General features: G+C 39.4%; 3 protein-coding genes across 12 annotated transcripts; 2 read left to right on the plus strand and 1 right to left on the minus strand.

The window, feature by feature from the left end:
- The first annotated feature begins 29,187 nt into the window (after positions 1-29,187).
- On the plus strand, positions 29,188-30,757 carry KCNS2 (potassium voltage-gated channel modifier subfamily S member 2). Its single transcript, XM_023546057.2, has one exon. The coding sequence runs from the start codon at positions 29,188-29,190 to the stop codon at positions 30,619-30,621; it is 1,434 nt and encodes a 477-aa protein (XP_023401825.2). The 3' UTR covers positions 30,622-30,757.
- A 31,017-nt stretch (positions 30,758-61,774) lies between these two features.
- Positions 61,775-364,947, minus strand: STK3 (serine/threonine kinase 3). Of its 9 annotated transcripts, XR_010317808.1 has the most exons (12): positions 364,741-364,946; positions 325,817-325,897; positions 318,421-318,549; positions 312,724-312,838; positions 267,875-268,039; positions 267,050-267,217; positions 188,094-188,231; positions 179,445-179,570; positions 151,335-151,527; positions 132,738-132,913; positions 63,711-63,826; positions 62,994-63,104 (listed from the first exon to the last, which is right to left on the minus strand). XR_010317808.1 is itself a non-coding variant. In XM_023545906.2 (11 exons), exons 1-11 carry the CDS (start codon positions 364,764-364,766, stop codon positions 62,946-62,948), a joined length of 1,365 nt encoding a protein of 454 aa, XP_023401674.1. In that variant the 5' UTR covers positions 364,767-364,947; the 3' UTR covers positions 61,775-62,945. The 9 variants fall into 9 exon arrangements, 8 of the variants coding, with proteins under 8 accessions (XP_023401674.1, XP_010586726.1, XP_010586727.1 ...); XM_023545906.2 differs by lacking the exon at positions 63,711-63,826 and having other exon boundaries at positions 61,775-63,104; positions 267,161-267,217; positions 364,741-364,947; XM_010588424.3 differs by lacking the exon at positions 63,711-63,826 and having other exon boundaries at positions 61,775-63,104.
- A 119,989-nt stretch (positions 364,948-484,936) lies between these two features.
- On the plus strand, positions 484,937-492,384 carry OSR2 (odd-skipped related transciption factor 2). Of its 2 annotated transcripts, XM_064267692.1 has the most exons (4): positions 484,937-485,219; positions 489,208-489,976; positions 490,946-491,045; positions 491,884-492,384. In XM_064267692.1, exons 2-4 carry the CDS (start codon positions 489,321-489,323, stop codon positions 491,956-491,958), a joined length of 831 nt encoding a protein of 276 aa, XP_064123762.1. In that variant the 5' UTR covers positions 484,937-485,219; positions 489,208-489,320; the 3' UTR covers positions 491,959-492,384. The 2 variants fall into 2 exon arrangements, with proteins under 2 accessions (XP_064123762.1, XP_023401826.1); XM_023546058.2 differs by lacking the exon at positions 484,937-485,219 and having other exon boundaries at positions 489,213-489,976; positions 491,802-492,384.
- Positions 492,385-552,389: the final 60,005 nt, after the last annotated feature.

Consider the following 552,389-nt stretch of genomic DNA (forward strand, 5'->3'; position numbering starts at 1 on the left):
CTACTCCCTCACGTCTTTCTATTCTCACCCTGCCCCTCAGGTAGCTCTCAGAACCAAAATTTTTCCCCTAACAGCTGTCACCATATTTCTCTTAGGGAAGGAGTTTTATCTTTCTTTTGGAAAATACCTTAATAATCACAGGCATTGATGTTAGCACATCCCAGGCAACAGGGAGTTGGGGGAGAGGGAGACAGCTGGGGAGGCTTTGTCTTTACAGAACAAGAGATGCAATTGTTGTTTTGCTCCAGAAAAGAGAGGCAGAAGAGAGTTGAAAGAGAGAGGAATCAGCAAGATGGAGAAAGGCATGGACTGGTGAGGACAAGGACCAGAGAGAATCCCCTGGGATGCAGGGGTTAGAAAAATGACCACTGGGGTTGTTCTTGCTGCTGCTATGGAAACCCTTCCCAGCTTTCACCCTGTATCTTAAGAAATGTCCACTAACCTCAGAGATGCTTTGTGAGAGTTGGGATTTTGAGTGTGTAGGATTCAAGGTTTGGGTTTTCATCTGGGACGCCGGAATGTGATAGAGGAAGCTCTCAGGGGCAGACACGCAGAGAGAAGATGGCCTCCAGAAGCTCTCAGAAAACTTGGAAGCTTGCCCTTCCTCAGTCCATGGACTTGGTACTGGCCATGATGGGTATAGGGTCATATAGACAATTACCTTTGGATCTTAACAGTATCTGGAAGCTAGCTCACACCTAGGTCCCAGGATTATTGGACTATACACTTTAACGGGTGCTAGAGGCCTCTTTTTTTTTTTTTTTTAGAGGCCTCTTAGGGAACCCTGGTGGTACAGTGGTTAAAGCATTCAGCTGTTAACTGAAAGGTTTGAACCCATTAGCCTTTCTGTAGCAGAAAGATATGGCAGTCTGCTTCCATAAAGGTTTGCAGCCTTGGAAACCCTACGGGGCAGTTTTACTCTGTCCTATAGGATCACTATGAATAGGAATCAACTGATCGGACAGCAATGGGTTTGATTTTTTTGTTTTGAGAAGCCTCTTGGAGTCCTTGGATAGTGCCGATGGCTAAAGCGCTCAACAGCTAACTAAAATGTTAGAGGTTTGAGTCTACACAGAGGTACTTCCAAAGAAAGGCCTGGTGATCTACTTCCAAAAAATCAGCTATTTAAAATCCTGTGGAGCACAGTTTTATTCTGACACACATGGGGTCTCGTGAGCCACAGTCGAGTTGATTGCAACTGGTTAGAGGCCTCTTGGCTCATTTGTCTGGTGGGGCTGAGTCTCAGAGAGGCGGGGAAGGTCTGGGTCCCACAGGAGGGGCAAGGAAGGTTCTGTGTCCGTGGCGTGGCACTTCAGATAGGCAGCCCCCACCGCCTCCATGTCTGTGGGATGGAGAGGGCCCTGCTGTCCTGAGTGTCTGTGGGTGGCCTTCGGGGGGTTCAGCATGTGTCATCTGTTTCCTCCTCCTCAGAAGCATTTATTCCAAGGCGTGAGGGCGGCATTTACGCAGGGCTGACTGGGGGAGGAGGACATAATTTGGGGCAGTCTGTGCTTGCTCCCTCATCCCTGGAAGACACTTTGCCGGGTAGGACTTGCTCTTTCCTGGGAAGGATCATGCAGCCTGTTCTCTGTCAAACTTCACCGATGAGCACATTTTCCAAGCAGAGCCCTGGAAGACCAGCGTCTGCTCTGTCCCCTTCCAGAGGGACCCTTAGTGGGAGGCTGAGATAGGAGACAGCATGCTGAGTGTACTACAGCTCCAGAAAAGGAGGAGCAGCCTCCAGGGAGGGCTTGGCCCTTCCTGCGTCGGCTTTCATGTGCCTTGAATTAATTGTGAAGGGGAACTCGAAACTGAATTATCAGTCTGTCCCCTAGCTGTTCCCACGGATGCTGACACTCAAGAGAGGCCAAGGGCAGCCCGAACCTTCCTCCTCCCCCTGCCCTCACACACTCACAAATCTCCACTTGCACACTCAGAACTCTTTGCTGCCAGACACCCACAGGTCAGGGCAGGAGTTAAGAGGTCAAGCTTTGAGCTAGTAAGCCTCAGATTTGAATCCTGTTGTCCACTTATTAACTGGGCAACTATAGACAAAGTCCTTAACTTCTCTGAGCCTGAGGTTCCCTATCATCTTAGTTTGGTTTTCTCCCAGAAGCAGACACTGAGACATGAATTCTAGTGCAAGTAGTTTAAGTGCGAGGTGATCCCAGAGAACATCAGTAGGGAGGTAGGGAAGCAAGACAAGGAAGGGAAGTAAGATAATGAAAGAGGCATTACTAAGCAAGCTTCTACTGCAAGCAAAATAAAAACTTAGTCCCTCTGGGGAGCTCTTGGAATGGCTTAGAACAAATGCCCTGCAATTACCCACCCCCAGGTACAAAGGAGCTGGGGTAGTTATCTACCAATTCCCCGTCAATCATTTGTTAAGGGCTGATCCTGGCAAAAGGGTCAGGAGCAATGACTGTGTGGCCCTTTGGCTGCCCCATGCATGGGTAGAGCAGGCTCCAGCAGCAAGACCCTTACTCAGATGGAGTCACAGGTGTTGGCAGGCAAGAAATAGTAAGTGCCACAGGGTTACGGCAGGGCCTGACAGTCTCTGATACAACCACGTCTAAAACGACAGAAATGACCCCAACGACTTAGGGTGGTTATGGGGATTTGCGTAGACTACTTAGCACAATGCCAGGCACACAGTGAGTGCTCGAGGGACGGTGGCCATCATCATTACATAATGACTGAACCAAAGGACAGAGTAGGCCATACTTCTCTTTTGTGGTACAAGCCTCACTCCTTAATAGCTAAAAAGTAACCCCCCTCAAGTGAGACTCTTAAAAAAGTGCCCCAAAACCTGTCAGCTGCAATCCCCTCAGGCATCCGCCACATTCTACCTTCCAGCAATGAATTCTTTTATTTGTCTGAAAATGTCTTTATTTCACATTCATTCTTGAAGTGTATTTTCACAGGATATCAAATTCTGGGTTGAGGGTTGTTTTTGTTGTTTTGTTTTTCTTTTAGCACTTTAAAGATATGTTCCAGTGTCTTCAGGCCTCTATTGTTTCTGAAGAGGAGTTAGAAGTACTAACTGTCATTTTTCTCCGGCTGCTTTCAAAGTTTTCTCTTCATCTTTTGTTTCAGCTATTTGATAATAATGTGTCTAGGTGTAGGCTTTTTGTTTTGTTTGTTTTGCAGGGGCAGGGAGGTTGTATTTATCCTGCTTAGGATTTGCTTAGCTTCTTGAATATGTACATTTATGTCATTCACAAAACTTGAGAGTCTTCAGCCATTATTTCTTCAAATGATTCTCTGTCCCATTCTCTCTCCTCTCTTGGAATTCCAATTATATGTATGTTAGATCTTTTGATATTACTCCACAGGTCCTTGAGACAGTCCATTGTTTTTCAATCTCCCCCCACCACCCCACTTTGTTCTTCAGATTGGATGATTTCTATCACTCTATCTTTATACTGAGTGACTTTTTCCTTTGTCATCGCCAATCTGCTTTTAAGCCTATTCAGTGAATTTTTTCAGATATTGTATTTTTCAGTTCTAGAATTTCTAATTAGGTCATTTTTATAGTTTCTATTTCTCTGCTGTGATTTTCCATCTTTTTAATTCATTGTGATCATGTTTTCTTCTATGTCATTAAATCAGTTTTCTATTACTGCTGTAACAAATTAAGACAAATTTGTGGCTTAAAACAACACAAAATTATTCTGGAAGTTAGAAGAGCCAAATTAGTGTTATAGGGCTAAAATCAAGGTGTCATCAGCCGTTGCCTCTTTCAACTTCTAGAGGCTGTTTGCTGCCCTGTTATGGATTGAATTGTGTCCCACAAAAAGGTATGCCTAGTACCTGTAATCATGAACTTATCTGGCAATAGGGTCTTTGAAGATGGTATCAGTTAAGTTAGCATGAAGTCATATCAGAGTAGGATAGGTCCTAATCCAATCTGAGTATTATCCTTATAAAAGAGGAAACCAGATACAGAGACACACAGAGGGGTGATAATCATGTGAAGATTCATCTACAAGCTGAGGAACACCAAGGATTTCTGGGAGCCATCAGAAACTAGGGGAGAGGCATGGAACAGTTTCTCTCTCATAGCCTTCTGAAGGAATCAACATGGCCTACACCCTAATTTGGGTTTCTAGCCTCCAGAACCGTGAGGAAATAAATGTCTGTTGTTTAAAACCACCTACTTTGTGGTATTTTGTCATGGCAGCCCTAGGAAACTAAGACAGACCTCTTCCCCCATCTTCAAAGTCAGTTGGGTAGCATCTTTTTTCCTGTCTGTGACCTCTTGCCTCCCTCTTATAAGGATCCTGGTGATTATATTAGTCCACCTGGATTAATCCAGAATAATCTCTCTATCTCAAGATCCTTAACGTGATCACATAAGCAAAGTCCCTTTTACCATGTAAGTTAACATAGTCACAGATTCCAAGAATGGAGATATGAATGCCTTTTGAGGGCCCATTATTCAGCCTACCACAGTCATTGAACATAGTTATAATAGTTGCTTTAACATTCTTGTCTGTTACTCCCAACATATGGGTCATCTCAGGGTTAGTCTTTGTTGATCGCCCTTTTTTTTCTTGAGAATGGGTCATCTTTTTCCATTTCTTTGTATGTTATATAATTTTGGTTGGTGTCTTGGACATCACGACTATTACATTGTGAAGACTCTATATTCTGATATATTCCTCCAGAGATTAATGATTTTGTTTTGATTTGATTTGTTTTAGCAGGCAATTAATTTGGTTCAGCTATCCTGCCACAAATGAATGAAAACATCTTTCTCAGGTAGCTTAAGTCCAGAATTCAGCCTGTTCTCCATCTTTTTTTCTTCTGAACATTTTTGTTGTTGTTGTTGAAAATATACACAAAACACAATGTCAATTCAACAATTTCTACATGTACAATTCAATGACACTGATTACATTCTTCAAATTGTGCAACCATTCTCATCCTCCTTTTCCAAACTGGTCCTCCCTCATTGACATAAACTCGCTGCACCCTAAGCTTCTTATCTAATGTTTCGAGTTACAGTTGTCGGTTTGATCCCATATATGTAGTTCTGTAAAAAAGCACAATGCTCAAGGCAGACATGAAATTCCCCCTTTTAAAAGGAAGGATTTGGGCCAGGTAATGGCAAAGTTTGGTTCCAGCCCTAGAGTTCAGCCTGAAAGAGGAAACCATTGCAGTGGTATCCTGTGAGCCCCAGCCTACCCTTTCACTCCCAGCTGAGTTACTAGGGAGGGTGGAGCCCAAGCATATGGCCCCAGGTTATTGTTGCATCTCCACCAAACTTTTGGCAAACTGCCCACTGGACTTGGGGTGGGGGGAGTAAAGACATGCCCTGCAGTCCTGGGAGTTGGGGAGGCTGAAAGCAGTGCATAAATCAGCAGGCATGTGTGAGAACTAAATGGCAAAGAAAGCCAAGGCTCAGAGGGGCGGTAAAGTTTAGATCTGAAGAGTAGGTTGCTATGAATGTGTATGTGTGTGGGGGGTGGGGTGGTATTTATGGAGCTGATTTTAGGGACCAGAAGAGTAGCAGATAGGGAAGAGGGATCTTCTTCTTACACTGCTGTGGATTTGAAATTCAGAGAGGAGCCATCTGCTGGTGGGGAGGTAGGCAGGTTGGCAGGTGTGTGTTTGTGTATATGTGTGTGTGTGTGTGCGCGCGCGCGCGTGCGTATGTCGATTGCTAGCTCCTTAGCCTCCAGGCTGGTTAAGAGGAAAGATTTGTGCTCTCACATCTCAGTCCTAACAGAATTCAGGACCTCCAAATAGAGTCTGCAATCACTTGGAGGTGGGAGGAGAAATGGAAAAACCAAGTACCCACCACATGTTCAGGCACTGTGCTGGCACCTACATATACATCATACCTGCAGTAACCCTACAAGATAATGATTATCAAAACCACTTTACAGACATCGAAAAGAGGGCTTGATAAGACTAGAATTCAGGACTGGTAGGGCTACTCATTCTGGGCTGTAGTCCTGGTCCAAAGCTTATTTCTGCATGGCTGTGAGCAAGTCACCTAACCTCTAAGAGCTTCAATGTACCCATCTGTAAAAGGGGGACAATTTGTAATTGAAGGCGCAGATGATGATTGCTGCTCTGCTTAGTGGATTATAGTGAGGATGGAATCAAATACCATCTGTGAATTTTTTTTTTTTAATTGTCAAGTACCATGACAATTAAAGGATTGTAATTATTTTCCACAATAATAATAATAAGCTAAATTTGATTCTGGCATAAAAATGCAAATAGCTGAAATTCAATGATGTAGAACAGATCAATTTGGGAAAAATTGTACTTCATCTGCATTTTACAAAGCTCATAGAAATGCACATTTCCACAGCCATGAGAAGGACCAGAAGAAGAGAAGGGTTCATTAATTCAGTAAGTATACCCAATTCCTGTTGACTCAAAGGCACAACAATTTATTCATGAATAACTCTGCTGGGCTTAGGGGAAGACTCAATGATTAAAATATATTCTTGGAGACTTTAGGAGAGTTTAAGCAATCATTTATATTCCAAATGAGTTTCACTGACACAACCTCCTTAAAATGTTCAGTCGTGAAAAACTCAAAGCCAGAGACAGGCTGGCAATGCTTCTGCTGGTTTTATAGTCAACCAACCACAGGTTCCCATTATGCTTAAACAATAGGTAAACGCACATAACTAGGGTTTAGGGATCTAATCAAAGAAATCTTCAATCTGGGTAATTTGACACTGTTTTGGCAATTTTTCTGGGACAGTCCTGAATTCAGATAATCTGTTCTATTATCTGATCATGTCTCGACCATATGATCCAATTCTGAGTTTGGAAGAAAATGTCCACTATTGCTACCAGTAACAGTACCAGTTGCTATTGAGTTGGTTCTAACTCATGGTAACCCCATGTGAGTCAGAGTACACCCACCCTCCATGGCATTTTTGGGAAGTAGATCTTTAGGCCTTTTTTTCTGAGGCACTTCTGGGTGGACTCAAACTGCCAGCCTTTTAGTATGTTAATCATTTGTACCACCCAGGGAATCCCCATTTTACTAAATCAAAACAAGCTGTTATTGAGTCAGTTCTGACTCTTGGTGACCCCATGTGTTACAGAGTTGAATGGTGCTCTATTGAGTTTTCACGGCTGTGACCTTTCAGAAGCAGATCACTAGCCTTTTCTTTCAAGGCATCTCTGGATGAGTTCAAACAAGCAACCTTTTGGTTGGTACAGAGCACATCAACTGTTTGCACCACCCAGGAACCCCTTCCTATTACTAGGTAGTCTTTCATTGTTTCTGTAACACAGCTTGCCCTGCTTAAGCCTCGTAAACCCCAATTACCTAGAGTTCCTTGTCTTTTTCCCATTTTCTCATATGGGACCTCTAATCCCTAAATTGTCTCCTAAGCCCAATCTACTCAGCAGGAGCTTGCTGGGAATCCACTGCTGATGGTGTCTCTGGAGAATGCTGATTATTTTGGGAGATAGGGAGGCACCACATCTTGCAGCTTCTAAAATCACCAGTCCATGAGATGCAAACGCAGAACTGAGTTCCACAGAGTAAGAACGCTGGTGTCTCCCAAATCTGGGTAATGTTTTGTCCATGAGCCCAAAGCAGCCCTGGTATGCCCAAAGTCTCCTCAACTTCCTCATAAAAACAGCCCCCTTGTGGGGGGCTGCTTGGTGGTGGAGGGTGAACCTGTGAGGGACCTACCCTCTGCCATCCATATGTCCTTCAGCATCTCCCTCTCTCCCCAAGGCCCCTGTACCTCCAGCACCTTCCTAACCCCCCACAAACACAAGGCCCTGTGCACATCACTTCATGCCAACAGGTGCCCAGAGCTCTAGAGACTGATCATCAGTTCCAACAGCAAACCTTCAACTCCCAATTTGGACTCAGCTACAGCACCCTGCAACATGAATTTTCTCATTTCAGATTTTCTGTCCTATTGTAACCTGTGTGTCAAACCATGTGTTTCAATTTTAAGGCTTGAAAAATACGGTCAACGTGGCTCTGGGGCCTTGAACTGCTCTTAGGTCCGGTCTGACTCATTCTCAGCTGTCCTCAGGCTCAGGACAATCTCCTACACCTTGCTGCCAAATGCCTTCTGGGCCAGGCTGGGTGATGGAGGGAAGGCCTGTGTCTTTCAAACACCCTCAGTGGTCCCTTCCTCAGCCAGGAGAGTGCCACGAGGCCAGGAGGAAAGAACTGACCCAAGTCAGAGGTCCCAAAATCAGATCTTTGTTTAGGATACAAAGTTGTTGAATCAGTCTTATTTATTTTCTCGGCACTTGTGTTTCTTAAGTTTTTCCACATTATTTCTAATTTGGGCTGTTAGAAAGGGGAAAAATTAAAACCACTGAGTTAGAGATAATGGAATATCTTGGTGGTTACTACATTAGAAGGCAGCCAGCTAAAATGGTTTTGGAAGATCTTAGAGGGTAATCTCTGACTCAAACTGTTCAACTCAAAACTGGGAGAGTCCACAGGCCAAGGAGCCCCTGAAAGGCTCAAGAATCTGCCTCCCTCCCCAGTGAAGACACACGTGAAGACATGTGAATGTTGTCCTCCCCCCTCCATCTCCTTTTGGAAATAATGGGATATAGAGGCAGGAATAGCCCTTTGGATTAGGAACAACCAGTGTTTTGGTTATGTGGTGCTGCTATAATAGAAATACCACAGGTGGATGGCTTTAACAGAGAAATTTTTTCTCTCACAGTCTAGTAGGCCAGAAGCCCAAATTCAGGGCATCATCTCCAGGGGAAGGCTTTCTCTCTGTGTCAGCTCTGGAGGAAGGTCCTTGTTATCAATCTTCCCTTGGACTAGCAGTTTCTCAGTGCAGAGAACCCGTGTCCAAAGGATGCATCTTCTCCTGGCACTACTTTATTGGTGGTAGGAGGTCCCCAATTCACTGCTTGCTTCCCTTTCCTTTTATCTCTTATAAGATAAAAGGTGGTGCAGGCCACAGCCCAGGGAAAATCCCTGTACATTGGATCGGGGTTGTGACCTGTGTAAGGGTGTTATATCCCACCCTAATCCTCTTTAATGTAATCTAACCATGCCTCATTAACCACAGACAGAGATTAGGGTTTACAACACACAGGAAAATTACATCAATCACAAAATGGAGGACAGTCACACAATACTGGGAACCCCAGCCTAACCCAGTTGGCACATATTCTGGGGGGACACAATTCAATCCATGACACCCAGGCACCCTAGGAATCCCTGGGTGGTACAAACGGTTAAGTGCTTGACTACTAACAGGTAAGTCGACAGCTCAAAACCACTCAGAAGTACCTCAGAAGAAAGGCCTGGTGCTCTTCTTCTGCAAGGTCACAACATTGAAAACCCTAAGGAGCGCAGTTCTACTCTACACACACGGGGTCACCATGAGTCAGAATTGACTCGACAGCAACTGTTTTTTTTTTTTTTCCAAGTACCCCTAACCTGTGGACCTTACCTATAGTGTGACCCTATCTCCTTTACCTGCCTGTCTTGCTCAAAGCTGTATTTTCATGAGCACATGGTAAGGCCTTAATAAATATTTGTTGAATAAATGAAGGAAGGAGGAATGGGGCAAAACACATTTCATCTGCATCAAATGCTTTTTGGAGAGTCAAGCATGTGTGTCTGAACAGGTGGATATATGGATAAGTAAATAAATGAACAATCAAATTGTCACTCATTGAATGAAATGGTTGATGGAAATACACCATTTATATTTCTCACTCTCTTTTGCTGACCACAAATAATTGGATTAATAGTATTAAATGTGTCTGTGGAATGGCCCCACTGTGCTCTTTTCTACCATCCATCTTACATCTTACCACATCTCCAGTAAGGACACCCCACCTCCTCACACATACACACTCACATGCCTACCAAAACAAAACCATTCACAGATGGTACAGGTGCTAGGAGGAAGAAGAAAAGCGAGGTGCAAATTCTAAATGATTCTTTTCACTTAAAATTTACCCTAAACTACACAGAAGCTTTGCTTCGTCTCAAGGACCTAAAACTGGGAAAATGATTTCCAGTAGAATATTGTTTGCAATGACATTTAATTATTACAATGATTTAAGTATTAACATAGTACCCCACCCCACCCCCCAAAAAGTACAACTAACTGGTTTTAATACTTAGATGAAGGCTTACTTTCAATTAGCCATATCCATTTGTATGTGAAAAATTAATGTGACTTTTAAATGTAACCCGCATAAATTTGAGTGCCCTCATGGTCCTCTCAACTCTTTCACAGTAAAAACAAAACAAAGCGAACAAACAAAAAAACATTTAATTCTTAGCCCCTTGAAGAATAATGGAGATTTGGGGATGGATTTTCTGGATGAGGTAGCACAAGGATTTTGCACTGGTCTGTTTTCATGAGAAGCACCACTCAACTATGCCTATTCTCCTTGAATTCAATTCAATAAAATCTTTAATCTTGTTACAACTTTTCCATAGCCAACAAATAAATTGCATAATTCTCTTTCAGAAGTAAGAGAAGCCAAAATAGAATATTGGCTGTGGCTAATGAGTCCTCTCCCTGTACTCGACCCATCCCCTCATTCAACCCAGATTCTCCTTTCTTCTTCTGTGCATGTTGTTGACATTGGTCTCTAAGGTGGGCGGGAGGGGCACTGCATTAACATTGCTAACTTCTGAGCCCACCTGCCCCAGCCTCTCCTGTCATACTCTCTGTCCTTGGCAGTCTCCACAGACATTTCCTCAGTTATAAGCTAAAATGCTATTCCTTGCCACAAATACAACACGTGTCACTTGCTCCAAAGTTCAAGGCATCTTGGGGATGACATTGTCTCATTCATGCTGGGGTTGCAGAAATGCCTTATGTGTAACTAACATCACCACCCTGGGAGCAAATTAGGGGATGCAACTTCAACCTAAGTCCCAGGCTGGATCTGAGGTGTCTCCTGAATGGGGCTAGGGAAGCTGCTCTCCCAACCATCTTACTTCTCAGTTTGAGATGCTGTTATGGATTGAGTTGTGTCCCCAAAAGATGTGTGTATCAATTTGGCTGGGCCATGATTTCCAGTATTGTGTAATTGTCCACCGTTTTGTCATCTGATGTGATTTTCCTACGTGTTGTAAATCCTGCCTCTATGATGCTAGTGGGGGGGTATGGGCGGCAGTTGTGTTGACGAGGCAGGACTCAATCTATGGGATTGGATTGTGTCTTGAGCTGATTTCTTTTGGGATACAAAAGACAGAAGCTAGCAGTGGTACCTCATACCACCAAGAAAGCAGTGCCAGAAGCAGAGTGTGTCTTTTGGACCGGGGGTCCCTGCACAGAAAAGCTCCTAGTCCAGGGGAAGATCGATGAGAAGGACCTCCCTCCAGAGCTAACAGAGAGAGAAAGCCTTTCCCTGGACCTGATGCCCTGAATTTGGACTTCTAGCCTACTAGTCTGTGAGAAAATAAATTTCTCTTTGTTAAAGCTATCCACTTGTGGTATGTCTGTTATAGCAGCACTAGATAACTAAGACAGGTTCACTGGCCCCCAAAACTACCCTGGCTGCCCTAGTTTGAATTCTATTATTCAATCTTGCTTACAGAAGGTGCCATATTGCCTTTTTTTCTTCCTCAGACTTGATTAGCCACCACACTAATTTCCTAGGGTTCCCCAAACAAAATGCAATAAACTGGTTGGCTTGTAAGGACAGAAATTTATTGTCTTATACTTCTAGGGGCTAGAAATCTGAAATCAGGGTGTCAGCCATGTAGATTCCTTCTGAGGGCTCTGAGAGAGAAACTGTTCCATGCCTCTCTCCTAGCTTCTGGTGATGGCCAACGATCCTTGATGTCCCTTGGCTTATAGATGCATCTCCACATGGCTGTCATCTGTCTTTTATAAGAACACCAGTCAGAGGATTAGGACCCACCCTACTCCAGTATGACATCATGTTAACCTGATAACATCTTCAAAGGCCCTATTTCCAAACAGAGTCACATTCATAGGTATGGGGGTTAGGAGTTCAACATATCTTTTAGGGAAACACAATTCAATCCATAACAGCCACACCAAACCGGAAGCTTAGGAGCCCCCTCCAGTTTAAGATCAGGTCTCAAATTGCTCAGCCACTCTTTGCTAAAATTTGCTGATCTTTCTCCCACAAGGATTGATCCAAGTGCTTCTCATTATCCAAGCTACCTTCTATAGCTCCCTCGGGGATGCCTTGCTGCAGCAACTTCTCCTACCTCAACATAGGAATATCTTTGTGCCTCGTGGTAGATTCCTAGTTATCAATTCAATATATAAATTCCAACTACCCTCCACCCTGTCCTCTACTCCCTCTAGGGCAATGAGGTGGTCAGCCACTAAGTTGAACCTCTAGTGTAACTGGGGTTGTAAATACTATAACCTCCACTGTTCAGTACCTCTTCTAACAATGCCTTTTCTCTGCCTGCAGTACTTGTCATCCCTGAGATCCTCCAATAGCAGTGGTTAACAAAATCCTTTTCTCTGTTCCTTGTATGGAACACCCTGTGAATTTCTTATGTTTCTAGCAGCAATCATCTTGTATAAATGATTTCAAAGTTGAGTAGGTTGCAAATCTCACAGTAGCAGTTGTGATCCAGGGAAGCTGGTCTCAGCAAGAGCAGGGCAACAACTTCCAACCAGCAAAAGTATGCTTATCATTGACTTCCTCACTCCATGCAGAAGAGATTCTTACTGTTTAAAACCAAATTGGATGTTTATGAGGACTAGCTTAAATGCTAATGTCCAATCTGCAACCACATGCATGAGTTTTTGTAGGCATCTTCAATTTAATCAATTCACAAGGCGCTGCCATTTGTTTGATTGTCTGAGTGGTCCAACCTGTCCTGAAAAGCACATTCTTCTTTAAAATTGTAATTTTGACGTCAGAGTAGTTTCTACTATTTCTCTTGGGCTCTGCGATGCTATTCAGTGCTTGTGCCTGATTTATCTGCACCTGTTTATAATTCCAACAATCTGGCAATCCCAGTGAAGGTGTACCTGTGGCTCAGGTCTATGATTATTATTTTAATCTAAGAAATAGAAAACTGTGCCTTAGGCAAAATCTTACTCAGCCAACTGTCCCCTGAAAATACAACCCATACAAAATTAGGTCCAAGAATTCCATCAAACATTCAGAGAAGAGCTTACACCAGTACTACTCAAACTATTTCAGGACATAGAAAAGGAAGTGATACTTCCAAATTCACTCCATGAAGCCAGCATAACCCTGATACCAAAACCAGGTAAAGACTCCACAAAAAAATTACAGAATATATGAATATGATCTGATGCAAAAATTCTCAACAAAATTCTAGCCAATAGGATTCAGCATCATATAAAAAAATAATATACCACGACCAAGTAGGATTCATACCAGGTATGCAAGGATAGTTCAACATTAGAAATCAATCAACGCAACCCACCACATAAATAAAAGGAAAGAAAAGAATGATACGATCATTTCAGTGGATGCAGAAAAGGCATTTGGCAAAGTCTAACACCCATTCCTGATAAAAACTTTCAATAAAATAGGTATAGAAGGAAAATTTCTCAACATAATAAAGGGCATCTATGCAAAACCAACGGCCAACATCATTCATAATGGAGAGAAGCTGAAGACGTTCCTCTCAAGAACAGGAACAAGACAAGGATGTCCTTTATCACTACTCCTATTTAACGTTGTGCTGGAAGTTCTAGCTAGAGCTAGACAAGAAAAAGAAATAAAGGGCATCCAAACTAGTAATGAAGTTAAATCGTCCCTATTTGGGGACGATATAATACTATACATAGAAAACGCAAAAGACTCCACAAGAAAACTACTGGAACTAACAGAAAGATTCAGCAGAGTAGCAGCATACAAGATAAACATACAAAAATCAGTTGGATTTCCATACACCAATAAAGAGAACGATGAAAAGGAAACCAGGAAAACAATACCATTTATAACAGCCCCTAAAAAAAGCAAAATACTTAGGAATAAATCTAACCAGGAATGTAAAAGACCTATACAAAGAAAACTACAAAACATTACTGCAAGAAACCAAAAGAGATCTACATAAATGGAAAAAACATACCATGCTCATAGGTAGGTAGACTCAACGTTGTGAAAATGACAGCTCTACCCAGAACGATTTACGAATACAGTGCAATCTCAGTCCAAATACCAAAAACACTCTTTAAAGAAGTGAAAAAAATTATCATTAACTTTATATGGAAAGGGAAGAAGCCCAAGATAAACAAAGCACTATTGAAGAAGAATAAAGTAGGAGGACTCACACTTTTCACCTCAGAACCTACTATACAGCTACAGTAGTCAAAACAGCCTGGTACTGGTACAATGAATGTCATGGATTGAATTATGTCACCCCAAAAATGTGTGTCTTAACTTGGTTAGGCCATGATTTCCAGTATTCTGTGGTTGTCCTCCATTTTGTGATTGTAATCTTAAATTAAAGAGGATTAGGGTGGGATTGTAACACCCTTACCAGGTCACATCCCTGATCCAATGTAAAGGGAGTTTCCCTGGGGTGGGGCCTGCACCACCTTTCATCTCCCAAGAGATAAAAGGAAAGGGAAGATACCAGAGAGGGGGGACCTCATACCACCAAGAAAGCAGCACTGGGAGCAGAGCACATCCTTTGGACCCGATGTTCCTGTGCTGAGATGCTCCCAGACCAAGGGGAGACTGATGACAAGGACCTTCCTCCAGATCTGACAGAGAGAGAAGGCCTTCCCTTGGAGCAGGTACCGTGAATTTGGACTTCTAGCCTACTGGACTGTGAGAGAATAAAATTCTTTTTGTAAAAGCCATCTGCTTGTGGTATTTCTGTTATAGCAGCACTAGATGACTAAGACAATGACAAATACATTGACCAAAGGAACAGAATTGAGAACCCGGATGTAAATCCATCCACCTGTGGTCACCTGATCTTTGACAAGGGCCCAAAGTCCATCAAATGAGGAAAAAACAGTCTTTTTAACAAATGGTTCTGGCAAAACTGGATGGCCATCTGCAAAAAAATGAAACAGGGTCCATACTTCACACCATATATGAAAACTAACTCAAAATGGATCAAAGACCTAAATATAAAGCCAAAAACTATGAAGTTCATAGAAGAAAAAATAGGACCAATGCTGGAGGCCCAAATACATGGCATTAACAGGATACAAACCACAACCAACAACACACAAACTCCAGAAGATAAGCTAGATAACTGGGATCTTCTAAAAATTAAACACTTATGCTCATCAAGACTTCACTGAAAGAGTAAAAAGACAACCAACAGACTGAAAAAAAATTTTGGCTATTACAAATCTGACAAAGGTCTAATCTCTAAAATCTCTACAACAAAAAGACATATAATCCAATTAAAAAATGGGCAAAGGAAGAGACACTTCATCAAAGAAGACATTCAAGCGGCTAACAGACACATGAGGAAATGCTCATGATCTCTAGCCATTAAAAAAAAAGAGAAATGCAAATCAAAACCACAATGAGATACCATCTCCCTCTGGCATTACTGGCATGAATCAAAAAAAAAAAAAAAACAGGAAATAACATGTTGGAGAGGCTATGGGGAAATGGTAACTCTTATGCACTGCTGGTGGGAATGCAAAATGATACAACCATTTTGGAAAAGGTTATGGCACTTCCTCAGAAAGCTAGAAATAGAAATACCATATGATCCAGCAATCCCACTCCTAGGAACATATCCTAGAGAAATGACAGTTGTCACACGAATAGACGTATGCACACCCATGTTCACTGCAGCATTGTTCACAATTAGCAAAAAGAAACAACCTAGATCCCCATCAACACATGGATGGATAAACAAACTGTGGTACATACACACAATGGAGTACTACGCAACAATATAGAATCATGATGAGCCTGTGAAGCATCTCATAACATGGATGAATCTGGAGGGCATTACACCAAGTGAAATAAATCAGACACAAAAGGACAAATATCGTATGAGACCACTACTGTAAAAACTCATGAAAAGGTTTACACACAAAAAGAAACAGTCTTCGACGGTTACAAGGGAGGGGAGGGGTGGGAATGGAAAAACACTAAATAGAGAATAGATGAGCGGTAACTTTGGTAAAGGGTAAGACAGTACACAATACTGGGGAAGTCAGCACAACTTGCCCAAGGCAAGGTCATGGAAGCTCCATAAATATATCCAAACTCCCTGAGGGACTGAATTGCTGGGCTGAGGGCTGTGGGGACCATGGTCTCAGGGAACATCTAGATCAACTGACAGTTTACTTTGGTGAGTAGTGCCTGGGGCCATCTAGGATACTCTACTGGTCTCACCCCTTCAGGAGCAAAGAGGAATGAAGAAAACTAAAGATACAAGGGAAAGATTAGTCCAAAGGACTAATGGACCACATCTACTATGGCCTCCCCAAGACTGAGTCCAGTACAACTAGATGGTGCCTGGCTACTACCACCGACTGCTCTGACAGGAATCACAATAGAGGGTCCTGGACAGAGCTGGAGAAAAATGTAGAACAAAATTCTAACTCAAAAAGAAAGGCCAGACTTGGTGGCCTGACAGAGACTGGCGAAACCCTGAGAGTATAGCCCCCAGGTACCCCTTCAGCTCAGTAATGAAGTCACTCCTGAGGTTCACCCTTCAGCCAAAGATTGGACAGGCCCATAAAACAAAATGAGACTAAAGGGCACACCAGCCCAGGGGCAAGAACTAGAAGCGGGGGTGGGGGGGGGCACGGGGGGGCGGGGAACAGGTTGAGAAGGGAGAGTGTAGACATGTTGTGGGGTTGTTAACCAATGTCGTAAAACAATACTTGTACTAACTGTTTAATGAGAAACTAGTTTGTTCTGTAAACCTTCATCTAAAGTACAATTAAAAAAAATAAAGTTGGGTCCACTCTGGCTCTTTCCACATCAGGTCACATTCAAAAAGTATTCTCAAATTCATCTTTGAAAGAATGGAGACATTTTGTGACATAAACTGAGTGGCTATTCAAGATTCTAAATCTTGTTTAGACCCAGCAAAAGTAAATTTCATCCCATTCCAGACTAAGCTGGTTGATGACTGTTGGAATTCCGAAGTAATCTAATATAAAATAATTTAAATAATGTGGTTTTATTATACAATGATTGCCAGAAAGGTGTTACTTGTGTTAATCAGAATAGGAGAGACTCTGCAGTGGGAAACACCCAGCCCTCAAATCTCAGTGAATAAGGAAGGCCAAGGAAGAACGGACACTTTTGAACTGTGGTGCTGGACTGCCAGAAGAACGAACACATCTGTCTTAGAAGAGGTACAACCAGAATGCTCCTTAGAAGCAAGGATGGTGAGAATGCGTCTCACATACTTTGGACGTGTTGTCAGGAGAGATCAGTCTCTGGACAAGGACATCATGCTTGGCAAAGCACAGGGTCAGCGGAAAAGAGGAAGACCCTCAATGAGATAGACTGACACAGTGGCTGCAACAATGAGGTCAAGCATAATAAGAATTGTAAGGATGGTGCAGGACTGGGCAGTGTTTCGTTCTGTTGTGCATAGGGTCACTATAAGTCAGAACTGACTCGATGGCACCTAACAACAACAACAACAACAACAAATCTCAGTGATAAAACCCAACCAAAGTCTCTCTCAAACACACAAAGTCAGCTTCAGATTAGGTGACTTCAGAACAGCTGTGCTCCATCTGGTAGCTCAGTGATCCAGGCTGCTTTGATCTGTGGCACCATCATCTTAATATATACTTCCATACCAGGGGAAGAGAATGCTGGCAGCTCTCACATGGGCAGTTAAGTGCTCTGGTTCAGGTATGATACATCTTCACCAGTCATAGCCATTGGCCAGAACAAGTCACATGGTTCCTCCAAACTTGGAGGGAGAGGGGAAACGTAATCCTTCCATATGCCCAAAGGGAGATAAAAACTGGGTATGGGTGAGTGGTGAGCACTAGAAGACTCTACCTCTGACACCTTTGATTTTGGTTTGTTAATATTTATTCCAGGAACTGCTGGTAAACCAAATTTCTCTAAAAAAAAAAAAAAAAAAATCGTATAATTCATTTTTTTTTTTTTTCCCCACTGTCAGTTGGACTTTTCCTTTTTAGGACCAGCTAGATAAAATTAGTCTAATTTAGGGAAACTTACCAGTTGCTGTCAAGTTGATTCCAACTCATGGAAACCCCATGTGTATCAGAGTAGAACAGTGCTCCATAGAGTTTTTAATGGCTGATTTTTTGGATGTAGATAGCCAGGTCTTTCTTCTGAGGTGCCTCTGGTAGACAACTTGAACCTCCAACCTTTTGGTTAGCAGCCAAACTCATTAGCTGTTTGCACCACCCAGTGACTCCTTAAGGTAACTAGTTTAATAAAAACTAAGCACAAAGGATGTAAGAATGCCAAGAGGGGATTTCACCTTCTCTCAGGAGATGTGCTCACTGGGGCAGGTTTGGGAGGCCAGCTGGGGTAGGGGATGGCTAGGGGAGGAGATGTTTCATGTTCCCCACCTCTCCTCTTCCCACATCACATAGCTTTTTACTGTGATAAAAATATCCAGAGCCTCTGTCATTTTAGCAAGATTTAATTAAAACTGCCCTAAATAAAGAAAATCAAGTCATTGTTTGCATTCCTAGATGCCTATGTTTAGTTGAGCCGCACGTAAGCAGAGAAATGAAAAATTAGCTTAATTTTTTGGCTTCAGGGAAGAGTGCGAATTGGCTTTCTGTCACTTGTGCGGAACATCTTGTGTCTTCCCTCAGCTGGGCTTCTCTGGTGGGATTGCTTCTTCCCACCCTCCCAAAGCCCTCTGAGAACAAGCTGCAACTTGGCGCCAACCTGGAGAAAATTCTAGAGCCTACAGATAGACCAGCTCAGGGGGGCCAGGGTTGAGGGCTCCTCCTGAGAACAGCTGTGGCCAACTCAAGCTTCTGAGCAACTAAAAGCTCCTGAGGGGCCAGTGTGGAAAGAGGGTCTTCTCACATATGGATGTTTGTCGCCCTCTTATTAAGAGGCGTAACTAGGGTATGGCAGGTATGGGAGGCATTGCACCAGCCCTGGACATGTAGAGCCACTGAGCAGTTTCTATTAACCCAGTATGGCTAGCCAGCAGCATATCCTCAAAAAATGGCGCCAAAGCGAGCATTGAAATTAAGCCCCTGTCCAAACCCTTAACACCCCTCCTTTAGATTACTTTACCATAATATCGGCTCAAAAATACAAGTCAAGTTCATTTATCTTTTAATTAACACATTTCCGAGCTTGAGGAAGGATGTTGGGCTGTACCGGGTTAATGGAAACCATTCAGTGGCGCCACGCACCCAAGGCAGGCGCAATCTTAGATAGCCCCTGTGGGAGCAGGGTTGAGAGTTGGGGAGGTGCTTAGGAATCTCCTTTCTTGAAGAAATGAATCAGAGAAGCCTTCCAGAATCCCTGGGTGGGGAGCAATGACTGTAGGGAGGCCGTGTATACCATGCTTAAGAACACAGCCTATCTTGCTTTGAATCTTAGGTCTGTCCTTGGTTAGCTCTATGCCCTTGAACAGGTCTCTCAATCTGTTTCCCCCTCAGATAGTCATAGTGTGTACTTGTCTTCACCACCTAGTGCTGCTGCAACACAAACACTACAAGTGGGTGGCTATAAAGAACAGAAATTTATTTCTCACAGTCCAGGATGCTAGAAGTCTGAATTCAGGGCATGGCTCTAGAGGAGGTCCTTCTTTGTCTATTTCAGCTTCTAGTAGCGGGCAATCCTTGATGTCCCTGGGCTTGTGGATACATCTGCCATGTGTGTCTGTCTTCATATGGCATCTTCTCCATGTGTGTGTCTCTGTCTATTCTGTTCTTTTTATAACTCAGAAGTGAATCAGTTTAGGGCTCACCCTACTCTGATATGACCTCATTAATATAATAAAAGAAAAATCTTATTTCAACATCCACAGGTACGGGGGTTAGGATTTCAACACATAATTGGGGGGAACACATGTCAATCCATTACAGTACCCTATTGGAGCCCTGGTGGCATAGTGGTTAAGAGCTCAGCTTTTAGCCAAATGGCTGGCAGTTCAAATCCACCAGCAGCTCCTTGGAAACCCTATCGGGCAGTTCTACTCTGTCCTATAGGGTCACTATGAGTTGGAACCAACTGGACAGCACCTAACAACAACAATAGGGTTGTTGTGAGGATTAACCTGTTAAATCCTTAGAGCAGTGCCTGGCTTATAGTATGTGCTCAATAAATGTTAGCATTTACTGTTATTACAAAGGGTCCTCCCCCCTTGAGCATCTCCCTACCTTCAGGAACTCCCACTTCATTTCCTGGGACAGTCTCCCAGGCATTCTCCTTTTGGAGTGCCTCTCTGTTCAAACGCTGGAGAGACTTTGATTATATTTGAATCCAGGAAGCTGATCAGGCTACAGCTGAGTGTGGCCTGGGGGTAGGGAGAACAATAAGTAGGGTGGAGGCCCAGAAGTAACTGGGGTTTGAGTCCAGCAGCAAGAATGTCATAGGGAGCAGCCTAGAGCTGGAGAATCTTTTAGCAAACCCAGAGCACACTCAGGCCATGGAAGTAACCATGGAAACAGGAGCCCACAGCCACATCCAGGGTGTAGGATGAGTGGGTGGGTGGATGGATGGATGGATGGATGGATGGATGGATGGATGGATGGATGGATGGATGGATGGATGGGCAATGGATGGGTAGATGGGTGGATGGGTGTGACTTTCACATACATGAGTGAGCCTGGGTGCAGCAGCTGTGAACACCTCTGAGTTAGGGAAGGGTTGGGGAGCTGGGAACGTGTCCAGAGTGGACAGCTGGCCATTGTAAATGAAAATCAGGTCAGGGCAGAAAGGGAAGCTTTCTCTGAGAGAGTTCCCAAGTTCCCAAACTAGGAAAGGAACAGAGGTCAAGGATGGAAGAGGGGAGTGGGCTTTTAAAGTGCAGTCCCTGTGTTTCTATTTCATGTATGTGGATCCTGCCTCATCTAGCCCTCTGCACACTAGGTCTCAACCACCCCCTCCTTCCCTTCCACCATTAGCCCAGCTGAGCACTTACTCCGTGCCCCACTCTGCTGCAACCTGCAGACACAGAAATGAAGTTAGCGCATCAAGTGCGTGTGTGTCACACCTAGCACTGTGGCGCTACTGGAGCATTCAGCCACCGACTGCATATGTGTCCTGGCTCTATAGCTTCCAAGTCTGGTTTCTGGCCTCAGAGTCTGTGACCCACCTAATACCCTTTATCACATTCTCCTTCTGCCCAAGTTTGTGCTGCTCACAACCTAGAACCTGAACTGGCACCCTTCTTCAGACTTGCAACGTGGATAAGTTCAGAGCCTGAAAAAGTTGTGCTGAGAAAAAGGACACGGAATCCTTTCCAAGACTCAGAGGCCATCCTGCTGTGCCAGCTCCAGGACTCCAGGACAGGGCCCCCTTGGCCTGCATTTCTGGAGTTAAACCCTCCCAGGTGGGGAGAGTTGCAGTCAACTCATGGAAAGCAGCAACAGGACGGTTCTCTGCTCCCTCTCCCACCTTGGGAGAATGGATGCAGGGTGTCCACCAGAGAATGCTGGTCCCCCAATTTCTATGGTCTTCTTCTTCCTGCACCCCTCTCTCCACTGCCCTGTCATTATATAGGGGCCATGCAATTGAGTTCTGGTCAAAGGAATGTGGGCAGAAGTGAAGACTGCCACCCTCCATGCTCTTTCTCCCCTCATCTCCCAACATGAGGAGAGGACCTCAGGGAAGGATTCCAAGGGCCTGGCAGCTGGCAGAGCTCTAGAGGGAAGGAGACTGGATCCTGGAATCTGAATGTGGAAGGCTGCTCCCAAACACCCAGTTGGATAGTGACATGAATGAGAAATAATCCTTTTAGTATGGTAAATAACTGGAATTTGGGGATTGTTTATTACAGCAATTAGCCTACCCCAATTAATCCACACCTACTTGAGGTAGTTAAGAAGGCAGATTTTGGAAACAGAGACATGCTTGAGTCTTTCTGGTCACCAGTAAAATAAGGATAATAGTACCCAGGTGAGGCCAAGAGAGGGCAAGCAGAAAGCTTAGCCCAAGGTTGAGTACATCATAAGCGCTCAGTAATTGGTATTAGCCATGGTTACTATTTTAAGCACTTGCTATGCACTGGGCCTTGATATAAGCTCTCCAATGCCTCTTTCAAACCTCACAACAACCTTACTGAGTCAGGTACTATCACAGGTTTTCATGATGATGAAAATGAGGCATGGAGAGGGTAAAAATTTTGCCCAAGGGAAAATGACTGAAAAACAACCGAACCAAACCTGTTGCCATTGAGTCAATTCTGAAAAATGTCTAAACAAGCTGAACTGGGACTCAGACTAGCTCCAGTGCACATTCCTCAGGCAGCGTCTTCCTTCTACTGCTGTCATTGCCATCATCACTCTCAGCTTCTTTACCCTCTTCATCTTCATCAACCACCTGCCATGGTGGAGGTGAGCCCAGATGAGGGCTTTAAGGTGTAATGTCATAATCTGGGTGTGCCCCTGGACCCAGAGAACAGGGTCAGTGGGGGGCCCAAGACTTCAGCCCTGCTGTCAATCACCCGGAGGGTCAGGAGGTGGAGAAATCAGAGGACAGACCTGAGGCAGACCAAGACAGAGCTCTTAGGTCTCTGGGCCTCAAACTCTATAGGACTTTAAGGAGGGACTGGGGTAGAGGCAAAGATGACCAGACCCCTGGGGCAGGTAACAGTGAGGCTGGGAGGGGCCCCTACCTAGCAAGTTATGTTGTCCTTCTATTAATTTACCTTGTGGTGTCCCTAAGTCTAAATGTAATCAAGTCTCTTAAGTATTCCAACTTCATCCCACAGTATTCTAGGAAATTAAGTGAAGGGCCCCAATGGAGCAGTGCCCAGTGGGGAGAACTCTCCAAGGAAAAGGGGCTTGGAACGGGAGGGGCAAGAGGTGGGACCTCGGTCGCACCAACCCCTCAGGGAGCAATCTCTGCATGCCAGCTACAGGACCCAGTCCCTTTTTATTAAGGAACTCAAGAGGTTCTTTACAATCCCTCAAGGAGCCCTTCAAAAACAACAATCCCCTCTCCCTTGTCAACCTCCTAGAAGTAGGGGAACTCTGGAAACAAAGCTGGATGGCCTAGGCAAGGACTCGCATATAAAAATTCAGTCCAGCATCCAGAAACACTGCAAAAACTATTTAAATATGTACGATTTCCTCTTGAGAATACACTTAATGAGAAAATGCATTCATAATGTGCAGCAACACATCTTAGATCTTTTGTCCCCCAACTTTTCTCTCAATTTCCCCTTCTCCCAACCTCATCTCTCCCCTCTCCCGTTCCCATCTTCCCAAAGCTCAGGCCAGCTTCCTGAGCTCAGCAGTCTCCCTCCTCTGTTTCCCTCATCTCTTGCAGACCTGCCCCCAACCCTAGCACCCGCTCCGTGGCCTACCTGCTGTAAATCCACCCAGCCAGTCCTGCTACCTCCCTTGTCCCTGTGACTACTCCTAATCCCAAATGTCTCAAAGATAAACAGTTCTGAGGAGAACAGGCACCAGGGACCCATTGGGATGCCTAGGATTGAAGAGAAGCAATGACAAAGGCACCGAGCTGTTATGGGGCTCCTATGAGTTAGACTCTACTCAACGGCACTACGAATGAAACCCAATTTCTTACATAGCTTCTGAGACACTCCATGATGGTTCAGGAGTCCCTGGGTGGTACGAACGGTTAAAGCGCTTGGGTGCTGCCTGAAAGGTTTGAGGTTCGAGTCCACCCAGAGTTGCCTTGGAAGAAAGGCCTTGCAATCTGCTTCTGACAAACCAGTCACTGAAAACCCCATGGAGCACAGTTCTACTCTGACACACATGGGGTTAGAATCGACTCCAAGGCAACTGGTTAATGGTTTACTGTGGGCAGGTACTGCATCCAGAGTTGCAGCAGGCATGTGTGTTTGCCAAGCTGAGTGAGATCAAGCTCCTGCCATTGGTGCTGACTGCCGGGCTGCAGACTCAGGAGCACACAGCTCTCAATTCACACCCCCAACGGTGGGCTGCTCAAGTTCTCCTTGGCTCCAGGTTGGAATCACCTGGGCAGCTTTAGCACAACGCTGATGCCCAGTCCTATCCCAGACATTCTGAATTAATTGGTCTGGGATGAGGCCCAAGGCATAGAGAGGCATTGGCATATTGAAAGGCTTCCCCAGGTGATTCTCATGTGCAACCAGGGATGAGAGTCACTAGACTAATCAACCTTTCAGGAGAATAACCCAGAACTTGGAGGTTCCAGTCCCAGGCACAGTAACCCCGGCTCCCCCCCCCCCACTCCCTCCTTGGTCCACCAGGTGGTGGAAGAAGGACCAAGGCCATGGCTGGCACAAACTAACTTAAGATAGCAATTGGAGCCTCATTCATTTCGTTCATCATGCAATCATGTATTCAATAACCATTTAAGTTCTGGGAAGAAAGTGATTGAAACGGACTAAGGGGTCTTGTTGAGATTGGGCTATCAGGCCTCTCTGAGAAGGTGACATTTAAATTGAGATCTGAGTGATAAGATGGAGCCTGCTATGCGAAGCTGCCATGAGAGGCAGAGAGAACAGTAAGCGCAAAGGCCCTACGCAGAGGGCAAAGCTGGCATGTTGCTGGAGCATAATTACTGGAGGGGAAAGAGGAACAGGGTGAAGTCTGCAAGGTGGGCAGAGGCCCAACATGGGGGGTCTTGGAAGCAGCGTAAGGAATTCGGTCTCATTTGTGGTGCGATGGGAAGCGACTGAGGGTTTTCAGAAGGGAATGATATGACCTAATTTGTGCCTTTAAAGGATATGCTGGCTGCAGTGGGAGGGCGGGTGGTGAGGAAGCAGAGTACATACAGGATAAGTAGTCCTCTCCATCATGGCAGGGGCACCCTGTGCCCACACCTCCAAAGAAGGCCAGGGCACTCAGCTCTTCCCCGCAGTGGGAGATGTAGGTCAGGCAGCCCAGCTCCCTCAGCCAAGCCGCAAATGCAGCCCCCTCTCCTGACAGGGAAGAAAAGCCAAGCCTGAGATGTGTGGGCTCAGCCGAGAGATCAGCTTTGGCAGAGGAGGCAGAGATAACAGTTGCCCAGGTGCAGGGATCTGGGCCACCACCAGGGTCCCTGTGTCCTCTTTCCCAGGATGCCTTTCCCTCGCCCTCCGGCACCCCTCCCCCCGCCAGAGTCTCACCAGCAGGCCCTCCCAGCCCAGGGGCAGACCTCCATAGGCACCTGGAGCAGGTGGCTGTATTTTAAGATCAGGGCTCAGACCTCTAAATAGACCATAAACAAAGCCAGCTTCCTGGGCACAGGAGGAGGGAGATGGTTCCATTTCTCTTCGGCACAGTCACCAGGAAATAAACAAGTGGCTCTGCCTGTCACATACACTTAACCCTCTGCAAAGGCATCTGTCAGACCTACAGAGCTTCTGCCTCAGCCTCTCCGAGAAATAACTGATGAGCCCCAAACCCAGGCTTCACCCTGTGGGCTCCAAGTTCACTTTTCTGTTCAAGGAGAGGCAGGCACGGGGGCTTGTCCCTGGCACCAGCCTCAAAGGAAAACCTAACAAAGGGCAGATACAGACACTGGGCCTCAGCCTGGCTGGGGACATGTTGCCTCAGCTCTTTCAGCAAGGGCAGGGGACAAGGGAGAGAGAGAGGGGGGAGGAAGGGAGGGAGGAGAGGAAGGGTGAGAGTTAAGAGTGGGGTTGGCAGGAGTAGGAGGCAGAGCTGAGAAGGGCATGGAGTGGTCTCTGTTAGAGTGATGGAGAGGGGTGAGAGCCCCAGGGGCCCCACAGACCCCTGTCGGTCTGTGGGTGAGGTGGCTGTGGCTGTGGAAGAAACAAAAAGAAACAGAAGGCAGAGGGGGCTCTGTCTCCATGGGCGAAATCTTCCACGACCACAAAGGAAGAAGGAATGAGCAAGAACAAAAACAGGCAAGAACAGAAGGAGGCAGGCAGATAAATACAGCTGGGAGGGAGGAAAATCCCCCAGTCCTCAAATCCAAGCGTTTCTGGGGGGAGGGACTAGAGTGGTGTAGGGACCCTCCAAATGCAGCAGTAAAAGGTTTATGCATCAGGCTTCACCAGGAGGGGAGTCGGGTGCCGAAGGTGACAGAAGGGAGTGGCTGGGAAGGGTGGGCATGCAGCAGAAACTACACAGACACGTGGCCGCTAAGCAGAAGGAAGACTGGGAGCCTCACAGTGGCCAGAAGTCAGGCAGCCACACCCACAGTGAGAGGAGGGAGGTGAGGAGTAGAGAGACCACAGGGGTCATGAAGACTGCTACCAGGTGCTGATGCTAAGGGCACTCGCAGCAGGGAGACCTCAGCCACCCACCCAAGTAGTGTAGAGGTGGCTGGAAAAAAGGGAAGAGGGCAGCAACACAGGGATTACATGCACACACATGCACCCTCAGCAACGGCTGGCACCGTGTCAGCAGCACTCCCATGGGAATAAAGGAGACCAGGGGCCTCCAGACTGCAGCCAGCCAGGTGTGGGTTCCTACAGACTTCACATGATTGATCTAGCAGCGCTGGATGGGAGGGAATGAGCGTGCTTGGCCAAAATACTGAAACAAATGGAGATGAGACAGAGACAACAAATACCAGATGAAGCAACTCTCTCTTAAACACACTCACATAAACATACACACACACACCCTAAACACAAGAGAAAGGAAACTCATGTGGCTCTCAGCCTGTTCTCTCCTCCCTGGAACCCCCCGTATCTTGCAAAAGTCTGCAGGTGCATGGGTGTGGAGCCCCTCAGCAGGCAACACTCTGCAGGTACTCTCTCACACACAGCCAGAAGCAGAGGCTGCCACAGGGAGGAGTCTCCTCTAAGGGAAGCCAAACCTGATCTGGCACGCTGCCCATGAAGCCAGATCAAACACTCTCCCAGACCCTCCAAGGGGGCCCAGAGCTCTCTAGAGCCACACAGAGCACCTGCTGGGCTGGGATGGCCTTGCAGGGTCATGTAAAGAAAGGATATGCTTCCCACTGAGGCTTTGGCAGCTGCCCTGGGAGTCCAAAGCCACCTACCAGGACTTCTGACCATGAATGTAGCCCACTAGCTGCCTGCTAAGCTCACACACCTCATGGTGCTCCAGAAAGCCTTTTCAAATGGTTTGGTGCTTCCATGCCAAGGTGCTGAGAGGCCAAGGTGGGGGAGGGGTGCCCCCAGGGACCATGGTTCCATTTCTCAGCTTGGCCCTGCAGCAGGGCCTTGAGGACAATCCTAGGAAACTGAGAGCTCAGATCTGGGCCGCAAGTCTCCTTGGGAATGAGGACACAGGTACTGAGGACATTTATGCTGCACCTACACCCAACAGACCTCACTGTGTCCGCATGCACACAGTACTCATTCTGTATACAGTCACACTGACCTTCTCATAGTGCCACTGAATACTACACTGTGTATAGCACACTGTACACACAGCTGAAAATGCCCCGTTGTACGCACACAGCACAGGGACACATGCCCCATGGCGCCCCTGTACTGACACTGCACACATCCCCCACACCGCAGTTATACCATCTTTATCAACGCTGTACACACAGGCATTGAAAATTCGTCCTGTCCTTAAACTACACACACACACACACAGTTCCATGCACTCCCCCGCATGCACATCACACTGGCCTATACACACGGCGCCCACACAGAGCTCCCAAACAGAACTCCGTGGCTCCCTCCCACGCCGGTAAGGCTGGCGCTCCTACCCCTACAAGCTAAGCTAAGCTCGACCTCAGGCTTCCTCTGCCTCCTCTACTCCCCTCCCACCCCCCTTCCCCAACAACCCCACCTTGGGCTTCAGGAAACTTTTCATCAGGTCCCTAAAAGGGAAAATCTTGAGTTCCTCTTATCTTGCCCTTTCCCCGAACCGCGCAAGCCACCCGTTCTTCCCTAGCCGGGCCCCCGTCCGAGAACCAGCGGGGAAAGGTCACTGTAGGCAGCCGCCTGCCTGCGCCCCCGAGGTAGTAGTAATAACAGCTGTCGGGAGGAGGGGACGAGTGGGGGTTGGGAAAGGTGTCGTTCAAACGCAAAGGGGTCTCCGTGACGCGCTACAGAGCGCAGAGAAGCCGTGGCAGCGGTGGCAGCAACAGCATCTCCTGAGTCTGGGGCGGTGGCCGCGCCCGGGGCTGGTGCGCGCGGAGCTGTCCGTTCAGCACCACCGCGCCAAGCCCCAGAGCAGGGCCCGCACCAAGGCGCACACGCTCCGCTCCCGCAGGCGCCTACCGCGAGGGTTCCTGCCCCTCTCGGGGCCTGAGGGGCGCGCGAGCCGGGCGAGGGGGGCTTTGCGAGCGTCGGGGCCACGCAGCCACCTGTGAGCCTCCTGCAACTGCGGGCGGCCGCGGCATCCCCGGCCGGAGACAGGAGGAGTCGCTCCGCCGACCCCGCCCGCCGGCCAGCCGGGCGCACACACACTCGCACCCGCGCGCACACGCACAGCCAGCCGGCAGCGGCGGCTGCCGCGATGCTAGCTAGCAGGTCGGGGAAGTTTCCCGCCGGCCTCGGCCGCGGGCCCCCGCGCTCCCAGGTAAGCGCTTCCAGAACGCGCAGGGCGAGCCCGGGAAGCTCCGCTGGGTAAGGCGCGGCGCACGCGGTTTTGGGGCACCGCGCCAAGCGGGCGGGAAGGCTCGGGGGAGGGGGGGGAACGAGGGGGTTCTAGTCGTGGTGGATGGACGCAGGGGACGCCAAGCTGGCTCCTTTTCCCCCTGCCCGGGTTCACAGACCCCAGAGGCGATTTCCCCGCCCCCCTCCCAAAGCTATGCGCCCCTCATCTCGGCCCAGCCCTGCCCGTGCGCATCCCAGCCCGGGTCCCGCCTGTCTGCGGCGAGCGGGCGGGGGCGTTTCCTCGGCCCTTCCACGGGCAAGGTCAGCGCGCAACCCCCTTGGTTCTCGGAGCTTCTAGAGCGCGACTCGGGCACGCGAAAGCGACTGCCAGGACCCCCGAAGTGGGGGTGGGGCCGCGGCCTTTCTATTGGAAACATAATCCCCTTTCCCACTCCTTCCTTCGGAGGGGGCCGAGCCCTACAGAACCCCCCCTCCCAGCCCGGTGCCCGTCAGCACCCAGAGAGCCTCCTGGAGAGGACTGGGCCCCCAAAAGACGGTTGGGGAGAAAGGAGCCCCCAGCCTTAGGTGCCCCGCGCTCACGCCGACCGGGTTCCTCCGCTTCCAGGTGTAGCGCCCCCGCGCGGCACGGGCGGCTGGGCGTCTCCAGCATGACCGGCCAGAGCCTGTGGGACGCGTCGGAGACCAACGTCGAGGATGTAGAGATCCGCATCAATGTGGGCGGCTTCAAAAGGAGGCTGCGCTCGCACACGCTGCTGCGCTTCCCTGAGACGCGCCTGGGCCGCCTGCTGCTCTGCCACTCGCGCGAGGCCATTCTGGAGCTCTGCGATGACTACGACGATGTCCAGCGTGAGTTCTACTTCGACCGCAACCCCGAGCTTTTCCCTTACGTGCTGCATTTCTACCACACGGGCAAGCTTCATGTCATGGCCGAGCTGTGCGTCTTCTCCTTCAGCCAGGAGATTGAGTACTGGGGCATCAACGAGTTCTTTATCGACTCCTGCTGCAGCTACAGCTACCACGGCCGCAAAGTGGAGCCCGAGCAGGAGAAGTGGGATGAGCAGAGCGACCAGGAGAGCACCACATCCTCTTTTGATGAAATCCTGGCTTTCTACAATGACGCCTCCAAGTTTGATGGGCAGCCCCTGGGCAACTTTCGCAGGCAGCTGTGGCTGGCATTGGACAACCCCGGCTATTCGGTCCTGAGCAGGGTCTTCAGCGTCCTGTCCATCCTGGTTGTGTTGGGGTCCATCATCACCATGTGCCTCAATAGCCTGCCGGACTTGCAGATCCCTGACAGCCAGGGCAACCCTGGTGAGGACCCCAGGTTTGAAATCGTGGAGCACTTTGGCATTGCATGGTTTACATTTGAGCTGGTGGCCAGGTTTGCTGTGGCCCCTGACTTCCTCAAGTTCTTTAAGAATGCTCTAAACCTTATTGACCTCATGTCCATTGTCCCCTTTTACATCACTCTGGTGGTGAACCTGGTGGTGGAGAGCACACCTACCTTGGCCAACTTGGGCAGGGTGGCCCAGGTCCTGAGGCTGATGCGAATTTTCCGTATCTTGAAGCTGGCCAGACATTCCACTGGCCTCCGTTCTCTGGGGGCCACCTTGAAGTACAGTTACAAAGAAGTAGGGCTGCTCTTGCTTTACCTCTCCGTGGGGATTTCCATCTTCTCTGTGGTGGCCTACACCATTGAAAAAGAGGAGAATGAGGACCTGGCCACCATTCCCGCCTGTTGGTGGTGGGCCACCGTCAGTATGACCACTGTGGGATATGGAGATGTGGTCCCAGGGACCACAGCAGGGAAGCTGACCGCCTCTGCCTGCATCTTGGCAGGTATCCTAGTGGTAGTGCTGCCCATCACCTTGATCTTCAATAAGTTCTCCCACTTTTACAGGCGCCAGAAGCAACTTGAGAGTGCCATGCGTAGCTGTGACTTTGGGGATGGAATGAAGGAGGTCCCGTCAATCAATTTAAGGGACTACTATGCCCATAAAGTAAAATCCCTCATGGCAAGCCTGACGAACATGAGCAGGAGCTCACCAAGTGAACTAAGTTTGAGTGATTCCTTACATTAGCTGGGAGGACTTGATATCATCAACCCCACATTGCTGAGCTGCCTCTTGTGCCTCCGGCACAGTCCAGGCACCTTACAGTTGTGACGTAAGGAGTATGCCCAAGCCCAAAGGGGAGAGATGCATGGGATATGCACCCCAGGTTGCTTTTACAGTATTTAGAATCGTTTTTAGAGGATGGTGTGCCTGACACCATGCCTTTGCACCTTTCAGTGAAATGACACTCACTGGTCTTTGGATTGTGGGCATAAAATGTTCACCTTTCTGCCGGATAAGTACCACCCAGAATGCGAATTTTTATGTTCATTGTGTACATTGTTGTAGTGCTCTTGGTCTAGTGCTGTCTGTGAGTTGTTTGTGCTCCTATTTCTGAGGTTGTCATGTGAGTTCTGTACAAAAAGCCTCCACAAGTCTGTCCAGCGGGAAACACGTCTATGAAGTCAGCAAGGATATAATGAGATTTTGCTCACAGTCATGGTAAGACAGAATCTCACTTCTTTATCCACAGCTTTCATTTAGTTCTAATACCCAAACAACAAGAATGTGAAGTTAATCCCACATCTCCAGTGCAAGCCTGTGAGTTGTTTTTCTAAATGATCTATAGCTTTGTGGCTTGCATGGGTGCACCGATCCCCTTTAGAATGATGTATGCTGATGTTTATCTCGTAAATGTTGCTCCTTAGAAAGTGTTGCTCAGTTAAACATGCAGTGAAGTTTGACTCTTTCCCCCTGACCACGAAGAGATGCATTAGGGACAGAGGGTTCAGCTAAGCATAGGCCTAATTCCAGGATGCTTAACGCAGAGTCAGTGAGCCCTTTCTTTCAAGGCCAGGCCTCTGTCTTTCCTAGAGTGCCCGTAGAGACATTTATTTCTGATTGAAGTTCCTAGTTTAGGCCATTTGGCCAAACCTTGCTATGTCTTAGGTATTGTCATCATTGTTAACTGCCATCGAGTTGCGCCCCCCGCCCTCCGACTCATGGCAACCCCATGCACAAAGGGATCTGACTGTTGTGATCCATAGGGTCTTAGATAATAGCATGTTTTTAAAATATTTATTTTTAAAAATGTTTAGGAATAAGGTTGCATTGTCTTTCTCAGCTAAAAAGAAGTTGATTGGTGTATTGTCTCCCTGAAGTAAACAGCGCTGAGTTGCTAGCAAGGGCAGTAGCTTAAAAACTCTTGTTGCCTACTCTGGCAGCTCATAAAATGGGAGCCCCCTTATTTCCAAGCTGAGTTTACTTAGATCATTTCGCTTCTAAGATACAGTGTGTTTGATATGATGTTGATTGTTCTGAAACTCCTGTTATGCCATGGAAACCTGGAGACCTGGAAGTGTGTACTCAGTGTACAGATGCGCATGAAGGCTATGTGGCTAATCCAGGATGAAAGCACTACAGCTCTGATTCCCATTTCAACTGCCTTTTGTTGGTGTGCCTGTCAGGAGGAGGGGTAGAGATCAGGAGAAAGGAAAGAGAATTGTAAAACAGAAAATTACTATTTATAAAATGTCATTAAAAAAAGTCATAGATAATTGTAAACTTCTCAAAAAGTTTAAAGCTGTCTAAAAGACCTTCAAACTTCTAAGCTCGTGTTGAAGGGAAAGAACTGTTTCCTTCCTCAAAATGCCCCTTTCTCCAGTTTACTTAGTGCATAAAATTGTGAAGGGAAACCTAGGTCCCTTTGTAAGATAATTCTTCTCCATCATCTTCTAGATAATCAGATGGTTTTCCAGTTGGCTTCCATTATTATTCAGTCTTTGGGAAGGCTGTAGAATCTAGGGATTTAAGTGTGGACTCAGGCAGGCTTTTGATCCACGGCTCCCCTTACAAGGTAGGTACATTTTGTGTCTTAGTTGGTTGAGGATCATATATGCTTCAGAGGGTTGTGGTGAGGATCTTGTCAGAGGGCTATGTATATATGTAGTTGCCATGGCTACTACTATGCAAACAATTTGTTGAATGAATGCACTAGTCACTTATGTCCTTGGGTCCCCAGTTCAGATGCTTCCATCGGACTGAACCCTCAAGGGAGGTGGGGAGGTGGCCACCTCCTGGTGCCTGATGGCCTATATCTGTTTCTCAGAAGCATGAGGAAAGGTGAGCTGACTTAGAGGTAACCAGCCACTGAGTCGGAGGAGCAGGATTATTTTTCAGAATTTGCACACAGAACACTTGGCTTTGGCTGATGTTTCCAGCATGAGGAGACAGAGAATTTATAAAACCATCCCCAGCTGCCCTAAAGGCAGGTGACAGTACAAACTTGCAAGGGCTGTTCATTTGCCAGGGCTGATGGCATCAGTCCCCTGAATGTGGTGTTCATGGTCAGTGACCGTGAAGCCTGTGCAAAGTGGAAACAAGGAAGGAAGCAGAATAACTCAGTCACTCTCATGAGTATTTTTCTAAATAAGCAGGTTTTATCACAAAAAAATGAGGTACCCTTTGCAGATGTGAAAGCTGGAAAACTTGACATTTCATTTTGGTAATGACTTGCATTTATTTGGTGCCTTTCATTGGGGGAATCCCAAAGTGCTTTAGAGACCGTTTTTTTAACATCTCTTGTACAGGTATATACTTATATAAAATATTACTTTGTTCATCCTGGAACTTCGTCACTTCTGAGCATAAGAATGGCCTGATAGCATCGAGTTCTCCAAGTGGTGGTTTCAGACAAAAGGGAGAGCCAGCCTGCTGGCTTGAACACTGGAGTTCATTTCCACAAAGGATGGAAACAGCACTGTGACCCAGGGAGAAGTCATTTTCCTGTCCCCCAGAGCAACACCAAGATGTGATGTTCACATGTGCTCACTTGGGTCATCCATTGACCTTGCTAGATAACACTGTATGTAGCACCGTTTCCTCTAGCCCCTGATGCTGAGTGCAAAAGGCCAGGTTAATTTTCTGCTGGTGTGAAGAATATAAGCACGAGATGACATCATTGCCCACCCAGGCTGTCAGACTGACCCAGAAACCACGTTTATTTAGGGGAACACAGCAGAAGCTGGCGATCACTTATTCCCAGCTGTTGGCTGGAAGGTAACTTCCCTCCCAACATGTGAAGGTTGTTATTTTCAATGACACTGGGACAACTATATGGGCTAAGCTTTTCCCGCAGTGATGAGCATTTTGAAAGTGCTGGGTTAGGAAGTGACACTACGTCTTTATTGTACAGATTAATATTGGTTATAGGTTTGTGTTTTCTGCCAAACCCCTACATTTCCTGGGTTTGCTAACGACGAGGGGCATGTTGTAATGCCGAGCTGATTTGGAGCTCATAAGGTAGTAATTGGTGTTTAATATTTGGATATGTTATTTATACTTATTACTCAAATAATTTAACTACCTTCTAATTCTTGCCTCATTTCAAAGAAAAGCATTTGTTAAGCACTTTGGGACAGCAGTGATCTGTACAGGCTGCGTGTTATCTACTTGAGGGTTTAACTGGTATTTCTTGTATGTTTTAACAGCATGACTTGTTACAGAGTTGTAATTTTAAAAATTGAGAACGCTGTATTTGCAATGACAATTTTAACGCTCATTAACACACTACTGTGAAAGCATTGTCGCAGGCTTCACTGAGCCATTCTGTCTGATTGCTACACTTTAATCACTGTGCCTCGGCTGGGGAATAAGGAGCAACAATGATACACTCAGGAATCCAGCCTCGAAGAGTATACAGATTATATCGGAAAAATGTGTGTACACTGCCTTCAGGCACTTCAGGAGTCCCTGGGTGGTGCAAATGGCTAACGTGCTTGACCGCTAACCAGAAAGTTGGAGGTTGGAGTCCACCCAGTGCCTCAGAAGAAAGGCCTGGTGAACTATTTCTGAAAAACCAGCTATTGAAAACTCTATTGAGCACAGTTCTGCTGTGCCATGGGGTCACCATGAGTTGGAACCAACGCCACAGCAACTGGTTTTTTGATTTTTAAGGCACTTCAATTACATTTGGTGGCAAATGTAACAAGAGCATTTGAAGCTGGGGACCAGATTTCCTGAGAAAGGCTGGGCCCTTTGATGGAGAAGAAAAGCTGTTATTGGTGGGGCCCCCTTTTTTCTAGGATCTAGAGCCACCAGGCTGCTTATAGAAGGAATGATCACTTATTCGCAAAACCCCCATGAAACAAACACCCCTTGTAGCGTTTTCCTTTTCCATGCTGTCTTGCTGTAGCTCACTCTGATGGGCCTGCTGGTGCCAAACCTCTCCCCACCCCCGGGTGCCATTCTCCTTGTTGGTGAAGTGCCTCCCTGACAGTAAACTAGGTGCTGGGTAGCCTTGGGCGTTCTGGCTGGTTGGGGTGTGAATGTTGCTGGGAGATATATGGAACCAGCTCTTAGCACCTACTTACCCCAGAAGTGACTAGGAATATGAGCCATTCCCAAGGCCACAGCGGGCAGGTGGGAGGGTCACTGTCTAACTGGCCTCTGCTCCCTATTTTGCGTCCAAGTATACAATCTTAGGTGCACCACTTGGCATCTCTGAGCCTCAGCTTCCACTGTTGCAAAATGAGGTGGTTGGAGTAGAAAATCCTTAAGAGGCTGTCCAGTTCTTCAGGTCAATGGAAAATCAGAATTCCTGTGTGTTCTTTATGTCCTCATTGTAGCAGTGAGCAGATCCTGAGAGCCTTATTTCATTTTTAAGCAAACAGAGGGACTGCTTACCAACAACCTTCTGTTTGGTTTCATTTTTCTCTTCAACAGCCCACCACAGTTAGTATTCTCAAGGGGAAGGAGAGAAATAGGATGACAGAGAAGGGCCAGCAAGAAAAGCAAGGTCTTCATTCAACAACAGTACCAGAGCAATGCTTGAGCTCGTGTCTGCTCCAGATCAATAGAATTTCAAAATAATCAATGTCTCTCTTGGGTTTTGAGCTATTTACACCTAATCCAGATGCCTGCTATTAAAAATCATTAGACCAAGGAAGATCACATTGATCCCATATGGCTTCCCGGCTCTTGGTGCCCTTAAGTTTTTTCCTTTTGGGAAGCCTGACACATCCCGCATACCTGTCCTCGTGAGATTATGGGGCCCCACCTAAGGCTCTAAGTGTACAAAAGCAGGGGGATTTTCCCTGCCTGATGTTATTCTTGTTGTGTGTCGTTAAGTCACTTCTGACTCACAAGGACCCATATGACAGAGTAGAACTGCCCCATGAGATTTTCTTGGCTGTACTCTTTTCAGAAGCAGATCACCAGGTGTTTCTCCTGTGGAGCAGCTGGGTGGGTTTGAACCACTAATCTGGTTAGCAGATGAGTACTTAACTGTTGTGCCACCAAACTGAGTTCACATTGACAAGCAGTGGAATCTGCAGGTATCCCCTTCAGAGTAACCTGCAGAAGGGTGCAGGGACCTGCGTGACCTTGCTGCATGGGGTCATTGAGGCTGGGGAAGATGCTGCGTGACCGTGACCACTGGCAGCAACAAGAAAAGCACCAAGGGACCCGTGGTTCTCGCCCTCCCACCCAGTGGTACCCATCTCCTCCCTCCAGCTTCTCTCCCAGGGGTATAAATGGATTTGGGGCCAGGATGCCTTGCATCTTAAAATGAAAAACAAGTACCTCCTCTTGAGGGAGGAACTTAAGTACTGTACTCACATGGTTATTATCACCTCTTATTTTTAGGAGAATGTCATTTCTACCCATGGTCTGTATATCCGTGTTACATCCAGTTGATGCTGTGCATTTGAAAATCAGTAACATTTTCCTCCTTTGGTGACCTACTTATCAATACCACAGTCCTCCTGGCTCCATTCCTCCAAAGCAAGGGATGGTGTCTCCAGCTGCCAAGTCAATGCATTCAGAAGAACATAGACACAAACAAGGCCTCAAAGACCTGGCCACGGAGAATAAGATACACCTGAGGAGGGGAAGAGTGCAGTTAGGTCTCGGAGCAGGAGTCTTTCCCTACAGAAGGAAAAAGGGATAAAAAGAAACCAGGAAAAAGTAAAAGTGAGGAGAAAGGAAAGAGGGTATATATAGAAGGAGAGAGTGAATAAAGGAAAAAGCAGAGAGGAACAAACAGAAAGAGAGCAAAGAGTAAACTAGGGAGAGTAAGAGAGGCAGGGTTTAATGAAGCTATTTTAGGCCTTCTGTTGAATTTATTTTATTTCCCATCAACGTAGCATGTTCTTAGCCCACCAGAGGCTTCCTGGGAGATAACTATGGCTGGAGTCAATGCCTATCCTCTCCGCCTGGAATCTGTACTCTTCCCCTACTCCACCAAAAGATTTCACAGTCTGATAGAAGAGAAGGGTATGGAGACTTCTAAAGCATTTTGGATGAAGATGGTAGTGAGGACACAAAGGAGGGGTAAATGCTTCCTTTATGAAGATGGGACTTTTGAGTTGGAAACAGAAGGAGGACTAGGACAGACAGAGGGTGGTGGTGGATGGAGGGATGGAGGGAAGAGAAAGGGAAAGGAAAGAACCTCTGTGAACAGCGACCTGCACTAGCAAAGACGAGGCAAAATGACCTAGTGTGTGTATGAGAAGCCATTTGAGTCAGGATGGCTGAAATAAGCAGGGAGCTAACGCAGTTCACAGCAAAGTCTTGTATGCTACTTAAAGGGCTTGAACATCATTCTTTTGTCACCACAGTGGGAGAAATAGGGTGGGACATCCTGACCAGATTAATGATATCAGAATGTGACCATGGCAGCAGCTTGGAGGTGCAGGAGGGGTCAGGAGAACTGTTTGAGGTCACTGCCATAGTGTGGGCCAGGAACAAAGGCAGTCAGGGTGGAGAGGAAGGGAAGAGCGAGTTGTAAAGGAAGCTGATGTTACAGGACTTGGTCAGTGACTGGGTGTGGGGATGAAGTAGAGGGAGGGGTAAGATGACTTCTTGGGTGGTGACTGGGTGGATGGTGGTGCCAACAACAGAGACAGGAAATATCTCTCTCCAAGGTTGAGCTGTGCTGCCCAAGTGCCTGTAGGACCCACAGATGGAGATGGACTGTGAGTAGAGGGCAGCCTGGGACAGGAATCATTATTTTAGAGATGGAAGCTGAAACCATGGGCGGTATTGCCAGGAAGGATACAGAAAAAGAAAAACGGAAGAAAGAAAATGGTGGAACCTCTGAGGATCAACCACAAGAATGAGTGAGGCCCAAGACCTTGCTTTTCTCTGCTGACCCATTCTCTGTCATCCTGTTTCTCTCCTTTCCATGAGAATCCTTTATTGGTGGCCCCAGTTTCACTCTTCATTCCTTTCCTTATTTTATCTCTGCAATTCAATCTCTGTCCTTACCACTCTTCTGAAACTGCTCTCTTGAAGGTTATCAGTGTACCCTAATAGCTAAATTTAGTGCTCTTTCCTCAGTCCTCAAGTTCTCCAAAATTCTTTGGCCTCATTGTCCACCTTTGCAATCCCTCCCCTCAGGTGTTGGATGCCACATGTTGCTGGCTTCTGGCACTCCACCTCTCCCTGTTATCTCCCTGCTGGCTCTTCATCCTCCTTCTTCGTCGTGCATTCCCCCAAAAGGTTCTGCTCTTAGCACCCTGCATCGCTCTTTGTCCAAACCTTAGACCCAACTAGTATGCAAATGACTCCTGTGTCTCCTGGCCTGACTCCACCTCACCGCTGAGCCCCGTGCACTGTTACTAATGTGCATTTGAAAATCACTGTGTCTGAAACCGGACTTCATATCTTCATTACAGACTTGCTCTTCCACCTGTCTCTTTCATTTCTGTTTATGGAACTGCAACTGCTCTAACCACTCAGGCTGAATTTCAGTCATCTTTGGATCCTCCCCATTTATTTAGTCACCTATTGACCGTAACAGTCATCTCTTGACAGGTGAGTTGGAATTGAGTTGATGTCAACAAGTTTGGTTTTGGTAGTAGGTGTGAGGGGGATAAAGGTAAAGTCAAGACTCTTAAGCAGTATAGACTTTAGAGCCTGTTTTTTTTTGCATCAAAATCATCTGGGGAGTTTTGTAACAATGCAGATTTCTGGGCACCACCCCAGCTATGAAATCAGACTTTTGGGGGTCGGACCCAGGAATCTGCATTGTTAAAAAGTTCCCAGGTGATTTTGATGCAGGTGGTTTTCAGACCACTCATGGAGAAACACCATCTCAGGGATACCCCTCACAGTCTGCTCACTCTCCTTCACCGCCACACGCAATCAATTGGACACCAACAAAAAATACCAAACCCTTTGCTGTTGAGTCAACTCCGACTCATAGTGACCCCACAGGACAGAGTAGAACTGCCCCATAAGGTTTCCGAGAAGTGGCTGGTATATTCAAACTGCTGATCCTTTGGTTAGCAGCCATGCTCTTAACAACTGTGCCACCAGGCTTGATCAATTCTTCCTTCACAGTATCTCACACACTGGTTCTTTTCTATCCATTCTAAAGGTTTTCACCCCACATCTGTCCTTGTTAACTCATATTTTGTTAATTCCCAACAGATTCATGCCCAGGGTCTCCTTCTCCAATCCATTCTGTTCTGCAACCACCCCACCAGGTTCATTTTCCTCCTTCTTATGTCTTGGACCTACTGGTGACTTCTTTGGCCACTGCTGGTGCTCATGCTGAATACAGCCACAAATATAGAGGGTCACTGCTGAGAAGGTAAAAAATAAGCATGGTTTAAAGACAGAGAAAAGACTCCTTGAGGAGGAGTTGCCTTTGAATGGGGCAACAATGGGCAGGCCATAGGGACATAAGATATTTGTACCAAGGGACACACAATGCCAAGTTGACAGCAAGAAGGGTCTGGTGGTCCTTGGATGACCAGGCTCATCACCTATCCTGGAATAGCCAATCCTGAGTTCTAGACTAATGGTCTCCCAAAAGAGCTGTGAGTCTGGCCAGCACTGGGCATCCCTGGATGAGGCAAGCATTTCAGGGGAATATGGTAGGAACTCAGTTGGTGTTCTCAGGGAGATTTTTCCACTCAAAACTCTCCCTCGCCCACATCTCCAGACATTTAAAGAATTCTGAGCTATTTTCAGACCTACTATGAAAAGAACTGAGGTGTTAGCAGTCAGACACCCATCTAGCCGTTTCCTAACAGGAGAGCTGGCATGACTCACATTTGATCTGTCAGCTTCGTATCGATTTTTCCGGCAACCTTTGTGGGTCTGACTTTTCAGGCTGACTTTGCCAGGAGCAACTGAATTGTAACCCTCTGCGTTCAGGGTCAGTTAGTACAAAGACTACTGTCAGGGGATTGCATCCTGAATTTGTTTTTGCAGAAAGTGTGAATGAAGAGGAGGGACACCATGACCCACAAGACCAACCAAAGGTGTCCCTGGGCTTTCCCACTGCTGGCAGCTTTCCTTCTGCTTCTCCTGCATCTGAGGTCTGAAGAATTCTTTTGGAATGAGGGGCTGGTGGAACCAACAGAGCACCAGAAGTACAGTTTTGGGCTCTTCCTCATGGCGGGTGAAGTCACCTACTTCTGTTCTGACCTTCACTCTGCCCTGAGAACTGGGAACCAAGGATTTGAGGCTCAGAAGGGAATAGTGATACTGTATGCAGCATTTAAATATACCACTTGCTGTCAATTCCAATTCATGATGATCCCATGTGTGTCAGAGTAGAACTGTGCTCCATAGGGCTTTCAGCATCTGATTTTTTCAGAATTAGATCACAGGCCTTTCTTCTAAGTGGCCTCTGAGTGGACTTGAACCTCTAGCCCTTCAGTTAGTAGCTGAGCTCATTAACCATTTGCACTACCCAGGAATTTCCATTTAAATATAATGCTGTGTAAAATTCCAATCGTAAAACGTGAAACCATTCGTTATTCAGTTGTTGCTTTTAGGTGCTGTCAAGTTGGTTCTGACTCATAGGGACCCTATGTACAACATAACGAAACACTGCCCGGTCCTGCGCCATCCTCACAATCGTTGCTGTGTTAGAGCCCATTGTTGCAGCCCTGTGTTAATCCATCTCATTGAGAGTCTTCCTCTTTTTCACTGACCCTCTACTTTAGCAAGCAAGGTGTCCTTCTCCAGGGACTGATCCCTCTTGATAAGATATTGAAACTATGGAAGATGAATTCTCCCCATCCTCCCATCTAAGGAGCATTTTGGCTGTACTCCTTCCGAGACAGATTTGTTTTTTCTTCTGGCAGTTCATGGTGTATTCAGTATTCTTCGCCAGTACCATAATTCAAATGCATCAATTCTTCTTTGGTCTTCCTTATTCATTGTCCAGTTTTCACATGCATATGAGGCAATTGAAAATACCATGGCTTGGGTCAGGCACACCTTAGTCCTCAAAGTGACATCTTTGCTTTTTAACACTTTAAAGGTGTGTTTTGCAGCAGACTTGCCCAGTGCAATACATACATCCTTTGATTTTTGACTGCTGCTTCCATGAACGTTGATTGTAGATTCAAGTAAAATGAAATCCTTGACAACTTCAATCATTTCTCTATTTATCATGATGTTGCTTACTGGTCCAGTTGTGAGGATTCCTGTTTTCTTTATATTGAGGCGTAATCCATACAGAAGACTGTAGTCTGATTATCATCAGTAAGTGCTTCAAGTCCTCTTTGCTTTCAGCAAGCAAGGTTGTGACATCGGCATATCGCAGGTTGTTAATGAGTTTTCATACAATCCTGATCCCACATTCTTCTTCATATTATCCAGCTTCTCAGATTACTTGCTCAGCATACAAATTGAATAAGTATGGTGAAAGGATACAAAGATGGTGCACACCTTGCCTGATTTTAATCCACACATTATTCTCTTGTTCTGCTCGAAGGACTGTCTCTTGGTCTATGTACAATTTCCTCATTAGCACAATTAAGTGTTCTGGAATTCCCATTCTTAGCAATGTTATCCATAATTTGTTATGATCCACACAGTCAAATACCTTTGCAGAGTCAATAAAACACAGGTAAACGCCTTCCTGGTATTCTCTACTTTCAGCCAAGATCCATCTGACATCAGCAATGATATTCCTCATTTCATGTCCTCTTCCGAATCTGGCTTGAACTTCTGTCAGTTCCCTGTCAGTGTAGTGCTGTAACAGTTTTTTATTTATCTTTAGCAAAATTTTCCTTGTGTGTGATATTCACGATATTGTTCAATAATGTCCACATTCTGTTGCATCACCTTTCTTTGGAATGGGCACAGATATGGATCTCTTCCAGCTGTCTTCCAAACTTCTTGGCATAGGTAAGTGAGTACTTCCAGCATTGGGTCCATTTGTTGAAACATCTCAATCAATACTCCATCAATTCCTGAAGCCTCGTTTTTCGTCAATGCCTTCAGTGCAGCTTGGAATTCTTCCTTCAATACCATCAATTCTTGATCATATGCTACCTCCTGAAGTAGTCAAATGTTTTTGGTACAGTGACTCTGTGTATTCCTTCCATCTTCTTTTGATGCTTCGTACATCATTCAATATATTACCCATAGAAACTTTCAATATTGCAACTCGAGGCCTGGATTTTTTCTTCAGTTCTTTCAGCCTGAGAAATGTCAAGCATGTTCTTCCCTTTTGGTTTTCTAAGTCTAGTTCTTTGCACACTTCATTATACTACTTTTTCTTCTGGAGCCTCCCTTTGAAATCTTCTGTTCAACTCATCATTTCTTCCATTCACTTTTGCTACTCTACTTTCAAGAGCAAGTTTCAGAGTCTCTTCCAACACCCATTTTGGTCTTTTCTGTCTTTCCTATCTTTTTGATGGCTTTTTGCTTTCTTCATGTGTAATGTCCTTGATGTCATCCCAGAACTCGCCTGGTCCCAAAAGCTTTAGTCCTTCCATAACAATAAGGTCAACTCTATTTTGCAGAGGCATTTGTATTTTGAGTGTCTTCCATCTTGAGGGGCTTATCTTCCAGCACCGTCTCAGACAATGTTCCGCTGGTGTTCATAAGGTTTGCATTGGCCAGTTTTCTCAGATGTAGATTGCCAAGTTCTTCTTCTCAGTGTATCATAGTCTGGAAGCTCTGCTGAAACCTGTCCACCGTGGGCAACCCTACTGGCATTTGAAATACTGGTGGCATAGCTTCCAGCATCACAGCAACATACAAGCCACCACGGTACGAAAAACTGACAGAGGAGTGGTGATATTATTCACTATTTCCCATTAAAAAAAAGCCCTCCCCATGTTAAAAAATAAAAAACCCAGTCAAACGAAAATATCTTGCTGACCTTCATATTTACCTGAGATTTTCCCCTCCCCAATGGGAATTTGTAAACGTGCATTGAAGCCTTAGAAGTAGCAAGGTGCTCTGAGGCCTGAAGCTAAGGAACTCATTTGTGCTGAAATTTCAGGAAAGAGCCTGATGCCTAGAAACTGGAATGTGCAGACATCAATTACTCAGAGAGACTGGAGTGCTGGCCTTGGTAAACGACGCCAGAAGAGGCACTATGAGGCAGAATTGAGTTGGCTGGGAGCCTTCATTTAGCTGGTGCAAAGCCTTTTGCAAAACCCTGTGTAGGTGCAATGGGAATGGCTTCTCTGCACTTCCTTAGCTCCCATAGTTGCATATGGGTGCCATCGGGTAAAAGGGACCTCAGATGGCACCTCAGGAACAGGGGGTGTGTACATGTGCCTGTGTACATGTGTGTGTGAGTATGTGTCTGTGCGTATGTGTGTGTGCATGTGTCTGTGAGTGCCTGGGCATGTGTCTCTGTTTATCTATGAGTTTGTATATGGGTCTCTGGGGGTGTCCATGTGAATCAGTGTGTGTGTCTCTGTATATGGCTGTCTATCTGTGTGGTTGTGTGGATCCATGTGTGTGGTTATATTCATGTCGATGTGCCTTGTGTATATGGGTGCGTGCATTTGTCTGCAAGTATTTGTACATGTGTCTGTGTATATGTGCATATGTAAGGGTGTCTGTGTGTGTGTTCGTGTATGTATGTGCTTTGTATGTGTGCATGCATGTGTCTGTAAGTATCCAAACATGTCTGTGTGTATGTACTTGTGTGTGTGTCCATGTGTATGGCAATGTATATGTGTTTTGCCTGTGTGCATGTATGTCTGTAATACGTGGGTGAAATGAGAGGGGACAGCTTTACCCTTGGGGAGGAGGGGGTGGGAACAGCTGCTCCTCCCAGGTTCTGATTCGATATTACTTCCATACAGAGCCTTCTTTCTCCACCCCCTTCCCAATTTGCAGTATGTTTTTCTACCATTCAACGTCGACCTCTCGTGCTGTTGCACAGCATTCTATACATTTCCTTCTTAGCTTTTATTATAATTTGTCATTTTTGTTTAGTGGTGGTATCCACCACCCCTGTTAATCTGGGAGCTCTATGAGGGCGGGGACATTCATCTCCAATGTTCAACACAGTGCGTGGCACAGAGCACATGCTAATGAATAATAAATGAATCGAGGGCAGAGGAACCACATAAAGTGTGAGGTAAGGCCCTCCCACTGTGAGGGATGCTGGATAAATTGGGTCTTTGGGGAGTCGATTGGACATGCTATGGAACTGAAGTAAGGGAGTCTTTCTCCTGTGGAGTTCTTGGGTGGGTTCAAATCACCAATATTTTGGTTAGCAGCCAAGTGCTTAACCATCGTGCCACAGGCCCCCTAAAAGGGGTTTTACTGTATTCACATCCTTAGCAAAGCTCCCGGGGCTGAAGGTCTGTGACGTGCTGGTCAGGCAATGCCATACCAATAAGATTAGAAGGGACAGCTGCCCTGAGATGCACATTTCCAAATGAGCAGCAGAACCCAGGAAGGTCCCTCAGGACATTCCCACTGGGTCATGACTAATCCATGGACCAGTTTACAGGTGAATAATGTCAAAATGGATCGATATATAAGCACCCAATTCCTCTGAAGCAGTGTCCAATAGCCACTTAAAGTGTCGATTCCAAAGACAACCCACATGGTTAGGCTTAGAGCAGAGGGCACCAGATACGCCTGCTGTGAGATAGGAGGTATCACTTTGAATGGTTAGAAAGACAATCTGAAGATTAACTGGCATTTTACTGCTGAGCCTCTGGCAGAAAAAGAAAAAATCTGAGCCCTCCTTCACATTCAAATGTATCTTCTTTGTGGTTAGCTAAGCAAAACACTGTCTGCATACTGATTCAGGTCTGCATTTCACTGGCTGGGACATGAACGAAGCTGGTGGTGTGTGTGCCGGTCTGGGGAGAGGGATTTTCAGCAGGAATGTGCCCTAGTCAGCCCTAGTCAGCCTTTGGAGAGGAGCTGACATCTGAGCTAGGACACACAGGGTGTGGAGGAGCATCAGAGGCTAGAGCAGGTGCCAGCATTCCTGCAGGGCAGGGGCAGGGTACAGCTGCTGTCAGCATTGGTACGGCTCCAGTAGGTCGGGACAGATCCAAGGGGGCTGAGGGCAGTGGATGGAAGGCTACTCCTAGGTCCCATGCAGCCTGGCCACAGGCTGGGTAGGCAGAGATGGATGGATGGTGGAGAGTTGGGGAGAAATGCAGGAATTCAGACCGAGTATGTGGGAGACTGTCAGCGGCTCTGAGAGCTCCGAGTGTAGACAGGGCAAACTTGTTTTACATTCAGTTTTATTACATGTATGTGCATGTGTGCATGCACGTGGGTGCGACTTCCCCAGTGGTACAGTGAAAAAAAGAAAAAACGCAGAAATCAGATCAAGCTGGGTTTAAATTCTAGGTCATTTACTAGCTGTGAGAAAGTGACGTCTTTTTGAATCTTTATCTTCTCAGCTGAAACATAAGGATGACGATGGTGATGTGGATGGTGATTATGATAATGTTAATAGCTAACGTTCTCTGAGCACTCTTCCAAGTGCTTTCCCTGTATTAACACATTTCATTTTCCCAAAGCCCTAAAACTCAAAAGCCACCTGACCACCACCCATCAGCCTCAGCACCCTCCCCAGAGTAACTGCTGTTCTTGCATTGGTGTGTATTCTCCCAGGCCTTTCTGTGAACTTACATACAGATCTTTGTACCTGGAGAATTGAAGAGTAGTTTTGTAGATCGCTCCATTCTGGAAACTCCTCAATATCACTAACAGGTTTTTTTTTTTTTTTTTAATGTCCGTTTATAAAGATCTATCTCATTCTTTTTAACTGCTTCTAGTGTTCCGTTATGTGGCCTTACCAGAATTTTCTTAGCCCTCTGATAATCAGTTTGTGAAGTTGGTAATGTTATCTTAATTTGGGGGCTGGGTAGCTTGTCCAAGGCCACTCTGTGGGAAAGGGGCAGAGCTGGGCTCCATTCCACCTCTACCTGGCTCCAACAGTCATAACCTCTATAATATAAACTAACACAAACAAAGGTTTGCTTTAAAGTTAGACAGAAACTCAGTAGTTGCTGACCTCATTTCTTTGTTATACTCACATTTATCGAGCAGCTTCTGTGTGCCGTAACAGGTGATGGGAAAACTCCAGCAACTCTTCATAACTCCTTGCTTCTTGTCAAATTTGTTGGATCTCTTGCTCTGCCCGGGGTCTTTCCCGGTTCCTCACTTGGCACACTCTCTGTGGTCCTTTTCATGTACTCCTCTATCTGACAAGAGAAGTCTTCATTTCCAGGTCTGTATTTCTCATCCAGCACCAGATGCATGTTTCCAGCTGTGTCCAGTGTCTCACAGGCACCTAAAATTCAGCATGACCAAGTCTCAACTCGTTATCCTACCTCTCAAACCCACTCCTTCTCCAATGAACTGTATCTCTGTTCTCTTGTATCCCAAGCTATAGACTTCAGGGCTATCTTTGACCCCTCTCTCTTCTTTATGTTTCAAATCCATTAGTCAACCAATCCCACTGGTTCTATCTCCTAAACAGTTCTTGGATCTTCCCCCTCCTTTTTGTAACCACTGCCCAGTCATAATTCAAGTTGTTGGCCCCTTCCCTGGTCTATCAAAAACCTTCCCCACCCCAGATCCCTGAGTTCCCAAAGCACCTAATCCTTCACTCAGTTAGCCTTCATCTCAGTGCTCTGAAATTACAGGTCTATTTCTATTTGAGGCATGAACCATGTTCCAATCATCGAATATCTCTGGCACATAAGTATCTAGAACATAGTGTCCTTGAAGTTTTGCTGAATGAATGTTAGCACCAATGACATTTCCAGAAATGCTCAATCAAACCACCAAGATACTTTGCTTAAAGGCCCTCAACTTTTACATCCATGGTTTTGGGTAAAGCTCAGACGTAAGGACCAGCAGGATTTCTGGATCCTACCCCTGAAAGTTCAGTTAGGCTGACTAAAGTATTCCTACCCCTGAAATCGTTCCTCAGTTTTACAATTTGGGAGCATTTCAAATCATAGATTCTAAATTACCCCCTCTTCAAAATGTATATGATTGCTCTAGCTTTATTGCCTGCAGTAAGCTTTTATTTTCTCAAGAGATCATCTGAATGCTTTATCTTAAAAAGCACTTTTTAGTACTGTGGTTGGTTCCTTGTGATTGCAGAAAGCCCTGAGACTATGCAGAAAAGCAAAAATATTCATTACATTTTGTACAGATTTTTGTACCAATGACAATGGCATTATAGGAACAAAACGAAACTGTCTTGTAGCTAAAGCAAAAAAAAAAAAAAAAAAAAAGACTCCGTTCATGTTTTGTTGTTCTTGTGAAACCAGCGTGCTGCTGTGATGCCCCTGTCTGTTTTATATGACTCAAAGTGTCTAGACATGGTTTCTGAAGAACTCCAGACGTGAGCATTTTCACTCCATAGTGACATTAAAGAAGGTCACGGCTCTCCCTTTAGAAACTAGGGTATATTCATTCAGGCCTTATAACATTGATGGATCCAGGGAATACAGTGGTATTTGTCACCTGCATTTTCACATTCAATTGGGTAATTATTCGTTCAAGGACAAAATAAATGCTTCCTAAGTTTTAAGTTCCCAGGGTGTGGGATACTGAGTAACTGGCTTGGGAGATGACAAAGATAGAGCTTTGTGAATGTCAGGCCTCATTCTTGTGAAAGCAATTCATTTTCGATCCACTTCTTTGCCTGTATCTTTGTTCACTCATTTGTTTATCTTCTCATCCACCCATCCAGCAAATACTGAATGACATTGGAGACACGATGGTAGAAAAATAGACACGAATCTTGTCTTCATAGAGACAAGCAAGGACATTCAGCACTTACAAATTGGGCCACTAGGACTTTTTAACCTTTTGCTTAAATCCAAAATTTAAATCACTTTTTTTTTTAACCTGTGGCTCTTCCATCATTCAACAAACATTCATTAAGCATTGTTATGTTGAGGCCTATGTTAATACTACAGAGATAAGGAAAACATGGGCATGATCCTGTCGCCTAGGCAGCTGGTGGTGAGGAAGACAAGACGATACCACATGGAACGTGCAACGACAGGGATCTATATCTGGCCTATGAGGAGGTATCACTGAGTGGAGCTGACAGGATGAGAAAAAGTTGGCCGCTTCAATTTCAGGAGGGGCAGGCAGGTGCTCGGGCAGACATAGTCTACTCAAAGGCAGCAAAGGGTGTCAAGAGATAAGAGAGAGGGAGGCAGGGTCATAGAGGGCCATGTTTGCTTTACTGAAATCTATGCTGCAGATGATGGAAATCCATTGCATTCTGGATTGATTGTGCCAGTGAGTGCAGAGAATGGACTTGAGGGGAACCAGCCTGGAGCAGAGAGACCAGTTAAGAGGCTGCTGCAATTGTCTCAGCAAGATATGGCGAGGGCCTGAGGAAGGACAGTGGAGGTGGAATGGAGATGAAGAGGACAGAGATTCAAGAACTATTGGGAAGGCTGAATTGGCAGAGGGATGGAATGGTGTGGGAATGAAGGATCGTGAAAGTCAAGGGCTCCTAGGCTTCCAGCATTGGTGACTGGATAGAAGATGGTGACACCAACTGGATAGAAAATACAGGAAGAATAGTGCTTTGGATTTGTTGAGGTACATGTGGGGAATTAAAAATACACAGGTATGAAGTTTTGACAAGTCTGGGCTAAAGATAGGAATTAGGGAGTTATTAGCATATAGGTGTTTACTGAATTGACTGTGATGCCATTGGCAGATATTGAAACATTATAAAAGACAGACCTGCAACACTAATCCCTTTCTTTCCTGATAATATCAATAATTGAGCATCGATATTGATATTGGGTACTGAGATTGACATTGAATTGCATACTGATGATGTGATTTCCAGAGTGCCCTTAGAGAGGTGTTTCTTGTCTAGGTACTAGAAATAACCATCGTGTGGTCTTTCCTGTCTTCTTCAATTTGCATAATGTTTTCAAGGGTTCATCTTGTTGTAGCATCCACCAGTCCCTAGTATGGGTGTGCCATATTTTATTTATCCATTCATCAACTGATGGGTGCTTTGATCTCATAGACCAACACTGTCCAGTAGAAATACAATGTGAGCCATAAATGTGAGCCACATAGGTACTTTTAAATTTTCTAGCAGCCACATCTTTTTTAAAAAAACACACAAGTGAAATTAATTTTAATAGTATAGTCGACTCATTATGTCAAAAATATTATCATTTCACCATAAAATCAATATACAAATTATTAATGCATTTTTGGTACTAAATCTTTGAAATATAATATTTATTTTATACTTAGAGCAAGTATCTTGATTTGGACTAGCCACATTTCAAGTTCTAGTGGCTACCATATTGGACAGCAGAGTTATAGGCAATATGAACTGTTTCTGGTTTTCTTCTTTGCTTTGGCTTCTAGGAAGCTTATGGTAAGTTCGTGGTTAAGTGATTTTTCCATTAACATTATTCCAGCATTCCAGATTGCTTTCCTACTTTTTGTTTTCCCTTTGTTTCATCTTTCTTATTTGTCTCTTTTTGTCATTTGTTCATAATTTACGTTAGTTCATTATACTTTGTGCATCCTCCTTTATAAATTGCCTTAATTAAAGTTGTAAAGCTCTGCTGAGGGCTCTGAGAAGAAAACTGCTGACAAAATAAACTTCTCACTGGGAGCACTCAGGTAGTGAACTGATTTGAAGAATTGAATTTAAACCTGTGTCCTTAGATGCTGCTGCTCAGCCTCTGCCTACCTCTCTCCCCTTCGCCCCAACACCAACCTCAGCAAGCTGGTCTCTGAAAATATAATTATTCCTAGATACTTAGTAAGTAAAAGAGCAGAAGTGAGTACAACTGCATGTGACTGGTAGATATAGGCACCAGGAAACAGGCCAGAGATATTGCTTGGAATCAGTTTATCTAGAAAACATTCAGTAAGTTGGAAAAAAAAAAAAACAAAAAAACACAACACAACATTATTCTATGAAAACTCGAAAACAAAACCTGTTGCCGTTGAGGTGATTCCAACCCTTAGCAACCCTGTAAGACATAGCAGAAATGCCCCACAGGGTTTTCAAGGAGCAGCTGGTGGATTCGAATTGCTTACCTTTTGGTTAGCAACCAAACACTTAATCACTGTGCCACCAGGGCTCCACCGTGTGCCACCATAACCTCTCCTAAATAGCAGGATAGAGAAAGCAAGCAATACAGATGATCCTCAAAGTATTTTCACTGAATGCTTTCACCATGTAATGAACTTTTTTTTTTTGAACATTTTATTATGATTTGGGTGAAAGTATACAGAGCAAATCAGTTTCCTATTCAACAATTTATACACGTTTTGTTTTGTGACTTTAGTTGCAATATCCTCAATGTGACAGCACTCTACCCACATCCTCCCTGGGCTCCCTGTTTCCATTCGTCCATCCTTCCTGTTCTTTCTTGCCTTCTGAACTTTGATTTTGAGCAAATGCTGCCCTTTTGGTCTGGTACAGTTGATTGTTCTGAGAAGCACGTGCCTCACAGAGGTTATTGTTCACTTTATAGACCTGTCTATTGTTTGGCTGAAAGATGATCTCCGGGAGTGGGTTCAGTTCCAAGTTTGAAGGGTGTCTAAGGGAGTTCTACCAGTCTCTATCAGACCAGTATATCTGGTCTTTTTTTTTTATGAATTTGGATTTTGTTCTACATTTTTCTCCTACTCTGTCTAGGACCCACTACTGTGATCCAATCAGAGCAATCAGTATTGATAACTGGGCTCCATCTAGTTCTTCTGGTCTCATGCTAGTGGAGGCTGTGGTTCGTGTGATCCATTAGCCCTTTGGACTAATTGTTTCCTTGAGACTTTGATTTTCTTCACTCTTTTTTGCTCCGGATGGGAAGAGACCAATTGTTGTAACTTAGATGGCCACTCTAAGCTTTTAAGATCCCAGTCACAACTCACCGAAGTAGGATGTAGAACATTGTTTTTATGGACTATGTTATGCCAATTGACTTAGATGTCCTCTGAGAAGACTATGGTCCTACGCTCTCAAGCTCAAGTGACTCCAGGTGTTTGGCTATGGCTAAGCAGTTTTCATAACTGTGCCCCTGTGTGCTCTACTATATACATGGATATATTTGCAGCACATACAAATGCATATGTAGAAATATCCTCTGCCAGACCTATATATGCTCATGGGTGTACGCCCATATGCCATCCCACACCTAATGAACTTCCTTAGATGCTGAAAAAACCCCAAACCATTACCATCTATTCCTACTCATAGTGACCCTATAGGACAGAGTAGAACTGCCCTGTAGGGTTTCCAAGGAGCAGCTGGTGGATTTAAACTGCCGACCTTTTGACTAGCAGCCATAGCTCTTAACCATTGAGCCAGTGGTTAAGGCTCCTTAGACACTGAAAGTTCTATCAAATATCCTTTCCCATCTCTCTGCCTGTACCTATGCTGGGCCCTTCCCCAGATTGCCCTTCTCCCTCTCCTGCCCTTCCAAGCCTCCAAACCCAGCTCAAATATCACTTCAGTGAAGTCATCCCCAATTCTTGCTACCATAGTGCTTTGTGTACACCTTTCGTATTGCACTGATCACACTCTTGTGTCTATGTCCTCGACCAGGCTGCAAGCATAGGCCCTTGGTCAGGAACCATGTTGCCTTCATTTCTGTATTTCCAAAACTTGGCAGAGAAGCTGGCACATAACTGGTGCTGAATAGGCTGATGAGCAGAGACAGTGCAAGCCACAGTGTTCATAGTGTGCTGGGCAGGGAGCTGAGGGCTTCACGCATGCATCTCATTTACTTTTCACCACCCTCTGATGTTGTCCTCTCTGTTCAGCAGACTAAGACCTGAGACACATAAAAAAAGTGGTTAATTAACTTACCCAAGGTCACACAGCAAGTTAGTGGCAAAGCTTTAAACATGCCTACCTAACTTTGAGGCGTTCCAATCTGTAAAAGAGACAACCTTTCTTTTTATAACAATCTTAAGAACTAAAGAAGTGAATTTGCTTCAGATTGGACAGAGTAAGGAATATGTCTTTTCTGCCAAAAGTAGCTGTTGTTACTTTTCAGCCAAGTTAAAAATGGCTACTGTATTCGTTTTAACAAAGCACCACAATCTGGGTGGTTTATAAGAATAGAAACGTATTGTCTCACAGTTCTGGAGGCTATGGGTCCAAAAGCAGGGTGTGGGCCATGTTGATTCCCTTTGAGGGCCCTGGAGGAGAATCTGTTCCATGCCTCTCCTAGCTTCTAGTGACGGCCAGAGATCCTTGGCGATCCTTAGTCATTCATTCCTTCGCGTATAGGTCACTCCGATTTCTGTCTTTGTCTTTACATGTCTTCCTTCTGTGCCTTTCTCAGTGTTTCTTCTCCTCTTTTTATAAAGACATCACTCATATTGGATTAGAACCCACCCTATTCCAATATGACCTCGCGTTAATCTAACTGAGAACATCTTCGAAGATTCCATTTCCAAACAAGGTCACCTTCACAGGTAAAAGGGTTAGAACTTCAACATATCTTTGTGTGGGGGACACAATTCAATCCATAATAGGTACCATAGATAAATATTGTATGTTTGTATATAGTATGTATATATTAGTCTATCATTGTTTTGGATAAACGTTGGAGGGGACCATGCAAGATATCAGGATTCATTGAAGAAGAATAGAAAACCAGCAACTTATTAGATTTGTGTGAAATGAAAACAATTTTGCATTAACAACTTTAAAAACATTCTGCTTGGATTTCTGTGACTGTCTGCCACATTCAAATTCAAACCATCCCCAAATCAGCATTTACTTGCTAGAACAATTAATTTACCCTCAAAATTGAAAAGCCTTACTGAAACTTTTAAAGGCCCAGGTTCACTAGTCCATTAATATGAGGCTGTAATATCGGGGATAATTTTCAAAGACCAGATGCTAAATTGATTTAAGGTCATCAGCTGGTGTGCTTCTAAAATAAACTTCTCTATACTTTATGAAAGGTCAACAGAGAATGAATTCATGAATTTGCACATAGATTCATTAATAATGAAACAGTTCTACATTTCAGATTCCTCGTGTGTGTGTATATATATATATATATATATGTAACATCAAAGACTTCTGTTCCAAGTGCTATTATGTCTTCTCATTTGAATATTTTTGCCAAGAATATTTTCTTTGTAAAGAGAAAAGAAAGCTGTCGCGGAATAAATGGAAAGACTGAAAAATGCACAGCTGCAGGATTGCCCCCACCTAGTGTGTTGTGAATACACTGGGACATTAAACACAGAATATTCAAAAGCTGGGTGCTTTAGAGTCAGGTTTTATTTAGCTTCCACACAACTAATTACACCTTGGAAAATTCTATAAAAATTAAAAAGACAACTAGTTGCTTGGTTTAAACATGGGCAGACCTGTTTTCCACTAGAAAAATTCTAGATCTCATTAGCTTTCTTAGTGATTGCTCATAAAATGGAATAGACTTGTTTTTCTGTTGAAAAAATGTAGGGTGTGGGATTATTTTGTAATTTTTGGTAAAAACCGTTGTTTATATCATGCTAAAAAAAAGCCCACTTCCTCCTGCTCTCCCCTTTTTCTTTTTCCTGACTGCTTTCTTTTGATTGAGAATATGGTTTATGAATATAACTCCCACGTGTCTGTCAGTTTGTCATACTGTGGGGGCTCGCATGTTGCTGTGATGCTGGAAGTTATGCCGCTGATATTCAGATACCCACAGGGTCACCCAGGATGGACAGGTTTCCGCTGAGCTTCCAGACTAAGACAGACTAGGAAGAAGGACCTGGCACTCTACTTCTGAAAAGAATTAGCCAGTGAAAACCTTATGAATAGCAGCAGAATGTTGTCTGATAATAGTGCCGGAAGATGAGCCCCCCAGGTTGGAAGACACTCAAAAGATGACTAGGGAAGAGCTGCCTCCTCAAAGCAGAGTCGACCTTAATGACATGGATAGAGTCAAGCTTTTGGGACCTTCATTTGCTGATGTACCACAAGTCAAAATGAGAAGAAACAGCTGCAAACATCCATTAATAATTGGAAGTGGAATGTATGAAATGTGAATCTAGGAAAATTGGAAAGTCATCAAAAATGAAATGGAACGCATGAACACTGATATCCTAGGCATTAGTGAGCTGAAATGGACAGGTATTGGCCATTTTGAATCAGACAATCATGTGGTCTACTATGCCGGGAATGACAGCTTGAAGAGGAATGGCATTGTATTCATCATCAAAAAGAACATCTCAAGATCTATCCTGACATACAATGCTGTCAGTGATAGGATAATATTCATACGCCTACAAGAAGACCAGTTAATGTGACTATTATTCAAATTTACACACCAATCACTAAGACCAGAGGTGAAGAATTTGAGGATTTTTACCAGCTTCTGCAGTCTGAAATTGATCAAACATACAATCAGGATAATTACTAGTGATTGGAATGCGAAAGTTAGAAACAAAGAAGACGACTCGGTAGTTGGAAAATATGGCCTTGGTGATAGAAACAATGCCAAATTGCATGATAGAATTTTGCAAGACCAATGACTTCTTCATCGCAAATACTTTTTTTCACCAACATAAACAGCAGCTATACACATGGATCTCCCCAGATGGAATACACAAGAATCAAATCAACTATATCTGTGGAAAGAGACAATGGTAAATCTCAATATCATCAGTCAGTCAGAACAAGGTCAGGGGCCAACTGCAGAAGAGACCATCAATCGCTCACATGCAAGTTCAAGTTGAAACTGAAGAAAATTAGAACACGTCGACGAGAGCCAAAGTACAACCCTGAGTAGTATATCCCACTTGAATTTAGAGACCATCTCAAGAATAGATTTGATGCGTCGAACACTGATGACCGAAAACCAGAACAGTTGTAGAATGACACCAAGGACAGCATCCATAAGAAAGTAAAGAGTTCATTAAAGACATGAGAGAAAGAAAAGACCTAACTGATGTCAGAAGAGAATCTGAAACTTAACTTTTGAACATCGAGTAGCCAAAGCAAAAGGAAGAAATGATGAAGTAAAAGAACTGAACAGAAGATTTCAAAGGGCAGCTCCAGAAGACAAGTGTTATAATGATACGTGCAAAGAGCCAGAGAGAGAAAACCAAAAGGGAAGAACATGCTTGGGATTTCTCGAGCTGAAAGAACTGAAGAAACAATTCAAGCCTCGAGTTGCAATACTGAAGGATTCCATGAGGAAAATATTAAATGATGCAGGAAGATGGAAGGAATACAGAATGATTATACTAAAAAGAACTGGTTGATGTCCAGCCATTTCAGGAGGCAGCATATGAACAGGAACTGATGGTACTGAGGGAAGAACTCCAAGCTGCACTGAAGGCACTGGCAAAAAACAAGCCTCCAGGAATTGACAGAATGTCAATGGAGATGTTTCAACAAACGGATGCAGTGCTAGAAGTGCTCACTTGCCTATGCCAGGAGATTTGGAAGATAGCTACGAGGACAATTGACTCGAAGAGATCCATATTTATAACTATTCCCAAGAAAGGTGAATGTAGAAATTATCAAATAATTATCATTAGTATCACACTCAAGTAAAATTTTGAAGATTTTTACCAGTTTCTGCAGTCTGAAATTGATCAAACATACAACCAGGATAATTATTGGTGATTGGAATTTGAAAGTTAGAAACAAAGAAGAATTGGTAGTTGGAAAATATGGCCTTGGTGATAGAAACAATGCCAGATTGCATGATAGAATTTTGCAAGACCAACAACTTCTTCATTGCAAATACTTTTTTTCACCAACATAAACAGCGACTATATACATTTTTTTTTTTATATATACATGGACCTCCCCAGATGGAATATACAGGTTTCCTGACTTTAAACCTAGCAGTATCCACTTTTTCTGTTTGAAGGGCTGCCTCTTGTCTATGTACAGGTTCCTCATGAGCACAATTAAGTGTTCTGGAATTCCCATTCTTCTGAATGTTATCTATAATTTGTTATGAACCACAAAGTTGAATGCCTTTGCATAGTCGATAAAACACAGGTAAACATCTTTCTGGTGTTCTCTTCATTCAGTTGAGATCCATCTGACATCAGCAATGATATTCCTCTTTCCACACCTTCTTCCGAATCTGGCTTGAACTTCCATCAGTTCTCGGTCGATGTACTGCTTCGACTGCTTTTGAATGATCTTCAGCAAAATTTTACTTGCATGTGATATTAATGATATTGTTTGATAATTTCCACGTTCTGTTGTACCACCTTTCTTTGGAATGGGTACAGATATGGATCTCTTCCAGTCAGTTGGCCTGGAAGCTGTCTTTAAAATTTCTCGACATAAGTATCACAGATTGAATTGTGTCCCCCAAAAATGTGTGTATCAATTTGGCTGGGCCATGATTCCCGGTATTGTGTGATTGTCCACCATTTTGTCACCTGATATGATTTTCCTATGGATTATAAATCCTGCCTGTATGATATTAATGAGGGAGTATGGGCAGCAGTTTTGTTGATGAGGCACGACTTAATCTACGGGATTGTGTGTTGTTTTCCTTTGGGATATAAAAGAGAAGTGAGCAGAAAGATGGGTGGCGGGGTGGGGGGTACCTCATAACACTAAGAAAGCAGTGCCAGAAGCAGAGCATGTCCTTTTGACCCAGGGTTCCTGTGTGGGGAAGCTCCTAGTTCAGGGAAGGATTGATGAGAAAGAACTTCTTCCAGAGCCAACAGAGAAAGTCTTCTCCTGGAGCTGATGCCCTGAATTTGGACTTTTAGCCTACTTTACTGGTAAGGAAATAAATTTCTCTTTCCACTTGTGGTATTTCTGTTATAGCAGCACGAGATAACTAAGACAATGAGTGAGTATCTCCAGCGATGCATCTGTATGTTGAAACATGTCAACTGATATTCCATCAGTTCCTGGAGCCTTGTTTTTCGCTATTCAGTGTAACCTGGACTTCTTCCTTCAGTACCATCAGTTCTTGATAATATGCTCCTTCCTGAAATGGCTGAACATCAACCAATTCTGTTTGGTACAGTGCCTCTGTGTATTCCTTCTATCTTCTTTTGATGCTTCCTGCATTGTTCAATATTTTCCCTGTAGAATCCTTCAGTATTGCAACTCGAGGCTCAAATTTCACGAGCTACCCTGAAGTACAATGCTATCAATGATAGCATAATATCCATATGCCTACAAGGAAGTCCAGTTAATATGACTAATATTTAAATTTATGCACCAACCACAATGCCAAAGACGAGGAAATTGAAGATTTTTACCAGCTTCTGTGGTCTGAAATTGATCTGAACAACAAATCACCTTCACACACATTACCACATTTGACATTCCCAAGAACACTAGTAGATATAAACATTATACATGGTATGGAGCCAGGTCCTTCTAAGCATAGTGGAAGGATTAGTACTTCCAGGTATTTCCTTTTTTTAAAAAAATTTCTTTAGTTTTTATAAATATAAGATTAGGAAAATGTAGATATGCAGATCACAGAATTCTAAAAAGCTATTAAAATATAAATTTGATTTCAAGCTCCCTGGGGACCAAGAAAATTGAGAAACCTAGCCAATTACATGATTCATATTTGTAAAAATAAATAATGTTAATAATTTAGTGAAGTAAAACTTCAGGGAAATAAATTTGAAACTTCCTGATGGGTCTTCACAAACAGGGGGATAGATATTGGCCTTAACAGTATCCCAACAGGAGAAATGATAGTCCTAAAGAAAGGCGGGAAAGTTTAACTGAATTATACTAACTTGCTTTCCTCTATGTGGAAAGGAAATACTTCCTAAATTGAATATGATAGACTTTCCTCAGTGCAAACCTCCATCAGAGAGTAGGTCAGGCCTTTAAGGAAAGACATTTTGGGATTCTAAAAGACTCTAATGGACTTTAGAAATTACAATAAAGTTACTTATCAATGAAGAACAGAGTCCTTTTCTTCATTCTTGCAAAAACAATACACTAAACCGAAAAGAGGAGTCCCTGCATGGTACAGTTAACTCGGTTGGCTGCTAAAGTTGGCTGCTAAGTGAAAGGCTGGCATTTAGAGTCTACCCAGAGGTGCTGTGGAAGAAAGGGATGGTGATTTACTTCTGAAAAGCCAGCCATTGAAAACCCAATGGAGCACAGTTCTACTCTGAAACTCATGGGCTCTAACGGGCAACTAGTTAGCTCTGGAAGTCATGTTCCTCCCACTCTGCTGATTAGAGTCTTTCTAAAGCGCTCAGTAAAGAGTCCTGGTGGAGCAGTGGTTAAGCACTTGGCTGCTAACTGAAAGGTTGGTGGTTCAAACCCACCAGCCACTCCATGGGAGAAAGATGTGGCAGTCTGCTTCCATAAAGATTGCAGCCTTGGAAACCCTATGGGCTAGTTCTACTCTGTCCTATAGGGTCGCTATGTGTCAGAATCAGCTTGACAGCCAACGTTTTTTTATTTTTATAAAAGTACTCATTATCAAAGAAAAATTTTAGTAATGGAGGGAACAGAACACATTTTCACTTACAAAAAATATATCTTTCAAGACATTAAGAACTGTGCATATATCCTAATAATGAAGGGGAAAAAACCTTTTTGTACAACTCATCTTGGAAGCTTAAGTATTGCATCCTGCATTTTTGATTTCTACATGTAGAAAAGATGCCATTTTAGAAAATTCAGGTCCTATTTAAATGTGAAGAAGGTACAAATCAGCTAACAATGGTCCTCCCCTAAGTTTTAATTGAAAAGGGAGGAGTAGTTGGTTCTCCTTCTACCATAGATCAGCAGGCAGGCTTAGCAACCCTGTCCAATGCCAGACCGCCTGTATTTATTAGGCAATGTGGTCTAGAAGAAAAAGCATAGTCAGACAGGCGAGAATTTAAAGCTCATGCTGGCATTGACTGGCTGTATGATCTCATTTAATCTCTCCACGCCTTTCTTTTCTGAGAAAAGGAATATGCATCTTGTGAAGATTAGAGATAAGGTATCAAAAATGCATGGCTTAGTAGATGCTCAAAACTAGTTGATATTACTGTTGTTACCATGATTAACTGGATGCTAAAGACAGACTGTATGATTAACGATAATTTCGTTGAGCTAACTGCATCCAATAACTTCATTTAATACCAGTTATATGTAATACACTGACAGACATTGTGGGAGACAAACACCAAGTCTCCGCTTTCAGGAACTTTACAACTTAGTAAGAAGATAAATCAAATAATTATAATATGAAGAGTTTGGAAGCAGTCCCGTTGGCAGGACAACCAATAATGGGAGATAAGGTCATAAATGTAGGTTGGGGACTGTTGTAGGTCTTGAATTCCAGGAGGCAGAGTTCATTCTTAACTGGGTAGGCAAAGTTCTGTGAGCAGAAGGCAAAAAAATTAGAATTTTTACTTAGGTAGCTTCACCAAGTGAAGAAAATGGTGGCAGAGTCTGGCTAATGGTATGGTTCAGTGTTAGAAGAGCATGAACTTGGCTGTTTTGCAAGATTGGTGGAAGAATTCAATTGATTCATCTGCTTTCCCTTTTGAGGTCTTTTTGTGACCCGGGAAGTTGAAATTATTTTGTGTGGTTTAAAGTATTTTGTGTGGACGTGGAACAGGAAGGGAGCCCTGGTGGCGCATTAGTTAAGAGCTTAGCTGCTAACCAAAAGGCTGGCAGTTTGAATCCACCAGCCGCTCCTCAGAAGCCCTATGGGGCAGTTCTACTCCATCCTATAGGGTCACTATGAGTAGGAATCAACTTGACAGCAACAGGTCAGGTCGGAACAGGGAGAAGCTGCCACTTAGTGACATCAGACTACCCAGCCGTATACAAAACTTCCTTGTGTCCAGTCCTAATCAGATTGCTCTAACAGCAAAGAAAAATATACTCTCATTAGACCCCAGATCCCTAGTCTTTTGTGCCAAAAAGAGAGTATCTAGAACTCTAAAATAACATTTTGATGAAATATCTAAAATTAAATGCCCGCGCTAATTACAGTTTAGTAATGCAATGTAACTCAAATTTTTTTTTCTTTTTAAATGGTGGTCTATTTAGAATGTTGTATCATTAGTATTCTCAGGATTAATTTTAATCATTAATCTTTAACATGCAGGATAGTAAACGAAAATAACATTCCTACTGAATGCTCAAGTGTCTGCAATTTGAAAAGATTTCCTGTGACTAAGTTAAAAACATCTTACCAGTGTATTATATAACTTCCATTAGAAGTAGCTACATATTCTCCATTGTGCAGAAGTGTGATCATAAACCCTAGGGATGTGACTCAGTAAATAAGCAGAGAAAAAAAAGTACAAAGCCATGTTAAGTATGTAAGGTCACTTAGCGGAGTGTCTGACACAAATAATAGCTGCTATTACTTTGAAACCATTTAAATAAGTACATTTTCTTCTTCAATTTATATTGGCCAAATTAGCTCATTTTTTGAATATAAGGCTATTTATGTTAAAATAAGCTGTTTAAATATATTGTAAGTCTGTAGAAATGAGTCATCTAAGTTCATTAAATCAAACAAAAAATTTTCTTTTCTACAGGGCAATATATACAATGATGCTGGCTTTTCAGAGAGATGAAACCCTGACTTATTAGCTTCAATGACATTCACAATACTGTATTTATAAAGGGACGAGGGTGTGTAGAAGGTACATTTGTTTTTGGAAAGTTTTCAGCAACCAAGGTTAAAATAGTAAGAGGTTTCTTCTTAAACTCATTAAAATAACTGGAAAACTCTTTCCTAAGCATCGTGATTAATCAAGGTTTAATATATTTGATTTCCTTCATGGCTTTTGGTTCTTCATTATCATGATTTCCTTTTTTTGATTGGTAGGGGCAGGAAGTGAGAAAATGGGAAAAATACTAAAATAGATAATCCTAAATGTTCTGGAGTTTCCTAAGGCTCTAAAATAAAATGTGTGTGTGTGTGCGTGCATATACACAGATACAACAGTAGCGTACAAAGTCTATTTACATAAAAATTACAATACGATTACAACATTTGACATTAACTTTTTTTATTAAAAGGAAGACTCATTGAGACTGAATTCATGAGAATGGTAATAGGCCTCGCTGAATTAATTTGCATAAATGTTCTAATTTCAAAAACTAGAGAAAAACCATCCTCATAAGTTTCTTGTCCATTTCATGGAGGTGGTTTTGCTTGGATGAAAGCAAACTGGTCATTTGATTTGATCAAATCAGGCAAGGTACCAGATAGCGGAAGAGAAAAACAATTAAAAAAAAAAAAAAAAAGGGTAGTGTGTCTGAATTGATCAACTCTCCTGACTGTCCCAAAGAGACCCCAATAAAGATGCAACTGAAGCAGATAATGCAAATTAGATCTTCATTTTTAATAAGTTTTATAGACTTTTAAATATTTGTCACTATCTATGCCATATTACAATTTGTTAGATACACAATTTACTATTTGTAAGTACTCAATAGAACAGACACAAATGCCACACTAAGGCATTATCTGGGGCACAAAAGCCATTTTAGAGAGAAAGGAAAGCTTCTCAGAGATGACTTACCTTCTGTGGCAGACATCAGTGAATTTACCAGCATTCCCAGTTTTCTCCCCTCCAGGCATGCGAGGCAGGGTTGTGCTTCCCAGGTTCTCCCCAGAAATTAGGAGTGGCCATGCCACTAGTTCTCAACTAGCCATCAGCAGATCTGGCATATGTCACTGCTGGCTGGAGCTGGTGTGAGGTTCTCCAGGGCCTCTTCTCCCTGTTGCGGTGACCCCAATGCTACAGATCGTGGCGACTCCAAAGCAGGCTCCCTGGGTGAGGATGACAATAGCAGGGCGCCCTGCCAAACTCAGATGGGCATGAAGCATGCACAGGAAATAGCCTGTGTCACATTAAGCCACTGAAACTTTAGAGTAACAACCCTGACCGCATAATCTAGCCTGTCCTAATATACCTTCCTTGCTTGGAAAAGACAGAGTCCAGGTACACGAACTTTAAAAAGATATAGAGACAAAATGTGTTGTGTGGCACAGTACAATTTATTTGTCTTTACGATTTACATGTAGTAATTAAACACACAAAAGAACAAACACTGTCAAGATGGCCATATGCAGCTTAGGAAGTGACTGGTCCCACTTCAATCATACAAATGTTCATTCAGCTTAGAAATGAGTTTCCTTTTAATGGTTTTGATCTTTCTTTTTCAGTCCCCAAGGCTTGCACAGTTCAGTACAAATGCTTTTGCTATTTCGTTATCATCAGGCACATGATGTTTACCAATTCCCAGCAAAAAAGTCTGTTGATAATAGAACACATTTTCAAGAAACAAATTTGATGAGTTTATTACAGTTTGATACAGTTATCAGACCTACACATGAAACATGAAAATTAACAAATTATATTTAAGATTTCATTTCTTTTAAAATATTTACCACATTAAAAAAATTTATGAAAGGGCTCTGTTGATTTCTTTGGTTTTATACATTATAGCTCTATGTGACCTAAATATATATATAGCTTTATTTGTAACAAACACCAAAATCCAAAAAATTAAAATTTCAAAAGGTAAAAATGGAATTATTGCTTCAGTATGGAAAAGGTGTGGCCCAGACAGGTGCTACTGTTATTACTGCTTTGCTTCTACTGGAAAACCATTCTAGAAATCACGGAATGTAGTCCACAGCTCCCTGCTTAAAGTCTGATTTGGTTGAACATTATCAGCTAGGAATATGTCCCTACCTTCACCAAAGCTATTCTGATCTTGTCCTTAACAAAACAAAGTGAAATAGCATAAATAAATAAGTTTACCTAAGGGGATACAATAAATAGGCTACTAGATATTGTAACATAAAGCCCTTCAGTGCTGTACAATTAAACAATAGCTTTGGATTTCCAAGGTCTCTAAAACATAGCCTTCACTTTATAACACAGATTTATTGCTAGTATGCAGCTGACAGGTAAAGGGAATACCTTTCTGCTGTTTTCATCATTTGAAAATGAAAACATAGTGGATGCAGCCGTAAATTCTGCCTTTCGGGAATTTACCTGGGTATGTACCATCAGTTTTTGACCTTTGCCCAGTTGTAGAACACAAATCTTAGGGATTAAAAAAAAAAATACTAGTCCTTCAATTTTTAGTGGTTTCTTGGTCTCCAGAAGAGCTACAGAACTGAACAGAGAAGAAATTAGGTTCAAAAGTTTTGCTGCCTTCTTTTCTTTGCATCCATTGCATCCAGAATGGGCTGTCTTTTTGCAGTGTATCTTTGACGAAGCTCTTCTATTTCTCGTTCCATCATGGGGTCCAGCGCTTTTAACCGCATCTGTAGCTCTTCTAAACTTAGATTCTTCAACTAGAAAAAAATGAAAGTACTAATAAAGTGAAATTATCTTCACTATATATATATATATTTTTTGTATATATATATATTTTTATATAGGTTAAAGTCGAATACATTTTAGCATGAATATTTCAGCAAACTCTTTATATCATCTTTGAAATATTTCACAAAAATTTAATATAGGAATTCATTCACTGAAGAATCCAGAAGCCACATCTCGTAAAGACCTCAAGTAATTTGCAACAAGACAATCAGAACCGCAGTTTTTAGGTAACAGCAAATGAGGGAAAAAAAAAAAGCTGATAAAATACATCTGTTGAAAAAGACAAGAGAAATCCAGCGCCGCACAAGCAGACTCTCAGGATGTATTCTGGGTACATTTCACTCTCATCTCTTAAACCTTTACTGGCTACAGGATGCTCAGACATCATCAACACTTGCCGAGATCATCCCAGTATGTGACAAGATCGAATACAGATTAAGTTAACCATTCTATCCTACATTTTACCAAATGGTTGAATTTTAAACTGTTAGTCAAAAAATTAAATTAACCAGAATATTTAACACAAGCATTCTGATAAACTAGGGTTCTTAACTTATGGCGCAAAATCTCCAAACCTGACACAAACAAGCCGGTGTAAAGTCCAACGTGGGCTTGGCCAATATGAAAATGAAGTGCCTGTCAAGTTCTCACTGTATACATTCCAGTCAAACCTCGCCGGTTATGCTGGCCTCTGGGGACAACAAAAGCACACCCTTTACTCAGGTCTCTAAGAAAGGCCTCATGTCACATGTGTAAGGTGGTAAAATGTATTCTGCCATATAACAGGATCTTTGATGGCACTAGTTTTTTTTTTTTTTTTTTTTAGGGTATTCTGAGCGTCACCGTAGTGATTTATATGGGAAAACAGCAAGACACAGGTTATCTCCTGAGAAACACAGGATGTTCTGAAATATATAATCTCATACCTTGGGCTTTTAGCTTATTAACTTAAAAAAAACCTGAAGCTCTGTCTCCTCTAAAAACTGAGCATTAATGCAGTGGTGGCATGTAGGTGGCTTAAGAAAATCTGTTCAAACTCAATGATTTACAGAATGTACTTTGGTAGGATGGAGCCCTGGTGGCGCAGTGGTTAAGCACTCTGCTGTTAACCAAAAAGTCAGTGGTTCCAACTCACCAGCCGTTCCATGGGAGAAAGATGTGGCAGTCAGCTTCTGTAAAGATCACAGCCTTGGAAACCCTATGGGGCAGTCCTACTCTGTCCTGAAAGGTCTCTCTGAGTCAGAATCAACTCAATGGCAATGCATTCACAGGTTTCACCTTGGTAGGTACACTAGAGAGAGCAAAGAAGTACTAAACTATTTCACTGCCCTTAGGAAACTTACAAATTAGTTAGGAAGGTAAGATTAGCAACTATAAATGCTCAGGGACTAATACAAGACCCTCTAAATGGCAGGCAAAGCAGCACCTGGATTCAGGGAAACCTGGAGGTACAATGGTTAAGCACTTGGCTGCCAACAGAAAAGGCTGAAGTTCAAACCCACTCAGTGGCTTGGCTCTGCAGGAGAAAGACTTGGTGGTCTGCTTCCATAAATATTACAGCTTAGAAAACTCTATGGCACAGTTCTACTCTGTCACATGAGGTTGCCAGGATTGAGAATCGACTTGACGGCACCTAACAACAGTAACAACCCAAGCTTGGTTTTAAAATGATAAAACTTGTAGTTTACTTCTTGTTTTAAGAGGATAATTGCCTTTAGAATTATTTTACGAGCCAGGCCAGAAAACACTCATTATTTTATATTCACATCTCACTTTTAACCAAGAAGAGGATTTCTCAGTTTGATCGTCCACTTTATTCACTATACCTGCCCCTAAGTAACTCCACCTTCCAAAAATCAAGTCTACTTTCAAAAGAAAAAGATTTGTCATCACTGATTCTAAAAAGGATAAGCAAAGACTCTGAAAGAAACTCAAAAGAGGAGTTCTAAAGATATTTTGAGGAATGGCAGTGTTACAGGAAAAAGTGTACAAGCTCCCAGGATGACGAGTCTGAAAGTGAACACCACTCGCTTTGGCATATAAGAAGGTCTGGTATGTGCACAATCTGCCTTGTTCTTTTTCAGCCATACGTTACCAAAAGAACTTAGATTATACTATTATGTATGTTTATATATAATAATTTAAGTTGTCATTGAGTTGATTCTGATTCACAGCAAACCCGTGTGTGTCACAGAATAGAACTGTGCTCCATAGGGTTTTCAATGGCTGATTTTTCAGAAGTAGATCACCAAGGCCTTTCTTCCAAGGCACCTCTTCGTGGACTCGAATCTCTAACCTTTCAGTTACCAGCGAAGCACATTAACGTAATATACTGTATACATTAGTCTTTCTTCACTAATTTTCAATCCAAGTATTAATGATGCATCTGTTATATGCTCAGTATTGTTCCAATCACTGTGGGGTTAAATAATAAACGAACAGGGACCCTTGAAACATTCTGAACTGATTAAACAGGTAAAGATGAGTTGAAGGGCCAATGCAGACCAAAAACAGCTACTCAACTTTCCCTGAGAAAGACCTGCACAGCTGCTGTATCCATAGGCCCCAACTTCACTTCTCAATTCTTCGTAACATAGCCTCTATTTCAGCCCATATTAATCTTTCCCATCTCTGGATTTCTATGGAATATTCCTAGTTGAAACCATACAATTTAGTACTTGATCCTATAATCATGTATTCTTTCACAGTTCATTTTTATGCATGAGTTTCATGTTCCCACTTCAGATATCCCCCAAGATATTTAGGCTTTATAGAATGTGCACATGCCTAGAAACTATTCTCCTGCTAAATACCATGACAGGAAGGTAGGTAGGGAGCTGTGGATACAGAATATATGACTCAGAGGAATAGGATGCTCTAAGGTTAGAGAAATAACATATACAAAGTAAACAGTGATCATTACATTAAAAATTTTCACATTAATATATTCCTGTAAATATCTTGTATCATCTTGGGCAAATCGTCAGTGGTTTATAAATGTTACATTACAGTAGTGGACAGAACTCAGCGGAAAAAGCTACTTAGAAGAAAAGTTTTACTTCTCTAACAGACTTTTCTATCAATACATAAAAAATTGCAGAAAACATGTCTGTGATGTTGAGAAACCATTGTCTGGCATGGCTAGGAAACTCAGTAGGTACCCAATATAAGTGAATTCATTAAGTACCTAAATCTTAGTTCTTTAATAAAATTTTGTTTCAACCATTTTGGATGGAAAAATCTCTACAAAATATTTTATGGAATATGCTGCCTTCTAAAGCAGAGGACAACACAGGACCTAAAACAACCCTTCACTGATGATGCGTCATCATTATTAATATCTATTACTAACCTGTCCCACGTATTAATTTCATCTGACTTTTTAATATTCATTTGAAAAAAAGCTGTCATATCCTTTTCATGCCCCTCATTGAGTACCTATCTTTCTACCTCTACTTCAAGTTTGCTCATCTACTGGAAGCCAGGATAGCAATTAAACGATCTCATAGATAGCCCATTAAACAAGGACAAATAGCTTCTGAGTAAAGCCCTGAGGCTGTTTTAAGAAAGACAGAGCACAGATGGCTTTAGTGTTTATACCCATTTTTAGTTTCTGAATTAAAAAAAAAAAGAACAAAAAATCTGATCCCAGATTTGTGGCTGTATAAGGTTGAGGTTATAGGAGACCTGCCTCCTGCAATGTTTTCATGTGGGCTGTCAAAGGACACAGCCATTTACTCATTTATTAAAACATTTACTGAGATTTTCTACGGACCAAGCAGTGTCGAGATGAATAAATCACTCTCCCTCCCCACAAAGAGCTTGCAATCTAGCGGCAAGAGAAACCCAAGCAGTTAACTTAGTGAGGGGTAAATAAGCTGAGAACAGGGTGATAAGGGGAAGGGAGAAGGGGAACAAACTAAGCAGAAACATAAAAAAAATATATAGCACCCTAATCCAGTATGACCTCATCTTTAATCCATTACATCTCCAAAGACCCTGTTTCCAAATAAGGTCACATTCTGAGGTTCCCAGTGGACATGAATTTTTAGTTTGGTAGCAGGCAGACTGTACTGGGCTGAAGAGGGTGGGCCCTAATCTACATGAGAGACATACAGGGAGATGCCATGAGAAGACAGAGGCAGAGACTGGAATGGAATGATATGTCTACAGATCAAGCCAAGGAGGGAAGGACTGCTGGCAATGCCAGGGAAGAGTCATGGAAGAGATTCTCCCTCAGAGACTTCAGAGAGAACACAGTCCTGCTGACACCTTGATTTTCAACTACTAGCCTCCACAACGGTGACAGCATGAATTTCTCGTATTTTAAGCCACTTAGATTGTGGTAATTTGTTATGGCAGCTCTAAGGAAACTAACACAGTGCCCAATAGGAAATCATCTCCCAACCTCTGCATCTGTGGTTTGTGGCAGAGGCGCTGCTCATTTTGTTAACAGGACGTAATATCTAAATATCTCTAGACTGTGGTGGTGTACATACAAAAAAACATATACGAGGTGAACTGGTAGAATTTTTTACTTTTTATACAGTGCATATGATTTAAGACAAACTTCTGGCTGGATTTTGATTTCTGATAAAGCGCTAATAAAATATATTTAGTACTCTGTGTTTCTTTCTGCAGCTATCAAGCCTCCCACAGGCATGAAAACGGTATTCAGAGGGAAACATGGCAGAAGTAGCTTTTTTCAATCTCTTGGAAAATTGCCCAATGCCTTAGTGGCAAAAAAAATTCATAAATCAGAATTTTATGGGGACTCATAAGGATTAAAATGGCCTTATAATAATCACATAATATTCTATCACCACTTTAAAATGCTAATCCGAGTTAAAACGATTTTTATGCTAATAAGAATAATATTAGAAAGTTGAATTTCCTGAGTTAACGTAATTGTGACAAAAGGTTCCTTCACCAGAATCTGGTGAATTGGTTTCCAGAAATCTTTATAAAAAGGAAAAGAAATTGCTTCAGAATTGTTATGTTTATGGTTCAACAGAGCTTATGGTAAATCAACTTGAATTCACATTGTTTTTTTCTTAAATATAGTTAAGAAATGTTACTTACGAGCCACCTTTCCACCATACATGAAACACAAACTGGTGTATGTATTATCGTGGCGACATGCCAGTTTGTTAATTCCAAATCAAATGGAAGAGTAAACCATAGTGAAGTATCTATATTTGTTGGAGTTTAGAATCTGGTAAGTCAAGTCAGTAAACAGAAGAATTTTAAGAGTATTATACACTGTATTTTTCACTATATGTGAACAAATATAGAAAAACTAATAACTCATCAAGAAACGGCTTTTAAGTGTTTTAGGCTAATTCTATTTAATCAAATTTTGTTGTGACTTTTATGATAAAATAGAACTTGCACAACTAACAATGTTCTCAAGTCTTCTAGATTTAACAATGTCAAGGAAGACTGTAGTTTTACAATCTTTTTGATTAAGTATGCTAATGCATACTTGATCAAGTGAATAAATAAAACATACTTAAGTGAATAAACGAACTAAGGTACAGTAAGACAAAGAACTTGAACGCAAAGACAGTGGAAGCAGGATCTGCAACTTCTTTGAAAATACATAGTCAAAGAAAAAGAGATTAGTTTCAGAACAATACTGTTTCACTACCTGAGGCTTTTTTGTTTTTTTCCCTATTTGAAAGAAATTTCACTTTTCCTGGACATTTGAAATGACAACTATCAGGTGGCAAAACATTATTAAGAACAAAGAATAAAATCAATTTCTGTAAAATGTTTAAACTGAGTTCAGAAGAATTTCTTTGTAAAATACTGGCCTGAAAGAAACACATTTTGAGATGTGGAATTGCTAAAAACCATTTTATATAACTAAAGTAAGTCATTTGTTTAACAGAGGCATAAACTATTAAGTCAGTTATGAGTTAAACCTTCACAGGCTCTCAGTGCAACCAAGACCAAAAACCCATTGCTACTGAGCGGATTCCAACTCACAGTGACTATACAGGACAGAGTAGAACTGTCCCGTAGGGTTTCCAAGGCTATATTTTTTACAGAAGTAAACTGTTACATTTTTCTCCCCAGGAGCGGACCGTGGGTTTGAACTGCCGAACGTACGGTTAGCAGCCGAGTGCTTAACTGCGCCATCAGGGCTCCTTCAAGAGCAAGACAACCGTAGAAACAATCTAGTCTACCTTCTATATTTTAAAGGATGAAATGAGCTAGCTTCCTCAAGGTGACACTGTTGGTTAACAGCAGAGACATAATCTGATTTCTACAACTCTTTTTTTCATTATGTCACATTGATCGTTGACATGTGTCTTAGTTACCTAGTGCTGCTGTAACAGAAATACCACAAGTGGATGGCTTTAACATAGAGAAATCTATTCTCTCACAGTCTAGCAGACAGTAAGTCCAAATCCAGGGACTCAGCTCCACAGGAAGGCTTTCTCTCTCTGTTGACTCTGGAGGAAGGTCCCTGTCATCAATCTTTCCCTGGTGGAGGAGCTTCTCAGTACAGGAACCCCGGGTCCAAAGGCTGTGCTATTCTCCCGGCTCTTGTTTTTCGGTGGTATGAGGTCCCCTGTTTCTCTGCTCACTTCTCTCTTTTATATTTTAAAAGAGATCAGCTTAAATTGTAGACTAATCTTTTAGATTGAGTCTACATAACTGCTGTTAATCCCATCTCATTAACATCATAGAGATAGGACTTACAACACACAGGAAAATCACATCAGAAGACAAAATGGTAGACAATCACACAATACTGGGAATCATTGCCTAGCTAGTTGGCAGATGTTTTGGGGGGACACAGTTCAATCCATGACAGCATTCAATTACTATATTGCATTAATAAATTTGGGGGAGAAAATTCCAAGTTCATCTTTTCAATTTCTATCCCTTACATATATCAGTTTGTGTATGTGTGTGTGTGTGTGTATGTGTGTATTTTTTCTCCCTGCCCCTCCTTTTCCCTCTCCTGTCTCATCCCAACCTGCTTTTGTTATTAGTAAAATACTGTTTATACCTGTAGTTGGGGCAAGAAAAACAGCAACTTTACAAGCTTCTTAGAGTATGAGGCTCTGCATGCTTATGTAAAATGGGACATTAGATTTTATCCTCAATGAAAACAAATCGATGCGACAGAAAGAAGTTTTAGAAAGGCATGTGGCTACATCAGGCACAGGACCCTTCTGCTGTCCGGGTCAGAAGGAAGATGATCCATGTTCCGGTTTGAAGCCTGTATAATAGTGGGAGGACGGGAAAAGGAGAGTGGTCCACAATATTCTCAGAGTATCTACCTCTGACTCATTAGATTTCACTGATTTAAAATGACAAAGTTTAGTACTTCTTTCATTAAAACCTACCATATTTTCTCGGGTTTTTTAAAAAAATTTTACTTTAGATGAAGGTTTACAGAATGAACTAACTTCTCATTAAACAATTAGTACACACACTGTTTTATGACATTGGTTAACAACCCCACAACATGTCAACACTCTCCCTTCTTGACCTTGGGTTCCCTATTACCAGCTTTCCTGTCCCCTCCTGCCTTCTAGTCTTTGTCTCTGGGCTGGTGTGCCCCTTTAGTCTCGTTTTTTGTTTTATAGGCCTGTCTTAATCTTTGGCTGAAGGGTGAACCTCAGGAGTGACTTCATTACTGAGCAAAAAGGGTTGTTCTGGGGGCCATACTCTTGGGGTTTCTCCAGTCTTTGTCAGGCCGGTAAGTCTGGTCTTTTTTTGTGAGTTAGAATTTTGTCCTACATTTTCTTCAGTTCTGTCTGGGACCCTCTATTGTGATCCCTGTCAGAGCAGTCAGTGATGGTAGCCAGGAACCATCTAGTTGTACTGAACTCAGTCTGGTGGAGGCTGAGGTAGTTGTGGTCCATTAGTCCTTGGACTAATTTTTCCCTTTTATCTTTAGTTTTCTTCATTCTTCCTTGCTCCCAAAGGTATGAGATGAGTGGAGTATCTCAGATATCTGCTCACAGGCTTTTAAGACCCCAGATACTACTTACTCTTTCTCAGGTGGTAAGAGAGAGAAGGGGAAACATGGTAACTGATCTCTATCAGGTGACGTAGCTTTTGGTACTGCAATTTCAAGGTAAGTCATAGTCTAATACAAAATTTCATTGGAAGCTTGGTCATATTTCCAAATACTAAAAGTTATTTGGACAGAAATTCAAAGTGGCCAGGTTTGTTATTCTTAATCTAACACTGCCAGCGAGTTCAAAATGTTATGCTGTCACAAAGGTGGTGTGCTGCTGAGAAATTCCCAGGGTCGTCAACCTAAGCTGAAAGGGAAAATGACTTTTAGGTATTCGGCTATGAAGGCAACAGTGAATAGAAAATCCTGCATTTGACACTTTTTACATGGCAGTCTTTTAAAATGGAATAAACTGCAGAAGCTCAACAAAAGACAGAACTGCCATCTTTAAACTTCAGGTGTTAGTTAAACCAAAGCTAAACCCAATGCTGTCGAGTCGATGCCGACTCATAGCTATAGGACTCATCCTATATGATGGAGTAGTACTGCCCCATAGGGTTTCCAAGGAGCGGCTGGTGGATTCGAACTGCTGACCTTTTGGTTAGCAGCCATAACTCTTAACTAATGAGCCACCAGGGCTCATCAGGTTAGTTAGTAGAGTATAATCTCCCAGCTCTTATAAGAAGTTTTTAAAAAACAAGTGAAAGAAAGATTTCCAAGAAAAATCTTAAAACTCTTAAACAATAATAGATGGATGGATGGATGGATAAAACATCTGTTTGTCTTAGTTATCTGGTGCTGCTATAACAGAAATACCAAAAGTAGATGGCTTTAACAAAGAGACATTTATTCGCTCACAATCTAGCAGATTAAAAGTCCGAATTCAGAATGCTAGCTCCAGGGGAAGGTTTTCCCTCTCTGTTGGCTCTGGAGAAAGGTCATTGTCACCAACCTTCCCTGGTTGAGAAGCTTCTCAGGGCAGGGACCCCAGGTCCGAAGGACACACTATTCTCCTGGCTCTTGTTTCTTGGTGGTATGAGGTCCACCTGTCTCTCTGCTCGCTTCTCTCTTTTACATCTCAAAAGAGACTGGCTTAAGATACAACCTGATCTTGTAGATTGAGTCCTGTCTCATTAATCTAACTGCCTCTAATCCTGCCTCATTAATATCATAAAGGTAGGATCCACAACCCATAGGAAAATCATATCAGATGACAAAATGGTAGATAATCACACAATACTGGGAATCATGGCCTAGCAAAGTTGAGAGAGAGTTTTGGGGGACAGAATTCAAACCATGACATTCCACTCTTTGGCTACCAAAAAATCACGTCCTTGCCACATGTAAAATATATCATCCCATCACATCATAGTAAAAGTCTTAATTCAACTCCAAGTCCAAAATCCAAAAAATTCCTCTTCTGTGAAATCTAGAATGCACGTTATCTGTTCCCAAAGTACAATGGTAGAACAGGCACAAGCTAGAAATTTCCATCACAAATGGGAGAAACTGGAAGGAAAGACGGGATAACAGGCACCAAGCAAGTTAGCAGAACACATTATATTAGTCCTCAAGGCTTGAAAATAATCCTCCGTTTTCTGAGACCATTTAGACAACGGCTCTGGCCTCCAGACTCTAGGCGTTGGCCACATTCTCTGGATTCTGAGCAGAGATCCCTCAGCCTTGGGCTTCAGCTCCACCTTCCAGGCCCACTAGATTGACAACTCTACTCCCCCAGCTCTGGGCAGCCCCATTCTCCTAGTCCATCTGAGTGGCGACTCCATCCTTTGAGACCAAGGCAGCTCTGCTTCCTGTGTTCCTTGTTTCTTCAGCTTCTGCTTCCTGGTTCCTTGGCCTCTTGGCCTCATGAGCTTCACGACCGAGGTCTGCCTTGCTGGGACAAGTGTTCCAAAGCTCTGTAGCTCCACTGTTAAGTGACTGGTGGTACCCCACTCTGCCAGTAAACTTTGGCCAGGAGGCACTCAACTCTCTTGCTCCATGGATCCGCAAGCCCAGCTCCACCAATAAATGCCTGGAGGCATCCCACTCCACCTGGAAGTCTCCTGTACAAAGGCACTTAGCTTTCTCGCTCTGTGGGTTGGCTCCAGTCTATCATGTGCTGGTCTCCTGGTTCTGCTGCTTCTGTTTCTCTGCTGCTGCTTCTTGCCTTCTGTGCATATTTCTTGGAGAGTGTAACAGCTTTCCTCTCTGCCTTTTGAGTTCTCACCAGAATTGTCTTCAATGTCCATAATTCTACCAACAGTCTCTTCAAAGCAATCAAGGTCTTCACCACCAGGCACTTCAAAACTCTTGCAGCCTCTACCCATTCACAGTTTTAAAACCCCTTCCACATTGTGGGCATCTATAAAGAACAGCACCCCACTCCTGGTACCAAATGCTGTCTCAGTTATCTAGTGCTGCTATAAAAGAACTACCACAAGTAGATGTATTTAACAAAGAGAATTTATTCTCTCACATTCTAGCAGGCTTGTCTGAATTCATAGTGCCAGCTCCAGGGGAAGGCTTCTCCTGCTACAGGCTCTGGGGAAAGGTCCCTGTCATCAATCAACCCCTGGTTGAGGAGCTTCTCAACAAAGGGACCCTGGGTCTAAAGGATGGGCTATTCTCCTGGCTCTTGTTTCTTGGTGGTATGAGGTCTCCCTGCTTATTTCTCTCTTTTATATCTCAAGCGAGATTTGTTTAAGACACAACCTAATCTTGTAGATTAAATCCTGCCTCATTAACATAACTGCCTCTAATCCTGCCTCATTACAATCATAGAGGTAGGAGGAAACACACAGGAAAATCATATCAGATGACAAAACAGTGGACAATCACACAATACTGGGAATCATGGCCTAGCCAGTTGACAGATATTTTTTAGGGACACAATTCAATCCATGACACTGCTGTTCACAAGTTCAATGAAAAGTCTAAACAACTTTTCAACAGGACTCAATATTTTGTTTGAAAATTGGTATAGTTTGGTATTTAATTGGTACAATAGTAAAATAAGAAGCTTGTTTTATTAATAATAGCCCTGGATTACCACATTTCATTCAGGAGGTAAATGAGATTATATATCAATATCTAGAAATATTATATTTCTCTGTATCTCTTTAAAAAAAAAAAAAAAAAACCTAAGAGATATGCAAATTAGTAACTCTTACTACCAGCATAGTGTCAATTCTGATTCATGGTGACCCCATGTGTAACAGAGTAGAACTGTGCTCCACAGGGTTTTTTCAATGGCTGGTTTTTCAGAAGTAGATTGCTAGAACTTTCTTCTGAGGTGCCTCTGGGTAGACTCGAACCTCTAACTTTTTGGTTAGCAGCAGAGCATGTTAATTGTTTCAATCACCCAGGAAAGTCAAAACTCTTTTACTAGATCTTACATAAAACAGCAGCATAAGTAACTCAGTGGCGTGAGAAGTTAAGATGAAAATTAAGATTAAATCATCTCACTGGTATTTCTGACAGTTCAAGTTTTTAATAATTAGAATTATTTCTGAACTGTATGAAAAGTATTGATTACTGCTCAGAAGTAAGAGTTGTCTGTAAAATTAGAGCTTTCTTTAAGTTTACATATCAAATCTACTATAAACTCAAAAACTATAAAAACCTAAAATATCACATTCAAGTGGTAAGAAAGAATTACTAAGATAATTTGGTCTTAAGATCTCTAGGGGAAAACAACAGATAGGTTATGAAGTTTTAAAATACATAAACGTGACATTTCAAGAATTAACGGGTTCACACAAGGCGATTACGAGCCCAAGAGACAGAAAGGGCCACATGAACCAGAGACTACATCATCCTGAGACCAGAAGAACTAGATGGTGCCCGGCTACAACCAATGATTGCCCTGACAGGGAACACAACAGAGAACCCCTGAGGGAGCAGGAGAGCAGTGGGATGCAGACCCCAAATTCTCGTAAGACCAGACTTAATGGTCTGACTGAGACTGGAAGGACCCCGGTGGTCATGCCCCCCAGACCTTCTGTTGGCCCAGGACAGGAACCATTCCCGAAGCCAACTCTTCAGACATGGATCGGACTGGACAGTGGGTTGGAGAGGGATGCTGGTGAGGAGTGAGCTTCTTGGATCAGGTGGACACTTGAGACTATGTTGGCATCTCCTGCCTGGAGGGGAGATGAGAGGTCGAGGGGGTTAGAAGCTGGCGAAATGGACACGAAAAGAGAGAGTGGAGGGGGAGAGCGGGCTGTCTCATTAAGGGGAGAGTAATTGGGAGTATGTTGCAAGGTGTATATGGGTTTTTGTGTGAGAGACTGACTTGATTTGTAAACTTTCACTTAAAGCACAATAAAAATTATATTAAAAAAAAAATTAACGGGTTCAAGAGTTGCCAGTATAATCAGTCTGTCAAAACGAATGAGACACCACCACAATGAAGCAAATGGTCTTATATGCTAATACTAACACATTCAGTCAAACAGTCAATCAAGAGAATCCTGTGCAAGGTTCACTGTGTTTACTGGGAAAACAAACTCTTCCTAGCAACTGTTTAAATAAATCTCACAGATGCTACAAGCCTTATTAGTGGCCTGTGATTAAAAAAATATGGATCGCTAATACTGTATCCTGACTCATCTATTTTCCCATCTGCTAGCAATTCTTACAATATGAACTATCAACAGAATGGCTAACAACAATAATTTTCTATGGCAGTTTTGATGCTAAATTGCCTATAGCATTTTGTAAGATTTACCAGTGCATGCCTCAGACTGTTTTGAGTTGTTTGTGTCCTGGAGGGACACACTCTCTTTTCCCCAATACTCCATACTGTTCACAAAGACTGGCATATTCATTTCACTAAAAATAAAAGCAAGAAACACACCGAAGCACCAGCAAAAGTCCAGTCAAGTCCACTGATACGTTCAGATACAAAAAAACAGGTAAAGGCCCTTCTGCCAGTAAGACTGAGCAATAGGGGTAATAGGTACTAAACCCCCAAAAAACCAAACCTGTAGCCATCGAGTCAATTCTGATTCATAGCAACCCTACAGGACAGAGTAGAAATGCCCTACAGGGTTTCCAAGGAGCAGCTGGTAGATTCAAACTGCCAACCTTTTGGTTAGCAGTGGAGCTCTTAACTGCTGTGCCACCAGGGTTCCAACACTAGGTACTACTTAGAGTTAAATCAAATTTCAATATATTAAGGCATTTCCCTGATTTCACTTCTGGCATTGAGAATAATACAATAAAAGAGCTTCCAAATCAATCTAAACTACTATGAGGCACATTTAAACAGACCCTATATATATATATTTATGAAACAGATGTTTACAAAAACAATTCAGATAATGGTCGTTTCAGACACCTGACATAGAAGACAAGTTCAATTTCTCACTGTAAATCCCTTATAAAATGTGCTCTTACAAGCTACATTAACATCAAATCCACTGGCACAGTTCCCTTTCCCAAAAAGACATTATTTACCTGTTTGGATGGAGAATTGTAGGTAACCACGTTCTGAGCTGAGCGGCCCATGTCTTTGGCTGACCTTGTGAATAACTATAAATTCTGGGATTATAAGTAAGTCTCACATACTTTGGACATGTTATTAGGAGGGTCAAGTCCCTGGAGAAGGAAATCATGCTTGGTAAAGTGGAGGGTCAGTGAAAAAGAGGAAGACCCTCGACAAGATGGATTGACAGAATGGCAGCAAATATAGGCTCAAGCATAATAAGGATTGTGAAAATGGCGTAGAACAGGGCAGTGTTTCCTTCTGTTGTACATAGGGTCGTTATGAGTTAGAAGCGACTTGAAGGCACCTAACGACAACAATAACATAACTGAAAACTGCCGTGAAGCATTTCTGTTCTAACTTCAGAGCTTCTACAGAAAACTCAGGACATTTTGATTTCATCTTCATTCCCAAAGGGAGAAAACCTCTTCTTGTGGACATCAATGGAAGAAAAGCACCACTTATTGATCATTTACAATGTGTTAAGACGCTACACTAGGTCCTATGCACTAAGTCATTTAATCTTAGCAATCATCTTACGGGGTAGATATTAGCAGCCCCATTTTACATGTAAGGACACTCAGAAAGACTAGGTCACCTACCCCAGTGACCTACCCAGGGAGAAGTGCTTACACAGGAATACAAAGACAACACTGAATTCAGTAACTACGTTTGGATTGAAGCCTATCCAAACTGGAGAGCTGTTTCTTGGGTCTCCCAAGACCTAAAAAAGCATTTCACCTTGAGTACTATGCTCCTTTAAAAAAATCATCTACATGAGACCAAACAGTCAACACTTAATCTAAAGCAAAGATGAGAAGGCAAGCAGGTAGGGAAACTAGATTATTGGAAACAGAACAACTAGAATGGAAATAACAAGAAAGCTGACACATTGTACAAAATGGAACCAATGTCACTGAACAAACTGTGTAGAAACTGTTACATGGGAACCTAATTTGCTGTGTAAACTTTCACTGAAAACACAAAAAATTATTTTAAAAAATGCATTTCAAAATCCTATTATCGCTTGAAAGAATTTCTAAAAGATTGCCTACAGATTAAAATAAACACTACTTTTTAAAGAAATTCCACCTCTCCTCCCAGATTGTATCTAGTGAAGTATTTCACTTGCTAGATATTAATGTACCTATAATGGTCTTCTGAAATTGTGCATATATGTTTAATAAGTCTTTTTCCATTTAATCAGCTTTCTAGCAAAATAATTACATTTCTACACAGCCCTTTGGAATATATGCGGTGATTTTATCAGTAAAAAAAGAGACATGCCCTGACAAAACCAACAGGACATGTCCCCTTCACATACAAGCGAGACTGTCCTGTGTTTATTCAGACTGCTCCACAGTTGGTCAGCTCGGTGCCAGCAGATGAGCTACAAGCTGATGAACATTATTATAATTAACTTGTCCTGGAGAAATCTGAGCTAAAAAGTTTCTTGGTCACCCATTTAAAAAAGGAATGATGAAATTTCAGTTGCATTCCTCTATGGCAGTTGAACATCCATTTCTTTTATGCTTTTTACTTTCTAGTAAGGAGTTTTGTCTGCTAAAAATATCAGGAAAAAGTTAATTTATGCACAGCTCTGCTATACTGGAAACAGCTCTAGAATGTAGGCTCAAGACAACCAAATCCAAGTAACTTGAACCCAACTAGTAATTAAGTCTTTCCAGATACATTTTAAGAAGCAGATGAAAAAGTTCCATTAGCTCTGACTGATGTCTTATCTCAGTGCCTCTGATGAACACTTTCTTCAAATATATTAAAACACTGATAAACACATAAATAAGGGATCAACAAATCAAGCAAGTAGATTAACTTTCTTTATATACTCCAGTTAAAAAAGAAAGAACAACTATATGATTAATACCAGTTACAGAAGACCACAAAGATTAAAAAACAACAACCCTTAAATAAATATCTGTAGCTTGCTTATTGGGCAGTTGAGTCTTGCAGAGCTTTCTTTTCCTGCCATGTTATCCCAAATCTCTCTGATACATCCCTTAAAAAGTCTTAAGCAGATCTCACTGATTTCTGGTCACTTAAAAAACATCCAGACCAGTGATAAACTTCAATCTCACATTAAATAAAATCTTGCCCCTCCCCTCAGTACATACTTGCACACACTTGCCCAAGCAGGGAGTGATGATGTCTGGTTCTGGACACTTTCTCCTCATCCCTTTTCAAGGTCTAACACTCTGGTGTGGGAGCTGGGAAGGAGAGGGGGAACCTTATTATGCAATTGGTTATTTGTCAGTGATGGACAGATTTCCTTGGTCTTGCAATGGTTTTGTTTGTTTCTGGTGGTTTATACACAGAAGGTGTGTGTTTCTTGGTGTGGTGGTATTACTCTGGTACCTACCTCTTTTGAAGAGGGATGGTACAGCATCCCCTTCTCAGGGTGGAGTACTGTTTACTCTAGCCTAGTAAATGCCTGGGTAGCACTGTGACCTCTGACCTCTTAGTTTAGAGACACAGAGATAGTGGTGGTCCTTCTCTACATTCTCCAGGAAGCACCAGAACCCAAGGAAAGGTGGGAGTCCCTGGTCTCTCCTTTTTCAGGACACTACACCACAGCCTTTACTTATCCTGAAAGCCTGGGCTGCTACCTACAGAAGCCTCCTACTATAGAAGTCTTTGGGAGAGATGGAGACATCAGTGTCTATGTTGATATAGGCTCCAAAATCCCAGGAACTTGTTCACTGAGCTCTGCTCTAGTGGCAGCATCAGTGGACCTGCAGGTTCAACCAGCTCAGCAAGTGGCCTGACTGGGGTACCAGCTGTCAGTATCCCCTTCCTGCAGGTACCATCAGCCTCTGTGAAGGGCTCTCCTGAAGTCCCCTTACTTGACTTTAATCTGGATGAGGGGAGAGCTACTTTCTTCCCCTTCTATTAGATTTCAAATTCCGTAAGGACAGGGACTTTGTTTTATAAATGCTGAATTTCCAGTACCTAGAACAATGACTGTTTTTAGAACAATGACTGGCACACTAAAAAAAAAAAAAAAAAAATTGCCTTCAAGTAGATTTCCTCTCTCAGCAACCTTATAGGACAGAGTAGAACTGCCCCATATGGTTTCCAAGGCTGTGATCTTTACAGAAGCAGACTGCCACATCTTTCTCTCGTGGAACGGCTGGTGGGTTCGAACCTCCGACCTTCTGTTTAGCAGTTGAGCGCTTAACCACTGCACCATCAGGGCTCTTTGACTGGCACACAGTTGATACTTAATATTTACTAGAGAAATGAAATGCTGAAAAGTGAAACTTTCTGAAAGTGAAGAGGACTTGAAGCACTTACTGGTGAAGATCAAAGACCACACCGCCTTAGGTATGGATTACACCTTAACATAACGAAAACAAAAATTCTCACGACTGGACCAATAAGCCATATCATGACAAACAGAAAATAATAAAGTTGTCAGGGATTTCATTTACTTGGATCCACAAACAACACCCATGGAAGCAGCAGTCAAGAAATTAAAGGACGCACTGCATTAGGCAATCTGCTGCAAAATGTCTCTTTAAAGTGTTAAAAAGCAAAGATGTCACCTTGCACACTTAAGATGTGCCTGATGTCACCTTACAGACTTAAGATGTGCCTGACCCAAGCTATGGTGTTTTTAATCACCTCACATTCATGGGAAAGCTGAACAATAGATGAGGAAGATGGAAGAAGAATCGATGCCTTTGAATTATGGTGTTTGCGAAAAATATTGAACATACCGTGGTTTGCCAAAAGAATGAACACATCTGTCTTGGAAGAAGTACAGCCAGAATGCTCCTTAGAAGCAAGGATGGCGAGACTTCATCTTGCATACTTTGGACATGTTATCAGGAGGGACCAGTCCCTGGAGAAGGATATCATGCTTGGTAAAGTAGTGGGTCAGCGAAAAAGAGGAAGACCCTCGCCAAGAGGGATTGACACAGTGGTTGCAACAGTGGGCTCAAGCATAACAATGATTGCGAGGATGGTGCAGGACCGGACAAGTGTTTCGCTCTGTTGTACACAGGGTCACTCTGAGTCGGAACCCACTCAATGGCACCTAACAACAGCAAGACAAATGAAAGAAATACAGTGGGGGCTATTGGTAATCCCCGGAGAGAGGTGTCGGTCCTCAATTGTTGGTGGCTTTCTTTAGAATAGGAGGTAATTTAGGGTCTGATGTTTTCAGCTATACACTCAAATGCCAATTCTGCAGCAACAGGAAAAGTCTCAACGTCCTACATGTCTACTAACGCTAAAAAAAAAAAAGTAAGCGTGTGTGTGTGTTTGAGTGTTCAAATAGGTGCATTTGGAACTGAAGTAAAGCCGAAAGAGTATTTGGGAAAATCAGGGTATTTCCCAGCCTATTTCATTTACTTCACTAACAGATAGTGCCATGCTCCATTACATGTTTATTTTGCATGTCTAATAACATATTTAGTTTTATCTCTTCTCATCCTTCTCTTAGAAAAACGGCTCCTGTCAAACTGTCCTTCTAAATGATCATGAGCACCACAGTTTACTCCTGGGCAAGCAGCATGCAATCAAGTGCTCTGGGAGGATATGACTAACGCCACTGAGTCAACCAGTTACACAGTTGCTACTGCAGCAACATCACAATACATATTCCGACAATTTAAATTATGAGTTTCCATATCGTAAGGTGTTCAAATTTACTTTGCCAAATCTAGAGTAAAATAACTAGAGGTCAGCTGAAAACCATAAATCATGAAACTCAGATTGTTATATATACACACACACACACACACACACACACACACACACACACACACACAGAGTACTAATACCTGGGAATAAACAAAATTTCCTGATGCTTTAGTTTTGAGGCATCTAAATCTGTAGTTCTTTTAAATCACCATAGAATCATGGTCTAATAGCTATATGTAAAACAATATGAGCTCAAAGTATGACAAAAATGTTTTTAAAAAGCCTAAAGAATGAAAAATCAAAAAAATATTTTCTTGTGTTTTTGGTGAAAGTTTACACAGGAAATGAGGTTCTCATGTAACAATTTCTATACATACTGTTCAGCAACATTAGTTACATTCTTCACAATGTATCAGCATTCTTGTTATTTCCATTTTGGTTGTTCCAAGTCCATTAATCTAGCTTCCTGTCCCCCTAGCCTCTCACCTTTGGTCTAGGGTAAATGTTTACCATTTGGTTTCATCTGAGACAATAAGTTTTGATCAAAATTCCTTATCCTTATTTGCCTTTACTGACAAATGAAAGACATACAAAAATTAACCAAAAGGAAACATTTGAACATTTTCATTAATTTTAGAATGGTATAGTTTGTGTCTAAAATAGTATTTTTAGTTTTGTATAGTTTGTGTCTAAAATAGTATTTTTAGTTTTGTACCTATTAATAAACGATTACACAAATTCAGTTAAACCCCACATAGACACTATAGAATTATAAAGGATAGGAGAAAAAGAAATTGATAGAAGGGTTCCTATGAAAATGTTCAAAAAATAAAATTCATGCCTACTTTAATAATAATTTTTAATAATAAAACCACCAACTGAATAAAACTGAAGCTGACAGCTTCTGCTGTTGTCCCTTCATTATTTGTTTTAAAGTATGTTTATAAATGCTACAATCTAAGGTAAAGGAAGGTAGAAAATAAGACTAAGAGAACATAAAACTGGTTAATTATTAACTTAAATGTACCTGATGAGGAAGCTTCAACTTTCAAATGTAAATGTTTCTTTCAACTTTCTGCTTTGGGGAGAGGACAATAGTGGTTACTGGTTATGTTATCGCCTTAGACAGGACAACTAATAGGTATAAATCACTGAAAATAAAGTTCAAAAATAAGATGCCAATGCCATTTACAAACAGAATAAAAGCTTAGAGTAAAAAATTCATTGCAAACTACAATTTTTACACTTAGATACTATGGTTAATGAACGTTCCCTAAAGCCCCCTCTCCCCCCTTTTTTTGGTCTGAGAATGGCACCAAATTAGGTTTTTAAAAATTGTTTTGGGTACCAACTAATTTAATAGAGTCCATGGCATAAAAATTTTATCTCTAGCACTGCCTTGTAATGTGAATGTGTTCCCGAACGTTCCCAGAACCCTTTCAGCACTGGGGCTGGACCAAGCCACCACCTTCTGCTTGATCCTCCCTTGAACCCAACACCTGCTTTCTGACTGGCCTCCCTCCTAATGTGGAGATAGAAGCAGAGGCGAGAACTGAGGTTGGGGTACTTCACAAAGAGTGGCTGATCTCACTTTGCATCTACTGGGAAGCCAGGAGACCAAAGTCACTAGTGGAAACTTGGGGATTGGAATTTGAGCTCTGGTTTGAATAATACACATTAATATGAAGTAGTTTTGTTAGTAAATCTTTACATTTTATTTTTCGGGATGAAATTTCAGCTCAGTCTAAAAAAAAAGTTCATTTAAATAAGGATAAAAGGAAAAATGCATCTTTCATTACTGACAAATGAAAGACATACTATTGGTTATTACCTCCTGTGGAAAAAGTAACAAAGAACTTTGCGGCTGTTAAATTCAGTGTGCTCTTGAGGAACCTTCCATAAGATGTTTGCAAGTGACTGATATATACCATATATTGTTAATCAAAGAGTAGCTTATCCACTGGAAAATTATTCTGAAGTTATTTTATAATAGCATATAATATCATGTAATTCCCAATCCAGAATACATGGCCCAACAGATCTCGTGCCTAGGACCTATATCTGGTACCAACAGATACAAGAATTCTCCAAATCATTCTTAAATAAGATTATCGTGAGTGAAATTTCCTTTGCTTTATTAGATTCAGAGTAGAGATGCAATACTGGACATGTTGACGAATACTACATGCAAAAGAATTACTTTCAGGCTGAAATACCGTGAGCTGGTCCACAGGACACTGTCCATTTGTGGTTGCCCGTGATTTACTACAGTTTTTCTAGCCTAATTTCATTTAGGAACAGCCATTGGAATGAACCTCTTCCTGCTACAGGTTCTTTTAAGCAGAGTGCATGATCTTGTAACTCGTCATGGCCCACCCCCATCCCTGCTGCCACAACTCACACACTGCTTCTTATCATCCCAGCTGTGAGAACAGGCATGGTCCTGATGGCTGTTTTCTTCTCAGAGGTGTGTGTTCATTGTACCTCTCTGACCCATATTCACTATACTCCTGTTGTGTGTCACTGAGTAGACTCCAACTCATAGCGACCCCGTAGGGCTTCCTAGGCTGTAATCTTTATGGGGGCAGATCACCAGGTCTTGTCTCCCACTGAGCCACTGGTGGATTTGAACTGCCGACTTTTTTGGATAGCAGCTGAGCGCTTAACCACTGCGCCACCAGAACTCCTTATACTAACTATAAGACCTTTTAAGTAGAGCATCCTACTTTCACAGTCAGAACAGTGAGCAGTGCTAGACCATGCTCTCAAAAGAAGGGACAGTCTTCTTAAATACCGAAGCAGTTGCAGATTATGTTAGCTAACTTTTCAGTCACCAGAAATTTGTTTTTCATTGGCCTTTAATGCGTGTCATCATGAATTATACCAACTAATACTGAAGAGGGTATATTTCCTACTAGTAAGTTCTGCTAGTTGGCAGCAGTGGAAGTTTCCCCAGCCCCTGACAAATCTCTGTTCTGAGTATAAAGAAAGGAGACATTATTTGGTGATTCTTTTGAGGTAGTGGGTTTTTAACTTTGCAAGGTGACCAGGTACTGAATAATTGGTAGCTACTTAAAAAAATCTTTTAAATCTCATTAAGAAATTAGCTTACAGAGTTCCTGAGGGACAGCAGAAAAAAGCGGAACCGGCAAAATGGAATAAAAATTAAATCATTCTAAATCAACTAAATTGTAACCAAAGTGGCTTCTGAATAGGCAGGCTTTTTCTGAAAAGGATAGGGACGAAGTTCAACAGCTTGACTGGCTCAGAGTCTAAAGGTTTATAAAGGATGGGAAGAGACTTCCAGTTCAATTGCTGGTCCCTAAGAAGTCTGGAAGGCAGGCCATTATCAGATCAATGGTATTTAGAAATAAGAAAACATGAGGCCACTGATATCCAGGGATATGATTAGTGGCAGCTCCTGAGCCCTCCTGCGCCCCCGCCCCACACAAGGGCAAGAGCTTGGGAGGGCTAGGTCGCTGGCTATCCGGCACCCTCTGGTGGCCAGATTTGACATTCCAGATTTCCTCCTCTTAAGAGCAGAGAACTGCTTTCCTATTTTTTTTTTTTTTTAAGCACAGTTTTATTTCAAAAGCAGCCCTGGTGGCACAGTGGTTAAGAGCTCGGCTGCTAACCAAAAGGTCGGCAGTTCCAATCCATCAGCTGCTCCTTGGAAACCCTATGAAGCATTTCCACTCTGTCCTATAGGGTCACTATGAGTCAGAACTGCCTGGACGGCAATGAGTTTTTTTTTTTTTTTTAATATATATTTCAAGTTCAAAGAAGGAATTGCCAATAGCACTGCTGGGCCATGGGTGAATGGGAAAGTGCTTATTAGGCTTCAATCTGGCACCCAAGAAAGTAAGCTATTGTAATGATTTAAAATGCCACGGGTGAAGCTACTTAAATGAAAGGATCTGGTCAGTACTTAGCTATTTAAAATTTAATTCTTTGCAGGCACTTACTTTACAGAAAACATTCTTTTATACATAGATTCATATTTCTATAAATATGCACATAATAGTTAACATGTATTGAGTGTTTACTGCTGGCAGACACTGTGCTAAGTGTTATCTCATTTAATAGACAACATTCCAATGAAATAATGCTATTAATATCACCATTTTCCAAAGCTTAAACTTTCAGAGGCACCAAGATAGTTAGCTAATAAAAGGTGTAGCCAGGATTTGAATCCAAAGCAACCTAATTTTGGAGCTGGCACTTAGAAATATTACACTATAAAAACACAGACACATATTTTATCAGCCACAGTACATTCTTCATTTTATGAAAGGAGAGTTTCTTAACATTTTAAAATTCAATTTAGATTAGCACAGAGGCTTGCAGATCAATGATGCTTTAAAAATACACTAAAAACATGCCACTGAGTCTTCATTTACTAGAATGTTCATTCACATACATCTTACAGCAGGGAGAGGAGCTTATCACTGGCAACAAGAGCCTGACATCTAATTATATCTTTTAAACCATAAGACATTTTCAGTACGTTACGATTTACAAGGCATGTCTACATAATTATATCAGATGTACCTCATAACAACTCTGGAATTGTGCAGATAATTCTATAAACAGGCATTATTCTTAATTTAAAGATAAGATTACTGAGGCTAAGAATAATTAACTTCCTTAAGTAACATAATCCCATCAAAATTTAAGATATCCCAAATAATTGAAAGTACAATAAATTAGCCTAGGTCTATAGTCCTTGGTTGGTCAACAGTTAAATGTTAAGCTGCTAACCAGAATGTTAGCCATTCAAACCTACCCAGCAGCTCTGTGGGAGAAAGACCTGGTGATCTGGGTCTGTAAAGATTACAGTCAAGAAAACCCTATGGGGCAGTCCTACTCTTGTCACATGGGATCACCATGAGTCAGAACTGACTCCATGGCACCCAACAATAACAACAACAATAGAGTACTTATCCTCTGTTACAGAGAATATAAAAATTAGAATTTTCAGGATAAACCAAGAGAAAACTTAATTATGCCAGAAAATTTGGTCTTACTTTGTTTCTTTTTTATTTACAGTAAATAATTCATTAGTAATTACTATTTCTGAACAACCAAAAACCCACATACAAAGGCAATAAAAATCGGAAAATAAAAAGCCTTAGAAAAAAGAACGAGAACAGGTATGAATCATAAAAGCCACACTGAGTTGGGAGCAAAACGGCCCAAAAATTAGGAGGTTAAGATTAATGATGACACCAAGTACTAAGCATTTTTATAATTCTTTAATTTTATAAGCTTCCTTTAAAAAATATGTTGCTCTTTTATAACCCCTAGAGATATCTGGGAAGTATAATCACCTTTACATAACAATCAAGAACATTTCAAAGGTACTATGAAAGTAAGCTAATACTTTTGTTTAAAAGAAAACACTGTTTGATTTTAATCACAACACAAAGTCCCAAATTCTTTCTGAAAAAAAAAAAGCAGTGCAGTTTACAAACATTCTTGCTGGGCCCATCCTCCACCTGCCTTGTTATAATGGAGGACTCACGCATGCCTCCCTCTGATCAATGGGTAGAATCCCTGGAAGAGGTCTTTTTAGAAACTTTAACTACATGGTTATCTTCATTCTCTGGTAGATCTTCGAATTCTCTCTACTAAGTCTTTAGCATCAACACTGAAACACTTTCTAATACCTCCTATCTTCAATGAGCAAATCAAGACATATAACCCTGCCTCGACTCCCACCCACTCCTCCAGCTGTCACAATCCTCTCTCTCTTCTCTTGAAAGTACAAGTTCTCAGAAGTGGGGAGAAAGCAGTCTGCACTTCCCCTACTGGTAATCATACTTCATCATCTCATTCCATATTGGCTTCTGCCCCCTTCATACTCATCAAACTGGTCTCGTTAGGCCATCAAAAACAAGTGAATTTTTTTTGTTTCTACATTATTTGACTCTTTCTTTTTTTGAAACGTTCTTTTGGCTCCTATGGCACCATGATCTCTTTTCTCCTAACTTTATGGCCCCTCTTCAGTCTCTTTTATTGGCTGCTGCTTCTCAATTCCTAAATGTTGGAACTCCTTAGGGCTCTCTTGGTTTTTTCATTATATGCTCCATTCCTAGGCGTCTCATCCACATCCTTGGCTTTGAGTATCATCTCTGGTATTTTTGCGTCTGTGTGTCAGATCTGTCTTCTGAGTTCCAGAATTTAACAATTCTACTTAGATGTTTTGAGGCATTGTCATACTTATTCCATATGCCCCATTCCCATGGATACTTTCTAAATCTTTTTACCTTTTCTATTTCAGTAAATGGCTCCTTCTCCATCCACCTAGTTGCTAGTGTTAAGAATCTATTCAAGCGTTACCATGCCCTGTTGATACTGTTGTTGGGTGTCATCCAGTTGATTACAACTCTTAGTGACTCAATGAGACACAACAGAACTGCCCCATAGGGTTTTCTATGCTGTAATCTTTACAGATTACAGAAGCAGATTTACAGAAGCAGGTTGCCAGGTCTTTCTCCAGCAGAGCCATTGCATGGGTTCAAACTGCCAACTTTTCAGCTAGCAGCTGAGTGCTTAACTGCTGCATCACCAGGGCTTCTTTCCTAGTATATCTCAAATCTATCGCTTTCTCATCTCTACTGTCAAGGCCTTCTTATCTTGAGTAGGCTATAACAATAGTCTCCTAACTGGTTTCCTACTTCCAGTCTTGCTCCTTTCCAATCCATTCTCCACATAGCAGCCAGAATTAGTGCTTAAAAATGCACGTTTAGGTCATGTTATGTCACTAAGGGAAACCTTGGTGGCATAGTGGTTAAGTGCTATAGCTGCTAACTAAGAGACTGGCATTTCAAATCCACCAGGCACTCCTTGGAAACTCTATGGGGCAGTTCTACTCTGTCCTATAGGGTCACTGTGAGTCGGAATCGACTCAACGGCAGTGGTTTTTTACGTCTCTAAGATTCATAAACGGCTCTGAGTGGGCCCTAATCCTATGTGACTGGTGTTTTATAAAAGAGAACCGAGACACAAGATCACACACAGGGGGAAAACAGCATGTAAGGATCTGTCCACAAGCCAAGGAACACCAAGAAACACTTGGGGCCACAGAAGCTGAAAGAGACAAAAAAGATCTTCCCTTAGAGCTATCAGAGAGAGTGTAGCCCTGCCACACCCTGAATTTGGACTTTCAGCCTCTAGAACTGAGAGAAAACAAATTCCTGTTCTTAAAGCCACCCACTGTGGAGTTTTGTTATGGCAGCCCTAGGAACCTAAGACATCCCCCTAGTCTAAAAGCTGTCCTAGCCTTGTGAATCTCAAAAAAAATGCTTTCTGGGTCTACAGTTCATCTTTATTTTGTTTAATTTTTAAGTGAAATTTTGTCTCAGCCAAACATTTTAAAGCCTGAGTTCTTAGAAGTCAGCATTTGATTTTTTTTTTTTTTTAAGAGCTGGCTATAAAAGGCAGAAGAGTAGATATACACTAATTTCTAGTTTGTCACTCATCAATAATATGTTAATAAGAGTCATCTTACATTGCAAAAACCACCATGCAAGTTTCTGTTTATCAATTTAATAACAACATCATCACTGAGTCAGAATCGACTCAATGGCAATGAGTTTGGTTTTTTTGGTATGGTATATTTCAAGAGATTCAGAAAAACAATCCAATATTAATCATTAAAGGTATTACTGTGATGCAGTTTCCTAAAATAAGGGTTTATCTGCATATTCATATCCAACAAGTCGCAACGCCTTAATCAGTTTATCAGTTAGCCCCATTCTCAAATCTTGTTAGGAACTGCAGTTCACAGGGTTGACATCTTAATACCAGGTGGAGGCCAGAAAGTATGTGGACTATCAGGCTCATGTGCCAGAAAAGCCTGTGCTTAGGCGCGTGTACTACAGTAGTCAGAAGCACCAAGAACAGGGGCCACAAAAGAAGGCAGAATGTAGAACACCCATCTATATAGAAAACTAGCAGGAGGAAAGACAATAATGGCAGAGATGGCCTATCTTAGCTAACTCCAAAAGCCTTTTAATTTCTGAAGCACAAAGAAAACAATTTTGGAGCTGACTGATGTAGGTCTTTTACTAGATTGTTCTAAAGGTGCTATTTTTTAGGAATCAAAAAATCATATTGCCAGAGACATTAATCCACAATAAGATTAAATACAATTTGTTAAAGAACAGACTCCATCTGATACTACCAAAATGAGGTCTGATCTGAAATAGCCTGAAACACTATGCAATTGAATATTTAAGAATATAAGTAGACGAATCTCTTAAGGGAGTTTCTGAAAGCATCAGCTGACATCAACACTGTGATAAATCTCAGCATCAAGTTTAAAGAACTGAGATAAAACAGTCACTGTGCCTGGTGGACTAAAACTTTGACAATTTTGTAAACAGGGGATTTAATGATGACAATGTTTCTTTTTGCCAAATTTGAAACAAAGAAACATAAAAATGCCAGTTCCTCCCCTAGAATTTCTTGCTCTTGGTACCTATGACCTTCTCAACTCACCCCCTAGGGGCACCATATAAATGGCTCTGATTGAACTAGTACTCAGTCATGACAATCTGTCATGATTAAATATGGTAAACACAGTGGCATGCTGTCCTAGCTCACTTTAAAAGCCTGAGTTTGGACTATCTATGCAGTAGCTACATTTCAAGGCAAAGGTAAATATATTGGGCAGAGAAAACAGTAAGATTTGACTTCTAATCCAACATGGACTTATACGTAAATTAAAAAATTTTATTCAAGCCACTGGGGGAGAAAAGGTGAATGTTCCCTGTGTATTCACATAATAGTGCTTTCTGTTTTTCCAGATTATTTGTTAAAACCAGAGGTAGGGAGGGGAGGTAAGTACACACGGTGGTTTTCCTGCAGAGGTGAGCACAGGGAGCACCTTAGCCCAATGCAGAGAGCTTTACTGCCCCACAAACTCTAATGCGGGGCAGACTGGGGCTTATGCTGGTTAGGTGATGAAAGGTCCAGGGTAATTAGAGGGACTAATCAGAATTGCAAAGGGCACTGACATGAAGTCACTGAAATAGAGCTACACTTTGTATTTACCAGCAGCCTTAAATGGCTACGGATAAGTGTTCTGGCTGTGTGGCCCCTTTGTAACTAGGATTTCATTCCAACAGAAAAGGGGGAAAAATTGAATCCAGGTGGGAACAATGTTGCTTCTAATTTTTTTTTTTTTTAAAGAACTGACAATCATGTTACTGGCAAATAAAAAAGACAAAGGCATGAACAGCTTTAAGCATTGCAATAAAATAAAACTTAACACAAAATCAACATGGCATCTTTTAATGACATGAATAATAAGTAATGAGCAAGTGAGAATTATTTATAATTGATTTCATTTTGAAATAGCCAAAACCAAAATTATTTTTACAGTCAAACCAAGAGTTCCCCAAGTTTGCTAACATGTATAAATTGAATCACTTTTGATAGTTTTCCCTATACTACCATGCATGATTTAATGCTTTTTACACACACATGCACACACACACACCCTCTAAATAGATAAGCGTCTTCATTCCAGCTCCCCTGAATGTGTACTCAATGCCCCTCCGTGCCCGAGCACTAGGCTTCCTGTACTCCTCCTCTGCACAAATCCCACTCATGGACCCTCCCAAGGACGCCATGAGGAGTTCATGCAGCTGCTTCCCATCCCTGCTCTCTATTAGAAAAGGTCACCTTTAGAACTCTGACTGCTGGACAGGCTTGGGAAAGCTGAAATTCTGGGATATAAAGTTGCAGTGGCTGGCCTAGCACAATCATTATGCCAGGGGTTGGCGGGTGGGTGGTGATCCTAGTGAAGGATGGCGGTACAGCGAAGAAAAGGACACAAAGGCTCTAGGGGTCTAGTCCAGGGCTCCTCAACCTTGGCACTATTGACATTTTGAGCTGGATAATTCTTTGTTGTGGAGGGCTGTCCTGTGCCCTGCAGGATGTTTAGCAGCACCCCTGGCTTCTACTCACTAGGTGCTAGTGGCACTCCCCCTGTTGTGACAATCAAAAGTGTCTACAGACATGACCCCTAGAGGGCAAAATCACCCCCAGTTGAGAAACATTGGTTTACTGTGAGGGTCTTGGGCATAAAGAGGTGTTGGAATAAAATGAAAGAGAAGGACCTGATTCAGATCCTTGGGCTATATGTGGAAGAAGCCAGTGGCTCTGGGTCACGTGCTTCTCTCTCTGAATATTACTCAAAGTCTTAACGGTCCAGGGTGGAAGTTTTAGAATGACCATAAAGACAAGGGCACTAGAGGTCAGAGGAAGTGAGAGAACTCAGAAAGAATAATTCCAACCCCAAATGATCTGCCCCTCACTGACAAGGTGCTTCTCACGTGTCTTCTGCAGAGTACTCAAACTTTTCTTCCTTAAGGCTCTGGCTTATAAAGCCCATCAGGAAGACTGAGGTTGAGATTAGGGGAATGAAGGGTAGGGGAGCTGGGAGGTGGAGAAGGATTTACTATAGCTAAGCTAATTTTTTTTTTTTTTAAGCTAACTTAAGGTAGATTAAGCATGCCTTCTGAATAGAAAGCAAAGAACTGAGATCTATGAGCATCATAGTGTAGCTTCTTAGCTAACTTTTTCAGCACAGACGCCTAGGGTTCTCACTGAGGAGACTGGCAGAATCTAGAAAGACCCTTGCTGTTCCCCAGTGTTTCCAAAAGATAAGAGACTTCACATATACAAAAGTAACCTTAGAAAAGCAAAAGGACATTTTCTTTTCTGCCTGGTCATTTATTAAATTGTGTGACTTAGAGGAAGTCATCTGAGTTCTTTATTTCAGTCTCTGAGCCTCTCAAATAAAACAGAAGTATTACAGCTGATTTCATAGGTTGTGAAGATTATATGAGACCACTGATGCTCAAGGGCCCAGCACAAAGGTGGGCACAGCTGGCTCCCTGCCCTTCTGACTCACCTTTTTCTCGTTCCCTTTCAGCTTATATATGTACATCCACATCTGCGTCTGCCCCCACCCACACAGCTTCCCTCCATCTGTTCTTATATACTCCATTTCCCAGCTTCTGTCATCATCTTGCTCTGGGATTTTCCTCTCTCCCTCTGTTCTTGATGAGGTGGCAGTGGTACTTGCTGCTAAATGCATCTAAACCCTTTCATCTCTTGTGACAGAAGAGTGTCAGGGGTAGCAATGGGGAGGATGCAAGAAAAAGGTGACTAGTTGTGAGGATGACAAACTTAATCTTTATCATTGTTTTACCCTTGGCAGCTCTGATTGACTCCACCTGGATGAAGACATGAGGGAATTTCTTCCTGTGTGGTAGAGCTGGCATGTAGTTTAGTAGGACACTTGAGAAGCAGTTAAAGGATAAAGAAGTGTATCAGGAGTTTGGCTTCTGGTATGTCAGAGTAAGCTCCTAAACGACTAGCCCTTTCACAGACAACAGTCTTTAAACTATGGACAAAATACAAAAGCCAACCACTGAAGGCTCTGGAGAGTGAACAAAGGTAGGCAGATTTTGGAGGAGAGAGTTGAAACTTGGAAATAGGGGCCTGCATGGGGTGAGTTGCTCATTACTGTAGTGCTGACCTGAGGGCAGGCTGCAGTCATGGTGTGGTACCAGATGCCTGATGCTTCAATAGAAAACCTGCTTTCTTTCTGTACTGAGGATCCTGATGACCTCCTGGGGCAGCCATGGGCATCAGAAAGTGAGAGGGAGCCAAAAAAAGGGGAGCTCCAGGTTCTATGTACAAGCTCTGCCCAAATCCCTGGCTGAGCCTGAAACATGCCCAGATGGAGCAGACTCAAAAGAGGCTGTGGTTAAAGTAAAAAGAACTAAATTGAGATCTGAGGTGCTGTCCACTGCCAGTTAGATAGTTTCCAATTTGAATCTAACCCAGGTAACTGCCTGAAACAAAATATCAACATTTTTCTGAAGGAATATAATAGAATCCAGAGTCTTCACAAGAAAACCTTTACAATGTAAAAAAAAAAAAGTAATGTAATCCAAAATTACTCGACATTTGAAGCATCAGGAAAATGGCATCCACCCTCAAGGGAAAAGATAATCAACAGAGTCCAATCTTGCTATGACCAGCTATTGGAATTAACAAGGCTTTAAAGCAGCTATAACTAAATTCAATGAGGTTAGGGAAAATATGCTCATAATAAATGAAAAGGTGAGAATCTCAAATGCTAAATAGAAAATATAATAAAAGACTAAACGGAAATTTTAGAAAAAAATTCAATATCTGAAATAAGAGTTCACTGGATAGCCTTATTTAATAAAATGGCAATGACCAAGAAACTCAGCGAACTCAGAGACAGGTCAATGGAAATTATCCACTCTGAAGAAAAGAGTGAGGGGAGAAAAAAAGAACAGAACAGAGTTTCAGGGACCTGTTGAAAACCCCAGTCAATACCCCTTTCCCCCTTTGTCTTGCTAACCACAGCTGGTTTTCAGCAACATTTTTGAGGAAGTCGCAGCAGGTAGTGGCTCCATCCACCGAAGTAACCTGAGTTACACCTTGAAGTGTGCTCAGATTGAAGAAAATCACATCCTTCAACCGACCCCCCAGACCCAATTATCACCGGAAGAGAGGATATTTCCCAGCCCATGATTTCACCCAATTCCATTTTAGAAGGGAGGGGTGCCACTATACGTACATCCGAAGGAAGATGATTCAATACCCGGACCCCCAAATATGGGCATGGGAAGGCTAAGGGCGGAAAGTTCCAGGTACCAAACCCAGACCGCGATGCCACTGGAAACAAAAAGCTCCCCAGCCCCCTCAGACGGGGAGCACATGGCCTCATGGTTACTAAACCCCACGCACTCCTTGTACGCGCAGACAATAAACTTGCTACTTTCTGTTTCCCTTACAATTAGTGTCCGTCTTATTTCACTTGGCTTTAGTAAGACTTGACAAGAGCCCGGGTGGCATTCGGTTACATTGTGAGACAGTATTAAAAGGTCTAACATAGGTATATTTGGAGTTATAAAGGTGGGGAATGCAGAAAAAATATCTTAAGAAATAATAGCCAAAAACTCCCCAACTTTGGTAAAAGACATAAATTTACTGATTTAAGAAGCTCATGAACCCCAAAGAGGACTAAAAGCATCAACCACAAAAATCTATGCCTATGCTTGCTGAAAACCAACGATAATGTCTTGAAAGCAGACAGAGGAAAGTGACACATTACACACAGGGAACAACTGAATCATCACAGACTTCTTTTTAGAAAATATGCAGACCAGAAAACAAGTGGAATAACATTTTAAAAGAGCCGGGGGAAAAAAGCGTATTCACTTTAAAGTCACAGATAGGTTAAAAGTAAAAGGAGGGAAAAAGATACACCATGTAAATGGTAAGCACAAGAAAGCTGGAGTGACCTTATTAATACCAGGAAAAAAAAAAAAAAGAGAAAAAAACAGCCCATTACCTGCCTAACTGCATAATACAACTTCAAAATAAAAACAAAAACCCTTGTCAAGAACAAACAAAAAAGCCTCTTTGACTACACCATTTCAAACTGTGTTGTAAACACTTTGACCAGGATACATTACAATCACTGCAGAGGCCTACAAGAGAGCAATCTAACCTTGGTATGCTTCCTACTACTGTCCCCTCCCCACCACTTCCTCTACAATAAAACCCCCCCAAAATAAGAAATAACCTAAATCAAAGGTTCTTTACTGGGGGAAAGATTCAGACTACGCTCTTGCATCAAAATTGGCTGGGAGAAAGATACACATACATACAATTATATATAAATAAAAGAAATAAGGCAAATGTTAACACTTGTGGGATCTGGGTGGTGAATGTATGAGTGTTCATTGTATTTTTTTCCCTAGCTTTTTGAATGTATAAAAAAATTTCATAGTGAAAGAAGTTCGGGAAAACTTTACTGAAAGAGCTTTATTCAAAATAACCTACTCTGTATTTCCTCCAAATTTTGATATATTCTCGTCCTCTGTGTGTGTGTATGTGTGTGTGTGTGTGTCAGGGTACCAATTACACATTTTGAAAAAGAGCCTCGCATGAGTCTGATACACCTCAACCACTACATAAACACTGTCAGAATTTATTATGTTAAAAAAAATTCTCTCTTGAGATTATGAAGTCTAGGAGTCTTACCCAAGGGTGGTAGCTTTCTTTTCCTTCCTTCTTTCCTCTCTTTCTTTATGCATTTCTACATTTATTCATTCAAAACTTCATTCGATCGTTCATTTATTCATCAAATATTCCCTGAAAACCTACTTTGTTCCAGATGCAGCAGTGAACAAACCAGGCAAAGTCCTAGCCCTCATTCTAGTAAAGGAGAAATGCATGATATGTTGTTGGGTAGTAATACGTGATAAGAAGGCAAAGAAAGCAGAGTTGGAGAATAGTGTCTGGAGAGTGACCTAAATGAGATGTAGGGACATCTGGGAGAACACTCCTGGCAGAGGGCCAGCCAAAGCACAGGCCTCAGGGAGGGAGTAAACTTGCTGTACCTGAGGATAAAGGGGAAGACTAGTGTAGCTGAAGCAAAGTGAGCAAAAAGAATAGTAGGAAATGATGTCAGAGAGATAGGTGGGGGCCAAACATGAATGGTATCAATAGACCAGGGTAAGGATCTCAGAATTTATTTTGTGATGGAAAGATGATGGTGTATTTTGAACAGGGGAGTAACAGATTCTGACCTGCATTTTTTTTTCCTTTGTAGCTTTATATATTTTAATTTATACTTCAAAAACATTATTCTGAGAAGGGTCTGTAGGTTTTACCAGCCTTCCAAACGGATCCATGGGCTTAAGATTCAAAGGTTAAGAACCCCTGACCTGGGGCCACACTGTCTGGCTGGTCAGCTCAATTGGTTAAAAAGCAATGAGGGTCATGTTGTTAGTTGCTGAGGAGTTGATCCTGACTTGTGGCACACCCATGTGTGCAGAGTAGAACTGCTCCATAGGGTTTTCAAGGCTGTGACCTTTTGGAAGAAGATTGTCAGGCCTGTCTTCCAAGGCACCTCTGGGTGGGTACAAACACTGACCTATGTTTTAAACAAATCAATCTGACTCCAGTATAGAGGACAGAATGTAGGGAGGTAAGAATGGAAGCAGACAAAATGGGAGACTAATTGGTTGTTGCCAAATATAATCTATTATGAGAGGAAAATAAAGAAAGAATTTCTTTTAAATATTCCCCTTCACAGGTAGGAAAATAAGTAAAGGTGAGGATTAAATGTTGCACATTTATCAATTAAAAAACAATCAATTACTGAGATTCAATTACCAGCCTCTCTCAACTTGAGTATAGAAGGGAACATTTTCTGGAAAAACTGTTGGCCAGAATACATTTGGGATTGTTAAAATAATGGAAGGAAGTTTTTGTAATCGGTTTCTTCTCTACTTGTCACCTAGTAACCTTCCAGAACTAAAAAAAAAAATTAAAATCATTGAAATGTAACATTTATTTAACTTAAGCTAGTTCCACACATTTCTCACATTTCCCTTGAGCTATCATCAAAGATTAACTTCAAAGGTCATGAGGGAGTTCAAATTCTAAGTTTTTACTGCCTGCCCCATCTTGGCGCTTTAAAATGAAAGTAAACATATACTAATGTCATCTCTAGCTAAGAAGGAAAACACCCTGCAGGTAGATTTTTGTTTGACATGCAAATCTTGCAGATAAAATAATACAGCATTTCTTACAGATCAGTTATATACTTTTAAAACATCATTTTTCCTCAATAAAAATAAACCAGAATACTTTAATCCTAAGAGCAATAAAGGTCAAAGTTATGTGTTCTCAAAACAATTTTTCATATATGGCTGTTTTTTAAAAATGTCCTTTATTAAATTTTAAATAAAAATGACAAGGGACAGTTAAATGTTTTTATAGATCTTGTGAAGAAATTATATAAAGATCAAAAGGAAATACACATATAGAGTACAATTTGTAAATGAGGGCCTAGAATGGGTTAGGTCTCGTTTTCTGGCATTTATGTCACTGCAGCCCTTATGAGATGCCCCTCAAGAGTTATCAAGATTTGTTCAGCAGCAAGTCAAAAATGGTTGCCATTGAGTCAATTCCGATGCACAGTGACCCCATAGAACAGAGCAGAACTGCCCCATAGTGTTTCCAAGGAGCAGCTGGTGGAGTCCAACCACCAATCTTTTGGTTAGCACCCAAGCTCTTAACCACTGAGCCACCACCCGTGAGTCAATGGCCAATCATCAAACCGCACTCCTTTAGAGATCCATGCATGACCTCTAACTGCTTGGTACCTAACTCTCCACATATGTCCAACAGAGAGAAGAATAATTACTAGCCACCTCCCAGCAATTCTGGAAGATTTAATTAGACAGGAGCCAGACTTCCGTGGTGAGTCAATTATTCCCTGGGTGGAAGCTGTATTGAGTCGGAATCGACTCGACGGCGCTGGGTTGGTTACTGGCTTTTATAACCCTAAAGATAAGAGTATTATATAGGCATTACAAATAAACTGTTTTTTAAATTCCCTAAAGTGTTTTTATTAAAGCTTTCAGAATAATATACTCACCTGGTAACAAACAGCCCAATGTTTTTATAAAACATTTTGAGTTTGAGGAAATAAAATCATCTCACAGATTTTGTAATTTGTTTCTCTTTTTTACTGTTAATGACAGAGAGAGAACACCAATCTCTTAGGACTAATTGGCTTAAAGGAAAAGACAGATAAGGAAGGAACTCTCTGACTGAATTCAGACCTATTAAAATGGCTGGTACCATGAACTATACATTTTATTGAGTCAAGTGCAGAGTCCACGAATTTCAAATTTGCCCAAGGCAAGACAGAATGCTGACCTGATAAGAAAAGATATGGATCTGCTGATAAAACATGACTCAACTCTTACAAAGATATGGTCCAATGTTAATTTACATGATCAATATAATACATACAAATAAATGCAGCAACAAACAAATTTGGATTAGTGAAGTCACAGGCTCTTTAAATAGTTCACAAAGGATGGTCATGCTCTCATAAGTTAAAATGGATAAAATTGATTTTCTACACCAGATTAACCACACAGTATTAATCATATAAAATATTTCCCTAAAAATCTTGGCACAAAAATGGGCCAATGTGTTCTGTTGTGGCTATTTCTTTCCAGAGTAAATTTAGATGGGGGAAAAAACTTTAGAAAGCAATCAAATTTCAAAATCAATAAATTCAAATTGTTTTAAGGCAGTAAATATACAGGTCTGCCAAATGCTGCAGGAAATTGATGCACAATCTATCTGGCAGCAGGACCATGTGAAAAAATGTTAAGAACGACCTTAAAATAACCAAGACTCTGAAGTCTCAACAAACCTTGTTTTAGTAAGGCCATTCTCTGGTTTATAAGAGAAAAAAAAAAAAAAGAGAGATAAGAAAGTAAGGGGTGGGGTAGCCAATTTAATTTAGGGTGTGGTGAATTATCTTAGGTATCTGAATTGGTACTTTCATTGGGCCTGGGCTCAGAAGAAATGGTTTACCACAGTCATTCAGAACAGCTGGTAGGTGGCATGAATTTAAATCATCCAATAAAACCTGAGGAGGGGGAGGTGGGAGATGTTTTTAAAACAGGAGGTAAGACAGTCTCAAAAAAAACTAAGACTGTTACCTCTGTTCAGCAAAAATTAATAAGTTTCTTAGTAGATTTTAAAAACTGCTTCCACTGATGCGGCCTTGAACATTAACATACTGAATGAGATGTAGTTTCAAACACATGTGCCACCATGACTTAAAGATTTAATATAGTTCCACTTTATTCTAAATTCCAATTTTTCAAAAGAATCAAGAAACGGTTAAAAAAAAAAATAATAATTTCATTCCGACAAAAGTTGCGGGGTGAGGCAGAAGGGGAGAATGCCAAACTTTATCACTAAAAATAGTTCGTGTGATACCAAAGTATCACTGTTAACACTTTGAGCAGAAGCACTTATATTATTATTGTTCACTTAAAAATTAAGTGTACCGAAGTATACAAGAGTAGTATACATTTAATGAAAAAAAATTCAAACACCACCAACATAAAATTATATTAAAAATCCATCCCTGACTTTCTTCCCCTGCCTTCCAGCCACGCGACTCACCAGAAAAACTATTGTGTTTTGTTGTAGCACTTCTAGACTTTCCCCATCCCAACTCTCTCTCTCATACACACACACACACAACATTCTCTCATATAGACACATAAATCTTTTTTACAAAAATGAAACCATTTTTTCTGTCCGACAACTTGTTTTTATTTTATGGGAGTGTATTATCATGGACATTCTTCCATATCTTTACATACAAATCTACTTCTTTGCATTTAATGAGGATATATGTAAATTATATATTTAACTGCTAAATTCTTGCATTCATTCCACAAACCTTTACTGAATGTCTACTATAGTTCAGGTATAGTGCTAGGCTGGGTATAATAATTGCCAAAGCAACTAAAAACAAACCAACTGTAGATGTTCCAAATACAGATGGGGTGGGAGTTAGGGAAACTTTCCTAGATGAGTTGCACCTAATATAAGTGCAACTTTTAATTAAATATGACCTATTTAAAGGGCAAATAGGAGTTAGCTATGTAAAGAAGTGAGTGAATAGCTCACATTAAATTAAAACATAATTATGCAAGTTTATGGACTTTTTACAGCAATATGTGTACTTTCAATATGAGTGAACTATTCTACCATATAAAATTCCTAAGTTTTAACGAAAATAGAACTAGACTTTCAATAGTGTAATTAATAATGCTTAGTCTAGAAAAATATTTTATATAATGGAAAACACAGTAAACTTTTCAAGACCCTTTTATGAGAAAAAACTATATGAAAACATACGATATTGTCTAGATAGGTCAAGTCCACACACATATTTCTTTGACAACACATGATTCAACAAAAGAAGAATAAAATACAGCCCCTATCTGGCTGGGGAAACAGATTCATAAACAACCCGAAGTTACAATAATATAACGTGATCAGTGCTATACTAAAATCAAACACAGGAACACAGAGGAGTGAGTTCGTGTAAAGGTACTAAGGCTTGTGTAATGGCAATAAGGGGATTCAAAATGTCATGTAAGTGACATCTGAATCAGGCTACTCACAAATTTGAGGCATTTTATTTTCACCTTCAGTTACCAGGGTCTCCACTTTACCACTTTGTTCTCCACTTTACCACGTAAACTACAGTACACAGTATCTACGACACCGCATGCCGTTTGAATTTTAGAGGGTGAAACGAGAGTCAAGAGAAAGTGGTAGGAAAAAAGGTGGGGTAGGGGAGGAAAAGCAGGGGGAAGAAAGAGTCAAAGAAAATGAATGAATTTTAGGCAAATGTCTTCTCAGGAAACAATACTTGAAGGAAAGCCAGACTATATTTAGATTCCTGGTGTGAAACCATGACAAGGCAGCAAAACTCAAACCAAAGAATCTAATGACTTTCAGGTGGCTGCTGAGCAGATTTTTTTCAGGAGGTGAAGCTGAGCTGAGGTGGCTACTGTCAGTGTCAGTGCCCTGTCTCAAGAAGTTTTAATTTAACTTCAAGCAACAAAAACAGCATCAAATATATAGACTTGCATGGACTGTCTGCATGCATTTGTCTACTGAGGTGAGAGCAAAAATAACTCCTTTCTCGATAAAGCGAGGGGGAAAAAAAACATGGTTTCAAAAGGTTTATTTTTTTAAACTTTTCATGCATCAAGTAATTTTATCTAATTTATTCAACAAATATTTAGTATTGAATGTCTACTCCAGGTAAGACACAGTCAAGGATACAAGAGTGAGTAAGATACAGATCTTGGCACCAAGAAGTTCAGAGTCTCATAAATAAAGTCACAACAATGTAGAAAGTAACCAATTCAGTGTGAAGTAAGGATAAAATGCTACACCGCATGAAGAAGGGGGAGATTAGTTTGAGCTGGATGTGGCACCGGCCTTAGGACAGACAAGACTACGCTGTATTATTCATTTGACAAAACATTTGCAGAGCATATAGAACGCATCAGGCACTCACCTAAATGCAACGAGTTTGAGGTGATTTAGTGCAACGCTTTCACTTAGTTCACTAGGAAAATGAAGCCCAGAGACTTAAAAAGCTAATTCAAGGCAGACCAGCACATCAGAGGCAGAAGTGAGATTAGAACTGATACCTGCAGACTGTTAAGTCCAGTACTTTCTACTACTTCACTGTCTCCTCCAAAACCCTCAGTCTAAATTTTTTGTGATAGGAAATCATTATTTCAAAAAGCACCTCATTTCATTTCTGAATTAGGTCTACTTGGCTGTAATATACCTCCTCTGATATTTAGTTAAAATCTGCCTTTATTTTGACCACTGGCTCCCTCTGAAGAGAGCGACACAAAACAAATCTAATCCTATATCCATATGACCATTCTTCACATATATGAAGACAGTCCTCATACTCCCACTAATTTTCCCCATATACGGCATGGAATGGCACACTCTATTAGCGTATCACCATGGTTGGGGAACAGGCACTGGAAATAGACTTGAATTTGAATCCCAGCTTCAACAGTCACTAGGTACGTGATTTTGAGCAAAGGTACTTAATTCATATCATCTGTGTGCCCATCCTGAAAATGGAGATCGTTACGTCTTTCATGCCTCCCACTGAACGTCACAGCCATATACCAGAATTGGTACAACTTTTGGTATAACTGTTAGAATTCTAGAATTTCTCTATAAACATTACGGCACTGAATCATTTGAGGAGAAAAGCTGCAAAAGTTGGGAAAGATGGCAGTGTCTGTCTGTCTCCCTTCTCTCCCTCTCTGATACAGACCAGTCAACGAGTGACAGCTCTGAAATATTTAAGAAAAATTAGGTAGCTATCATGGCTTCACCAGATGACCTATGTAGATAAAGCCGCTGGCACCCACAGTGTAGTAGTTTTATTGAGATAAAATACTGAAAAAATTTCCTCAACATATAAGACACAAATATGCTTTCATTCTTAGAAAGATCGTCAAGGGTAGGATTTAGATAGTTTTGTAACTTGTGCAGGGCCTTTAGTACATTAAAGACAGAAAATGGCACAAAAACTGTTCCCTCTGTGTTCATGAGTTCTCCTAAAACAATGCTGTACGAAGCTGTGTTTCCTAGTTACTTGAGTGGGGTGGGGAGGGAGTGGGAAGGGAGAAGAGAAGATTTAGAATTGATTCTTTTCCTGCTTCCAAATGTTATAAGCCAGCTGGTAATGTTTAGTAGCAATAACCTCATCTGCTAGGCACTGCAACTAATTTCCCATATTTGGGTAGGAAAAATGCATCAGTCTCAAAGAATGACATTCCGACAGAGAATTTAGTGACTGACACTAAAGGTAGATACGCAGCTCTGGGTGAGGAAGTACTCAAGGAAGGCCTCATACCTAGATGACCTACACACAGACTGGACATACAATTTGTGGAAGCAGAGAAAGACTGGGCCAGTGTCCTCAAAATAAGGCCAAAACTAAGAAATGGAAGATGAAAATCGAGAGAGGTAGTGTAGCAGAGACCAATCGCCAACCCCAATATTTACTCTACCTTTCTTCCACAGTAATAACATTTTTAGCTTGGCGCATGACCATTCAGAATGACGACCGCATTGCCCAGTCTTTCCGGCAACTAGGTGCAGCCACGCGACTCAGTTCTTGGTCAGTATTACACGGCAGCTTCAGGCTGGGGCATGCCCTTTGTCACTTGTCGTCCCTTTCTCCATTCTGCTGCCTGGAATGCAGATGCCTCCACCTTGACCATGGCAGTGAAAGCAGCACCCTACGGTTGACGGGTGGTGAGATGGAAAGAGTGGGTCTCTAGACATATAAATTGTTCTCAATTTTTCTTATAAACAAAACTGCCAAAAATACTCCTAAAACTATCTTTTGCACACATGTTATTTTCTTAGATTGCATTTCTAGATGTGGGTAAGAGGATATGAAAACATTCTAAAGCTTTGATACATAATAAGGCCAAGCTGTTCTTTTGAAACTTACAATTTACATGTGCTGCCCTACTCCCTTCCCAGCCCAATGGTATTTATATAAGTTGTGCCTGGACCATCATCAACACCTTGCCAATTTATTGGTGAACAATAATATCGCCTTGTTTTAATATCCTTATTAACTTTTTTGTTTTAATATGTTCATTGGTCCTTTGTATTTCTTTTTAAATGAAATATCTATTTGTTAAGTTTGTCAAGTATTTTTACACTGAGAAGTTAATCTTTTTATCGTTAATTTGTAAGGCTATTTTTACATTAAGGGTATGGGCATCATGTGTAGGAGCCCTAGTGGTGTAGTGGTTAAAGTGCTTGGCTGCTAACCAAAAGGTCGGTGGTTCAAACCCACCAGCTGCTCCGTGGGAGGACTATGTGGTGGTCTATTCCTGTAAAGATTTATAGCCTTGGAAACCCAACAGGGCAGAGTTCTTCTCAGTCCTATAGGGTTGCTACGAGTTGAAATCAACTTGATGGCAGTGGGTTTTATTTTGGAGGAGGCTATCATGTTATAAATACTTCATAATTCATTTGCCTTCAATTCAATTGATCATTTTGATTTTGTTCAGAAACTTATTAAAATATTTTGTCAAATAAAACCATATTTAAAAATGGTTTCTGTCCTATCTTTTACCTTATATTTAAAAAGTCTTTCCCCCATCAAGATTATATACATATTCACCAACATATTTTCTATTAATACTTTAATCCACATGGAATTTATTTTTCCCACAATTTTAACTACTTGTACCAATACCAGGTTCAACAAATTGAGTAAGAGATATTATTAAACATCTCTTTTCCTAAAAATTAAACATTCCTTTTATTACATTCTGATTTCTTGAATTAATACTAGACTATTTTATTATTGTGGCTTTAGAAAATGTTTTACTACCCACGTATACAAGTAATTCACTTTTTTTTTTTTTTTTGCAAAAGTCTGTTTGGTTTTATTCCTCCAACTGAACTTCACTGTTGGAAATTTGGCCAAAAAAAAAAGACAAATTTTAAATGGCATTGTATTAAATGATGGAGAGTAATCTGGCGAAAGAATATTTAACTTTAAAGCATTAACTCTTCCCTTCCAGGAATATGGACTATTTTCCCATTTATTAAATTTTTTTATATCCCTTAAATTCTATAGTTTACCTCACATAGGTTAGCCAAATTTCTAAGGTATGATTGTAGATCTTTTTATATATATTTGTGTTATTTTAATTAGAATCTTTGAAAATGTATTTCTCTATTTGTGCTGGTATAGAGGAAAGTGTTGAATTTTGCACATAACCAAAGTTATTTTGCAACTGACCATCTCACGGGTATACTTTTAATAATGCTCCTAAGTGTCAGCTGATTATTGTAGATGTTCTAGTTATACAATAATATTTTCGATTTCAAATAATGGTATTTCTCACTTCTTTTGCAATATTTATACTTCATTTTCTTGTCTTACTAGATTAGACAGAATTTTCAAAACAATATTACATAATAGAGATTTTGTTTCCTCTAGGGCATTCTTCTACTCTCTCCTATGTAACAGCTGCTATGATTCAGTCTTTTCTACCCCTTTGCACACTGCACCCCCTCCCCCAAGGTAAGATGTAAGTTTCTTGAAGGCTTTCTTGTGTTCTGTTCATCTTTATCATTCCTGTAGCGCCCAGCACAGAGTTTTGCATAGAGAAAACAAATCATTAAACTGGTGATTCTCAAACCTGGTAGGGATTACTGGAATCACAGGGGAGCTGTGGGGAAAAAAAGTCCTCCAGATTCCATAAGTGACTTACAAACTACAAGTTCCCAATTCTTGGAGAAGGGAATCTAGACATTTTGAAAGCCTCTTAGAGGATTCTGATGATCGTGTTGGTCTACTATTTCCATCACTCCTGAAGATTCTGTTTCAGAAGCAGGGGCTTGAGAGTTAATAAATCTCTGTACAGGATAGAAGCAGGCTGGAAAATTACTGATTCTGACAGTAACCCAGAGAAGGGATCAGAATTTTACTTTATTCCTTTGTATTTTCTGTATTTTATAATTTTTCAAATATAGAAGTGAAAAAAACAGCAAGATAAACCAGGAAAATGCTAGTCCTCTCCTGTCTCTACCTCCTTGAAGCAACCACTGAGAACGTCCTAGTCGGGTCCTTCCACACAGTTTTCCTCGCTTGCAAAAGATAAGCGCAAGAGGTGTGCCTGCACGTCTATGCCTGTGTAGTTTTCTTTATTTTGTTTGCTTTTACCAAAACAAAATTACATGAAACCCACTATTTTGTAATTTGGCAGAACATTTGAAATACGTTATTCGAAAAAAATGCTAATAAACGCTCTCAGGACCATTTAGCATATTTATTAATAACACGAAAATCAGTGTCTTTTTTTTTTTTTTTAAATCTATTACAGATTTTAAAATAACAACCAGCATATAAAACATTTTCATTTCATCTTTAATTCTTTGTAAAGTATAGGAACAATTTTGGGAAACTCAGCTAGTAAGTCCTGAAACAAGAAGTAACATACTAAAGGATATGGATTCAAGACCAAAACAGCACCTTAAAATCCTTGAGGAGAGTGTTATACAGAAAGGCTAAAAATGGCATATAAAGCTTTCTTTTCTACACAGAAAATAAAGCCCTTAAAAATGACAATCCGAAATCCTATTATAGATGTTACGTGCACTTAGCTATTACTCATCTTCTAGATAAAAACTATTTTTAATACACAAGCAAAATTAAAGCTGAACTGACCTCCACTTAACATGCTTTAATATAACATAAAAGGTAGCATTCAAATGCATGCCTGAATCAAATTCTTCTAAAATAGAATTGCTAATAAAAGGAAAGAATGTAAATCATTGGCTAAGACAAAAAGACTACATTCTAAAAGACTAAGTCATGACTTTGGTGAAATCACTACATTACTCATTTGTTATTTTTACATTTTTATGAAGCTTCTTTGCCAAAGAGCTTAATGAAACACAATAATGATTATTAAGTAATACAAATGAATTTTTCTAAATTCTCCAATACTGAAAATTGGAAGACAGTGTGGGAATGGCAGAAAAGAATTAGACAGAGAAGTAAAAAGGCATCAAGAAAAAAGTAACATATCCTTCATATCAAAACTAATTAAACTGCAATTTCTGGTTTACTCTATAAGGATCTTTCCGGACAGGCAGGACTCAAAGAAAGTTTTAAAAAATGATGTGTTCATGGCTGGCAAGAGTTTGTTAGATGTATATTCAATTCTCTGAAGCTGGAATGGGAAAGAGAATACAGTAGAGAACTAAGTTAACCTAAAAGAGGTGTAAAATTGGAAAAATGCCAAAAAATCAAGGGCAAGTATGCTGAAAATAATAAAGATTAAAAAAGGGAATAGTTTTGAGAAAGAGAACAATGCTTGGTGTGCTGGTTTAAGGAAGTGATCCTAAAAATAATTTTTGTTTTTGTTTTGTTTAGAGCAGGAATGGAATGGATTTTATGGGTGGGAATTTAGGCAGACCTACAATGGCAATTCAGGTTTGAAACTGCTAGGTACGTGACAGGCAGATGATAAAAGGAGAGGTGAATAATTATGAGGTGCCATCTCCACTGCTACCCCTCTCTTCATCCACCCCTTCCCCTTAATTCCTCTGACCCATAATATTACCTCTCCCTCCTCCCATCCAGAAGGGTCTCTCTACCTACACTCTGGGTTCCATCCCCTCCTCTTTCCTTGGGGAGTCATTCCACCTAGTATCTTTATTCAGTCATCAAATGCCTGCCATTAGCCCTTTCCTTTCAACATATAAAAATCCTCAAGTTTTTCATCTTCAAAAACAAAATAGCTTCCTTAACCTCTGTCCCCCATTGTTGTGGTTAAGTGCCCTAGAGTCAATTTTCAACTCATAGTGACCCTATGTGACAGAGTAGAACCGTCCCATAGGGTTTTCTAGGCTGTAATCTTTATGGAAGCAGATTGCCAGGTCTTTCTCCTGCAGAGCCACTGGGTGGGTTTGAACTATCAACCTTTTAGTTAGCAGCTGAGAGTTTAATCTTGTTCCCCTTTTAACTATCATCTTATATTTTTCACAAGTAACTTCTAAAAAGAAGAGTCTCTATTTCCTCCCCTTTGGTTCACTCCTCACCCTGAAGCATTCTGGCTTTAGGCCTCACCACTTATGGAGAAGGCTTCACTTAAAAGTAATGTTGACATCCTAAGTGCTAAATCCAACCTATAGTTTTTAGCTCTCATATGATTTAATCTTACTGAAGCTTTTTATACATCCACCTTCTCTTTCCTGAAATGTTCTCTTCCCTCGGTATCACATTCCTTCCTCTCTGAAAGCCTTCAGGAATTCATGTCAATCCAGGGTCTATTATTACTTTCCCTTTTTATTCATGACTTCACTTTAGTTCAAAAGTGACCCACGATTCTGAATCTCTAGCCCAGGTATCTCTGTGGGGCTCTGATTCTGGATATGTCTAAGAAAACAGCTCTTTCTGAATATACAACAGTACTCACATGCCTACAACTGATTCATTACGTTTCTCTTAAAAACTCCCCAATTCAATAAATGGAGCCACCATCCACTCAGTTATTCAAATAAAATACCTGGGAGACATATGAGATTCTTCCCTCTCCCTTGCTTCCCAGGTCCAATCACTAAGAATGAAAGAGTCTCTCAAAACCGTTCTCCCTTCCACCTATCCCGCTGCCTTTGTTCATCTCTCATGTGGATAATGACAAAGAGCAATAGTCTCCTTACTGATTTTTCTGTCTCTAGTTAAATGCTATGCTACAGCTGCTAACCAAAAGTTTAGCAGTTCAAATCCACCAGGCACTCCTTGGAAACTCTATGGGGCAGTTCTACTCTGACCGATAGGGTTGCTATGAGTCGGAATAGGCTCGGCGGCAATCGGTTTTTTTTTTTTGGTTTTAATTTCAATGCCCTGCACTCCAGTTTCTAGAGATCTGCTCACTGTAATTTTTCAGAGGCTCCCAAGTATCCACCTACAAGCCAAACTCTCAACTTCTTCATATGGCATAAATACACCTGCCTACTCTCCAGCCTTACTCCTACCACCTCCCAATACAATTTTACACCCCAGCAACACTAAACAAGCTTTGTATACCCAATTCTCTTGTGCACGTTCCAACACCGTTTTCCTACTAGTCTGCCGGGTACGTTCCTACTCATTCTCAGGTCTCAGTTTAAATGCTAACTTGTCTAACAGCATTTCTGCTTTTTACCAGGTGGACTCAGGTGTTCCTTGTACGTTATCAGTTCTGAAGATTCTTCTTAACCATTTAACTGGTTTCAATTAGGATATTAAAATAGGTTTACATCCCAGATTAGTAGTTATCAAACTATTCCCCTAATTTAAAAAGTTCTATAACAACATATGCCCAGCAAGAAAGGTCTCTTAATTAAGTTCAAACTATCAAGGCTAAAGAATAACAGACTACTTCTTGTTTTTGTTTTCCCATTGCCTAGTACAGTGTCTAGCACACAGTAGATTTTTAATAAATGTTTGTTGCTTTTGATTTAACTCTAATTTAAGTTAAAGATCAGTAGCATTTACCCAACAAGTACTTCATTGAACAAATATTATCTGAAGCCAGCCTTCAGAGGTTCCCGAGGTGCTGGGATAAAGTGTTGAACACAATAGCCATGATCGCTACCCTAAATTCGTTGCCTTCGAGTCGATTTCTACTCATAGCAACCCTAAAGGACAGAGTAGAACTGCCCCATAAGGATTCCAAGAAGCACCTGGTGGATTCGAACTGCCAGCCTTTTGGTTGCAGCCATAGCTCTTAACCACTACGTCACCAGGGTTTCAGATATCTACCCTAGAGGGATTTAAAATGTGGAAAAGACAGTTAAAACAGTGACTCTAAAAGTATATAATGAGAGCTTGACAAGAATCTATGGAAAAGTAACCTATCTGGTTTTTCTTCTTTATCTTTGTGGTGAAAATATACACGACAAAACCTTCACCAATTCAACAATTACCACCTGTACAATTCAGTGACATTAATTACATTCCTCATGTTATGCAACCTCTATCGCTATCCTTTTCCAAAGTATTCTACCACTGTTACCATAAACTTAATGCCCCCTAAGCAAAACTCTCCCTTTCCCCCTCCCTCCCACCCCTGGTAACCACCAATAATCTTTAATTTCTATACATTTGCTTATCTCATGTAAGTGAGATCATACAGCACGTGCCCTTTTGTGGTTGACTTATTTCACTCAGCATCATGTTTTCTAGGTTCATGCATGTCATGGCATGTCTCAGGACTTCATTTCTCTTTATGGATGAGTAATAGTCCATTGTGTGTATATACCACTTTTTTTTTTAAATCCATCCAACTACTGATGGACATTTCAGTTGCTTCCACCTTTTGGCTATTGTGAAAAGGCTGTCCTGAACACTTAGCTATCGTTGTATTTTTGGGAAGCATAGCCCTGATGAAAGCACGCTTAAATAGAACCCAGAAAGACAGGTGTGAGGCGGGTGGATAAAGATAGGGGTGCTGAGACTAGAGAAATCCAGAAAACTAGACCACAGGTATCGCAGAGGGGACAATTATGAGAAAAAGCTGGAGAGGCATCAGAGGGAAAATGGTTAAGAGACTTCTAACATAAGGTCAAGCTCTGCACTCCTAGTAAGCAACTCAGATTTTCTCTAAGAATCAAACCACTAAAAGCTTCACATTTCTGTATCATAAAAAGAAAAGAATATTCCAAATAAAACTCTTCCCAGGCTTCCCAGAAGAACAATCCATCCTACTGCACCACTAAGCCTTAAGGAAATAGAATAAATTAGAGATGTTTTACTTGCACATCTCCAGGGTGTGAGAAAATGAAAACAATAGGGACTTAGGTCTCTCTAAAGTCATCAGAATTCTAACCATGAACTCAAGTGTTCCAATCAACATATGAAATGTTCATTTGTGAAGCGGGGTAGGTGATGGGTGTGTGTGTGTATCTTTCCTTTTCATTTGAGGTAGAAGATTATATTCTAATTTTTGTTTGTTTCCCATTCAGATGCAGCATAGTAACAGGGATCATACTTCTTTATTACAGGTATATTCTTCTGAAAATCTGTGGATATTTTAATTTAAAAGCCGTGGATGGCAACCCAGAGGAGCTCTGACCATGTAAAATGTATTATAAATAGTTCCATGTCCAACTGCTGATCTGGGGTCTCACTGTAGATGGATAATGACCTTGTATCTTGTACTCATTTACTCTGAATTAGCCAAACCTCCTGTTTTTAATTACAAACTTAATTCACCTAGCATGGTCTAATTACAGAAAACAAAACATCATTTAAACAAAAGGTGGCCTTGAACTTAATCTATCAAAACACCAGTTAGTTTTAAAAGTTTTCAGTTCTTAACAAACTGCCAAGACATGCAATAGCAATTTTCCAAATGTGATCATACGCTTTTATAGCAACAGATTTACTACATAATCAAACATCTGTATATACTTTAAAAACTCAGTGTATTGTCTCACTATTAATGCAAATTTGCTAAAATTTTGATAGGCTTAGAAAATCTTAAAGATGAAATTCATAGTACACAATAAGTTTTAAATATCCAAGGTCATTTTGACCTTGGAATGACAAATTATCATAACCATGGCTACTTACTTATAAAATGTCCCAGGACTCTGCATAAACTCATCTGTGAAACTTTCCCTAACCTCCCAGTATGAACTGGTAGCTCTTCTCTTCTGTGCTACTGTATCAGCCTATATCTCTCTCAATCACACTGAGTTTATGATGCTGAATTGTCATTATTGGCTTAAAGGTCTGTCCCCTCATTAGGCTATAAAATGCCTAAAAGCCGAGATTGTGCTTTTCATCTTGGTATTCCCAACATGAAGCACAGTGCCTGGCACAGAACATGTCATCAATACATGCTTGCTAAGTTAATGTATTTAAATATAATACTGTAAAACCACCTCTATCTGTGGATGACATGATCTCGTATATAAAAAAATTCTAAGGAATTCACAAAAAACCTGTTAGGGCTGATAAATGAGTTCAGCAAGGCTGCAGGATACAAGATCAATACACAAAAGCCAACTGTATTTCTATACAGTAGCAATGGGCAAACTGAACATGATATTAAGAAAAACAATTCCATCTACAATTACATGAAAAAGAATTAAATAGTATATCTATGTTCATTGCAGCACCATTCACAATAGCAAAAAGATGGAAACAACCTAAGTGCCTATCAGTGGATGAATGGATGAACAAAATATGGTACATAAATACAGTGGAATACTACACAGCCATAAAGAATGATGACTTCTCAAAACATAACATGGATGAATGTGGAGAACATCATGCTGACTGGAACAAATCAATCACGAAATGACAAACAGTTTACGATCTCAGTTTTATAAAAGACGAAAATAGGTACCATATTTTTCTACAAATAACACACTTGCATAAGTAATGTGTCCATGCATATAACACACAGCAATAGTGCGCTTACAAAAATAGTGCAGTGGGGTTGCATGGTTGGCAAAAAAAGGTATAACTCAAGCATTATTTGTGTAAAAATATGCTATATATACAGAAACCAACATTCATTGGCAGTTACCAGAGATGGATTTGGGGGGAGAGGGAAATAACTCTCTAGATATTAGACACCTGATACTTTTGGGGTTGGGAAACATAACACCGAATGTGGGTGAAGTGTATACAGCTTGACCAACATAAATTATGTCACTAAGATGTACACAAGAAAAAAAGACCTTTGGTAATTGCTATGTAATATATAATTTTGCAACAATGCAACAACAACCAAAAAATACACATGTGGGTAGATATGTATATATGCATTTATGTGTACAGGTATGTATAAGTAAATATATATGTGTGTACATTTAAGGGTATGTATATTTATATACATGGATGTATATACATGCATATATATTAATATATATAATAAAACACATAGGCAGCACAGTTACAGATACTTCTTAGATATAATCAAACACCTTGCTGGGTTCGAAGGCCTAGGACCATAGTCTTGTGGGACAACTCGGTCAACTGGCATAAAGTTTATGTCCTACATTCTAGTTTGGTGAGTAGTGTCTGGGGTCTTAAAAGCTTGCAAGTGGCCATCTAAAATACAATAGTTGGTCTCTATTCATCCGGAGCAAAAGAAGTAAACTCAAGACTAAGAGAAGAAACTAGTCCTCAAGACTGTCTACACGAACTATAGCCGCATCTACCCTGAGGCCAAAAGAATGAGATGGTGCCCAGCCACCACTACTGATCCTTCTGATCAGGGCCATAGCAGATGGATCCTGATAGAATGGGAGAAACAGGTGGAACAGAGCCTCAAATTCTTAAAAAAATCCAGACTTACTGGACTGGTTAAAACTAAAGGGCTCCCTGAGACTACTGCCCTGATAAACTCTTTAAACCATAAAGCTAAACCTTAAACTTTTTAGCTAAAACACAGACTGGCTCACAAAATAAAGAATATCACCCATGAATATTGTGCTCCTTTAAAAAATCATCTATATAAGGCCAAATAGTCAAAAATTACTTTAAAATAAGACGAGAAGGTAAGGGGGCAAGGAAACTAGATTACTGGAAATGGAACAACCAGAACTGAAATAATGAGGATGTTCATGCTTTGTGAAAAATGGAACTTAAATCTGTGTAAATTTTCACCAAAAACAGAAAATATTTTTTTAAAAAAGAATAAAATATTTAAGAATAAATTTAACAAAAGTAGTGGAAAACTTATACACTGAGAACTATGAAACACTGTTGAAAAAAATTAAAGAAGACATAAATAAATGGAAAGACATGTTCATGAACTGGAAGGCTTAATATTTTCAAGATGGTAACACTCCCCAAATTGATCTATAAAATCTACAGATTCAATGCAATCCCTACCAAAGTCTCAGCTGAATTTTTTGCAGAAATTGAAAAGCTGATTCTAAAATTTACATAGAAATTCAAAACAGCCACAACAATTTTAGAAAAGGACAACAAAGCTGGAGGACACACACTTCCCAGTTTTAAAACCTATTACAGAGCTACCCCCCAAACCAAACCCACTGCCATCAAATGGATTCCAACTCATAGCAACCCTATAGGACAGAGTACAACTGCCCCATAGGGTGAACAAGGCTGTCAATCTTTATGGAAGCAGACTGTCATATCTTTCTTCTTCAGAGTGGCTAGTGGATTTGAACCACCAACCTTCTGGTTAGCAGCTGAGAGCTTTAATCACTGCACCACCAGGACTCCTACAGAGCTACAAGGACCTATTAATGAAGTCATTAATGGAACTTTATATTCATATAATCATTTAATGGGATGTTAGGGTAATCAAGACAGGGTGGTACTCACATAAGAACATGCATAAAGATGAATGGAACAAAACTGAGAGTCCAAAATAAACCCTCACATTCATGGTCAACTGATTTTCAACAAAGGTGCCAAGACAACTCACTGGAGGAAATAACAGTCTTTTCAACAAACAGCCCTGGAACAATTTGATATCCACGCATAGAAGAATGAAGTTATAGCCCTACCTCACACCATATACAAAAATTAACTCGAAATGGATTAAAGACCTAAATGTAAGAGCTGAAAGTATAAAACTCTTAGAAGAAAACAAAGATGTAAATCTTTGTGATCTTGGATTAGGCAATACTTTCTTAGAAATGACACAAAAAGCATAGGTGACAAAAGGAAAAATTGATAAACTGGACATCATCAAAATTAAAAACTTTTGTGCTTCAAAAGATATTATCAGGTAAGTAAAAATACACCCCACAGAATGGGAGAAAATATTTGCAAATCATATATCTAATAAGGGATTTGTACCTAAAGAGAACTCTTATAACTCAATAATAAAAAGACAAATAACCCAATTAAAAAATGAGCAAAGGATCTGAACAGACATTTCTCCAAAGAAGATATACAAATGGCCAATAAGCACGTAAAAGATACTCAGCATAATTAGAAATAAGTGAAATGCAAATCAAAACCACAATGAGATACTATTTCAAAGCCACTGTGATGGCTGTTCTACTCTGTCCTATAGGGTCACTATGAGTTGCAATCAACTTGGTGACACACAACAATGACAACAACAGGATGGCTATAATCAAGAAGACAGACAATAACAAGTTCTGTGAGGATATGGAGAAACTGGAACTCTCATACACTGCTTGTGGAAATGTAAAATGGTACAGTCACTTTGGAAAACAAACCGGCAGCTCTTCAAAAGTTAACACAGAGTTATATGACCCAGCAATTCCACCTCGAAGTATATACACAAGAGAAATGAAAACATATGTTCACACAAAAACTTGTACAAAACTGTTCATGGCAGCATTATGTCTAATAGCCAAAAGGTGGAAACAACCCAGATGTCCATCAATTGATGGATAGATTTAGCCACATTTGGTTAAATGTGGTATATCTATACAATGGAATATTCTTCAGACATAAAAAGGAATGAAGTGTTGTGGTACATTCTACAACATGGATGAACCTTGAAAACATTACGTTAAGTGAAAGAAACAGATACAAAAGGCCTCCACATGGAATATTTTTCCTCCATGACTTACTCTGTTTGGTCCTTTATCTCTTTCAAGTCTTTACTCAAATGTCACCTTCTCAGTGAAGCCTTCCCCAACCACTGTATTTCATATTGCAAGCCCCAGTCCCCTAACATTCCCCCTCAATATCCTTACCTGCTTTTCTTTTCTATCATCGTCATACTGTATAACTTACTAATTTATTATGTTTGACTGTCTTCTCCATTAGAATGTAAGCTCTATTAGGGCAGAGAATTTTATCTGATTTATTTGCTGATATATCACCAGTCTCTAGAATAGTATCTGACACATACTAGCCACTTCTGGGTATTCTTGATACTTTGCAGGGTGAATAAAAATTTTAGAATTAACATGTCAAGTTCCACAAAGTCACTGTGACATTGTTGAATGAATTTGAACAAGGGTAAAAGTTCACTCCCTCCACATGGCCCCGCAAAATAGCTACATATGTTAAAAATGCAGGCATTTATAGAAGCTTTTCACTGCTTAGAAATAAACACAAGAATTCCACATCCCTGTATTTGGAACTACTACCAAGATAAAGGCTCAAATATAATCAACAGAGAATGGATGCACAAAATGTAGGATAAGCATTTAACAGAATATTATCTAGCAGGGAAAATGCATAACTACGGGTTCATGCATCAACATGGATAATCCTCTAAAACATACTGTTGAACAAAAAAATCAAATCCCACAAGCATACATAAAATATGATCCCATCTATATAAAGTTCGAAACCAGCAAGACCAAATAATATATTGTTTAATTGTATATATCTGGTTGGCAAAACTACAAAAACAAACAAACCGATGGGAATAATTAACATGAAAGCCATACATACACACACTTTTTATTCTGAAGCATTTGAAGGTATATGCAGACCATTATGGCATTTCACACTTAAATACTGCAGCATACATCTTCTAAGAATAAGAATATTTTCCTACAGTACCACAATACTACTATCATTAAAAGAAAATGAATGATACGTCTATAAAATCATCTAACGTCCAGAGATTATGTATTTTTTTTTTGAAGAACATAAGGCTTGGGAAACATATAATAAGAAACATAACTAAAAGGCTGCCTATAATAAATTCATTTAATATTCTGAGAGAATATTTGCTTAAAAAAATTCACTGAGTCTGTTACCTATGAATTGAAGTTAATTAAAGCCAAGATGCGTGGAGTCAAACTTCCCAACAACGTATAAAAACCTGTTGCCACTGAGTTGATTCTGACTCATAGTGACCCTATAGGGCAGAGCAGAACTGCCCCATAGAGTTTCCAAGGAGCAGCTGGTGGATTCAAACTGCTGATCTTCTGGTTAGCAGCCGGGCTTTTAACCTCTGTGCCACCAGGGCTCCAACAAAAAGGAGCATAATTTACAAAAGGAGTTTTAAAAAAATTGTTAATAAAGAAAATCACAGCATGTGGTTTGACACTGGAATGAAATTTGTGAAATTAGGACTGTCCAGGAAAACTCAAGCTGTGCACTCACTGTAAACAGGCTACAAAGAGATTGGGATGGTTCAGTTGCATGGTAGATTTAAAAGAGACAATGTAACGAAGTCATCACCTACAGGTATACCCAGGAAAAATAACAGTGTGAAGATCCAGACCCCCACAGTGTCTTAGGCTGGGTTCTCTAGAGAAGCAGAACCAATAAAGCGTATAAATATATACAGAGAGAAATTTATATCAAGGGAACGGTTCACGAGATTGTAGAGCCTGGAACATCCCAAGTTCATGGATCACAACAGAGGCTTCTCCCGATTCATGTAGCCACAGGAGCTGGCGAACCCAAGATCAGCAGGCTGGAGAGCAGGGCTCCCATTTGCAGGCTGTGAAGGTCCACGAATCCCAAGATCTGCAGATAAGCTGACAGCTCAAGTCCCAAGATTGAGGTCTGATAGACAGGAGGCAGCCGCAGAATCCAGAGCAAGCAAAAAGCCAGAATGTCTGCTTATATTCAGATGCAGGCCACACTCCCAAAGAAACTCCCTTTCAACTGATTGGCTACTCACAGCAGATTCCATCATGGGAGTGACCACATATAAACACTGAGAATTATGGCCCAGCCAAGGTGACACACAATCTTAACCATCACACCCAGGCAGGGTGAACTAGGCTCTTATAAATTTCAAAAAATTTTCACATTCTGGAATTTAAGATTCTGAACCCCATCTACTTAAAAAAATTTTGTTTCAGATTTTCAAGTTATATCTATGTTGCTTTAAAAGAAACACTTCATATTATCGTATTTTTTGCACAAATAACACGCACACCCATACAACATGACATAGCTCATTTACAAAAATAGCAAGGGAGGAAGAGTTGTGCAGTTGGCAAAAATGCATAATGAGCACATTATTTGTGTGAAAACATATACCTGTTATTATACTTACAAATAAAACCGAAACCTATTGCTGCTGAGTCTATTCTAACTCCGTGACTCTATAGGACAGAGTACGGTTTCCAAGGCTGTAATCTTTAAGGAACAGCTGGCAGGTTTGAACTGCTGACCTGTTGGTTAGCAGCCGAGCACTTTAATCACTGTGTCATCAGGGCTCCTTGTTATACTTACAGTTGGCAATTCCTAAGTTAAAAAGATGTCATAAATATTCTGCTCCTGTAATCACCTATCCACTAAGATGGCAGAATAAAATTGTTGTGGCTTATATTACATGATTCCATTTATATGAAATGTCCCAAACAGGCAAACCCATAAAGACAAGAGAGCAGACTAATGTGTGCCTAGCGCTGGAGAGAGGCTGGGGGGGAAATGGAGTATGATCACTAATGGGTGCAGGTTTTTTTTGGGGGGCGATGAAACTATTCTAAAACTGATTATGGTTATGGCTACATTCTGAAGACACTAGAAACCACTGAATTGTACACTTTAAATACGTAAACTGTATAGTATGCAAATTATGTCAATAAAGATGTTATAAAAAAGCTTTTAAAATAGTTATGGCTGATTATGTTTTAAACGGATTAAAAACAAGCCATAATTTAGAAAAAAATATGGGAAAATGGGTTAAAAATAAAGTTGATAACTTAGGACCAAGAATTATTATCACAGTCTAACAGAAATTAAAGTAAGCAAAATTATTGGTACACATATTCAAAAAAGATCCCACTCCCCCAAATTTTACCAAATGGCTTTGATCTCTTTTAAATGCAAAACAAGAAAGGTCAAGGTAGAAATAAACGATGTATTCTTGCATGCTTTATAAAATGGGTAGACAACAAAAGCTCTGGGAACTGATTTAAAAAAAACAAAAACAAAAACGCTTTCCAAAACTCATCCCAAATTTGCCCAATCAAGAAACCAGTTTCTTTCTAATCATTTACCTTAGACTTGTTTTTTTTTTAATCTAAGAAGTTTGTTTAATGATCTAACCTGTTAGAGATTCAGCATATGATGAAAGGGGGCTCACAGAAAGTAAAATAATTACAGGAACAAAATACCTTTCCTTCTCTCTTAACTTGGACAAAATATGGTTAGATAGGATTAACTAGCAATTTCTGGGGTGGCTCTCTAAGGTTTTCCTAAGCATTCCTAAGGTTAGCACTGCAAAGTAAATCTTATTTTACTTTTAATTATGTTAAAAATTACACATGTAATTCATACTCACAACAATTTCAAATAGGTGTGTGTCTAAATGTATTTCATTTAAAAATCTAGATTTATAGCAGTAAAATCCTTATGCTGTGTTATATAATCTACCTTGCAGACAAAACATGTTTGTTAGATGCACATTACGCAAATTAATAGGTTAGTAAATTTAATGAAAACATCTTGATGAAATTATTTTAACACTTTTGAAATATTTTAAATTTTGACTTGAGAGACTTATATAATCAAATACTTCCTTTAGCAACAAGGGTATAAAATAAACTATCTCATAAACCTAATTCTAGAGTTTACCATATATTAAAACTTTTAAACCTTAAATTGACCATAGATCAAAGTATAAATCGTGGAATAAAACAAATGCAGAATGAGAAATACTATGACTAACAAAAATACTCTTTTAACAAGATTGTAAGTAAACCTAAAAACCAAGAAACAAAACCAAACACGCTGCCATCGAGTCGATTCTGACTTACAGTGACCCCACTGGGTTTCCAAGGCTGTAAGTCTCTATGGAAGCAGACTAGCACATCTTTCTTCTGCAGAGCCGCTGGTGGTTTCAGTTAACACATATTAAAATCCCATATTCTATCAAAAAATTCTATTTTTCTACTCACAGATAACAATAGCAATAACAAACTGGAAAATTAACAGTCTAATATTTTTCCTAACACTTGCTAAGGTCTTGCTTAAAATACAGTATCATGTTCAGTAACATTTACTCAAATCACTTCTTATTTAATAAAATAAAATCCCCTACTTGGAAATTTTGTAGGGTACGATATCAGGGTTTTTTTTTTTTTTTTTTTTTGGTAAATTCAAAAGAAATATTTATAAAAGGAAAGCACCAGGGTTCCAAATGAGTCCTGTGTATACTGGTATATGTGTTACACACAAATATAAATCAGAGCAGAAAATGGCAAAATGAAAGAAAGATCTTGATGCTCATTATTCTAATACATAATAAATTGATATAATGAAGAAAGAATTACTAGGGATAACCCTAGGGATACTAGATGCTATTTTCTCATGCTGCTATTAAGTATTATTTAACAGTTAAATTCAATTTAATACCTAATTCAGATAAAAAAAATTCAGATACACACCACAAATACACAAATCCTATTTTTGTCTAAGGAGCTCCGGTCGCTCAGTGGTTAAGTGCTTGACTGCTAACTGAAAGGTAGGTGGTTTGAACCCACCAGCTGCTCTTCGGGAGGAAGATGTGGCAGTCTGTGTCTGTAAAGAGCACAAACTTGAAACCCTATGGGGCAGTTCTACTCTGTCCTATAGGGTTGCTATGAGTCGGAATCAACTCGATGGCAATGGATTTCTGGGTTTGGTATTTTTGTCTGTTTCAGAAGACAGTTATGTATGCTATTTTTCCCCTTCCAATTTCTTAATCAGTTTTGCAAATGATTACAAAATTTTTACCAGACTAAGCATCTCCACACTCCCCAACCCCACCCACAGAACTTCCTTACCCTTTTAGCCCTTGTAACATCAGTGGATTACTTTTTTTTAACTGTAAATAAAGTCTAACTAGTTACATGGCTTATTCATAGTTGCTCTCAATGATATTATAAACCAGTGTCCTTTTGAACTGTTCACAATTATACAAGATATTCACATCCTGTTTTCCATAGCCAGAAATCACATTTAAAAAAACAAGACAACGGCAAACAGACTGAAGGTAAATATATCAAATGTACAATTCCTCTCACAATTAATCCTTTTTTACGTTTTATAAAGAAGCTGGAAGCTGTGGGTGGGGAAATGTTTGCTTCAGTTTTGCAAGGATCTGATCTGAATGGGTGACAGACAAGCAGACTGTGTTCGCCTGTAGCCTAACAGCTAAAGTAGATAAAATAGGGTATCTTTCACTCTGAGTAACACGGGAGACGCAGATCATAACCTTGCAAGTTGCTCCCTTGACTGAGTTACTGAATGAAAAGACACACAGAGGATATTTAAAGTATTTTTGTTGAATGAGAGAGAGATAAAGAAAAAGATTAAAAACTAAGAACGGGGTTCAGTAGTTGGTATATTACTCCAGAACAACTAAAACTACAACATTAAATATTAATTTATATTTAAACCAAGTAATCTCAAATAAGTCTTTAAAAATATGAAGAGTAATATTTTAACCTCGACATTAACCTTACTGGTATTTTCCCACCTTCTGGAACTATAAAAAAAAAGTAGCTCTGTTAAATAAACGAGTGAAATCTAGTGCTTTTTCATATTTGCTTAATTTGAATCACCTCAAATGCAATATGTAGAATTTAATATTTACTTACCTTTCACAAAATTTTAAACACAATGGAAATTTCTGGATTTTAACAATAGGAAGTACTATTATATTTTTTGTACATCTCTGATTTTTTTTAAGAAGGTAAAAAAAGTTAAAATTCCTTCTATTCTAAAAACAAAAAAGAAAATATAATTACATAGCCATGCGTGTTTTAGAACATTTTCTCTTAAAGAAAAGCTCGTTGATGCTACCCTAAATATAAGAAACCAAATATATCATTAAGTACCTCAATATGGAACTGATTAAAAGTATTACCTGGTACATTTCTTGAATGCCTTCTCTTACACTGTTACCACTTTTTTTTAAGAATTCATTATGAATTAAAATAATACCTTCCTAAAAATAATTAGGGGAAATACATGGGTGCATTAAACATCATCTACTTTTCCCTGGAAATATATTATCACCATGAATATTATAATAGAAAAGCTTAAGTATTTTAAAAGTATTTCCTCTGCCGTAAGAAGCTGGTTTTTATTATTTGATGCTTGTTTAAAATACTAATATACAGCAGATTTTCCTACATTACAAACTAAAGATGACTTTAGAGGAACATTGACTTCACTTAGGGAATTGTTATTGACAGCTAAACTGATACACGTGACAATGCTTTTAACGTTTCAGCTATGAAATAGACACTGGGGTGAAAATATTCCATATATGCCATATCTAAAAACAGCCTTTAGCTTTTAAGATGGATATGTGTTTGCTTTTTTAAACTTTCAGAGCAATAAAACCATAAATGGAGATGATGGTGGTTGATTCTTCTTAGCAGTTTTATTTATTTTCACAGTTCAACCTCCAGACTCATCTTTTATAGAAAGAGGCAAACAAATAATAAAATATTATTGGAGGTGCAAGAGAAATATAATTTTTGAAGAAATCTCATTATAGAATTCTACACGACATGAACCAACTGGCAGTACCCAATTTATAAAATATTTCATTAGAGTAAACTAAAAATTTCTCAGCAAAAAGCTAGTAAAAGTAGACATTATCTTTCTATCTTATTTAAATTCCTCTTTTGAAGAAACTTAAAACTCAATTTTTTAGCAAATGATCTCAGAATTTTCATTCTGGTCCTTGTGATTGCTCATGCATGGTCCTATACACCCAGGGCCATCGTGAATTCTGTAATCTTAGCGTAAATTCTGAATGTTGGTCAGATATTGGTGTTCAGTGAAATGTAACTTCAACTAATTTTAAATATATCTCTTCACATTTTTACTTTCATATTATTATTCTTGAGGCTGTCAAAATCTGATTTTTCAGATCAGTAGGGTTGGGTAATTTATCTATGGGTAAAATAATTAAGTGTTCATACGTCTGTCCTCATCAGTCGTCTGAGGTCTCCTCCGGGGCAACAAATTGTTTAAATTACCAATTCTTAGAGCCTGGGCAGTAGCAAGGACAACAAAATGTTTACTGGATTAACTGATGAATGAAGGAAAAAACAAACTAAAATATTTTGGTAGAGACAGAAATATGAAATGCTCTAAAATGTAAGGTCAGTAATGTTTATTCTTATAAAAGAATGCTGAGTAGGGGTTTTTTAGCTGCTCCTGAATTGAAGACTCTTCTTTTTTTTTTTTTCCTGAATTGAAGACTAGGACTAATAACAAAGACAAAGATGAGGCACAAACATCCTACATCTTGAAGAGAGCCGCCAAGCAAATATGGCCAGACTGCAACCCCTAGCTTCCTATGAGGTTACAGAATGAGCCCCACCATTCCCAAATCACCCTAGCCCACATAAGGAGATGAATGAGGGTAAGGGTGAGTCAGGAGCACTAGGTGCAGTGTTTGTCATGCGATCTTCCTCACCCAAGCCAAGTTGGGGAACACTAAGATACTTAGTCACAGACACGTTGGTTCCTGCAAGAACGAGAAACTGGTATCTCACTTTCCAGCTGGACAGATTACTGAACAGGGAACCTGCAAACTTTGCCTTGGTGCTGCAATGGAGAAGAATTTAGCTTGGTATAAGTGCTCTTAGAAGACTTGACACATGCCTCTGGAAATGGTGGGAAGTGGGGAAAAACATATTGACCTAGAATCATGCCTACTTCTTGCCTAGAAATTTCTGAAGATGAGAGGCTTGGTGAAGCAGCCTGCACTAGCAGATCTACTAAAGCCACAGATATAGTATCTGGGAAAAAGTGAAGGGAGTACCTCCCACACTCCCTCTACTCACTCACCCATTGTAAGAGACCCTAGAAATAGAACATCACTAACGCTCATGGCTCCATGCGGGAGAACCCAGAAATTAGAGGAAGAAGTAAGGGCTGCCCACCAAATGTATCCATGCACCACCTAGAGGTAGCGCAGAGGTTTGGACTGGTGGAACAGAAAGGAGATATAGCTGGCCATTTCTGAAGGAGGGTTCAGTGATTAAAAGGTCCAGGCTAAAACCATCACCCCAAGAAAACCACATACACCATTCACATGACCAAGGCTGGATGATGACCTCTGCCTCTCCTGTCCTTCCCCCAACGTGTCCTTTATGAATTAGACCCGTAAGAGGAGAAAGCACTCCACCTTCCCTGAATCACTTAGGGGGCCTGCCCTGAGATGAGGGGTGGGGAAAAATCTGATGAGATTTAAATCAACTTTCAGATTAAAAATTTAAACTAGTCAGACTAACCGTAAGTAAGCAGAAAGTCTGCATTTGTCCAAGGCATAGTATCTGAATCCCTGCTTTATTCTAATGGTTTTCAGTTGAGCTCTACCTAGAGTTCTGGTCTGGTGCCATGAGGTACCCATCTCCTCTCTTTGTTGATTTATGGCTTTATCTTGTGGTTCAAGCTAGTCTCCTCAGGAAAGGCTCAGTAACAGTGTAATTAAGTAGTGTGGGGCAAGTTGGAGCCCTGGTGGTGCAATGGTTAAGAGCTCAGCCGCTAACCAAAAGGTTGGCAGTTGGAATCCACCAGCCGCTCCTTGGAAATCCTATGGGGCAGTGCTACTCTGTCCTATAGCATCACTATGAAATGGAATCCACTCGATGGCAACAGGTTTGGTTTCAGGATTATGGGGAAAACTCTAAAGTCAGATTTTCTGGGTTCAATTTTTGGCTCTACTACTTGTGAGCTATAGTCCTGGGTGGCACAAATGGTTAAACACTGAACTCCCAGGCAAAAGGTTGGCTGTTCAAACCTACATAGAAGTGCCTCAGAAGACAGGCCTGGCAACTCTGCTTCCGAAAGGTCACAGCCTTGAAAATCCTATGGGGCAGTTCTATTCTGCACACATGGGGTCACTAGAGTCAACCTGACTCAACAGCAACTACTACCACCACTACCACCTGTAAGTTATATGACTTTGACCACTGAACTTTAACCTTTGTGTACCTCCGTTTCCTCACATGTAAAAACGGGATAATAATAGTATCTTCTCCAAAGGATCATTGTCACAAAAGTGCTTTGAACAATGTCTAACACATACTAAGATCTCAATACATATTAGCTAAGTTTTTTATTACTAGAAAAAAAAAATTTTTTTTTTTTTTAGTTTATTAGCCAGAAGCAAAAGAACAGAAAAAAAAACTCTGAGCAATAAATTATACATACAGATAAAACTGCACATGGCACTCTGAACTTAAAAATAGGAAAATAATCTCAGATGCTTCCAAGTTTCAAACTTAAAGCAGCCTCCTATCCTGAGTCACAGTAAAATGTGGCATAGTTCAAATGGACGGAGAAGCCTGATAGTTTAAATATGAAGTCGAGAAGAAAAAAAAAGTTAAAGTTTAAATTAAGTTAAGAAAAAAGTTTAAATTCTTACAGATGAGAACAACTGTTGTAAAATACAGAAAGGAGCTCAAAGGTCAACTAAGTTCTGGAAAATGCTTTAAAAAAAAAAGACGACAACAAAAAAGGTAAATTTCTGGTATATCTAGAGAGCCCTACTATTAAACTATGACTACTAGATTACTAGGATTGGGCACTAACTTAATAATTTCCCTAACTCAGTTATTTAAAGAATATTTTTCTGGAAGACTGTAGCTATAATTCCATAATAAAAGGAAATGAAAAACAGAATTTGTTTTAAGGTACATTAGCTGCAATTCACTGATTTCTGTAGATCAAGGGAACTTATCTGCACCTTGTTTCTATTGTGCCTCATACATAGATATGCCAAGGGAAAGTCAGTTTTCATAGTCAGGGCAAGAATGAGTAAACGTTTAAAGCCAAAAGTAGGGCAATTTCAGGAATCACGGTACTCATCATTGACGTTCCAACGAGTTAAAGACTGTGAATTTCTTTTCATCAAACAAATAATCACTAAAATGACTATCTGTTTTAGATTTTTCTTCCAACAGCAACAATAATCCACAACTGACTACACATTTCATTTGAGTAGTTAATGAAAGAATATGGCTGGTTATTTGCTTCTTACTATTTATTTATATATTTATTGTATTTATATATTTATTTATCTGTAGCCTTGACTATTATGTAGCTTCATTTGTATGCTTAACATTATTAGATAGAGCTAAAAACTAAATTGAAGGTCTGTGGAATTATAACTTGATACTCTAATTGAGGCTACAGAGCCTTTTTGGAGACACCTTTATCAATTATTTTGTTAATTTCTGCATTGTTAATAACTGTTCAATTATTAATTATGAATGACTGCTCTAGCAAGTACGGTATACTGTATATCAAATTTCAACATTCACCAATACTTAATTCTTAAAAGAAAAAGAATGTTTCTCTGTTAAAAGCCATGAAAATGTGTCTTTTCAAAATAAATCCATGAAATTAAGATAATCTGTTTTCTAAACCTCTTTGATCTGCTCTTATACTTAACATTAGTTTGATACCCTCTTCCACTTAACCTCATTAAGATATGTCTGTATTTCTGGGAAAAGGATGTTCCTACTATTGATGGGGAAAATTAACAAAGCAAAGCTAGTTTGGAGTTGAATCAAGACAACTAGGTTCTGGATGAAAAAGAAAAAAGCTATTATTTCCTTGAAAATATACGATCTGCCTATATAAAGAACTCAACCTAAGGAAGGTGTTCAATTCTAATGAGCGAGAGGTACTATGGAAAAAAGGTGACAACCTAGTGTTAAATAGGAAAAACAGGTGTCGGTATTAGTTCAACCAGGCCAACAATTCTAATCGTTTCCAAAAAAGAATGATGTACTGTGAAAAATGACAGGTGACAGTTAAGGTTTCTGACACTGAACTACTATGCATGTTCTAAAACCCAAATTAAATATAAAGATACAAAAATAATTTCTGGCATAAAGAAATTTCATTTATGACAAAGTAAAAAACAATGCTTTCATTATCAAAATACAACCTGATATATGCATTACTAGTAACCTCAATGAATCTTAACTTATTTGGAATCTATGGTTTCTGTATTTAAGAAGTAAACACCATAGGGCATCATATCATAAATTAAAAGGTGACAAATCACACTGTCTGCTCGTTTGATCCTGAATTCTACTACTGGTTCTTAACATCTCTTTTGACATAACTGCTCCAACAGTCCCTGATGCTTACTGACTAAACGTCCAGAACTGAGGTTATGAACAGAAAGCCCACATAGTCAAAACAACTTCTTCAGACATCAACATTGGCCATAGCATATGTTTGCAGTCAAATATCTTTGTTTTAAAATGTAAATCAGCCAATTTTGCAACACAATCTTCTAAATAAATGACATGTTAAGAAGAACAAACTACTACGAGGGAAGTTAATGCTTTTTAGACCTTTTTGGTAAGCCGTTTTTCTTTTTGCCATGTACTTAAACACTTTAATAAATTCCAACACAGTGACAATAAACCACGTACCACACTGTGTTCTCTATCTTCCAGATATGGGTCTTCTCAACTTAATTTGCAAAGGAAATGATGATATCTCAAGTTTTAACTTAAGCTATTAATTACCTAAATTAGCTCGATATATCAGTGGCCCTTGCCTAGATAGAACCACTAAATAAAATTTTCAGAAATTACTGAGACCTGAAATAGTGTATTTAGGAAAAAGAAAGTAAAATATTCATTCTACCTCAGATAGCCAAAAGGATAAAATTACTGAAGGAAAAAAAAAAACACAAAACACCTGTGTAGCAGTTTCCGAGACAGTCAAGTTTTGGTTGTCTTTAACAAACTACTATAAGCCAAAAAACCAAACCCAGCGCCGTTGAGTCGATTCCAGCTCATAGCGGCCCTATAGGACAGAGTAGAACTGCCCCCTAGAGTTTCCAAGGAGCGCCTGGCAGATTCGAACTGCTGACACTTTGGTTAGCAGACGGTAGCACTCAACCACTATGCCACCAGGGTTTCCTTAACTACTACAGAATCAATTAAATCCAGTTTAGTTGCTCAGTGACTAATTAACAATTTTTCTACTTGTATATCAACACTTGTCTTTGACGCAGGCCAGTCTCCTTTCAAACCAAAGATTATGACTGTTGTAAATGCCTCAGTAGACTGATGGACTAAAACTTATAAAACTTTTATATGGACCTAAACAATCACATGATACAACTGTACACACACCACACCATCTGCTGGATACGACTGCCAGCAGAGATTTCGTGAGCTGGCAAAGGACCGAAATAGCCAAGAATTCTGCAAGTATTTCAAAGTGCAGGCTTCTCATTAATTTTCATTTCCTGTTGGCTCTACAAGGAAAGAGTGAGTAGTGAAAGCACAATGTGCCACATACAATCAAGTTCATGCCACATGTACACCTGTAATCATAAACTCTTATTCAGGGCTAGCCACTGAAACACTTGGGATCTTTGTGTTTATTTCTTCTTTACTCTAGAAAAAATAAATCTGAAATATCTACAGTTATCTTTTCATACTTTGTTACTACTCTTGCAAACATCTGGAAATACTTGACAATAATCATTTAATTAATGCAAAGCTAATCGATGACAATGTGCTTAAATACTTCACTCAACTGATGTGTTTTCCTCAGTCCACAGAGCTAAGAACCAAAGAGAACAAGAAGTTCTTTGACTAAAGAGTACAGATACAAGGAAAACTTCTAGCCAACATCTCTTTAAAAACCAAAATAAAAATAAAAATAAATCTGTATTTAAATAGAGAAAGCAGATCACAGCATACTGCTACACTAGTAAAAACAGGTAGACGCAGCGCTGGCTCAAGGTTTTATGTATGGCTTCCTACAGCCGTGGCTGGGGTTGCTGAGGGCTCGCTAAAGGGCCGGTGGTGCTGCTGCTGTGTTTCTGTGGGCCCTTGTAGCCCACAGCTCTCTCATTTCTTTATTACCCTTCATAACTGCTGCCTTGTTCTAGGAGGGTGAAAATATCCTGAGAAAGAAACATTTCCCCAGAACAAGAGGAGAGTCCTAAAATGCCCATAAGTGGCTCTAGCAGCAGGGCTGGTACCTCTCCCAGGCTGTTTTCTGCATTTTGCAGCCGTGAGGTTTTTTCCTATAATCATACTGACCTATCAATCCAGGAATCAGAGGTAGGACTGTGGAAAACCTAAGAAAGCTCCAGGCAAGTTTATACTTGGATGAGAAGGTGGCTACTCCCCTACCCCCTCCCCCAAGCCACAATTATTGAGACTCTTTCTCCAGTGTGGCCCTGGAGGATTCTCGTGCTCAAAAGAACACAAGCTGAACACATATTTAAGAATCATAGTAATCAAGAAATGTTAACTTATAATTCAGTTTGACTCCTAATTATCTAATCCCTCTTACACTAGTAATTATTGCCAATCCAGTTTCTTTCTTTTTTTTTTTAATTTGGAACCAACCTAGTGAGGTAACAGATGTCTTTTAATATTTTTGTTCTTATGCCAAAATCTTTACATTGCCCAAAATATATCTACTTAAATACGATACTGTAATTTCTGCAAAACATGATCTACACGCTCTCTGTTTAACACTAAACAATCTGGATGCTAAGGCTGTTTGGAAATAATTCCAACAAAAATTGGAACATTAGACTAGTGCTATAATAAACAAATTTGCCTTTTACATTTTGTTTGAGAAATCTTCACAGGCACACCCTAAGCAGAATTTTTTTTAGTAGAGTTAAAATAATTGGTTCAATTAGTCCAAATCTATTTTATCTCCTGTCTTTATGCCATCCCCAAGTTGGTGGTATCATAAATTAAATTCTTCTCTCATCTCATTACATCCAGGAACACAACATGAAACAGTTCACAGAAAATCCAAAAGACAAATACTAAAGATTTAAAATACACAAATTTTATCGCATATAGGCTCTAAGATAAAGAATGCTTCCTTCTCTACACATCTGCTTAGCAGGTGCCTCTCTGAATAAGTCCCGTCCTTTAGGAATCTGTTTTGAGTTCTACAAAAGACAATGAAGTGTTCTTTCATTTTTTTTCTTTCTTGAAAGCTATTTTCCTCAAGGCAGGAGGATAAGCCTTCTATTTCCTGGAAATAAGGTCAAAACAACTCCAGGTTTTCTTTTGAGCAACTTCTATTAAACAGACATAGGAATCCCACAAAATCCAGTTCTCTTTTGGAAGGCAGCTTTGAGATACATCACAAAGAGGAGGCAAACACATAAACTTTAGCACACTATACTTTGATGAGTCACATTTTTTAACATTCTATATCTATCCCTCCCTGGTGACGTAGTGGTTAAGTGCTATGGTTGCTAACCCAAAGGTTGGCAGTTCAAATCTACCAGGCACTCCTTGGAAGCTCTATGGGGCAGTTCTGCTCTGTTCTACAGGGCCGCTATGAGTCAGAATCAACTTGACAGCAACCGGTTTATATCTAATGTATGATGGAATGAATAAGACCAGATTTCCCTTATCATTACCAGCTGGTGTCTTAAGTAGAAATCTGCCTTTGCTTTTGGTCCATTTCTCTACTTTGTAAGCAAAGTATTCCACCAAACCATTCACATTTTGCCCCTCCTGTGCTTCTTCTTTCCTGACTCTCTTGTCACCCTCGTACACACTGCTCCTTGTCTTCACCACACTATTACTCTTAGCAATCCTTTGTTCAGCTCTTGACAACCCTTCACTTACTCATCTCTTATTTCCATCTATATTCCCCTCAGTGGCTGTCACAAACAGTTTCCACTTCCTCAATATGAAGAGAGAGTCGAGCAGTTCCAGGTGACAGGTGTAGGAAATGCTGGGGAAGGAGGAACTGTTCTGGTCAATGCCCCATCCCTCCCCCGCTCCCTTTTTAAGGCTGTGTGCCCTGTATAAGTTAGAAAAGAAATAACTCTCCAACACTCGATCAAGTCATATGATCCCTTGAAGCCCCTTTTCTTCTATGAAGACATCTTCCTTTATCTTTTTACTTTCAGCCCTATCATTTAGTTCCTCATTTTAAACCAAAAATAGTACCCAGTAATCCAGTAAATCAGCTATTTCTGTTGATTAATATTTTCTGCCTTCTATATCTATTTTTGTCTTTGCTGTTTGTTTATTTTCTTTTCCATGACCCACCCACTACTGTCGAGTCGATTCTGACTTACAGCGACCCTGTAGGACAGAGTAGAACTGCCCCCACAGGGTTTCCTAGGTTGTAAATTTTTATGGAAGCAGAATGCTACATCTTTCTTCCTCTGAGCGGCTGGTGGGTTTGAACCACCAACCATTTGGTGAGCAGCTGAATCCTTTAACCACTGCACTACCAGGGCTCCTAAAACACATGACAATGTCTGTATTATTGCTGTGAATTGCAACTTAATACTTCATTTTTTTATATCTTATTTTCTTAATTGAATTAGTATATATAATGTTTTTACTTATAGTGCTAAGCAAAATGCATGTAAGTAGACATGTAAAGTTTGTTAAATTGGTTTAATGCTTTCTAAAAAAAAAAAAATTTAATTCCCAGATAGGAGGACTCTCGATCTATGATGAGCTAAAAATGTTACAAAAGTTTACTTACAGGAGCTGGCCCCTGGAAAAATCAATGCTGATTCACAAACTAGAGTGAGCCTACGAGGGACAGTGGAAGGCTGCATGTCAATGACTATGTGTGTGTGTGAAAATTAAGAGACTGAAATAGTACTTATCAAAATCATCACTGACCAACTTCCTACATTCCATATTCTAATCTCTGTTGGGTTTTAATTATCGAGTAGATTATTTGAAAGATCATCACAATAATTCCTTCCATCTCTGCACACAAAGCCTTTGCAATAGACTCTGCTGCTCCTTCCATCATGAGGTGAAATCTATTTCCACATTCCTCGAATCTGGACTGGACTGTGATTTGTTTTAACTAAGAGAATATGGCAGACGTGACACCATGCAGATCTCAAGAGGCCTTGCAACTTCTGTTCTCACCCTTTTGGAAGGCTGCAACCACCACATAAAAAGCCCAGGCTTGCCTGATGGCAATATGTGACCCTGCCAGCAGCCAGTACAACTTCTAGGCACATGAGCGAGGCCATCTTAGAGAGGCATCCAGTCCCTGCCAAGCCAGCAGATGACTGTGGCCACGTGAGAGATCCCAGTAAGACCGGCAGAAGCAGCCCCCACCTGAACTGACCCAAACTGCTGACCCACAAAGTTGTCAGCAAATAAAACAGTTGTTATTTTAAGCCACTGAGTTTTGCCGTGATAGTAAGGACTAACTGAAACAGAATTAAATCATTTTATTTGCTATTTCTTAACCATTATAAGTTATTCATTATTTTGTAGCTAATTTCAGACTGTTTCCTAGAGGCTATGAAGATTTTTTCCAACTAAGACAGCAATTCTTTGATGCTAAGTACATTATTTACCATGTTCATGAATGATTTAAAACCTGGGCACCAGCAATCTAAATTATGAAAGAAAAAATGTTAAAGTATGTAGCTTAAAACGAAACTTTTCTAGCACTATAGATGTATGGATTTTACTTTTCTAGTTTCTGACTTCAAAACTGAAAAAACAATAAGCAGATACAACCAATGTTTTCAGGCTAACCTGTCCATTGCGTTGCTAATTTTTGCTAGCAATTAGTAGTGAATTTATTGAGGATATATTTTGAAACTTAGTTATCTGATTATTTAAAAACTCACATAATCTCAGTATTTAGGGGAAAAGTACTTAAAATTAAAAATATTTATAATCTGAAATCACTTAGAGGCATGCTGTCTAAGCAAAATGATTTAAAATTATTTAGAAATTGTAAAGTAATACAAAACAACAAACACAATGGACACATCTAAAATTTTATATACTTATGAATAAATGTATTTGTAAATAAATATAGCTATGAAAGGCTGTAGTTATTTTATGTGGAAAAAATCTTAAGGGACAATATGCAAAAGTAACATTACTATTAAAAACATGCTAAAGCCAAAATTTATAAAATTTTTTACTCCATTAAAAAATTCATTTTGAGAATTTACTCTCTCAGCTTCTGGAAACAGCTGCTCCAGAATAGTTCACTTGTATTCTATACATTCTCTAAAGGAAATAAATAATAAAGTGCAGGGAAGAAGGAATAAAGAGAAAATGCAACAAACTAGGCTATTAAGTATGGATTTATACTGAAGTCTACATGCTAACTAGATATAAAAGAAAACTATTATCTCTGACAAATCAAGCAGAATTAACACTTATTCGAGTAGAAACAAATTCAGTTAACTTTCAAAGTCGAGGCAAATTTCTCAAAGTCTATGTCATAAATACAAGTAACTAAGCTTACTGTCAGAAGTATCTCACATTTTGCACTATTAAAAACGAATTGTTATTTTAGTTTTCAAGAGCTCTATTTTCCTAAAGTTGGGCTATAATTTATGTAACTATAAAAGCAATTATTTACATTTCTCTGCAAGTACATTTCTATAAGTTATAATTTTCACCACTGCCCTAGCAACATGTGGCTATATACTGAACATTAATATATACAGTCTATAATTTTATACAAACATGCACACACACATGAACAATGCTTCTCAATGTGAAAACAAAATAAAGAAGGGTAAAAATTAAATGTGAGAATTAAAATGTACTTACAAAGTCATAGTCTCCATCTTGAGGAACTTTCCAGTTATCAGGAAAAACATTTTTGGACATAGGGAAGGGTTCATGCATGCTCTGGTTACAATTTTCATGACTCTTATTCTTGAAGTCCTGTTTATCAAAGTAGTCCATGAAAGATGGTCTTTGTACTTGTGGTGAGGTTGCATTTCCTTGTGTAAAGAAAGAACATAAGAAATGTATAAGCTCTTACATTTAAAGTATTTCTTTGAGCAATACAATAAATTTGCACTGGTCAGAGAGGAAGCTAACACAGTCAATTTCATGAAGAACAAAGTAAAATAAAATGAAAAACAAATTATCCAGCCCAAACAAAAATTCAACTAACGAAAGGCAAAGATCCAGAATATTCTTAGACCATTTAAGCATTTCAGAATTTTGGCAAAATCTTCAACATAATTTTATTAAAAATCATTTCAGATGCATTTGAGATTGGTCAAAGAAAGTAAAATTTTAAAAACCTAAGTTTTTTTTTTTAAACATATGAGCCTGCACAGTTTTTGTCAGTGTGTACCGCTAACAGCTACATGAAATTGTAAGGACGTCCCCAACTTCCTCTTCTATCTCTTTGCTTCCTCATTGTCTGATTTTACCTCCTCCCCAATTCCAATTCCATAGCTTCATCTGTCATGTTTATACCAGTGTATCCCAACTCTATGTCTCCAGCCCATATCTCACTGCTAAGTTTTATATTTAACTTTCCAACTGCTTACTACCGGACTACTTCATCTGAGGTGAGTTGGAGTTACCTCAAACTTATCAGTTCCAAAGCTAAACTCAAGATCTTTCCTTTCAAGCCTGCTGCTCCTCCTTACCTGCCCTATCTCTACCAAAGTTAACACTATTTACTCAACTCCCAGGGTGATCAACTTCAGCATTAACCCAGACTCCTATCTTTCCTATCATATCAAACTGATCGTTAGGGTTTTTAAATTCTACTTCTCAACACAGTTGTTTAAATCTAACCCTTTTTCTCTATTCACTGCCACTATCGTAGTTTAGTTTCTAATAATTTCTTGCCACCATTGTAGCAGTCTCCAAACTTGGGCTCTTTGCTTCCAGTCTCCCCATTTTGCTTCTAGTTTCCATACTGTCAACACAGCAGCCTTTCTAAATGCAGATCAGCCTGCTCACTCTTCTGCTTGGAATCTTTCAACGGCTCACTTTCTACAGGAGGAACAACGCATCTCAACCAGTTCAGGATCTGGCATCTGCTTGCTTACAATGCCAGTTTCAGCTCTTGCCATTTCCCTACAGACGCTTAACTTCACAGATCTACTTTCAGGTCCCTAAAAGTATCATCATGTTTCACACTTTTCGACTTTGTCTATGTCCTTCTCTTCATATGAAATTTTCTGCAAATTCAGATCAAATACTGTCTCCTCTGAGAAGCCTCCTCAGATTCCTCAGGCAGAATTAGGCTTATTTTTATTTTATGTTTTTACGGACCTAGAATATCTAGAATACCTGTGACAGAACTCTCATTTACTATTTGCTACTTTTTTACATAAAGCTGTTAATAGGGTGAATATTCAAGGCTCTGTTTCTCTGCCACTATGTTGGGTGTTCTTCAAGGAAAGGCCTGTGTTTTTCCTATCCTTCTATCTTCAGTAGGCAGCAATATATCATACAGAGGAAGGAAACAATGAAAAAAAGATACTGAGTAAGTAAAAGCCAAAGGTAGTTATTAACTCAAGAAGAAAAGACTTCTGTAACACATGATATACTTGTATTTTTTTTTATCAACTTAAATAAGTTGATCTTTAAGTTATTACAATAGCAAACAATTAAAGTAGAAAATAAACACTTGGAATAACAACATTTTTAATCTGACTGGCAAAGTCTTGATCAATGCCAAGAAGGCATTTCCTATACACTTCTCCAGACAGCAATTGTTTTCTTAAAAATTTCCTGTAATGGAAAGTATACCTCCTTACAAGGAAGCCTGTTGGGTAACTGTGATGGTTATTGTTATGTGTCAACTTTGCTAGGCCATGATTCTCAGTATTATGCAATTATCCACCCTTTTGTGATCTCATGTCAGGGGAGTTTCCAGGTGGTGGGGTGGGGTGGGGGGGGTGTGGCCTGCATCCAATATATATGGCTATTCTGGCAAAGCTTGCTCTCTTTCTCCATCCTGCATCTGACTTGTCATCATCTGACACTCCAGTTCTTGGGAAGTGAACCAGCAGCCTGCCACGTGACCTGCAGATTTTGGGATTCACCAGCTCCCACAGCCCCATGAGCCAGCAGCCTAACATGTGACCTGCTGATTTTGGGTTCAGCAGTCCCTGCAAGGAGCCCTGGTGGCACAGTAGTTAAGCGTTTGGCTGCTAACCAAAAGGTCAGCAGTTTGAATCCACCAGCCGCTCCTTGGAAACGCTATGGGGCAGTTCTACTCTGTCCTATAGGATCGCTATAAGTCAGAAGCAACTTGACAGCAATGGATTTACCCATTGCAACCAAGTGAGTCAGGAGAAGCTTCCAGTCTGACACTTGACCCATAGATTCAGGACTCGCCAGCCTCCACAACTGCAGGAGCCATTTCCTTGAAATAAATCTCTCTCTCTGTATATAGTTGGAGCCCTGGTGGCACAGTGGTTAAGAGCTTGGCTGCTAACCAAAAAGTTGTCAGTTCAAATCCATCAGCCGCTCCTTGGAAACCCTATGGGGCATTCTACTCTGTCCTATAGGGTCGCTATGAGTCAGAATCAACTTGACAGCAATGGGTTTACCCCCTGCAACTGTGTGAGTCAGAAGAAGCTTCTATTCTGACACTTTGATCCATGGATTCGAGATTTGCCAGCCTCCACAACTACGTGAGCCATTTCCTTGAAATAAATCTCCTCTCTGTATATATTTGGAGCTCTGACGGTACAGTGGTTAAGAGCTCAGCTGCTAACCAAAAAGTCGGCAGTTTGAATCCATCAGCCGCTCCTTGGGTATCCTACAGGGCAGTTCTACTCTTTCCCATAGGGCTGATATGTCAGAATAGACTTGATGGCAACAGGATTGGCTTTTGGGTTTATATATATTTATATATATATATGCTTTACTAGTTTTGCTCCTCTAGACAACCCAGCCTAAAACAGTAACTCTAAGTTACAAAAACAATTTTTTTTTTTTCTTTTTAAATGTGAACTTGAAATCTGCCCTTCTGGAATTTATACTCAGTGTTCCAAATAAAGTATTCTTATTATTATATACTAGCCCCTCAAACACTTGAATACAAAGATAATGACTCTTGTCTTGGTTGTCCCTGAAACATGTGACATGTTTTTCAGACTCATCACCATCTTGTTTACTTCTCTATGGAGACAGTATAAGGGTGAGGAACATGGAACTGTCAGGTAAGTATCCTCTCTCCCCTTTCCTTTCTCCAGCTTGTAGGTCTCTGTGTGTCTTATCTGGTAAATTTTGGTGTTTAGGTAAACTTGTGTAGGTGGGAATACAAGTGGGAGTGGTAATGGCGATGTTTGTTCGTATAAAAAAATTTAATTGTCTTAAAATGACATGATTTTACTTATCAAAACAAAGGTATTACTTCATATTCATTACGTGTTCTCAAGCTAATGATTATTTTTATGTTAACCAGGTTTTTCTTTATACAGGTGCAGTTCCTTATTTGCAAGTGATCTAATTTTTGTTATTCTAAAAAATCCCTACTCACAGGTCTTTTTTGTTTTCTTATGGGTGTTTTGATGGCTGAGCCTAATCTCTGATCCACTGAATCATTACAATGTAAAGATAGAAATAATATAATTATTAATAAAAATAACATGCTTTTTATTTTTCAGTCTATGAATTATATCTTCTAAATGTGTTCTGTTACCTTTTGTTAAATTATAAGTTCCCTAAATGAAAAAAAAAATTTTTTTTTAAATGCACGGACCCAAATCTTTTACCAAATTTCACAAATAAGATGATAACTATGACTATTAATCAATGGTTTTGACTCTCTATCCTCCTGCAAAAGACCTCTTTAATGTGTTCAAAAGCAGAGTCACTTTAAGAATTAAGTTGCACCTGACCCAAGCCATAGTGTTTTCAATCACCTCATATGCATGCAAAAGCTGGACAATGACTAAGGAAGACTGAAGAAGAGCTGATGCTTTTGAATTGTGGTGTTGGCAAAGAATACTGAATATACCATGAACTGCCAAAAGAATGAAGGAATCTATTTTGGAAAAAGTACAGCCAGAATGCTCCTTAGAAGCCAGGATGACAACGCTTCGTCTCATATACTTTGGACTTGCTATCAGGAGGGACCAGTCCCTGGAGAAGGACGTCATGCTTGGTAAAGTGGAGGGTTTGTGAAAAATAGGAAGACCCTCAATGAGATGGATTGACACAGTGGCTGCAACAATGGGCTCAAGCACAACAACAATCATGAGGATGGCACAGTGTTTCATTCTGTTGTACACAGAGTTGCTATGACTCAGAGCCGACTCAACAGCACCTAACAACAACAACAATCCAGATGATCACGACTGATAGTCATGGGGGAGGAAATATAAGATGGCATGTGTTTTCCATCATTATTTTTGAATTAATAGAGGCTATATTAGTATCTCACTACTAGTGACTGTGTATTGGTGATAACAAATTTGAGAAAGTATTATGACTTCTATAATTATGAAGAATGATACGTCTCAGCTGAGTCAATGAATCTGATATTCAGAATATGCATGTATTAGTGGAAAAATAGAAGACTTTTATATTTAGTGGAAAAATAGAAGACTTTTAATACAACTATTCATCTAAGGACTCTTCCTCCAGTTAGGGCTGACTGGGCTTGAAAACAAATACGGTAAGACATCTGGGACTCAAATGGTACCAAGTGAAAAGATACTGAGACATTCCATCAAAATTAGGACAGTGTAAAACCCCAGTATTTTTTGGCAAATATTCAGAATTTAGAACACCCTCAGATTCCATATACAAAAAAAAAAATATATATACAAAGCCCATGAAAAAGGAAGTCTTTAGGGACAGTTCATCAGGAAACAGCTAAAAGTGTCTTCAGCTTCCCTGTCGGAACTGACTTTAAAATGAACAAAATATATAGAAGGTGTAATATTTTAACGATCAATAAATATGTTTAAAATAAGGATATTGTATTTACAGTGTTTTATTTTCAACCTCCTCCCCTATAGTTGAAAAAAAAAGAAAAGAAATTGGTTAATCTGACAAGGTTACATTACTGACACTTAGACTGGACACACACATTCCCTTAACATTTTCAACAGATTTTAAGGACCCTCTATTTTTTTCTGGGTCTTGATGTTACAAGACATTCTCCTCTCTTCAGAATCGAGATTTGGTTCCTATGGTAACCTCTTATCCTGAGGTTATACAGTCTGGAATTTAACCTCAATTATTCTCCACCTCTGCCCCCTTTTAGGAAAATAAATAAAACATTACAAGTATAGCTTGATTTTCTGTAAAATACTGCAGTAACTCAAATTTTAAGGACAGAAGTAGGAAGAGAGAGAGAAAGAAACTTTTAACGAAATCCTTCACTGAATATCTTTTTCTTTTCATTTTTTTTAAGGGAAAAGTAATTTCGTATCAGAGTTCGTATTTAATTGGGAACTAACTCTTGGAAAATAAAAAAACCCATGAAAGACCACCATTATCAGCTGTATTTGGCAAACATATAAAAAAGGTGCTTCATAGAAGCAAATTTCCAGATAAGATTCTTTAAAAAGTAAATTTAGTATATTTTGGTCTTTTGGCTAAAAAAAAAAAAAATTATGGTACTACTAATCCAGGTGCTAACCAAAAGGCTGGAAGTTTGAGTATACCTAGAGGTGCCTCAGAAGAAAGGCATGGCCATCTATTTCTAAAAAATGAGCCATGGAAAACCCTATGAAGTACACTTCTACTCTGACCCCCATGGAGCCTCCAGGACAACTGGTTAATCCATTGAAGAAAACAGCATTTCCAAGGAACCAAAACCCTGACTACTATACCTCCCCAAGTCCTCCTCCTCCTTCCACACCGGGCCAGGCCTACATGACTCATATTACTTCTCCTTCTATCCAGCACTGACCTCACCACAGAGACTCTGCCACAGTCCTGTTTTCTCCTCAGCTAGGCAGTATGGAACTCTTTATTCCAGAATCTTTACCAAGACCCTCCTGCTGTAATTAAACAGTCAAGATATATATAAAAAACTGTTAGTTCACAGCTTTGTATCTAAGATAATTCACCAAAAGCATTCTAGGAGTAAATGGAAGACTGATTTATTCCTACTGGAAACTAACATTTATAGAGCAGCTACTCTAATATGGCTATATATTAAGAACAGCACGTACTGGGAAGCAGAAGGAGGAAAATAAAATCTCAAAAGTTGCCTTTTCCCTATAGAGAATAAAGTGGGGAAAACTTTAATCTATTGATAAAAACCTTCAGAACGAAACCATGGATTGTGGACTTCCTTTAGAGATATGGAGTGTAAGGAAAAGGCTAAAAGACAGATGGTATTCTTTTCTGCAATGACTCAGAGAGAAGTGAAAGCCCAGACCAATAAGAAATAAGTAATGGCAATAGAAAGGGATGAGGCCGACCAATCCCAAGGCTGGCTAAAGGAAGAAAAAGAAATCACTAAGAAATTGGTCTAGAAGTCTATGCCAGGAATTTACTCTTCCACCCTCAACAGTCCTGTGCTTGCTCCTAACCCCATCCTAATCAGACACTTCTACCCCAGGCCACTTGAGACACCACTAGTGCCCTAGTGTCTGAAAGCAAAAAAGTTGCCTATCTAATATCCATAGCCCCTCTCTTCCTTATTTGGGGTGGCAAGGTGCCTCTCATGGGTAGGAGTGGCCATGTCACACATTATTTTGGCCAATGACACATAAGATAAGGGTTTCTAGGAAAGCTTCATTTTCTTGATATAAGGTCACCCCTTCTGTTTCCTCTCACTCTCTTTCTGCCTGGAGTGCAGACCCGATGGCTGGAAATATATCAGTCACTTTGTAAGCAAGAGGACAAAAGTAACTCTAAAGATGGCACTACTAAAAGGATCTCTGATAACATCATGAAATCACCTACCAGTATAAGACATTGTGCCACTAGGTTGCTTGTTAAGAGAGAAAAACAATTAATCCTATTTTAAGCCATCATTCTTTACATTTTCTGGTATATACTATTAAATTCAGCCCCTAACTGATACATTACTCTTCCCAAGTGAAGAACTTGGGAAGAGGTGGAAGGAGCAGTAATCTTCAATTTTACCACAGGGTGATCCCAACTGGAAACTTCAAACATAGTATAATTATCACATATATCTATGGGGCAGTTCTACTCTGTCCCATAGGGTCGCTATGAGTCGGAATCGACTCGACAGCACTGGTTTTTTTTTATCATATACATAATTATATATAAACATAGTGGTATAATTATCATTATATTTCAGATACATTACAGTTTAAGGGCTTTTTACAGACTGACCTAAAAAACCTATGGTAAAATAGGTTCCACATTCAAAATTTTAGAAAATGATTCATTCCTAAGTTGGAAATAAAACATTCTTACAAAGAGTTCAAAAAAGTCTGAAAAATCAACTTAAATAAGACAGTCTATTCCATAACATTTTTCTTTTCAAATGATTTTCTAGCAAGATATTTTTAGCCAAGTTATACTTAACACATAATTTTTATTCAAATGTTATATACTTGTACTTCTAAATATTTTCTGTTGCTTAGTTTAAAATCTAGCATTAACATTTGGAGCATACCTTTGTTATACATGTGAAAAAAATGTAAAGAATTTTTTTTTTTAATTTCTGAGGAAGATAGGTTAGGTTTGCTTTAAAAGACAATGCGAGGGGGACAGCTGTAATTGCCCTGTAATGTTTAACTAACACAATATGAAACACATGCCCACACTGTGCAGTCAGGTCTCCAGGGAGATGCATGTTCACAGAAGTGGGACAGACAGGATGATGTTTCTGATTTATTTAAAAAAAAAAAGAAAATAGAAATCCTGGGCTCTTCAACAAAAGAGTAAAGCAGGAAATCTCAAGATAGTAACCACTGTCATATGTGATTGTGGTTGCTATGGCAAATACTTTTTTTAAACACAGAAAGAATAATCACATAAAATTGACATCAATTTCGCCAGTTGCAGCTGAATAACGACCCTGGCTTATAAAAGATATTTTAATAATAAATTTAAAGTTCAAAATTACCTAGTTCCTCAATTTTGGCCCCAATTCTTTCAACCACTTGCTTATAGAACTAAAAACCCATTAGCAAAAAAGAATAAAATCACCACTCCTTCCTTTTGTGTGTGTCAATTTTTAAAGAAAAAGGCTGTTTTCCCTCTCCTTCATGCTCCCTCCAAAACATATACAAGGAAAGTAAACTCTGTGGAAATAATACCTTTAGAAGTCCAAACCAAAAAACCAAACCCTGTGCCATCGATTCCGACTCATAGCAACCCCACAGGACAGAGTAGAACTGTCCCATAGAGTTTCCAAGAAGCACCTGGAGGATTCGAACTGCTGACCCTTTGGTTAGCAGCCATAGCACTTAACCACTACGCCACCAGGGTTTCCTTTAGAAGTCCACCCACAATTATTTATTAACTTTCTTATTTGTACATATCTTCTAAACAGGTGACGTCTTCATGGAAATTTAAATATAAAGAATTCTTAAAAGACTTAAAATGTAATTTGTTTAATTTTTAATTTCTTGGAATGATTATGACAAAGATACTCAAGTGTAGAGAACATAATAATAAATTGTAACTTCAGCATAATACATTTCAACATCAAAGGGATTTACATTATTACCTAATTTGTTCTTCTAAACTATTTTAAGATGTGGGTGTTCCACCTGATTAATGATCTTGGAAATTTGCCTTTTAATTTGTTGCCAAGAGTATAGAGACTAAATATAAAAACCAGGATGTTAATACAGAAGCTACTGACATCCAGCTTTTTCATAACTTCATCAGAATGTATTTTAAAACAAAGGAGGGCACAGACAACGTGGGGAAGGTCCAGAGGCTATTCATAAAAAAGACTAAAAGCTTAGAAAATAATACCCGCACAAAGATTAAGGGGACTGAAATTGTTCAGCCAGGAAAAGAAAAGTCTGAGGAAGAATTTAGTAAGTAAGTACCCAAGTATATGTGAAGGGCTCTTGCACAGAAAATAGTGACCAGCTGTTTTCCATCTCCAATGAGGGCAGAATAAAAGGAAACAGACAAAGCGAAGTCTGAGGATTTTAGTTACATAAAAGCAATGGCTTCCTGTGAGAGTAATGGACACTGTAATACCCATTATGTGCGACTGTGGAAACCATGTCTTCAGCGGCATTTACTAGAAAGAAATTCTCATTTGTGCAAAGAAGACCAATATTTACATGTTTGTCTACGCTTTGTGCTAGTTAAAGAGGTATCCTACAACTGGAATACCTGTACCAGCAGGTCCAGTCTGGGTCACATCCCACAGACCAAGACCACATGTAAGAGCTGGCCATACTCAGTAACTACAGGTAACTCCAAACCACTGTAGCCACGCCTTAGCTGGATACCTAGTATTTCAGTAAAGGAAAAAAAAGGATTTCTAACTGCCCAGAAATACTATGGGTATTTGTACCCAACTACAAGAGAGACCTGTAGATTACTGTTGTCATCTTTATTGCATGTTGTAGGCAAGATTAAAAGAAGCACACACAAGTTTTTAATGAGAGAATGGTGAAGGCTCTGGAGAACTGGGAAAGTGATCCCCCTACATACTTTCCTACCCTTGTTAATTGTTTCTTGACATGAAATTCCATCCTTAGTGATTAGTCCTTTAGTTCAAAACCAAACAACTTACCAAACAAACACACTTGTTGCTGTTAAGTCCATTCCAACCTATTCAACCCTATAACAGAGAGTAGAACTGCCCCATAGAGTTTCCAAGGAGCAGCTGGTGGATTCACACTGCCAATCTTTTGGTTAGCAGCCAAGCTCTTAACCACTGAGCTACCAGGGCTCCTCCTTTGGTTCAAGGCTCGGTAATTTTGGGAAAAAATGTAAATATTTCATTTGGCATTATTAGGCATTTTACACCTCGGTGAGGAAAAAATATCTGATTCCTTTCTGCAATGAGCTTTGAGAAAAAGAAGGAAAGAAAGGATCTGAACCAGAGCTAAGAGTGGAGAAGATGTTTCTAAGCAGAGGACAGAACATGGAAGCGGATACTAAGAGCGAGTTGTCTCACACTTAAAATTTTGTCTAGGGACAATAGATGAACTAGGGAGTGGGAATCCACAATGGTCAGTTCCTCGTTCACTTTCTCTTACTAATTAAAAGTGAAACTGCATACATGTATTGTACAAAATGAAGCAACAAACTGTGATATATGTATATATATATATGCTTTAAAAATCACGATGTATTACAGGCATATAAAAAGAAGAAACTTAAAAAATACGTATTCACTTAAAATGACTTAAGCCAGTATATAATAACTGATAAATTGAGCTATGAAAGATTAACATAAATAAATCAAATAAAGCCTTAAACATGACTAGTTATTCTACCATCCATTCTTTATATAAGTTTCCATTTACTTCCCCATCCTGCTTCCTCTCCACTGACGGTACTCCAATTTATCTGCATGTCTTAAATTCTCCAAGTGAGTTCTAAACACAATACTCCAGATGAGTTCTGGGTACTAAGAGAGTAAAGCTGCTTATTTCCTTGTCCTAAAAAGTAGTTATCAGCCCTAGCTGTAACTCAGAAGCATTCATGGAGCTTTTCTTGGTTATTGTTTACTTTTTAAATAGAGATGCCCAGACCCTGCAAGGGTCTGCAGAATTAGTGTCTGAAGGGCTACTGACCAGCATCTGAAAGGCTATACTTGTGAGGTTAGTTATTCAGACTCAAAAGCAGGGTTTATGTTGTAAATCAAGCCCACTACTCCCAACTGTGGCGATCTCTTAAAATCCTGATTCTGTCTTAGAATGTACTCTTATTTTGCTGCACTTCACGTCATCTGCAGTTATAAATTCATCCAAGTTTCTCTGGAAAATGTTGAGTTACCCAGGGCTGAGGCTAGGCCTAGAGCACACAATGAGAAATCTCCTGGTTGACAATGATTTAACACTGTGGCTGGGTAAGATTTAGCAACCACTGCCACCTGCTTCTGGTAAACCTTCTTAGTATAGAGGCTGGAAAGCTAAATACTACATTTCCCAGAACCCCTTGTCGCTAGGGTTCTTGATAAGTGCACTCTTTCACGACCTGAAAAGGAAGAAATGAGCAGAGGCCATGTGCCTGCTCTCTGAGTTGTTTCCTTCTGGCAAGCACAGTCATGGAGACACGGGGTCTTTACAGCAGCATTCCAGCATCCAGTCACCAGCTTCACAGGTCCTGAGGAGTGGTTACAGTAGTAGTGGTAGCTTTCTAATCCCTGAATAGAAATAGGAATTGGTTTCACACAATAATGAACAATTGTGTATTACTGAACTCAATATAGCGTTGCTATGAGTCGGAATCAACTCAACGGCATACAACAGCATTGACCTCAATAGTGCCAACGTCAGCTTTTGTCTTACTGATTATGCCAGTAGTATCAGTTCCACGTAGGGTCACTTTTGTGATGTTGTGGGAGTCATTCCTGGGCACACAGCCTACACAGCCTTCTCCTCCAGCCTTTCAATTAACTTTGTTAACATCCACATTTCTGACTTACTCCCTTTATGCTTAAAATACTTAAAGGGTAGTTTTCATTTTCTCCACTAAACTCTGACTGATACAAGTGCATTTGGGTAGAACTGTTCAAACCTCATTAAAGGGCCATCAGCTAGGTCATGCTCCGTAGTGTATACAGGATATCATTAAAGACCTTGTCAAACACTCTTCCAAAATCCTAAGACACAATATCCAAACTCTGCGTTTTCTCTGATCTAGAAGATCAGCAATAGTTGTCAAAAAAGGGAATTATATTATTCTGTTACGATTTTTCTCCCTGTGAACCTATACTGACTTATAATGACTTTGGTCTCCTTTGCTAAAGGGTTCAGAGATGTTCTAGAATCCTGCCCAAGGACACCAAGCTCACTAGCCCCAGAGCAGTGACGTGAGTCGGAGGTCAAACCTGGGTCTGTATACTCGTTCCACTACTTACTTGCTATGCAATCTTGGACAAGTCGCTTAACATTCCCAAGTCTCAATTTCTTTAGTGGTAAATGGTAGTGAAAATGCTATTTTATGGAAACCCTGGTAGCATAGTGGTTAGGAGCTATGGATGCTAACCAAAAAGTTGGCAGTTTGAATCTACCAGGAGCACCTTGGAAACTGTATGGGGCAGTTCTACTCTGTCCTATACAGTTGCTATGAGTTGGAATTGACTCAATGGTAACAGGTTTGGTTTTGGTTATTTTGTGAGGACTAAATGAGATAACGTCTGGAGTACAATGTATGGCCCATAGTAGACCCTCAGTTAATGATAGCTATAACCTAAGAAATTCATTTTTTCTCCTCTCTGAAAATTAAAAAAAAAAATTCTTAAATTTACTCTTTCATGTTTCCATGAAACTTTCCCCATTTTCTTAAAGAGACATCAAATTTCACTAATAATGAAATATTATTCTCTTACTTACAAGTGATCTGAACAAACATTATAAATCATATTGCTAGCCAGGAGATACCAGATCAGGTGGGTGCTCCCTTACTATTTCCTTATCTGGCCATTCAAATCCCTCTTATTGATAAGTGTATGCTGCCCTTTAACCCATGTTAGGCTTTACCTAAGAGCAATGGTGGGGTGGGGGGGCTTCTGGAGGCCATAAGCAGGAGAGGGATACGATGAGATTTGTATACAGGGTAGGCAACGAAGGCTGGAGGCAGGGATCAATTAAGAGGCCTTATAAGTGAAAGACTATGAGGACCTGAGCTAGAGAAGTAGAAGCAGAGATGGTGAGAAGGCAGAGGTATCTAGAGGTAGAATTGATGAGACTTGATGTTAATTTAATGAGAAAGTGAGGGAAAGGAGAAAAGATAAGGATGACTCTAATTCATCTTACTCCAAAGCCCATGTTTAAACACCTATACAGCTTCACAAGGTTCTCATGTGATAATGTTTATTTGTTTGTTTTTTCTATGAAGTAGAAAGCAAGGTCATCTACTGAAACTGAGAGGCAAAGTAGCAGGGGGATTAGTGAAGGTCTAAAATAGCCACTTTGTAGAACGAGAAAAGGCTGAGCTGAGAGACACAGTCCTATAAGAAGGTAATGGGGCTGAAGGCCCTCATCTGTGCCTATATGAGATTCTTCCAGCAACACCCAGCAACCAGGGTGTTGCAGAAAAGATGTGCAAGTAGATTAATCCACAGTTAGAGTTTTGTCAAGATGGGTAGAAAAGCAAGGCAGTAGGGCAGACGAGTTGAGGATATTAATAAAAGAGTAGCTGAAGTAAGTGATGACATGTGGTCTCTAAGCTACAGAGAAATCAAGGGTAGGTGTGCTAATAAAAAGAAAGCAGGTGCCATCAAGGGACTAGAAGGCTCCCATGACTGCATTTCCCAAAATGTGTTTCTTAGACACTAATTACATAGGATGTTAACACCTGATAAGCTCCTCATTAAAAGCTTTTCAAGGTCAAGTAAGTTAAGGAAAGCCTGGGTAATGTACTTTCAAGGAGGTCTCCTTCCTACAGTATTTCCAGAGCATTTCATAAGTTAATAATGTACATTAGAGTTCTTCAATAACTCATCTCCAGGGTAAATACGCATTTCCCAAATACTTTTGGTTTTGGTATCTTATCTATCTAGCTATTTATTTATATTCATCAGAGAATTTCACTGTATGGGTAGCTTAAGGAACACATTTTCAAATGGTCTGCCCTGTGAGATGAAAGACAGGCACAGTAGAATATCTGAAAAGAAAGAAGTACGTCACCACATAATAGCTTACTTTTATAAAGGCAGGAAGTTTACCTGAGAGTTGTCTTAGCTCTCAGAGCTATGCATCTTTACTCCTACTACAAGTCAATAGTTAAAAAAAAATTGACTCTGACTATATTGTAATTAGTATTCATTCATGAAATCAATATTCCAATACTATTCTGTGGCACAGGGGATTTACACGGCACTCTTACCAGGACAAACCTCACAATCTATTTGGAGAAATAAAACATACAGACACACACAAATTAAATAACCAGGCTGGAGTGTGTAGTGCTTCTTTAGATACCAAGCAGAAACAGTTTCCCCTCCGGGCACTAGTGCTACCAATCCAGTCCCAGTTCTCTAAGAGCAGATCTGAGCTGAACAAGGTAAAAGGCCCCCCAGTCTTCTGTTTGCTGAAGCAACTGCTCTCCTAGAGTCAGCCACAATGAAATAATCCCTACTACCTCATCAATTGGATGGCAATAGATTCTTCACTTGTCCTAATCTACTCCTTCAAGATAAAAAGTCCCAAATGTTGATTTCCTTACAACCAACCTACTTACAGCCATTGTCAACCATTCGCAATTCCATCTGGCATGGACCAATCTAACCAAAATCCACTGCCGTCAAATCGATTCTGACTTGTAGCGATCCTATAGGACAGAGTAGAACTGTACCATGGAGTTTCCAAGGAGCGCCTGGTGGATCTGAAATGCCGACCTTTTGGTTAGCAGCCGTAGCACTTAACCACTACATCATCAGGGTTTCCTGGACCAATCTGGATAATAATCCATATTATATACGGATAAGCATAATACATAAGGGAGAAGTAGACACGTGTGTAAATCTTTGCTGGTGCCTGACTGTAAAAGACCTTGGCTACCAAGCTGAGGCCTAGACATTAGGCAGGTAACGAGGAGGTCCCAGAGGTATCTGAATGGGAAGAATGAGGGTGGGAGGGTAAAAGTAATACCTTCACTGATGAAAACAGGTTTTGAAAGCTCTTCCTTGGGACATGCTCTCAAGGTCCATGGCCCTTTTTCTTTTTTTAAACATCAAATTTTCAAATATTCTTTGCCACTTTACTTTGGCTTTCACAAAGAGACACGTATTTTCTCAGAGTCTAGGAGGCTAGAAGCCCGAATTCAGGGTGCCAGCTCTAGGGGAAGGCTTTCTTTCTTTCTGTCGGTTCTGGAGGGAAGGTATTTGTCATCAATCTTCCCTGGTTGAGGAGCTTCTCAGCACCAGGACCCTGGGTCCAAAGGATGCACTATTTTCTTGGCTCTTGTTTCTTGGTGGTATGAGGTCCCCATGTCTCTCTGCTGGCTTCTTTTATATCTCAAAAGAGACAGACTTAAGACACAACCTAATCTTGTAGACTAACATAACTACCTCTGATCCTGCCTCATTAACATCCACAACACATAGGAAAATCACAGATGACAAAATGGTGGACAATCACACAATACTGGGAATCATGGCCTAGTCAAGTTTACACATATTTGGGGGGACACAATTCAATCCATGACACATGGTGACTCTACGTTTAATCACTTAAGAAACTGCCAGATTATTTTCCAAAAGTGACTGTACTGTTTTAGAGTCCCATCAGCAATGTATGAGGGGTCCAATTTCTCCAGATCCTGGCCAGCACTTGTTATTATCAAACTTTTTGATTGTATCCATTCAAGTGTGCGTAAAATGGTATCTACTTGCAGTTTTGATTTACATTTCCCTGGTGACTGATGACAATGATCATCTTTCTTCTGTTTATTGTTGTTGTTAGCTGCCATTGAGGGGCTCTGACTCATGGCTACTCCATGTGTTACAGAGTAGAACTGCTCCGTAGGATTTTCTTGGCTATGCAGTTTGCCTTTCTTCTGTGGAACTGATGGGTGAGTTGGAACCATTGGATTAGCAGCAGATTGCAAACCACTGCACTACCCAGGCTCCTCCATGTGCTTATTATTAGCTATACGTACATCTAACTTTGGAGAACTGTCTATTCAAATCCTTGTCCATTTTTTTTTTTCTTTTTCAAAAAATTTTTAATAATTTTGCTTCCTGTAGTCAGATCACCACGTGTTTCACAGGTAAGGAAAACTGGTCTGTAACTTCTAGCTTCACGGATAAAGGTATAAAAGAGAAAAGTTAAACATAATTTAAACTGACAAGAATGTTAAATCAGGCATTTCATTTGGAACATCAATAGAACAGGAGATGAAAATCAGATCCTTCAGCACACAGTGTAACACTGTAGAGATTCTAGAAAACCAAAAATAATAAATTGGTATAATATTTTTAGGCAGCAAAAATGCTAAAGTCACATTAGCAAATGAGGCTTTGACTGATGAGATACAAACTGAGAGCTTAAACCAACGAATCTAAGAAGTTTTAAAGAAGATTTAGATCACAAAGAAAAATAAAACTAAAAATAATTATGTGGTTTCAGGAAAAGCAAGTCACGCAGCAATAACTCCTCCACATTCTTTACAACCACTATATGACAATCCCTGGCGGTTACACTAATATCGCGCGAAGGGATTTTTTTGGAACATCGAAGGGTAATGTCTACATTGCAGAAACTTAAAATAAATGGAAAGTTGGCTCATGGGATTTAAAACTTGATGAAGCACATAAAACAACTGCAACTATATAAACCACTATCTGCTCAACTTAAAAATGAGCTTTCAATAAAATCTGTGACCAAAAAGAAATCATACTCAGGACACAAAATTTTAACATATATTGAATGATTTCTCTGTTGTCAAAGCTAAAAGTTACTACACAAAATATGTGGACATCTACACTATAATTTTAAAGTATGATGTCTGATAAATTATCACTTGCCTCTTCCTTGAAATATAACAATCCAGCATGAATTATACTATAATGTTCTTTACGGACTTACCTTTTAAAACCATTATTGCATATGCTGATGTTCAACTACATGACTGCACGGAGGAAGCTGCTTATACAGCTCTGCAGGGAGCTCACTAGCGATACAACAAAGCACTCGATGATTTTCTAACTGGTCTGCTTAGAATCATAAAGCTTGACTAAAAGAATTGTATCTGCTTGTGAAAAAAAAGATGCTACATGCTGATGGGAAATGAGATGTGAACTGTCTTATCATGGCATCTTTTTTATCTACCCAAAACCAAAAACAACCCATTGCTGTCGAGTTGATTCCAACTTACAGCAACTCTATAATACAGAGTAGAACTGCCCCATACGGTTTCCAAGGAGCAGCTGGTGGATTTGAACTGCCGACCTTTTTGGTTAGCAGCTGAGCTCTTAACCACTGTGCAACCAGGGCTCCTGATTTGTACCCTAATGCTGGCTACCTTTGGAAGCCAGTTGGATAGAGCTTATTATGGATGCAGAAGACCTACTCTAGTCAAAAGTCCAGTTAAGAATTTCAGGAAATCCAAGACTGAGGCTGCTTTCCAGGGCAAAGGTTCAGGAGACTCACCACTGACAGGACATAGAAAAATTCATTAACTCCCCTAGGATTAACCACATAGCAATCTGTTTGCATTTTGTGCTTCTTGACCTTCCCTTTTCAAAGTATGCAACCATAATGAGCTAGGACATGTGAAGAAAGCAGCAACAGAGCCAAGTGGCTTGAAACTATAAGGTAGGACAGTGCTTATCAAGCAGACTATCAGGGGAAGAGCAAAAAGAAAATAAAAATAGGCAAACGAGAAAATAGAAATTCCTATACTCACTTTACAGTAGCAGCAAATCATCTGAATATTTACAACTTTCTAGGCTCTACAATGGTAGAAGTTACATACTACTACTTTGTCCCATTTAGTGGCAGTATGGTGTACTGTAAAACAGCCTCGTGCTTAGACTTTGACATTAACCACAAGCCATGGGGTGGCAGAGGGAAGAGTAAAGTCAGTAGGTGTGAAGAGGTGATAATTAATCCATTTGTGAAATCACAATATTGTACGTTCCTAACTACAATATCTTAAAAATCTACTCAAAAAAAGAAATGCTAGTCTGTAAAAGTCTCCCTATCTTCATCCTTCTGTAAGCAACTGAGGTCAGAGAGATCTTAATCATCAGTTTGACCCTTGCAGTACCCCAACACAGTGCCTTACACATGGTACCTACTGCCGTCGAGGGTAGGCAGTGGTAAATAAGCACTTAACTGAACTTTCTGGATGACCATCCCTATGTCTTCATCCTCCTTTCAAGTGTTTCTTTTTTTCCTCCCTCGGTCCTTATTTCTTCCTTCTGCTTATATCCCTCTGTCATCGGGGCTTAACCATTAATTTAGACAATATGATATAATATGTCATATTTATTGGAACAGAACTTTAGGTTTACTTTTTTAATTGGAAAAGTAAACATTAGGACACTATCTTTTTCTCTCTAAAATACTTTACAAATTAAATTAAGGTATGGGTAACAAGCCTTCAACAGAAAAAAAAAGTTCTGTAACTTTGAGTTAAAGATTTGTTGCTTTCTGGTGTACCAAAAAAAAAAAAAAACTTTTTTAAGTTCATTTCTGCCATATTTTTTTTTTTTTTTTTTACTGTTAAGTAAAGCCAAGAGACAAAATTTTCCACAATTGGCTATAAAAAGTAGCACAGAACTATCCTGTTTCTATAGAAGTATATTTTCAAAATAGAAAACTAATATTCAATGGAATAAAAGCTACATACTTTTCATCGTTCCATCTTCTTCTTCCTCATCCTCACTGTTTATAACCATGGTGCCCAAGTCCGATTCTAACATCATGCTATTATGTTCAATCATGGTCTGGGCCCCTTCGCTCATTGTGCCTGTGGCCCGCATTGTGCCCACGCTTTCTGAACCAGTCTTCACCATGGTGTGGGAATCCAGCTCATCTTCATCCTGCAAGAAAATATGCCAATGAAGGAAGATCTTTCTAAGACAGCTAGATTTCTTAATTCTTAACAATAGCAGGAGTAGATTATACTCTGAATAATAAAAACACTACTATCCTTACTACTACTAATTTTAATATAAAAACATGCATACAAATATTATCATAAGAGCCAAAATTATGCAAAATAACCTAAAACTTTGGTACCTAAAGCTCAAGCAACAGAAACTGATAAAATAGAAGGCTGTTAGGTGCTTATAAAGTGCGGATTAAGATAGATAAATTACCAATAAATGTTTATCAAAGAATATGGTGACAAAATAATTAAACATACAAAAGAGAGCACATTAAAGGTAGAGTATGCTGGCACTTGCTACAGGCACAATAATGTTTGCAGCCTTGTACAACAGCCATAAACTTTTCAATGTCAATTCACAGAAGAATCAACTTGGCAATATATAAACCAAAAAATGTTTTTAGAGCATGTACCAAAAAATATACTGGAATAGGATCATAAAAATAAACTAACAAATTCTGTTTGAGAGACTAAATCTGCTATTTGGAAAAACTTGATTATGCCTTCAAATTCATTTTATATCTCTTCCACTTTTTATAGAAACAAAATCTAGTCCTGGTAGAGGTCAAAATGCAAATGTGGACAGTAATCTGTCAATGTTGAATCTCAGCAACTTAGGTGACTTGTCATAATAGTAGTTGGACAGATATTTGATACAAAAAGCAGGGGCATTAGCCCTGAAGTCTTTTGCTCTTCTCTCATGATTTTGTAAGATTTCTTCATTCTCATGCTTTCAACTACTATTATGTTGAGGACTTCCAAATCCCCAAGTCTTTCTATGTCTTTACTTACTACTTAAATGCATAATTACTTCTAAAACTCTACATTCCCAAATCAGACGGCATTTCATCCATCTTCCTGGTCCCTCAGCTCTGCCATCCCCCAAACCAACCACCACAAAGCACAGCAATCTTCACTAGCTAGCCATGAGTAAAACCTTCAGTGTCTTCTTAGATCCATTCTCTCTTCACTACCATATAGTCAACAAGTTCCTCTTCAAAACATTTTCTTAAATCCATCTTCTCTTTTCTATTTCCAATGCCATTGGGTAAATCTCTCATTGCCTCAGACCTGAAGATTCTCTCCCAAATGACCTTCTAGAATTAGATGTTACTTCAAATCCTGGCTCAATCATCTAATGGGCATAAAGCCTTTAGGCAAGCTATTTAAACTCTCTGAACTTTAGTTTCTTTCACTGATGTTATGATTACTAAATGAGGAAGAGTATGCAAATGCTTGCACACTACTTGCAGCAAGGTAGTTTTCTGCCTTCCTCAAAGTATACAGCACTAAACTAATCTTCCTTGAAGGTTATTTGAATCACAATATTCTTCTACTGAAGAATCTATAATGGCTCCCAGTTCTTATCTGTGTTAAATCTAAATGTTTCTGCCTAGATTTTAATGTCCTCTTTTTTTTTTTTTAATGATCTTATCTGATTCTACCTGGCCAATCCTATTTTCCCATTGTTCACATACCCTCCAACACAGTCACGCTGACACTGACTGAATCTCCATCCCTCATAAACGCATGTCATGCTATGCTCATTAAGACTACTTCTTTGCTCATGTCTTCTCTACCCAGCATGCCCTTCTTCCTCTAGCCATTTAAATTCTACCTAGTCCCATATCAAGTATCTATTGCCTAATTCAGTCTTTATTAATTACCCCCTTCTTCACTTCTGTAGCATTTATAGTTGACATTACACACTTTGCATTTAAATTCACCATCTCAAATCGTGGGCAATGGTTTTGTAAAATCTTTTCTAAGTGTGAACTAGAATGTCTTATAGTACTTTTGAATGTGCTAAAGTGTCTCGTTCAATATTAAATACACAGCAAGCATTCAATACGTATTTGTCTTTTCAATGAATTATAAAACCATGGGCCTTTACAGTTGGAAAGGAACTAATTCAACCCCTCATTTTGTATTTCAATAAATTGAGGCTCATAGAAAATAAAAGACTTTCCCAACATTACACACTTACTTGAAAGTAGAGCTGGAACTAGAAACTAGTTCTTTTATTTCTTACACCATTATTCCACTAAATACATGTACATTTAAATTTGGATCTACTTGAACGCTTATGTCAGAGGTGCAGGCTTACAATTGAACAGCTTATGTCACCAGCTCCGATTCCCAAAGGGTCCCACACAAATTATTCAGTCTATCCTAGTCCAAGCCACCATCTTCTCTCACCTGAACTAATATTTCAGCTTCCTAACTGTTTTCATTGTTTCCACTCCTACTCCTTTATGTATGCTCCCACAAAACAGGCGGATAGATTCTTTGAAAAGATAAATCAGATCATGTTATTCTCTGGCTGAAAACCCTGATTTAGCTTCCCATCACACTCAAAATAAAATCCAAATTTACCATGGCCAAATGTGATCTGGCCTAGCAGCATTTGCCAATCCCATCTCCTATCACATTCCTGCTTGCTCTTCAAGCTCCAGCCACGCTGGCCTCCTTTGCTATCTCTTAAGCGTTCTAAGCATGTTCTTCCCCTAGCCGTTAAATTGGCTGCTTTCTCAGCCTGGAATACTCTTCCACAAGACACCTTGATCCTTTACTTAACTCATATCTCTACTTACATGTCACCTTCTCAGTAAGGCTTTTTCTGACCACCAATCCAAAATCGAAGCCTCTGTCATTTTCTATTCTTTTATCCCTCTGTATCCTTCAAAGCATGTATCACGACCTGGCCTTATTTATGTATATATTTGTTTACATGCTGACTATCTCTACCACCAGAAGGTACGTATGCTGAAGGCAGGAGAATTATGTTTTAACGATTAATCCTCAACGCCTAGAACAACTGGCACATGGTAGATACTTGATAAGTATTTGTTTAACAAATAAATCAATTTATATTTTCTCTTATTAATTCATTCAACAAGCATTGATTGCACGTTTCTGTGTCAAAGAGTGCACCAGGCATTGGAGATACAAAGATGAATAAGACATGGTGTTGTTCCATTTTGTTTTTTAAGGAGCTTGAGGTATAGGAGAAACCAACTGACATGTAACCAGTACATTACAAGACAATGTGGGGTGCTATAAACAAGTGTTGACAAAGTACAATGGGAATACCAAGAAAAGAGCCTCTAACTTTGTCTCTAACAAAGTGAAGAAGGCCTCACAGAGGAAGCTGCCCTTGTCTTAGGTCTTAAAGGGTAAGTAGACTATATAAGTAACATAAATGTATAAATTTGGGTGAGGTGTTTCGTAGTACAACTTCTTTTTAGCTCAGAACTACACTCACATATCTCTGCTCAGCTGAAACACCCCAATACTGAGTGTGGTGCCATACCTTTCTATTTCCATAGAATCTTGGGTTACATCGATCATACACTTATTACCCAAGACTTGTCTAACCTCATTAGACTCTAAAATCTGTAAGTGCAGTAACCAGGTCCTGTTAATACAGTTATATTCCTGTATCAAGTACAAAGTCTGTCCTCATTATGTAATTTATTAAATGACTCTTAAAGCCCTCGTTACGAAGTAGTGCCAAAGAAAAGAACCAAGGACGATGCTAGGTGAGGTTCCAGTGTCCAAATTTATTTAAACCAACTTACTGTTTTAAAACATAAAATGGTTATCCAAGAAACTTTGGGAAGGGAAACCCATTAACGAGAATTATTCAGTTGATCATTCATTTAATAATGATAAAGACAGTTCTCATCAATCAGTAAACAGCACTAGGCTAAGGTCTTTTTATAGGCTACTTCCATTTAATCCTCTTACCCTGTGTAGCATTATTATCCCTATTGTGCAAATGATGAACCTGAAGCTAAAATATATTCAATAAATTCTCCAAGGTCATACAACAAGTAAGTGGAGAAGCAAGGATTCTAATCAGGTCCACCTTATCCCAAAGCCCAAGGTCAAATTTCCAAATGTACAAGGCCTTTAAATTGTCTATAGCATTTTCCACATCTAATTTTATATGTAAGTTAGCTAGAGCATGTTTCCTTTGTCTAACTTAACAGATGAAGAAACACATAAACACAGTGATTTTCCCTTGGTCATAATGCTAATAAAAAAAGAGTTGGGATTTACTCTTTCCTGTAGACCTCAATTGAGGGGGGAGGAAAAAGTTTATTTTCTCTTAGCTCCTTTAAAAAAAAAAATCTCCTGCCAGTTTAATATCTTATTTTATCATGGTTCTGACCAGTTTCTCCCCAAAACACTAAATCTATTTTTATACATGTGAGTTGTTTGTCTCTTTATCCTTGTAGGATTCAATGCTGACCCACACAGAGAGAGAATTTGAGCGCCTTCGGGCAGGGGGCCTGTCAGTAGAGTCAGGTGCCTCTGGACAAGCCCCGTAGAGCTAAAAGAGCTGTAACACGTGTCGGAGCAAGGCACAGGTCTGAGTGTGCCCCATGCAACGCCATCTCCCTTCGCTGGGCAGCATGGCAGGAGCCAGGTGGGCTCTCAGGCAGCACAGGCCCAGGTAGCGTGATGGTAACCAGAGGCAGCGGTGACATGAAGATAGCACCTGACCTGAAGTACGGCACGCCTGCCCAGGGATATAAGAATGGACATGGGTAATTTGGGGAGGGTAAGCATTTCCCCTTTGAGAATCCTTTGTTATTGTTTACCGTTTGCTTTCTATAAAAACAATAATGGCTTTCACTGTGCCACCCCCCAAAAAAATAGGTTGAACGTTGCAACTATTAACAAGAAACATAACATCTGGTTGGTGTGAAATAGGACTTTTAGCCTTTCTATATTCTAAATTGTAGTTCAATCAACAAAGGGATCATGAAGCTTGCATCTCTGGATTCACACAATTGACTTAGACAATCTGTAAAATTGCAAAAACATTACATTAAGCATGGAAAGGATGGCTCTTACTGCATATTATTTTTACTTACATGGTCCCTTTGCTAAAGGATGCTAATTTACGAATTGATTTTCAGAAATAGCAAGGAAAAAATTGAGCAAACACTTAATTCACTAATGAGAGTGTAACACCCAAACAGTAATTAATAAAGTACAGATGGAATGAGAACTACTTTACATGAAATTAGAAAACTCAAACACTAATAATTAGGTGATGGTGCTGAACACTTTTAACAACATGTTTTATTTTTAAAAAATCATTAACTCAGAAATTATTCTTAGTATTTTAGCTTATTGTCAAAATTTCATTTGATATTTTCACATTTTTATAATAAAACACTCATCTATGTTTTTTCAGTTATACTTCATTTATATATAGCCTGTTTTTCCTCAAAAAAGAAAAGCAAAAGAAAAACATGTTGATACTTCATAGAGAAATGTCTGCAGAGCAGATGCTTCCCCAGTGGAGAAAGCAGCCAATTTCAGTAAGGGATACAATAGCATTTTCAATCAGTGGTCATCATGTGCCAGGAATGCAAACCAGAGTACTGATGATAATCCAGCTTATGAATCATAAAATCCACATGGAATATAAATATTTGAAAACATTATTAGGAAATCCTACTCCGCTGCTAAGATAGATTTATGCTATAATACTCTGGGAAATAATCACAGGCTTTGCATTAGGTATCTCCACATTTGTATCTGCTAACCTTAAAGGAAGTTCTAAGTATTCAGCTACTATTTGAATGATTTTAAGGACATTTACACAGACATTTTGGAAAGTATTCATCATCTGTAACACTAATGAGATATTTGTTAGAAGGCTCCCTTCATTAAATAGGTGTCCTTCTAACTGGAAGAAGAGCACTTCATTTCTCTTCTTGCAATGACACCCAATACGTCTGATTGCAAGTGCAATCACATTAATAGTATCAGCATAGAACAGTGATCTTAACGGCTCTGATTCAACAGGACAATTCTGAGTATGCATTCTGCCACAGCATGAAAAAAATTTTATTCTTCATGTACCTGTAAAAAAAATGCTGAAATGGCAATGTTTTGTTATATGTATTTGTACCAAAACAAACATTTTTAAAGATTGAATGCAGAAGCAAATATGAGAATAGAATATGTCTTCTATTAGAGATTTGGAAAACTGTAAACAATGCCACTCTACTCACTTTTGCTTTGTTTTGGAAAATATAATCATTGTAAATATACAGTTTTTTGTTTTTTTTTTAAAGTTTGCAATATTAGAGTGGTCTGCAACCAATCAACCATCCAGTTGCCATAAAGTCAATTCCATTTCTTGGCAACATGTCTGTCAAAGTAGAACTGTGCTCCATAGTGCTTTTGATAGGTGATCTTTCAGAAATAGTTTGCCAGGCCTTTCCTCTGAGGTACCTTTGGGTGGACTCAAAACCGCCAACCTTTCTGTTAGCAGCTGACAGCACTAAATATCTAGATATCTTTAGAATCTCCTACAGGTGCTAATAAATGGATGGCATTAAAAGACCAAATAATAAATGTAACATACTATAAATGCATAGTTGAGCTTTCAAGATAGCAAGGAAAATCCCCACTGCCTAAAAACAGACACAGCTGGCAACCAGAGTGATAAACTACATCTGAACTTAGTGCTGCCTTAGGAGTATGTAACGATGATTGGGAGGGAGGATGTCTTTAAAATCAGGTTTATATGTTAAGGTATAAAGGGGAATGAACAAGAGACAAGACACTGTGTTCTCTCAAAAGTGGAGTGGTAGAATTGAAACCCCTGAATCTAGTTGGGAATCTTGGAGGTCTACATTCTTACTGAAAAAGCAGATAAGAATAAAATTACCCACAGGCAAAAGAGATGATAAGCAAACTTGTCTGTCTCACCTGGACTCTGGATAAAGCCAGGAAAAAAGCCCCTTTAGAATTTACCGAGACTCTGGGTGGCGCTCAGGGCTCCACGGCTAACTAACAAGCTGGTGGTTCAAACCCACCCAGAGGTGCCTCAGAAAAGCCTGGCAGTCTGCTTTTGAAAGGTCACAGCCTTGAACACCCTGTGAAGTACAGTTCTACCCTGCACACACGGGGTCGCCATGAGTCAGAATAAACTCAATGGCAAAAGGTTTTCAGAATTAGTGGCATTCACTTTTACATTACCCTCATAGTCTGGGGAATCCACTGCTGAGAGACTAACCTAATAAAGTCTCAGTATGGTGGGGGGAGGTGGGGTGCCCAATGTAAACAAATCCGCCCTAGAGAAACTCATACTGAACCTTCAACCCTGAACTTACATCACTTTTGTAGATAAAATCCCACTAAATATAAGCTCACAATTCAAAAGATAAACACATGAAAAAACAAGCTACCAAGAATGAGAACTGGTAGAAACAACAAACAACAGAATGAAGATTCCCTTGCTCCACACAATTACATTAGACTCCTTAAAAAGCTGACTTTTATGATAAAAATTAGGAAAGATTAGACAGTGGCATCCTGGATTGGAAAAATCAAACACAAAAAATAGAACTCTTTTGGCTAGAACGCAGAGCAATAATAAGTGAGTTTCACTGCTTTACAGGGCAGTCTACAGATTGTGGAAGGCTTTACACATTGGAATCAAACAACAACAACAACAATAATAAAAACCAAACCCGTTGGCACTGAGTCAATTCCGACTCATAGCGACCCTACAGGACAGAGTAGAGCTGCTCCACAGAGTTTCCAAGGAGTGGCAGGTGGATTCGAACTGCCAACCTTTTGGGTTAGCAGCTGAACTCTTAACCACTGCACCACCAGGGCTCCTCGGAAGCCAGTATAAACTGCTTGGCAGAGAAGTAACAGGAACCTTGGAAACAGAACAATAAAATGGAGAAGAAAAGACTAGAAAGAGAGACTAGAATCAGAAGGTCGTCATTGAAATCTAGGTTTGAGGTCATTAGAGCCTGAAATAAAAAAGATCCTATAAAAACAGAAATAACAAGTTGAATCTGAAAGAGATTATGAAAAAAAGAATCGACATATTCTATAATTCCCAATATTCTGAACCTAGAGACCAAACCGACTCTAAAAAGAAGACCGTGAAAAATTATAATTTGAACAGATGAAGACAGAAAACAGAACAGATAATGCCAGTTGTTTGTAATCAAAAAGTAACTTAATGGACTCTGCCTTTTCAGCACATAAGGCAGGAATGAAACCTAATTACTCTTTTGTGGTGAAAGAGTGGAATTAATAAGCAACAACAAGGCTTGTGCCACGCAACTGCAAGGAAAGGAGCAGAAAACTGAGGAAAACAATGGCAGGAATCCTTCAACTTCTCTCCCTGCGTGTAACTAAATCTATGCTAGCCTGTGTCGCTCGTCAAATTTTAACAACTGCTTGAGTTAGCGGGGCAGAATTAGAAAGTCAGGGAAAAGGCAAAAGTCAAAGGGTACTAGTGTATATGTGTTTGTATGCCTCACATCATGAATTATGTCTCACACTGTGGAACAGTACCTAGGAACCATCAACCTAAAATCACTCTCTCCCTATGTTGTTGTTGCTGTTGTATACCAAGCTGATTCTAACTCACAGTAACCCTATGTGACAGAGTAGAACTGCCTCATAGGGTTTCCAATGCCGTAGTCCTTACCGGAACTGATCATCAGGTCTTTTCTCCCACGGGGCCACTGGTGGGTTTGGACTGGTGACCTCTTGGTTAGCAGCCGACCGCTTAACCATTGTGCCACTAGGGCTCCTTCTCTCTCCTATAGCAAGGTGAAACTATTATGTTGCCTCAAGAGAGCATTACCTTCAAACTACACTTCTAAAATATGGTAAAGGATAGCACTCAGCTCTGATCCCATTGTCTGTGTTATCAATGTACATAGCTATGACTGCTTTGTTGTGGTTTGTTGTACATAAAATGGCCTACAGCAGGATTACCTTGTTAACACTGACCTTATTAGTACTACGTTAAACCCTACTCTGCTAAGAACCACTGAGAAAACATTAAAAACATGCTCCCTCAAATAGCTTCCCTGAAGCACCACTTTACTGTATGATAGCCTGAAAAAAGTAATAAATTGGTATTCACCAATTTAAAATTACTAAGATTTGCAATATCTGAAAATCTGTGAAAAGAATGAACTTTCTTCCCATTGCTGTAAGTAATGGGAAGAAAGTAGGTAGGTGGTCCTTCTATTTCACTGCAAAGCCAGCATAATAGCTTATGCAGCTGCTGGCTTTGACATACCTGTCTTTAACAACAGGAACGTCTGCCTTCACAGATCCTAACTTTCTGCATGTTCACAGGCATGTTTTAAAGTTAATCAAAGCTTTTAGGATCTCCCAAAGTCATAAAAAACTTGTTCATCACTACAACAAGCCTAAATGGTGAGAAGGCGTGTGGGCAGGACTTCAGAGGCTGCATGATGCAAGACTGTACAAGTTCTTGGCATCATATTAAAAGTTTCCAAACAAAAGATTATCTTACATCCCCTGTGCACAATACTGATATACAATAGAGTAAATTAAAAAGTAAAAGAAACCTTAACTGTGACTTTTCTTTTTCTCTCACAGCCAAAAGCATGTCAAAAGATTAACGAAATATAAAGAAGCTTATAAAATCAAATATTTCAAAGTAAGAATAACACCTTTAAAAACTGTTATTGTTACAAGCAATTTATTAAAAAAGCCACAAGAGGGCACCAAAGACAAAAGACTAGAACAAATTTCACTAATTGGCGATTTACACAGACAAAATAGATTCATAAAATAGGTTATAACCTTATCTAATATACTACCTATACCGCTCAGAAATAGAATACTGGCTGATATTTTAAAAAAGAACTGGGATATTTTTTAAACACTATGAACACTGCATGTTATAGGTTGTATCTTTATATACAGCATTGTTTAGATTTCTTAAAGGCAATGAGTGTCTTCTACATTCGGTAATCTCCACAATTGACTTGCACATAATAGCAGGAGCCAAAAGAACAGTTTCTGATGCCACAAAATTGGTAGAAATGTACAACAGGAACATCATTCATATTACTTTATCATTCTAAATTGCTTTTATGTAAAAAGATTTATGACTGCATATTTTATGTTTCTAGAACAAATATAATTAAAGGCTAATTTGTCTTTGGAAAGAATTTCTTCTTTTTCTCATCGTTTCTTTGATTCCTTTTCTGTTCCAAAATGATAGTGTCCAAAGAGCAAGTAGAAACTTCAATACATACTTATCGGAGGATATATAATTTGCATATACTTAAAAATGGTAATATTATGAAATGATTTTAAGAAATCATCTTCCAAAACATAATTCCAGAAGACTGGTATGAAGCACTCTCGAATAACAATATTGATTTTAACACGCAGTTTACATTACTCAAACTCCCTGATATAAAATGAAATACTGGGGCAGAGGAGTATCAAGACAGCAAACAAACAACGCCCCTATCAGCCGAAATATCACGTGTTTGTCTTAAGCAATGCTGAAAGACTATGGAGCCAGTATTTTACACCTTGGTAATTCTTATTTGCAAATATATTCTATGTTGATGATAAATTTGCAATAGTGTGCAAAATAAGGGCTGGAAGTCAGGTAAAACCTACTGTAAAGCAGGTTTATAAATATACTTGTTGATTCAGTAAATATTTATTTAATACTTACCGTGTGCTTTTGTGTGCCAGGGAGTGTGCTAAGATGTAGTCCTTGTCTTTGGGAAATACACAGTTTAGTGCAAGAAAGTTAGAAAATAGACAAATAAATACAGTGAGATAAATAATTTCATTGAGTTAAACACAGTACATGATAAAAGCATATAGGAGCACCGGCCTAAACAAAGCTGGGAGGATTATCATGAGAGGAAGTGAGGACTAACATGAGTCCTAAAGGGCAAGGAATTAATCAGACAAATAGGGGTGCAGTGAGTTAAGCAGCAGCAGTAACCTGTGTTTTTCTTTAAACACTGTTTGGGCAATCCCATCTACGCTCATGGTTTAACTACTGCTTGCAGAATTCTGCTGCTTCCCTAACTGCCTGACTTCTCCCTTAGAGTTTAGACCTGCATATCCAGCTGTCTGCTACATAAGGTGACTTGGATGACCCATGGACACCTCAAATTAAGTCCTAAGTTGATTTCTGAAAGGTCACAGCCTTGAAAATCCTATGGAGCGGCTCTACTCCTCACACGTGGAGTCACCGTAAGTCAGAATCAACTGGACAGCAACTAACAACAACAAAGTGATCTCATCTTACCCAGAAACTTACCTTGGAAACAGTACTGCTGGAGAATATTTCAGCTACAGTCTAAGAGGTGAAGAAAGTGTGGACAAAGTGAAGAAGCAAAGGCTCTGACGATTCTATTAAGAACTCTGGTTATGATTTGTTGTTCATTTTTTCCCTTTTTGTCTTAATGGTCAAAATATAACTATATTTTAAGGCTGAAGAAAAAGGCCTGAGAAGAAAGAGGCTGGCTGAGGAGGCAAGCAGAGAAGGTGCTTTTAAGGGAGGTGGGAAGTTAGAAAACCAAGGAGCAATAGAACAATACTTCCTGTTCTCTATGCATATCTCCATAACAAAACTTGTCATATTGTATTGTGATCAGGCATCAGCTCACCTACTGCCTCTTACACTACAGTGCAATCTTCTTGTAGGTAAAAACCATGTCTTAATTTTCCTCTATACCAACATTTATGAATGGAAAAAGGACATACCATTCCCTGAGATAGGAAGAAAAGAGAAACTTAGGGAGGATTCAGAAACTTGTTAAAGTTAAAAGAAAACTGAGACCTAGCTAGGTCAAAAAGACAAGAAAAAAAATAAAAGGTATGCATATTGGGAAAGAAGAACTAACACTGTCTTCATGCACAGATGGTATGGTTGTCTATATACAAAATCTCAAAGAATCTACAAAAAAGTTCCAGGAACTGAAAAATGAGTGCGGCAAGGTCACAAGATCCAGGGCAACAGATAAGAGTCAATTGCCTTCCTACATACCAGCAATAAACAATTGGAATTTGAAATTGAAAAAAGAAAAAAAAAAAAAAAAACTACAACACAAACACTTATAACACCAAAAAAATGAATAAAACACCATTTAGGTATATATCTAATAAAATATATACGGGATCTACGTGCGCTGATCAAAGAAGATCTAAATAAATGGAGAGACATTCCATGGTCATAGGTTAGAAGACTCAATATTGTTAAGATGTCATTATGTAAATAAATGGAAAGACATTCCAAGTTCAGTGTTGTCAAACAGGCAGGGGACTCATGTTTAGCAATAGGATAGAGATCAGATTGACATATAGGACAGAAAGGCATACACACATGTCTTTGCTCTGTCAACTGAGAAGGTCTAGAATAGATGATACCTCAAAGTGAGCATACCTAGAGACTAGATCTTGGTTTCTAATACTGTTCTCCAACAAAAGGAACCAGGCTCCCAATTCTAGGACTGGGGCAGGAAATACACAAGATGAACATGGAGCATACTGCAGTGTCAGAGTAAGGAAATGCTCAAAAACAAACGAACACATAACACAATCATAAAATGGGCAAATGGCTTGAAGAGACATTTCATCAAAGAGGACATTCAAATGGCCCCCAAACACATGAAAAGATTCTCAGCATCATTAGTCATCAGGGAGATGTAAATCAAAACGACAAATGAGAAACCATCTCACCCCAAGTAGGATGGCTAAGATTTGGGCAGGGAGGGGGGAAGAAAAAACCCTGAAAATAACAAATGTTGGCAAGCATGTGGGGAACAAAACCATTATGCATGGCTGGTGGGAATGCTAAATGGTACTGCCATTGTGCAAAACAGTACAGTGATTCCTCAAAAAACTAAAAACAGAACTACCATATGACCCAGCAATTCCGCTCCTAAGGATACACCCCCTAAGATTTGAAAGCAGAGACTCAAAAAGAGTCTTGTACATCAATGTTCGTTGCAGCACTATTCACAATAGCCAAAAGGTAGAAACAACCTAAATGCCCATCAACAGATAAATGGATAAACCAAATGTAGTACTTATCTACAATGGAACACTACTCAGCCAATAGAAGAAATGAAGGTACAATATGGATGGCACTGGAAGACATTATGCTCAATGAAATAAGCCAATCACAAAAGGACAAATATTGTATGACCTCACTTACATAAAAAGACAAGAAAGGGCAAATGTATAGAGAACAAAATTTATTAGTTGTTATAGGGATAGAAGAGAAAAGGGGTGGGGGCTTAATGATAATGGAAATATCGCAATGATTAAGGGTAGGGTTACACAAATGATTACTGTAATTGCTGTCAATAAGCTACACACCTGTAAAAAGTTGAAGTGGTAAAAGTTGTCTGATACATATACTTAAAACAACAAAAAGTAGCTGCTGAAGCTGTTTACGTATAACCAAAAATCTCACGGGATTTGATCTTGGCTTAGAGGTTTAGGGTCATGTTTTCATGGGACATCCCAGTTAATTGGCCTAATAACATGTTTAGTGCTTCTGTTCTACCCTGTAGTTTGTTGCGTAGTGCCCGGGGTCTTAAAAGCTTGCAAGCGGCCATCCAAGGCACAATTGTTCTCTTCACCTAGAGCAATGGAAGAAAAAGGAGTATCAAGAATAGAAGGAGGATATTGAATGCGTGGCTAACTGCCTATGTGAACAACTACCTCCTTTGCCACGAGACCAGAAGAACTGGATGGTGCCCAGCAACCATTACTGAACATTTTGATCAAAGATTCTATAGAAGAATTCTGATTAAAAGTGAGAACATGCAGAACAGAATTTCAAACGCTCATGGCCTCCAGACTTGCTGGAATCATGAAGAAGGATAAACTCCTGCAACTACTGCCCTGATAGAATCTTTAAGCCTTAAACCAAAAAGATCCCCTTAAGTCTTTTTTTAAAAACAAACAAAGATTTAGTTTAAATGGTAAAAAATGTCTGCCTTGAGCATTACGCTCTTCTAAAAACTATCTGTATAGGATCAAATTGACAACGGCAACTTGAAAGACAAGATAGGAACCTTAGGGGGCAGTGCATTTATGATAATGGGGGAGGAACAACTGAAAAAAGGAGGAAAGGAGGGTGAGAATGATTGCACAAGTTGAAGACTGTAATCAATGTCACTAAAGGCTACGTGTAGAAACTGCTGGATTGGTGTATGTTTTGTTGTGTATATTCTCAACAAAAACAAAATAAATAAAATTAAACAAACAAAAACACCCACAATGATAGGAGTATGTCAAAGAGACAAAGGAGTCAAGTGAAAGAGCTCCAAATGGCCAAAGCTGGAACAATGTGATCAACAAAATGAAGTAGTATAAAGTAAATAACCATGAGTCAATACTGACATAAATGATTGAGTAATAAATAAACGGGGAAAACAGACAAATCTCCTGTGCAGAAGAACTCCAAATCATTAATGTAGATACTCTGCCCTCAAGGAAGTAAAGCATAACTCCTATTCCTTAAGCGTGGGCTGTATACTGTGACTTCTTTCTAACAGTTCAGTATGGAAAACGAGAAAGAGTAACTTTACAGTGGCGAAACCTGTCAAACACTACCTCAGCCAGGTGACTATAGTGAACATCAACAGTAATAAGTCATGTCGATAGAATGTGCTGCAGATACGATGTGATGCGGTTAGCACTTTACCTGTGTGGTCTTCCTCCCCAGAACCCTTAACTCAAGTCTCATCACAAGAAAACACCAGAGAAATTCCAACTGAGGGACATTCTACAAAATACTTAAGCAGTACTCCTCAAAACTCTCAAAGTCATCAAAAACAAGGACAGCCTGAGAAACCATGATCATCAAAGGGAGGCTAAGGGGACATAATAACTAAATGTAATGTGGTATCCTAGATGGATCCCAAAACAGAAGAGGGAGATTAGGTAAAAACCAAGAAAATCTGGATAGAGTATGGACTTTAGTTAATTATATGTATCAATATTTGTTCATTAATTATGACAAATGCTCCATACTAATGGAAGATGTTAATTACAGGTGACACTGGGTTCAGAGTACATGGAATCTCTCTATACTATTTTTGTAATTCTTCTATAAATCTAAAGCTATTCAAAAATTAAAAGTTTATTTAAAAAAAAAAGAAAATCGAGGACATTCTTTACTTCTTAATTTGAACAAATAATTATTCAGTATTTGTTATACTACAAGGTCCAACACTAGAAACTACAGGTCAGTGGGTTTTACCCAAGCTGCACATAACAATCAGCTAAGGAGCTTTTAAAAAATTCTGATGCCTGGGCCCTACCCTAGACCAATTACATCAGAAATTACCCATAGTAAAAACTAGGTTTTTTTTCCTCCCCCAAAGCTCACCAGGTGGCTCACCAAAGCTCACAAAGAGAGAGACTGAAAGATCTAGTCATCTACTAAATATTCCACACATTAAAAAAAAACACCAATTTTTTTTTTTTTACACATTAAATCTCACAAATTCCAAGGAATCCTTCTCCACTATAGGTAACTAAAAAAAAAAAGTAACTAAAGCACACAGACTATGAGTCATGTGTGTAATTTTTTGTTTTGACAAGAACAAAACAAACTCCGCATTCCACTGTTTAATGAGTGTCTTAGTTATCTAGTGCTGCTGTAACACAAATACCACAAATGGATGGCTTTAACAAACTGAAGTCTGTTATCCCACAGTCTAGGAGGCTATAAGCCCGAATTCATGGTGCCAGCTCCAGGAGAAGGCTTTCTCTCTCTCTGTCAGCTCTGGGGGAAGGTCCTTGTCATCAATCTCCCCTGGTAGAGGACCTTCTCAGCATAGGGACCCCGGGTACAAAGGACAAGCTATTCTCCTGGCTCTTGTTTCTTGGTGGTATGAGGTCCCCTTGCTTCTCTGCTCACTTCTTTTTTATCTCTAAAGAGAATGACTTAAGACACTACCCAATCTTGTAGATTGAGTTCGGCCTCATGAACGTAGTAATTGCCTCTAATCCTGCCTTATTACATCATGTTGTTGTTAGGCAACACTGAGTCAGTTTCAATTCACAGAGTTCCTGAGTACAACAGAACAAAACAATGCCTGGTCCTGTGCCATCCTCACAATCGTTGCTATGCTTGAGCCCATTGTTGCAGCCACTGTGTCAATTCATTTTCTTGAGGGTCTTTCCCTTTTTTGCTGACCCTCTACTTTACAAGCATGATGTCCTTCTCCAGGGACTGATGCCTCCTGATAACATGTCCAAAGCATGTGAGACATAGTCTTGGCATCCTCGCTTCTAAGGAGGTTTCTGGCTGTACTTCTTCCAAAACAGATTTGTTCGTTCTTTTGGCAGTCCATGGTATATTCAATATTCTTTGCCAACACCACAATTCAAAGGTTTCAGTTGTTCTTTGGTCTTCTGTCTTCACTGTCCAGCTTTCATAAGCTTATGAAGCCACTGAAAATATCATGGCTCAGGTCAGGTGCACCTTAGTCCTTAAAGTGACATCTTTGCTTTTAACACTTCAAAGAGGTCTTTTGCAGCAGATTTGCCCAATGCAATATATCATTTGATTTCTGACTGCTGCTTCCATGGATGTTGTCTGTGGATCCAAGTAAAATGAAATCCTTGACAACTTCAGTCTTTTCTCCATTTATCATGATGTGGCTTATTGGTCCAGTTGCAAGGATTTTTGTTTTCTTTATGTTGAGGTGTAATCCATACTGAAGGCTGTGGTCTTTGATCTTCATCAGTAAGTGCTTCAAGTCCTCTTCACTTTCAGCAAGAAAGGTTGTGTCGTTTGCATAATGCAGGTTGTTAATGAGTCCTCCTCCAATCCTGATGCTGCATTTTTCTTCATATAGTCCAGCTTCTCGGATTATTTGCTCAGCATATAGATTGAATAGGTATGATGAAAGGATACAATCTGGACACACACCTTTCCTGACTTTAAACCACACAGTATCTCCTTTTCTGTTTGAACGACTGCCTCTTGATCTATGTATAAGATTCCTCACGAGCACAACTTTGTGTTCTGGAATTCCCATTCCATTTTGGGGGGATACAGCTCAATCCATAATGAGAAAATTTTTTGCAATCTCTTTTCAGAATAAGATATTTAGAAAATATTTAGCAAATTTCAATATGTAGGTACTTTTTTAAAAAAGGAACACATCTTTTATTGAATAAGATATTTTAAAATTTTATATGGTAGAGATGATTCACATAGAATTGATTTATGTTGTTGGCAACACTGTTATGAACACTCCTTGGTAACAACAAATTGTCTTACTTTAAAGTTATATTGAATAGAAAAAGCAATGCTGTTAATAGAAACTCTTTAAAAGGTGAATTTTTAGACAATTCAGATATTTACAGTAAATATGAACATAGATATGTTATTTTCCAACTCACACTAAAGATTTGAGAATACCTTCTACTAATACCCAAAAAACAAATTCTTTTTTACCATGTGATACAGTTGACCCATCTTAGCACCAAATTTATATCTATCACATGCTCAGAAATACCAAAAAAAGAAGATCTTTGTCATGTTTAGTAATGCTTAAACCAACATAAAAACCTTATACTGGGATTAACCTGCTGCAGAAATCTCTGTTTGCAATTTGTTTAATTTTAAAAATCTGTACAATTACCTCAGCACCTATCAAAACATGTCAATTTGTCATGATGTATTCTCAACAGACAAGTTTTTCCTATAATATGTATAAAAATCAAATTTATAAGGCACAATTTTCATCATGTTCCATATTTTTCTTAAACAAAAATATATTTAAAGAGGTTTCTTTGTAATAGTTACTCAGGACACAGGTGTACAGTACTAAAAAACTTAAAAACAACATATCTTGAAATGGTTATCATCTACTGTTTTATGTTCAAAAGCCATATTCAGAGTTGATGGAAATGTCAATTTAATTTTAGGCCACTAATTTTTCTCCACCAGGAGCCCTGGTAGTACAGTAGCTAAGAGCTCGATTGCTCATCAAAAGGTCCACAGTTTCAATCCACCAGTCACTCCTTGGAAACCCTATGGGGCAGTTCTACTCTGTCCTGTAGGGTCACTAATAGTCAGAATCGACTCGACAGCAATGGGTTTTAGAAGTTAAGCTGAATTGTTTAAAAGTAAATTAATTTGGAAAAATTAAAGTTGATGTTGGTATAACCTATAAATTCTGTAGAAACTGCACTCAGAATGGAAAAAGCAGGGTCAACAATGGGCCCAAGTATTAATACTGACTATTAAAGATAAATATCTCTTATAAGTAGCAACTCAGAATTTAACAGTTCTGGAATCTTGAAATTAGGGAAAAAATTTTATTTACGGTATATCAGAATTTAGCTTTATGGGACGTATCAATGATTCAATGTCTAACTGACTCTGTGTCATATTAGTTCAGTCACTGGATATGCACTAACCCAAGTTCAGGACCAAAAATAGCTGCCATAAAAGCTACTAGATAATGTAGGTCGTCTGGACTAAAAACAAATGCAGCAGCAAAATGTGCTATTGTAGGTTGAATTGTGTACCCCCCCCAAAAACATGTTGAAGTCCTTGGTATCTGTGAATGTACCTATATTTGGAAATAGGTTTGCTGCAGATGTAATCAGCTAAGATGAGGTCATTAGGGTGTGCTCAATCCTATATGACTGGTGTCCCTGTATGAAAAGAAGAAGTGATACAAACACAGAGGGAAGATGGTCATATGAAGACAGAGACAAAGAATGGAGTTATGCTGTCATAAGCCAAGGATGCCTGGGGTACCAGAACCTGGAAAAGGGAAAGAAGGATTCTCCCCTAAAGGTTTTGGAGGGAGGATGACCCTGCTAATGCCTTGATTTCAAACTTCTGTTGTTTAAAGTACCCAATTTGTGCTAATTTGTTATGGCAGCCCCAGGAAAGCAAGACACTTGGTAACACAGACCTTTCGCCATGCTGAAAAGACCTCGCATCTTTGAAAGAACTGAAAAGGGGGGTGAGGGGGAGAGTGGCGAATAAATCTCAATGAAAGCAAATGGGATACCAAAGTATTCATCCAAAATCTTCTGCCATATCCTAAAATATAAAGAGTCCTAACTAAGCAGTTGTGGGCCAACTGAATCCCCAAAACTGCAGTAAAAAACAACCAGCGAGTTTCATGAGCCAAAGGTAATTGAGAGGAGCTGAGAATGAAAAGAATAAGTACAGGTTGCAGAGCAACAACTCTGCTTTACAGATACAGACATTAGGCAAGCACACTATCAATGAGATAATGGCTCATTATGCCACAACTGTTCTCCTATGGTGAGGGGGGAGGTGGGGAAGGGGACTCAAGACTGTACCTGTGCTCTAGAGTACCTAAAGTTATTTTGAAAAGTCTCAGTAGTTCAGAAAAAAAAATCCATTTATTTCTATTCTGATCAACTACTAATTTGGTATTAAAAACAAAACAAAAACCAAGCCCGTTGCCATTGAGTCGATTCCAACTCACGGTGACCCCACAGGACAGAGCAGAACTGCCCCACAGGGTTTCCAAGGAGCAGCTGATGGATTCAAACTGCCAACTTTTTGGTTAGCAGCCCAATGCTTAAACATTGCACCACCAGGGTGCAGTTTTTTGTTTGTTTTAATTTGGTATGGCTTGCCTTAACTGCTCTGATTTCTTGTAATGTTGTCTTTAAGAAATTTTCCCTTCCTGCTTTGATTATTTTGATTTACACTGGTACAGAATAAAACAGAATTGAATAGACTATAACTTTTCTTTGAATTGTGCTAATTTACAGGTACTGAAGGAGCTCTGGTGGCACAGTGGTTAAGAGTTCAGCCGCTAACCATAACGGTCGGCAGTTCGAATCCACCAGTCGCTCCTTGGAAACCCTGTGGGGCAGTTACATTCTGTCCTATAGGGTCACTAAGAGTCAGAATCGACTTGACACCAATGAGTTTTTGTTTTGGTGGAAGGAGTCTTGCAATCATTGAAAGAACTGTTTTATAAATGTATTTATAAACAGATCATATTAAATAGCATATTACTAACTCAGTATTTAATTACAGAATACTCAAGAAATGACAAAGGATAGGAGCTTCTATTAAAATTGAAGAGTGAACATGTGGGTTTATGCTTATCTCTCTCAAAGCTTTTCCAAAAATTATAATAAAGGCATAGAAAAAGGATAAATGATTAAACTCACAAAGACATGGAGCATGGAAGAGGAGATAACAGCAAACAGAAGATGTCAAAAATTTTAGAAGCTAGAAAGTAGTAGCTAACTTAGCAGACCAAAGAAACCTAAACCTTAAGTTTGCAAGGAGAGAAGACACAGAAGCAAACAAATTCAGGTCTCTGAGCAGTAGGCCCTAACATCTCTTACAGAAAGGTTCACATTTCAACTAGTCTGCTCTTACACACAGAACTTCCAGTAGGCAATTTTAGCGCTTCTCTCAAATGTAATCACTAGATATTTGAAGAACGCCCATAAAGTGAAAAGTCAGAGATCAAAACGAACAAACACAAAGAAAACAGAGATAAGGCAGGGGGCAAACCAAACTCACAATAATAATAATGAGGAAGAGGAGGACAGCTCTGAAATTTAACTATTTGGTAACAGAAAAAATATTGAAGGATTGGAAGGTAAAATGGAGGGGGCCACTCAGAAAGAACAAAAAGAAAAAGAGAGGAAATACAAAAAAAGATAAAACTGAAAGATTAATCCAAGTGGTCCAATAAACAAATAAAAGGAGTTCCAGAAAGAAAAACAAAGGAAAAAAAATTATCAAGAAATAGTATAAATAATACTACATAGACTGAAGGGTATTTATAGATTAAAAGGGCCAAAAGACACTCCACACAATGAACGGAAAAAGACCTATTCCAAGACACATTATCACCAAAGTTTTAAATAACAGGGAGAAAGTGAAGAGTCAAAAAGCTTCCACATCACATTCTGATTAGGTATCAGAATGTCCTCTGTCTTCTCATCAGCATTACTGCTGAGCAAGGTCTTCAAAATTTTAATGGAACATTATTTCCAGTCCTGAATTTATACTCAAACTCATTCAAGGGTAAAGGCAGCACGAAGACATGGGCAGATATATAAGGTTTGGGGGGGACAAAGGGAACTGCTAATGTCAGGAAGCTACTAGGAGATATGGTTCATTAAAATAAGAAAGTAAAACAAGAAACAGAAAAAGAAAAAAGATCCAGGAAACAGGGGATCATATACAGAAGAAAGAAAAAGGAAATTTTAGGATGATACTGAAGGGAAGTCTCATATATAACAGCTTGAGAGCAACAAGATCAGATCAGAGGAAAATGGAGGACTAGAAAAGGAATGGCCTCCCCCCAAAAAACAAAACTACACTAATAAATATATTTTTGAACATACACAGAAGAGTTTACACTCCTGCAGAAAATGTGGGAATACAGACTTTAAGAACAAATTAGTGATAGATATACACATAGACAATTAACAATAATAAAAATTGAGAAAATTATTAGTTCCAGAAATCACAAAAAGAACAAGTAATTACAATACATAATATGATATTTCTTTCTGAACAGTATTTATATAGGGATAACTATGTAAACACTCAATAAGGTCTTTCTAAAAACTGTTATTTAATTACATAGGGAAAATAAGAATGATTAATCGATTCTTTTAAAAGGTCCCAATTTGTGGTCAATAACTGTATCTCAAATAGAAATGCACCTTCCTTAATCTATATTTACTTTTAAAGAAATAAAGGAATGAGAATAAATAAATTTTCTTTACTGGTTTTCTTCAAATATTAAAAAATATATCTACAAGTTTAAAGCTAAAAAAAAAAAAAAGTCTAGGTTTATAAAAATCTCTACCAACTCTTCCAAACACATTTAGCCATTTAAAATTTGTTTTACAATACTAAGGAAATTTGGACACACATTGCCTTAAGTCTGATCAGTGACATTATTTCAGTGGCCCCGAGAGTAGTAACACAGAAGTGGCAGCAGCATACAAAGAAACCAAAAATTAAACCAACAGAAACAAAAAACCTGCCCAAAATGTTGTAATAGTAGCAGTAGTGGGGGTAGAAGTAGTAGTGTTATACAAAAATGATAGCTTAATTTTATTGAACACTTGTTCTGAGTGCTTACATATATCTTTATTATATGCCCATAACAACTCCATGAGATATGGTCTATCACTATTTCCTTTATAGAGATGATGAAACTGAAGCAGAGAAGTTAATTTGACCAAGGACATACAGTTATTGAGGATCAGGGTAAGGGCTCAAGTCCAAGCAGTCTGCCCTGCCCTCAGATAAATGCTGCCTGTCATTTAGCCAACTGGGTACAGCAGAGACTTCTGGATGCCTTGGGCTGATGCTGGTGTTCTAGTCTTTACCAAGTTCAAATGGTCCTCAAAAGGTGGGCTGGTTTGAAGCTCCCTATTAAACATGAGCAGGGGGAAAGGAGGAAGGTTCTGAGAAAAGGCTTACCTGGAAGCTATGTCACCATCTGTCCAAGGAAGCAAACAAAACACTCTGGCATTTCTCCGTACACCCACGCTAACATTACTGCTTCACTGAATCCTCCTTAAAGGAGGATATGCCATGAGTTTGGACCATAAAGAAGCCATCAGAAAATCCTCATCATATTTGCAAAGGTAAGGGCTCTAAGCTATAGTCTAAGGTCAACCAAAAAAAAAAAACCCTTTTCTTTGACTCAGTACTAAATTAACAAGAAGTAAAACAACAGCTTTCTTTAGATGAAACTGAAAATAAACAGCAATAATAAATGCAAAAAAGTAAAAAAGCTTCACACAAGCATTTAACATTAAAAAAATCCCAATTTCTATATGTCATTTAATAAAAAATTCTTCTGTATCTTTTTAACTCATATTTTAACATTGTGATCCATATGGGAAATATCTCAGGTCCAGTGACAAAATAATTCTTGTAAATTCCTTATCAATCTTTTAGTCTACTTTAAAAATGACCGATGACAATAGAGCAATTAATCTACACCTTACCAGGAGCCCTGGTGGGCAGTGGTTAAGAGTCTGGCTGCTAATCAAAGGTCAGCAGTCTGAATCCACAAGCTGCTCCTTGGAAACCTTATGGAGCAGTTCTACTTTGTTCTATAGGGTCACTAAGAGTCGGAATCAACTTCATGGCAACGGGGTATACCTTACCTTATAAACTCAATGCATTAACATTATGGATTCTGCTCATAGCTAATCGTCCACTGTATCATGTGTTGAGTGTTTGCTCTGTTGTTTTCTTTAAAAATAACAAGCCCTAACTCTTCTGCTGTACAAATATTTAAGTACAGGCATACCTCAGAGATACTGTGGGTTTGGTTCCAGACCACTACAATAAAGCAAATATTGCAATAAAGTAAGTCAAATGAATTTTTTGGTTTCCTAGCACATATAAAAGTTATGTTTACACTATACCATAGTCTATCAAAGGTACAATACAATTAAGTCTAAAAAAATGTACATACCTTAATTAAAAAATACTTTATTGCTAAAAAATGCTAACCACCCTCTGAGCCTTCAGCGAGTTGCAATCTTTTTGCTGGGGGAGGGTCTTGCCTCAATGCTGATGGCTACTAACTGATCAGGGTGGCGACCGCTGAACGCTCAGGTGGCTGTGGTAATTTCTTAAAATAAGACAATGAAGTTTGCTGCATCAGTTGGCTGTTCCTTTCATGCGATGCTGTTTGATAGCATTTTACCCACAGTAGAACTTCTTTCAAAATTGGAGTCAATCCTCTCAAACCCTGCCGCTGCTTTTTCAACTAAGTTTATGTAATATTCTAAATCCTTTACTGTCATTTCAACAATATTCACAGCATCTTCACCAGAAGTAGCTTCCATATCAAGAAACCACTTTCTTTAGTCATTCATAAAAAGCAACTCCTCATTCATTAAAGTTTTATCATGAGATTGCAGCCATTCAGTCACATTTTTAGGCTTTACTTCTAATTCTGGTTCTCTTACTATTTCCACCACATCTGCTGCTACTTCCTCCACTGAAGTTCTGAAAGCCTAAAAGTCATCCACGAGTGTTGGAATCAACTTCTTCCAAACTCCTGTTAACGTTGATATTTTGACCTCATCCCATGAATCACAAATGTTCTCAACGGCAATTAAAATGGTGAATACCTCCAGAAGGTTTTCAATTTACTTTGTCCAGATCCATCATAGGAATCAATCTATGGCAGCTACCGTCTTACCAAATGTATTTCTTAAATAATAAGACTTGAAAGTCAAAATTACTCCTTGATCCATGGGCTACAGAATGAATGTTATAGTAGCAGGGATGAAAACAACATTAATCTCCTTGCACATCTCCATCAGAGTTCTTGGGTGACCGTGTGCACTGTCAATGAGCAATTATATTTTGAAAGGAATCTTTTTTCTCAGCAGTTGGTCTCAACAGTGGGCTTAAAATATTCAGTAAACCATGTTGTAAACAGATGTGCTGTCATTCAGGCTTTGTTGTCCTATTTACAGGGCACAGGCAGAGTAGATTTAGCATAATTCTTAAGGGCCCTAGGATTTTCGGAATAGTAAATGAGCATTGGTTTCAATTTAAAGTCACCTGCTGCATTAGCCCCTAACAAGAGAGTCAGCCTGTCCTTTGAAGTTTTGAAGCCATTGACTTCTCCTCTCTGGCTCTGAAAGTCTTAGATGGTATTTTCTTCCAATGTACAGCTGTTTCGACTGCATTGAAAATCTGTTGTTTAGTGTAGCCACCATCAATTATCTCAGCTAGATCTTCTGGATAACTTGCTGCAGCTTCTACATCAGCATCTGCTGCTTTACCTTGCACTTTTACGCTATGGAGGTGGCTTCTTTCCTCAAACCTCATGAACTAACCCTCTGCTAGCTTCAAACTTTTCTTCTGCAGCTTCCTCACCTCTCAGCCTTCACAGAATTGAAGAGAGTTAGGGCCTTGCTCTAGATTAGGTTTTGGCTTAAGCGAATGTTGTGGCTGGTTTGATCTTCTATCCAGGCCACTAAAACTTTCTCCATATCAGCAATAGGGCTGTTTCACTTTCTTATTGTTTGTGTATTTACTGGAGTAGTGCTTTTAATTTCCTTCAAGAACCTTTCCTTTGCATTCACAGCTTGGCTAACTGTTTGGCACAAGAGGTCTGGCTTTCGGCCTATCTTGGTTTTTGACATGCCTTCCTCAATAAGCTTAATCATTTCTAGCTTTTGATTTAAATTGAGAGATGTGTGACACTTCCTTTCACTTGAACACTTACAGGTCACCATAAGGTTATTAATTGGCCTAATTTCAATATCATTGTGTTTCAGGCAATAGGGAGGCTCAAGGAGAGGGAGAAAGACTGGAGAACAGCAGGTCAGTGGAGCAGTGAGAACACACACATTCATCGATTAAGTTCACCTTCTTATATGGGTACAGTTTATGGCGCTCCAAAACAATTACAATAGTAAAACCAAAGATCACTAGTCAAGGCTCACCATAACACATAATAGTAATGAAAAAGCTTGAAATATTGTGAAAATTACCAAAATGTGACACAGAGACACTAAGTGAGCAGATGCTGCTGGAAAAATGGGGCCAACAGACTTGCTCGACACAGGGTTGCCACAAATATTCAATTTGTTTAAAAAAAAAAAAATGCTGTATCTGCAATGCAATAAAATAAGGCATGCCTGTAATTACTCAAGTGCCTGTATATTTCAATAAATCATACCAGCAAATTTAAAACTAGTCTTAAAAATGATTAATTCAAGAAATACATGAGAATGCATACTGCTTGTTGTATAATTAACAAATTACCAAATACATGCTTACACCTTGAATGTTACACATAAATTAGTATAATCTATGAGAACAACAATACGTCCTGTATGCCTACAATTTATACAGGCAACTTATATCAAATGTTACGTTCACTTAGTCAAAAATAAATGTAAAATGTTAAATATTTGACGTTTATGAAAAAAGTGTCACTTTAATGACATGATTTGACCTTCTACTACATATCAAGCAATGTGTAGATATATGAGAAATTAGCTATTTTACTTTAAAATTGTGTATGTAATTTAATTTAAAGTCAATTTGCAAGGGAATGCCAAAGAAATGAACAGTATAAAGACAAAGTCCATGTCTATATAAGATTTTGAGCCTTCGATGTGAATAAATGTTCCTGAACAACATGACAGATTAAATAATTTGCTGAACGTGAATGGTAATATAAAAATACACTTTTACTATAGGAGGACTTCATATCCATTCTACATATTTCATTGCTCTTATAAACGCTTGTAAATACACACATATGCATGTGTGTACACAAACACACACAAGTAGATGTTTTATATTCAGGCCAATAACTGACAAAATTATCTCAAGATGGAGGCTAGTGCCTGAGAACACGATCTAAAGCAAAGCATGTGTAGATTGTTTGAACAGTGACTCTGCCAAGACTTTTAATTTTTTTTCTTATTATTTCAGTTAAAAAAGACAAAGAACTTCCTCCTTGTTCTGTCTGTCTCTTATCACTTGCTCTGCGACAAGCCAGCTGCCATCTGTGAAGACTCTCAAGCAGCACTAGAAGCTCCCGTGGCAAGGAACTGAGGAAGCAAGTCCAAGCCATATGAGTAAGCTATCTTAGATATAGATCCTCCAGCCCTCATCAAACCTTCAGATGACTGCAGCTCCAATTAAGACCTTAACTGACACCTCATGAGAGACTCTAAGCCAGAATTATCCAACTATGCTACTCCTGAAGTCCTGATCCACAAACAAGATAATAAATGTGTGTTGTTTTGGACTAAGTTTTGGAGTACATGATATTTAAAGGCCCTGAGTAAGGAAAGGTCTTTGTCATGAAAAAAAGTGAAGGAGAGGAAAATAGTGAGAAAGTGGCAGAAAGTAACCAAAAATACCGTATCAAGGTCTTAAAAACTAGGGGTAGTCAGCAGTTCCCTATCCTTCTAAAAAATGGAAACCAGCCTATAAATTAAGTATAGGAAGGTAAGAACAAAGCAAAAATAATCACCTGCTCACTGACAGCTAAGTAAAGACAATGCACTAGCCTAGCACTCATAAGAAGTTTGCATAAATCCTGTCAAAGCACAGAAAAGGCAGATGGTACCCATCACAGAGGAGCCAAGACTAGACTTTTCTGAGACTATAACTTTTTCAGAAATGGTATAACTCTGATAAGCCAATGTTGCTCATTTTTTGGAAGTACTAATAAATACACGATTGGGGAAAAAAAAAAAGAAAGTGAACATAAAGTACTAACGAATGGAAGCTTAAAAGTAAAAAGTCCAGTTTCATTCTCGGTTCCTCACCAGCTTTGTGAACTATGGTAAATCACTTCTCTCCTAATTTTATTCAACTGCAAAATGGGATAATAACACTATACATGGCCAACGTTACTTAAATAGCAAATGGAATAATACACAATAAAGTATTTTTGAAACTACAAAATGCTATACAGATGTTAACTGGAAAGAAATCTGAAACTAAATGTATCAATCATCACACAGGAACCCAGCATGGGAACTAAAATCCCTTGAGATAAGTATCAAGGTCTTTACACCATGCCATATCACCTATTAATTTTTGTAGAACTAATGTACAAACACCAACTTATGAAAACAGTAAAGGAATAAACTGACTTAATATGCTAAATCCTTGTCTATCCCTTCTGCTTTCTCTAGTAACTCCTCTTCTCATGTTAAAACAAAGTTCCAGAAAAACACAAAACTGACCACATTCCAGACAACATTTATTCAACAATCACATAAGTATCAACTAGATACTAGGCACTGTGCAGGCCTATGATATCAACCTTACATTTCACTAATCACTAATTCTTAAGACATCAGAAAAGGACAGGAACATTTAATGCTAAGAAAACAGATTCTAAGATTTAATTAACAAAAATATCTCACTATGTAATAAAGCAGTAAGTACTATTAATATATTTCAAGAAACGAAACAAAACCATAGAAAAATGACTTAGAAGAAAAAAATTCAGTTTCTGGAGAGTAATTACGAACCGAATTTTCTTCTTCCTCTTCTAGTTCTCGCTGCTGTTCTTCATGTCTTTTAGCTTTGATCTCCATAGCTTCTGTGATCAGGTCTCTTAAAATCGATACAGGTTTTGCATTCTTGATAAAATGATGCTACAAAAGTAAAAGTTAATGGTATATAAATTCAAGAGATTTCTCTGAATTACATAAAACAGATGTTAAGGTAACATATAAATGCTAACCAGGATCAAAGGCTTCAATGACAGTTTTTTTCATCCAGAATTAAAATTATAAGTTAAGAAAACAGAATATTTCAGATGCTTTTGAACTAGGGTTTTTGCTTTTGGGTATACTTGTTTTTTTTTAAAAACAAAAAATTAAAACACACTTACAAAAATACCACCTTATAACAAAAATACAATATCCTTAAAAATATAATTGTCCAAAGGAAGTATAGTTGAGGATTTAAAAAAAAAGGGGGAGGGAGGAAAGAAAAATAGACCAGTGATTATATTATATGTAAAAATACTTATTTTGGTATTCAGTAACAGAATTGAATTAATCTTAACAAGATGACAGCCAAAATCAGTGGTCAACAGGAAGGCAACTATTTTGTTACTCCTTTTAGATATTTTCCATTTTAATATGTCTTGAATAATTTAATCCCATCCAATGGGAAAATTAAAAATCAGCAAAAAAAAAAAAAACCCTCAGGATAAATATTGCCTCATTTCTAAACTGAATATAAAATAACTTTCAATTTATTTTTTATACTACCCTGATCTAGTTAAAATACCTGGGTTCTCTACATTTCTGTTAAGTGGAAGGAAAACCACCAGAACAGACCTGGGTTTTTAATTGATTTTTTTTTGCAGGAAAGAAGGTAGGAGAAAGTAGAAAGAGATTATACGTGTAATTTGGGATACCAAAACCAAACCCATTGCCATCAACTAGATATCCACTCATAGTTACCCTATAGGACAGAGCAGAACTGCCCATAGGGTTTCTAAGGAGTGGCTGGTGGATTTGAACTGCTCACCTTTTGGTTAGCAGCCAAGCTCTTCACCATTGCACCACAAGAGCTCCATAATTTGGGATAGATTACCTTATTCTGAGGCAGGCAATCCAGTTTTAAAATGTAATTTTCATAATTTTTTGTCAATAGATAATGTTAAGTGAAAGCTATCTGAGTTATTTTGAAAAAGATCAATAGAGCACAAAAATACTCTCAAAGACAAAAAGATTTTAGCACGAAAGAAGAAATTACAGACATTTGGAAGAGGCTTTAAAATGGTGAATATATATATTACTTGGGAAAACTTTGAGTAAGAATTGTACCAGATTACAAAAATACCAGAACTTATTGCAAAGAACCAATAAATGAATGATGCTTTATGCACAAAATGTCAAAGAAAAGAAGAGTTTAAAGTGAATTGAAGACTTCTACTTCTGCACATATGGCATAGCCATACTTTTCCCCATATCACCCCACTATAAGTACAGCTGAAACCCTGGACATTATGTATAAAACAAACATTGAAAGGTGGAAAGAAGGCAGCAGATAGGTAGGGAACACAGGACCCAAGGAAGGATGTAGCTGTGAGTTTTGTGGGTTTTCTTTTTGCCGCATAAATTCCAGAGACACATTCCAGAGCAGGTAGTGAAAAAGCTGACAACCTAGAAGCACCAACAGGCACAGACAAAAAAAGTCCCTGCAAAAACTTTCTCTCTCCATCCAAAGGACCAGGTAAGAGACAGCCTAGCAAGACAGAAAACCTTTAGACTATAACCACTTACTCCAGCTAAACACCACAAAAAAACTATGGTCCCATATCTACCAGCAAAGGCTGCATGGAGAACCTATTCTTCTACCCTCTCCAAGCTTTAAAGAGGCAACCATCCCTTCTACTGAGGTGGTGTCGAAGAGTGCCAAGCTAGGACATTCATCCCCACCAGGAAGTAATAAGGAACTACTCCCCTACGGGGGTGGGGAGGTATCAGTGAAGAACACATAGGAGCCTAGGCTTACACCCCTCTTGGAAGGTAACGAGGTATCCCACTCCCTCCCTGTTGGGTGGTAGCAGAAGAGGCCTGGTGGAGAGTCAAGACTTTCACCACCACCTAGCCATAAAAACATCATTCCTCACAGTGCCAGAGGAGGCACTGACCTCTAACCCTTGCTCAGTAGTAATGAGAAGCCCCTCCCCCACTCTGGGTGTCAGAAGAGATCAAGTGGTAAACCTGGACTTCCACCCATACCTAGCAGTAATAAGTTGGTACCCTTCTTCCCTTCTCTGGAGCAGTATCAGAGGAGATCTGCTATAGCAAAAGATTTAAATTATATCCAGAGTCTCATAACGCAACACCCAGGATATCCAGGCTTCAACTGAAAATCACTCATCATACCAAGAACCAGGAAAACATCAATGTAAATGGGAAAAGACCAACAGATAAAAACATCAAGATGACACCAATATTAGAATTAGCTGAAAAATATTTTAAAACATCCATAAAAAAAATGCTTCAATGAACAATTACAAACATGCTTGTAAACACATGAAAAATTAGAAAGTTTCAGCAAAGAAACAGAAGACATAAAAAGAAACAAATATAAAGTTTAGAAGTGAAAAAATACAATAACAGAAATTAAAAAAAAAACTAAATGGATGGGCTCAACAGCAGAATAGAGAGGAGAGAGGAAAGAATCAGTGAGCTGAAAGAGCAATAAAAATTACACAAGCTAAACAACAGAGAGAAAAGAAACTTAAAGAAATGAATAGAGCCTCAGGGACCTGTGGGACTAAAACAAAAGATTTAATACTCATGTCAACAGAGACCCAGGAGAGAAGAAAAGGGTGAGTCTAAAAAAAAATTGAAAAAACAATGGCTGAAAATTCCCCAGATTTGGCAAGATATATAAACCTACAGATTCAAGAAGCTGAACTCCAAACAGAATAAACCCAAAGAAATCAATACCAAGACACATGGCAATTAAATTTCTGAAAACTAAAGACAAAGAAAAAATCTTGAAAGCAGTTAAGAGTAAGGTAAAACAATTCAAATGACAGTGGATTTATCATAAGAAAATATGGAAGTCAAAAGGAAGTGGAATGACATTTTTCAAGTGTTGAACAAAGAAACTGTCAATCAGAATTCCATGTCCAGTAAAAATTTCCTTTAAGGAATGAAGGGAAAATCAAAACATTCTCAGGTTAAGAAAAGCTATGGGCATTTTTCACCAGCAGATATATCCTAAAACAATGGCTAAAGGAAGTAATCTGAACAGAAAGGGAATGCTAAAAGAATGAACCTTGGGACATCAGGAACAAAGGAAAGAGCAAAACTGTGGGTAAATGCAATGGACTTTCTCCTCTTCAGTTTTCCAAATATGTTTAATAGTTGCAGCAAAAATTAACACTGTTTAATATGGTTCCCAATATATGCAGAGGAAGCATTTAAGACAAGTATACTATAAATGACAAAGGCTAAAGGGATGTACAGGGAGGCAAGATTTCTATACCTCCTTCATACTCATTAAAGAGTGAGTTACACACAGGGACTCATGACACCAGTTTTTCCAGTCATGCCCATCAGCTGATTTAAATAAAGGTACCTCACAGTCAACCTATTTTTTTTACACAGTCAACCTAACCACCTTGTAGGAGGTCAGGGTGGGGCAGGAGCTGATTTTCAGGTTCTAGGCTGTCCGCTGCCAGATACTAGCATCACCTTCAGATCAGGAATGCTTATGCCACTAGACTAACCTTGTCCCTTAACATCTCTGGGATTTCAATTTTCCTCATCTTTTAAAATTGCTAGGAGTTCAACTCAATAATCTCAAAGGGTTCTTTCAGTCTAAAAGTCCATTTATAACTTTTTTTATTGTGCTTTAAGTGAAAGTTTACAATTCAAGTCAGTTTCTCATACAAAAACTTATACACACATTGTTACGTGACCCTAGTTGCTCTCCCTACAACTTGACTATGCACTCCTTCTCTCTGTCCTGTATTTCCCATGTCCATTCAACCAGCTCCTGTCCCCCTCTGACTTCTTATCTTGCCTCCAGACAGGAGCTGCCCACATAGTCTCATGTGTCTACTTGAGCTAATAAAATAAGCACACTCCTCACCAGTATCATCTTAAGTCTTATAGTCCAGTCCAATCTTTGTCTGAAGAGTTGGCTTTGGGAATGGTTTTAGTTTTGGGATAACAGAAACCATAGCCTCTGGGGTCCCTCCAATCTCAGTCAGACCATTAAGTCTGGTCTAAAAGTTCGTATTTTTTTAATCTCACACAATTATCCACGTCATAGAAAATCAACCTGCACAAAAATCCAGTATGAAGTTCTCTTTCAAAATTGTTTATCAGGTTCTAGAAACCAGCCTAGTATAATCAGTACATACAGTCTAAAGACATGTGCCCACTAAAACTTGGAAATAAGACTGTCCTCTGAGTGTTAAAATATAATTAAACTCATAATAGGTTAAGACACATGAAAAACTTCTTAAAAATACATCATGGCTTCCAGGTTTCTAGCAAAATAAGACTCTACTAAGTCTAATGAGACCCTAGTAAGGCTAAAGATAATTATCCTATCTAAAAAAACTTTAAATTAGAAGTTTGTTATGTTAAATAAACATATATTGAATTCAATACATACGTATTAAGCAATAGATACTAGGGGTATAAAAGCAGGCTCCTTGAAAAAGGCATTCTCCCTGGCCCATGAATTAGTTTCAATCTAGTACAAAGACACAGAAACAAGTTATTTCACTCTAATATGGTAAATGGTATACACAAGGTGCTTATGGGAACACAGAAGAACTAATCTAAACAAGGATAAAGGGAAGGCTTCTTGAAAAATTAACTAATTGAATTAATCAGAAAATGAGTAAGAAGGAGCCAGTTGAAGAAAGAGTCTCCAAATTGGGTACGAGGGGAAAGGATTGTGTGAGAAAAGGTACAGAGGACTGAAAAAAAATGGTCTGTACAAGGAACTACAACTCTCTTATTTCAATATTATGAAGCAAGAAATGGGAGGTACTGAGGGGTCCAGATAAGAGGGTAGACAAGGAGACCCCATTATAATACCCATCCATTGCTGTCGAGTCAATTCCAATTCACAGTGACCCTATAGCACTGAACAGAACTGTCCCATAGGGTTTCCAAGGAGCATTTGGTGGATTCAACCTGTCGAAGTTTTGGTTAGCAGCCATAGTTCTTAACCACTGTGTCACCAGGGCTCCCATATTATAATTAAAAAAAAAAAAAAAAAGTTGCTGTCAAGTCGATTCCAACTCACAGCGATCCTACAGGACAGGGTAGAACTGCCCCATAGGGTTTCCAAGGAGTCGACGGTGGATTCAAACTGCTGACCTTTTGGTTAGCAGCCGGGCTCTTTACCGCTGTGCCACAAGGACCCCCATATTATAATAACCAGTGCTGTCGAGTCAATTCCGACTCATACCAACCCTACAGGACAGAGTAGAACTGTCCCACAGAGTTTCCACGGAGCGCCTGGCGGATCCGAACGACTCACCTTTTGGTTAGCAGCCATAGCACTTAACCACTATGCCACCAAATTATAATAAAAATTTTTTTTTTAAATAGAGGGCCTTAAATGGTCAACCACAGTAGGATAGAAAAAGTAAAAATCAAGGAATCAAATATTGGCTAATAAGCACTATACAAAAATAGTTGTCTTGCTTGTCCTTACTATGGAGAAGGATGCTTGGACAAACCCGATGGGAAGCCAGGGAATAACGGAGCTTATTAATGTAGTCCATAGAAGTCAACATCGTAGAAATGAAAGCAAAGTAGTGAAACCGTGAAGAGTGGGGCTGGGCATCAAGTGGAACACACGGAGCACAATCATTTAATCACTGTGTGATCTTCAGTGAGTCATTTAGTCTTACTGGACTTCAGTACCCTCATCCACAAAATCAGGGAATTAATTATACTAGAATATTTCTAAAATGACTGTCTAAAAACTCTAAGTTGACAACAGAATTATTTTCCTTAAAGAACAATTAGAAAAGCTTGTGGAAGGAAAGACTATAAAGAAATCCTAGTTAATTTACAAAAATTCAGATAGCAACCATATTTAGATTTACTTTCATCATCTTATTTTGTGCTGCTTGTCTCATTTTTTCTGTTTTTTTCCCCTTCTCCTTTCTTGCCTTGTTTTGGGTTGAATAATTTAGATATAGAAATACAGATAATATTACCAATAGGTCCTTGATTTATACACTCCAAATTCCTTTGAAATGCTGACAATATTTAAAGATATTTTATTTTTAAAAATAATGTTCGTACATGACACAAAAGCCAAAAGACTTAACGCAAAAGGACAAATACTGTATGATCCCACTTAAATGAAATATCTAAAATAGGCAAATGTATAGAGACCAAAGTTTATTAGTGGTTACCAGGGATGTGAGGAGTGGAAAAGGTGAGTCATTTCTTAGGGGCACTGAGCTTCTGTTAATGGTGACAGAATAATTTGGAAGCAGATAGTAGTGATGGTTAAGTAACATAATAAATGTAATCATTGTCACTGTATTGTACATGTTAAAAATGTTGAATCGGCAAATGTTCTGTTAATTATATTTTTACAATAATTTTTTTTTTAATTCAAAAGACTCATAAAGAATATTCAGTGAAAAATCAGTCTCTACTCCACTCTTGCCTCTCAGCCATAGAATTACTTTCTGTGGAGGCCAGTTATTTGCTTATTTTTCTGGAGATTTTTCATTACAAGAATTGACATATGCATATATAAGTAGTCCCCAATTTAGGATGCCTTCGGGTTACGATGAACTGCACTTAAATGATCATGCTTTTTTTTTTTTGTACTTTGTTGTTAGTAGTATGTACAACATACAATTTTGTGGACATAATTTGCTGTTATGATTCTCAGATGTTCACTTGCAGTTGGTCTATTTTATGATTTATTGTTCAAAACAATACTGCATAGATTTAAATTCAGAGCTTCAGCTGTTTGAAAACATGGACCCAAAGCTAATTGCTTTGCTAATGCTGAAAGGCAGATTTGGGAAGTAGTGAGATGCTATTGTGAAATACATGAAGGAAAAAAAAGGACCAAACGACTCTCACAAGTTTTCTGACTAGAAAACACCATCCCCATTTCCAGGGATAATCCAGAACCTTCCACAAGTGGAGTTATTACCCCAACTGACAAAATGCCAACATCATCCAACTCTTCTTCATTGTTGCAGTAAATTTTTATAATTTGTGTATTTTTTAAGCATGTATGTCTGTATTAAAATATATTTATAAATTTATATGTAATGCTTCCAGCCTCCAAGGACAAACATCAGATTTATAAAGATACTGATAATAAAAGGCAATAATAACGAAAACTTAAAAAGAAAAAAAAAAGGAGTATCCGACTTACGTCAGAACCAACTTAGGACAGAGTCATCAGAACGGAACACCCTTTTAAGTCAGGGACCACCCGTATACATACATCTGTGTGTGTAAGTGTGTGCATTTTACCAATACCTCCTCCTGATGAACCTTAGGCTCATTTCTTGAGAGGCTATTTCTAGACAATCAATGACAGATATTTAAATTGATTCTAACCTTTTGCTATTATAGCATTCTGTCATTTTTTTTTTTACTCTTATTTCACATATGGTTTTTTTTCTGTAGAATAAATTCACAGAAATCAAATTGTTGGATCAAAAAATATGTGATTTTTTAAAGATATTCCTGAATTGCCTTCCATGAAGTTTGAGTACCAGGTTACACTTTAGTAAAAATAAACACTGTATTTAAGAGCCTGTTTCCACACACTTCTCAACAAATACTTTTTAAAAATTGCACCCTGGAAAATAACTTTTTTAAGAACCATGATTTGAGTACTTTTGTCACTTAACAAAAATCATTTTCCATATATGAAGTTTCATCAGTGAGTGGCACTTTCTTACTTGCTTAGAGGTCTGAGGAAATTCTGTTGGGAAAATAAAGGCTCAACAAATATTTATTTTAAGTATTAACAACGGCACTGGGTGCTGGGATTAAATTATTTCTATTTACATCAAATTTCAAGGAAGATAAAAATCCTCCTGATACTCTGAATACAAAGTCTACTTGTAGCAGCGATACTGAAACTCTTCTTTTTCAGGTAATCCTGAAACTAGTATTTACAACTTGAGAGATTCTTTTCAAGGAGTTCAGGAATCGTGTATTTATACATCTTATACTGGAGCAGAAAAGTCACAAGAAAAAGACTGGCTCAAGGAATAATAATAAAGAAAAAGCCATGAAGAACAGTAACAACGGAGACAAGCATTCATTCTGAAATGTTTCAAAAATCTGAGGACCCACTGTAAGTTTCATTTTCAAAACAACTTTAGAGAGAATGAGTTAACGACAACAAAAACAAAAACAAATAAGGTAAAACAAAGGAAAAAGGTAAAAGATTGAGCTTGGAAAAGAGAAAATGAGAAAAGAGAACAAACAAAAGAAACATGGTGTGTGTGTGTGTGTGTGTGTGTGTGTGTGTGTGTGTGTGTGTCTTATCAATATATGTTTCCTGGAGAAGTTTACATCATTAGAAATTAGTTATTAAACTCATGGCAATTCTGGCCTATGTCAGAAAGCTAAAAAGCAGGAACAAATCACCCTTCCCATGCAGGCACAAGCACTGACCTGTAAAAGTTGTGTTGCAGTAGCTCTCTGCTCAGGACTCTTCACTAGGCACTTTTTAACAAAATCGGTGAAATCATCAGACCAAAGCTCTGGCTTCCTGAATGTTGGTGGTGGATTTGTGGGAATCATAAAAATAGCCTAGTGAAAATGAAATATCCAAAAGGCACAGTAAGAATCATAATAGCACAACCAAATAAACAAATCTCTTTATCTACCTTTTTATCAGGCTCTAAATCTGAAAAACAAATTTAAGCTGTTCTAGGATTTCCAGTAAGATTACAATTCAGGAAGCAAATCCATCTGCTACTAATGTAACCATTTCCCATTAAATTTCCTCTATTTGAATTGCAGCTCATTGAGCACATCATTCTTTATTTTATCTATTATTTTTTATCAGTCTCCAGAGAAGACTTGGCATTTCTGACCCTTTCACCAAACTAAAGACACTTCCTAGTTAAACAGATATATCCTCAAATTTTGTTATTGCAGGCCAGGTTTACTTCCCATTTCAATTTTACATAAGCATTGTTGCTCAAAATGGCTAACGGCAGTCCAATTTGCTTCTGAAATCCAGAATATTTAAGTATAAATAAAATTACTGCTATGATTTGAAACAGTATTTGAGAGAGCTAAGACTTTCATTTCTCTTTCTAAATATAGGAGTCGGGATTATAGATGAAAAGTTTCAAAGGTCATGTACCACTTTATTTTTTGAAAAGATAGTATATTCGGATAGTTCAAAATTCAAAAGCCATGAAGTCTCCATCTCACTCTTGTACCTCAAGCCACCCAGGCATCTATGTTTCAACCAAGAGAATTCATCCCTAGTGTCCTTAGGAAATCATTGCATGTAACAAGTAAACTTCTCTCCTAGGTGTCTAGAACAGCTCCTGATAAAATGCCATTATTAAACATCAATTTTCTTTGAAAAGATACAGAATATATGAAAACAATAGTAAACTGATAAAACCAAAAACCAAACCCAGTGCTGTTGAGTCAATTCCAACTCATAGTGACCCTACAGGACAGAGTAGAACTGCCCCATAGGGTTTCTAAGGAGTGCCTGGTGGATCTGAACTGCCGACCTTTTGGTTAGCAGCTGTAGCTCTTAACTACTACACCACCAGGGCTTCTAAGCACTCAATACATGCCAGTTATTACTATTTTCATTCTCATAGTTATTTTAAAAAAAGACCAGAGGCAAACACAGTAGTGACAAAAAATTTTCCAAGTAAAATGAATTGGAGCATATTATAAATAACTATAGTGTAACAGGAGCAGTGGTGGTGCAGTGGTTAAGACCTCGACTGCTAACTGAGCAGTTTCAATCCACCAGTGGCTCCTTGGAAACCCTATGGAGCAGTTCTACTCTGTCCTATAGGGTCACTATGAGTTGGAATCAACTCGACAGCAACAAGTTTGATTTGGTTTTTGGTAGTTTAACAAAGGAGCCCTGATGGCAGAGTGGTATAAGCCATCGATTGCTAACCATAAGGTTGGCAGTTCAAAGTCACCAGCAGCTTCATGAGAGAAAAATGTGGCAGTCTGCTTCCACAGAGATTTACAGCCTTGGAAACCCTGTGGCGTCACTACGAGTCAGACTCAACTCAATGGCAGTGGGTCTGGTTTTGGGGTTTGTGGTTTAACAGATAAGTTTATATAATTATACAATCAACACAGTAGGTAAGATAAGGGGGAAAATGGCCTTTTGATAATGTTAACATATTCCTATGCAGCATACAAACATGGACTTCACAGAGATGTATTCGGGGTGTAGCATCCAAAAAAAGCTCCCTTTCTAGGCTGCAATTCTTTCTAACTTTTCAGAAGAGAGGTATCTATCTCTGTTCTCGCCTCATTTTTTCACCTGGTTTTGATAGTCCTCTTGTTTTATTTACAAACAAACGGAATGTACATAAACTTCTGCTCATTCTTCTTAATGTATAAAGAAGATAAAGATGGCAATACCTCAAACTACAATGACAATACTTGAAAACTAAGTTTTTTTTTAACCATTGAAAGAGACTAACCGTATTTTTTAAATGTCTGCTTATATAGGGAGAAAATGCCAAAACTGCAGACAAAGTAATGAAGACAACACATTCTGGGGGAACCAACTGTTATATAGTTCTTTGATATGAATTGTTTCACCTTTCACTGGATCTGTATTAACTATTCAGAAGTTATTAACAAGTTATCTTAGAATCACAGAATTTTCATAGCAAAAGACATAGGAGAGATCATTTAACCCAATTCCCTCATTTTACAGAAAAGGGACCCAAAGCCCAGAGAGGTTAAGAACTTAAAATTTCAGATCTACAAAAAGGCCTTCATTTAAAAGATTAACAAAGTATTCTAATGATTCCATCTAAAGAAGCAAGAAGGTGACGAACAAAGCAAAGAGAGTTTACTAAATCTAAACAAATAGACCCAGTAATAAAAGGATAGAAGAGATGATAAATGATGATCCTGTTTTCAACATATACTTCTGCCCAATTCCTGCTCTTACTAAGAGGGGAAGAAAGCATAAGCAAGTTTTAAGCTTTTACAATATGGCAGAGACAGGAAAGAACTTAAAACTTACCACAATCAAAACTGTGATGGTTGACAAAACTGAAGACCATTCAGTCAAATATGAATGAAGGTAAAATAAAAAGTAATTAATCCAGTTCAGAAATCTTTGTTGAGAGCTACTATGCACAGAGCATGGCGTTAGGCATTATGTGGAGCTCAAAGATGTAGCACGAAATAAAGTCACTGCACTTAAGAAACTTCTAACCTAGTTTGGTGATGAAAGGATGAACAATGCGAGATTTAAAGAATACTGTTAAAAAAGGAGATATGTTTTAAGGCATAAAGATGAGAGGGTCATTCTTCTTCGACGAAAGAGCGTAAGGAGAAGTGAGAGAGCAGAATAAGGCGCTTGGGAGAAGCAGAGAACAAGGTGATTCACTCTGTAAGGGATTAGGGAAAGAAAAGATCTGAAACAAAATGAAAGATATAGAGTTCCACACTAAGAAGTTTGGTCTGCAAAGAATGTACACAACTGAAAGAGGGTTTTTTTGTTTGTTTTTTTCTGTTTTTTCCTTTTAACCAGAATGTTATTCTGATTAAATATCTTAGGTTTATGACCCAAGAAGTTTATTAGGAAAAAAAAAAAACTGGAAACACTGTAAATATGGAATAGAGAGGGCTGATATAGATGTCCCAACATGAGTTGTAAGGAGTTCAAAGTAGGATGGTAACTACAGGAATGAAATGGAAGGAATAAGGCATGAAACACTTCCAAAGAAGAATCCTAATCATGATGTTTAACCCAAAAAAACCAAACCCACTGCCGTCAAGTCAATTCCAACTCCTAGCGATGCTACAGGACAGAGTAGAACTGCCCCATAAAGCTTCCAAGAAGCGCCTGGTGGATTTGAACTGTGGACCTCTTGGTTAGCAGTCGTAGCACTTAACCACTACGCCACCAGGGTCTCCACGATGATGTTTAGGAGGGGTGAAAAAAGGAAAGAGTGAACAATTACTTTAGAATTCAAGAAATAAAAAACAGACCTCTAAATTGCAAGGCAGTCAGGTAGTCTAACAATTCACTATGCCAGTCATTTGAATGCTCTCAGAGCACGCAGCAATTTACTACAATGTGTTATCACTGCGTTCTAACTTGGAAAGTGATCCAAAGGACCTTCTGTGAACAAAGCAGTGAAGACTCAATATCCAAGTCTGTTGATTCAAACTGGTTTGTTCCCATTCAAGTCCCTGCTGAGAATCTGCCTTGCTGACTAGTTCCCAGGTGATGCTAATGCTGCTGGTTAGGGACCAATTCTGAGAACCACTAATACAGCAGTGGGTCTCACAATTTTTTATCCGTGAGAATCATCTGTGGATCTTGTTAAAATGTAGATTCTACTTCAGTACACCTAGGGTAGAAATGCAAATTCTCAGCAGGGGTTATAACTGAACTACTCAGTTTGAAGCCCTGCTTGATTCTAGGGTAAGAGTTAATCTTTTTATCAATATATGCATCTTCTTTCAAACAGGGCAAGTCCTTTAACGAATGAGAACATTCTTACACATCTTACATCATATTATACATATTACATCTAAGATAGTCCTTCAAAAGCACTCTAGCAGTACTATAACACAAGAAGCATCTCTCAGTCAAACAAGTATTTATCAAGCACTGCCTGTGTGTTCAGAACTATCCTCTAAGAGAGAGTCAGCAAACTGTCAAGCCACGAGCCAAACTGCACCACTGGATGTATTCTGTTCAGGTGACATAGTGCTCAAATTCCCACAAGTTAAGAATCTGCTGGAATTGGGTTGATTTTACCTGGGATGTGTGTTTTTCTTTTCACATGGGCCCCATCTAGCCTGTTCAATCATCTACTTTACCTAATTGGTATTTTAGGTATCCGACCATGTAAACCTTGCTATTAAACCCAGTGCCGTCGTCTATTACAGATTTAAAAATAAGATACGTATCTCTGACCAGTGGAGCTAACAGTCAACTTGTGGAGAGAAAAAAACGAACACATATGAAACAAATGGCAAACAATGGAGTGCCAAACAATGAAATTCTGCCTGTAAATAGCCTGATTATTTGAACTCTCATTTCTGCAAAACAGTTCAAAGCACCTACCTAAGCCCCTATATAGACTGATTTCAAACTGCAGGTAAATGACACTAGATTGTCTAGATAAGTGTTGTCCATCTGCACTTCTGTTACAAACTGATGGATAACAACTCAGTGATTTATGTCCTTGAAGCTAATGCTCTCCTTTGAACTTTGAGCCAATGAGTTCCAGTCTTATCTTCAGATAATCTTAACATATAAGGCTCACCTCAGCAGTAGCTATTAGAAACCCAAGGATAAAAAGCTTAACTCTAACTCTTATTTACCCAGTACTGTCATAAAGTGAACCTAAAATGTTCACATCCTATTCTCAAACAAGCATTGAACTGCAGCATACAGCTCAAACAATGAGCTACCAAAATGTAGGGAACCTGAAGTCTCCAGGAAAACTACCATACCTTTTATTTCCATTTTTTAGGTTAGATAATCAATTACAAACTAATAGGTTTTCTCAGACTTTACTTTGTTCAATTAATTAAATAGCCTAGTCATGAATCATAGAGGAGCCTCTTGAGAGCCTCCAGGTTTTTGTATGAGCTGATTAGGTAATAGGCCCTGATGTAGAAAGTTTTGGCAATCAATGGTTAGCTTTTAGACTAACAATTCACTCCTTTCCTTGCCACCAACCAAATCACATGGACACACATTACAATCATATAGCTTATCTTATCTCAAACACCATTTTGATTCAAGAATGTTAGTACAATAAAGGATATGATTATCCTTGTGTTTGTCTCTACACAATGTGTTGCTTAACTACATATTGAACCTCTGATTAAGTGTTTAAAAGAACTCCCCTGACCACAAGAAATGTAAGTGCCTCAAAACAACTAATTAACTTCATGCCTGGAATTCCATGCCTTAGACTCCAAGAACACCGGGATCCAGAAAGAGCTGTGCTGAGAAGCTGTAATGCCTGAACTTGATCATCTCCGTGAAGCGAGTCAACACATATGTCTGAAGCTCAGGTAGCTGGATTTGTGAACGTACAGAAGCAGTGAGCATGCTGGAATAACAAAGAAATCTGTGCCACTTTTCAAGAACCTCAGGTATATGAGCAAAAGGTTATCTTCATAACAAATAAAAGATAAAGGATGAGAAGGTACTTAATAAAACTGAAAAGTACTATACAAACATAGTTGTTTCCTGACAGCGAACATAATACATGGGTAGCAAGCTACTAAATCAAATTAAAAAATATTTTATAAAAAAGGAAATACGGTAATAATAACAATTTTTTAAAGTCCACTACAAATAAGATAGCGAACATTACAATGGATGAAACAAGCACTGGACCTGGGAGTCAGAAAAACAGGCTTCAGTCCTAAATCACCCCTGACTGATGATGCTGCTCTTAGAACTTACTTAGGCTTGTGAGCCTCAGGTTTTTTCCATATAAGCCAGGATACTGGCCTGGATGCTTTTCAGGTTTTCTTTGATGTGGTGATACCCATGTGAAATTGTGTACTAGAGATTAGTAAGTAAGCATGAGTGAGCCTGTGCATACCTTGCTTATTGGGTAATCCATCCTTGTAGACAAGTATTAAGCAAGTATTAAATTGTTATTTAGAAAGGAGAAAGAGGTAGGGAGGAGGGGAAAGGACAACAAAAGGCCTGCTAGATGTTGATATAAAAATATAAATTTTTATCACCACTCCTTCAAAATCAAATTTGAAATACAAGAGATTTTGAAGAGAATATGAACATCTGGAGTGAACCTTACAACTAAAGTACAGTTTCTACAGTGAGCACAGGGTCAAAGTATCGGGAGCATGACCTCACAGCTCACTTCAGCTCCAGTAAGAGGAACTTCAGTAATCATTAATCTAGCCAATAAAGGCTAGTTTGCCTGCCTGGGAACCAAATTAAGGGAGCGGGTTCAGCTGGTGCCCTGACAGTACAGAGTGATTAAGAGAATAAGCTCTAGAAGGCATGCCAGTTCTAGATGGCACTTGGTGCAATGATACCATCATTAATAGCTACCTGACCCATGTAACTTCTCTATACCTTTGTTTCCAAGCCTCGTACAGAGGTAATAATTGTATCTGCCTCTCAGGGATTGTTCTGAAGTGTAAATGGATTAAAACATGTAAAATATTTAAAAGAGTGCCTACAACATTGTAAATACTCAATAAAAAAAAAAAAAAAAAACCCAGTGCTGTCCAGTCAATTCCAACTCATACTCAATAAATATTATTATTAGCACAGTCATTAAAGCAATAAACTGCTAACCAAAAGGTTGGTAGTTTGAAACCACCAGCGGTTCTGCAGGAGGCAGATGTGGCAGTCTGCTTTCACAAAAATTTACAGCCTTGGAAACCTCATGAGGTTGCTAAGAGTGGGAATCGACTTGACGGCAGTAGGTTTGGTTGGTGGGTATTGTTAATCCAATTTTACCACTAAAACCAAAAAAAAAAAAAAACGGTTATCCAAGGTGACAGAGCTCAGAAAGCTGCTGTCAGAACTGGAACTCAGGTCTATCCAGCTGCCTCACCTTACCTCTTTATTTCCATTAAGTTTCTACCACAGATAATTCTTTAGTAAGATAAAGCCTCTGTCACACATTTGCAAACTGAAATTTTCAGTTTCCAGAAAAGAAAATGAAAACCTATGTGCACAAACAGTTTTACTTTGTGTAAGTGGAAAATTGCAATAAAAAAATACCAAGAAACTGAGGAATAGCTAAGTGAACTAGTATATATCAATAAAATGGAATAACATATTGCCATAAAAAGTGACAAATATGTAAACTGTAAAACTACTATGAGATATCTTTTTAAAAACTGAAAATGAGAACACGAAGCAATACAGAATGACTGTCTTTACATAAGAATGACAAGTATGCAGTAATAAAAAGAGATAGTATAGAATCTCAAAAATTGAAAGTGTCAATTCATAACAACTACTTACAAGATTGCCTGAAATTCCCTTTTAATTTTTATTGTAATGGACACTATATATATAACTTTAAAATTACATTAGCAATTGAATAAAGGCTTCATTTAAGACCACTGCTTAAGTTATCCCCCATTCCAGTCTGTCTCAGCAACCATTCCTCCCACATGCCCAATTTAATTCCCAATACCTTTGACTGCTTCCAGTTAAATCTTAATTATCTTTCAATATTGAAATATAATGTCCCTTAATACAATTCAACAATAAAACGTAGTTACAGAGGAAATCAAAGGTGAAAAAGACAAGAGTTTGGCACTTAAGGAACTTTATCATTCTGCTCTCTCAGATCCTCCATATTAGAATTCCTGTAACCAATTCAACTAACTTTTTTGAGCACATAAAATCTATCCATACCTGCAATGTAAGAATTTCTTCAAGAAGCTTGGAGTCTAACAGGTAGGGCAATGCATATTAGATTATTTCAATAAAATAGTGTAAGTGCTAAAATAGATGGGAGCAAGGGACATTATAGATGGCTCAGCCCAAATGGATGATTACAGAGAAAATGAGACTTAAGGTGAATCCTAAAGAAAGGGTGAATTAGAGAGATACAAAGAGACCACCCGCATGTTCAAAGATGTGAGGTCTGAAATATTATGGGGTCTGTGTGGCATGGGGCAGGGAAATTTCAAGGTGAGACTGAGGTATCTAATTGGTCCATAAAGAAAGGAACCACTCACAGACTAATAGGGCCATGTCAAAAGACGTTGTCCAAATCTATAGAACTCAGCTCCATCCATAAAAGATTCTGATTTAATTGGACTGGGATAGGGACCAGGCACAGTATTTTTTTATGTCTCTGAAGTGATTCTAATGTGTAACCAGTATTTAGAATCACTGTTCAGAAGCATAAAATACAAATATTATCTCTCTGTATACCTCAACTTCAGCACTTTCCATATTTTATCTTATATTCTGGTTAGATATAAACTCATTCTAAATGCCCTGGATAACATGAAAACTTGTTAAAGGCATAAATAGTATCTTATCAAGTCTTGAATCACCCACACCATTAAGGATAGTTACTTCTGCACAATAAAATCTAAGTTGATATTGAGTGTTGATATAAAGACGTCCAGTTAAATACAGTAACTTAAACATGGTGGTTTACCTCAGCTCCTTCCCCAAAATCCTTCTAAAGAACAAGAATTAAAAAAGGCTTAATCTCCGAAGAGAGGAGGAAAATAGGAAACAAGAGACAGCCAAAAAAAATTCTGGACACAGAAACCAGACAAATGAGCAGTAAGTGACTTAAAAGATCTGAGATAGCTAGACTCTCAGCCTGCAGGAAGAGAAACCAATGTGAGGCATGTCAATTCCCACCACAACAGGAAAAAAGGCTAAGAAACTGGAAGCACTAAAACTGTGCTCCTTGAAGAAACGGCGTATTTCAGGGCTCTGACAGGTGAGCCCGGGGCAAGCTCTTGGACCAGAAAGTAAGGAAGCACTCAAAGATTAATGATCCCATTAATGATCATGTCAAAAGGACACAAGATTGGCCAAATTTAGGGTATTGTGAGCATCAAAATAATAATAATGATGACTGTAACTGATAATAGTATATTGAATAAAATAAAAATCAATTAGTCTACAGTGATATTTTTAAAAGGGAGTTTTGGAAAAGCTATTCTTTATAGAAAAATACCAAATACACAATGAATGAAATAATTAGAATATCACCATCTTGCACGCTCAATGTAATTACTGATATTCATTGTGCACTGAATGAGAAATGCTACTCCCTGTGAACTTATCTGAGTAGCCAACTGACTGTCCGCAGGGAACACACAGCTTTGCTGCAAGTATTATATTTACACTATATCACTGATTGCCTAAACTTCTACACTGGCAAAAAAAAAAAAAAAGAGGGCCCTGATAATAACAAAGCAGTTTAAGTTATATACCTCAAAATACTGTAATGGAAAAAAGTCTTACCAAGAGTTGTGAATAAAGATCAGTAGTTACAAATGTTAAATTAGTTTGGAGATACAGCTCTTTAATTTTAAATTTTAGATTATTACAAGGCAATTTAAACAGTATAGCGCCTCTTTGAAAAAGAGATATTATCTCAGTTATTTAAATAAAGTATCTCACTCGGAATACGGTGTTTTTTGTACCTTACTCTGCATGAACGGTAACACTAAATGCTGAATCATACACATTTACACATTATACAAGAACAAAACACAAGGTAAGACCATGAAGAAAGAATATTCTAAAAGTTTAGAAAAAACAGGAAGGCTTACACAGTACAAAAACATCAGTAAATGAAACTGAAAAATAAGGCTGATGAACTAATTGGTTTACATGTACCAAAAATCTTAAGGGAAGATAAAATATCATTAATAACTGGCATATGTTAGTCAAACTAACCACAAGCATTTTCAGAACAATTTCAGATGCATGATAAAATCCAGAATCCAGAAAAAATTATTTCAAAATAAATTGCTGTAGGAATACAAGGGCAAATTTCTAAAAAGAAGTACCAATATTCCCAACCACAGAATCTATGTGGAATGTACCAAAATCTTTCAACACAGAAACAAACAGTAAGATTACAAAATGTAAAAAAAGGAAAATCTTATATATAAGATCCAGGAGATACCACATATTATCCTTTGATCAGAAAATTAAAGAAATAAATTCATCTAGTCATTAGTAGCTTTCTATCATCTGTTAAAAGGGCTTCTAGAACAAGAAGTTCACAAGACTATGAAACGCTATTAAAAGGTCAGAATACTATGTACAACAGCAGTAATGCCTGGTTTCATTCTGCCAAAATGCAACAATAATACAAGTCAATACAATATAAATCAATAGTATCCATACTTATTATCAAACCCACTGCTACCATTTGTGGGGCCTCGGGCAAGGAAATAAATGGGAGATTGGTGGCCTACGGCTTAATTACCTTCTATTCCCACCTCTGACTCCTGGAACATCCAAACCCACAAACCTCATCCCAATGCCTCTCCCACCACATGCCAGCCCTCTAACAGCTATCCCCTCCCATCCTTGACATAGTCCAGTCTGCCTCATGAGAACAATCCCAGGAAAGAGGCCTGCACAGCTTTAGGGCAATCTGGACAGGGAATTCTGCAATCACAGACGCTCTCAAGCATAATCTAGGAGGGGATGACACAGGCTCTGGCACAGGGAAGTAGCATGGCCAAAGCAACACCAGCACGGGGGGCTTCTGAAGCATGAGCTCTGGGCAAAGGTGCCAGTTATCCAGGTGTAGAACTACCTACGATGGACAAGCCATCCTCAAAATTACTATTTGGCATAAAATCACCATAAAAACCTAGTCACCATAACTACAGCAAAAAGAATGATTTCACAATTTATCACCAACCAAAGTGCAAAAACTGTGTTATTATAGAACAATGATATTTAAGCAGGTAATCAAAACTTAAGAAACCGTGAACTGGTTAATACCAATTATAAATGTCACTCAACCTCCAATCATATCTAACAGAGATTGCAAAACTTAGGCAGATGCTTACACAAAGGCCTATGAACCCAAACAGATACTAAAAGCTACGTTAAAGCTAAAGAAGCAAAGGTCAACATAAAGCTCCTGCGATTGAATTAAGATAAAACAATAAGCTAATCCTAATGTACCAAGAGCGTCACGCAATAAATGAGGTTCTGGTCTGAGAACAGTGTAATGCCCAGTACAAATTAATTTAACAAAACAGTATTAATAGAATAAAATCAATCTAAAATAGGATTAAGGAAAACTAAAATTAATGAACAAGGAATTAATTTTATAAAGAACAGAAAGAAAAAAACAACAGAAAACTTGGAAAGTCTATAATCAAAAAAAAAAAGCAGATCTCAGGAATTCAGTGTGAAATTTTATGAAATAAATGATAAAGTTTTTACAGAACAGAATTTGTCAATATGATTCCTCAACCTTGCCTTGGGAAAAAAATGAATTAATCTTCAGCCTTGGTCATCTACAAGGGTCAAATAAAAAAACAGGTCAGCAGATTCTAACAAAAGTTAATGAAAATGGTAAAAACATTTATTAGTTCCTGACTTCATATTCTTTAAGAAGTCCTGATGATTCACAAACAACCGTCCAACTCCAAACACTAGGCCTGTGATTCTCAACATTGGCTACATATTAGAATTTCCTGGAGAAATTTTTTATTCTGATAACCTGGACCGAGCCCAAAGAATCTGGTCTGGGATGGAGCCTAGGTTTTTTATTTTATTTTATTTTATTTTATTTTATTTTATTTTATTTTATTTTATTTTATTTTATTTTAACTTCCTAGATGAGGCTAGCCAGAGTCAAAAAGCACTATGTGAAGCAAACAAAAAACTCTTATGTACCCACAGTATCTACTTCAAACTCCCAGTTCCCTTAACAGGACTTTTCAGCACCTGTTAAGTTACACTTTGTATGCGTGTAATTTATTGTCTCTCCCAACTATAATATAAGCACCTTAAAATATTGGAACTTTGTTTCATTCACTGCTGTATCCCAGTGCATGAGAACAGAGTCAGAGCAGGCACTCAATAAATACGGGATGAATTAATAAACTACAAATTCAGCTTTTCTGTGTTTTGCTAAGATTTTCAATTTCCAAAAAGAGGGATTTAGACTTAATGACCTCTAAGACACCTGTGCAGCATTAAAATCTATAAATCTAGCAAAGAGACAGAACTGGATAGCTAATGGTGAAGTATAAAAATATAAGCTGGCCGTCTCAGAAAAGTTGGAAGACTTGACAGTAAATGATTAACTACCAAAAGAATAAAGTAGATATGAGAGATTTCAACCAAATGAACACACCTTGAGAGAATAATAGGTATGTATAAATAAATATGAAAAACTTTATAGAAAAACTAGATAATTAAGCACAGAGAACAGGACTATCTTGCCAAGATTTGCTATCATTGGCAAACATCCATATTAAACTTCCCCAATTCCAGATACAAATGGAATTGTGAATTTGGCAACTCACTGGAGAGAAAGACTGTAAGTACAATCTGGGTTCACATTAAAGTTACCTCATTCTTCTCAACTTAGATCTGACCCAAAGGAAAATTTTTAACAGATTCTGTTGGACAAGTGCCATAATACACTCAGTAGAGTTCAAAATTAGCATTTTAGATGGCAACCTAAAGGATTTCTATCCTTTTCCTTCCCTAAAACCAAACTGGACTAAAAGTAAAATACAGTGGATTTGAATATAAAGTTGATTATTGAAAGAAATATTTTGTCAAAGAAAAAGCAAATTATAACACCAGTCCTTCTGTCTTATTTCTTTTGATTTCATTCATGCAGTGCCTCACCCAGGGCTGAACACATGGTAGCACTCAAGCTATTAACTACAAGAGAGAAATAATGTTCTCCTTTTCTTTCAAGTTTTAGCCAAATTCGGTGACACACAATAGAGATATATCCACCTCAATCTTCCTAGTTATTAAAAATTGCAAATAAAAATTATATACTCCGAATTTTTATATAAATGTATTAATCATGCATTTAATACCTATCACAAAGCACTGGGACAGATACCGTACGCAAGATAAAAGTTACACTGGCTGGTGAAGAAGGCAGACAAACTACAATACAGTGTGACAAATTCTATCTTTTGGGATGAACAGGGTGTAAAGGAAGCCCCTTAGAAAGAGGAAAGACTCCCAGGCCAGAATGTGTGGAGAAAATACAGGCTTGGAGAAATAACGCTAAGCAAAGGGCAGAGGTAGAACCTAAAGGTACCTACAAACGACAGTGTAACTAAAGAAAATAGGATATTACAAGAATAAAGAGGTAGCCGGGGCCCGAGGCCTTGTATGACCCTTAAGAATTTGGCTCTTAACATAGAGACAAACGAAAGGATTTTTTTTTTTTTTTAAATGGGGAATATTTTAAGTAGGGGTGTAATATAATGTTTTCCATTTTAGAACGATCAATCATTGTTTTCCCAAGCATGATGAAGGATACTTGGGAAAAAGGGCGAGACTGAAGACTATTAGATCAGTTAGAAGGCTGATGGAGAAACCCAGAAGAAAAAAATTATGAGGTCTGCAATAAGAGAATAAACATATAGTTGAAAAAAGAAGAGGATATATATATATACACATGAAAGATTAAAGAAGTAACATAAATGGGAATTGTGAACGGTGAAAATTTGAACTCGCTCACTGGCAGGTGAATTGGACAAAATGGAAAGGAAATGAGTGACTGCAGCATCAGCAGGACTTCGTGACTGACAAAAGGTGGAGGACTAGACAGAGGGAGGACACTTCAGATTTTCAACTTGGCAACTGGTTGGATGGTAGTGCTGTTGGGCATGACAGAAAGTACATAGGTAGGAACAAGTCAGATGTGAAAGCAGATTTCAGGATGTTGTATGTGAAGTGTCTCACGACAGTACAGAAAAGATCTTCAGTGGATAAACAGAAATGAGTCTACAGCTCGAGACAGACAAGAGTTTCAGATTCCACAGGTCTGGGATAGGACCCAAAATTTTGCATTTCTAACCAGTTCCCAGAATCCCTGGTGGCATAGTGGTTAAGTGCTATGGCTGCTAAGCAAAAGGTCAGCAGTTCGAATTCACCAGGCGCTCCTTGGAAACTCTCTGGGGCAGTTCTATTCTGTCCTATAGAGTCGTTATGAGTTGGAATCGACTTGACGGCAATTAATTTGGTTTGGTTTTGGTTAACCAGTTCCCAGAAGATGCTTACGCTGTTGGTCCAAGGACCATATTTTAACAACTACTACCTTATAACTCCGTAAGGATTAAGTGGTATAAATATAAAAACACCTGGCATATGGTAAGCAGCCAATAAGTAGTACCTGCAATTAATAATAATAAATATAAGGATGACTGCTGTCTACATTATCTGCATAATTTCTTAGATTTAACATCAATTTCTACCAAAAAACCCCATAAAATTAACAGGACATTTTAAGAACACAATAATCTGCCTATCAACTTTATCTGTTTCTGATGTCTTTCCTCCACACTGCTTACAAAACAGCCTTTCTAAAATGCAAATCTATGTATCAGCCCCTATTTGAAAGCATTCTTTCACCCATCCCTTACAGATAAAGTACACTTCTTAGCACGGCTTACAGGCCCCTTTGCTCAAGAGCCATTGTTTAATTACTCATCTTTCAATACACTTTTAGAACATCATCTATTCTTTGAAGATATCCCTAATACAACCCTCTCTAATAAAGCCATACATTCCTTCCATGCTTCCCAAAGCACCTCTACAACGGTAAGAAAGCAGACAATGGTGATACTAATATCAATCATTATTTGTAGAGTATTTGTAGGGTACGTACTACACAAGGACTTCACATAAATTATCTTATTTAATTCTCTGAATGACTTCAGGATAAAGACTGCAATTATTCTCATTTTAGATATGAAAAAAAAGTGAGATATAGAGAGGTAAAATAATTTGCCCTGGATGACACCACTATCAAGTAGCAGAGCCAGGATTCTACCGTGGCAATTGTATTAACGATCACGAGATTGTTCAGTACTGGAGTACTGTTTAGAAAGTAGATATTTGTAAATACTAATCTAAATAATTTCCTTAGTCATTTTTTCACTTATTTAACCAATATTTATTGAGTGCCTGAGTGTCAGGCATTTTAGAATTCAGGCTAAAGAAGGGAAGACCCAGTGACTGCTCTCTTAAGACATACAGGTAGTCCCCGACTTACGATAGGGCTTCCATTCCAATGACTAGTCTGTCCTAAGTCTTTCCTGACTTAAGTCGAATATCTTATTTTTTTCTCAGTTTTCATTATTATTGCCTTTTATTATTAGTATCTTTATAAATCCAATCTTTATTTGCCTTTGGGGGTTGGAGACATTACATATGAGAATGATAACATTAGTAAATTACAAGCTGCAATGCTGTATGTAGTACATATTACTAAAGATAAGATATAGAAGAAAAAAAATACCGACAGTCATAAGCACAGTTCGTGGTAACTCAAACATGTCATAAGTCTGGGACTCACTGAACAATCTAGAGAGGGAAGGGACAAACATTAAACAAATAATCCCAGAAATATTTCAATGTCAGTATTCAAGACAAAAAATACAAGATACTCTAAGCATATAACAGGAAGATCCAACCGGTCTATAGTTCTTATACTTCATATTCACTGTTCTAATTTAAGAATAGAAATTATACAGAATATGGCTATTCAGATGTCAAATATAACTCCATTTTAAAATGACACTTGAAAATCAAATTAAGTGATCTAACTATAGATCAAAGTGACATAATTAAAACTTAATCATATAATTAAAAATGACATTTAAATTCTTCAAATTGGCAAGCTGTAGCTATTCCCTCTCTTAAACAATAAATATAAACTATCCAAAACTAATAAAGTGGCATTTGAAAGAATTCTTACAAAATCAGTCATGATAAATGTAAAATAATATGCCAAGTCCCTGACAATTCTAACAGCACAGAAAAGTACTTTCATTTTGGACAATGCTAACTTTCTTATGATTAAAGAGTAATTAGATCTATGATTTACTATACTTCATTTGTAAGATTAAAGAAAAGGAAAAAAAACTTCTTTCAGAGTACTTTCAAAGGGAAAATCAGTACTTTTTTACAGGGTGAAAATATCCAAAAGTCCAAATACTGATTTTACAACAAGAAATGAAAGGTAAAATCAAGTATGAACCAGGTCTGGATCCCTGTATCTTCAGTTTCTATTTATCAAACAGAAAAATCTTTCCAACTTTCTCCTTTCCTGTATAAGACCAAAACTATGCGATATTCTGTTTGTATTACAATTACACTAATTCAATACAGGTCACTTGCTTTTTACTGAGTCCAGATGACATTTAGTAAACTAAACATGGGCCAATTAGTTAAAAAAGAAAGAAAGAAAGAAGTGCGTTCTGATTGCCTTTGGGTAGGTCACACAGTGGCTACAGAGCATCACGGCCTGAACTTCATTTTGGCTAACACCAACCATACGGCTAACATTAAGGAATACTATTTTTTCATCCCTTTCAGATTTCTCACATTTGGAAATTCTAATTTAAATACATTTTCTGGCGGAAGTGAGGAGAGCACTTCTGCGCAATACTGGTTTCCCCCCTTTCAACACGAGTGTCTTACTTTGGAGCTACTCTGACATACATGGGGTCGTCATGAGTCAGGATCAACTTGACAGCAATGGGTTTGGTGGTCTCTTTTTTTTAAAGATGGGATGTACATATTGTCTAAAAATGTATGATCCTCTTGAAACCAGTAGTTTTCTACTTATTCCACTTATAAATGAGTAAATAAAACTGAAGATTTAGCTGATACATATGCACACAAAAAAAGAAACCCTGGTGGCATAGTGGTTAAGTGCTACGGCTCTTAACTAAGAGGTCAGCAGTTCGAATCCGCCAGGCGCTTCTTGGAAACTCTATGAGGCAGTTCTACTCTGTCTCAGAGCATTACTATGAGTTGGAACCGACTCGACAGCAGTGGGTCAGTGGGCTGGAAGGCTATAAAACTCCAACATCAATACTTGCAATCTTAAATCAACCTGAACCACCATGTAATTAGGCATAAGATAAAGGGGGCAATACCAAAAAAACCAAAACCAAACCTGTTGCTGTCGAGTCAATTCCGACCATAGCGACCCTATAGGTCAGAGTTGAACTGCCCCATAGAGTTCCCAAGGAGTGCCTAGGGGATTTGAACTGCTAGCCTTTTGGTTAGCAGCTGTAGCACTTAACCACTATGCCACCAGGGTTTCCAAAGGGGGTAACAGGAAGAAATATTCATAACTAAAGAAGGAGCATATTTTCAATACCTTATTAGGAGTTTGGTGCCCTGGTGGCACAGTGGTTAAGTGCTATAACTGCTAACCAAAAAGGTGAGCAGTTCGAACTCTGTCCTATAGGGTCGCTATGAATTGGAATCGACTAGATGGCAATGAGTTTGGATTCTTTTTTTAATCAGGAATTGGCCCTCAAAAATCTTTTTATAGTCTATTATGTAAAGAAATTTGGTTTACTGTTCACTTTAAACTCTGCTCACTAACAAATATCTTGGTTAAAAAACAGAAGCTTTAAAAAGTTGTAACAGGACTGTCAGTTAAAATGTACATAAGATTATAATTTGAAATCAGATTGCACTCTTACAAAAATTGCATTAATTCAATTTATATTTCAATTATCAATTGTTGGTATTCTAAATAAAAAGTTATTCATTCACCATTATTACAAAAACAGAAGTCTCCAAATGTTTAAAATTAGCCTGATTTTGAAAATTTTGTTATTTATTTTTAGCCTGATTTTTTTACCCTGCATAAATTTAACTGAAGAATATTATGTTGCTGCAAGTGCTCATGAATACAAAAATACAGTAATAGAGATGGAAATTATTTACTCTAAAAATCCTGACTGCATGACTGTTAAATCACTTGCATACGGCCAAATGAGCTACAAGGAAGCAGGGAGGTCCTGAAATTGTGTACTCATATCCATTTTCAACTACTGCACAGGTGACACAACCAATCAAGTCATTACTGAAACAGAATGGGAATAGAAGGCACTTAGTGAACAAAGGTGACTTCTTTAGACAAAATGAAAACACAGACTATCACCATCTCTTATTAAAAGCAGCCATCAACTGTGGATGCATAGAGTATTTTCTACTCTCTAAGATGTTCTAACTTTGGATGCTATCGACCTTAAATTTAATACACAGAATAATACAGAAAAAAAGGTCAATCTGTGTAATATAATTCAGTAATAACAAATCCCCGCAAACAATGTTTAACAAAGTTGACCTGGGCACAAAGGGAACTGAGTGCATTCTGGTCTCCTCTGCAAAGACTGAAAAAAAAAAAAAAAAAAAAACTAAGCAAAGACTAGGTGGTGATTATGAAGGAAGAAACGGCAGCACCATCTCTAGCACAGAACTATAAAAAGTAAGAAGGGACGAAGCCTGCACCAAGGGAAGAGCTCACCCAGGTGGATGGCAAAGAAAGGAGTGCAACAGACCCTGGTGATGTGGCCTCAAGTATGGTTGGTGGAGCGGTGGCTATCTAGTGCAAGCGATGAGGGTGAGGAAGCCCATGAAGGATCCTAAACACAAGTACAATGAAAGGAATTTACATCCTACAGCATACTTCTATAGTTCCTTTTTCTCCTACTCTTGACAACAAAGTAAATCATCAGGAACTTCCTCAACATTTAGTGCTTCTGTATTCTAAAGAAATGCAATTTTAAGTGCCATGAGCATAAACATTACCAAAAACAGGCCAATGATATTTATTCATTCACTTTATTCCATTAAGTAGGTTAACTCTGCATATTATCATAAAAAGTACTATATAGCTAGGAGCACCCCAAGATCATATAACCTTTATGAGTATCAGATTCACTGTCAACAATAGCTCCTAAATGCTTTATATATAAATTGCTGCTAATCTATGTCTCCTCCCAGGCCTGACCACCCCGCCCATAATTCTGCATGCGGGGGGGGGGGGGGCAGGAGTCAAACCTGATGTCTGTTTAATTAATTAATCCAATAATCTTGGATTCAACCTACTGCTGCATTCTGCAAGATCCTTCTACACCCTGATTCTGCCATTTAATAATATTTACTCTCCATCCCTCTTTTCTCTTTGTATCTGCAAGTTTGAAAAACATATTTCCTTTATCTTAACCGCATTTATAAAGGATGTTCAAACTCTGAGAGAAACAATTAGAAACTCCAACACCGCACTTTATGTATCTACTTTTAACACTTGAGGGAAAGGTGTCACGAAGAATCAGACTGTAAACCAAGCTGTAAAAACAGTTATATACTGGCACTGGGGAAGTAGGGCAGTGGTACAAATAAAGCAGTGGCAGCAGGGATCTACTATCGGTATTCTTTTTAAAGAGAACTGAGATAATCAAGAAGCAAAGGGGTGGAGGAGAATAACACCAGCAAAGACAGAGAGGCAACAGCGAGCTCAGAGTGTGACAGCAGCCCATTACTATTTCCAAATAGGAAACAAGAATGAATAAATCTGCTAAGACACAGCTATACCACCAGCCTGAATGTGTTAAACATTTTAACTTGATGGAACAGCCAAAAGAGCTGAACATGGAGCACAGAGGGGCCTGGAAAAAACTGTCACTTTCACCGAAATATTTATAGGAGAATCCTCACTCATCATTAAATCAATAAGCACTACTGCTAGGGACATTCGTAAAAACTTGGAAACAATATTACGTCAAAATGCTGGTTATGTAAAAATTTTATTTAATGCTTTAACTATATTTTTAGAAAAGAGCAAAAGTTTTAAATTTGAAATAAAAAATTAACAGTGGATAAAATGGGCTATGCTTTCAAATATAATACTATATATTATGGGAAAGGGTTATGTTCTGTTCTAACATCTAAGTGTATAGCTGTAAAAATGCAACAGTTACACTAGTTTGTAGAAAAAGTATTCTAAAAATCACAATACTTAGGTCATCTTCATGAAATAGATGGGGTTTTTTAACTCAATACTACAATTGCCTCGGTTTCAAAGTTGAAATTTGCTCTTTGTTGAAAATGACATGATACTGGCAATGCTTTATTCTAGCATAGAATTTTTAGTCCTTCCCATAACAAATTTTCATAACATTTACCTCTTTCAATCAGCTGCATGTCTGGTAATATTTTGGAGAAAATTTGTTTTGTTTTTTTGTTCAATTTTTCGAAACTCTAGGTTAATGTAACGGTTCAGTATACTTCAAGAACTAGGTTTGATGTGAGGTCACTGATACCTTTGATATCTTCTTCAGTGTTTTTCTATGTTAACTGAAGATTTGTTTATTAACTTTACATAGCAACAGGTAAAGGAAGATGCTTCTTTGTTTTATTTCCAAATTTTGGTTTCTCGTTTTAGAGGAGAAAGGATGCTCCCAAGTGAAGGTTTTTAAAACTTACAGAATTCTTGACAATCTTTCCTTTTTAAGTTTCCTGTGCTACTCCACACTCATTTCATTTAAAATTGTGGCAAAGTTTCAAAAAAGGTGTTCCTTTGTACTTCTATGATCTAGTGAAAAAAAACGAGATTTAAAAAATGTAATATTTATTGATGCACTAATAAAGGGTTTCTTTTTTTTTTTTTTTAGTATTAATTTCTAACTTTGGTGTTATTCTCCATTTTATACTACCTTTCTTATGCAAATATTTATTTTCAACATTTTCATCATTGCCAATAAATAACATTATAAAAACTAACAATGAGCACTGATTATTAAAGTATTAAAAACCTCAAAGCACGTCCTTGAAAGGAACATTCTAATTTTTTGTTTTTTTAGTTATTCTTCATCAATTGCTCATGTTTGTCTCTCTATAACTATACTATGCATAATAAATTCCTACATAAGCATAGTTATAAATATTATCAAGTTTTTAATCTGTTTTTTTCTCAGAAGGAAAGCATATGTGCTCAAGTAATGAAATTTAACTATAAAATCTCACTATTATCTACTTCACTGAAAAATCATATGGAACAAAAAGAATGATTAAACTATTTGCCAATCTTAAATAGTAATAAGAGTAATACTGTGAATTCAGTCTCATGACTTTCCATTTCCTAGTTTCCTTCACTTACTAGTTTAATGTCATAATTTACAATTCATACATTTCCTGTGCTAGCAGCTACTAAAACAGAATGTTTACGTATTAATCTTAGATTAGGGAGCCCTGTGGCGTAGTGGTGAAGAGCTTTGATGCTAACCAAACGGTTGGCAGTTCGAATCCACCAGCTGCTCCTTGGAAACCCTATGAGGCAGTTCTACTCTGGTCTTATAGGGTCACTATGAGTCAGCATCGACTTGACGGCAACTTTTATTTTTATTTATCTTATATTGCTTACTGAATTTGTAAAGCATTTAGGTCTTTTATTTCCTGTTTTGTCTCCTGCTGACTTTTGACCATTTCACTGTTTATTAAGCTAATGATCCAAACTGGCTAAGTTCCTTCCCTCCAAACCAGAACTCTAAGGCTGACTGAAGTTGTGGTGAAATTTCTTTATTAATTTAAGCATCAGTTCTAGGCCACTATGCTAAATCTGACCCTATCCAGTACCAGAAGAACATTCTTAAATATTGAAGTTTTTATCATGGTATATATAAAACTCACTCATTCAACAAATATTTACTGAGTACCTACTATGTACCAAGCACTGGTCTAGTGAGACACATTAGTGAAGAGCCAAAAACCCCTGCCCTCATTGAACTTATACTAGTGGTACCAGTTTATCATCCCAAGAATACAATGATGAAGACAGTGTCCCTTCCTTAAAGAGTGTTTAACTAATTATGACAAAAGAAAAAAAATCCTCAATATAATTTCCCATATAATGTTAAGATATGTATATACAAATGGTAGCAAAAACATATACAAAGTGCCATGGAGCATGGGGGAAGCAGCCTCTATGCAGATGTCATTGAGTACTCCATCACAAAGACTACAGTTCTCTCAGCTTACATCCATCAAAAACAGGCACTGCATCTTGAGAAAAGGAATCTCCAGGACAACAACAAAACTTTACATCTAACTCTATGTAAATCTATTCCAGAAGTTAATGAAGTGCTATGTTATCTATTACATCTCCAAGAGTAAACAGGAAAGGAGGGGATACACAAATATTTTCATTTCATCACGTGTTAGCCAACAGAAAGGCTCTTTCAGGAGGGCAACTGAGATAATTCTATAAAAGTTCTAGATTAACTGACTGTGGGTGTCTGTCAATAATGCCTACCATCCATATCTCTTATTCATAAGGACATTAAAAAACCCATTGCCATCAAGTCGATTCCGACTCATAGCGACCATATAGGACAGAGTAGAGCTGCCGCCACAGGGTTTCGTAGGCTATGAATCTTTACAGAAGCAGACTGCCACATCTTTCTCCTGAGGAGCGGCTGGCGGGTTCAAACTGCCAAACTTTCAGTTACCAGACAAGCGATTAACCACTGTGTCACGAGAGCGCCTCGTAAAAACATTAGCTACCATTTATGAAGTGCCTCATCATGAGAAGCACTGTGTAAAACCCTTTACTTACATTATTTCTAAGTCTTATTATATCTCTCAAAAAAACAAAAACAAAATAACCAAACGTGTTGCTGTTGATTCTGACTTATGGCGACCCATGTGTTACAGAGTAGAAGTACTTACTCCATAGGGTTTTCTCGGCTGTAATATTTACGGAAGCAGATTATCAGGCCCTTCCTTCATGCTGCCGCGGGGTAGGTTCAAACCACCAACCTTTAAGTTAGTAGTTGGGCGCAAATGGTTTACACCACCCAGGGACCTCATCTCTCAAAGGTAGGTATTTTTATTCCTCCATTTTACAGATAAGAAAAATGAGGGTCAAAGAGATTATGTAATCCCAAAGCTATACAGTTAACAAGCAAATGGGCTGGAATATGAACGAAATATGTTTGAACACAAAATCAGAAGTATGAATGCAAATCAGGGATCTTTTCACTAGACCTCCTAGCCTCTCATTCCCATGTTGTTGTTGTTAGGTGCCATCAAGACACATGGCAACTCCATGCACAACAGGATCAGCTGTTGTCATCCATAGGTTTTTTTTTTTTTTTAATACATATAGCCTATTTTATTTTTGATGTTATTGTTGAGAATACACACCCCAGAACATACATCAATTCAACAATTTACAAGTACAATTCAGTGGCGTTGATTATATTCTTTGAGTTATGCCATTCTTCTAGTTGTGCAACCACTCTCACCCTCCTTTTCCAACTTGTTCCTCCCCCATTAACATAAACTCATTGCCCCCTAGATTTTCTATCTAATCTTTCCAGTTGCTGTTGTCAATTTGATCCCATATAGATAGATCTTAAAAGTACATAATGCTCAAGTCAGACATTTTTTACTAGTTAAGTTAAACTATTGTTTGGTTTTAAGAAGACATCTTTGGTTTAATACTTTTGGTTTAAGGTTTAAAGATTATCTAGTTTCAGGGATTCATCTACCTTCCATGGCTCCAGAAATGCTGGATACATGAAAATTTGAAATTTTGTTCTTCATTTTCCTCCTTTTGATCAGGATTCTTCTATAGAGCCTTTGATCAAAATATTCAGTAATGATAGCTTGGCACCATCCAGTTTTTCTGGTCTCATGGCAAAGGAGGAAGCTGTCTATGGAGGCAATTAGTCACGCATTCCACTTCCTCCTCCTATTCCTGACTCTCCTTCTTCCTCTGTTGCTCCAAGAGAATACAGGCTAACAGTTGTACCCTGAGTGGCCACTTGCAAGGGTTTTCACCGGCTGATTTTTTGGAAGTTGGCCTTTCTTCCTAGTCTATATTAGTCTGGAAGCTCTACTGCAGCCTGTTCAGCATCACAGAGAATCTAATATTGAGGAAATACTTCCATTTCTATGGTTATTTTTAACCATCCTAGATATACACAGGAAACCCTGGTGGTATAGTGGTTAAGAACTTCTGCTGCTAACTCAAAGATCTGCAGTTTGAATCCACCAGGCACTCCTTGGAAACTCTATGAGGCAGCTCTACTCCATCCTATAGGGTCACTATGAGTCGAAATTGACTCAATGGCAATGGGTTTCATTTTTGGTTTTATATATACATATGTGAAATGATCTGTAGCAGTTTATATATCCTTACTGAATATATGAACACATATGATTAGCTACGTAGCTAATCAGAGATACAGACATATACGAAGACAAACAAAATCTCAAGTATAATGTTATCCAAAATTATTTAAGTCTACTCTACAATATTCTCATTAAATCTCCAGTGGCAAATACATAAAAGCTATTTGACTGACCTTATTTCAAAAAACACACAAACCCAAAAAAAAAGGCATATCTTGAGATCTTTATAACAACTTTATGACCTCTATTACCTCATCTCCTATTACTGTCCCTCTGGCTCACTCCAGCTACACTGGCCTCTCAGTTAAGCCTCAGCGAGCCAGGCATGTTCCCATCTCACAGACTTTGTACTCTCTGCTCCCTTTAAGCAAAGCATTCTTTCCCCAGACATCTCCATGACTTGCATCTTTCTGTCCTTCAGGTCTTTACTTAAATATCTCCTTCTTCCCCGACCATTATTTTTACAATTGCAACCAGACCTTCACATTCCCCACTAGTACTTCTCCAAAGTACTAATCACCATCTAACATACTATATATTTTGCTTATTTGCTCATTTATGATCTGTGTAACTCAAATGGAATGTAAATACTATGAAGGCAGGAATTTTTGTCTGTTTTATTCAATCCTATATATCCTGCCCATAGAACAGTGACTAGCACTCAACAAATTATTTGTTGACTGAACAAATTTTATTATTTGCAACCTAAAGAGAAATTGAGTTAGCTCAATTTCATCACTGCAAAGGAATTCAATTAAGTCTTCTTCAAAAGAATAGTTCTATATTATTTGGTACATATTGATCTTCTTACAAAATGTTTACCTCCTTATCCTGGCTAACAATCTTCTTTCTGTTGCTCTTTAGAAATTTAACAACAAAGTCAAGGTTGACTTTAAAACTCTAAGTTGGAATAAAGCCCAACTTGTATAGATAGATATATTAGTTCTCATTTCTATAAGCTGTTATTAATAAACACACAATATTTTGAGGAAGTCATACTTTAAGAATTAAATTAAGATGTTCTGTAATGCTTTATGGCATCTCTTATATTAAAGGGACATTAGCATCCATTATACTGAGTGGATTTAATATTCCTAAATCTGTAGAAAAACTTCTGAGAAAATTGACTTCCCTATGTTGATATGACTATGACCAAACATAAGACAGTCACATGAATAAAGTCCCAAATGCAATATAAATTATAGTGCTACACTATACTTAAGCTTTAAATATGCCTTTTACATACAACAAAAATCTTTTATCCAAAAGTACTCATTATATTATTTTAAAATTGTTTTTTCCTCAACAATGACCTCTTCCTCCTAAGGTAAATGAAGGCATGTAACCCCCCACCATTATATGACTTTTATTATTTCAATTAAATAATTAATTGATACCAACATCTTTTAATACCATCCCTACACATTTAGAAGAAGTAAATAACCTAGAGATCAAAATACATAATAAAACCATAGGAACAGCAGTTTTTCATTGCCAGCTTTCTCTACATAAACACTGAATGCAATTCTATGGAAGTATGGCTCCACATATTACGATGAGGAATATGTCTGTTTACATGTGTCTCTTTCCTGCTGTATATTACACTGGAACCTGTGTTTGCCTCTGTGGTTAAGATTTACTGCATGTTCATATTAAAGTCCCATTTCCAACATTTAAACACACAGCCACAAAGACCAATTACAGCAGTTATTAGTACAAACCCTTGGTGTACGAAAGATTTGGGAGTTCATAAAATTTGAATTGATTGTTTATGGACAATTACAGGTACTGAAATGATTTAAAACATTTCAATTTTTGTTTTGCTCTGCTGAAGCAGACAGTCTCATTTAAACAACAGAACCAGATGCAGAGATTTATATATCAACTTCTAATCAAAAATCACCACTAATGTCTCAGCAGGGTGGTCATCCTCTTGTTCATTAAGAGTCCTTAAAGGTGCAGGGTCTCCAGAAGCATGCTGGTATTAGGTTCAAAATATTTTTGGAATGAATGCCTGGCAAAAATACGTCAAACCTAAGCTTTCAGCTTGAAGCAATATGTAAGGTTCAAGAAATAATCGCGTATCTCAGATACTGTGGACTAAAATAGGTGCATTTTTAAGTGATAAAACTGCTATAGGCTAAATTATACATATACAGTCCATTACAAGCACTTTCTTGCTAAACACCAACTTACACATTAAACTGTAGCAAAGGTGGAAGAATCCATTGGAAAAATTCAAACGAATATTTGCAAGTAGTCACATGTCATGCCTATAAACTGTGAGCTACTTTACTCAGGGAGTATATCTGATTCATTTATGTTTGCATTCCCAAAGCCTGGATATAGAGCTGATATTTGGTAAATATTGGCTAAACGAAGAAGTGAATGAACATACCATGAAGAATGATAATTATAAAATGAGACTTCAGGGGGGAAAAATCAGCGTCACCATTTTTCAATGTCAACTTGAAGAAAAAGAAAATTGTACTTTTCCTCCAAAGTTTAAAATGACTCTAAACTCCTAAGAATCAATGCTAAAAGGATGGTGGGTGGCAAAATACAAAAAGAAGTCAATCGGCTGGATTATCAGTCTACTCTCAGAATGTTATTACTAAACTCCTCAGCATTATTTCTCTTCAAATGCTATCACTAAACTTGAAAACAAAAGTGATACACTCCCTCTTGACTACCTGCCTTTCTCTACTCTTTCTAGTGGTAACAACTAGTAAGAAAAGAAAAAGTCAAGAAACTTTTTGGTGAAAGAATAGCTGCAAGGCTTCCACCCCACTTCAGAGGTAAGGTCTTCTTAAAAGAAAACAGACATTCATGACTCCAGTTGTTCTTCATAATGCATGAATTAACCTACTTTGCTCAGGATGATTTCTTCCTGTGGCTCCTGACCAACCTGGCTTCTTTCTGTTCCCTTGTCTGTTGTACAAATCCTTAGATCCTGGTCTGTTTAAAACCTTCTAACTCATGAACCACGATCTACCTTTTGAGTAGTAACATGTCAGCTCCAGCACTAGTACACCACCAGTGAGAGCAGCAGTCCCTGCTATCACCTGGTTCTCCTAGCTAAAATCCCAGCTGTAAAGTGAAAGGTCAGTGCTCCACCATGCTGTGCAAAATCGACCCATGCCACTAGCCTTCCCTTCTTTCCCCGGGCATCCATGAAATCTCATTTCCTTTACATCAGCCCACTGATTGAAAGTTCACAATGATGGGAAAAGGCAGTTTGAAAAATGTCAAGAACTACCTAGATTTAATTCTGTTCATTTTCTTCTTTCCACTCCATCCCCCATTCCTACACGTAGCACTTTTCTAGAATCTTGTATTTTGAAGTCAATCTGAAATTTCAGAAATGTTTATTGCAAAAAAACACATATCTATAATTTTTTAATAAGAAAATGGACCCACCATTTCCTAAAGAACACTCAACTATCTGCTCAAGCCTAGATACAGACTGACTGACAGTTAATAAAATCAATTCCTGAAAAATGTATTTATCCTTTAATAAGAGGTTAGATATAGTTGATACTGTTGACAATAAAAATTTTTGAATATTAAGCTGCACCTAACAATGACTTTTGAATGCTGGCAATCCTAACAACATTTAAAACAAGGATAACAGACTTGATCATTCCATCTCCAATTTCCTTCTATGGATCATGCAAGTTACTAGCAAACAGCTTGCTCCAGGCAATTATCACACCAGAATTACTAAAAGGAAGGATCTGTTTTCTTGTTTTCCCAGCCAGCATTGTCTCCCAAAATTTAAAGCAGTTTTGTTAAGGCACTGGTCAGCCTATGACATCTCACTGGCAGGTAATTCAGAAGAATCAACTCTTGGTGTTTACCCAGAAGGTAAATCAGAACAATTTCTTTTTTCCCTTAAATCCTCATATGCTGTCCAAAAGCACCTGGAATTTGTTAGGAATTTCATAATTCCAGCACTATTTTAACTTGGCATAACTTCCATCAACAGCATTATATTAGCATTCTATTAGTTTCTTATTATTGTCCAAGAGCCACCATTTAGTACAAAGAAAAAAAAATTAACCAATTCCCAATTTTTGTGGAGTAAATGAATGAAGTTGCTTCCTAAAATCCAGAATCCCAGTTCAAGGTCCTTTACCAGGTGGAACAAGAATATTTCTCTCCTAATGCGTGCCCCAGCCCTGGAATTGGAACAGAGCGGACAGCAGTAACGGCTGGGTCAGGAGCTGGGGCACAGGCCAAGGGCCTGAAGACGGGAATGCACATTCGTCTGGGGTCAAACCTGGAAATAAAACTGCAGGAGGGTAGGGTTTCCAGAAAGCAGTTTTCAGGGGTTCTAAAAAAAAAAAAAAAATTTTTTTTTTTTTTTTTTATTTCATTCTTAGTGTTGACTCTTTTCCTTGGTCTTACCTTTTCTAGGGTATAATTCTTGTTGTTACCTCATTCCCTTCCTGACTGCACTTTCTACGCTTGTTTCAATTTCTTCTAGACCTAGTTCCCATAACACACCCATTTTTCCTTTTCTAATATAATATTTTCATTTTTGCTATGACAAACCAATATAATTAGCTTATTCAGAGCCAGCCTTATGCAAAAGATAAGACAGCAGGCTTCTAGATGTGATTTAATTGGTAGAGAAAGATCTCAATTCTAACAGACACAAACACATACGCAGACCAGCCAGACACTAAATACAGAGATTTTTTTGTGTTAGGCTCTTGCTTCTTCTTGAGGTTTATCTTCCTCCCTCTTTTCCTCCCTGTTTATGTCTCTCTCACCTGTTGTGTTTTATAATTCTCTCTAGCTAACTTAACTCTTCTTTCTCTCATATCCCACATCCAGCCTGTTCAAAAAGTCTGTAGATTCTATTTTCAAAATACACCTTCTCCTCACTTATCAATTATCTCATTATCTGACATTTCGTATTTACAACATTAGTAAAAAATCTACCATTCAACTATTTTGTGCACTAAAGACGTACATCTGACAGTAATGAACGCTGAGGTAAGAGGCAAGAGTAACACTGGCTTTCATGGTAAAGCCTATCTGTCAACTCGTCTGGGCCATAATTTTCAGTGGGTTGCCAGTTATGTAATGGTGCAATCATCCTCCATTTTGAAATCTGAAGTGATCATCTTCCATTTTGCACAATGCAGATTACACATAACGACCTGGTCTTTGGAAACTAACCATGTTAATAAGTGGGGAGAGAATGTACATCCAAAATCTATCCAGGTCTTAAACATCTCCACTGCTATCTATTAGAGTATCACAATGACCCTGAACTGGTCTCAACTGTAAGATAATATCTATTATATTAATTTGCATTTGCCAAACTATTACTGATCATCATTTTATGCGTTATTTGGCTATTTGGATTTGCTCTTCTGCGAACTAGCCTGTCCTTTCTCCTTTTTTTTTAAATCGGATTATCTTTTTGTTATCAATTTATAAATATTTTATACCTTACATATGAACTATTTGTCATTTGAAGTATATAAGTATTTTTCTGCAATCTACCATTTGTCTATTGAGTTTGCTTATGGAAGCCCATACAAAAGTTTCTATTACTATGTGAGTAATTTTATCTTTCTTTCATACCTTCTGACTTTCTAGTATTGGTTAGAAAGGTCTTCCCAATTTTTAAGTTGCTCATATAATAAATTAAAAACCTCACTGCCGTCAAGTTGGTATCAACTCATGGCAACACCATATGTTAAACAGTAGAACTTTTGCATAGGGTTTTCATGGCTGCAAGCTTTACAAATGCAAATCACTAGGCTTCCTCAGCACTGTGGGGTGTGTTTAAATCGCGAACCACTAGGTTAGTAGACAACTGCAAACCGTTTGCAACTCCCTGAGATCTACCTGTACATAGAGTCTTCCAGAATTTTTATTTGTTTATGTTTAACTCTTTCACACGTCTAGAACTTATGTGGTTATTATAAGAGACCGGAGAATCAATTTTGTCCAAATGCAAAGCTTATTTTGACAATATGGTTATCAATTTCCCACTAAAATTTTCATCTTTATAATACATTGCCATTTATACTGGGATCTACTTCTGGCCTCTCCATTCATACAGGTATGTGAGTGTCACAGTATTTTGAAAACTGCAGTTCTAGGGTATATTTTCAAATCTGGTAAGCCTACTAAGAAAGGAGGACCTGGCGAGCTACTTCTAAAAAATTCAACCAGTAAAAACCTTAAGAATAGCAGCGAGGAGGCAGGACCAAGATGGCGAAGTAGCCAAACACTTCCCATGATCCTTCTCACGACAAAGACTCAAAAAATCAAGTGAAACGATTATCTATATGGCAAGCTAGGAGCCCTGAACATCAAAGGCGAAGTTAGAAAACGGACTGAGCAGTAGGGGGAGAGAGAAATGGTTCAGAAACAGGAAGGAGTTGCAGGACCTGATTCAGCAGGAATCCTCAGGCATGAACCCCTGGTGCAACCATGGTATGGCTGGCCATAGCATTCTGGACATGGATTCCTTAGTGAGAGACAGCAAGCCGCACAGCCTACTCAAACCTCCAGAACCAGAGAAGAATGGCGCTCTCGGCAAAAGCTAAGTATTTGTGTTTATTTTACCACGCCCCAAGCCCCCAAGACAGTTTCAGTGGCTGTTGATTTCCCTGGGCCTGAGATAGGACCTGCTGCACACCCTGAGCCATTCATCCAGCCTGAGGAGAACGAATAAATTAACAATTGGGGGAAAGATAATCTGCCAGCTCCACTAAGCTGGGGAGCTCAGGACAGAAGTGGCTCCTGTCCATGCACAAGCGGTCTGTGGGCTTTGAATACCTTTCACTCCTGCATGGATGTGTGTGGGCCCATTTCAGGAGTAAAGGGCTTTGTTGGCAGTCTGCAACTGTTTCAGCTGTACAGTGAAGAGGTGAGTTTTTGATGATTGACACCACTCTGCCTATTAAACAGGATCCTCACCTACCCAAACCAGGGGCCTAAGGACTGGTAGCTCCACCCACATCACCTATCCACTAACGACAGATGTCCAAGGATAAGTGGTACCTCCCAGCCCATACAACCAAAAGCATTAGGTACCAATGGCCCAGCTGCAGAACTGACCCATCTGGGTGCTCTAGGGAAAATGGATGTGCTTTCCTCACAGACACTCAGCGCACAGTTGTCAGGCCCCTGCCTTGTTCAGAGCGTGATACCCTGCTGCCTACACCACTCACCTCTGTCCCTCTAAGACAGTACGACAGAGCCTGTACCACACACTTGATGACCAACTACTTGGACACCTGAGCTGAATCCATACAAGAAAAATGAATGGACTCCTAGGCTCCTATACCTGATAACAGCTCCAGCCATCTGGTAACATGATGTTAGAGCTTCAAAGGTGAAAATAATCAAGCTAGCTCACTCAAGCAGCCTATCTGGGCACATCAAAACAAAGCAAAGCAAGAGGGTAGGATACACTAAGCAAACATAAAATAAATTAATACAATAACTTATAGATGGCTCAGAGACAACACTCAACATCAAATTACATAAAGAAGCTGACCATGATCACTTCAACAAGCTCTCAAACCAAAGAATCAAGGAATCTTCCTGATTAAGATGTATTCCTAGAACTATCAGAACAGAAAAGATTAATATACAGAACTCTTGAAGACATCGAGAACGAAATCAGGCAAAATGCAGAACGAGCCAAGGAACACAAAGATAAAGTCATTGAAGAAATTAAAAAGGTTATTCAAGGACATAACGAAAAATAAGCTGTAAGAATCAGTAGAGAGACGACAATCAGAAAATCAGAATATAATAAAATTACAGAATTAGACAACTCAGTAGAAAGTCAGGGCAGCAGAATTGAGGAAATATAACGAAGAATTAGTGAGACTGAAGATAAAACACATGGCACCAATATATTTGGAGAAAAATCAGATAAAAGAATTTTAAAAAATGAGGAAACCCTAAGAATCATGCGGGACTGTATCAAGAGAAATAACCTATGAGCAACTGGAGAATCAGGACAGGGAGGGATAACAGAAAATACAGAGAGAATTGTTGAAGATTTGTTGGCAAAAACCTCCCTGTTATTGTGAAAGCTGAGACGATATCTATCCAAGACACTCATCAAACTCCACACAAAGTAGATCTCAAAAGAAAGTCACCAAGACACAGTATAATCAAACTTGCCAAAACCAAAGATAAAGAGAGACTTTTAAGAGGAGCTAGGGATAGACTAAAAGTCACCTACAAAGGAGAGTCAATAAGAATACACTCGACTACTCGACAGAAACCATGCAGGCAATAAGGCAATGGGATGACTTATAAAATATACTGAAGGAAAAAAACTGCCAGCTAAGAATCACATACACAGCAAAACTGTCTCTCAAATACGAAGGTGAAATTAGGACACATTCAGATAAACAGAACTTTAGCAATTTGTAAAAACCAAGCCAAAATTGCAAGAAATAATAACAGGAGTTCACTGGTTGGAAAACCAATAATATCAGATATCAAACCAAGACTGGAACACAGGACAGAAGAACCAGATGTCAACCCAGATAGAAAATCACAAAAATAAATCAAGATAAAAAGACACTCAAAACAGGGAAACAGAGATGTTATTATGTAAAAGAAGACAACATTAAAACAATAAAGAGGGATTAAAAAATGTACTCATAGATCTTTTATATGGACAGTAAGTCCGGGCAATATAAAGAAATAAAAGTTAGGTTTAAACTCAGAAAAATGCAGGTAAATATTAAGGTAACCACAAAGGAGGCTAACAATCCTACTGATCAAAAGAAAACACAAGAAAAAAATACTCAGCAAAAACAAAATCAACAACAACAAATATGAGGAAAACACAATATATAAACTACTCAGCACAAAAAATTAACTGGTAAAAAGAAACTGTCAACAATACACAAAAAAAAGACCTCTAAATGTCAGCACTAAACTCATACCTATCCATAATTATGCTGAATATAAATGGACTAAATGCACCAATAAAGAGACAGAGAGTAGCAGAATGAACAAAAAAAAGACCCATCTATATGCTGCCAACAAGAGACACACTTTAGACTTAAAGACACAAACAAACTAAAACTCAAAAGATAGAAAAAAATATATTAAGCAAACAGCAATCAAAAAAGGGCAGGAGTGGCAATATTAATTTCTGACAAAACAGACTTTAAAGTTAAATCCACCACAAAGGATAAGGAAGGATAATATATAATGATTAAAGGGACACTAAACCAGGAGGATATAACCATATATAAATATTTATATGCCCAATGACAGGGCTGCAAGATACATAAAACTCTAAAAGCACTGAAAAGTGAGACGGACAGCTCCACAATAATAGTAGGAGACTTCAACAAACCACTTTCAGTGTAGGACAGGACATCCAGAAAGAAGCTCAATAAAGACACGGAAGATCTACATGTCAAAATCAACCAACTTGACCTCATAGACATATACAGAACACTCCACCCAACAGCAGCCAAGTATACTTTCTTTTCCAGCGCACAGAGAACATTCTCTAGAATAGACCACATATTAGGTCACAAAGCAAGCCTTAACAGAATCTAAAACATCAAAATATTACAAAGCATCACCTCTGACCATAGACCATAAAAGTAGAAATCAGTAACAGAAAAAGCAGAGAAAAGAAATCAAACACTTGGAAACCTGCTCAAAAACTACTAGGTTATAGAAGAAATTAAGGATGGAATAAAGAAATTCATAGAATCCAATGAGAACGAAAACATTTCCTATCAGAACCTTTGGGACGCAGCTAAAGTAGTGCTCAGAGGTCAATTTATAACAATAAATGCATATATACAAAAAGAAGAAAGGGACAAATTCAAAGAATTATCCCTACAATGAGAACAAATAGAAAGAGAGCAACAAAAGAAACCCTCAGGCACCAGAAGAAAGCAAGTAATAAAAATTTGAGCAGAATTAAATGAAATAAAATACAGAAAAACAACCGAAAGAGTTAACAAGACTAAAAGCTGGTTCCTCGAAAAAATTAACAAAATTGATAAACCATTGGCCAAAATGACAAAAGAAAAATAGGAGACGAAGCAAATAAACCAAATAAGAAATAAGATGGGCGATATCACAACAAACCAAATGGAAATTAAAAGAATCATATTAGATTACTATGAAAAACTGTATTTAAACAAATTTGAAAACCTAGAAGAAATGGGTGAATTCCTAGAAACACACTACCTACCTAAACTAACACAAACAGAAGCAGAACAACTAAATACCCATAACAAAAAAGGAGATTGAAAAGGTAATCAAAAAACTCCCAACAACAACAACAACAAAAACAAACCCTGCCCCAGATGGCTTCACTGCAGAGTTCTACCAAACTTGCAGAGAAGAGTTAACACCCCTACCACTAAAGGTATTTCAGAGCATAGAAAAGGGCAGAATACTCCCAAACACATTTTATGAAACCAGTGTATCCCTGGTACCTAAACCAGCTAAAGACATCACAAAAAAAAAAAAGAAAGAAATTACAGACCTTTTTTTTTTTTTATCCCTTACTCGACGGCACTGGGTTTTTTTATACCCCTTACGAACTTAGATGCAAAAATCCTCAACAAAATTCTAGTCAATAGAGTTGAACAACATATCAAAAAATAATTCACCATGACCAAGTGAGATTCATACCAGGTATGCACAGATGGTTCAACATTAGAAAAACAATTAATGCAATCCATCATATAAATAAAACAAAAGACAAGAACCACATGATCTTATCAGTTGATGTAGAAAAGGCATTTGACAAAGTCCAACACCCATTCATGATAAAAACTCTCAGCAAAATAGGAATAGAAGGAAAATTCCTAAACATTATAAATGGCATTTATACAAAGCCAACAGCCACCATCATTCTAAATGGAGAGAGTCTGATAGCATTCCCCTTGAGAACAGGAACCAGACAAGGGTGCCCTTTATCACCATTCTTATTGAACATTGTGCCGAAGGTGCTAGCCAAAGCAATTAGGCTAGATAAAGAAATAAAGGGCATCCAGATTGGTAAGGAAGAAGTGAAAAGTATCTGTATTTGCAGATGACATCATCTTATACACCGAAAATCCTAAAGAATCCTCAGGAAAACTACTGAAACTAATAAAAGAGTTCAGCAGAGTATCAGGATACAAAATAAACATACGAGAATCAACTGAATTCCTCTATACCAACAAAGACAACATCAAAGAAGAAATCATCAAAGCAATACCATTTACAGTAGGCCCTAAGAAGATAAAATACTTAGGAATAAATCTAACCAGAGATGTAAAAGGCCTATACAAGGAAAACTACAAGACACTACTGCAAGAAACCAAAAGAGACCTACATAAGTGGAAAAACACACCTTGCTCATGGATAAGGAAGACTCCACATTGTAAAAATGTCTGTTCTACCCGAAGCAATCGATAGCTACAACGCAATCCTGATCAACATACCAGTGACATTTTTTAAAGAGATGGAGAAACAAATCACCAACTTCATATAGAAGGGAAAGAGGCCCCGGATAAGTAAAGGATTACTGAAAATGAAGAACAAAGAGGGAGGCCACACATTACCTGATTTACCACCACAGTAATCAAAACAGCCTGGTACTGGTACAACAACAGATACACAGACCAATTCACTATGAATTCAGAATTGAGAATCAAGACATAAATCCATCCACATATGAGCAGCTGATATTTGACAAAGGCCCAAAGTCAGTTAAATGGGGAAAAAAGTCTTTTTAACAAATGGTGATGGCATAACTGGATATCCTTCTGCAAAAACATGAAACAAGACCCATACCTTACATTATGTACAAAAACTAACTCAAATGGATCAAAGGCCTAAATATAAAAGATAAAGATCATGGAAGAAAAAATAGGCACAATGCTAGAAGCCCTAATACACAGCATAAATAGTATATGAAACATTACCAACAATGCACAAGCACCAGAAGAGAAACTAGATAACTGGGGGCTCCTCAAAATCAAACACCTATGCTCATCCAAAGACTTCACCAAAAGAGTAAAAAGATTACTTCCAGACTGGGAAAAAGTTTTTAGCTATGACATTTCTGATCAGCGTCTGATTTCTAAAATCCACATGATACTGCAAAAAGAAAGCAAAAAAACACAAATAACCCAATTAAAAAATGGGCAAAGGCACTTCACTAAAGAAGACATTCAGGCAGCTCATGATTATTAGCCATTACAGAAATGCAAATCAAAACTACAATGAGATTCCGTCTCGCTCCAACGAGGCTGGCATTAATTCAAAAAACACAAAATAATAAACGTTGGAGAGGTTGTGGAGAGACTGGAACACTTATATACTGCTGGTGGGAATGTAAAATGGTACAACCACTTTGGAAATCAATTTCGCACTTCCATAAAAACGTAGAAATAGAACTACCATATGATCCAGCAATCCCGCTCCTTGGAATATATCCTAGAGAAACAAGAACCTTTACACGAACAGATATACGCACACCCATGTTCACTGCAGCGCTGTTTACAGTAGCGAAAAGATGGAAGCAACCAACATGCCCAAAAACGATGAATGGATAAATTAGGTTATATTCAAACAATGGAATACTACCCAATGATAAAGAACAATGATGAATCCGTGAAACATTTCATAACATGGAAGAATCTGGAAGGCATTATGCTGAGTGAAATTAGTGAGTTGCAATAGGATAAATACTGTATGAGGCCACTATTATAAAAACTCAAGAAATAGTTTAAACACAAAAGAAAATATTCTTTAATGGTTATGAGAGTGGGGAGGGAGGGAGGCAGGAGTATTCACTAATTAGATAGTGGTCAAGAACTATTCCAGGTGAAGGGAAAGACAACACACAATACAGGTGAGGTCAGCACAACTGGACTAAATCAAAAGCAAAGAAGTTTCCTGCATAACCCGAACACTTCGAAGGCCAGCCAGTGTAGCAGGGGCAGGGTTTGAGGACCATGGTTTCAGGGGACATCTAGATAAACTGGCCTAAGAAAATCTATTAAGAAAACATTCTGCATCCCACTTTCGTGAGTGGCATCTGGGGTCTTAAATACTAGCAAGTGGCCATCTAAGATGCAACAATTGGTCTCAACCCACCTGGAGAAAAGAAAAATGAAGAACACCAAGGACACAAGGTAATTATGAACCCAAGAGACAGAAAAGGGCCACATAAATCAGAGACTACATCAGCCTGAGACCAGAAGAACTAGGTGGTCCCCGGCTACAACCAATGACTGCCTTGACAGGGAACACAACAGAGAACCCCTGAGGGAGCAGGAGAGCAGTGGGATGCAGGCCTCAAATTCTCATAAAAAGTACCAGACTTAATGGTCTGTCTGAGATCAGAAGGACCCCAGAGGTCATGGTCCCCAGACCTTCTGTTAGCACAAGACAGGAACCATTCCCAAAGCCAACTCTTCAGATACTGGTGAGGAGTGACCTTCTTGGCTCATGTAGATACATAAGACTATGTCAGTAGCTCCTGTCTGAAGGGGAGATGAAAAGGCAGGGGAGTACAGAAGCTGTCTGAGTGGACATGGAAATACAGGGTGGAGAGAAGGGCTGTGCGATCTCATTAGCAGGTAAGCAACTAGGAGTATATAAAAAAATAGCAAGGTGTATATAAATTTTTGTATGAGAGATTGACTTGATTTGTAAACTTTCACTTAAGGCACAATAAAAATATAATAGCAGTGAAACACTGACTGATATAATGCCAGAAAATTAGCCCCTCAAGCTGACTGGGGAAGAGCTACTTCCTCAAAGTACAGTAGACCTTAATAATGTGGATGGAGTAAAGCTTCTGGGACCTTCATTTGCTCACGGAGCACAACACAAAATGAAAAGAAACAGCAGAAAACATTTATTAATAATCAGAATGTGGAATGTATGAAGTATGAATCCAGGAAAATAGGAAGTTGTTACAAATGAAATGGAACGCATAAAGATCAATATCCTAGGCATTAGTGAGCTGAAATGGACTGGTACTGGCCATTTTGAATCAGACAATCATATGGTCTACAATGTCGGGAACAATAAGTTGAATAGGAATGGTGTCATATTCATTGTCAAAAAGAACATTTCAAGATCTATCCTGAAGTACAATACTATCAGTGATGGGATGATGTCCACACACCTACAATGAAAACCAGTTAATACGACTATTATCCAAATTTACATACCAACCACTAATGCCAAAGATGAAGAAACTGAAGTTTTTACCAGCTTTTGCACTCTGAAATTGATCAAACATGCAATCAGTATGCACTGATAATTACTGATGATTGGAATGCGAAAGCTGGAAACAAAGAAGAAGGATCGGTAGTTGGAAAATACGGCCTTGATGACAGAAATGATGCCAGAGATCACATGGTAGAATTTTGCAAGACCAACAACTTATTCACTGTAAATACTTTTTTTTTTTTAACAATATAAATGGTGACTACACATGTGGATCTCACCAACAAAATACATAGAAATCAAATCGACTATATCTGTGGAAAGGGACAATGGAGAAACATCATCAGTCAGAAAAAGGCCAAAGGCTGACTGTGGAACAGATCATCAGTTGCTTATATGCAAGTTCAAGATGAAGTTAAAGAAAATGAAAACAAGTCAACAAGAGCCAAAGCAGGACCTTGAGTATATTCCACCTGAATTTAGAGACCATCTCAAGAAGAGATTTGGTGCACTGAACGCTAATGACTGAAGACCAGACAAGTTGGGGGATGACATCAAAGAAATCATACAAGAAGAAAGCAAAGGGTCATTAAAAATCAGGAAAAAAAGAAAAAAACAAAATGGATGTCAGAAGAGACTCTGAAAATTGCCCTTCAATGTAGAGTAGCTAAAGCGAATGGAAAACATGATGAAGTAAAAGAGCTAAACACGAGATTTTAAAGGGTGGCTCCAGAAGACAAAGTATTATAATGAAATCTGCAAACACCTGGAGTTACTGACTAATTTTCAGAAGTAGATCACCAACCTTTCTTCCTAGTCTGTCTTAGTGTTGAAGCTATGCTGAAGCCTGTCCACCATGGGTGACCCTGTTTGTATTTGAAATACAAGAGGCATAATTTCCAGCATCACAGCAACACATAAACCACAGCGCAATAAACCGACAGATGGGTAGCGGGGGATTCCGTTAGACATATGTGAGATTTTTTTTTTTTTATTAATTTTGGGTAGAAGGGAATGATGACATAATTCTTAGATGACAACAAAATAACACTAAAAATTGAGAATGTAATTTATAAAGCCAACATGATCTTTCCTTTATTTCAGTTCCAGTATGATGTCCTTAAATGAGATTTTATAACTTTCTTCATAAAGAACTATTAAAAAAAAAAAAAGAACTATACCTCTCATCAAATTCATTAGGTATTTTCTAAACTACTTTGAGTTTTTTTATCCAATTTAATTTGAATAAGATTATTGTCAGCGTTAAGAAAAGCTACTACTTCCTATGTACTTATATACAACCATCTACCAAATTCCCTTATTAAGTCTGGTAATCTTATACCTGTATCTTTTGGAGCTCTCTAAGCATATCAGCAAAATAAAATGTGTTTTCTTCTCTTCTTTACTAATATTTATACTATTTCATTTTTTAAAATCTTACTGAACATGCTAGAACATTCAAAACAAAATAATGAAAATAATGTCTTTTCCCAAATGCTATTAGAAATAGTTTCAGCATCTCACTAAATGTTTTAAAACCTTTTAACATATTTCCACTCACTCTACCATTTTCCATTTGGACTTGGTAACATACATCCTTTTGACATACTTATTCATTCTGTAGGCTGAACAAATAATTCAAGAAGCTAGACTATGTGAAGAAGAATAGAGCATCAGGTTTGGAGGAAGACTACTTAACAACCTGTTATGCACCTGACACAACCTTGCTTGCTAAAAGTGAAGAGGGCTTACTGATGAAAATCAAAGATCGCAGCCTTCAGTATGGATTACACCTTAACATAAAGAAGACAAAAATCTTCACAACTGGACTGATAAGCAATATCATGATAAATGGAGAAAATAATGTTGTCAAGGATTTCATTTTACTTGGATCCACAATCATCATCCATGGAAGCAGCCAGTCAAGAAATCAAATGACCCATTGTATTGGGCAAATATGCTGCAAAAAATATCTTTAAAGTGTTAAAAGCAAAGATGTCACTTTAACAATGGGCTCAAACATAACAACAATTCTGAGGATGGCGCAGGATCGGGCAGTGTTTCTGTTGTACACAAGGTCGCTATGAGTTGGCACCTAACAACAACATTAACAGGTTCATTGCTGTAACTGTTTCCTCTTCTCTGCATTATCTTCTCTTGAGGCTTCTGTTCTGATTCATTCGCTACTTGGGTAGAATTGTTCAAGTATTTTCCGCAAATTACATATCCTGTCAATCTTTGGATATCTAAAAGTATCTTTAAATCTGAGAGGCAAACGGAATATTGGTTGAGTCACCTATTTAATCATTCAACAAAAATCTATACTATGTAATATACACTGTTCTAGCTATTGGGGATACATCATGAAGAAATCAGTCTGTGCCTTCAAAGAACTCATTACAGTTGAGGGAATAAGACAATGAACACATAAACGAATAAATAAAAGATAAGGCGATTTAAAGAGCTAAGAAAAAACATACAGCAAGGTAAGGTAAAGGATGGCAGAGTGGGGAAGTGCTATTTAAGAAAGACCTCTCTGATAATGATAACCACAATGATAATCACAATCATGACAGTAGTTATCCCTTACATAGTGCTTTCTAAGTTGACAGGTACTGTGCTAAGTACTGGACATACATTAACTTATTTAATTCTAAACAACCCTATGATGAAGTTACTATTAAAATAAAGCTTTTACAACTGAGGAACCTGAGGTACAGAAAGGTTGCCTTACCCAGGGAAAAACAGCAAGTAAGTTATAGAGCCAAGCTGTCCAGTTCTTAGCCATTACGCTATATTCCTCTCTGAAAAGATGGCATTTCAGCAGACAATTGAAGGCAATGAGGGAGCCCTGAGGTTATACGAAAGTAAACAATTTCTGGCAAAAGGAAATGCCAGTACAAAGGCTGTTTATATTCATATTTATAAACTCAATGAACAAAATCAATATACAAATATATTAAAATACTTGTATAATATCCGTAGATCCAGGCTGCAAAATGTAGTTGAAAAAAAAATTCATCACATCTATAGGCAAAAAGTCTCAATTACATCATCCTATCAGTCAAGAATTGATCAAATAAAGTACTCACAATAGAAACGATTTTTTTTTAATATTGAGAGTATCATAATGTGATAAAGAACTTCTTTCAAAACCAAGAACTAGAGTTATACAACATGATGAAACAGACACATTCCCAATAAAATTGAAAGTAAGACGAGCATATCTATATACCAGCTCTAGGCACCAGCACCAACAGCATATTGGATCCTTTACATACAATCTCTCACTTAGTTCCTGCTATAAGTCTGTGATGTAAGCATTATTACACCATTTTATATGTGAAGAAAGTGAAGTTCAAGAGATTTAATATCTTGCCCCAAAGTTGTACAACAGGAACAAAAGCAAAGAAATGAAAGTATGAATTTGTCCAGATGGCATGATCACAGACTTGCAGATGTAAGAACATCAATGTAAAATTAATAGGCAATAAATGGATTCAGCAAAGTTGTAGGGAGACAGCATAAATCCAGAAAAGTGATTCCCTATTGAAGATGGACTGTGTAGTGGAAAGAAAATGGGCTTTGGAGCCAAATTTGCTTGATTCAAGCCAGGCAGACTACCTTAGGAAGTTAACTGAAAAAGAAGTGTTCCTAAGATTAGTGTCTACAGGGTTACTCTTATGATAACCCTATGAGACATACCAGTGACAAAGCTGCTCAGCAACAACAGCAATCTAAAGTGGTTCTGAGAGATCAAAAGCCAACCATCTCAAACTATTTAGGAACTTATAAACTCTACCTCATCTTGGCCCCCATTTTCTTCTCTCTTTCTCAATAAATACAATGCTCCTGTTAACTGGAGTCCTGGTAGTGCAGTGGTTAAGAGATCGGCAGCTAACCAGAAGTCAGTCGGCAGTTATAATCCACCAGCTGTTCCTTGGAAGCCCGATGGGACAGTTCTACTCTGTCCTATCGGGTTGCTGTGAGTCAGAACTGACTCGATGACAACAGGTCCTCTGCTAACTACTTCACTCTTCAGGTTTTGGCTCCTATCTTCCTTATCAATTTGACTCTCTTTCTCTTTCTGATTCTTCCCTATGCCCTCTCCTCTTTTATCTACTACCTTAATCAAATACCTCCTTTTCAACTACTTTCTTCCCTCTCACCACCAGAGTTTGGTTTCAAGAGCATTCATGTATCATCATTACCTCCAAATAAACTTTGATCTCACAGGCCTTATGTCTTCTTCCAGCATTAGTAACTTAAGAAAAATTTAGACAACTCAGCATATGTTATAGAGTGAAAAACGATTTGAAAACACTGACCTGTGAATGTTGGAACATTATGTAGCTTTAAAAACAGTATACCCTAAACACAACAGTATATTAAAAATTATTTCATACAATTTTTTGCAAAATTCAACAAGATATAACTTATTTAATAAATCTAACAGGTAATCTACGAAGAATGATGTCAGAAGTAAACTCAGTTATTGCTTTAGTGTTCCTCCGTATTATATTTTTTTTTCCATTTGGACTTAATAACATCTCACACATATAAATGATTCACAAAGAAAAGACAAGTCACGTACAGTTTACTATTGTGGGCATCAGAAACCAGTAACTACACAGTTCTTTTAAATTCTTATCGTATTACTAAAATTTTATCAGAAACAGATGTCAGCAGCACCATTTTGATGGAATTAATTAACTTTTCTTCTACTTTCATAACAAATTTAGCATTGCTCAACTGATAAAAGCTACGTCACACACCTTGAGGCAGTATGAGGTGCTATAATTTAAACTGGTACAGTATGGAGAATGTATGCTATTAGAAAAGAATTTATTGGGTTTATTATTGATAATAATTTAACAGGTGAACTCCTGGGTTCTTTTTTAAAACTTGCAATCAATTAAATACCTAAGGAAACTAATAACTAAAAGAACTCAAAGTATATTAATATGGCAGTGTATAAATTAGCAATATAGCTGCAAAACAGGTAGAAAATATAATCATTAACTTCCAAAGAACAAGCCAGACAAATGGTTTATGTCCTTGAATATGCTAAAACCTAGAGATAAAGAAGTTCAACGGATGAAAAGGAAAGATAAACTATAACCCACCAACCCACTGCTGTCGAGTTGATTCCAACTCATAGCAGCCCTACAGGACAAAGTAGAACCGTCCCACAGGGTTTCCAAGGAGTGGCTGGTGGATTCGAACTGCTGACCTTTTGGTTAGCAGGGGTAGCTCTTAGCCACTATGCCACCAGGGTGTCCAGATAATTTATACTAAACACAAAATTTAAAAATAAATCGAAAGTGAAAATAAAGGTTTGTAGTGCAATTTTCTTTACAGGGAAAGAAATGATACATTTTGCAGGTAAAACACATTCTTATGTATTATCATTTTAGGAAAGCCAAAAGGTTTTACTGTCTTATACCCAAAAAATGTGATAGAGCAACTCTTCCATATCAATTCTAACCAAACCCCAAACCAAACCCACTGCCATCGAGTCGATTCCGACCCATAGCGACCCTATAGGACAGAGTAGAACTGCCCCATAGAGTTTCCAAGGAGCGCCTGGCGGATTCAAACTGCTGACCTTTTTTTTTTTGGTTAGCAGCCATAGCACTTAACCACTATGCCACCAGGGCGTCCTATCAATTCTAACAAGCACTGCCAAATACATTTCTTAGAACCTCAGCTATACTCATCAAGCTATCCTTCCACCAAAGTTCTAAGGTTCCAAACCCTTCACCGATGTAGTCAGTCCCCAATACAGAACTTGCTACCCAGAAATGGTCAGCCAAGATACCACATTAAGTTTTTTCTTCCCTTTTCTCCTCTCCCCTCCCCCCACCCTGCCCCATCCCAACATCACTGTAGAAGTCACAGCTGCCAAGGACTTACCCTCTCTCCTCAAAAACGAAGGAGAAAATAAGACCTTTCCAGGTAAGCAAAATGGAATTTATCACTAGTAGATCTGCCATATAAAAAAAAAAAAAAAAGAGAATCCTTCAGGATTAAATAAAAGCAGTCTAGAGGGTTAACTCCAATTCACATGATGAAATAAAAGAACACAGGAAAGGTAACAACACAGGTAAATATAAAGGACAACATAAAATGTATTTTCCATTTGTGACCCTTTTTTTCTATCTGATTTAAAACACAACTGCATAAAGAAATAATTACAAATCTGTATCAATGGGCTCACCACGTAGAAAGATAAAATTTGTATGACAGTAATAGTACAAAGGAAGTAGGTGCCAACAGAGCTACCCTAAGAGCAAAGATTTTGTAAACTACAGGAATTAAAATTATAATAATCTGCTCTAGATTGTGATCATTACGATGTTAACAGTATTCCCAGGAAAGCCACCAATAACTGAAAATATATAGTAAAACAAATGATAAATTAAAATGGTACACTAGTAAATATCTACTTAACACAAAAGAATGCAGTAAGTAATGGAGGCACAGAGGAACAAAAAAGATCTGACATACAGAAACCAAATAGCAAAATGGCAGACACAAATCTTGCCTTATCAATAATAACATCAAATCTAAATAAACACTCCAATTAAAAGCCAAAAACTGACATTATTAATTAAATAGTTATTACTGATAATTATTTAATTGGTAAAGTCCCAGGTTCTTTTAAAACTTCCAATCAATTAAACATCTAAGGAAACTAACAAAATTTCAAAGAACTCAAAGTATAATACGGCAATATAGAAATTAGCAATATAGCTGAAAACAGAAGGGATAAAAAATATGGTCTAACTATACGCTGTCTATATGAGACACACTTAATATCCAAAGAAACAAATAGGCTGAAAGCAAAAGGATGGAAAAAGATATACCACACAAACAGTAATCAAAAGAGAGGTGGAGTGACTATACTAGTATCACATGAAATAGACTTTAAGAGAAAAATTGTTACCAAAAACAGACAATTTAACATGATAAACGGATCAATCCATCAAGAAGATTATAAGCATATATGCACCTAACATTCAAAAAAACAAAACCAACTGCCTTCAAGTCCACACCAACTCATGGTGACCCCATGCGTGCCAGAGTAGAACTGTGCTCCATAGGGTTTTTAATGGCTGTGACCTTTCGGAAGTAGATCACCAGGCATTTCTTCCAAAGCATCTCTGGGTGGATTTAAACCACCAACCTTTAGGTTAACAGTCAACCACTTAACCATTGGTGCCACTCAGGGACTTCATCTCTAACTTCATAGGCTCCAAATTCTTGATTCCTGCCCCTTACCCCCTTGCCTGACTCTAAACTTCTTTCATTGTCTTTTTCTAAGCATATAACAAATCCATTCTTCTAGTTGCTCAGGCTTTATTAAAAAAAAAAAAAAAAATTTTTTTTTATTCATCCTTAATGCCTCTCTTTAACTTTCAACCCATAAGCAAATATTATCAGTTCAATATTAAAATATATTCAGAAACTGATCATTTCTCACCTCTCCACAGGTACCACTCTGGTCGAAGCCACCCTCAACTCTTGCCTTTTATCTCCCTGTTTCTACTCTTAACCACCCTCCCTCCACAGACTATTCACAAGACAGCAGTCAGAGTGGTCTTTTAAAAACATAAATTACATCAAGTAACTCCACAGTCCAGACCCCTTCACTGATTTCCTATTTCATTCAGAATAAAATCCAAAGTTTTTACCATAGTCTACCAAGTGATTCATATCATGGTTCCCTGATCTCATCTTTGATCTCACCTCTCACACTCATTCATTCTGCTCCAGCCACTTTGGAATCCATGTTGTTGCTTAAGCTCACCAAGCAAACTCTTGCTTCACAGCCTTCATTGTTTCCTGTTTCCTCTGCAGAAAATGCTCATCTCCCATATAGATGTATTGCTCATTTCCTCTTCCTTCAAATCTCTGCTCATTTGTAATTTAAACGTTTAAGCCCCACCATCCAATATAAAACAGCAACTGCATCCCATATGCACAGTACTCCTATTCTGCTCCTATCTTTTTCCACAGCACTTTATCATTATCTGGTGGCACAATGGCTAAGAGGTCGGCTGCTAACCTAAAGGTTGGCAGTTTGAACCAACCAGCCTGCTCCTTAGAAACCCTATGGGGCAGTTCTACTCTGTCCTATAGGGTCCCTTGGAGTTGGAATCGACTCAAGGGCAAGGGTTTGGTTTTGTTTGGTTCAACATCATCTTACATACTAAATATTTGTTATTTACTTGCTCTCTATCTCCCCTCTGGTATATAACCTCTGTGAATGCAGAGGAATATCTTCTTCCCTGCTAGGTCTTCAATGACTAGAACAGTGTCTTATAAATACAGGCACTCACTAGGTTGTTATTAAATGGAAGAATAAACTAAATAGTGAATCCCAGATTTCAAAGCTAGGTTACTTAGATAACTGAGAGAATGATGGTACAACTGAAAGAAATTAAGTCCAGAAGGGCAACTGGCTTACAAGAAAAGAGAGAGAATTCAGTTTCAGGCACATGGTACTTAAGATGTGAGGACATCTATGTAAAAATATTCAATAGGCACATGGAAAGACACAAGTTTGAACAATAGGCAATCTGAAAAGAGAGATTTTTAAGTTCTTTATTATAATTATTATAAAATTGCATGTTTTCAGGCTGGGAGGCTACTTTAATATTTCCTAGTTTATCAGTAATGTTCTTTACTACTTTAGGTGAAGGGAAGGACAATGCTCGATACAAGGAAGGTCAGCTCAACTGGACTGGACAAAAACCAAAGAAGTTTCCGGGATAAAATGAATGCTTCGAAGGTCAGCAGAGCAAGGGCAGGGGTTTGGGGACTATGGCTTAAGGGGACTTCTAAGTCAATTGGCAAAATAAATTCTATTAAGAAAACATTCTGCATCCCACTTTGAAGTGTGGCATCTGGGGTCTTAAATGCTAACAAGCGGCCATCTAAGATGCATCAATTGGTCTCAACCCACCTGGATCAAAGGAGAATGAAGAACACCAAGGTCATACGATAACTATGAGACCAAGAGACAGAAAGGGCCACATGAACCAGAGACTTACATCATCCTGAGACCAGAAGAACTAGATGGTGCCCGGCCACAACCGATGACTGCCCTGACAGGGAGCACAACAGAGATCCCCTGAGGGAGCAGGAGAACAGTGAGATGCAGGCCCCAAATTCTCAAAAAAGACCAGACTTAATGGTCTGACTGAGAATAGAAGAATCCTGGTGGTCATGGTCCGCAAACCTTCTGTTGGCCCAGGACAGGAACCATTTCCGAAGACAACTCATCAGACATGGAAGGGACTGGACGATGGGTTGGAGAGAGATGCTGATGAAGAGTGAGCTACTTGTATCAGGTGGAGACTTGAGACTATGTTGGCATCTCCTGTCTAGAGGGGAGATGGGAGGGTAGAGAGGGTTAGAAACTGGCAAAACGGTCACGAAAGGAGAGACTGGAAGGAGGGAGCGGGCTGACTCATTAGGGGGAGAGTAAATGGGAGTATGTAGTAAGGTGTAAAAAAAAAAAAAAAAGGTGTATATAAGTTTATATGCGACAAACTGACTTGATTTGTAAACTTTCACTTAAAGCACAATAAAAATTATTTAAAAAAAAAATAATGTTCTTTATATGTTTTCCATTTCACCACTGCCAATATTGGGAAATAAGCTACTAGTTCTATGACCATAACAACAAACGGCAGTTTCATAAGCAAAGATTTTTTGATAATGAGATAAATTAATGATTAATAAAAGTAAATGAACTTTTCAGTTCTGAAAATACAGAAATAGAAATATAAATATTACAAAGCCGTACAATGGGACAACTGTGGAACTTGATAATCTATATAACACTCTTATAGTCAATATAAATCACAACCAAAAAAAAGTAAGAGTATAATAGGTAAATGTGGGCCTGTTTCAAGAAGCGGATTTTCTATTTCACTTCTGGAAAATAGACAGTGGACAGTAAGTTAAAAGAAATGTGAAAGTTACACTTATCACTTGGTGCAGTTCAGCTCGCTGTAGCTTTAAAATACCAGTCTTATCATGTTATTTCACCTCCACAGTATTTCTTGAATCTGTCCCCTTCTCTTCACCACCAGCTTAACACCTTAATCCAAGCTGTCGTCATTTCTCACCTGGGTCTCCCTAATGGATCTTCCTAACTTCAGCTCTGCTCCATCCAAATTCATTTATTACACTGCTGTCATTAATGATCTACCCACATCCCCCCCCCAAAAAAAAACAGAACCCATCATTCTACCTAAAGTTTTCCAATGGCTACCCATAATCTTCAAAGCAAACAGAACTCCCCAGCATAAAATGCAAGGCTTTGTGACATGACCAGTACTTTTCTCTGCAGCACCAATGCTGCTATTCCTACTTTCCGTCCATACCCCCACTCCATGCTACAGCCTTTGGCAGCTATTTAGATGCCCGATGTTCCATGTCTCTCTTTACACGTGCTACTTCCGCTGATTAAGAAAAACTTACCTAGCACCATACCCCCATTTCTAGCCCAACAAAAGCTTCCTCATTCTTCAGGACTCAACATCTATACCTACCCCACCACCCACCCCAATAATCCTGAGTTTTATCATCCCAAAGACTCCAGATATAATTACCATTAAAAAAAAAAAAAGTTACCATCCAGTAGATTCCGAGGCATGATGACCCCATGTGTTCAGAGTAGAACTGTCCTCCACAGTTTTCTTGGCTGTAATCTTTACAGAAGCATACTACCAGGCCTTTCTTCTGCAGTGCCACTGCATGAGGTTGAACTGCCATCCTTTAGGTTACTAACAGAATGCAAACACTTTGTTCCACCCAGGGACCTTATAGTTCAAAACAAAATATTTATCTGTCTGCCTATCTCTCCCATAAACTATATGCTATTTGAGCACAGGGATTGTTTTTTACAACTATTTTTTATCCTTAGAATATACTGATCCCCACATGTCTGATAGTTTGTAATACTGTGGGCCCTGCATGTTGCTTTGATGCTAGAAGCTATGCCACCAGTATTCAAATAACAGCAGGGCCACCCACAGCAGACAGCTTTCAGCTGAGCTTCCAGACTAAGAAAGACTAGAAAGAAGGACCTGGAAGTCTACTTATGAAAAGAAATTAGCCAGTGAAAACCTTATGAGTAGCAGCAGAACACTGCTTGATATAGTGGCAGAAGATGAGACCCCCAGGTTGGAAGGCACTCAAAAGACCACTGGGGAAGAGCTGTCTCCTCAAAGTAGAGTCAACCTTAATGACGTGGATGGAGTTAAGCTTTCCGGACTTTAATCTGCTGATGTGACATGACTAAAAATGAGAAGAAACAGCTGCAAACATCCACTAATAATCAGAATGTGGAATGTACGAAGTATGAATCTAGGAAAATTAGAAGTCATCAAAAATGAGATGGAACACATCAATACCGACACCCTAGGCATTAATGAGGTGAAACGGACAAGTACTGGCCATTTTGAATCAATCATATGGTCTACTATGCTGGGAACAAAAACATGAAGAGGAATGGTGTTGCACTCACTGTCAAAAAGAACATTTCAAGATCTATCCTGAAGTACAACGTTGTCAGTGATAGGATAATATCCACACATCTACAAGGAAGACAAGTTAATACGACTATTATTCAAATTTATGCACCGACTACCAAGGCCAAAGATGAAGAAATTAAAGATTTTTACCAACATCTGCAGTCTGAAATTGATCAAACACATGATCAGAATGCACTGATTATTACTGGAGAGGGGAATGCAAAAATTAGAACAAAGAAGAAGGATCAGTAGCTGGAAAATATGGCCTTGGTAACACAAACGATACTGGAGATTGACTGACAGAATTCTGCAAGACCAACAACTTCTTCATTGCAAATACCTTTTTTCACCAACATAAATGGCAACTATACACATGGACCTCGCCAGATGGAAAACACAGGAATCAGAATGACTACATCTGTGGAAAGAGATGATGGAAAAGCTCAATATCATCAGTCAGAACAAGGCCAGAGGCCGACTGTGGGGAAAATATTAAAGGACTCAGGAAGCATAAAAAGAAGATGGAAGGCAGACACAGAATCACTATAGCAAAAAGAATTGGTCACTGTTCCACCATTTCAGGAGGCATCATATGAGCAGGAACGAATGGTACTGAAGTAAGAAGTCCAAGCTACACTGAAGGCATCGGTGAAAAACAAGGCTCCAGAATCGACAGAATACCAATCGGGATGTTTCAACAAACAGATGCAGTGCTGGAAGTACTCACTTGTCTATGCCAAGAAATCTGGAAGAGAGCTACCTGGCCAACCAGCTGGAAGAGATCCACATTTATGCCTATTTCCAAGAAAGCTGATTTCGCCAAATGCAGAAATTATCAAACAGTATCAATAATATCACACGCAAGTAAAATTTTGCTGAAGATCATTCAAAAGCAGCTGCCAGCAGTATATTGACAGAGAACTGCCAGAAATTCAAGCCAGATTCAGAAGATGCAGAACCAGGGATATCATTGCTGATGTCAGATGGATCCTGGCTGAATGCAGAGAATACCAGAAAGATGTTTACCTGGGTTTTATTGACTATGCAAAGGCATTCAACTGTGTGGGTCATAACAAATTACGGATAACATTGCAAAGAATGGGAATTCCCGAACACTTAACTGTGCTCATGAGGAATCTGTACATAGATCAAGAGGCAGTCATTCCAACAGAACAAGGGGATACTGCATGTTTTAAAGTCAGGAAAAGTGTACAGCAGGGCTGTAACCTTTCATCATGCCTATTCAATCTGTATGCTAAGCAAATAGTCTGAGAAGCTGGACTGTATGAAAAAGAACAGGGCATCAGGATTGGAGGAAAACTCATTAATAACCTGCGTTATGCAGATGACACGACCCCGCCTGCTCAAAGTGAAGAGGACTTGAAGCACTTACTAATGAAAATCAGAGACCACAACGTTCAGTATGGATTACACCTCAACATAAAGAAAACAAAAATCCTCATAGCTGGACCAATTAGTAACATCACAATAAGCAGAGAAAAGATTGAAGTCAAGGATTTCACCTTACTTGGATCCACAATCAACATCCATGGAAGCAGCAGTCGAGAAATCAAAAGACACACTGCATTGGACACATTTGTTGCAAAAGACCTCTTTAAGGTGATGAGAACCAACAATGTCACTTTGAGGATTAAGGTGCACCTGACCCAAGCCATGGTGCTTCCAATTGCCTCCTATGCATGTGACGGCTAGATGATGAATAAGGAAGACTGAAAAGAATTGATGCCTTTGAATTGTGGTGTTGGAGAAGAATATCGAATATACCATGGACTGCCAAAAGAATGAACAGACATGTCTTGGAAGAAGTACAACCAGAATGCTCCTTAGACGCAAGGACGGCAAGACTATGTCTCACATACTTTGGATACTTTGTCAGGAGGAATCAGTCCCTGGAGAAGGGCATCAGTCTTAGGAATGTAGAGGGTCAGCGAAAAAGAGAAAGACCCTGCGTGAGATGGATTGACACAGTAGCTATAACAATGGGCTTAAGCATAACAACGATTGTGAGGATGATGCAGGACCGCCGCAGTGTTTTGTTCTGTTATACATAGGGTCATTGTAAGTCGGAACCAACTCAATGGCACCTAATACCAACAACAGCAGAACATACTGACAGTGCCTGGCATGAAGTATGTGGTTAGTAAATTTTTGAAAAATGGATCAAAGTATAAACATGTTGCACATTAACAGGCCTTAGGAGAAGCCAATCAGTTTTTCTTTTCTATAACCACACCAAACATCTGAATTAGTAATCTAGTAAAACTGAAACACCAAAATTAATCTTTACTAACTTTGTAACCAGTAAAAATAAATAATTAAGCAATAATGTACTTCTAGTTTTTACAGTTCATTCTTCAAAATATTTTCTTCTATTACAAGAATGTGGGATCCAGTGAAAATATAGAGGCCCTCTCCAAAAGTATTACAATCAGAAAATGAGTTCCATAAGCAGCATCTGGGGTCTTAAAAGCTTGTGAGTGGCCACCTGAGATACATCTATTGGTCCTATCCTGCCCAGAGCAAAGAAGAATGAAGAAAATCAAAGACACAAGAAAAATACTAGCCCAAATGACTAAAAGACCACATGAACCAGAGACTCCACCAGCCTGAGCCCAGAACTAGATGGTGCGCCCGGCTACTCCACTGACTGCTCTGACAGGGATCACAATATAGAGTCCTGGACAGGGCGGGAGAAAAATGTAGAACAAAACTCAAAGTCACAAAAAAAGACCAGACTTACCGGTCTGACAGAGACTGGAGAAACCCTCGAGACTATGGCCCCTGGGTACCCTGCTAACTCAGAACTGAAGGCACTCTGGAAGCCCACCTTTCAGCTAAGGATCAGACAGGCCTATAAAACAAACAATAACACATGTGAGGAATGTGGTTCTTTGTTCAATCAAGTACACAAGACCAAATGGGCAACATCTGCCCAAAAGCAGGAAGGAAGGGGCAGGAAAACTGGACAAGTGGACCCGGAAATTCCAAGGTGGAAAGGAGGAGAGTGTTGTCACATTGTGGAGATTGCAACTGATGTCACATAACAATGTGTGTATACATTTTTAATTGAGAAACTAACTTAAGGTATAAACTTTCACCTAAAAGCACAATAAAATACAGTAAAAAGGAAAGATAGAAAGAAAATGAGTTCCATTCAAATTCTTACCCAGAATCCCCAAGTAACCTCGCAGCAAATTAAACTACACAACCAAGAATTCACTTTACTCAATATGTAGAAAAAGAGATAATAAACTTGCATTATCTTATGGTACAAATTAACAGCTTTTTTTTTTTTTTTTAACACTACGGATTAAAAAGTGAAAACCTGAATTTAAACTAGAGAAGTAACCTTAGATAACACTCAGCTGTGAATAGCCTTGCATATGTGTCAAAATGCCTTTGAAACCACAACATTTCCACCAGCTGTTAAAAATGCATAATGCGCTATATCTCAGGCAGAAGTTCTAAGTAGGAAAAATGTCCCATAGTGCATAATACTTTCTCCTTTAAATTCTTCCTCACATATAAGTAGGACTAATAATAGTAACCCCCATAAGAGTGTTGAGAGGAGGAGAATTAATTCATGTACTGCACTTACAATGGGCCTAATAAAAACCAAACCAATTGCTGACAAGTGAATTCCGGCTCATGGCAACCCCATGTGTGTCAGAGTAGAACTGTGCTCCACAGGGTTTTCAATGGCAGATTTTTCAATAGTAGATCACCAGGCCTTTCTTCCATGGACCTCTGGGTGCACTCAAACAACCAACCTTTTGTTAGCAACCTAGCCCTTAATCATTTGTACCATCCAACGCCTAGTACACAGGAAAAGGAGTTGCTAGGTGGTGCAGATGTTTAACACACTCAGCTGCTAACCAAAAGGTTGGAGGTTTGAGGCTGCCTCGAAAGAAAGGCCTAGCAATCTACGTCGGTAAAAATCAGCCACTGAAAACCCTATGAAGCACAGTTCTACTCAAACATACATGGGATCGTATAAGTCCGAATCGACTCAACTGCAACTGGTCAACTGGTTACATAGTAAAAACTTAGTAAATATTTAACCTTATTATTACTACAAGTATTATAAAATGCCTAAGTCTCCAAAAGTTGCCAGAAATATGTTCTTCAAAGGAAAAGAGAGTAGGTGCCAGTCAAATCAAGTCACATTTACTAATGTATCCACCATACTACCTCCACTTCTTTCTGCTGATTCCCATACTGAAGACTTCCCTAGTATTCTGCTTTAGTTTCATTCTCATATCACTTTACAAATAAAGTCTTATGAAAATATAACCAAAAAAAAAGCACAAGCAAGTGAGCAAGCAGGTGATGGCAGAAGACAGCACTGAACAACAATCTAGACTCCAACAGGATGGATCCAATGCTACCATTTCTTCATCTGTCCAATGGAGATCATCGCACCTATCTGGTCTCATAGGGTTAAACGTGAGGGTTAAAGAAAAAAATTTTATGTAGAGCTGTCTGATAAACTTATAAATATTTCATAAATAGTTCATTATTATTGCTGTAAATAGACCACACCATATTCCATATTTTGGGCACAGACTGTCCCTGCCTCTTTCAGAACCAGGTCTGGACCCCCTTTAGCCCATCTTTATAGGGTTTGGGTACATACATAGGCACCTCATAAAGTATTCCCTTCAAGGATAGCTTATATTATTATACATAAGAAATACTTGATTCAAAAGAGATGAAAACTAACAACTTCAACTAAAGCATAAATGATTAAGATAACAGATGAGAGAGTATAATCTTTGGCTTTGAGGATTTTTTTTAGAGGTGTTTAGATATAGTAAATACACCCTCTCCTCACTTATCGACATAGTTAGGTTCCAAAGCCCAGGTCATAATGTGAAATCGGCGTTATGTGAAAATGGAAGATGACTACACCATTACATAACTTCCAAATTACATCATTACATAGCTGCCAAATCACATCATTACATAACTGCCAAACCACTGAAAACCACGGCCCAGCCAACTTGACACATAACCAATACCTCGGTGTTCTTTACCACCAGATGTACATTGTTAATGAGCAAAATAGCTGGATAGTAGATTTTTTTACTATTGTTGTAAACGCAAAATGTCAGATAATGAGATAGGCGTTAAGTGAGAAGAAGGTGTAGGAGGTTTTAATTAAAAACAGTCCTAGAAATAAGGATCTCAAGTTCCTACCCTAAATCCCACTAGAACACAACATTCTTGTAATTACATTTACTCTGTTTTCTTGCTAGGGCACTAAGAGGGCAAATTCATGGAACGAGTAAGGAGGGGAATGTCCCTAGGCGGTGCAGATGGTTAACACGCTTGGCTGCTGAGAAAAAGGTTGGAGAGAGTCCTCCCACAGCACCTCAGAAGGAAGGCCTGGAGATCTGCTTCTGAAAAATCAGCCACTGAAAACCCTGTGGAGCACAGTTCTACCTTGACACGTACGGAGTCACCAGGAGTGAATTCCAACTTGACAGCAGCCGGTTTTAAGGATAAGTGTGTAGTAACATTTATTAACTTCCTATTATGTGTCGAACACTAGGCAAGGTACCTATACCCAGTCTCACATTTAACTCTCTCAACAACCCTGAGAAGAATTATCATTTGCTTTTTACAGATGATACAACTGAGGCTCAAAGAAGTTAAGTTACTTGCTTATGTCACAAAGATAGTACATGGTTTAGGGAGCACAGAAAGCTACACCTAAAGGTCCAACTACAAAAGCAGTACTTTCTACTTTACCACATTATCACTCAATGAAGCAGAAGTCAAATTTTATTCCACTGAAGTAAGTAGTTATATAAACCACCAGGATTTACCTGGGACCTTCAATATAAGTTCTTCCCAATCCATTCCAAATGAGCTCAGAGTTAAGAAGCAAATTTCCCCTAATAACTGGTTTATCCAAGAAGAAACATCTATCTCTCATCCAACTAGCATTCTATTGAAATAGAATCTTTTATCTTGAAATTTACTCCTTTCTCTGACGCAAATGGTTTAGATAAATGTCCAAAATCATAATAAGAAATACTGATCCATTCAAGGATATATTCTATACTAGCCTAGTAACATGTAGAGAATAAAGCAGCATACAAGAAAACTTGGGGGGGGGGGGGCAATGGGTCATCAATTAGCTACATGCTCCTCAACCAAAAACAAGAAAATTGATTTATCTACTATAAAAAAGGGATTCTTATAGAAGAAAAGTATAGCAGAATATCACTTTTAATACATGTCAAATACTCAGTGTCTTTGTTGGTTATATATAAAGCTCTACCTAATCAAGTCAGGTTTTCAAGTCAGGTTTAGGGATTCAGCCTCTTATAAATATCTAAATGGCAGAATATAAGTCTATAGAAAAACACAAGGCAAATTTAAAACAAAGATTTGCTGGTTTGTGGACCCAGTTTTTCAAAGTAAACCAAAACTTTCCCATACAAATTTTCCTATGGAGAACACAGGAATGAATTCCATCTGATCAAGGCAATTGCCAAAAGAATACATGTTAATGTAACATGGCTGGCTCAGTTTGCCTGTTCTAAGACACTCAATTCTCGTCTCCTGACATGGAAAATCAATAATTTTCAGACGACTGTTTTAATGCATCTAAGTCTCAATTGCCCACAACTAAAACAGTTGGTTTTTTTTTTTTTAACAGAATAATGACATTTCACGATGTCCCAAACACATGAAGCAATGACACAGCAGAAAACAGAAAAAAAAAAAAAAAGAAAAGATAACATCTGTCAGTTTTACCTGTTTTCCACAGAAGTTTCAATACTGTAGACTCTTTAGAACTTTTTAGAAAAAAAAAGGAAAGATCATTTTTGTTTTTGTTTTATTTTAGCTCATTTTGTCAGTAAATGAATGAAAGGAAGCCATGGCTTTCCAAGACAACTTTCTAAGTCCAGATTTTTTTTCTCCTGATTTCTTGTCACTGCCAGTTACTTTTCTACTCTAATTTCTAATTCTAATAAAACTTTTAGCATAACTAAGAAAGACAAACTAAAAGTACTCAGGGATTTTTACGCAAAACTTCCAGTTGTGTGTCGTAAACTCTTTTACTCCAAAGCGAGTTCACAAACTCTGACAGATGTTTTATACCTCTGTTTAAATATTTAGTCAGTAAAAGGATGAAATTAAAAAAAAAAAAAAAAAAAAGAATGATTTCATTCTTCTCAAAAACCAGGGTGGTCTATGGGCAATTTCGGTACCAGTGGTGTTGCCGGGGGAACAAAATGAAAACAGGTGCCATCAAATTCAAATTAAAGATTTTGTTCTATTTTAAACCACCTTAAACAATGTTTCCATAAACTTTCTAACTGATACTACTATAAATTTGACAATATTTTATAACAAGAAAAGGATTATAAATTGTCTGTAGACCATCAAATTTTAACTGTAACAAATTTAGACTGATTGGCAACACTTCCTTTCAAAAAAAACTGCAGCATCATTTTTAAAATGGAATGAATATATAATAAAAGACGAGTCAAAACAAGGAAACATAGGCTTTCTGAAAGATTTTACCTTGTTTTTGTCCTATGCAATCTTAGAATAAAAAAATTAAGTACAAAAGAAATTTACAATCATGACATGTAAAAAAAGATACATAATTAGTAACATTACGAAAAGCTTAACTCTTCCTCATAAGCCTAATTGTGGTATCAGTTTTATTGTTAAAAATTGGACGTTTCCGGTATAAAAAAATCCAGTAACTTTTGTTTTCTTGTTTTAGTATTGGAAAGAATATAAGCACTTGGCTTCTACCATTAAACAGCACTTTTCTCACTCTTGAAAGAGATGAAGTAAGTGCCTCGTAACGTAAAAGTTAACCAAAGCTGGAAAAATACACTGACCAAACACACATCATTTTCTTACAAGTTTTAATCTAAGAAATGAGCATATGAAAAATATTTACATAAATGATGTGCTTATAGATTGAAGTTCCTGATAAAACTGTTAACAGAGTCTTTCAGAAAGGGTTAAGTAATTTGTTCCCAGGAAAGATTCTAGGTATACAGATAAGGCAAGGTGCACTTTCTTTGTATTATTAATTTACATTAGAAAATAATTTATCTCTGCTTCTGTTTGACACTTTGAAAATTTCTGAACTTGTAGAAGCATTTAATCTTGCACTTAGATGGGAATTCTTTTTATTCTGATCATAAATAATCAAATTTCGTTGTCGTTTCAAATCTTTCAGACAGCTCCAAGTTTTCTTTGTAGCAGTGCTCTAGGGAAACAAGCTGGTTCATTAGTGTAGAAACCTAACTTAGCTCCATTAGTTGGATTCTTCCAATACTTCACCACAATAAGGGTTTCATCAGCTAGTTTCCAAAAAGCTTTAAAGTTTTCAGTAATAATAGATACATGTCTTTGAAACTAATATTTGTAGTTTAAAATTTCATCTATTAAATTATATTTTCAAAAAAAGGAATAGGTTTTTATTTTCAGATTAACACTTGGAAGTATCTGAATTATAAAAGAAAAATACACAGCAATATAAAACTTCCTTTACAGCTATGTCAGTGTCAGTAAAAGTTTCAAATAATCTCACTTGTGTATAATTATAAAATTACTGTACTGACCTACTGCTTACTCTGAAAGTGATTAATCAACGTCAGAGACAGCCAACCATCAACTGAAGTGTGTTTCAAATTTCCTTCTCAGACATGTCAAAAAAAGATGAGCCAATTTTTCTTTAATTAAAACCTCATTTAGAAATATGAAATAAATGTTTTCTATTTAATCCCAATTAGATTTCAACTGTGTCCAGCTTTAAAACTGCTTCTGCTACTTGATTACACGAGCCAAATTCATCTTTTCTTATGATTCATATAAACAGACTTAAAATCGAGACTTAGATATGTGCTTTTTCTAGCAGGTACACAGTATATTACATCATATTCTAAATTAAATGAGTTCATTAACTAAAAAATTAACTACAAATTAGCTTCAATTTATTAATGGCTTATTTATCTCTTAAGCAATGCATTAGCTAGGAATTTAAACTCTATTCCTTAATTTTTAGAAATGCTAATTTTTTTTTTTTTTTTAATCACATAATCCACCTATTTCATACAAATACAACAAATCTATTGGCTTAAATTTCTAATTCTGAATTGCATTCTCAGAAGAGTGGTATCTGGACCAGAATAAGTCATAGCAATCCAAGTACAAAGTACCCTAAAGTTCTGTGACCCAGTCAAGACTCCTCTAGCTGCCCATATTGCCAAGCCCACAAAATAGCTTTACCTGAGTCTCAGAGATGTGTAACTGATTCTTCAAACGTCCTTTGTGCATCCTAACTAACCAGTCACCTTCAAGTCAATTCTGACTTAAGGCAACATCCTAACTAGTCAACAGAATAAGGCAGGAGAAATAGATTCACCTAAAGTATTTGTTTGACTAATAAGCAACAGTCTTTCAAGACTTGAAACAGGAAAATATTGGTGCAGAAGACACTTTCTACCATGTCCTCTGAAGGAACTCCACACAGATATTCAAGTGTCCACCTCACATATGAGTGAATAAGGGAATTTCAGGTCTACAACAGCATCATACAGCACGTTGCACAACTGATGGTAACCCAGGACCACTCCCTATGTGTGTCAAACAAATCTCCATCTCTTTTTCTTTCACCTATCTCCTTTCTTCTACACTGTTCTAATTATGCCTAGCCCTTCAAAGGCACCCAAGGGCAGGAAAGGTTCAAGATGTCTTTCACACAAGAGAAGAAATAATTCACTGACAGAACGGACAGATGTTCAGAGAGGGCTCTAACCCCTGGTACCCTTCAACCTCTCTCTCTCTAGGAGGTAACTGGACTTACGACTTCTCAACCAAGGAAAGGGTTTCATATTGACAAATATTTGAAAAATTAGTGTTTACTGCACCGTGATATTACTGTTCAATAAAATGTGAATTTAAAAAAGGAAGTATGGCTTATAATAAGCAACAATCTTTAGATATAATGTCAAATCTTTAGCCTCAGTTAGAAGCTCACTAAATCTAAGCCAGTCAACATGGTGTTTAAATGTGAAAGAAAAAGTCAACACTAAGGAACATGTATAAAATGCTAGAAATATATTATTGACAAGGAAAACGTAACTAGAGAAAGTATAATAAAGTTCTCTGAGCTGAAAATCTTCTTTTATAACATTTCAGTCAATTGCCTGACTTTCAGAAACATTTTCTATGAAATCAGATGAGCTACTGTACGAGTAGAAGGATCAACTCCTTACAAGGGACCTTAGTACCTAGAACCGCTATCTAAATCAATGATGGAGGGTGGCTCCCTGTTAGGAGGAGCAAGGTAACAGCAGTTAATTATGCAAATGAAAATATCATTAATTCAATAAAGAATCCAAATGAAAAATGAATTAACAATGTGGTTATTTTTATATACACAAATACAGCAAGAATTAAAGTATTTTATATTACGTGAAAACAAGATGCTTGATAACTCACTGATAAGCTTCTCTGGGATAAGTGTTGCAAATTCTGGAGATATGTTTTTTACTGTTTTGGCGGAGACATTTTCTATTGTATCATATATCTGACATTATAATGAAATTCCGGCTCAAAAATCTGTTTTACATGAAATCTCTCATTCACATGTCATCAAGCTAATTATAATTACTTGGACAATATCACCTCTACTGGCTCTAGCAGATTTAGAAAAGAAGGTGGTTTGCATTTTTTTTGTGTTTGTTTTTTCTCCTATACTTAAAGTTCAGATAAAAGTAAAAGCCTATTAACAAATTTTTTTAAGCCTTAATTATCCAAAGATTTCAAATCAATTGCTTCAGCAAATCAAAAAGATGTTTTCTCTATTAGCCAAACCATATAATTTAACAGCAAGGGGTTATTTAAGAGGATTCAACCCTTCTCAAAAAAAAAGTACACTTCTTGGAAAGTTACATGTTAGTAAGGTTAGTGACCAGAATTCTTTGGAAACTGTCAACTTTTGGCACATTCTAATCATCAAGTTATTTTGGGGGAGGGGGAGACCCTTAAAATGAATAACTTTATATGCAGGCTTAAATTTTACATAAAGAGAAGCCATATTGATTGTTGTGAAATGCTTCAAAGCCTCCAAGAAAAAGCTACCACACTTTGCTGTGTTTCTAAAACACACTGCTGACTTTAGGAGGTATTTCATTCCCAGAATGCCAAAGTATCAAAAAGATAATGGTTTTAACTATGTTTGCTCTTACATTTTACTTATGGCCTTTAAACTTTTTCATAGACCAGACATTCAGCTATACTACCTATATATTTTTCCAGTTGCCTCAACGTCACAGGATTTCCTTGACAACTTGATTCGCTATGTACCTACCCATACCCACTGCTGTCGAGTTGATTCCAACTCATAATGACCCTACAGAACAAGGCAGAACTGCCCTGTAGGGTTTCCAAGGAGTGTCTGGTGGATCTGAACTGCCAACCTTTTGGTCAGCAGCCACAGCTCTTAACCACTATGCCACCAGGGTTTCCCACTATGTACCTACGGCCTACTATGTGCATAAATGAATAAAACATTATCCTCCATATAGGTTAAAAGTCCAAGATCTGGAATCCACTACCTGGCTTCTAATCCCGGTTCCACTAATTACTAGTAATTTAATCTTTCTATGCCTTACTAAGAGCCCTAGTGGCACAGTAGTTAAGAGCTCGGCTGTTAACTGAAAAGTTGGTGGTTTGAACCCACCAACCACTCAGCAGGAGAAAGATATGGCGGTCTGTTTCTGTAAAGATTTACAGCCTTGGAAACCCTAAGCAGTTCTACTCTGTCCTATAGGATCTCTATGAGTTGGAACTGATTTGATGCCAACAGGTTTGGGGTTTTTTTTTTTTTTTTTTTTGTATGCCTTAATTTTATCACATATACACTGTAGATAACAGTAAAAACATCTACTTGTAAGGTTGTTATGAGGATTATATAAGCTAGCACACATAAAACACTTAGAACAGTGGTAGACATAAAGAAAAAGTTCAGTAAAAGTTAGGTATAATAATTATTATATGTCTATGAACTGGTAATACATAGGATACTATGTTAAATTCCAAAAATTCAAATAAAACACAAAGGTTTGGGGTTTTGTGTTACTTTTAAGTATCCATTTTAATAAATTGTTTCTTTTAAACACAACATGAAATTATGTAATTCATCTACCAGGAAATTATTTCTCCCAAAATTCACATCCTCCAAAAAAGATACTCATGCAGAAAACACATATTAAAAAATGGCAACTATAATTTTGTATATTTACTGCTCCAAGCTATCCAAGTCATAAATGTTATTTTGATACACAGTACTTACGTGTTAAACTATCTGGGCAAAAAAAAAAAAAAAGAAGCTAATCATGAGGAACTTACACTCAAAAAGGCAACTAAAAAACTACTTCGTAAATTTACTTCCAAAAATACTATATTGTTATTCTCAGATGTCCACCACCCATCTCTGTTTGTCGTACTGTGCTGACTTGCGTGTTTCTGTGACACCAGAAGCTATGCATGCACCAGCGTTTCAAACACCAGCAGGGTCACTCATATTGGACAAGTTTCAGCAGAGCTTCCAGACTAATACAGATTTGGAAGAAAAGCCTAGCAATCTACTTTAGAAAATAAGCCAATGAAAAACCTTATGGATCACAAAACAACACTGTCCAGCTCACTCGCTTTGGGCACGTCATCAGTAGAAATCAATCCCTAGAGAAGAACATCATGTTTGCTGAAGTGAGGGGCCAATGAGGGCAAGGGAGCTCCCTCAACGAGATGGATTGGCACGACAGCTAAAGCAACTGAGGCAAACATGAGGGCAATCGTGAGGATGATACAGGACCAGGCAACATTTTGTTCTGGGGTACATAATACGGGGCTACCATAAGTCAGAGTTGACTTGATGGAGCTAGCCAGCTACTCTCAGGTGTTAAAATAATGTAATGTGTAATACTGGGGAGTCAACATAATTTGTTCAAGGCAAGGTCATGGAAGCTTCACAGACACATCCAAATTCCCTGAGGGACCAAATTACTGCGCTGAGGGCTGGGGACCATGGTCTTGGGGGATACCTAGCTCAAATGGAATAACATAGTTTATAAAGAAAATGTTCTACATCCTACTTAAAAGCTTGTGAGCAGCCATCTATGATACTCACCTGGTTCCAACCCATCTGGAGCAAGGGAGGATGAAGAAAACCAAAGGCACAAGGGAAAGATTAGTCCAAAGGACTAATGGACCACAACTACTACAGCCTTCACCAGATGGAGTTCAGCACAACTAGATGGTGCCGGGCTACCACCATCGACTGCTCTGACAGGGATCACAATAGAGGCTCCTGGACAGAGCTGGATATAAATATAGAACAAAATTCTAAATCACAAAAACAGACCAGACTTACTGGTCTGACAGAGGCTGGAGAAACCCCAAGAGTATAGTGCCTGGACACCCTTTTAACTCAGTAGTAAGGTCATTCCTGAGGTTCACCCTTCAGCCAAAGACAAGCCCATAAAATAAAACAAGACTAAATGGGCACACAGCCCAGAGGCAAGGACAAGAAGGCAGGAAGGGATAGTAAAGTTGGTAACGAGAACCCAGGGTCAAGAAGTGCAGAGTGTTGACAAATCATGGGGTTGGAAACCAATGTCACAAAACTAGTATGTGTGCTAATTGTTTAATGACAAACTAATTTGCTCTGTAAACCTTCACTGAAAACACGATTAAACAAAATAATAACCCTATGTGTAAAATACCACTCAACGACACATATATATCCACAAGCTCTGTGGAATGTTCAATTTGTGATGAATCAGAAAAATTCTTCATTAATGGAAGAAAAAATGGGAATCAAGAATTAGATCAGTTGGGAATCGAAATTTAAAAAGGACTATAAGATCCTAAGGCTACCAGAAGATCCACTAGAATTGTGGCTCAGAGATCACTAACTCATTTGCCTTTTTTAATGCAAAATAGGTAGAAGTAGAATCAAGTATTTCATACTATCAACTTGAAGCATTTATTCTATATTTTGGGGGGAATGTGTCAATAGATGATACCTGTCAGCTCCCAAACCATCATTTATAGTCTGAAAACCCTTTACCTCAAATAAAAAGCTACTGGAAGAATTACGAGGCGCTTTCTACTACTATCTCAAAAGAAAAACGAAATATTCCACAAGCAAAGAACAGTTCACCTTTTTCATTTCTTAGCCTCACATATTTGTTTTACTATTAGAAGCCTGTCTTTTTGTTTTCTTTGTCACACCTAACGTTTACCTTATAAATTTCCATTAAATGTGTTACAAAAGGTTCCTATTGGGAATGATTACTATTATTTCAAATAAGCATTTCTAAATAACCAAAAAAGAAAACTGTCATTAATAATCTTAATATGAAATTAAATTACTGGAATAAACTTTCAAATATTATCTGTTGACAGTACTGCAAGAACTGGGGCATAACATATGTAACCTTTACTGGTTCAAAAGCACAGAGTTTAGGTTAACCTTTTTAAAGCAGCCAAATGTTTTAACAACTAAAGAAAAATACACATAACATGCTTTATAAATAAAAATAGTCCAAGTGAACATGGTTTGTGGGAAATAATGCATTCTACAGATTCTATACCATACATGCCTAGAGTATCGAGGGCATTATGCTGCATGTGCTATGAACTTTACAACCATTGGGTTATCACCAAAAAAAATCAAGTTCTCTCTTTCTCAGAAGATCTTTAAGATTAGCTAGCTTCCTGGAGTGATCTAAATGTAATGTGATTTTCCTCATTTCGTAACTTTCATAAACCTATAAATAGAAGTACTATGAACTGAATATGTCCTCTGGTCTATATGTCTCATATCAAAAGGGTTAGGTAAAGTCTTTCAGTAACCAGTTTGACTCTAAACTATTTATTTTTAGAGCAGATCAGAACTTAGTTGCTAAAACCAACTGTCACGGAGCCGACTCAGACCCTTGGCCACCCCGTGTGTATCAGAGCAGAACTGGGCTCCGCAGGGTTCTCAGTGACTCAGACTCTCGGCAACCCCGTGTGTATCAGAGCAGAACTGGGCTCCGCAGGGTTCTCAGTGGCTGGTTTGTTAGAAGTACCTCACCAGGCCTTGCCTCTGAGGTGCTTCTGGGTGGGCTGCAGCCTCTCTGGTTAGCGGTCATCTGCACCATCCAGGGACTCCACAGTTGCTAAAAAAATTTCTGAATACACTTTAAGGAACTGAACCACCATTATAGCAATCCAGCACTTGTAAACCATGTATTACCTACCAAAAATATTATTGCCCCTTAGCTCACTGACTCTGCCTAAATCTGGCAAACTTCCTTTGAACTGCTCGTGCAGCATTAAGTGACGAGGTCTTAAAGCATCTGATGTTCACGGCAGGAGCATGCTATAAGCAGAATATATTTTAAAAACATTTCCCCATGGCTAACTGACTCCACTTACACCCTCAATCACATTCCCTTCTACCTTGACGAGGGCCTTGTTTCATTATTTAACACTGCTGACCCCCACTCCTTATACATTTAATCCTCTCGTCTGCATCCTTCATCTCATTCTAAAATCAGATTAAGTCCCCTCATCCTATTGAAACCTTTCCTTGATGCTCATATCCTCAGAATTTTTCCCCAACTTCTCTCCTCCCCTTAGGTGAAAATACTTCAAAAAGAATCTGCTGCTTCCAGGTCTCTACCTCCAATTCATTCCTTCATTCCTATGAACTGGCTTCTGCCCTATCATTCAACTGAATTACAGTCCTGGAAGTTAACCATGACCTCCAAATCTGATAACCTCTTGATACTACTCGAACAAAAGCCAAAAAAGAAGACAAGCATTTGTAAAAGGTCATCAATCACCTCCTTCTTAAAGCTATTTTCTCCCTTGTCTGAAGCACCATATTTTCCATTCTTAGCTTACTCTCTGGCTTCTTTTTCACCCTCTTTCCTCAAATCTCTAAACACGGGTACTTGCTATTGTTCTGTCCTTGATCTTTGTTTCCCTCTCCCCTAGGAACTTTGCAGAACTTTTCTCCTTGAAACTTTGAAAACGTTTTACAAATGCAGGATGCCATCAGCACAAGAGGTACTAAGGAGGAGTGAAGTAGTTGGAGAACAATTCTACTTACCCCGATAACCAAGTAGCTGGCAGTAAGAAAAAAGCTTCCCCTACTGCACAAGCATACATCAATGTTCAAGGTTAAGAAAACCATATTTGTATTTTTTGGCAGGTAAAATACATTTTAAATGAAAAACATTTAGAATTTTTTTTTTAAATGATTGTGCTGCTAGAAGGAAGTATCTAACAATCTGTTATTAATTGCATGTTTTTTTGATATGGTTAATTATTTAGGCTTGATGCAATCATTCAGCTGGTTAAGACTGCTCACTGATACAAAATTAAAGATAGAATGTATAAATTGCAATGTAAATATCAGTTTCTTCAGGCTCAAAAATAATTTTCCTCTAAAAGAGTTTTAAAAATTCTATGTAGAAGTATTTGTAAAAAAGAAACAGAAAAAAGAAACTCATAGATAAATGATACACTATAATTTAAATGTTATCTTCAGAATGTTTATATTCTTAAGGTTTAATTTATGATAATTAATGGGTAATAATTTATTGGTATGAAAAATGAAAACCAAGGGCATTTTATACACTTTAGTATTAATGACTAGTAACAGCTTCTTTGCCTAAATTGTGCTCTTTTGTCTTAAAAGAAACCATTGGTTTTAAATTTTTATCATAAAAGAAGAACGTATTGAAATTTCCTCATTTAAGCAAATTGTAAAATACTTTAAGGCTCAAAAAACTTAAGGATATGGAGCGGTGATGAAGATCTAGAGCGAAATGCAAAAATATTATAAAACAATAGAATCCTAAGGTCCCTGCGTGGCGCAAACGGCTTGCACGTGGCTCGTTAACAAAAGGCTGCTGGTGTGAACCCACCCAACAGCACCATGGAAGAAACAGACCTGGTGATTTGCTTCTATAAAGATTGTTGTTGTATGTCTATGGAGCAGTTCTGCTCTGTAACACACAGGGTCTCCAAAACCACAAACCAACAACAAAACAATATAATCTCATGATTCCAATTTTCGTTAAAAGACAGTAGGTTCTCATGGACATGGTTAGGATGGGTATGCAAAGCAAACAGGAAGACCACATATCAAATTTTTAAAATTTTAAATCTCTAGGTAGTACCAGTTATTTTTCTGTTCTTCTTTACGCTTTCTTTCTTTGCATCTTCCTTCCTTTCTATAATGAACATGCATTCCATTTATAGTTGGGCTTCCTGGAAGGATTAAGATTTATATTTCACTCCACTTTCTGCCTTCCTCCTTATATTCTGACAGAGTGAAAAAGACCATCTTCCAAAGCTGTGCAGGGTGGCTTTTTTTGCATCATCAGTGTTCTCATGAACCTGATCCATCAACAAATTTTGCCAACTCCACTTTCAAAATATAACAGAAAACAACTCTTTCACACTATCTTCACTGCTACTATCATCTTTATCTAAGTCACCATCATCTCTTGCTGGATTACTGCAAAGGCCTCCTAATTAGTCTGTGATTCTACCTTTATCAATCTGCCTTAACAGGCTATTCTCCTATCACGCTCTATTCAAAAGTCCTAGGTGATGTCTCATCTCATTAAGAATAAAGGTCTAAGTCCTTACTGTGATGCATAGTGCTCTCTGATCTGGACCAGGGGTTGCCAAGCAGACTCCAAATTCAGGGTCTTTGAACTTGTAGCTGCCTCTACCCAGTAGAATCTACACCCAGATATCCTCATTTTTTTCAGGTTTTCATCCAAGCATCACCTCAGTGACACTTCTTTGGCCACACAAAACATCCAACACAAAATATTACTCATCCCACACCCTTGAAATTTCCTACCTCATTACCCTGCTTTATTTTTTCTACCATAAAAACAAACAAACAAACCCACTACCATCAAGTCAATTCTGACTCACAGTGACCCTACACGACAGGGTAGAACTGCCCTACAGGGTTTCCTAGGAGCAGCTGGTGGATTCTAACTGCTATTATCTAATATACAATAGTAGTATTTATTACTATCTAAGAGAACTTTTTTTTTTTAAGAGAACTAGATGTTATGTTTATTTCTCTTCTTTACTATCCTCTCTCCCTTGTTAGAACATAAGCTCAATAAGTAATTTTCTTCTTCTTCTTTTTTTAACTGCTGCATCCCTGGCACTTAGAAAGCTCCTTAGCACATAGTAGGTCTTCAGCAAATGCCTGCAGAATAAATCATTAAATGCATCTGAGTCCATAACCTTAAAGTCATAGCTTCCCAGTAACTGTAACAGTTGGCTCACCTAATGTCATGAAGTGAAGGCAATTCACTTATTCACATTCTGAAAACCAGAATGACTTTACAGAGGGCTAGACAGCTGAAGAACAGCTGTGGTAAATACTAATATAGTCATATTTTCTCAAGCCTAAAACACAGCATCTAGAATTTTACCTTCAAATTTTAGAAATAAAATTATGACTTGATTTGATATATCAAAATTAACTCAGATCATATTGCTATTATTGTTGATACCTAAAAGTAAGCAATACTTTCTAAAACCATACAGTTACTTTTCTAATTTTTCCACTAAAATATTCACTTCCAGTCTATCAGACTGGATATAAAACTTTCCTTATGTATAAACAAAACACAAGTTGAATATCATACTACTATGCACCTGAGTATCTGTTATCTAAAAGATTTTGGGATATTTTATAAACATCAATCAATGCTGTACAAAGTAAGCTAAGGAGCAAAAGGCAATTAGATACTGTGAAAAAATGGGGGCAATCAGAAGAAATACAGTCCATAGTGGCAATGACACAAGCTAAGCAGGAGGTATGGATAATCTGGGTAAGTGCCATGGAAAAATAAATATCATGATTGGACTTGAGGCAAATGGAAACAGTTCAAATTGGCTTCATACAGTACTTTGTGGAACATATGATGTCCATATGTCCATTCCCAACAAACTGAAACATGGAAAATAACAAAAGCCAATACTATGATGGCTATAAGGACACACCCAATGCCAGTCTCTACCACAGCACAGCAGCATAACTTACTACAGCTGCCAGGTAAGTTGGCTAAGAAGTCAGAAGCAATAGAAAAGAGAAGGGGAAAGCCCTCACTATAAAGTATTCTCTTACCCACAGGAGAAAAAGTTGGGATCTACACCCAAAAGTAGAATGTGGTCACAATAAAGGCTGAAAAAAATACAGCACGATTTTTCCCCCCAGTTTCTAAAAGTATAAAATAGAATTAAAGAGTATAGCATTTTATCTAAAACTACAAATGATTTAAGATCCAGATAACTAAATAAGAGTGGAATAGACTGGAGTAACTACCCTCACCTCTCCCAAATAAAAAAAAATTATAAACATGACCTTTCAAGTTTGAAATAACATTACAAAGAACAAACACAGATTAATGAAAAGATGTGACAGGAAACTATTATTTTTATGTTAGTGCTAACAACTCTACCAAATTTTCCTTCTATACTTTCTAAACCCCAAAGTGATTCATATCTTGGAGAAACAATCATAGTTAAAAGAAACAGTACAAATGTCATGAAGGGCCAATTATACAGCAAAGCCAAAACTATAATAAACCTATAAAAAGGAATATTACCATCTTAGAGCCTATCTGACCTTTTCAACCAATCAAAACCTGGTATTTCTAGCCAGGTGAACTGTATAAAAACAACCTCAGCTTTAATTCAGAAATATATTGGATGTCACTCACTGAAACTATATAGTAATAAAATCCAGAAGTTAAAAATGTACAACCATTTTATACTAAATAACAATGTCATTCCTGTTTGAACCTGACTTTCGCATTCGACCCCTAAACCCCCAAACTTGAAAGTAAGTACAATTCCTTGAGTAGCTGGAGTGTGGTTAAGGAAAGGAAGCTATGCTTGTTTGTATGGAATCTGCCATTTCCTCCCTGCCAAAACACTTGTTTAAAAAGTCGTGTAATATTTCTATTAAATTGTAAATGCAGCCGACAAGGAAATGGCCTACTGGCAGTGTATTACCTTTGTGGCAGTGCCAATGGGCCTACAGCAAAATAGTGCACATGATAATTTCAACATGCATTCCCAAGTAACAAAACTGTGCTTTACATAAATACCACAGAACCTGAGTAAGGTCCAGAAAAAGCAATGAAAATTTGCCCAAGCTTTCATGCTTGCCTATATCAATTGTATGTCATAACTAAACCAAAATAGAAAAGCATCTACATATGTCCAAGAAGCTTGTGAAGTTAGATCATATAACTATGGGAAAACGATTGCAACTTAAATCTGTGTATTTCTTGTTAACCACTGTAACAACTCACTAATAAAAATTAAGAAAAACTGTGGGTATCAAATGAACCAAAATGCACTAACTACATACAAGTCCTTAAAGACCATAATGCAACTTATTAACAGGAACATATGTTCAATGTAAGCCACAATTGTTATGTTAAATTACTCCTTCCTTTGATATCATCCATTTGATTACAGAATTTAAGAGATTCACAAGGCTTCCAATTAAAATGGTGACCTTCAGTTTATAAGGCACTTACTGCAATGCTTGTAAAGTCACTGCTGATCATTTATCTCTTGCCTTTCATTACTTAGCGTAAGTACATGTAATTATGCTACTTAAATGATCCCAGATGTAATGAAGATGATTCTAATCATGTACAAGTTATATTGAAAACTAAGTTAACATAATCAAATGTAATTAATCTGTAATTAATATGGCCCTCTAGCACAGCTCAAGAATTCTATTCTGCAGGAATTTAACCAAAATGCATACTTCTTTTTTAATCAGGTATGTTTTGTCTATCTTCATTTTTTAACTATGTTTGCCCATGCCTAATTTTAAAAGCCAAATTTACTAGAGACAGAATTTCATTTAAAAATGTTTTGCATTTTTAAATACTATACACTTGAATTTGCGGAATTAGCACCTGCCTTCAGCATACCTCTCAACCCACACACACACCTAGCTATTCATGTCTTCTAAAATAAATGCTAGCTTAGGTCTTCAGCCTAAACAGCTACTATGGCTAATTAAAAAAAAAAAAAAAAAAACTATGATCAGTATAGTAAATCTACACAATTGCTTTACACACCTAAATCTTCAACAACACTTAGCAATTATATCCTCATTAGTAAAGCTACTGAGCAGAGGCACTAATGGTGCTCACTAGTTTTCTTTCTGATCACCTTCAACAAGGGAACAGAATCTAAAGTACCAAAAAAAGGAAAAAAAAATATGAATTATATTAATTTAAAATTTAAACTTCAAGTAAATTGTGCAAACTACAAGTATGAAAAGCAAGCTATAAGCAATGATAGGCCTTTAAAGCTCATTAGCATTTTAGTTACTTTCATTTTTGGTTCATTTCACTGAATCTTACTCTAAGTTGTAAGTACAGCACTTATTATTGTAAGAAGAAGAATCTGAGCTTGCCAGATTTCAATATTAATGCCAGAGAAGTATATTTGAGGCAGAAAAGGGAATCGAGCACATATTCAACAAAAATATTTATTGGATGCTTTTATGTATAAGATACTCTGTTAGGTTCAGTTAAACACACAAAGATGAAACACACTTGCATTTAAAGCTTAGATCTAGTAGGCGAAATAAGAAAACTACATAATAACTATGGTATTAGACAGTAAAAAACTGCCTAAGAAAGTCACAGATCAGGTGATATGAGACTTCAGAAAAGAAATATTTCTAGTCAGTGGAATGCAGAACTTCTGGCAGATACCAGACTTACCTAAAATTAATCTTGCCAAAAGTAAAAAAAGTATGAGGTGTGGGGAAGATTATAGACGCCATATACAAATATATTTACTGGTTCTAGAAGAGTCAAAAAAAAAAAAAAATAGCCTAAATATATGATACAACAAGCAACCCTCAAGTTGCAGTTGTGGATCTTTTTGAGTCAAGGAGCCCTTGTCTTCATTTGATGAAAACTATGGACTTTCACCAGAAAATGCGTATCTGTTCAAACACCCAATATGTAAGTGAAATTTCATGAGCCCATTGACTCCCTGAATTCTCTGTCCCCACTGCCACCACCACCAAAAAAGTTCATTCTCCCTTTTGTGAATCATTGGTTTCCATCACTGGGCCAGTATATAGGTGAACACACAAAATGAAGTAGAAAATATCTGTTTATCACAGCCTGATCTGGGGTTAGAAAAGACGAAATCCATATGTATTCTGTATTCATGGGCTCAGGTGTTTCCTTTATTCCTCTTTCTTTTTTCTTCCATATTGTTTCCAGTACAGGCTGTGGAAGTCATCGCAGCTTAAAGCTTTCAACAACCTCCTCTGCTTGCAATACCGACACTAAGCAGTTTGAGGCACAGAAGTGGTGACTCCTTTGAGCATTGGATCCAATACCTCCAACCCTACTGGATGCTCTAAAACAGTCAGGTGGTGATAAAGCAACTGCCTGGTACTTCCCATAACCAGAAGTTCCTCAAATAACAATGGTGAGTATTATTAAAAAGGCAATCTCTACAAGAACTTGAATGAATTTATAGTTTCAGCGTGTGATTTGAAAAGTAACTTAATAATGCCACACAGAATTTCTATAGTGTTCAATATTTTACATGCACTGTTCACATACATTATCTCATCTGATCTTCATAACTCTCTGAATGGGCAGAGGGAGGTCTATTACGACTAATTCATGGAAAACAAAATTGATTCAGGGCACACAAGTCTCAAACACCAGATCACAACATACTTTGTACAGTGGCAACAATAAAAGCATTCCAGCACTGGAAGAACTCAGTCTTTGAAAGCCAAGTTCAATGATTCTTGCTCTACAAACTACAAGTTACAAACTATTACTGGGTCATGAAATCAATTTAAAATATTTGGACCACACTTTTTTTTTTTTTTAAATGAAAGGAAGAAATACAATAGAACAGAATAATAAAATATAATACTGTAATAGAATAAAAATCAGAGTGAATCACAAATAGTAAGTGTTATAGATTGAATTATGCCCCCCAAAAATGTGTGGTGTAAATCCTAACCTGTATGCTTGCAGTTATAATCATATTTGGGAATGAGCTGTCGTCATTATGTTAATGAGGCAGAATTAGTGTAGGGTGTACCTTAAGTCAACCTCTTTTGAAATATAAGAGATTAAACAAGTGAGCAGAGCAGAAATCGGAGAAGAGATGCCAAGACACATGGAGGAGAGATGCCAAGACACATGGAGATCTCCAAGGAACCAGGAAACAAGCTAAAGAGACAAGGACCTTGCCCCCAGAGCCAATAAAGAGACAAAGCCTTCCCCTAGAACCAGCGTCCTGAATTCAGACTTCTAGCTTTCTAAACTGTGAGAAAAGAAATTTCTGTTTGTTAAAACCACCCACTCGTGGTATTTTTGTTATAGCAGCACTAGATAACTAACATAGTAAGGATAAGTACTGTCTCATGCATATTTTGTTTCAATTATGTGTGTGTGCATAAAGGGTCATGGAGTGAAATATATTTCATACTATGGATCACAGTCAAAAAAATCTAAAAAACACCTCAACTCAATCATTAATAAATCAATTTATATTGTTTTTTTAAATTCTCCCACACAAATATGGCATTTGTCAATATCTCACATTAAAATCTTAAAAGGATGGACTTCAGTATAAATATTTGTCAATAATTCTTACTTTATATGACATTTACTGGAAACATGTCTCCAAAACTATAATTCATATTCATATAATTCATATGTCAGTAGGAAAATGATGATTGCTTCTTCAATAGTTATCAAACAAATCATGTCTACAGAGCACTTGGCAATACCAACAGCAAGGCCTGAATATAAATTAAGAGTGGAAATTCACCTTCCCCATGTGAGCCTCAGGGGTGACCTCAGAGGGCTCAACCAAAAGAAGCTGAAATATGTTTATTCTGTTCCCCATTTCTTCCTCTCTTCAGGAATAATAACTCTGACTGTAAAATGTTGAAACCGTCCCTGTAATAAACCTTAATCCCCATTTTAAGGGCTGGAATGCCTTGTACCTCCATGTGTACTAGGACCACATGGCAGAAGAACTCCAGATCACAACTTTCAAAGCAGTGAAAAACCATACATCCAGGAAGTAGTACTCAAATTCTCCAATGATCCAATTTGCCCCACTCCTCTGCATCCTTGGCTATCTCTGATCTGGAACCATGGTTAATGGAATCAAGGTATTACCTAAAATCATCAAGCATAAAATGCAGGGAACAGACAGGGAAAGAAAAGAAACTCACAAGGAAATGAAGCCAGAGGTAGATGTGTGTGTGCGTGCGTGTGTGTGAGTGAGTGCGCGTGCACGTGCACACGCACACACATACTGTTGAGGAAACAAAGTCAGCAGTGGAAAGAAGAAAACTTAAAACACTGATTTTCAACTATCGCAACATGACGTTTAGTTCAAAAGAGAAAAGCAAGTGCTATACGTAATGACAAAATAACCAAATTCTTTTCTATAGCCATGTGTTGCTACATAATTTATAACAGACATATATACATACAGCTGAATAGAGGTTCTTACAGTGTATAGTCCTATATTCTAAACAACTGAACATATGCCCTTTCCTCCCCCACCCCCCAAAAAGGGAAAGATATGTAATTCTAACATTAAAATTTTGTGGCAAGCGGTTTCACTGGAATACAACAAACACTAACTCATAGCTACAGGCAACAAAACAGTCAGCAATAAAAATGATGCCAGTTATCCTTGCACTAGAAGTTTCAAGAGAATAGGAACATGTCTACCCTGCTTACCACTAGGGCTCAAAGCCTGACTGGGACATGGTAAAAAAATAAATAAATAAAGGAAATGGGAAAGAAAGTAAAAGAATATGGGAAGACCATTCCAGGTACTTGTCTTCAGAAATAAAACATCATACATAGATGACATTTAGTTTCTCTGATACAAAATAACCAATGTAGGACAGCAGATATACTTTCCAATTGGTCTCAACGTCAACTGCTCTGCCTTTACCTCAGGATATACATTTCTTCCATTTTAAAATTAACATTAAATAAAAAATATTTTAATATTCATGATTTAGTATTTCTGATAACATGGGTATGTCCCACCATAAGAATACACCGTAAGAACACACATTTGCACAGCAGGTAAGTTCTAAGAGTGTCTCATTGCTAAAGGATTCATTAAAAATTTTGTTTTCAAAAATCATATCTAGAGAACTTAAATCACTGATTTACAACTATTAAATACTAATACAACTTCTTCAGAACACATCTATTGCATAAAGCTAAATATATGTATATGTGATTAAATGCAAAGAAACAAATCTTTTACATCAAGACTAGCAAGTCATTTGCGTATAAACAGAGAACACAAACCATTCTGACTCAAAGACCTCTTAATGAACTGAATTACAAGGGAAGAAATAGAAAGGGCCTCAGATTGAGCATTTTATTTCCACGGAATATAACAATGAATGTTTATTACCTTTTTTAAATAAAATCTAGAAATACAGTATGTATTTTAGGAAGTTTATGTCAACTGTGACATAAGGTGACAATTGGAAGCACTTAAGTGGCAATTTTCTAGAAATTCACTTACATAAAACATGACAATCTCTGCTCAAGAATAAATTATGAGGTATTTTAGACAGAAAAAAAAGGTGCTTCTCTCTCATCACCTATTTATGAATAGAGTATCCCTGTAGATATTTTCAAATATGAAAAAGTTATAATTATTTTACTCTCTATCACAGTGAAGATTGGATTGCAAGTTTCTTTCAAAAAGAGAGTCATATCAAAACTAAGAAGAAATTCAGTTTATCCCTTGACATCAAATAAAGCCAATATATAATTGCTCCTTTTATTAGAAAATTCTTCCTTGAATATCTGTATCTATATTTTAAATAGCTGTTTTTTCTTATTCTAGCCTCAAGAAAGATCAGAAAAAGTATCACTCTGATAAACCAAAGTATATAAAACAAATGACATTAACACCTTCAAATGACCCCATCTCAACTAACTCCAAGTATTCAATTAATATAATCACTTCCATTTTCTAATTTAGTGCCATCTTTAAGTTCTTCATGTCCCTCAGACTACGACAATCAAATATATATTCTACAGAAAGCTTAACCAGTGAAAAGCAAGCATTAATTTGTGGCTTATTTATGCAGGAGCAACTTTTTTCTACATCACCCAGGACTGATTTATCTCTTCTTAAAAAAAAAAAAAAAGACTTTTCTTTTTTGCTCCTAACTCTTGCTGGCCTAAGCAAGCAGAGCTGGAGTCTGGGAATGCTAAAAGGATGGTATCTCTCAGAAAATGACCTAGGAGACCAATTCCCAGTCTAGTCAGCCTAGGAATCAGCACCTCTGCTCTGGGGCTACTCCCATTATAGGCACCTAGTGGGCAAAAATGCGGACAGGGCCAGGACCCTGTGAAAATGGCCAAAGGGAACTTCAGAAGGAAGAATAGAATCCTTACTCCATAAGGAAATATCAACAGTGGTGGGCACCCCCTGGGGACAAGGAGGCTGGGGAGGTTTGCCCTCCACATGTTAACTGTGTCTCCCGTTCTAGATAGTCATTTATACAGTTTTGCCACTTAAAAGTTGTGTGATCTTAACAAATCACATAATCTCACTAAATACCCATTTTGTTACCTTTAAAACAGAGATTAAAATATTTATCTCACAAAGTTGTTAAAAGTAAAAAAAAATTTTTTAATTAAAAAAAGATAACTTCAATATTTCACTCACTGATCACAGCTTCTTATCCTACCAGCTTTCTCATACCATAACTACTGCTCAAGTCTGATATAACCACAGCTTCTGTCAGTTATTCTTTCAAGTAAAACTTGATGTTCCTTGAAAAAGAGCAGCTATTTTATTTGTTATGCAAAAATGGAGAATGATCACATCAGATCACAAAATAGAAGATAACATAATTGCCATTACATAATTGCCAAATTATATCACTACATACTGCCAAACAACTGAGAATAATGACCCAGCCAAGTTGACACATAATCTTGAACATGAAAGCCAGCATTATTCTCACCTTGTACCTTTTTTTTTTTTTTAAGGTGTTCATCACTGCCACCCCACATCGTTAATATCCAAAACAGTCAGAGAGTAGATTTTTTACTATTACCATAAATGTGAAAAGTTGGAAAATGAAACAGTCAATAAATTAGGAGAAGGTGTATATTTTTACTATTTCATATGTGTTAACTCAAACTCTCAAGTGAGATTTTGAGATCCTTGAAGTTGAGGGCTCTTTTTAATAATTCTCTGCTATCTGTTAAAGAGACTAGCACAGGGTTAAATTTAATATATTAAATTATTTGGTTGAAAAAATAAGATTTACATAAAGAGGAAGCAAAACTTAAATAATGTAAGATCAGAGTTAAATATGCCCTGGATAATTTAGTTAAGCTCACTAACTCAAACACAAATACAACTAGTTTGAGGGACATCCTAACAAAAAGTACTACAGATAACTAATAGTCAAAGGAGAAATGAGAATTTGTGCTAATTGTATGCTGACTGTGTTTTCATGTTATTTTCAAATAAATAGCAATTTATATATTTTTTTCACTTTAGCAAGAATTTATATGGACAAGGAATATGATATATATTGTATAAAACTGAATTTATCAAAAAATCTCTTTCAAATTTCTCAGTAAGACAGATTTTTAAATACTTTGAATATAGCACCAAAACCCACTGCCGTCGAGTCAACTCCGACTCATGGCAACTCTACAGGACAGAGCAGGGCTGCCCCATACAGTTTTCAAGGAGCGCCTGGCGGATTCAAACTGTCAACCTCTTGGTTAGCAGCCACAGCACTGAACCACTATGCTACCAGGGTTTCCACAATATAGCACACTGTTGTCAATATTATTGAAATTCAACCCAAAATAGCACTGTGATATCAGATATAATTCCAATTTATTCCTCTTTGGATAATCTAAAATATTGCATTCCTTCTTCTTCTTCCCATTGAATTATTTCACACATTTCTCTAGTTGCCCTGCCACCATCTTGTCTTCTGGGCACACACATAGATCTGCTTCTCCCTTTGTTGCTGTCTTTTCTTCTCGAGGTGACTATTGCCACTAGAGGGCAATACGTTTACAAAGATAAATGTACTTACCTATTATCAACTGAGATTCACATACTAGGTAAACCTAAAAATTGTATCATCACAAACCCTAAAACATAAGCAATTCTATATGAATATGAAACATATATACTTCAAACTCAAAAATTATCCTAGAAAAGGAGTTTATATAAATGTATACCAATATTCAAAAAAAAAAAATAATTCCATTATCTTGATAAGCACTAACTAAAGAAATAAGCCCAATTACCTTACAGGTAAGCAGCAACATTAGAAATCAGGATTTTTTAATATCAGCCACAGCCAAGAAAAGATAAAAGGGGCAAACAAAAACACGAAAAGGTAGAATGCACAGGGTGGGTAGAAAAGTGAGAACTGATTCCCTTCAACTTCTCTAGTGCCACATTGAGAAAAAAAGGGACTGAAGAACACAGAGGATTTACCAACCCTTTCCTCTACTGAAAAGCAAGGAAAAACATTTACAGGTGTATGTTTTGGGAGAAGAACAATGACTATAAAAAGAAATATAACCTTCACTTCTTTTCTCACAATTAAGCATATGAAAAGAAGAGAAGTTAATTGTTATTGATCTTTGACACAATTTTTTTACTTTTTGCAAAGAATCTAAATTCAAATGAATTTATTCAACTTACTTTATATTGGTTACCCTACATTATAAAATTCTAACACTTATAACATCATTTTTAACAAACTATGATTTTCTTACCCTCATTGGGTGTATATCAGCATAAGGAGGTTTTCCTTCAGCCATTTCTATAGAAGTGATACCAAGAGACCAGATATCTGCCACACAGTTATAGCCTATTTCTTGTATTACCTCAGGAGCCATCCAAAATGGAGTTCCTATCACAGTATTGCGTTTTGCCATTGTATCCTGCAATAGCATTACACAGACATGATTATTACAAAGACACTAAGTCTGCATGCCAAAATATTCTTCAGAACACATGTTAAACCCTCAAATACCACAGATTATATCTGAAATTAATGATTTTCCTAAAATTTCAACTAGTTTAAAAAAAAAAAAAAAAAAAAACCCTGAGGCTGTCGAGTCAATTCCAACTCACAGTGGCCCTACAGAACAGAGTAAAACTGCCCTGCAGGGTTTCCAAGGAGCACCTGGTAGATTTGAACTTCCAACCTTTTGGTTAGCAGTCGTAGCACTTAAGCACTACGCCACCAGGGTTTCCTTCAACTAGTTATGACGTGGCATACTTAGGAATTTTAAATTCTGAAATAACCGAGTCTACAACTAACTTATCTCCACAACCTTCACTAAAGTCATCAAAGATAGTACTGTAACCATAACAGCTATAGAAAGTAACCAATGAAGTTTCCGTTTTAAAAGATTTAAGCATATGAATGAATGTCTAAGTTAAAAATAATTAATAAATAATACTCAAATTATGGCTGTTTCTCCACAAGAACAAAGACGTTATCCATTTCTTTCCCAAAAAAGGTTATCAAAGTTTAGTTATAATAAAACCTGGGCAAATAAGTCAAAAAGTGTTTGCACAATTATTATACTTACTGTTAACTGACCAGCCACTCCAAAATCTGCCAATTTTGCATGTCCTTCCGTGTTGAGGAGAATATTTCCAGCTTTTATATCTCTGTGTATTTTCCTCATAAAGTGCAAATATTCTAGTCCTTTCAGTGTAGATTTAAGAATTGTTGCAATTTCATCTTCTGTTAACTGTAAAGTAATATTTAAAAACCAAGATTGTGATGCCATGTTAGATAAACTCTTACAAAAGAACACTGGTAACAAGTACTTTTTCTAATGACCATTAAACCTCTAAGAAAATGCTAAAGGGTAAATAACCAAGGATCTCTCCCCCCAACTCAAATATTTTTGGACACTTTTATTACACGTTTTACTAATGAAAATATAATTAGATTTCTCCTTTTTCTAAATTACCAATGTTTAAATAATGAGCAAATGGCATGAATAGTTATTTCTCCTAAAAATATACCTAAACGGCCAATAAGAACATGAAAGATGCTCAGTATGTCATTACCAAAAACCAAAATCATCAAGTCGCTTCTGATTCATTCATAAGTCATTGGGAAAATGCAAATAAAATACGACTTCATGCTCACTAAGATGGTTAGTATCCCCCCTCCTCAAAATGGAAAAATAACAAGTGCTGCAGAAGATACAGAGAAACTGGAACCCTCATCCCCTGTTTGTGGGAATGTAAAACGGTACAGCCACTGTGGTAGTTCCTCAAAAAGTTTGAATTATCATATTACCTAGCAATTCTATTTCCAGGTATATATCCAAAAGAATTGAAAGCAGGGACACAAACAGATACTTGTACACCAATGTATCTAGACTTCAGTTTTTACATTCTTAACATCCCACTATTTATAACCAATAAGTCTAACAAATCCTCCAGTAACTCTCTACTCATTTACTCTGTATTTCAGAGCTTTACTAGAGAAGTTCAGAATTAAATAGAGGCACTATATTTCAGGGTCTCAGGCTGATCCCAAATGCCACTTACTCATTCAATAAATACTTATCATGCACCAACTATGTGCTGGGGATACAGCAGTGAGCAACACAGGCAGTGTCCTTGCTTTCGTGGACCTTAAATTCTACAGAGGAAGAGATAATTTTATGATAATTTGACAAAACTAAAGAACAAACTGTTAAGGATTGAATCGTGTGCCCCAAAAATGTGTCAACGTGGCTAGGTCATGATTCCCAGTATTGTATGATTGTCCATCACTTTGTCATCTGACATGATTTTCCTATGTGTTGTAAATCCTACCTCCATGATGTTAATGAGGTGGGATTAGTGGCAGTTAATGAGGCAGGACTCCATCTACGAAATCAGATTATATCTTAAACCAACCCCTTAGAAGTATAAGAGAAGTAAGCAGAGAGGCATGGGGACTTCATACCACCAAGAAAGAAGAGCTGGAAGAAGAGCGTGTCCTTTGGACCGGGGCTTCCTGTGCTGAGAAGCTCCTAGCAGGAAGATGGATGACAAGGACCTTCCCCCAGAACCCATAGAGAAAGGGAGCCTTCCCCTGGAGGTGGCACCCTGAATACAGACTTCTAGCGTCCTAGGATGTGAGAATTAATTTCTCTTTGTTAAAGCCATACACTTGTGGTGTTTCTGTTATAGCAGCACTAGGCGACTAAGACACAAGCTTTACCACATTTGAGCCAGATGAACAGGCTAAAGTTTAGTAAGACAGGAGACTAGCTCTACATGAAGTCCAAATAACAAGGAAGTGACAGTCATGTAAGGCTTTACAGGTAAGAAGTATGGATTATTTGAAGACTCTGGTACTTCAAGGAACTTGCTCTCTACCTTGGACCAAATGGCCTTACTTGACAGTGCACAGAAAGCAAGCACTATGCTCTAAGGCTAAGCTATCCAGTACAGTGGCCACTTACTGCATATGGCTGTTAAGCACTTGAAACATGGCTAGCCCAAACTGACATATGCTATAAATGTAAAATACACTCCAAAGTTCAAGACTTAGAACCAAAAACAAAAATAATAAAAAACATCTCATTAATAAGTTTTATATTGGTTACATGTTGAAATATCATTTTTTATATACTGGGTTACATGTATTATTAAAATTAACTTCACCTTTTTTTTAATATACTTTTTAAATGTGGCTACTAGAAAACTGAAAATCACATACGTAGCTCATAATATATTTCTGTTGGATAGTGCTGGCTGCACTAGGAGCCCTGGCAGAGCTGCTAACTGAAAGTCGGTGGTTCGAACTCACCAGCTGCTCTGCAGGAGAAGACCTGATGATGTGCACCCTTAAAGATAACAGAGACCCTATCAGTCAGTTCTACTCTGTCCTATAAGATCTCTATGAGTCAGAATCAACTGGCCTAAAACAAAACAACAACAGTGCTACACTAAGAAAGGGCCTGCAAGAGTAGGAATATTTGTTTTGTTCACTGGCACATCCCTGGCATATAGTTAGCACTTACTTTGATTTCAAGGGGTTTCTCTTACCCACAAGCCCAAAATTAACAATAAAAGCCTGACGAAAAAAAAAAAACTCCATAAAACTATTACCTTGTTTTTTTTCCACCAGGAACTGCTAAACTACTTTGCAGAATTTTTTCCCAGCCGAAAGGAGTATTAATAATAAGAAAAATGAGGCTTAGTTTAACACAATGATTAAATCTTTGTAAATCTCTCTGTAACAAAGACACTTGTTAATCATAAACTCAGAGTTTATCTAATGCAAAAAAAAAGGGTAACTTCAGATAATATTCTTTGCTTCCTGAGAGATGAGGTACCTTTTATCACTTCAAAAACCCCCAGAGTACACGTAAAGATTTGTACAAATGATGGGTTCTCCGCCCCCACCCCCAGGCCAGAGACTACCTAGTAACCTATGTCAGCTGAGCTCAGTAAGGTGGGGGAGAGAATTCAATCACATTAAGGTTAGCCAATGGTTGATTTTCTATTTTTCTCCTTCCTCTTCTCTTCTAAGCTTCACTGTAACTAGCCTATGTTGAGCTATTTGTTTGTTTTGAATCAGAATTGTCTCCCTATACGCATACAGAATAAATAAATAAGCCCTATGTTTTCATTTCTTTGTGTTTTGATTATTTTTTAACAGCACTCGATAATTAATAAATGGGTACAGACTTGCAGAAATGAAAAGAAAGGAGATATATTTGCTGTTCCCAATCTTTCTAAATTAGTAGATTGCAGCCAAGGTGGAAGAGAGAGAGATAGTTGTTGTTTAGGGCCACCACACTACACTACTGCCGTGGTGGCACTGTCAGATATACCTGGGTTGTCTCCTCTCTATCCTCCTACTCCTTACATAAAAATAAAGAACTTGTGGTATTACAAAAGCAGCACCATTCCATAAAATTCTGTCATGTTTAATTAGCTCAATGCTGACCTTTTAAATTACCTAGACTTCAGTTTTTGCATTCTTAACATCCCACTATTTACAACCAGTAAGTCACTAATCCTCCATTAACTCTCTGATTTATTGTCTCTACTCCTACTCTATATTTCAGAGCTTTTTTTTTGGGTTTACTAAAGAAGTTCAGAATTAAATAGATGCACTATATTTCAGGGTCTCAGGCTCTGTCTGATTTCAACACTGTAAAGCATGTGCCACTGGACAAGTCTACAGGGATACTGAAATGACACTGATTTGTGTACTGCCTGGCTTTGCTAGATGGTTTCAAAGGTTTATTCCAAGTTTATGATTGGTTAAGACCTTGGCTGCTAACCAAAAGGTCAGCAGTTCGAATCCACCAGCTGCTCCTTGGAAACCCTATGGCGCAGTTCTACTCTGTCCTATAGGGTTGCTATGAGTCGAGCAGTGGGTTTGGTTTTATAATACATTAGCAAAAGATTGTCATGTGAAAATAGCCTTTACTTAGCAACTAAATAAATTCAAAGTAATTTGGGCACCCATCTATTAATTCATTCAACTTGACTAACTAGCTCTACTGTACAGATTCTGTGCAAGGTGCTGGGTGTACAGTGGTGAGGGAACTGACAGCTCCCTCCCCCCACCCCCCAAAAAACAAATCCGTTGCCATGGAGTCGATTCCAACTCTTAGCAATCCTATAGGACAGAGGAGAACCGGCCTACAGAGTTTCCAAAGAGCAGCTGGTGGATTCGAATTGAACGACCTTTTGGTTAGCAGCAGAGCTCTTTACCACTGTGCCACCAGGGCTCCATCTGATAGCCCAGGTCCTCACAAAGCTTATACAAGAAGAATACCTCAAGTGATAGCTTGTGTTTGTCCCCGAACCCTAAAGCTGGAGAGGGCAAGTATGAAGCGAATGTGTAAAGTTTATAAAGCCCTTCTTTCATCATGTTTCTCCCTTTGATAGTAAACTCCTACCCCTACCTCAAGGGGCCAATGCCTTCTTATTCACTTTATATTGTCCCCTAATCAAAAAAGTCAGCCCAACTTTACCAAGGCAAAGTCACAGAAGCGTCAAAAACACATCCAAGCTCCCTGAGGGACTGAGTTACTGGGCTGAAGGCTGGGGACCATGGTCTCGGGGACATCTAGCTCAACTGGCATAATATAGTTTATAAAGAAAATGTTCTACATCCAGCTGCAGCAAGTAGCATCTGCAGTCTTAAAAGCCTGCGAGCGACCATCTAAGACACATCTACTGGTCCCACCCTGGTTTGGGCAAAAGAGAATGAAGAAAACCAAAGACACAAGGAAAAGATTAGTCTAAAGGACTAATGGATCACAACTACCACAGCTTCCACCACCTGAGCTCAGAACAACTAGATGATTCCTGGCTACCACAACCGACTTCTCTGACAGGGATCACAATAAAGGGTCCCAGACAGAGCGGAAGAAAAATGTAGAACAAAATTCAACTTCACAAAAAGAAGACCAGATTTGCTGGTCTGACAGAGACTGGAAAAACTCCAAGACCATGGCCCCCAGACACCATTTTAACTCAGTACTGAAGTTACTCCTGAGGTTTACCCTTTAGCCAAAGATTGTACAGGTCTACGGGGCAAACAATAACACACATGAGGACTATGCTTTGTAGTTCAGTCATGTATAGAGGACTAAATGGGCACACCAGCCCGAAAACAAGGATGAGAAGACAGGAAGGGACACGAAAACTGGACGAATGGAAACAGGGAACCCAGAGTAGAGAATTGGAAAGTGTTGACACACTTGTGGGCTTGGCAAACAATGTCACAAAACAACTTGTGTATTGTTTAATGAGAAACGAGTTTGCCCTGTAAACTTTCACCAAAAACACAATTAAAAAAAAAAAAGCTGTCATTAAAAAATACATATATATTTATATACAATATACAATTTTTCTTACCAGAACATGGATAGATCTTAATCAGAAATTAATGTAGTACAGTATTATTTTAACAACCCATCTGTACATTGACGCCTAAATGCATTTATCTGCATTTTAAGCCTTTTAACTTCAATTATGATGAAGTCAAGAATACTGCTCCTGGATCTAGGCAATTCCAAAAATCAGCCAATGAAAACCCTAGCAGTCGCAATGGTCTGATCCCACTGGGCACACAGTCATCATGAGCCAGGGGCAGACTCAACAGCAACTGACAACAACAACAATTAGTTTTGTCTACATAAAAATCACAGACTTAGAAAACTTACAAAAATATTTATATCAAATACAGTACAGTATTTATTGTATAAAAGTATTTACAACACAAAGAGCTCACATAAATCCTTCAGGAAAACAGTAAAACCTCAACAAAAAAATACACCATAAAACTGAAAATAGAGCTGGGTTACCAAATGTGGAAAATGTTAAACTGTATTAATTATCAAAGAAAAGCTAATTAAAACAATGAGGTACCAATGATAAAAATATCCCATATGGGTCACACTGTTTGCTCAGGATGACAGCACGAGTGTGGCAGACAAGAACAATGTAAGCCAAGTGTAAAAGTGATCTAAGAATACACAAGTATTTTCCAAAAAGTCCTAGGTAACAGTCACCCATGAAGAAAACATTTATCCAGCACCTGCTCTATGTCAAATAAGAGAATTTCTAACCTAACGTAATGGGGTTCTAATCTAGCATGAAAGACAGACTTACAAACGATTGTAAAAAGCACTTTCACGTGAAATGAAAACACAAGGAACAGCAATTAATTAGGAAAGGAAAAGAGGAAACAGCATCAAAATTAGGCTTTGAATAAGAAAAACAGCTGATCAGTCAGAGAAGGGAAAGATTATCAATCAAGTAACTCATATAATTAACTGAAGAATATAAATGTAATAGTTCTAAAATGGAACTGGGAAACCAAGTAAGGTCCAATTCCCCTTTTTCCATCAGAATGAGGGAAGTGCTAAAAAGTGATGGGCCAATTTCAGCTCTGTAGCAAAATGCAGATAAATATTAGCAAATTTGGAGGAATAAATATTCACCTGGTCTCTTAAATATCAATGGTATCAAATGAACATTGGACAAGAGCATACATCTATATCTAGATTTCAGTAACTACACATATTACAGAGAGGAAAGAGTGGACGGAATTAGGAGCTGTATATTTACTTAGTGGACACTATAGCAGGCTCTGATCTAGATGTTTAAAAAAAAAAAATTTTTTTTTTTTACACCATGTTTATTCCAAGTCCTTTAGACACATTTTGACATTTTATTATTAAAAAATTTTTAAAACCCATTTTCCTAGATTGATGGAGTTTTGTTTTCAAATAATCCTTTAACATTTTAACAAATTGAGTTTACATATAAATATATCTAATTACCAAAAGCAGCTAGATCTTTATTTGGCAACAGCACCACTTCCTTCCATTACTATGTAAAATGTAAAGTAATTTTATAATTAAGACTTTTCAACAGTTCAGATAAGCTCTTACCCCAACTCTTTCAAAATAAAAAAAAAAAATTTTTTTTTTTTTTTCAAAATAGTTCAGCTTATATTGGAAATGGGGGAAAAAATACAGAAGAGAGAATTTGCTTCATACAGAAGGAAGCAATGTAAGACTTAAGTTCTAAGATGACAAACTCTTAGATCCATTCTCAAACTACAAGCCAACATTTCTTTAGTGGTATTTGTCAAGAATCCCTTCAAATGAAAATTTTTATCAAGAGTATTTTATTTGTGGATTTAATTAGGTTATCTTCAATGCATTACAGATTTAATTTCATTTCTGTCACTATGTAAATATGGCAATGTCATTTTAAAATCATTTGGATCACATTTTATAATCTTTAAAAAAAAAAAAAAAAAGGAGGAGGGCAGGAGACAGAATAAACCATGAATGAAATACTCAGCAATCAGGGATGGAAACAAGACATTTATAGCTGAGCTAATACATTAAAAGACGGAAGTCTACATCTGGTTTCAATACTGGTATGAATTCATTGGCAAATTTAAAAAGAATTTCATTGTACAAAAACAAAAAGATGGTTTTGATAGGCTTTAGTCCTCTGGTTACTTTTGTTTCTAGAGTCATATGATTAGTATAATAATATGATACATTTAATATGTCACTGTGTATATGGTTTTGATAAAAATACACCCACGAACTTGTCTCAAGGGCACATGCACAAACTTTTAAAATACACATATTGCTTCAATGTTTTTATGTCATTAAAAATGAATTCGAATGAGGTTTTTCTAAGTTCATATAAAATTAAGAAATTTAATTTCTAAAGATGAATCTTTGACAGTCTCAGCAAAGCCCCACCTTTTTGACATAATAATTAATGCAGATAAAAATACATACAATCCTGCATTTAGTATCTATTAGATTTTAATGATATATAAAAAAAGAGACAGTTTCCCCTCTTAAGTGCCACAGACAGATAACTATATATTTTTTATTATAACATTTTAAGTTTCAACTTTCACGGTGACTTTGCGTAAGGTCTTGAAAGCCATTTGACCAAAGCTCACCGATTCCTACACAATCTTTTAAGGCCTGGAGCAAATCCTACCTTTTTCAAGATATCACCTTATAGTCCCCAAGTCAGGATTTATCTATCCAGTGATAACGATAACAACAGCTTACATTTATTGAGGCACCTGGGTGGTGCAAATGGTTAAGTGCTCAACTACTAGCCTAAAGGTCAGCAGTTCAAACCTGCCCAGAGACACCTCAGAAGAGGACTGGTGATCTATTTCTGATAGGTCACAGCCTTGAAAACCCTAAGGAACAGTTCTACTCAGCAAACATGCGTTCACCATGAGCTAAAATCGACTTGACAGCAACTAATAACAACACTATGCCAGCCACTCTTCAGATAACCTTTAATATTCAAAACAACCATAGAAGGAAGACACTGACAAGTGTTTACTGAGAGCCTGGTAAACAGTCCCTGCCTTCATAATGCTCAGAATTTAGTGGCAAAGGAAAGGCACAGAAACAAATAATTAGAATACCAATCAATACCTGCAACAACAGGATTAGCCACAGGAACACTCCAGGACAGCAGTTCCCAAAGTTGATTAAATATCAGAGCCAATGCTCTTAAAATAAAATTCAAGCCATCTAATATAATTTCAGTGCCTTGACTGATGTGGATCCTGCCTGCCTCAACAATCACCTCACCATTCCTTCCACTCACGGAAGGCTTCATAGAAGAGGTAACTTTTGAGCTGACTCTCAAAGGATGAACAAGGTTTATCAGGTGACCAAAAAGAAGGAAGGAACTACTAAGCATGCGCAAAGGCATTGAAGTATCCAAATACATGAAGCCCAGTACTAGTGAATGGTTGTTTATGTTTGAGTGTAATGTATATGGAAAAATAGAGCAAAATGAGATTGGAAAGGTAGATTTCACGCACCTACAAAATTATAAGTTGAAAGATGACATGATCATATCTGAACTTTTAGAAAAACTCTGACAGCACTGAGCTAGACCAGAAGTAGGAAAACTAATGCATATAATATGACAACAAAATAATTTAAAATAGTAGTAGTAGTAACTAGCAAGTATATGTGGTGGTTGTTGGGTGCCACTAAGCTGACTTCGACTCACAGAAGCCTCATGTGACAGAGCAGAATTGGCTCATAGGGTTTTCTAGGCTGTAATCTTTACAGAAACAGATTGTCAGGTCTTCCTCCTGCAGAGCCACTGGGTGGGTCAGAACCACCAACTTTTCACTCAGCAGCAGAGCGCTTAACGGTTGTGCCACCAGGACTATTTAACAGGCATAGAACCTTGCTTAAAATCCCAAGGGAAATGTCTGTGGTAGAATTAACAAAGAACACTGAGTGAAACTACACAAAATTAGAGAGGATGAAGAAGAGTCAGAGCATACAGTGAAGGAAAAAGGCAAAATCCATACCTCTTTCACAATTGAGGCAGACTCAGACTAGGCAATGTTTCGACCTGTTATACATAGGTCACCGTGAGTCGGAGTCAACTTGATGGCAACTAACAACAACAAAGGTCCTGGAGCCTATTTACAGTCTTTTTCCACAACTGAAATTGTCTTAGGAATAAAAAATCACATATGGCTTAGGTAGCACCCTCCCACTGCCTTCCCCCCACAAGATAAAGATTATTAAAAATGAATATGACCTTTGATCCAGTAATTCCATTTCTTGGACTGTATCCAATGACCATAACAACACAAGTATGCCAATACACATGTACAAAGGTTTCCTACAGCTTTGTTTATAACAGCAAAAAAAATTGAAAAGTTGGAACTCAATTTATCCAAAGTACTGAAAAAAAAAAGTTTTGTTATAGAAGCGTAAGAGCTGTACGCACTGGTAGGGGAATATCTCGAAGACATATCAGTAGTTAAAAAAAGAAAAAAAGGCAAAGTATAGAACACAAAATATAGTAAGAATCTCTTGTATAAAACAAGATATATATACACATGTGCTGAAAGAACCCACAAAAAATTGTTAACTGACATTACCTTGCAGAAGTAAAATTAAGGGGTGGGTATGGAGACAATAACATTCTCTTTTTCACCCTTTTTTATTGTTTGGAATTTTACTTTTATTTTATTTTCTTCCCTTAATCTATGTAATTAAAAGTTGGGGGGGTGTTTACAAACTTTGGTTAAAAGTACAGAGAATCATGCAATCCAATTTTAAAAGATCTCCACCTAAAACTGTTAAAATTAGAGATTAGCCCCCACGAAGTTAAATTTCCATTTTCTGGAAAATTAACTTGTACATTCTTGACTGCCTAAGATTAAACACTTTACTGAATAAGGAAACCCTGGTGGTGTAGTGGTTAAGTGCTACTGCTGCTAACCAAGAGGTTAGCAGTTCGAATCCACGAGGTGCTCCTTGGAAACTCTATGGGGCAGTTCTACTCTGTCCAATAGGGTTACTATGAGTTGGAATTGACTCAACGGCAGTGGGTTTGGTTACTGAATAAGACATAATGAGCTCTTAATATTTTTTTTCTAATACTACAGAGTATCCATTAATTATTTCAACAAATATAAAATTCTTAAATCATCAATTTAAAACTAAATGCTACTTTTTTGCCTTAACAGTAATAAAATAGCAACTTACAACTCTATAGAACTTTATAGCTTACAAAATGCTCTGACAGTCATCATCTTTTTTGTTCCTCAGAATAAAACACTGAAGTAGGTAAGGCAAGTAATATGATATTAGACTCATTTTAGGATCAGGAATCTGAAGTATAAGGAGTTACACAATGTACCCAGGGTCACAGAGCTAATAAGTAACAACAAGAAACTGAAGCCTTGGTCTTGTGGCTCCACATTCAGGGGTTCTTACACCACACCACATCACTACAAATACCCATGGTTAGGATGTGCTATGGGTCAGACTATGACAGACAGGGAGGGCAGGCAGTATTATGTGACAGGCAGTTTGCCCTGAGAGGAATGTACAAAATAAAGTATATGAAAGTGGGCCTGACTGACGAAAAGGAAACAGAACTGGGAGAGATGCCAAGAAGAATACCAACTAAGGTGAGGACTCAGCAACTTACCAATAATGGAAGCCAAGGAAATACCTTTGTAAACTTAATTTACTTAGTTAAGGTAGAAGAGAAAGTCCATTTTGAGAGGGACAATACTATAATGCGGAAAAATCATAAAGAAAAGTGTTTATAATCTAATCAAAATATTTAGGGAAGATGTAATGAAGCATAATGTGTTTAATCAGAGATCAAGATGTGGCACGTGATTACTATGAGAATTCTAAAATGCATGATCATATTAATGCTGCAGCTTGAAAGTTTAAGAAGCAAGTGTGAAGGACACTGAGAATTCAATCCTACCCCATGGGAGACACCAAATAAGAAGCAAGAAGTATCACTTTCTACACAAAAGAACTCATTCTCCTAACATTTTAGTACAGCAGTGAATAGCAGCACCTGCTCAGGGCAAGAAAATCCTTGAAAGAGAAGGGGCCAAGGACATCAAAACTAACACCAGGGTCAAGCCACTCTAGTCTAAAGGAAAACAGCAGTCTTTAGTCTCAGTGGGTAGACTTTCCATGAGAATTCTTACAGCAAACATTTACTACCGACATGGCAGGAATAAAATCCTTGAGAAACGTGGACCTCATCTAAACTCTCTCACTGTGACAGAAAATAGAAAGATTTGGGGACTCAACAACTTTGACTCCCAATGTCACCAGACACCTCTTCCAAAGTGGAACATTCATTTTGGGAGCTGTTTTAGAGGTTTTTTTCATTCCTGATGTGTTTTGTTTTGTTTTTAGATTTGGTAAATATATAGAGGCATCTGTTATTTTTGCCATCTAGTATCCATTAACCCTTCTTTGGTTTAACACACTCTGGTTTCCCTCTAGGAAACCACTACTTCCTCATTCTCAGATTTTCAGTAGTCAACTCCATCCTAGATCAGGGCTGGAACACGTGACCTAGGTCCAAGCCAAACATGACATCACATCCCAATGGCCACAATCATGTGTTCAGAGACAGGCACATGACCCAGTCAGAAGCAAAGAGGCACAAGACTCTAGCCAGACTACCACTCTTTTCTACTGGATTTCGACTAGAAATGGTATAGCCCAGGGAGCTGCTGGTAGCCATCTTGTAACTATAAGGGGAGAGTCTGTGTGAAAGGGAAATCAATACAGAGGAATCTAACAAAGAATTGAATTCAAGTAATACCTTTCACCTTGAATCAAGCCATACATAAAATTAGCTCTGCAAAAACTTTTCAGTTAGCAAATAAATTCCCTTTCTAGCTTAAGTCAGCTAAGAATGAATTTCTGTAACTGATAACCAAGAGTTGAAACTGATGCATTAAACTTGAAGTTGATACCAAAGAGAGGGGAAGCTACTGGGAAAGAGGTTATGTATCCAGCACAAACCACTGGCCAACTCTAGAAAGGCTAGAGGTTATTCCATACATATAACAGCATGAGATCTCTAAAGTTCATTTCTCTTTTCTGCACCCCCAAACAAAAGGGATAAAATGAATAGGAACAGGGAAAGTCGAATAAATATGTCTTTTAAAAGGAGGCTGTGCACTTTTAAAAAAAGTCTCCTTTTTTGCTTCATTTTCCTAGTACCACCACCCCATAGTTAATGTTTGTTTCAGACTGCATTAATATTGTCCTTAGATTTATCATTTTACAGATGTTTCCATCTCCATTAGTTTGTAAACACAAGGGTGATCAAAACCGCTTATGGAAAATCAATGGTTTAGAGAAACTTGAGAAATAAGTAGCAAACTCTGAAACAGTTATATCTCAAACGAAATACTTAAACTTACATGTAAGACTTACTCTGAACATCTACCAAGTATCATATCCCAACTTCTTTACAACCTAAATACGGCCCTTTCTCTCTTGGGAAAAACAACACTAACATTTAACGGGGCTCTCAGGTATTCCAAAAAAGGGACACACTCTCTGGGAAAAACAGCGCAGTAACTCATTCCACCTACATCAAAAAGGAGGGTTGAAAGTACAATATATCCAAGATTTTAAACAATAAAAAATTTATGGGATTCCTCCCAAAAAGCACACAAACTTTCTGTTCAATATAGAGCACATACATTAGGAAACAAAACTAGAATATTTCAACCATTTTTATATACAAAAGGGCAGAGAGAGGTTTCTTTCATGAAATCTGGATTGCACATGTCTGGCAGGAAAAAAAAAAAAAGAGTAATAATCTATCACAAAATCCCACAACTAGTGATTTAAAATGAAAGCTTTCACTACTTACACCATATGTAAATATACATCTATACAAGCTGCTTATCCCTTGATCTGCACAGAAAGAGAGCTGATACTCTACTGTGAAAATGGTCAGTGGGCAGACATTTAAAATCCTTTCCCACATTAAAAGATTCCTGAAAAAGAGATCAGAAAAGCTCTCAATATATATGGAGTTGTAAATCCGGTATGAACTAGTATCTATTACACAAAGGGGAAACATGCAACAAAGTGACTGGGAAAATCAGAAATGAATTAGTCCAATAACACAAAGGCAAATATAAACCCCAAAAGGCACTTTATGGAATAGGAATCTACACATATCAAAAAGGTGCCTATTATGAAGAATAAAATAATATCAAACTTTTAAGCTCCAAATAAATCTTAAATAAGAAACTGGTATGCCTAATCCTTTAGAAGGACATCATGCTTGGCAAAGTCGAGGGTCAACGAAAAAGAGGAAGGCCCTCAATGAGATGGACTGACACAGTGGCTGTAACATTGGGCTCAAACACAGCAACGGCTGTGAGGGTGGTTAAGGACCAGTGTTTCATTCTGTTGTACACAGGGTTGCTGTAAGTCAGAATTGACTCAAGAGCACCTAACAACAACCAAGAAAAAAAATATATATACATCCGCTTGAAGAAGCATGTAACACCAGGGCAAAATGTATTTTTAAAATATAACAAAAACATTATCATAAAAACTATCATTTGCCAGGCATTAATTCTAAGGGCATGAAGATAAAACCATCTAGTATATTTTGAATAGCCACTGCCTAATTCAATCAAAGGAACTGCCTGTACCTAAAATGTAAATTCTATCTTACGGAGTGTATACCTACTTTATTAGCAAAGATAAGTGAAAATATCAATAATGAATGGGGATTCTGTCCTTGGTTCCACAGTCCTCTTTATTGTTCTACACAAACACAGCTGAGAGATAATGCTCACAACGCAAAAACATTACCACCAGTAATCCTAATACCTGTATAGGTGAGATGACAGGATGATGATGACAATGACTACAGCAAACACACATGCGGCTTTTTATGTGCCTGGTGCTCTTCCTAGCACTTTACATACATGCAAATAATCAGTAGGGTAGTCTTAATCCGATTAAATAGATGAGGAAACTGAGTTACAGAGAAGTTAAGAAACTTGCTCAAGTTCACACACCTAGAATGTAAAAGACCAGAATTCAAATCCAGGCAGTTCAGCTCCAGATTTTGTGCTCTTAACCACTATGGTTCAATTCTAGCAGTTATAATTTTCAATCCTTCCCTTCCCCATAATCTGCTTTATCTCTCTCTCATTCAGTTTCTCATCTAGAAAATGGAGACAGTAGTAGCTCTTTCCTCAAAGGTTCTTTACTCTTCCCCTAAGGATTAAATGCAACAATACATGTAATGTGCTTATTATAATATCTACCAAATATGTCTGTCATTGGAGCTGAGAATCACCGTTCAAGTGCCAACGATCAGTGAAAATTTACCAAGCAGAATGTTCTTAATGTGTCCTTATACTTCTAAAGAAATGGCACCTAAAGCGAACTCAACTTTTTCAATTATTTCCCATATAAAATCACGAGTCCACCGCTAACCTTTCGGAAAACACAAACACACCACTTTGAAGTTGCTCTCTTCAGTCTGGAATTTCCTTTCCATTATTTTGTGCTCCTTCATCCCCACCCAATATCAAAGAAATATATCTTATTCTGGTAAAGGTAGATCCGAAAAATTTTTCTTATGTATCAAACCAAAAGTTTATACCAGTTTAAAACACATCATCTCTTTGGTATTTTCATGTAATTCTTATTTGTACAACTGGGTACTAGGCACTCCAACAAGCTTCAGCCAAAAAACACTGCTCTCAGAACTTGAGTTCGTCAGAGGTACAAAACTATGGAGACTGAAAGAAACATAGCTATCCCTTTAGTCCAGGGACTAGTGCTGATCAGTATTTAGAACTGCTTCTAATTTTCACTTGTGACGACAATGTTACTAGGAGCATTTCTTGTACACAACTCATTATAAAATTCTGTTAGATTTTTTTTTTTTTTTTACAGATATAGGAGGAATATTGCCAGATGGATGACAGGACGCATACATATTCAACTTTATAAATAGATTATGAAATTACTCCTGAAAGTAGTTGTACTAATCTAAACCCCTAAGAATATGAAAGTACATTTAGTACACATGAAGAATGAAGGGGACTGCAATGAAGCCCAAATAGCCAAAGCAATCTTGAATATTAAGAACAAAGTAGGAGGATCCCACCTCACAATTTCAAAACATACTCAAAAGCTACCAGTAATCAAAACTGTTTTGTACTGGTATAATAATAAGCATAGAGACTAGCAAAATTAATTAAGAGTCGAGAATAAACCCATATATCTATGGCCAACTGATTTTCAACAAGGGTGTCAAGTCTATGCAATGGGGAAAGAATAGTCACTTCAACAAACGGTGCTGGGACAATTGGCTCTCCACATGCCAAAGAATAAAGTCGGGTCCATATCTCACACTACATACAAAAATTAACTCAAAATGCATCAAAGACTTAAATGCAAGAACTAAAACCATAAAATCCCCTGAACAAGACATAGGAATAATGCTTTGGGACCTAGTTTGCAACAATAGATTCTTAGATATGACACCAAAAGCACAAGCAACAAAAGATAATACAGATGAACTGCACTTCATCAAAACTAAAGACTTTTGGGCACCAAACGTCCCTGGTTGGCACAAATGATTTGCTCTCGGCTACTAACCTAACGGTTGGTGGTTCAAACCCATCTGCTGGCACTGTGGAAGAAAGGCCTGGTGATCTGCTTTTGTAAAGATTACAGTGAAGAAAACCCTATAGAGCAGTTCTACTCTATAACAGGGGGTCACCATGATTTGCAATGAACTCAACAGCAACAGGTTTTTTTTTTCAGGGGGAGGAGTACATCAATATAACAGGATAGCTATTATCAGAAAAATGGAAAATAACAAGTGTGGGTAAGGAAATGCAGAAACTGGGATCCTAATCCATTGCACTGGGTGTTTTTTTTTTTAATCCATTGCAAGTGGGAGTGTAAAATGGTGCAGCTTCTGTGGAAAACAATGCAGAGGATCCTAAAATGGTTAAACATAATGACATTAACCCAAAAAAAACCCACTGCCATCAAGTCAATTCTGACTCACAGCTACCCTATAGGACAGAGTAGAAGTGCCCACATGGTTTACAAGGATCGCCTAGTGGATCTGAACTGCTGATCTTTTGGTTAGCAGTGGCAGCTCTTAACCACTACACAACCAAGGTTTCCATAATTACCTCATGACCCAGCAATTCTACTCTAAGGTATATACCCAAAAGAACTGAAAACAGAGACTCAAACAGATACTTGTACACCAATGTTTATTGCATTTTTCACATTAGCCAAAGATGGAAACAATTCAAATGTCTATCAACAGATGAATGGATATATAAAATGCAGTATAGACACACAATGCAGTATTATTCAGTCATAAAGCGAAATAAAGCCCTGACACCTGTTATGACATAAATGAACCGTGAAAACATTATGCTGAGTGAAATAAGTCAGACACAAAAGGACAAAGATTATAGGATTCCAATTCTATGAAATATCCAGAAGAAGAAAACGCACAGAAACCAAAGTTTATTAGTGGTTACCAAGGGCAGGTGGGTGAGGGAAATGGAGACTAGTGCTGAAGGGGTACTGAGCTTCTGTTAGAGGTGATAAAAAACTTTTGAAATGGATTAGCAGTGATGGTTGCAAAACATGGTGAATGTAGTTATCGTCACCGAAATGTACACATAAAAATGACTGAAGTGGCAAATGTTTTGTTATACATATTTCACCACAATAAAAATTTAAAAACAAAAACCAGAAAACTAGGGGAAAGGAAAACTACCACTGATTCAGATTCAAGAACTAACCTGAATTTGTAGTTAATTTAATTCTTTGTCTCTCCCCCTGAAACCCTATAAAATTAATAGTTAAAAGCATCATCACTTCAGAGTATGATAATTCGGAAGCATTTCTTATGCACAGAACCACAGCCAAGAGTAGGCAAAGAAGGGGTCTGCAACAAAAGGAGTGACTCCACCAAGCAGAATCCCAGAGCAGCAACACTGGGTAGGGAAGGCAGGAGTGAGAACCAAACCAAACCGCTGCCATCAAGTTGACTCCGACTCACAGCAACCCTACAAGAGTGAGAAGGGGGATGAAAAAGGTGGTGAGCTTTTCCACAGAGGCTGAAAAGAAGAATACGGAACAGCAGTTGGCTCCGCATCCCCACTCGGCCTCTACTCCATCTCCGTACGTGCGTATTACATGCACTCTGGCATCTGTCCCTAAAGCAAGGGGGACAGGGGGGATGGCTCTTCCTTAAAGAAATTAAATTGCCCCTGCCGACCCTTCCCTCTAAAAGCCAGCTTCTAGCCCATTCACTCAAACATTGTACCTCCCAGTCAAAAAGCACAGTCCCGACACTTCCAGTGAGAGCTAGTTAGCCTCCCTGCCATGGGCAAGACCAGGATAAATAAAACAAGTGAAACAATAACTCCAGAGGAAAGAGACATGATTCAGGAAAAAAAATAACTTTTTAAAATATACATATTCCCAGAGTGATGTGAAAAGCTTTTGCATCTATATATCAGCATTAAAACGCTATGAAAAAGGATCAAAAAAGGAAGTTCTTGAAAATTAAAATATGACTGCTAAAACAGAAAGTTCAGTTGGAAGGGCTGAAAAACATAGTGAACAAACTCCCTACCTCCCCCCAAATTTTTTTTTTTTTTAGTTTTTAAAGGCAAAAAGCCAAAGAGAAAATCTAGGAGTAAAAAAAAAAGAAAGTACAGATAAACTCAGGAAGTCCAACCATCCAGTTAAAAAAAAGAGGAGAAATTAGCAAAGAAATGGGAGAAGAAATTTTTCAGAGTTGAAAAGACACAAACATTTATACTTTTAAGAACTGCTAACTGCTGAGCATAACTAATAAAGACATACCTCAGAACATCCATGTAAACCATGAGCATAAAGAGAAAAGTCTAAAACCTTCTTGGCGGGAGGGGCTAAAACGAAATAAGACTGAGGAACATTAGACATAACACTAGCAGTACTGGATGCTAGGAGATAATGTAGCAAAGCTCTCAAATCTCTGAAACTCGTTTTCAAAGTAAAATTCTACACATGCTAACTATCAACCAAGTGTGAAAACAAAGAAATTTCCAGGTATGCAAGGACTTAAACAGTTGACCTCTTAATCTTGCATCATGAGGAAGATAGTTTAGGGAGTATACAATACAAGAAAATAGGAAGTACACTAGAAAATGGTGGCACTAAGCCAGGAGGAGTCCAGTGAAAAGAAATGTCAAAGACGCAGCTGTATAGCAGACCTAAAAAGCAATGAGTCCAAATTAGACAAAATATCAGGAAGATCCAAAGAATGTGCTCTCAAAGAAGAATGGCTGAAATTTCAGGAAACTGAAAAACTGCAAGACATTAGCAAAACGATAAAGATGGAGTAAGATGCTTTTCTCAACGTGATAATAAAATAGGAAAAACTCCAAGAAAAACAAGAAATTGTACAACAACATCATGATCCTACCATAGACCCACCAAACTAAAATGTGACAATGATTCTGAGCAGTTGATTATCAGAAAAGTAAATCCATTTCCACCAGATGCCGGGAGCATTTCCCCTTAAGTGAACTAGAGGTCGTGACATTAGACCTTTAGAGACAGAATCATAAATTTAGTGTATCACCATTTCCTCTCCCAACATCTCCTTTGCTCCTCTTTTCTTTGACACATTCACTTATTCATTCGTTCCTTCAACAAACATTTATTAAGCTTCCATATGCCAGGCACTGTCCTTGGAGCTGAAGATAAAACAGTGAACAAAACTGACAAAAGTCTTGCCCTCAAGGTGCTTACATTTTAATCATAGATGACTTCTACCCTCTCAAGGATCTGCTAAAGGGTTTTGTCTTCTATTAAGCTTTCTCTGAACTTCTGCATTAGGCTAAGTTCTTCTTTTTTGCTCCTAAAGAACTCTACATCTTTACAGAACTGAATTTAGTTTTTTAGAAGCCCATTACCTCCTCTAAAGTGCAAACACTTCAACAGCAACATGTCTTAGAGATACTGGTATCTCTAGTGCAAAGCACAGGGCCTAAATAAATAAATGCGTGTTCAACCTTCCCATTAAACTGACATCTAAATAAACTGCCAAAATATAAAGCACTATACAGATGTTACTTATTATTTTACATATGAGAAAACCAGAGTCCTTATCAATTCAAAGATTTGCTCCAGATCATAAAACCACTGAAGAGCCAAAACTAAAATCCATAGTGCTATTTTACTATACTAGTTGAATCAAACTGACTACAGCTATGGAAAGAGAGAAGCTCAGTATCATCAGTGAGAACATGGCCAGGGGCCGAATGCAGAATAGATCATCAATTGCTCATATGCGAGTTCAAGAGGAATCTTGAAAAAACATTGAAACAAGTCCAAGAGAGCCAAAGTAGGACCTTGGGCTATGTTCCACCTGAATTTAGAGACCATTTCAAGAATATATTTGAAGCACTGAACACTAATGACAGAAGACCAGACAAGTTGTGCAACGACAGCAAGGACGTTATACATAAACAAAACGTCGTAAGAAAGAAAAGACCAAAATGGTTATCAGCAGAAACTTTGAAACTTGCTTTTGAACGTAGAGTAACTAAAGCCAATGAATGCAATGATGAAGTAAAAGAGCTGAACAGAAGATTTCAAAGGGCGGCTCGAGAAGACAAAGTCTTATTGTTAAATGAGAAAAGACCTAGAGTTAGAAAATCAAAAGGAAAGAACATGTTTGGCATTTCTCCAGCTGAAAGAACTAAAGAAAAAACTGAGGCCCTGAGTTGCAATACTGAAGGATTCTGTGGGCAAATACTGAATGACACAAGAAGCATCAAAAGAAGACAGAAGGAATACCCAAAGTCACTGTACCAAAAAGATCTGGTTGACATTCAACCATTTCAGGAGGTAACATACAGTGAAGAACCAATGGTACTGAAGGAAGAAGCCCATGCTGTGCTGAAGGCATTGGTGAAAAATGAGGCTCACAGAATTGACAAAACACCAACTGAGATGTTTCAACAAGTGGATGCAATGCTGAAAGCAGTCATTCATCTATGTCACGGAATTTAGAAGACAGCTACCTGGCCAACTGACTAGAAGAGATACATATTAATGCCCATTTCAAATAAAGGTGATCCAACAGAATGGGGAAATTTTCGAACAATATCATCAATATCACATGCAAGTAAAGTTCTGCTGAAGATATTTCAAAAACGGTTGCAGCAGTCCATCAACAGGAAAACTGCCAAAAATTCAAGCCAGATTCAGAAGAGGACGTGGAATGGGGATATCACCGCCAATGTCAGGTCGATCTTGGCTGAAAGCAGAGAATATCGGTAAGATGTTTACCTGTGTTTTATTGACTATGCAAAGGCATTCGACTGTGTGGATCATAACAAACTACGGATAACACTGCAAAGAATGGGAATGCCAGAACACTTAATTGTGCTCGTGCAGAACCTATACACAGAACAAGAGGCGGTGTTCAAACACAACAAGGGAATAGTGCATGCTGTAAAAGCAGGATAGGTCCCTGTCAGGGTTACATCCTTTCACCATAGTTATTCAATCCGTATGCTGCACAAATAATCTCAGAAACTGGACTATATGAAGAAGAATGCAGCATCAGGATTGGAGGAAGACTCATTAACACCCTGTGACATGCAGATGACACAACCTTGCTTGCTGAAAGTGAAGAGTACTTGAAGCACTTACTGATGAAAATCGAAGACTACAGCCTTCAGTATGGATTACCCCTCAATATAAAGACAACAAAAATCCTCACAACTGGACCAATAAGCAACATTATGATAAATGGAGAAAAAGCTGAAGTTGTCAAGGATTTCATTTTACTTGGATCCATAATCAACACCCATGGAAGCAGCAATCAAGAAATCAAATGACATATTGCCTTGAGCAAACCTGCTGCATAAGACCTCTTTCAAGTGTTAAAAAGCAAAGGTGTCACTTTGAGGGCTAAGGTGCACCTGACCCAAGCCACGGTATTTTCAACTGCCTCATATGCATGTGACAGCTGGACAGTGACTAAGGGAAACCGAAGAATAACTGACGCATTTTAGTTAAAGTGTTCACAAAGAATATTGAACATACCACGGACTGCTAGGCTAACAAACAAGTCTGATTTGAAAAAGGTACAGCCAGAGTGTCCCTTGGAAGAAAGGATGGCAAGACTTCACCCCATGCACTTGGGACACATTATCAGGAGGTATCAGTCCCTGGAAAAAAACATCATGCTTGGTAAAGTAGAGGGTCAGTGAAAGGAGGAAGACCCTTGATGAGATAGACTGACAGAGTGGCTTCAACAATGGGCTCAAATAAAGCAACCATTTTGAGGATGACGCAAGACCAGGCAGTGTTTCATTCCGTCGTACATGGGGTTGCTATGAGTTGGAACTGACTCCATGGCACCTAACAACAGGATGAATTAAAATAAGTGGTCAAATCAAAACATAGACCTAAATGGAGAGAATAATCCTAGGAGTTTTTTAAAAACGTTTCCAAGTATACAACAAACATTTAAGACGTAGGTTCTATTCCTTCCATATGTCAAGGCATAGCTTTACAATTATGTAAAGATCATTTTGGAAGCCTCTAACCAAATACATAATCTATCTTTAGAAAGCTTTCAATTTTACAGAGTTGTGCATTTCTACTTTGAAGTATACAATACTTGAAATGCATGAATGTTTTAGAGATGTTAAATGGCATTTAATGTCAAATAATATAAAATGATTTTTTAACAATTGCTTACTTTCGCTACCACTCAATTTCCTCACAAGGAAACCTTTAAATATTCCTCCCATAAATATCTGGGCCTTTTCATTTTTTATTTTTCTTAATGCCAAAACTTACTGCTCAAAAAATAATGCTGAGATGGAGAAGTCGTCACACTCTTCATAACATCCCTCTTACAACAAAGACCTGAGAAAAGAAGTGAATCAGATATAGGTGACAACTTTTGAGCCCTGAATATCACAGCCAAGGCTGAAGACTCAGACCAAACGCGAAGTAGAAGGAGAGACAGTATAAAAACAGCAGACACAGAGAATTACAGATCACCAGCACCCTGCTAGTCAAACCTGCATCCATAATGAGACAAAGCAAGCAGTGCTTCCAAATGAAACCCCCATAACCTGGTGCAGCCAAGGAGAGATTCTTTACTCCAGTCCAGGGCCACGCAGGAGTGCTTCTCATCCCGCAAAAGTTAAGTGCGTACACCCCACGCACCACAAACACACCAGGTCTCCTGTGCCAGAGGCCCTTGGGCCTGGGGACCCCCACCCTCCTCATCCATTCCCCCCTTCCTGCTTGTGATCACAGTCCAGTGGCAGCTACCACTGCCCCACGCCCTAGGCTAGAAGCCTGTGGACTGGAGGTGCCCGCCCTTTCATTTAGCCACTCCCATCCAGGGCCCACAGTCCTGCAGTCCCTCCTACAGCACAGGCAGAGCCTCCCACACCCTCCAGCCACTCACGCCAGGGGCGCAGGGTCCTGCAGTGCCTCCTACAGCAGAGGCAGAGCCTCTCACACCCACCAGCCACTCACGCCAGGGTTCTGTGGTCCTGCAGTGCCTCCTACAGTGCCAGCAGAGCCTCCCACACCATCCAGCCATTCGCACCAGGGGCCCACGGTCCTGCAGTGCCTCCTACAGTGTCAGCAGAGCCTCCCACCTCTTCCAGCCACTCTTGCCAGGTACCCATGCTCTTGTAGTGCCTGTAGTGCCAAACAACAGCACCAGCAGAGGCTCCTACTCCCTCTAGCCACTCACACCGGGGGCCTGAGGACCAGCTCCACAACCTCCCTGACAACACGCTCTAGCAGACAGGGGTACGCCCTCCAACAGAGCACCTGTGGACAGACAACATCCCCCCTGCCTTGCCACTGCCCTGGAAACCAGAGGCTTGTGCTCGTTCCAAACAATTCTGCACAGCCCTGCCTGCACAAGACCATCAATGAGAATTTCCAAATCACATACCCAGTGACAGACTACCCAGGCACCCCCATCCCGATCACCTGCCAATAGGCAAGGGGCACCCACAGCACCTAACCCAGCAACCAGGGAGACTGTCCCTTGCTCCCACGGCAAGATGACCAGCTGGATGATACATCACCTCACTAGAAATGCCAACTACATCCTCAGCAGCCCCTCAAAACCAGTAAACAAAGACTCACACTCACATACCCAGTCACTGCCCCACCTACCCGGGAACAGGACAACAGAGCTTCAAGGGGGTCACATTAGTGACAAGACTAGCACACACACCCAGCCTACTTGGATATATCAGAACAAAACAAAACAAAAATTCAAGGCACAGCAAACAAACATACAGTAAATAAATATACTAACTAGTTGATGCTTCAGAGACAACCAACAATACCAAATCATAAAACGAAGCAGGACAAGATGCCTCTAGCAAGTGAACGAAGTAAAGAACCAGAAAACCTTCCAGAGGAAGAAAACAGCAATGGAATCAACTGATAAGGAATTCAAAAGACTAATATATGGGGGTCTCCAAGAGACCGAGGAGAAAACAGTCAAAACCAAGGAAAACATAGACAAAATCAAGCAACACACATACAAAGCAATAGAAGAATTCAGGAAAACAATACAAGAACAAAAGTACAAAATAAACAGATAATTAGAAACCATACAAAAACAGCAACTAGCAATCCAAATGATTAACAATAAAATTTCAGAAATAGGAGCCAAAAAACAGACTAATCAGATACACTAAGCCATCCTGCTGCAACAAAGAACCATAAAACAGATACAGATGTCACACCTGGAAGCCTGAACCTTAAATGAAGGGATAAAGTATTAGAATGGAAGTCACTGAGAAGAAGAAATTGATAGAAAATGGCGAAGCAGTACAGATACAGAGTGGACGTTCTCAGGCAAACTTCATGACTCAGAGTAATCATCTTGGAATAAAGCCAACAACCCACAAGCAGAAAAGCACTTCCATGGAATTCTCAATAGAAGATAGAGGTACACCGCAGACATAACCAGGGCTAAGTAAGACCACGTTTACAGGCTACAACTCAAGGAGAAGCCCAGACTCTCTTATCCAGTAACCACAGTATGCTCCTACAACCCCCATCCCGCTGGTGAATATTGGCAAGAATTGTACCATCCCAGCAGCCTCAACTGCCAGGAACCACAGTACTAACCCATCATACTGCCCTCCTTCATCTAGCCCCCTCTGCCTCCGCCCCCCCCGCCTCTCTTCTATGCCCCACTGGCCGGACTCCCAGTCCCCTCCCAGCCAGTTCAGCCCCTGCATCGCCTGCTCCGCAGCCCCTAGGAGAACCAGCCCTGATACCCATGCCCCTCCCTGCCAGCTCAGCCCCCACCTCACAGTGCCCCACAGTCCCAATAAGCAGCGCAGACCCTTCCTCACCGGTTAGGCCCCTATCTTGCCAAATCCAATGAACCTGAGGTGAATCGCCCCGGACCCCCAGACCCCTCACCACAGGCTCAGGCCTCACCTTGCCATGCTCTGTGGCTCCAAGGGGAAACAGCCCGCCCAGTCACGGGCCTCACTCCAGCCCCTGGCCTTGGCCCTGTTCACACGGCAGACAAACGACCCATCTCCACCCCCTCCCCCCTGCTGGACCTGCCCTGCTGCACCATAGCTGAGCAATTGGCCCTACACACCCAGACAAGGTGGTAAGCATTATTGTGCCCACAGATGAGCAAGCAACGAAGCACACTCAGACCAACAGCCCAGACATAGCCAAACAAAACAAAAAAGCAGGATGAAACAAACAAACCTACAATCAATAAAGAAAATAATACCTGAATGACTCAGAAAAAGCAGACAATATCAAAACATATTCAAAAAAAAGGAAAAGATGGCTCCAGTAAGTGACCAAAATAAAGCACCAGATGACCTTTCAGCAGAAGAAAAGGCACTGGAACTACCTGATAAGGAATTCAAAAGTCTAATATTCAGGGCTCTCCAAGAGATTAGGAAAGAGATCAAGGAATATAGAGACAAAATCATGGAGAACACAGACAAAATCATTCAAAATATAGCCAGAGTTCCACAATATTGGTAGGAGACTTAAACCACCTTCAGTAAAGGACAGAACATCTAGAAAGAAACTCAGCACAGATACAAAGGATCTAACGGCCACAAGAAACCAACTTGACCTCACAGGCATGTATGGAACATTCCACCCAACAGCGGCAAAGTATACATTATTTTCTAACGCACATGGAACATTCTCCAGAATAGACCACATCTTAGACCACAAAGCAACCCTCAACAAAATACAAAACACTGAAATGATACAAAGCATCAAATCTGATCACAATGCCATAAAAGTAGAAATTAATAACAGGAACAGCAAGGGAAAAAAAAAACCCAAAATATGGAAATTGAATAACACATTGCTTAATAACAACTGGGTAATAGAAGAAATCACACGGGGAATAAAAAGTTTTCTAGAATCAAATGAGAATGAAAACACATCATACCAAAACTTTTGGGACACAGCAAAGACAATGCTCAGAGGTCAAGTTATAGCAATAGACACACACATCAAAAAAGAAGGAACAAAATCAAAGTATTAGCCCTGCAACTCGAACAGAAAACAGCAGAACAAGCCCATAGCCACCAGAAGAACAGGAGTAATAAAGATTAGAGATGAAATAAATGAAATAGAGAACAGAAAAAAAAACAGGATCAACAAGACCAGAAGTTAGTTCCTTGAAAGAATCAACAAAACCAACAAATCACTGCCCAAAATGACAAAAGAAAAGCAGAAGAGGAAGCAAATAGCTCCAAAATAAGAAATGAGATGGGTGACATTACAAAAGAACCAACTGAAATTTAAAAAACGGTAAGAGAATACTATGAAAAATTGTACTCTAACACATTCAAAAACCAGAGGAATTGAACGAATTTCTAGAAACACACTACCTACCTGAACTAACAAACTGTGGTGGAAAAACAGTACAGATCCATAACAAAAGCACAGATTAAAGAGATAACAAAAAAGCTCCCAACAATGAAAAAGTCCTGGCCCAAGGGGCTTCACTGGAGAATTCTACCAAATAAGCTCACCCAAATACTACTCAGACTATCTTAAAGTATAGAAAAAGAAGGAACATTCTACGACTCATTCTACAAAGTCAAGATAACTCTGATGCCAAAACCAAGCAAAGACACCACAAAAAAAGGAAATTACAGACCAATATCTCTCATGAATATAGACAAAAAATTCTCAACAAAATTCTAACGAATAGACTTCAACAGCATATCAAAAAAAATAACACATCATGACAAAGTGAAATTCATATCAGGTATGCAATGATGGGTCAACGTTAGAAAATCAATCAATATAATCCACCACATACATAAAATAAATGAAAAGAATCACCTGATCATCTCAATCAATGCTGAAAAGGCATTTGCTGATAAAAACTCTCAGCAAAACAGGAACAGAAGGGAAATCCCTCAAATAAAAAAAGGGCATTTATACAACACCAAAAGCCAACATTATTCTCAACAGAGAAAGACCGAAAGCATTGCCCTTGAGAACAGGAACCAGGCAAGGATGCTCTTTATCACCACTCTTATTCAACATTGTGCTGGCAAGTCCTAGCCAGAGCAATAAAGCAAAAAAAAAAAAAAAAGAAATACAGGGCACCCAAATTGGAAAGGAAGCAGTAAAACTATCTCTATTCACAGATGATATGATCCTATATGCAAAAAAAAATCCATAGATTCCACAAGAAAGCTACTGGAACTAATGGGAGGATTGAGCAAAGTAACAGGATACAAGATCAACATACAAATATCAGTTGGATTCCTGTACACCAACAAAGAAAACTTCGAAAAGGAAATGAGGAAAACGATACCATTTACAATAGCCTTCCAAAAGATAAAATGCTTAGAAATAAATCTAACCAAGGACATAAAAGACCTACACAAAGAAAACTACAAAACACTACTGCAAGAAACCAAAAAAGGCCTACATAACTAGAAAAACATACCATACTCATGGATAGGAAGACTCAACATGGTGAAAATGTGAATTATACCCAAAGCAAGCTACAGCTATAATGCAATCTCAATCCAAATTCCAAAAGCATTTTTTAATAAGATGGAAAAACCAATCGCCAACTTCATATGGAAAGAGGCCCCAGATAAAGCATTATTGAAGAAGAAGAACAAAGTAGGAGTCCTCACGCTACCTTATCTCAGAACCTACTATACAGCCACGATAGTCAAAACAGCCTGGTACTGGTAAATGACAGACACACAGATTAGTGGAACAGAACTGAAAACCCAGATGCAAATCCTATGCAGAGCTCATCTTTGACAAAGGGCCAAAGTCCACTAAATGAAAAGGCAGTCTCTTTAACAAATGGTGCTAGCAAAGCTGGATGTCCATTTGTAAAACAAACAAACAAAAAAAGAAACAGGACTCGTGCCTCACACCATACAAAAACTAACTCAAAGACCTAAATGTAAAACTTAAAACTATTACAGATCATGGGAAAAAAAAAATAGGGACAATGCCAGGAGCCCTAATACGTAGCATAAATAGAACACCAAATATAAGTAAAAATGCACAAACAGCAGAAGATGAATTAGATAAATGGGACCTCCTGAAAATTAAACACTTATGCTTATCAAAAGATTGTCCAAAAGAGTAAAAAGGGAACCTACAAACTGGGGGAAAATTTTTGGCTACAACATATCTGACAAGGTTCTAATCACTAAAATTTATAGAAAACTTCAACACCTCAACAACAAAAAAAAGACAAACAGTCCAATTAAAAAACAAAGGATAGGAACAGACACGTCATCAAAGAGGACATCTGGATGACTAATAAACCCATAAGGAAATGCTCACGATCATTAGCCATTAGAGAGATGCAATTCAAAACAATGAGATACCATCTCACCACAGTATTACTGGCACTAACCCAAAAAAACAAAAATAACAAATGCTGGAGAGGTTGTGGGGAGCCTGAACTCTTATGCACTGCTGGTGGGAATGTAAAATGGTATAACCACTATGGAAAATGGTATGGCACTTCCTTAAAAAGCCAGAAATAGAAATATTACATGACCCAGCAATCCTACTCCTAGGCATATTCTCTAAAGAAATAAGAGCCATGACATGAACAGACATTTGCACACCCATGTTCACTGCAGCATTATTCACAGTAGCAGAAAGATGGAAACAACCTAAGTGCCCATCAACGGATGAAGGAAATCAACAAACTGTAGTACATGCAAACTATGGAATACTATGCAATGAGAAAGAATAACGACGAATCTGCAGAACATCTCACAATCTGAATGAATTTGGAGGACATTATGTTGAGTGAAATAAGTCAACCACAAAAGGGCAAATATTGTGTTAGACCACCATTATAAAGAAACAAGAAAAGGTTTACGAGCAGAAAAAAAAAAAATTACTTGGCAGTTACCAGGAATGGAGGGGAGGAAGGGAAAATTACCAAAGAGATGTAAGACACATGTTAATATTGGTAAAGGAAAAAGCAATACACTATTGGGGGGAGGTCAGCAAAACAGGACTAAGGCACAGAAAGACACCAAGAGGAACGCAAGAATAAAGGGAAACAACAGTAATTACTACAGCATAGACAATCTTGCAACAATAGTATTGTTGTTGTTGTTGTGTGCCCTCGAGTTGATTCCAACTCATATTAACAAACACTAAGAACAGATACATAGGCAGACAGGCACACCAAGAGATGTGAGAAGATATAAGGGAACACAACCACCTGCAGATATAGGTTTGGTGGTGAATATTTCTACATACATAACTGTAGGTAAAAAAAACACATAACTGTAGGTACTGCTTATATATTAATATAGACAACAGAACACAGAAGGGCCACAGTCAAAGCAACTAGACACAACCAAACACACCCTGAAGGATAAAGTTCCTAGGCTCAGGGGTCATCTACGTCAACTGGCACATCATAGTTCAAAAAGTTTTAAAACCTACTTTGATGAATACAGTCTGGCGTCTCAAAACATTGCGAGCAGCCATCTAAGACACAACTATTGGTCTCTTCCTATCCAGAGCAAAGGAGAATAAAGAAAACGAAAGACTCAATGGAGCAATTAGTCCAAAGGACTAATGGACCACATGAAGCCTACACGACCCTAAGACCAGAAGAACTACACGCCTGGCTACAAAAAAGACCATACTTACTGATGTGACAGAGACTGGAAGAAGGCCTGAGACTATGACCCTAAGACATCCTTCCCAGAGATCACCTGTCTTGGTTATCTAGTGCTGCTGTTACAGAAATACCATAAGTTGATGGCTTTAAAAAAAGAGAAATTTATTTTCTCAAAGTCTAGTAGGCTTGCTTAGTAGGCTACAAGTCCAAATTCAGGGTATCAGCTCCAGTGGAAGGCTTTTCTCTGTTGACTCTGGAGGAAGGTCCTTGTCATTAGTCTTCCCTTGGTCTGGAAGCATCTCAGCACAGGAACCTCAGGTCCAAAGGACACGCTCTGCTCCTGGTGCTGTTCTCTCAGTGGTACGAGGTCCGCATGTCTCTCTGCTTGCATCTCTCTTATGTATCTCAAAAGAGACTGGCTTAAGACACTACCTAATCTTGTAGATCTCAGCAATGTAATGCTGCTAATCCGTTCTATTAACAGAGTAATAGGATTTACAACACATAGGAAAATCTCATCAAATGAAAATATGGTAGACCATCACACAATACTGGGAATCATGGCCTAACCAAGTTGACACATGGCGGACACAATTCAATCCATGATATCACCTTCCAGTCAAATCACAGATAGGCCCATAAAATAAACAATAACAAGAGGAACATGCTCCTTAGAACAATGAATTATATGAGATCAAAAGGGTGACATTTGCCCAAAAGGAAAGATGAGAAGGCAAGAAGAGACAGAAAATCAGGATGAAAAGAAACAGGGAACCAAGGATGGAAATGGGGAGAGTTCTGACACATTTTGGGGAATGAAACCAATGTTATGGAACACTTTACGTACAAACTATCAAATGGTAAACTAATTAGCTCTGTAAACTTTTACCTAATGAATTAAAAAAAAAGATTTACAAACAGAAAAAAACAATCTTTGCTGGTTACAAGAGAGGAAAAGAGTGGAGTAGGGAAATCATTAACTAGATAGTACATAAGTATTAACTCTGGTGAAAGGAAAGACAACATACAATATAGGGTAAATCAGTACAACTTGACCAAGGCAAAGCCACAGACACTTCCTAGACACATCCAAACACCTTCAGCGATCGAGTTACTGGGGCTGAGGGCTGGGGAACATGATCACCTAGGTTAACTGACATAACATAGTTCATAAAGAAATTTTCAAAATCCTACTTCAGTGAGTAGTGTTTGGGGCTCTTAAAAATCTTGTGAGTGGCCATCTAAAATACATCTATTAGTCCCATCCCACCCAGGGCAAAGAAGAATGAAGAAAATCAAAGACACAAGAAAAATATCAGTCCAAAGGACTAACGGACCACATGAATCTCAGCCTGCACCAGCCTGAGCCCAGAACAACTAGATGATGCCCTGCTACCACCACCAACTGCTCTTACAGGGAATCACAATAGAGGGACCTGGACAGAGTGGGAGAAAAATGTACAACAAATTTCAAAGCTGCAAAAGAGACTAGATTTCTTAGTCTGATAGAGACTGGAGGAACCCACAAAACTATGGCCCCCAGACACCCTGCTAACTCAGAACTGGAGCCACTCTCAAAGTCTACCTTTCAGCCAAAGATCAGACAAGCCTATAAAACAAACAATAACACACCTGAGGAACACGCTTCTTAGTTCAATCAAATATATGAAACCAAATTGGCAACACCTACCCAAAAGTAAAGATGAAAAGGCAGGAAGGGACAGGAAACCTGAACAAATGAACACATGGAGCCTGGAGTATAAAGAGAAAGGGGGAGAGTGCTGCCATATTGCAGGGATTGCAACCAATGTCACAAAACAATCTGTGTATAAATTTTTGAATGAAGAATTGATTTGTGCTGTAAACTTTCACCTAGAACACCATAAAAAAATTTTAATAAAATAAAACAATAATGCTTACATTAACTTATACTAACAGTAACAACAAAAAGGCAGGTTTCTTTTTCATCAGCCAAAAGAGGCCTATGGCTAAAGTTGTCAAGATACACATTTGTAAAGATAAGCAAAAAGTATGCAAACACCCACATCTATATAACTTCTATAAAAATCAGGGAACTAATGTAATGGATCCTGGTATTTCACACAAACCAAGGTTACTAGTAAACACAACTGTTATGGCCTTTCTTTGGTAAATGACAATATCTATTCAGTAATTAACACTAAACAGTAGTAACCATACAAGTTAAACTCACTCACAAAAATACAATATTGAATAAATATAGTCATCATATAGTCACAGGATAAGCTGTCAATAAACTGATCCTGATTCAGTTCAATAAACATTTATCAAGGGCTTGCTATGTGCCAGGAGCTGCTCCAGGCAATTGGGATATTTCCGAGATGAATACATACAAATTCCTGACCTTGAGGAGCTTACAGCTGGGGAAGGCAACCACTCTTCTCCTAAACACTAAAAGCTGAATAATAAAATATAATTAAATGATTTGCAAGTCCAGAAGACCACAGCTGGGTTATCTACAAATAAGTTTCACCAAGCTTAAAAGGTGGTTCAGAATAGTGTCAAAAGTCAGTTACAAAGTTTATATGATACCAGCACTTAAGCCTCTAATTACAGCAATCAGGAATTAACTCACACACTTCTATATAGATCCCCAATACTTAAAAACTGAAAGAATTCAATGAATATTGAATAGTGGTTTTTACTCATAATGCAACCAGCAGACTCAGAGAAAATACTTATCATCTACTAGAATATGGAAGAGTTTCACCTTCATCCTCCAGTTGTACCTCTAGTACTACTACCATTACCACAATTATCATTCATTACCAGCTCAACTGCCAACTCTGCGACCCGCCCGACATTAAGCAGCTACCTTTAGACGCTCAGCTTCCTGGTCCTCTCACTAGAAAATGCCTACTTAAACCCCAAACTTAGTTCTATGTCTTCATACAACTCAGGATATAAAACCTCTAAAAGTGGTTTTCAAGCTCCTCCTTTAATAGCCATGCAACAATCATATCATTAATTTTGAGACTTTTAAAATATGTGAAGTGCTCATATAGTTGTTAGCAAACTCTCAAGCAGCCCTGCAAACTCTTAAGAAAAAAAGCCAACAAGAAAAAAGGCAAAGAATGTAACAGACAACTCACAAAAAGGAAACCAAATAGCCATATGAAAGACGTTCAGCCACCCTACTAGCAGCTAACATTTGTTGTAATCTTTCTTTATGCCAGAGTGAATATGCAGTAAAGATTTACCTAATTAATAATCAACCAATTACTGATAGACAACAAACTACCTGAGAAAATATGGAAAGTTTCAAAAAGAAGATGATATTTAAACTGGGCCTTCACATGTACAAATTCACTAGACAAAGACACGGGCTAGGAGAGCACTCAGATATGGGGGAGAGGATGAGGCAATAACGTGCAACAACACCAAAATATAAATCTAGGTCTTAACCTGGGAGTCAGCTCTTATTTCGAGGCTGGAGTCTGAAGCGTGTGATAGAACAGTAGCCAATTATGAAACTGTACAGGTAGAAGGGAGGCAAGATATAACAGCAGTTCAGTATTTGACAATCAGATTTGTTAGCTCCTGTACCTTTAATTTTAGGAAATATTTGATCAAAAATAGACAACAGTCAATAATTAGAAGTAAAAAATTCTACATGCCTAAAAAGGTTTCTTTCAAAGACAAGCATAATTTCACAAAAAGTATATTAATTACAGTTTGCCAAGTGTCATTCTTCTTCTTCAAAACAAGTAAAAAATCTAAGAGACCCACTGTCAACTCTCTCAACCATCACCTAATTTTGTTTCCTTTCTATAGTGGTAACAGGCTTAATGTATGTAAATTATACAAAGTAAATCAAGATTCAAAAGGAATGTTTCTAATAAAATAATCGAATCTGTCCATTCCTCCGAGAAAGTTTACTATTAAAGTAGTTGAGATAGATAGATTAGATCAGATGGACCAGATACATAGATAGATCAGATAGAGAGACAGACAGACAGACAGATAGATGATAGACAGACAGACATAAAATCAAGTGAACTAAGTTTAAGCTCTCAGGTCCTAACATGACTATTCTGTGTAAAGGAAACATCTGTCTCTGAGTCTACTTGAGCACCAATATGACCATGCTCTCAACCTTTATTTTATTATTTTTATTAGCAATTTCAAGGTAATCACAAAAAATGATTATTTCATTGATCATGTCTTTACATTATTTTTTTAGATTTACAAGGGTTAAAATTGTTAGCAAAATTTTACAACCACAAACCACATGCGAATTAACTGCAGTGAGTATAATGACAGGAAAATTCATTTGCAGCAAAAAAAAAAATTTTTTTTTTTTTTTGTACTAGACAAGCCCACGTAACAGATGGGTAAGACAGATGAAGACAAAGAGTCCAGTGTCTAGAGGTCCACACCAAGGAACAGATCTCATACACAGGGTATGGTATCAAAGACAATTAACACTACTAAAATAACTATAAAAGTAAGAACTGGGGCATTAGCAAGCACCAACACAAAAAGTGAAGTAGGACCGTATTTAGATTTCAAGAAGGATACATAGATAGTGAAAAAAAGCAAATGACTTTCGTTGTTGTTAGTTGCTGTCAAATCAATTCCAATTCATGGAGATGCCATGCGCACAGAGTAGAACTGCTCTATAGCGTTTTGAAGGCTGCGACCTTACAGAAGCAGATTGCCAGACCTGTCTTCCAAGTGCCTCTAGATGGGTTCAGACTGCCAATCTTTCAGCTAGTAGTCAAGCACTTTACTGCTTACAATACCCAGGGAATCCTAGTAAATGACTAGTTGCTATAAAAAAGCAACAGAGGCAGAGGGGGACTAACAGCAACGCTGACAGAGTTTGCACCTAGCTCAGCTGGCATAACATAGTTTATAAAGAAAATGTTTTATATTCTACTTTGGTGAGTAGCGTCTGGGGTCTCAAGAGCCTGTGAACAGTCATCTAAGATACTCCACTAATCTCACTCCTTTGGGAGCAAGGGAGAATGAAGAAAACTAAAGATGCAAGGTGTGATGGTTAAGATTGTATGTCACCTTGGCTGGGCCACGATTATCAGTGTTTATATGTTATCACTCCCATGATGGAATCTGCTGTGAGTAGCCAATCAGTTGAAAGGGAGTTTCCTTCAGGGTGTAGGATGCATCCAAATATAAGCGGATGTTCAGGCTTTTCTGCTCACTCTGGATCCTGCAGCTGCTTCTTGTCTGTTTGACCTCTGGCTCTTGGGACTTGCGCTATCAGCTTATCTGCAGATCTTGGGGTTTGTTGACCTTCACAGCCTAAGGGTGGGGGCCCTGCTCTCCAACCTGCTGATCTTGGGTTGGCCAACCCCAGTGGCTACATGAATCAAGAGAAGCCTCTACCCTGATCCACGGACTTGGGACGTTCCAGCCTCTACAATTGAGTGAGTCATTTCCTTGATATAAATTTATATTTACATTTATATATATATATATATATATATTTTGTTGTTGTTGTTGTTACTGGTTTTGCTTCTCTAGAGAACCCACCCTAAGACACAGGGGAAAGATTAGTCCAAAGGAATAATGGACCACAACTACTACAGCCTCCAAGAGACTGAGTCAGTACAACTAGGTGGTGTCCGGCTGCCACCACTGACTGCTCTGACATGGATCACAATAGAGGGTCCTGAACAGAGCTGCATAAAAATGTACAACAAAATTCTAATTCACAAAACAAGACCAGACTTACTAACCTGACACAGGCTGGAGACACCCTGAGATTATGGCCCCCAGACACCCTTTTAGCTCAGTAATGAAGTCACTCCTGAGGTTCACCCTTCAGCCAAAGATGAGATAGCCCCATAATACAAAATGAAACTAAAGGGCACACCAACCCAAGGGCAAAGACTAGAAGGCAGGAGGGGACAGGAAAATGGATAAAAGGGAATCCAAGGTCAAGAACGGACAGTGTTGACATGTCGTGGGGTTGTTAACCAGTGTCATAAAACAGTATGTGTACTATTTAATAAGAAGCTAGTTTGTTCTGTAAACCTTCATCTGAAGTACAATTTAAAAAAAAAAAAAAGTTAACTGAGGTTGCAATGGTAAATGAGAAGATCTTATAAAAATGGCTCTGTTATACATCAACATTAACCAACTAGAAAATATAACAGAAAAAGAAAGCTATCACTCATGACAGCATAAAAACGACTAGACCCCTAGGAACAAATCAAATTAAAATGTGTGAGATTTTTGAAGTGAAGATGACATAAGGACATAAAAGAAGAACTGAATAAAAGATATTCTATGTTCATGGGCAATGTCTTGGTCATCTAGTGCTGCTATAACAGAAATACCACAAGTGGATGGCTTTAACAAAGAAAAGTTTATTCTCTCACAGTCCAGTTGGCTAGAAGTCCAAATTCAGGGCGCCAGCTCTGGGAGAAGGCTGTCTCTCTCTGTCAACTCTGAAGGAAGGTCCTTGTGATCCATCAGTCTTCCCGTGGTCTGGGAACATCTCAGCACAGGAACCTCAAGCACAGGAACCTGCTCCCAGGGATGCTTTCTTGGTGGTATGAGGTTCCCTACTCTCTGCTTGCCTCTCTTTCCCTTTTATCTCTTTAGAGACAAAAGGTGGTACAGGCCACACCCCAGGGAAACTCCCTTTACACTGGATCAGGAATGTAACCTGGGTAAGGGTGGTATTACAATCCCACCCTAATCCTTTTTAACATAATATTACAATCACAAAATGGAGGACAACCACAGAATACTGGGAATCATGGCCTAACCAAGTTGATACACACATTTTGGGGGGGGGACATAATTCAATCCACAACAGGCAGGAGGACATTAACCTAACCAAATGAATCTATGAATTAAATGTAATTCCAATCAATAACCCAACAAGACTTTTTGTGAACCTGGCAACTTATTTTTAAATTCATATAGGTCAAGAAAATAAAGAAAATTAAGGGAATCTGCCTATCAGATAGCAGGATTTCTTATAAGGCCATATAATTACGAGCATGTTTCCTTGCAGAAGCAGAAAAATAAATCAATGGATAGATGGAACACAAAGTCCAAATACAGAGGCTATATGGGACCATAGCAGAAGTGGATTTTAAGTCAGTTGGAAAAGAGACAGATAACTGTGTTACAATAATTGGTTTTCCACATAGGAAAAAATAAACTTGGATTCCTCTCTTATGTCACTAACAAAAGTAAATCCCAGACAGATTAAAGACCTGAATGTTAAAAACAATACTATTAGAAGAGAGTTTCATTTCTGATAATGGTAGACTAGATAATTCAGAATAATCTCTTACTGAGAAAAACTAAAAACTCTGAACAAAATGTATATTATACTTCAATGGTTAAGAAAGATACATAAACAATATCTTTTTTCTAGAGTTAAGATATGAGAAAACAAAAAAATAAGAGAGAAGGGCTTAGAAATTATGGCTACTTTTCCCCAAGAAGCACCTACCAATTATGACAGGCGGCCACGAGGCTAAGAAGCAGGGCAGAGGTTCTGACTGATTCATATACTGGGAGGGGGAAAATTGGAAATCAAAGCCTACTGACAAATTGGAAATCCCTAGTACACCATAAAGCTATCTCCTAGACATAAAGATGGCTCAATCCTCATAAGAACTAAAGCTCAGCTTCTAATTATCCCTGACCTTGATTGGATTAAGGTGATCTGGGGTTGCTAGTTCTAACCACCAGACAAAAAAAAGTAAAAATCTTCAGTGGACAAAGGCATCATCATCCATTAGTTCAAAAATCTCTACCATTTTGTACACAATGTCTAGCACTCAAAGACAACTAAGCATAGATGCCCGCTAAATGAAACCCGCTGCCTTCGAGTCGATTCCAACTCATAGCGACTCTATAGGCATAGATACGATATTAAAAATCAAAAGAAACAATAAATATTAGAAACAGCACAACCGGATATCAAAATAATGAAGTCATCGGACATCAACTATAAGATAACTATAATTAACATGTCCAAGAAATTTTCAAGGATTGAAATTTTCTGCAAAGGGTTGGAAACTTTGCAAAAGGAACTGAAATTTTGTAACAGAAAAATTAAAAAACTATAATTAAGAATGCAATGGAGGTCAGCTCGATTGGACTGGACCAAAAGCAAAGAAGTTTCCGGGATAAAATGAATGCTTCAAAGGTCAGCAGAGCAAGGGCAGGGGTTTGGGGACTATGGTTTAAGGGGACTTCTAAGTCAATTGGCAAAATAATTCTATTATGAAAACATTCTGCATCCCACTTTGAAATGTGGCATCTGGGGTCTTAAAAGCTAACAAGCGGCCATCCAAGATGCATCAATTGATCTCAACCCACCTGGAGCAAAGGAGAATGAAGAACACCAAGGTCACACGACAACTAAGAGCCCAAGAGACAGAACGGGCCACATGAACCAGAGACCTACATCATCCTGAGACCAGAAGAACTAGTTGGTGCCCGGCCACAATCGATGACTGCCCTGACAGGGAGCACAACAGAGAACCCCTGAGGGAGCAGGAGATCAGTGGGATGCAGACCCCAAATTCTCATAAAAAGCCCATACTTAATGGTCTGACTGAGACTAGAGGAATCCCGGCGGCCATGGTCCTCAGATCTTCTGTTGGCACAGGACAGGAACCATCCCCGAAGACAACTCATCAGACATGAAAGGGACTGGACAGTGAGTGGGAGAGAGATGCTGATGAAGAGTGAGCTAACTATATCAGGTGGACACTTGAGATTGTGTTGGCATCTCCTGTCTGGAGGGGGGATGGGCGGATAGAGAGAGTGGGAAGCTGGCAAAATTGTCACGAAAGGAGAGACTGGAAGGGCTGACTCATTAGGGGGAGAGCAAGTGGGAGTACGGAGTAAGATGTATGTAAACTTATATGTGACAGACTGACTTGATTTGTAAACGTTCACTTGAAGCTCGATAAAACTTAATTAAAAAAAATGCAATGGATGGATTGAAAAGCAGATTAGATACACCTGTAGAGAAAACTAGTGAACTGAAAGACATATCAGAAGAAAACACCAAGATTTAGGCACGTAGAAAAAAAAAAGATGGAAAATACAAAAAAAGGAAGAAAGAAAAACTAAACAAAAAGCATGAAATTGGAGCCCTAGAAAAAGACAGAGAGAATGGGCCAGAAGCAACATTTGCGAACTAATGACAGATACCAACCCGCAGAATCAAGGAGCAGTAATGGCCTCAAATGCGATAAATACCAAGAAAACCACACCTAGGTAACCTGAGAATAAAGCTGAACTCAGACAAAATCTTTAAAAAATGACAGGTTATCATCAAAGAAGCAAAAGCAAAATTTATTAACAGAAACAATGAAAGATAGATGATCGTGAATTATAGTTTCAAAACGCTAAAAAATATTTCCAAGCTAGAATTCTTTACCCACCAAATACAGCATTCAAAAATTAAGCGAAATAACATTTTCCTACCTGTGGTGCAATGGATCATCTTTATATGGCTTTTCTTGCCTTGGTCGTGTAAATCCTACCAAATGACTCAGTGGGACTATGCATATAAGGTGCTTGTGGCACAACAAGGGGATCGGACAGCTTGCTGATAATGCAAATAAGATGCATGGCAACTTTGTAGAGGTGGTTGTTGTTATCATTAAGTGCCGTGAAGTCAACTCCAACTCATTAACGGCCTTATGTACAAGTGAATAAAACACAGCTGAGTCCTGTGCCATCCTCACAATTGCTGTTGTACTTGAACCCACTGCTGCAGCCACCGTGTCAATCCATCTTGTTGACAATCTTCCTCTTTTTCACTGACAATCTACTTTACCAAGCACGATATCCTTCTCCATCCTTCCTCATAAGGTGTTTGAAGTATGTGAGACAAATTCTTGCCATCCTTGCTTCTAAAAACCATTCTGGCTGTATTTCTTCCAAGACAAATTTGTTTGTTCTTCTGGCAGTCTGTGATATAGTCAGTATTCTTCACCAACACCATAATTCAAAGGCATCAATTCTTCTTCAGTATTCTTTATTCATTGTCCTGCTTTAGCATATATGTGAGGCAACTGAAAATACCATGGCTTGGGTCAGATGCACCTTACTCCTTAAAGCGACATCTTTCATTTTTTAACACTTTAAAGAGGTCTTTTGCAGCAGATTTGCCCAGTGCAATGCGTTGTTTGATTTCTTGACTGCTCATTCCATGGGCGTCGGTTGTGGACTCAAATAAAATGAAATCCTTGACAATTTCAATCTTTTCTCTGTTTATCATGATGTTGTTTATTGATCCAGTTATAAGGATTTTGGTTTTCTTTATGCTGAGGTGTAATCCATACTGAAGGCTGTGGTTTTTCAACTTCATCAGTAAATGCTTCAAGTCCTCTTGCTTTCAGCAAGCAAGGTTCTGTCACCTGCATATCCCAGGTTGTTAACAAGTCTTCCTCCAATCCTGACCCCATTCTTCTTCACACAGTCCAGCTTCTTGGATTATTTCCTCAGCATACAGAATGAATAAGCACGGTGAAAGGACATAAAACTGATGCCATTTTAAGCCACATAGTATCCCCTTGTTCTGTTCAAATGGCTGCCTCTTTATCTATGTACAGGTTCTGCATGAGCACAATTAAGTGTTCTGGAATTCCTATTCTTCACAATGTTATCCATAATTTGTTATTATCCACACAGTCAAATGTCTTTGCATAGCAACAAACCACAGGTAAACACCTTTCTGATATTCTCTGCTTTCAGCCAAGATCCATCTGACATCAGCAATGATATCCCTCATCCCACCTCTGCTTCTGAATCTGGCTTGAGTTTCTAGCAGTTCCCTGTCCATGTACTGCTGCAACCGTATAGAACCTTAACAAGGGGATTGGTCCGTTTTGCAATGTGCTAGGCTTAAAATGACCCAACCTACAGGCAGGAAGGCAGGACCTCATTAACACCAATAAAGAAGAGCTAGGAGTACAGTGTGTCCTTGGGACCTAGGATCCCTGAGTTGAGAACCTCCTAGGCCTAGGAAACAGACAGAGAGCTCTGTAACACAGGAGATATGGAGAAACAGCAGCAGCAGAGGCAGCAGAGCCAGGAGACGAGCAGGAGAGGACACGATGGGCTTCCCAAACCACGGAGTGAGAAAGCTAAGTACCTTCGGACAGGAGGCTTGCTGGCAGAGTGTGGTGCCTCTGGGCAATTATCAGTGGAGCAAAAGATCTTTGCCGGGGCAAGGGGATAAGGGCCAGAGAGAGGCTTGCCTGCAGGCACAGCTGAGAATAAGCTGTCCTGATCAAAGAACTGTATCCTTAACAAAATCCATAACTGTAAGTATGGTCTGTGAGCCCTGTGTAGCCACTTCAACAAATTATCAAACCCAGAAGAAAAATAGAAAGTTCTGTGGGGCAGATGTGAGAATTGGTAAAATGGCTAGAGGGTAGGGGTATGCCTAACTTCCAGACTTATAGGAATCAGCCATGGGCTGCTGATGTTGACTCTCTCTTCCTCCCCACTTAGAAAGTTAGAGGAGGTCAGACACCCTCCAACACGCCACCATTTTTACAATACCAAAACACAGATTTCATCACCATAATACCTGTTGTTGTTAGGTGCCACTGAGTTGGTTCTGACTCTTAGCAACCCTACGTACAACAGAACAAAACACTGCCTGGTCCTACACCACCCTCACAATCGTTATGCCTGAGCTCATTGTTGTACAATCGTGTCAATTCATCTCATTGATGATCTTCCTCTGTTTCACTGATCCTCTGCTTTACAAAGTGATGTGCTTCTCCAGGGACTGGGCCCTCCTGATAACATTTCCAAAGTATGTAAGACAGAGTCTCACCATCCTCACTTTTAAGAAGCATTCTGGCTGTACTTCTTCCAAGACAGATTTGTTTTTTCTTCTGGCAGTCCATGGTATTATTCAGTACTCTTCACCAACACCATAATTGAAAGGCATCAAACTTTTCCGGTCTTCCTTATTGGTAGTCTAGCATTCACATGCATATGAGGCAATTGAGAATACCATAGCTTGGGTCAGGTACACCTCGGTCCTCAAAGCAACAGCTTTGCTTTTTTGACACTTTAAAGAAGTCTTTTGCAGCAGATATGTCAAATGTAATACGTCGTTTGATTTCCTGACTGCTGCTTCCATGGGCGTTGATTGTGGATCCAAGTAAAATGAAATCATTGACAACTTCAGTCTTTTCTCCGTTTATCATGATGTTGTTTACTGGTCCAGTTGTGAGGATTTTTGTTTTCCTTATGTTGAGGTGTAATCAATACTGAAGACTAAGGTCTCTGATCTTCATCGGTAAATGCTTCAAGTCCTCTTCACTTTCAGCAAGCAGAGGTTGTGTTATTGTATTTCACAGGTTGTTAACGAGTCTTCCACCAATCCTTACTGCGTTTTCTTCATGTAGTCTAGCTTATCGGATTGTTTGCTCAGCATACAGATTAAGTATGGTGAAAGGATACAACCCTGATGCACACCTTTCCTGACTTTAAACCACATGGTATCCCCTCGTTTTGTTTGAACAGCTGCCTCTTGGTTTATGTACAGGTTCCTCATGAGGACAATTGAGCGCTCTGGAATTCTCATTCTTCACAATGTTATCCATAACACCTACACGTATGGAAATAATAAAGGATGTTGTTCTTCAGGCAAATGGGAGATGCAGAAAGGAATAAAGAACAATAAAAAGTATTAAAAAATTTAAAAAACCCAAACCCGCTGCCATCAAGTTGATTCTGACTCATAGCAACCCTACAGAACAGAGCAGAACTGCCCCAAGGGGTTTCCAAAGAGTAACTGGTGGATTCGAACTGCCAACCTTTTGGTTACCAGCTGCATTCTTAACCACTACACTACCAGGGCTCCAAAAAGTATAAATATACAGGTAAATATAAATATTGGCAATATTGCCTTATACTGCTTAAAATGTACACAGAAACAAAACAAACAACAAAGTATATAATAAAAAACAAAACAGCACATAAGCCCTAAAAAAGAAAAAAAATTTCTCATGCTCTTAGGAAAAGATTAACTGCTAGAATTCGTTTTAAATCTGTTTACAGATCAATGGCAACTTGTCTCATTTCACAGGCCACATTTTTGAAAGCCTGTCAATCAATAACAGCCATACCTCTGAAATTCAGACAATCATCAACAGTATCACTCCAGTGAACATGTTTCTGAAAGTCAGCCGATCAACAACACCCAAGCAACCATGCTTCTACTGCTGATTTCAACGTACTCTCATCCTTGAAAATCCACCAATCCCTGAACACCAAACTTCCCAAAAACACTATATAAGGTAAGGAGTAAGAAACATTTTTTTAATTCAGATATTGAGTTATTCCTATAAAATGATCAAATATTTACAATGTCCAGGCATTTAAAAAAAAATTGGAAAGGATACACATCCTTGTATTGGTAACATTAACAATGGCACACCTTTTAGATAATAAGTAAAGCAAAGAAAATGCCCTCACACTGGAAAAGGGGGATACAAATACTCTAGAGATTTAACAGGGAATTTTTTTTTTTAGTCATTAAGGTAGGAGCCCTGGTGGTGCAGTGGTTAAGAACTCGGCTGCTAACCAAAAGTTCAGCAGTTCGAATCCACCAACCACTCCTCGGAAACCCTCTCAGGCAGTTCTGCTCTGTTCTATAGGGTCACTATGAGCTGGAATTGACTTGACAGCAACGGGTTTGGTTTCATTTTTGGTCATTAAAGTAAGGAACGCTGTGGTTAAGCACTCAACGGCTAACCGAAAGGTCAGTGGTTCAAACCCACCAGCAGCTCCATGGGAGAAAAATGTGGCAATCTGCTTCTGCAAAGATTACAGCCTTTGAAACTCCATGGGGCAGTTCTACTCTGTCCTATAGGGTCTCTATGAGTCAGAATCGACTCGATGGCAATGGGTTTATTTATTTATTGGTCATTAAGGTGATACCAAGAGATAATTTACCTACAGCTCCAATTACAGTGATCCATCTCTTGCACAGCTCTGAGTTCTTTTTCATATATGGGAATCAGACTATTCTGTGAGGATAACAATTAGACAAATAAATGTACGGGACACTCCACACGCTCAGTGGACTCTGTTTTCTAACAAAGAATGTAAAGGAGTAAAATCTTTCCCTTTGATAACTGGTGGAGAAGATTCCTGAGGATAATGATTCCCTTCATCCTTTCCTTTTTTAACGGTAGTATACTCTCACTGTTGGTAATTAATGGTAACAAGAAATAAACTACTTGGATCAACTACTTCCTATCTAGTCCAAGTCGTAACGTTAACCTTTAAAATCAAGAAAACAGAGTGATATTCTAAACCATATAATTAGAATGCTACAGATCATTTAATCCATTCTGTCAAAAGAGAGATTATTTTCATTTCTGTTTCACTTCCTTTAAAAGAAATCTTATTTACTTTATTTTCTCTAACAGAACAAAAAAAAAATTAGTAGGATAAACTTTCAATGTACTTCCCCAATCAAATTTTAAAATGATTCTGGTTAACCACAAATTTGCCTCAAGAAGTTAAGTATTTTTCTGAATGTGTTTTACTGAAACATGTCTGACAACATATAATAATGTCCTATAGTAACTGGGTTAGCATTCTATAGAATTACAAATTACTGCACTGATTATTTTGTCATTCACATGTAAAAGAATGAGTTTTGTCCTTATAAATTACCTAAATAAACTAGATGCATTGCTAAAGTAACAATTTTGTAAATAGCTCTTTTATTGTGGGTTAAAACAAAACCATAAAAAGCTTTTGTTAAATAACACATTTCACTAAGCTGAATTCACAAAAAAAATTATATATACACACATACATATACATACATACACACAAATGTATATACAAAATCTAGCTCTATCACTTTCAAACATCCTGGCAAGGTCTGGGAAAATAAATACAAAAATATTTTTTCAGTTATTTTTAAAAACTCAAAAGTATATAACTTCTTCCAATTGTTTACCAGCTGTAAGTTATAATATAGAAAATTTAAGATAAACCATGACTATTATAAAATTTAAGAAAAATCCTAGCCACAATTTCTTGAACTCACATCAACAAGCAACACACACTGATACCAGTAAGGAAAAGGAGAGTGCCATGGTAATTTCTCAGTGACTCCTCCAAAATTATCCCAATAAAAAAATTAAACAATCATGTGGCTCCTAAATTTGCCACAGAGAAAAAGAAAAGTGGTAGGCTTTCATACTTCATGCTAGATCCTCTGTAAAACTTTTTCTTTTTCACACTAATATTTCCTTTGTAACAAAACACTGCTTAGTCATATTCTAAATATGAGTCTTCAGAAATGAGATGAGCAAAACCATTTAAAAGTACTTACTGTCTTGTTTCGTAATCTAATTATGTCTGAGACAGAGCCAGCTCCACAGTACTCCATAACAATCCAGAGGTCTGTGTTCTTAAAATAACTGCCATAGTACTTTACAACATATGGGCTAAAAGAAAATACAAACACAATTAAATTTAGTTAATTCCCAAATAATTTTTTTTCTTAATCCCAATACAAAGTATTTTGAACATATCATAATGTTCTAATAAGCAAACTTAATAAGTAAACATCCATTGGAGGTCAAACTGTTTGTATCTAGGGATTACCAAATGAGCAGTATGATCAGGCTTTAATTCATGGATGAAATTTAACAGGATTATGAGCCAGAAGAGGCCCAACTGTTCTGAGTGATTCCCAAGAAAATCAGGGTTCCTTTTGGAAAAACTTACTATTTAACATAAGGAACAAATGAAAATACATTTTTTTAAAACTAAAGCATTTTAAATGTAAGTTTCTAAAGGAGTTTGCATTCAGTCAAATATTAACACTTAACTTTAAAAATATGGTATTTCAATGAGGCCTAACTTTTTCTTTTCTGTTCCATTTTGGCCTTGGAAAATTCTGGAGAAAAGAAATTGTTTTGTTCTAGACTCAAATAATTAAAATTATCAACTATTTAAATTATCGCTGAACTAAGGTTTTATGTTCTCGAAAGCAGAATAAACTGCGATTACAGCCAAGTTGTTTCCAGGAAGACTTAGGAAGGACAAATGACCACCACCATTAATACTTATTAGAAGATAACATAGGAGTAAAGTTTCAGGACCTTGTTTTTGGCAATGAATTCTTAGATATGACACCAAAGGCACAATCCATGAAAGAAAAAATTGATAAATTAGACTTCATCAAAATTTAAAACTTTTATGCATCAAAGAACATTATCAAGAAAGTAAAATGAAAACCCACAGAATAGGAGAAAATATTTGGTTACTATCTAGCTGATATGGGTTTAATATCCAGATTACATAAGGAACTCCTACAATTCAACAACAACAACAAAAACCCATTGAGCATGATGTTAACCGTGGGTTTTTCACAAATGCCCTTTATCATGTTGAGGAATTTCCTTTCTATTCCTAGCTTACTGCATGTTTTTATTGTGAAACCATGTTGGATTTTGTCAAATGGCTTTTCTGCATCAATTGAGATGGCTGCTTTTTTTTTTTTCTTTGTTCTATTATTAATGTGATGTATCACAATGACTGATATTCTCACGCTAAACCACCCTTGCAATCCTGGGATCTGCTATACTCTTTATCCTAATGGTCTTTCCCTATTATCACAACTCAGAATAGAAACAGTATAAAAAGAAAAGTGAAAAAAAAAAAAATAACAGGTAAGAAATGGAAAACGTGCTACATATGGGGTCACTATGAGTGGGAACCAACTCAATGGCATCTAACAACAACAACATATTGACAAAGGCGTATTTTTTAAAGTGCTACCATTATAAGGACGTGATAACTAAAGAAATGGCTTAATTTTCATTAACATTCTGTTGCAATTTTAATAGTTTTCCACAACTTAATAGGGGTAAGATAAATACCGCTTTTACAAAGGCAATGTGATTATTCTATGAAAATGGAATTGTTTCAAATATAAATCTAAATCATGCCAATTTCTTCCTTGGCCCACCCAAAAAATGAATAAACATACATAAGTTGATACAAACTGCCAAAGTTCATAACTAATCTTTCAATATGGTGATTTTCAAACTTTTTTTTTTTTTTTTGGCCTTAGAACAAGTATTCAAATGGAATCTTAACCAGAAACAGATAAAAGAGCTGCAGTGGTAGAAGCCAGGAAGTGCTCAGTGCCACTCTCAGGAAGCCAGAGAAATATTCTATTCCCACCACACAGATCACTCTCCTCTTTGCCCAGTAAAATTAACTCATGCTTCAAGACTCCACTTGAGTATGACCGCCTTGGGGAAGAGTTCCCTGAACCTCCAAGGGTAAGGTGTTAGATACCCCTTCCGGCCTGTATAGCTCCTCATATCTACCCCATCATTATCTCTTATACTGTATTGAAAGAATCTTGTCTCTTTGTCTCTTCCATCTGATCGAAAGTCCCTTTAGTATAAAGCCTGAGACTCACTCATTGTTCTATATCTTGTGCACAGCACATAAGACTTTGTATGCCATCCCTAGAATACTGGATTTATCTAAGCAATAAGAAGTCAGTTAAGGGCTTTAAACATGGAATGGCTTGATTAGCTTTGCATTTTTAAAAGATCTAGCCTCAGGAAGGAAAACGGTTGGAGGAGGCAAAAACAAAACACAAAGTGAACAAACAGGAAGCCGGTGCAGAAATATGAGCAAGAGCCAATAGGTTCCAAGACTCATAAAGTAAGGGGAAATGATACATATAGCAGGTAATACTGGAGACCCTGCCTTTCCTCAACCATGCTCAAGTTAGATCTCTAAAGCACAGCACTAGTCCCTGAACTATTTTTAACCTAAGATAGAATGATAATAGCAACAAACATGTATTGAGCATCTTGTGGGCCTAGCACTATGCTTAATTCAATCTTTCCTTTTCTGCATCAAAACATGGGAATCACATTCTCATCAATTTACTAAATTAACACCAAGGTCTGGAAAACTTTGCAATTATATACTTTGATCCGGAAGAAAAGGAATTTTTTTTTTTTTTTTTTATAACCACTTGAATTGCAAGCTGTGGAGCCTTTGTGGAAAATACGTAACATAAGAATGTGGCATATGCTAAAGAAAAGCAAAACTGAAGAAATCCAAGCAGCAAAGTTCCCCTAGGATTATTCCGTCACTTCATTAGCCAAAGCGGTTATAATATACAGATCTTATAAACTGTTGGGAGAGAAAGGAGCTTTACAGATCTCTCGCACTCCTGCATATCCTGCTGGATATGCTTAAGAATACAAGGCCTACACTGCTCTTTACCTGGGCCATTTCTCAGGATTGTGTTTGTCGCGAGCAACCTCGGAGGATGAAGTAACGTCTCCCTCTGGGACAAAAAGCAGGCCTACTTACTGCTTACTATAAAACAGCAGGTTCCCCAAGCTCAGTCTTCCTCATCTGTGGTACAAACCCAGTGCGTGCACACCATCCATCTAGGCCTTCCACATCACCCCCATGGAACTTGAGAACAAGGGGAATCAATGTAAACCATGCTGCTTGCTGGGCCATAAGTGAGGGTCCTTTGTCTCTGACCCAGGAATCTTATGTCCTCTGCCAGCATCTATAAAACAGTAATGGACTAACCTATTAGCTTGAAAGTAAGGTAAAATACTAGACCCTTTTAGTTCTTGACATATATTTGCCCTAAAAGTAAACAGAACAGGAATACTTTCTGGAATAAAACATTTTCCTTTGAGGACAAACTATACACAGCCCCATGAGATTTAATCTCTAAAACTGTCAACAAAAGCAGATCATCAGATCTCAGCTGCCACGGTAGACAAGGCTACTAAAATGATTAGAATAAATGAATAAATAAGTAGTCTTAGCAGACAGAATTCAGGCACTACTATTCATATGGTGGCAACTCTACAACTGTTGAATGGATAAACAAACAGATGAACAAATAAAGAAAAAAAATGCTCACTCATTTTAAGTATATCCACTAGTAATCTGAGTGACTATACTATGTAATTTTCTAGCTTTGATACTTTTTTTTTTAATTGTACCTTAGATGAAGGTTTATAGAACAAACTAGTTTCTCATCAAACAGTTAGTACACACATTGTTCTATGACATTGGTTAACAACCCCACGACACGTCAACACTCTTCCTTCTCAACCTTAGGTTCCCTATTACCAGCTTTCCTGTTCCCTCCTGCTTCCTGTCCCTGCCCCAGGGCTGGTGCACCCCTTTAGTCTTGTTTTGTTCCATGGGCCCGTTCAATCTTTGGCTGAAGGGTGAACCTCAGGACTCACCTCATTACTGAGCTGAAATGGTGTCCAGGGTCCATACTCTCAGGGTTTCTCCAGTCTCTGTCAGGCCAGCAAATCTGGACTTTCTTTTTGAGTTAGGATTTTGTTCTACATTTTCCTCCAGCTCTGTCCGGGACCCTCTATTGTGATCCCTATCAGAGCAGTCAGTGGAGGTAGCCGGGCACCATCTAGTGTTACTGGACTCAGCCTGGTAGAGCCATGGTAGATGTAGTCCATTAGTCCTTTGGACTAATCTTTCCCTTGTATCTTTACTTTTCTTCATTCTTCCTTGCTCCCAAAGGGATGAGACCAATGGAGTGCCCTGGATAGCCGCTCGCAGGCTTTTAAGACCCCAGACGCTACTCACCAAAGCAGAATGTAGAACATATTCTTTATAAACTATGTTATGCCAGTGTCCAAATCCTCTGCAGCTCTAAGTCATTATGTGACACAATTCTAACAAATAAGACACATGCTGAGGGTTTCTGGGAAGGAACCTTTCTTCTTCCTCCTCCTACCTGGAATATGGAGAGAAGGTTGGGGCTGGGGCAGCCATCTTGTACTCATGAGATAATAAGCATGAGGACAAAGGTCCCAAGCTAAGGATGGCAGAGTATAAGAAGAAGCCTGAGACACAGACAATACTTTGTTACAGCTGCACCAGCACTTCTTCCAGACCTTTTATGAAGTGAGAATAACAAATCGCTCTTAGATTAAGTAACCGTAGGCTAAACATTGTCCAAATTTATACACTCTACATCCTTTACAGAATAAACACCCGGCTTCCTAACATAGCATACAAGACCCTTCATGATCAGCTTCATTTACCTAGTGAAACTCATTTCACACCAATCTGTCTTATACTTTCCACTCCAGCAATTCTAAATCTTGTTAGAAGAACACATACCAGTGAGCTATGTTTCACCACTCTGCCTGTAATTCTCTTTACTCTCTTTCATCCCTCCATTTATTCAGCAAATTACCTTCTTCTCCTCAGCATTTCACAGATTTCCCGACTCCTCTGGCTAGGTGGGTGCCCTGCCTCATCTCATATCACCCCACGCACCAGTCAATACAGTAATTTTGCTGTATTATAACCACTTGCTTGTATCTGTCTCCCCAAGTAGACTGCCAGCCCCTCAAAAAGAAAAAACAGTATTTTAGATATCTTGTTATTCCTAGATCCTGGCAAAATACCAGGTCCACTGGAGATGCTCAGTAAATGTTTTCTGAATTAGATTTACTGGTAAAAACTATTAAATAATGTTGTTGGTAGGTGCCACTGAATCGATTTCTACTCATAGCAACCCCATGTGACAGAGTACAGCTACCCCCACAGGGTTTTCTAGGCTGTAATCTCCAGGAACAGATGACCACGTCTTTCTCCCACAGAGCCACTAGGTAGGTTCAGACTGCCAACCTTTCGGTTAGCAACCGAGCACGTAATATAGACTATTAAATGACTCCCTTTGATAAAAACAAATAAATTTCATCTATAAATTAGTGCTGAAAATAGGAAAACCGCTTGAGCATTTTCTATCACCACATGCTTCTTAATGTTATAACATCATGTTTGCTATGAGCAAAGAGCAGTAAGTCCCAAAGACGACCCTGAACAGCTGTCTTCATTTTCCTTAAAGGATTAGTTTCACTTCCAAAAGGAAATAAGGAAAAAAAAAAAAAAAAAACAGATAACTAAAGACTATATTTTCTTATACATTATTAGCAACATTCATCAAATGAAAGTAAATAAAAGAAATAAAACCTCTTCACACCTGTCACATTGCTGCATTATAGAAATCTCTTTGATGATTTCCTGAAGATCTGATTCAACAGGCACTTGCTTAATTGCCACAACTTGACCAGACTCCTTATGTATTGCTTTAAATACACTCCCATAAGACCTAAAAGAAACCAAGACATTATTTTCTTTCAAACATCGTAACTAATAGGGGAAAAACATTCCACTGCAGTTTTTATCTATAGTCTTTTCTAGTTGAACCACCACCACCCACCACCAAGTGCCGTCAAATCGATTCCAACTCATGGCGGGCAACCTCATGTGTTGCAGAGTAGAACTGTGCTCCACAGGGTTTTCAAGGCTGTGACCTTTCAGAAACAAATTGCCAGGCTTTTCTTCCAAAGCCCCTCCGGGCAGGTTCAAACAGTCAATCTTTTGATTATAAGACCAGCACTTAACCGTTTGTGCCACGCAGGACTCCTTTCTAGCTGAAAACATTAAATAGTGAAAATTAAACAAATAATAATACAGAGAAGTTCATTACTTTTATCTTCGCTTTAATGCTTCAATTACAGACTTAAAATCTACTAAAATCATCAAGTTAATATATGTTAATAATTTGCTTACATTTTTCTTATGAATGAAATAAATAGACTTACGGTTTGTCAACTCAAACAAATGCAGCATTAAGAAGATATAAATGGAAATTAAAAGAATGAAATGTAGATTAATAATAGCCGAAGTGTCAGATTAGGAGAAAAGGCTGACCTCACCTTAAGCAAAGTCACCCCCAGAATATCAAAGTCCCATCCCTATTTCAAGTATTTAAATGCAGTCGAAACCCTCCGCTGGAGGACCTTACAACACCAAAATTCAAGCAGCAGCAGGGAAGCTCAGTCATCTGGTTCCCTCTCAGCTCCCTCCTCAGCATCTTCGAATGCTCCCTTCACTATCAGCTCTCCCTCAAGAACAAAACCACACACTCACGGGTAAATAAAATGAGTGACAGTGGTCACCTACCCAAAAACTGTCTCTGCTATAATTTTTGACAACTAAATTTTTTTTTAAGCAAAAGCAATCAGGAAGAAAGCCAATTATACCTAAGGATGAATCAGAAGACAAGGTAAGAACTGCTACAATTTACTGAGTGGTTATTATAAGCCAGGTACTATCCTAAGTGTTTTACATGCATTGTCAAATTCAGCTCTCTCAGTCATGAGGTAATACTATTACCACCACTTAAAGATGAGGACACAGAGGCTCACCAGTAACCAGCAAGGCTAGAATTCAAACAGTTGGACTCCATATATCATGCTTTTCCTACCACATTATTTCTACAGAAAAGCAAGAAGAGCAAGTCATTGGAAGACATGGAATGCTTCCTAATATTAGGAATCTATGCATAGTAACTTTCAAATTTACAATCTCTCAAAATAAATGGCAAAGCATAACACAGGGCTTTAACATTTTTATGCTACCCCTTGTTCTTTGGGCTTCCAGAAGTAACTTAATTCTGTTTGATACCCAAAGTTACCTTGTTACAGGCATCAAAATGTACACAAATGGTATATATAAGATATATATATATTTATCTATACTTGCAAGTATACACATATGAAGTGAGCTCGCGAAAGCTAAGTAGAATTCTATCCTAAATTATCTATTAACAATTAAGCAACATCATCACCCCTTCTAAGGTCTCCTAAGCACTGCAAAAGAGAAACTGGGAACCACACTTCCCAGAATCTCTTTCCATGAATGGCTACCGGTAAGAGTTTGCCAGAGCAAAGACAGTGCATGAAATCTCAGTGGCAAAAAGTTACGTAGAAGATCATTACTCCCCAGATGCAGTGGCAGTAGATGCACTGGCAGACGTAAGATGCACAACAGATGCCCGCTCAGCTTTTGGTAGCCACCACACTGCTATGCAGGCTGAGATAGTTGGTGGGAAGTTCTCAAAGGTTCTTGAGAATTCCAGAGGCTTCTCGGGAAGTTTTTGAACATCACCCACTTTCATGCTTCAGGTTGAGATCTTCAGTGCCGGCTTCTCTGACCTTCAGCAGCAGCTTTATGACCTTTGCATCCCTGGCCCTTTCACAAGTCATTCGAGCTCCAAATTTTATATTAAATTCCTTATACACCGACTGCACAGAGCAGCTTCTCTTTTCTTAACAATAACTTTGTACAGTTTTTGGTACAAAAAGTGGTTTCAAGGGAAAGAATTAAAGATGAAAATGTTGAATTAGGTCTGTCTCAGAAGATTTGAAGATATTAATGACTTCAAGGCTAGTGGCCAACACAGCATTGACAGTCCATGGCATTCAGTGGCAACACAGTTGCTTAAATTATCACCCATAGTTGCCTGGAGTCTAGGCAAAGCTTTAAGAGACCAAATAGCAGTCGCAACAGAATATTATGGTGAAAACAGAACATAAGGACTGCAGAGAGGGCTGGATGCCTCCGCCTGCACTGGAAAAGTTGTAGAACAAATATAATAAGCTCAGAGCTTAAATTCCCAGCTCAGGATTCAGAGAAACAGAAAGCTTCTTAATGTCCTGTGGGGAAAAAATTTAGTAACAGACATCTTACTTTGATTTTGAGAGGCTTCTCTTACCCACAAGCCCAAAAATTAACCACAAAAGCTCTACCCAAACTGCAAAAGTACTGACTTGTTCTTTTCACAAGGAACTGCCCTGCAATGCTGTAAATTTGTCTTTTCTGGCTAGAAAAGGGTTGTCATTGTTGCTGTTGCATGCTGTCTAGTCAGTTCCAACTGATTGCGACCTCACGTGAAAGAGCAGAACTGCCCCCATAAGGTTTTCTTGGCTGTAATCTTTAAGGAAGCATTTTACCAGGTCTTATTCCTGCAAAGCCCCTGGGAGTGTTCAAACCACCAACCTTTCAGTTAGTCAATAACAAACCCAGTACCTTGTGATTTAATGACAAAGATTGTGTGCTTCCTTAATTTTAATTTCAAGAGGTCTCAGAGCTACAAATAGGTAAAAGGACAAATTTTCAGGAGTTAGTTTTTTAATGTTAACTCAATAACCTTGTCACCACGGAAACTTGTGTTCATTAAGCAAAAATGTAGTTAAGGTTATGTAAAATCGCCAATCCTCAAGAGCGGCTTCTCTTTTTGCAGGGACACAGATGCTTCCTCAATTTGCAAATTGTTTATTAAACAATCAAATATTACATTATTTTTTAGCTAACTCAAAGCTTTTTTTTTTAACAACTGTAACTAGCCTACTTTGAACCACTTGCTTTTAGAAACAAAATTATCTCCCTGCATTCATATAGAATGACTGCTCAAAATAAACCTTATGTTTTAATTTATTTGAGTTTTGATTATTTTTAACAGCTCCAAAAGAATTTCTTCATTCTTGTAGACACATGGCTGAGATTTCTGAAAACCAAACAAAGTTTGAACTTACTAGAAGCTGAATTACATTGCAAATTGAATTTACAACATCACCAGGTCAGCTGTGTTAAAATTAAGACACTTAACAGTAAAGACAGGTACCCAGAAGACTGGTATTGGGACATTTAGGGAGATGCTTATTAATCTAAGTACCCTGAACCTCCAAGCCTCTCTTGCCAGCAAAGCAACCCTGTCCCTCGTCTGAGACAATTAGCTTCACAATGCCTGAAGACTCTGTAATGGCCTCATCTGAGACGTTACCTTTCAGGGAGTGTAGATTCTCTTCCAGACCACCCCACCATTTCTCACTGTTTCCAGACCCATAATTACACTCATATCCCTGCAACACTTAAGTGATGAGTATAAAATCTGATCCAAGAGCAGCTCTAGTCACATCCAAAAAAGTTGTAAGATTTTGTCAGTTTATATCAGCAGAATCCTAAAGAATACATGTGGGAATGGATTCCAAGGATTCTAGGGAGAAAGGAATTTACTGATATGGATGCACAGACCACAAATTCCAAACTCAGCATGGTAGCTAAAACAGTTGGGAGTGGTCCTAAGATCTTGCTTTGGCTACTCAACTGAAACCTGCCACCAACAGCTACCTACATTAAACGAGATGCCAGGCAATTCTCAGCATACAAGAAGGAGATCAAAGGTTCAAGGAGATGAAATGCTGGAATGGATATACTATATGTGGCTTGCACGCTCATTCACTAAATAGGTTCCTGAAGAGATCCAGATAATATCCCTCTCACCAAGGTGAGGGAAGAACCAGCATCTCTGAAAGCCCGATAGTGCAGGCTAGAGTTTATAACAGGAGATGCCACCACTGAACCGGGTTCCCTGAAATCAACAGCTGACAGGATCCAGAAAAAGGGAAGGAAGACACGTGGCAATATCTAGCCACCTGAGACAAGGCAGGAATGGTTACCATAATGGTAGCAGAGTAAGGTTGAATTACACTTTTCTGTTTTTGTATATGTAGGTTTTGATATTAAAGTTATATTGGCTTCATAAAAATAACTGCAATTATTTGTCTTCTAAAGAATGAATAAAAATCAACTTTAAGCCCAGCCGGTTTCTTTCGTTCTTTCTTTTTAAATTGTGATAAGATACACGTAACATAAAATTCATCATTTTAAAGTACACAATTCAGTGGCATTTACTACATTCACAATACTGTGCAACTATCACCACCAACCATCTAGTGCCAAAAGGTTTTCATCACTCCAAAAGGAAACCCCATACCTATCTGGCAGTCACTCCCCATTCCACCCTCTTCCTAGACCCTGGCAACCACCTATCTGCTCTCTGTCTCTATGGATTTGCCTCTTCTGGCTATTTCATATAAAAGAGATAATACAACAAATGGCCTTTTGTGTCTGGCTTCTTGCTTTTAGCATAGTGACTTCAAGGTTCATCCATGTTGTAACGTAGCAGTACGTCATTCCTTTTAATAACATTCTGTTGTACAAATACACCACATTTTGTTTATCTGTCCATCAGCTGATAGGACATCTGGGTTATTTTCTCCTTTTGTCTATCGTGAATAGTGCTGCTATGAGATGGTACCTTTTAATTAGTAGCTATTTAATCACCTTTCCATCTTTTCTGTGGTAATTGATCTAAGTTTTAACTTTTTTGAGGTCAATTCAGATAATTTATATTTTATTAGGAAATCACCTACTTCCTCTGGATTTTTAAATTAGTTATTGAGCGACATATACTATTCCCTCAACTCTTTCAATCTAGCCTCTATCAGTGGTTATATTTTCTTTTTTATTCAAAGTTTTCTATATTTTTGCTATATTTTCTTTGGTCAATACAGAAGATTTATCTACTTTATAGATATTCAAAGAAGCAGCTTTGAAACATATCTGTTCTAATTATTTTTGTTTTCTATGTCATTAATTTTAGCTTTTTACTTTATTAATTCTCTCTTCCTATTTTATCTTAGTGTATTTTATTATTATTTTAAGTTCTTCAGTTAAGCACTAAACTCCTTTATTTTTTGTCTTCTTTAATAATGAAGGAATTTAAAATTAAAACATTTCCCCTAATGGTTTGCTGTACTCTATAGATGTTGGTATAATGTTCTCCTTTTCATTGTTTTCTAGATAATCTGTCATTTCCCCAATGATTTCTTCTTCAATCCATAAATTACACTGGATTATGTTTGCTAATTTCCAATTTGTGTGTCTTTTGCAATTATTTATTTCTAATTTTACTAGATTATAGCTAGAAAAAGGAGCCCTTGTGGTGCAACGGTTAAGTCTTCAGCTACTAGACGAGAGCCTGGCAGTTCGAACGCTCCGAGGCTTCACAGGTGAAAAGAACTGGCAATCTGCTCTCATGAAGATTATAGGTTAGGAAACCATGGGGGCAGTTCTAGTCTGTCCCTCAGAGTCACTATGAGTCAGAATTGACTCAACAGCACACAACAACAACAACGTAACCAGAAAATGTGACCTGTAAAACCTCCCATTTTTAGAATTTTCCCTCTTTTTTTTAAATCAGTGGTCCATGAACATAACCAAAAAAAGGGAGAATCCAAAGTTATATGTATTTGTGCGTGTGTGTATATATAATATATATTCATTATATTCACGTGTATATATATATATACACACACACACATATATATAATCAAGTTTACTATCATCAAGTTGGGTCCCTCTATGTCTTTTCTGTTTTTTTTCTATTATACCTGTCCACTTCTGAAAGAGATATATTGAAAATGTTCATACCGTTACACTTTTATTAGATTCCCCTGACATTTCTAGTAGCTTTTCTTCATAAATTTAGCTGCCATGGTACGAAGCACATGTTTCATTATAAATTTATCTTTTATGTCATTACCTAATGTCCCGCTTTACCCAGTTAAGATCTTTTAACCTTTACTAATTTATCTGGTATAAATATTGCCACTCCTGCTTTCTTTTTGTTTTTATTTATATGTTTATCTCTTTCTTCAGCTCTGTATCTTCATCCTTTATTTTGCATGGACCTCATAAACAACATATAGCTAGGTTTTGCATCTTAATCTGGTAACAGTCTGACGTTTAACGGAAGAATTGACATTTAGTGGAAAATACGCTTGATTTTACTCCTTCCACCTTACGTTTACCTTATATTTTACAATTTTGTTTTCTCTATTTCCCTTTCCTTGTTCTTGCTGAATTTATCTACTACGTACAGTCAATTCTCATTATTTGTGGAAGCTGTGTTCGATAAAGTCGCCACCAACACTGAATGCATGAAGACTGAACAAGACTTGTTCAGCCTCGGCTGGGAACGTGCGTATCAGCAAATCGAGTTTTTCGCTGCTCCACACATGTTCACAAATGACTGTGAAAGCGCCTAAGTATGGATTTTGGGGTTAAAATAAATTTTACTAAGTAAGCAAATGCCGGACACAAATACGGATTCCACGAATAACGTGGACTAACTGTACCTTTTATGATTCTGGAAGTTCTGCTACACTTTGCCATCCCATTAAGTGCTCCTTACCATTCCCTGTGTTAAAATGAGATGTTTCTCTGCTATTACACTGAAAGTATATCAACTAGTCCTTTGCCAATACATACTGTTTCCTCACTAGATGCTCTATTTCTACCTATTAATCGCTTTTCCCCACATAAAATGAGGTTCAAGGTGTTGAAAGATGTTTAAAATGGCTTTATGTTCACTTACCTAACAAAGTCAAAATCTTCCATAAACTTGTAAATTCTTATAAATATGTAAGAACGTCATATGGGAATAAACTAATTAATATACCTCTTGGAAATCATTTTACAGCTCATTTCTTGTTTTTTTCTTATCTATATGGCCCACTTCTCTGAAAAACACTATTACTAGATCTACCATACTGACTGGTACAGAGTACCTTAACTGTAATTGCTATTACTATCCAATTCAAACAAATGTACTCTAATTGAAACATTAATATTTTCTAAATTGTTTGTCATTATCTGAATACTCCTTCCACGTATTTTGTACTTACCCTTCTCCAAGCTTCTCTAACACATCAAAAACTTCTTCAGGCTGCTTAGTCAAACTGTCTTCACTCAGTTTTTTTAGTTTACTGATAAGGAAAAAAAAAGAGAAGGAAGAAAATATTTTTTTAGCCTTTTTATAAAATTAATTTTATTTTTAATAGGTAATATATTTAGATGGTTCAAATAAATCAAACAATATAAAAAGTTATATAGTGAATAGTCCCATTCCAACCCCTGTTCCTCATCTGCCCAGCTCCACCCCAAATAATCACTTTTGTTAGCTTCTTATGAAACCTTCATGCAACTATGAATATACATTCTTATCCCTCTCATCACTTTTCAACACACACTAGATTTAGCATTTTATATTTTTTTATACAATATTAGGTACTTTTCACTTCACAGTTTATGACCTATATTGAAGGTCTTTACAACATATTTATTGTTGTTGTTAGTTGCCATCAAGTCAGCTCCAACACGTGGCAATCTTTTTGTGATCTATCAGCTTGTCTGCCATACAGAAGGGTCTTTGTTTTTTTGTTTTGTGTTTTTTAATTGCCCACTTGTATGGCATGTGCAGATATCTGGAAGCTAGGAGAGATTATGTACAGTGTGTTTGACAGACCAAAAATAATTCAATATTAAGCACAAAGTCAAAACGACTAATATGTAGAGGTGAGCAGAGTCAGGATAAAAAGGGCCTTTAAGCCATGTTAAGGATCTCTATTTTAAAAAGGCTACTTTCCTACAATGTAGAGAAAGGACCTGCAGTGAGCAAGGGTAGAGAAGAAAAGCCAGTTAGGAGCTGATTCAAAATATAGATGCATGGAATATAGTACTGGCAGTAAGAATGGAGAGAAGATTGGCGATTCAAGATATTAAGGACGTGGAATAAACAAGAAGTGGTTTTAATTAAATACGGGATGATGAGAGAAGAGAGGAGCCCTGGTGGTGGAATAGTTAAGTACTCGGCTGCTAACCAAAAGTTCATCGGTTCAAACCCACCTAACAGCACCACAGGAGAAAAGACCTGGCAATCTGCTCCCATAAAGATTTCACCCTAGGAAACTCTATGGGGCAGTTCTACTCTGTCCTATAGGTCACTCTCAGTCAGAACTGACTCAATAGTACTCAACAACAACCAAAAGAAAAAGAAAGGGGTCAAGGATGACTCTTAACTTTGGCTTAAGTAACTGAGTGAATGGTAATGCCACTTACTGAGTGTGGTGGTTAATTTTATGTGTCAACTTGGCTAGGAAATGGTTCCCAGGGGTCTAGTCAAACGCTAGTCTAGTTGCTTATCCATATGTAATCAGATGTAATGCAGTGTAATTACCTGCCATAATGTAATCTATGTGATGTGATCAATCAGTTGAAAAGGGAGTTTCTTTAGGGAATATTCTGCCTCTAGGCTATAAATAGTATTTTCGCAGAACTCTCTCTCCAGTCTGCATTCTTCCTGTCACCTGACCTACAGAAAATGGACATCAGCCTGCTGCCTAACCTATGGATTTTGGATTTTGCTAGCCACACATCCCGCTGCCCCCACACACAATCCCATGAACCAGCAGAAGTCCAACCTGTCACCTCACCTACAGATTTTGGACTTACCAGCACCACAGTCACATGACCCAATCCCTTGAAGTAAATCAATCTCAATATCTCTCCATATATATCTTTCTACACATGTATAGTTCCCTAGAGGCGTAGCGGTTAAGAGCTCAGCTGCTAACCAAAAGATCAGTAGTTCCAATCTACCAGTTGCTCCTGGGAAACCTTATGGGGCAGCTCTACTCTGTTCTATAGAGTCTGACTATGAGTCTGAATGGACTCAAAGGCAATAGGATACACATATACATATATATAACTGATTCTGTTTCTCTAGGGAACCCTAACTAAGACACTGAGCTAAGGAACGTTAGAGAAAAACGTTTGGAGAGGAATATGACGACTGCAATTTTAGTCATCCAAGTGTAGATCCCCAGTAAGCAATTGGATATATGAATCCTGGGACGGATCTGAGCTAGAAATATACTTGTTGGTGAAACGAGCACATACATGGAGCCTGAAGCCAAAAGAAAGAGAAAAAGCATTAAGAAAATGTCTAAGACAATACACAATACAGGAAAGGTCAACACAACTGGACTAACCCAAAAGCAAACAAGTTTTCTGAATAAACTGAACGCTTCAAAGGCCAGAGTAGCAGGGGCAGGGATTTGAGGACCATGGTTTCAGGGGACATCTAAGTCAACTGGCATAATAAAATCTATTAAGAAAACATTCTGCATCCCACTTTGGAGAGTGGCGCCTGGGGTCTTAAACGTTAGCAAGCGGCCATCTAAGGTGCATCAATTGGTCTCAAACCCACCTGGAGCAAGGAAGAATGAAAAACACCAAAGATACAAGGTAATTATAAGCTAAGAGACAGAAAGGACCACATAAACCAGAGACTACATCGGCCTGAGACCAGAAGAACTAGATGGTGCCCGGCCACAACCCATGACTGCCTGACAGGGAACTCAACACAGAAACCCTGAGGGAGCAGGACAGCAGTGGGTGCAAACCCCAAAAAGACCAGACTTAATGGTCAGACTGGGACTGGAGGGACCCCGGAGGCCATGGTCCCCAGACCTTTTGTTAGCCCAGGACAGGAACCATTCCCAAAGCCAACTCTTCAGACAGGGACTGGACTAGACTAGGGAATGGAAACTGATACTGGTGAAGAACAAGCTTCTTGGATCAAATGGACACATGAGACTTGCTGGCATCTCCTGTCTGGAGGAGGCATGAGAAGGCAGAGGGGGCCAGATGCTACCTGAATGGACATGAGGAGAGAGAGAGTGGAGGGAAGAACTGTGCTGTCTCTTTGGAGGGAGAGCAGTTAGGAATGTATGGCAAGGTGCATGTAAATTTTTGTATGAGAGACTGACCTGATTTTAAACTTTCACTTAAAGCACAATAAAAATTAATTAAAAAGAAAATGTCTAAGAAAAATTAAGGGTCAAGGATAGAACAGATTCTAGGAAAAAATTAATATTTAGGAATGAGGTCATGAAGGACAAAAGGGGAATGTTTCACACCATGTCAAAAGCTATTGGAAGTTCAAATAAAGACTTAAGTGTCCATTGCAGAACTTCTACTTCTGACCACCAGAGAGTAACACAAGATCCAGAATTATCTGTCTGCTACAAAAATTTTTTAAAAAACTAGAAAACTCAACAAAATATCAGAAACAACTATTCTCTAACACTGGACATCAGGCAATGGAGGACTGAAATCCTTGAAGGGAAGGAAGACCGAGCCCTACCATCACCCAGGCTTTCAATCCACATGCAACCTCCAGTCTATGGTGCAGGGAAGGAGGAACCAAAATAGAGCCCATCAGCAGAGCCCATCAATTATGCTGAGTTAAAGAAACCAACACTAGAATTCGGCAAGCCCAAGGCAACTAGAATTTGCATTACAGAATACTTGAAAGAAGGGAACTATACAAAGAAAGTGATCCAGCAATCTGTTTAAGGATTTCCTTAAATATTTCACTAAATGTCAACCTGTGTATGCTTACAACAAAACTCCACAAGGCCCAATAAAAACAAGTTTCTAAGGGAGTGGGAGAAACCCTGGTGGCATAGTGGTTAAGAGCTACGGCTGCTAACCAAAAGGTCGGCAGTTCAAATCCACCAGGTGCTCCTTGGAAACCTTATGGGGCAGTTCTACCCTGTCCTGTAGGGTCCTATGAGCCGGAATCAACTTGATGGCAACAAGTTTGGTTTTTGGTTTGGGGCAGGGGGAGGGAACATCCGTGGAGCTGTATAAAGAGTAAGTCCTAGAGGTCACACAACACTGAAAATCTTTCCCACCAACCAGTGTAGAGAATTCCCTGACTACAAGGGTCGATCAGTAGAGGCCTCAGAAGGGCGTTCTTTTAGAACGGAGATCAAATTACCTAAAGAGTAAAGGCTATTAAATCTAAATATCAATTTTAAATATAAAAAATTATTAGACATAAGAGCAATGAGGACCTTGAACCCTGAGGAAAAATCAGTCAATAAAAACAGACCCAAAAATGGTAGATGTGGCAGAATTAACAGATAAAGATCTTATAAAAAGCTATTATTTAAAAAAAAAAAAGCTATTATAAATATGTCCCACTTACTTACAGATTTAAAGAAAACAGAAGATTGGTAAGAGAACCAAATAGAAAGTTTATAATGAAAAATATCTAAATGAAATTTTCACTTTCACTAGATAATAACAAAAGATTATATGGTGCAGAAGAAAATACGAGTAAATCTGAAGAACAACAAAGGTTAAAAAAAATTTTAAGCCTGAGCCCCTGTGAAGAGAGAGAAAAAAAGGCAATAAAAAAATATATACGTGAACAGCAAAAGCAAAATAAATAAATGGGACCTCATAAAAACTTTCGTTCATCAAAAGACTTTACCCAAAAATTAAAAAGACACACTAACGATTGGGAGAACATCTTTGGAAATCACATGTCTGACAAGAAACTAACAACCAAAATATATAAAAAACTTCGACAACTTAACAACAAAAAGACAAATAACCCAATCATAAACTGGGAAAGGGACTTAAATGGACATTTCACCAAAGAGGACATTCAAATGGCCATGAAACACATGAAAAGATGCTCAGCATCATTAGCCATCAGTAAGATGGAAATCAAAACAATGAGAGATCATTTCACTCCCAATAGGATGGCTGAGATAAAAAAAGAAGAAGAAACAAATGTTGCCAAAGATGTGGGGAAACTGGAACCTTACCCATTGCTAGTGAGAATGCCAAATGGCATAGCCATTGTGGAAAATGGTGTGGCAGTTCCTTAAAATACTGAACCACCATATGAACCCAGCAATTCCACCCGTAGGAATATACTCAAAAGATTTGAAAGCAGAGACTCAGAAAAGTCTTGTATACCAATGTTCGTTGCAGCACTATTCACAATAACCAAGAGATCAAAACAACCTAAATGCCCATCAATAAATGTAGTACATACATACAGTGGAAAACAAGGCAGCCAGTAGGAGAAATGAAGTCTTGATACATGCTAGTCAGTATGGACAGAGCTTGAAGACATTATGTTGAGCGAAATAAGCCAATCAAAAGGGACAAATATTGTATGACCTCATTTATATAAAAATATAAGACAAATGTATAGAGACCAAAGTTTATCAGCGGTTACCAGGAGTGAGAGGGAGGAGAAAAAGAGGGAATAATCGGGATGGAAAATCGTACTGATTAAGGGTAGGATTGCACAGCCGATTATTACAATTACAATTGCTGTCAATAAGTTGTACACCTGTAAAAAGTTGAATTGGCAAAACATACATATATTTACAACAATGACCAAAAAAAAAAAAAAAAGGAGCAGCTGCCGAAAGCTGCTTATGTACAGCTTATGCACACATCATGGGATTTGGCTCCTTGGTTTGGAGGTTTACAGTCATAGTTTCATGGAACATCCGTTAATTGGCCTAATAATGTGTTTAGTGTTTCTGTTCTACCTTCTAATTTGTTGCATAATGCCTGGGGTCTTAAAAGCTTGCAAATGGCCATCCAAGGCACAACAATTGGTCTCTATTCACCTGGACCAATGAAGGAAGAAGAAGTATCAGGAATAGGAGTAAGGATATGCAATGTGTGGCTAACTGCCTCCATGAACAATTGCCTCCCTTGCCATGAGACCAGAAGAACTGGATGGATCTGGGCTGCTATTACAGAACATTGTGATTAAAGAGTCCATAGCAGAATCCTGATCAAAAGGGGGAACATGCAGAGCAGAATTTCAAATTCTCACGGACTTCAGACTTTCTGGAGCCATGGATGATGGATAAGACCCTAAAACTACTGCCCTGAGATTATACACACATATACACACACACACACACACACACACACACACACACACTCACGAAATAATAATAGCCAAACATTTTCCAAATATTATGAAAACAATAAACTCACAGATGCAAGGAGCTCAGCAAACCAAACACACACACGCAGAGAGACATATTATAACCAAATTGCTCAACACCAGTGAGAAAGATAAAATGCTAAAAGCAGTTACAGCAAAAAGGACATAATACATGTGGAAGACCATGAAGAAGATGACCGCAGACTTCTTGTTAGACACTAAGCAAGCCAAAAGACAATGTAATGACGCCTTTAAAGTGCTAAAAGAAAATATTGCCAACCTAAAATTCTAAAAGTGAGTGGAAATATCCCCCCAAAATGAAGGAGAAATATGCATTTTTTCAAGTAAAAAAGGGTGAGCTAATTTGTTGTGTATCTCCTTCTGTTTGAACAATTGCCTTTTGGCCCATGTACAGGTTCCATATGAGCACAATTAAGTATTCCAGAATTCCTACTCTTCGCAATGTTATCCATAATTTGTTACGAACCACACAGTCAAATGCCTTTGCATAGTAAATAAAACACAGGTAAATATCTTTCTGGTATTCTCTGCTTTCAGCCAAGATCCATCTGACATCAGCAATGAGATCCCTCATTCCACTTTCTCCTCTGAATCCAGCTTGCGTTCCTGTCAGTTCCCTGTTGATGTACTGCTGAAACAGTTTTTGAATTATCGTGAGCATGATTTTACTTGCCTGTGATATTCATGAAATTGAAGCATTCATTTGAACAGAACAAGGGGATACTGCATGGTTTAGAATCAGGAAATATGTGCGTCAGGGTTGTATCTTTTCACCATACCTATTCAATCTGTACGCTGAGCAAATAATCTGAGAAGCTGGACTATATGAAGAAGAACACAGCATTAGGATTGGAGGAATACTCATTAACAATCTGTGATATGCAGATGACATAACCTTGCTTGCTCAAAGTGAAGAAGACTTGAAGCACTTACTGAAGAAGATCAAAGACTACAGCCTTCAGTATAAATTACACCTAAACATAAAAAAAAAACAAAAATCCTCACAACCAGACAAGCAACATCATGATAAACAGAGAAAAGACTGAAGTTGTCAAGGATTTCATTTTACTTGGATTCACAATCAATCAACAGCTGCCCATAGAAGCAGCAGTCAAGAAATCAAACAACGTATTGCATTGGGCAATCTGCTGCAAAATATCTCTTTTGAAAAGTTAAAAAGCTAAGATGTCACCTTGGGAACTAAGGTACACCTGACTCAAGCCATGGTACTTTCAATAGCCTGGTATTTATGTGAAAGCTGGATAATGAATAGGAATACTGAAGAATTGATGCCTCTGAATTATGGTAAGAATACTGAATAAACCATGGACTGCCAAAAGATCAAACAAATCCGTCTTGGAAGAAGTATAGGCAGAATGTTCCTTAGCAGCAAGGATAGTGAGACTCTGTCTCACTTACTTTGGACATGTTACCAAGAGGCACCAGTTCCTGGATAAAGACATCACACTATGTACAGAGTCAGTGAAAAAAAGGAAGACCCTCAACAAGATGACTGACACAGTGGTTCCAACAATGGACATAGCAAGAACTGGTTACGAAGGCACAGGACCAGGCCATGTTTCGTTCTGTTGTGCATGGGGTCAATATGAGTTGGAACCAAACTGATGGCACCTAAAAACAATTTGTTGTGAGCAGAACTTCACAACAAAGAATGGCTTTAAAAAGTTCTTTAGGCTAAAAAAAAGTAATGCCAGAAGGAAACATAAACCTACACAAAAGAGTAGAGAGCAATAGAAATCATAAAACTATGGATAAATATTTTTAAATGCTTTTTCCTATTTTTTAATTTACTTAAAATACAACTAATTGTTTAAGTCAAAAATACCAAGGATTTAATGTGGGGTTAAGGAGCCCTAATGGCACAATGGTTAAGCGCTTGGCTGTGAACTGAGAGGTCAGAGGTTCTGCCCTACCCAGCAGCTCACAGGAGAAAAGAACTGGCGATCTTCCCCCATAAAGGTTACAGCCTAGGAAACCCTATGGGGCAGTTCTATTTTGTCATATAGGGTCACTATGAGTCAGAATCAACTCCAAAGCACACAACAGCAACAACAATGTGGGGTTGATAACACATGTAAGAAGCCCTGTTGGCACGATGGTTAAGCATTCGGCTGCTAACCAAAAGGGTGGTGGTTCAAACCTACCCAGCAGCTATGCAGGACAAAGACCTAGCGATCTGCTTCTGTGAAGATTACAGCCAAGAAAAACCCTATGGGGCAGCTCCACTTTATCACATGAGGTCGTTATGAGTTGGTATCAAAGTGACAGCACACGACAACAATAATAACATATGTACAAGCAAAACACAGGATGACAGAACATAGGGAGGAAGGCAAGAAACAGAAGTATGCTGTTACAACTGCCTTACATGCTATGCGAAGTGGTATACTATCATCTGAAGAAAGACTTTGGGAAGTTAAACATTCGTATTGTAAACCTTAAAGCAGGCGCTAAAAAAAAAAAGTAAACTGAGGTATAACTTGTCTGCCAATAACGGAGATAAAACAGAGTCATAAAAAATGTTCAAATAATCCAAAAAAGGAAGAAAATTTCATCAGTGGGAATAAAAGTGATTTTGCCAGCATGTAATTAATTATATGTACATTATACCTCAATAAAAAATTTTTTTAAAAAAAAAAGTACTAAATTTAGTGGTAAGGAAATTACTGTTGATTATAGCAACAGCAATTTAGCAGATCGCTAGAGTTAGAAACCAGACTGTAATAGTTTAAAACAATGGGATAACGTGAAGATGTAAAGACAGCAATTATTGATAGCACACACTTAACATTTCTAAAAGGGTAAGTGATTCACTTTGAAAATAAAAACAAAACAAAACAAACAAAAAATCCACGGGAAATACTTGAACAAGTTTAAAGGCTGTTTGGGATGAATTTAAAAAAAATAAGGAAAAGCTGAAAATACAGGTGACAAGAAGAGACAATTAGTAAAGCATGTCCCTGAAAAGTTTGGCAGGGATCTAACCAAAAACACATGTATATGGGATTTCCTTAAACTTGGAGGGTTGAAGACACCTCTTCCATTACAATAGGCGGGGAGGAAGGAAAAAAGGATGGACAGAGTTACAGTAAGACCGTAGATTGCTTGGTAGAAAGTTGACGAAACTTTCATACGTTGGCTTCTATTTGTTCTATGCCACCTATCTGTTGAGAGGGAGGATGTTAAAATCTTAGATTTGAAGACACATGACTAGATTTGAAATAGCCACAGTTGGGAATGCTAAGGAAAAAAAAGCAACAACAAAAACAAACCTCGTAAAAGATTACTACATAGTACTGTAGGCCCTGTTGAGGTTAAATCATAAAGAATTTAATACAGCATATTTAAGACTGCATTTTCTCCAGCCCTGCTCAAAAGTTGGAAGGTAGTCAAGGTGGAGGCTGACAGTTGAATACATCCAGAGTCAGCATTCTGCCAGGCGGATGCCATAGAAGAACAGTAGAATCAGAAAGTTAAAAGGCATTGGCAAAAGAATGGTTGAAGAAACGGACCAGGCGGAGAAAGAAGTAAAGATAGGAAGGGGCTAATGAGTAGGAAAAAGAGTGAAGTACAGGTAGTCCTCAGATTACGAATGACTTCCGTTCCTAAATCTGTCTTTAAGTCGAATTTGCAAGTAAATCAGAACAGGTAGATACGGTTCATATCTAACAGCAGTCAAATGTTTGTCTTAGTATATAATACATAGTGTACCTTTCTGTGGAAACCCTGGTGGCGTAGTGGTTAAGTGCTACAGCTGCTAACCAAAAGGTAGGCAGTTCGAATCTGCCAGGCGCTCCTTGGAAACTCTACCGGGCAGTTCCACCCTGTCCTATAGGACCGGTATGAGTCGGAATCAACTCGGCAGTGGCTTTGGGTACCTTTCTATGCATAAAATACATCTAAAAAAAAAAACACTTCCAGATACACTAAGACATCCTTAACATAATAATATAGTCATAAAAATGTTTTGTTGTGCTTTGAAAAGTAGCACCCATTTGTTATTACAAACCATTGTATGTATACTTTCTCCACAGTTTAAGAGACACCTACAGGGCAAACGCTACCCAAAGTACTCAGAAGATTCTGTTCTGTAAAATCCACTTAGATACTTTATAGTAGACCCAACTAAAAAATCTTCGCTGTATTCCTGGCGAAATTTCTGCTGGGTTTTGAACCCTCCTCAGCAGAGGTGGTACAATGGTTAAGCATTTGGCTGCCAACCAAAAGGTCAGCAGTTTGAATCAACCAGCTGCTCCTTAGAAACCCTGTGGGGCAGTTCTACTCTATCCCATAGGGTCGCCATGAGTTAAAATCGACAGCAATGCATTTGGTTTTCAGCAGAGGCAGGGACGGTTGGACATGTGGGTAGGATGGTGCTAGTGCCAGACAGATCATTCCACATCACCTCCTCACCAGACCTGTCAATACCACATACCAACTATGGTGCAAGGGAGAAAGTAGGATGTGCTAAGGATGAGCCCAGGGCCCAAGGTCTAGAAAAAGGATACTTAAGGAAACCCAAGTCTGAAATTCTCCATGAACCCCCAGAAACCATATGGAGATACAGAAATCAGGAATCTAAGAATGCCCCCCCACCCCCGCCCACCCTTCCAGCCACCAAAAGGCCAAGAACCACTGCAATAGTGAAATCCCACATGTGCAAGGTAGGAGAAATAGAAGCCCAGAGAGGTGCTGTGATGGCCCCAGGCTGCACAGCACAGAAGGCCCAATGGGACGGGGTTGGGCACTATAGAAGCCTGGCTGTGTGCCTAGCATGGTGCACTAACCAGCTGTACTCAGAGAACATGCAGAGCGCAGCCCTGCATCCTGGCTGCCAGCCACCACCACCTGTAGGCCCGCATGCCTGGGGTACACAGATGGTGTGACCGGCAGTTTCCAAGCTCCAAGTGAGGCAGGGCCTGTGGACTCTTCATTTGCTGCTGAGGGCCCTGGCTGAGCGCACCATGTTGCAGGGGCCTGCCTGCCACCAGTGACCACCCAAAGACCCACTGTGGCACCTGCATACATGGGAGAAACCTGGCCCACTGTGGGCGTCCATGGGCCCAAACACCAAGTCGGTTTTTTCCTGACAGGCTTTACGAGGTTTGGTTCAAAACTTCAGGTTGTATGTAAGTCAGATGTTCATAACCCAGGCAATGCCTATAGAAAAGTGCTGTGAACGAGAAAAGAGCATACACCTATCTGAAAGAGAAGCCAGAGTCAAATTTTCAAAAATACTCACAATTGTGCTTCAATAGCAAAAGTGCTTCACGTCTTTCACTGCTAGGCAAACACAAGGTAGCTCAAGATGAACCATGCACATGACACAGTGATGGAGGCAGCATTACATTAACAAATCTCTTTAATATTAAACCAAAAGAGTAATCTAACCACTACATAATTAAGGAGTTTTAACAGCCTGCTTCAAAGCAGGCACATAAGCTGGCTCACCTTAAACAGGTAAGTCATCAGCCTGCCAAAGGAATCCAGTAAACACTTAATGAGAATTTCCTATTAGTCCATACCTCATTTTCTTGACATGTGGAAAAACGGGAAACCCTGGTGGCATAATGGTTAAGTGCTATGGCTGTTAACCAAAGGGTCAGCAGTTTAAATCTGCCAGGCGCTCCTTGGAAACTCTATGGGGCAGTTCTACTCTGTCCTATAGGGTCGCTAGGAGTCGGAATCTACCCAACGGCAATGGGTTTGGTTTTTGGTTTGGGTGGAAAAACTGAGATGTTACTAATTTAAGCAAAGAGATTATCTCTAGGGCATTTTGTCAAGTGAAAACACACAATTTGTTCTGGTAACCCATTCATGTTTTATGCTGTTTTGTCTTTATTTTCTCTTTCCCATTCTGGCATCTTAAGTGAAAACTGATCATTTCAGCTATCGCTTAATTGTAAATGATTTTGAAATTATCTGCTTTTAAAACCCTTGCAGTCAAAAAAAATTCTCATAATTAAAAGCCAACCTAAAACATACACACACACACACACACTCTTTCCTGCCTTGGCAGACATGATATAATAAGCATACCCTTGATATACTGTAGTTTCTAAACAGAATCTCATCATAAAAATAATTACTTTAATCACAAGTCAAAAAAAGTCATTCATTGAGTGAGTGCCTTTTCAGAGCACGCACTTTCCCAGGCACTAGGGAATTACGGAACTTGAGAGAGAGGGTTTATTACGTACTTAGACAGATATACTCTAGAACTGTTGTTTTTTTAAACAAATAAGGGGCTGATATAATCTGGTTTTCCTGTCATTTGTCTATCTCATAAAGAATAGGAAAGAACATAATCTCCTATGCTATACACTGAATCAAAGAATACAGGCAGCTTTCTCCCACATATTTTTTTTTTAATTGTGGTGAAAATTTACACAACAAAACAGATGCCAATCCAACAATTTCTGCATGTATAATTCAGTGACACTGATCACGTTCATGTTGCACAATCATTCTCGCGACCCTTTTCCAAATGACTCTACCACCATTATAACATAAACTCAATGCCCCCTAAGCAAAAACTCTCTTTTCCCCCTCCACTCACCCTTGGTAACCACTAATAATCTTTGGCTTCTATATATTTGTTTATTTTACATGAGTGAGATCATATAGCATTTGTCCTTTCGCAACTGAATTATTTTGCTCAGCACGATGTTTTCAAGGCTCATCTATGTCATGCCATACATTCATCAGGACTTCACTTCTATTTTTGGCTAAGTAATATTCCATTGTATGTATACACCACATTTTGTTTACCCATCTATCTGTTGATGGACATTTTGGTTGATTCCACCTTTTGGCTACTGTGAAAAGTGCTGCAATGAACGGTGTACAGTTTTCTGTTTGTGCTCCTGCTTTCACCTCTTCTGGGTACATACCTAGGATTAGGATTGCTGGGTCCCACATTGTTTATTAAACATTAGAATTCTTGGTGTCCTTTGATTTCTTTTTTCAGCAACATCCCAATTTTCTATTACTTAAACAATATTTAAATGTCACGTGAATCCTACCCCATCCATAAACGTGTTCATCTTGTTTTTTGTTCAGTGTAAGAATTTCTGTTAACGTTTTTTTGTAGACATCAATACAAGTAGTCCCTGACTTACAATGGGATTTCATTCCAACAATTCCATCCTAAGTCTGTTCTGAAGTAAACTGAATGCCTCTCTTGTTTTTAAGTTTTCATTATTATTGCTTCTTATTTTCAGTATCTTTATAAATCCAGCAGCGTTTTGAATAGTAAATCATAAAACTGAACATCTTCGAGTAACCATCTGAGAATGATAACATCACCAAATTACTCACTGCAACATATAACTAACGATAAAATGCATGAAAACAAAAAGGACAGTCGTCAGTGCAGATTATTTTAACTCAAATATGTCGTAAGTCAGGGACTACCTTGTACAGGCAGTTTTCTAGGTCTTCATCACAGAGAGGGAAAAAACCCTCCTGTGTACATAAGTCTAAATGTTCTCCAAATTCTCTTTAATATTTTATAATTTCAGGAATAATTCACATTCAGTGTTTTGTTGTGTGTATTTTCACCACAACCAGAAAAAAAAAGCTACATTTAAAATTATGTGTCAGATAATGGTACTATGGTTATACAATGTTTAATATTCTCATCCTTTAGAAATGCATATAAAACAGTTAAGAATGACATCTGAAATTTACTTTAAAAAAAAATAAAAGTCAGGGATGGGGTATGTGTATGGAAATATAAATTATGCAAGACTGCCAAGAGTTAATAATTTTTGAAACTGGATGATGGGTACATACAAAGAAAAAAAAACCCCACTTGTGATCAAATCAATTCCAACTCATAGCGACTGTTATGAATTGAATTGTGTTCCCCCAAAATGTGTGTCAACTTGGCTAGTCCATGATTCCCAGTATTGTGTGACTGCCTACCAATTTCTCATGTGATGTGATTTTCCTGTGTTGTAAATCTTACCTCCACAATGTTAATGAGGTGGGATTAGCTGCAGTTATGTTAACAAGGTAGGACTCAACCTACAAGATTAGGTTGTATCTTAAATCAATCTCTTTTGAGATAAAAAAGAGAGAAGTGAGCAGAGAGACATGGGGACCTTATACCACTAAGAAAGCAAAGCCAGGAGTGTGTGTCTTTTGAACCCGGGGTCCCTGTGCTGAAAAGCTCCTAGACTGGGGAAGATTGATGACATGGACCTTCCTCCAGAACCGACAGAGAAAAGACTTCCCCTGGTGCTGTCACCCTGAGTTAGGACTTCTTGCCACCTAGGCTGTGAGAGAATAAATTTCTCTTTGTTAAAGCGATCTACTTGTGGTATTTCTGTTATAGAAGCGTTAGATAACTGAGAAAGTGACCCCATGTGTTTCAGAGAAGAACTCTGCTCCATAGGGTTTTCATGGCTGTGTCTTTTAGGAATCAAATCACTAGGCCTTTCTTCCAAGGCATCTCTGGGTGGGTTGAAATAGCCAACCTTTTTGGTTAATAGCCAAGCATTTAACCACGTGCACCTCCCAGGGACCTTCATACCCACTAGGATGGCTATTATCATAAAAAGGGGAAATATCAAATGTTGGTAAAGACGTGGAGAAATTGAAACCCTTGTGCATTGCTGGTGGGAATGTAAAACGGTGCAGCCACTATGGAAAACAGTTTGGTAGTTTCTCCAAAAGTTAAACATAGAACTGCTATATGACCTACTCCAAGGCATACATCCAAAAGACTTGAAAGCAGGGGCTCAAAGACATACTCATACACCAGTGTTCATTACAGCATTATTCACAATAGGAAAAAGGTAGAAACAACATACATGTCTACCGAAAGATGAAAGGATAAGGAAAATGTGGTATATACATACAATGGAACATTATTCAGCCACAAAGATTAATAAAGCTCTGATACATGATACAACACAGATGAGCCGTGAAAACTTTATGCAATGCGAAATGACTGACACAAAAGGACGTATAGTGTATGATCTCACTTACATGAAATACAAACAATAGGCAAATACATAGAGGTAAAAAGTTATTAGTGACTACCATGGACTCAGGGAATGGACGAATGGGCAGTTACTGCTGAAGGGAATACTGAGTTTCTGTTTGAAGGGATGAAAAACTTTTAGAAATAGATAATGGTGACAGTTGTACAACATGGTGAACATAATTCATGTCACTGAATTGTACACTTAAAACGGCAAATTTTTCATATATATCTTTACCACAATAAAAATTTTTTTAAAAAAAGATAAGAGAAAAAGTAATTGCAAGATCTCTGACAATTATGGGTTTGGGGAAGAACACATACAGCATTCAGAGGAACAGAAGCAACAGGAAAAGCAGAAAGCATCAAGAAATAGAAATATGAGGAGTATAAAAACAGGGAAAAGGTTTCTGGTCTTGGCAATAATCTGTAACCTACAGATTAACCTGAGCAGGCTGAAAGAAGATGAGCCCTTAGAAAGACAGACTTTGAAGATTCTAGAGCTGGGGGACAAAAACGTGATTATAGGAGTAAAGCCCTGAAAGATATGGGAAAGGATTGTTCAAAACTCAGATGGAAAGGGAGAAGAAGAGGATAATTTATCCTTCTCTGATAGAAACAGGAAACCCTGATGGCGTAGTGGTCAAGTGCTACGGCTGCTAACCAAAGGGTCGGCAGTTCGAATTCACCAGGCGCTCCTTGCAAACTCTATGGGGCAGCTCTACTCTGTCCTATAGGGTCGCTATGAGTCGGAATCAACTCGACGGCACTGGGTTTGGTTTTTTGGTTTGGTGATAGAAACAAAAAATAACATGGGAACAATAATCAAATGAAATTAAGATGAAAGTACATGAGGTAACAGCCAAAATGGCAGATTAATTAGACACACCACATGGTCCCTCTACAGCAAAAACTTTAGAAACCAAGTGAAACTGATACAGAAGACAACCTTGAAACCTAAAGCATCAAATGAAATGATACAGAACTAGATCAAACACTGACTAGAAGAAACTGACTGAAAACAGTGAATGAGAAGGGATGAAAGTAAGGGGTCTTGCCAGCCCGCCCCATAAAGTGCGAACATCTTGAGACAAAGCAGCAATCCTGGATGAGAAGCACAAGAGGCAACTTCACAGAATTCCCAACAAGACACAGAGTAACTGTATAGACATAACCAGAGTGAAATAAAGCCTCAATTGCTGGCTACGGCCAACGAGAAGACCCCAGGTACCCTCACCTGGAGACCAGAGGAACACAATCCCCCCACTGCCACCCTCCTGGTGATTAGCAGCACAGACCGCCCTATCCTTGCAGCTCCAACCACCAGGGACCAAGGTGCAAGGTCCCCCCTTTCCCTCCCACTAAGCCCCAACTGCTACCCTCCCCCCACTGCCCCAACTACCACCTATCCCTCTGCCTGATGGTCCTGCCCAAGTGGCAGCAGGCCACTAAGACACAGTGATGGTCACTTGCCCCACCCATTAATCCAGCTGAGAGGCCTTAGGCCAATTCCGTGTGGAGCCAGCCACTCACCTAGCCCTTCTTAACTGCTGATCCAGCCAAGATTCCTCCCCAACTCCCCGACCCCCACCCAGGGAGCAGTGGCAGCAGCACGACTGTGCTGGCACATGCTTCTAGGCGCTTGCACCCCACTCACCACTCCCTCCCCATCCCTCCACCCAGAGAGAGATGGCAGCAGCCCTTTATCACCACTTTTATTCAGTATTGTACTAGAAGTCCTAACCAGAGCAATAAGGTAAGAAAGGGGAATAAAAGACATTCTAATTGGTAAAAAAGAAGTGAAACTATCCCTATTTGCAGATGTTATGAGCCTATATATAGAAAATCCCAGAGATTCTACAACAAAGCTACCGGAACTAATAGAAGGATTCAGCAAACTGGCAGGGTACAAGATTAACATACAAAAATCAGTCAGATTCCCCTACACTAACAAAAAAAAAAAAAGAGAGAGAACTCCAAAAAGGAAATCAGTAAAACAATACCACTTACAATAGCCCCCAAAAGGATAAAATAATTAGGAATAAACGTAACCAGGGACATAAAAGGCTCATACAAAAAAAGAAAAAAACTATAAAATACTACTACAAGAAATCAAAAGAGACCTGCATAAATGGAAGAACATACCATGTTCATAGATAGGAAGACTTAACATTGTGAAAATGTCAGTACCACTCTAAGCAGTCTATAGCTATAATGCAAAACCAATCCAGATTCCACCAACATTCTTTAAAGAGATGGTTTAAAGAGATGGAAAAACTAATCACCAACTTTATATGGAAAGAAAGGAGACCCCAGATAAGCACAGCACTACTGAAGAAGAACAAAGTAAGAATCTCAGAATCTACTATACAACCATGGTAGCCAAAACAGTCTGGTACTGGTACGACAAAAGACATATAGACCAATAGAACAGAATTGAGAATCCAGAAGTAAATCCATCCACTATGGACAACTGATCTTCGAAAAAGAGCTGAAATCCATTAAATGGTGTGATGGTTAAGATTGTGTGTCAACTTAGCTGGGCCATGATTCTCAGTGTTTTGGCGGTCTTATAATGTTGCGATCACTTCTATGTTGAGATTTGATACGTGATCACCACCATGATAGGATCTGCTGTGGGTAGCCAATCAGTTGAAGGGGAGTTTCCTTGGGCATGTGGCCTGCGTCAAGTATGGATGGATGTTCAGGCAGGGATCGGGGGGCTGTTGCTCATTCTGGATCCTGCAGCTGGCTTCTGTTTGTCTGACCTCCAGTTCTTGGGACTTCAGCTGGCAGCTCACCTGCGATCTTACGTGTCAATCTTGGGATTCGTCAATCTTCACAGCCTGTAAGCAACAGCCCTGCTCTCCAGCCTGCTGATCTTGGGTTCACCACCCCCTGCGGCCACGTGAATCAGGAGAAGCCTCTATCTTGACCCACAGACTTGGGACGTTACAGCTTCTACAACCACGTGAGCCATTTCCTTGATATAAATTTATTCCTAAGTATTTTATCTTTTGGGGGGGTATTGTAAAAAAAAAAATATATATATATATATACACACACATATATATTTATGTACTTATATATGCTTTACTGGTTTTGCTTCTTTACAGAACCCACGCTAAGGCAAATGAGAGACAGGAAGTCTCTTTAACAAATGATACTGGCACAACTGGATATCCATTTGCAGAAAAATGAAACAGGATCCATACCTCACGCCATATACAAAAACTAACTTAAGATGGATCAAAGGCCTAAATGTAAAACCCAAAACTATACAGATCATGGAAGAAAAAATAGCGACAAGCCTAGGGGCCGCAATTTAATAGGCTATTAAACGTAACTAAAAAATACACAAACAGCAGAAGATAAATTAGACGCCTGGGACCTTCTAAAAATTAAACATTATGCACATCAAAAAACTTCTCCAAAACAGTAAAAAGAAAGGTATAGATGGAAAAAATTGGGGGCAACAACATATCTGACAAGGGACTAATCTCCAAAATTTATAGAAAATTTCAACACCTCAGCAACAAAAAGACAATCCAATTTAAAAATGGGCAAAGGACATGAACAGATATTTCACCAAAGAAGACATTCGGGTGGCCAACAAATACATGAAGAGATGCTCAAAATCATTAGCCAGTAGAGATGCAAATCAAAACAATGAGATATCATCCCACCCCAGCAATAATAAAAAACAGAAAACAACTAATGCTGGCGAGGATATGGGGAGACTGGAACCCTCATATGCTGCTGCTGAGATTGTAAAAGAGTACAACCACTGTGAAAAATTGTATGGTGCTTTCTTAAAAAAGTTACAAATAGAGATACCATATGATCCAGCAATCCCACTACTAGGCATATATACTAGAGAAATAAGAGCCATCACACGAAGAGATATATGCACACCCAGGTTCACCACAGTATTATTCACAATAGCAAAAAAAGATGGAAATGATCCAAGCGTCCATCAACAGATGAATGGATAAACAAACTATGATATATACACATAACGGAATATTACGCAATGCTGAAAAATAACGAAGACTCCACGACACATCTCACAACATGGATGAACCTGAAGGACCTTAGTGAAATAAGTCAATCACAAAAGGACAAATACTGTGAACTGTTTTACTCCTCAGAACAACCAACCATAGGTGACCAAAAGGGCAGCGTTTGCCCAAAAACTAAGTTCGGAACGCAGAAAGGAGCAGGGAAATTGGGCAAATGGAAACTAGGAACACAGAGAGGAAGTGGGTAGAGTGCAAGCACATTGAGGAGATTGCAACTAAAGTCACAAAACGTGTATAAACTGTTGAATGGGAAACTAATTTTTTCTCTACTTTCACCCAAAGTACAATAAAACGTTCAAAAAGAAAAGAAAGTACATGAGGTATCTCTTCTTCTTATTAGCCACAGACTCTCCATCTTCTCTACAAAGTAGGTGAAATCATCTACTGACAGTGAAAGCATGAAGGTAGGACAGGAAAAGAAACTGCAAATGTAGGTGACTGGAGCTCTAAAGCTACTGAGGAGTTACAGCTTTTCTGGAAAGTCTGTTAACGGAAAAATGCCGAACAGAATTTCAAATTCTCATGGACTCCAGAATTCCTGGAGCCATGAAGGTTGAATGAAGCCCTAAAGCCACAGCCCTGAGATAATCTTTAAACCTTAAACCAAAAATACCCCCTGAAGCCTTCTTAACACCAAACAATAGTTTAGCTTAACTAGTAAAAAAATGTCTGCCTTGAGGAAGGGACAGGAACTGGTTGAAAGGACACAGGGAACCCAGGGTGGAAAGAGGGAGTATGCTGTCACACTGTGGGGATTGCAACTAATGTCACAAAACAATATGTGTATAAATTTTTGTATGCTAAATTAACTTGAGCTATAATTTAATTTAGCTGTAACTTTCACCTAAAGCACACAAAAAAAGTCTGCCTTGAGCATTATGCTCTTTTAAGAACGATCTATCTGGGATCAAACTGAGAACAGTAACCAGAAAGACTGGACAGGAACCTTAGAGGACAGCGAATTTATGTTACTAGGGGAGGAACAACTCAGAAAAGGAGGGTGAGAATGGCTGCGCAATTCCAAGAATCTAATTAATATCACTAAATGGTACATGTACAAACTGCTGAACTGGTGTATGTTTTGCTGTGTATTCTCAACAAAAACAAAATAAGTAAAATTAACACCAAAATGCAAATTGGCCCCAAAGAGGAAGAATCCCATGGGCTCAGTCAAAAAAAACTCTACGGCAGAAGAAATGAAAGGACTATATTTAGTCCTAGTACTATTGTTTCTCTGTTTCCAGCTTCTAGAACAGCATTTTGCAAGTTTTTGGACTGGTGGTAACTTCTGCTAAGGGTATGCTTTTAGCTTTTAAGATACTGATGTAAAGCTCAGGACAAAGAAAGCACAGTGTGCTACTGTTGGTTGGCTTAAGACTTTTAAAAAGAGACACAGAGGTCCAAAACGTCAACAATTACTCTAAAGCGAAGATAAGAACATAAAGAGGCAGGGAAACCAGAGTACTGGAAATGGAACAACCAGAACGCAATTAAAGAAAATGCTGACACATTGTGAAAAATGTAACTAATGTCGCTGAACAATCTGTGTAGAAACTGTTAAATGGGAACCTAATTTGCTGTGTACACTTTCACCAAAAATACAATAAAACATTATTTTTAAAAAAGAGAGAGAGACATAAAGGAAGAATTTCTACACTGCCAGGTCTAGCTCTCCAAAGTCAAGAATAATTAGGATACGCCCTCTAGATCTGTTAGGAAACTAATCATGGGGGACAAGACCTGGCCAGAGTACAAAACCTAGCAAAAGAGAAAAAAAATTTCCAACTCTAACAGAACAGATTTGTTCTTAAAGCACCTTCCAGCTGACTTCAGCTCCATAATTTTCAATGTCTCTTTTCTGGCCATCGAGTTAATTCTGACTCATGGCGATCCCATGAGAGCAGAGTAGAACTGCTCCATAGGCTTTTCAAGGCTATGACCTTTCAGAAGCAGATTGCCAGGCCTGTTTTCTGAGGCACCTATGAGGCAGTTTCGATGGCGCTGGGTTATGTGTGGGTTCCAACTTCCAACCATCCACCTAGTAGTCAAGGGCTTAACCGTTTATACCACCCAGGGATTCCTAAATCCAAACCCACTACCGTCAAATCAATTCCGACTCATAGTTTCCAAAGGGGCCACTGGTGGATTTGAACTTCTGACCTTTTGGTTTGCCGTCAATTGTTTCATCTTGAATACTGTTACAAAAGTCATACATCTTTAAAACACATGAAAAGTTTTCATCCTTCAGTTCTTAACTTATGATTAAGCAACATCAAAAAGCCTCAAATTCAGAGTTAATGAGCAATTTCTAAATTACACAATGATGTTGAATCTGATCTTGAATCCACAAAACCAAACACCTTTTCTACTTCAACCAAAGGAAGTACATTTTGCCTCAGTCTAATAAAGAATCATTTTCTTCTGCTCCCTTTTCCTTTTTAAGGGCTAAACATTTTTATAAATGTTTAGTGCCAAAGTAATGACTGATTCAAAAAAAAAAAAAGCCTCAACTGGAATATATAGATCCAAGTGAAAGTTGCCCTTTCATCCTCCTGGAAAGTTACGTCCGTGTTTAAAAGACAATGCCAGACAACTTTCTGAAAACACTGGGAACTGTCTTCAGAGACAAATGCTTTACAATCGCTCTCATTTAATCTCCACAAAACCCAAAGAGAAGGTATCTCCATTTTAATAATACTGAGACTTGGAAAGGTAAAGTAACCTGCCCACCATTGTACTGCACTGAATAGTAGAGTTGAGATTAGAACCAAGGTCTGTACGACTCTAAAACACTGGTTCTCAATCATTTTTGCTAGTTAGTATCAGGGTCTTAATAGTAAAACCAAAAAAAAAAAAAAAAAAAAACCCAGTGCCTTCAAGTCAATTCTGACTCATAGCGACCCTATAGGACAGAGCAGAACTGCCCCATAGAGTTTCCAAGGAGCACCTGGCAGATTCGAACTGCTGACCTTCTGGTTAGCAGCCGTAGCGCTTAACCACTATGCCACCAGGGTTTCCCTTAATAGTAAAGAAGTAACTTGGTGATCTCATAGTATATTTACTGTTATAAAATTATATTAAAATTTAAAGATGTTTAATTATTGGCACTAAAATGAGCTGAACCCACCCAAGAAAATATATGCTCTGCAGTGAAGAGAAGACTTCAAAATCAAATGGAAGTCTTATTTTACAACTCTTACCCTTTCCCCTCAGGTTGGAGTTCTAACAATATAATTTCCCAGCAAAGATTTAAAGGAAAAGAAGCTGAAATTTTCTCTTCCTTCACCCACAGAATCTCTCATTTTTATTTTCTAAATTTTTTCCACTTACCATCAACTGAAAAGTGAGATGATTCCTATGATTCCTTTTAATTTCTTGTAACAAACCTAGGTATACAAAGTTAACAAGAGCTGCAACATACGCCCTGGCCCTAAAGGCATGTTACTGCATTCACTTTTTGAATAACTAATTTTTTTTAAAACATAAATCCAGAAAATGCAGACAACATAAAACAGCACATTTGAAAATGCTCCAACATATTTGTCCTACTAAAGTAAAAATTAAAAATAACTTTATAAGAAATATGCATATCTATAAAGCTCATAAATTTTAATCCAGTTTATTACAAAGATTTTTAAATACCTAACGGCCATACCTAGGTCTGAGAACTAAAAAAGGCAACAGAATCTTTAAACTGATTAAAAATGAAAGAGTATAATTCCATATGGAACTTGCCAAGGTCTATCCATGGACCTGCCATATAGAAAAATCCACTGGTACGTGCCAAAGACACTACCTACACTTAAAACCTGGTGTCTAGTCCTGGTAAAAGAAAAATACCACAAGTGGATGGCTTTCACAAAGAGAAATTTATTTTCTCAGTCTAGTAGGCTAGAAGTCCAAATTCAGAGCATCAGCTCCAGGGGAAGGCTCTCTTGAAGGTCTTTCTTGTCAATCTTATCCAGGACTAGGAGCTTCTCTGCACAGAAACCCCAGGTCTAAAGGACGAGCTCTGCTCCTGGTGCTTCTTTTTTGGTGGTATGAGGTCCCCAACTCTCTGCTTGCTTCCCTTTTTTATCTCTTAATAAAAGACTCTCGCAGATTCTTGAGAGAGAAAAGGTGGTACAGGCCACACCCCAGGGAAACTCCCTTCACGTTGGATCAGGGAGGTGACCTGAGTAAGGGTGGTGTTACAATCTCACCCTAATCTTCTTAACGTAAAATTATAATCACAAAATGGTGGACAACACAGAATACTGGGAATCATGGCCTAACCAAGTTAATACACACACTTTTGTGGGGACGTAATTCAATCCGGAAACCATGATAGCATAGTGGTTAAGTGCTATGGCTGCTAACCAAAAGGTCAGTAGTTCAGATCTGCCAGGCGCTCCTTGGAAACCCTGCGGGACAGTTCTACTCTGTCCTGTACGGTCGCTATGAGTCAGAATTGACTCGATGGCAGTGGTTTTTTTTAATTCAATCCATGACACATGGATTTACTTAGATCTTTTCTTCCTCATTTATTTCCCTACATCTCAAATTTTTTAAGATAAAATATAAGGATTTAGGCTTTATACCCTCACAACTCCCCACACGAATCCCTACCGGAATACTGGAGTCAACTACAATAAGCCCGAACATTAATATATTAATAAAAGTATAACTTCAAAGAAGGCTTAACTCTGATGAAATTAAAACATGTGTATCATTCCAGGGGTTCTACACTGTGTACTATGTTTAATTTTTCTAGGCTTTCATGTACAGAGATGGGGGTTGTGGAGGTGGTAGCTGTTCTCAGCTGTTGGCACAGATGGCCACTATTCTGCTTGATTTCTCAGCGCAGTTTGATTACACAGCAGTTTGAAAACTGTGGGAAGGAGACTGAGAGAGAGTTCCTCCATGATTTTGGTGCTCTGTAAAAATAATTTTCAGTTTTCTTCACTGGAATTATTTTTACCTGTTTAGTTTTTTTAGAAATGAAGATAACATCTAAAAATCCCAGCTCTGTCTCATAGAAAAAAAAAAAAATCATTATAAGAAAGATAAACAGCTCAAAATATCTCACTCACAGAAATTAAAAACAGGCTACTATAAATGCCATATTGTTGCATCCGATGGGCGTAAGAACTCTCTGAAACTCAAATTCACTCTGGTAACACCACCGGGTCATTAAAATTTAAGTAATGCTCCAAAATAACAGAATCTTTTTTTTTTTTTTAACTTGGGAATGTTAAATGCATTATAAAAAATATATATATATATATTTTTTATAAAGAATCCTGCTCTTTGTTGATGCAAAAAATCTGCTTATTTTCATATTAAATTTTAGAAACTTCAGAAGGTTTGGAATAATTTCTCTCCCTCTTCACTGCATAATGAATAATAATGATGTTCTTCTTAGTCAAAAGATAATTTTCAAGATGTAACTATGAATCCAGAAGAGAAAAGGGCCTCCCTGGCAAGCAAGAATGGACACAACGAGCCTGTACTTTACTTTGAGAGAGGAAGAGCTACTGTCAGATCAGATAACTATTTCTAAGATAAGCTGCAGTTTAGAGAAGGACACAGCAATGAGAAATGGTAGATAAAAGAACAAAAGACTAGGTCTTAAAAAAAAAAAACACATCAAATCAAGCAGCTACATGGAGTCATTAACCCAATAACAAAGCTTCAAACATGCCAGAAGTGCACTTGATGGTGTCAATGTATAACTAAAATCGATTAAAAAATAATATTTAGCAATCAAGAAAGCAAACGATCAATCTCAAAGACTGAGTCATGTGTCTGCATCTTAAAATGACTTCTCATCAAAACTGTTTGAAATGTTTTAAAAGTTTGATGCTTAAAGTGATTTACTTCATTCACTTGGAAAATCCACTATGTGGTACATCCCACTTCCCAATGACACTGAGTACTTTTAAAGGTATACCATATAACTGTTTTGGTAGGCTCTTACATACCACAGGAGATTTTTGTGGATTTTAAAGAAAGCTGATAACCAAGATGCTGGGAGTCTGTATACTATATAATAAATAAATAAATACTATATAAACGGGGATAAATCTCGTTTTCTCATTATTGGCCTGGTACTTCAATTCTTTTTCAAAAAACAAAAACAAAAAAAATAGGAAACATACAACGACAATCAAGTACATGAATGGAAAACTCAATCTGCCAGGAAAAGAAAGTCATCAAAATACTTTCTTCTCAAGAGTTAATTAGTACATGTATTTTTAATTTCTACTGGAACTTTCTGGAATCTCATTACTCAACTGGACTCATGTTTCTTGTGATTCTCATGAATTACATGAACTATAAATTTTATTCAGAGCAATTATTTAGTGGCTAAGTGCTACGGCTGCTAACGAAAGAGTCAGCAGTTCAAATCTCCCAGGTGCTCCTTGGAAACTCTAATGGGGCAGCTCTACTCTGTCCTCTAAGGTCACTATGGGTAGAAATCAACTCGACGGCAACGGGTTTGGTTGTTTCTGATAGTCTTGCCAGGGCCCTGGTGGTGTAGTGGTTAAGAGTTTGCCTGTTAATCAAAAGGTCGGCAGTTCAAATCCACCAGCCGCTTCTTGGAAACTCTATGGGGCAGTTCTACTCTGTCCTATAGGGTCAATATGAGTTGGTAATCGACTTCAGGGCACCTAACAACAACAAGAGTCTTGCCAGAGTCCCTGGGTGGAGTAAAACAGTCAAGCACGGGGCTACTAACTGAAAAGTTTGACAGTTCAAACCCACCCATGGCCTCAGAAAAAAGCCCTGATCAATTGCTTCTGAAAGGTCACAGACATTGAAAACCCTACGGAGTGCAGTTCTACTCTGAAACATAAGGGGTTACCATGAGTCAAAAATGACTCAACAACAACTGGCTTGGTTTTTTGGTCTATGGTCTTGCCAAACATCACCTATAACAATGCCTAAAGGGACTGAACTTAAGTCTGATCCAGTCTCTGGACCCAGATGCGCATTTGCAGGAAACAGAGGTCAAAAGAGCATGCTGAAGTGCACACTGAGTAAGTAATCACCAAATTCCAGACTGTGGAAAATATACAGTTCAAACAGCCCGGGTTCTTCAACAGATAAAAGGAAAAGAAAGGGGTGAAAGACTAACCTAAAAATGACGACTCCAGTTTTAATTAGCAAGACTAACCTAGAGTGTCTAGCAATGTACATTTAGGTTATTACTTTAAAAGTCAGGATATACTTACTTAGAGAAAAGAACGGGGCTTCTAGGGTGGATGGCAAAGTTCTATTTCTTAACCTGAATGATGACTACAAGGATGTCTGCCTTATAATAATTAACCAAGTTATACATTTGTTCTGTACCAATGTTTGATTTTACAATAAAAAGATTTTTAAAATAGCAGAATACCAATACATCTGACCATTTCAGCACCTAACAAAGTTTGGGTACATTTCCCATTCTCTAGTCTAGTTCTTTATCAAGAGTTGTTAAAAAAAAAAAAAAAAAAAGTCAGAGCCCATTATTTCCTCCCTATCCACTACCTCTCCCAAGAGAACCACCTAATATAACACTTCGGACCAATCAGATTCACTTTCCTGGGAGCTTGGAACTTCAAGAAAGAGACTATGAATACACAACCCTGTTCCTCTCCCAGTCTTACCCCATCTCACCAACTTGCTCAAACCCAAACCTAAGAGCCAGGATTGAGTCTCTTTCTCCCTCATTCCCCCACTCTAGCGTATCAGTAAGTCCTTCATTTCTAACCCCAAAATATAACTTAAATCTGTCCACTTCTCCCCTCTACTGACTCTGCCTCTCTAACCATGAACTCTTACAATAGCCTACTAACTTGTTTCTCTGCTTTTATTCTTAATCCTCTACAACCTCTTCAACAGAATGATCTTTAAATACATAAATTATTTAAAATCCTGCTTAAATTCTTTAATGACAGCCCACCGCACTTTGACTTAAATCCAACTTTCTTTCCATGGCCTGCATCACTGAGTCTCTGCCCAACTCTCTGACCTTATCTGAAGCCACTTTCTTCCATTCCACAACACAGCCACTATGACTTCATTTCAATTCCTCCTGTACACTAAGCTCTTTCCCACCTTCAGTCCTCGTAGCTTTTCCCTTTGCCTGGAACACTCTTCTCCCACTGCTCACACTGATTACTTGTCAACCTCCTCAAGTTGCAGCTTTAATATCTTCTCAGAGAAGCCTCCCTCAACTGCCCTAGTAACTATGCTCCGGCATTATTTTCTATCAATACATGTTACTTCTATCCTTCATAGCTCAAGCTCCAACTAGAATGCATGTTCTATAGGGACAAAGGTTCCATTTATTTCATTCACCAATGTACCCAGCATCTAGTATTTGAAAAATGCACAATAATTGCTGAATTTGTTAATATACAAGCAAATCAATGAACTCAAGGCTGACAACCAATTTCTGCTTTGAGCACAGTGACCAGTGAGTAAAGAAAGCCAGTTTTCAGGGGGGAAAAAAAAACACAGAATGTGGCAACCTATCAGGGAGAGGAGACCATGTGGCTCCTAAGAGCCAAGGAAATTAGCTGCCTGTTATCCTTACTTGATGCTTTCCTCAAATATTTTAAATGTACATCTAAATTACAAAAACATAATTTGCACGCTTTTACGACTATAAGATTTCAGAGAACCAAGAGTCCTAAAAATGAAGCTGTATTTCTAGTTGCCACAGTACCCAGCCATGCACCCTGCACATAGGTTCAGTCTCCTTTTTCCTCCTAATAAATCTCTTTTATTTGAACTGGTCTAAGTAAGTTTCTGTTCTTTACTATTAAACGTGTCCAACGACATTACATCGGGATCATCGTGAGTCGGGGGCCGAATTCAACGACAGCTAACAACAAGACATTACCAAAATGGGGGAGAAATACTGAAAATAGTTTTCTGGAAGCCCTAAATTTGAACAATCACCATCTCATGCTACCCCATGTTCTGGTCTTTCTAATTTATGAATAGTCTTACTAAATTTTGAATCCCTGATGCCTGGCACAGTACCTGGCTACAAGAGGTCTACAATAAATGTTTATTGAAGGGACATCTAAACATTTTCAAACATTAAAGCAGAATCTGAGCTATAAACCCCAATGACATGAAATTTTATTAAATTTATTTTACAGTATGCTCCATGAAAATAATGCAGACTTTGATATCATGACAAATCATCCCCAAGAGCTCTAGTTTGTATCTACATGTGAATTCTATTATCTTCACCTTATGCTTTCCCAAAATATAGAAAAAGTCACCTATATTACAAAAATAATTTTAATTTGCATTCCTTTCCAACTATAGAAACCTGGGGCCCATGATTTTAGAAAACCAACAATCCTAAAAATGAAAAGATAATTTGGACAAAGAAGAATATTCTATATTTTGAATACAGAAACTACCTATCCTTGGAATCACAAATGCTCAATAGCTTCCCCAATTTTTTAAACAAAATATGTGTGCATGTATGTAAGTGTATGTGTATGTATGTGTGTGCACACATGTGTGCATGCCTGTGTATCAAGAAACCTTGGTGGCTACCCTAAGAGTATGCTCCCTGGACACCCTTTCAACTCAGTAGTGAAGTCAATCCTGAGATTCACACTTCAGCCAAAGATTAGAGAGGCCCACAAAACAAAACAAGACTAAATGGGCACACCAGCTCAGGGGCAAGGACGAAAAGGCAGGAGGGGACAGGAAAGCCGGTAATGGGGAACCCAAGATCAAGACAGGGAGAGTGTTGACATGTTGTGGGGTTGGCAACCAAAGTTACAAAACAATATGTGTATTAACTGTTCAATGAGAAACTAATCTGCCCTGTAAACCTTCATCGAGAGTACAATTAAAAAAAAAAAAAAAAAGGCAGCAGCAGCAGCCCTGGTAGCATAATGGTTAAGTGCTTGGCTGCTAACCAAAAGACTGGCAGTTCAAACCCAGCCAGTGGCTCCACAGGAGAACAGACCTGGCAATCTACTTCAATAAAGATTACAATCTAGAAAACCATACAGGGCAGTTCTACTTTGGCACACTGGGTTGCTATGAGTTGGAATCAACTCAATGGCATCTAATAACACAAGATGCCTGGAAACATCTGAAAAATTTACTCAGCTTCACCTCTTTACTAAGATGTCTGGTATCATATAAACTCTACAGACTCAGAACCCACATACAATATTACCTCATGTGCACCTGTATTAACTACATCATTCATGTTAACAACTTTCTGTAATTCTCACTTTGCTATGAAGCCAGTATTCAAGATATATCCTTTGACCTACTTTTAAGAAGTTCAAAATAATCTGCACCATAATATTCAATTTGCAAACAATGATCTTTTTAATATTCATACTTGCCTGTTTACACATTTTGCCACTTTCATTTATTTAACTTGAGACTCCATGGAGAAAAAAGAGATGTGTTGAAACATTTTAAATATAGAATATTTGTTTTTAGAGCTTCCTGAAATTAGAATAAACCTAACATACATGAGGCAATTCAAATAACATCACAACAAAAAACTTGAGGGAACGCTAAAAATGAAAGTTTCTAACTGAGAGCATAAATTTTCTCTTTAGAAGAAAAATGCAAAGACTCTTGCTAGTTAGAGAGGGTGGGGCTGGTAGGGAGTCAGAAATTGAGGTCATCATAATTATAGTTGGATGTTCCCAGCGCAAAGGCTCAGTCTACGCCAGAAGGCAAATGAGCCTTGGCCTGGTAGCAACCTTCATGTATTACATTTTCCTTTGTAAACTGTCAGACATCACAGATAATTGTTTTGCATTTTCCCATACTGCAATTGCAATCTGTATAAAGTGTTCAAAATACAGCAGCTTTTAAATATTTGATCCTCTCTCCCCTTCACCTCTTCCCTTTCTAGAATCTTAAGGAAGTTGTTAAAAGTTAACACCATTCGGGATTTCTTTGGTTGCCATCTTTGCTTTTTAAGTATCAGGATGAAGTTGGAAATGAACTCTGTTTCCTGATTGTTACTTACTACAAACATCAACAATTTTTTTTTCAAACTGTAGATCACAACCCATTAGCGGGTCATGAAAATAATTTGGTGGGTTATAACTAGCATTTTTTTAATGAAATAGAATAGAACAGAAAATATCAAAAAAATCAGAAGATATCACACACTTTTTAGTTTTTTATACATGTGGGTCTGTATCAGGTCTCAAGTAAAATGCATTTATTACTTAGCCACTAATATATTATGGCCTGAAGTGAAAGTGACCTCAAGTTCAACAAACTTCTCCGTAACCAGAAAAATGAGATTCTTCATAAATTCTGAGCACCGTTTTTTTTTTTTTTCAAACAAGATCCAAACAAGAAGCTTTTATTAAAGTTTTACTGATACACATTTCTGGAACAAGCATTTAGATTACCTCAGAAAAACAAATTTCAATCTAACTTGTGTGTTTCATATTATTTACCTTTTTTTCTTCTAACAAATTCTTCAGTACTAGTATATGTTATATCTTAAACCCTCAAAGAACAATAGATAAATTAATCATTGCCTAGATTTGGTTGAAGACTGAGTTTCATGTGCAACTAACTTTTGTTCACCAGGAGCTGCCCCAGATTTTATCATCACACCCTATCTCTAGAAAGCAAGAACCAATTGACTGTTTCCATCTACAGGGCCTAAATCAATTCTGATAGAGTTGGTGCCACCTCAAATTAACCAAGAAAAGCTGAAGGAAAGGCAGCATATGCTTTAAGAACCAAGTTCTTAACTCAAGAAGTTGCTCCAGTTTGCTTGGTTCCTTCCCCTTGGACTACCTGTCCCCTGCTTGCCTGCCTCTTAAGCTGGGAACTTCCCCAGGACCTCCTCCCTGAGGCTGTGGCTTTGTTTTTTTTTAAGAGTTCTTAGAGTTCACCCTCTCAAAGACAACTCTAGCTTCTCACTTATTGAATCTCTCAGAGAATAGGCACACAAGAATTTTACTTTTTAACATTCCAAGGACACATGAACATAAAAAACATAAAATGAAGACCACCCCTTTTCTCACTACAACATCTTCATGATTTTCTAATTCCCTACTGATGACACAGTACTTAAGAGCTTAGCTGCTAACCAAAAGGTCAGCAGTTCAAATCCACCAGCCACTCCTTGGAAACCCTATGGGGCAGTTCTACTATGTCCTATAGGGTCACTATGAGTTGGAATCAAACTCAAAAGCAAAGGGTTTGGTTTTCAGTTTTTACTATCTATTTGTCTGGTTTGCTGCTTTGTCTCACTCAACTCAACTCCTGAGAGTTGAGAAAGTTCCTTGCTATTTATTTCCATTCCTTATTCCCAGTCTAAGGTCATAGCTATGGATGCTATAAAATGATTTAAGCTCTTCATGCCAAATAATACATGAACGGTTTATACTTTACACTTTGTTATGGATTGAATTGTGTTCTGAAAAAGATATGATGAAGTCCTAACTCATGTACCTATGACTGTGACCTTGTTTGGAAATAGGACCTTTGTCAGTTCATTTAACATAAAGTAGGGTGGTCCTAATCCAGTATGAGTTCTATCCTCACAAAAGAGGAGAAGAAACACACAGAGAGAGTGGGAAAAACAGTCCTGTGACCATGCAGGCAGGACCAGCGTTGTGCATCTACAAGTCAAGGAACGCCAATGATCGCGAGCCATCACCAGAAGCTAGGAGAGAGGCATGAAACAGATTCTCCCTCAGAGCCATCAGAAGGAATCAGCACAGCCAACATTCTGATTTAGAACTTCTAGTTTCCAGACTGTAATACAACTACCTTCCCTCCAGCAATCAGACTTCTCATGCTGCCCACCTGTCTACTGTAAAGACCCATGTTCCCCTCTACAAATGTCCTATGTGGTGAATAGCCCATGTTTTGAGCATTTTCCCTTTCTACTTACCAAAACTTTCCTATTCTGTGGCCATTTTCTCTCAGTTAGCTGTTCCCTACAAAGAATTCTGATAAACTCAACTGCCCAAAATGCTAATGATAACAATTTGATTGATTTTCCTCCCCGGAGGGACTTCATTCTAAGAAGGACCTCTGTGACAGACCTGCTAAGAAAATCTGTTACCTCAAGTCAGTAATGTGGGTGATCACATCTATTGCCTATGTGTAAGACAAGCTTCCTTGGGGAGACCAAATCAATGAATGAGAGAGCAAGAGGGATCCTATACATTGTCTAGGACTCTAAATCATGACTCTCAGCCCTTGGAATCTCCAACTCCCAAAGAAAGACAAGAATGATACCCAGAGAAACAAATTTCAAAGTCAATGACAAAGCTGGCCCTAACAATCAGACTTAAGCCAAAACATCAGAGAGACACATACACACACACACACACAAACATCATAAGTATAGACATGTATGGGAAATGATAAATACCCAACCCAGGACAGTGATTACCCTCTGAGGAATAGAGGAATGCAAATGATAAGAATGCAATTAATAGCGGGCTTCAACTATTGGACACATAAGTATTTATTAAATTAGTCCCCATTATCTTCTGGATATCTAAAATTTCTTGATTAAAAACAAAAAACAATGTGAAGATGGCATATAATCAAATGGATATGATATCAGAAATACAGAGAAATATTTTAAACCAAAAAGTTCTCAAAGAAGATATAAAACAGTCCTTGAAGGAAAACTAAAACACAGATTACTAGCAAAAAAATAACATTTCTAAAGGCAAGGCATGAACAAAAGGAAAGCTGGGAGTACCAACAACCTATGTCCTAAATAAAGAATAAAAGAGAAACTGATGACAGATTCACCACAGAGAATAGTAACGGAAGGCAGAGACCAAGTGATGGAGTCCTTGGATACTAAGTACACAAGCGTGACCCTAATTCGAAAAAAAGGAATAGCTTGATTGAGGTCAGGGGCATTGGTCATTCAGTGAATTCTCACTTTCCATACAGGAGACACAGGTTCAATTCCCAGCCAATACATCTCATGCATACCCATCATCCATCTGTCAGTGGAGACTTACATGTAATGCTGAACAGGGTTCAGCGAAGCTTTCAGATTAAGATGGCCTAAAAAGAATGGCCTGGCAATCTACTTCCGAAAATTGGCCAATGAAAAACCTACAACAACAGTCCAATCCACGACCAATCATGGGGATGGTGCAGGATCAGGCAGCATTTAATTCTGTTGTCAGGGACCAACCTGATGGCAGCTAACAAGAACAACACGACTGACTGAAGGGATGTTTTAGCAAAATAAATCCAGAAGCTATGCGCAGGATTAACTAAAGCAAGCTATGTTCTACAGAATTTTAGGAATTTCTGTAGGACAGCACTGGCGGAGCAGTGGTTAAGAGTTCAGTTGCCAACCAAAAGGTTGGCAGTTAGAATTCACTAGCCACTCCTTGGAAACTCTATGGGGCAGTTCTACTCTGTCCAATAGAGTTGCTATGAGTCAGAATCAACTCTTCGGCAATGGGTTTGGTTTGTTTTTTGGTAGGACAGCAAGAAGGGAAAGGAAGGATGTAAGGCACTGGGAACCCTGTCTTGGTGCCCTCCCTCCATGTCAAATAGAGCCCTTTTGCTATTAAAATGTTTCTGCTGTTAAAATATTTTTTAAAACCACTGGACTAAAATGCTCAGTTAGAAGGCACTGCTGTAATTCAAGAGTGAGGGTCATAAAACCCTGGAATGGGGTGGTGATGCTGTGAATCATAAGGATAAAAATGAATCCAGTCTTTTCGATGGAAATTTCATAAAATCTAGTGACAAACTAGATGGAAAAATGAAAGAGTAGATCTACATGAGAAAATCAAAAGTAAAAACCAAGTAGCAGCTGCTGGTCATACAGACTTGAATATCAGCAGTATATACATGACCGTGTGTCTTAGACATCTAGTGCTGCTGTAACAGAAATACCACAAGTGGATGGCTTTAACGAAGAGTATATTTTCTCCCAGTAAAGTGAGCTAAAAGTCTAAATTCAGGGTGTCAGCTCCAGAAGAAGGCTCTCTCTTTCTGTCAGCCTTTTCATCAATCTTCTCCTGGACTAGGACCTTCTCAGCACAGGGACCCCGGGTCTAAAGGACGTGCTCTGTTCCTGGCACTGCTTTGTTAGTGGTATGAGGCCCCCCTGTCTCTCTGCTTGCTTCTCTCTTTTATGTCAAGAGATTGTCTCAAGACACAATCCAATCTCAGAGGTTGAGTCCTGCATCACTAACACAACTGCCACCCATCCTCCCTCATTAACATCACAGAGACAGAATTTACAACACATAGGAAAATCACATAATACCAGGAAGCATGGCCCAGCCAAATTGATACACACATTTTTGGGGGGACAAAATTCAATCCATGACATTCCACCCTTTGGCCCCCCCAAAATCACATCCTTGCAACATGCAAAACATATTCATCATATCACAGCAAAAAGTCTTAAATCTACTCCAAGCCCAAAATCCAAAAATTCCTCTTCATCCTTGATATCTAGAATACAAGTTATCTGCTTCCAAAGGTACAATGGCAGAACAGGCACAAGCTAGACATTTCCATTACAAATTGGAGAAACTGTAGGAAAAGAAGGGATAACAGGCACCAAGCAAGTCAGCAGAACACATTACATTAGCCCTCAAAGCTCTGAAAATAATCCTCTGTTCTCCGAGACAATTTACACAATAACCCTGCCCTCCAGACTTTAGGTATGGCCACACTCTCTGGATTCTGAGTGGAGGCCCCTGGCCCTGGGCTTCAGCTCCGCCTTCCAGGCCCACTGGGACAGCAACTCTGCCCCCTTGGCTTTAGGCACACCATTCTCTTCATCCATGTGAGTGGCAACTCCACCCTTAGAAACACCAGAGGCCATGGCTCCACGCTTTGAAACCCCTGAGGTCACGGCCATACCTTTTGAGACTAAGGCAGCTCGACTTCTTGTTTTGTCTCTTCAGCTTCTGCTTCCTGGTTTCTTGGCCTCTGGGATCCTAGGGCCTCATGCCCCACAACTGCCCTGCCAGGGCCAGTGTTCCAGAGCTCTGTAGCTCCACCGATAATTGCCCTGAGGCACCCCAATCTGCCAGGAAGCCTCCTGTGCACAGGCACTCAGCTCTCTTGCTCTGTGGGTCGGCTCCAGCGGCCCTCTCGCACTGGTCTCCTGGTTCTGCTGTTGCCGCTTCTCTGCCACTGCAGGTTCTCTGCTGCACTGGTCCTCTGCTGCTGTCACTCCTCTATCCACCCACGGTTTCAAAATTGCTTCCCCATTTTACTGTTAGAGCAGCACCCCACTCTCAATACCAAATTCTGTCTTAGTCATCTAGTGCTACTATAACAGAAATACCACAAGTGGATGGCTTTAACAAAGAGAAATATGTTTTCTCACAGTAAAGTAGGCTAAAAGTCCAAATTCAGGGTGTAAGCTCCAGAGGAAGGCTTCTCTGTCGAACTTCTCTTCAATCTTCTCCCAGACTAGGAGCTTCTCAGCACAGGGGCCCTGGGTCTAATGGACACACTCCTCTCCCAGCACTGCTTTCTTGGTGGTATGAGGTCCCTCTGTCTCTTTGCTCACTTCCTTCTTTTATCTCAAGAGATCGCCTCAAGACAGAATCCAATCTTGAAGGTTGAGTCCTGCCTCATTAACACAACTGCCGCCCATCCTCCTAATTAAATCCCAGAGGCAGGATTTACAACACATAGGAAAATCACACGATACCAGGAATCATGGCCCAGCTAAACTGCTACACACATTTTTGGGGGGACATAATTCAATCCATGACACTATGTAAAATATCTGAGCACTGAGGAAGTACTACTCAAAACAGAAAAGCAAGGTGGTGTTTTTACAGGGATTAAGGAGAGAACAAGCAAAAGGGATGAGAAAATTTTAGGAAAAAATGAGTACCACATCATGGAATGCTAAGAAAACAAGTAAGGGGTTCAAAAAAAGGCATCACTGGATACAATGGGAGGGTGCACAGCCTTTGCAAGCAACAGACCAGGGTTCTGGCACCTCCTCCACTTGACAGTAACAACTATTAACGTTATTGCAAGGGCAGTGGTCTTTCAGTGGTAGAATTCTCACCTTCCTCGCAGGAGGCCCAGGTTAGATTCCCGACCAATGCACCTCAGGCATAGCCACCACCAATTTGTCAGTGAAGGACTGCATGTTGCTACGATGCTGAACAGGTTTCAGTGGAGCTTTCAGACTAAGATGGACTAGGAAGAAAGGCCTAGCAATCTGCTTCCAAAAATCAGCCAATAAAAACCCTGTGGATCACACTGGTACAAACCTGTTGTACATGAGGTCACCACAAGTTGGGGGACAACTCAACAGCAGCTAAGAAAAATGATACTGAACACATTACAGAGCACTGTGCTAAGTGCTTCAAATACTACCTCACTTAATCCTGACATTTTTTTGTCGTTGTTAGGTGCCGTCCAGTTGGTTCCGACTCATTGTGTCCCTATGCACAACAGAACGAAACACTGCCCGGTCCTGCGCCATCCTTACAATCATTGATATGCTTGAGCTCATTGTTGCAGCCACTGTGTCAATCCACCTCATTGAGGGTCTTCCTCTTTTCCACTGACCCTGTACTCTGCCAAGCATGATGTCCTTCTCCAGGGACTGAACCCTCCTGACAACATGTCCAAAGTATGTAAGATGCAGTTTCGCCATCCTTGCCTCTAAGGAGCATTCTGGCCACACTTCTTCCAAGACAGATTTGTTCGTTCTTTTGGCAGTCCATGGTATATTCAATGTTCTTCACCAATACCACAATTCAAAGGCATCAACTCTTCTTCGGTCTTCCTTATTCATTGTCTAGCTTTCACATGCATATGATGTGATTGAAAATACCATGGCTTGGGTCGGGAGCACCTTAGTCTTCAGGGTGACATCTTTGCTCTTCAACACTTTGAAGAGGTCCTTTGCCGCAGATTTGCCCAATGCAATACGTCTTTTGATTTCTTGACTGCTGCCTCCATGGCTGTTGATTGTGGATCCAAGTAAAATGAAACCCTTGACAACTTCAATCTTTTCTCCGTTTTACAGACGAAGAAATTTAAATTTAGAACTAGCAGGTGGCAGAGCTAGGATTTCTATTATTTAGGAGGATTATATAAAGGAATGTAAGTTCCTAGCAAACAGTATGCCCTCAAAAATAGTAGATATGTTTTATTATTAGAAGGTAATAATCAATAGGGACAACACAAACACACTGTCAGTAACCCCTCATAGCATTCCATATGGCAAACTCTGCTAAGTGTCGTCATCTATAAATAAGATGAATCCCTGTAACCCAACCTATCCAATACGGTAGCTGTGAGAATTAAGTGAAATTATGAACACGAAAATGCTACAAAAAAAAATTTGAAGGACACTCAAATATAAGGGACTAATGTAACTTTTATCTTTTACTCTTCAGAAATACCTTCAGGGATCAACATAAGTCTCTCTGAAGAGAGCTGAAAATAAGTCTGTCAGTTGTGCAACCATATGGAATTACCACCCACTCCTCCCACTATCGTCCAGTGGATTCCCACTCACAACTACTTCTAACGTCCCTGCAAAGGCAAGGACATTACATCGTATGCCTATAATGAAACTCTGATAACTTACAGTAGAGCTAATCAATACTGAGAGCTTTTACCAATTCAGAGTTGTTCAAAGTTGACCTATGGCATCATTTGAGAGGTGCCACTTCACAAGTCTTTCCAAAACAGAAGAGAAAAAAAAAAGCTCCCAGTTTTCTTCTATACTATTAAAACGGAGTGCTCAGTCAGTTCTAGAATACAGATACTTTCACAAAATCTATGAGGTGACTTGCTTCAAGGGTTCTGATAGAAGACTCCTTCTGAAAACCCCTCCACCCACCCCACCCCCCTTTTCACCTGAACAGATGGTTTCCAGGCTTCAAGGCTCACATGTCAAGTCACACAATTCACAATAGCTCTCAAAGTTCCTACCTTTTTAAGTATTCCATGTTCTTGAATACAACACCTTTCCACTTAAGAGCTCTAAGTATCAAAGCTTTAATTTTCACAACAGCACTATCTGGGAGAAAGATCAGCACACTTATTTTACAAATTATAAATGGAAGACTGAGGTTAAACGATTTATCCGACATCAGTTAATTCATTCTTGGGAAAAAATGCCATTTTGAACTTGTATCAGTGGACAGCCTTTATTTAGCTTCCTAAAATCATTTAAAATATTCATTCAAACGCATCTACTGTGTACTCCATTACATTTCCAATATAATATCAAAGATTAAAAATGAGTTATCAATAAATACCAAAGCAACACTATTTTTAAATGCTGAAAGAAAAACAAAAAACTCTAAGGGGGAGTGTTTCTAATTTAAGATTCCTACTGTCTTGCATCCATAAATACTTCGGAACTTGAGGGAGAGGAGACACCTGTCAGTGCAGCATATACACAAAGTTCTACAGGCTGTCTAATTATTAATATTTAATTCCTTAAGTGGTAAGTAAGCAACACACATTCTCAAAAAAATGAGGTATTATGAAGAACATGTGACAAAAAACCTACATTGCTGTAAGAAGACCAATAATTTCCAAGTTTTACGTCTCCCAGGCTTCGTGGAACTGCCACCAGGAAAAACTCGACCCGCCCTGGAGTCTCCTAAGGTTGGGCTGCGGGGAGCCCGGCGCTGCAGACCCGACTTTCCACGCGCGCCAGGCCCCGCCACCCGGGGAAAGCCAATCGCGGTCTCCCCTCGGGCCCCCTCGCCTCGGGGACAGGCGCGGCCGGGACAGTGGGACCTGCCTCCGGACCTTCGGTGCGCCCAGCTCGAGGCCCAGCAGGCAGGAGGGGTCGCGGTCGGGCCAGGCCTAGCCGCCCCGCTCCGCGGCTGCCGGGGCGCTTTCCTCCTTCTCCCCGCCCACGCTGCTTACCTCTTGGGTGCTGGCGGCTGCTCCATGGCGGCTGGGGACAGAAGCAAGGAGCAAGCAGGCGGAGAAGGCTGTAAGGGGAAACGGAGCTAGGGCACCGGCCGGCTGGGCCGGGCAACCGCCGAGGGAAACTCCAGGAACTCGGACCAACTTTCCCGTAACTCCGCAGCGGATCCTCCGCCCGCTCTGGCGTGCGACTCCTCCCGCCCGGCCTGGCCCGCCCCGCCCCTGAGCCGCAGCCTGCGGGACTCCCGGGACAGTGGGCGGGGCCAGGGACGGGGGCGTGGCCGGCCGTGGTACAGGGAAGGGGGAAGGGGGGCAGTATGTAACTGGCCTGAAGAGCTAGGTGAGGCTAGAGGCACATGGCTTTGAGCTAGCCCAGAGCTTCTGCTCCTCACTCGCCTTCGCTGCCTTTGCCCCAATTTGATGTGACTTATTTCTCTGGATTTCCCACAAGATGCATCTCTAGCATCTTGTGAATCTGCTTGAGCTATTACTAATAACCCACGCTTCTCTCTCTCCTTATAATTATTGGTTATGTTTTCCCGAGACATTTGACATTTGTAACTACAATACTAGGGATACTTCTGGAAATTCCTGTTTGATTTTGAACATGTTCCTCACTATATTTCACAACAATTACATCTAATTAAAGAGAAAATAATTGCTGTGGTGAGATGTCTCAGCACACCAGATTTACTGTACTAGGGGACTGCCAGCTATTTAATTGGGTAACCTGGCAAACCTATCACAAATTATACTGCATGAAAAGTACTCAAGAAAACTTTGTTTCCTCCCCTTTTTTCGCCCTCTCCCAATAACTTGTTCCCAACACCCTCACCCAATTGCAACTTGACCCCTTCATACATGGGGTCGCCATGAGTCAGAGGGGACTGGGTGGTAACTAACAACAACAACAACACATCCATATTGTCTGTGTCCTGTTTAACCTTAAATTCATATAGATATCTTTCTTATGACCAGATACAGTTGCAATGTGAAGAAGGGAGTTTTTAATTCTCATGGAATCCAGACTTCTGGATTCCTTGGAGATTGAAATGACTGATCCAAACTATCACCCTGAGATAATCTTTGAACTTTAAACCTTGAGGAAACTGGTTTTCTGAGAGTCATCTTTAACTCAAAGAATAGTCTAGCTTAATTAGTAAAGGATATTTGCCTTGGACACTGTGCTTTTTTAAAGAATTATCTCTGTGCAGTCAGTTTCAACAACAGAAACTCCGAAGGTCAGACTAGAAGCTATGTTTTAGGGTCAATCAGTAACTATTTAAATATTGCTTTAAAAAATGTTGCAGGACCATAAGTTATTATGTAAATGCTATTTTGGCCCTGTTTCCATGGCAATGCATAATTACTAGTGATAAGCTATGGTAGAAGAATCTTTGCAAGGTCTTTCTTCTTTGGAACATTTTTAACTCTCTAGTTGGAAATGTTGCCTTGATTCACAAATCTTATATTAAGTAAACTTCAACCAATTTCTATTATTGGCTTAATACTATTTTTGTTTTAACAAATGTAATGAGTTAACTTGTTTTTGTTAGAAATTGTTCAAGACATAGAATCACGTACAGTTTTCTTGGAAGGTAAAACAATGAATATGAAGAGGAGTGGCAAACAGAGACTCTTCAGCAAACCCATCAACCCCTTAGCCAACGTCACATCTATTGCACAAAGAAGTAGGAAGGGCAGAGAAAATTTTAGAGAAATTCTGTTCTCCTCTTCTCACCTCTGGCCTCCTAGATTAACCTGGGGTCCCTAATTTTTCCTTTGTTATACAGAATAATACAGCAATTCCTGGCTCTTATTTCTGAACTCATCACAGAACTCAATAAAACAAAAATGTATTTCATTTATAAAATCCACCATCCTTATACATCAGTTATAAGGAGAAATTAAAAAGTTTCTGTTATATATGAAGATAAATTCTATGACAAACTGAATACATTTGTTGAAACATCTCAGTTGGTGTTCTGTCAGTTCCTAGAGCCTTGTTTTTCACCAATGCCTTCAATGCAGCTTGGACTTCTTCCTTCAGTACCATCAGTCCTTGATCATATGCTACCTCCTGAAATGGTTGAACATCAACAAATTCCTTTTGGTACAGTGACTGTCGTCCTTCCATCTTCTTTTTGATGCTTCCTGCATCATTCAGTATTTTGCCCATAGAATCCTTCAATATTGCAACTCGAGGCTTGAATTTTTTCTTCAGTTCTTTCCACTTGAGAAATGCCGAGTATATTCTTCCTTTTTGGTGTTCTAACTCAAGGTCTTTGCACATTTCATTACTTTGTCTTCTCAAGCCGCCCTTTGAAATCTTCTGTTCAGCTCTTTTACTTCTTCAGTTCTTCCATTTGCTTTAACTACTCTACATTCAAGAGCCAGTTTCAGAGTCTCTTCTGGCTAGGATGAGAATCTGGAGGTCTACTTCTGAAAAAGTGGGCCAGTGAAAATCTTATGGATAGCAGTGGAACATTGTCTGATATAGCACAGGAAGATGAGCCCCTCAGTTGGAAGACACTCAAAATACGACTGGGAAAGAGCTGCATTCTCAAAGTAGAGTTGACCTTAACAACGTGAATGGAGTCAAGCTTTCGAGGTCTTCATTTGCTGATATGACAGACTCGACATGAGGAGAAACAGCTGCAAACATCCATTAATAATCAGAATGTATAAAATACGAACCTAGGAAAATTGAAAGTCTTCAAAAATGAAAGGGAATGCATAAACATCAATATCCTAGGCATTAGTGAGCTGAGATGGACTGGTATTGGTCATTTTGAATCAGACAATCATATGGTCTACCATGCCAAGAATGACAAATTGAAGAGAAATAGCAACGCATTCATCATCAAAAGGAACATTTCAAGATCTATCCTGAAGTACAACACTATCAGTGATAATACCTGCACACCTACAAGGAAGACCAGTTAATACGACTATTATTCAAATTTACACACCAACCACTAAGACCAAAGATGAAGAAATTGAAGATTTTTACCAACTTCTGAACATGCAATCAAGATGCATTGATAATTACTGGCAATTGGAATACAAAAGTCAAAACAATGAAGAAGGCTCAGAAAATATGGTCTTGGTGATAGAAACAACACCAAAGAGCCAAGAAGGAGAAAAGCACTATCTTTTGATGGTGGTGGTGTTGTTAGATGCCATCAAGTTGTTACAACTCATAGCGACTCTATGTACAACAGAACGAAACACTGCCTAGTCCATGCCATCCTCATAATCATTGCTATGTTTCAGCCCATAGTTGCAGCCATTCTGTCAGTTCATCTCCTTGAGGGTCTTCCTCTTTTTTGCTGACCCTCTATTTAATTAAATATGTTGTCCTCCTCCAGGGACTGTTCCCTTTTGGTAACATGTCCAAAGTATATGAGATGAAATATTGCTATCCTCACTTCTAAGGAGCATTCTGGCTGTACTTCCTTTAGTAGCTCCCTTAAAAGGAGGAGGAACCTTTTCTCTTCTAGAATGCCTCAACGACCTCCTTTCTTGTCTCATTGGCTCAAATTGTCAGCTTGACCATTCCCTGTCATCAATGATTTGGCTCATGCCTGAACAAATGATTGGTTTATCTGACTAAATCAGTGCATGAAGAGGGATGGGAATTCCCTGATTGGGTTAAAGGAGGGGGCCCTTAGAGCTAGGATGGTGTCAATTTCCACTGTGACTACCCCAATGAAAAAATACCTATTACACAAAAAAGAAGAGGAAGAAGCTACCTCAATGTCCACTATGACCATTTATCAGAATAAATTTGAGATAGATTGAAGAGATGAATGATTAAAAACAAATAAGATACTCCATTCTCAAGAAAGTGGAGCGTAACTTCTCACTCCTTAAGTATGGGTTGCATACAGTGACTTCCTTCATACTGTATTCCTAAGAGTAAAATATGAAAAGGGTGGGGACAAAGAGTAACTTTACAGTAGAGAAGCATTACCTCTACCTCAGCCAGGTGATCAAGGTTAACATCGACAGTGATAAGTCATATTGATATTATGTACCTTCATGGATTGAAATGTGTCCCCTCAAAATATCTATCAACTTGGCTAGCCCATGATCCTCAGCATGGTGTGATTGTCCACCATTTTGTCATCTGACATGATTTTCCTATGTGTTGTAAATCTTACCTCTATGTCAAGGAGGTGGGATTAGCAGCAGTTATGTTGATGAGGCAGGATTCAATCTACAAGATTAGGTTGTATCTTCAGCCAATCTCTCTTGAGATATAAAAGACAGAAGCAAGCAGAGATATATGGGGACCTCATGCTTCCAAGAAAACAGCGCCGGAATCAGAGGGCGTCCTTTGGACCCAAGGTTCCTGGGCTGAGAAGCTCCTAGACCAGGGGAAGATTGATGACAAGGACTTTCCTCCAGAACTGACAGAGAAAGGCTTCCCCTAGAGCTGAAACCCTGATCTAGCCTCTTAAACTGTGAAAGAATAAATTTCTCTTTGTTAAAGCCATCCACTCATGGTATTTCTGTTATAGCAGCACCAGATAACTAAGGCAGTACCCTTGATATGATGCGATGAGAATAGCACTTTATCTCTGTGGATTTCTTCCTAAAAAAACACATGGCAGTCTCATCATGAGAAAAACATCACTTAAATCTCAATTGAGAGACATTCTACAAAATACTTTTTAAAAATTCTCAAGGTCATCAAAATGAAGGAAAGTGTGAGAAACTGTCACAGCCAAGAAGAATTTAAGGAGATAAATGAAGGCTAAATATAACATGGTATCCTGGATGGGAACCTGGAACAGAAAAAGGACATGAGGTAGAAACTAGTGATACTGGAATAAAATATGGACTTCAGTTTAAAAGAATGGTTCAGTAATTGTGACAAATATACCATACTAATCTAAGATGTTAATAATAGGGGAAATTAGGTTTGGAGTATATGTGAACTTACTGTACTAGCTTCAAAACTTTTCTGTAAATATAAAACTATTCTTAAAAATTAAGTTTCTTTAAAAATTTTTTTACTTGGGAAACCTCTAGCTCAGTTGGCGTAATATAGTTTATAAAGAAAATTTTCTATGTTCTACTTTGGTGAGTAGTGTCTGGGGTCTTAAAAGTTTGTGAGCGGCCATCTAAGATACTCCATTGGTCTCACCCCCTGTTTGGAGCAAGGGAGAATGAAGAAAAACAAAGACACAAGGGAAAGATTAGTCCAAAGGACTAGTGGACTGCAACTACTATGGCGTCTATCAGACTGAGGCCAGGACAAGTAGATGGTGCCCAGCTACCACCACTAACTGCTCTGACAGGGATCACAGTAGAGGGCCCTGGACAGAGCTGGAGGAAAATGTAGAACAAAATTCTAACTCCTCCCACCCAGAAAAAAAAAAAGGACCAGACTTACTGGTCTGACAGAGACCAGAGAAACCCTGAGAGTATGACCACGGGACACGCTTACAGCTCAGTAATGAAGTCACTCCTGAGGTTCACCCTTCTGCCAAAGATTAGACAGGCCCATAAAACAAAATGAGGCTAAATGGGCACACCAACACAGGGGCAAGGATGAGAAGGCAAGAGGGGACAGGAAAGCTGGTAATAGGAAACCCAAGGTCCAGAAGGGGAGAGTATAGCAGGGTTAGCAACCAGTGTCACAAAACGATATGTGCATTAATTGTTTAGCAAGGAACTAGTTTGCTCTGTAAACCTTATGTAAAGTACAATTAAAAAAAAAAAACCTAAAAAAAATTTTTTTAAACAAAATATGCCAAAAGCATAAAAGTTTTAGAAGGGAGTATAAAAACCAAAAAAAAAAAAAAAAAAACCCAATAGGACAGAGCAGAGCTGCCCCATAGAGTTTCCAAGAAGCATCTAGTGGATTTGAACTGCTGACCCTTTGGTTAGCAGTTGTATCACTTAACCACTACACCACCAGGGTGTCCAGAAGAGAGTATAGGAGGGTATTTTTTATGATTATAAGATGGAAAAACGTCTGACTAAGCAAAACATAAAACCCAGAAAGCACAAAGGAAAAGCTAAACAAATTTGATCACATAAGAACTGAAAAATTCCACAAGAAGAAACACAATAAGCAAAGTTAACGGATATCCAACACAACAGAATGAAGAAAAAGTATTTGAAACATATGTAATAGATTAAGGATTCATTAATAGATAAGAACCATATCCAGAATACATAAAGAGATAAAAGTAACTAGCAAGGAAAAGACAGTCAAATAGATAAATAGGAAAAGAATTTAAACTGGTAAATTCGCGGAAGAAAAAAAAATGATTAGGATGAAGAGCGAGCTATTTGTATCAGGTGGACACTTGAGACTGTGGTGGCATCTCCTGTCTGGAGGGGGAATGGGAGGATAGAGAGAGTTGGAAGCTGGCAAAATTGTCACGAGAGACTGGAAGGGCTGACTCATTAGGGGGAGAGTAAGTGGGAGTATGGAGTAAGGTGTATATAAGCTTATATGTGACAGACTGACTTGATTTGTAAACTTTCACTTGAAGCTCAATAAAAGTTAAAAAAAAAAAAGAATGTAAGGAGGCAGGGAAATTAGATTAATGGAAAATGGAACGACCAGAATGGAAACAACGAGAATGTTTACGCGCTGTGAAGAATTTAACCAATGTCACTGAACAACTTGTGTAGAAATAGTTGAATGGGAACCTAAATTGCTGTGTAAACCTTCACTGAAAATGCAATAAAATATTATTTAATAAAAAAAAAAAGATTAAAAAAACCCTGTTGCTGTCGAGCTGATTCCGACTCATAGCGACCCTATAGGAGAGAGTAGAATTGCCCCATAGGGTTTCCAAGGAGCACCTGGTGGATTCAAACTGCCGACCTTCTGGTTAGCAGCCATAGCTCTTAATCACTGTGCCACCAGGGTTTCCTACAAATGATTAGTAAGCATTAAAAGCTGTTCAACTTCACTAATAATCAGGAATATCCAAATTAAAGCAACAATGGTGTTTTAAAGTTATCAGTTTGGCAAAAAAAAAAAAAAGAAAGAAAATAACATATTGAATCACTTGTAATCATTCCACCACTGAAAGGGGAGGTGGATAAGGGATGAGGAAGTATATGATTGACATTGGGGGCAACTTATTTATCAATTTTAAAAGTACATAGAAGATTCAAAATTGTCTAGCTGCTTCAAAACTTCAGGAAGCCTATGAAAGACAAGCTGTAAACTGTGCTACAGAGCTTAATTCAGAAATTAGTGAAGTGGGAATAGGATGAAAACAATTGCTATCTTTATTCAGGAGAATATCTTGGTAAGCTTCTTTGATTTGGGATGGTTGCACCCCAAAAGCTTACTCTGTTATGAGAATATGTAAACAGGTGAGAGATGAAGTCAAAATTGGAAATATATGTAAGTTCCAAAGGCCTTTTGACTCTAGGAAGAGATTTAGTGAAGCACTAAAAAAGAAACAGAATTGGAATCAACAGTCACGTTACTGAAGTGCACTCAGGAAAACACTAACCCATTTAAAAAAATACAAAAACAAACCCATTGCCGTTGAGTCAATTCTGACTCAAAGAAAGGAGTAGAATTGCCTGATACGGTTTCCAAGGAGCGGCTAGTAGATTCAAACTGCCGGCCTTTTGGTTAGCAGACAAATGTTTAACCACTGAGCCTCCAGGGCTCCAAGAAAGACAGCAAGTGGCCTTAAAGACACGAAATGGCTTTAAGGGCAAGCATGTTTTAAACTTGTGTTAAATTTCATCTTTCCTTAAAAATTAAGTGACTGATAATAAGTGGCTTCTTGTTATTGATGGGTGCCATTGAGTGAATTCTGACTCATAGCAACCCCCTGTGACAGGGTAGAATTGACCTATACGGTTTTCTTGGCTATAATCTTTATAGAAGCAGATTGCCAGGTCTTTCTCCCACAAAGCTGCTGGGTAGGTATGAATTGCCAACTTTTTGGTTAGCAGTCAAGTGTTTAACCATTGTGTTACCAGGGCTAATTTGGGGGAGTGGTTATTTTTAGAGGGAAAAAAATTGCAAAGTTGTGGAAAAGTTTGGGCTGGAGGAATCCTAGCTTTTGGCTGGCAGCCATGTTCAAGCTCAACCACTTACCTGGGGGCACCAAATTCTAGGCGTAGTGCCTAGGAGATAAATAGGCTCATATGTTTTAACTTAAAAAGTCATGGCAAGCATCAAATATGGATAGGGTTAATTTAAACTTACTTCACATATATAAGAATATTAGTGGGAGAGGATGCCCCTTCAAGCTTCACAGAGGCAATATTAATGCTACTAAAAGAGAGTACTAGTGTTTTATACCCAAAATTCAGTATTCTCTGCAATCACATAGGCTGAATATATAAACAGATTTAAGAAGAGTTTAAATACTGTTATCATCATAGTTAATTCTAGCAACATCACAGATTTTGGGTCCACCATGAGCTTTTTATTTTTAAGAAGAAAACACCAGGCATGCTCAAAATATCTGGAAATTGTCATAATGGGGAATAAACATTTTCTCCTGCGAAGCCCTGTTTTAATTGTGAAGACTTCTCCTCCATGGACAGGGGCATCACCCACATCACCGCCTCCGTTATGATCAACAATGCTTCCTAAACGCTCATTCTGTGCTAAGAGTTTTACAAGCGTTTTCTTCTTTTCCAGTTTCTGACCTTTTAAAAATGCAAATATCTCTGGATGCTATTATCAGCTTACACAGTAGCCGTGACCATAAAGCAAGATCCTTTGGGAATAGACAGAACATAAACCATAAACCCTGGGGGTTGAAGGGAAGGTGGCATAAAAGACATAAAACAAAAACAGTTTCTTTACTTCACAATTTTGCTTAAGACGAGAGCTGTACATGTGCTCCAGGTCAAGATGAATGCAAGATATTTGTTATACTGTATTTTTAATTAGCTCCTTTTTATATAATGTTTCAGGGATAGCCATCAAAGAACCTATTGAATATCTAGCAAGGGCAGGATACTCTCCAAAGTGCTACGATTAAATGTTTTTTCCTATTAGAAAAATATAGTCTTTATTCAAGAAAAACTGGGAAATGCAGAAAGTTGTAAAGTAAGTTAAAAGATAGAGTCAATAGGTATGCAACAAAAACACAGCTGTTTTAACATTTTGCTTAAACTTTTAAATCTTGCCATTTTCAAATGACATTGTATCATAAGCATTTTCCATATTCTAACCATTCTTTGTAATAATCATTTTTAATATTTATAATAATTTACTTGCTCAATTTTTAAAATTTAGGTTGTATCCAGTTTTTCACTATTATATATAATGTTGTAATGCATATATTTGTATACAGCTTATTTTGTGTTTTGAAATATTTTCTGGGATGAATATCCATAAGCAAAATTATGGAACAAAGAACATGAAGAGTTTAAAGATTTTGATATGTTACTATCAAAAATTTCTCTCTAGAATATATTTTCACATACTCATTTTGGAAATATAAATTATTAAATCCTTTTGTGAGGATAATTTTATGGCATCTTTTAAAAGACAAATGCACATATACTTTGAACCAGCAATCCCACTTCTAGGAATCTTTCCTACAAAAATACTTGCACATACACACAAATATGGATGCATGAATTTTGTTTTGGCATTATTTGAATTAGGAACAAAAACTGGAAATAACATAAAGGGAAATGGTCAAATAAATTGCATGATGGCTATATTATGGAAAATATAAAGCTATTAAAAAGAATGCCTACCTTAGACACATCTTCAGAAAAGACCAATCATTAGAAAAGGACATCAGTAAAGCAGAGGATCAGCAAAATTCATGGAAACCCTTCATGAGATGAACTGACATGGTGACTGCAACAATGGGCTCAAACATGTGAGAATGGCATAACAGGGCAACATTTCGTTCTGTTATACATAAGGTCACCATGATCATAGCTGACTCAACAGCCACTAACAACAACAACAATGAAGTGGCTTGACATCTACTGACATGGAAAGCTCTCTTAGAGAGTTAAGAGGAGAATAAAAGCAAATAGACGAAACAGTCAGATACTATGATTTCATGTATGAAAAAATAAGTAAATATGTATGTTGGAAGATGCCTTTAAAAGTTAAGAGATTATACAACAGTGGCTGAGACTGCTGTTGTCCCCCCAAATCCATTCTTCCCTTCTTCCGTAGAAATACCAAAAAACCAACCCCCCTGCTGTCGAGTGGCTTCCAACTCATAGTGACCCTATAGGACAGAGTAGAACTGCCCCACAGGGTTTCTGAGGACCACCTGGTGGATTTGAACTGCCAGCCTTTTGGTCAGCAGCCAAACTCTTAACCACTACACCACCAGCATTTCCTCCATAGCAATAGAATACCAAATTTTAACTTGGCATATTTCCCAGCTTCCCTTGCAGTTGGAATTGGCCATGTGACTAAATTCTGACCAATGAGATATGAGCAGAAGTGTTTGTGACAATTCATGAGAATCTCCCTTAAAAAATGGCTGATGCATTTTATTGACTATTTCTCAATAGCTTAAAACAGCAATTAATTATTCTCATGGATCTGTGGTATAGCTGGAGCAGTTGTATTCTAGCTACATTCACCCAAGCTGTCGGAGAAGTGACTCACAAGGGAAAGCTCTTCTGGCAACAGCAGCGGTGCAGGTGGAAAAGCAGAACCACAAAGGCTTCTTAAGGACTAGGCTTGGAACTGACACACTTTTACTTCCACTCACATGCCACTGACCAAAGCAAGTCACACGACCAAGCCAAAGCCAAGAGACAGGAAAGTAGGCTTTGTCCATGATGAGCCATTTGCAAGGGTGTGAATTGGAAAGTTATTTGAATTAGGGTCTATAATACATCCTATGGCTTAAAGTTACTAAATTAACTGTACAAGATTGTTCAACTAGCATGTGTCACAGGCCAGGAATTCAAACTTAAATTTATTGGACGCAAACCAATGTTCTTTTGTTCTCGCCACTATACATTTCTGTATTTTTATTCTATGTTCTAAATCTAGTAGGATAAATTACCCCTCACTGCTCTATCTTTCCATTTTTTTCTCTGCTATGATAGTGTGTTTATTCTTCCAAATGAACTTTAGACTCATTTTGTCAAATTCCCTGAAATCAAATAAAAAAAAAAATTAATAAATATCAGAACTGAAAGTAAGTCTGTAAGTTATTTTGGAAAGTGCTGCCATCTTTAAAATGATTCATTATCCCTGAAAGGAACAAGATGGGTTCATCACTATCAATTTTATTTATGTAAGTATATTTTGTTAATATTATTCAAAATTCCTTTGGGTCTCCTAGGTATTCAATCATTTTATCTACAAATATTAATAATGTTGTTACTTCCTGACATATACAATTCTTATTTCTATTTCCTGCCTTTTTATGTAGGATAAAATTTCCAGAAGAATGTTAAATAGTAGTTCTTGGAAGTTTTCTCACCAAAAAGTATTCTGATAACTGTGAGTGTAAAAGTTTTTTTTTTAATTGCAATAAAGAAGTGTCCTTCTTTTATACTTTTTTGAAAGTTTTTTTCCCTTAAAGAAATTAGTATTTATTTATCAGGTGCCATTTAATAAACATCAAGCAATCTTTAAATGATTTTTTTTTCTTATTATCCTTAAGATAGCCTAATAAGTTTCCCAGTATTGAGCCACTTTTAGATTCCTAGAAAAAATACTGCTTGCGCAGTGTGGGTTATTATTTCAGTGTAGAGTTAGATTTGATTCACTAATATTTATTTAGGATTTTCAAATCTAAATAACCTAGATGTCAATTGGTAGATTCCCAGGCTTTAAGATCTAGGAAAAATTGTTTTGAATGTCTGTTTCATGGTTTGTGGAAGTCAAGGCCCTCCTTATAATTTCTGTAAATACCCAGGGAGGTTTATATTTCCTTGGTTCCTCAAATGTCAAGTTTCTGCTTTTGCTCGATTGGATCAGCTGATAGATGAACTTGGCATGCTGTTTCTTGCTCCTTCTGTTGTGGACAGTCAACTCGTGTAAAACTCAGCTCTTTTCTTAGATTTCCACAAAACAAAGAACAAAAAACTCATAAACAGCATGTATATGTAGTATACTTAGCTAAAATGGAAACAATATAAAATTCTAAGTTAGATTTGCCTGGCCTAAAAGTCCTCTAACAATTTTCAGATCTACAGTCTCCTGACACATTGCTCTGTTTTCTCCATTTTATTTCCCTGACCAACCTCTCCTACTAGATAAAACAAAGCTTTCCCACTTTCTTATACAAAGAAAGTTAGCTCTGTCTTGTTCATACCCCTAAATTCAAACTTTGGGTACAGTTTACGTGTCTAACAAAACCCATCAAGAAATTTGGCAAAAGAAAAAAATTCTTTCATGTATGTGTTAGTCATATTTGCTGTTGTAACAAATAAGCCTGAAAACTCTCTACAGCTTCCAAAAACAAGCATTTATTTCTTCCTCACAATATATGTCAGTGGCTGCCACTCTGTTTATTTGTCTTCTTATTCTGAAAACTAATCTGAAAGAGCAGTCCCTGCTAGAAATGTGCCATTCTCATGGTGAGGAGAAAGCAAGTGAGTTGGCAGAAACACAATGTCTCTTAAAGCTTCTACTTGGAACTGACCCATTGACACTTCTTGCCTTCCACTTACACAAGTCACATGGCTAACCCAGAAAATGGGGAGGTTGGAGGCTCAAGTCCAACCTCAGAGGCACCTCCAAAGAAAGGTCTGGTAATCTACTTCCAAAAAATCAGCCATTGAAAACCCTATGGGGCACAGTTCTGCTATGACACACATGGGGTTGCCATGAGTCAAAGTCAACTCGGTGGCAACTGGTTTGGTTTTTTTAGTTATACTAGAAACATTAACACAATTTACCACACTGTAACAAGAGTCATACTCCTTATATTGATTTTAAGCAGCAACTTTTTCCCCTCCCTTATGCTATATTCATGATTAAGGTGTGTAGCAGCGATTCTGGAAGTAATGAGTTGTGTGGGGGGGAGGGTGCCTGTCAGAAAATCTATAGTGCTTTTCTAATATGTATGACATCCCTACCCTAACCTCTACCACCATTCTGGTACGTCTCTGGGGGTAGGGGTTGTTGTTGTCATTGTTAGGTGCCATCTAGTCGGTTCCAACTCATAGCAACCCTATGCACAACAGAACGAAACGTTGCTATGCTTGAGCTCATTGTTGCAACCACTGTGTCAATCTACCTCGTCGAGGGTCTTCCTCTTTTCTGCTGACCCTGTACTCTGCCAAGCATGATGTCCTCCTCCAGGGACTGATCCCTCCTGACAACATGTCCAAAGTATGAAAGGCGCAGTCTCGCCATTCTTGCCTTTAAGGAGCATCCTGGCCACACTTCTTCCAAGACAGATCTGTTCGTTCTTTTGGCAGTCCATGGTATATTCAATATCCTTCGCCAACACCACAATTCAAAGGTGTCAATTCTTCTTTTGTCTTCCTTATTCATTGTCCAGCTTTCACATGCATATGATGCAATTGAAAATACCATGGCTTGGGTCAGGCACACCTTAGTCTTCAAGGTGGCATCTTTGCTTTTCAACACTTTAAAGAGGTCCTTGGCAGCAGATTTACCCAATGCAATGCGTCTTTGGATTTCTTGGCTGCTGCTTCCATGGCTGTTGATTGTGGATCCAAGTAAAATGAAATCCTTGACAACTTCAATCTTCTCTCCGTTTATCATGATATTGCTCATTGGTCCAGTTGTGAGGATATTTGTTTTCCTTATGTTGAGGTGAAATCCAAACTGAAGGCTGTGGTCTTTGATCTTCATTAGTAAGTGCTTCAAGTCCTCTTCACTTTCAGCCAGCAAGGTTGTGTCATCTGCATAATGCAGGTTGTTAATGAGTCTTCCTCCTATCCTGATGCCCCGTTCTTCTTCCTATAGTCCAGTTCTTGTATTATTTGCTCAGCATACAGATTGAATAGGTATGGTGAAAGAATACAACCCTGAAACACACCTTTCCTGACTTTAAACCAATCAGTATCCCCTTGTTCTGTCCAAACAACTGCCTCTTGATCTATGTAAATGTTCCTCATGAGCACGATTAAATATTCTGGAATTCCCATTCTTCGCAGTGTTATCCACAGTTTGTTACGATCTACACAGTCGAATGCCTTTGCATAGTCAATAAAACACAGGTAAACATCCTTCTGGTATTCTCTGCTTTTAGCCAGGATCCATCTGACATCAGCAATGATATCCCTGGTTTCACGTCCTCTTCTGAAACAGGCCTGAATTTCTGGCAGTTCCCTGTGGATATACTGCTGCAGCCGTTTTTGAATGATCTTCAGCAAAATTTTGCTTGTGTGCAATATTAATGATAGTGCTCTATAATTTCCACATTCGGTTGGATCACCTTTCTTGGGAATAGGCATAAATATGGATGTCTTCCAGTCAGTTGGCCAGGAAGCTGTCTTCCATATTTCTTGGCATAGACAAGTGAGCACCTCCAGCGCTACATTTGTTTGTTGAAACATCTCAGTTGATATTCCATCAATTCCTGGAGCCTTCTTTTTTCACCAATGCCTTCAGAGCAGCTTGGACTTCTTCCTTCAGTACCCTTGGTTCCTGACCATATGCCACCTCTTGAAACGGTTGAACATTGACTAATTCCTTTTGGTATAATGACTTTGTGTATTCCTTCCATCTTCTATTGATGCTTTCTGTGTCGTTTAATATTTTCCCCCATAGAATCCTTCACTATTGCAACTCGGGGCTTGAATTTTTTCTTCAATTCTTTCAGCTTGAGAAATGCCGAGCATGTTCTTCCCTTTTGGTTTTCCATCTCCAGCCCTTCACACATGTCATTATAATACTTTACTTTGTCTTCTCGAGACGCCCTTTAAAATCTTCTGTTCAGTTCTTTTACTTCATCAATTCTTCCTTTTGCTTTAGCTGCTCAACGTTCGAGAGCAAGTTTCAGAGTCTCCTCTGACATCCATCTTGGTTTTTTGTTTCTTTCCTGCCTTTTCAGTGACCTCTTGCTTTCTTCATGGATGATGTTGAAAAGACAGGGGGTAGCGGTGGGTATGCACATGTTGCAAAGGCTCCACAAGTGATTTTGCTGCTGTGCACCCTCAACCCTTTTGAGAAACCCTAGGATATGGTTTTGGAGGATGGTCTCATCAGACTTTGCCTGTACCATTCCTGGCATTTTAAATATAATGGATTCTCCAATTTGTCATGCTTTACTGAGTACATAAAGGAAAACAACAGGCGATAGTATCTGCCCCAGAAGTTTGGACAGGCCTGTCCTTTTACCAAAAGAAGAGAAAAAATTTTTTTCACTATAAGAGTTGCAGGGATTTGAAAATGTAAATAAACACACTATTGGTGGAATTTTTGTGGGACTATATTTTGTTTGGAAATAGTGCCTTTGAAGATGTTATCAGTTAACATGAGGTCATGCTGGACTAGAGAGGGCCCAAATCCAATATTGCTGTATGCCATCAGTTAATTTAAATTCAAAGCAACCCCACGTGACAAAGTAGAACTGCCCCGTAGGGTTGTAATCTTTGTAGGAGCAGATCACCAGGTCTTGCGCCCATGGAGCTGCCAGGGTGGGTTCGAAATGCCAACCTTTCAGTTAGCAGCTGAGTGCTTAACTGTTGTACCACCAGGTCTCCTTAGCATTTGTATAGTACTTTACATTTTACTTGGCAGTTTGTTTATATGTCAGCTGAACGGAAAGATTCAACACATGTAGGTTCGATACACATTTATTTATCTAGACCCTGGGCTCTGTACCAGAGGTACAAATGTTGTTGGGTACTGTCAAGTCGGTTCCGACTTACAGCGACCCTTAGGACAGAGGAGAACTGCCCCCATAGGATTTCCAAGGAGCGGCTAGTGGATTTGAACTGCTGACTTTTTGGTAAGCCGCTGAGCTCTTAACCACTATGCCACTAGGGCTCCAGAGGTACAAATAACTCTAAGAAATGTTGCTGTTGCAGTGTTTGCACATTAGTGGAGGTAATGCTGTTGTTGTTAAGTGCAGTAAAATCGATTTCAATTCATAGTGGCCCTTCTCCATGGGGTTCTCTAGGCTGTAATCTTAACGGAAGCAAGTTGCCAATCTCCCTTGGAACCACTGGGTGGGTTCAAACCACCAACCTTTCGGTTAGCAGCCGAGCACTAACCATTATGCAACCAAGGCTTCTTATTGTGGGGATATATTTTGAAAGCACACTACCAAGAAGAGTGAAACATAATTTTAAATTGAATTTGTCAGTATGGATGCACTTATAAGAATTGTTGGATTCAAAGTGTTAGCTCAAACATTTAGGTATCTAACAATTTGGTGGATTGGATAAGGCAAATCAGGCTCCAACACTGGTCCTTGTTAAAGAAGTTGATTCCAAAAATCTCTTGGCATACATACAAGAAGGAAGTCAAAGACTCCATGAGATAGGAATGCTGGAATAGATCCATTGTGTGTGTCCTGGTTGCACACCCATAAATGTGTCCACAAGAAGGACTGGAATGACTTGCCCTCCCCCAAGGCCTTGGACTTGCACTGCTGAGGGAAATTCCAGTACCTTAAAAAAAAAAAAAAACGCTTCACCTTAGGACCGTAGTCTTGTGGGACAACTCAGTCAATTGCCATAATATAGTTCATACAGTTTACATTCTACATCCTAGTTTGGTGAGTAGTATTGGGGCCTTAAAAGCTTGTGAGAGGCCATCTAGGATGCAACTATAGATCTCTTTTCATCTGGAACAAAAGAGAAAGAAGGAAACCAAAGACTCAGAGGAGAAATCAGTTTGCACACAAACCACAGCCATACACAAACCACATATTGGCTCATAAAATAAAGAGTATTACCAATGAGTACTGGTCATATTTTACTTGGAACCACAATAAACACCCATGGAAGCAGCAGTCATGAAATCAAAAGACATATTGCATTGGGCAAATCAGCTGCAAAAGACCTCTTTAAAGTCTTTTGTCACCTTGAAGTCTAAGATGCGCCTGACCCAAGCCATGGTGTTTTCAATTACCTCATATGCATGTGAAAGCTGGGTGATGAATAAGGAAGACCAAAGATGAATTGAAGCTTTCAAATTATGGTGTGGGCGAAGAATATTGAATATACCATGGACTGCCAGAAGAAAAAACAAATCTGTCTTGGGAGAAGTAAACCAGAATGCTCTTTAAAAGCAAGGATGGGGAGACTTCGTCTCACATACTTCGGACATGCTATCTGGAGGGATCAGGCCCTGGAGAAGGACATCATGCTTGGTAAAGTAGAGGGTCAGCGAAAAAGAGGAAGACCTTCAACCAGATGGACTGACACAGTGGCTGCAACAATGGGCTCAAACATAGCAATGATTGTGAGGATGGCACAGTACCAGGCAGAGTTTCATTCCATTGTGCATAGGGTCGCTATAAGTCAGAGCCAATTCAATGGCACCTAACAACAAGAACAACAACCAGTGAGAACTGTGCACCTTTAAAAAATCATCTATATGAGACCAAAGGAGCCCTGGTGGCACGGTGGTTAAGAGCTTGGCTGCTAACCAAAAGGTCAGCAGTTCAAACCTACCAGCTACTCCTTGGAAACCTTATGAGGCACTTCCACTCTGTCCTATAGGGTTGCTGTGAGTCGGAATCAACTTGACAGCAATGGATTTGGATTTTTTTTTTTCTTTTATGAGACCAAATGGGCAATAATTAGTCTAAAGCAAAGATGAAAAGGTAGGAGGACAGGGAAACCAGGGTACTGGAAGTGAAACATCCCAAATGGAATTAATGAGAATTTTGACACATTATAAAAAATGTAACCAGTGTCTCTGAAGATTTTGCGTAGTAATTGTTAAAAAGGGAACCTAATTTGCTGTGTAAACTTTCACCAAAAACACAATAAAATAATATGTTTAGAAAAATCTTACGGATTACAACAACAAAATGCTTCACTATTTTCTGAACATTGGAAACGCTGATAGGAAATGCTGCAGTTGAAATGTGTTCCATAGTCTCAGCTGGGAAACCCTGGTGGCGTAGTGGTTAAGAGCTACAGCTGCTAACCAAAAGGTCGGTAGTTCGAATCCTCAAGGTGCTCCCTGGAAACTCTATGGGGCAGTTCTACTCTGTCCTATAGGGTTGCTATAAGTCGGAATAGAGTCGAAGATGGCAACTGGTTTAGTTTTTGGGGGGTTAGTCTCAACTGAATAGGAAGATCTCAGGATAGCAGAGTTGAAACAGATTTCCTCCACAATCAGAGGCAATGGGTGCAATTATTACAATAGGCAGAAAGACCCACTGAGTAATCAGAATGGTCTCACCCTCACAGATCTCTGTCTGTGCTCATTTGAATTTAGAGTTCTCACTAAAACCTTACTTGAATTGTGTAACGAGAATACCTTAGGTGTGTTGAATAAAGGTCTCACCTGAGCCAATGACCCAAGGAGTCATGACCCCTCACCCAATTTTCAGAGCTAAGTCAGTTTATAGATCCACAGCATCTTGCTTGATGGAGAGACTAGGTGCCCTGTAATAACAGCAAAAGTGCAATCTTTGTTACTCCTAGATATCCCTAAAAGCCATTTAACTATATCCTCAGATGAGAAAAACCATTACCAAAAGGCTTCTGGGAAACTTTCGATGCTTGCTCTGAGCTATTGGTAATTTCTGGCACAGAGAAAGCCACTGAAATATACCTATCCGAGTGAAGACTTCCCTGGGTAAGGTAAAATAAATGAAGTTTGACCCAGACAAACTTTAAAGTCAGTCATTCTGTGGATTTTTTCCCAGTTTCTGTGTTGGATAGAATAGTCTTAACAAGTGGCAGAAATCTCCAGATGTGTTCCCTGTCTATGGAGTACAGACTATTAATGTAGAAAGAACCAAATAGAAGACACTGGAGTTCTATTTCCTAATTACAATAGTAAATCAAAGGCTATACTCTATCCTCGGGGGAATTTCAGATATTAATGCCATTGTTTGTGGCCTACCCAAAACAGCTGTTTTTACTTGCTAAACAAAATTCCTTTTTTACTTTAAAGTTAAAAGACAACCATGTGCTTCAAGGAGACTGGACTCCTCCCCAGTACCCGAGGGTGACTCTTAATTAGCCTAAGTTCAAGTCTAAATAATTCCACTCTTCTTGCATTGATTGATTTAGGAATTGGAATATGATGCTACTCTGGCTAGTGAGATGTGAGGGAAAGTAAGCTAGGGGGCTGAAAGTATCCTGACACAGCCTTGAAGAACAACAGGACATTATTGCCAGCATGATCAGATGGTGATTCTAATCACAGCTGCTGTTCTAGAAATGTATTGGGGCAAAATACTATAGCCCCAGGCACTGGTAATGCAGCTATGGAGCTAGGAAGTGTTCTTTATTACATTCTAATAATTACAGTACACCAGAAGCACTTTGATCTAACCTGGCAAAACCAACAACAGTTGGAACAGAGTATCCCAGTGGCAAAAACTTGATAAGTTTGCCTATAAATTCCTTCTGGCCACAATCGATGACTGCCCTGACAGGGAGCACAGCAGAGGACCCCTGAGGGAGCAGGAGATCAGTGGGATACAGACCCCAAATTCTCATAAAAAGACCAAACTTAATGGTCTGACTGAGACTAGAGGAGTCCCAGCGGCCATGGTCCCCAGACCTTCTGTTGGCACAGGACAGGAACCACCCCGAAGACAACTCATCAGACATGAAAGGGACTGGTCAGCGGGTGGGAGAGAGACGCTGATGAAGAGTGAGCTAATTATATCAGGTGGACACTTGAGATTTTGTTGGCAGCTCTTGTCTGGAGGGGGGATGGGAGGATAGAGAGAGAGGGAAGCCGGCAAAATTGTCAAGAAAGGAGAGACTGAAAGGGCTGACTCAAGAGGGGGAGAGCAAGTGGGAGTAGGGAGTGAGATGTATGTAAACTTATATGTGATAGACTGATTGGATTTGTAAACGTTCACTTGACGCTTAATAAAAGTTATAAAAAAAAAAAAAAATTCCTTCTGGAACCCTGGATTTACCCTGGTTCCTTTCCTTTCTGAGGCTTGATTCTATGGGTGTCCAGTAGGCCTTTGACATATATATATATATATATACACACACACATATAATGTATTTATATACATATGTATATATATATTTTTTGCTTAGAGCTCTTTTCAGTTGTTTTCAAAGTACCCCAGAAAATGTATCTATTTCTTTCACAATTGTTTCTGTTTTGCATTCAGTTTTGTAATGTTTTTCTTTTTCTTAAAATAATATTTCGTTGAGCTTTTGGTGAGAGTTTACACAGCAAGTTAGGTTGACATTTGACAATTTCTGCACAAATTGTTCAGTGACATTATCTTATTTTTATGCAAACAACACACACCTTCTGCACTTGTTTGCCAACTTCTCCATCCTCACATGAGGTATTTTCATATTTTTAAAAATTGGCATAGAGGTGCTTACAAAAATACCTCACGGAGGAAAGGGCGCAGTTGGCAAACAAATGTAGAAGGCAGCCATCATCTGCATAGATATACGTTAGTTACATTTATTACAATGTGTCAACATTCTTTTGTGTTGTTTGTTTCATTTCCAGTACTCTTGTTTCCCTGCCCCCTTATCTTCCCATCTTTGTTTTTAGTTAATTGTCAACCTTTTGGTCTCATACAGATGGTCTTTAAGTAGGGCACAGATCTTATGGGCAATATCCTCTATGTTGTGTGCCACTCTGCTATTTTACTAAAAGGTGATCTCAGGGGATAGGCTCAGTTCTAGGTTTAAAGAATGTCTCAGAGTGATAGTCTCAGAGAGTCCTGTATACTCTACTGGTCCAGTCTGTCTGTCTTTTTTTTTTTTTTAAGAATATGAGTTCTCATTCCCAAAGGCAACTCTCCAGACAGGGATTGGACTGGACAATGGGACAGAAAATGATACTGGTGAAAAATGAGGTTCTTGGATCAAGTAGACACATGAGACTATGTTGGTATCTCCTGTCTGGAGGGGAGATGAGAGGGTAGAGGGGATTAGAAGCTGGCAGAATGGACACGAACAGGGAGAGTGGAGGGAAGGAGTGTGCTGTCTCATTAGGGGGAGAGCAATTAGGACTATATAGCAAGGTGTATATAAATTTTTGTATGAGAGACTGACTTGATTTGGAAACTTTCACTTAAAGCACAATAAAAATTAAAGAAAAAAGAATATAAGTTCTGCTCCACATTTTTCTCTCATTCTCTATAGGACCATCTACTGTGACCCTGGTCAGAACAATCAGCGGCAGTAGCTGGGCATCATCTAATTGGTCCGGCTCAGGGTCGATGAGGAGTTGGCTCCTATGGACCTGTTTCTTCTCCAAGCTTTTGGTTATTGTCTCACTGTTTTATTCCTGCCAAGCAGAGACCTATAGTTCTATCTTAGGTGGCCGCTCATAAGATTTTAAGACCCCAGATGCTATTCACTTCACTAGCATGCAGTACATGATTTTTGTGAACTGTTAGGACAATTGACTGAATTGTCCCGTGAGACTATGGTCCTAAGCTTTCAAACTCAGAAAACCAGCCTGGAACGTATTCGGTTATGTCTGAGGAGGATCTATATTTGTATCTTCAATGAATATATATGTTTGCACCCACCTATTTCTATTTATACGTGCATATAAATATTTCTTTCTGTTCTGACATAAAGACCCTATAAACATTTTTTGCTGTTCTCACATCTGTACCTACCGCATACCAATATACCTATACCCATTCATATGTCCTCGAATATTTCTTTTTCCTTTGGTGGTACTATACTCACTACATCCACATTCAGTGTTGTTTTCCCATCACCAAAAATAGCAACACTCTATGGTCTAAAGCATACTTTCCCCTAACCCCTCCTCTCCCCGGTAACCACTAATGAATATTTGTTTCGCTATTCTTATCTTTTTATAAAAGAGGAATCATGTAATGTTTGTACTCATTGACTTATTTCATTTGGCATTATACCCTCCAGATCCATCCGTGTTATGTTTCACGGATTCATCATTGTTCTTTATGGTTGCACAGTATTCCGTTGTATATATGTACCACAATTTGCTTACCCGTTTATCCATCTATGGGTGCTTCAGTTATTTCCATTTATCAGCTATTGTAAATAAAGCAGCAATGAACATAGGTGTGCATATATCTGTTCATGTCATTATTTTTAGGTCACTAGGGTATATACCTAGTAGTGGGATTGCTAGATCATAAAAAAAAATCATAGGGTAGTTCTATTTTCAGTTTTTTGAGAAAGTGACATACTGTTTTCCATGGTGGTTGTACCACATTACAGTCCCACCAGCAATGGATAAACGTTCCAGTCTTCCCACATCCTCACCAACATTTGTTTTTATCTTTTTTTTTTTTTTTATCAGTGCCATTTTAGCCAGGGTAATACAGTATCTCACTGTAGTTTTGATTTGCATCTCTCTAATGGTTAATGATCATGAACATCTTTTCATATGTTTGTTGGCTGTTCGGATGTCCTCTATGGTGAAGGTTCTGTTCATGTCCTTTACCCATTTCGTGATTGGGTAGTTTGTCTTTTTGTTGTTGTGTTGTTGCAGTTTGTAATGTTTTTCTGAATTTTGTTTTTACTTGTTTTTTTGCATGCCAACAGATCTTTTCTACAACAATTATCTGATTCTTTAATTCTTTAGTTTTTACAAATCTCTCAATGTAATAGAGCCCATATTTACATTTTTGAGGAAGGGCATAGACTAATTCAGAGACCTTGCACCTATGAGGATGCCATTTTTTTACATGACACAAAAATGGCAACATTGTCATCCTCATCTTTCTATGGATATCTTTTTTTGTTTGTTTTAAGGTATTTGGTACTATACAGAAGTCTGAGACCAGTCTGATATTTTTCCTCTGAATGCAACCATTTTTCTGTGTTCATATACTTGAAAGTTTTCTCGTATATTTAGTTATTATCTCTGCTTCATTTGTTGTTTTTACCTTTGGAATTCTATAAAGTCTGGACTTTTCCAGTTAGTATTGACAGAAAATCAACTTAAATTAGTTATATGGGTCAGAGTTCAATTGCAGACAACAGAATTCACTCCAGCCAGTTTTAGCAGAAAGTATTCACAACAGAGTATTAATTTGCTTATGGAATTACTGGAAGACTTGGAATAGCTGGCTGGACTTTCAGAAACACCTCCTGGAACTTCATCAAAACCTACCTCAGCAAAGTGGCTGCTGCTGCTGCTGCCTCCGCACTGATGCTGACTTAAACCATGCTATCTCTGCCACAGTCAAGAAAGCTGCCACATCAGGAAGTTGCTGGTCACACAGAACTAGGGCCTGCCTAGACATCAAAGCTTCTGTCATTGCTGCTACAAAAGTACCAGAATGCCTCTGCTACCGTATTACTAGTCTTGTTGTATGCCTTCAAGTCAATTCCGACTCACAGTGACCCTGTATGACAGAGTAGAACCACCCCGCAGAGTTTCCGAGGCTATAATCTTTACAGGAGTAGATCGCCAGGTCTTTTCTCCCACAGAGCCATTGGATGGGTTCAAACTGCCGACCTCTCAATTAACAGCCGAGCTCTTAATCATTGTCCCACCAGGATTCCTTTGTTGTCAGTATAGCCGCTCCCTAATGTCCCTAACTATCTTCTAAGTCTCATTCAGATGCATCTATTTGGTGGACACTACATCACATGCAGAAATCCTCAATGCAAGGGCATTTAGGTCACCTAGACTTTAGCTTTCCAGCCTCTGCTATACACAAATCATGTTAGTATGGAACTGGAGTGGGGATGTCTAGGTAAGAAAATTTGAAATACTTTCCACACTAATTAAAAGAATAAAGGCAATTTATTGACTCATGTTCCTGGAAAGTCCAAAATGTAGAACTGTCCCTAAACACAACTAGAACCATAAGTTCAAATCATGTCACCAGAATTCTATCTCCATTTTTCAGCTCTGCTTACATTCAACAAACATTTACTGAGCACCTACTATGGGTCAGAAAGTGTTCTAAGGGCTGGGGATGCCATGGTGAACAAAAACACACATAAATCTTTGGCTTCTCGGTGCTTGGCCTCTGAGTTAGCAGGATTTGCAAAGGCATGAAGATGTAAAAGAACATGTCGTGAGAGCACAATAGTGATTAGCTCAGTGTGACCAATGCAAGCAGTGCTAGATGAGGATGACAAGAACCAAACTGGTGAGGCGGGTAGGGGTAAGGTCATATATAACGTTGAAACTGTGTGCCTGGGGCTTCGATTTTATTCTGGAGGCACTGGAAGGGTTTAAACAGGAGAGAGCCATGATCAGAGATGCATTTTAGAAAAGCAACTCTAGTGGTAGTGTGGAGAGGGCCCTTCAGAATGCAGGATTACTCAAGAGATTACTGCAGCCACAAAGGTGAGAGATGCCGAGGGTCTCAATTATGAGAGTGGCAGGTTGTGACCCTTATGTGGCCAGCTCCTTGTAATTAATGCAGAAGCTCAGCTGTCACCTCCTAAGACAGATTTCCTCCGCTCTCCTGGGAAGTGACTTCATATGGCTAATTCTTCCTCAACTTTAAGGTAGTGGCTTAGACATCACATTCCTCAAAGAAGCCTTCACTGGTCACCTTACCTAAGGAAAACTTACACGCCCAAGTATAATTTATATCGCACACACTCAAATATAATTCTATCGTACATATTCAAATGTAATTTCTTTTATTATTTTTTTAATATTTATTGTGCTTTAAGTGAAAGTTTACAAATCAAGTCAGTCTTTCATACAAACCCCCACACTCTTTTTCTCTACCCTCTATTGCTGTGTCCATTCAGCCAGCCTTTGTCGCCCTCTGCCTTCTCATCTCCCCTCCAGACATGAGCTGCCCACAAAGTCTCATGTGTCTACTTGATCCAAGAAGCTAACTTCTCACCAGTATCATTTTCTATCTGAAGAGTTGGCTTTGGGAATGGTTCCTGTCTTGGGCTAACAGAAGTTCTGTGGACCATGACCTCCAGGGTCCTTCTAGTCTTAGTCAGACCATTAAGGCTGGTCTTTTTATGAGAATTCGAGGTCTGCATCCCACTGCTCTCCTGCTCCCTCAGGGGTTCTCTGTTGTGTTCCCTGTCAGGCCAGTCATCAGTTGTAGCCGGGCACCATCTAGTTCTTCTGGTCTCAGGCTGATGTAGTCTCTGGTTTTCTGTCTCTCGGGCTCATAATTACCTTGTATCTTTGGTGTCAAACGTAATTTCTATGAGGGCAAGGATCTCATCTGTATTATTGACTTCTATAACCCAGACTGGCACGTAACAGAAACTTAAGAACATGTGTTTAATGAATGAACATTGAATTCTCTTTCTTATCCTCAGGCAATGTGAAGAAGATTCAGGCCCAGGCTAATGAGGAGAAAGGACTTTGTGGAGAGGTCATAGTTGGAAGGACAGAAATCACAGAGTCAGAGGAATCTTCAGGCATGGTCTTACTCTGGGCCCCTTATCTTGCCTTCCACATTACTACAGCTTTACTGACCTGAAGCATGTTCATTAATTAGTTAGTTCTTTAATCAACAAACAATTGGCTCCAAACAATTTGAAGACCTGTTTTTTTCAAGGGCCGTCTTTCCCAACCACATGGAAGAATACATGTGCATAATGAAGCATCATGGGGAGGGGGGACAAAGAGGAGGAGGAGGGAGAAGAAATGGAGGAAGAGGAGGTGGAAAAGGAAAAGGAGGAAGAGGGAGACGGAGGACCCAAAAGATGGAAAGAGCAAGAAAGATGGATAACATACTGCTATACCTCATCCCTTAAGCTTTGCAATTATGTGAGACAATGAGTTACCTTTGGAGCTAAGCTAATTTATGTTGGGCTTTCAACTGAAAGTCCTGACCCAAGTTAATAACAAATCTAATTATCAATCTATCCACATCCATTAATATTTTCTTTAAGTAAATACTTCACGAATTTACTTGTGTGATTTTTTTTCTTGCTCTTTTTCTAGTTTCCTAGGCATTCTCATTTTCCTTCCTTTCCTTCAGATTTTAAAAAAGCCAGAGGGTGAAAAAAAATTTGTAGGGGTGATTCTCACAGCTTATTTTTGTTGTGTTTCTCTCATATCTCCTTACATGTTTATGTTAGATACTACTGTGGGTCTCATGTTATCCACAGAATCTTAAAAGAGTTGATTAGCATAGCTGTGGCTTTCTGCCTTCAAAATAAACCCCATCTTACTTGGAATTTGTATTCCTCAAGGGATCGTCTTTTTCCAGATACACATAATACTAAATATTTTAATCACATATGTGATCAAAAACATTTTCCATTTTACTTCTTTTCTTTATTTAATGGATGCATATTACCCATTCCTTTTTTGAAATGGGATTAATTTGGAATATAAAGGCTCTGCATTTATATTCTAAAATATGAGAAAATAATTTCTTGTTTCTGGGACATATAAAATGTCAGTGTAATTGTACATTGTTTGATATAGTCATACATAGCTTGAGAATGAATTTAAAATCATATATACTAATATTAAATTAATTCTTCCTTTGAGATGTCTCTGTCACAGTTAAGGGGTTGAGTTTTAGGCTATGTCTTGAGCAGATTATGTAGAGTTTTTTAGGATTCTCCCATAATTTTAAGAACTGCCCAATTCTCCTCTCCCTCATTTCACAATGCAGGGGGGTTTGTATTTGATGACTTCTCCAAACAATAAAAAGCTTTGAACAGCTAGTGCAGATTCCTGAAGCTTCATGGATCTGTTTATTTTGTAATTAATGAAGGTTAAAGGAGCATTCTCAAAAACTGTTACTTGGGAACTTAGAATTTCTATTTATGACTCTGCAGACAAGTATATCTTTCAAAGGAGGATTTATTTGCCTTATTAACAAATTAAGAGTACTAAGCTTCCATCCAGGAGAGCAGAATAAAGGAAAAAGTTTAAATACTTTGTTTGCTCAGATTGTTTAGAGAAGTATGCTAGTGGATAATAGAATGATTTAAACTTCTTTAAGAGTTACTAGCCTTTAAAGTTCTTAAAAAAGGAATAATGCATTAGAGTCCATTTAAAACTTGTAAGAATGACATCAGTGGCCATAATGTAGAGGCTAAATAAGCATTTCAAGTTAAAATTAATTACTAGACCAGCTACTGGCTATAAGCGATGATACTGAATACAGAGTCAAGTTAGAGATAAAAAGAAAAGAAAAAATAAAGCCTAAGGAAGGAGCTGTAACAGTATCTGGATGAGAGGATGTTAACAGAATTAATTAGGAGGCAAAACTAGAGAGCGAAGAAAAGGAAAAAGAAAGGATGTGTGAATTATTTAAATGAGTGCTAGAAAATATGCTGATTTTGATCAGATAATTTTTCCTAATTTCTCCTACGTGTTCACCGGTGACTAGATGTGACACAGGCAATAATTTTTTATCATATAATAAAATAATTAAAAAAATAATAAAGTAGATGGTGATTTCTTTAAAGAATGATCTCTTGTACCTCCTTCCTATGTTAGCTGCGAAAGGCTGAAAATTGAGATTCTAGACTTAATCATTATTTCCAAGACTAAAGGAATAATGGAAGGGGATCAAGCCTTTAAAAGGGATATTTGCACATTAGTGGAAATGAACATGAAGAAGTATAAAAGAATATTTATCAATTGGAAGAAAGACAACTCAGTTTCTGTAAGAAGAAATCATGCTTGCCTAACCTGTAAGAGTTCTCTCAGAAGGAAAATAAATTTGTGGAGAAAGGAAAAATGATGAATGTACTTTTTTCTGTTAATATTTAATAATTTTCAACACCAGTAGCTATTTCTTACTGAGTTATCCTAGGATTTAGGTCGAGAGGTTTATTATGGTTAAAGAATTGGCATTAAGGTTCAGGGCAGGGACATTAACAAATTGAGAAGTATACATTGTGGCACATATCCCTAGGAATCAGCCCTAGGCCAATCTTGTTTAATGGATTATTATGTTTTGGAAAAGAAGAGTGCACGGTAAAATCTCTAAATTTGAAAATGATACCAAATTTTTATAGGGAGTGATATACCACAATGACAGGGATAAACTATGGAAAGTAAAAATGGCAGATGAATTTTGGCCTACGTTAGCAAGCACATTACTGGGAAAATCATCTAAGCTGTAGTTATAGGTAAGTTTGATTACTAGGTCACAATCAAGCACAGGGATCTACAAGTCACTGGGGCTGCTCTTTAAAGGTATGTTGATGTGCTGTTGAGGTGTAAAAGATCAGCACAAGTTATTGGAAACAAACATGAGCAACACTGCTGTCCTAACTCCTCTTAGCACACTTCATTCTGAGACGCAGGCAGCGTGAGTAGAAGGAGCCAGCCAGGCAAGGCGTGCTTTTCAATCCAGTGCCAGGATATCATAGAGCATGAATATGCTTTTCCACAAAGACAGATTGCTGTGCTGGCTGCACAATTGCTAAGAACCCAAATGGCATTTCCTGGATTCTGTTAGGCATCAGAAATGGAAGGCGTGACTCAGACACTTATTGAGAACCTACAAAGTGAAAGCCAGTCTGTTGGGTGCTATGGAGGATAAGCAGATATATAGGACAGGGTCCCTGACTATTTAAACTCCAGGTTTAACCAGAGGAAAAAGAAAACAGCAATACAGGGGGAGGTAGCAATTATATGCTATAATTATGAATTATACTGCATGAATGGATATAGGACTGTGGGTATTCAGAGGAAGAGGAAACCAAATTCCATCATTCATTTATTCATTCATTCAGTTGCCATTTATTGAGTACTGCCCTCAAACATGTATTCCACCAGAATTTATTTGTGCTCACAATGTGCCACCACTGTTCTAGATACTGGAGATACAGCAGTGAACAAGATTAGGTCCCTGTTCTCACAGAGTTGAGACAGATATTTTTTAATGACCAAAATAGGCATAATGACAGAGATAAATAAGTCCCATGGAGAAAACAAAACAAATGGGTGTGATAGAGTAGCTGGAGGTTGGTGGCTTCTTTACATGTGATGTCAGAAAGAGTGTCTCAGAGAGGTGGTATCTGACCTGAGACCTGTTGATGAGGAGGAGCCCGACAGGTGAAGAGGTAGAGGAAGAGCTTTTTAGGCAGAGGGAACAGCAAGTGCAAAGGCCCTGAGGCGGAAAGGAGCTTGATGTGCTTGAGGAACAGAAAAAAACTACCTACAGTTCAATGAGCCTAGAGAGAGATCAAGCAGACAAGGGTGGAGGGAGATGCGGTTCTTCCCTTTGAGGATCCGTCACAGCCCAATGGGAGAAAGAGAAGACATGAGCAATTACACGATAAAGTGAGGAGTGTTATAACATGTATGTGCACAGATATATGAGACGTTCATTTTCTTTTAAATGTGAAACAGGAGTTAAAGATGATAGGTTATGAATTATATTTTCATGAAAATCTAGGAGCAGAAAGCTGAGGTGGAGGGACTATGGGCAACTACAAACACACGAGGAAATTCAGATACCAGGCTAAGATCAAGCTATACAGTGGGGACAGGAGCAACAGCAAGAGGGCAAAGGAGGTACTGTCCTATGCTGGGGAAGGACTTGGAAGCCTGGCCTTCTTACACAGTAAGATTTGAGTGACTCCTAAAAAGTCAATCAAGTATACCGCCTTTTCTACCCTAAACCCCTGAAGATTTGTATTCTTTTGATTGTGATTTTGTCCAAGTAAATATGAAGAACCCTGAGAAGAGAAACACTTTACACTCAATTACCTCACCTTCTATTATTAGTGCTTCATTTCTTTGAATTTTTAATCTTCAACCGGTCTGTGTTAAAGAGAGAATGGCAGCCCCTTGGTTTGATTTTGTATCGATGAGTCTAGCTCTTCTGTCTTTATAATAAGACAGGAAGTAATAATGAGGCACTTGCAGCTTTTGAATCAGAGGAGAGTAGAGAGATGGTTTCAGGGAGACAACACAGAGGGTCATATGAACCCAAATTCAGAGTCCATAGACTGGCTTCCCTGTGGGTCCTGGAGAAAATTGCTTAATGTTCTAGAGTCGCAGTTTCTCTGTAAGAATGCCAACCCAAGAGATTTACTGTGGAAATTAAATTGGATAGTTTCCTTGAAATTACCTGCAGGACTCAGTGAACGTTTATTGCCCTTTTTTCCCCTACTCAACCCTGTGGCTAAGTTCAGGAGCATGGTTGGGTGCTCCCACTCAATCCCGTGGTCAGGTTCAGGAGCATGGCTGGGTATCTGGGGAACCCAGTCTGGGTGGGGCACAGAGAGTTTATCTACTTGAGGAGAAAAGGGAAACAAGATGAGATCAGTAGAAGAAACTAGTACTTCTTACTAGGCAATGAACAGAGGTAAGATACGTGAAAAATGAAATTTAGCTTCATCCTGGAAAAGGCTCTGAATAGAAGAACTATGGAAACCCTGGAGTAATGCATTTTCTCCCTTCTTAATGCAAGAAGCTAACGTAGACATTGGTTTCAAGGCTGTTAAAATATACCAGAGCAGAAGCATGAACTACACCGAATCTGTCAATTATAAAGGAAATCTGAGATGGGGATGGGGAGGTGAGAAAGAAAGGATATCTTAGAGTAATAAAAGGTAAAATGGAGAGGGGAACATGTAGTAAGGTTAAAATAATTTATTGTCAGGATTTTGATGACAAAATCCAAACATATGAACTACCAACCCCACTGGCCAGAATTTAAATTAAGTTAACCTCAAATCAACCCACCGCACATCCAAACAGGGAAAACGTTTTTTACACTACCTGGCCTGGGATTCTAGCAAACAGTCGTTAGCTATTTAAATTCATACACCTTTTTACTATCACATTTGTCTAGGCTCACATCAATTGTTTCTTGTCAGGAATATGGATTTTTCAGTGGATTTCCATTTGGGTATGGCTCAAAGCCAGATGGGGCAGGGATTTTTGGAGGCATTGGAACCTTCAAATGTCACCAGCCACAGGCAATGCAATTATCAGCTTGTGTGATTTTAGTTAATACAATCATTTAAAGAACTGAGAAGGCAGAAATGAGGACACTGGTATCAGAGGGACCACGAAATCCATTGAAATGGCATCTACTGAAGGAGTCAGGTGACCTATGTGAGGCTCTTGGTTCTATTAATAAACTAAATATAGGACTTAATTGGATGAAGTGACAGATGCCTAATATTTTTCATTCTTATGTACACAGAACAGGTTGAAACCAGCCTAACAGAGATTTAGGGACTCACCCTGTGGATAGGCCAATTTAGTCTGAGGTGAGGAAGCACTCCCAAACATACCAGACTCCCTGGAAATATGTTAAGTGGTATTGATGATGGCTATGCTGCCAAGTTTGTCAGATGCATTTAAAAGTGAGCAGAGCCCAGGCCTGCTGCCCTCCTGGCTGGGGACACTGTTGATTTCAGGAGAGTTTGGCTCCTATTCAGTAGTACATGCAGGAGGCCACCAGCTAAGGATCCCACCCAACACAGAGGACACCGAGATAATATGAAGGATGCCAAACTTGTAGCTCTTATCTTTCCTTCTGAAAATAGTAAGAACGGTGTCATCATTGATACTAGCAGCATTTGCCTTCTTTTTTTATTCTCTTTCTTTAATCTCCTTTTAGAAGGGGCAGTTGAACATTGAAGTAAAGAGCAAACTCTCAGCTAGATTCCCTAGGATGAACACTGGTTTACCACTTGTTAAATGGGTAATGTTGGGCCAATCACCTAACCTCCCTGTGCCTCGGTCTTCCCATCTGTAAAATGTAAATAAGCATAGTACCTACCTCAAAGATTTGTTTTAAAAATTATAAGTGTATGGGAACTCTTTAGAGCAGGCCTAGCATGTGGTAAATAATCAATAAAGTTAGATATTATTATATTTCTTGCAAGTGATTAGAACAATAATATGTTTACTATAAAACAACTAATACACAAAACTTAAAAAATAAAAGCAAGGCATCACCATCCATATTCCCACTATCCACAGGCAATGAAAACATCTTGGGAAGAAAATATAAGGAAGTAGTAGAGACAACTGTTTGCCTGTGTTATTGTTGTTAGGTATCATCAAGTTTGTTTCTGGTCATAAGTGACCCAATGTGACAGAGCAGAACTGCCCCCATCAAGTTTTCTAGGGTGTAATCTTTATGGAAGCAGGTCACCAGGTCTTTCTCTCACAGAGCTGCTGAGTTTGAGTCTGAGCTGTCAACCTTTCAGTTAGCAGTTAAATGCTTAATTGTTGCACAACCAGATATTATCCCCTTCTTCCTTCTTAACCACACCCTGATTGTGTTATGGGTGGCAAACTATTTCCCAGCCTTCGTTGGGAATAAGATTATCGTGCAACTAATTTATGGCCAATTAGATAAAAAAGAAAGTTGTTGGGTGGGGCATCTAGGAAAGCTCTTTACAAAGACAGCTGACATGCACCATTTTGTTGTTGATCCTTCCTCCTTCCTGCTTTCTAAAACACAGTAGTGGTATCTGAAGTTGCAGCATCCATCTTATAAAGCTAAGGACAAAAGGCAACCCTACGGATGATGAAATGAGAAACTAGAAAAAAGACTGGGTACCTGAGAACATTATGAATCACCCATACCACTACGAGCTGCCATCTTCTGGAACTCTCATTCAGAGACAGAAAAATAAATCCTTCTTGTTGAAGCCACCAGCTATTTAGAATTTCCATTTCACATAACTAAACTCAATTTCTGGGTATTTTTATTGCCTCTAACTTGTATTGAATCCTCTGTTTCCTGACTCTCATGATTCCCTCTTTCTTAGTTGATTCTCTTGTATTGGTTGAGCATATTGCAGGTGCTTCATGAGAAGAGTGCGTAAGAGAATAAAGTTGCTGAAATTACGTGTTTTAGATAAGATGCTGATTCAGCTGCTACATAAAAGGTCAAAATAACAGTGGTTTAAAGAAGATAGAAGTTTGTATCTCTCACATAATACTCTGAACACTAACAGTCCAAGGCTAATATGGTAGACTCTGGCATATTCTGTCTTATTACTACTTTCATCCTTAATAAATGGCTTTTTGTGGCTTAAGCTGGCTGCTTTGGCTCTTGCCATTACACCTACATTCCAGTCAGGAAGAAGAGAAGAAGAGGAAGCAAAAAAGTAAGCTCCTTTATCTTTAGGGCACAACCAGGAAGTTGCATACATTACTTCAGCTTTCATCTTATTTGCCAGAACCTAGTCACATGATCACATCTAGTTACACGGAAGGATGAGAAATAATAGTCTTTCACAAGATAACCAAGAGGCCACAAAGCATCTATTACTATAGAAGAGAAGACTGACTATGGGGAGGGCAATCTTTGTCACAATATACATGTCTGAAAATATACATATTCTATACACACAATTGAATGATTGTTTGGTATTAAAATCTGGATCGAAAATAATTTTCTACGAGAATTTTGAAAACATTGCTCCATTATCTCTAGCGTGCAATGCCATTCTGACTCCCCTTACAATAACTACTAATGGTAATAAAGTTGTATAAGAAAAGATGTAAAGTTCTTGGAAAATATTAAGCAGTATCTGTTAAAGCTGAATAAATGCATGCCTTAAAGACCCAGCAATCCCTGTCTTAGGTATATTCCAACAGAAATGCATAAATATATTCAGGTAAAAGACATATTCATAACAACACTATTCATAATATTCCTAAAGTAATAATGACCTAAAAGCCCATTAACAGTTGTTGTTGTTATTAGGTGACGTTGAGTTGATTTCGGTTCATAGTGACCCCATATGACAGAGTAGAACTACCCCATAGGGTTTTCTTGGCTGTAATCTTTACAGAAGCAGATTGCCAGGCCTTTCTTCTGCAGAGCTGCTGAGTGGTTTAAACCACCAACCTTATGAATAGCAGCCTAGCACTTAACTATTTGCACCACCCATTAACAGCACAATGAATAAATAAATCACGCAATGGAATACAATTCAGCAATGAGAACGGACAAACTGGAACTAACTCAACAACATGGATCAATCTCACAAATGTAATGTTGAGCAAAAGAGCCAGACACCAAGTATACATTGTATGATTCCACTTATAAAAAGAACAAAAACAAGCAAAATCTATGTTATTAGAAATCAGGTTAGTGGTTACGCTTGGAGGGGTTGTAACTAGGGACAGCGGAGAACGAGGGTTGCTGGTAATGTTCTGCTTCTTAATTTGAGTGATGGTTGTATGAGTGTGTTCACTTTATGGAAATTCATTGAACTATATACTTAGGATATGTGTACATTTCCATATTTGTATAATTCAATATTTTTTTTCAAAAATATAAGAAGTTCTAATGATAAAATTTCAAGCATCAGTCATTAGGTGAAGAATGATTGGTGCAATCAAAAAATGAGCAAAGACCATGGACAGTCACTTCACTAAGGAGGACATTTGGGCAGCTAATAAACACATAAAAAGATGCTCGTAATCGTTAACCATTAGAGAGATGTAAATCAAAACTACAATGAGATTCTATCTCACTCCTACAAAAATGGCAATGATCAAAAAAAAAGAAAACAATAAATACTGGTGAGGTTGTGGGGAGATTGGAACTCTTATTTACTGCTGGTAGGATTGTAAAATGGTACAACCACTGTGGAAAATAGCATGGCGCTTCCTCAAAAAGCTAGAAATAAAAATACCTTTTTTTTTATGATCCAGCAATCCCACTCCTAGATATATACCCTAGAGATGTAGGAGCAATGACACAAATAGACATATGCACACCTATGTTTATTGTAGCATTATTCACAATAGCAAAAAAATGGAAACAATCTATGTGCCAATCAACGAAGAACGGGTAAGCAAATTGTGGTACATACATACAATGGAATACTATGCCACTTTAAAGAATAATAATGAGTCTGCAAAACATCTTATAACATGGATAAATCTGGAGGACATTATGTTAAGTAAAATAAGTATATCACAAAAGGACAAATATTGCATGATCTCGCTTTTATAAAAAGTCAAGAATAGGTATACACACAGAAAGCAAAGTTCCTTGATGGTTACCAGGGATGGGAGGAAGATGGGGGGATCACTTTCTAGAAAGTAGACACTTGTTATTTTTGTTAATGGTAAAGGCAATATCCAATATGCATGAAGTCTGCTCAACTTGCCCAAGGTAAGTGAAGACACTAAGAAGTATGCAAGAATAAGGGACAATTTCAGTAAATGTTGTAACACAATTTTGCAACAACAATAATAACAACCAAAAAAATATGTGTGTGGTTGCATAAATTTAAGTATACAGGAAGGCACATGTGAATATATGGGTATACATGTATAGTTGTATCTGTAGGCATATGTATATACATGTGTGCTGCATATATATTCATATATGTAATAAGCTAGATCCCTGGTGGTGCAGTGGTTTAGAGCTTGGCTGCTAACCAAAAGGTTGGCAGTTTGAATCCACCAGTCACTCCTTGGAAACCCCTTGGGGCAGTCCTACTCTGTCCTATAGGGTCACTATGAGTCAGAATCGACTTGAGAGTGAAGGGTTTGGAAGCCCTGGTGGCGTAGTGGTTAACACCTATGGCTGGCTAACCAAAAGGTCGGCAGTTCAAATCCATCACAGGCTCTTTGGAAATCCTATGGGGCAGTTCTACTCTGTCCTTAGGGTTGCTATGAGTCAGAATTGACTCAATGGCAATGGGTTTGGTTTATAAGAAAGCATATAGGGGGCACAGTTAGAGATAATTCCTATACAAAACCAAACACCTCACAGGATTGGTTTAAAGGCTTAGGACCTTAGTCTCTTGGGACAACTTGGCCAACTGGCACAACGTAGTTCATAAAGACAATGTTCTACATCCTATTTTGGTGAGTAGCTCAGTGGTCTTAAAAGCTTGCAAGCGGCCATCTATCGGTCTGTGTTTGTCTGGAATAAAACAGAATGAAGGAAACCAAAGACTCAAAGAGGAAACTAGTTCACAAGACTAATAGCTCACATGAACCATGGCCTCATCTAGCCTGAGACCAGATGAACTAGATTGTGCCTGGCTACCAGTACTGACCATTCTGACCAGGGACACAGTAGAAGATTCTGGATAAGAAGGGAAAAAAATGTAGAACAAAACTCAAATTCCTAAAACTGGCACAAATTGTATAAAAATTGTTAAAGGGGAACCTAATTTGCTTTGTAAACTTTTACCTAAAACACAATAAAATATATTTTTTCAATAACGATTGGAGCGACATCAATTAAAGAAATATTTAGTTTACCGCCTCACTTAGGAATGTACACAGCAGAACTGAATCTCATTTGGCAGTGCCAAGGAAAAGCTTTGCTAAGCAAATTTGCTTCAGAGGGTAACCAGAAATTCTAGATGGCAGTAGATGTTTTTCCCAAAGCGAGCAACCTCTGTGTAAGATCAAATTGCCATATAAATTCAGTAGAGAGTAACCAAACCCTATGCAGGGTACCTAGAACTTACAAGAAGGAACTTTACATATGCTATCTTATAGGTGAGGAAATGGGACTCCAACACATATTAAACTCGTTGGAAATAAATGTGTATTATTGATGCCAACCTCTTAGCTTAAACATACCTATATTATTCTGGACTCTCTTGGATGCAAGTGACAACTGCCCAATTCAAACTAACATAAGGGGCAGAGGGAGTTTTGGTTCTCATACCTGGGAAGTTTAGGAGTGTAGCTGCTTCCCAGCATGGCTGGATCCAAGGACTCAGATTCTTTCAGAGTTCTGTCTCAACCCTTCTCGGATAGGCCTGCTTGACTTGGCAAACAAGATGTTTCCCAGCACCCAAATCTTTATATCCTACCAACTTGGAAATCTAGCAGAAAGAGACTGTCTTTCCTAATAGTCCCAGCAGAAAAATCTGGAGAGGGCTCTGACTGGCTCACATTGGATCATGTGTTTATCCTGAATCAATTGCTGTGCCCCGGGAAACGGACAATTACGTTCTCACCTGTTGTGGGGTGATAAAGGCAACGTGCCCACAAACTACCTGAAATGAATTTCTGACAGGAAAGAGAGGGTCTATGGAGTCTCTGTGTGGTGCAAATGGTTAATGCGCTTGGCTGCGAACTGAAAGTTTGGAGATTCAAGTCCTACCAAAGGCTCCTTGGGAGAAGGGTCTGGTGACCCATCTCCAAAAAACCAGCCATCGAAAACCCTATGGAGCACATTTCGACTCTGACACACATGAGCTCATCATGAGTTGGAATCAACTCACTAGCAACTGGTTTATTACCCAGTGAATCTTAAATATAACTATTCCCATGAAGGAAACCCAGGTGGCATATTGGTTAAGGGCTATGGCTGCTAACCAAAAGGTTGGCAGTTTGAATCCACCAGGTGCTCCTTGGAAACACTATGGGGCAATTCTACTGTATCCTATAGGGTCACTATGAGTCTGAATCGATTCGACAGCAACTAGGTTCGTTTGTACTCCCATGCAATATACTAATACTTTCCATTTGGGTAGCATTTCATAGTAAAGAGCTTTTAGATAAATGTTTTCATTTAATTCACCATGAAAAAAAATTATTTTCATATCACAGATCAGCAATCAGATCCCTGAGGTCAATACTTGCTCAAGGTTGTACAGCTATAAGTAGACCAAATTTGAAACCAAGTCAGTCTTGCACCAGAACTCTGTTCTTTCCAGCATACCTCTCAGCCTCCCAACATAAGTAATATGAAGTCGCCTTTTTATGCCACATTAGTTTGTTGTTATTTTTGAAACACAGTCCATTACCCAGGGATATTCCCCAATAGTGATAAACAGCAATGATGTTAGAAGAGCAGCAGGCCGGTGTCATTGGCCATAGAGTATCACTCTAGCCACCGAAGTCCATCTTCATATTAACTTGCAATACAATGTGGATTATTGGAATTCCGAAAACTGTTCATTATTCAAAGTCAGTACTGGCCTTACATCATCAACAACAAACATTCTCTGAAAGCACGTTGTGTCTGGGCTGTGGGCAGCTACCTACATGGTGTAAGTGGATCTCTTCTAGAATCAGGCTTACTTCTTGACTGCTTAGTCTAGTGGGTTACCAGGGGTTTCTCCATATAAAACTGACATCAGGATAGGCCACTGACCCCAAGACTAACAAACTTTGGAAAAGATGCTCTCCCACAGCAGTAAGGCATAGAATTGCTAAGTTTTAAGGAGGAAGAGGTAGTCAGAGACATTCCAGGGTAGTAAGATGTTCCAGTAAGAAGTACATGAGGAGAGTAGGAATCCTGAAAACAATTTATTGAAAGTGTACTATCCGTCAGACACTTAACTTACATTTACCATTGTTGGTCAGGTTCCCCAGGAAACAGACTCAGGGATGGAGATTTGACTGAAGGTTTACTGGAAAGTGTTCTTGGCAGCAACATCTGAGAGGGATGAGGAGAAGGATCAGGCAAAGAGAGAAGCAGAACAACAATGAATGCGGCAGATGCCTCAGGGATCCTACTGGAAGCCTTTGGAGCTGGAATGGTCCTTCAGCATTTTCCCAAATTGAGGTAAGGAGGCAGGCCCTTGTGCCCACCTCCCATTTGATCAGTCATTGGATGCCAGCTGCCCATGGGAACGGGGCATACTTTTGAGTGACTGACTCCCTTCTGATGAAGATAATTTCTGGAAGAGGCTCGGTTGTGAATTGTCAAAAAGCAATACTCCTGGGGCGGGGGGGACAGGGGCAGTGCTCGATCCTGAAAGGGTGATCTGGGCAGTATTTTATTTAATCTGCACAAAAACCCTATGAAGTACTTATTATAATCACCATTTTAAAATGAGGAAACTGAGACTCAGGTTATCCAATCAGGTTTTGAATCCAGGTCAGACTGACTAAACAAAAACCTGTATGTCTTCTACTACTACATCTCTCTGCCTAAGAAATGAAGCCAAAGGAAAAAGAGGGAGGGCATGGTGGAATGCTGGAGACAACCTCAGCTGTCAGAAACGGATTAGGAGATGCAGTATAACACAACGGTTAAGATCACAGTTTCTGGAACTACACTGATTGCCTTTGAATCTCAGCTTCAGTACTTACCAACTGTTACAGATTGAATTGTGTCCCCAAGAAGGTATACTGAGGTCCTAACCCCTGGCACCTGTGAATGTGACCTGTTTGGAAATAGGATCTTTGAAGATGCTGTCAGTTAACATAAGGTCATGCCGGGGTAGGGTGGATCCGAATTCAATATGAGTGGGGTCCTTATAAAAGAGAAGAGACACAGACACGTACATCAGGAGGATGGTCATGTAAAGACAGAGGCTGAGACTGAAGTTATGAAACTACAAGCCAAGGATCACCAGGACCACCAGAAACCACCAGCAACTAGAAGAGGCAAGGAGTGTCTTCCCTCAGAGCCTTCAGAGGGAGCATGGCCCTGTTGACACCTTGATTTAGACAACAAACTTCTATTGTTGCAACCAACCTAGTTTGTGGTACTTTGTTATGGTGGCCCTAGGAAACTAATAAACCAAGTATTTAACCTCTCTGTGCCTCAGTTTCCTCATTTTTAAAAATGAATACAGTAATAGTGGAGCCCTGGTGGCACAATGGTCAACAGTTCCGTTGCTGGCCAAAAGGTCAGCAGTTCAAATCCACCAGTCGCTCCTTGGAAACCCTATGGGGCAGTTCCACTCTGTCTTATAGGGCCGCTATGAGTCAGAATCAACTCAACAGCAACACATTAGGTTTTTTGTTTTTTAATAGTAATAGTATATACCTCATAGGATTATTATAGCGTTTTGAAAAAGTAAATATAGTACATGCCAAGGACCTAGCACTGTGCCTGACCTATAACAAGTACCTAATAAATGTTAACGGGAGTCCCTGGGTGGTACAAACAGTTAATGTGCTCGACTGCTAACCAGAAAATTGGATATTCAAGTCCACCCAGAGGTGCCTTAGAAGGTAATCTATTTCTGGAAAAATTAGTCATCGATAAACCTGTGGACAGGGCTGGATTAAAGCATGTGAGGGCCCTAAATATTGATAATCTGTGGTGCACCCTCCTCTGCTTACTCATGCATTCAAACGGGATATATGAGTTATATATATACATATATGTGTGTGTGTGTCTTAGCTATCCATGATGTAACATCTTTTAAATGTGACTATAGTATTAGTCTAAAATCCTGGTGGTGCGGTGGTGAAGAGCTCAGCTGCTAACCAAAACATCGGCGATTCAAATCCACCAGCTGTTGCTTGGAAATCAATCCTATGTGGCAGTTCTACTCTGTCCCATAGGGTTGCTATAAGTTAGAATCGACTTGACAGCAATGGGTATAATATCAGTCATTAAATGCAAAAGTGGTGTATGCCGTTTTAGCAGAATGAGATGAACTGGGTTAGGGTTGCTATGAGTCAAAAGAGTCAAAATTGACTAGATGGCAACAGCTGTGGCTTGGTTTTTATTATTATTATATAAGCAACATTATGACAAAAGGAGAAAACACTGAAGTTGTCAAGGATTTCATTTTACTTGTATCCACGGATCAATGCCCATGGAAGCAGCAGTCAAGAAATCAAGAATGTATTGCACCAGGTAAATCCGCTGCAAAAGACCTCTTTGAAGTGTTAAAAAGATGTCACTTTGAGGACCTAGGTGCACCGGACCCAAGCTGTGATATTCTCAATCGCCTCATATGCACGCGAAAGCTGGACAATGAATAAGGAAGACCAAAGAAGAATTGATGCCTTTGAATTATGGTGTTAACGAAGAATAATGAATATACCATGCACTGCCAAAAGAACAAACAAACCTGTCTTGGAAGAAGTACAGCCGGAATACTCCTTTGAACTGAGGATGGCAAGACTTTATCTCATGTACTTTGGACATGTTAGCAGGAGGGACCAGTCCTTGGCAGAGGCATAGCAAGGGTAACCAGCACCCAGGGGCAATCTCTAAGTTTGTGCCCCCTTCCCTGCTACCTTTCCTGCTTGCCTCATTGACCCTCCATGAGACAGACTGACACAGTGACTGCAACAATGGGCTCAAGCACAGCAATGATTGTGAGGATGGCATAGGGCCGGGCAGTGTTCTGTCACACACGGGGTCGTATGAACTGGAAACACTGGATGGCACCTGAAAACAACACTAAAAATCACATTTTCTACAAAAAGAACATTCCCCATATTCTACAACAAAGAAAACGATTCAGTGAACTTAGTTATTTCAACAATCAGTGTTAAATTCTGTTGATTTCCCACAAGGAAAAAACTGACTTTCATCAGTTTTGCTTCAAACAGCACATACTTCAATTTTGATGCTTGTTTTGTAATAAGTGCTATAATTATAAATGAACAAATGAAAAGATGCCATAAAAGAAAATTCAATGGTCATAAAACAAATATTACAAAAATTACTATGTTTTATTTTCAGGTAGATCTTTCATCTCTAGCATAATTAAAAACATTTCTTTCTATGTTCTTACAAATTCTTCATTGATTTCATCCCAACTAAGCTGTGTTAATGGAAGGAACTTCTGATTCATTACTTTTTTTAAAAGGAAGTTAATTTTGGAATTGCCTTTAGGAATTCACAAATTATTTTCTTTTTTTCTGCAATATTTCATTTGTACACTCCACTTAGTTGTTGCAGTTTCCTTTTACCTGAATATAAAATTATGTCACTTTTTAAATTTGGTTCTACCATAGCAAATAAATTTGAATAATTGGAACTAAATAAAATTTATAAATAAAAGTTACATTCAAATTGGGACATTAACACAAAAATTTATATTTTAAAACTAGTAATTAAAAAAGTCTTAATTTGAGAAAGTCAAAATAAAGAGTACTTACAAGGTGGTCAGAAATAATTTCATTCATTTGTCGTATAGTGTATGATCTCCACAAGTGTTTTTTGTCTTGAAATAATACTTAAAAACTTGCACACTCACTTTCTGTCCTTTGCTGCTGTATCTTCACAGTTCATTGGACTGCCGCTGATACCCAACAGGGGTAACAGTGATCACAAAGAGCATGATACAAATACAAGGGCGTGCTCAATCTGAAGACACGTTTTGGTTTACTTTGTGTAGGACAGGACCAGGTATGTTATGAGTCAAGTGATTATAGTGATGCTGGTGCATTCTTACCTGGACATCAATGAGAGAGAACTGAATGTGAGATTATATCTGATTGGTCCAAAATGAAAAGGAAAATACGATTGTTATTGTATACAAAATTTATAAAATGTACTTTTTACTTCTGTGTGGAATGTTCAGCTCCCTTATTTGGAGATATATACGTAAGAGATGTAACAATAGCACTACTCCTCAATGAGTAAGTTTGTTTTGTGAATTATAACACTACCAATGTCTGAAAAGAAAGTCAGCCTGAAGGGAAATGGAAAATAAAATACATTTATATAATTTTTACTACTTAAATATTCATTTACTTCCTCAAGGAATTGTTCAATTTCCTTACACAGGGATACGTAAATATTCTGATAAAATATAAACGTAATATTTTGATAAATGCCCTTTGTTGCTTTCCTGGAAGATGAATTTAGAAACACACTCATTGCAAGATAGAAAGATATTTTGCACAATAAATATTGAATTTTGTATCCTCTGAATGTGCCTAATACCTCATTTATTAGCATATATAGAGTAATATCAAGCACTGTGTCCAATTCAACAGACAATAAAAAATGAAACTCGCTTGATACATAAATTAAAACTTTTCATGTTGGGTAAATATTTATATTCCAGTGGTTTTTGGATGTTTGCCTTGTTAGTATTATATTATATTATTACCTGTGTCAGTATTATATTAAATGTATGCTAGATTGCGACTGTATGTATGCCAAACATATTTTAAAGTAAAAGTTATAGATATTATTGTTTATAAAACTTAGGCCATAACTGTGTATGTAAATGCTGTACAGTTAAAAAGCAACTTGATTGAATTCATTGCAATGGTCTGTTTATTTGAGTTCCTCTGCTTTTTCATGACATCTAGGACTGGAGTTCCCATTGGTTGTTTACCAGGATGTGTGCAAGAGCATACCCTTGTGTTTGTATCATGGCAAAGAGCATTGCTGGCCCTCCTGGCTGGAGCTGCTGGATCAGTGAGTGTCTAAGATGGTTCTCTCAAAATGGATCAGAGACCTGTTATCTATTAAGATAATCAGTTCTTGCCCAGTAGCTACTAATGTTGGATCCATTTGCATATCGGGTGAATGTAGCAAGAGTTAGGCTCAACAGCCCACCCCACCTCTTGTTTATTAGAAAGAAATTGTATACTCCCAAGAGACCCGCTGAGATAAGGAGTTTCAATAACATGGGAGGGGACCATAGGAGACAGATATCAACAAAGGTGTTGAAGTGGTTGGGGCCTCATAGGTTAAACAACCTTGTGTGTGGGTACCCTACATGAACCTTATTTCCAGCCAGCTCATATTCACGCGTGGGAGCTGGTATCAGTTTAATTTTGTGCTCTGCCAGTTCCCTTCCACTGCGATGCTCATTTCTCCTCGTATCCTGCCTGCTTTGCATCTATGGGTCTTTGCTTTGGACAACTGATGCCTATTATGTTGATGCCCTAAGTATGTGCTTACCTTGCTTACTGAGTAATCTGTCCTTTCCTGTGGAGCACAGTTCTACTCCAACACACACAGGGCTGCCATAAGTCTAAATCAACTTAAGGACAGTTGGTTTTTTTTTAAATGTTGACTACTGTTATAACATTCCCATCTATGGTAACTCTTTTAACAGTGCAGGGAATGCTCTCTTAAGGGCTCTTCTGAGCCTTGCATATCATTTCCAAAGAATGGTGCCTCTCCCTGGGCACCATACAGAGTCTCATCTCCCATGAAGGCTCTAGATGTGCCATGAGCCTGGATGTTTTAAGAATCCAACCCTTAGATCATCACGGTAACTCCAGAAATTTAAAAGGGAACCAAGTGCCAACCGCACCTAAGGTTTCAATGCATAGCGCTGGAGGCAGAATAAATAAAAGAGAACTGTTAGAATAACTCTTTATTGTCTGCCAACCAAAATACCTTTTATTGAACTTGGCTTTTTAGAAATTTTGGACAGTATATAAGTAGAGGGTAGTCCAAGTCTCAAAGAAGCTTCAGTTAAATTTTGTAATACAAATCCCGCAGCCTGGGAAGAGAGATCATTAACGTTATTGCTGCAATTCCATCACCACTTCCTCTGGATAGCAAAGCACAGGGAGCTAAACCCTCAGTGCATGTTTCTTAGATGTTAGGCCAATATTCTATTATCACATACTTCCCTAGAGCCACCTAGAGACTCAAAGTGAGTTCTGCCTTTGGCTCAGTTCTGCCTGCTATGTAGCCAAGCAGGGGGAAAAAAGGGCCCACAAGGTTCAATCAACCACTCTTTTTTAAGAAGAATGCCAAGTATAGTGGGTTGAATGGTGGTCCGCAATAAGATATATTCACCTGGAGCCTGTGAGTGTGACTTTATTTGGAAAAAGGTCTTTGCACACGTAATTAAGTTAAGAACTACATGATGAAGTCATTTTGGATTACCTAGTTAGACCCTAAATGCAATGACAAGTGCCCTTATTAGAGAAAGGCAGAGGGAGATTTGAAAGACACAGAGAAGAAGGCCGGGTGAAGACCATGGCAGAGATTGGAGTGATACAGCCACAAGCCAAGGCATGTCTAGAGCCACCAGAAGTTAGAAGAGGCAAGGAAAGATTCTCCCCTAGAACCTTCCAAGAGAAAACAGCCCACCAATACCTTGATTTCAGACTTCTCCAGAACTTTAAGAGAACATAATATCTGTGTTTTAAGCCACGAAGTTTGTGGTAATTTGTTATGGCAGCCATAACAAGATACACCAAGATTGATACACCAAGATTGGCAGACCAATCTACAGTCCTGCTTTATTGTTTCCTATATAACCCCAAAATATATCTGTACTGTCCATCAAGATGTTTATGATTCCTTGATATATTTAATAAATAAAAATACCAGTTTTAAACTATAGGATTCAATTTTTGTTTTAAAGCAATACATGACAACTATCCATTGCCCAATGAGCATTTGTTCTGCATGTTTTTCAGACAAGAGGCTTAGAATGCTTTATGCCCTTACATACACTGATGGATAGGTCCAGACCCTGTTCTCTTATCCAGACTTGAGGAAGCCCCTCTTAGGATTGGGTTGGTCCCTCTCCACAATCTGGAAACATTCAGCTCTTTCCCTCTCAGTGGATCCAAACCAGAAGTCAAAAAACTCAAACGCTACGTAGGGGCCAGGTAAGTATATTCTTCAGTGCAATGGGCCCCATAGAAGATATTCAGGTCTACTGTGTGCTGTGGCAAACTAGAGAGAGCATCCTTGTCTCAAGTTGGAACTCCAACTCAGCTCCAACTGCTTGTTGCCATGTAGGGGTCAGGCTTAATGTCACAAAATCTGATTTTTTAAAAAAAATACCAGGAATTCAGATTTTTACATGAAATCTGTTGATTTTTAAAGTGTGTACATCAATTTCAAATTGACTTAAGACATTTTTCCGGCCAAACAAAACACAGACGCTCAGACCTCTAGGTTGCCACCCCCTGTAGCAACATTAGACTTTTATGAATAAACGCCATTTCATTCTCCACAGTGCGCAAAAGAAATCTACCCTTTCCTTGGAAGAGATATGGAAAAGTTTCTCTCATTCTTTGGTGATGAGCTTACAGCCTTGAACATGAGATACAGTTAATTTTGTAATCAAATTATTCTGCCATGTGAAATTTTTCATAAACTGCCCTGCTAAGTAAGCACTATGTCAGGCACACAGAAAATGTTCAGTGATTGGTAGTTATTATCATTGATTTGGTGAGTATGAATTTTCTCCTCCTCCTTTGGATAATCTAAGAAAAGGAATGGGGTAGGATAAAGTGATACTTTAAAAAAAAAAAAAGGTGGATGAAAGGAACCCTGGTAGTGTAATAGTTAAGCGCTCAACTGCTAATTGAAAGGTTGGTGGTTCAAGACCACCCAGCAGCTCTGCAGGAGAAAGACCTAGCGATCTGCTTTTGTAAAAATTATAGCCTAGAAAACCCTATGGAGCAGTTCTACTCTGTCACATGGGGTAGTGTAAGGTTGAATCCACTTGATGGCACTCAACAATGACAAGAACAACCAAAAGAAACCAACAAAATATGTTTTTTAAAAATGGTGGGTAAACCTCTACTCCTCAGGCTATCACAGTGGCAGCTGAAACATCATTTTAAGCCTTCAGGGACTGCACAAAGGCAGATGGCCCTGTTCCCTCCATTCCTTCAGTGCCCACAGGGCCACAAGAAACTTCTATTGTGACACCAAAGACAGCAGCTCTTAGTGTTCAGTCTGGTCCCCTATATTACCACTCCCCACCCCCATCAAAAGTCCAGTCTCTCCTGGGGCACAAAGTGGAAGCAGCTGGTCCACTTAACCCCCTTCATGTCTTGGGGCCCCTCCGCCTCTTGGACAACCTAATTCCATCACCTCTGGGAGCCTAGGGTTTGGAAGGTTGAGCAAGGTAGAAGGTTTTTAATTCCCCAAAGGGAATGAAAGCTAGGCCACCACCCAGGCTCACCTGGCTGCTTGGAGGAATGGGTCAAGGACCAAGAAGAAGAAATTCTTCTTGTTTTTTCATCTCTTACTGCAGGAAGCATAATAAATTATTGTCTCAGTAGATCAAACTGCCACATTATCATATTAGGGAGAAATGGCCTGTAAAAGGCAGACTTTGGGGCCTGCAGAGGAGTCAGAAATCCCTGACCTCTGGCTGTCCTTAGCAAAGCTAACTGACCAGTTGTACCCAGGAATGTCAACAATAGGCCAGAAGCCTAGGCAAGAGAGACAGAGAGCCCTTCACATTGGGAAGAACTATGGGAACACTCTCACCACCATGGGGCTCCTCAAAGTTTTGGTCTCCTGGGTATGAAGGGAAGTCTCTTGGGGCCAAATTATCAGGTCTCCAGACCTAGGACAAGGAATTGTTCCTAGTGAACTCAGTCAAGTTTGTTGTATGACTGTCTCAGAAGCTAAGTGAATGTGAGAAAACCTTAACATTTCTCTACTTCAGCTTCTCTAAAAAGTGACTAACAATATAGCCCTGTCTATCACAGAGAATCGTTGGAAGATCAAAAGAGAGAAACACATGTATTTTTAAATGTGGGCAATATGCTTGCAAATTTGCATTTTGAAAAGTTAGAAATGCCCTTGAGTAAACCGCCAACTCTTCACAGAAAAGATAAAAGAAACTTTTATTCTGCCCAGAACAAAAAGATCCTTGCTATCCCATTAAGCCTCTGACATAGCCTTGTAGTGTTATCTGAGAATTTGTTACACATTTCATAAACTTTGTGAGTTAGGATGGCTCTGATTAGATGATCTCTGAGTTCTCCCAGCTCCAAAATTCAGTAACTTGTGCATGTATTTCAAAAGGTTTTTGAAACAACATACATTACCATGTATTAAAGCTAGAGGTTCAAAGTAAACAATCCTTTTAAAGTTTAAGAATACTAGAAGTAAACGGTCTATATAATAACCATGCTGCCCATAGTTAAATACAGGCAGTTCCCTGACAAAACAGTTCCATTCCTAAATCTGTTTTTAAGTCAAATTTGTAGGAAAGTCGAAACAGGTAGGTATGGTTTGTAATGTCAGTCAAATGTTTGTCTTAGTATATAATGTACTTTTTTATGCATAAAAAAATTAAAGAAACAGTTCCAGATACACTAAAACATCTTTAACGCAATAATACAGTAATAATAATGTTTTGATGTGCATAGCAAAGTAGCGCCCATTTGTTATTATAAACCTTTGTATGTACTTTCTCCACAGTTGAAGACCTATCTATGGGGAAACGTTACCCAAAATACTCATAAGATTCTGTTCTGTAAAATCTTTGAGACCAATTACTTTACTGTAGACTCTAAACTAAAAAATCTATGTTGTAGCACTGGGCCATGTTTCTACTGGATTTTGAACTCTCCTCAGCAGAGGCAGGGAGGGTTGGAGGCAGGGGTAGGATGGTGCTGGGGAGAGAGAGATCATTCCCCATCACCCCCTCCCCAGACCTGCCAACCCCAGGCACCATGCCCTATGAGACCCTCTGCCTAAGGGTGCACGGGGAAAAGTGCTAAGAGCAAAATGGGGGCCTAAGGGGTAGGAAGAGGACGTTTGGGGAAACCCAAGCCGAAGTTCTCCGCGGACACCCCTCAAAACCATATGGACATACAGAGATCAGGAATCTAAGACTGCCCCCCCACTTCCTACCACCAAAAGGCCAAGAATCGCTGCAATGGTGAAATCCCACATGTGTAAGGTAGGGGAAATAGAAGCCCCCGGGCCGCACAGCACAGGAGGCCCAGCGGAATGGGGCGGGACAGAGCTGGATAAGCGGCCTCCTCCTGGAGGCCTGGCTGCACGCCCAGCTAAGCACACTGCCCGGTTTTACTCAGAGAACTCTGAGCATAAGTCTCTAGATGTCAAAATTGTTCTTCTCATTTGCTTCATCTTATTATGTAATAATATCTCATTAAACTCACTTAATCATAAGAAGCAATTTTTAATAGAAATGTGTCTCTCTTAATGACGAATGGAACTTTCAATTAGTTCATTATCCATTGATTAATATGGTTTATGAAGGAGCCTAGTGGCACAGTGGTTAAGTGCTCAGCTGCTAATAGAAAGGTTGGCAGTTGGAACCCACTAGCCACTCCATGGGAGAAAGATGCGGCAGTCTGCTGCCATAAAGATTTACAGCCTTGGAAACCCTATAGGGTAACTCAACTGTGCCCTATAGGGTCTTTATGAGTCAGAATCAGCTCAATGACAGTGGGTTTGGTTTATCGCTAGAATAAGATGGAGTTCTGTGTCACTTCTATTTCTATTTTTATAAATATCAACACTGAAGAAGCCTTGTTGCATTAAAGAGTAGAGGGGAACAGAAGGAATCTTGTTATTGGAACGTCAATCAAGCTTTGAATTCTAAGTTATATTTCAAAAATCACATAATGATTTGTCATCAAATTATATTCAATGACCTATCAGCTGATAACCAGGTTTGATCCTCTTTCAGACTGGTGAAAGCATAGAACCAGAAACCTCTAACTTACAAAAGCGTTTGTTACGCAGGCACTAGAGTCGCTCATTTTCCTATTTCTGGGAAGTCCACCAAGAAGGTTTTACCAAGGATCATGAAATAACCGTTAATTATACTTGTTACTCTTTCACTTAGAAAGATTGTGTTTAATCCTTTAGACTTAACCAGGTTTAAGAAAATCATGTCGATCTTAATTTCATTACACTTTTGCCAATTCTGTTTTTTTTCAATAAAATATTTTTAATAAAAGCATACTTTAAGTATATTTTTGTCAAAACTTTGAGCTTCAGATACAGTGTGTTCAATCTATGGAAAACCTGTTGCCGTTGTGTTGATTCTGACTCACAGTAAGCCCACAGGGTTTGCAAGGCTGTAATCCCTACAGGTGCCACATCTTTCTCCCGTGGAACAGCTGGCGGGTTCAAACCCCCGACCTTTTGGTTAGCAGAGAGTGCTTAACCACTGTGCCACAAGGGCTCCTTAATTTATGGAAACTGTCTGCCAAATTGAGCCCTTGTGGCACAGTGGTTAAGAGCTCAGCTGCTAGCTGAAAGGCTGGCAGTTTGAATTCACCAGCCACTCCTTGGAAACTTTATGGGGCAGTTCTGCCCTGTGCTGTAGGGTTGGTATGAGATGGAACTGACTCCACGGCAACGGGTAGCAGTAGTAGTAGTATCTGCCAAATACTCTAAAAAGCCAGTTCTCAGACAAACTGATCACCCTTTTTTACTTTTAGAAAAAACTGACTTTATTATTTCATATTTCAAAGAATATTATAAAACTCACTGAGAAATATCTTCAGGAAAGCACCATATAAAGATTACTTAAAAAGATTAAACTGATATAATTGGAATTTAATTAATTTATCCATTATAAAATGTTATAAAAACAAGATAAATTAATTTGCCGTTTCTCATTAATTGATTTGTAAAAATGTGATATAATATGATACCAAAACCCCAAACCCACTGCCAAGTGGCCGATTCCGACTCATAGGCACCCCACGGAGCTTCCAAGGCTGTAAATCTTTATGGAAGAAGACTGCCACATCTTGCACCTGCAGAACCGGTGGTGGTTGTGAACCACTGACCTTTCAGTTAGCAGTCAAACACTTTAACCACTGCACCACCAGGACTCCTTATGTTACTAAAACTACAGGTTATTTATGAAGTGAGTAGCATCATAAAAGGCAAAGTATTCCTCTGGTAAATGCATTTGTAATAAATTCTGGTGTTAGTTTTTTAGAAAAAAATTAAAAATTGAGAATCAAACTTTAATTTTGTTTAAAAAAATGATCAACAACAACAAAATAAAATAAAAAAACTTTAAACTACATAGTGGTGTATACCCTATGACAAAAAGAACTGCAAGAATATCTTAAAGGATTTTCAATATGTGATATCAAAAAGAACCTGATCAAAATTTTCCCATAAGCTAATGAAATAAAAATGTATGCACTGCTAAAAACTCATGAATTCAGCAGCTATCATATGATTTCTTGTTAACTGGAAGAAGATAGTAAACATTTGATAAGATCAAGTAAGATGATAATGGGCCATAATTGGAGTATTTCATGATATTATTGGATGAATTTTAACTACATACATACAGCAAACCCAAAATCAATCGAAAGTTTTACCCATGAGTTCATCTAATGGGCTCACACTGAAAAATTAGGTACTCTTGAAAATCACGTAAAAGAGTCAGCATCACTCACCTGTACCGCTTTGGCTGTTCATAGTAGCTTTCCTTTCTAGGCTTTTCTTCCCAGTCTCTCTTAGTCCAGAAGCTTCACTGAACCCAGGGCTTTGAAGTGGTTTGTTCCTGTTCGAACCCCTGCTGAGAATTTGCATTTCCACCCCAGATATGCTGAATCAGAACCTACATTTTATCAAGATCCCCAGATGATTTTTATGTATAATAAGTTTTGAGAACTACAGCACTACTAGTGGTTCTCAGTATTGGTCTGTAACCAGCAGTATCAGCATCACCTGAGAACTTGTTAGAAATGCAAATTCTCAGCAGGGGTTCCAACCGGAATGAACTGGTTTGAAGCCCTGACTGAAAGCTTTTCAGCACCATTAGCAATATGCACTGGTGGACGGGCAATGGCTACACATGAGGTGCATTGGCCAGGAATCAAACAGGGGTGTCCTGCATGGAAGTGGGGAATTCTACCACTGAACCACCAGTGCCACCATAAACAGGTCGTCAGGCAGGTCTTTTTTAGACAAGAGGTTGACTATCTGAAATTGAAGCTCTCAACTACCCAGGCATCCTTACATGGAACTCCAGTTGGAAAATCACTGACATAGATGAAAAATTTTTAATACAAATTCAGCTCCCTCTACTACCAACAATTCTGATTCCATAGGTGGGGTGGAGGGGGAGGAACGGGACCCAGAATCCATAGTTTGTAAAAGTGCCTCCAGGTGATTCTGATGGTTAACCACCCACTTTGTAAATTACTAAGCAATTCACGTTCATTGTGGCTTCACAGGATCAGTCTTCACCATCCTCACGTTACCTGTGGACTAGGCTTGTCCTTGCATTTGAAAGCTGGACAATGAATAAGGAAGACTGAAGAAGAACTGATGCTTTTGAATCCTGGTGTTGCCGAAGAATATATCACGGATTACCAGAAGAACGAACAAATCTGTCTTATAAAAAGTGCAGGCAGGATGCTCCTTAGAAACAATGATGATGAAACCTCATCTGATGTAACTTTGGACATGTCATTAGGAAGGACCAGTCCCTGGAGAAGGACACCATGCTTGGTAAAGTGGAGGGTCATCGAAAAAGAGGAAGACCCTCAGCGAGATGGATTGTCACAGTGGCTGCAACAATGAGCTCAAGCTTAACAATGATTGTGAGGATGGAGCAACACCAGGCAGCGTTTTGTTCTGTTGTACACAGGGTCGCTATGAGTCGGAGCTGACCTGACGGCACCTAACAACAATGACAACAGGCTTGTCCTTCAGAACGAAATCCTCTATATTACCAAGGTCCTTTGGTTCCAAGTAATAACTGAATTTAAGGTAAATAAAAAAGGGAATTTATTTTAAAGACACTGGAGCATTTAAAGTAACCTGATACCAGGAATGCTGCTTGGTCTCAGAAGGGACTAGAATCGGGCATTTCTCTACCTGTCTTGCTTCTGCTTCACCCTTGCTGGTCTGTTCTGTTCCTCTCTCTCTGAAGACAGGGAGTTTCTTAGCTGGTCAGGTGGAAGATAGCAGTACCACAGCCCACAAATACTCCACATGAGAGTCTCGCTCAGAGGGATCTCTTGATCCTTTTTCCAAATTCCTAAAAAAGGACAGAATGGCCCATTTGGGGTCAGAAATTCATTCCTTAGTCTAACCAACTGAAGCCAAAGGGGCAAGGGTGACATATAAATAAGGTTGCGAGGAATGAACTCTGCATATTGGGATGAGTGGGTGAAGGAAACAGTTTTAGGGGGTCATTTTTGGCGCAGCAGGCATCCCCAAGGTGTTTATGACATTCTCTAAGCTCAGGGAAGCCAGTAGAGACCACAGTAAAGGGAATCTTCCAATGTATCACTTATTAACTACTCTAAGGAATAAGAGCCCTGGTGGCACAGTGGTTAAGGCGCTCAGCTGCTAACTGGAAGTTTGGCAGTTAGAACCTACCAGCAGCTCAAAGGGAGAAAGGTGTAGCAGTCTGCTTCTGTAAAGATTTACAGCCTTGAAAACCCTATGGTGCAGTTCTACTCTGTCCTGTAGAGTCTCAAGGAGTTGGAATTGAATCTACATCAATGGGTTTGGGTTTGAGACAAGGAACAAGGTCACTGAAATTATTACTAACAAGACTACTTATTACTGTAAAGTAGGTCTTTTTTATTTTATAGCATTCTTCCCCTCCCCCTTTTCTGTATGTCATTTATTTCTTGAAGAAACTGGGTCATATGTGACCCTTTAATTTTCTTATTTCTCTCCAATTTCTCTTTGTCTCTTTTATCCTACTCTCTGGAAGATTTCCTTAATTTATCTTCCAATCTTTCAATTGATTTTTTTTTTGGCTAAAGAATTTTAAATTCCTTGCTCTTTCAATATTCCTTTATTATACCAACCTGTTCTTTCTTCATAGATACATTATCTTCTCTTATCTCTCCAAAGGTATTATTTGCCTTTTCGTTTAATTATTTTTTCTGTTCTTCTGCGTTATCTCCATTTTCTTTTTTCTGTTCATTTTAGAGTTTGTCTTTCTTCTTAGAAGCTTTCCTCAAATGGCTGGTGGCCCTTGGCTACCCATCCTCTGTATTTAGGAGTGAGACTCTAAAAAGCTTATTATGCATGGGCAGGACTTGTTGACCTATGAGCTCACTGTGTAGTGAGTGGGTAGGGACCTAGCCTTTTTTTGTTGAGGGACCCTCAATTACCTTTTTTTTTTTATAGGACTTTTCTCTGGAGTTGCTGAATTTCCCCAGCGAGGAATTCTTCAATCTTCTTCCTAGGATATATAAATTTGGCTGCCAGCATTTTGAGAGCTCTCTCCCTGTTTAATATACAGTCTTGTCTTTAGATTCATGTTTTCTTGTGGCATCTCACCCTACCTCAGTTGTACCTGGTGTCCCTGAGACTAATGCCTCTGTGGTTTGGCCTCTCCATCAAGTAAACCTCCTATCTTCTGCCGAGGCTGGGGGGAAGAAGCTATCATCTGACTTTAGGGCTAGAAGAGGCCACCTGGAGGTCTAGTTGTTTTTCTACAGATTTCAGCTAATTCCCAGTTTTTTTCAGGCCTTTCTGGAACATTGCCTTTAGAGGTGCTGGCATCTTTGACCCTTGAAGTCTTCAGAAGTTCAGTAGAATGAATCAGCTGGCTTCTTATTGGTTTTCCTTTCTGTAGCCACTTAGATTTCAGTTTTCTTTGCTAATAGTTGACTTTTTGCCCATCTACTTTCCAGTTTCCGAAATTTATAGGCATCTCTTGATTTCTGTGGTCTTTTATCCTGGTGTGTGTGTGTGTGTGTGTGCGCGTGTGTGTGCGTGTGCGTGTGATTGTAGGCTCGTACTTTTTTTATTCCTTTACTATCCATTTAGTGAGATTTAAGTAGGGAGTAAAGGTAAACATGTATCTGGAATCTGTTATATTTTACTAGAAATCCCCTGTATTGCTTTTTTAAACTTTTTATTTTGAAGTGATTATAGATTCACAGGAAGTTATAAAAATAGCACAGAGCAATTTTGTGTATGCTTCATCCAGCTTTCTCCAATCATAAGATCTTCTATAATTATAACACAGTATCAAACCCAGGAAATTGGCATTAGTACAAGCCATAGATCTTGTTCAGATTTAACTAGTTTTATATGCAGTTGTGTGTGTGTGTGTGTGTAGTTCTATGCAATTTTATCGCATGTAATTGTTTGTTATATTCATATAAGAGTCCTGGTAACACAGTGGTTAACAGTTTGGCTGCTAATCAAAAGGTAGGCAGTTTGAACCCACAAACTGCTCCTTGGAAGTCCTGTGGGCCAGTTCTACTCTTTCCTATAGTGTCACTACGAGTCGGAATCAACTCGATACCGATGGGTTATATTCATGTAACCACCATCACAATCAAGATACAGAACTGTCCCATTACCACAAAGATCTCTTGTGTTACCCCTTTATGGTCACACCCATCTCCCTTTCCTCCCCCAAACCCTGGGAATCACTAATCTATTGTCTGCCTCTATAATTTTGTCATTTTTCAGAAAGTAATCTTTTGATATTGACTTTTTTCACTCAACATAATTCCTTTGAGATACATTCAAGTTATGCGTATCCATAATTTGTTCCTTTTTATTTCTAAGTTATATACCATAATATGGATGTATAACAGTTTATCTAGTCATTCATCGAACTGAAGGGCATTTGAGTTGTTTCCAATTTTTGACTATTACAAATAAATGCAATGCTTTTCTAATTTTAAAAAAATCCCTAAAATATGTAAAATATACAGAAGCAGCACTATTGTTGAAGATAACACCATTTCACCCTTTAAAAAAAAAGGGAGACAAAAGTTTGGCTTAAGCATTACCAGTCACTGCTGAGATTGCAGCCCTGGTGGTGCAGTGGTTAAGCACTCGGCTGCTAAGCAAAACATCAGTCGAACCCACCAGCTGCTCCATGGGAGAAAGATGTGGCAGTCTGCTTCTGTAAAGATTACAGCCTTGGAAACCCTATGGGGCAGTTCTACCCTGTCCTGTAGGGTCATTGTGAGTCGAAATCGACTCAATGGCAACAGGTTTGGTTTTTTTTTTTTTGGTGAGATTCTGGGTCTAAGGACTCCTATACCCTTGCTGTCCTTGAGTAGATTTTGACTCATAGCAGCCCGATAGGACAAAGTGGAACTGTCCCGTAGGGTTTTCAAGGCTATAAATCTTTGAACTGCTGACCTTTGGGTTAGCAACCAAGTGTTTAACCCCTGTGACACTAGGGCTCCTAAAGCCTCTTTATTCACCACTAGACATGAACTATGCCCTCCTACAATCAGTGCACCTCTCTCTTGGGGTAAGGAGGCAAGCCTGGTCTTGATTCAGTTAATTACCCATTGATTTTACACACTTGGCAAGACTAGGCTCTAGTATGTGTCATAGGAAATAGTTAAAGTGCCTAAGGCCATTCTCTGTAATGATGTGGCCAGTTACGAATGAGTTATAGGTGATTTGTCCAACACATTCCTCATTGTTAATAGGGTAGTTCAGTTGTTTGAGATTTATTTAATCACACAAGGAACTTTAGCAGCTGGTATTACAGCACTGAAGCCCTGGTGGTGCAGTGGTTAAATTGTTCTGCTGCTAACTGAAAGGTCCATGGTGCAAACCCACCAGCCGTTCCACAGGAGAAAGATATGGTAGTCTGCTTCCGTAAAGATTCACAGCCTTGGAAACTCTATGTGGGCAGTTCTACTTTATACTTTATGGTTCTTATGAGTCAGAATCTACTTGCCAGCAATGGGTTTTTGGTTTATTGAAGTATTCTTCGAGTTTTTTGGTAAAAATAATTCTTTCAACAGTGGTTCCCAGCATCACAAAACTTTTTGAAAGGGTTCATTCATTTGTTTAATCAACAAATATTCATTAAGCACATAACATGTGCCGGATACTGTTTAGGTGCTGGGAATATAACAACAACCAAAGAAATGTCAATAGTTACTGCCTTCATGGAGCTTATATTCTAATGGGGGAGACAAATTAGTCAAAGAATCACACAGATAAATATGAAGTTACAACTGGAAGAAGTTCTACACAGGCGAGGTACACAGTGCTATGAGACTGTATAATGGGAGATTTGATCTAGTCATAGAAGAGGAAGGGGGAGGTAAGGGAAGCTTGCCCTGAGAATGTGAAAGCTGAGCTGAGGTGCGAAGGATGAATAGGAATTTTATCAGTCAGGGTTCAGACAAGAAAACAGAACCCATTACAGGCCATTCCCAAGACAAGATTTAATTTAGGAGACCAGTTACAAGAATGTGAAGAGCAAATGGGATGGTGCAGTGACTCAGAGATTAGCAACAGCAGGAAACTACAGTCACCCTAGGAAGACAACGGCGAGACATAACGCAAAGCCCAGGACCCAGGCTAGTGGTGAGAGCTGGCAACAGAGAGGAAGGGGCTGTCTGCAGATGCTGGAACCTTTGAGGTAAAGCAGGCACTGCCAGAGATGGTTTGCAAGTTGTGGGGGGCAATCCAGGTTTCTTCCTTCCTCCTGTCTTCTAATTCCCTACCAGTGCTTTCCATTGGCCAAACATAGCTACAAGCTAGTTGCAAAGGGGCCCTGGAAAATGAAGTTTGTTTGAGTCAACTCCTACTCTACAGAGCAGAGCAGAAGAGAGATGGGAAATGATCTGCGGAAATAACTGGTACAAAGCCAGTGGGAGAAGAGACAGAGGGGGCAGGCTGGGAAGAGTATTCAAGACAAAGGGGTGACACGTGCAGAGGAACATGACAGAAGTCGGAGAACAAGAGAGAGTGGTACAACATGAATCTGAAAGCAGGTAGCACCAGACCATGCATGCATAGCCGTTGTTAGCTGCCGTTGAGTTGTCCCCCAACTCATGGCAACCCTATGTTCTAGGGGATCGGACTGTTATGATCCACAGCGTTTTCACTGGCTGATTTTTTGGAAGTAGATCACCAGGCCTTTCTTCCTAGTCTGTCTTAGTCTGGAAGCTCTGCTGAAACTTGTTTGCATCATAGCAATATGCAGGCCTCTACTGAGAGACAGGTGGTGGCTGCACATGAGGTGCATGGGCTGCGAATCCAATCCAGGTCTCCTGCATGGAAGGTGTGAATTCTAACAGTGAACCACCACCTCCTCACACAGGTGCAGTAAAAAAAAAAAAAAAAAAAAACCTATTGCCGTTAAGTAGATTCCGAGTCATAGTGACCCTATAAGACAGAGTAGAACTGCCTCATAGAGTTTCCAAGGAGCAGCTGGTGGATTCGAACTGCCAACTTTTGGTTAGCAGCTGAGCTCTTAACCACTGCACCACCAGGGCTCCAGTAGGCCATGTTAAATTTTGAGCTTTAACCTAAGAACAATGAGATGCAAATAAGGTGTTCTAAGCAGGGAACCACTTGAAATACAACTATACCTGGAATACAAAAATAGCTATTAGCTGTTCTGCAGAGCGGAGACTATACACCATCAACAGAAAAATGCTATAAACCCGAAGGACCTGACTGGTAGAACAGTGAACCTGCCAATCGCGATGGTGGGAAACCAAACCAAGCTGTCAGATAGACCAGGAATAGGGATCACAGAACATAATTCTCCAGAAATAACTGAAGGCCTCTGGCATAATGATTGTAGCACTTTTGAACACCTACTATGTGAGATGGCAGAGAGAAAAAAATAACTATTTTTTTAATGTCCCCATATGCCAAGTGATACTAGGACACACACGGGCATACACACACGCATGCACACACACATTCTCTCTCTTATCTAATTTTTACAATCATCCTATGGGGTAGCATTTTCACCTCCCAAGTTACAGATACGCAGTCTGAGGCTCCAGTCTGTCCTAGATCACCCAGCTTGGAAGTGATGGAGACAGGACAAGAACTCAAGTCTTCCTGATTTCAAAGCCTAACTTATGTGCTGTGAATGGTAAACTAGACTCACCTTAGATTTCTGGTTTATTTGACAATACATTAATATCACTCATTGATGAGCCACCCATGATGCCAAAATTCAAGTTAATACCATCCAGGCCAAGGTATTAAATATAACTTCCTACACTGAAGGAAGGTCTCAAACTTATCAACCTTTATGAACATTATGAAGACAGTGCAGGGTCAGTCAACGTTTAGTTCTGTTATACATAAGGTCACCATGAGCAGGAGCTGACTTGATGACGACTAACAACAATGACACTGAAGCAGTGCTTCCACTGTACAGTTTCCCTAGGCCAGGCATGGTGGTCAATAACAAACAAAAGCAAGACACCTACACGGTTGCCACTTATTAAAAATGGGACAACCACAAAATTGATTGGAATATAACACCCTAAGGACCCACTGACTCAATTCTGGTAGAAGCTTGGCAGTGGGCTTTTCCAAAACTGTAGTAGCAGAGCTGACTCCAGGGGCAGTCAGCAGGGGTGACTCTATTCTGGACAAGGACACTAAGAATAACACCACATTATGCAGGACAAATCACCACCAAGTCAAGTGCTAAAGAGACTATCAGGCTCAAGAGGCCCCTGCTGGCCTTCCTGTCTTGAAAGCAGGTACCTAGCAAGGTAACTAGAGGCCAGACAGCTGGAGACCAGGGTGAGGCAGGGGAGGTGAAGCCTTTAACAGGGCAGAAGAATTAAGTATCCCCATGTTTTTTTTTATGCTGGAGGAAGATCAGAGTAATGGCTGAGCCTGGGCTAGAGGCAAATTTGATGGCTGAGCTAGTGAGTAAAAGCAAGCAGAGAGCAGGAGGTGCTGAGGAAGGGGGTTTCTCTAGTGCCTCAAGTTTGAGGCTTGCTTTTATGGGCTAGCAAGTGCCTGTTAAGGAGCCCTGGTGGTGCAGTGCTTAAGTGCTAGGCTGTTAACCAAAAGGTCAATGGTTCAAACCCACCAGCCGCGCCATGGAAGAAAGATGTGGCAGTCTGCTTGTGTAAAGATTTACAGCCTTGGAAACCCTATGAGGGAGTTCTACTCTGTTCTATAGGGTTGCTATGAGTTGGAATTCAGTCGACGGCATCAAGTTTTTAAGTGCCTATTACGTCGGTGGACTAATCTGATTTATAGGGCAAGGGGCGAGGTGGACATGCCTAGTCTAAACCAGTGGTTTTCAAACTTTTTCAGTCAGTGGAAGATTTTCTCCAAAAGAAATCTTAAGTGGGACTGTGAACAAGCAAAGTGGAGTTATGCTGGCTGCAGCCAGAGGTGGGGGTCCTAGGTCCTGCAGGTTGGGCTTACCTCCCTCCCAGGCTTCTAGATGGTCCCACATCCAGATGTTGAAGCACAAAGGAATTCCCAAATGCAGTAATAATTTTCTCAATTGAGAAGTTAGATTTGAACCCCAATTTTTAAGTATACAAATTAATTAGCATGTCTCATTGGATGGAATCCAATTGGGAAACTTTGAATTAGCGCACAGTAATCATTTTCAGTCCGCTCTCTATGCAGACGCCACGGCCCCGGTAATTTAGCTGGTTAAACCTTTTCCTCGGGCCAGACAGCTAAACTTGAGCCAGGTGGGCTTAAACACATGAACCAATTCAGAGTTTACTGTCCAAAGATGAAAGAGAAACGTCTACCAGCATCTTCTGCTTGTCCACACGAGGTTCCCAATTGCAGAATGCAGCCGTCACCCCTGCCCCCTAGGAACACACAGAGGGGCGGCCAGCCCAAGGGACCTGAAAGCAGAGCAACGCAGCTGCCCTCTCGCACAAATTGCACCAAAACAAGCCAAAGCCAACGCGACTGTTTTTCCCAGTTTCATAAAGGAATTGCCTGGGAACCATTCCTCTTCAGAACTAATTATAAAGTCAGTTTTGAATTACAGAACAAGATGGTATGAAAACCAGTGTTCAACAAGCAGAACAAACAAACATGCAAAGATAAAATGCAGTGAGTGGGCTTTTACCCCAGGGCTTCTGCCAGCAACAGCAGAAATGGCTCTCTTTCAGCCAAGAATGGGGTGCCCTGGAAAACCTCATACTTCTCCAGGGAGACAGTTCCCAGGACTCCCCCTCCCCATTATAAAGCACGCCTGTAATAAATAGGTAAACTACATTTCCCAGAATTCCCTTTCCTTAGGCCTAGGACTCTATTTTAAACCACCCCAAAATCGCCCCCTGAAAGTAGAAATGTTTAAATGTGACAGCCTTTTTTGACATACGGAGTTGACTCAGCTCATTTTAAAACTCATCTTATCACCAGTACCCTTCGGTATTTTTTAAAGATAAAAACTCCAGTACAGCAAACCATAGTAGAACAAGCATCCACTGCTTTTTATTCTCAACATGCGTGTTACTCCTCATTTAGATCCAAAGCCAAAAATCAGTTGTCTTCAAGTCAATTCCAACTCATCGCAACCCCACGTGTGTCAGAGTAGAACCGCTCTCTGTAGGGTTTTCAATGGCTGATTTTTTTTAAAGTAGATCACCAAGCCTTTCTTCCAAGGCACCTCTATATGGACTCAACCACCAACCTTTCAGGTAACAGCTCAGTGCTTAATCATTTGTACCACCCAGGGACCCATGTCAAAGTTTAACATTCATCAGAATCACCTGGAGGACTTGTTAATTAAAACAGATTGCTGGACCCCACCCCCAGAATCTCTGATTCAGTTGGTCTGGGGTGGGGCCCAAGTACATGCACTTCTAACAAGTTCCTCGGTAGTTCCAATGCCGCTGGTACCAAGGTCACACTTTGAGAACCACTGATTTGGTTCACATGGCCTATTTCAAATCTGTGGGAAAACAGCCACACAGTTCCTGATTACTACTTACTCTAATTTCTACAAGCTCTGACCTAGCAACATCCATAGCAACATAAGCCCTAGCCTTCCCTAGCAGTGTTGAGAAGGATGAAAGGCAAAGCAACTAGTTCAGGGAGATCCAGAAACTGACATTGTCTGGTTCCAACACTCGTTTTCCCAGTGAGGAAGTTTAGGTTTACAGAGATCCAACATGCTCAAAGTCTCACAGCGAGTCTGTGGTTGTGCTGGGACGAAGGACCCAGATGTTGTGGCTCCCATTCCAGTGCTTTTGCCACCACTGGAGTAAGACAGGACAGACAAGTAGGCCTGGCAAGGAACAGGGGAACCAACATGATTCTGATTCACACCGATATCTCCATTAGCTCTAACACTGTTTTTTCTGCATTGGCAAAGGTTTCATTCTTCTGCTCAAATTCCCAGCCCAGGATTTCCTCCCCTGCCTTCTTCGTTTTAGCACCTTTGTGACCTAATACAGGAGTCTTTGGGAGGTGCAAAGAGTTAAGTGCTTGACTACTAACCAAAAGGTTGGCAGTTCAAATCCACCCAGATTTGCCTAGAAAGAAAGGCCTGGTGATCTACTTCTCAAAGGTAAGGAAAAAAAAAACACAAAAAACTAGTTGCCATCAAGTCAATTCCAAGTCATACAACCCCATGTTTTGGCATAGGGTTTTCAGTGGCTGTGACCTTTTTGAAAGTAGGTCACTAGTAGCTAAGTGCTTAATCGTTTGCACTACTCAGGCACTCAAAGACAGCCATCGAAAACCCCGTGGGGTACAGTTCCACTCTAACATAAGGGGATCACCGTGAGTCGCAATCAACTCAATGGCTACTGGATTTTTTTTTTTTTTTTAGGTTTTTGTAGCCTAAGACAGGCAGTCAAAATTGAACAGCCAAATAGCTGCAGCAGCCTTTAATTACAATATTTGGGGAATGAATTAATGAATGGTAGGGCCATCTTGCGACATTTCTATCTACTTTGTCTACATAACAGCAAGCAACAATGGAATCTTAGGAGATACCAATCAGATTGTATGCACCAATCTGCTACTCTATCAAATAAAGAAATTGCCTTTAAGAAAAACTGGTTAGGTGCACCAATCATCCCACCAGCCACGAGGGGTCACATAAATAGAAATGATCGCCAAGCAAAAAAAACTAAACCCTTTGCCGTTGAGTTGATTCAGTCTCACAGCAAGTCTGTAGGACAGAGTGAAGCTGCTCCACAGGGTTTCCAAGGCTGTAATCTTTACGGAAGCAGGCTGCCACATCTTTCTCCTACAGAGTGGCTCTTGGCTTCGAACCACTGACCTTGAGGTTAGCAGATGAGTGCTTAACCACTGTGCCACCAGGCCTTGAAATGTTCACTAGGCCTTTCTAATTCACAAACCTACTCTATTCTTCTGCACAGGGCTTGGTACAACACATAATTCAGCAACTAGAGTCCCTTGAAGAAGAAAAGAAAACATGTATAAAACTAGTCCTTTTCTAACTTGAGATGTGAAATCCTTTAGGAGTTCAGATGATCTCTATGTGAGTAGGCCAGGGTTCACACAATCCATTATCTGAAACACAGATATGCAGATAATCCTTTATTTCAGTAAACATACATCTTCTAAAGCACCACTCAGCTGGGCATTGTGTTCGTCCTTGAATTGAAGAATGATCACGTTTATTGTCTTAGCCTTGAGCATGGTTATCAACGCCAGTAACTGAGAGGCCATGGTGTCCAACTTGCAAATGCCTTGTTTTCAGTTCACATGGACTGCTGAAAGCACGTGGGTTCATACGCTGTTGCGCAAGAGAAAAATCCCACTTCCTAATAGTTCTTAAAGGTGCCAGCTAAGAGTTTCTGCAAGTCAGCCTGCCAGGGCTGGGGCAGCAACCACAGCCACGCGCTGAGCCTTTTGCAGCTCAGCGCCACATGGTGCAGCTGTTGTCTTGGCCAGAGAAAGTGCTGGCAGCCCTGGGAAAAACAGAGACTTAATTCACTTACAGGAAATTTCTTGAAAGAGTCTTTTAAAAAGCATTTAAGGCAGACCAGGTGCACTTATTTTCTTTTTAAATCTCATTGCTTTGTCAAGTATTCTCAGTAATGGCTTTAATGCTCTTTTTTGTACACGGGGTAAATGCATACGCAATAAAACATTTGCCATTTCAACATTCTTTACATGTATAATTCGGTGACATTAATTATGTTTATTCTATTGTTCAACCATCGCCATTACTCATTTTCTAATAGTTTTTGTGTACAACCCTGACCCGTCCGTTGTTGTATTTTAAATGATAATAAGAACCTATAAAACATTTAATGACAATTAAAGATTTCTAGGTAGATTCCTTTAGATGTTAATATACATTATAGCGCTATACATAAAGCTATAATATATAGTGCTATAAAAAATATAGTGCTATACATTATAGTATATACAATATAGACATAGTATAGGTATATGGAAACCCTGGTGGTGAAGTTGTTAAAAGTTTGGCTGCTAACCAAAAGGTTGGCAGTTCAGATCCACCAGGTGCTCCTTGGAAACCCAATGGGTCAGTTCTACTCTCTCCTATAGGGTCTCTATGAGTTGGAATTGACTCCATGGCAATGGGTTTGGTTTTTGGTTTTACAGGTATATAGTGTTGTTACTGTGTGCCATCGAGTTGATTCCGACTCATAGCGACCCTATATGACAGACTTGAACTCTTCCATGGGAATTTTTACAGGAGCAGATCACCGTATCTGTTCTTCCTCCGGAGCTGATGGTAGGTTCGAACCACCAACCTTTCAATTAGCAGCCAAGCACTTAACCGTTACAGCACCAGGGATATATGTGTGTGTGTGTGTATAAAAAAAATACATACATACATATATGTATATACATGTAATTCTACTCTGTGTTGTAGGGTCGCTATGAGTTGGAACCAACTCAGCAGCACACGACAACAGATTACGTATAGCATCGTAGCACTCTGGATATACATAGCATGGGCTGCTATTTGGGTTGCTTGTCAAGGTTTTGTAAGCCATGCATACTTTTTTTTTTTAAATATAGCCATTTGTGTGTGTGTATGTGTAATATACATTGCTCAGATGTAAACAATAGTAAAAGTAAGCTGATTCAATTCAGTATGTCATGCTGTTAAAGATTTCCAGATGTCAAGTTCTTCCACTTCGAACAGGAGGTGGAGAGAATGGAATCCAGAGGGAAGAGAGATCATAAAGGTGAAACTTCATAATATGAGAAGCTTGAGGTTAGACTCAAGTCATCATTTGGGTGAAAACTGCCAATAACCCAAATAATTCTAGGAAATATTCTCCACGGTCCTTTTCTATACTTTGGAAGCACTCAGACCACAAACACTCCCAGTCTTAGCACAACAAAAGACCTCCCCTTGCCAATAAGTAAAAATGAGTGCCAGAGTCATCCTTCAAGGTAAATATTTGGGATAGGCAGCTGTTTGCATAATGTGATTTTAAGTGTGACAAGCACTCACCCCACCCAAAAAATGTCTATGCTACAGACCCGTGTCACGGATGCCTGCAATTTTGCCATTAGGGAGTATTTCCATCTCAGTCAGAAACTTAGGACTCATCCTTGATTCTTGTCTCTCCTTCTCTGACCCCATTCAATCAATCACAAATTCCTCCTACGTGGCTCTTGACTCTGTCCCTTTATCTTTATTCCCTCTGACAGTACTACAGTTTAGGTCACTCTCGACTCCTGCCTGGACGACTGCAGTTGTCTTTTCTCTGTGGCTCCAGTCTGTTCCCTATGCTGCAACTAATGTCATCTTTCTACGATGCAAATCTGATCATGACAATCCCCTGCTTAAAACCATTATTGGCTCCTCATGGCCCTCAAGATGAAGTCCAGATTCTGTAATAGGCCTCACAAGGCTCTCATTGTTGACTGCTTCAAGCCCATCTTTTGCCACTGCCTCCCATACTCACCTCTCTTTGGTCCTCACCTTTCTTTGGTCCCTCTTTCTTGCCTCCAGGCCTTTGCACATGTTGTCCCCTTGGCTTGGTACCCACTTCTCTTTCTTTTCTTTATTTATTGTGCTTTAAGTGAAAGTTTACAAATCAAGTCAGTCTCTCTTACAAAAACTTATACACACTTTGCTATATACTCCTAGCTGCTCTCCCCCTAATGAAACAGCACATTCCTCCTCTCTACCCTGTATTCCCCGTTGCCATTCAACCAGCTCCTGTCCCCCTCTGCCTTCTCATCTCGCCTCCAGTCAGGACCTGTCCCACATAGTCTCATGTGTCTACTTGAGCCAAGAAGCTCACTTCTCACCAGTATCATTTTCTGTCTTATAGTCCAGTCCAATCCCTATCTGGAGAGTTGGCTTTGGGAATGGTTCCAGTCTTGGACTAACAAAGGGTCCAAGGACCGTGACCTCTGGGGTTCCTCTAGTCTCAGTCAGACAATTAAGTCTGGTCTTTTTACAAGAATTTGAGGTCTGTATCCCACTGTTCTCCTGCTCCATCAGGGATTCTCTGTTATATTCCCTGTCAGGGCAGGGGTCAGTGGTAGTTGGGCACCATCTAGTTCTTCTGGTCTCAGGCTGATGTAATCTCTGGTTTATGCAGCCTTTTCTGTCTCTTGGGCTCATCTTTACCTTATGTCTCTGGTGTTCTTCATTCTCCTTTGCTCCAGGTGGGTTGAGACCAACTGATGTGTCTTAGATGGCTGCTTGCTAGCGTTTAAGACCCCAGACGCCACTCACCAAAGTGGGATGCAGAATGTTTTCTTCATACATTTTGTTATGTCAATTGACCTAGATGTCCCCTGAAACCATGGTCCCAATCCCCCAACCCTGCTACTCAAGCCTTCAGAGTGTTCAGTTGTATTCAGGAAACTTCTTTCTTCTGAGAACCTACCCCTCTTTCTGCCCTTCTCCCCAAAGATTAAATAAGCTGGAATTTATCTCCATTTTTAGCATTTTCATACTCTGTAAGCTTTCCTTATTTAACTGTCTAATATTTTCCCAACTTGACTATGTATTTCATGAAAGCCAGAATTGTCACTTACTACTGAATTTCTGGGGCCTAGTACAGTGTTTGTCACATAATAGTCACTTGATAAATATTTGATGAATGAATGAACAAATTTCTGTAATGGTCTTACCTTCTACTAACATACTGATGGGTTAGTAATTCATACTTTAGTGTGACATCCTTTAGTACGGCTTTCTGAGAATATGTTTTGAGGGGGTTAATGAAATAAATGCAGAATTGGCCTTGGAGAACCACGGCATAGCATAAAGGCAATGTTTAGCCAAGAAAGCCACTGGGAAGGAAAGAAAGAACAAGTACTACTGGGAGAAGTTAGAAAGGTCCTGGGTAGGTAAACAAAAAATAGCAACCAAAACTTGAGTTTCAACCCGGATTGCGTCCCTGAGGCCACCACCAATGAAAGGTCAGCTCCACAGGCATGGTTTGAGCATTGAGGGGCCTGCACTTAGCCTAGTGGCCTCACCCAGGGCCGGTGCCGTATCTGTGCCCTATTCCCAGGCTGTGGGGAAGCTGCAGGGGCAAGACAGAGCAAACTGGACAGATGGACTGCTTCATCCTGGCCAATGTGACTGAACTTGTCTAGACACAGATGGCTATGACGAACTTTCTGCTTATTACAGCGTTTTTGAGAAGTATTATCATTTCACTAGCCCATACTTCGCATGTTTTCCTCCCCAAGTGTACTCTTATCTGTGATCAGTATGAAGAATAATATATAAAATTAGTTTGTTTGTTTGTTTCTTTTACCAGCCTCACTCATTCACTCAGTGGTGTTTCTGGGGAAGGCCAGATATCTTCTTCCTCCCACTGCATGATTAGAGACATACTCCCCGGCTCAGTCAAAGGCTCCTGGTTTTTTGATTTTTTTTTTTTTTGCCTCTAGATTCTTTCCTCGGTGAACTGGTTCTCTATTATGACTCTCATTTTTATATTTCGGCACCATATTAATTCAGTGTAAAGTAAAACATTCACCCTGAGTCCACAAGCAGATTCCAGGCCCACATTTTTCACTGTCCTTTGGACATCTTGCCAAGGGCTCCAACTCAACACGCCCAAACTAACTCTCATAATCTTGCCCCCTGAAATTGCCCTACAGCTGCAACTTCCTTGTTTTTGCCTGTGGTATCACATTCTCCCAGGTACACATCAGAATACTTCACTCTTCACACTAGAACACACACTGCCACCTCCTTAATGGGGCCCACTTTGACTACCCCATTTAAAATTATAACTCCATGGTCATAGCATTCCTTATTCGCCCCTCCTGCTGTTTATTCCATAGCACTTAACCACCCTCTAACATACTGTATAATTTACTTATCTATTTATTATTTATCAGTCTCTTCCTCAGCCCGCACTGAAATGGAAAGGCCACTGAAGACAGATTTGTCTGCTTGTGGTCACTGATCTTGTCCCAGTGCATAGAATTGAGTCTGACATACAGTAGATGCTCAAAAAATATTAGCTGAATTAATTAATCTACTCCCCAATAATGAAGAATATAATTTCAAATTCCTCACTCCTCTAACTAGAACTTTAAGCTCCAAGAAGTGGAGGACTTTGTCAGTTTTGCTCACTGTTGTGTCCCTAGCATCTAGAATAGTGCTGGATATGTTAAGTGCCCCATAAAAACCTGTTGACTAAACGAATGGGTAAGAACTCCTTGAGTGCCTTTTAAATAATTAATTTTATTTTATTGTTGTTGTTACTGAGAATACACACAGCAGAACACACACCAGTTCAACAATTTCTACATGTACAATTCAGTAACACTGATTCTATTCTTCAAGTTATGCAACCATCCTCCGCCTCCTTTTCCTAATTATTCCTCTCCCGTTAACTAACTGCCCCTAAGTTTCCCATCTACTCTCAAGTTGCTATTGTCAGTTTGATTCTATATTGATAGTTCTCATTGAGTGCCTTTTAAAAGTACCCAGTACAGGGTCAGTGGAAAAGAGAAAGATCCCCAACGACGTGGATTGACACAGTGGCTGCAACAATGAGCTCAAGCATAACGATGATTGTAAGGATGGCGCAGGACCAGGCAGTGTTTTGTTCTGTGGTGCATAGGGTCGCTATGAGTCAGAATTGACTCGGTGGCACCTAACAACAACAACAACAACAACAGTACTATGCTAGGTTCTTGGGGATTCTAAAAATAATTTATACAGCTAACTATATTACAGTGGGATGAAGTGAAGTAATAGAGGTAGAAACAAAATACCATGGAAGCTCAGGAGTGAAAATCCTGGAGTTAATTCTTTGGGACAAGGAGTGCTGTTCATGGCAGAGTTGATAGAGCTGAGCCTTGAAGAAGTAGCTGTTCATCTGCTCTACGTGCCAGGCAAGGGACTTAGAGGATAGTTAAGTGTTGTCATTGTTATTTGCCCGTGAGTCTATGATATGGTAAGTGCTTTGCAAATATTCCTCACATATGGAACATCTGGGGGAATCTTGTTAAAATGCAGATTATAATTCAGTAGGTCTGTGGTGAGCCCTAAGATTTTGCATTTCTAACAAGATCCCAGGTGATGCTGAGGCTGCTGGTCTTCAAACCACACATGGAGTAACGAGTGAACTCAACTTGGCACCCATTCTCCCTTATTCCATTTTAGAACTCCAATTTTGTTCAGGTATCTAACCTGCCCTCTGCAGCCCCAGGGTAGTCTGGGTTGATCTCTGAGCCAATCAGCACAAGGCATTCCTCTGGCTGAATACTGAGCTGAGAATGGGAGTGGGAACTAAAGATTTATAGTCTGTATTTAGGGGAGATATTTCTTTTTCCCTTCTGCTGTTCTTAAACAAGGAAGCATTTTCTCGACAGGCAGCCATTCTACAGCCATGAGGAAAATTAGTCTTAAGAAGAAGTCAGTGCCAAGCATGCTAAGTGGAGAGAGGGAGAGAAACTGGGTCCTTGATGTCATCACTGTTCTGCTGATTATGGTAAGCCTGGAACCTACCGTCCCTCTGATCTTTCAAGTGTGTGAAATAATAAATATAATTACTACTTAAGCCAATTTGAGGTCAAGCCTTCACTTACTTGCAGCAGAAATCATCATAATGGTTACTAGGCACTGAATTTTCTAGGCACTGGGACAATATTAGTAGACAATTACTTTCTTTTGGGGCAACAAATATTTATTGAACATCTGCTATGTTCCAGGCACCATCCTAAGTAAACAAGAGAGACATAATCCCTGGTCTCAGAAAGTTTACAGCCTAGAAGGTAACTAATTTGATATAGTCCAAATTAACGAGATGAACAAAAATCCGATTTTATTTGTTTGTTTCATGGGGAATCCTTCTCCCTCTCTGGCTCTGCATCTGAAGTGACTATTAATCATCTCTTGCCCTGATACAACTGACCTAATCCTAAAGCAGAGCTTTGTTTCCTCACACTTGAAAATTACAACAGTATCCTAGTACCATTTTCAGATCCAGTCTACAAACTCATACCGAATCAAGCATCAAGTTCAAGTGACAAAAGCCTCCAGAGACCCTCTATTGCTTATAACAGTGATTTCCAAGCTTGTTTTTTAAAGCAAGAAACTGTTTCTTCAAAGGCAAAACATTTTCTTTGACAAAACCCCAATGTATAAAATAGACAAGCCAGTGTTGTCTGGCAGATGTAAGGAAGGGGAGGAGCAGCCAGAGTCTCACCTGTCCCCCTACACCCTTTTCCAGGACTTGTGGAGTTCTCAGTTAGTGCCTTCATTTCACAGTTTCACAAACACTGGCCTTGATATAGGGTAAAATCAAACACTTCCACTTATCATTCAGAACCCTCTATTATCTGCCCCTACCCTGCTCATCCGATTTTAATGTGCCCCAACTCTTGATCCAACCAAATCATTCTTCTACTGTCCTTCAAATATACACGTACATTCTTTCGTCTTTGCTCAGACTATTTCTTGCATCTGGAATGTTGTTTGTCCACCTCTGTGTCTATGCAAACCTGACCCACCTTCTCGCAAGACCTGACATAACTACAGTATACATCCTCCCAGTACCCACAGCAGGCACTACCATCTGTCACAACCAATCTGGCATTCTTTCCTCTAAGCCTGGTAGCTCCACAATCCTTTTCCATCCATCACTTCAGTCAGCCACTACGAATCCAGTGATTTGGTACTCAAAATGAAAAGCTTTTTTCATCCCCTGTACATACACGAGGAGCCCTCGTGATGAAGTGATTAAAGCAATTGACTGCTAACCAAAAGGTCAGTGGTTCAAAACCAACAGTGGCTCTGCAGGAGACAGATGTGGCAGTCTGCTTCCATAGGGATTTACAGCCTTGGAGACCCTATGGGGTCACCATGAGTTGGAATCAAATCAACGACACTGGGTTTTTGGTTTAGGTAGATAATACAACTCTCATTCCAGCACTCTATAGACTCGTATTATCACTTAACTGTAAAATAGTTTAATGTGTGTGATTCCACTTTCTTTCCTCTCAACTCTCAGCTCAGTTCTAGCCACTTGTTGTGTGCCATCGAGTTGGTTTCCACTCATAGCAACCTTATGTGACAGAATAAAACCGCCCCATAGGTTTTCTAGTTTTAATCTTCGTGGGAGTAGATTGAGAGGTCTTTCTCCCTCAGAGTCACTGGGTGGGTTCGAACTGCCAATTATACCACCTGGCTCCTTTTTAGCCACTTACCTGTAAACCAAGCTCGTTGCCGTCAATTCCAGCTCACAGCCATCCTATAGGACGGAGTAGAACTGCCCCATAGGGTTTCTAAGAAGCAGCTGGTGGATTCAAACTACTGACCATTTGGTTAGCAGCCATAACTCTTAACCACTGCACCACCAGGACAGGTACTAAATAAACATACACTGGAAGAATGAATATTAAGATAAATATTAATGCATTTTTTAAAACATGCTGACATAATCATGCCAGCGTATCGAAACATGAAGCAGCACTATAATTTGAAGAATATACATTAGGAATCAAGAAACCCAAGTTCCTCTCCCAGGAACACTACAAATTAGCTATGTGGCTACTTTATCTTCTGGGTCTTAATTTTCCTCATCTATAAGAAGAGGCTTGATTAAATTATTTCTGAGCATCCACATCAGAGATGTTCGTCAAGTTTGCTGGGAGAAGAAGCACTCACATGGCCAGATTGGCTGTGGGAGAGACACTCATGGGGGGATGTAGGACTCTCTTCATGTCCGCACTATACTCTGGGTCCCTGGACCTCCAAGCCATGGCCATATGCCGGGCCCCACGGAGAACTGGAACAACAGCTCCTGACATAGCCCAAGCATGACTGACTACCCTTCTTTGTGTGATCTCAGCATCAGTTTGTCCCCATCCAAGATTGCATGTCCCATTCAGGCAGTTTCACAGCAAGCTCTGTGAAAGGCAGTTAACCTTCTGCATATCCAGCTTGCACATGATTGTCTTTGGCTTGGACACCAATCTTGATCTAATCAACTGTGGCCAAGGGATCCACGTTGGTTTCACTCAGGGAATATTCTAACAAGTTTGTGTAGGAAAGAACGGGTTTGAGCCCTTGTTCTTAGAACAGGTACAGCACAAACCTAATACTTCATAAACTCTCCTCTCTCCCTTTCCAACACGCTTTATGTTACTTAACCAAACACTGCCAACCATCACAAAAGTCATTAAGAGATATGTGTTATGAATGAAATGCACATTATTCACTTAGCAGTAACTTAATCTTACTGACAGTAGAAGAACATACAGGAAGCAAACCTAAAAAAAAAAAAAAAGGCAGACTACACAAATGCATAAAACCAACTCCTTTAAAGACTTTCTGGGATGCAAAGATCTTAAGCATACTACAGTATTCATTCAGTATACAAAAAAAAAAATTTTTTTTTTTTTAAAGAAGAAACAGAGGATGAAAGCATTTCATAACTTTCTGACATGTAGCTAATTCAAACATGGCCTGCTTGGTATGTACTCAGCCACAGCCAGTGACAAAACCTCCAGCCTGAGACCCTCCCACACTTCCTGGCCGGGGTTTTGCCCCAACACACGCACACACATACACACACCAGTGCTTTCCAGAGGGGGCTGGGACGTGCTTACCCATGCATCATTTCTTATGCAGAGATGAGCTGCCGGCCTATGAGCCCAAGGTCCTTAGCAATGGACACCTTTTTGTAAATAGAAAAAAATAAACAAAATATGTGCTTTCTTTCTCAACTATCAGTTAAAAAGCAGAGATGAAAATGTTAGGTTCATAAACCATTAGGCTTGGAAGATAGTTCTGCAGGAGCATCGAGCAGCCCTCATGGGGAAGGAGCCTAGATTTTGCTCTCATACAGTTGTAGGATTGAATTTCTATTTTGCCTCTTCCTAGTTTGCAAAGCCTTTAACAAGTTGCTTAATAGTATAACAGTAGTTACTGTTCATCAAGCGCTTTGCTCTATGCCAAGGGCATGAGTGGCATAATCACAATTACTCCTCACAAGAACCCTGGAAGGTAGAAATTACAAAGGCTCTGAGATGATCACTTTCCTACAGTCAACCAGCTTATAAGAGGGAAGCCAAGTTATAAATCCAGGTCTGACTGAGGCTCCCCACTGCCTTTCCTATTCATCTTCTCTGAGCTTTAGTTTCCATTTCTGCAGAATGGCTATTCCTTCCTCAGAGAATTGTTGTTGATGTTGCCATCAAGTCAGCTCTGACTCATCACAACTCCATGCACAACAGAATAAAACATTGTCTGGACCTGCATCATCCTTACAATCATTGGTATGCTCAAGTTCATTGTTGCGGCCACTGTGTATTTTGACTGCCTTCCAACCTAGGGGACTCATCTTCCAGCACTGTATCAGACAATACCCTGTTGTGATCCACATCATTTTCATTGGCTTATTTTTGGAAGCAGATCACCAGGCCTTTGTTCCTCACCTGTCTTAGTTTGGAAGCTCTGCTGAAACCTGTCCACCATGGATAATCCTGCTGATATTTGAAATGCTAGTGGCATAGCTTTCAGCATCAAAGCAAAATGCAAGCCACCATAATATGATAAACAGACAGATGGGTAGTAGAGAGAATTGTAACCCATTGCCGTCGAGTCAATTCCTAGGGATATCTAAATTTTGTTGTTTGTAATGTGCCTGGAACATTAGTAGTTGCACAAAAAATGTTGCCTAGTAACATAAGTTAACACAAGAAAAACTGGAGTCTAGAGGATTCAATCACAAGGAGACCTGCTGGTCAAAACCTGGTTCCCTTGATTTCCAGTCTGATATGTCCTTTGTTTTTGTTTTTGCCATTTTTCTCATGTTAAATTTAACAACATTACCAGGAGTGCAGGATGTACAGGGAGATTATAAAATCCTCTATAATCTTATCTAACACATATAATTTTTCTATATTCCCTTCTGCTGTTTTCCCATATTTTTTTACATTGTTATAGTTCTATATTCTGCTTTTTTCACTTAACATTATCATAAACATTTTTCTGTTGCTACATGATATTGATAATTATCATCTTTAATAGCACCTTGATAAGGCACTACAAATAGATATAACGTGCTGGAATACTTACCTCTCGGCCACTCAGTTACATTGTGGTGAAAAACATGGACTCCATGTGAGAGAAACCTAGAATAGAACCCTTGGCTCCACCATTTTATCATCATGCAGTTTTAGCAAAGTCTCTTAACACTCCAAGCCTCTGTTTATTTATTTGTTAAATGGGAATGATGATTCTTATATCATAGGATTATTGTAAGGATTAAATGAGATTATTATACATAAAGCCCCTGTGATTTTTTCATTAACTGTAAGCTTTTATCATTAACTATGGCTTTTAGTAATTGTAAGGAGCTCTGTTGGTGCAGTGGTTCAGCACTCGGCTGCTAACCAAAAGGCCAGCAGTTCAAACCCACCAGTTGCTCCACAGGAGAAAGATGTGGGAGTTTGCTTCCAGAAAGATTACAGCCTTGAAAACCCTATGGGGTAGTTCTACCCTGTCCTATAGGGTCCTTAGGAGTTGGAATCGACTCCACAGCAATGGGTTTTATTTTTAAATATAATCTTCCCCTTCTTCCCCATCCAAACAGCATTACTTCACATTTTCAGTTAATCAATGGCTTTACCGAAATATGTTTAGAGATTACATTGGTTTAACAAAGGGAGAGGGGAGAGAAAAGCGAAAGGAGAGAGCTTGGCAGCTGGGAGGGCCTGCCAGCCTCTGGCTGCTCATCGTGCTGCCTCAGCCCATCTGCAACTCTTGCAACTGCCCAAGCAGCAGGGGTTCCCAGGCTGAAATTCCATTCCCAGGTAGCTCACAGGGCAGATCCGGTCACTGCTGGGATGCGTGGGCTGTGCCCACCTGTTTCCTTACTGCAGCCTCATTCCATGCCGGTTCCCTAGGGATGACCAATGACCGAAGCCATGGTCTGGGTTGGAGGCAGCTGGGGAGGGCAGAGCGGCTTTATGTGTTCTGTGAGAGCGTCTCAGTTGTCTCAAATACTCAAAGTAGGGCTGATCCCTACATAGAAATGTGAAACTGCTGTGAGTCAAATAAATCATTAATAGGCAAGCTGGGAAAGAATGGGCAGTAAAGAGGACAAAGGGTCACCTCTAGCCATTCTCAAAAGGGTTGACTTCTCACACATGCTCCATTTCCTTGCTTCTTTTTTGCAAGTCCCAGTCAGCTGAAGTGCTTCTTCCTGGGGCTGTGCCAGGAAGACTCCAGAAACATTCCACATAGCTGAGCAGTCCCTGGTTTCTGAAACACTCTATTCTTTTAACTTCCATGATACCACCTTCTCCTGGGCTTTCTCTTGCGTCTCTGAATATTCTGCCTCACCTGTTTTTGTCTGTTCCTTCTTTTCTACTTGACCTCTAATATTGGAGTTACTTAGGGCACGGCTCTAAGCCCCATCCTATTTTTGAGCTTTCCCTCTACCTAGGTGACCTCATTCATCTTCATAATTTGAAATATCATCTACATCCTAATGACTTGAACATTTATATCTCTAGCTGAGACCTCTCTTCTGAGCCCCAGACTTATATATCTAATATCCTGGATGTACAACTCTCTGCTTGGATGGCTCAGAAATCTTGTGTAATTTATGTCCAAAACTTAACTGTTGATCTTAACACCTCAAACACACTCCCCCAAACTGTCCCTTTATACAGTGTCCCTGTCTCAGTAAATCTTAGTAACTCCCATCTGCTCAGTAGTTCATGCATTCCTGAGACCTGGAAGTCATCCTTGATTGCTCCCTCTTCCCTCACCACCTCCATCTAATTTACTGCAAATTCCTCTCAATTCCTGCTCCACAATATCTCTTGCATCATCCCACTGTCAACATTCTGGCCCAAGCCTTCTCTTCCACTATCTAGCTAGCTAATCTCCCTGAGCCCTCCACATGGCAACCAGAGAGATTTTTTAAAAACGTAATAAATGGGACCATGTCACTATCCTACACAAAACACTTCGGTGGCTTCCCATGGAACTTGATAATAGCCAATGTATTGAACACTGTGCAAAAAATCCTACATTATCTCAACTAGTCCTCACAACTTTGCAATTATGATCTTATTTTACAGATTAGGAAACTGAAGCTTGGAGTGATTAAATAATTTGTCTAAAATGATAGAACTAGAAAGAAATAGAGCTAGGATGTTAGTCTGTCTCCTAAACTGAGACTCTTAAATCACTGCTATCCTGCCTTTCATTTAACATGAAATGCAAACTCCCTACCACAGCCTTAAAGGCCATGTGACTTGGTCTCTGCTCACCTCCCCAGCATCATCTCCTTTATCATCTTTGTTGCTCATTGTGTTTCAGTCATACTGATGTTTTCAGCTCTTCTAATACTCTTCAGTTCTTTCCTGCTTCAGCACCTTTGCACATATGGTTCCCTCTGTTTGCCTGTAACACTTTCCCTATGTGGGCCTAACTCCTCCTTATCCTTCAGGATGCGGCTTAAATGCCACTTTCTCACCAAGGGAACTTTTCCTAACTCCCTATCTAAATTATGTTATGCTTTCTCGTTGCATCTTATACTTTTCCTTCATAAAGCTTTCCAGAATTCATCAGACGTGTGTGTGTGTACATAAAAACCCAAAACCAAACCTGTTGCCATCAAGTCGATTCTGACTCATAGCGACCCTATAGGACAGAGTAGAACTGTCCCATAGAGTTTCCAAGGAGCGGCTAGAGGATTTGAACTGCAGACCTTTTGGTTAGCAGCTGTAGCACTTAACCACTGCTCCACCAGGGTTTCCATGTGTTTATACTAAATAATTATATGTATACATATAATTACATATGTCTGTGTGTATGTATATATATAATCACATATATACATATAATTGGAAACCCTGGTGGCACAGTGGTTAAGTGCTATGGCTGCTAACCAAAGGGTTGGCAGTTCAAATCCACCAGGCGCTCCTTGGAAACTCTGTGGGGCAGTTCTACTCTGTTCTATAGGGTCGCTATTAGTCAGACTCGACTCAACGGCACTGGGTTTGGTTTTTTGGTTATAAATATAATTATTTAATGTTTCTTTCTCTCCTAAACATAAACTCCACAAGAGCAGAGAACATGAGAACTTTTTCATCATTGTATACCCAGAGCTTAGATAGTAGATGTTCAATTAATACTAGTTAAATAAACTCATTTATCATTATGACATAAATAATTTATGCTACACTAATTATAAATAAAGGAAATTATTTTTAAAAAACACTACATTCCCTAATAGACAAATAGGTAAATGATGCCAATTGACAAAACTGGAAATAAAACAAACAGGGGTGATGTTCTGCTTTAAGTACTCAAATAAGTTTAAACAGAAACGAGGTAGAATTTTTTGCCTATTCTAATAGCCAAAAAGAAAAAAATAAATAAAACTTCTTAATGCTAATGATGAAATTGTCCTTCTAATGTTTTGACGGCAAAACTATTAATTACTTAAAAAAAAAAATTCTTACCAAGAACAGTGTGACAAGTATCAAGAATCTTAAAATATTTATATCCTTTTATCCTATAATCTACTTCAGGTGCTCTATTGTAAGAAAATAATCTGAAAAGAAAATTTGTTTTTCTGTAAAAATACTTCATCTAAGCCTTATTCATAATAATGAAAAACAAGGTGTTACCAAATATCCAAAAATAAACCTTAGTATATCTACTGTATCATGGAGCCATTAAAATTATGATGGTCACAACTTCATAAAAGAATGGGAAACAGCTAGGCTACAACACTGAATAAAAATGCTTAGTTGTTTTTATTATATACGCCTGAATATAAGACAACTTTGGATATTAGGCAATCCTCATTTTCTCAGTGAGATTTTTTAAATGATTGGATTAATTTGGGGGGGGTGCTAAACCTGTAAACTTTTAGTAATGAAGAGGACATATTTAAATTTCTTATAACTTTATTTAGTTTAAAATACATATACAAAATATACTGATTTTTAAATATTGCTTTCTTCTCATATTCCACAAAAATTTTTTATTCAAATTTTTCACCTCTGAAGCATCTTTGACATCAGTGTCTTTATCACCTCCAGAGAGGTGTTGTTGACCAATTTTCCAGGTCCCATCATCTTCATTTCTGTGTTAATTGTTTGCAACATAGTCCTTTTTTTCTTTTTTAAAACGTTTTATTAGGGGAAATTACAAACAAACATATAGAAGCCTCAACAATTATCAGCTCATGGCCAACATTGTTTTATTTCTAACCCCGATACCCTCCCTCCTGGGTTATTTTAAACCAATTCGCCAGACATCATATTATTTCACCCATAAATATTTTAATATATATCTCTAAAATAAAGGTCCTTTGGAAACCCTGGTGGCATAGTGATTAAGAGTTGTGGCTGCTAACCAAAAGGCTGGCAGTTCAAATCTACCAGGCGCTCCTTGGAAACTCTATGGGGAAGTTCTAATCAGTCTATACCACTTAAAAAAATAACAATATTCCCTTCATATTATCAAATGTTTAGTAAGAGTTCAAATTTCCCCAATTGTCTCATAAAGTTGTTTAATTCAGGATCCAGACTAGGTTGATACATGGGTTATAGTATGAATGGAATACTATGCAACAATAAAGAACAATGATGAATCTTCCAAACATCTCACAACGTGGATGAATCTGGAGGGCATTATGTTCAATGAAATAAGCCAATCACAAAAGGACAAATACTGAATGAGACTACTATTATAAAAACTCCTGAAAAGGTTTACACACAGAAAGAAACAATCTTTGATGGTTACAAGGGAGGGGAGAGGTGGGAGGGAAAAACACTAACTAGACATAGATAAGCTGTAACTTTAGTGAAGGGTAAGACAGTATACAATACTGGGGAAGTTAGCATAACTTGACCAAGGCAAAGTCTTAGAAGCTTCACAGACATATCCAGACTCCCTGAGGGACCAAATTACTGGGCTGAGGGCTGCGGGGACCATGGTCTTGGGGGACATCTAGCTCAATTGGTATAACATAACTTACAAAGAAAATGTTATACATCCTACTTTGGTGAGTAGCATCTGAGGTCTTAAAATCTTGTGAGCAGCCATCTAATATACTCCACTGGTCCCATGCCATCTGGAGCAAGGTAGAATGAAGAAAACGAAAGACACAAGGCAACAGTTCAAAGGACAAATGGATCACAGCTACCACAGCCTCCACCAGACTGAGTCCAGCACAACTAGATGGCCAAGCTACAACCACTGACTGCTCAGACAGGGATAACAATAAAGCGTCTCCAACAGAACTGGAGAAAAATGCAGAACAAAATTCAAACTCATAAAAAAATACCAGACTTACTGGTCTGACAGAGACTGGAGAAACTCTGAAAGTATGGTCCCTGTACACCCTTTTAACTCAGTACTGAAGTCACTCCTGAGGTTCACCCTTCAGGCAAAGAGTAGACAGGCCCATAAAACAAACAGTAATACATGTAGCCCAACCATGTATACAATAGGCACAACAGCCCAGGGGCAAGGATGAGAAGGCAGGAGGGGACAGGAAAGCCAAATGAATAGAAATGGGAACCCAAGGTCGAGAAGGGGAGAGTGTTACATGTCACAAGGTTTGCAACCAATGTTACAAATCAATATGTGTATTAATTTTTTAATGAGAAACTAATTTGCTCTATAAACCTTCATCGGCTCAATAAAAAAAAAGATAGCCAAAAAAGAGCAGAAGTGACAATAATAATCTCTGATAAAATAGACTGTAAGTCAAAATCTCTCATAAGAGAAAAAGAAGGACATTATACAATGAGTAAAGCATCAATCTACCTAGAAGACATAACCATAATAAATATTTACACACTCAATGACAGAGCTCCAAAATACATAAAGCAAATATTAACAAAATTGAAAAGAGCAATAGTTGTACAATAATAGTGGGAGACTTTAACATACCACTTCCAATGATGGACGGAATAACTAGAAAAAAACTCAACAAAGATACAAAAAAAAAAACAAAAACCCACAATCAACCACGTCGACCTCATAGACATATACAGAGCACTCCACTCAATGGCACCAAAGTATACATTCTTTACCAACACACATGGATAATTTTCCAGAATAGACCACATTTTAGGACACAAAGCAAGCCTCAATAAAATCCAAAACATCAAAATAATACGAAGCATCTTCTCTGATCAAAATACTATAAAAGTAGAAATTGATAACAAGAAGAGCAAGGAAAGGAATCAAATACATGGAAACTGAATAACATCTTCCTTTAAAACCACTGGGCAAAAGAAGAAATCAAAGATGAATAAAAAAAAGAAAAAAATTCCTAGAATCAAAAGAGAATGAAAACACAACATACCAAAACTTTAGAATACAGCAAAAGCAGTGCACAAAGATCAATTTATAGCAATAAATACACATTACAAAAAAAGAAGAAAGTGCCAAAAGCAAAACATTAACCCTACAACTCGAACAAAAAAGAGCAGCAAATGAAGCACAGTCACCAGAATAAAGGAAATAATACAGATTAGAGCAGAAATAAATGACACAGAGAGCAGAAAAACAAAAAGAGTTAAGATCAGAAGTTGGTCCTTTGAAAAAAATCAATAAAATCGACAAGCCACTGGCCAAACTGGCAAAAGGAAAGCAGGAAAACAAACAAATAACCCAAATAAGAAATAAGATGGTGACATTACAACAGAAGCAACTGAAATAAAAAGGATCATAACAAAATACTATGAAAACTTATACTCCAAAAAATTTTAAAACATAGAAGAAATGGACAACTTTCTGGAAACACACTATCTACCTAAACTAACACAAACTGAGGTAGAAAAACTGAACACACCCATAACAAAAGAAGAGATTGAAGAGGTAATAAAAAAAAAACTCCCAACAACAACAACAAAAAAAAACCTTGGCCCAGACAGCTTCACTGAAGAATTCTACCAAATGTTCAGAGAACAACTCGCACCAATACTACTCAAACTATTTCAGAGCACAGAAAAGGAAGGAATACTCCTGAATTCATTCTATGAAGCCAGCATAACCCTGATACCAAAGCTGAAAAAAGACACCACACACACACACAAATTACAGACCAATATCCCTCGTGAATACAGACGCAAAAATTCTCAACAAAATTCTAGCAAAGAGAATTCAACAGCGTATCAAAAAAATAATACATCACGACAAAGTGAGATTCATACCAGGTATGCAATGATGGTTCAACATTAGAAAATTAATCAACATAAATCCACCACATAAATAAAACAAAAGAATCACATGATCATCTCAATCAACACAGAAAAGGCATTTGATAAAGTCCAACACTCATTCTTGATAAAAACTCTCAGCAAAAGAAGACTAGAAGGGAAATTCCTCAACATAATAAAGAGCATGTATACAGTTCTATTCTATTGGTCTATGTGTTTGTCATTGTACCAGTACCAGGCTGTTTTGACTGAAAGCATTCCCCTTGAGAACAGGAACGAGACAAGGATGCCCTTTATCACCACTCTTATTCAATTTTGTACTGAAAGTCCTAGGTAGAGCAATAAGGCCAGAAAGAGAGATAACGGTATCCAAATTGGGAAGGAAGAAGTAAAATCATGCTTATTTGCCGATGGCATGCTCCTATATGTAGAAAAGCCAGAGACTCAATAAGAAAATTACTAGAACTAATAGAAGTATTTAGCAAAGTATGGCAGGGTATAAGATCAACACACAAAAATCAGTTGGGTCCCTCTACACTAACAAGGAGGACTCCGAAAAAGGAAATCAAGAAAACAATACCATTTTCAATAGCCCCTAAAAGGATAAAATACCTAGGAATAAACCTAACCAGGGAAATAAAAGACTTATAGAAGCAAAACAATAAAACACTGAAAGAAACTAAAGAGCTCTACATAAATGGAAAAACATTCCATGTTCATGGATTGGGAGATTGAACACTGTGAAAATGTCAATACCACCAAAAGCAGTCTACAGATATAATGCAACCCTGATCCAATTCCCAAAAACATTCTTTAATGAAGAGGAAAAACTAATCTCCAACTTTATATGGAAAGGAAGGAGGCCCTGAATAAAGAAATATTGAAGAAGAAAAAGAACAAAGTAGTCCTCACACGTCCCGATCTCAAAACTTACAATAAAAAACACAAAACTCGTTGCCATTGAGTCGATTCTGACTCATAGCAATCACATAGGACAGAGTTGAACTGCCCTGTAGGGTTTCTGAGGAGCGACTGTTGGACTCAAACTGCCAATCTTTTGGCTAGCAGCTGCAGCTCTTAACCATTGTGCCCTTAACCAGGGCTCTAAAACTTACTATACGGCCATGGTAATCTAAACAGCCTGGTACTAGTTCAATGACACATAAACCAATGGAATAGAATTGAGAACCCAGAAGTAAATCCATCCATCTACTGGCAGCTGATATTGGGCAAATGGTCCAAGTCCATTCAATGGGGAAGAAACAGTCTCTTTAAGAAATGGTGCTGGCAAAACTGGGTAACCATATGCAGAAGAATGAATCAGGATCTATACCTCACATCATGTACAAAAACTAACTCAAAATGGATCAAAGACCTAAATGTTAAAGCTAAAACTATATAGTTCCTGGAAGAGAAGATAGGGTCAAAACTGGGGGACCTAATTTTTGGCATAAATAGTCTATCAAACAAAACTAAAAATGTATGAATGGCAGAAGATTAATTAGATAACTAGAATCTTCTAAAAAGTAAATATTTATGCTCATCAAAAGACTTTACCAAGAGGATAAAAAGAGAGCCTACAGACTGGGAAAAAGTCTTTGACAACAACATATCTGATAAGGGTCTAATCTCTAAAACTCAACAACAAAACAACGAAAAGACAAACAGTCCAATCAGAAAATGGGCAAAGGACATGAATAGACACTTCACCAAAGATGGCTTTCAGGTAGCCAATAAATACATGACAGATGCTCAAAATCATTAGACATTAGAGATATGCAAAACAAAACTTCAAAGAGATATCACCTCGTTCCTGCCAAAAAATGGCAATGATAAAAAAAAAGCCAGATGTCTGGGGTCTTAAACACTAGCAAGCAGCCATCTAAGATACATCAGTTGGTCTCAACCCACCTGGAGCAAAGGAGAATGAAGAACACCAAAGACATATGGTAAAGACGAGCCCAAGAGACAGAAAAGATCACATAAACCAGACACTCCATCAGCCTGAGGCCAGAAGAACTAGATGGTACCTGCCTACCACCAATCACTGCCCTGACAGGGAACACAACAGAGAACCCCTGATGGAGCAGGAGAACAGTGGGATGGAGATCTCAAATTCTTATCAAAAGACCAGGCTTGATGATCTGACTGAGACTAGAGGGACCCTGGAGGTCATGGTCCCCAGACCCTTTGTTAGCCCAAGATTGGAGCCATTCCCAAAGCCAACTCTCCAGACAGAGATTGGTCTGGACTATAAGATAGATAATGATGCTGGTGAGGAGTGAGCTTCCTGGCTTAAGTAGACACATGAGACTATGTGGGCAACTCCTGTCTGGAGGTGAGACAAGAAGGAAGAAGGGGACAGGAGGTAGTTGAATGGACACAGGAATACAGGGTAGAGAGGAGGAATGTGCTGTCTCATTTGGGGAGAGCAGCTGGGAGTACATAGCAAGGTGTGTATAACTTTTTGTATGAGAGGCTGACTTGATTTGTAAACTTTCACTTAAAGCACAATAAATTAAAAAAAAAGTCAGAAAACCACCACAAATGCTGGCAAGGTTGTGGGGGAATTAGAATTGCAAAATGTTACAACCACTATGAAAAACAGTATGATGCTTCTTCAAAAAGCTGGAAATAGAAATATCTTATGATCCAGCAATCCCACTCCTAAGTAATATATTCTAGAGATATAAGGGCAGTGACATGAATAGGCATATGCGTACCTATGTTCATTGCAGCATTAGTCACAATAGCAAAAATGTGGAAACAACCTAAGTGCCCATCAACAGAAGAATGGATAAACAAATCGAGGTACATACATACAATGGAATATTACGCAACTATGAAGAATAATGTAGAGTCTGCAAAATATCTTATAGCATGGATGAATCTGAAAGACATTATCCTGAGTAAAATAAATCAATCACAAAAAGGCAAATATTGTATGGTCCCACTTAGAAATGGTTTTGACTATTTTTCAAACTAAACTGATAAAAATTTTGTTGTCATGTAAATGCCAAAAATTGATCATTGAACAGAGGAATCTCATATTTTGAAAAATGAACGAGGGTTCCATTTTAAATCTGCAAGAATATATTCATTTGATTTATGCTTCTTTCATATTCACAAATTAAGTGTCTTTGTGAATTAAATCTAAAATTAGAAAAACATTGTCATATTGAATAGAATTCTCCCCTCTTCCTTAAACACTACTTAGCCAGAAAGAGAGAAATAAAATCTTGTCTAAAAGAAAGTAGATGAACTGTTGTTTGTTTTTAAAAAGTTAATCCAGTCTATAAAGCTGGTAATGACAGCCCATCCCCTTAGCTGGAGTTGCAAAATATTCAAAGAATCACTGGAGTGTCATAACCAGAAATGTTGATTCAACACCCACACTTGCTGTGTAAGACTCCTGGCCTTCACCCACACTCCTTGGGAGGAGGTATCCACATGCATCTGAGCACTGCCAAGGAGATGCCGGGTAAAGAGATTTTCACATAGGTATTTCAGGATTCGGGCCTCTTGCACCACGTTTGCCAACTCAGGCATTAAACTAAAACCTTTTCCACACCAGCACGTGACCAAAACTGGGGAAAAGAATCTTCCACATTGGGTACAACCAAACATCTTGCTGTGGAGCAAACAGAAGTCCTGCTGTGGAAACAGAATTCTCCATGACAATTGCCACTGGCAGCCAAGGGCTGAAGCACCTGAGCTCTCCATGGCCTTATAAAGAGACCTTGAGTGGCTTTGAGCCTTTTTGAACCTCTATTTCTTTATCTCAAAAACACAGAAACACAGGCAGAAAAAAAAAGGCCAGGCTTACTGGACAGACAGAGACTAGAGGAACCCCCAAGACTATCGCCTTGAAAAAAAAAAAAATCGCCTTGAGATATCCTTTAAACTTTGAACTGAAACTACTCCCGGGAGTTCACCTTTCAGCTATATAATAGAAAAAAAAATTGGTTCATAAAATAAACAATATTCCTCCTGAGACTATGGCTCCAGATACCCTTCTAACTCAGAACTGAAGCCACTCCTGAAGTTCACCTTTCAGCCAAATATTAGACAGGCCTATAAAACAAACAATAACACCCATGAGGAACGTGCTCCTTAGATCAATCAAGTACATGAGACCAAATGGGCAACGCCTGCCCAAAAGCAAAGATGAGAAGGCAAGAAAGGGCAGGAAAACCAGACGAATGGACATGGGAAACCAGGTTGGAAAGGAAAAGGGGTAGAGTCCTGACACATTTCGGGGATTGCAATCAATGTCATGAAACAATTTGTGTATAAATTTTGAATAAGACTAATTTGCTCTGTAAAGTTTGACTTAAAGCACAATAAAATGTTAGAATATATATATATATCTTCCATGAGTACTGTGCTCCTTTAAAAAAAAAAAATCATCTATATGAGACCAAAAGGTCAACATCCACCCTAAAGAAAAGATGAGAAGGTCAGGCAGGGTAGGGAAGCTGGATTAATGGGAGCAGAACAATCAGAATGGAAATAATGAGAAAGTTGGCACAACGTGGAAAATGTCAACAATGTCACTGAACAATATGTATAGCAACTGTTAAATGGGAACCTAATTTGCTGGTAAACTTTCACAAAAAAAATTTTAAATATTTTAAAAAACAGGCAGAAACTGCGTTGATACTCTATGATTCTTCAGTTTCTTGCTGTCCAAATATTCTCATGTTAATCCAATAAATTAAATTGAAAATCATTTGATGACTACTCAGTTAATGCCAAATTAAAAAAAAAAAGGCAAGGCAGACGTGCACACACGCACGCAAACTCACACACACACTCACACAGTAAGGGGCTTGAATTATTTCAATTGTTTGTTCACACAGGCCCAAAATTGCTCAACTTTGTACCACAGGTTGCTGCTATTAACATGCTAATTGTACCAGGTTGTTTTTACACCTTTCAAACTGTCCTCATCTCTCTTTCAGCAGAATAGATTTCTAAACATGGTTCCTCAGAACAGGATGGTTGTGCCAGCACCATAAGCTTGGGGGCATGTAAGAGCTCACCGTACTGATACGCTGAATATGTGCCTGAAAAATGGATATGACATGAAGATAATAAATACTGGCTGATTGAAGGAAAAATTCCTGAAAATTTGGAGGTGATTAAATCTTTCATTAAGCTGAATCATCTTTTATGTGTTATAAGATATTCCCCTATTTGTTGTTGTTGTTAGGTGCCATCACGCTGGTTCCAACTCAGAGACCCTATGTACAACAGAATGAAACACTGTTTAGGACTATGTTTTTAAAAAGAACACTGGACTTAGGTCCAATTTTCTTTTTGCCATTTACTGTACAAGGCCCTTAAACCCCCTCTCTAAGGTTTAGTTTCTCCTCTGAAAAACGTAGATAAAACACCTACCTCAAAGGGAGGTGGTGAGGATTTAAATAAGAGACCGTATGTGAAAGTGCCTGACATAGAACCTGTTGTTTTTGTTGGGTGTAGCCAAGTCAATTTTGACTCATAGCGACCCCAAGTGATGGAGTAAATCTGCCCCATAGGGTTTTCTTGGCTTTTCCAGGTTTTTCACCCGCAGAGCAGCTGGGTGGTTTCAACCACCAACCTTTTGGTTAGCAGTGTTTAACCGTTGTGCCATCGATACACTCAAAAGCTATTTGGATATTAAAGTAACAGTTTTATCATTTGAAGACTCTTTCTGAAATGCAAATAATAATCACTGATTCTGCGTGATTTCAAAAATTAGATCTTATAAAAAAATTTCCTCAGGTGGGACATATTCATCACCCTGTCACACAGGATCCACCACTCTGAGAGATAGCACCACCTCATACACACCTAGTTCTTCCCCAAGAGCAGCTTCCCTCCCCCATGCCTACATGATATCTCATACTTTCTTTTCTACTATGTATAAAGAAATCAGTGATTAAAGGGTTGTTTTCTCCATCCTCTAGGATAGCTTTCCCAGAAACCACTAAAGGTAAAAGAAACTTCTTCCTGTTTCAAAGACCTACAAAGAAGCAGCAGATCCAACACCCGCTGGAGGTTCTGCAAGGAGGCTTTATTCACTGTTTCAAATGCACTTTTCTTTTTCCTGTCTGGCATAAGCCTGCACAAGCTCCCAGAAGGTAAACTTTCTCAAAATAAAGGTAGCATTAAACCCCCTGCTTCCAGCTTAGTGCCTGACATTCAGTGAAAGACACACAAAAAAATTAAGATGGTGACAGGAAAATAGGGAATAAGCACTGTGCCTAGAGCCTGGAGTGGGATCAGAGACTCGGTTTTTCTTTCTGTTGCATGAGCACAGTTGCTCTCTCTGTCTCCCCTAGTTATTGAAAGGACCACATCACTGCGAGTGGCAGCAAATCATTATCTAAATGGGACGCATGTTATTAACCATCATGCATTTGACAGATAACAACTGAGATCACTCTTCCAGGCTCTGGGGATAGAGCACTAAATAAACAGACCAAGGTTTCTGCCCCTCATGCAGCTTTATAAGTTTTTGTAAAATAATTTCAGTTTTGGGATTAGTACTATGTGGGGAATAAACAGAGCAATATAATTAAAAATAAAACATGGCGGAGATGGGAATGGTTCTGCTTTAGACAGGCCTTTAAGGAGGGGGATTTCGGAGCTGAGGGATGAGAAGGAGCTGCCAGGAGCAGATCTGAGCTGAGCAGAGGACAGGTCACATGGTGGCCACAAGTTTAATATCTCAGTAAATAGGAAGACAACCAATGTGGTTTTAACACTGTGAGCAAGCAGGGGAGGGACGAAGGATGAGGTCAGAAAAATAGATGGAAGCTAGGTCATCTAAATCGTGGCAAGGATTATTTCACAAGCCTGCCAAAATCGGCACATTTCTAAGAACCTGTTTAATTGTCTCAACACAGAATAGACCCTGAATAAATATTTAGATTAAGTGATTTCCTACAAACATAATGCCTTGGATAATCTGTGACTTAACAACCAACCATTTAAACGGCCAGGACGAATCCCTGGGTAGTGCAAACAGTTAAGCTCTCAAAGGTTGGTGGCTCAAATTTACCCAGAGGTACCTCGGAAGAAAGGCGTGGTGATCTACTTCCAGAAGGTCACAGCCATTGAAAACACTGTGGAGCACAGTTCTACTCTGACACACACGGAGATGCCATGAGTCGAAATCAACTCAACAGCAACTGGTTTGGTTTGGGTCTAACTGGCCAGAACTAAGCAACTTGTAGATGTTCCAGCAGAGCCTTTTTTTAAGAGGACAGCAATGCAGATTGCATTTCAGGGAGCAGAATCCAGAGACAGGTTCCTCACATCTCTTGGCAGAAATTTCTCCTCTTACCCAGTTATAGACTCCTTCATCTCCAGCCTCCTGCCAAATACCAAGATCTGGGCTAAGGCTAGTGCCATGTTTCTGGATTCAAGGACTTAGAGCCATCTCTGAACAAAGCATCCTAAGCGAAAGAAAAACTACCAGCTCAGGACCCCCTCCTCTGCTCCGTACTAGCTTTGCAACGTGGAGCAAGTTAATTAACTAATAATAGTAAAAGCAAATGTTTATGTAGTGCTTTCTATGTGCCAGATACTGTTCTAAGGACTTTACATATATTAAGTAATTTAATCTTCAGTTTCACCATATGTGAAAAGGGATAATAACTGCCTACTTCACAGGCTATGTTCTCAGGCATAAATCGATACACAATAAATATTTGTATCCTCCTTCCTTCATCCCCCCCATCTCTTCTGAAGACTAAACTGGTTGCTGTCAAAAGCACTAGAAGAGATTAAGTATATAAAGCACCTTGGTGGCACAATTGTTAAGAGCTTGGCTGCAGTTTGAACCCACAGTGGCTGCATAAGAGCAAAGACCTGGCAATCTGCTCCCAAGATTACATCCTAGAAAACCCTTTGGGGCAATTCTATTTTGTCATGTAGGGTTGCTATGAGTCAGAATTGACTTGATGGCATACAACAACAACATAATGACAACAATGTTAAAAAGTCTTTCCCAGTGAAGCCAAGTCCAGTCTAGCTGGAAGGTCAAAGCCCTGCTGAGAGACTTAACAGAAGTCAGACACTTCTGGGTACATGCTACTGCTAACTTATCTTAGAGACTGATTAAGTGCTTGACACATAATAGGTGTTAAACAAATATTCCTTCTGTCTCTGCTGAGGCATAGTTTTACTATCAGACCAGGAACTATGTTAAAAGGTACCTGTACTACCTCAAAGAAGTCCCTGGGTGGTGCAAACATTTAACACATTGAGCTGCTAACCAAAAGTTAGAGGTTCAAATCTTTGTTTCTTCCAGAGACAAACTGGAAGAAAGGCCTGGCAATCTACTTCCAAAAAATCATCCATTAAAAGCCCTGTAAAAAAAAGCACAGTTATATTTTGCTGCACTTGGGCTTACCATGAGTCAGAATCAACTTGGCAACTGGCAACTGGTCCTACCTCAGACAGGACTGCCTAATATCAACTGTAGAAAAAAATCTAAATCATTGCTTTGGGTGGGATTCTCCAGTGTTCAAAACCATGCCTCAGCAGAGAGGCTGGCAATCAGAAGGTGAGCAGGGAAACTGGTGACTCCATTAGCTATGTCAGGATTGGCCTCAGAGTAAGAAGGGAGTGGCAGTGTCATAGTGGAGCAGAAGAAAGGGTCAGGGGAGCCTGGCTCAGGCAGATGGGCCAAAAGCGATAAGAATAAACCTTGGTAATGAGGGAAGGAAGTAAAGCGTATTCATAAGCCAAGGTTTCTCAAGCAAGATCTGCCTGTGTATCAGTGCGCAAATCCTCTGTTCTTTCCTGGGCTGGCACCATAGACAATAGGCCCTGGAGGATGAGTTGAGGAACTCCGGAGTGTCTCCCCAGCCCCGGGCTGGCCACAAAACCTTACCTTGGAAGAGGAATTCTTTGGGTCTAAGGCCTAGATCTCCACATGCCTCTGTGAAATGCCAAAATTTGACTTGAGAGGGATAACACGTCCATTCGTTAGCACCTACTAGTAGATGAGAGTGTGTTGTCCCAGCAGATAAGCCGGCTGTTAGGAAACTCAGCAGATAAATCTTAGGAAATTGAGAGTGGAGTTCACAGACGGGACACAGACCAGAAAAATCTTTGTCAGTTCTAAAACAGGCCCCCACCCCAAAAAATTTTTTTAGTTTAAAAAAAAATTCAAAACAACAGTTGCCTACTACTCGGGGAGGAGGGGCTTACTAGGAAGGCACATGAGGGAACTTTCTGTGGACACGAAAATTCTATATTGTGATAGGGGTGTATCCCTTTGTCAACTAAGACCTGTGCATTTCATCGTATGTACATTTTACCTTTAAATACTGTAAGAAAAATAATAATGGCGTTTGAGGGAATGGGTGGAGGTATAGATGATATAGGAATGGAAGAATGTTGTGGGTACATGGGGGTTCATTATATGATTTGATTTACTTTTTACATGTTTAGAATTTTCTGTAATAAGCTAAGAAAAGTCTTTGTCAGGAGTAGAGGAAGATAGAGCCAGGGGCCAAGAAGGGGCTATGTGATGAAGACTGGAACGGTCAAGGAGCAGAGTCAAAAAAAGCAACTCCTTTTCTTTCAAGGGGGAAGAGATTAAAAATGCCCAGGGAAGGGGAAGTCCTTTGTATCCTGCACATTTTTTGTTAAATTTAATCCTACGTGCTATCTATCTTTTTCTTTTATGTCTTAGATCTTTTCCCATTGAATTTTCTAACTGTATGAAAGAAAGCTCATACTTTAATCTATTTGCACAGGCCACCATCTTAATAGTTACAAGCATTCTAACGGGAGGGGAAGTAAAAGGAAAACCTGTATAAATGTGTCCCAGGCCAACCCTACTTATACCCAGTAGGAGACTTCAGAGGAGAGGAACCCACAGGTCCAAACAAAATTGCTTAAGAAACCTCCACATGAAGATTTTTATATTCCCAGAAATGGTTCTCATCAAACAAAAAATTGGAGTGGGGGTAGGTTGGTGAATGCCTTCATGTGTAGATAGATTTCTCTACCAGGGGATGGGGTTGACAGAGCAAGGCCTGCAAACTCATGGAAATTAGCAGTAATGAGACATAAACAGCCAAACCTCAAAATAACATTTCTGGCCTTTAGCATCAACACAGTTCTCCTGTCAGCCTGCACCTGGCCCGTCCGGCTGGGTCCGGGAGCCAGTGGGGTTTTAGGCCCCTTTTAACAGCTGCCAAGAGTACATTACTCATGGCCGGGATGCTGGACTTTTATGTTGCCACAAGTGGCCCAGCCGTTGTTTGGGCCTGGCCGAGTCCATTGACGGTTTCCCCAGAGCTGGGGCTTTGCTCTGATTTTTCCAGCAGCTCCAGTTTGTCCAAACATTACCAGTGTGCACTGAGCAAGCTCCCCCAGGCTCCTGTGCTGGTTTACAGCCATGTTCACTGCTGGCCACATCCTTGGGCCCCTGGAGAGGTGTGGCAAGAGGCTGCAGTTAGAACAACAGAGGATACAACGTCACCACAAGAAGCTGTTTGATCTGCCTTGTCTGTGCCTGGGTTTCTAATATACTGTAAATAGCTGGGAGGTGCCCAGTGAATGCGAAAAGGGTATACCTGTGAAACTGTGCAAAAAAGCCTTATTGTAATACTTGTGTTTGAAATGCACCCTTGAAATGGGTTGGTATTTTGAGACGATGAGTGGGTGTATGAAGTTACAAGGGTCCCAACTATATCAAGTTAATCGTGTCCTTTCTGAGTTTCTAAGCCGCATCATGATTGGTAAAGTAAACCCCCTCCCAAAAAAAAAACCTGTTGCCATCAAGTCGATTCCAACTCATAGCAACCCTATTGGACAGAGTAGAACTGTCCCATAGAGTTTCCAAGAACACCTGGTGGATCTGAACTGCTGACCTTTCTGTTCAGCAGCCAAACTCTTAACCACTATGCCACCAGGGTTTCCTGGTAAAGTAGAGGTTCAGTAAAAATAAGGGAAACTCTCAATGAGATGGATTGTCACAAAAGCCAAAATAATGTCATCACCAATGAAGATGATGCAGGACCAGGCAACGTTTTGTTCTGTTATACATAAAGTCGCCATGAGTTGGAGCCAACTCAATAGCAACTAACGACAGCAACAAGGAGCTGCAGAACAGCAGGGCGTGGTGCGAGTGGAACTGGGGTTAAATACTGACGAGGTCATTAGTATCTGATGATGAACTCATCATATTTTACTGTATTTTTGTGTTGTTGTTTATTGTCTAATTTCCATGATGGACTTTAAGTTTGTCAAGGGCAGGAGTTGTTTCTGTCTTATTCACTGCTGTATCTTCAGGGTCTGAACCAGAGAAAGCCCTCAAATGAATCTTTATTGAATGATGCAATATGCTGGATCTTTAATCTTCAAGTTGCTACAGCCTTTGAGAGCCTGGAGGCATTTTATACTGCACTAGTTCACTTCTGGCAGACATTGTTAGCTGGGTGTCCTGAAGCCATTCCCAATCCCTTTCTCCCTTCCTCCCTCCCACTACAGAGGGTGAAAAGTCTCCATGTGACACAGTTCTGGCCAATAATGCATAAGAAGGAGTTTGCTGGGGTACTTCTGGGGATGACATTTTGCCTCCCAATAAAAGGCCAAACAAAAGAAGAGGATTTGCTGGTGTTGCCCTTCTCTCTTCTTTTTGTTGTGAACATGGACTGTAAAGCCAGGTGCTGTGTGCCATCTTGCAACCAACAGTGACAAGCATGAGGAAGAAAATCCAACAGTTAAGGATTGTAGACCAGAAACATAAAAAGAGCCAGGGTCCTTGATGCTTCATTGAATCACTGAACGAAGTGACTGAACCACTTACCTCTAGTCTTCTAGTTACGTGAGATAACATAGACATCTGTAATGTTTAAATGAAGGAGCCCTGGTGGTGCAACAGTTAAGGGCTCAGTTGCTAACCAAAAGCTTGGCTGTTCAAACCCACCAAACAGTTTCACTGGTGAAATAACCTGGTGATCTGCTCCCATAAAGATTATAGCCTAGGAAACCTTATGGGACATTTCTACTGTGTCATATAGGATTCATTGTGAGTGGGAATCAGCTTGATGGCACACAATGGCAACATTTGAAACACTATTAGTTGCATTCTATTATCTATTACCTGCATTCAAATACTTCATAACTAATATACTTTTCTATCTCCCACACTAAAGAGATAAGAGACCGTGTTTTATTTGTTATTCCAAAGCACACAGCTCAAAACCTGGTACATAGTAAGAGCTCAATCATTATTGAATGAATGAGTGATTGAACAAACAAATCAGGAAATGAATAAAAAGAGATTCAGAAGTTTATTGAGACAACAAACATTGACTGAGCTTCTACTATGCTTAAGGCACCGTTGTTTGCTGAAGGGCTGTTTTTACAATTTATTATTTTGTTAAATATTGTTGTTGTCGTTGTTGTTAGGTACCGTCCAGTCAGTTCTGACTCTTAGTGACCCTATGCACAACAGAACAAAACACTATCTGGTCCTGAGCCATCTTTACACTCGTTGTTATGCTTGAGCTCATTGTTGCAGCCACTGTATCAAACCACCTCATTCAGAGTCTTCCTCTTTTCTGCTGACCCTGTACTCTGCCAAGCATGATGTCCTTCTCCAGGGACTGATCCCTCCTGACAACAGGTCCAAAGTATGTAAGACGCAGTCTCGCCATCCTTGCTTCTAAGGACCATCCTGGTTGTACGTCTTCCAAGACAGATTTGTTCTTTCTTTTGGCAGTCCATGATATATTTAATATTCTTCACCAACACCACAATTCAAAGGCATCAATTCTTCTTTGGTCTTCCTTATTCATTGTCCAGCTTTCACGTGCATATGATGCAATTGAAAATACCATGGCTTGGGTCAGGTGCATCTTAGTCTTCAAGGTGACATCTTTGTTCTTCAATACTTTAAAGAGGTCCTTTGCAGCAGATTTACCCAATGCAATGCATCTTTTGACTTCTTGACTGCTGCTTCCATGGCTGTTGATTGTGGATCCAAGTAAAATGAAACCCTTGACAACTTCAGTCTGTTCTCCATTTATCATGATGTTGCTCATTGGTTCAGTTGTGAGGATTTTTGTTTTCTTTATGTGGAGGTGCAATCCATACTGAAGGCTGTGATCTTTAATTTTCATTAGTAAGTGCTTCAAGTCTTCTTCACTTTCAGCATGCAAGGTTGTGTCATCTACATAACGCAGGTTGTTAATGAATCTTCCTCCAATCCTGTTGCCCCGTTCTTCTTCATATAGTCCAGCTTCTCGTATTATTTGCTCAGCATACAGATTCAGTAGGTATGGTGAAAGAATACACCCTGACGCACACCTTTCCTGACATTAAACCAATCAGTATCCCCTTGTTCTGTCCGAACAACTGCCTCTTGATCTTTGTAAAGGTTCCTCATGAGCACAATTAAGTGTTCTGGAATTCCCATTCTTCACAATGTTATCCATAGTTTGTTATGATCCACACAGTCAAATGCCTTTGCATAGTCAATAAAACACAGGTAAACATCCTTCTGGTATTCTCTGCTTTTAGCCAGGATCCATCTGACATCAGCAATGATATCCCTGGTTTCACATCCTCTTCTGAAACCGGCCTGAATTTCTGGCAGTTCCCTGTGGATATACTGCTACAGCCATTTTTGAATGATCTTCAGCAAAATTTTGCTTGCGTGTGATATTAATGATATTGTTCTATAATTTCCACATTCAGTTGGATCACCTTTCTTGGGAATAGGCATAACTATGGATCTCTTGCAGTCAGTTGGCCAGGAAGCTGTCTTCCATATTTCTCGGCATAGGGGAGTGAGGACTTCCAGCACTACATCTGTTTGTTGAAACATCTCAACTGATAGTCCATCAATTCCTGGAGCCTTGTTTTTTGCCAATGCCTTCAGAGCAGCTTGGACTTCTTCCTTCAGTACCATCGGTTCCTGATCATATGCCACCTCTTGAAATGGTTGAACATTGACTAATTCTTTTCGGTATAATGACTCTGTGTATTTCTTCCACCTTCTTTTGATGCTTCCTGGGTCGTTTACTATTTTCCCCATAGAATCCTTCACTATAGCACCTCGAGGCTTGAATTTTTTCTTCAATTCTTTCAGCTTGAGAAATGCCAAGTGTGTTCTTCCCTTTTGGTTTTCCATCTCCAGCTCTTTGCACATGTCATTATAATATTTCACTTTGTCTTCTCTAGGCGCCCTTTGAAATCTTCTGTTCAGTTCTTTTACTTCATCAATTCTTCCTTTTGCTTTAGCTGCTCGATGTCTGAGAGTAAGTTTCAGAGCCTTCTCTGACATCCATCTTGGTCTTTTGTTTCTTTCCTGTCTTTTCAATGACCCCTTTCTTTCTTCATGGATGATGTCCTTGACGTCATTCCACAACTCGTCTGGTTTTTGGTCACTAGTGTTCAGTGTGTCAAATCTATTCTTCAGATGGTCTCTAAATTCAGGTGGGATATACTCAAGGTCATATTTTGGCTCTCGTGGACTTGCTCTGATTTTCTTCAGTTTCAGCTTGAACTTGCATATGAGCAATTGATGGTCTGTTCCACAGTTGGCCCCTGGCCTTGTCCTGACTGATGATATTGAGCTTTTCCATCGTCTCTTTCCACAGATGTAGTCAATTTGGTTTCTGTGTGTTCCATCTGGTGAGATCCATGTGTATAAAAAAAAAAAAAATTTTTTTTTTTTTTTTGTGTGTATAACTGTCGCCATTTATGTTGGTGAAAGAAGATATTTGCGCTGAAGAAGTTGCTGGTCTTGCAAAATTCTATCATTTGATCTCCAGCATTGTTTCTATCACCAAGGCCATATTTTCCAACTACCAATCCTTCTTCTTTGTTTCCAACTTTTGCATTCCAATTGCCAGTAATTATCAATGCATCTTGATTGCATGTTTGATCAGTTTCAGACCGCAGCAGCTGATGAAAATCTTCCATTTCTTCATCTTTGGCACTAGTGGTTGGTGCATAAATTTGAATAATAGTCGTATTAACTGGTCTTCCTTGTAGGCATATGGATATTATCCTATCACTGACTGCATTGTTGAATATTGTAGAGCTATATAAAGGTGATCCAACAGAATGTGGAGATTATCAAACAATACCATTAATATCACACGAAGTAAAATTTTGCTGAAGATAATTAAAGAACAGTTGCAGCAGTACATCAACACGAAACTGGCAGAAATTCAAGCCGAATACACAAGAGGGCGTGGAACGAGGGATATCATTGCTAATGTTAGATGGATCTTGGCTGACAGCAGAGAACACCAGAAAGATGTTTACCTGTGTTTTAATGACTACACAAAGGCATTGACTGTGTGGATCCTAGCAAATTATGAGTAACACTGAGAAGAATGGGAATTCCAGAACACTTAATTGTCCTTGTGAGGAACCCGTACATAGACAAAGAGGCAGTTGTTCAAACAGAACGAGGGGATACTTCGTGGTTTAGAATCAGGAAAGATGTGCATAAGGGTTGTATCCTTCTACCATACTTATTCAATCTGTATGCTGAACAAATAATCCAAGAAGCTGGACCATATGGAGAAGACTGTGGCATCAGGAATGAAGGAAGGCTCATTAACAACCTGCGTTATGCAGATGACACAACCATGCTTGCTGAAAGTGAAGAGGACTTGAAGCACTTAATGATGAAGATCAAAGACTACAGGTTTCAGTATGAATTACCCCTCAACATAAACAGAGCAAAAATCCTCACAACTGGACCAAAAAGCAACATCACGTTAACTGGAGAAAATATTGGCATTGTCAAGGATTTCATTTTATTTCGATCCACAATCATTGCCCATGGAAGCAGCAGTCAAGAAATCATAGGACACATTGCATTGGGAAAACCTGCTGCAAAAGTCCTCTTTAAAGTGCTGAAAAGCAAAGCTGTCACCTAGAGGATTAAGATGAACCTGACCCAAGCCATGGTATTTTCAATAGCCTTATACGAATGTGAGAGCTGAATAATGAATAAGGAAGACCAAAGAAGAATTGACCCCTTTGAATTAAGGTGTCGGTGAAGAATACTGAGTATACTGTGGACCGCCGGCAGAACGAACAAATCCGTCTTGGAAAAAATACAGCCAGAATGCTCCTTATAAGTGAGGGTGGCGAAACTTAATCTCATGTACTTTGGACATGTTATCCGGAGGGACCAGTCCCTGGAGAAGGACATCATGCTTGGTAAGGAGAGGGTCCAGCAAAAAAGAGGAAGACCCTCAATGGGGTGGATCGGCACAGTGGCTGCAACAATGGGCTCGAGCACAGCAACAGTTGTGAGGATGGTGCAGGACCAGGCAATGCTTTGTGCTGTTGTACGTAGGGTCGCTACAAGTTGGAACCAACCTGAAGGCAACTAGCAACAATAACATAGTATCTATTAGGTATTGGTTACAAACCATTGTAATATTTGTTTCTTACTCTTTGATTTATATAAATGATGGTTTATCAAAGCACTTGCTGCTAACTGCATGCTGCTTGCTTATTAATGCACACATACTCATTTGTTCCTGAAACTTGAAGAAAAGTCATGGTTCTATGTTTCTCTATCATATTGTTAGTGGAACCCTCTCTGTGAAATATGGAAACCATTTTTCTTCTTTGAAATTAGCTAAAATTGGTTCCACTGAGGATCGTCAAATTCTAGCTGTTTGCTGACATTGTTTCATTTAGAGCACTAGGATATGCACTATCTGTGGGTTTTCAAAATATTTGATGTTTGGAATTTTTTAATTAAAAAAAAATGTGGAGCCTTGATCAAATGGAAAGGTTTTGAATATACCTAATGCAAATTGTAATGAAGCAAAATTTAAACTAGCTTACAGTCAGTGACCCATGATAGAAGAAGGTCTGAAATAACAAAAAGAACAGCAATAATGCAAATATTATGTTAAAAAGTCTAGGGATTGAGTATGGGAATTACAATAGAATTTCTCTTTTCCTTCCATGCCGTCCTTCCTCAAGGCCCAAGTAAAGCAAGTATAATAAATTTTCTATCAACAGGTGGCAATACTTGTATTGTTTGCTTTTAAAAGTGGGCCTTGATTGCGTTTAACAGCAAATACACTGATAGCTAATGAGGATGAATATGATTTTTTTAACAGCAACCGGATCCAGAAATAATACGGTACCAAATCCATAAATAATATGCTTGTGCAAACATAAGGTATGAAATGTGACAGAAGAAATCAGTAAAAAACCAACCAACAACTACAACAAAACTAGCACTACTTGCAAAAATGTTCCAAAAAACCTCAGGAGCACTTCCTCAAACGCAGATGGATTCTCTCTGGGCTGAGACAACCTTGTGGCCCACCGTACAAGGATGTATGGTCATGTAGCCTGAGGTCTAAAAATAAGATGGAATACTCTATCGTCATTAAAAATTTCAAGTCCAGGGACCTGGCCAACTCAAGGAAATGTCTACATGGAATAAAGTTAAGTCAAAAAAGCAGAACATGAAACTATGTGTATGCACAGATTACAACTTTGCAAAAGCATGTGTGTATATGTTGACAAAGATAGGAGAGAATTTGGAGGCATGTCAATGGTTTTATGTTGAGCCAGACAGTTCTTTTTATTTTCTTTCCTTTGGAAGTTGTTTAGATTCATGATAAAAGAAAAACCCTAGCACTAAAACCATCACTGCTACCCTGAAAGAGTTGTTAGGCCTTCTACAGGGGCTCATGGAGGAGGGCCCATGAGAGGCCCAGGGAGCCCTTGTTAAGAAAGCAGAGAAGCATGAAGACAGACATCCCGTTGTTGCCCCTGAACATTTTGTGAAGAGTGCTTTCTCTCTTGCCAGGCTTCCTACCTCCCGTTTCTTTAGCCTGAAGTTTGGACAGCAGGCAGAACCCTTGTCTGTTTAGTAAGTTTGTGAACAAAGGCTGATTGCTTTCCTTGTCAATAAACAAACATTATCTGCTTCTGTTCCTCTGCTAAATTGAGTTTCTGCTTATCCAAACTGGTTATATAAAGACTTTATGTACACGGGAAAAAGAAATGGTAAGGTTGTATAAGCAGGCAGCCCTGTGTAGAGTTGTGAAGTCGGCACAGTTTATTTCTTGGAGGTCCTTGCTTCTACTTTATGTATACTTTCCCCTCATTCAAAGGCCCAGATGGCTCATGTAGCCACTGTTTTCATCTTTCATCAGTCTACTAAAGGCCCAATGAATTTCTTCTCAGGATTATTTAAACTAAAAAAAAAAAATGAGCAAGGTCATAGACAAGAAGTTCAGTTTAAAGACTGAATTTGAGGCATGGAGGTGGGGTTTATACTTGGGGGAAAAAAAAATGAGAACCTTAAATCATACCACATAGGCAACAGTCCTTATAAAAGCCAGAACTAAGGAACACGGAGTTTGACTTGCTGGCTCAAGGTGAAACAACTAAAAAGAGGGAAAAACAGGCTTAGAAGTCAGGTCTGAGGACAGCAGTCAGTGCAACGACAGGAATGAGGATGAACTCAGCTTTATCTCCCCATAGAAAAGTACAGGTCCCCCAAAAGGATGGGCCATAAAATGCCCCAGGATTGTTGCTGGTGTGTGGTGCAGTATGATACCACTCAGCAGAAGGAGGGCAAAGTCAGGGGAAGGACAAGGAAGAAGGTCAGGAGGGAAACAACTCACATCAAACAATCATAGCTAGATCCTCTCTGAAAGGCTGTCCTGCAATGAGAATGGTGTTGCCAAAATCCAGGTTTTCTCCAGGGTAGCCACAAGGAAGTCAGATTGGCTGGATAGAGTGAGTGCTACTTGCTCTCCAATGTTATCATCAGAGTCGGGCTGCCAGAACCATAGCTCTCCTGACAATCCCTAAAACAAATTTTTGGTCTTCCCTTTGACTCAATAATCCTAATTTTTCTAGAAGGCTTAGTGAGAGTGGTCATTTACATTTCAAAAACTTCAAAATAAGACATCCAGACTTGTAGTACCACAAGGCAGGAAAGGACACTTATTGAAAAATCTTGAGAGAGAGGTATGAACATTCTGCAAAAGTTGTTTAGCTCTCTTAAGGTCTTGGGGCAGGTTGGCTGCAGAACCGGAGAAAAAACTGTTTTCTGTACTATATGCCTCACTCACTCGTTTATCTGAGGAACCCAGGCTTGGAGGAAACAGTGGTACAAAATCCTTAGCATTTTATCATGCAGGAGGCAGCCCCACAGCCTTCAATGTTGAAAATCTAAACTCATTCAAATGCCTCTAATTTTAAAGTTTTTCTTTTTCTTTCCGTACCTCTTAACAGATGAAATTTGTATTGTTGTTGGCCCAAGCACCGCTGTATGATTGCCCTTGCTGCTTGCTGAGAATGCAGTCTCCAAAGCACTCCGTTTAATCTTTGAATCAGCTCAAGAAGATGGAATTACCATCCCTGGAAAACTACGGTCTTGTTTCAAAAACTCGCTACAGCTGCAACAATAAGATGGAAATGTGACTGGTTTGGACTCTAAACTTTGGAGGAGGCAAGGATTAAAGGTATGGGATTAAGAGAGCTTCGCTTGCCCCAGTGAGTAGAATGCTCACATAAATCACAGGCTAACCTTGGCTCCACTCAGCTCATATTAAAATATGTAGCATCTCAGCCTGCCCTAATCAGGTTTTGTCATCTTGAGCACCAGGATGGAAGATGCAGATGCCAAAGAGGGGCCAGAAGGAGAACAGAGGATGAGGAGGAAATGAAGAATTTTGGTGACAGTGACTACTATTTTGATAGGAACCAGAACATCTGCAATATTTCAAGAGCCATATATAAGGGCAAGAGCTGTTGGACATGTGCCTTCCAACTTCAAAATGTGCCTGACCATTGGAACGCTGATAAGCGTTGGGGGGAGAGCAGTTGGAACTCCATGAGCTGCTTGTGTTTCCTTTCTTGATATTTATTCCTAGATCACATTTGCAGCTGCTTTTATCTGCTCTTTAGAAGTTCTTGTATTTGGGGAATCATTAGTTGTAAAATAAATACCTACTCGCTGACATGGAAATGTAATTTATTAGCCAGCTACAGCACTGGTTGTCTGTTAATGTATATCTGGTGGCTGTGGAACTTTCCACTCTACTCAAGATGCCATTTATGGCGACTCAAGTTTATCGCACCCTGTCATGCCCCCATATTAGTGCCCTGGGCTAAGACTTTAAAAATAATACTTTCTTCAAGAGAAAATAAAAAGATTCTGTTACCCAGATTATGTTATGTTATGTTATAAAAGATTATATTATCCATATTGATGGAGAGATGATGAGAGGTTTTTAAACAAAAAACGGGGAGGGCCCTGAAAGAATGTCCAGTGGAGAAGAGACAGCATGTAAATACAGTTGCTAAAACAAGGCCATTGAAAAACAAGAGGTAGCCTGATCTTGTTAGAATGGGTCAATACATGTTGAGATCTTTGGCAACATGGAGGAAGTTAGGGCAAGGCAGAGGTGAAACCATCAGGAAACTGATCCCAAGGCATCTAAGGCATAATGTCATAGGATGCAGTAAGTGCAGGTATGGTTCAGAACCTGTTGGTCCAAACCAGTGGATGAGGCATGGTGTTGAAAGGCTCCAGACAGTGAGCAGTAGTGTGGATGTTGGTCACAACTGCAGGGGTCATGGGACCAGAATCCAGACCAGGCTGTGTCAGGGTCACCGCCAAGCACTATGAGGTTCACCATGTGCCACCTATATACAAAGCCGGAAGTTCTAAGCTGAGTGACTGAACAGTTATCAAGCTGGAATAAAGACCTCTAAACGGACACAGTTCCAAGAGGGTGAGTGTGATGTTGCTTCCACTTCAAAGTTACATTAGGCCCAGAGCTCAGCCTCTCACTATCGCATGCTGTCAATCCAACTTCATTCCGAATCACACTGGACAGCAGAGCTGAGGTTGCCTGTCTCCTTCCTGTTATGGTCAGGATTAGACCAGGGGTTGGCCCGTAGTGTACATATGTTATTTGTCTGCCCAATAGCCTTTCTTTGACTTCTCTATGATTTAATGTGGTTAGGGTATTGCCCTGCCAATGCTCAGAGGTGGGAATGTGCCTCAGATCTGGCCAATCAGATTACTCCACTCCCCTCTCACAGTGATTTATCCAGTGGTAAGCATATCACACAAGCTCAGCCAATCCATCTACTGAAGGTCTTCTTCAACTACTACTATTAAAAAAAAAAAAAAAAGCATTTATTATTTACCATGTGCCAGGGACTGCTTTAAAGGCTTCAAATGTATTGACTCATTTAGTTCTCATTACAATTCTATAAGGCAATGCTATTACTATCTCCACTATACAGATGAAGGACAAAGACAGATTGAGTAACTTCTCCAAGGTCACACAATTAGTAGGTGATGAAAACAGATCAAATAACTAGGCAGTCTTGTCCCAAAGCCTACGATATTAACTTTTACACCTTTAGGAAAGATACACTTGTTTCCTCCAGGATTGTAAACTCTAAGGATAATGTAAGCTGGAGCTACCAGTGGCCATCTTTCTGAGCCACAAGATTGGAGTTGTCTGCACTGGGGGAGAATAAGGCCATACTTTGTAAAAGGGAGAGAATAGATAAAGACAGAAATCTTCATAGTATTGAGTTCCTGGATCTAGGTGTGCCTGAAGCCATTCAACCCATGAACTTCTCAGTTACACGGACCAGTAAATTTCCTTTATTGCTTAAGCTAGCTAGAGTCGGGTCTTTGTGACTTGGAAACAAAAGAATCCTAATATAGGCTTATCTGTAAGGTACTTCAGTATGCATGGGGTCGGGGGGGTACTGGGGAAGGTAAGAGCAGAAGAAATAAGTCAGAGTGTGTCAAAGACAGTTTGGCATCCTATGACATGTGTACAACTGTTGGGACAGTCCACAACTCCAGTTATCCTCACATGACTAGAGTGCCCTGTCTCTGTGATGGTCTGTGAACATACTGACTGTCCCTCCACAGACACCGAGCCACTGGAGAGAAGCCTAAAGTTAAGGCAATACTGGGCTGTCACCTCGCCAGGAGAAAATCTTTGATCTGCCTCATCTGCCTCATCAATGCCTGGGTTTATAAAAACTGCAAATAACCTCCAGAATGCTGGTTGAACACAAAAAGGCCATACCTGTGAAACTCTGAAAAGCAAGATAATTGCAATGTCTGTGCTTGGAATATACCTATATTTAAAAGGTGGGTGATTAATTAATTACTTGGTTGGTCTTGACCTTGGAGTTAATACAAGTGAAGTCCTTAGGACAGTATCTGATGCATAGTAAGTGCTCATTAACCAAACACCATTCTTTTCTTCTTTTCTTGATTTTCCAGTGATTCTGTAATACTGGTGTCTTAGGCTGGGTTCTCTAGAGAAGCAAAACCAGTAAAGCGTGTAAATATATATAGAGAGAGAATTATATCAAAGAAATGGCTCACTCGATTGTAGAGGCTGGAAAGTCCCAAGTCTGTGGATTAGGATAGAGGCCTTTCTGGATTCATTTAGCCACAGGGGCTGGCAAACCCAAGATCGACAGGTAGGAGAGCAGGGCTCCACTCACAGTCTGTGAAGATTCACGAATCCCAAGATCGGCAGTTCCAAGAACTGGAGGTCAGACAAACAGAAGGCAGCTGCAGGATCCAAAGCAAGCAAAAAGCCAGATAATCTGCTTATATTCGTATGCAGGCCACTCCCTCAAGGGAACTCCCTTTCAACTGATTGGCTACTCACAGCAGATCCCATCATGGAAGCGATCACATATAAACACTGAGAATCATGGTCCAGCCAAGTTTACACACAATCTTAACCATCACAATTGGTATTGCTTTCCAAATTAAAAAATAAATTATAATCAATCACTGACTATTCCAAGAGGAAACACAAACTCTTTACTTGGAAATTAAAGCAACAGCAGTTGCCACCCAGTCAACTCTGACTCATGGTGACCCCATGTGTGTCAGAGTAGAACTGTGCTCCACAGAGTTTTCAATGGCCTTTTTTTTTTTTTCCTCAGAAGAGATCATCAGGCCTTTCTTCCCAGGAACCTCTGTGTGGACTTGAGTTTCTAGCCTTTTGGTTAGCAGTCCAGTGTGTTAACTATTTCCACCACCCAGGGACTCTTACTTGGAAATAGCTCCCCATAAAACCTGGCTTTATGGACCAGAGTGCGATTTCTTAATCTAATAACGGATCCTATGGTAGAAGGAGTATAGAGGGATTTAACAACGGATGAAGTACTAGAAGAAGAATCTCCAATCAATATTCCCACACATGGGCAAGTGTTAGAGCTGGAAAAGACTGTGAATTCAAATTTCAAAATTGGAGTAACTGAGACCAAGTGAATGCCCAAGGTCACACCTCTGATGAGTAACAACTTTGCAATTAAAAGGTTAGGTTGGTATAACTAAATTGAGCCAGCCTGTCAGTCTACATTGACAAACAGTGAGAGTGATTAAATCCCTATTTTTTGGTGTGTGTTATAATCTGATTTTTTAAATCTGAATTAGCTGTTAATTATCACAATTTTCTTCATCACCAAATGAACTAGCTTGAAAAGCAGAAAGCACTTGGGCAGCAAGAACCTGTAGGACGTTGTAGCTGGGAGGAATTTAAGAAATTAAATCAGGGTGGGGAAGAATGGATTAAACAGATTTCTTTACTGTAGAACTTATCAGAACCTTGGTTGTGCTAAAGTGCATTTTGATTTTCCAATAGGGAATATAGCTTGCAAACTCCCTCAAACTTATTTGACCATAGAGCTTTTTTTCCCTCTGCAAAATTACTAAAATCTGAAGGTGTCCTGAATACTGTCTAGGAAACCAGGGAGCAGATCTCTAGGGTCTCTACCTGGGTTCACATCTTACTCTACAAATCCTAATTATGTTCCTGGTAGCCGAGGCCCAGAGTGACAGATCCTTCTTTTTCTGCTCAGCGCACCTCAACTCTCCTCACTGCTGGGGTTCCTACAGGGATCTTCCAGTTCCCATTCTCTCTCATGCCTTCTGTGTGGGAGGGAGAAGCCAGGAACTGCAGCTGCCGCCCCAGGCCCCCACACCCCGCTCCCAGAGCTGCAGCTTTCAATCCCAGCCGCCCCGCGTGTAATTAGAATGTATGTGTTCAGTTATTTACTTTCCCCGCTCCCTGCAGAGTGTGCTTCTGAATAACACAGCTCACAAGTCTGCCCAGCTTTTCTGCTGTAAGGTCTGAATTAAAAAGATTACAACCCTCTATCATGCCAGTTTTCAAAGAAACCACTACTTATATAGCTTTAAAAAAAAAAAAAGGAATGGAAACAATGATTCTCTGTCCTCTCAGAAATGCAAGCAAAATTGTAGAATTAAGACGTTTAAATGGGTTTTGTTGTTTCTGACGGCCCCAAATTGCCTCATTTAGAAAGGTAAAAAATAAAATGCCTGTTTCTCAAATTTCCAGGAACCAAGCCTGGCAGCTGGTTCACTGTTGTCTTCTAGAGCTTGAAGCAAGAAAAATTACAAGCAAAGTGGTGTCAATTTGCTCTATTTATCTTGGGAATTAACTTTAAAGCTTAATTGTCAGAGACAGTGACCTCTATACTCACGAGAATCCCTGGGGAGTTACAAAAGGAGACTACTCAAGTGGAATGTGAATGTCATGCTGGGGTGAATCAGCAGTGCCTGAAGGAAAACGCTCCGTGAAGAAGGATGAAGCTGACCCCGCAAGCTTCTGTACTTCATTTCTCAACGCTCAGATCAGGTTCCTAATCCACTGCTTCTGTCTGACCCACGGTTCTGCTGTTGCGCCGGTCCCAGAATTGCCTGTGGATATGCCTTGCCATAGAGAGACAAGAAATTCTTGAAATACGCTGAGCTAGTGTCTAATGAATGGCCCCATTCAGCTTCTGAAGGCCCCTAAAGACATGGTGCAGTGGCCAGGGGATGGGTCGGAGAAGTTCTACTCAAGGTCAGAGAAGTTCTGCTTACTTAGGAAGGCCCCTGGACAGGGTTTTGTCTGGAAATTTACCCTCAATCTGACAGAATTTGTAACAAATGTTTGGCTGAAACCATATACTATCGAATTAATAGAACAATTGTAGGATACAGAACAATAAGTCAGAAAACAAAAATGCAAGTGTATACCTCATAAAGTCTACTTTATGGAAGTAGTACAATGCTGAAAAAGTACACTTTGTATTCAGTGGAGTAACTACCCCCACCCCACCCTGCCATAGCCTGATCCATCTTGCACATATTTAACTTAAAAAAAAAAAAGGAGGAAAAGAAAATATTTGAGCAAATAATATCCAGACCTATGCTGTGGTCAGTGGTAAACCCAGATACTCAGCAGATAACATCACTCTTGTAAAGAGGTAACAGTAACCTCGGAATATACCCTAGAGAAATAAGAGCCTTCACACGAACAGATACATGCACACCCATGTTTACGTTTACAATAGCAAAAAGCTGGAAGCAACCAAGGTGTCCATCAACAGATGAATGGTTAAATAAATTGTGGTATATTCACACAATGGAATACTACACATCAATAAAGAACAGTGACGAATCTGTGAAACATTTCATAACATGGAGGAAACTGGAAGGCATTATGCTGAGCGAAATTAGTCAGAGGCAAAAGGACAAATATCGTATAAGACCACTATTATAAGATCTTGAGAAATAGTATAAACTGAGAAGAACACATACTTTTGTGGTTACGAGGAGGGGAGGGAGGGAGGGTAGGAGAGGGTTTTTTACTGATTAGTTAGTAGATAAGAACTACTTAAGGTGAAGGGAAGGACAATACTCAATACATGGAAGGTCAGCTCAATTGGACTGGACCAAAAGTAAAGAAGTTTCCAGGATAAACTGAATGCTTCAAAGGTCAGCGGAGCAAGGGCTGGGGTTTGGGGACCATGGTTTAAGGGGACTTCTAAGTCAATTGGCAAAATAATTCTATTATGAAAACATTCTGCACCCCACTTTGAAATGTGGCATCTGGGGTCTTAAATGCTAACAAGCCGCCATCTAAGATGCATCAATTGGTCTCAACCCACCGGGATCAAAGGAGAATGAAGAACACCAAGGTCACACAATAACTAAGAGCCCAAGAGACAGAAAGGGCCACATGAACCAGAGACCTACATCATCCTGAGACCAGAGGAACTACTTGGTGCCTGGCCACAACCGATGACTGCCCTGACAGGGAGCACGACAGAGAACCCCTGAGGGAGCAGGAGATCAGTAGGATGCAGATCCCAAATTCTCACAAAAAGACCATACTTAATGGTCTGACTGAGACTAAAGGAATCCCGGCGGTCATGGTCCCCAAAGCTTCTGTTGACCCAGGACAGGAACCATCCCCGAAGACAACTCATCAGACATGAAAGGGACTGGACAGTGGGTAGGAGAGAGATGCTGATGAAGAGTGAGCTATTTGTATCAGGTGGACATTTGAGATTGTGTTGGCATCTCCTGTCTGGAGGGGGGTGGGAGGGTAGAGAGGGTTGGAAGCTGGCAAAACTGTCACGAAAGGAGAGACTGGAAGGGCTGACTCATTAGGGGGAGAGCAAGTGGGAGTATGGAGTAAGGTGTATATAAACTTATATATGACAGACTGACTTGATTTGTAAACGTTCACTTGAAGCTCAATAAAAAAAATAAAAAAAAAGAGGTAACAGTGAGCAGCCAGGAAAGGCATTGACATTTTGGGAACAGACTTTTATAAGTACAAAAAACTTTGTTGACCGGTCCTGCCCTAAATCATTGCCTGGTAAGAGAGGAGCCCAGTCAGAACAAAAACCATAACCCTGAGCTAGATTACTCTCTGGTATACACAATACTCTCCTTTCCTGGAACCTGTTAGCCCAAGAACTGGGAACCACAGTTAAGTATCTTCGTTTCACTTAAAAAACAAAGTAGAGCTGATTAGCTGATTTAGCCTTGACTAAGGAATGGTCCTTCTGTCTTTGCTAATGCTCTTCCCTTTGCCCAAAGCACAGCTTCAAGAGAGACTTTAATGGGATGATGAGGTACTTGGAGGCTCATACTTGGCAAACCAGATTAGCCAAATCAACTCTGATGATCAGTGACAGATATTGCAGCTAGATCGACCGGATCTCTGTTTGTAATAGGCCTCCAGAATAACCTACTGCCGTCGAGTCGATTCCAACTCATAGTGACCGTATAGGACAGAGTAGAACTGCCCCACAGAGTTTCCAAGGAGTGCCTGGCAGATTCGAACTGCCGACCTTTTGGTTAGCAGCCATAGCACTTAACCACTACGCCACCAGGGTTCCCGGCCTCCAGAATAGTTAGCTTTTATTGGTAATAATGATTATTAGGAAGCAGAAGAAGAGGAAATTTGGGAATCATGCAGTTTATCTTCTTAAGTTGGGAGCAAGTGAGAAGCCAATGAAAGAAAAAATGAGAAAATACAATCAGTAGAAAAACAGCTTCTGTGATTAGGCACCTGAGAAAAACTAGGTTGCAGAAGGTAGTGCTGGTTTCCAAGATTTGCCTATTCTGAGTTATTCCAAAACCCTGTGGAGCAACATTTTGAATCAACAGTTCTCAAACAGCCAATTTAAGGACCCATGAAGACTAGTCAGCTGGAGAGGTCTTTAAACATTCAGATTCCCAGATTTACCCACCAAGAAAGTCTAGTAAATGACCAAGGAAACTTTATCCTCGCCCCACTCCCTGCCAGGGTTTTGGAACTGGACTTTGAAAACACTTGGATAGGAACAAGCAAGCCTTGGGGAGCCCCTGAGTCAGAACTGACTCTAAGGCAACTAACAAGAACATACTAGAGCAAAATGATTAAATAGGTCTCTAAGGGAACAATTTGGCAGCAGAGGCACAGTGGCCTGGAACAGTTCTTCCCAAATTTAATCTACATGCAGATGACTTATAGATCTTGTTACAATAAAGATTCTCATTCAAAATGTCTGACAGGCCTGAGAGTCTGCATTTCTAACCAACCCACTGGTGAGGACAATGCTGCTGGCCTTCCAGCCACACTTTGGAAAGCAAAGCCCTGGAAGACAGCTGAGGCTGGAGTTCAAGAGCTTAAAGGCCCGTGGTGTGGTACGGTGGGCTGCTGGGGTCAAATCAACCTATTTGCCTGGTGCCAAATTCCAGCTTGAATCCAGAGGAGGCTGTGAAGCATAATAGAAAGAGCCCTCACCTGAAATCAGGAGTCTCAGCTCTGTGCTAACTACCTATGGAAAACCAACTAACTTGAGAAAATTGCTTTTCTCCTGAGCCTCTGTGGCCACATCGGAAAAATGAGAGAATTGAATTATTGTCTCTAAAACACTTTCTCATTCCATGATTCTAAACCCTCAAACTCCCAGTCTCAGACCAACTTAGGTGGCCTTTTCTAACTCTGCAGGTTATTAGTCACTGTATTTTAAAGAATCAGCATGAGTATTTTACATCCTTTTGGTATGTTTCGGTAAAACATACATGTCCTTCCTATGCATCGACTGTATACATTACTATTTAGACATGTAATTACACCCTAAAACGGGGAAATACATTTGTATGTGGGGGGTTGATAAAAGAAAATGTTATTGTATACAGACTGAAAAACATTATACTTTATCTTTTAAATATTGTAAGGGCTGGTGTAAACAAGTCATAGCTTACAGATGTATGTAAAGGCTGCACAAATGTGCACATTTACTACTCAGAGAGAAAAAAACTTGGTTTTAAAAATTGTTTGGACTGTGTGTTCTTTTCCTTTTTAGCAGGGTGGGGAGCCAGAGGAATTGAATTACAGGGTAGAATATAAAATACCTCCTTTGAGGAAATAAATGTGTAATAGGAACTATCTAGCTGGTTCTCTCAGGCATGGGAATCCCCCAGGGCTTGTGTAAATATGTGTATGTCCTCACTGTCACTCCAGAAGTTTCTGCAGTGAAAGATTCCTTCTCCCTGCACGCTGGCGTCAACACCCTGCATATAACCGCCTTGTTCAGACTTGCCTCAAGACAAGTAACATCCTGAAGGGTGACCCCAGGTGAGAATGGGAAGCCACAGGCCCTTCCCAGCTCCACTCCCTCTACACCTAGAAGGTCATATGCTAAGTATTCCCCTAGACTTGGAGAAAACAATCCAGTCAGTAAGTATTAACACAGGATAAGGCTTAGAGGCAAAGTTAACCCACCAGGCACAGAAGTCAGACCAGGACAACTTGAAATGGTAACTAAGTCTCTCCACACTTACCTTTGGAGATTGTCCTTGGGCTCTAGCTGAGGCAGGGCCTTCCCTGCCATGTGGGGGGTCTGCTTGCAGTTTTGACTCTGCCCGTTAGGGTAACCTGAGCTACACATTTTTCTGCAGCCTCTGACTGCGGTTTCTGGCTTCTGCAGTTGCCCCCCCCCCGCCCCCATGCTTTACATGGTGGGTGACAGTGCCAGGAAAAATCCAGTTCTTCAATACAGAGACTTTTCCACTAGTATGTACTACCTCATTTCTCATAACATCTTCCAAGGAAAGAATGAAATTCTCCTGCAGAAGATCCCTCACTTAGCCCACCTGACACACCAGGATGCATCCCAGAAATGGAATACTGCTACTTGGTATGAGGAGTATTCCCCACAATTCACAAGATTTAGGATCCTTACACCTTTTCTCTCCCAGCCTGACACACCTCCTTTATGTACACCTCCCCACTCTAAGCAGGAAGTCACACACCAGCAGCGACAACTGAGATTGAACAAGTTAGTGCCAAGTGGTAGCAATATCCTCAGAGGTTCCAAGAAAGAAGCCTAATCCTGTCAGAGCAAATAATGCTTGTTGTTGTTGTTGTTAGGGGCTGTGGAGTCAATTTTTTAACTCTTAGGTACCCCATGTGACAGAGTAGAACTGCCCCATAGTGTTTTCCATGTTGCAATCTTTACAGAAACAGATCACCAAGTCTTTCTCCCTCGGAGCTGCTGGGTAGATTTGAACCTCCAACCTTTTGGTTAGCAGCCGAGTGTTCAACTGTTGTGCCAGCAAAGCTCCTTATATAATTCTTAAAACGCATTAAAAAGCAGCAAAGAGGACACAGAAAACCATTCAGAACCAATGACCATGATCATGGTGCCAGCACATATGAGATAGCATACCTCAGGCCTAGATATCCTGTGGTGGAGACTAATGGTCATCCCCCAATATCCATTCTCCTCTTCTACATTTGTGGAGCCCTGGTGGCACAGTGGTTAAGAGCTTGGCTGCTAACCAAAAGGTGGGCTGTTTGAATCTACCAGTTGCTCCTTGGAAACTCTGTGGGGCAGTTCTACTCTGTCTTTTAGGGTTGCTATGAGTCGGAATCGCCTCCATAGTAATGGATCATTGGTCTTCTACATTTCCCAGTCTCCCTAGCAGCTAGGCACGGTTATGTGTTTAGGTTCCAGCTTCTATGGAGTCTTAAAAAGAAGGGGCTTGCTCTTCATGTCTACCTCCTTCTGGAAGGCTGGAATGCTGCTATCTTGGACCAAAAAGTGAAATACATGTCTTGAAGTTAGTGGAGCAACAAGATATAAGGAGTTCAAGGATCTGATAATCAGAGTCATCCACCAAATTGATACCGACTTTTTTTACCTATGTATATGTGAGAGAGAGATCAACTTCTCTTTTGTTTAAGGCCATGGTATTTTGGATTTTCCAATACTTAATTGGATTCTAGCTAATCCAATTCCCTTCCGTTTAAGGCCTCCTGTATCAATGGAATCCCAGAATTAATTGCATCATTACTTCATGAGAGAGTGACATCCAAATAAAGACTTTAAATCTAAAAAATCTGTTCATCATACAGCCACTCCATGTATTCTCTAATTATAATAAAATAAAACAACAGAGTACAATGCATTACACTGCACAGTACAGTATTCCCCCTTTTCACTGAACAATGAAAATTGGAGACAATTTCTCTGATGAAAGTCTTACTGTCAAGGCAGATGACTGACTTTTTCTCTAAAAACGCTTGTTGCAGTAACTTAATTTGTATATTTTTGATAACTAGATACTAGGCACTGGATCAAATTTCTTCCCCTCAGTTCCTCTCCAAGTTCTTGCAGGAATGGGAAGAATAATTAATGTGTTGATAAGATTAGTTCATGTAATGGGTCAGAAAAAATCAAAACTACTATACAGCCATTTCATTTAACTCTCAACAGGTCTTTAATTTGCGGATTTAGAAAATGAGGCTCCAGCAAGTAATATAACTTGCCCAAGATAACAGAGCTATTAACTGGGGTCCTTAGATCCACATTTTCTGATTCAACTTGTTTCATAATTGCCCATTTACTTTCTGTTTCCACACTAGATCGTAGCTCCTTATTCATTCTTGTACTCCTGACACCTACCGTAGGCCCTACCATCCTAAACGCCTCAATAACTATGTGCTGAATGAGTGACCAGTTCAAAAATCCCACTCTGCCATTGCCCCCTTGCTTTGCCAGGGCTCTACAAGCTAATGCTCTTGACACATTCCAGGTCACTTCCAGGCAATGTGGTCTGTCAAGAGAATGTGGTCAAGGATGAGACAGAGGGGAGCAGGATTGTTGAACACACCCATATGACACACTCGTGTTCTCCTCCATGCTCTCCTGGGCCTGGGTGGGCCCAACACATAGGGCATTTGGATGTGTGCCTCATGGCCTGGAAGACAACTTGCGCTTTTTGTACTTTTCCAGGAAAAAGGAAAGGGCAACCATGGCCTAACACATATTAAAAATGCTGCTGCCTAGTGTCCTGACATCATAGCATCCACCCAGTCTGATTCCTGGAGGCAGGCCCACTTGCCAGGCATGGAAAGGGAAGGGTGCAGGAAGACAGGACACGGGGAGAAAGGTTAGGAAGCTGTAAAATTGAGTATGTGGCTGAGACATGCAGTGTGACCAGGCTTGGGGAAACACGGTATGGAGCAGGAGTGGTATGGTCTTCTTAGTCTTTCATATGGGTATGACTCTAGATCCATTGGAGTTATCTATGTGTTGGGCTCAGAGGAAAAGATAATAGAGCTCATCACTTCTTATAAGACCTGAATTCTCTGAAGCTAGGGTCTGAGCACAGTCTGGCTCCAAGCTCTTCCAAGGAACAAAGAGAATGGAGCCAGTCTAGCTATCTGCCACTTCCTTTACCCCACCCTCCAGCAAAGGTGGTAGAGGAAAAAGGGGCTTTTTCCTCTCTTTGGCTTCTTAAAGAGTCAGGAGGTGAAACCAGGCTTGAGCAAGTTACAGTCACTAATCATGAGGAACCTACAGCTAAATTATCACCTGGCATGATGGAAATAACATTATTGTGAAATGTTGTCATAATATTAAGGTCTTCCACTTGAAAAGCCAAAAGTTAAGCCTTTGCTGGCATTCACTTTCCAATAAATGAGCTGGCTTAAACACTGACTTTCTCTCCTCGACTTGTAAAAATGACCTAAAAATCTAAGAGAAAGTTCAATAAATGTATTAAGGATTGCTATTAAGTACAAATGCTTTAAGAACTTAACAAACATGAGGGAAATTAACCTTAAAGCTCCACCTTCTTTCCCCTCTTACCTCCCCTACCAGGCCCCCAAGTCAGAATGAAAGTCCAAGGTCTCCAAAGATAACACCTGGTACCTAGCAGACACTCAAAAATATTTGTTGACAAGGGACTGTTTGGGTGGGTGATTTGGCACTTCTTAGTCATTTTTTGGGAGTTTGCTGAGTTGGATTAGATTCAAAAATAGTGTATTAAACCTCTGGGGAATATTCACAGGCAAATAGCTACAGGGATATACATTTTCCTTTGTTCAAACTTGTATCTGCGCTTAAATATTGGCCTTGCCATTTCCTAAGTAAGTGTTGGCTGCTCTGAATGCTACTATGTCAAACCATCTGCACTGGGAAGGAAAATCCTGTTGGGAAATACGATCACTAGTTGTAAAGGGGTTATCATGTTCCTGACCACTATACATTCTACATTTTGAAAATCCTCATAAGAAAAGATCATTTTTAAAATAGTAACTCCTTGTCAGAGCAGAGCTGAGCACTTTTACACAAGGTAGGACTATGGTCAAAATAAACACTTATTTTTATTTGTGTGTGTGTTTCAGTGGCTTCCCTGTATTGACTCACTAAAATGAAACCTTATTTTCTAAATCTGGAAATAGACAAGAGGCTCTAGTTAGTTCCGATATTTGAAGGACTCGCTACTGTCTGCAAGGCAAAGCGCCTTCTACTCGCTCTCACTGCCACAACCAGAAATCTCGGAGGGAAGCAGATGATCCAGTGGGGGCGGCTCTTGGGCTGGCTGAACACAGAAGTTCAAGTCAAGCTCTTAGAAAGTGCAAAGTGAAAGCTTCAGGGAGGTTGATCTGGCATAAAAAGATTTGAAAGTGCGAGAGCTTCATTCAGATTTTTAGTTGGGGGGGGGGTCTGGAATAAAAAGATTATTCTTGTGTTCCCAAAGGTAAGGGAATATGACCCAATCTTAAAGTGATACTTCAGCGGGGACGAGGTCAAGACGTCCCCTCCTCGGTACACCTGGCTGCCAGGAACTGGGTAGTTCGGGGCAACAGGACGCAGAATCCCAGCGGCCGGCACCGAGCCAGGGAAACGTGTGCGTCAGTTTCAGTCGTCCTCAGAGCGTCCTGCGCAGCCTCAGGAAAACCCAAGGACACAGGAGCTCTGCACCAACGCAAGTAGCCGCGCCGAGCCCTGGTCCGCACACTATTCCCCAGTCCACGCACTCTGATCCGATGGAGGGAGGACAGATTGGGTGAGGACAATATGTATCAAGGAGTGTGTGAAAGCGTGTGCAGCAGTCAGACACTCAGAATCGCTAGGATGAGATGAGAAGTAGGAAGAGAAGAACATCAACTTGGACAAGGAGGAGAGGGAAGCGTTTATAGACCCTGTAAAAAAAAAAAAAAAGTGCTATGCTCCTGCTGGATTCCTAACAGGTGTAGTTCGTGAAATCAAATCAAATCTAGTGTTAAAAAAAAAAAAATTTTTTTTTTTTAGATAATAATAATAACAAAAAACTACCATGAAAGGGGGAGGCACTCTTATTGCTTTCTCTCTCTCTCTCTCTCCCCTCACCACACATCCCGATCCAATTCCTTGTAGGGAAGGGTCGCACCTAGTTCTCCTGGGTACCGTCAGCAAGCTTCCCAGGATGTGGAAGGTGCCCCCGGAAAAATGAATGGAAAAATGAATGAGTGAGCGAATGAACGAATGAGCGAATGAATGAACGAATACGGTGTCATAGGCCAGATGTTTATGAGTGTTTTCCCTGGAGAGTAAGAAGAAGGGGAGGAGAGAGCGAGCCTTGAAAGGTAACTACACGAATGAACACGCGCGTGCCCGCCGTTGTCCCCAAACGCCAATTTGATGTAGATCGGTGGTTTTCGAGCGGGCGTCCGAATCGCGTGGAGGGCTTGTTCAAGCACAGATTGCAGAGCCCCACTCCCAGAGTTCCTGATTCGGGAGGTAGGGCCCGAGAACTTAGGCTTCCAACAAGTTCCAGACCTTGCCGCTGCTGCCGCTGCTGCACCACACTTTGGGAACCGCTACCTAAATGGTACCTCGGGACGACGCCAGCAACCCGTGGAAACAGCCTCTGCAGCGGGGGTTGGAAACGCCAAGGCATTCGAGACCGCGGTATTTTAAAACAGACGGTGGCGACGGGAGAGCCCCAGCCAGCTCAATGCCCCATAGGAATGGATCTCATTGGAAACTAAGATTTTTTTTTTTTAATTCCCTTAATGTTTAAGTGTTGGCAAGTTGGTTTAAAAATTTAAAAAGTGAAAGCCTAATAAAAACATAGGTGTTCAGACTCTGCCGTATCCTTTCCGGAGGATGATCTTTTTGGAGTGTGCGCGGGTCAGTCCCACGTTGGGCTAGGGGGAGGTGGAGAGAGGGACGCCATCCGCAGGGCCCTCCCTCCTGGGAGGCGCCTTGATCTTGCCCTCTGCCGTCGATGTCTTCTGTAAACCACTAGAAAAGCACCATGAATTCAAAGCTGTCCTTTGACCCGGGAGCCTAGGAGGTGATCTGGCCCTCTCTGGAGAAGCAAACTGCAAGAGGTCCACTTACCTGGGAGCACTGGACAGGGAAAGTGTGCCCCGTCCCCGCGCGCCCTGGGAGCCGCGCCAGTGCCTGCACCATGAGAGGATGGTGCCAGTGTCATGACCGCGCCCAGCACGTGCCCGATCCAGCCTGCTGCCTGCTTGTGTCCCCAGCGACGTCTGGTGCGAATGTACCGGGATGCTCTCATCCTCCAGGGCCGTGATGGCAGCATGTGACTCAACAAGGGCTGATGGGTCGCCGGGGCGGCCTCGAGTCTGCTCTGGGCCTCGCTGCTACCGCGGCGCAGAGTCTCACCTGGGAATTCCAAAACCGGACTGGATCCGGACTTACTTAAGGGTCTACCCAGGCTCGTTCTCCCCCGGCTATGGCCAGGTAACTCTCCCCCAACCCCCGACCCAGCCTTCGGCCTCCCTAGGCAGCCACCCCTTGCCGGGGACTCGGCGCCCTGCAATGCTGGGGGCTGATAGGGCGCTTGCCGCGGCCTCCCGCAGAGGACCCCACTGGAGAATGCCCAGGGCCCAACATGTCCCCTCGTCCCCTCTGTGCTCCAATGGAAGAGCCGACGGGGCAAGGCCTGGCCCCACTCGGGGACTGGGGAGCGGATGGGCCGGAGAGCCTGGAGCGCTGGAGGCAGGGGGTGGTGCTCCCGTCTCCCATCCACAAGAAGTCTCCTGCGCGACTCGCAATGCCTCGCGATGGGCCTCTTCCAGCTCTCTGGCTTCAGGAGAGTACAGCCCTTCCGGGGACCCATTCCCAACTGGGAGTCAAACGGTGGGGTGGGGTACTCCTTTCGCTTCTCCCGCCAGGGACAATGTCCCGAGTCTTGGAATCTGTTAGGAATCTGAGGCGACCGGGACCAGATCGCACTCTCTCTGAGCTGGGTTCAGAACTGGCGTTTTCCCCTTGCCCAGGGGAAGTCAAGGCCTCCCAGAACGGCTTCGTGGGCCCGCAGGTCTATCTTAGAAACCTGCCAGAAGGGGAGTCGCTGGGGCGAGCCCCAACGTGGGACCACCACAAAGTCCCCAGTGGTGGGGGTGGAGCGGCTCATTGGCCGAGGCAACAGGCCCAGGCCCTCTATCCAGCACCCTGCCGCGCACACGACCCTTCTACTGCAGCAAAGGGACCTTGGTTGAGGTGAGGGGAACCGCGCGACTGGCGGGATTGTGGTAGCCTTGCGTTTTGCACTTGCACCCGAGAGCGAGCGGCCGGAGTGGCCGCCCCCAGCGCCCGCGGCGCGCAGTGAGAAACCCTCGCCTCCAGGGGGCGCTGCAGCTCTTCCCGCCGGCTGCTGAGAGCCTGCAGGCGGCGGGGCTTTCCCACCCCATCCATGCTTAGAGCGCGGACTCGGAGTTGCTTTTTAATTAAAAAGATTAAATTCTCAGTCTTTTGGCCCCTGCCTCCGCACCCTGAGCTCTGAGTTGACTGCTTGCGATGCTCCTCTGGGTTCCCGCGAGCCTCCTCACTAAGTCAGCTCTGGGACTGGAACAAAGATGAGCTCCCAACTCCTCCGGGCTCCTGCGAAAGGCGGCAAACAGTGCGGGAAGTTCAAATGCAAAAGGTCCCCGCCCCGCAGAGGCAGGCTGGGGAGAGAGTAGGCCAGTCCTCAGAGGTGGTGGCAGCTGGGAGAAGATGGGGTTTCCTTAATTTGTTTTTTAAAGGGTAAGAGTTTTTAGAATGTCCGCTGCGCGCTGTCAGAGTGGGAGAGGCTCGGAGTTGGCTCCGGCGAAGTTGGTGTCTGACACCTGCTCGCTGCTTAACTGGCAGAGCGGCCTGGGTGGCCTGGGTGGGCCGGGGAGGGGGGCTGCGCTGCGTGCCCTCTCCTCCTCCACCTCCTCCGCGTTTCCCCTCTCCGGCCTTCCTCCCTTCCTCCAGGGGCTTAAACTTGCTGCGGTTCGAATTCGGTCTGCAACTGCTCGCGCGCTTCTCGTCTATGTGTTAGCCATTTCTCTGGAAGCGTCCTCGGTGTCAAAAGCCCAGAGCCGTGAGGACAGCAGATGATCCGGTAGGCGAAAATGTCAGCGTAAACCTGCAACGCAGCTCCCAGAGGGCGTAAGGGGAGTGGGACTGCTGCGCGGAGACACAGACCCAGACGCAGCTGGACCGCTCCTAACTCGGGACTTGCCTCTTCGCACACTGGTGCTTCACCGCCCACCCGTGGGCCCAAGACCTATCCTCCGTGTCTAGCGCTGTCATCGGGAAGTCTCTCCCGTGACACTGCTCTTGGGTGGGCCCCCACAATGCGTGCGCGATAGCTGCGAGTCGGGACTAGGGGCTCGCCCCCGCTGAGCGGGAGAAACTCAAGGCGGGCCCGGGTGGGCTTAGAGGTGGTCCGGGGGTCCACAGTGCGCAGTGCCGAGCCGCGCCGCGCTCAGCCTCGAGCTAGCTCCCGACCCGGGGCGCGCACCTGCCCACAGCTGTGGCAGGGCCTGGAGGCTGAGGCACTGCCGGGTTACGCTGATTCCCCCAAAGCCAGGAGCTCACCGACTCTTCCCTACCTTTCCAGAGACCGCAGCGATCAGGCCGGCGTGGCCCAGACTCCATTTTGGAATTTAGGAGGCTAGGGTGGGCGAAGTAAACAAGTTGATGGAAAAACTTGGGCTCAGAAGGTTTGCGGAGAGAGAGAGCAGCTCATGGGTGGTGGGAAATTCTGCCTACCCCGGGGGAAAAGCAGGCGGTTCTGCACCCAACGTACACACACACACAGGGCGGGAAAGGTGTGAAGCCCGCCGCTGGGGAGTTGCCTCCACTTTCGTGAAAAGGAAATATGAAGCACAGGAATACTTTTCAGGTCACCTCGTGAGTGTGTGTCCTGGGTGTCTGAAAAAGGAGAAAGTTCCCTCCAAATCTCCCAAATTGAGAAAAGCTGCGGAAACAATGAGGCGGCGGGGGAGAAGGCACTGCAGATATCACAACAGCTGGGGCTCAGTACTGAGGGATAAAATGAAAGCACCCTTATGGAACCCACTAGGGAAAACGTTTGTTTAAACTCAAGCGTTCTACTACTTTCACGCTGTTCGTCAAGTCTGCATGGAAGCAATACTACAGAATATTAAACACTCCAGTCCCTAAACTCACTTTGAATCTTTTAGAACTTATATTTGAAAGAAAGAAAATCTCTTATCCTTGAATTACGTTTTACTAAAGGAACGAAAAATTATATTCGCCTCGGCATAAATAAAACAGAAGGTGTTTTATCTTAATAAAATATTTCAGAGCTTCTGCTCGGTTCCCCAATCAGTGGTTAACCTTTTGACAGCTTTCATCCTGCTTATATTTGTGCACTTTCCCGCACGATTGAAATTATTTTGGTTGCCCTTCTGGGACAGCTCGTTCAAAACATCTTTTGGTGGTACACTTTTAAATTGTACAGCTTTTTGGCTGGAGATTCTACGCTCTTCAAAGCGCGGGCTTGCTGTGGGCTAAGGTAAAGTCCCGCTGGAGACTCTTCTAGGACGAAGAGCGTTTTGCTCAATGTTGTTCACACAGATCTCCTCTGAAAAGAGACTGCTTAAAATGAGTGCGTGTCATTCCCTTCCTGTCATTCGGTCACCCGCCTTCCAGAGTGGCAGAAGTGGATTCTGCAATTACACTCACACAAGACCAAGACTCTAGATGAATCTGAAAATGTATAATTGCACCTTAAATTCGATTAAATTTCCCGGCGACTGAACAATGAACTATTTTTGCTGAAAATTAAGATAGAATCGTATTTTCCCAAATTTTTAGAATGATTACTCGTCACCCATTCCAGATGGATTCCTTATTGCTTGTCAATGGGTTGCAGATGCCCACCCTTTTAACCAAGTTGGTTAACTGCTTATGAAGTGTACACTGGCTGATTAAAGCTAAAATATTGGAAGAAACTTCTCCTGGGACATTCCACGTATGTCTTGGCGGTAATTACCAAATTAGTTAATTGTCACCTCTATAAATAAACTTCATTTTGAAGCCAGATTATACATGTACTACAAAATTATGTAGAAAACTATATTAAAATTGGGGAAAGTGTAATATATGCTGGAGAAAATAACTTAGAACTGATTGACTTTACGAAGAATATGGTTGTGTAAAAGGTGTTAAGATTGGGAATTAAGCCGGCTAGCGTGCCAAGTAAAACTACGAAATGCCCTTTGGGTTTCTCTGCTGGGTCTTTGTGAGGGACAGGACTGTTTGTTGACTTTCTAACAGTGTAAGGAAAAGTGGCACCAAGAAGGATGGGGGTGGGCGTTGTGATTGTGTGCGAGTTTTAAGCTGAGTTGCCTTCGTTCTGTGTAACAGGGAAACCTCGGGCAAACCTGTGCCTTTAAGACTCAGTTGCTATCCAAACACAAGTAAACAGAGTGGACCATTAGCGGACGCCAGGCGCGGAGGCGGAGCCAGGGAGCAGTGGGCCCCGCGCGGCTGCAGGACGCCCGCCCGGAGGGGAGGCGGGGCTGCTACTAAAGCCCACTACCCGCGGCCCTGGGCAGCCTGGGGAGGGACGCGGGCGGGGACAGAGCTCGGCGCGCTCGCTGCTAGACGGTGATGGCCCTGCAAGGCTGTGGGCTCCGACCTCACCCGGAGTCTGCGGCGAACGGCTCGCTGAGGCGCGGGGCTCCGGGAGAGCGCTGAAAGCCGCCTCGCAGCACTCCGGGTCTTTACACTTCCGCGTCCACGACCTCGGACTAGGGTGAGGAGCCGCGCTCCCTTTTGCTCTTCGCAGTTCTCCAGATCATGTCCGCAGCTCCCGGGACTTCGTGCGGAAAAAGAAGTTTGCACGCTGTGGACCCAATGACCCTGCCTAGCTGCGCGCCTCGCTGCCTGGACTGGCTCTGAGGGGCGCTACCCAGGCGGATTTTTCTGCGGGAGGTGAGTGTCCGCGCTGGGAAGGGGCTGCAGCCGCCCTAAGCAAGGAAAGGTTCGGGGTTACAGAGGACGCTCAGATCCTCGGTCTGGCGTGCCACAAGTTCAGATATCGTGCAAAAAAATCATGGGGATGTAATCCCGGGACATTGTGTTTCTCACTTCCTCGGACCCGCAGCACGCGACTCCCAGTTGTCCCTCTCTCTCACTACTATATACTGTTTTTTAGTTTTGTTGTGGGATGTTTTATCTAAGCTTCTAACTCGCAAGTCTACTTATAAAAGCTCACCGAGGTACGCAGAAATAGACCTTCTCAACCCTGCGCTGCTTCTGCCCCTGCCCTACAAAGCCGGGGTCAACCTGTCCCGGGGCAGCCGCGGCAGCGCAGGGCGGGCTGCCCGGGACACGGTGCCTGCCCAGCCTGCGACGCCAAAGGCGCATTTGGAATAGGAAATAATAGTTCAGTCCTAGGTGAAATACCTACCTAGGAGAATTTCCAACCCTGCGCTGGCCGCTTGATTTTTCTGCTCCTTTCCAGCCCCGGCGGAAGGGGCCAAAGCCAAACTCCCCGAGAGTTTAAACGCTTGGATTCGTGAGAAATAACAACAGATAAAGGAGTGGCGATTGTAGGAAGAAGGAGGGAGAAAAAGGTGTTTGTGGAGGGAGAGCTGAATCTGTTTGCGTACCTGTTAGCAGAGAACAAAAGAGGGCTGGCGTTTCCCAGAGCTAAAGGGCACAGACAGCTACTTTCTCTGCTATACGAACTCCAGTACCGAGCAGGAACAAGAAAATTACTCATGCAGAGGGAGCGAGGGAGCAGAGGGAAGCAACCCAGATTATGAGGAAGGCATCTTAATTTAATTAACTCCTTGAGAAGGCAGAGGCACTGCGAAGGGGCAGGAACTTCGCAGCCGTTTTTTCTCTTTTCACCTGATCCAGTCTGGCCGTTTTCATTAAAAAAAAAAAAAAAAAAAAAAAAACTCCTTAGCTCCACTTAGACTATAGCTCTCTGATTTATGCAAAATCGGGTTGTGACTTGGGCAAAAATTCAGCGAGCCTATCAATCCATTGGTCATTTTTCTCGGATAACAACGCACAGGTTTTAGCAGCTGACTCCAACTCTGTATTATTTTTAGGTAATTCAGTGTAATAATACTATTACCAAAGAGCGAGACTGCTTATCAAATTACCACGTATGTTTTTTTTTCTCCTATGTTTTGAAAGCTTCACTGAACTGAAATTAGTATGTACACATCTCACTTGTTGACAGTCAGTGAACTAAATTTGAAAAAGACTTCTGTACATGGCTGGAAATCCTGTAAAGGAGACTGATGAAAGAAAACTAGTGTCAGCTCTGCCGAAATGTTTGTCTTTTCATTGGTTTACATTTCTTTACTTGCAAAATTAAAAAGTAACCAATGGTTGGAAACGAGAAGGTAGAAAAATGACAGCAGACGATAATGGCTGCTATTGCCTGAAACTGCAGTGTGGGAACTGCATGGCTCTGTTCTAGACAAAACGAAAGTACTTCAGATCTCTGCACTGCCTTAAAATATCTTTGACATATATTTCCAGCAACTCAGCGGGAGAGTGGAAGTCTAAACTATTTATTTATGGCAAAAGTGTTTGGTAGATATTTGGGGTTGTTCTATTTGTAAAAGGGTTTCAGAAGGCACCAATGGTTTGCTCTTCTTCTCTGAAGAAACTGCTCTGCAAATTAAAACAAACACAAACTATGAAATATCACTTTTGTGCCGGCATGAAGCCGAATTATAATACCGTCATTAATTTCTAAATTATAGACCATTAGGAGAAAAGGGAGACGTTCACTTCATGCATTTGGAATGGAAATCCCAGGTAGTAGTATTCCCTAAGTCGGCAATGACCCCCCACACAGAACATGTGGGAGCTGTACTTTGCCTCCTGTGTTTATTTCTAAGTAATCTAGTCCAGGAATACACCCAAAGAATAATTTCGGTTTCCTCTCTATAGGGGAGAGACTGCTTTTCAACACTAGGGAGGAAATAATTTTTAAATCTGTGGAAAATCCTCATTGTGCAAAGAGAAGAAAACGAAGTAATTTATTATTTTTAATCAAAGGGGAAATAATCAGAAAGATTACTAGGTATGTTAGTTGAATTCCTTCTTCCTACCTCTCTAGGAGAGGATTTGAGTGTTGCCGCTGAACAAAAATGAATCCTGATTAGTGGTGGGAAAGTTTATTACTAATGGAGGTTTACCGTTTTGGTTCAGTGGTTTGACTGAGACCCTCTGACTGTCACACACCTCTCATTAACTCTGGGCCTGAACTGCCAGACCACATACTGCCAGGCAGAAGCCTTCATTAATAAACCCGTCTCCAAGCAGAAGAGGGAGGGAAGGTGTGGGCTGCACCAAGGCAGCCAGATTCTGCCTTGACAGAGCGTGGTGTCGTCAGCGCAGCCCCTAAATCTGCCCTCAGTTAGAGCCACAGGCAACACTTCACAACTTACTAGAGAAGAAAATCCAGGCACAGAAAGGTGTGGTTGAGAAGGGAAGGCTGGACAGACGCTCCCACGGTCCTGCTGGGTTCCAAAGCTAAACTAGGCTGCTGGTAGAGCAGAACCGCCTGCCAGCCTCTCTGTGGGGAGAGCTCTTAGTGGTGGGTCCCGCACCTGGGGGGTCGTCCTCAGAGGGAAGGCGTGGGCCCACGGAGCTAGCAGAACCCGCTGCCGAAAAGGGGTCGGCAGTGGCAGAGTGTGGACCCATGCTGAATGCAGGTGAGGGTGTCCTTGAGGTGCCCCCGGGAATCAGGGTCTGCAGTCAGACCTGTGTTGCCACTGGGGCGCCCGGAGCGGAGAGTGTGCGCCCTGGTTAGGCCTAGGCCGCAGACTCTGGGCAGGGCTTCCTGGTGGCACACACCTCCAGGCCTGAAAAACAAGGTTTCACCAGGCAGGCAGGGCCGCACTGAACCCCTTCCGTAGTGGCTCTCCTGCAGCTTCTTCCCTTTCCCTCCCCAAGGAGGCTTTTCTTCTTTCCAGCCTCCCTGGTGCAGGGGCCGCTCCTCGTGCCAGGCCCGGCAGCCGCTGGGGCCTCCCAGGAGCTTGGCGCTCAGACTGGGAGAGGGGGTTCCGGCCTTGGGGACTTCTCCTGCCCCCCGGGAACCTGAACCATCTGGAAGGGATCTTGGTGGGGGGTGGAATAGGGGCAATTCCTGGGAAGGGAAGGGGGTGATTCCAGGCCGAACCCAGCCCCGAGGTGTCGCTTTTCTTTCCTGCGGCCCGTCATCGCTGATAAATGGCTCTGCGTCGGAGGAAGGAAAGAGAAAACCTCTGGGGTCAGCACGGGGCGAGGCGGCCCACTCCGAAGGCCCTCTGCCCAGGAGGACAAGGCTCTTGCTGCTGTACGTCGGCTCCCTGGCGTAAGCGCGGGAAACCAGGCGGCGGGACGGGGCGGGGCAGCCTGCGGGGGCGCATCGCAAGGAGCCAGCAGCACAGTGTCGTGTCGGCCCTCCAGCCCAGGGTCAGACCCACAGCCCGTAGTTCCCAGGGGAGCTCAGCGGTGCCGCGGCAACAGCAGCTCGGTCCCTGGGGCGTTGGCGTCGTGGGCCGTCGCGGTTGACCGGGTCTCCGGACAGGGTGGGGATGGCTGGCTGGGCTGGGTACTGCCGCACCGGAGCCCTGCTGCCCGGCTGCCTTTCTCCTCCCGCCCCGGTCTTCCACTCCGAACGTGCCCGGAATCCGACCTTCCTGTGGGCTCCCAGAAGGGCCGCCCGGGCGCCCGGCTCGCCAGGGGGCCACTTCCTGCCCCGCCCAACGGCCCGGCTATGGGACAAGCTCCGGGCGGACTTGCTGGGCAGCACTGTGCGGTGCCCTCTTGGCTTCAAAATTTGGGGGGCCTTGGATACTGTGGGGAGCGGGACTTAAAAGCAGGTTGCGGTAACCCGCGGCGGTGCCGAAGGGCAGACCGAACGGGCATGGATAATATTCACAATCTCTTCCTCTGCTATTTCTAGGACTTTCTGTGTGTGCTGTTGTCTCTCTGGGTTTTCGCCGGAGCCCCACGCCCTCCTGCTTCAGAGTCCTGGAAGAAAGAGGCAGCTCCCTCCGCCTCCCAGCACCCCAGAAGATGGGGAGCAAGGCCCTGCCAGCGCCCATTCCGCTCCACCCATCCCTGCAGCTCACCAATTACTCCTTCCTGCAGGCTGTGAATACTTTCCCTGCCGCTGTGGACCACCTGCAGGGCCTGTACGGGCTCAGCGCGGTGCAGACCATGCACATGAACCACTGGACCCTGGGGTACCCCAACGTGCACGAGATTGCCCGCTCCACTATCACCGAGATGGCGGCGGCACAGGGCCTCATGGATGCGCGCTTCCCCTTCCCGGCTCTGCCTTTCACCACTCACCTCTTCCACCCCAAGCAGGGGGCCATTGCCCACGTCCTCCCAGCACTACACAAGGACCGGCCCCGTTTTGACTTTGCCAACTTAGCTGTGGCCGCCACGCAGGAGGACCCCCCCAAGATGGGGGACCTGACCAAGCTGAGCCCAGGTTTGGGCAGTCCTATCTCCGGCCTCAGTAAATTGACTCCGGACAGAAAACCCTCCCGAGGGAGGTTGCCCTCCAAAACGAAAAAAGAGTTTATCTGCAAGTTTTGCGGCAGACACTTTACCAAATCCTACAATTTGCTCATCCATGAAAGGACCCACACGGATGAGAGGCCTTACACGTGTGACATCTGCCACAAGGCCTTCCGGAGGCAAGATCACTTGCGGGATCACAGGTGAGGTGGCAAAGGGGGTTGCAGGGGAGAGAAGGCGAATTTGTCTAGAACAACATTCCAGGTGTCATTAAAATCACCTTTGAACTAGGCCCTCCCAGCCTGCTTCACCTATCCTCCAACATCTACCTTTTTCCCCCCAGCCTGAGTCTGCTGTGTTCTTGTTTGGGATGAGGCCGGCCTTTCCCCATCCTGGGGTAGGAAAAATCGTGGATGGGCCTTGGTCCTGGGTTCGGTCTCCTAGTTTCCTCCCGTTGTCCTGACTGCTGTGGGACCATTTCTGGAGACCTGCTGGGCCACCTCCACTGGGTTCCCTCCTTCCCCTCCTACTCCTTGCCCAGGTGTGCCCCAGAACCTACCACGGAGACCTTTCTTTTAAGCTTTGCCTGGGGGAGAGGAGGGTCTTGAGGTCACTGAATTTAGAAACAACTCCCACCTCCCCTTCCTGACCTTAAACTCTGCATTAATAAGCAGTAACAAGAAGAAATACTGTAACATAAATGTTTTCATCAGGTTAAAATTTCCCAAGAGAGGATGGGGATCTTCCCTGGAATCTACCTGCTGTTCCCCTAGTTTAGGCTTCCACACCCAGCCTCCAAGGCTGTTTAAGAGATGAGCTAAAATTGGTCCCCCTAAACATGGCCTTGCCTTACATCCTGATTTGGACAGTTTAAATCCCAGAGAAAACCATGGAGGCCAAGAAGGGCTCCTTCGGAAGAATTTCAAGCTCCAGAATAGGCCAGAGAGGGCGATCAAGTGTAGATAAAGCCATTGGGTCGCCAGTGAATGTTTTGAAGAGTCTGTTAGTTGAGGTTAACCATAAACAGAATTACACAGGAAAAAAAAAAAAAAAAAAGAACATAAACAATGGAAATCCAGTTTCTCTTTGAGTAATTGTCAAAAGAAAAACCCTCGCTGTAGTGGTAAAGTTGGGGAAAAGTCATTTCAATGAATCCTTATATTAATTTGCAGGTATATCCATTCCAAAGAAAAACCCTTCAAATGTCAGGAATGTGGGAAAGGATTTTGTCAGTCTAGAACTCTAGCAGTTCACAAAACTTTACATATGCAGGTAAGTTTGCTTTCTTGCTTAAAAACAGTGATTGGCTCTCTTTGATCATAATTGCTTTACAAAAGGTGTTCAATGGCAGTGTCTTTCTCTTAAAAGGTTCTATTTAGATTAGCTCTCTAGGTGGAGAAAAGCAGAACTCTTGTTTTTTAAAATATATTGATCTTATCTAACATAAAACATTTTTCTTAAAGAACAAGTCACACTCTTTATTCTAAATCCTAATTTTGGAATGATTATTTTTTTATCCCATCCACCCTGCATTTAAAGCTTTCGTGTTTGGGAGGAAATAAAGGTAATTTTGATAATGGAGGCATGGTGAAATCTCATATACAGCGTTTCCCAGGGGCCTCATAATTTGTAGTTTTCAGAACACTGAGAAATAGTTTAATTTTCCAGCAAAGAGGAGCCTTATTACCCGAGAGAATGTCTTTGCTTAAGAGAGGAACAGAGTTTTTCTTCCCCCTTTTCCTGCCTATGACATGGTGATGAAATGTAAAGAACTGGAAATCACAAAGCCTACCTCGGTGGCCTGGTATCTGCCCCCGAAGCTATCAGTGAAATCAGGCCTCTGTGTGTGCCTGCGCGTGTGTTTTCGTGGTTGAAGGATTAGGAGCACAGATTTGTTCCTGCAGGTCCCCTCTTTTGTTGTTGTGCGCATGTTTTGTTAACGCTTGTGATACCGATAAGACAAACTATTGAGAAGGGTGCAGTGGTGGTGTGAAGGATTAATCCTTTGCTTGCTTCACATCTGAACAGGAATCTCCACACAAATGTCCCACATGTGGAAGAACCTTTAATCAGAGAAGTAATCTGAAAACTCACCTTCTCACCCATACAGACATCAAGCCCTACAGCTGCGAGCAGTGCGGCAAAGTGTTCAGGCGAAACTGTGATCTGCGGCGGCACAGCCTGACTCACACCCCGCGGCAGGACTTCTAGAGAAGCCCAGGATCTGTCCCGTGCCGCTGCCGCTCCCCTCCCCAGACACCTCTCCACGCCTCCCACCCGGAGGTCCCACCCCAGCCCCCTACTGACCCCAGCTCTTCCCTTGCTGCAGCCGCACCTGCAGCTCCAAGGAGTTAACTCTTCTTCGCGAGGACTGAGAACTGTAGAAAGCCCCACACGTAAATCCCTTCACAAAGAGCATACGCTAGTTTCTTGTAGATATTCACAGCTCATTTTAGAGCTCTGTACATAATGTCTTTGTTTTGTTGTGTTTTTTTTTGTTTGTTTGTTTTTGTATCTTGTTGGATGCACCTAGATATGGAAAATGGAAGCCAAATTTATCTTTAAAGACTGTATTTCAAAATAAAACTTTTTTTTGTTTGTTTCAACCTTCCTGCAGAAATGTCTTGCTATTTAACTTCTGTTTTTCCTTTTTATTCTGGAAGAATGGGCTGCCATGAAAATTCAATACTGAAGGATATTCTTTATCCCCAGGTTTTTATAATAGGGCTTCTCAGAACTCTTTTACTGAAACATCAGCCTTTCTGTTTTTGTACTATGTCGTGTCAGAATTAGACAATTGTGCTGTCTTTTTGTTTTCAAAGATACTAATATTGATACCTCTGGGGTTTTAGCCCTTTTTTGTTTATTCCAATTCCTTGTGTATTATTCCTTTAGATCAAAACAATATATTAACGATTATTAATAATATGTAAATCCAATGGCTGCCCCACTTGAAAACGTAAGGTGGGAAGAAGCATGAGGAAAAGGAAGAAAAAGAAGCTTCTTGCCACTTCGTTTTTAAAAGTCCTTGACCTGTTGTCAAAGTTTATGATGGGCAACTTCTCTCACCATTAGACTTTGAACACTATGATTTATTACTATAGACAGACTTTATCCTGCCTTCAGGGGAGAAGTCTAAAATCCTACAGAAGAGTATAGGAAGATAGAACCTTCAGGAATATGGGGGAGAACAGGAGATTACTATGTTTGCACAAAATATTTCTTTCCAAGAGTTGACAACCTTTCTTCTTCCAGTTGCCATCAAGTCAAGAAGTCAATTCCCACTCATAGTGACCCTATTGGACAGAGTAGAACTGCCCAGTGTTGTTTCCAAGGAACACCTGGTGGATTCAAACTGCTGACCTTTTAGTTAGCAGCCCTAGCTCTTAACCACGATGCCACCAGGGTTTCTGCCTTTGTTCTAGAAGGTTAGAATTTCTCTGCAAAGCAAATTGAGTTAGGTCACTAGGGAGGTTTCCATCACTGAATGACCTTTTGTCCCTGGCAAAATGCTAGAAGCACAGGTAACTCCATGTACAGAGCTCATGGCAAGTATGTAATCACCTTCTGAGGCATTTCAACCTTTTCCATATGATTACTGGGGAATATGACACTAGTAATAATGACAACCCTGAAACACAATAGGAATAGGGTGGAAGGTTTTGAATGGAGATAAGCAGTAGTGCTATATGGAGAATGGAAGGGAAATTCCTTTAAAGAGGGAGCCCCAGTGGAATCTTGTGGCCCAGTGGTCTAGTAGGTTTTCACAAGATGCTTAATAGTCAATAATGGGGTAAATATAGGCATTCTCAGATTTATTATTATTTGTATATTTGTGTGAGGAGGGCATGTTTCACCTTCGGGTAACATGTCTTGTGTCTGTACCTTAGAATCCTCCAGAACGGTAGGGATTTGAGGACTAGATTCAAAATTTCTCTACAGTGTTTTGTACAATACATCTTACTGGGGGATCTCAAAAAATGTTCTGGACTCACAGCTCACCCTGTTCTCAGGGGAGCTGACTGGACGTCATTTCTGCTTCTCACTGTAGGTCTCTCTGCAACAAAACGTCCACTCACTAGCCTGTGTGTCTGAAGCTTACACAAATGCATTCCCCAGCACGAGACAGGCCCAAAGTTTTCACCGGCGAGAAGGGGCAGGAATGGAAGGGGGGTGCATGTGTGTGTGGTATTTAGAGGAATGAAACTGTTGTTTGTTTTCTTTTGTTTGTACAGAATTAACTCAGTGACCTCTCTATCCCTATTCTCTCAAAATTCTACCCTCCTTGGCACAGAAGAGCTGAATACGTTAGGGCAGGGTTACACATTGACTGTCCCTAGAGCTCCCCTAATCCTGCAGGCCTTTTTCCATGTAGTCAGTCTCACTGCCCCACCCACTCCAACTGACTACAAGCGTCACAGTTCCATTGCCAAAGAATGACCCTTGCCCACTATCAAACTGCAGGCATATCCTCGGAGTCCCTGTCAGAGAGGTATATAGATAGGTATAACCAGAATGCTGTCCATTTACCTTTACTTTAGTTGAAAAAATGGGACTCAGAAGTGAAACAGGAAGAACTGAGGAGAAAGTGGAGAAAGCAACTCCCCCTCCCATGTACAAGTACCATTTCAAAAGTTAAGGTTAATTTGTTTATAATTTCTTAATTTATTCATTAATTTAATAAGTGTTTACTATGTGATTTCCAGGCCCCAAGCTCGTGCTAGGTTCTACCAATTTCCATGATCAGTTTCTGCCTTTCTATACCAAGTGGTACTTTTTTGAAAGTTTGACCATTTAACAAAATCCAGCCATCGACCATTTAGATAACTTTAAAATCTATGACAGGGCTTAATTTAACAACTCCCCTCAACCTAGACTCTTAAATCCAGCCTCTGTCTAGGCTCAGTAGTAGCCTCTGTTAGAGTTGACTCCTTACACACCCTCTGCATGATCCTCATGTGAACTTTTCAACAGTAGGTTCCCCTCCAAATTCTGGGCTTTGTTTCTGGATCTTCTTGAAAATGTCCAAGTATGCAGGAAGTAAATCTTGTGTGAGACAAACGCATGAGACATTATAAGGAAAGTGATATCTTGTATTCTAGGAAATTGATCTGCTGTTTTTTTGGTTCAGAGAAGAGTCATTATTTGAGTTTTACATTAGCCTGTGTTTTCCTTACACCCTCTGCCATAGTCAACTCATGAATCAATACTCCTGGCCAGAGACCAGGCATGGGAAGTATCACGAGTCATAACCACAGTGCTGAAGAACTTCATGAACAACAGTTGAGTATTACTCCTGAACTGTTAACTTAATCTCATTTTGTAAGATGTGTGTGGAATTTAAAAACTAATTTCTAAAAATGAATTACCTTGTAAGCCAATTGTTAATGTAAATTTATGAATGCATGTTAGGTGTACTTATTGATGCTAATCTTGAAATGTAGGCCATTGTAGTGCTTTATAATTGTAGTAATTAAAATTGCTTTTCCCTGAGGAGACCCTTTCCAAAATTTGACTGTAGAACAACTAAATATTTAAAAAGTCAGATCATAAATAGGCCCAGCTACCACTGGTGATGAAATCATGGGCAGATACTGTTTCTTCCACCATTCATTTTTCAGATGTTAACATAGACAAAGGGAACGCTCACTTAAATACTGTTCAGTCAGGTGTCCTTGCCCTAACTTTGATCCCAGAATGGCAGCCCACCTCCGGAAGGTACTTGTGAACCCTTAGTCCTTAAACATTGTCACATTGATAGATTAGATGCATTTGGATTAAACACTGTATAGAATCTATAGCTGCCTTTCTCATGACCAAAGTAATTTAAATATTATTGTAATATGGAAAGGGAAAAGATGATGAAACCATATAACACAGTGTAAACAAGAATGGGTTTTGTATTTTGAAGGATTATTTGTGTTCACCTTTATTAGTGCTATACTGAGACTGTATTTCCCAATTTTTCCTTCTGAAATGTAACTTGCTACTGATAATCAACTCTGTTTATTGCAATCAGCAACGAAGGGAGTGGAGAATCAGAATGATTCAGCATTGATGACCCAAGATATTTCAAGTTCATTCTTGTTTCTTCTCTTTATTGCTTGTTGGGGCTTCCCCGACTCCAAAAAAAAATTACCTTATCATCTAAGCTATGTTGTTTTTTTCTTGAAACGCTCCAAAGGCGAGCTCTGATAGCAAAAAACTGTAAGTAACCTAAATAGCCAACAAGAGGAAAATAGTTATGATGCTATATTAGGTTGCTTTCTACTACAAGAAGCAGAAAACTAAAAGGGCCTTAAACACAAGAATTTTCAGGGGGTATTTAATTAATTGCAGTGACAAGGTCATCTAAAGCCCAATTCTTCTCACTTTTCTGTTCTTTCATCTTTAGTGTATAGACTGGCTTCCCTCACGAGCCCAAGATGGCTGGAGCAGCTCCAATAACCAGCTCCAGGCATTACCTCCTCACATAACTTCCACAGGCAGAAAAAGGAATTATCTTTTCTTTGTATTTCCTTTTTAAGAACTAAGAAATTGCTCCATAAATCCAACCTATAGGCTTACCCTCCTATCTCACTGACTAGAATTGAGTCACTTGCCCCTTTTTACCCCAATCATTGACAACCCATTGCCCTCGATTGAATTCTGACTCATAGTAACCCTATAGGACAGAACTGCCCCAGAGGGTCTCCAAGGCTGTAATCTTTACAGAAGCAGACTGCTACATCTTTCTCCCTCGGAGCAGCTGATGGGTTTGAACTGTGGACCATAACCGAGTGCTTAACCACTGTGCCACCAGGGCTCCTTATCATTGACAAGGGAAGAAATAAAAATCACCTTCTAGGCATGGAGATGGAGCCTTGAATGCCTGAATGAACATGAATTCTGTTAGCAAGGAAGAAAGGAGAACTGCTTTTTGTGAATATTTTGCACGTTCAAAGTGAAGTCCCATTAATAATCTGGGATGATGTTTATGTTATTTTTAAAAAAAAAAAAAACAGGATATTAAATGGCATGTGCAGTGTTATCCTAATTACATAAAATAACCAAAATGTAGAAATGACTAAGCAGAAACAAAGACTAGCAGAAAATATACCAAAATGTTAATAGCTTTTTATGAATGACAAATACATACATATTCTTATTTTTCAATTGTTCTACAATGAACTCTTGTTACTTTTATAAAGGAAAAGGTAACATTGTTATTTTTTAAATCCAAGAGCCTTCATTTGTTGAATATTTTTGATTTTTTATCTTACCTCATTGCCTCTGACCCATCAGTCTTGTCTCTTATTATACCACCTTCACATCTACTCTCATGCTTTTTCTAAACCATGCTTCTAATTTAGTTGTATCCTTACTTTCTAGTTTCCCTTCTGTTCTTCACTTGATGTCCACTAAAATCTCCTTTTTCCTATACTTTCTCTAGGTTTCTGTGTTTTCTCCCTTTTAAGGGTTTGAATAATTCTAACCTAGTGTTTCTGAAGGTGTGAGCATTAGAATTACCCGGAGTACTTATTTCTGGGTCCTAATCCAGTGGGTAAATTGGAATTTCTGGTGATAAAGACTGAGGAATCTGTATTTTAAACAAACACTCCAGGTAGTTCTTATGTATATTAAAGACTGAGAGCTTCTGCATTAGCCTTTCACACCATCATTCCCTTTATCTTATACATTAGCCATTTACTATGTGCCTACTATAATAAACATAAAACAAAATTCAACCCACTGTCTGTACTTATTTACTCACTGTCCTTGAAGTTGTCAAATTTTTTTCTCCTTTGGTTTTTACTGCTCTTCCATTGTCTCTCCTGTCAACTTTATTCTATTGTTGCTGACCTGAATTTCCATTTTCCTTTTGGCATTAACAGACATCTTCATGTTCGATATTTTATGTCTTTGTCCTCTTAATCCATTCACTAATTTAAAGAGGCAGGAGAAAAGGAATGTGATAATTGATTAAGAGGAGAAAATCACAGAGGAAAAAAAATAATTTTCTTTTCAATTTATTTCTTTTCAAATGACTTGTTACTTCAGCTTCTGTATAAAGAACATTAATTTGCTATGAATAATGTTTTATGTATTGAGGTGTGGGTTTTTTTTTTTTTTTAGTACACGACAACATATGTTTTTAATGCAAGAGAATAAAGTTTAGTGACAAAATAGTATATACAGTATTTATAAGTTTTCTTATCCCAACTTTGTTAAAACAAACAAACACCCAGTTTAGGGGCCTACAGTGCAGTGGGTAAGGTAAGTGAAGGCCAGACAGAGAAACCAGACCAACGCCTGGTATAAGCCCTAAGTGATTTTACCAGGGTGTTACTACTGTTCAAGTAGAGTTTCAGTGGTTGTTGTTTTTGGCCCTTGTTTATAATGAATCCTCTCGGCTCTATAGACAAGCAGTAATAGAGAAGTGATTTCAGACTCCAGGATTTTTCCACCTTTTGGCTATTATGAATAATGCTGCTATGAACAGTCACATACAAGTTTTTGTGTGTACATATGTTTTCATTTCTCTTGGGTATATACCCAAGAGTATAATTGCTGGATCATATGGTAATTCTATGTGTAACTTTTTGAGGAACTGTCAAACTATTGTCCACAGCAGGCTGTACCATTTTACATTTCTACCAGCAATGTATGAGGCTTCAGATTTCCTCCCATCCTCCGAAATACTTGCTATTATCTGCCTTTTTCATTCTAGCCCTCCTAGTGGATGCGAAGTGGTTTTGATTTGCATTTCCCTGATGAATAATGATGTCGAGCATCTTTTCAATGTGCTTATAGGCAAATTGTAGATTTTCCTTGGAGAGGTGTATGTTGGTTTTAAGAGTGGAGCTAAACTAAATTGTTTTTTAGATTACTTATACTATCATCACACTAAAATCTCAGAGCCAGAGGCCATGTTGTGATGGAAAGAGCCGTGGACATGAAGTTAGAAGATGGGTTTAATATTTTTAGGCCCTGGAATTTTTATGGACAAGACATTTAACCTCTCTGAGACTCAGTTTCTTTTCTGTAAAATGAGAATTTGTACTACACAATTTATAAGCTCCTCTCTAGCTTTTAAGATTTTTGATTCTCATTGAGGTAGGCATTAGTGCATTTCTAGAAAAGTATTGTTGACTTCACAAAAGCTAAAATATATCCCCAAAATCACATCTCATTAAAAAAAATTTATTAACTCAGTAAAAATAAATGTGGGTTTACAAATTTATGACTACTTGGAACTGTTACATCCTCTGTTGTCCTAGACTGCTGAAATTTTAAAGATCCTATAGGATACAGGGTCGCTATGAGTCAATTGACTTGGGTTTGATTTTGGTATACGGTTTGAGTTTTTTTTCAATGAGCACGATTATTTTTGTCATCTAAAAAGTAATAAATACATTTACTTTTCAGTGTAAAAACATTGCTTTCAATCCACAGTATCTTATAAAACCAAAACCAAATGCTATAGGATGGAGTAGAGCTGCCCCATAGAGTTTCCAAGGAGTGCCTGGTGGATTCAAACTGACTACCTTCCGGTTAGCAGCTGTAGCACTTAACTGCTACACCACCAGGGTTTCCTCAAACAGTATAAACAAAAAACAGTATAGAAGTGTAAAAATAAAAGCTTCTTATTTCTCTCCCTTCCCCCAACCACTAACGAACCCTCTAAATCCCACTCCCCAGAGGTAACACAGTTAACGTTTTTTGGTATATCTTTCTAGATATTTTGCTATGGATATGTTAATGTAAGTGTATACTTCAACACATGCAAATAGGATCAAATTATAATACTGTTTTGTTTCGTTTGGCTTAGCTGATTTTCTTTATTAAAAAAATTTTCTTTGATTCTGAATTATTAAAACTTTTTCTAGCTATAGAGTATAATATTATTTTGCAATTTGCTTTTTTTTTTTTTTCACTTAACGAGAAACCTATTTATATTGGGTCTATTTTTCCATATCAGTATAAATATATCTGCTTCTGATGTAATGGGTAAATGACCTAAGGACTTTTCAATCTGAGTTATTCTTATTCATTAGAATTTAATCCGCAGAAATAGGAAAATCATTGTATTATTGAAATTATCTACAAGATGCCACCCTTAACTGACAACCTTTAGTCTTCTAACTAAAGTCTTCATGAAGGGAGCTGAGAGAGTGCCTGAAGGGTTTTAAGGATTCTTCAAGGTGTGTCACGTTAAGGTTCACCTCAATGCACACTGACAGACCTCTCTGGCAAGAACTGAAAGATACAGTTCTCAAATCCCCTGGTGACCCATTATCCATGGATCATTGATAAGATAGAATGTAATAGCTCCTGTCTTTTCACCAAGGTAAACTTTGCAGTGAAACTGTACTGTTCATGGTCTACATCTTTTATCTAAACTAGAAAATTAGTTGAGGAAAAAGAAGCAACATAAAATAGATAATACAAATGCTTTAATCTTCTTTGTTACATATTAATATTTATTGAATATGGATATATCTTTCGAAATGCAGTAGCTGTTTTCTTGCAGAGACTAAGACAGAGGAGGTTTCCCCATAACCTACCTTTCCAGATGGATCACCTGAAATGCATGGATAAATGAATTGCACAAGATGCAGCATTTGGAACATCAAGCTAAATTAATAGATGTTTTGCCCATTTAAGGACAGCGTTAAAGCAGTAGTTCAGTTGGTATTTTGAGGTCAGAAGTCAACATTTCCCATTATTTTTGCTGTGATCTTAAAAGCCAGTGGTTCCCTGATCTGGAGCACTGGCGGTTAGAGCTCAGCTGCTAACCAAAAGGCCAGCAGTTTCAATGCACCAGCTGCTCCTTGGAAACCCTATGGGGCAGTTCTACTCTGTCATATAGGGTTACTATGAGTGGGAATCCACTCAACGGCAACCGGTTTGGCTTTTTCCCTGTTCTGATATCACTTGTGAACTGGATCATAAAGAGTCATAAGCTCTCAGAGGGACTTATTCACATGCCTTTGCAATATTTACCATGTGGCACTGTGTTTTTGCAACATCATATGTTGACAGTGCTATAGTGTAAATATCATAATGTGATGACAGGACATTGCCATGTTTTTATGTGGTTCTAATCTAGATCCATCTGAAAGCTCCATATTATATGTTAATCTTTTGACTTCTAAAAGGACTGCCCCATTTCTACCTGTTTAGAGATTTTAAGAAGTTAGAAAGGTGGTGTTCTACTTAGCTTAAGAGTTCCTGCCTAGGCCCAAAAAAAAGAAAAGGAATAACTTGATCAACTATCTCAGTAAGAACATAGGCAAGTCAATCAGATATTGTGGCCTAGACTAGCTGAGTTGAAGTACAAATCCTTTCAACTCTGCAACTCTACTAGAGAAACTCAAGGACATCTCCAAAAAGAGACATGGGCAGGAATATACTCTGAAATATTGTTTGTAATAGAAAAACTGGAAAGAACTCAGATGTCCACTAAATAAATGGTGAATATTCATATAATGAAATCCCACATAGAAGTTAAAATGGCTAAATTAGCACTACATGTATCAAAAAAAAAAAAACAAACCCAGTGCCGTTGAGTCAATTCCGACTCATAGCGACCCTATAGGACAAAGTAGAATTGCTCCATAGAGTTTCCAAGGAGCGCCTAGTGGATCCAAACTGCCGACCTTTTGGTTAGCAGCCGTAGCAGTTAACCACTATGCCACCAGGGTTTCCCTACATGTATCAGTATGGATTAATCTCAAGCACACAATGTGTGGAAAAAAGCATGTTGCAGAATGGTAAGTACATACCACTCATGTAAAGTTTGAAGACATAACATGTAGTTTATGTAACTAAATATAGTAAAAGTATAAAATGTACTTGGAAATAATAACCATCCAATTCAGGGTAACAGTTACCTTCGGAGAGGAAGAGGAAAGAAATTAAGGACTTGTATATGGTGAGGAGGCAATTCAATTGTATTTATGATATTTTAGTTCTTTAAAAAGATCTGAAGCAGATAAAGAAACCTAGGATTTGACAAAACTGAATGATGCGTATCCGAGTATGTATTGTATTAATCTCTATACTTTTCTGTATGCTTAGAAAATTTCATAATGAACATTTTTTTCCCCCAAAAATAATCATATATTAAAGCTGAAAGGGGTTTTAGGAAACATCTAATAGTGAAGAGTTATTGAGCAGCTACTCTATAGTGCTGGGGATACACTGGTCAACGCCGGAGAGATAAGGTCTCTACACCCTTGGAGGTTGCATTCTACTGGAAGGAGACCAAATAAAAAAAACAACAAACATGTAAATATAGAAAATAGATATTAATAAGGACTACACAGAAGATTTCATTTTGTTTGCTGATAAGGAGATTAAGGTGCAGAAAAGTTAAGTGATTTTCCCAAGGTGCAAGCCAGCTCTAAAACTCTGATCTCTGCCTCCCTACATACTTTTATTTTCCCCTCATCAACCTCCTAACTTGAGGCTATTCTAGTTTTTGATGGTGTTAGACACAAACACATTGACAATGTCTTACTTGTTTTCTAGCCATGTCTAAGATATAAGGTACATATGGACCAATACATGCACTGAATAAGGTACAATTTATGAAATGCTAAAAATTGGTTAAATAGCTTTAAAAAAAAGGTATTGGAATATTTTGAACATGACATTAAATTTACACAACCTTCTTATTAGGTAGGTGAGCATTATCTTCATTTCATGGGTGAAGAATGAGTAAATGGAGGAGTAGCAGCCTGTGAAGTAAACAGCCTAAGGCTCTGTAGGAAGTAAGAATGACAGGTTCTGGATCAGAATTCAGAACTCTGACTAATCTAAGGCAAAATCTTGAGTCTTTTCTTTCTGATCTTTCCTTTCAGGTTAATATGCCCCCACTTCTACACATTCCTGTAAAGCCAACAACACTCTTTTTTGAAAATTAAAAAAAAAAAGAAAGGGCTCTGCACATTAATATTTTGTCAGACAAACTGAATATGTTTTCACCTTCAATGTTGTAAATTCATTGGTAAAAATGTTTAGTGTAAGCTTTTGTGCCCAAGTATGCAAACCCTGGAAACCCCGGTGGTGTAGTGGTTAAGTGCTATGGCTGCTAACCAAAGCGTTGGCAGTTTGAATCCGCCAGCTGCTCCTTGGAAACTATGGGGCAGTTCTACTCTGTCCTACAGGGTCGCTATGAGTTGGAATCCACTCGATGGCACTGGGTTTTTTTTTTTTTTTTTTTTAATGCAAACCCTTCTCTCCAGATGGCCTCAAAGATGTTCAGGGAAATAATTTTCCCAAACAGTAACTATCCTATTTAGAACTTTGGAGACAGAGTTCAGGTGAGCTTTAATCCACTATTGGCAAGTAGAGGGAGTAGAAGAACAGAAAGATTACGGCAATCTAATCTACTTGGATTTATGATGTTATGACATCCATTCTGCTTATAAAATTCTAGCATTCATAAAGTTTCTGTTAAAGTTATTGTCTTCATTTCTATTACAGTGATTGTCTTAATACTAAGATAGCTGAAGGTGATTGTTTTAGCTTCTTCCTGTATTCATTAAAAAAAAAAAAAGTCACATATAGAAATGCAGTGCTAACGGGAAAAATTACTCTGCACAGAATCTAAATATCCAGTGTCAGAAGGTAGTATGCCTTAACACTTTTGCTACCCTGGAGTCCATCAGCCAGCCTCACCCACATGCACCACATACTTCCCCACAAAGCTTATTACAGGTTTATGCTGTAAGCGCTCAATATTGACTGGTACAGAAACGCTCCGGAATTACTTGGTATCTTCATTTTCGAATGAATTCTTTCTTCCCTTGGCTGGTGTGTGAAACCAGGCTTCTAAGGGCTTCTTCAGTGTCCTTATTAAGAACATCTGTAAAGAGCACCAGAATGAAGTGTTGAATTTCACCCATTTGGATTTCATTAAAGTGTCTATAGTTGTCAAGCATTTATAAAGTCAAGACACTAAAAGTTTGGGGTTTGACCCAAAGGAAATTGGTCCTCATTTTAAGGCTAAACAGGAGGGATAACCGAGCCAATTTTTTTTAGGGACTAGGAGGCTTTTTTTTTTTTTTTTAATCATTCCTTTCACATACATGCCCCGAAAGAATGAAAGCTTAAACAATCATATTTTGTAATGGTTAAGTTTTCCACCTTGCCAAAACAAAGTGTGAGTTTATTGCAAAAGTTCTTTAACCCAGAGTTCATAGACCTCTAGTGGGTCCATAGGTGGACTTCAGAGAGTCCATAAACTCTATGAAATTGTAAGCAAAATTTCATATGCATATACACATGCTTTTTTTCCCCCTGAGCAGAGAAAGCTGTAGCTTTCATCAGATTTTCAGAGACACCTGTGATTCAAAAAAGGATAAGAAATGCTGGTTTTATTTTCTTGCTACTTAGATATCTTAACAAAATTTTCAAAGTTTCTGAATGAGCAGAGTTTTAAATTTCCTTTTATTAAGAAAGGGTATAAAATTTTAAAGTGCTAGTAAGGTATGAAATTCATTTTTAAATTTTAACAAATGACCAGAAGTTGGCAATTTTTGAAATCTCGAGAATGACTAAATTTTCCTGTGTACACACTCTGATCTAATCAGGTTTAATACAAATAACTTGACTGGCTGTTTAAAATAAGTAACATAAAAACAATAATTTAGTTGAAAAGTGAAAGTATGTTGTAATGGTGGTACAAAGTGGTAAAAATCAAAGCAGTTTCAAATTTTTCCATTACATTTAGTACTAATAAGTTTTCTGTTCATTTAGTTAATTCATTACACTTTACTTATAGTACAGTGGCATGTATTAATTTATATTGTGACTCAAACCCACTTTGAGCAATAAATGAAATAAATTCTGATATAAAAAAACCACTAGATATTTTTAAGTTTTGTAACACTTAAAATGAATACCAAATAATCTGATCATCATTACACTAATTCTAGCTACATTTATATTTGGAACATGTAGTAAATTTTAAGAGGTCTTATTTTGGATTCAATTACAAGAAGTTATTTCTTCTCTGCATCTGATTAAAAAAAATTATTGTTTCCACTGTATCCTATAATTACATTCACATTTAAAAATATATTTATTTAGTATATGTTGAACTAACAACATTTTTTCAGTGTGGTTTTCCTAGTGAATTTTGCGCTTTAGCCTGAAATCAAAACATAGAATACAGAAACACAGCATGAATCCTTGATTAATAGGCTATCTGCCACTTGTCATTGTTTTATATTACAAGCATATATACAGGTTATCCTTTCCCTTGAGTTAAACATCAGACACCAGTCTACTTTGTTTTATCTTTGTTTTTATTCAACAAAACTTCTTTGGCCACCTTCTTGAATTACCTAGCCTCTCAGACGGTTCTTTCCCTTATTATATGTGAACCTGGCCAGTTTCCCAATTAACTTGGCTAGTCTCCTAATCTTTCCCATCCTCTCTCCAAAGCTCTGATCACCCCTCTTTATATTCACCAAAGCAAACACAGTTTCCAGGTTTCACGCCGTTCCACCCTCCATGACATACGTACTGTGCATCAACCTTTTTTTTTTTTCTTTTTCAGATACCTATATTGTCTCCTCAAACTTTGTGTTTCACTCTAGCTTGCCTCAAAATATCTTCTTTTCAATCTGCTCTTTAAAACATACTTAAATCTAAATATTAGGGAAACACGCATCCCTTGTTTTGAAGAGTTGCTTATTTGTTTTAAAATTAAGGCTTTCTCAGTTCCTTGGCATCAGATTTTTCTTTTACTGTTTAAATAAGGTTAAGAATCAAGCAAAGATTATGGTATGTGAATTATATGTCAGTAAAGCTGTTAAATAACAAACCGAAAACAATGAAACAGAGAAAAAAGAGTCAAGGAGTTTTAGTGAAAGTGTTTTGAAAAATATAAACCACAATATGAATCCTAGGTATTTATCATCATCATAATTACTATTACATGAATTATTTAGCTTTACCAATTATCTGAAGCCTTCCTATAAACTAATAATTTAATCTGCCCTGCTAATTTACTGTCCTGGAACTATGTATCCAAATACAAATTATATGAAAGCTTCTAGAACAACAACTGGCATATAATAGGTGTTCGAAAACTATGTTAAAAAAAAATAAAACAAACTTTCAACAACAACAAAATAAGTAAAATTAAAAAACATAAAACAAGCTAAAGTACAATTGATAGAGGTAAGTGTAAGGTTTTAAGACTAAAAGAATTTAACCTGTGCCTAAAATAGCCAGGAGTTAAAGTTTAAAAATATATTCTTATTTTTTTAACTTCAGAAGTAATGTATGAGACCAAAGTCACATAACAGTATTTGTACTAATTGTTGAATGAAAAGCTAGTTTGTTCTGTAAACCTTCATCTAAAGTATAAAAAAATAAAATAAAATAAAAACTTGAAACTAGGGGAAAAAAGAAATAATAGATGCTGTTACACAGGTTAACAGTAGAAAACATCAGATTAAAAATTGGCCTTTTGAAGAGAAGTACTATTAAATACCTTTGAAAATTGGCTTGTGGAGTAAAATGATGTTTTCCAATCAGCTTTCTTATTATTGGGATCTCATAGTGCTAGTGATCAAATGTAGCTTATTCCAACACAGTTCCTCCTTTAGGAAGCAGCATAATCTTTTAATTTATTGCTCAGGAGGAGTGTTTTTTTCTACATTTCAACCTCACCATCCTCTCAGGTTCTCAGAACTAGTGGAAAAAGCAACATTTCTTATCAAAGAAGGTCAAGTCCAGAGCTGATGGGACACTGGTTTGCTACTCAGGACAGCTAGCATCTTTTCAAAGTTGTGATCTTTATTGTGCTTCAAGAAATTGTCTTTGGGTTGGAAGGAACTTGAGAAATGTCTTCATCTACCTACCCCTCATACAGTACTATAGGAGGAGCCCTCAATATTTTTTGAAGCAGTAGGTTCCATTGTTAAATAACTCTAAATGTTAGAAAAGTCTTACGTTCAATAAAAAATCCACCTCATTTTACGTTCCAATGATTGGTCCCAGTAAACTGTAGCTATAAACTGGGGGTGGGGAGTGGAGGAGGTGGGGGTTCCTCTTAAATAAACAGAAGAGAAGATGTTTGAGTTGAACGTTGTGAAATTTTTAGAATAGTTAAGGAATGGTATCATCATACCATAAGGTCCTCAAAAAAAATTTTTTTTTTTTTTTTTTTGCTTATTCTTTATTTAGATTCTAGTCTGGCAAGTTTTTATCTTTCCCACCCAAATATGCTAGGGAATTTAGCAAATTTTCAGTCTCCTTGGGATATCTGCCAGCAGTTACCAATGAATGTGGGCAACTTTGTGGGAGGAAGGAGAAGGAAATAGAAGCTTGAATCTTTCATAGTTTTATTTCCTCCTCTAGTGGTGTAGTAGGGAGGAGGATCACATGGTTAGAGCTGAAGTTTTACTAGTATGAATCCCTTAACTCCCTGGCCCAGATTAACTGAATGATTCCAGTGTTGAGCACACAAGGTTGTCAAAAGCACTTGTATCACAGTGATTTGCCTAATAACTAATCTGATTGCAACCTCTTCTACCTTTAATGAGGAGGTTCCATTGTCCTCTTGCAGGTTCTAACGTGCTATGTTGCCATCTTGATTAAAAAGGCCTGAATTGGAAGATAGTATCTCAGGCTGCCAAAGCCATAATTTCTTCATTAAAAAAAAAAAAAAAAAGAATGATTATAGATCATTCAGTAGCACTGTTAGAGTCTACACCTGGCTAGCCCTGGTTTAGCACATCCTCATCTATTTATTCATCCAAATAATAACTACCAAAAAAGAAGAAAAAAAATGAGACAACCTGGTACCAAGCCTGAGATAATGTATATATATCACCTTTGATCACATACTCTGAGGTTTGGGAAAATGAGTTATTATAAGCCGGGTGTCATCCTTAGCTCTTCCCTGGAAACACTTTTCTTAAATGTTGCTTTTGATCATATTTTTAAGATGTAATTAAGGAGTCCTTTTCCCAAGTCATGGTTTCTCTCTTGTGCTAAAACCTTATGGAAACAATCCAGTGGAATTATATAGCTATGATACCACTCACAGGAGCTCTTGGGAATGATTAAGGTTGCCTGGACCAAAGAATATGGAATATATGTTTGCCTCGTGGGTGTGCCAATAAGGAGCTGTCCTTTTTTTTTTTTCTACGATCTGGGGTCCTATGAGGGACCACAGGGCATATCCACAACCAGGAAATCCCTCTGATTAACCTTATCTATTTTTTCCAATACTTCTCATTCATTTGATAGTCATTCAACAAATATTTGAGTACTTTCATGTGTCAGGCACTGCATTAATCTAGCATGAGAGACAAAGAAAAATAAAAAAACATGAAAAAAGAAATAAACATGCTATGATCCAGGTATGTGCAGGCATCTGTGAAAGTATGCAGGTTTCTCCGTGAGGAAAGAAGGAGGTAAGAAAGAACCACCGGAAGGAGGTGAACGTGATTTCAGTGGCGAGACAGCATTTAGCTATTACCTCCAGGGAAAGCATGCTATCCTGGTAATGATCAGCTGGTAATGGTAAATTGCAATTTTCCTTATAGCATAATCCATGACACAAAAGTCTCTTTAGACACTCAAACAAAAAGTTTTTTTTCCCCCCACTGTATCTTAAACTTCACAGTGCACATTAGCAATTAATGTCTCTGAGAAATCTTGTAGTAAAAAAACCTGATTAACAAAGCGTAACTCAACATTTTCCCTTCTTTTCTAACTATAACCCTCCTTGTTTTTGTTGGGAGAGAACTACTACCATCTTGACAGATGCCATTAAAATTCTTAACCTAAAAAGGATAATTTCCCATGAAAAACAGATGCTATGCGTCAATGAAATAAATCCTGGCAATACATTTCAGCTTTTCCTATGTTTCACAGGTAACTATTCCCATAGAGAAATGGTTAATGGAATTGGCTTTTATAATGGACAAAATAGGCCACAATTTGGAGTCTCTTGCCTACTGAAGCTCTGTGCCTAACCCTCAAAAAATTGGCATAGGATCCTCATCTTAGAAGTGGACGGACTGAAGCCCTAGGGTGGCATATGCTCTACATTCCTTGAAACAAGTGTGAAGAAAAAAATAAAAGAACTATCATTATGAATTGTACTAATGCAATGATCAAACATTTCTATACTTTCATATAACTAATCATATTAAAAATTAAAAATACATGAGTGAACAAGAACCAAGAATTTATTCATTTCTATATCTACTTAGACTGTTTAATTTTGAAAAAAATAAATATTGTGGTTCTTTCTTGATTACACTGACAAATTCTTTCTCTTACCTTCAGTCTGGTAAGTCCCTTGTGCTACAATGTTTTGTTGTTGTACATGGATTACAGTTTAGTATGTTTCTGGCTTTACCCAAATCCACTTTTCAGAGTGACTTTTGAGTAGAAGAGTTCATATGAGAAGTCTCATCTTTTCTATGAACAATGAAAACCATCTAACCATTATATAAATATTAGGTTTATTTTGTTGTGTTCTAATAGAGACATACTGTTGAGACCATCATGTAAGGCCATACCCCTAGAGCTAATGATCCTCACTGAAGAAAGTGGGCATTCCCTATATCAATCATCTGGAAGGGGCAGGTCCTCAGACAGGTAAAAGGATCTTGGAAGATGGATCTTGGACTTGAGCAGAAACTCCTGGCTTCCTCTGGGACAACTCTTGCTGCACTTTAAGGATGTAGACTGTCTTAGTTGTCTAGTACCGCTATAACAGAAATACCACAAGTGGATGGCTTTAACAAACAAATTTATTCTCTCACAGTTTAGGAGCCTAGAAGTCCAAATTCAGGGCACCAGCTCTAAGAGAATGCTTTCTCTCTCTTTTGGCCCTGGGGGAAGGTGCTTGTCTCCTTTCAACATTTGTGGGATCAGTGTTCCTTGGAGATCTCCAGGTGTCTTGGCGTCAATCTTCCCCTCAGTCTAGAAGGTTCTCAACGCAGGGACCGCAGGTCCAAAGGATGTGCTCTGCTCCAGGCTCTCCTTTTTTGGTGGTAGTGAGGTCCCTCTCTCTGTGCTCCCATCTCTCTCTTTTTATCTCTTATAAGATAAAAGGTGGGACTCAAGCAAGGGTGTAACTTGAGTAGGGGTGTGACTTAAGTAAGTCTATGACTCAAGACACGTCCAGCACTGATCCTGCCTCATTAACATAAAAAGGTTAGGATTTATATCAGATCACAAAATGGAGGATAATCATATCAGATCACAAAATGGAAGACAATAACATAATACTGGGAATAATGGCCTAGCGAAGCTGATGCATATTTTGGGGGGACACAATTCAATCCATGACATACACTATGTGAGGATATCCCTGGTGGTATTAAAAAATGGCTCCTCCCATGGGCTAGGCAGGAAGGCAGTGCCCCTGTGGGGGACCTTAAACTGAAGTGATAAACTTTCAGATTATCTATCTTTATATTGCTCTCTGTGGTCATTCCCACAAGGCTATGTCCAATTTTCAGTAAAGGCTTATCAAAATACCTAAGCCCGGCTCAGATCTCAGTTGTGCACTGAAGACCTTAGGCAAGAATTTGGAGTATATGTTTGGGCCAAAGAACAAAAAATAACCACTCAAGTTAACATACCAACATTTAGTTATGGTTATTAATAAGAAAAATAACTATCAGTTACTGAGTGCCTATTCTGTGCCAGGCACTTTATGTGTGCTATCTCATCTTCTTGTTGGGTTCTGTCGAGTTGATTTTTGACTCACAGCCACGCCATGTGACAGAGTAGAATTGCCCCATAGGGTTTTCTAGGCGGTAATCTTTATGGGAGCAGTTTGTCAGGTCTTTCTGCCATGGAATAGCTGAATGGGTTTGAACCGCCAACATTACCCTCTGAGGTATGTTCTGTAAGTCTTATTTTGCAGGTGACAAAATGGAAACTCAGAAAGATGAAGTATTTACCCAAGTCACATAACTATTGGGAGGTAGGATTTGAACCTGTATCTCATCTGATTCCAGAGCCTGAGCATACTCTAGTCAAGTTACTTACATTCTCAGAGTTTAAGTTTTGTCTTTTTTTTTCCAACTTGAGAGCATTTATTTATTTATTTTCCTTTTTTTTTTTTATTGTACTTTAGATGAAGGTTTACAGAACAAACTAGCGTCTCATTAAAGAATTAGTACACATATTGTTTTGTGACATTGGTTGCCAACCCCATGACATGTCAGCACCCTCCCTTTCTCTTCCTTGGGTTCCCTATTACCAGCTTTCCTGTCCCCTCCTGCCTTCTAGTCCTCGCCCCTGGGCTGCTGTGCCCATTTAGCCTGTTTTGTTTTATGGCCCTGTCTAATCTTTGGCTGAAGGGTGAACCTCAAGAGTGATTTAATTACTGAGCTATACGGGTATTGGGGGGCCTTACACTCAGGGTTTCTCCAGTCTCTGTCAGACCAGCAATTCTGGACTTTTGTGTGTATGTATGTGAGTTAAGTTTTTGTTCTACATTTTTCTCCAGCTCTGTTCAGGACCCTCTATTGTGATCCCTGTCAGAGCAGTCGGTGGTGGTAGCTGGGCACCATCTAGTTGTGCTGGACTCAGTTTCATGGAGACTGTGGTCGTGGTCCATTAGTCCTTTGGGCTAATCTTTCCCTTGTGTCTTTGGTTTTCTTCATTCTCCCTTGCACCAGGTGGGATGAGACCAGTGGAGTATCTTAGATGTTCGACAGAGCTTAAGTTTTTCTATTGAAAACATCTACTTTCCAGGGTTGCTGTGAGGAGTCAATGAAATAGTATATATAAAGACCCTGGGTCATCTCTATCTTCAAAATGGTTCTTATTTTTTCCTTCTGCCTTTTTGGCCTTCTCTTCTTAATATTCTTGAAGAGTTTCTCTTCCTCTGATGGCCCATTAAATAAATATTGGTATTCCTTAAATATGTTCCGTATCTGTGTATTCTCCTTGTGCAACTTCATCCAAACCCAGGACTTTTGCTACTGTTTTTATGCTGGGGACTTCTAAATCTAAATCTTTAGTCTAGGTCACTGCTGAATTCTAGATTCAGCTATCCATCCATGTGACATCTCCACTTAAGTGTCTCACAGACACGCAAACCTCAACATGCTCCAAACTGAACTTATCATCTTTCTGTTCCGATCCTGGTTTCTCTTGCAATAAGTAGCACCATTAACTCTCCAGATACCCAAGCCAGAAACCTGGGAATCTTTCTTTGCTCCTCATTCATGCTCTTCCTCCACAGCTTCTCTTAAGTTTCCTGTCTCATTATCTCTTGTATCATTTCCTCCCTCTCTTCCTCCCCTCACCTCAATTTCATTTCTACAGTCACTACTATCACTGCCTAAATTCAGACTCTTATTTCTTCTAGTGGGCATTATTGCAATAGTCTCCCAACTGGTTTCCCTACAATCTACCCAACCCTCCTACCTTTCCTGTCAAACATTACTGTCAAAATGATCTTTCTAAACAGCAAAGCATAGCATGAATTTCTCACTTAAAGTCTTTCAAAAGCTTCCCATAACTGTCAAGATAAAGTTCAAAGTCAGCACATAAGGACCTTCAAGATGTAGCCCCTTTCTGCTTCTTTAGCTCTATTTTCCACCACCCTTTTAAATTTCGTTTGTGCCATTTGTTTCTGCTTTGAAGGATTACTTGTCCTTTAAACAGAAAGGCAGGGCTTTGAGTTAAGGTGGCAAGTTGCTAGAGAGTCCTTAAGCCTCATTTCCCTCTTCCCCCAGTCCACTCTTCTCTAGTTTACTTAGGCTGGGTCCTATCACCCACCCCAGGAACATTAAGACACAACAGCTTTTAAATACACCTTGTGGAACAAGCAACTAAGACCCCAAGTATCCCATTTGGCAGCCCAGTGAGTACACACCCGATGTCCTCTGCGTACTTGGGCTTCAGGGCTCCACCATAAACCTGACCAAGAAGCTGAGCTCTAAAGGGCCTTGTTTCATCGTATTTTCTCTTTGGAAATTGGGTAGTTTTTTATTACCTTGGTTGGTCTCTTCACTTTCTCTGTTTCCATTTTTCAGACTTCTCTCAATGTTTTCTCCTTAATTTTAAGCCTTTTCCCTCCTCTCCTCTGTGTAATAGAGACAAAAAGTGTTAAAAAGAAGAAAAGCAAAACCAACTAATTCAAAAATTAATCCAAATTTTTAAAAAACAGTCTCTGATTTGGGAAGGACCTTGGGAAGCATATAGCTAACCCAACGACTTTATTTAGTAGAGGATGACATGAAGGGAAAGAGGCCAAGTAGCCACTTGTCCAGGGCCATTTAACCAGCTGAGAACAGAGCTATTTTTAGGCCATAAGTCCCCCAAGTTCCAGCCTCTGCAATCTCTTTTTCCTTGGAGACTTGAGCCCACAGTTAATACGTTACTGCCTACGCAAGCCCAGGTAATCAGTAAGTCTCTATTATGTATAAGATATTACATGTAGTTTTCAAACAACATATAAGATAAGCACATTCATAGAGCAGAAAGAGGCCACATGGTCGACGCTCAAGGCTCGGACATGGCACTCTACGTTTACGTTTTGCCCTGGGAGATTAAGAAAGGTTGTCAAAGGAGGACAGGCTCGCCGACGCCTGAGGCTGAACAGAGCTACTGTTCCTCTGGAGCTAGTCTCCAACTGACTGCTGGAGGGAAAGCCAGTGCCGTGTCTGCTGGGGCAGAAGATAGCCTGAGTAACCTGGAAGTACGAGCTTCTCTAGCTCTCTAGCGCCTGGTTCAGGACAACTCCCAAGAACTGGTTAAAAGGGATTGCCTGAGGAGCGCTGGGCTGGCCTTGCCTTCCGGCAGCAGCTCTTAGTTTCGGGGCCACTGATTCCGGACTAGGGCCGGTTTCTGGCGCGTGTGTGGTGGGCCCCAGCGTCTGACCGCTTCGCGCAGCTGCGGTCCCCGAGACTCATAGGCTGAGCCTGCAATCTGTGCGCCTTGTTCGTGAGTGGGGGCGTTTTGCAAGCCTAGACCCTCTGCCTCCACGTTCTTATGGCCTGACTCGCCGCAGCTAGTGAGCGACAGTCCCGGGCCTGTCTTTGACTCTCTATGGCCTAGAACAGTGTCTGGGCCAGAGATTGTGCTAAGGGATGCAGTTATCATCAATGTCTAAATCTCTCCTGTTTCACCCATGGTGAGTGAGGACCTTCGGCTTGAACAAATCAAAAACCAAACCCGTTGCCGTTGGGTCGATTCCAACTCATAGCGATCCTGTGACCAACAGATTGGGGAAACGCTTCCTGGAAATCCATTTCCTTTCCTTTTCAGAGTTATTCGGTGTTTACGAAGTGCACTTTGTGTACCAGAAACTTATGCGCTGTGGGTGAAAAAGATGAAATTAAGCCTCATTTCTGAGACAGTTTATTTCCATATAAACTGCGAAACAAGTTAGAAGGTGGTGGACGCTCAGCGTAAGTTCTAAGTACGGAATGCTTGGTGGTTTAGGGGAGGGAGGGGAGTAGGCGAGACGGCGGGAGAGGGGAGAGAAGAAAGGATAGGAGGGAAAGGAGAAGGAGTTGGAGGAGATGGGAGGGGAAGGAGGAGGCAGGAACGGTGAAGGGGAAAGGGGAGGGAAAGAGAAGAACCCCCCCCGCCAAAAAGACAGAGGGCAAAAAGGAAAACTGGGAGGATAGGGAGGTGAGAGAGGAGACTGGTGGGGCCGGGGGTGAGGGCAGGCAGAGACAGAAAAGGGGAGGAAGAGGCCTAGTATGAGTCCAAGAGGCATTGCCCTATTGCCGGCTTCCATTAGAAAAAGTCCTCTGGATAGTTGCTGGGGCTTCCAACTCCTTGCGACCCCATGTGTGCAGACTAGAACTGCTCCATAGTGATTTCAAGGCTGTGACCTTGCAGATCACCAGGCCGGTCTTCCAAGGCACCTCTGGGTGAGTTTGAATCGCCAACCTTTCAGGCCAGCGTTTAACCATTTGCGTCACCCATGGACCCTTTAGACGAAGTCCAAGCGGCTTCTGAATGAGCTCCTGGGAAGCCTCCCAGCCTCGCCAAGCGCCTTCCCTCACCCTGACCGCCCCACTTCCCGCTCCCCGGCCCTCGCGGAGTCTGGAGGCCCGACGGACTTCCCGCCAGAACTACACAGAGTCAGCCTCGAGACAACATTCCTACAGATGCGGATAGCCCCGGGGGGAGCTGCGCGTGACCCTAGAGAATGACCACTCGCGCCCGTGCCTCTGTCGCTCTGGATGCCCTGGACTGGAGCGACGCTGTGCGACCCGCGGCCTGAGCTGCCAACTCCACCAGGAAAGGAAGCTCCGGCGACGACGGGATGCTGGGGGCCCTGCAGTAGAGAAGGCAGAGACAGCAGCAAACGCCGGCCCCTGATCTTGAAGAGACGCTCGAACCCGCGTACCTTCTGAGCGAGCGAGAGGGCCCTGGAATTCGTTTCTCAGTCAGGTAACATGTTTATTCAACTCCTTCTGTTTGTGTACACGTTGATAAGCACGTTGGGGGCTCAAAAGGGAACGCGACCGGCAGTGCCCCCAAGAGGTTGTAGTAGAGATAAGACTGGGACAGGCCTATGGAGTGTGGCAGGGAGGGCTCGCGCCCCACGAGGGAGGCAGGCTGTGGCGCGTGGGGGCCTGGGAGCAGCGCCCCTCAGTCAGCCCTGCAGGCTCGGGACGCGTGGGCGCAGGAGGGAAGACGAGGCGCGCGCGGCCCAGGCAGGGTAGCTGAGCTGGGGCAGAGCGCGGGGCCGGCCGCGGGCGCCGAGCACGAGTGGACGGGTTGCGAGCGCCCTCCGTAGGCGTTTGGCCTGCACTCGGTAGGAGTGACTCTGGGCGATGGGTCTGGCGTTGGTGGGCGCAATTGCAGCCACGCTGAGGCAATTGCGTCTTGGATTCGCCCCCAAGACAAAGCGGAGGCCTGCCGGGATAACTGGGGAGCACACGGAAGTTTAGGACTCCTGCTCCTCTCCAGGTTGGAGTGGGGCCACCTGGCCGGTCGTCGAGCACGAGGGCGCCCTGCTGCGCAGCGGGAGGAGGGCGGCGTCGGGGCCGGTGGCCGAGTCCCCGGCATCGCCCTTCGCCCGCTCTCTGGCCTGGACCCGGCCTGGTCTCGGCGGCGAGGGACGGCTTCCGCGACCGGCAGGAGGCGCTGTGAGGATAAATTAAAAAAGGAAAAAAAAAGTTTTTTAATTTTCATTTTTTTTAAGGGTGGCGTTTTGGCATCCTGTGAGCTGAGTCCCACTACACTTTCAGCTGAGTAAGCGCGGTCGTCAGCCCCCAAAGCGATTCAGAGTCTTCAGGTCCTTGTGTGTGTGTGTGTGTGTGTGCGTGTGTGTGTATGTGTTATCAGAAGTATGAAATGCTAGTGAAAAAGCTTGAAAAGTAGAAATCTTAATGTATGGGCTTATCTAGCTTTTCGAAGGAAGGTATAAGGCAGAAATTCTAGTTCTCGGCTATCTATGAAGGGCTTGCCATCATTGTCTTTTGTTAAAGATCCTAAGACTATTAACACTATTTTATAAGACTAACTTATTCGTAGGGTTTCGTTAAACGTCTTTTTTTAAATTATGGAAATAAAGATAAATACAAGACTACTTCTGCTTTTTGCTTTCTTGGAGAAGACTACATTTCATTAACAAGGCTAAGTGATTGCAAAATATAACTGAAATACCAATATAATTATAATACTAATGTGTTTATCATGACCTTATCGAACTATAAAAGTCCTGTAGTTCATGAATCCGTCGTGATCTATGAATGATTAATGAATTCACTGGATGGGAGCTGTTACGCAAAAATGAAATGTATTGTTTATTTTTATACTTAAGTGTAGGACCAAATTATACCAGTGAGTGATCTTCTGAAAAAAATCTCATCAGAAATCAAGGGAAATTTCTGAGTCCACTAGAGCCTATGTAGACTTTTGAGTTCTGTGTACGTGGCTGGGCTGTGCAGGGATTCAGCGGAGCTGCCTTAATCTGTATGTGATTTCAGCCTCAGAAAGTGGGAGTTCTGGTAGAAGTTGACATTCCAGGACTTTGGTTTTCAAAATGATTTACGCCATTTCGGAACATTATTCAGCAGTGATTATAAAGACAAACTTACTAAAAAGCGGGCCTATGAAGAGACATTTTGTAATCTGTTAACATTTAGTCATATATGGAAGAACTGATTTCCAAACAAAGCTTCTATCTCAAGAGACTTTCATGTATTTTATGGTAGTGTGAGTGGGAAGCGATGCTATTTTAAACGGAACAGACAACTATTTTATGACTTCAGGGTAGTACACTTAAAATCTGCATGAAGTGGAAGGACAAATGAATAGTTTATGGTTTAAATAGATACTGATGGTTACCCGGCTAGTCAGTCCTTCACATTTTTGCTCAAATACAATGCTTCAACATGATATTCAAGTTTCTGATAGTGGGATTCTACTTTTTCTTTGAACAGATTAAACCCAAAGAAGGTATAAACTAAATCCTGGTTACATAGAATAGTTCTTTTTATTTGATAAAGATTAGGTTAGGCAGTTTATTTAGATTGCCTGTCTTATTAAAGTCTTATGAGGTAAAATTAATGAGTAGTTAAATATGTAATAATCACATTGCCTTATTTAAGTGCAGCGTTTTGTAATTTATAAAGTTTCTTACCATACATTGATCTTATTTAATTCTCACAATAAACCTTCTGAAGTAGATACCTTTGTTTTACAGTTGGAGAAACAGAGGCTCACAGTGGCTTGTGTCTTACTCAAGTTCACATAGCTAGTTTGTGGTAGAGCTAGGACTTAAACCTCAAGTACAGGTAGAAATGACTACTTTTATATATTTACCTTTTAAATATGTAAAAGGTATACAACTTTTACCACTTTAACATGTGTGTTTGAACTTCCTAGTCAAGATTTCTTACAAATTATCCAGTCTAGATTATTGGATGATCTATCTTGCTTTATCAACATGGTTAGTTTCCAAAGACCAGGTAGTTATGTGAAAATCAGCATTATGTGTAAATGGAGGATGACCACATCAGATCACAAAATGGAAGATGACTACATCGTTATATAACTGCCAAATTACATCATTACATAACTGCCAAACTACTGAGAATCATGGCCTAGCCAAGTTGACACACAACCTTAACCATCCTGGCCAGTGTTATTCTCACCTTGCACCTTGGCATTCATTACTGCCACATGTACGTCATTAATGCACAAAATAGTCGGATAGTAGATTTTTTACTATTGTCAAAAATGCAAAATATTGTATAATGAGATGGTCAATAAGGGAGAAGTTGTAATTGGAATTTAGCAAAAAATCAGATTCAAACAGTTGAGTAATCAACACTTAAATACCCTCTACATTAAACAAACCAAACCCATTGTTGTTGTTGTTAGGTGCTGTCAAGTTGGTTCTGACTCATAGCGACCCTACGCACAACAGAATGAAACACTGCCCAGTCCTGCGCCATCCTTACGATCGTTGATATGCTTGAGCTCATTGTTGCAGCCACTGTGTCAATCCACCTTGTTGAGGGTCTTCCTCTTTTCTGCTGACCCTGTACTCTGCCAAGCATGATGTCCTCCTCCAGGGACTGATCCCTCCTAACAACATGTCCAAAGTATGTAAGACGCAGCCTCGCCATCCTTGCTTCTAAGGAGCATTCCAGTTGTACTTCTTCCAAGACAGATTTGTTCTTTTGACAGTCCATGGTATATTCAATGTTCTTCACCAACACCACAATTCAAAGGCATCAATTCTTCTTTGGTCTTCCTTATTCATTGTCCAGCTTTCACATGCATATGATACAATTGAAAATACCATGGCTTGGGTCAGGTGCACCTTGGTCTTCAAGGTGACATCTTTGCTCTTCGACACTTTAAAGAGGTCCTTTGCAGCAGATTTACCCGATGCAATGTGTCTTTTGATTTCTTGACTGCTGCTTCCATGGCTGTTGATTGTGGATCCAAGTAAAATGAAATCCTTGACAACTTCAGTCTGTTCTCTATTTATCATGATGTTGCTCACTGGTCCAGTTGTGAGGATTTTTGTTTTCTTTATGTTAAGGTGCAATCCATACTGAAGGCTGTGGTCTTTGATCTTCATCAGTAAGTGCTTCCAGTCGTCTTCACTTTCAGCCAGCAAGGTTGTGTCATCTGCATAACGCAGGTTGTTGATGAGTCTTCCTCCAATCCTGATGCCCCGTTCTTTTTCATATAGTCCAACTTCTCGTATTATTTGCTCAGCATACAGATTGAATAGGTGTGGTGAAAGAATACAACCCTGACACACACATTTCCTGACTTTAAACCAATCAGTATCCCCTTGTTCTGTCCGGACAACTGCCTCTTGATCTATGTAAAGGTTCCTCATGAGCACAATTAAGTGTTCTGGAATTCCCATTCTTCACAATATTATCCGTAATTTGTTATGACCCACACAGTCGAATGCCTTTGCATAGTCAATAAAACACAGGTAAACATCCTTCTGGTATTCTCTGCTTTCAGCCAGGATCCATCTGACATCAGCAATGATATCCCTGGTTCCACGTCCTCTTCTGAAACCAGCCTGAATTTCTGGCAGTTCCCTGTGGATATACTGCTGCAGCCGTTTTTGAATGATCTTCAGCAAAATTTTGCTTGCGTGTGATATTAATGATATTGTTCTATAATTTCCACATTCGGTTGGATCACCTTTCTTGGGAATAGGCATAAATATGGATGTCTTCCAGTCAGTTGGCCAGGAAGATGTCTTCCATATTTCTTGGCTTAGATGAGTGAGCACCTCCAGCGCTGCATCTGTTTGTTGAAACATCCTAATTGATATTCCATCAATTCCTGGAGCCTTGTTTTTCACCAATGCCTTCAGAGCAGCTTGGACTTCCTTCAGTACCATCGGTTCCTGATCATATGCCACCTCTTGAAATGGTTGAACATCGACTAATTGTCTTTGGTATAATGACTCTGTGTATTCCCTCCATCTTCTTTCAATGTTTCCTGCATCGTTCAATATTTTCCCTATAGAATCCTTCACTACTGCAACTCGAGGCTTGAATTTTTTTCCTCAGTTCTTTCAGGTTGAGAAATGCCGAGCATGTTCTTCCCTTTTGGTTTTCCATCTCCAGCTCTTTGCACATGTCATTATAATACTTTACTTTGTCTTCTCGAGACGCCCTTTGAAAGCTTCCGTTCAGTTCTTTTACTTCATCAATTCCTCATAATTCTGTATTACCCCTCCTGTTATTTTCATGTTTTATTGGTTTTATATAAGTTAGAGTGCTGTTTTTGTTTACTATTTGGAATACATATCATACTGGACTGTAAACCCCATGAATGCAGGGAATATATTATCCATCATAGTGTTTGGAATTGAATGAGTGTAATAAATACTTGATAAATGAATGATGCTCAGACCCTTGACCTCATCTCTTTGGAAATTCTACTCGTCTTTCAAAGCTTGCTTCAAATGCTACCTCCTTCTGTGATCTCTCCCACCTCTGAATTCTCATGGCACTTTTAGTGTGTTTCATTTAAAGCATTCATCATATTCCAGTTGAATAACAATTATTTGTATATATGCTTTATCTAGCCTTCTAGTCTGTAAGCTTCTTGTGGACAGACACACCTTGCCTAGCACAATGCTTTGCACATACTGTATATTAAATTAGCATACTACAACATAAAATTAATGTTAACTAAGTGAATAAAACTAAAACTGTCTACACGTACTATCCAATGTTATCCAATATAACTTGCTTATAAAATTTATAGTTTTATTGCAAAACTTACAAGTGAGTATAAATTTGTCTTAGAAAAATAATTTGCACCCTCAATAGTGGCTATTATTGATTTTATTAGGGATATTCTACAATTTTTTACTTCATGATATAAAAGCAGTATTCAGCATTATATTTACTGCAACTTTTAACAGAAAACATACGATGAAGAGCAGAAAGGTATGTTATAACAAGACCATTGCATGTACCTTTCAAAGATGGAGGACTGATTAATATTTGGTGGTACTACATTCGTGTTTTTTAACTCTAGAAAGACCCAAAACCAACCAAACCCATTGCCGTCAAGTTGATTCCGACTCATAGCAACCTTATAGGACAGAGTAGAACTGCCCCATAGAGTTTCCAAGGAGCACCTGGTGCATTCCAACTGCCGACCTTTTTTGTTTAGCAGATGTACCTCTTAACCACTATGCCACCAGAGCTTCCTCTAGAAAGAAAATAGCCATTTAGTGACAAGATCAAAAAAATTAAATCATAAGCAACTATTTTATTTAACTCATAGAAAGCAATTTGAGTCAAAAAGAGTTTCTCAGCTTCTTCATTTATTCTGCTTCCAAAATTGGATATGATTTGGTCCCAACAGGGGGATGTGATTTGGCCTCAGTGGGAAGTTCTTGTTTTTCACACCAGTCATTTCACATATACATTACTACCAGAAGTGTACCAGGGATTAAAAAAAACAAAACAAAACAAACCCCCTGCCGTCAAGTCAATTCCAACTCACAGTGACCCTATAGGACAGAGTAGAATTGCCCAGGGATACATACATTTTATTGACTGAAATATATTTCACACCTTTGCTAGAATGAGGACTACATCAGGCTCTTTGGAATAATATTCAGTTGTAAGTTTGTGAGGCATTTGATTTTTATATTTAATTCATCTAATTCTATCATCCAACGAGAGTAACCAGCAACTAGTGATATCCATTTTCAAATTGCATTGAAGACTTGGAATCCATGAACTAAATGAGTAGTTTTTGTTTGTTTGTTTGTTTGTTTTTTACAATTATGGGGTTTATTGGGAGAAGTAACGGGTTACAATTTAGGTTCAGGAACTCTCGGGATACGGTTCTTCAATCAGGACAACCTCTTCTTAGCCCTACTCGCAGGCACATCTCTCTCTGGCCCCTCATTCTCTGCTCTGCTAGGGAAGTGTCGCAAAGCTCTTTTCGCTCTGCGGGGTAAGTGCCCAGAGGCACTCCACTCTGCCAGGAAGCCTCCTGCTAAAAGGCTCTCAGCTCTCTGGCTCCATGAATCAGCCTACCCACTCTAACCACCTGGGTCTGTGGACCAGGAAGCCCACCACGCTGTCTCCTGTTGGTCTCCTGGTTCAGCTGCCTCTGCTGCTACCGTTTCTCTGCATCTCTCGCTGTCTTCAGTATTACAACTGTCTCTGTCTCCTGGGTCTAGGAGGTCTCAGCGCCGGGACCCCGGGACCAGTGGATGCGCTTCACTCCTACCTCTTCTTTCTTGGTGGTCGTAAACCCAAAAAACCCACTGCCGTCCAGTCGATTCCGACTCATGGCGACCCAATAGGACAGAGTAGAACTGCCCCATAGAGTTTCCAAGGAGCACCTGGAGGATTCGAACTGCCGACCTTTTGGTTAGCAGCGGTAGCACTTAACCACTACGCCACCATGAGTAGATTTTGAGCTAGAGGCTGCAGAAGCAAAGTTGTGATATCGTTTCAAATTGGCAGGTGTTGAGGAAGTACATGGTGTTTCTAGACTAAGATTTAATACATAAAATTACAAAATGTGAGTCCTTAAGCAGCAGTGTGATGGGTTTACAGCTTTAAAAAGAAAAAAAGGCTACACAGCTCAAAGTTTAAAGTCACCATCCTAAAATATCTTTTTTTTTGTTGTTAATTTAACTAAATGAAAGCTTTTCAAAGTTTATTTCCTCTAACTTTAAAATGCAATATATTTTAAGCCAGGTAACTTGATTAGGAAACAGCTAAAGATGACTTAGACTGGTGAGTGAAACGCCAGTATAAAACACAGACAGCTTACTTTTCTTTCCCCTTCACTTCCCCTGGACCAGCTGTTTATGTTTAACCTTCATTTACTACTTCAAGAGTCATATTTACACTTTTTCAGCGACACTTTATCCGTGTGTTCCTTGGCCTTATACATTATATAAGGCTTTTTTAGGGCAACTTCCTAATCTTCTCATTACGAAAGTGTCACACTCACCCCAAATAACCCTATAGAAAATGTCAGATGATATAACCACCACAATAACCCCTTAGAAGATGTCATCTGATATCACTTATAGGCTTCCTTTCATTTTTACTAGTACTAGTTTTTTTCCAGGTTGTTCTTCCCATTTAGACAGCTGTTTCCTTTTCTTTATTCAAGAACTAGAAAAAAAATTCTTCTAAAAATGCTTCATAATTTACTTGATATAGGATAATGAATTCATCTTCCTTAAGAGTGTAATAAAGCAAAGATAATTTTGGTTTTGGTTTATCAGGGCTTTGAACCAGTTCCAACTAGTTCAGCCATTCCTGATGAAGAGAAACTGAACAGGAAAAAATTTGGGTAATCCGGAACCATAACCAGAATGGGAAAAATTTCAGGTCAGAGGCCTGGAAAGGGGGACTTGGAAGAGGCGTAGTGAGCCCTTTCAGGAACCCGATGTATGAGTTTGGATTTTTTGCCAGGACTGAAGAGAGCGACACATTCAAAGCGGCGCCATGTTTGAATGAAACACCACTGTTTCCAACTCTGTGTAAGATCTGAAGGGGAAGAGATTTGGTTGCTATGCAATGTGTATGCTGCCCTCGTTTTCTAGAAGGGAGATTAAGTTTCTAGCAGGGCTTTCGACCCCAAATTTTTCCCATTCTTGTTATGGTTCCAGTTCACTCAAATTTAAAAAAATTCACGTCTGTTCCAGCGTCACGTCCTCAGCCATGACTAAATCAAGATGAACCAGTTCCAAGTCCTGGTCATGATCAACGGTCTTATCTGAAACAAGTGATCATTACTTGTTCATAAACTCATACTGGAATGCTACTGCTTGGAACTTTGTAGAAGGATATGATAAGAAAGAACGGGAAGACTTTTTTATTTTACTGTGTTTTAGGTGAAAGTTTACAGCACAAATTAGTTTCTTATTCAAAAATTTATATACAAATTGTTTTGTGACATTGGTTGCAATCCCCGCAGTGTGCTGGCACTCTCCGCCTTTCCACCCTGGGTTCTGTGTCCAGTCATCCAGTTTTCCCATCCCTTCCTGACTTCTTGGCTTTGCTTTTGGGCAGGTGTTCCCCATTTGGTCTCGTATACTTGATAGATCTAAGAAGCACGTTCCTCACATATGTTATTGTTTGTTTTATAGACCTGTCTGATCTTTGGCTGAAAGGTGGACTTCAGGTGTGGCTTTAGTTCTGAGTTAGCAGGGTTTCTGGGGGCCGTAGTCTCAGAGGCTCCTCCAATCTCTGTCAGACCAGTAGTAAGTCTGGTCTTTGTGAATTTGAATTTTGTTCTACATTTTTCTCTCGCTCTGTACAGAACCCTCTATTGTGATCCCCGTCAGAATGGTCAGTAGTGTTAGGTAGGCACCATCTGGTTCTTCTAGGCTTAGGCTGGTGGAGGCTGTGGTTTATGTCGTCCTTTAGTCCTTTGGACTTGTATTTTCTTTGGGTCTTTGGTTTTCTTCATTCTTCTTTGCTCTGGATGGGATGGGACCAATAGATATATCTTAGATGGCTGCTCACAGGCTTTTAAGACCCCAGATGCTACTCACCAAAGTAGGATGTAGAACATTTTCTTTATGAACTATGTTATGCCAGTTGACCTAGATGAGAATGACTTTATTTCTTGTCTGATACTTTGCTTATTCTTAACTTTGCTATATATTCCAAAGATTGAAATAATTGACAAGTAAGGCCTAGGCAGTTTTTTACAGACAAATCCATCTGATTATTTTACTTCCTTGACTGTTTGAAATAGTTAAACATATTTATTGGGGGGAATGTCAGGTCAGTGAAATTTCAGATTGCTTTGTTGAGGTTTGGTTGGGTTACTGGTAGTTGGTTACTGGTAGAACTGCTGGCCTCTTGGTTACTGGTAGTTGGTGGTTAATCCAATGAAGTTGGGATTACTATTGTTGCTTTTAAAACCTAGTATAATGTAGTGATTATATAATTGACCTTTAGGCATTCAATATCAACAGGTTCAAGGTTTTCTTACGTAAAGTGGGCATAATCATACTTATTACCTTTGAGGAATATTTAAAATTTTGGCTTAGGAGATGCCGGATAAATTCTACCATAACAGTGTATTTAATATATTACTATCAATCATTCACCAACCAATTTTTAGGTCACCTGTGTCTTAAAGTTGCTTAGTGATGTACAAATAATGTATGGTCTCAGTGAATGGATCTCATTCCTCTCAGATTTGTTCTTGGTTCAAGAAGATAACTAACTTTTACCAGAATCTACCACTCCTTTCAAAGTAAGCCCAATTGATTTAAAAAAAAAAAAAATTGAACCGAAACTTCATTTTGTCAAAGATAATTTTCTCTTTGCACAGAATTAGTTTGTTTCATCTAGTGCAGCTCTGAGTAGTGGAGTGGTGCTTATTTTCCAGTCTTGTACTCCTTTATTTTTAAGTCTGCAGTCATCCCTATGAATGTCCATTTCTGAACTCACTATGAATGAAACTTTGTCTGCAAAACCATATATCTAGAGCACAAGTCGTAGGGATTTTCAACACACCCTTTTATGACTAAAACAATTCATTTACCAAATTACACACTACTTCCTCTCCAGATTATAAATCATTGTGCCGAGTTTGACAGTTGAGAGATATTGACAGCTCCTGCCTGTTAAAGTAAATCACAGTTCTCACACTTTAACTCACTGCTCCCAATTCTAACATCCTTGTTGCCTGAATCACTAGTTGTGACACTTAATCACAGACTTGCATTTTAACATTTGTTTTATGCTTTGTCTTCCTTAAGATTGCAATGCCCCTGAGGGCAGGTTTGTAAGAATTTTTTAATGCCTCACAGCTCTTGAATATAGTTTTGGCACATGGAATCTGCTCAGTGAAGAATTCTTCAAATAAACATCAACTGTTTCTGTTAAGTGCTGTGCCAGGCAGGCTTCTAGAGATACAATGAAATAAAATACATGGTCCCTGCCCTGTGGTATATGCAGTCTAGCTGGGGAGAGAAGGCAATCATACTAAGATGCACATAATTTATTAGACCCACAATCCTTTATGTGTAGTTCTGAAGTCCAAAAATCTTTCTAAAAAAAGGAATATTAAAAAAAATATTTGGCAGTAAAATCTCACCTGAGATTAACTCATTTGGCAGAAAAACTTGACCGAACAGGTGTGAAGCTATTTATAGTCTCTACTTACTCCACTTAAGTAGAATATTCATATATTTCACTTTAGAAATATTAATGCTTTTGATTATGGTAGTATTATGTCTTACATGGTATACGTGCTATATTACCTTGTTGAAATAAAAAAAATTCTGAATTCCAAATTACTTTTGACCTTGAGTTTTGGGAATTGTTGATCTGTATAATATACAAAAAGTTAAATGATAAAATATTTAAATAACAACTAACATAATAATAGTAGAAATAAATCTGTACTTAGAAAACTGCCTAAAGAGTCATGATGCCTCTGTTGGGTGTCCTTCCAGGTGGGCAGGTGCTTAGTCTTGGATCCCAGGGTCCAGAGGCAGATGAGGTTAAGAATATTTTCCTGACATGTCCAGGCATAAGAAGAGCCAGAGGGTCTGTGCAAACTAAGTCCTATAGAGAGGACTAGGCAAACTTAGTTCAGTCATCAAACCACAAGAGGTGACTTGAAAAAAGAGTCAGGGAGACATTAGGTTAGAAGGGAAAATAAGTGTAAGGTGGGAGTCCTGGAAAGTTATCATAAACAAGGATGATACATCTGCAACCCTGGGGTGCATAAGCGGATGACTTTGACTTATGGAGTTGGAATGGACTAGTACAGAAAATTATTGCTTGGATCTTAGATCTAGAAGGGGCCTTAAAGATCCTTTACCCCTGCCCCCTTTATGTATTTTGAAGATTAGCAATCTGAAGTCCAATGATTATTTTTTCTACATGTAGTTAGTAGTTGAGCTACATGTAAACCCAGGTTTCATGTTATCTATCTAGCAGTCTTTCTACTACATAGAGAGAACATATTTTAGTCTGGAGTGGTCAGAATTAACTTTTCAGAGAATATACAATTTGAACTGAATAGGTGAGTTTGCAAAAACTAAATTCTCTGTAACTCCTTGCACGTGTTTTTGTGCATCTCTTCCCTTCTTAAATTACCTTGATGCCACACACTGACTTAATTTTTTAAATTGCCAGACTGACCAAAACAGTGTTTTGCACATAGAATAGAATTTTATAAAATAGTTGAAGTAGGGGCAGACCCAATATTAGTGTGTGCTATAGTGCAAAGTGCACCACTGGGAATCAGAAGTTCTGGGTTTCCATTCTAGCCCTCCACAGATTATCTGGACAACCTTGTGCAAATCACTGAGCCTCTCTGAGATCCAGTTTCCTCACCTATAAAAAGAGTAGAGTCAAATTGCCTTTAAATTTTTCTATTCTATGGTTTAATTCTGTGTCTGTATTTGCTAGGACAAAATAATTGCTATTAGCACTTACCAGTCTTAATTGTTTAAGGATTACAAAGACACAAATCATATGGATTTAGATTTTCCAGGGAATATCAGACTATATCAGACATTTTGATAAAGTAAAAATACAAAATAAATACCAACAATACATTCAAGAGTAATCATTTAACAATCACTGTGCGTATGTAAATCATTGAAAAAAGTTGTGTTCTCTGCCTTCAAATAGTTTAGGATTTAGTAAGAGTTTACTTCAAATAGTTAAAAAAGTAAGTAAGCAAACATAACCACCTCTGTAGAGCTCAGATATGTTTAGCTGGAATGAATCAGCTTCTAAAATTGTGTGGTATGACTGGCTATTCAACATTTTGTTGCTACTGTTAAATTACTTAGCATTTCATAATGTAAATATTTTGATACCATGCACTCCTTGATTAATACGAAAGTGACTTACCATTTTTGAAGAAAACCTGTAACCCTTACAAACCAGCTCAGAGTAAAATGTTTCTAATTGGATATCACCAAGGATGATTTAACTCTATCCCTAATCCTCTTCTTCTGAGTCTCAAGCAAGTTAAAAGAGTATCATATCATTTCACTTTATGTTGTATTAACTAATAGTAAAAATATTTGGTTGGAACTGCTTAGCATTATGGTTGGTGAACATTTTAATAAAAGAGATCTGAATAAAGATAACATCTTTCAAAAGAAAGACATTGCTGGTGCTTGACTACCTGTTCTGTAAGACATTTATTTAGTCTCATCAGTTAATTTAGGTTAAAACATTTGAAGTTATCAGCTTGTTAGGCTCTTTGTAGAATGAACCACTTTCTGAAAAATTTCTTGTACTTTCCTAAACCAGAGTTTTCAAATTTTTGACTAAGGCACACAGTGTGAAATTTTACTTTGTGACCTAGCATGTGCGTGCACACGCGCACACACACATGTGCAAACACACACACAGAGGTAACTGAAACAATATTTCATGAAACAATACTTACTTTGTAATACACAATGAATTTGTTTTATTCTAGTCTGTATTATTCTTATAAAATCATTGGTCAGAAACCTACTGAATTGATTCATAACTCCCTAAAAGGTCATAACCTGCAGTTTGAAAAACTTGAGCTAAGCTCCTTTTTGAGGATAGTTACTATGTTCTATTGACCTTTTATTCCCCGGTGCCTAGGGCTGTGCTCAGCGCACAGATGGTATTTTAATAATGTTTGTTGAATGAATGAATGCTTTAATTGTTCTTGATCTAGTTTCAGAAATGTTACTGCATCAGTGAGGTTTGTCTATAGATGCTGCATGAAACTGTTAAAAGAGATTGGAAGAAAATTACTAGTAATTAGAAGATACAGGTGAAACATACATGAGAAGAGGCAAAAGTTACCAGAGAGTTAAAAACAACACACACAGTAACAATGTGTTGATTTTGTATAAGAAGTTACAGAATCAAGTGCTGACTTGTATGTTTTACTACTATTTTAAACTTTGTATTCACTCTTCTAATAATTATATCTTGGAACTATCATCTAATGACCACATAGTGACCCTTGCCTAACTACTTTTATATGTATATAGGAATGTGTGTGTGTATGTGTATGAAGCTTAACTTTGGTTATGTGTTATATTTTCTTAAAAAACTACATCTTGTAAATATGATTAGTTTATAATATGCCATTCTTTATTACCATTCTTCAAACAATTCTCTGAGCCAAATACTTTGTGTTCGTGTATGTCACATCGTTTTTCCTTTGCATCTTTTTATAGTAAGAGATTTTTTTCCCATAGTAACATTTGTTTCATTTTAATCCTAACTCCTGGTAACTAAAAAATTAAACTTTTTGATTCACACTTATTAATAGTTTTTTCCCCTCTCTGGAATTTTGACAAAGAAATATTTTGGCTCCTTACAAATTCAACTCAAAGAAAATTCTGTTATAGCAAATATTGCTACAGCAGAAATTTCTGGAAAGATTGTCAAGTATTCTTCAGCTGTTGACCTTTTGCTTGTAGTAATAATTTGTATAATGGGGTTTCTGTTTAGCAAGAGAATTTGGTTAGGTCAATAAACTTTTCTGGGATTTGATTCATCTAAATAAATAAAAGATATATAATTTACCACCATCAGAATTGAGCAGGATTAAATGATGTCAGTGGATCAGGCAATTTTTACAACTATTATTTTGCACTTAATGATGTACTGTCTTATAATCTAAAGGTTGTATTTTTTTTTTTTTCTCTGCCAGGTACTAAGGTTTGATCCTTCCTTCTTTCCTCCCTCCCTCCCTCCCTGCCTTTCTTCCTTCCTTCTGAGATAAATTCATTTGGCAGTAAAAGTTTCCTTCCTTTCTTCCTAATCCCCTTTTCTTCCTATTTCTTTTTGTATCATGTACATATATCTGTGCTTCATACAATACAGAAACTCATTGAATGCTTGCTGATTGACCTTAAGCTATTTACTGAACAGTTTATTATTCTAAGGATCATTAGGAGCCCTGATGGTGCAATGGTTAAGAAGTTGGCTGCCAGCCAAAAGGCTGGCAGTTTGAATTCACCAGCTGCTCCTTAGAAACCCTGTGGGGCAGTTCTACTGTGTTCTACGGGGTTGCTATGAGTTAGAATTGACTTGACAGTGATGGGTTTTAAGGGTCCTTAAAGCTCTCAGATCTTGATGTTATCTAGTGGATAATGAAAAAAAAAAATCCCTGGAGAAGGACATCATGCTTGGTGAGGTAGAGGGTCACTGAAAGAGGAAGAGCCTCAATGAGATGGATTACACAGTGGGTGCAACAATGGGCTCAAGCATAACAATGATTGTGAAGATGCCACGGGACCGGGCAGTGTTTCGTACATAGGGTCACTATGAGTTGGAACCAACTTGACGGCACCTAACAACAACAGTGGATAATGAACTGAGGTTAGGAGTTAGAAGACTAAATCCTTAAATTTGGTTTGTTACTAACTCAGTGATTTTAACCTTTATGTCTTTCCATTTTCTTATCTTTAATTTTTTGTCTTTTACACATGTTAGACTTAAAGACACAAGCAAACTAAAACTTAAAGGATGGAAAAAAATAAATCAAGTAAACAACAATCAAAAAAGAGCAGGAGTAGCAATATAAATTTCTGACAAAATAGACTTTAAAGTAAAATCCATGACAAAGGATAAGGAAGGACACTCTATAATGATTAAAGGGTCAGTATACCAGGAGGGTATAACCTTAATAAATATTTACACACCCAATGACAGGGCTCCAAAATACATAAAACAAACTCTAATAGCATTGAAAAGAGAGATGGAGAGCTACACAACAATAGTAGGAGACTTCAACACACCACTTTCAGTGAAGGGCAAAACATTCAGAAGGAAGCTCAATGAAGTCATAGAAGATCTAAATACCACAATCAGCCAACTTGACCTCATAGACATATGCAGAACACTCCACTCAACAGAAACCAAGTATACTTTCTTTTCCAATGTACACGGAACATTCTCCAGAATAGATCACATATTAGGCCATAAAGCAAGCCTTAACAGAATCCAAAACATCAAAATATTACGAAGTATCTTTTCTCATCATAAAGCCATAAAAGTAGAAATCAATAACAGAAAAATCAGGGAAAAAAAATCAAACATATGGAAACTGAACAACACCTTGCTCAAAAACTACTGGGTTATAGAAGAAATTAAGGACAGAATAAAGAAATTCATAGAATCAAATGAGAATGAAAACACTTCCTACCAGAACCTTTGGAACACAGCAAAAGCAGTGCTCAGAGGTCAGTTTATAACAACAAATGCACACATCCAAAAAGAAGAAAGGGCCAAAGTTTTTGTCTTTTGTCTATTTCAGCATAATGTTAAGATAATACAGGATAATTATAAGAATGTGCCTTAAAAATTTAAAAGGACTCTACATGTGTACGTGGTTGGAGAGGGCTATCTTGCATGGTTGTGGTGATTAAATGAGACGATGTGTGTAAAATGATCAGCATGGTGCTTGGCACTGAGTGAGCACTCAAATAATGGTTGCTGCTATTAATATTATTTAACTTGCATATGTATTGTAAATTTCAGTGATTTTATAGTTCACATTTTTTAATTTAATAGAGTCTAATAATATTGTTTGTAAATCTATTTTTCATGCTTCTCATTTCCTGTGGTTTTTTAGCTGTAAAAAACCAGTTTCTGTCAAGTCAGTTCTGACTCATGGTGACTCTGTGTGTCAGAGTAGAACTGTGCCCCATAGGGTTTTCATTGGCTGATTTTTTGAAAGTAGATCACCAGACCTTTCTTTGAGACACCTCTGGGTGGACTTGAAACTCCAGCTTTTTGGTTAGCAACTGAGCGTGCCAACCACTTGCACCAACCAGGGTTAGAAGCTGAGTGTGTTAGCCACTTGTATCACCCAGGGACACTTTTTTTTTTATATAATTTTTATTGTGCTTTAAGTGAAAGTTTACAAATCAAGTCAGTCTCTCACACAAAAACCCATATACATCTTGCTGCACACTCCCAATTACTCTCCCCCTAATGAGACAGCCTGCTCTCTCCCTCCACTCTCTCTTTTCATGTCCTTTTCGCCAGCTTCTAACCCCCTCTACCCTCTTATCTACCCTCCAGGCAGGAGATGCCAACATAGTCTCAGGTGTCCATCTGATCCAAGCTCACTCCTCACCAGCATCTCTCTCCAACCCACTGTCCAGTCCAATCCATGTCTGAAGACTTGGCTTCGGGAATGGTTCCTGCCCTGGGGCAACAGAAGGTCTGGGGGCCATGACCACCGGGGTCCTTCCAGTCTCAGTCAGACCATTAAGTCTGGTCTTATGAGAATTTGGGGTCTGCATCCCACTGGTCTCCTGCAGGGACACTCTCTTAATTGTAGGATCCCCCAAATCTGCTCTGTTGTTTATTTCGTATATCTATTTGTCATTTGGAAAGTTTTTGCATATACAGCAGTTAGAATTTATAGTTGGGTAATTGAAAAAAAAAAATTTCAAAGCAATTATTTATTTGAGAGTTACAGTATTAAACGTTCTGAATTATAACAATTTGGATTAATCAATATTTAATAATGGAATAATAGGTCATGCGGTCACTTGAGTAATAGTCATTACTTTGAATTACACAATTTTGATAACTGTATTTTATTCTATGTCAGATAAGTAAAATTTATACTGTATTACTTTCTGTAAGCAACAGATACTTTACCCACAAGGTAAAAGTAGCCAGTTGAAGATAAAAAATACAAAAATAATTTAAGTTTAAACAGTTTAAATCCCATATAGTTAATTGTACTTTACTTACTTATAATATTACTCTGCATGTGGAAACGCTGGTGGCGTAGTGGTTAAATGCTATGGCTGCTAACCAAAGGATTGAAAGTTCATATCCTCCAGGCGCTCCTTGGAAACTTTATGGGGCAGTTCTACTCTGTCCTATAGGGTCGCTATGAGTCGGAATCGACTTGATGGCACTGGGTTTGGTTTTCTTTTTTTTTTTTGGTATAATATTACTATGGTTTTGTTCATATTTTTTCTCAAACTATTGTTTATTAGTAGTTTTTCCTACCAAAAAAAACAAAATTCTATTATAGCGACTGGAAACTTCTTTCCTTTAAACATTAAAGATAATTCATGCTTTTGCAATTCAATATTATATAAATGGAAATTATTATTCAAATAATTTAATTCTTTCTAAAGAGGAGTAATGTTCATCTGTGTGTACGTGTTTGTGTTGTTTAATTTAAGATCCTTTTTATTTTCCTTTCAGGAACATTTTCCAAAATGTTAGAAGAGGGATAGAAAAACATTCACAACTTTTGTTTCACTTGGTGAACAGTCAGGAACTGTTTGTGCACAATAATCCAACATTAGCTTAAGTTTTTTGGCTGTGTTTTCACATGAGCAAGAAAACGTTTTGCTTCCAATTCCTGCACATTATTTTTTTATTGGTTGGTTGGATTTCCTATTCAGCACTACTTTACTTTCATACTTTTGGTCATTAATCTGTTCATTTTGGAAGGATAAGCAATTAAAACAGTTTTGAAAAGGTTTTTTTTGTGACATTTTTTGGAGCGTCTACAAAAGCAATAAAAATGCTTGTCCAAACCCTCAAGATACAGCTGGTGTCATGAATGTTTTGAAGGCAGGAAACCATATGATCCTATTTTAGGAAATTCTATTTATTTTTAAGTCAAATAATTTTTTTCCCTCTTCTTTAAAGTACCTGACCAGCAGGAGAATTTTTACGGCATCTGTTTACAGAGAAAGTCTTTTAGTAGGTTGGGGTTTAAATACCACAGACATTGGAGACCTAGAGATCTAGAGCTCAATTTGCAGTTAGCTTATATTTCCCCCTACCTATTTGCTGACTTTTTTTTTTTTTTTTAGAAATGTGTTAATTTCTCATCTGTTTTTCCCTTTCCTTCTGTGTAATTACATCATCTTCTTGACCCGGAGAATTGCTGTCTGCTCTCAACTCTGTATCATCAATGAAGATCTTTGACTCTGTGTTGGGTTTCCTTGGTGCAGTTTAGTACTTGACTTTTGATTTCTTCAAATTCACTGTCAGAATTTTACTGACTATACTATCAGTCCTTTATTTATTTCTTGTGTAATAATTTCTTTCTTCCTAATAAAAACTAACCCAATAAACAAATTAAAACAAAACAAAAATGCTTCCTTGACTTTCTTCATATTTAGTCCCCTCCCCTTTTTTTTCATTCCTAAATTATTACTATATCCAAAAATTACTTGGAGAGTCTGATAGTTTCTTTCTCTAGAAATTTTGCTTATCAGTTCTGTTCTTCAAAAGCCTTCGGTATAAATGTGATAAAGATCCCAAAGGGAATGAAGACTCTAGCATTTATCCAGTAAATCAAAACTTCTTTGGCACCAACCTAGGTAGTATTTTAAGAAAAAAAAAAAAGCTACTTCACTTTGGGATAACAGTTATCTGATTGGCATGCTCTTAGATTTTCCACCGCTGGACAGTCTTCTCCTTTTTTTGGTGATATATAAACCTGATTACACACTGCTTTTCTCTACAAAATTTTTATTATTTCACAAGTAAAAAGAAGTCATATATCACATATTGCCTATGTATATATATATATTTTTTTATATGAATCAACCCAACAACAACCCAGTGCCATCGAGTCGATTCTGACTCATAGCGACCCTATAGGACAGAGTAGAACTGCCCCATGGAGTTTCCAAGGAGTGCCTGGCAGATTCAAACTGCCGACCCTTTGGTTAACAGCCTAGCACTTAACCACTACACCACCAGGATTTCCATGTATATGAATAAGAATTTAGTTATCCCTTTTATGTAGAAGTCTTGCATTGTAAATGACTGTTGGCCTCCTTGATGGGGGAGAAAGGAATTCCAGGTGCATCATTGAAGAGGCAATGGGTATTCTGAAATAGGCAGCCCAGGAAGGGTGTCTGGCATATGGCTAAAAGAAGGATTTTCTTAGTTAATTGGTAACTATGGGTTATCGTAGTTTTGTTGTTACTTCTGTGCTCTTTGAATTCTTCCAAAGAGTTTGTTTTGCTAAGAGATGAAAACAGCAATGGGCTTTCTTCCATTTTTATTTGGGGTCTCCTTCTACTTCTCTATCGTTTCTTCTCAGTATTTTAACTGGATCCATTTCCTTGCAATTTTCCTTAGAGGTTGGAAATCCCAGGGTTCTGTCTTTCATTCCCTTTTCACCCTGCGTGCTCTCAACCTCCCCACTCTCATTTCTGTTCTTGCCACATAGATCTCTTACAGTTTTAGGCATCACCTTTAGTAATCTCTGGTCTCAACATTTCCTCTGAGCTCCAGACTTATATACCAAGTCACTTATTGGACATATCCATTTAGATGGCACAAAAGGACTTCATATTTAGCAAAGCCAAAACCAAACTAATTTAGCTCACCCAAAGCTATTTTTTCTGTTATATTTATCATCTCCTTGGCACCTAGCCAAGGAGGCAACAATTTTGGAATTACCTGTCTTGACCCCACTAGGCCATGCTATTTTTTTTTTTTTAATAATTTTTATTGTGCTTTAAGTGAAAGTTTACAAATTAAGTCAGTCTTTCACACAAAAACTTACATATGCCTTGCTACATCTCCCAATTACTCTCCCCCTAATGATACAGTCTGCTCCCTCCCTCCACTCTCTCTTTTTGTATCCATTTCACCAGCTTCTAACCCCCTCTATCCTCTCATCTCCCCTCCAGGCAGGAGATACCAACATAGTCTCAAGTGTCCACCTGATCCGAGAAGCTCACTCCTCACCAGCATCCCTCTCCAACCCAGTCCAATCCTAGGTCATGCTATTTTTATCCCTAACATTTCTCAAATCTGTCCCATGTCAGTATTAATATAGTTTCTAGAGTCTAACAAAGTTATCCATCCAAAGCACAAACATGAACATATCACTTCTTCCAATAGAAAAAAGTAATCTTATCACTGAATACAATGATATAGCTTCCTGCTACCTCCCTGACATTGATTTTGGGAACATGGCACTACATATAATTTCCAGAAATTAGTATGCTGTTTTCATGCCTCTGCCCTGTGGCTCATGTGTTTCCGTATGTAAAATTTCTTTTTCCCTCATCCTTTCCTTGCCTGGCTAATTCCAGTTCATCTTTCAAGAATCTGTTTGGATATGATTACTTCCAGAAAATCTTACTGGCTGGCCACATGACCTTGTCTCCTTTGATTCACAATTGCAGGCTTTGCTTAATTCTATCGTCGCATTTAATCTGTTTATCTATCACTATCATTCACTAGAGAATGAGCTCTTTGAGTACAGGAGCGAAATCATAGTTGGCTTTGTGACAGAAAGTATTGTGAAAAAATATCTGTTGGAATGAACTTTCCTCAGCACGACGTAAAAAAAGTTATATGTGCTGTGAAGGGTGCTGAGAAAAGGGGAAACTATGCCAAATGCAAAAGCACATTATATAATCACATCAGATTACTATGAAAAATTGTACTCTAACAAATTTGAAAACCTAGAAGAAATGGGTGAATTCCTAGAAACACACTACCTACCTAAACTAACACAAACAGAGGTAGAACAACTAAATACACTCATAACAAAAGAAGAGATTGAAAAGGTAATCAAAAAACTCCCAACAACAACAACAAAAAAACCCTGTCCTGGATGGCTTCACTGCAGAGTTCTACCAAACTTTCAGAGAAGAGTTAACACTACTACTACTAAAGGTATTTCAGAGCATAGAAAAGGATGGAATACTACCAAACTTATTCTATAAAGCCACCATATCCCTGATACCAAAACCAGGTAAAGACACCACAAAAAAAGAAAATTACAGACCTATATCCCTCATGAACTTAAATGGAAAAATCCTTAACAAAATTCTAGCCAATAGAATTCAACAACGTATCAAAAAAATAATTCACCAGGTATGCAGGGGTGGTTCAAGGTTAGAAAAACAATTAATGTAATCCATCATATAAATAAAACAAAAGACAAGAACCACATGATCTTATCAATTGATGCAGAAAATGCATTTGACAAAGTCCAACACCCATTCATGATAAAAAAAACTCTCAGCAAAATAGGAATACGAGGAAAATTTCTCAACATAATAAAAGACATTTATACAAAGCCAACAGCCAACATCATCCTAAATGGAGAGAGTCTGAGAGCATTCCCCTTGAGACTGGGAACCAGACAAGGATGCCCTTTATCACAGCTCTTATTCAACGTTGTGCTGGAAGTCCTAGCCAGAGTAATGAGGCTAGGTAAAGAAAAAGGGCATCCAGATTGGCAAGGAAGAAGTAAAAGTATCTCTCTTTGCAGATGACATGATCTTATACACAGAAAACCCTAAAGAATCCTCAAGAAGACTAATGAAACTAATAGAAGAATTCAGCAGAGTATCAGGATACAAGATAAACATACAAAAATCAGTTGGATTCTTCTACACCAACAAAAAGAACACCAAAGAGGAAATCACCAAATCAATACCATTTACGGTAGCTACCAAGAAGATAAAATACTTAGGAATAAATCTTACCAGAGATGTAAAAGACCTACACAGAGAAAACTACAAGACACCACTGCAAGAAACCAAAAGAGACCTACGTAAGTGGAAAAACATACCTTGCTCATGGATAGGAAGACTTAACATTGTAAAAATGTCTATTGTACCAAAAGTGATCTATAGATACAATGCAATTCTAACCCAAATTCCAATGACATTTTTTAATGAGATGGAGAAACGAATCACCAACTTCATATGGAAGGGAAAGAGGCCCTGGATAAGTAAAGCATTACTGAAAAAGAAGAACAAAGTGGGAGGCGTCATTCTACTTGATTTTAGAACCTATTATGCCACCACGGTAGTCAAAACAGCCTGGTACTGGTACAACAACAGATGCATAGACCAATGGAGCAGAATTGAGAATCCAGACATAAATCCATCCACATATGAGCAGCTGATATTTGATGAAGGCCCAAAGTCTGTTAAATGGGGAAAAGATAGTCTGTTTAACAAATGGTGCTGGCATAACTGGATATCCATCTGCAAAAAAATGAAATAAGACCCATACCTCACACCATGCACAAAAACAAGTTCAAAGTGGATCAAAGACCTAAATATAAAATCTAAAACAATAAAGATCATGGAAGAAAAAATAGGGACAATGCTAGGAGCCCTAATACATGGCATAAACAGTATACAAAACATTACTAACTATGCAGAAGAGAAATGAGATAACTGGGAGCTACTAAAAATCAAACACCTATGCTCATCCAAAGACTTCACCAAAACAGTAAAAAGATTACCTACAGACTGGGAAAAAGTTTTTAGTTATGACATTTCCAATCGCTGTCTGATCTCTAAAATCTACATGATACTGCAAAAACTCGACCACAAAAAGACAAATAACCAAATTAAAAAATGGGCAAAGGATATGAACAGGCACTTCACTAAAGAAGACATTCAGGTAGCTAACAGATACATGAGGAAATGCTCAAGATTTTTAGCCATTAGAGAAATGCAAATCAAAACTACAATGAGATTCCATCTCACTCCAGTAAGGCTGGCATTAATCCAAAAACACATAATAATAAATGTTGGAGAGGTTTGGCGAGACTGGAACACTTACACACTGCTGGTAGGAATGTAAAATGGTACAACCACTGTGGAAATTGATTTGGCATTTCCTTAAAAAACTAGAAATAGAACTACCATACGATCCAGCAATCCCACTCCTTGGAATATATCCTAGAGAAATGAGAGCCTTTACACGAACAGATATATGCACACCCATGTTCATTGCAGCACTGTTTACAATAGGAAAAAGGTGGAAGCAACCAAGGTACCCATCAGCAGATGAATGGATAAATAAAATATGGTATATTCACACAATGGAATACTACACATAGATCAAGAACAATGATGAATCCGTGAAACATTTCATAACATGGAGGAATCTGGAAGGCATTATGCTGACTGAAATTACTCACTTGCAAAAGGACAAATATTGTATGAGACCATTATTATAAGAACTCAAGAAATAGTTTAAACAGAGAAGAAAATATTCTCTGATGGTTACAAGAGTGGGGAAGGAGGGAGGGGGTTTTCACTAATTAGATAGTATATAAGAACTATTGTAGGTGAAAGGAAAGACAACACTCAATACAGGAGAGGTCAGCACAACTGGACTAAACCAAAAGCAAAGAAGTTTCCGGAATAATCTGAACACTTTGAAGGTCAGCATACCAGGGGCAGGGGCTTGGGGAATATGGTTTCAGGGGACATCTAAGTCAATTGGCATAATAAAATCTATTAAGAAAACATTCTGCATCCCACTTTGGAGAGTGGCGTCTGGGGTCTTAAATGCTAGCAAGTGGCCATCTAAGATGCATGAATTGGCCTCAACCCACCTGGAGCAAAGGAGAATAAAGAACACCAAAGACACAAGGGAATTATGAGCCCAGGAGACAGAAAGGGCCACATAAATCAGAGAACTACATTAGCCTGAGATCAAAAGAAGTAGTTGGTGCCCGGCTACAACCGATGACTGCCCTGACAGGGAACACAATAGAGAACCCCTGAGGGAGCAGGAGAGCAGTGGGTTGCAGACCCTGAATCCTCATAAAAAGACCAGAATTAATGGTCTGATAGAGACTAGAAGGACCCCAGAGGTTATGGTCCCCAGACCTTCTATTAGCCCAAGACAGGAACCATTCCCAAAGCCAACTCTCCAGACAGGGATTGGACTGGACTATGGGATAGACAGTGATACTGGTGAAGAGTGAGCTTCTTGGATCAAGTAGACACATGAAATACGTTGGCATCTCCTGTCTGGAGGGGAGATGAGAGGGAAGAGGGGGTCAAAAGATGGCCGAACGAACACGAAAAGACAGAGTGGAGGGAAGGAGTGTGCTGCCTCATTAGGGAAGAGCAACTAGGAGTCTGTAGCATGGTATATATAAATTTTTGTATGAGAGATTGACTTGATTTGTAAACTTTCACTTAAAGCACAATAAAAAATTTTTTAAAAAGCACAGTATAGGTTTCTGATAGCTTTAATGATGGAAGGAAACTGATCCTGTAGCTTTAAACTTTTAATGTTTTCCTATTCTGACTCCTTTCATGATGAGGGAATGAGCCTCAGCATTACACCCTGAAAATTGTACATCAAGAGAATTTTTTGTTTGTTTTGTGGATTGGCTGACTTGGACATTTTTTGGCACGACTAAGAAACTCAGATCATTTTGGAAAGGATAAGTTGTATGCAGCAGGTGTATTTCCTATTGCATGCTGACAACAGAAAGAAAAAAAATACAGCTAACTGATTCCAGCTCCAGAACAACCTCAGACTGTAGTCATCGTGCAAAAACCTTTGGCAGGAAATACGCTGGAATGCTCTGACCTGTCCACGTACTTGGAAAGGATGGCAAAAGGAAAAAAAAGTTATTTCCACCAAGCCGGTTTTCTACAGTTCATGAGGTTTAACCTTTCAGAGAATTTTTAAAAGACAACAGAATTTTAAGCAAATTTAAGAAAGCATATTAATGTTAATCTCTATTCCCACTCATTTTCATAGAACTTGATTCATTCTCCATATATTTCTGAGAGAAGAATTTCCCTAAAATTCATGTGAACTAAGCATTTTAAAACAATGTAAGGCTCATATGCATGTTGACTATGCACTTGTCACTTTATGCGTAAGAAGAAAGGTGAAAGTAGGAAATGTTTTATGGTTAATGTGGGCTTAAAACAGTTTTCCATTGTATTTTTGCTAAATTGTTCAAGAAACACTATTTTTTCAACTACTTCATTAGGAACATATAAAATCATTTTATCACTCTTTTATAAAAAAGAACTAATCATTATTATAGATACAGTTAAGATTTATTTATTTGACTAACACAGTGGTTATTATATGATGCTATTATTTAATTCATCTAGAGCAGTTTTATCTAATAAAACTTTCTGCAATTATATAAATGTTCTACGTACCTAGATACTAGCTACATGTGGCTGTTGAACATTTGAAATGTGTCTAGTGTGACAGTGAAGTTTTTTTTTTTTTTAGTAAAGGACTTAATTGGGTATAAAACCCAATCACTGCCGTATAAGGAAAGTATTATCCATAAGTAGATGATCCATAATCTATATTGCTGATTGTATGTCTTCCCGTTAGGGAGGTATAAATTTTTCTATCAAAATATATTTATGACTTTTAAAAACTCAGTGTATGGAATATTTTGAAGAGAACTGGGCATTTTCAAAGGATACATAGATCATTGCTGTCAGAGTCCCTGGGTGGTTCTGGGCTGCTGACCAAAAGATTGGCAGTGAGTCCACCCGGAAGCACCTCAGAAGAAAGACCTTAGGGATCTATTGCCAAAATATCAGTCGCTGAAAACCCTATGGAATACAGTTGTACTCAAACACACATGGGGTCCCCACTAGTTGGAATCGACTCCATGGGAACTGGTTTGGTTTTTGGTTTTATTGTATCTCTCAAGGAATCTATAATTGAGGGTACAGAAAAGATGATGAATGATGCCAGGTCTGTATTAAGGATTTGATTACAGACTAACTGGCCCCTTTTGTAAGATTCTTTCATTATCTTTGCTGAGAATCTCTAAGACCCAGCTAACTTTTCTGGAAAACCTAGTACTTTTTCATATTAATAACCATCTAGGAATTTCACCATAAAAGAATTTCACCATATGAGGATGTAATCAAACAATTTTGTTAAATTTAAGTCTGTGGATTGAGGTTAAAGGTGGAATTATCAATGGGGCGAGATTAAAGGGTAAGGTAAAGAAAGGGATGAGGTAAATATAACTAATTGGATTTAGGAGCTCTGAAACAATCTATAATATGTGCACACATTTTTAACGAGTCTCTATTGTGATCCCCAGTTATTTCAGAGTTCTGAGAAGATGGATATTGGGAAGTGACAGGAAAGCAAGGAAAAATTGCTTGGAAGATATTGTTAAACAGGAGGAAATGAAATTAATGGATAGCCTGAATAATCCAGAATAAATTAGAAGTGTGAAGTAACCCCATTTAGTGCTTCTGTTGGCCTGGAATTAAAATCACCTTTAATAGTCACCCATTCTCTGTTTCTACTGGCCTTTATCATCTTATTTTATAGAAGATTATTATAAATTAAATTTTATATGTTTGCTGTATAACATTTTTATGTTTCTTGATTGGTAACTAAATACGTTTTGCTATGTGAGAAGCCACTATCGCCCTTATCTGTAGCATCCTCCAAAAGGATAAAGAAGAGTCAAATGAGGAATCAGTTACAGTGAATTTTCCACCACCCGTTGAAGTAATTGTTCCACCAATCTGAAAACAATTTAGCCATTAAAAACAGTAGGGATACATTATTTAAGAGTTAGTACAAACTGATTCAAGTCTTCGCTCTTAATTAAAATAAAACCCATTTAAGATTTGATTAACTTTCTCTTTCAGTCATTGTAAATTTTCAGTGATGTGCTCACACCTCTGGGCAGGCAGGTTCGATTTAGATTTTCAAGTAGAAAACTCAAAATGTTTCAAGACATTCTTGGCACAGTTAGAAGCATGAAGCTCCAAAAATTTTATGAGGAAAAGACAACCTGCTTTCTCAAAGTTTCTAGTCTAGCTTGGGAAATTCAAGAAAGGAGATTCTTAACTCCTAGTATTATTTTCCCTAGTGGCTCAAGGGTTAAGCGTTTGGCTGCTAATCAAAAGGCTGGAGGTTCAAATACACCCAGTGGCTCCATGGGAGAAAGACCTGGCAATCTGCTTCCATAAAGATTACAGCCAAGAAAATCCTATGGTGCAGTTCTACTCTGTCACATGGGGTCACTACGAGTCTAAAATCGACTTAGTGGCACCCAGCAACAACAACATGTGGAAGAGAAACCAAAGATCAGAGGTTAAGTGACAGAAAGCAGAGTGGTAAAAGGGTGTTGCTACTTGCTTCTTTACTTGACTGAAGATAAAGTGTATGTGTGTGTACACAAGCACAGGTATAAAGGGTAGGCCTTTAGGGGTTCAAGAAGGTCAGTCATAAATGAGTATTGGCACTGATATTCTTTGTGCTTCCAATTTAAAAAATGGTTTTCAAACTCCCTGATCTTTTGGTTAGCAGCCGTAGCTTTTAACCATTGTGCTATCAGGGCTCCTTGATGAACACGAAATACTTCAAATCATAATCCCTTTCTTTTTACTCATCAGCATTTTATGTATCTTCTCTTCAAACTGAAACAAGGATTTCCTTAAGCAGTAATACTGTGTTAGGGATTGAATTGTGTCCCCCAAAATTATGTGTCATAAATCCTATCCTCTGCCTGCGGTTATAATCCCATTTGTGAATGGATTGTATTTATGTTAATGAGGCAGGATTAGGTTATGTCAACGAGGATGGCAATGAGTTTGTTCATTTATTTTTAGCACTAGATGAATAAGACATACTGAGACAAAAAAATGTTCTGCAAATATTTGGAATCAACATTTATTTAGGTAAGGCATCTTTTTGTTTGTCATATATGAATCCACTTTTCATCTCTGACAAGCAAATTTTCATTCCTTTCTAGCCAAATACACCCAGTTCTTAATTATCAACATGGTTAGGTTCCAAAGACCAGGTCATTATGCAAAAATCAGTGTTGGGCGAAAATGGAGGATGACTACATCATTACATAACTGCCAAACAACTGAGAATTATGGCCCAGCCAAGTTAACCCATAACCTTAACCATCGCAGACAGCATTACTCTTGCCTCGCACTTTGGTGTTCATCACCGCCAAACATACATTGTTAATGTGCGGAAGAGTCAGAGAGTAGATTTTTTTTTTTTACTATAGTCATTAATGCAAAATGTTAAATAGTTGATAAGTGAGAAGTAGGTGTCCTTATGTATGTCTTCGATTTTTTTGATTTCTCTCATCATTAAGGAAACCCCGGTGGCGTGGTGGTTAAGTTCTACGGCTGCTAACAAAAGGGTCAGCGGTTTGAATCTGCAAGGTGCTCCTTGGAAACTCTATGGGGCAGTTCTATTCTGTCCTATAGGGTCGCTATGAGTCAGAATCGACTTGACAGCACTGGGTTTGGTTTTTTTGGTCTCATCATTAATGTTATATTGGAACTTTGTACCAAAATAACAATTTGTTAAGTGAAATTCGCTTTTAAGTATTGTTTTTCCATATATTCAATTATTTATTTCCATTTCCCTTTTTCCCCCTTTCTTCTCTTCTCATCTTTTATTCTATTTCCTTTGAATTAAAGGAAACAGACATTACTGTGTGCCAACTATTTGCCAAGGTCTTTGCTCTAGACATCTTATGGATGAGTGTCTTAGCTATCTAGTGCTGCTACAACAGAAATACCACAAGTGGATGGCTTTAACAAAGAGAAATTTTATTGTTCACAGTAAAGTAGGCTAAAAATCTAAATTCAGGGTGTCAGCTCCAGGGGAAGGCTTTCTCTCTCTGTCAGCCTTCTCATCAATTTTCCCCCGGACTAGGAGCTTCTTTGCACAGCAACGCTGGGTCCAAAGGACACGCTCTGCTTTCCTGGTGGTATGAGGTCCCCAACTCTCTGCTTGCTTCCCTTTCCTTTTTATCTCTTGAGAGATAAAACGTGGTGCAGGCCACACCCCAGGGAAACTCCCTTTACATTGGACCAAGGAGGGGTGACTTGAGCAAAGGTGGTGTTACAATCCACCCTAATCTTCTCAACATAAAATTACAATCACAAAATAGAGGACTCATACAATACTGGGAATCATGGCCCAGCCAAATTGATGCACGTTTTTGGGGGGTACATAATTCAATCCATGACAATGAGAAAATGGGGGTTTAGAGAAGTTAAGTAACTTGCCTAAAGTTGCACACATAATTAATGGATGAGTTATATTTTATTTATTTTTTTATTGTACTTTAGGTGAAGACTTACAGAGCAAATTAGTTTCTCATTTAACAGTGTGTATATTGTTTACTGATACTGGTTGACAACCCCGTGACAAATCAACACTCTCCCCTCTCAACCTTGGGTCCCCATTATCAGCTTTCCTGTCTTCTCCTGTCTTCTTATCCTTGCCCTGGGCTGGTATGATCATTTAGTCTCATTTTGTTTTATGGTTCTGTCTAATCTTTGGCTGAAGTGTGAGCCTCAGGAGTGACTTCAGTACTGATTTAAAAGGGTGTCTGGGGGGCCATCCTCTTGGGATTTCTCCAGTCTCTGTCAGACCAGTAAGTCTGGTCTTTTTTTGTGAGTTAAAATTTGTTCTATATTTTTCTCCAGCTCTATCCAGTACGCTCTATTATTATACCTGTCAGAGTAGTCAGTGGTGGTAGCCTGGCACCATCTAGTCGTGCTGGACTCAGTCTGGTGGAGGCTGTAGTACTTATGGTCCCTTAGTCCTTTGGACTAATTTTTCCCTTGAGTCTTTAGTTTTATTCATTCTCCCTTGCTTCAGGTGGGGTGGGACCAGTGGAGTATTTTAGATGGCTGCTCACAAGCTTTTAAGACCCTAGACACTACTCAGCAAAGTAGGTTGTAGAACATTTTCTTTATAAACTTTGTTATGCCAGTTGACTTAGATGACCCCTGCAACCATGGTCTCCAGCCCTCTGCCCAATAATTCAGTCCCTCAGGGAGTTTGGATGTGTCTATGAAGCTTCTATGACCTTACCTTGGTCAAGTTGTGCTGACTTTGTGAGTATTGTGTACTGTCTTACCCTTCACCAAAGTTACCACTTATCTATCCTCTAGTTAGTGTTTTTCCCTCCCCAGGCCACAATTTCCCTCCCTTGTAACCATCAAAGATTGTTTCTTTCTGTGTGTAAGTCTTTTTCTTGAGTTTTTATAATAGTGGTCTCATACAGTATTTGTCCTTTTTTGATACTTATTTCACTGAGCATAATGTCCTCCAGATTCATCCATGTTGTGAAATGTTTTGTATTCATCATTGTTGTTTATTGTTGCATAGTATTCCATTATGTGTATGTACCATAGTTTGTTTATCCATTCATCTGTTGATGGGCATCTTAGGTTATTTCCATCCTTTTGTTGCTGTGAATAATTCTGCAATGAACATGGGTGTGCCTACGTCTATTCTGTGTGACGGCTCTTATTTCTCTAGGATATATTCCTAGGAGTGGGATTGCTGGATCTTACAATATTTCTATTTCTAGCTTTTTAAGGCTGCACCATATCATTTTCCAAAATGGCTGTACCATTATGTATTCCCACCAGCAGTACATAAGAGTTCCAGTTTCCCTACAACCTCTCCAAAACTTGTTTTCTTTTTCTTTGACTCGTGCCGGTAAAGTTGGTATGAGATGGTATGTCATCGTAATTTTGATTTGCATTTCTCTAACGGCTAATTTGGAAACCCTAGTGGTGTAGTGGTTAATTGCTACAGCTGCTATCCAAAAGGTCGACAGTTCAAATCCACCCAGCGCTCCTTGGAACCTCTATGGGGCAGTCCTACTCTGTCCAGTAGGGTCACTATGAGTTGGAACTGACTCGATGGCAACAGGTTTTAATGGCTAGTGATTGTGAGCATTTCTTCATGTGTCTGTTAGCTGCCTGAATATCTTCTTTGGTGAAGTGTCTGTTCATAATATTTGCCCATTTTTTAATTGGATTATTTGTCTTTTTGTTGTAGAGGTGTTGGATTTTCCTATGATTTTAGAGATTAGACTTTTGTAGCATATGTTATAGCCGAAATATTTCTTCTAAGTCTATAGGTTCTCTTTTTACTCTTTTGGCGAAGTCTTTCGATGAGCATAAATATTTAGTTTTTAGAAGATCCCATTTATCTAGCTTATCTTCTGGTGTTTGTATATTGTTAATTATGGTTTGTATCTGTTTATTCCTTATATTAGGTCCCTAGTATTTTTTAGTATTGACCCTATTTTTTCTTGCATAATGTTTATAGTTTTAGGTTTTATATTTAGGTCTTCGATCCATTTTGAATTAGTTTTTATGTATGGTGTGAGGTATGGGTCCTGTTTCATTTTTTTGCAGATGGACATCCAGTTTTGACAGCACCATTTGTTAAGAAGACTGTCTTTTCCCTCATTTAATGGACTTTGGTCCTTTGCCAAAGATCAGGTGGCCATAGGTAGATGGATTTACATCTGGGTTCTTGATTCCGTTCCATTGGACAGTATGTCTGTCATTGTACCAGTACCAGGCTGTTTTGACTACCATAGCTGTATAGTAGGTTCTCAGTTCAGGTAGTGGGAAGCCTCCTACTTTGTTCTTCTTTTTCAATAATGCTTTACTTATCCGGGGCCTCTTTATCCTTTCCATATAAAGTTAATGACTAATTTTTCCATCTTGTTAAAGAATGCTCTTGGTATTTGGATCGGAATTGCATGTATTTGTAGATTGCTTTGGGTAGAATTGACATTTTCATAATGTTGAGTCTACCTATTCATGCGCATGGTTTGTTTTTCCATTTATGTAGGTCTCTTGGTTTCTTGTAGTAGCATTTTGAAGTTTTCTTTATATAAGTCTTTTACACCCTTGGTTAGATTTATTCCTAAGTATTTATTTTTTTGTTGTTGTTATTAAAAAAAGGTGTGGTCAAATAGGTTCCTACTCATAGTGACCTTATGTACAAAAGAATGAAACACTGCCCAGTCCTGTGCCATCCTCATGATGTTTATTATTGCTTAAGCCCATGGTTGCAGGCACTGTGTCAATTCATCTCATTGAGCATCTTATTTTTCTCTGACCCTCTATTTTACCAAGCATGATGTCTTCTTCAGAGGCTGATCCTTCCTGATAATATGTCCAAAGTATGTGAGATGTAGTCTTGCCATCCTTGCTTCTAAGTAGCATTCTGGCTGTACTTCTTCCAAGACAGATTTGTTCATTCTTTTGGCAGCCCATGGTATATTCAATACTCTTTGCCAACACAACTCAAAGGCATCAATCCTTCTTCGGTCTTCCTTATTCATTGTCCAGCTTTTGCGTGCATATGAGGCGATTGAGAACACCATGGCTTGGGTCAGGCATACCTTAGGCTTCAAGGAGACATCTTTGCTTTTCAACACTTTAAAGAGGTCTTTTGCAGCAGATTTGCCCAATGTAATGTGTTGTTTGATTTCTTTACTGGTGCTTCCATGGGTGTTGATTGTGGATCCAAGTAAAATGAAATCCTTGACAACTTCAATCTTTTTTCCATTTATCATGATGTTGCTTATTGGTCCAGTTGTGAGGATTTTTATTTGCTTTATGTTGAAATGTAATCCATACTGAAGGCTGTGGTCTTTGATCTTCATCATAAGTGCTTCAAGTCCTCTTTACTTTCAGCAAGCAAGGTTGTGTCATCTGCATAACACAGGTTGTTAGTGAGTCTTCTTCCAATCCTGTTGCCCTGTTTTTCTTCATATAGTCCAGCTTCTCGGATTATTTGCTCAGCATGGAGATTCAATAAGTATGGTGAAAGGTTGGGGTATTACAAATGGTATTGCTCTCCTGATTTCCTTTTCGTAGTTCTCTTTATTGGTGAATAGGGATCCAACTGAGTTTTGTATGTGTATCTTGAATCCTACTACTCTCCTGAATCTATTAGTTCCACGAGTTTTCTTGTGGAGTCTTTAGGGTTCTCTATGTATTGTATCATATCATCTGCGAATAGGGATAATTTTACTTCTTTGTTACCAAGTTGGATGCTCTTTATTTGTTTTTCTTGCCCCATTGCTATAGCTAAGACTTCCAGCACAGTTTTAAATAGGAGCAATGAGAAAGGGCATAAAGAATGTTGTTGGTATTTGGATCGGAGTTGCATTGCATTAGATTGCTTTGGGTAGAATTAACATTTTCACAATGTTAAGTCTTCCTATCCATGAGCATGGTATGTTTTTCCATTTATATAGGTCTCTTTGGTTTCTCGCTGTAGTGTTTTGCAGTTTTCTTTGTAGAAGTCTTTTATATCTCTGGTCAGATTTATTCCTAAGTATTTTATTTTTTAGGGGTTATTATAAATTGTATTGTTTTCTTGATTTCCTTTTTGAAGTTCTCTTTGTTGGTGTATAGGAAGCCAACTAATTTTATGTTGATCGTGTATCCTGTTACTCTGCTGAATCTTTTAGTTCTAGTAGTTTTCTTGTGAAATCTTTGGGGCTCTCTCTGAATAGTATCATATCATCTGCAAGTAGGGATAGTTTTACTTCTTCCTTTCTGATTTCAATGCCCTTTATTTCTTTTTCTTGCCTCATTGCTCTAGCTAGGACTTCCAGCACAATGTTAAAAAGGAGTGGTGATAAAAGGCATCCTTCTCTTGTTCCTGTTCTCAAGGGGAATGTTTTCAGTGCCTCTCTATTGAGAATGATGTTAGCTGTTGGTTTTGTATGGATCCCATTTATTATGTTGAGGAGTTTCTCTTCTGTTCCTATTGTGCTGAGAATTTTTATCAGGAATGGGTGTTGGAGTTTATCAAATGCTTTTTCCAAGTCAATTGAGATGATCATGTGATTCTTTCCTTTTGTTTTATTTATGTGATGGGTTACACTGACCCCCTAATATTGAACCATCTGTGCTTACCTAGTATAAATCTCACTTGGTCGTGGTGCGTTCTTTTTTTGATATGATGCTGAACTCTATTGGCTAGGATTTTAAGAGTTTTTGCATCTGTATTCATGAGATGTTGGTCTGTAAGTTTCTTTCTTTTTTTTTTGTTTTTGTGATGCCTTTGCTTGGCTTTGGTATCAGGGTTATGCTGGCTTCATAGAATGAATTCAGGAGTATTGCTTCCTTTTCTGTGTTCTGAAATAGTTTGAGGGATACTGGTGTGAGCTGTTCCCCGAATGATAGAATTCCCCAGTGAAGCCATCCAGGCCAGGGCTTTTTTTGTTGTTTGAGAGTTTTTTTTTTTTTTTTTTTTTAACCTCTTCAATCTTTTGCTGTTGGTCTGTGTAGATTTTCTATCTCAGTTTGTGTTAATTCAGGTAGGTGGCATGTTTCTAGAAATTTGTCCATTTCCTTCTAGCTTCTCAAATTTGTTGGAGTACAGTTTTTTGTAGTATTCTGTTATGATACTTTTTATTTCAGTTGGGTCTCCTATAATGCCCCCCATCACTTTTCTTATTTGGGTTATTTGGTTCCTCTCCTGTTTTCTTTTGTCAGTTTGGCCAGTGGTTTATCTATTTTGTTGATCTTTTCAAAGAACGAACTTTTCATCTTGTTGATTCTTTCTATTGTTTTTCTGTTCTCTATTTCATTTTTTTCTGCTCTAATCTTTATTATTTCCTTTTGTCTGGTGGCTGTGGACTTCTTTTGCTGTTCTCTTTCTATTTGTTTGAGTTGTAGGGTTGACATTTTAATTTTGGCCTGTTTTTCTTTTTTGATGTGTGCATTTATTTCTATACTGACCTCTGAGCACTGCCTTTGCTACGTCCCAAAGATTTTGATATGATGTATTTTCATTCTCATTGGATTCTAGGAATTTAAAAAAAAATTTCATGTTTGATCTCTTCTTCTATTACCCAGATGTTTTTAAACAAGGTGTTTTCATTTTCCATGTATTTTATTTTTTATCCTTGTTCTTCCTGTTATTGATTTCTACTTTTATGGTGTTGTGATCAGAGAGCGCTTTGTTTTATTTTGATGTTTTGGATTTTGTTGAATGTTGCTTTGTGGTCTTAAATGTGGTCTATTCTGGAAAATGTACTATATGCGTTGGCAAAGAATGTACATCTTGCACCTCTTCGATGGAGTGTTTTATATAAGTCTGTGAGGTCCAGTTGTTCGATTTTGGCCTTTAGATTTTCTGTATCTCTGTTGAGTTTCTTTCTAGATGTTCTGTCCTTTACTGAAAGTGGTGTGTTAAAGTCTCTTACTATTATTGTGGAACTGTCTATTTCTCTTTTCAGTGGTGTCAGAGTTTGTTTTTTGTATTTTTTTGGCCCCATCATTGGGTACATAGGTATTTATATAGCTTATGTCTTCTTGGTAGATTTTTCCCTTAATCATTATGTAATGTCTTTCCTTGTTTTTTATCGTCGATTTTGCCTTAAAGTCTATCTTATCTGAGATTATTATTGCCACCTTTATGGTTAATGTTTGCTTGATATATTTTTCCTTCGATTTTTAATAAACTTATGTCTTTGTGTCTAAGATGTGTCTCTTGTAGACAGCATATTGATGGGTCGTGTTTTTTTAATCCATTCTGCCACCCTCTGTCTCTTTATGGGCACATTTAAACCATTTACATTTAGTGTGATTATTGATAGGTATAAGATTATTGCTGTTATATTGTTGTGCTTTTTTTTTGTAGTGCCGATGTTTTTTTCCTTCTCTCTTATAGTTTTAGGTTTTATATTTAGTGGACTTTATGTTTGTGGACTTCTTTTCTTTTCTTTCATTATTGTAGATTTTGTGTTTACTGACTCTCCAGGTTTTTCTTCTTTTTTATTCTGATGAGAAGGTTTGTTACCTTTCTTTGTGGTTACCTTGAAATTTACCCTGTCTTCCTAAGTTTGGACCACTCTTTAATTACTTCATATTGCATTGACTTCCTCTCCATTTGAAAGTTCTGTACCTACCCTGTTTATTCATCCTTTTATTGTTTTGATGTTGTCATCATTTACAGGTTAACATTTCTTTTTTCTTGTCTGATGTCTTTTAAAAAATAAAGCTTTGTTTTATTACTGAGAGTTCTTTACCTAGATTGGTATCTGACTAATGCTGTCCTGTGTCTGTCAACAATCTTCTCTGTGTTTTCCATTTTCTCCTCCCATTCTGGAACTCCAATCACATGCAAATTCTTGCTCTTGATTGTGTTTCACATAATTCTTAGGTTTCCTCCATTCTTTTCTCTGATTTTTCCTCAAACTGGCATCCATGGATTTGTCTTCAGTCTCACTGATTCTCTCTTCCCATTGCTTCAAAATTGCTCCTAAAACTTTCTATTGAAATGATACAGCCTTTCTGGAAAATGATATGGCAATTCCTTAGAAAGCTAGAAATAGAAATACCATATGATCCAGCAATCCCACTCCTAGGAATATATCCTAGAGAAATAAGAGTTGTCACATGAACAGATACATGTACATCCATGTTAATTGCAGCATTGTTCACAGTAGCAAAAAGATGGAAACAACCTAGATGCCCATCAACAGATGAATGGATAAACTCTGGTACATACACACAATGAAGTATTATGCAATGCTAAAGAACAAGGATGAATCTGTGAAGCATCACATACATAATGGAGGGCATTATGCTGAGTAAATAAGTCTACCACAAAAGGACAAATATTGTATGAGAACACTACTGTAAAAACTCACGAAACGTTTTACACACAAAAAGAAACAATCTTTGATGGTTACCAGGGAGGGGAGGGGTGGCGATGGAAAAAACAATAGACAAGAGATAAGCAGTAACTTTGGTGAAGGGTAAGACAGTACACAATACTGGGGAAGCCAGCACAGCCTGTACAAGGCAGGGCCATGGTAGCTCCATAGACACATCCAAACTCTCTGAGGGACCAAATTGCTGGACTGAGGGCTGTGGGGACCATGGTCTCAGGGAACATCTAGCTCAATTGGCAGAACAGAGTTTATAAAGAAAATGTTCTACAATCTACTTTGATGAGTAGCGGCTGGGGTCTTCAAAGCCTGTAAGCGGCCATCTAGGATATTCCACTGGTCTCATCTCTATGGCAGCAAGGAAGAATGAAGAAAACTGATGACACAAGGGAAAGATTAGTCCAAAGGACTAAT

Source organism: Loxodonta africana, chromosome 14 (genome assembly GCF_030014295.1).
Source record: "Loxodonta africana isolate mLoxAfr1 chromosome 14, mLoxAfr1.hap2, whole genome shotgun sequence".
In the NCBI taxonomy this organism is placed as follows: domain Eukaryota; kingdom Metazoa; phylum Chordata; class Mammalia; order Proboscidea; family Elephantidae; genus Loxodonta; species Loxodonta africana.

Coding starts and splice junctions, on each gene's coding strand:
- KCNS2 (XM_023546057.2), top strand. CDS start 29,188: ATGACCGGCCAGAGCCTGTGGGACGCGTCGGAGACCAACGTCGAGGAT.
- OSR2 (XM_023546058.2), top strand. CDS start 489,321: ATGGGGAGCAAGGCCCTGCCAGCGCCCATTCCGCTCCACCCATCCCTG. Junction 489,977..490,945: donor GATCACTTGCGGGATCACAG/GTGAGGTGGCAA, acceptor ATTAATTTGCAG/GTATATCCATTCCAAAGAAA. Junction 491,046..491,801: donor ACAAAACTTTACATATGCAG/GTAAGTTTGCTT, acceptor ACATCTGAACAG/GAATCTCCACACAAATGTCC.
- STK3 (XM_010588424.3), bottom strand. CDS start 364,766: ATGGAGCAGCCGCCAGCACCCAAGAG. Junction 312,839..318,420: donor ATAATGCAGCAATGTGACAG/GTGTGAAGAGGT, acceptor ATTTTCTTTTAG/CCCATATGTTGTAAAGTACT. Junction 188,232..267,049: donor CTGATATACACCCAATGAGG/GTAAGAAAATCA, acceptor CATTTTCACTAG/GCTATTTTTATGATTCCCAC.